The sequence below is a fragment of the Odocoileus virginianus genome, chromosome 2 (assembly GCF_023699985.2).
Source record: "Odocoileus virginianus isolate 20LAN1187 ecotype Illinois chromosome 2, Ovbor_1.2, whole genome shotgun sequence".
Classification (NCBI taxonomy): domain Eukaryota; kingdom Metazoa; phylum Chordata; class Mammalia; order Artiodactyla; family Cervidae; genus Odocoileus; species Odocoileus virginianus.
The window spans coordinates 9,760,500-10,326,131 of NC_069675.1; the positions used below are offsets into that span (position 1 = coordinate 9,760,500).

Below are 565,632 nucleotides of genomic sequence, written 5' to 3' on the forward strand. Positions count from 1 at the left end.
TAGCATTTGAAATAGCTCAGCTTGAATTCCATTACCTCCACTAACTGTTCATAGTAATGCTTCCTAAGTTCCACTTGACTTCACATTCCAGGATGTCTGGCTCTAGGTGAGTGATAACAGCATCATGTTTATCTGGGTCATTAAGACCTTTTTTGTGCAGTTCTTCTGTGTATGTTGCCTCCTCTTAATATCTTCTGCTTCTGTTAGGTCCAAACTGTTTCTGTCCTTTATTGTGTCCATCTTTGCATGAAATGTTCCCTTGGAATCTCTAGTTTTCTTGAAGAGATCTTTAGTGTTTCCCAGTCTATTGATTCCGTCTATTTCTTTGCATTGTTCACTTAAGAAGGCTTTCATAGCTCTCCTTGCTGTCCTCTGGAACTCTACATTCAGATGGGTATATCTTTCCTTTTCTCCTTTGCCTTTCACTTCTCTTCTTTTCTCAGCTATTTGTCAACCATTTGTTGTCTGAGGAGTCAGCCTGGTTGTGAATTTTCTCTCGCTAAACTCCAGCAGAGAAAATGAATAGTAGGGTGCCTTCAGAATTGGGAAACGGCCTGACAGGTACATGGGGAAAGCAAGTGGTGGGTTGTTGATGAGAAGATAGCTGAAACAATTGCCAGTTGGCCCCAGCCTGGAAAGGAGAAGGAGGTAAAGTCAGGAGGATCTGATACCCAGGGTGTCCCAACTCAGACAGACTGTGGGTCAATCTGCGAGGATCTCAAAGGGACGGAGCATAGGGCACCAGGGAAGACAAGTCGAGGACAGAGAAACCTGAGACAACTGACACTCCCATGCCCAAGCTGGCTCAGTAACCCACGCAGCCTCATCTCCTCCCTCAAGCAGGGCAGCAGAAATCCTACACAATCCCCTGTGGCTGCCACATCCTCCTTATCAAAGACTCCCGGATATCAGGGCTAGGGAAACCTTAGCTTCCCAAGAACAACTCAGGCCCTCCAGTTGAATCTCTCCAGTTTCACCTTTTATTATGACACAGGGTATCTCACAGTATCGGAAGCATGGCTAAAGAATTAAGGCTCAAGAAAACAAGACCCAGAAAAGCCTGGACCTCAAGGACTATAACCAGGAGCTCAAAACCATTTGGACCCTCTTTAGATTCCTTCTCTCCTTTGCTCTGTAAGTCATCTTCATTCTCTCTCATTAAAGGAACTTAAGAGCTTGGACTCTGGAACCAGCTACCTGATATTCTTATCCTAACACTGCTCATCCATTTCCCAGCTAAATGACCTTAAGCAAGTTACTTACACTGTACCTCAGTTTCCTCATGGAGATAATAATAGTGCCTGCCTCACAGTATTGCTTGAGGAGTAAATCATTCAATATCCTTAGAGCACTTGGAAGAGTCCCTGACCCCCTGGGTTCTTTCTCATCCAAGAGAAGAGTTTGGACACCAGGGATTTAATCACATATTTGTCCTCAAGGTTGATGGTAATAAACCGGGATCCCATTCAAGCCGATGGTGGAATCCACAGTTATCCAATCTTGCGGGTGGGGTGGAGGGACAGCAGGAGCTGCAGTGCTACTCAGGGCCAGGCAGGAGACATATCATCTTGTTAGGAGCAGGGCAACATATTCCTCACCCTGGTAATTATTCTCGGATCCCTACTGTACCATTGCACCCCTTGATCATCAGTACATGATGATACCTTCTATGTCAAGAAGAAACTGGATATCTTGTCCTTAACTCTCTTCCCCAACATTCAGATTCATCTGCTTTGAAACCCACCCACATTGTCTTTTTTCCATCTTTGCGAATGAGGTGCCCATTCCAATCCATAAAGAATCCCTCCTCGTGTCCTTCATTATCCCCCACAGTCTTCCTCAGGACCATTGTTCCATCACCCATCTTCTGTCTCCCCACCTGCCACTTCTCTTCCATCTCTCCCTCTGTCCCAGCCCTTTCCCATAGAACTGAAACAAGCTCAGATCTCTCCCACTCTAAAGATAGAGAGATCTCCCTAGACTTCCCCTTCCTTAGGGCTCCACTTCCCCTCCCAGCCTAGCATCTCAAAAATTCATCTCCAGTCACTTGACTTTACTTCCTTGCCTCCCATTCTCAATTCTCTGTTTTCTAGCTCTCACTTCTCCTAAGAAACCGACATCTCCCTCAACTACCAAAAGACTGGGCCTTTGCTACATTAGTCATCACTGCTACCCCTACTTTAAACTTTCTCCTTCCTGGGTTCCTATAGTAACACTCTCCCTGGTCATTTTCCTGCCTCCCCAACCACTGCTTCTCATGTTCTTTGTTTGTTCTTACCTCCTTCTCCACCCAACCTTGAACAATCCATTCTTCCCTTACCTCACGGCCCCCAGGGTGACCTAATCCATGCTCAAAGTTTCAGTCACCCCCTACACAAGCTAATGATTCTCCAATCTATACCCATTTGCTTAGTTCTTTCTCTTGAATATCAGATTACCCATCCAACAGCCTCCACAACATCTTCACTTGGGGAACCTCTGAAACATTGCAAATTTAGCATGTGGATTTAGGGAATAGTCCCTAAAACTATATCATATGGAAAATAGTTGAAGATACTAAAGGTGTCTAATCCACAGAGGTGATTCAGATAGATTACAATGGTAAACTGGGCCATGGCGGTCAACTGGTAAAGGAACGGAAGATATTCTGTATAGACCCCCAAGGGTTCAGATTCAAACTAGTGATTGGGAAATTGGAGAATTTAGATTTCAGCCAAACCTAAAGAAGACCATTTGGAAGTCAGTGACTCAAATGTGGACTTTACTACCTTACAAGGTTGTGAGACCTTGGTTACTGAGAGCATTTAAGCACCAGGATTTAAATTCCTTCTAACTCCAGGAGGAGTTAGAAACTCCTTTGTGAGAAAGTGAAACTGAGCTTATGAAGACTTGAGCAAATGCAATAAAAACCTGATAATATTGATACCAGTGCCAGTTAGACATTGACTTGCTGGCTGGATTGGAATCACCTGAAATGGAAATAATAGTAGGAACATTTTAGTATTGCTGAAAGGACAAAATAATTTGGATAAACTCTCAAGGAGGAAAGGACTGATAGTCAAGGAAAACTCACCATGGCATGATTTTCTTGGAGGTGTCTTGTGCTTAGTTATATTTTCTTGGAAACACTCAGCTGACAGAGTTTTTGCATTACCCATATTGCAGAAAATGAAGAAGAACTAAAGAGCCTCTTGATGAAGGTGAAAGAGGAGAGTGAAAAAGTTGGCTTAAAGCTCAACATTCAGAAAACTAAGATCATGGCATCTGGTCCCATCACTTCATGGCAAATAGATGGGGAACAGTGGAAACCGTGACTGACTTTGTTTTTCTGGGTTCCAAAATCACTGCAGATGGTGACTGCAGCCATGAAATTAAAAGACGCTTACTCCTTGGAAGGAAAGTTATGACCAACCTAGACAGCATATTGAAAAGCAGAGACATTACTTTGTCAACAAAGGTCCATCTAGTCAAGGCTATGGTTTTTCCAGTAGTCATGTATGGATGTCAAAGTTGGACTATAAAGAAAGCTGAGCACCGAAGAATTGATGCTTTTGAACTGTGGTGTTGGAGAAGACTCTTGAGAGTCCCTTGGACTTCAAGGAGATCCAACCAGTCCATCCTAAAGGAAATCAGTCCTGGGTATTCATTGGAAGGACTGATGTTGAAGCTGAAACTCCAATACTTTGGCCACCTGATGCGAAGAGCTGACTCATTTGAAAAGACCCTGATGCTGGGAAAGATTGAGGGCAGGCGGAGAAGGGGACGACAGAAGATGATATGGTTGGATGGCATCACCGATTCAATGGACATGGGTTTGGGTGGACTCTGGGAGTTGGTGATGGACAGGGAGGCCTGGCATACTGCGGTTCATGGGGTCACAAAGAGTCAGACACGACTGAGCGACTGAACTGAACTGATATTGCAGAGGGATCCCTGAGTTAAAGTTCTGATTCAACAAACCCAACCAAGTATTGCTTGAAGCAAAAGCCTCTGAATCTTGGAGGAACACAGTGGCTTGACAACCACGCTGGAAAGGAGTTTTGCCCCTGAGTCTACAGACACCTCTGCCTTCTGAGTAGAGGACGGAAGACTGGAATTACTGTCTGAAAAAGAATGGTTCCCACCTACAGCCAGTGCCATGTACCTTCATGGGCCAAGATACTCCAGCTCGAAGACATCTCCCTCCCTGTCCGCCCCTGGACTGTCCCATTCCAGAACACGTGTTGTACTTATGTTTTCTGCTTCCTGACCTTCTGTGACCTCTGCCTCCCTTCTGCCTCTTCAAACCCTTTTTACTATGAATATATTTCACTGACTCCCATCTGGCTTGTCCGTACCTGAATTTTCTGTCTCTCACTGATGCATGCAGATTGATAATTTGATTGAACTCTTTCCCATAGCACTACCCATAGGCCCTATATTTTAGAGGGTTCTGCTCTGGCAAAGAAACCTATGGGCCCAAAGGGGTGTGCTAACCTCCCTCTAAGCCATCCTCCAAATACCTGAGATGTTGGAATTCCATATCCACACAGCCCTAAGCCTGCTTCCAGGGTCTGGACAGGCCTTTTCCTTGGGTCTGTATGGTGGATCTTACTGCCTGTGTGTGAAATTCTAGGCCTGAGGCAGTGGCTGAGGCCAGGGCACAGGGGTCCTTGAGAAATAGGGGTGGGACCATGGCTAGGATTGGAAAGGGACAGCTGGAGGCTGGCGTCTTCCTTCTGTACTCTTGTCCTGAGCCCTGCAAATCCTGGAAGTACCAGGTATGAAGGTGGAGAAGGACCAGTCCCCAGTCTGGAGAAACATTAAGGATGCAAGCAAACCAGGTTGCCATGTAGCACTTAAATTAAGGAGGCTTTCTTTCTACTCTTTCAAGCCTGGAGCCTAGAGCCATCCTTCAGTGCTATGCTCTGCTCCCTCTGCATGACCTGCCTCTCCTCAGCAGGAGGCAGCCCCCGCTCACAATGCCCCCATCTTACACTGGAGCCCCCAGTCTTACATCTGAGCCCCGACCCAAGGAGGGGAGCGGGCAGTAAGAGAGTGCTGTCTCACTCTTTTGTGCTTCGGTTTCCTCATCTGTCAAGTGGAAATTATAATTACTCCTCACATCCCACAAGATCACGTTAAGAATAAAATTAGAATTGCCTACCTGATTACCCAATATCCAAGGTTATTCCAAACAAGGGCCTCTCAAAGAGAAGTGCAAGAAAGAGCTAATTTGGAGCAAGAAACGCTGACACTTGTGGGACTACATATTATGTATTAGCTGTGCCAAGTTTTTAAGTCTAAGCTGGTTCCCCATGTGATCCAACATGCCTTGAGATGATATCAATGGATATCAATGGTATTTACTCAAAAGATGAAAGAAAATTCCATATTAGTTCAAGCAGAATATAACTTGGGAAAACAGATCACTAGCAAGGATCAACTCTGTAGGGGAAGAAAGCCTGTTTCTACTCTGCTAAACGGAATGCAAAATGGGTGGGTACAAGTCCTATGGAAGGCAGTCTGACAATTTATCAAAACTATACATCCAGTTATCCTTTGACCTCATAAATCCACTTCTGGGAATTTCTTCTACAGATACACCTATATTCCTACAAGATGACATGTGTACTGGGATATTTATGGCAGCACAGGTTGTAAAAGCAAAAGATTGGAAATAACCCAATGGTCCATAAAAAGGAACTAGTTAAATACACTATCGTACATTCTTACAGTGAAATATCTTAAACAAGGAAGCTTTTTATGCATTGATATGCAAAGATCTCCTTGATACACTGTGTTAGAAAGAGTCAGAAATAAGAAAGCATCTTAATATTTTTAGATTTGTTTGTATTTCCACAAAGAGACACTAGAAGGATGCATAAGAAATTAATAAAAGTGGTAGGGGGGAATCTTTTCAATGTACATCTTTTGATAATGTTTTTGTTTCTAAATCATGTGAATATTTTAACTGTGCAAAATAGAAATGAATACAGGACCAAAAAATATCCCCTCTAGAATGCATTCCAGAAGGACAAAGAGTACTGGACCGAGCACCAGAAGATCAGATTTGGTCCTGGCTGGACCTCTGGACGCCCTGAATTTCCTCAGCTGAAAGACAGGCAGGGGTGGCCCTGACTGCTCTCTGTCCTTCCAGCCTCACACTTCTATAAATAAAATCCTTTCCTGGATCATGCCCTGTTTTTTATGATTGCTACCGTCAGTGCCCTTTTGCTTATTCAGACAATTTCAAGATAACTGAGCATGTTTAGCACCATTTTCCAGAGAATTCCAGATCTAACAAGTCATATTCTCACTCGTGGATTAATTTGTCAGTTGTCCCTGCCCCTATGCTCCTCTCTCAAGCTTTATTCAGAGGCTTTTAAATTTTCACTTTAACCCGGATTAATCCTTCTGTGTGTGTTAGTCGCTCAGTCGTGTACAGCTCTTTGCAACACCATGGACTATAGCCTGCCAGACTCCTCTGTCCATGGGATTCTCCAGGCAAGAATACTGGAGTAGCCATTCTCTTCTCCAGGGATCCTCCCAACCCAGCATAGAACCCAGGTCTCCCACATTGCAGGCGGATTCTTAACTGTCTGAGCCACCAGGCAAGCCCCTTCTAGGAAGCAGTTCAGTCAGGTAAAAGATGAATCATAAAAATTTAATGTAGCATCCTGTTTCTCAGGTAATTACCCTATACATAACAAAGTCCAGTTCTGTTCTGTTCATTCATTTGGAATTACTTCTCTTAAGGGTTACAGGAAGGAGGGAGCAGGAGCTGAACAAGGGAGTGCAGTGTATCTGGGAGCTTTTGGGGCTGCAGGCAGGACAGAGGACTGTGCTAGGGAGATGCCCTGCATGAGAATCAGGAAGAGGGCCTAGGCTACGGGCTGACGAAGGGGTGACAATCTGAACGGAAGGCACAAGGTCTGGGTGGGATCTGCGCCCAGTATAGAGGCAGCAGCTCCACTGTCCCATCTAGCCAACTGTCTAGTGCTGGTGTAGACAATGTTGGTATAACCCACTGAGATGCCCAAAGAACCCAACACCACAATTTTCTTTTTTTTCTTTAAAAATACTTTTTGACCATATACACTCTGCTGTATTTGAAATGGATAGCCAACAAGGTCTTACTATATAGCACAGGGAACTCTGCTCAATGTTATGTGGCAGTCTGGATGGGAGGGAAGTTTGGGGGAGAATGGATACACGTAAATGTGTGGCTGAGTCCTTCTGCTGTCCACCTGAAACTATCACAGTATTGTGAGCTGGCTATATACCTATACAAAATTAAAAGTTTAAAAAATCATTCTTGACCAGAAACTAAATTTTAAATTAAAAAATCCTGATTATCCAAGTACAACTCTACTGATTTTTCCATATTTACTTCTAAGCCTTAATCATAACAACTTACTTTCCCAGAAGTGGAATAATTGTGTAGGTAAATCTGCTGTTTTCATTTATCATTACTCTATTAGTCTGTGACCTCAAAGTCTTCACAATGATTATTTTAATAACTGAATAATATCCCATTGCATAGATCTACTATGGTTTGGTTAACCACTTCTGCATTATGGTGAAGCACCTTGCACATTTAGATTCCCCATCTATAGAACATTTTTCTTAGAATAAGTTCTCAGAAAGAGGAAACTAAGTTAAAGGATATGAACATGTTGAACATTTTCACTATTTTCTTACTTTTTTTTCCTTTCTTGACTTTATCCTAGCTCCAGCCATAGAGTTTACTAATATCATAAGGCAAATTACCTGTTTACGTTTGTTGCCAGTATTTGAAGGTAAGGTATTGCTTTCTTATGTATTTAATAAACTTTTTTAACCTGGGTTTAAGTTACTGAAGCCAGTTTTTATTTTAAAAGTAATGCTTGCTCATTGTAAAACTTTGAATGTCTTTTATAAATTTTTGTATAATTTATCATATTGACTCAGATAATCTTGTTTTAAAAAATGTATTGGAGTAAAGCTGATTTACAATGTTAGTTTCTGCTGTATAGCAAAGTGAACCAGTTATACATATACATGGATCTACTCTTTTCTATTTTTTACTTTATTTTTGACTGTACTGTGTCTTCACTGCTGTGCACAGGCTTTCTCTGGCTGTGGCAAACAGGGGCTGCTCTTCATTGCAATGCTCAGGCTTCTCTTGTTGAAGAGCACAGGCTCTAGGGCACACGGGCTTCAGTAGTTGTGGCTCACAGGCTTAATTGCCACAAATGAGAGCCTGTGAGAGCTTCCTGGAACAGGGATTGAACCCACGTCCCCTGCATTGCAAGTGGATTCTTAACCACTGCATCGCCAGCAAACTCGCCACCCATTTTTTAGATTCTTTTCTCATATAGGCCATTACAGAATATGGAGAAGAGTCCCCTGTGCCACATGGTAGGTCCTTATTAATTATCTATTTCATATATAGTAATGTGTATATGACATATAATTCAGTGTATTCTCATTTAAACACTTTTTCATATTCTCCATTGTTATCTTATCGTTCCTACTTTATTTTTCTGTAACATCAATTCTAATAAGGCTATTCGTCCACAATAAAAATGGATGCTTTAATCTTTGCTAGTTTTCCATGACTTGAATTAAATTTTTTAATAAGCTTATAGACCAAGAGTTTACATTGGTGTGTGGTGTGAGGGCCTCAGAAAGGAGCAAACCTGTCTGATTGTATATGTCTTCTAATACACACAGTCCCACCCCTGGAAAGTCAGTTTGGTATATATTATCTGGTGGAGTAGCTATTTTTAAGGTTAAGCAGTCGACTTACATATTGCTTTGCAAGACTGGATTTCAATTTGTCCAGATATGAGTCTTGATTTACACTTCAACATTTCCTACAGCACCTAGCATTATGCCTTCCACATGGTAAACAGCCCCAAAACATTTAATTTGACCTGATTCAACATAAAAATAGAGCTAGTAGCACAGAGCTGCTTCTTAAAAGAATAATCCAGAAGCTGAAAGGTACTGTTTTTGGTTAAACATATCCCCACCAGTCAGTCTTTCCCAGCAGAATGGGATGCCAGCAAAGCTGGACGTGGGCATGGGCAAGGTTAACAGAGGAGCAAACACACTTGGCTTCAAATCCTGCCTCTACCACTTCCCAGCTGGGAGCCTTGAGCAAACTAAACTCTGGTTTCCTCATCTGTAAAACAGACACAGAAGAGCTCCTGGTGTGCTTGAAGAAATAATACACCCAGAGCACCCAGCACTGTGCCTAGCTCTGGGAAGGTGCTCAATGTGTGAAATGATTACTATCTTCCTTGTCTCCGCCATCACCTGCATGCTTGCTAAGTCGCTTCAGTCGTCTGACTCTTGTGACCCCATGAACTGTAGCCCACCAGGCTCCTCTGTCCATGGGATTCTCCAGGCAAGAATACTGGAGTGGGTTGCCATGCCCTCCTCCGGGGGATCTTCCTGACCCAGGGATAGAAACCGCGTCTCTTACATCTCCTGCTTTGGCAGGCAGGTTTTTTACCAGTAGTGCCACCTGGGAAGCCCAGGATGTGCACAGCTCTGGGAAAGCTCGAGTGTCAAGAAAGAAACGTGACAGGTATCCAACAACCGCTCCCCTTCCTCCCCTCCCCACGTGTACTTGGGAGAATCCCAGCCCCAACTGTCTTTGCTGGGGCTGTTTTATCAAACCCAGGAATAGATTGTTGCCAAGTTATCTAAACTCTGCTTATCTGAGTCAGATTTTACCTGTCTAATGATCTATCACTAAAAGGCTGAATGCTTCCCAATTCATTCTAACACACACGCAGCAGTCCATGAAGAGTGGGCTTTGCATACAGCTTGAAACATGAGGCCTTTTTTATGAGATTTTCAAGAGCAGCAACTTCCCCTTCCCAGGCTGCAAAATCACGAAGACAGGATTCATTTCAAGAAACCAAGGTATTCTCAGCACCAGGACATTAGCAGGCTAGAGGGAGAAACTGTACCATGTTAATGGATGATGGAAAGGTATTTGACCCAATTCAACATCCATCCTGATTCTCTTAAAAGAAAAATATACACCCCTGTTAGTGTTTGAGATATAGAAGAAGACTCCCTTAATACTATGAAAGTATTAGAAGCCAACAGAAAACATGAAAAAATGGTGAATTCTTAAAGGCACTGCTATTAAAATTAGATTCAGGTCAAGAATGAGCAGCATCTGGGCTTGTTTTGGAAGTTCTAGTCAATGTGCTGAAATAATAAACAAATTTATCATTACTCTAGAAAGATATGATGTTAATCAAGAGGGCTCTTTAAAACAAGAAATATCAAGCAAAACAAATCTTATGCAGCTATTAAAATAATGGTGTAGAACTATATATGTTATTGTGGAAAAGTGTCCAATATATATTATCAAGTGGAAGAAACAGGATACAAAGAGCATTATAGTATGATTTAATGAAATCTATATTTATATACTTATGTTGAATATATATACATATTGAAGTGAAAGTTGCTCAGTCATGTCTGACTCTTTGTGACCCCATGGACCATACAGTCCATGGAATTCTCTAGGCCAGAAGACTGGAGTGGGTAGCCCTTCCCTTCTCCATGGGATCTTCCCAACCCAGGGATCAAACCCAGGTCTCCCACATTGCAGGCGGATTCTTTACCAACTGAGGCACAAGGAAAGCTCATATGTATTGAGTCTATATATATATATATATATATATATATATATATAGAGAGAGAGAGAGAGAGAGAGAAGACTGAAAGGAAATTCACCAAAATATATTTAGAGATGATATTTCTAGCGAGATACAGTGGGGTTCCAGGTAATACTTATTTTCTATACTTTTCTGCATTTTCTGAATGTTTTATACTGTAATAAGCATATTTGTATAATGGGGAAAAAACAATAAATCTCATTTACCCACAACCACATGCACATTGGCCATGCACGCCAAGTTCATTTCAAAGGATGAGCTGTTTTTCTCCTAAAGTGATTAGTGTTTGTGCCCTAAGGCCACTTCCCTACTCTTCAGATTGGTCTGTTCTGCCTGGTCCCCTCCCCCTGGAGAGCCCCAGATCCATGGGTTCCAGAAAGACCTAGCCCTGGGCCTGATTCCCCAAGTGGCTATGGCCCATGGTGTCAGCACCTACCCATAGTCCTGCTGCATCTAATCTATTTGCAAAGAAGTTCCAATCCTCTAAGGCTGCCCACCTTGCCCAAAGTTGAGAGGGCTCTTCCTTGCAGTCATCCCGCAGAAGTCTTTGCCTCGTCGGTAGGCGGATTTGAAAACCATTCTGGCAATCTCATATCCCAGGCTTCTTTGCCCCACTTCTGGGCTGAAGGTCATGGGCAGAGCATGCCAAGTCCAATAACTTTATCCAAGGTTTCTGGGAGACCTTAAGTGTTCCCCACCTGTGCCCCAGCCCTGTACCTCAGATAGTTGTTTGGATCCATCCTGCTACCTCATTCCTAGTTGCCACAAATTTGTGTCTGAACTCTGCATCTGCCACTGCCCACCTCATCATACATAGACGTTGTCTGGCGTATGTGGTTCATCCAATCCTCCATTCTGCACCCTGGAGTTTGTAAGAAGGCCCCTAGTAGGTCTGAATGCTTGCTAGGAAGAGGACTGGATCATCTGTCAACTCCGTTTCAACCTGAGCCATAATCTAGCAGCCCCTCCCTTGAGCCTCTTCTACCTTTTACTCATCCCATACTCCACCAGCTTTCCTCCTGGTCCAGAACCCACCAGGCCATCAGAGCTTGTCAGGCCAGCTCTACAAGGCTAGATATCCTCACCCCAGCCTGGAGCACACCCTTCAAATCGCTACAGCATTGAAGTGAAAGACCGAGTCCCAGAGTGACTCAGTAGACTGAAATCAAGACTGGTGTTGATTATTGGGATTTTTTTTAATTGGCATAGTCAACCCTCATCTCTCCAGAACCAACTCCCTATCAGTTTGACCCAGTAAGTAACATACAAATACAAATGCCTTCCAATAGATTCGCTTTGAACTTGCTAACTTCATAGTCATTTCTACCTAGCCTGGGTATTTGATTTATAAGCTTACTCCTTGGAAGGAAAGTTATGACCAACCTGGATAGCATATTTAAAAGCAGAGACATTACTTTGCCAACAAAGTTCCATCTAGTCAAGGCTATGGTTTTTCCAGTAGTCATGTATGGATGTTGAGAGTTGGACGGTGAAGAAAGCTGAGTGCTGAAGAATTGATGCTTTTGAACTGTGGTGGTGGAGAAGACTCTTGAGAGTCCTTTGGACTGCAAGGAGATCCAACCAGTTCAACCTAAAGGAGATCAGTCCTGTTCATTGGAAGGACTGATGTTGAAGCTGAAACTCCAATACTTTGGCCACCTAATGCAAAGAGTTGACCCAGTGGAAAAGACCCTAATGCTGGGAAGGATTGGGGGCAGGAGGAGAAGGGGACAACAGAAGATGAGATGGCTGGATGGCATCACCGACTCGATGGACTTGAGTTTGGGTAGACTCCAGGAGTTGGTGATGGACAAGGAGGCCTGGTGTGCTGCAATTCATGGGGTCGCAAAGAGTCGGACACGACTCAACGAACTGAACTGAATATTTGAGGTAAAGCAAATTAGAAAAGGGGAAAATAGCAACTACAAGGCAGGCATCAGGAAGTGATAACCCAAGAAGAATTGCATGTGAGGTTTGGGAAAATGTAGACCCTCAGAAGGAAAAAGGAAAAACTCTATGTATCTGACATTACCACAAAGCACAATAATGGATGTTTACAATGTAACTCATAGTCACACACAAACATGAGTTACATTCAGCATGCTCCCCAAGGATGCCTAGGTGCTTACAAAGAACTCGCAGACTTCTGAAGGCTGCCTACTTGCCCAAATTTCAGGGCTCCGCTTTGCAGTAAATCCATCAGGAGCTTTTGCATAAGCACACTGCACAAGCAACATGGGTCAGTTCTCATCATCTGGATGGCAGTTCTTGGAAACTGATTTGAATGTAATTTTACTACTGCTACTTCTATATACTGATATATGTAAAACACAAATAGTGCTGTTTTCCTATACATGCACAAGTTTCTAGAACTAGCCAGTGGAGGGGAAAGAAATCTGAACCAATGAACTGTTAATGACTTAAGTTTTCTGGTTAACTTCAGTTTCCTCATCTGTACACTGGAGTATATAATACCTGCTTGCTGTACTTCAAACGATTCCTGTAAAGATAGGATGTGTATGTGAAAAGGAATAAAGAGTATGTTTTACTACAGTAATTTCTCTTACCGAGACTGAGTCATGGAATGAAACGTGGAGAGGAAGGAAAATTACAAGTACATAATACTCAGAGTTAGATTAGATATATCTGGCAGATAGATAATTGGTTTACAATGAGCACTGCTCAAAGAGGACTTCGTTAACAATATGCAGCTCTCTGGGGAATAGTGACACCTATTGTACCTTGTCTGGTACTGCAACTGATCTGGAATACGGAAAGCCCATTTTAGTCAGGCACAAAATACCATTGCAAAAATAAAATTTTTTCATAGAAGCACTATTTATAATAACCAAGACATGGAAGTAACCCAAGTGTCCATCGATATATGAATGGATAAAGAAGATGTGGCATTTATAATACTATTCAGCCATAAAAAATAACAAAATAATGCTATTTGCAGCAACATGGATGGACCTAGAGATTACCATATTAAGTGAAGTAAGTCAGACAGATAAAGACAAATATCATATGATATCACTTATATGTGGAATCTAAAAACTGATATAAATAAACTTATTTGCAAAATAGAAATAGACTCACAGACATAGAAAAAAATTTTGGTTACCAAAGGGGATAGTGGGTAGGGAGTGGTAGATTAGGAATTTAGGATTAATCTATACACACTACTATATATAAAATAGATAAATAGCAAGGATTTACTATATAGCACAGGAAACCATATTCTATATCTTGTAATAAACTATAATGGAAAAGAATTTTTAAAATATATACATACATGTGTATGTATAATTGAATCACTTTTTTGTACACTTAAAACTAACACAAAATTTCAAATTAATTAGCTATTACTCAATTTTTAATTATTTAAACAATTTAAATGGCCACATAGCATTTTCCTTGGGAAAAAAATCACAATTTTCTTCCAACTAAAAGTAACTTCTATTATTTTTCATTTGAATGTAATGTATATTAATTGTAGAAATTTTAAAGAAAAAATATAGTCCAATAACATCAGTATCAACACTTTATACTTCATTTAGCGCCACTACTGATACCACCATCATTCTCTCCTCATTCTTCTCTTTCTTCTTTCCCTTCTTCTCTTTTCTTCCCCTCTCCCCTCAAAAAAAAAAAAAATAGTAAAGTAAAATCCCTTACCAGGTTTTGTAAAATCCCTCACCATTACCAACTGCTTGGTACGTATTATTCCACATATTTCTTTAACAATGGCAGTATATATCTATTACAAACAATAATGGACTGGACTGTTTGTCATTGACCTCCAGCCAGAGATGACCAGGAATACAGTGGTGGTTGGGTTTGTCACTCTACAACGAGGGAGAACGCACAGCGTGGGCGACTGTGGGGTGATTCAGTAGCAGGCTGTTAGGAGGAACTTACTCACACGTGTGTTGGTGGCTGGCAGGAGGGTTTAAGGAAGCAGGGCTTTGCTCTCGATTGGGGGTTGCCAGAAGCAACATAATTCTATGCTGTTATTGTTCAGTCGCTCAGCTGTGTCTGACTCTGCGACCCCATGGACTTCCTGCAGGCTTCCCTGTCCTTTACCATCTCCCGGAGCTTACTCAAACTCATGTCTGTTGAGTCAGTGATGCCACCCAACCATCTCATCCTCTGTCATCCCCTTCTCCTCCTGCCTTCAGTCTTTCCCAGCATTATAGTCTTTTCTTATGAGTCAGCTCTTCCCATCAGGTGGCCAAAGTACTGGAGCTTCAGCTTCAGCATCAGTCCTTCCAATGAATGCTCAGGATTGATTTCTTTTTGGGTTGACTGGTTTGATCTCCTTGCAGTCTGAGGGACTCTCAAGAGTCTTCTCCAACACCACAGTTTAAAAGCATCAATTCTTTGGCACTCAGCTTTCTTTATATCCCAACTCTCACATCCATACATGACTACTGGAAAAAACATAGCTTTGACTAGATGGACCTTTGTTGGCAAAGTAATGTCTCTGCTTTTTATGTCTGTGTCTACATTGTCTTTATGTCTTCTTTATGTCTATATCTACTTTGCTGCCCTGCATGTAGGATCATTGAATCATCTTTCTAAATTCCATATATATGCATTAATATACAGTATTTGTATTTCTCTTTCTGACTTACTTCACTCTGTATAATAGGCTCTAGATTCGTCCACCTCATTAAAACTGACTCAAACGTGTTCCTTTTTATAGCTGAGTAATATTCCATTGTGTACCTAACTTCATTATCCATTCATCTGCCAATGGACATCTAGGTTGCTTCCATGTCCTGGCTATTGTAAACAGTGCTGTGATGAACACTGGGGTACATGTGTCTCTTTCAGTTCTGGTTTCCTCAGGGTATATGCCCAGTAGTGGGATTGCTGGGTAGCATGGCAGTCCTATCCCCAGGACTTTAAGGAATCCTCACACTGTTCTCCATAGTGGCTGTACCAATTTGCACTCCTACTGACGGTGTAAGAGGGTTCTCTTTTTTCCATACCCAGTCCAGCATTTATTATGTGTAAACTTTTTGATGGTGGCCATTCTGACCATGTGAGATGATGCCTCGTTGTGGTTTTGATTTGCAGTTCTCTAATAATGAGTGATGTTGAGCATCTTTTCATGTGTTTATTAGCCATCTAGATGTCTTCATTGGAGAAATGTCTGTTTAGTTTTTTTGCCCACTTTTTGATTGAGTTTTTCGCTTTTCTGGTATTGAGCTGCATAAGCTGCTTGTATGTTTTGAAGAGTAATTCTTTGTCAGTTTTTTCATTTGCTATTATTTTCTCTCATTCTGAGGGCTGTCTTTTCACCTTGCTTATTGTTTCCTTCATTGTGGACACCACCATTCTACTTGCTGTCTCTATGAAGCTGATTACTCTAAGTACCTCATATAGGTGAAATCATACAGCATTTTTGTGATTGGTTTATTTCACTTATCATAATGTCCTCAAGGCCCATCCGTGTTGTAGCATATATCAGAACTTCCTTCCTTTCTAAGTTGTGTAAGAAACATGTTGTTTCAAACCACTAAGAAGATGGGGTTGCATATTATTACATCATAGCAAAGCCTGTCCTGAGTAGTACAGCAATAAATACCCAAAAGAATTAAGAACTTATCTAATAAAGCTCCTAAGGACAGCTTTGTCATAAAACTTTGTAGTGGTAGCACGTGGACAACTTAGTTTGTCAACTAGGAACAGATTCATGTTCCCTTCTTTCTAAGAATGTTTACCTGGGAATTACAAAGTGATTACAACACAGTGAGGCATAGTACTATGATGAAACCACAGACAAATTGCCAAAATCCAGGAAATCTGAGAGGTGATCAGTTTTGAGTCTGATTAAAAAAATATTAATTTGGTGGATATGTATGCAGATGAGCTACACTAGGGGGACTGACTCCTGCAAAGGGTTGGAAGTAGCCCCTCCTTCTTCATTTCAGACAACGAGGAGCCTTTCAGTCCTACTTCGTCTACAGTCAGTTCTGCTCTCTCCATCTATAGGTCAGTTCATAAAGCAGGCATTCTAGACTCAGATAGTTTCAGATACACTGGTGTTAGTTATAAGGTGCGTGGATTTTTCTCCACAAACTCATAGGTACAAAAACTATTATTTTATCTCTATAAGTCAAATTAATCTGGTTCTGAACTTCCAGTCACTTCATGGGGAAAATATTCTATCTCAGCTATTTGCAGATGGTTATCCTTCTCCCTAGAACTGAACATGAATTCAGGGGACTTGTGTGGCTCCCACCAAAGGAAAGAAGTCTCTGGTTCCATGATGGCTGCTGATATGCTCATCATCCAACCTCACACGAAAGCTAGGCAGCTCCATCCTTCCACACCAAAGCATAGGGACACCCGCCCATAACCCTCAAAGCCACGACTGTCTGCATCCATAACTTCTATCGCACCGAGCAGGAGTCACTCCTGGAGAAGCTGCATGGAAACGGGACACAGTTCTACATCACTGAAAGGAAAAAACAGCCAACTCCTTCTTCACCTCTCTTCTGCCTCCTCACTTCTTATAAGAAAAGGAATAGCTTACCTACCACACGCAATTAAATGTATCTTGAAAGGAGAGTATTGAGGTGGTGTGTGCCAAGTCTTTGCCCTCTTGGGCTTGCAGGGGAGAATTCCAGAGAACCCATCTGAGGCTGATTAGAACCTTTCCTGACAGATATGGAGCTTGCTGGCAAAGGCCTGAAAGCTAAGATTTTCCTAGGAGTTCTCTTCCTCAGCTTCTGATTAGAGAGGTCTGATCAGCCTCTTCAACACGTAGCCTTCAGAGAGTCCCTGGAGTGAACCTCAGCCCCCAAGTGGACTGAATTCCCAGCCTCCTCAACCCAAAGGACTTGCTTGAAACTGAAGTTGAGATGTTGGCCTTTGGACCCAGCATCATTGCTGACTCCTGCCTCAACCACGGCTCCAGCCTCAGGTGACAAAAGCCTTCAGCCTGTGGTTCAGCATGCCACGCCTTGAAGTCCAGAAAAGGGTGCCATACACACTAGTGGGACGCTCCGGCTTTATTTGCAGCCCGAAATCCTAGGCTCAATGTGTCTAGGGAAAACCCAGTCTCAGGGGCTGGGAACCCAAGAAAAGAGAGGAAGACAGTTCCTGGCTTGCATTTCTTTCTCCACAGGACCAGAAGCAGTTCTCTGAAACTGACCCCTCATCTGGGCTCTTCCAAATACCCCTGACTCCACCTAACATCCACAGGGAGCCAGGTCACTCTCTCTGTTGCTTGCCCCTCCATACCCTAATGCAAACCTGGGGTTTTACATCAATCCAGTTGGACTTCTCCTCACCTGGGACCACATCTTCTGTCTAGTGGCCACACAAATTGCCATATCACAGAGAGGTCTGTGCCTGGACTCTACTAGGGAGAATTTTAAACTGCATAAACAATTCTTACTGCTTTTATTGCTAGTTGGTGAAAACTGATCCTGGCTCTACTACAAACAAAAAAGGCAAGTCTAGTTCCCACACCTTTGAGATAGGAGCTCTGTGCTGTTGATCGGGAACAGCCTGTTATAGCCATGACTGCCCCCTCTGACAGGGGCACAGTAGCCAGGAAGGACAAGGTCCAGCAGATACCTAAAGGCACCCTCTCCTCCCATCACTTGTGGGCTGCTGGGGAAAGGTAGGGAGTCAGGAGACTCCTAGGAAGAGATGTGAGTCTGCCTCCTGTTGGGCTAGGGCCAACATTCTGGAATTCACTTGGCTCATGACAAGTATGCTGGAATTCACTGTCACTTGGTGACAGTCAATGGTGAGCGTCTCATTCTGGCTCTACTTTCAGTAAGGTCACGTGGATAGTAGCAGACCACTGGTTAGGGTTGACAAGCTAAGAGTCACAATGTGTGGACCAAAAACAGAGGGGAATTTAAGAGTGAGGGCCAGAAAGTGGATGATCTTTAGAGTCTGGAGGTAAACACAAATAGCCAGAATCCTCACAGTTCTACCCGCAGGAACCCTGCACACTTCTTCACCTCCCTTGTCACTGGATTCTTCCCCACCCCACATCCCCACAGTCCAAAGATAATGCAACCAGCTATTCACACTATTTCTTTGGGAACAGGTTTCACATTTCTCTCCTATCACTCACTCTTGGGGCTTGAACCTTCCACAGCCTAAGATGTGGCTCCCCTCCATTCATGCCTATTTCCAACTTTCCTCAGTTTTCCTACATTTTACTTCTCATTTTCCTCCAACCAGAGCCACTATCTGAGGATCAAATGCCCCAAATCCACTGTGATCTGGGCCTCCCTCCTTGTGAAACTGTTCTCCCCTTTTCCCAGAGACTCCAGGTCCCTCTGAAATCTCCCATTCCCTTCCTTCCTCAAAATAAAACTAACCCATAACCTCCAGAGAGTACAGTGAGTGAGGATAAACCAAATACAGAGCCCTCCTCCATTCCCACGAAGATTAATAAGGTCACCAAGGTCAGATGCATCTGAAGAGTATAAAAATGACAGGCCCGGCTCCAAAAACCTAGACACTGGCAGCTAAGATCTGACCAGAGATGACCCAGGACAGGATGTTTGTGTGTGGCAATGACTCTTCTCCAACCAAATGAGGCTTAAAGTGACTGCATGTGTCATGGTTATCAGATGGTTAGGCTGTGTGATTATGGCATAATAAGCCAATTTTTACAAAAACAACCTCTACTGGTATAGATAGTGCTTTATTGTTTACATGTTCTCTCATTTAATCCTTGCAGCAACCCTGAGGTAGGTATTATTATCCCCACTTTACAGATGAGTAAGCCATTGTTCCAAGGTTAGATTACTTGCTGAAGATCACACACTTATTTATGGCAAAGCCACCAATAATTACAACCCAAGGGGACTCTTGAGTGGTTCACACGCTGCTGTCAAGGAAAGTAGAGCTGAAAACCTCAACTGGGAAAGGCTGGACCATTTACGAGAGTTCAGGGGGGTCCCTCACCAGGGAGGAATGAGGCACATTCACAGGCCAAGCCTGGAACCGAGCAGGAGAAGCCTAGAGCTTCTGGGAGTTGTGAAGCAAGAAAAGATCTTTACATTTGGTGAGAGTTGATGTGTCTTCAAATTGGCACAGGGCCCACCTTCCAAGGAATGGAGCAACAAGAAGGTATCCAGCAGCTGCCAGTCCAGAGGCTAGCCACAGGGCAAGTGTGGCAGGGCAGGAAGAGCTGGCCCTGCTTGGCACTCCTTCAGCCTGGCCAACACGTGCTGACTTTCAGGTAGCGGTCCTTTACTTTTGTTAAGGCTTGAGAATCTGATGAGAGTCATAACCCCCTGCCCCCTCCCCCCGAGAAAAACAGAGACACATGTGGACAGACAGCATCTTGCATGTGGTTTGCGGGAGGCCATGAACTCAGGTGAAATCCTGCTTCACAGCAAGGATGTCATGAGTAAAGTCACCGAAGCAAACCTATCTTTGTGCAGCTTGTAGTTACCATGACTGTTCCCATTTTGTTATCCCCTGATATTTAGAATGTTGTGAAGTTTTAACAGAAGTCAAGGAAAGGGCTCTAGCCAGAGAAAGAGTAGCTGTGCATGGCAGTGGTGGCAGCCAGGAGGCACAAACAAAGAGAAAGATGGGGTCATATGTACTATTCCACCCAGAAGATCACTTCAGGGGTTTTTGTCTACTCAACAGAGGGGCTGTGAGAGGTGATGGAGACAGGGCAGTGATTTTCTCCTTTCAGAAAGGAGAGCCACTCCCTCACTGGCTACAGGGTCTAAAGTCCTATAGGCATTGCCCTTACTCCAACCTGACCCTCTCAACATCCCATGAATACACCTGAGCACTGGCCCAGTCATCCATGCACATGTGACCAGGTAATCTATGAACACCCGTGTATTTACACATGCTCTCTCATGGAAGAAGGAAAACTGGGATGGGGTAGATCTCAGGACAGAGATTGCATGTTGCAGTCTGGGGAGCATGCATTCCCCACAGAGAATCACATAAATTTCAAGAATCAGCAAAAGGAGTCAGGGCACATGAGCCCCCAGATACTTCCACGGTTCCTCCTTCTGGCCAGGGCCCAGCCCGAAAGCAAAGTCACAGCGATGTCCTGGGCCCCAGCCCCAAACAAACAAGCCCAAGAGAGTGGGCTGAAGGGGTCAGAAGGTTTGAGTGGGCAAGTACAGGAAAAGTCCTGATTCACTGTGAGAGCGGTTCTGATCTCTCAGGGGAATCAGGCAAAGGCCTGGCCCTGAACCTGTCCAGGCCAAGAGACAACAGACAGGGAAGTCGAAGTGACCATTCAAAGGACAAAGAAAACTCAGAGGCCACGGTGGCATTCCAAGCCCACGGACCCCCAGAGTCCCAGTGGTCATTCCATCCCGGGGTCTCTCATGCTCTGGTGCTTATTTGCCCGGCCCTAGATGGATGTCTCTGTGCTGGTGGTTCTTTGCCCAGCCCTAGATGGATGTCTCATCACAGGTGGCTAGAGGAGCCCCTGTTAGCCGAACGTGGGCTGGGCTTGGGCAAGGATCAAGCAGAAAGGGTGGAGGGAAGCCACCAAAGCCACTGCCCCTCTTGGCCAGCGCCAGGGGCAGCCGCTCATCTTCAGGAGAGGGAGAGGGAGGATCCTGGCTGTAGCTCGTGGTACCAGACGCTGGGACCCCCAGGTCCAAGCCCACCTTGTCTCTAGCCAGAAGTTCCCTCTGTCGCTGTCGCTGCTGATGCCGGCCAATCAGGAGGAGAGTCAGGGATGCTGCAAGAACTCCCAGGAAGAAGCCTGCTAGCCCAGCCCCTATAGTGTGAGCCTGGCTCAAGGGGCCCCGCGGGGTGCCCGACACCAGGCTGTAAGCAGCCACCACACGGGCTGCCCCACCCTCCTGACACTCACAGGCGTAAGCACCCATGGCCTCTGGGGATATCACCACTTCTAGCCCCTCCGGCCGGCGGGTGAGCGCAGTCACTCCGCTGGGCTGGTGCCACACGCAGGATGCCCAGGCTGAACTCGGGGAACACGGCAAGACCACATGTGCAGCTGCAGCCACAGGAACTTCAAACACCACTGGGTGTTCTGGAGAGAAAGCAAAGGCACAAAAGATGGTGAAGCTAGAGGTTCGGGGTGACAGAAATGTGGGGTGATATGGGAAGGGGCCACCGTGGACAAAGCCAAAAAAGTGGATTCCCAAAGACAGTAAGGCTGCCATATCTTCCAGGATATAAGTTTTAAAGTAGGTCCAAAGAGGACAACTCTCTAGGCCCGCTCCAGCCACTCCACCCATATTTCCCTAAACCATACAGACCTCCAGGCTCTTGAGGACACAAAGAAGAGACATCTGCTGACTCTATGTCTTGAACCAGCCTATAAAGAAGAGAACACTTGATAAATCCAGTGTCAACACCCCCTCTACCCTCCTCAGTACCACTGAACGTTCACTTGCCAATTGCACCTCCCATCATCTCATAAATCACCTCTAGAATTATCAGTCAACATTCTCTTCATCTCTAAATTTTTCCCCAATACCTTTTATATGCATGACATTTATCACATCAAATTCTACAAATATTTCTGGTAGTCGACAGAGAATTAAATCTACACTAGGCCTGTCAGAAAGACATTTGGTGGGGTACTTTAAAAGAAACACAGGAGCCTTCCAAGAAGTACAGTTGGTTGTCCACGACCCTAAGATTTCTCTGGAAACCTCTGATAAAAGATTTTTCTGTTAAGAGAAAAGCTTTTTCTATCACAGTTAATCAAAATCCTGTTAGGGTCAGTGAGATGACTTTCTCTTTCATAAAATAGCTCAGCTAAAGGCACATCTGTGGTTGTCACCTGCGCTCAGTACTGAATACAATGGGAATGAAATCACCTTGTAAGTGCATAAAAGTGTAAAGAGAAGTATTAAACCCAGGGGAACATTAGCATTCAGAAACTAGATGGAAAAAGAACCAGTAAGAGAGAAATCTAGATAGGTGAGAGAGGTAGGAAGGAAAACCAGGAGAATGCAGAATCATAGAAGGCAACAAGATGAAGTTTCTCTAGGAAGGAAGGAGGGAGCGAAACCACTTCTAAGAGCACTTGTAAAATGAAAACTGAGAAGCACATGGCAACATGCAAGTCAACCACAGTCAGGGCAGGTCCAGCAGGGATGAGGACAGACAGATGAGTTAGTATGGACTGACAGATGGACACACAAGTGATACTAGCACGCACACACACACACACACACACACACACGGCAACATTAACCCATGAGAAATAGACTCAGACAGATGGCTGGGCCAGAGCTCGGGGACATCAGGCAACATAACAGTGCAGCCACCCTCACCCTCCATGCTCTCCAGGGTGGGCCACACACGCAGCTAGCCGAACGCTCCAGGCACAGACAGGGTCTCGGGCCAGAATGCACTCTGAGCAGCTCTGCAGACGGCCACAGTTGGTTGTATTCACTTGCGTCACCTCAGTACGGGAGCCAACCAGAAGCCAGTTCTACAGAAAGGAAACGAGGAAGAAGAACGTGCTAGACCTCCCAGAGCTCAGGGTCACCAACTGTCTCTAGATTCAGACATGGATTCCCACCAGCCTTGCCCACATCTACAACTCACTTGATATAACTTCATATTCTCAACTGGCTGAGGCTCTGGGAATAAGGCCAGATCCTCAAGGACACTGAGCTGGGCTCCAATCCGCACGGCTCGATGGAGGTGTCCGTCCTCTAGGAAGCAGGCAAGGGGCGAGACATCATAACGTAACTGTACCTGGGCCCGGGACCCTGATTATCTGTACGCAGGGGACCCTCTCTGCGGCCACAGCCTGTGTGCGCTGGATGGGCAACTTGCTTGACTATTAAACATACCTGTCCCCAGATAGAGCACATCATACTCTCTCCCTGAGAGGCTGGGCACCCTGTGGGCCACAACTCTGACATAGGCTGTATCTGTCGTGACCAGGAGGGGGCGGCCATCAGCTGGAAACACGGGCTTGTCCATGAGCGGGTGGTCCCGGATGAAGGTGAGCACACGGTCAGGCAGGAAGAGCGAGGAGCCAAACTGCTGGAGCTTCATGTTGTTGGTGATGCACTAGAGGAAACACAGAATGAGTGACAAAGCTTCGCAGGGGCCAGGAAGTGTCTGGGATGCCTAGCTGGACTCTTGTCCTAGGGCAGCAATTCAGTTCTTCACTGCCCCAGCCCCCTCACCTCTCCAGGCCTGGGCTGGGGTACGTCATTGTCCATGACAGGCAGTCCCCTGTTGCAGTCATGTTTCAGCTCTCTGAAGGGGCCATTCAGCACAGTCCGAATATCTTGGGGTCGGAAGGAACAGACAGCAGAGATGGCAGCCCCTTCCCTGGAAGAGTCACAGATGGGAGCCAGATATTTGGAGGGAACTGGGGGGAGGCAACTCAGCCCCTGTCAAATGAGATGACCCATGAGAAACACATAGGGAGCTATGCAGCCTGCCCCAGGGCAGAGGGAACGGGGTTCTAGGGAGAATCCACCCCACTCTGGAGGAGACCACACCGACACTGAACCAATCCCAGGTATCTTCCACCCTGTAACTCTCCATATCAGGACCCCCTCACCACTGGGAGGAAAAGACGCCGTAAAAGACAGGGGTCCCTGCTCCACGCTCAGGTCGAAGAATGGCCACGTCCTGCAGGACACTGGAGGCCCGGCCAAGCTCAGGCCCTGGACACAGCAGGTCAGCCTTTAGAAAGGTCGTCCATCTCTGCTGGAGGGTCTTCCGGCCCCCAAGATCGCCCTGGGATGACAAGCATGTAAGAAGTTCTCTTTAGAAGACCTAGCATTAGGGAAGGACCATGGAGACCAACACACATTACCCCCAGACACAGTCAAGATGCACAGAAATGCAAGGAGAGAGAACCAGAATAAGTGAGGAGGACACAGATATGGGGTGGGCAGGGTCACAATAATGAGGCTGACTAAGTTCACTGTGCACTTGTGAAGTTCTGCACTACATGCTTGACATAAGTTGCTTCATTTAGTCCTCAGAACAGTACCTATTCCTGCCCAGAGTTACCCAGGCAGTGAGCAGGTAGCAAGGACTGGAACCCAGGTCTGTCTGTCAACAGTTCCTGCCTTTAACCTCCACACTGCAGTGTCACGCGGGGTAATAACAGGGTGAAAGAGGCCAGAGCCCTTTCCCCCACATTCCTCAAGCTGCCAGAAAAGCAGTTAAGGCCCAGGAGAAAAAGAGATGGAAGAGAGACACAAAGACAGAGGCCAGAGGAAAAGACAGGAGGACAAGCAGAGCAGAAAACTGGGATCAGGGTCTCACCGCACACACACGAGCCACCCTCGGGACTTTAATGCGTTCGTATGAATCAAACGCGCGGGCGATCTCCGTAAAGAAGAAGTAGATCTCATCGTCTCCATCTTCATCCCCCCACTCGGCTGGGCGCAAGGCCATGGCTGCAACAAAGGCTGGGGCTGGGGAGACCAGCGGCTTCAGACCCCACAGACAGAGCCCGGGGCCCCCCAGCCTCCCCCGACTCTGTCCCCAGAGCAGCCTCCCTCTGCTCACCGTTAAGCCAGGATGGCAAGGTCTCTGTCCGAATCCAGTCCTCAGCGCGACCCACAGCCCGAGAGATAATCGGCTCTGTCCCCAGGTAGTTTTTCACGGTGGCAGCGTAGAGGACACCCCCTGCGGCGTGACAGGGAGAAGATGGGCTGTCAGACTCACGGAGGAAGCCTTCAGAGAGGCTCACAGAGGCAGAGCAGGGAGTAAAAGCAGGGGCAAGAACCCTCAAGGGCCGAGCACCCATGTGCCAGGCACTGCTAAGCACAGGGAGCATTATCTCACTTAAAATAAACAGGAACAGAGTGTTCTAGGGCAGTAACAGGAACCAGGGTTAAGGGGGAAATGCTGGAATGTTCACGTAGAAGAACGAAGAATACAAGCTATCCCTGTGGAAATCGAGACTTTTTGTTGGCCTGTTTCTTGTTGTTGTCATTTTTAATGACTTTTCTGTTCTACAGTATGCTAATTACGTGATAACTTTCCAGGAAGAGGTCTGCTCTGCCGCATGCTCCCATCTTGCCGAAGCTCTCCCACTATGGTGGATGTCTGAAGGAACTTGTGTTCTTTCTGAGCATTAGTGGCGTGCGCTGCCCTGGAACAAATCAGGCCTTGAGGGTATACTAGCATCATTTAGGGAACTGATTAAAATGCAGGTTCCCAAATGTGGGGCCCACAATTCTCACTCAGTAGAGTCTGGGGTTGGCCCAAGAACTACATCTCAAACAAGCCGAGTTACTACAGTGTGGGCGACTCAAGACCTCACTTTGAAAAACACCAACCCAAGGGGTTTCTGGATGTTTCACAGCCAGCCACAGGAATCAGATCCTCCCTCCTGGTTCAGTGGCAGAGCAGAAGTGCTCTAGCGATGGTGGGGATTGGAGAAGTGAGATTCTGCATTCTGGGAAGAAACGGAAGGTGCAGCTCTGTGGGCTGAATATAAGAACTATAGCCACTCTGAGCAACACTGCCAAAGGCTCGGACAAGAGTGGAGAAAATGACTTAGGGGACAAAAGAAGGTCACAAAGCCCCTGCTGGAGTTTTGAGCATTACAGGGACTCTGCAGAAAACAGAGAAGCATTCCTTCACCACCTACTACGTGAGAGGCACTGCGCTGGGTGCTAAGAACATCACTGTTCCCCCAAGAATTCCCAGTTGAGTCTAGAAGACAAATGTAACCAGATACCAGGAGGTGTGGACTCCTAGATGTGTGTGGGAGCACAGGAGGACCCAGCCACATCTAACTAGAACAGCATCTCAGAGGTCACGCGTGAGCTGGCTCTGAAGAATGAGCTATTTGCCAGGTAGAAGGGCTCCAGGGAGAAGACAGGCAAGTGGGGAAGGGGGGAGCCATGTCTGGGGATGTGGGGCACTCCCTGTGGCTGAAGCTCCCACAGGGCACAGGGCAAGCAAGCAGAGATCACTAGAGGTGCAGTGATAGGCACTCAGTTGTGATGAATCTTCTCTGTGTCACCAGGAAAATGTGGACTTTATCCTAAAGGTAAAGGCAAAACTGCAGAGATTTTTTTTGAGGAGTGACATAATTAGTTTTGTTTTTTAGGAAGACAATGCTAATTAAAAGGGCCTTCTCACAGTAGAAACTAATACAAAATTGTAAAGCAACTACACACCAATAAAAATTAATTGAGGACTTCCCTGGTGGTCCAGTGGTTAAGAATCTGCCTGCCAATGCAGGGGACACGAGTGCTATCCCTGGTCCGGAAAGATTCCACATACCGCCACTTGCTGCCACTAAAGTCACCACAACTCATGTCTGCGCACAGCAAGGAAAACCCAAAGAAGCCATTAAATAATTAATTAGTTTTTTAAAAGGACCTTCATACAGGCCTGGCAAGAATGAAGAAGGACTAAGGCACAGCAGAGGAAAGAAAGAGGTTGGATTTGGGAAGTATTTCTGAGGTACAGCCCACTAACAAAATTTGAAAATTGAGTATGAGATGTGAAAGAATGTAATAAGACAATGTCTCTAAGGTTTCCACCTACAAGATGGACAATAGGAGGTGGTGATATTATGAACCAAGTGAAGATATGACAAAAGGCTTATAAAGGAGGTGGCCTGAGAGGAGGCAATTTCAGTTTTTGGATGCACTAAGGTTGAAATGCCTTCAGGACATCTGGTTGGAGTCACTGGAAGGCAATCGAACAGAAGGGTGTGGACAATAGGGCCAGAGTCAGGCAACCTGGGAGTCAGGTTTAGGTTACTATTGAACCTAAAAGCCAGGGGAAAAAGGAAGAAGAGAACTCTGGGGCACTGCCATTTGAGAGCAATTGAGAAGATCATGTCAAGGAGGCTAGAGAAGCAAGCAAGGCTGGAGTGCTGGAGGCTGGTGTCCAGAAACCCCAGCAAGAGCAACGGGGTCCTGCACGCTGAGGGAGGCAGCAGAGAGCAGGGCCACCCGGGGCAAGCACTGCATCCCGGGCTCACAGATGGTCCTGTGACGCTGCATGTCTCAGGCACTGAAATGATAACCACTAAACTTAAAAACACTTGATGCAGAGCCAAATAAAAGTGGGGGGGGGGGATCAGGAGGTGGGAGGGGAGACTACATTATCACTCAACCGTGTGAAAGGAATCCAAGCATTTTAGAGACAGGAAGGGTTGGGTTTGAACTCTGAATACTTAGTAGTAGTATGATCTTAGGCAAATTACCCTTCCTAAGCCTCAGGTTCCTCAAATGTAGAATGTGGGTAAGACCGCCTCCCACTCAGAGCAGTTAGACAAAGTAAAAATAAAGTGTTAGACGCTCAGTCGTGTCCAATTCTCTGCAAGCCCATGGACTGTAGCCCACCAGGCTCCTCTGTCTGTGGAATTCTCCAGGCAAGAATGCTGGAGTGGGTTGCCATTCCCTTCTCCAGGTGATCCTCCTGACCCAGGGTTAGAACCCGGGTCCCCTGCATCGTAGGCAGATTCTTCACCATCTGGGCCACCAGGGAAGTCCTACTCAGAGCAGTGCTAAAGGTTAAGTGAGATAAACAGAGAAACCCAGGTAGGGCCTGGCGCACGGCTGGCATTCACCATGTGTTAGGTCCAGCACCTTACGAACCTTGGAGGACCATATGCTTGCCTTATTGCCAAAAGGCAGGAGGCCACAAATATATGGCATCCCATATAAAATGGCATCCCATTTCCTTCCAGAGTGTTTCAGAAGGGAGAAAATAAATATTTGGGGCATAGGCTCTGGCAGCTAAGGAGCAGCAAATAAAAAAATCCTCAGTAGCTCCGGGGGGCTAGTGGTGGGGGAGAAGTTGATACATAAGCTATAATTGGAATGAAAATTTTTCTATTATATACGAAACACTTTAAAGCCAAAATTCTGACAGAAGCTGTGTCATGGATACCATGAGAATGGGGGAGATGTGGAGAAAGAGATAGCTATAAATATCTTGGAAGCATAACTTGATGTGTCTGAGGGAGAATAGTTGAAAATATTGTGGAGACAGTAAAGGACCACAGACAACCATCCAAGGACCCAATGGTGGACAGAGGTAAAGTCCCAAGACTTTCCAAGGGATCAGTGGGGGCAGTCAGCAACTCTGGAGCCTAGAACTGCCAAGAGCACATTCACTCAGGGTGGAAGAACGGAGGGCCACAGAGGGGCCGCAGGCGGGGTCAGACACTTTGGGAGGGAGCAGCAGGGCCTCGGGCGTTCTAAGAAACCAAGGAGCTTACAACACAGACTTCACACACACACAGAGGGGAAAGGGGAGCAGCCATCACAGTCACGAGGGCAGGATTCCACCGGAGTGCAGAGTTCACACACCCTGAATTTTCCGGAACAGTCCATTTCAAATATTCTATTGTACTGTTCATACAATAAAATATCCCTGTATGAGAAACTGTTTAGGAAATTACCGCTGACTAGGTCAAGCTAGTAAACATGAAAATATACATGTACTATATTGGCAAAAGATGATAAGTCAAAGACAGTGATGCCCAAAGTGCTGAATTCAGTGAACAAGGTAGTTGGAAAAAAACACCAGGTATAATTCAACCTTATTAAAAAAAAATATATATATATATGTATATATATACATATATATATACATATATATATATCTTTAGTTGCAGGAAAGATTGAAGGAGTTACAACTATACAGTGTTACTGATGCTTGTTAATGAAATAACAAATAATCTTTATTTTCTCCTCTCTATTGCTTTGTATTCACTGAATGTTTTTTGTAGTTAGCATCTTTTATTTTTATAAACCTCCCCCCAAATTAAGATACTGTCATTTTGGAAATATGAGGGAAAAAAGATTGAAAGCCACAAAGATGAAGAATCACAGCAAAAGAAAGGTGACAATTATGTGCAGAAATAGATCTCTACCTGCTCAGATGTAAAGTCTGTGAACATAGACCTCCCAGATATGTTAATAACTCAACACGGACAGACTAGGATACAAACCATGGCAGTGAATATTTCACTATACCCTCGAGGCATTCAAATTTTAACTCTGGTATCAAAATGCTCACTTTTAAAGAGGGTTTATAATAAGAATTATCACTCATTGGCTTTAAACATATCCTATCCTGCCTTCTTCCTCTCTCTTTTCTTCTCATGGTCAGAGCTTTGCAGGGTAGACAGCTGGTGTGTGTGTGTGTGTGTGTGTGTGTGTGTGTGTGCACACGCTTAGTGGCTTCAGTCCTGTCTGACTCTGTGCAACCCTATGGACTGTAGCCTGACAAGTTCCTCTGTCCATGGGATTCTCCAGGCGAGAATACTGGAGTGGGTTGCCACGTCCTCCTCTAGGGGATCTTCCCAACCCAGGGACTGAACCAGCATCCCCTATGTATCCTGCATTGGCAGGTGAGTTCTTTACCACTAGCACTACCTGGGAAGCCCAGCATAGACTGCCATTGACCTAATATTCTCTATTTCCTTATCTAAGGATTATTCTAGCTGGATACTTTTTTTAAAAGTCTATTATCAGGACATAATTATAGATCACTGGAGATGCAGTTTTTACCCTGCCTTTTCCTCTGCTGGCCATATAGGATTTCTCAAACTATCTTGTTCTGGTGTGTGAATGCTAGTCTCAGGGTACACACACTCATGGATTTAAGAGATAAGCTTGACCCAAAAAGGCAGACAGCACCCAGTGCATCTGGAACACATACAGGGCTCCACGACTGAAGCACTAATCAAAAGATGCAATGAGACCAAAAGGAGACAAGAAAAAGATGAGATGGGTTCCCAAGAGAAAACAAAAGCTCCCTTCTGCTCTTCTTCGTAAGAGACCTATTTATTACTGGATATGATAGGAGGGGCCGAAGATGACAAATCACCTTCTCCAGCTTAAGTACCTTGGTGGGTAATGGCACTATGCACTCACAGAAGGGGACACTGGTGGAGAAGGTCTGGGGGAGGTGAGGGAAGATGATGAGCTCGGTTTGGGACATGCTGATTCTGAGAGTCCTGTGGGACGTCCAAGTGGAACTGTCTGGAAGGTAGCTGGATGTGTGGTCCGTAGCTCCAGATAGGGTATGGGAGGCATCAGAATTTGGTGGAAACAGAATCCGTAGGGCTGGCTGAGATCACAATCATGAAGAATACAAGAGAAGAGGATCTTGGGAACCCCAATATTTAAAGGATGAACAGAAGACAGACTGCAAAGAAGACTGAGAAGGAATTGCTGATGATCTTAGGCTAATGTGAACATTACTGTCAAAATATTTGCATTTTACAAAATTGGAACAGTGCAATTAGAGATATTGAGATCATTTTTTTTTAATTTTATCTCAGTGCAGTGCAGATAAATATCAAATTTGAAGATGAGAGTTCTGAGACTTTTTCCTAAAGAAATACAAGTACCAATAAACACATGAAAAGCTCTCCAATCTAACAGAAATGCTAATCAAAAACATCAAATTGGACTCTGGAGAAAGTCACTGCTTTATGCTTATTAACTATATTTTTGGTTATAGCTAACAGTGTAAAGAAACAGCCCCACTCATCACTGCTGGTAGGACTAACTGAAGCACAAATGTGGCCAAATCCATCAAGCACTATAAAAATTTTTTATATCCTTTGGCCCAGCAATCCTACTTTTTGGATTGACTAATGTAATTAATTGCTATTGTTTAGTTGCCAAGTCATGTCTGACTCTTTTGTGACCCCATAGATTGTACCCACCAACCTCCTCTGTCCATGGGATTTCCCAGGGAAGTATACTGGAGTGGGTTGCCATTTCCTTCTCCAGGAGATCTTCCTGATTCAGGGATCAAACTCATGTCTCCTGCATTAACAGGTAGGTTCTTTACCACTGAGCCATCTGGCAAGCCATGTAATCAATTAGATTCATGTAAAGGATTTACATAAAAATTTATATAAAAGGATTCCTTACACAGCATTATTTATAAAAGCAATAATTTACTTTAAAATCTGAATGTATAATATATGGTAATAAATAATTGTACTTTCTATATTTATAGGATAAAAAAGTATGCAATCACTAAAAAAATCAAGTTTTGAATAATTAAACAAATTCTATGATGACAAAATGCTCAGTATAGAATACTAAGTGAAATATACATAATTCAAATTTATTATAAATGTACACATATTACATTTATAATATGTGTAAACACAGAGAATAAAAGAAAATACTCCAACATAATAATAGTGGTTACCTGGTGATGACTGAATTACAATAAGCTTTTTACTTTCTTCTTTATACATTTCTGTATTTTCTCAATTTCCCACAATGCATGTTGCAATTTTTATAATTTAAAATAAGAAATACTCCTGCCATTATATTCTAATATTTTCATTACTTAGAACTTTTACTTTTCTTTCAAAATACCTATATTATCCTTAAAGACATTTGTATGACTCCTAACTGGAAATTTTGGTTCTAATTCTTAATGAATGTTACTGTTATCTTCTATACCGCTATTTAATATTTTCAAAACAGAGGGACAGTAGGATACAATAGATCAACATTAAAAGTTCTAACTAAATATTGGCATTATGTCAGACCAAGAAGAAAATTAAATTATAGCCCTATAAAGAACTTCAGAGGAAAATACTTAATTTGTTTATAGCTTTTAAGACTCTTCTTGTAAAGTCATGCATAAGAAAAAAGTTTAATACTAGATCTTACACCCAATTTTTGCTATTCATAAAATACTGTGCAATATTTAAATTAACATTTAAATTGTCCACACTATTTATAATATGTATAAAATAGATAACTAACGAGAAGATACTATACAGAAGAGAGGGCTCTACTTAAGGCTCTGTGGTGACCTGGATGGAAGGCAGTCCAAAAGGGAGCAGATACACGCATGTCTACGGCTGATTCACTTCACCCACAGTAGAAACTAGTACAACATTGTAAATCAACTACACTTCAAAAAAAATCAACTTAAACAAAAAACAACTAATACAACTCCTTCCTGCTCTGCCCCATACACTAGCCATCAGGCCAGAGACCTAGCAGAGTTTTGAAGGTTACATTCCCATCTCAATGTGGGAACTCCAAGCAAATGTGCTTGTTTATTTTGAAGAAATAGTTTTCATAGTTAAAAGTTTAATTGTCTGATATTTTATAATAAAGTTTGCAGCAACTTTAGTGAAGAAAGAAAAACCAGTATGATGAATGATGCTAAGTCAACTGATTAGCTAGTTGGGGAAAATCAATTTTGATTCCCTTCTCATGCCATTTGAAAAATAAATTTCCAATAGATTAGAGTTAAAATATATGGGAAAAAATTTGAGAAGAAAATTTTACCTGGTCTTTAACTGAAGAAGGGTTTAGCTTAAAATATTTAATCACAAAAGAAAAGATGTAGATTGGAATACTAATATCTTACTTGAAAACTAGCCCAAGACCATGAGCAGAGGATTGACCAAATAAGAAATAAAAGTAAGTACTAAAGCATGAAAAGTGTTTAACTTCATTAATATTCGAAGAGATAAAAATGAAAGCAAGGTGCCATTTCTGGCCTCAAATCAGCAAAAAACAAGTTTAATAACAACAAAACAGTACAGTGAAATTTATAGGAGAAAAAAACTCATTTACTGCTGATTTAGGGTGTAAATTGGTATACCCTTTCTAAAAACTCAATTAGCAACAAATAATGAGCTGTAAAATATTCACACCCTTTAATATAGCAATCCACTTACAGGAGTCTTAAAGAGACGATCTAAAATGAGGATAAGATTTTATGTACAAAAAGGTTCATTACAATGTTATAGTGGCGGTGGTTTCATCGCTCAGTCGTGTCCAACTCTTTGTGACCCCATGGACTGTAATCCACAAGGCTCCTCTGTCCATGGGATTTCCCAGGCAAGAATACTGGAGTGGGTTGCCATTTCCTCCTCCAGGGGATCTTCCCAACCCAGGGATCAAACCCGGGTCTCCTGCATTGCAGGCAAATTCTTTACCAACTGAGCCGTGGGGAAGCCCCTGGTGTTACAGACAAGTGTTATAGACAACAGTAAAAACTTTGAAGTGAACTAAATAAATTTGAGAATAAGTTTATATAAATGATTTGGAATTGTTAAATCAGCATATGCTCACAGGTTGAGTAACATAATACCATTAAAATTTTTCTTCACAAAGAATTTTTAAATTATATAGAAATGCCTGTGCTATAAAGTCACGTGACAATAGTCAAAGTTATGTCCATGCAGCATGACATTTTAAAGTTTCATAATACACACACTCATAAAATTTCTATTAACCTGCTTGTCTTAAACTATCATGAGAAAAATGGTTGTGTTCTCATTCAATTTGCAGAGTGTATGTGGAGCGGTCTAACCTAAAATACAGGCTATGTGGCATACAAACTGTTCACTTTGTGGCTGCCAAAGAATTAGTCATTCTCCAGAAAAGCTTTAGGCATAATCTGTGTTAGAACCATTCAACACTTGAGCAACTGTATAGGTATAACTTGTTCAAAGGAAGTAACAGAAGAAATGTATTTAATAGTCATTACTGATTCTTCTGAGCAACAAAGGATTGGCCAGCAAAATATACACACATGTGTATATATGTGTGTGGACATAAAAAGGCTAAAAGGAAATATCCTAAAATACTAGCGTGGTTTTCAGCGTAGAAATGCTCTAGAACTGTGTTACTATAGTAGTCACTAGGTATGAATGGCTATTTACATTTAAATTGCAATTACATAGAATTTAATATTCTTCCCTTCAGTTGCACTAGGCACATTCCAAGGGCTCAACAGCCCATGTAGCCAGCGGCTACCGTATTAGACAGTGAAGATACAGAACAATTCCATCATCATACAAAGTTCTTTTGAACTGTGCTGTTCTAAAAGATTTCTCATGGTCTTTATACTTTTTGCAAACTCATTATTATATGCATTGTAGTAGATTCCTCTTCTACTGAGGAAAAAAATGACTAAAAGAAATAAGGTTAACAAAGGAAATGTTCACCGTCTACTGTGACAGCAGACACATTCTCTAGAGAAAAACAAGGGAAAGTCTGTGGGGGAAAGCAGGAGGACACAAGCGATCTGGGAAGAACAGGAAAAGCCAGAAAGAGATGTGGGAATAATAGACATTCCAAGGAAAGGAAAGGAAGGACACAGAAATTCAAACAGCAGGGTAGGGAAGGAGGCGATTATAGCAAGAAGTCACAGGTTCTGGTCTCTCCCCACTCACCAGCCATTACAGCTGCTGACCGCTGAGCTGGCTCAAAAGGACATTTCCCCCGGCCACTCTCAAGTCTTTCAACCTGCTGGAAACTGGACACATCCTACAGACCAGAAGGGGGCAATTGGTTTAGAGGTCATGGGGAAGTTCATAGTGAGAATTACAAAGATGGTCAGATGAAGGAAAAACCCCATTCCCATTCATCTCTCATTCCCCCACTACCATCCCTGTTTCCCAGTCCGCTATTCCCGATTCCACCACCCATTCCTGTGTTCCCTATCTCTGCCATCCCTCTTTTCTTCAGTTTACTCCCCTTCCTTCAATTCCCATAGCACCTAACACCCACATGCTCTAATGAAGGAATACCTAGGGTGGCACTAGAAGACAACGAGAGACTGAAAGGTAGATCTCTCTGAAATGCTGCTGAACTGCCAGCTTGACAACTGGCGGAGAATGTGCTATAGGATAAGGAGAACCAGGGAAGAAAGCAGGCCTCCCAAGGGCGGGAGCTCTTAAGAAGGATAAAGAAAAGTACAGCTTGGTATAGGACCATCGGAAGCCCAGGGGTCTAGAGAGAAGGGCCATCCTTCCCCTAATCCCACCCAACAGATAACAGACAGAACCAGAATCAAGGATACACAGGAGGGCAGGGAATCTGCAAAGTCAATGAAGACCTGAAGCTCAGGTCAGAACCTGCAGATTTGGTGAGTAAGTGTCTTCCTCATCCAGGGACACCAGAGAGACTGACCTGGGTTGAGGGGTTTCGGGCGAGGGTGAGAGGTCTAAGAGTTGCACAGAGTCAGTCAGATAGTACCTTAGCTGAGCATCCAGCACTAAGACAGGCTTTAAGATAACATCTAAAATTGAAAATCAGGGATGATTTCAACCTGGGCTGGCAGGGAAGTTAAAAGTGGCCAGTCAGGAATCAGTTATGACATGAAGTGCCAGCATGATATATCTAGTTCACAAACGAGGATGGACATATGATGTTACTGGAGCCTAATTACTGTGATGGTAGAGGGTATAGCAACACAGATCTATGTCCCCTGAGCATAAGTGTACCACTGGCCCATTCTGACTACTCCTTGATTTGCTGCAGTTGGTAAACAGGGTTTTATTTGATTGAGAGAGGCTTGAAGAAGGCCTATTAAAATCAGATGTTATCTGAAGTTCCCTCAAAGGGGGCTGCTGCTGTTTTTGTTTAGTCACTAGGTCACGTCTGACTCCTTGCAACCCTACGGACTATAACCTGACAGACTCTTCTGTCCATGGGAATACTGGGTCGAGAATCTTCTGAAATAGAGGACCCCACAGAAGCACAATCACCTATCCTGTGTGGTATTGGGCACATTGCAGCTTGAGGAGAAAGGTGACAGTTCAATGAGAGATTACCAAGATGTTTAGGCTCTCTGAACATGCGGTTATTACCTGCTGCTATGGCCTGTCTTATGGCCTCCTTTTCTCCATAGTGCCTAGCCTTGCCCCTAATTTATTCTCTATACCCACCCCAGATTAACATTCCAAGACTATTAGTCACTGGCTTGATAAATGCTTGAGTCAGAGAAAGACAAAAAAAATGGCTCACCATCGCCTCTTTATCCCAAACTACTACTTCTAATCAAACCTGGATCACCTGTTATTCCTAGAAAACAATTCCTGAAACTACACCCTTACACTTCACCAAGGACTTTAAAAGGATGAGCCTTTTCTCAGTTCTCATTCTCTTTGATCTTTTTGCACTACTGAATACTTTTCATTCACTCCCTTCCTTGAAATATTCTACTTCTTGACTCCCTTGAAATTCTACCTTCTGGAGCCCCTCCTCCTATCTGCTGTCTATTTCTTTTGGTTGGTTCTTTTCTTTCTAAGCCTCTAATTATGTATCTTTAGTCATATTCACATATATCTTCAAGATCTCATTAATTTTTCACATTTCTGCCCAGACTTTCTGTAAGAATCATTCCCCTAACTCTCTAAAGCCTGATGTCTTCCAAACTCTAGTTCATATTTGCACTGACTGCTGGGCTTACAAAGATGATCTATTAAAACTCAACATGTCAAAAACTCATCTTCTTCTAGTTTCCTCAAATGGCATCATTATAGTATCTAGGTTTATAGCCTTTGAGTAAGTGAGCCTATTAACTACATAGGTTATGATTACTGTTATGTTCAGTGTGACATTTAATTAGGGTCTGAAATGATAAGACCACTCTACCACATTATCTGAATGTTGAGATTCTTCATTATATCATCATGTGTCAGTTGGCACAGTCTTATCAGCATCAGTTGAGATGAAGGCAAATCCCTCAAGTTGAAAGCCAGAGCTATGTCGGCAGGCTTTCATTAAGCTGTGGGGTTGGAACCCATCCTTTGACTTTGGCCAACAAGAGTGCAAGGCATATAAAGGACCTTTCCTAAAAGATTAGGGGTGAGGGATAGAGGGGAGGTGGTCCCTGTTACATGAAACAAATCAAATGTCACACAAGACTGAAGCCACCTAAGGTCTTCTTCTAGGGTGTAGGCTGGATTAGAAGGACAGGGTAGTGGAGATGAGCCAGACAAACCCTGAGTTTGAATCTTGGCTCTGCCCTGGCCATCATTATCTCTTACTTTTACCTAACTTTTGGGAACTTCTGTTCCATTCATGTAAATTGGAAATAAATACTGTCGTGATGTGCTATCACTATCATAATAAATAAATACCATGATACAGTGATAAGAATTAATCTCATCTGTGAATGTAAGTATCTAGCACCAAGCCTGAACAGAGCAGACACTCAGTTAAATTGCAATTCTTCTCACTGTTGTTGGTGCTGCTCTTTTAAGTCTAACATTTATCTCTGTTAATCGCTGGAGCTCTCTCAACAAAACAAATTAAAATATTTTCCTCCAATGTCTAATGAGCTGTCACTGACGGAAGCACTCCGCATTTTTAGAGCTGGCAGGTCCTGTGCTTTCTTTTGTAATAAACTTCATTCTTCTGCACAATCAACTCTGAGCAAGTTGTTATGTCTGGATCAGCTAGTCAAAGTTCTCAGGTAATAGTTATACACAGTCTCAGAGTTATCCATCTGGGACATAAGAAGTTCAGCACTAAGGATAAGGCAAGAAATTGCTCAAGCAGATGGGGATTGCCAGGTAGCAGGATAAGACAGGTAAAGAAGAAAGCATTCAAGGAGTCTAGAGAGCAGTCTCGGGATGCTTGAAGAGTTAGCACAGTTGCTAGCTGTAACTTATACTTTGCTATAAACAACTCTTGATTAAAGGATGGTCCTTCATTTTATGAGCTTGCTGGATAGGAGGGTTCAGAAAAAGAGCTGAAAGTCATAGAAGTGCAGACCACAGGCCCCTAGCTTCACTCTTGGTTGCTGATATTCCTCAAAAAAAAAAAAAAAAAGATAGGGGTCCAAGTCACACCAATCCTGACAGGTGTGTCCAGAACATTTTCTGTCTACATAATCATCTAACAACCATTAAGGTCCCAGCTCAGAAAGTCGAAGAAGAACAGAAGGCCCTGTGGAACCAGCTTGAAGTGACGACACCATCTGTAAACCATGGCTCTGGTATTCAGATCCATGGGCTCCCTGATGCTATATATACTGGGAAAGGACAAATATGGCAACGGCAGTTCCACTGCTACTTTTGTGAGCTTCATGAGACTGAAGGGAAACTAGACTCTCAATGTTACCTGAAGAGATACAGAGACTGTCAACATTCTGAACTGGGAAACCTTCCCAGGATGAGGGAACTAGCCATACCTCAACAGGGAATCTATCACCAGCATGATGAAAATAACTCAACATAAGCCCAACTCCCTCTCGGGAGAGCTCAGAGGGACTGACGAAGCCATCAAACATATACAATTAGAGCAATCTTAAGTCAAAAAATACAAGGATGACGTCTAACAAAGAGGTTTCAAGGTATGTGCTGAGTAGACCCATGTGCCAAAGACTACTGAAGACCGCAGAAGGATCAAGTCAAGATCTACCATTAATGACCACGATCAGGAAAGGGAACTGTTGCACTCCCTCCTACCCCTAGCAGAAAGGGATAAAAAGTGTCGAGTCATATGAAGGATATTTGAGGCTTTTGACTCATTCCAGGGACTGATCACAAATGTATGCTGCCAGAGTAACAGTAATTGACTACCAGGTAACTGATGGGAAAAGGTGAGGGATCAGAAACATTAAAACCCTTCCTCAGATGTCACCAACCCCAGGGGCTTTTGAGGCCATGGCCAATCTACATGTGATTAGGGGTATCCATGTCCCAAGCCTGCCTGGGTTTGAGGTTGGAGATGCCCAGGGCTTTAGCAGCAATGAAGAGGATTAAGAAGAAAATATTGTTGACAGAGTGCCCACCTTGAAGGCTAGATCCAGAGTATGAGGCCAACATGTACTACATTAGTGGGCAGTGACCTCAGAAGCCATGAGAGCGAAGAGTCACAGCCCACACAGAGAGAGGTTGACGGTGGAGGTGGGAGAAAGGGGTGAAAGTCAGTCACATGCTGTGTGAGGAAGACATAGGCACACACAGTGCTGTCTGAGGAGCGGACCCAGGTCACCTGGACAAAGCATGCACGGGGCAAGGAAACCAAGAATTGCTGACCTCTGAAGTGCCTCCCCTCAGCCCAGCTGGCATCCTCACTTCCTGCGCCATCCCACTGCGGCCCCCTTTACGCTTCGTACTCCTCACCTTCTACAGACAGCCTCCCTCCCCCTCCCTTTCACACCCTCCTTCAGTGGACAAAGGCTCCACCCTATGAGGGCATCCTTCACCCGCAATGTTCATCATGCACAAGGGTTGCCTTAAGCATGACCCCTGTCACAGCTGTTCACAGAAGACCCCTCCCATCCCCCCACCCCTGTCACTCACAATAACCCCGCACTTCGGATCAAAAGCGAAGGTGCCACAAGTGAGGAGGTGAGAGGCATTGGCAATGGCGAGAATCTGGACAAAATTGTGACATTCATCCTAGGGGTCAGAGATGGTTAGAGAGAATCAGAAGCAGCAGGTACAAGGGAAGGCAGGGTTAGGACAGTTATATGCAGCTCTGGGTATGGTGTCAGAGTCCTCGCCTGGGTCCACTGGGATGGGAGCGTCACAGAGGGCTGACAGAGAGCCAGGGCTGGGCCAAGGCCTCAGCTGACACTCAGAACAGGGCCTGGGTTTATACCTACCTCCTTCTTGCCTTTCTTCCTACAGTTCTGTCTGTGGGCCTCAGGCACCATCCAGTCAATCTAGAAAGGAAGAGTGACCATTTCCCCCACATTCTCACCCAAATCCCTTCCAAGTCAGGGCAGGTGACACAATTCCACAACCTCCATCAACTTGGGAACAAAAGAGGCAGAACCCCCTCTCCCAACCACAGAGCACGGCTTTTCATATTGGAGGTCTCCTCCCATTAATGAGTGGTGAAATCTCAACCAACATTATTTTTAATGAAATAGAATACATCAGAACGTACCACATGTAGGACAGTAAATATTGTTTCAAAAAAGTTTTCTTTCAGTACATACTTTGTGCACTGGGTCAAAATGTACCAGATAATTCTCACTAAGGATGATCAAAAAAGTCTGAAAGCTATATTTCCCTACAGTAATGTGATGTTAATGATTCCTCTGCCCACTGCCACCTGAACCCTGGTCACTGGTGGCCTCCTCCACATCATCATGAACCTCCATTCTAGCCTCTGCAGTCACCATGACCCCCCCAATTACCCTCAGCTGAAACAATGAAGTTGATGGTCTACCCTTATTCTTTTTCACCCAGCATTCCCCCTCCAACCACAATACCTTCCCTCATATGCCATAAAACCAAGGACCCAATCATATGCTCTGGAATCTGAGGTCCTCCCCACTCTCATCTCTCACCCTTCGAGGTCTCTCCTCTGAAAAGGGCAGGGATACAGCGAAGATTGTGTCCCGGGCACCGACATAAAGCATGTGAGAAGCAGGATCCACAAGCAGAACTGAGTAATTGTATGTCTGAGGGACGGTGAACCGGGTGAGATAGGAGTCAGCCTCTAGCAGGAAGAGAAATAAGAGTGAAATGCGATATCAGCCTCATTTCATAACAGTTAAGTCCACACGAGCAAAGCCAAAGGGGCCAATTTTTTCTTTCTTCCAAGAACCATTTATTTAGCAGCCTTAAGGGCAAAAACAAAGCCTTGACAGGCCAACCATCTAATTTCCCCAGGGACAGATACCTGATGAGGCACAAAATAAAGTATGCTTTTTCTATAAAAATAGAACAGTTTATTAAAACAGCATAAATATTAAGTTGATTTAATATTGGGTTGGCCAAAAAGTTCATTTGGGTTCCCATAGCTGGTTATGAAAAACCCAAATGAACTTTTTGACCAACCCAATATTTATTTCTATTCATAGCAACATGATACATAATTGAAAATACCCTTAGAAGGTATGAGTACTTTCCTCTCTAAATTTCCTTTTTTAAAAAAATAATTACTTAATTGTTGTTCAGTCGCTAAGTGGACTCTTTGCCACTGCATGGACTGCAGCACTCTAGGCCTCTCTGTCCCTCACCGTATCCCGGAGTTCACCTAAGTTCCTGTCCATTGAATCAGTGATGCTATCCAACGATCTCATTCTCTACCGCCCTCTCCTCCTCCTCCTTCTTCTCGTGCCTTCAATCTTTCCCAGCATCAGTCTTTTCCAATGAGTCAGCTGTTCGCATCAGGTGTGAACTATTGTTACTTAATAGTAACTTCTCTTTACTTAGAAAGGAAATGTCTCACTCTTTTTACCAACACATTAGTAGACCATTTCCTCTCTCTCCCACCACCCTTGATCCCAACCTGATTCTACCCAAAGAAGTAGACAGTAGCGTGGACAAGAAGAGAATCTGCTTCAGAAATAGATTCCACCCACAGTTTCAGCCCAAGTTTAAATGTGGCTCTTTCACTTACCAGATGTCTGATCTTGAGTATGTTACCTGTCTGCTCTGAGCATCACTTTGCTCATCTGTAAACCCCACCATCGAGTGTTGTTGAGAATCAAATGAGATAACCTATGTGGAAGCATCTGACACATACTACGTATTTCACAAATTGTTCCTTTCTTCCACCCTTAAGCATGTGTTCTGTTTGGGCCAAATCTAAACACATATCAGCATTCAAAACTCTGATCTAGGACTGTCCTGGTGGTCCAGTGGATAAGAATGCACCTATCAATGCAGGAGACCCAGGTTTGATCCCTGGTCCAGGAAGATTCCACGTGCCATGGAGCAATGAATCCCCATGCACAACTCCTGAAGCCCACAGGCCCCCGAGTCTGTGCTCCACAACAAGAGAAGCCACCACAATGAGAAGACCACGCACTGCAACTAAGAGTAACCCTTACTCGCTGCAACTCGAGAAAGCCCGCACACAGCAACAAAGACCCAGTGCAATAAAAAAATAAAGTAAATAATTAATTTTAAAACTCTGATCTATTTAAAGATTATAACAAATAAGTTAAGATGAATTTACCTTCTTAGCTCAATCTCTGGCTCCGGGGACCTGAATTAATACAGCTCTGCTCTACCTGCTTCATCTGCTCAGCTATCTTCAAGACTGGTAGAATGGCCATGCAGTCTTATATGTGCTGATGTACCGAGCCCCACCCACCCCATCCTCCCACACCCATACTCATATCTGTGCTATATCCTGCCTACTTTCCCATGCTTAGTATAAGCCCCAGATCAGCCAACCACCCTCATATCCCCAACTCTGCCTCAGCTTGTCATATAGACCTCTCTGGATTCCTGGATATGAACCCAACCTGGCAACCTCAATGCCATGGTGTGGCTATTGCTCCAACAGAAACTGAAACCCAGGCTCTGATCACAACTTTGTCTTCTGGATTCATAGCATCCCTATATGTCACTGGTCTGAAATTACAGAGTAATTTAGAAAACTCTATTACCCGGCTGTGAGTTTTTCCCAACAGGTTGTACTCTTGGTTTCACTGGTGCTAACGCTCAGGGCCCACTGCGAAAAACACAAGGTTCATGGCTTCACTCATGCCCAACTCACCAAAGAGACTTTAAAGTCTTTAAATCACTCCAATGACCACTTTTAACCTCGTGGCATCTCTTCACATCTTTTGAAAGGACCTCTCCCTCCTTTTTTTCCTTCTCAAGATTTTAAAAGCCATTTAAACAGAATTTTAAATCAACTCCTTGAATCGTTTCCCAGCACTCAATGTAGGGAATGGATAGAGGAACACTGAAGAAATTAGGAGGGTTATGGTGGATCAGATAATGGGAGACTAGGAGTTGGCATCAGAGATGAAAGGACTGGGAAGTGGGTTAAGGAAATTAGGGCCGTGAGTCGGACAAAAGGCTAGGAGGAGGTTAGAACTGAGGATAAGGGAGTGAACCTGAGAAGTGGGCAGATGTAAAGGCTAAGCTGGTAATCAGAAGGATGGGTGTTTCGAGGAGTATGAAAGATCGATGGGTTTGATAGCAGGATGGTCGTCAGGCTAACATGACGGACACAAGTGCATGTGAGGGAAGAGGGGTTAGGGTTAGGGGAAACTTGGAAATGGACAGTCTCCGGCAACCCCCATTCCCCTCCCTGGGGCTCGGTGTCGGCGTCTACACTGCGAGAGGCGGCTGCATAAATAAGGGAGAGCGGGAGGCGCCTGGGCGTGTCGTAGGAGCCCGGTCGGCCGGGCGGGTGGGGCGGCACCACGTGGGGGTCCCGCCTGCATTCGGGCGAGGCACGGGCAGCGAAGGAAGCCGTGGGCCGAGCTCCGGGGGCGCGGGGTGCGGGGTGCGGCTGACCGGGTGAGAAGGGCAAGTGGGTTTGGGTACCTGCAGGCGGGATCTGGGCCGGGAGCCAAGGGCTTAGGGCGAGGATGCCCGCGCCTTACCGGAGATGGGAAGCGAGGTCCTGGGGACCGAATGTGGGACGCGGCCACACACCGGGCCTCTCAGCAACGCCAGCAGCAAGAGCAGAAACAAGGGCGAGGTCCGGGAGGGCCGCAGGCGCGGGAGGAGCCGCGCGACAGAGGCCGGCATTTTTGCCACCTTCTGGCCACCGGGGTGTGGCGCGCCCCGCAGCCTCGCTCGGCAGCTGAACAGCCACCAGCCTGGGCCGACTCGGTTCCCCTCTGTTCGGTTGGGCCTGCGGCTGCCGGTCACAAAGCAACCTGGCTCCACCCCTTCAAGAAGAGACCAATGATTGGGCTAATTTTCTCCTCCCAAAGGGTTGCGCGGAGGAGGCTGGACTAAGAGAAAAAACCCAACCCAGACAGAGGGAGAGATCCAGACAGAGGGAGAGCTATACCCAGGGTCAGGTGGGAGGTCTACCTCCGAATTGGGCTGCACTTGTCATTTCCAGAAGGAAATGGCAACCCACTCCAGTATTCTTGCCTGGAGAATCCCATGGACAGAGGAGCCTGGTGGGCTACAGTCCATGGGGTTGCAAAGAGTCGGAAACGACTGAGCGACTTCACTTCACTTCTTGTCATTTCCAGGACCCCCAGTGACAGATTTGCAAGGGCTCTGCAACCTAGAAGAAATAGACAAATTCTTAGAAATGTACAATCTTCTAAAAGTAAACAGGAAGAAATAGAAAACATGAACAGATGAAACAGATCAGTAATGAAACTGAATCAGTAATAAAACAACTCCTACAAAACATGAACAGATGAACAGATCAGTAATGAAACTGAATCAGTAATAAAACAACTCCTACAAAACAAAAGTCTAGGACCAAATGGCTTCATGCTACCAAACATTTAGAGAAGAGTTAACAGAAGTTTAGGGCCAAATGGCTTCACAGGAGAATCTACCAAACATTTAGAGAAGAGTTAACACCTATGCTTTTCAAACTAGTTCAAAAAAATTTCAGAGGAAGCAATGCTTTCAAATTCATTCTACAAAGCAGGCATCACCCTGATACCAAAACCAGACAAAGATATCACCAAAAGATGAGAAAATTATAGGCCAATATCACTGATGAACATAGATGCAAAAATCATCAGTAAAATAATAGGAAACTGAATTCAACAATACATTAAAAGGCTCACATGCCATGATCAAGTGGGATTCAATCCTCACAACTTAATCAATGTGATATACCAAATTCACAAATTGAAGAATAAAAATCATATGATCATCTCAATAGATGCAGAAAAAGTTTTAACGAAAGTAAACATCTATTCATGATAAAAACTCATCAAAAATAATAAATTAAATAAATAAATAATTAATTAAAAATAAATTATTTTTTAAAACTCATCAAAATGAATATAGAGGGAATATATCTCAACATAATAAAGGCCATATATGATTAACCCACATCTATGTTTCAGTAAAGTTTCAGGATACAAAATTAATATACAGAAATCAGTTGCATTTCTATACACTAAGAACTATAATAAGTCCACTACATATGAACAAGTTCAGTTCCAGGAGCATGTTCATAAGTCCACTTTATTCATTCAGAAGACATACAGATGGGCAACAGAGACATCAAAAAATGCTCAAGATTATTAATATCAGGGAAATGCAAATTGAAATCACAGTGAGATGTCACCTCACATCTGTCACTATGGCTATTATCAAAAGGACAACAAATAACGTATTGGCAAGGGTGTGGAGAAAAGGGAAGCCTCAGACACTGATGGTGGGAATTTAAATTGGTACAGGCACTATGGAAACCAGTATGGAGATTCCTTGACAAATTATAAATAGAACTACCATAGGATTCAGGAATTCCACTCCTGCATATTTGTCCGAAGAAAATGAAAACACTAATTAGAAAAGATACATGCATCTCTATGTTCACTACAGCATTATTTACAATAACCAAGATATGGAAGCAACCCAAGAGCCCATCAATAGATGAATGGATAAAGAAAATGTGATATACATATATATATACAAATATATATGCACATATATGGGGTTTCCCAGGTGGCACTAGTGGTAAAGAACCTGCCTACCAATGCAGTAGATGTAAGAGACTTGGGTTTGATCCCTGGGTCAGGAAGATTCTCCCTGCAGGAAGGCATGGCCACCCACTCTAGTACTCTTGCCTGGAGAGTCCCATGGACATAGGAGCCTGGAGGGCTACAATCCATCGGGTTGCACAGAGTCAGACACAACTGAAGCGGTTTAGCGCACACACACACACAAGCATGCACGTATATACAACAGAATACTGCTCAACCATTAAATTAATGAAATCTTGCCACTTGCATCAACATGGTTGCACCTCGAGAGTGTTAGGCTAAGTGAAATGAGTCAGACAATCACAATTTATGATTTCACTTATATGTGGAACCTAAAATACAAAACAAATGAACAGCCAACCATAATGAAACAGAGTATAGATAGAAGAAACGGGGTTGCCAGAGGGTGGGGGGTGGGGAGAGGGGAGTATGGAAATGAAATAGGTGAGGGAGAGTAACAGGTACAAACTTCTAGTTCCAAAATAAATTAGTTACAGGTATGAAATGTACAGTGTGGAAATATAGTCAGTGACTATGTAATATCTTTGTACAGTGACAAAAATAACGATGCTTCGTGATGTTCAGTTTGAAATGTATAGAAATACCAAATCACTAGGTTGTCTAACAGGAACTAACACAATTTTAGAGGTCAATTATACTTCAAAAACACAGAAAAAAAACTCATAGTAAAGAGATCAGATTTGTGGTTACCAGAGCCAGAGGCAAGTTGGGGTGGATGAAGGCAATCAAAAAGTACAAAATCCCAGTTATAAGTAAGTACTAGGGATATAATGTACAATGTAACTAACACTGCTGTATGTTATATATGGAAGTTGTTAGACTAAATCCTAAGAGGTCTCATCACAACAAAAAATGTATTTAAAAAATTTTTTAATTGTGTATCTCTGTGAGATGATGGATATTCAGTAAATTTATTGTGGCAAGCCTTTCGTGATGTATGTAAGTTAAAGCATTATGCTGTACACCTTCAACGTATACAGTACTGGATGTCAATCACATATCTCAATAAAGTTGGAAGAAAAAGAGTGACAGACTCAATGAGTGAACCCAGGAATAAGATTGGGATACCGCCGGAGTTTCATGGGGTAGGAGTGGGTTTGGCATAATATTCTCAACACAAATCCGAAACTTTACCTAAGCGCCAAAGAAGGGCCGTTAACCCTGGTGCAGCCTTGAAGACCGCGATCCCAAAGAGCAGCCTCAAGTGGACCTGAGGAGGCGTCAGCAGTGAGCCGCCCGGCCTGAGGGGGGCGCCCTCCGAAGCGGTGGAGCACGCCGACGGCCGGAAGGGCCGGGCAGCCGGGTCTTTGCCTTCACGAAGTCGGGTTTCTTTGCAGGTGTGGGAACGGGGTAGAGGACCCAAAGCTGGGAGCAGCGTTGCCGACAGCGCTTCGCAGAAAAGGCTTGGGCCGAGCTCGGGCCTGCCCTCACAGGGGTGTCGGCAGGCAGACTGGTCAGCTGCCAGGGAAGCCTGACGCCCGGAGGCCCAGGTCAGACGCGTGTCTGAAGCCGCCTGCCGCTCGCGGTTCTGACAGGGCGGGCAGAGCCCAGTCTCCTCCTCTGCCGACCCTCCCGCGCCTGGGGGCTAGGCGCCAGTCCGTCAAGCCGGGTAGGTGCCCTGCTGACAGCCCAAGACTCTGAGTGGGAAGGGGGGCAGGAAAATACATTAACTTCTTGTAAATCAATAGGAAACAGTGAAACCTTTGGGTCAAAGAAAAGGGGTTTGGTTTGCTTTGGTTTTTCTTACAAGGGTGGAGGAACGAAATCTGAGGGCCTACGAAAATGTTTTAAGTTTTTTTTCTTTTAAATGAGGGTTCACGAAAACAAAGGTGCCTAGGATCATGAAATTTTTAACGCAACCTAGTGGGAGGGAGAACCATTGACTCATAACACGTAAAGTGTCCAATATAGAAGTTACAGGCGCTTTTATAGTGGCTTATTAAAGGGTCCTAAGCTATTCAGACCTGAAGTTTGAGACCTAACGGATGAGTAGGGTTAAGGAGGGGACCACTCAAAAGAGAATATCCAGAGGCAGGATCCAGAGCAAGCGGCCAACCGCCTTGGGGAGGTGAAGGGGGCAGGCAAGGGCAAGGAAGGTGGAGCAGGGGAGGGGGTTGGCGGGTTGGCGCATGGCAGGAAGACAGAGAGTTGGGAGGAAGATGCCTGCAAAATTTCAGATCCAGGGTAGAGATGTCAGATTTTGTTCCAGGTGTATGTTGAAGCCATTGAGGGGTTTTTTGGTAAGGGAGTAACTTGATGGCTTTTGGTGGTTCAAGGCCCAGATTTAACCTGTTTACAGAGGAACATCAAAGAGTGGGCATTCTTGTCAAAAGTGGAAAATATAGGATCACAAATAGTCAGGTGCTGCTTAGAACCATGCCCAGACGCATTAGATGCATTAATTTATCGTGTGTGATGATACAAGGAAGAAAGTGCCTTTTACTCCATTTAAAGAACAGTATTGGAATTGTACAGTCTAAAAATGACTGTGGGGTGGGATGATGAATTGGGAGATTGGGATTGACATACATACACTATAGATACTGTGTATACAGTAGATAAATATTGAGAACCTGATGTGAAGAGCAGACTCAGATGCTGGGAAAGATTGAGGGCAGGAGGAGAAGGGGATGAGTCATGATGAGATGGTTGGATGGCACCACGGACTTAATGGACATGAGTTTGAGCAAACTCTGAGAGATAGTGGAGGACAGGGAAACCTGGTATACTGCAGTCCATGGGGTTGCAAAGAGTTGGACGCAACTGAACAACAGGAATCTAGCACACTTGATCTAGCACACAAAAGAGCGTGTCTGACTCTTTTGCAACCCCCATGGACTGTATCCCACCAGGCTCCTCTGTCCATGGGATTTCCCAGGCAAGAACATTAGCGTGGGTTGCCATTTCCTTCTCCAGGGAATCTTTTCAACCCAGGGATTAAACCTACACTCCTGCATTTGTTGTTCAGTTGCTCAGTTTGTCTGATTCTTTGCGACTGCATGGACTGCAGCACCCCAGGCTCTGCTCAAACTCAAATCCGATAAGTCGGTGATGCATCATCTCATCTTCTGTCAACCCTGTCTCCTCCTGCCCACAATCTTCCTCAGCATCAGGTCTTTTTCAATGAGTCAGCTCCTCACATCAGGTGGCCAAAGTATTGGAGCTTCAGTTTCAGCATCAGTCCTTCCAATGAATATTCAGTGTTGATTTCCTTGGCAGGTGGATTCTTTACCACTAAGCCACCAAGGAAGCCCATCTCTAAGAATAAAATTTAATAAAAGATGAGACCTTTGGGGAAAATTATGAAATTATAAAATCTGTAGATTCTTTTAGATTTTCTGTATGAACAATCAATCATACCATCTTGGCAAACAGTGACAGTTTTATTTCTTCCATTGTAGTGCCTTTTTTTTTTTAATGTGCCAAGTTTATTTGTCTTGCCTTACTGCTACCTTCACTACTGTGTTGAAGTGATGATAGCGGCCTCCTTGTCTTGGAAAACTTTCAGCATCAACATTAAGAACTGTATTTGATTGTTTTTATAAACATTTTATCAGATTATTCCTATTGTCTAGTCCTAGTTTACTGAGATTGATTCTTTATCATGTATGAATGTTGTTTTGCTGCATCTATTGAGATGATCATATAATATTTCTTATTTAATCTTTTAATGTGATAAATTTCAGTGAATTTTTCTAATGTTATGTCAACCTTATGTTCTTGAGATAAACCCAGCTTGGTTATGATGTGTTATTCCTTTTATATATTGCTTTTTTCAATTTGCTTATATTTTGCTAAGGATTCTTACTTCTAAGTTCATGGATGAGATTGTCCTATAATTTTTTTCTTATAAAAAATTATCTGATTTTGGTATCAAATGTTATGCTAACCTACTAAAATGAGTGGTGTTCTCCTGTGCTCTGAAAGAATCTGTTTGAAATTCTTGATCTTTGAGAGTAATATGGAACTCATCAGTGGAATTATGTGGTCCTGTAATTTACTTCATGGGAACATATTTAACTACCAATTACATTTTTTCACTGGTTATAGACTATTTCTGTTTTTTAAATTTCTTTTTGATTTAGTGTCTGTTAAATATGGTTTCCTAGAAATTTGTCCATTTTATTAAACTTACTGGTATAAAGTTATTCATTATATCCTTTTGTAACCTTTTCCATGTTTGAGTATTTGTAATGATGTTCCCTTCTCATTGCTGATGTTTGTTCCAAGTTTTCATTTGTTCTCCTTTCCAAATCTGAGCCCTGGGGATAAGTGTAAGTAGCCAGTAAAGAAAAAAGGCAGGGCTGTTGCAGGTAGAGAAAACAGCGTGAGCAAATGCACTGAAGTTAATGGTATATTTGGTTTTATTTCAGTGAAAAGTTTGAGGTAAAGAATAGCCTCCAATAAGACTGAAGAGCAAGTCATAAAGGGTTTTGAGTGAGTCTTGGAGGGTGAAAATGTAGTTATATTTTCATTTTTAAGAATTACTATGTACAAAACAAACACTTTGCTAAGCTCTGATATATAGAGTTGTTAATTTCTCTGTCCTTGGGAAGCTTGCAATACAGTGGGAGAGGCAGTCATAGAGACAAATTATACTATAGTACAGTGCCAATAAAGAAACAAAGTTCATGAGGGCAGATAGCTTACTTTGAGGCTAGAGTTTGACTTTTTTGATTAGTTCCATTCAACGTTGCTAATCATCCTCAGCCTTGCATTACAGGCAAACATCTAGATACCTTGGCAGCTGTTAAGATTAGGATAGCCTAGAGAAACTTGAGTCATCACCTGGTTTGCCTTCTTTCTAGGCTTAGTCCCCTAGATCTGTGTTCATTGTTTCAACCTTCAGTTTTATGAAAACCAGTGATTTGTCTTTTCTTTCTTACAGGTGTAGAGAATATCTCAGTGGTAGCTACAGTTCCACCTCTGGTCTGGCTGCCATGTATCATGGGCAAATAGCTAGTAAAAGGCCCTCTAATCCCACACAGATGTACCAGCAACCTCCAAGGCTTCTCATTGTGCATATTGCTCTACCATCCTGGGCTGACGTCTGCTCCAACCTCTGTGAGGCTCTGCAGAACTTTTTCTCTCTAGCCTGCAGCTTGATGGGCCCCAGCCGCATCCCTCTCTTCAGCTTATACATTGTACAAAATCAGCACGAGTGCATCCTCCCTTTTGTGGTAAGTATATCTATACTTGTTTATTTTATCCTGAAAGCAGAGGTGAGAGTTCTGGAATAGAGATCAGTTATTATTACTTACAGCAATAACTGCCCATTCCCCATACCCATAACCCACAGGCAACACAATGAGAGCCTCATGTCATCCTATACACAGGGGATTTGTACTGAAGGAAAAGAACTCCAAAATTATTAGTGAAAGTGAAGTCGCTCAGTCATGTCCGACTCTTTGCGACCCCATGGACTGTAGCCTAGCAGGTTCCTCAGTCCATGGGATTTTCCAGGCAAGAACACTAGAGTGGGTTGCCATTTCCTTCTCCAGGGGATCTTCCCGACCCAGGGATTGAACCCGGGTCTCCCACATTGTAGGCAGACGCTTTACCGTCTGAGCCACCAGGGAATCCCCCAAAATTATTAATATGAGTGTAAATAAGCCACCTCTTGCCCCCCACCTCCACTCCTGAGAGAGAGAAACCTTGGCATTTATAGTCCTTTGGAATGTAAGCAACTGACCTCTCTCATCCCCCTTTGAAATGTAAACACAAGGAAATAAATCTCTGAATTTCTTCAGAAGTCTCTGGCTACTCTACCACCCTTTAATTTTCAAAACTTGTCCTTTGACCCAGGTTCTAGTTTTTTGCTCAGGAAGCCCCATCAGTGCAGAAACATGAAAATATTGTTTACAAAGGACTCAGGTGAAACGCCCCCTAGTTTCAGAATGGGCTAAAGGCAATGCTTTTACCAAGCTCCCTCACACTTAGATAACACTTTTCCTCCTCAAACAACCGCAATTTTTTACTTCCTCCCCTTTACAAAGCTCAGAGTCTTAGGGATGGAAAAGACTTCAGAGGTGCTAGTAAATCTCCTTCCTGAGACAGCCTTGCTGTTGGCATACTCTGAAAAGACCCAGTGGAAAGCTGGGACTTTGATTCCTACCTAGTGTGAATAAGACTTCTTCCCACATAGTGTCCATGAAGCCATATGGTAGCCTGGACTCCCCTCAACCTATTCGACTTTAACAGGGTAACAATCTCACCCCCTCCCTGCTGAGGCGGTATTGGAGGCAGCTGAGTGGAGGCCGTGTGGAGAGTGGCAGTGAGGCATCTTTTTACTTCCAAGGCAGAGTGGTGCCAGTGAAAGCCGAGTGGGAAGCCGGAAGTTACAGGACTGTCTTCCTAGTGAAGTGTGTATTGGTAATGAAGCTTCTCTATGCCCAGGGTGTCAGTGGGGGGCATATGAGGAACCTGAGCTTCCACCCCCACCCAGAGATAACCAGACACTCTCCCTTCTGGGATATAATTAGAGACCAAATAGAGTCACAACCAACCTGGCAATAATTATGTGGAAACCACTTCCTTCACTGGTGCAGTGACAAAAAAGTCCTGCTAAAACAGAAGATTTAAATAGGATTCATTCTTACAGCATAATACCCAAAGTGTCCAGAATACAATTAAAAAAAAAAATCCCATGATTATCAGGGAACAGGAAAATCCAAACTTAAATGAGACAACAAACATTGAGATAACACAGATGTTAGAATTATCTGAAAAGGATTTCAAAGCAGCCATCATAAAAATGTTTCAACAAGCACTTATGAATATGCTTAAATGGAAAAATATAAAGTCTCACCAAAGAAATAGAAATAAAAAGAAAAACCAGGTAAAAATTTTAGAACTGAAAAATGCAATACTCAATTTTAAAAACAAAAATCTACTATAGATAGGCTCAAATGAAGAAGACAAAGGAACTTGAAAACAGAATAGAAATTACCCAATCTGAATAACAGAGAGAAAAGAAACTTAAAAAAAATTTACAAAGCCTCAGGGATCTGTGAGACTATAACAAAAAGCTAATATATCATCACAGTCCAAGAGGAAAGGGAAAGGAGGGTGGGACTAGAAAAATATTTGAAGAAGTAATCACTGAAAATTTCCCAAATTTGGCAAGAGTTACAAATCTAAAGATTCAAGAGGCTGCAGAAATCCATTCTAAGACACATAATTAAAATCCTTAAAACAAAGACAAAGAAAAATTCTTGAGAGCAGGACACTGACAGCTTACCTATAAGGGAGAAACAATTCAAATAGATTTTTTTCATTAGAAACCATGAAGGCCAGAGGAAGTGTCACATTTTTCAAATGCTGAAAGAAAAGAAGAACTGCTAATGTAGAACTATATCCAGTAAAAATATCCTTAAGGAATGATTCAGAAATCAAGATATTCTCAGATGAAGGAAAGCTAAGAGTTTGTCACCAGCAGACTTAACCTTAACAGAATTACTTAAGGGAGTTCTTGAAACAAAAAGGAAATTATAAAGGCTCTTGGAATATCCAGAAGGAAGAAAAAGTAGAAAGAATTAAAATATAGATAAATATAATAGATTTTCTATAGATTCTTCTAAATTATATTTGATAATTGAAAGAAAAGTTATAGCATTGTCTGATATGGTTGTTAGTGTATATAGAAGAACTACTTAGGATAATTACATTATAAACGGGAGGATAAAAGGACTTAAGAAAATTAAGGTTCTTACACTTCATTCAAAATGATAAAATATTGACAATAGTATACTGTGATAAAGATGTATGTATAATGTAACAGTTAAAACAACCACTTAAAAAAACCAGGAGATGCTAGAGATGCGGATTTGATTGCTAGGTTGGGAAGATCCCCTGGAGTAGAAAGTGGCAGTCCCTCTCCAGTATTCTTACCTGGAAAGTTCCAAGGATAGAGGAACCTGGTGGGCTACAGTCCATGGGGCTGAACAAGTCAGACATGACTGAGCAATTGAGCGTGCGCGCACACACACACACACACACACACACACACAGTGATAAAAGTCACAGAACAAGAATAAATAATCCTAAAATTGATAGGGAATCTAAAGGCTCAGGATTGTCAAAGCAGTCCTGAGGAAAAAGAACAAAACTGGAGGCATAACCACCCCACTCCCCCAGCCAGGACTTCAGACAATATTACAAAACTACAGGAATCAAAACAGCATGGGGCTTCCTGGAGGTCCAGTGGTTAAGACTCCACGCTCCCACTGGAGGGGGCGTGGAAAGATCCCACATGCCACGTGGTCTAGACAAAAAGCATGGCACTGGCACAAAAACAGATATATGGATTGCTGCTGCTGCTGCTAAGTCGCTTCAGTCGTGTCGGACTCCGTGCGACCCCACAGACGGCAGCCCACCAGGCTCCTGAGTCCCTGGGATTCTCCAGGCAAGAACACTGGAGTGGGTTGCCATTTCCTTCTCCAATACATGTATATGGATTAATGGAACAGAATAGAGAGCTAAGAAATAAGCCCACACACCTGCAGGCAATTAATCTTTAACAAAGGAAGCAAGAAGATACAATGAAGCAAAGACTGTGTCTTCAGCAAGTGGTTTTGGAAAAGCTGGACAGCCAGGTTTAAACCAATGAAGTTAGAACACTCCTTCACACCATATATAAAAATAAACTAAAAATAGCTTAAAGACTTAAATATGAAGCATGGCAGCATAAAACTCCTAGAAGAAAACATAGGCAAAACATTCTCTGAAGTAAATTGCAGCCATGTTTTCTTAGGTCAGTCTCCCAAAGCAAAAGAAATAAGGGCAAAAACAAAGGAGACCTAATCAAACTAGGAAACCATAAACGAAATGAAAAGACAATCTACAAACTGGGAGAAACTGGAAATTATGTGACTGACAAGGGCTTAATGTCCAAAGTATACAAACAGCTCTATAACAAACATTTCTTTAAAAAAAATAAAATGAAAAATGGGCAAAAGACCTAAATAGACATTTCTCCAAAGAAGGCATATAAATGACGAAGAAGTACAGGGAAAGATGCTTGATAATGCTAATTATTAGAGAAATGCAAATACTAATGACTGCAGTGAGGTATCACCTCACACCAGTCAGAATGGCCATCATCAAAAAATCTACAAGTAATAAATGCCTGAGAGGTTGTGGAGAAGAAGGAACCCTCCTACACTTTGGTGGGAATGTAAATTGGTGCAGCCACTATAGAGAACAGTATGGAGGTTCTTTAAAAAACTAAAAGTAGTTACCATATGATTCAGAAATCCTGCTACTGTACAGCTAGGGAACTATGTTCAATATCTCATTCACTTTGCTATACACCTGAATCTAACACAACAATGTATATCAACTATAATTTTTTTTTAATTTCCAAAAGAAAAAAAAGTCAATCCAGCAAGAAGACAACAATCTTTTTTTTTTCATACTTGTTTATTTTTGGCTTCATTGCTGCTCATGGACTTTCCCTAGTTGCAGCAAGCAGGGACTGCGCTCTAGTTGCAGCGCACAGGCTTCTCATTGTGGAGGCTTCTCTTGTGGAGTGCAGACTCGAGGCTCACAGGTCTCAGTAGTTGTGGCTCACAGGCTCTAGAATGAGGGCTCAGTACGGGCTTGGTTACCCGACGGCAGGCAGAATCTTCCCGAATCAGGGATCAAACCTATGTTCCTGGCATTGGCAGGCAGACTTGACAGTTGGACCGCCAGGAAAGTCAACGAAGATAGCAATCTTAAACGTGTTCCCACTAAACAACAGAGCTGCAAATGTCTATTAACTCGTGAATGACTAAACAAACTGTAAAATTCTCACTCCATAAAACTGGAGTTGCGTACAAGCACACTGAGGACAGAGTGAAGGTGACAGTGAAGTTTACAGCCATATGACCCGTATGACAAGTGTGTTCTTCGGCTGTGCCATTTTCCTTGTGAATGTCTGTCCTGTAACCACACTTGGCTGTTATATCTATCTTCTGTTGGGCAACAGGGGTAGAGAAAGGTTGAGAGTGGTCTGGAAGGGCAGATAGAAAACATCCAGCATAGGAAGCTTCTGGGAGATGAGCTTATGTCCCAAACAAAGGTAAAAGGATTTTTATTTCCTTCTAGTGACTATGTTCTGTGCCTCTGGTACTCAGTACATTTGTCTCTAGGTGTATCCCTTGATCCCTTAATCACTCTGTTAGGAAAGACAGACAGTTCTAGACTAAAAACCACTGACTAATAATTCAGGAAAAATTGGAAGTCAGAATTTCTTTCCAGAAGATCAGTAAGTTCAACCATGGTCAAAAGCTCAAGAAGATCACTGAAACGATGCCATCACTTTATGTATCCCTGTGTGCGTGCTCATGCGCAGCTGTGTCTGACTCTTTTGCGACCCCATGAACTGTAGCCCACCAGGCTTTTCTGACCATGGGATTTCCTAGGCAAGAATACTAGAATGGGTTGCCATTTACTCCTCCAGGAATCATTTCCAACCAGGAATCAAACCCATGTCTCCTGTGATTTTCCTGCATTGGCAGGCGGATTCTTTACCACTGGGCCACCTGAGAAGCTCACCTTATGTATAGAAAAGTCCAATCTTTGTTTAAATCCATTTTCTCTGACCTATCTAAGTATCTGACATTTTCTATCTGCAGAGTTAGCTCAAAATATAAATGGAGAAAGAGAGTAGGTAAGGAGTCTTGCCTACGTTGAACACTTCAATTTATCTCCTCATATTTGATTTATAAGTATAATAAAATAATTCTGAACTTTTCATGAGGAATCTTGACCAAGGATTCATAATTAAAATATTAGAATTCCTTTTATATCCATTGTGCTCTTAATATAAATAAATTCTAAAATGATTAATCTCTCAAAGAGTTTCAGAAGAATTCCATTACTGTGACGATTTTATCAATTCTTTTACCTTTTTTTTTGAGAGCAAAGAAGTTATTTAAATCATATAAGATCTACAGTGGTATTTGAAGATCAGTAGTGCTATAATTTGGCTATGACATTTATTTTCTTATCCTTACTAGCTGATCTTCAATAGAATCATTTAAAAGTGGCAAATAATGGGAATATATTATATAAAGTAACATAAAGATAAACTCCAGTACAAATAATATGCTGCTGATGTTTAGTCGCTGGGTTGCTGTCTAGTCCCCAAGGACTGTGGCCCACCAGGCTCCTCTGTCCATGGGATTTCCCAGGCAAGAATACTGGAGTGGGTTGCCGTTTCCTGCTCCAGAGGATCTTTCTGACCCAGGGGTCAAACCTGCATCTCCTACATTTGAGACAGATTCTTCAGAACTGAGCCACCTTGGAAGCCCAAAGATATAATTGAGGAGAGTGGACGAGTAAGAAAAGGAAATGTACAAACTTTATTATTGTATAGTGGAGATTTTCATTGCTCATTAATGGATACTGATAAAGAAATAACTTACAGGAATTATATAAACATGAAATTATAAAGACAACCACTAGAACAAATACAAACCTTTCTAATTATGACAAGAAAAACATAATTGAGCAAACAAATTTGCACAGTATAATGATTTTTCAAAATTTATGAAAACTGTATACCTTAAAATAATATTATTGAAAATAACTATACCTGTCACATTAATAAATGTGTCCTAAACTTACCTATTAAAACATGTCAAAAACACAGATTTGATTGCAAAACAAAATTCTGTGTTCAAGAGACTGTAACAAAGTGATTCAAAAAAGTTGAAAATAAAAGAAGGGGAAAGGTATACTAAGCAAGTGTACCCCTACGGGGAAAAAAACATAGTTTTAATATCAGACATCATTGAATTTGGAGCAGAAAGCACTAAACAAGACTAAGTATGGCACTATAATATTGACACAAAGCAGGGAAGAGTAGAGAATTATCAAGCAATGCATAAGAAATATATTCAATACAGAGGGCTTGCTGGAGGGGGAGTCTATTGAAAATATAACAGTTTTGAATACCAATTACCAAATAATATCATATCAACATTTTTAAAAGAAATATATGTATAAAAAAAATCTGCACCTTCCTGAAGTGCTCATGGAATACTCACAAGAGTTGACAGTATGTTAAGCCCCAACACAAACCCAAAAACTTAGATGAATTCTAAAAACTACAAATAGATCAGTCGACATTCTCTGAACACAGTGCAGTAAAACTGGAAATAAGAAGCAGACACAGAGAACAAAACGTCTCTACCACCTGGAAATTTTTGTGCAGTTTAATAACTTTTGAGTCAAAGAGGAAATTCAGGCACAAGTTGTAGTGTATCTAGAAAATTATAATAGTGAAACACTACATGTCAAAACATATGTGATACAAAAAAGACAATGCTAAGAGAAAAAATCATCTTTAAACTGTATGTTTTATTATTTTAAATTTTATTAGTAAACAAAAACTGAAATGAAGCAAGCAACTCAAGAAGAAAAAACAAGCTTAAGGAAAGCTGAAAGAAAGAAAAACATAAAGATAAAAGCAAAGAGTAATGAATATGAAAATAGAAAATGGTAAAACAAATGAATAAATCTAAATTTGTTCTTTGGGGGGAAAATAGGAAATATAGATCAACCATTATTAGTTAACTTAGCTTTAGGAAAAGAGCAGTGGGAAAGGCATGTATATACAAAATAAGGTAAAAAGAAAGTAACCATAGATACACTTGTGTGAAATACATAATTCTCCATGAAAATATAATTACCAAAAGTGAATTCACAAGAGATAGAAACTCACCATCTCCCATAAAAGGAATGGGAAAGTTATCAAAGAACTACCCTCCCCCAATAATATAGTACTGGAACCAAATAGTTTTACAGGGGAATAATACCAAACTTTTAAAGAACAGATCTTTACATTTTTTTAACTTTTATACTGCAGAAAGAAAAAATATCCTTTCAGATTCTTTTTATGAAAATAACACAAAAAAACACAAAAAAACAACAACAAAAAAAGAAAATAACATAATATTGATCTTAAAATGTAATAAATATTGCAAAGAAAGAAAAACTACAAATCTGTCTCACCCAAAATCCCAACTAAAGTATTAGCAGTAGAATCCAACTTGTATTTAAAAAATAATCTACAAGAATGCAGAGATGGTGCAATATTGAAATCTATTAATATAGTTTACTATGTTAATATATCTAAGAAAAATATGATAGTGTTTTTTCCATAGGTACTAAAAAATAGGTGTTTAATAAAATGCAATATCCAGTCATTAAAAAAAAAACCTTAAAAACTAGAAATGGGTGGCTATTCCCATAGTGTCTGTCTATGACAACTCAAAAACAAGACCTTACTTAATGAAAGACATTGAATATATTCCTCTGTAAGTCAAATAAATTTACTATCATCACTGTTATCTAACAGTATTCGAGAGATTTCACTGATATAATCACACACATAAAACGAAGTTAGAATATAGAAATAAGGAAGTGAGGGCCTTAGCTGGCAGTCCAGTGGTTAAGACTCCATGCTTCCACTGCAGGAGGTGTGAGTTTGATCCCTGGTTGAGGAACTCAGACCCCACATTCAACACGGAGTGGCTAAAAGAGAAAGAAAGAAGGAAGGGAAAGAGGAGAGGGAGGCTCAAGAGGGAGTTGATATATGTATAATAATGGCTGATTTGCATTGTTGTATAGCAGAAACAACATTGTAAAACAGTTTTCCCTCAATTAAAACTCAATTTAAAAAAGAAGTGATAAAATGATTATTATTTGCAGATTAATGATAATATATCTTCAAAACCCAAAAGAATTAACTAGAAAATTATTTCAAGCAACAAAAGAATTCATGACAATGGTCAGGTATAAATATTAATACAGATAATAGTACCCTTTCCCCTTCATGGATCACAGCCTTGTCTTGGATAAGGGGCTTGTGTAACTCAATGAAACTATGAGCCATGCTGTGTAGGACCACCCAAGATGGACAGGTCATAATGGAGAGTTTTGATCCACTGGAGAAAGGAGTGGCAAACCAAAATCCAGTATTCTTAAATGAACAGTGCAAAGAAATAGAAGGAAGCAATAGGATGGGAAAGACTAGAGATCTCTTCAAGAAAATTGGAGATATCAAGGGAACATTTCTTGCAAGAATGGTCTGGTAATAAGGACGGAATAAAGGACAGAAGTGGTAAGAACCTAACAGAAGCAGAAGCAACTGAAAAGAGGTGGCAAGAATACACAGAACTATATAAAAAAGATCTTAATGACCCAGATAACCACAATGGTGTAGTCACTCACCTAGAGCCTGACATCCTGGAGTCTGAAGTCAGGTGGGCCTTAGGAAGCATTACTACAAACAAGACTAGTGGAGGTGACAGAGTGCCAGCTGAGATGTTAAAAATCCTAAGAGATGATGATGTTAAAGTGCTGTGCTCAAGATATCAGCAAATTTGGAAAACTGAGCAGTGGCCACAGGACTGGAAAAGGTCAGTTTTCATTCCAGTCTCAGAAGGGCAGTGCCAAATAATGTACAAACTGCTGTACAATTGTGCTCCTTCACATGCTAGTAACGGTATGTTCAAAATCCTTCAAGTGAGGCTTCAGTAGTATGTGAACCGAGAACTTCCAAATGTACAAGCTTTTTTAGAAAAGGCAGAGGAACCAGAAATCAAATTGCCAACATTTGTTGGATCATAGAGAAAGCAAAGGAATCCAGAAAAACATCTACTTCTGCTTCAATGACCACACTAAAGCCTCGACTGTGTGAATCACAAACTGGAAAATTCTTAAAGAGGTGGGAATACCCGACCACCTTATCTGTATCCTCTGAAATCTGTATGTGGGTCAAGAAGCAACAGTTAGAACCTTACATGGAACAACTGACTGGTTTAAAATTGGGGAAGGAGTATGACAAGGCTGTATATTATTACCCTGTTTGTTTAGCTTATATGAGGAGTACTTCATGCGAAATGCACAAGCTGGAGTCAAGATTGCTGGGAGAAATATCAACAACCTCAGATACACAGATGACACCACTCTAATGGCAGAAAGTGAAGAGGAACTAAAGAGCCTCTTGATGAGGGTGCAATAGGAGAGTGAAAAAGCTGGCTTAACATTCAACATTCAAAAAATGACGATCATGGCATCCAGTCCCAACACTTCATGGCAAATAGATGGGGGAGAAAATGAAAGCTTTTTTCAATGACAGATTTTCTTTTCTTGGCTCCAGAATCACTGAGGATCATGACTGCAGCCATGAAATTAAAAGATGCTTGCTCCTTGGAAGAAAATCTATGACAAACCTAGACAGCATATTTAAAAGCAAAAACATTGCTTTGCAGACAAAAGTCCATATAGTCAAAGCTATGCTTTTTCCAGTAGTCATGTACAGATGTAAAAGTTGGACCATAAAGAAGGCTGGGGGTGGAAGAATTGATGCTTTCAAATTGTGGTGCTGGAGAAGACTCTTGAGAGTCCCTTGGATACTGATAGTTTACAGTGAACAGTGTCAGATTCATGATCTCTGAAGATGATTTGGCTTCAGGACCAGGGACCAGGCTTGATCACTCAAGAACTTTTGTGTGGCAGAGTTTTATTAAAGTATGAAAAAAGAGAACTTCTGACATAGGCATCAGAAGGAGGATGGAGAATGCCCCCTTGCTAGTCTTAGTGAGCGAATTAAATACTTTTTAAATTGGTTATTACAGGGAGGGGAGATTGGGATGGGGAACACATGTAAATCCATGGCTGACTCATGTCAATGTGTGGCAAAAACCACTACAATATTGTAAAGTAATTAACCTCCAACTAATAAAAATAAATGGAAAAAAAAGAAGGCCAAAAAATAAATAATTAAATTGGTTATTACAATAAATCAAAAGAATGTCTCAAGGTTGTAAAGATCTTACTAGAATCACTCCCACAATTTACATTTTAAGATAACAAGATTCACTTTAGTCAGTTCAGTCACTCAGTCATGTCCGACTGTTTGCAACCCCATGGACTGCAGCATGCCAGGCCTCCCTGTTCATCACCAACTCCCAGAGTTTATTCAAACTCATGTCCATTAAGTTGGTGATCCCATCCAACCATCTCATTCTCTTTTGTTCCCTTCTCCTCCCGCTTTCAATCGTTGATCTTTTCAAATGAGTCAGCTCTTCACATCAGGTGGCCAAAATATTGGAGTTTCAGCTTCAACATCAGTCCTTCCAATGAATATTGAGGACTGATTTCCTTTAGGATGACTGGATCTCCTTGCAGTCCAAGGAACTCTCAAGAGTCTTCACCAACACCGAAGTTCAAAAGCATCAATTCTTCGGTGCTCAGCTTTCTTTATAGTCCAACTCTCACATCGTACATGACTACTGGAACTACTATATCCTTGACTAGATGGACCTTTGTTGACAAAGTAATGTCTTTGCTTTTTAATATGCTGTCTAGGTTGGTCATAACTTTTCTTCCAAGGAGAAAGCATCTTTTAATTTCATGGCTGCAGTCACCATCTGGAGTGATTTTGGAGGCCCCCCCCTAAAAATAAAGGCTGTCACTATTTCCACTGTTTCCCCATCTATTTGCCATGAAGTGATCGGACCAGATGCCATGATCTTAGTTTTCTGAATGTTGGATTTTAAGCCAACATTTTCGCTCTTCTCTTTCACTTTGATCGAGAGGCTCTTTAGTTCTTTGCTTTCTGCCATAAGGGTGGTGTCATCTGCACATCTGAAGTTATTGCTATCTCTCCCGGCAATCTTGATTCCAGCTTGTGCTTCTTCCAGCCCGATGTTTCTCATGATGTACTCTGCATATAAGTTAAATAAGCAGGGTGACAATATACAGCCTTGACGTACTCCTTTTCCTATTTGGAACCAGTCTGTTGTTCCATGTCCAGTTCTAACTGTTGCTTCCTGACCTGCATACACATTTCTCAAGAGGCAGTTCAGGTGGTCTGGTATTCCCATCTCTTTCAGAATTTTCCACAGTTTATTGTGATCCACACAGTCAAAGGCTCTGGCATAGTCAATAAGCAGAAATAGATGGCGTTTTGGAACTCTCTTGCTTTTTCGATGATCCAGCAGATGTTGGCAATTTGATTTCTGGTTCCTCTGCCTTTTCTAAAACCAGCTTGAACATCTGGAAGTTCACGGTTCACGTATTGCTGAAGCCTGGCTTGGAGAATTTTGAGCATTATTTTACTAGTGTGTTAGATGAGTACAATTGTGCAGTAGTTTGAGTATTCTTTGGCATTGCCTTTCCTAGGGATTGGAATGAAAACTGACCTTTTCCAATAAGGTCCTACCTAATAGGCCCCTCAGGGTCACTTCAGTAAGGAAAAGATGCTTGGCTTAGTCTGCAATCAGGTCAAGGAGTCAACTTGTAAATCTCCTGACTGTCTTCACTCTCCTTCACAAAAACTTGTTCTCAGGAAGTAGTTTAATCTAATATGATTCTAGATCAATGTTATATCTCCTAAGAATATATACATTTTGAAGAAATGTGGAATTAAAATTTGTGACACTGTTTGAAGGAATGCCAAGCATCAATAGCAGGTGGGAGTAGGGTGGGGAGAAATTATATTTGGGATGAAGAAACTTTCCTGATCAAAGAGCAGAATTGAGCAATATTTGCAAAACACGCATAAAATTCATGAGCATGTTACTTTGCTTACTTGCGCCTCTTCATGAATCTCTGGGGAAAACAGAAGAAATAGGATATAATTTTTACACAAAGAGAACTTGTAATCTAGATAGGAAGATAAGAAACCTACTCAAGAAAGAAATGAGAACAAGCCTTTAAGTATTTCTTTTCATGTACTCCCTAAAAGAATATGAAAAATAATATACTCCATTATATATTATGTTGACATCTAGATTTTAAAATTCTAAGTGTAAGTAGTTGTTAAGGATATATAACTTCCAGTATATTTAAATATCAATATTTAAAAATAACACTATAACACCACTCTTTAAAACATAATCTAATTATGTTTATTAATCTATATATTAATATCATAGGAATTTGATACTCTCATTTTTCAATTTTAAAAGTACATGAGCAAGCTCTTTTTTCTTTTTAACAGATGGAAATTAATATTATTCATTTTCTCCTTGAATTCATATTTCCATTTCAGTTTCCCATAGTTTTATCATAATGTAATAGAACTTTCTGGTTGACAGTCTTTTATTGATTATCTTATCATATTTCTCTGCATTGAAAATATATGTCATCAGATTTTAAAATTTCCTACAACCATAGGCTCTAAGGAGTTATCTAGATTGAACTATTTTTAAAATTACTGTTCATATAAATTGATCAAAACAACATATATATTATCTATTTTGATAATTATTGGCATTAAGGATAAAATTTAATTAGAAATGTGTCTCAATGGTGAAAACATTGGGTTCTTTTTTTCATTAGTTAAGGTATGTGTGAATAAATAAATTACTGATTAAATGGCACAACATTCAGTATTAATCCTATTCCTATTTTCTAGGAGGTTTCTGGTGCTGAGAAGCCTCATCCTGATAAATACAGATGTCAACCAAACTGTCAAATTCATTCTGAGTTATATGCCAGAAATTACATATGGATATGTATGTATCCATTTATTTTAATGGATCATTAAAATAAAGTTATTTTAATGATCTATTAGCTGCCACTCAATTTAGTCTTCCTTTAGTTTTGTTAAAATTGGAGATTACCCGGTTGCAAAAGATTTTTAACCCAATCACCAAGTCATTTTCTTTCTTAGACACTGATGTCAATATTTTGAATTATTCCTTTGTTTGGTGCCCCTGGAAGTTTTAAAACCACATGGCAATTCATCACAGTAAAATTTATAGTGGGTGAAAGATAAGTTCCTCTCAACTCATCCATTTTATTTTGGGTTTTCTTTGTGAAGTGGAAGACAAGTAATTGTTAAAGGGATGGTAGGAATGAAGAAGGAGCCTGACACCCTCATCATAGGCATAATTATGGAAGTTTTAGAAGAGAATACAGTAGAAATGGAAGATCCATATAACAGTTCTTGAAAATCGTATATTCCTGTGTACCCCAGGAACACTTAGAGCCCTAGTGGTATGTGTATCACAGTTGGAAGGCACTTACAGGCTATCGATACTTTAGAAATTTAGAAAGAGTTGTCGGAAAGGGGGTGAAACAGAGCTCAGAATTTAAAGGCTGAGGTTTGTAAGAAGAGTACGGTATTTTAGGTGTATGTGTGTGTGTTTGTTGGGGGGCTGGTGGAGAGGCTGAAAGTTCAATACAAGCATCTGTGGAGGTTGCAAGTGAATGTAATGCCAGAGAAAAAGAAGGAATATGCCTGATAAGAGCAGAGGATGCTTGTTGAAGAGTAGTGGACAGTTTATGAATAAAGAAGTACTAGTCTTGGTTCAAGTTTTAGATCCAAATGCAACTTGAGTTCCTAACCTCTCTCTTCTTCTTCTTGACTGTGAGTCCTTAAGCTAAAATTTCTTCAGCCAGAAGATGAGGACAATATAAATACTTATCTTAAAGAATATTAAATGACTTAATTCATGGCACACAGTATGTACTCAGTGTTAACTGTTTATTATTTTTTTTATCATGGTGATCAAACCCTAAAAACACTTAAGACACTGCTGATTAAACAGAAGGGATTTGTATGGAGTTAATGGGCCTATTCTACAACTGATAAAAATAAGTGAAGAAAATATACTGTCTATGTAAATGACATAGGTCCATTCACTCATCCAGTTAAAAAAATTTATTATGTGCTTATGATGCACATGTGTGCATGCATGCTAAGTTGTTTCAGTCGTGTCCAACTCTTTGCGACTTTATGGACCATAGTCCCCCAGTCTCCTCTGTCCATGGGATTCTCCAGGCAAGAACACAGGAGTGGGTTGTCATGCTCTCCTCCGGGGGATCTTCCCAACACAGGAATTGAACTAGTGTCTTTTATGTCTCCTGCATTGGTAGGCGAGTTCTTTACCACTAGCACCACTTGGGAATCCACTTATGACGTACTACGTGTACCTTAAAAAAAATATAATTCCCACTCACTACTAACTTTACAACAAGTGAAAAGCCTTACAAATAGCCTCAGAATACAAATGGATAAGAGCCACATGAGAATGACATTTTTCCAAAATATACTGACCAGTTATTGTCTATCTCACTAGAATATAAGCTCAGTATAATAACATACTAAAGGAGGAATCTGAGCTCTCTCTTCATTGCCATGTCTGCAGGGCCTAGAACAGTACCTGGAGCACAGTTGTATTAAACAAATTATTTTTTAATAAATGGTAAAAAGATGCATATATAAAAAATTTCAGGGAGAGGAAAATATAAGTTAAAAATATAGGAATTCCATACTTTGAAACTTTTTGATGTATCTAAAACTACTCAATAATGAGAAATTTATTGAAAAAATAAACGAGGAAAATAGTAGGGAAAAAAGGATACTATCTTATGGTAGGGAAGGTCTTTGGAAACATGACAAAAAAGGTATGAAACCACAAAGGGAAAAATGAGAAGATCTGACCATATAAAAATTAAAATTTTCTGTTAAGGAGAATACAAATAAGGTTAAAGACAAAAAACGAACTAGGTAAGTATTTGCAGTGTATATAATCAGCATGACATTAATCTTCTTAACATGTAAAAAAAGCATTTACAGATAAACTGGATATCTGAAACACATTCTTCTACCAGCTAACAATATATATACTAGATGAAACACAAACATCTTTTTTTAAAACTTTTTATTTTGTATTGAGGTATAGCGGATTAACAATGTTGTAATAGTTTCAGGTGAATGAAGAAGGTATACATATACATGTATCTGTTCTTCCCTAAACTCCCTTCCCCTCCAGGCTGCCACACGAGGTTAAGCAGAGTTCTGTGTGCTATACAGGACGTCTTTGTTGGTTATCCATTTTAAATATAGCAGTGTGTATATGTACATCCCAAATTCCGTAACTCTCTGCTCCCAGCATCCATCCCCCTGGCAACCATAGCTCATTCTGAGTCTGTGAGTTTGCTTCTATTTCATTTGTATCATCTAGTTCATTTGTATCATTTCTTTTTAGATTCCACACATGAGGGATGACATATATTTTTCCTTCTCTGTCTGACTTACTTTACTCAGTATGACGAATCTCTGTGCACTGTGCTTAGTCGCTCAGTCTGCAGCCCCATGGACTGTAACCCACCAGGCTCCTCTGTCCTTGGGGATTCTCCAGGCAAGATTACTGGAGTGAGTTGTCATGCCCTCCTCCAGGGGATCTTCCCGACCCAGAGATCGAACCCAGGTCTCCCACATTGCAGGCGGATTCTTTACCACCTGAGCCACCAGGGAAGCCCAAGAATACTGGAGAGGGTAGCCTAGCCCTTCTCCAGGGGATCTTCCTGACTCAGGAGTCAAACTGGGGTCTCCTGCATTGCAGGCAGATTCTTTACCAACTGAGCTACCAGGGAAGCCCATGACAAACCTCTAGATCCATCCATATTGCTGCAAATGGCATTATTTCATTCTTTTTAATAGCCGAGTAATATCTCATTGTATATATGTACCACATCTTCTTTATCCATTTATACTGATGGACATTTAGGTTGCTCCCATGTCTTGGCTATTGTAAACAGTGCTGCAATGAACACTGGGGTGCATGTATCCATTCAGATCATGTTTTTCTCTGGATATATGCCCAGGAGTAGGATTGCTGGGTTATATGGTAGTTCTATTTTTAGTTTTTTAAGGAACCCCCATACTGTTCTCCATAGTGGCTGTACCACCTTACATTCCTACTAACAGTGTAGGAGGCTTCCCTTTTCTTCACATACCCTCCAGCATTTATTGTTTGTGAATATTTTGATGATAGCCATTCTGACTGGTATGAGGTGATATCTCATATTTTTGATTTGCATTTCTCTAATAATTAGTGACACTGAACATCTTTTCATTTGCCTCTTGGCCATCTGTATGTCTTCTTTGGAGAAATGTCTATTTACAGAATACAAGTATCTTTTAAATGTGTAGTTGAATTCATAAGAAATTAAGGGAAATCCCCAAGTACCAAAGAGGGGTCAACAGGAAACTACAGTGTTAGATAGGTATAAAAGCCTTGACTTTATTTGCTGATCTTGGACACCAAGGGCTTTGTGTTGAAAGGGAAAAGGAGACAAGGCATTAGGCCCTTGTAAAGAAGAGTTAGAACTGCCACCTCAAAAAGTTAAGACCATTCAAAAGGTTATTTTCTCAGTGAAAAGGCGGGCTAGAAAGAATCCACTCACTGGTCAAAGGAGATGATAATAAAACTTGTTAACTTATGTGAGCTCTGAGTAGAAATGAGAAAGAAATCACTGCTGAAACCTCGAAACTACATACATTCCTTTATGTCAGTTTAGGATTTGTCTTTATCTACAGGGTCTAGGAAACCCTAAGTTTAAAACATAATTTAAAGTGGTCTTGGGGTGATAGCACCTCAGGGCACCTGACTGAAGCAAACACAAATCCTTTCTAGACATACATACACCATAAACTTAAGGCCTCACAGAATTCCCACACATTAAGATCAGTTTAAGATAAACTCATAACCCAAAATTACAGAATCAGAAAATAAACATTATGCATGGGAGTCCACAGAAACAACAAAGAGGAGAATTAGAATACCATTTCAGATATTGGAAATATCAAATATATTTAAATATCTTTAGGATGTTTAAAGAAATAAGAGGGATTATTCAAAGCCACGAATAAAGAATTTAAAACTGATCAAAAAGGATCCAAAAGATTTGAAAATTACCAGGGTAACTGTACACTGAAGTAAAGGGAATAGTCAGACCTTGCAGTATCTGCTGGATACTGGCTATGAACGGACAGTTTCCAGAGGTCCTGAACCTTATTGTTGCCCCCAGTCAGAGCAGGGGCTTATGGCAGTCAAGTGATCAGTGGAATTTTATATTGGGTCCGATGATCCCCAGATGCATCCTATGGCTATTTCTTCAGTTTTAGAAAGTCTAACTGGAATAGACATGCCTAACAGCTGGCAGAATCCCCATATTTGTTCTCTGACCTGTGGAGTGAAGGCAACTATGGTGGGAAAGGCCAAGTGGAAGTCTCTAGAGCTGCCTCTTCTTAGGAAAACAATAAGCGCAATACTGAATTCCTGGAGGAATTGTAGAAATTAGGGCACCATCAAGGACTTGAACGATGCAGCTGGTGATTTCTACCATATCCCCATTCAACTTGACCTGTATGGCCTGTGCAGAAGACAAATGAGTCTTGGAGGAGGAGAGTGTATTATCATAAACTTACTTAGGTGGCGGCTCCAACAGCAGTTGCTGTATTAGATGGAGTTTCATTGCTTTGAGCAAATTAACACATCTCTTGTTCCCTGGCACACAGCTCTTAATCTTGTAAGTGCCTTTTCTGCACTCTTGTCTGTAAGGTCCTACAGGAATAGTCTGCTTTCAGCTGCCAAGACCAGCAATACACCTCCTTCACTGCCCTACCTCATGGGTGTATCAGTTCTCCAGCTTTGTGTCATAATTTGGTTCACAGGAATTTTGATTGCCATTCCCTTCCACAAGTTATCACACTGGCCCATTACATTACATGCTGAGTGGACCTAGTGAGCAAGAAGTAGCGCCTATTCTAACTTATTGGTAAGATATTCGTAAGCCAGTATGTAGGAAAGAAATTCGACTAAAATTCAGGGGACTTCTACCTCAGTGAAATTTTTAGCTGTCCATTGGTATGGGGCATGTCACAATGTCCAATCAAAAGTGACGAATCAATTTGTTGTTTTTGGAGTAGAAGAGAGGATCTAAAGGTCAAACTGCTTTTAAAACAGATGGTTGACATCTTTCTACTTTTAGTTCCACCTACATTCTTACTTTAAAAAGTACTTGATTTTGCTAGTTCCTAAGCCTTTTGAGAAATTGGTGGTTTAAACTGCTTTCTTCCTTGGGTTTTCCGCTACTGGCTTAAGATTTAGCTCTTGGGACTGCTAAGTCAATTATCACTTTTCACTTGTATTACAGTTTCCAAAATTTTGTTGCAATTTTTCTCCTCTCATTCAACAAACATTCAAAGGTTACAAAAGAACATGTAGAAAAAGTCACCTTCCTACTCTTATTTTTCAGCTAACCAGTAGTTTCCTGCAGGCAATAATTATTACTAGCTTACTGGGTATCTTTCCAGAGATATTTCTTTACATAAAAGAAAATATAAATGGGCTTCCCTGGTGGCTCAGACAGTAAAGAATTTGTCCAAAAGCAGGAGACTTGGGTTCAATCCCCAGGTCAGGAAGATCCCGTGGAGAAGGGAATGGCAACCCACTCCAGTATTCTTGCCTGGAGAGTTAGATGAACAGAAGAGCCTGGTAGGCTACAGTTGATGAGGTTGCAACGAGTCGGACACAACTGAGTGACTATCACTTTCACTTTTCACCTTCTTACCAAAACAGAAGAGATTATGATACTTTTTTGAATCTTGATTTTGTTACACAGTATATTTGGGTAATCATTTCATTCAATAGATAAAAAGTATTTTAATTTTTATGGCTAAATAGGATTCCATTAATGGATGGACCATAACTTTATTTAACCAATTCCCTATTAATTGACAGTAGGTTATTTCCAATCTTTTGCTATTCTGAACAATTCTAAAATGAATAATCTAAAACCATTTTTGCACATATGAAAACATATATGTAAGATAAGTTTCTAAAAGCAAACTTGCTGAGTTAAAGGGTATGTAAACTGTGATACTGTCACCAAATTGCCCACTACAGCAACTGTGTTAAAATATATACCCATAAGTGGTATTCAAGGGTGCCTGTTTCTTTAAATCCTCAAAAACATTGTCATTTAACTTTAAAAAAATCTTTACCAATCAAATAGGTGAAAAATAATAGCATCTCAAAGTACTTTTAACTTGTATTTCTTTTATGAGTGAGACTGAACATATTCAATATTTCAAGGTCATATGTATTTCCTTTTCTGAAAACTGTATGTATTATATTTCATTTCCTATTAGATTATTGGTCATTATTTTTATTGATTTTAAGGAAACCTTTATGCAGCTATGGAAATTAACCCTTTGTGATATAGAAGCAAATATTTTTCCTCATATGGTCTTTAGATTTTATACCTAGTATTTTTTTTGGCCAAGTGTATATTTTCTATTTTTATTCAGGTGAATTTATTAATCTTTTACTTTTGGAATTTTGGGTTTCGTGTTATGGTTAGAAAGCCCTTTCTTACTCTTAGATTTTCCCCCAGGCTCTGCATGCTGTCAATTTATTGCCTCTCAGCTCAAAATTCATCTTTCAGTGAACCTCGGCAATGATAAACAGAATTCTGCTTTAAGCCTTTCTCTTTCACAGTAATCATGATGTTAAGTTTTCTGAGTAGAGTGTACTAGAGGGACATTGCAGGAGGAAGGTACATTTCTGATGGAACCAATGGGTTATGAAGCCACGTTGTAGTGTCCCACCCAAATGCCCAGAACTTACAGGCCCTTGGTGTTATGGACTGAATAAAATTCAGTATCGAAGCCCTAACTCCCAGTGTGATGAAAGGGAAAGCTTCTGGGACATAATTAGGTTTTGATGAGGTCATGAGTGGGGCCTCCATGATGGGATTAGTGTCTTATAACAAGAGGAACAGACACCAGGGCTCCCTCTTCATGTAAAATACATGCATTAAGGAAAGTCCATGTGAGCACATAGCAAGAAGGCCTCTGTCCGCAAGATGGAAGAGGGCTCTCACCAGAACCTGATCAGGTTGGCACCCTGATCTTGGCCTTCCAGCTTTCTAAACCATGAGAAAATAAATGTCTGTTGTTTAAACCAGTCAGTCACAGTTTGAGCTAAGACATTAGAAACTCCTTAGCCCTAGCCTGATAACCTGTCAGCTGCTCACTTAGCCTAGACACTGCATGCTTCAGGCCTCTTGCCTGCACTCATGCCTGACTCCCTTTGCTCACCTGTCATTCCCCGCAGAGGTCTGTCTCTGGAGGTCCTCCCAATGCTGCTGTTCTTTTCAACATGGATACTGCTTACTCCAGACCTCCTACCCACATTGGCACTCCACTCTGCATGCCTGTGCATTGGCCATTGTGCCTATACGTCAAGGGTTCCTGTTTTCCCAGTGGCCATGGACCAGCACTAGCTTGAGCAAACCAGTGAACTTCTTTGTATCCAGTGAGGTACAACCATACATTCTCCAACTGGCTCTAAATCCCAACCTTGGGAAAGGGGTCTCCTTTTCAAGTCTGTCCTTCTTTGAGATCTCTCCCTCAGCCTGCAAGCATGCATGCATGCATAGCTGAATAGCTTAAACTATGTTAAAATATTCTATATAAATTTTCCTTTTTTAAATTACTGTGGTTTCTGTCTCCTGATTGAACCCAAAATAATACAATCTGTTCTAGTACTTACACATTTTCAATTTTTACATTTAAATCTTTGATCCATCTGGAATTTATATAGGTATAAGTTGTGAGTACAAATAGTTGGAAAAGACCTTGATACTGGGAAAAATTAAAGGCGGGAGGAGAAGGGGATGACAGAGGATGAGATGTTTGGATAGCATCACTGACTCAATGGGCATGAGTTTGAGTAAACTCCCAGAGTTGGTGATGGACAGGGAAGCCTGGTGTGCTGTGGCCCATGGGGTCACAAAGAGTCGGACATGACTGAGTGACTGAACTGAACTGTGAGTGTGAATCTAACTTAATTTTTCACCGTGACTACCTAGTTTGTTGAATATTTTTTCCAACTAATGTTAAATAGCATCTTTATTATACAGTAAATCCTGCCATGTATTTGGGTCTATTTCTAGACTTTAAATTATATTCTATTGCTTTGTTTTTTCAATTTCCAGTGTCACACTGTTTGAATACCTGTTTAATATTTGAGAGAAAGAATCTCTAGCTATTCTTGTTTTTTGTTTCTAGTTTTAACTTTATTATCAAATATCTATTCTGCTAGAAATTTTACTGGAAGTTGCATTGGATTTATAGATTCACTTAGAGATAACTGACATCTTTCTGGTCTGAGTCCTACCAAGAGCTAATGACTTTTCATTTGTTCAAGTCTTCTTTTGTGTTTCTCAGTAGCATTTCAATTCATTTAAATTTTGCACGTTTATTATTCATTCATAAACATTTATTTTACCACTTTGGTTATTATGATGATAACTTTTCTGCCATTTTAACTTCTAGTTCTGGAACAACAACCAGAATACAAAGGGTACTTTTGTTGTTGTTCAGTTGCTCAGGCATGTCTCTTTGTGACCGCATGGACTACAGCATGCCAGGCTTCCCTGTCCTTCACTGTCTCCTGGAGTTTGCTCAAACTCATGTTCACTGAGTCAGTGATGCTACCTAACCATCTCATCCTCTGCCACCCACTTCTCCTTCTGCCCTCAATCTTTCACAGCATCAGTCTTTTTCAATGAGTCAGTTCTTTGCATCAGGTGGCGAAAGTGTTGGAGCTTCAGTTTCAGCATCAGTCCTTCTAATTAATATTCAAAGTTGATTTTCCTTAGGATTGATTGACTTGATCACCTTGCTATTGAGAGAGTCAATTCCTAGCATCACCTGGAATCACCGACTCAATGGACATGAGTTTGAGTAAACTCCGGGAGTTGGTGATGGACAGGGAGATCTGGCTTGCTGCGATTCATGGGGTCAGGAAGAGTCGGACACACCTGAGTGACTGAACTGAACTGAACTGGACTGAAGTCTCCAATTTTAACAAAACTGAAGGAAGACTAAATTGAGTGGCAGCTAATAGATCATTAAAATAACTTAATTAGTATATCCATGTATAATTTTTGGCATATAACTCAGAATGAATTTGACAGTTTGTTTGAATCTGTATTTATCAGGATGAGGTTTCTCAGCACTAGAAACCTCCTAGAAAATAGGAATTGGATTAATACTGAATGTTGTGCCATTTAATCAATAATTTACTTATTCACACATACCTTAACTAATGAAAAAAAGAACCCAATGTGCTCACCATTGAGATACATTTCTAATGAAATTTTATCCTTAATGCCAATAATTATCAAAATAGATAATATATATGTTGTTTTGATCAATTTATATGAACAGTAATTTAAAAATAGTTCAATCTAGATAACTCCTTAGAGCCTATGGTTGTAGGAAATTTTAAAATCTGATGACATATATTTTTGATGCAGAGAAATATGATAAGATAATCAATAAAAGACTGTCAACCAGAAAGTTCTATTACATTATGATAAAACTATGGGAAATTGAAATGGAAATATGAATTCAAGGAGAAAATGAATAATATTAATTTCCATCTGTTAAAAAGAAAAAAGAGCTTGCTCATGTACTTTTAAAATTGAAAAATGAGAGTATCAAATTCCTATGATATTAATTTTAGATTAATAAGAGTGGTATTATAGTGTTATTTTTAAATATTGATATTTAAATATACTGGAAGTTATATATCCTTAACAACTACTTACACTTAGAATTTTGAAATCTAGATGTCAACATAATATATAATAGAATATATCATTTTTCATATTCTTTTAGGGAGTACATGAAAAGAAATACTTAAAAGCTTGTTCTCATTTCTTTCTTGAGTAGGTTTCTTATCTTCCTATCTAGATTACAAGTTCTCTTTGTGTAAAAATTATATCCTATTTCTTCTGTTTTCCCCAGAGATTCATGAAGAGGCCCAAGTAAGCAAAGTAACATGCTCATGAATTTTATGCGTGTTTTGCAAATATTGCTCAATTCTGCTCTTTGATCAGGAAAGTTTCTTCATCCCAAATATAATTTCTCCCCACCCTACCCCCACCTGCTGTTGATGCTTGGCATTCCTTCAAATAGTGTCACAAATTTTAATTCCACATTTCTTCAAAACATATATATTCTTAGGAGATGTAATGTTGATCTAGAATCATATTAGATTAAACTACTTCCTGAGAACAAGATTTTGTGAAGGAGAGTGAGGACAGTCAGGAGATTTACAAGTTGACTCCTTGACCTGATTGCAGACTAAGCCAAGCATCTTTTCTTTACGGAAGTGAGCCTAAGGGGCCTATTAGGTAGGACCTTATTGGAAAAGGTCAGTTTTCATTCCAATCCCTAGGAAAGGCAATGCCAAAGAATACTCAAACTACTGCACAATCGCACTCATCTCACATGCTAGTAAAGTAATGCTCAAAATTCTCCAAGCCAGGCTTCAGCAATACGTGAACCGTGAACTTCCAGATGTTCAAGCTGGTTTTAGAAAAGGCAAGAGGAGCCAGAGATCAAATTGCCAACATGTGCTGGATCATCGAAAAAGCAAGAGAGTTCCAAAAAGACATCTATTTCTGCTTTATTGACTATGCCAGAGCCTTTGACTGTGTGGATTACAATAAACTGTGGAAAATTCTGAAAGAGATGGGAATACCAGACCACCTGACCCTGCCTCTTGAGAAACCTGTATGCAGGTCAGGAAGCAACAGTTAGAACTGGACATGGAACAACAGACTGGTTCCAAACAGGAAAAGGAGTATGTCAAGGCTGTATATTGTCACTGTGCTTATTTAACTTATATGCAGAGTACATCATGAGAAACTTTGTGCTGGATGAAGCACTAGCTGGAATCAAGATTGCTGGGAGAAATAGCAATAACCTCAGATATGCAGATGACACCACCCTTATGGCAGAAAGTGAAGAAGAACTAAAGAGCCTCTTGATGAAAATGAAAAAGGGGAGTGAAAAACTTGACTTAAAGCTCAACATTCAGAACACAAAGATCATGGCATCCAGTCCCATCACTTCATGGCAAATATATGGGGAAACAGTGAAAACAGTGACAGACTTTATTTTGGGGGGCTCCAAAATCACTCCAGATGGTGACTGCAGCCATGAAATTAAAATACGCTTACAGTGGCTCAGACGGTAAAGCGTCTGTCTGCAATGCGGGAGACCTGTGTTCGATCCTTGGGTCGGGAAGATTCCCTGGAGAAGGAAATGGCAACCCACTCCAGTACTCTTGCCTAGAAAATCCCATGGACGGAGGAGCCTGGTGCAGGGTACTGTCCATGGGGTCGCAAAGAGTCAGACACGACTGAGTGACTTAACTTCACTTTACTCCTTGGAAGAAAAGTTATGACCAACCTAGAAAGCATATTAAAAAGCAGAGACATTACTTTGCCAGCAAAGGTCCATCTAGTTAAGGCTATTGTTTTCCCAATAGTCATGTATGGATGTGACAGTTGGACTATAAAGAAAGCTGAGGGTTTGTCACATATGACAAACCCACAGCAAACATTATCCTCAATAGTGAAAAATTGAAAGCATTTCCCTTAAAGTCAGGAACAAGACAAGGGTGCCCACTCTCACCACTACTATTAAACATAGTTTTGGAAGTGTTGGCCACACAGCAATCAGAGCAGAAAAAGAAATAAAAGGAATCCAGATAGGAAAAGAAGAAGTAAAACTCTCACTGTTTGCAGATGACATGATCCTCTACATGGAAAACCCTAAAGACTCTACCAGAAAATTACTAGAGCTAATCAATGAATATAGTAAAGTTGCAGGATATAAAATTAACACACAGAAATCCCTTGCATTCCTATACACTAACAATGAGAAAACAGAGAAATCAAGGAAACAATACCATTCACCATTGCAACAAAAAGAATAAAATACTTAGGAGTATATCTACCTAAAGAAACAAAAGACCTATACATAGAAAACTATAAAACACTGATGAAAGTAATCAAAGAGGACACAAACAGATGGAGAAATATACCGTGTTCATGGATTGGAAGAATCAATATTGTGAAAATGACTATACTACCCAAAGCAATCTATAGATTCAATGCAATCCCTATCAAGCTACCAATGGTATTTTTCACAGAACTAGAACAAATAATTTCACAATTTGTATGGAAATACAAAAAACCTCGAATAGCCAAAGCAATCTTGAGAAAGAAGAATGGAACTGGAGGAATCAACCTGCCTGACTTCAGACTCTACTACAAAGCCACAGTCATCAAGACAGTACGATACTGGCACAAAGACAGAAATATAGATCAATGGAACAAAATAGAAAGCCCAGAGACAAATCCACGTACCTATGGACACCTTATCTTGACAAAGGAGGCAAGGATATACAATGGAAAAAAGACAACCTCTTTAACAAGTGGTGCTGGGAAAACTGGTCAACCACTTGTAAAAGAATGAAACTAGAACACTTTCTAACACCATACACAAAAATAAACTCAAAGTGGATTAAAGGTCTAAATGTAAGACCAGAAACTATAAAACTCCTAGAGGAGAACATAGGCAAAACACTCTCCAACATAAATCACAGCAGGATCCTCTATGACCCACCTCCCAGAATATTGGAAATAAAAACAAAAATAAACAAATGGGACCTAATTAAACTTAAAAGCTTTTGCACAACAAAGGAAACTATAAGCAAGGTGAAAAGACAGCCTTCAGAATGGGAGAAAATAATAGCAAACAAAGCAACAGACAAAGGATTAATCTCAAAAATATACAAGCAACTCCTGCAGCTCAATCCCAGAAAAATAAATGACCCAATCAAAAAATGGGCCAAAGAACTAAACAGACATTTCTCCAAAGACATACAGATGGCTAACAAACACATGAAAAGATGCTCAACATCACTCATTATCAGAGAAATGCAAATCAAAACCTCAATGAGGTACCATTACACACCAGTCAGGATGGCTGCTATCCAAAAGTCTACAAGCAATAAGTGCTGGAGAGAGTGTGGAGAAAAGGGAACCCTCTTACACTGTTGGTGGGAATGCAAACTAGTACCGCCACTATGGAGAACAGTGTGGAGAGTCCTAAAAAACTGGAAGTAGAACTGCCATATGACCCAGCAATCCCACTCCTGGGCATACACACCAAGGAAACCAGATCTGAAAGAAACACATGCATCCCAGTGTTCATCACAGAACTGTTTATAATTGCCAGGACATGGAAGCAACCTAGATGCCCATCAGCAGACGAATGGATAAGGAAGCTGTGGTACATACACACAATGGAATATTACTCAGCCATTAAAAAGAATTCATTTAAATCAGTTCTAATGAGATGGATGGAACTGGAGCCCATTATACAGAGTGAAGTAAGCCAGAAAGATAAAGACCAATACAGTATACTAATGCATATATATGGAATTTTAAAAGATGGTAACGATAACCCTACATGCAAAATAGAAAAAGAGACACAGATGTACAGAACAGACTTTTGGACTCTGTGGGAGAAGGCGAGGGTGGGATGTTCTGAGAGAATAGCATTGAAACAAGTATACTATCAAGGGTGAAACAAATCACCAGCCCAGGTTGGATGCATGAGACAAGTGCTCAAGGCTGGTGCACTGGGAAGACCCAGAGGGATCGGATGGGGAGGGAGGCGGGAGGGGGGATCAGGATGGGGAACACATGTAAATCCATGGCTGATTCATGTCAATGTATGGCAGAAACCACTACAATATTGTAAAGTAATTAGCCTCCAACTAATAAAAATAAATGAAAAAATAAAAAAATAAAGCTGAGTGCCGAAGAATTGATGATTTTGAACTATGGTGTTGGAGAAGACTCTTGAGAGTCCCTTGGACTGCAAGGAGATCCAACCAGTTCATCCTAAAGGAAATCAGTCCTGAATATTCATTGGAAGGACTGATGTTGAAGCTGAAACTCCAATACTTTGGCCACCTGATCTGAAGTGCTGACTCATTTGAAAAGACCCTGATACTGGGAAAGATTGAAGGCGGGAGGAGAAGGGGACAACAGAGGATGAGATGGTTGGATGGCATCACCGACCTAATGGACATGAGTTTGAGTAAACTCCAGGAGTTGGTGGTGAACAGGGAGGCCTGATGTGCTGCAGTCCATGGGGTTGAAAAGAGTCGGACACAACTGAGTGACTTATCAGTTTTAAATGATTAACCACATCAAAATCCTCATTTCTGGTAAAATACCACTCTTGAATAAAATGCCTCCCAGTTCCTTGACTGACTGAGAATTTAAGAGTGACACTGCTAGGCCTCCAATTTGCAGTAAAACTGAGCAGTCACAACTGTACCTTCCTTTGGGTGAGTGATTGAGTTAAAACACATTTCTTGTTTCTAGTAACTCCATATAATCAATGCCTTTTGGCTGCAAATTTTCCTTCCTTTGGTCTAGGGAAGGTTTTAGTGCAGTGCCTGGAATGGAATATGCATTCCGTAGGTCTTGGTCAAATAAATGGATTTTCAGGAAGGGAAAAATACTCTTAAGGAATAATTGATGATAAATTAGACTGCCAATTAATCTGTAACATGGTTCACTAAAGATTTGCACCCTTGATTCATTTTTCTCTGCAGCAAGTGAAAGGGAACTTTGCTAGGCTGAAGGCTTGCATCTCAGAACTCCGCATACTGCAAACAGAAGGTTGTTTCAGACCACAAGGCATTTCTCTGCAGCTGGCAATACAGGATGGGCTCCAGCAGTTCAAACAGTACAGCAGACACGCAAGCACAGGTGCAGCTCTGACCTACAGTTCCCTGGAGGTAAGAGATGCTGGCCTTAGGACACTAAGCCTTCTTCCCATTTAAGTCCATCTAAATCCTTCATTATTTGCCATCCTTCTCTTGTTCTCTTTCATTTGCATTGAAGGTCATGATTAGGTACTCCATTGGATATGTGAGTGAGCTAAAATACATTCAGTCTCTGTAACATCAGTCATCAAACAAATGAGTTTAAAAATAATTATCTTTCATCCACATGCTTATTCACCAATCAAAATGTCTAAGTACAAAAGAAAATGTCATATATTTAATACTTGCCTTCCAGAGTGTAATGTTCAGCCTGGATTCAGATTGAGCAAGGAGAGACATCCAATGGAAGTACCACTGAGAAAAGAGCATATAAACTCTCTGATATTTAGTATACATCTAACAAGTGGAATTTAAGGATTCTGTTTCCTTTGTTTCTTCATGAAATCAAAGCACATTGAGCAAGAGGGATACTGCCTATGATTCAAGGAATCGTAAAAGTTGAAACACAGTGGGGGACTTCCCTGGCAGTCCAGTTGTTGAGACTCCATGCTCCCAATGCAGGTGGTGTGGATTCAGTCTCTGGCTGGGGAATTAATATCCTACATGCTGTGGCATGGCCAAAAAAAAAAAATGAAACAAGGATGGCTTCTCACTAGTCACTTTCTGGGATAGATTCGGTTTTTTTGGAAGGGTGCTGTGATGATCTATCCCACCAGAGCTCTCCCACCAGAATCTGTCAAATAAAACTTGATTTGCAAGTTATAATTAAATCCTCTTCTTTGCCCTAAGATACTACTACCAATTTCTTCAATGTTTATCCTCTAGATCTAACCTGTTACATTCTTCACTCTGTACATCAGTGAAAGTAGGCACAATGATTCTTTGATTTATTTCCAGATTACCATTCTGACTTCACAGCCTGGAAAAGAGGTGGTCAAACAGTTGGAGGAAGGATTGAAAGATACAGACCTAGTCAGGATCAGGAAGCTTCAGGTGGTTGAGATCACAAAGGGAGCCCTAGAATGTATGAACTCATCATCCCCTGTTGAAGAGCCCAGCAATGAGGGTAAGGATTAAATGAAAAGGTTAAAAGAATGGTAAGAATTTTAATGAGTAGTCTTTTACACCTGAGGAAGATTATTTTCCACCGTCTTTTTATAGTCTTAAATGAAATAAAGCCAACAGATTTCACTGTGGTCAGAAAAGTGTTTCTAGGTAGTAGAGTTTAATTTTTTAATCTTATTTTTAATTTTAGAAGCAATATATATTAATGTAAAATCTGAAAGATTATAGGTAAAGAAAGTAAAAATTCCTTCCTCCTTAAGAGTTTGGGTTATCCTTTGTAATGTTCTAATAAATAGATAGATAGATAGAAATACTTTATATTTTAATGGGATTATGACATACATAATACTCTGTAACCCTCTTTGTGTGTTATACAGCTGTCTATGTTAGTATCTGTAGACATGCTTCATTTTTTACTGGATACATGATGTTTTTTACTTTCTGGTTGGACCATAGTTTGTTTGTTTAATTGCTTATTTGTGAATAATCTGGTTTATTACATTTTGCTGTATGAAGAGATTTACATGCAGGGCTCTGGCTTCATTGGGCCTGTGACCAGTACAGTCATAAGAGGCCCTGCATTCAAAAAGGCCCTATGCTTAGAATTTAATGCTTTTGGGTAACTGTCTTAAAATTATTGATAATTTTATCTTTGAATTTGTGCTTTGTAAGTGAAGTTTGACAGAACAATGGAACACATGCCAGGGGATTATATTCTCGGTTCGTATGTGTCCTGCCTACCTCCTGCCTCCCCAGAACGGGTTCTCAATCACTAGCTTTCCAGTCCTGATGGTCCTAGACTACCTACCCCTACCAGTCACTGCTGGCACCAGATCCTACACTTCTCAGAAGAGAACATATTTAAACTGAGTTTTAAAATACAAGTAGGAATTAACCAAGCAGAGGGAGAGGAAAGAGAAACTCAAAAAGGAGAACAGGGGCATGAGAAAGCAAGATAAATCATCTTTCAGAGATAAACCCGTGCTTCCATGTCAGGAGCCTATCGGACAGAGGCAGGAGTAAGGCTCTAGAGGTAGGCAAAGGTTAGATGAAGAAAGGCCATATATGCCATGTACCCATTCTGATACATTTGGATTTAATGCTGACGCATTGGAAATTTATGAAAAGATTTTTGTCAGAAGGTCAAATAGAGATTCTCAAATTATGGAATTTAAGATTTTTAACTGATTTTAACTTATCCAAAACTCAAGTTAAATTCACCCTCCAGCAGTTCTTTCTAGTTATATTAGCTTTCTCCAAGGTTATACACACCTGGAGGTGCTCACTGTTCTGATACCATTGATCTCTTCCTGGTACCACAAAAATAGCCTCACTCTTCACTTCACACCCTAATTGGGTCAGGGAGTTGGTAGCTAAGGGTGTGTTTCCCATCAAATTCTGGCCCATGTGGGTCCTTCCAGCATCATGGACCTCTGACATTGTGCCAGTTGGGGAAGGAGGGTAACCAGCCTTGCTGTGTGGTATATGATATCTTACCTACTATACACCCTCTGCTTTTCTCAAGCCAGTCTCCTCACTGACTATCCTGTTTATATCCCTCCGCTTGTGGTAATCTTAGCCTCTGAATTTCCTCTTCTTTCCTCTGAATTCCTCCCCCTATCCTCTTCCAGCCAAATCCTCTTCATCCTTTAAGGCCTAATTCTTGCCTGGAGAATCCCAAGGACGGGGGAGCCTGGTGGGCTGCTATCCATGGGGTCGCACAGAGTCAGACACGACTGAAGCCACTTAGCAGCAGCAGCAGGTTCATGACTACTATATTGATTTTCCTCTTCTTAGAACAACCACATAGCTTGTGGTCTGCACAATACAAGTTAGCACTTAATTATATACCATATAGAATTATTTACCATTGCTTTATTGTGCTTCCCTAGTAGCTCAGCTGATAAAGATTGTGCCTGTATTCAGGAGACCCCAGTTCAATTCCTGGGTCAGGAAGACCACCTGGAGAAGGGATAGGCTACCCACTCCAGTGTTCTTGGGCTTCCCTTGTGGCTCAGCTGGTAAAGAATCCACCTGCAATGCAGGAGACCTGGGTTCAATCCCTGTGTTGGGAAGATCCCCTGGAGAAGGGAAAGGCTACCCACTCCAGTATCCTGGCCTGGAGAATTCCGGGGACTGTATAGTCCATGGGGTCGCAAAGAGTCAAACACGACTGAGTGACTTTCGCTTTCTTTCTTTCTATTGTGTGATAATTTTGTCTTCTCACCTGAACTGTAAACTATTTGATTTTTTTATCTGCATTAAATCGTAAGCTTTAAGCCTTGGCATTACAAATTTATCTTACTTATTTATGTGCCCCACTCTGTAAGTATCTCCTAGATTAGCAGTAAATATTTGTTAAAGGAACTGATGGCTGTGATACCTGTGGAGTCTGTTCTTGCTCTGCCCAGCATCCCCTGCATCCCCTTTCTCTAGTAACACCTCTACTTTCCTAGTCACAGAGTGGACCATAACCCAGGTAAGGCAATCATAGTTCTCCAGGCCAATAATCTCCGAGTCCCTCCCAGTGGGTTCTCAGACTGAATCTGTGAGAGAGAAGCTCCTTTTATTTCTCTTTGGCCATGAACAGATCAGGTATGGACTATGTCCTTTTCTCCCTTCAGTGACTAGAGAAAGGAGATACAGATATCTCCAATCTTATACAAACTCTTCTAGAAATTAAAAAATAAAGAAAGAAAAATGCCCTCCCCCTAGTCATGATAGAAAGCCAAACAAGAACAATGGCAGCTGGATGGAAGGGGAGTTTGGGGGAGAATGGATACTGTTTCTGTATGGCTGAGTTCCTTAGCTGTTCACCTGAAACTCACAACATTGTTGATTGACTATACCCCAATACAAAATAAGAAGTTTTAAAAAAAAAGAAAATTGCAAGTCAATCCACTCAAGAAAATAGGTAAAACCATCTTAAATAATCTAATCGTACATAAAAAGAGAATACAGAGCTGATCAAGTTGAATTTATCCCTGTAATGCAAGGTGATTTTGCATTAGAAATACATAAATATAAATTTAAGCAAGAAGGAAAAAATTTATACTCTGAAAACTATAAAACATTAATGAAGGAGATTAATGATGATACAAATAAATGGAAAGATATCCTGTGTTCATGGACTAGAAGTACTAACATTGTTAAACTATCCATACTGCCCAAAGTAATCTATACATTTAATGCAACCAGTATCAAAATACCCATGACATTTTTCACAAAACTAGAAAAAATAATCTTAAAACATGTGTGGAACCACAAAAGACACCAAATAGCCAAAGCAATCTTGAGAAAAAAGAAACTAGAGGCATCACACTCCCTTACATCAGACTATAGTACAAAGCTACAGTAATCAAAAAAGTATGGTTTGGGCACAAAAGCAGACACATAGATCAATGGAACAGAATAGAGAGCCCAGAAATAAACCCATGTACTTATGGTCAGTTAATCTATAGCAAAGAAGGAAAAATACATGTTGGAGAAAAGCCAGTATCTTCAATAACTGGTATTGGAAAAACAGCACAGCTATGCATAAAAGAATTAAATTAGAACATCTTTTCACACCATGTACAAAAATAAACTCAAAATGAATTAAAAACCTAAATATAAAACTGGAAGCCATAAAACTCCTAGAAGAAAATATAGGTAAAACAATTTGACATAAGTATTTTTTTAGATATATCTCTTAAAGCAATGGAAACAAAAGAAAAAATAAATAAATGGGATCTACTTAAACTTAAGAGCTTTTGCACAGTGAAAGAAACCATCAACAAGATGAAAAGGCAACCTACTAAATGGGAGGAGATATTTACAAATGGTATTATTTGATAAGGGGCTGATATCCAAAATATATAAAGAGCTCATACAACTGAATATAAAAAAAAAAATTAAAAATGGGCAGAAGACCTAAATAGACATTTTTTCCAAAGAAGACATATAGATGGTCAACAGACACATAAAAGGAGGCTCAGCATCACTAATTATCAGGAAATGCAAATCAAAACCACAATGAGCTATCACCTCAAACCTATCAGAATAGCTATCATCAAAAGATAACAAATAATAAATGCTGGCAACGATATGAAGAAAGGGAACTCTAGTATACTGTTGGTGGGAATGTCAATTGATGTAGCTACTATGGAAAACAGTATGGAAGTTCCTCAAAAAATTACAAATAAAACTAACACAAGAGGATGTAGAGTTGGCAGTGCCTGACAGCGCATCTGTCGAGAAGCTGGATGGGGTAGAGAGTAGGGGATGGTAATGAGGGGTGGTGGGAGAAGGAGGCGGCAGTGGTGAATCACTTATAAATGACTCCAAAGCAGGACCTGGAGGATAATGGTCATTCATGATGAAGAGGGAAAGGCCTGAGACGTGGAATCAGCGATTGCAACCCTTCAGTGTGAGTCAGCGGGCCTGAGAAAGAGGGATGCCTGCCACCTGGGCTTCATTCAGCTGCAGCCACTCCAACCACTCCCTGTGGTGAACCCAGAGGGAACCCTGAGAATGCAGGGTGACAGGCCCCAGTTAGCTAAGGTGCCCCGTGACCTGCAACCAGAGGGTTATACATTCTGAAAAGACAACTCAAAGGACTGTCTCCAACCCGGAGAGAAAGACCCTTATCAGATGACACAGATTTACATCACGATTAAGATGATGTGCAGAGAAAACCCAGGCCCCCAAAGAGATTACAGCCACTCCTCCAAACAGATCCAGCGGGAATAAGCACAAAAGTCACCCCGGGGCCCCTTAATAGAACAGGACGAGAGCTGCATGACCCCAACTAGGGAGGGCCTGTGAGTCCTGTGTCAGCATTAAAGAAGTTACAGAAGACTGACCATCTGTCCCTCATTACCCCAGTAAAGATTTCTTGGGGTTCACATCTCAAGGAAAATTTGAAGTAGGAGATAGATGGGTCCCTGGGCTGAACAGCTGGTGATTTTCAAATGGAGCAGAACTGAAGTTTGTCTTCAACCAGACAAGAATGACACGTGCTTCCCTTCCTCCATTGATATGGAGTGAATAAACTGATGGGGGAATTTGTTGCAGTGAAAAGGAAAAATGAGGAATGAGTTTTTCTTTTTCACTTCTCTGAGAGTAAAGAAGATAAAGAGAACAGTGAGCAGGCCTGAACATTCCTGGTTTTATGTTACTTTATCTGCTCCTAATTCTGCATGTCTGTAACTAAGTTTGCTTTTCTGCCCCCTAACTCTGCAGAGCTACGCTTCACTTGACTCTATGCTAAATACATCCCTATCTGGTGTTTACCTTTACAGCAGCCTTCCCCTTGTAGTTACAAAGAAGGCCTCAGAGCCACCTAACTGTCAGATGCAGTTACTGGGTTACTGACACCAGTTTATGACTGTCTTTGAAACAATGCAAGAGGATGAAATCAAGATCCTATCACCTTTGTTCCCTCATCACCTACTGCTGACTGAAAGCACTTACCTTAGGGGCACAGTTCTTGAGGCAGGAGCATACTGCGTTCCCCTCTCCACCAGCTGAGAATAAAAGCCATCATTCTATTTCTTCCAAAAAAAAAACTAACACAACATTGTAAAGTAACTGTACCTTAATAAAAGATTAAAAATAGAATTACCGTATGATCAAGCTGTTCCACTCCTGGGTATATATCTGAAGAACACAAAAGCAATTTGAAAAGATGTATGCACCCCAATCTTCATAGCAGCATTATTTTCAAAAGTTTCTTAAGGAAGCAATTTGTGTCCATCACCAAATGAATGGATAAAGGAGATGTGGTATGTATATACAATGGAATATTACTCAGCCACAAAAACGATTAAAATTTTGCATTTGGAAACCAGATCTGAAAGAGACACATGCACCCCAATGTTCATCGCAGCACTGTTTATAATAGCCAGGACATGGAAGCAACCCAGATGCCCATCAGCAGACGAATGGATGAGGAAGCTGTGGTACATATACACCATGGAATATTACTCAGCCATTAAAAAGAATTCATTTGAATCAGTTCTAATGAGATGGATGAAACTGGAGCCCATTATACAGAGCGAAGTAAGCCAGAAGATAAAGACCATTACAGTATACTAACACATATATATATGGACTTTAGAAAGGTGGTAACGATAACCCTATATGCAAACAGAAAAAAGAGACTCAGATGTATAGAACAGACTTGTGGACTCTGGGAGAAGGCGAGGGTGGGATGTTTCAAGAGAACAGCATTGAAACATGTATATTATCTAGGGTGAAACAGATAACCAGCCCAGGTTGGGATACATGAGACAAGTGCTCGGGCCTGGTGCACTGGGAAGACCCAGAGGGATCGGGTGGAGAGGGAGGTGGGAGGGGGGACTGGGATGGGGAATACATGTAAATCCATGGCTAATTCATTTCAATGTATGATAAAAACTACTGTAATGATGTAAAGTAATTAGCCTCCAACTAATAAAAATAAATGGAAAAAAAAAAATTTTGCATTTGCACAACATGGATGGACCTAGAAGATATTATGCTTAGTGAGGTAAGTCAGACAAAGACAAATACTGTACATTAGCACTTATATGTGAAATCTAAAAAAATAAATGAGTGAATATAATAAAACAGAAACAGACTTATACACACAACAAATTAGTGGTTACCTGTGGGGAGAGGGCTTCAGGGGGAAGGAAGGTAAGGGAAAAGGATTAAGAGGTACAGACTACCATTATAAAAGTACAAGGACATAATGTCCAGCACAGGGAAAAAGCCAATATTTTTATAATGACTTTAAATAGAATATAATGTAGAAAAATATTGAATTACTATGTTGTAAACCTGAAACGAATATAACATTGTAAGTCAATTATGTGTGTGCTTGTGCACGCAGCCGTTATCTTTGTGACCCCAAGGACTGTAGCTCATCAGTCTCCTCTGTCCATGAAATTTTCCAAGCAAGAATATGAAGTGGGTTGCCATTTCCTACTCCAGAGGATCTTCCCGACCCAGAGATCAAACCCACATTTCTTGTGTCTCCTGCATTAGCAGGTGAATTCTTTACCACTGATGCCACCTGGGAAACTATACTTCAATAAAAAAGAAAAAAAAATGTATAAATATAATTTACCATATCAACAAATAAAGGTAAAAATTTTGTTATCTTAGTAGACACAGAAAAAAATATATGATACAATAAACATCCATTCATCATTTAAGGAAAAAATCTTAGTAAACCAGGGGTAGAAAATAACTTCTGTAACTTGGCAATAATGTTTCCATCAAAAATCTACAATACAGTCCTTACTGGTGAAATGTTAGAAGGATTACCTTCATGCCTCTGCATGAAGCACCCTATGAACAGGTGAAACTAGATGAAACACAGAGGAAAAGGGAAAAAAAAAGTGGCTGAGATGGCAGAGTAGAAAGACCCTGAGCTCACCTACTCTTGCAAGCACAGCAAAATCACAACTGTCTGTAGAATAGCCATCAATTAAAAAGATCAGAACCTACCAGAAAAGGTCTTCTACATTTAAAGACATTAAGAAGAGACCACAATCAGATGGGTAGGAGGGACAGACTTGTTATGTAATCAAGTCTCATACACACTGGGTGGGTAACGCACAAAATAGAGAATAATTATATTGTAGAGGTTCTTCCACAGGATTGAGAGTTCTAAGCCCCGTATCAGACTCCCGGCCTGGGCTGCACCAGAAATAAAAGCCACAGAGCACCTGGTTTTGCAGATTCAGTTCAGTTCAGTTCAGTCGCTCAGTTGTGGCTAACTCCTTGCGACCACATGGACTGCAGCACACCAGGCTTCCCTGTCCATCACCAACCCCCAGAGCTTGCTCAAACTCATGTCCATACAGTCAGTGATACCATCCAACCATCTCATGCTTTGTTGTTCCTGTCTCCTCCTGCCTTCAATCTTTCCCAGCATTAGGATATTTTCTAATGAGTCAGTTCTTCAAATCAGGTGGCTGAAGTATTGGAACTTCAGCTTCAGCTTCAGCGTCAGTCCTTCCAAAGAATATTCAGGACTGATTTCCTTTAGGATGGACTGGTTGGATCTCCTTGCAGTCCAAGGGACTCGCAAGAGCCTTCACCAACACCACAGTTCAAAAGCATCAATTCTTCGGCACTCAGCTTTCTTTATGGTCCAACTCACATCCATACATGACTACTGGAAAAACCATAGCTTTGACTAGACAGACCTTGGTTGGCAAAGTAGTGTCTCTGCTTTTTAATATGCTGTCTAGGTTTGTCATAGCTTTTCTTTCAAAGAGCAAGTGTCTTTTAATTTCATGGCAGCAGTCACCATCTGCAGTGATTTTGGAGCCCAAGAAAATAGTCTTTCACTATTTCCATTGTTTCCCCATGTATTTGTCATGAAGTGATGGGACTGGATGTCATGATCTTCGTTTTTTGAATGTTGAGTTTTAAGCCAATTTTTTCACTCTTCTCTTTCACTTTTGTCAAGAGGCTGTTTAGTTCCTCTGGCTTTGCAGGTTAGCAGGGCTTAATTTCAGGTATCCCAAGGACTGAGGGAAATAGAGACTTCATTCTTAAAGGACACACACAAAATCTCACACACACCTAGACCCAAGGCAAAAATAGTAATTTGATAAAAACCTGGGCTAGACCTAGCTGCCAGTCTTGGAGAGTCTCCCAGAGAGATGGGGGGTGACTGCCACTCACCTTGGGGACATAGGCACTGGCAGCAGCCATATTGAGGAGCTTCCTACTGGCCCAGGCGGGCACCATGGTGGTGTCTTCCTCCTAGCTTCCAAGACCTGGCCCCACCCAACAACTTGGCACCAATTCTGCTACATCTCAGACCAAACAACTAACTGAGCGGGGACATAGCCTCCCCAGTCAGCAGACAGGCTGCCTAAAGATTTCCTGAGCCCACAGCTGCCTCTCGATATGCCTCTAGACACAACCCTGTCCACCAGAGGGCCAAGACCCAGCTCAGCTCACCAGTGAGCAGGCACCCGCCCTATCCTCCGGGAAGCTTGCAGTAGCCTCTAGACCAGCCTCACCCACAGAGGGCAGACACTAAAGGCGGCAACACCACAGTTCTGCAGACTGCAGACCCAGCCCACCCACAGCAGGCCAAACCTTACCCTAGGATCAGCTGGGCCCTGGCCCTGCCTACTAGCGGGCCAGCACAAGCTTTTGGACACTCTAGACCCCATACCCAACAGTATTAGAAATGTCGCCTCTGCTCTGACCGCAGCAATCTGATACCAACTCTGGGATGCCTGGGCTCAGCAGCTAGACTCCAGGACCCAGCTCTGCCTTTCAATAATCCAGCACTAACCCCAGACCTGGCTTCATCCACCAGTGTGCAGGCAACATCCCTGGAGTCTTCTGGACCCTGACTCTACCCACCAGAGAGCCAGCGCGAGCCCAGGGGCCCCCGGGGATTCAGCAGTTAGCCACCTTGTGACCAGGCTCTGCTAACCAGCACCTAGCAGCATCCACACAAGGCAAGGCCTGGCAACCAACCTGGCTAGGGGCTAACTTAGCTTACCAGAATACTCACATAGTCACCACCACAACAGAAGGACCCCTCACGGAGGGAACCCCTCGAGCATATAACTTGGGTAACAAGAGGGATGTGCACTCAGGGGATGCATAGACTATCTCCAACAGAAGGCCACTTCTCCAGGGTCAAGAAAAGTAACCTACTACATACATAGAAGTACAAATAACAGCTTAAGTAAAATGAGGCAATGGAGGAACGTGTTCCAGCCAAAGGAACACAATAAAATCCCAGAAGAACTAAGTGAAGTAAAGATAGGCAATCTACCCAAGAGAGAGTTCAGAGTTTTTTGTGTTTTTTTAATATGATCAAAGAATTCAGGAGAAGAATGGAGAGAAAAGTTGGAAGTTTTTAACAAAGAGTTAGAAAATATAAAGAACAACCAAACAGATGAAGAATACAATAACTGAAGTGAAAAATACACTAGGAGGAATCAATAGTAGACTGAATGTTTCAGAGGAATGAATCGTTATCTGGAAGATGGGGTAGTGGAAATTACTGCCTCTGAACAGAAAAAAGATTGAAAAGAAAGTCTGAAAGATTGAAAAGGACAGTTTGAAGGACCTCTGGAACATTATCAGGCACACTAATATTTGCACTATAGTGGTCCCAGAAGAAGAGAGAGAAAAGGGCTGAAAATATATTTCAAAACATAATAGCTGAAAAGTTCCCTAACCTGGGAAAGGAAAGAGTCACCCAAAGTCCAGGAAGTAGAATGAGTCCCATACAGGATTAACCCATAGAGGAACACATCAAGACACATTGTAATTAAAATAACAAAAATTAAAAATAGAGAACATTAAAAAGGAGTAAGAGGAAAGCAACAAATAACATACAAAGAAACTTCCATATGGCTATCAGCTGATTTTTCAGCAGAAACTCTTCAGGCTAGAACCGGGTGGCACAATATATTTAAAGTGATGAAAAGGAAAAAACTATAACCAAGAATACTCTACCCAGAAAGATTGCCTTCAAAAATCAGGAATAAGACATGGAGGCCCCATCACTGCTTTGATTCAGCATAGTTAATCATAGTGGTTTCCCAGATGGTGCTAATGGTAAAGAACCCACCTGCCAATGCATGAGATGTAGGAGACGTGTTCAATCCCTGAATAGGGAAGATCCCCTGAAGAAGTGTATGGCAACCCATTCCAGGATTCCCGCCTGGAGAATCCCATGGACAGAGGAGCCTGGCAGGCTACAGTGCATAGTTGGACACAACTGAAGCGACGTCGCACACATGCGTGCAGTTGTCATAGACTAGTAAAATAAGAAAAATACAAAAAAAAATGTGAAGATTGGAAAGAAAGTAACAAAACTATTTTTGTCTGACACATACTTAATTGGCTACATTAATGACCAAAAGATTCTATGGAAAAATTAGTAAGAGTGTAACAAGGTGGTTGGACATACCCATGGACTATAGCTCACCAGGCTCCCTGGGGATTCTCCAGGCAAAAATACTGGAGTAGGTTGCCATGTCCTCCTCCAGGGGATCTTCCCAACCCAGGGATCAAATCCAAGCCTTTCTCACTGCAGACGGTTCTTCACCGTCTAGCCAGTGAGGAAGCCCAGATATAAGACAAACATACAAAGTCAATAGCATTTCTATAATTAGAAACAAACTCTTGGAAACTTTCATTTTTAAAGAAACGCCTTTTACGATAATAAAAGAGTAAAGTATTTAGAAATAAAGTTTAACAAAAGATGCATAGGATAGTTATTGGGAAAAGTTGAAAGCTTTACTGATGGCACCCTAAAGAATATATAACTAAGTGGACCATGTTAATGGATAGAAACATTCAATATCATAAGGATTCAGTTCTCCCCAAACTGATCTATCAATGCAATTCCAATCAAAATGCCCATCAGAATTTTTTGATGAACTTACAAGCTAATCCTAATATATATATTAAAAGGTGATTGAATTCCAGTTGAGCTATTTCAAATCCTAAAAGATGATGCTGTGAAAGTGCTGCACTCTATATGCCAGCAAATTTGGAAAACTCAGCAGTGGCCACGGGACTGGAAAAGGTCAGTTTTCATTCCGATCCCAAAGAAAGGCAATGCCAAAGAATACTCAAACTACCACACAGTTGCACTCATCTCACATGCTAGTAACCCACTCCAGTGTTCTTGCCTGGAGAATCCCAGGGACAGCGGAGCCTGGTGGGCTGACGTCTATGGGGTCGCACAGAGTCGGATATGAAGTGACTTAGCAGCAGCAGCACATGCTAGTAAAGTAATGCTCAAAATTCTCCAAGCCAGGCTTCAGCAATATGTGAACCGTGAACTTCCATATGTTCAAGCTGGCTTTAGAAAAGGCAGAGGAACCAGAGATCAAATTGCCAACATCTCCTGGCTCATCGAAAAAGCAAGAGAGTTCCAGAAAGACATCTATTTCTGCTTTATTGACTATGCCAAAGCCTTTGACTGTGTGGATCACAATAAACTGTGGAAAATTCTGAAAGAGATGGTAGTACTAGACCTCTTGACCTTCCTCTTGAGAAACTTGTGTGCAGGTCAGGAAGCAACAGTTTGGACAGAACAACAGACTGGTTCCAAATAGGAAAAGAAGTACATCAAGGCTGTATATTGTCACCTTGCTTATTTAACTTATGTGCAGAGTACATCATGGGAAACATTGGGCTGGAAGAAGCACAAGCTGGAATCAAGATTGCCAGGAGAAATATCAATAACCTCAGATATGCAAATGACACCACCCTTATGACAAAAAGTGAAGAAGAACTAAAGAGCCTCTTGATGGAAGTGAAAGAGGAGTGTGAAAAAGTTGGCTTTAAAGCTCAACATTCAGAAAACTAAGATCATGGCATCTGGTCCCATCACTTCATGGCAAATAGATGGGGAAACTGTGGAAACAGTGGCTGACTTTACTTTTCTGGGCTCCAAAACCACTGCAGATGGTGATTGAAGCCATGAAATTAAAAGACACTTACTCCTTGGAAGGAAAGTTATGACCAACCTAGACAGCATATTAAAAAGCAGAGACATTACTTTGTCAACAAAGGTCCATCTAGTCAAGGCTATGGCTTTTCCAATAGTCATGTATGGATGTAAGAGTTGGACTATAAAGAAAGCTGAGCACTGAAGAATTGATTCTTTTGAACTATGGTGTTGGAGAAGACTCTTGAGAGTCCCTTGGACTGCAAGGAGATCCAACCAGTCCATCCTAAAGGAGATCAGTCCTCAGTGTTCATTGGAAGAACTGATGTTGAAGCTGAAACTCCAATACTTTGACCACCTGTTGTGAAGAGCTGACTCATTTGAAGAGACCCTGATGCTGGGAAAGATTGAGGGCAGGAGGAAAAGGGGACGACAGAGGATGAGATGGTTGGATGGCATCACTGACTCAATGGACATGGGTTTGGGTGGACTCTGGGAGTTGGTGATGGACAGGGAGGCCTGGTGATGCTGCGGTTCATAGGGTTGCAAAGAGTCAGACACGACTGAGCAGCTGAACTGAACTGAAAATATACATTAAAGCTAAAGGTTTCCCTTGCCTGATATTAAGATGATTACTAATATAAGGCTATTCTAATTAAGATAGTGTTTGTTGTATTTCTACAGGGAAAGACAAATATCCAGTTTAGAACAGATGAGAGAACCCAGAAACAGACAGCCACATTATATGAAAACTTGATATGTGGCTAAGTTGACATGACAAAGCAATGGGAAAGAATGGATCTAGTCATTAAGTCATACTGGAACTATAAGCATTCCATATGGGAAAAAATGAAATTTGATCCCTACTGCAGGCCATTTACAATACTATATTTTAAATAGATTAAAGACAAATATGAAAGTTAAAACTTTAAAAATTTGCAGGAAAATACAGGAGAAAATTTTATCACCAAAGTTAAGGAAGAGGAATTTGCCTGCAATGTGGGAGACCTGGGTTCGATCCCTGGGCTGGGAAGATTCCCTGGAGAAGGGAAAGGCTACCCACTCCAGTATTCCTGCCTGGAGATTTCCATGGACTGTGTAGTCTATGGGGTTGCAAAGAGTCGGACATGACTGAGCAACTTTCACTTCACTTCACTTCACTTCACTTCACTTAGGGAAGAGGAAGAGTAAATTTGCTAACCGTAAAGTAAAAGATTGATATTTTATGGTATTTGATTATTTCAAAATTAAGAATTTCTATTCATCAGAAACACCATGAAGAAAATAATGACATGTCATAACTGTATTTACAACTCATGTGACCAGTAGTTGCTGTCCAGAATACGGAATGCCTGAAACTTGATTTTTAAAAAAAGACCATCCAATTTTTAAATAAACAAAAAGTCTGAACAGGTATGTCACAGAAGAGGAAATCTCATGAAAAATTAACATAAGAAAAATTCTCACCATCATTCATAACCAGGGAAACACGAATTAAAACAATGATATCCCATCTTATACCCACTAGTTTGCAAAAAAATTAAGAAGTCTCATAGGAGTGTTAGCAATAGAAGAGCATGGAAACTCTTACATACTAACAGGAAGAATGTAATTGTTTCACAAATTGTCATTTTGTTATAAAGTAACATTCATAATACCCTACAACCTAGCAGTTCCATCCCTAGGAGAATGTCTCCAGAAAAACTTTTTATAAATATGCACTTGAAGACATGTACAAGAACATGAATATTGATATTATTTAAAAAGCCAAAAATTAGAGTACTCAAATGTCTGTTGAATGACTCATGAATAAATGTGTCATGCTCAGTTGCTCAGTGGTGTCTGACGCTTTGCAACTCCGTGGACTGTAGCCTGCCAGGCTCTCTGTCCATGGGATTTTCTAGGCAAGAATACTAGAGTGGGTTGCCATTCCCTTCTCCAGGGTATCTTCCCAACCACGGGATCAAGCCTATGTCTCCTGCATTGGCAGGCAGATTCTTTTACCATTACAACGTATATTCACAAAGTAGAATATCATACAGTTATGGAAATGAATGAACCACAGCTACCTACAACAATGTTGACAAATCTTTTCAATACTGGGGAAAAAAACAGATAACCAAGAATGAAGACAATAAGATACCTCTTTATAAAGCTCAAGCAAAACTAAAATAATAAAGTATTTACTAAAGTTAGCTTTAAAAGGAAAGATAAGATTTTTAAAAATTCAGTGTAGCAGTGTTTCCCTTAGAGAAGATCAGAGCAAAGCATATAGATACCTTACTAGCATTGTTGATCCACATCTTAAGTTAAATAAAGGCTTCCTGAGTGTTCATTTTGCTGTTATGCTTCATAGCTTAAATATGTGTTGCCTATATTCATTTGCATGTAGTAAAATTTTATAATAGCTTTCCAAAGAATGACTAAGTAATCAATACGACAAAACTGAAACAGCCACTGTGATCAATGCATTTTGGCATCCGGAGAGTGTCATCCATGTTAACAGCGGTCTGCATTCATTGGGTATGTAAGTCTTTCAACTAGTTACAAATCATCTTAACAATGCTGTCAACCGGCCTCTATTTCTTGGCCTTGGTACCACAAGAATATCAGGTTCCTTTTCTAAGTGCTCACAAACCATCTGTTTAGTATTTCCTCCTAGTCTTTGCCAGGGATCGATGTCAAGCTATTTTATCCATATGTGTTCTCAGGAAATACCAAATGTTAACAGCCCAAACATATAAGATAAAGATTCATGGCTTCCTAAAGGATTCCAGAAAAAAAGAAAACTTTTCTATGATTCATGCTTCAGTACAGTTGTCAGAATTCTACTTACTGATTTTTTTCTCTTTTTGGTATCCTTAAAAATACATCAGAAAATGCAGCTATCCATTGAGTTTGTCTTTGAAAATTATATTACAGTTATTTCCCTGTGGCATTAAGACTAAATTAGAGCCACTGTTCTTTTACTACCTAAAGATTTTTAACACAGAGACATTTATTAACAGGAGGCATGCATGGCTTCAGAAAAATGGCACCTCTTCTCTTCTTAAAAATTGAAGAATTTTTTTAGAGTTCAGTAGAAAACCTAAAGTTATTTGAAAATTAGGTCTTTTAATTTTTTCCTCACCTCTTTTGAAGAATAATTTGCATACTAAAAGTTTCGTTCCTGCTTCTCCAGTAGCTCAGATGGTTCAGAATCCACCTGCAATGCAGGAGACTCTGGTTCAATTCCTGGGTTGGGAAGATCCCCTGGAGAAGGGATAGACTACCCACTTCAGTATTCATGGACTTCCCTTGTAGCTCAGACGTAAAGAATCAGCCTGCAATGCAAGAGACCTGGGTTCGATCCCTGCATTGAGATCCCTTGGAGGAGGGCATGGCAACCCACTCCAGTATTCTTGTCTGGAGAATCCTCGTGGACAGAGGAGCCTGGCAGGCTACAGTCCATGGGGTGGCAAAGAATTGGACACGACTGAGCGACTAAGCACAGCACAAGTTTCATCCAAAATGTACAAGCCAATGAGTTTCGACATTTGTATATGCCCACAAATCATCACCACAGTCAAGATACAGAACACTCCCATCCACCCCAAAGGGTTCTTCTTGCCTCTTTACACTCCACCCCTCGCGTATACCGCTGATCTGGTTTCTGTCTGTAGATTAGTTTGTATTTTATATAAACAGGATCGTATAGATGGTATACAATCTTTTGTCTGACTCTTTCATTAGATTTTAAAATTCATTTATGTTGTTTATATCAACAAGTAGTTATTAGTTTCTTTTTCTTTCTAAGTAGCATTATATTATATGATTATACCATATATTGTTTAACCATTTTTCTGTTAATGGATGTTCAGTTGTTTCTAGCTTTTGACTGTAGTTACTAAAGTTTCTACAAATATCTGTACACATACCTTTGTGTGGGCACATGTTTTTATTTTTCGTGAGTCTTACCATATTTATGGTTAATTTCAACCCATTTGTGTCTTTATACTTAAAGTGTATCTTTTATAGACAGAATATAATTGGGTCTTGCTTTTTAATAATAGCTATTATGCTATTCTCTGCTCTTTTTTTTGAGTGTATACTCCATTACCATTTACCATAAATATTGACATTGTTGGATTTAGGTCTGTCTGTCATTTTATTTTTTGTTTGTCCTCTCTGGTTTTTGTTCATCTTTTCCCTGTTTTCCTGCTTTTCTCTGGATTACCAAACATATTCAGAATTCAGTCTTAGCTATTATAATTTAGCTATATTTCCTTGCATTATTTTTAGTGGCTTCTATAGGGATTACATTATACATTCTTAACTTTTGAAAGTCTACTTAGAGTCAATATAGTACACTTCACATAAAACATAGAAACCTCAGTATTACAGTACTTCACATAAAGTAGAAACCTTGTGGGGATTAAAATATATTTTAACTTGTTTACAGCCTACTTAGAATTAATACAGTACAATGTCATGGATATCAAACAAACTTTGCAACTATGTGGGTCCATTTATCCCCGTGCACACACACACATATACACATTGTCTTTTTGTTATAGTTGTCATGTGTGTTAAACCTACGTTATAAACTTCACAAGGCAATATTATGTTTTTGCTTTAAACAACCATGTGTATATTATAGAAGCTGAGAGAAAAATAGGTTTTATATTTACTGTTTCTAGTGTTCTTTATTTATTCCTAAAGATCCAGCTTTCCCTTAGGTATCATTTCCTTCAGGTCAAAGAACTTTAATATTTCCTGTAGCTTGTTTCTGGTAATGACAACTTCTCTTAGCTGTTATCTGAAAATGTAAATTTCACTTTCATTCTTGAAGGACATTTTTATTATACATAGACTTAAGGGTTGACAGTACTCTTTTTTTCTTTCAGCACATTAAAGATATCGCTCCACTGTCTCCCCACTTTCCAGGATTGCTCAGTAAAAGTCACAGTCCTTAAATCACCTTCCCCTTTATGTAAAGGATCAAGTCTCTGGATGCTTTCAAGAATTTTCTCTTTATGTGTGTCTTTAAGCAGTTTTATAGTTATGTAACTGGACACAGATTTCTTGTTTGGGTTAACTGAGCTTCTTTAATCTGTAAATTTATATCTTTAACCCAATTTGAGAAATTTGTAACCATTATTTCTTCAGATTTTTCTTTTCTGTCTCATTCCCTCGCTTCACTCCTCTGGTACTCCAATTACCCACATGTTAAACCTTTCAAAATTGTTCCACGGTTCCCTAAAGCTCTGTGATTTTCTGCTTGTTTGTTTCACTTTGTCCAAACTCTTTTCTTTCTCTTCTTCAGATCAGATGATTTCTGTTGATCTGTCTTTAAATTCACTGATTCTCATCTCTCATCTCCGTTCTGCTATTAGGCTCATGTGGGGAGATAGTATACTTTTCAGTTCTAAAATTTCCATTTGGTACTTTTTTATATTTTCTATTTCTCCATTGATATTTCCTATCTTTTCATTCATATTGAATGTATTTTCCGTTCCTTACGACCATAATTTTAATTATGCTGCTTTAAAGTCCTTGTCTGACAACTCTAACATCTTTGTCATCTTGAGTTTGCATCTATTGACTGTATTTTCCTCTGAAATTGGGTCACATTTTCTGATTCTTTGTATGCCGAAAACATTTGGGTTATATTTCCTTTATGCTGTATAGACTCTGAAATCTATTATATTATTCTGAAAAGTGTTTGTTTTAGCAAACAGTTAACTTTGTTAGACTCAAACTGCAACATTTCATGACCTGCAGTAGGCCCCTCCCTCACTGAAATGTCAGTTCCATTCTTTAAGCTTAAACTAGGGGCTGCTTCCAGTTTGCCCCACCTGGGGTCAGCTAGGTATCTGGACTCTTTGACCCTGGCTTTCTCCCTTTGTTGATTTCCTCCTCACTCACCAGAGGCTCTGGTTGCCCCAGGTTGCTTCCCCTGGTAGTGCTAATGAAAGACAGAGGTCTTTGTATTGAAGCTTTAGTTGACCCTACACTGCTGTGATGGAGGCTACCTGCAGGACAAAGGTACAAAAAAATGGGAAACTCATTCCTTGCTGATCACTTACTCTAAGTTTCAGCTCTTCTCACAAATCTCTTTGTTCAGGCTCAAGAGCCCTCAGGTCGTTATTTTGTTTTGTTTTTTAATAATATCCAGAGCTTGTAGCTGTTATTGACAGGAAGATGAGTTCGTCAGGTATTAGATTGGAAGGCCCTTATCATTCTCAGCAGTTTAGTTCCTCCTTTTTACCTCCTCTTCCATCTTCTATTTAGATTAACAAGGTCAAGTTCTTCATTATCTCTCTCTATCTTTAGGAGATTATGACAAGTTATTCTGACTAAGTTCCAACTCTTCTTTCCTCCTGTTCTTTCCTCCTCATCCACTGACACTCAGAAATAAGCACACCCCTGCTCTACTTGGCAAATGACTTGATTGCTCCCACTCAATCTTAGTACAATCTGGCTACTTCTCTATCTGAAATCATACCTATCATATACCCAACACTAGAGCATAGTTAGCACAGTACAAAGATTGATTCCCAAAGGGACTTTCAGTAAAACTGAAAACCATTCCAATGGGTAAAAAAAAAAAAAATTGATTGCGGTCAAAAATAGACACAAGTACTTATATGAATTTAGTATAGGATGAAGATGACAAATCACTAGAGCACAGATGGTTCAAAAAGTGGTCTGGGACAAGTGGTTAGCTATCTAGAAAATATTCCAAAGGGACCAGGGACATTAATGTTAAGAATGATATTTTAAAAGTAGTTAAAGAAAACCCTGGTGAATTTCTTTATAATCATAGCATAGGGAAAGATTTTCTACCTATGACTCAAAATCCAGGTGCAGTAATTTATTTAACTACATAAAAATTCACTATGTAAAAATTAAAATCTTAGGCATGGCAAAGGTCACCATAAACAAAATCAAAAAGACAACTGGGACTTTCCTGGTGGTCTAATGGGTAAGAATCTGATTGCCAATGCAGGGAACATGGGTTCAATCCCTGGCCTAGGAAGATTCCACATGCCTTGGAGCAGCTCAGCCTGTGCGCCACGACTTCTAAGCTTACCCTCTGGAGCCCGCAAGCCATAGCTACTGAGCCCTTGAGACACAACTCCTGAAACCTACGCGCCATAGAGCCTGTGCGCCACAGCAAGGAGCAGCCCCTTCTCCACACAGCCAGAGAAACCCAGCGAAAAACAACGAAGACCTGATGCGCCAAAAATAAAAATTAATTAGTCAGTTTTTATAAAAAGAAAACTGAAAAACTAGGAGAAAGTATTTATAATTGATATCTTGGGGGGAAGGTGACAAATATCTCTAATATATAAAGAATGCTTAAAAATCAAGGTGGGGGGGAAAGACCAAAAACCCTATAGAAAAGTGAACAACAGATATATACAGATAATTTTTTAATTAATAAAAAAAATTTTTAATGGCCCTTAAACACATAAAAATATGGTCAACCTCAATCATAATTAGAGAAATGAAAACTAAGACTATACCAGCATACCATTTCCACCTTTAAATCAACAAAAGTTAAAAAGTATGGCAACAACAGAAGTATAACAATACATTCTGTTGGTGACGCTACATTTCCACTCAATGCTGGTAGAATATACAATGGTACAACCCACTGAAAAAACCTATGCTGGGAAAAATTGAGGGCAGGAGGAGAAGGGGGCAACAGAGGATGAGATGGTTGGATGGCATCACCGACTCAATGGACATTAGTTTGAGCAAACTCCAGGAGATAGTAAAGGACAAGGAAGCCTGGTGTGCTGCAGTCCATGGAATCACAAAGAGTTGGACACACATGACTTAGCAACTGAACAATAACTGGTAGTATCTAACAAAACTACTTAGGCGATTGCTTTTTTCTTTAGGCATTTACTTTTGACTCACCACTCTCACGTCTAAGAATCTAATACCTTGAAGGTATACCTTTGATAATGTAAAAATGCATACATATATAGAGGATTACAAAACTGTTACCCAGATTTTTATTGCTGTTGTTTCAGTTCAGTTCAGTTCAGTTGCTCAGTCATGTCCAACTCTTTGCGACCCCATGAACCGCAGCACCCCAGGCCTCCCTGTCCATCACCAACTCCCAGAGTCCACCCAAACCCATGTCCATTGATTCGGTGATGCCATCCAACCATCTCATCCTCTGTAGTACCCTTCTCCGCCTGCCCTCAATCTTTCCCAGCATCAGGGTCTTTTCCAATAAGTCAACTCTTCACATCAGGTGGCCAAAGTATTGGAGTTTCAGCTTCAGCATCAGTCCTTCCAATGAACACTCAGGACTGATTTCCTTTAGGATGGACTGGTTGGATCTCCTTGCAGTCCAAGGGACTCTCAAGAGTCTTCTCCAACACCACACTTCAAAAGCATCAATTCTTCGGTACTCAGCTTTCTTTATAGTCCAATTCTGACATCCATACATGACTACTGGAAAAACCATAGCCTTGACTAGATGGACCTTTGTTGACAAAGTAATGTCTCTGCTTTTTAATATGCTGTCTAGGTTGGTCATAACTTTCCTTCCAAGGAGTAAGTGTCTTTTAATTTCATGGCTGCAGTCACCATCTGCGGTGATTTTGGAACCCAGAAAAATAAAGTCTGCCACTGTTTCCACTGTTTCCCCATCTATTTGCCATGAAGTGATGGGACCAGATGCCATGATCTTAGTTTTCTGAATGTTGAGGCTTAAGCCAACTTTTTCCACTCTCCTCTTTCACTTCCATCAAGAGGCTCTTTAGTTCTTCTTCACTTTCTGCCATAAGGGTGGTGTCATCTGCATATCTGAGGCTATTGATATTTCTCCTGGCAATCTTGATTCCAGCTTGTGCATCCTACAGCCCAATGTTTCTCATGATGTACCCTGCATATAAGTTAAATAAGCAGGGTGACAATATACAGCCTTGACGTACTTCTTTTCCTATTTGGAACCAGTCTGTTGTTCCATGTCCAGTTCTAACTGTTGCTTCCTGACCTGCATACAGGTTTCTCAAGAGGCAGGTCAGGAGGTCTAGTACTCCCATCTCTTTCAGAATTTTCCACAGTTTATTGTGATCCACACAGTCAAAGGCTTTGGCATAGTCAATAAAGCAGAAATAGATATTTTTCTGGAACTCTCTTGTTTTTTCGATGATCCAGCAGATGTTGGCAATTTGATCTCTGGTTCCTCTGCCTTTTCTAAAACCAGCTTGAACATCTGGAAGTTCATGGTTCATGTATTGCTGTTGTTCAGGATATGTTTTAGGACTTTCTTTAGTTTCTGTCCCCTTTTTTAAAACATTTCCTTACTCTACCTAAATCCCCAGTAAGTCTTACAGCCTTTCTTGGTTCCTCCAACTTTTATTTTCATCTCGAAGTAGATCTTTCTCTTAGCTCGCTTGGGCATTAAGAAGGCAAACTCCTTGGTCTGAGTTCTCAGGGCCATACCATTTCCTTCTCCAGGGGGTCTTCCTGACCCAGGGATCGATCCCATGTCTACTGCATTGGCATCAGGGCCACACCAATAGATTTAATGCCGTCCTAATCCCACTTCCTCCTTTTCCTAAACAACCATTTCCCTACTCTCCTCCCCCACCGCAGTGCCTTTGAAAACACTTGTCCCCATCCACTTTTCTAATTTGCATTGCAATTTACATTAAATGCTTTTTGTTTATAGAATACGTAAATTTGTGCAGAAAAGGAAGAGTTTTAAAATACCTTCTAAGTCTTGTGTTTACGAAGTCAAACTATGCTTTAGATCTTGGTATGTCTCAGTCAGTAGTGATCAACCCCTTTTGCATGTGAGTCGTAATTTTTTTCTCAGTAAAATGAAAATAGAGCTAATTGAGACCCACAAATAAAATATATTTTCTTACAAATTGAATCATATAAGTATGATATAATATGATTATTGAAGACAAAAATGTCACCAAGAAAAAAGGAAAGAAATGGCCCTGGCATTTAGTAACTAAAATGTTCATGTGTAGACAGCTGGGAGGCAGCTTTCTACTATTTCACCCCTTATAGTTTCATTATGCTTTTAAGTCTACAAAGTGCTTTCCAGTATCATCATTTTATACTTAAATGAACCCTAAGCCTAGGTATTATCATCATCCACTTTATAGATGAAGAAATTGAACTTAGAAGTGATGACTGGTCTAAGATCACGAGGAAGTTAGGAGCATATTGGCTATGATTATTTGTACAGTGAAACATTTTCTGAGCTCCCTGTTGTATTCCAGACCCTGTGCTAATGCTAGGTCAGTAGAGGTGGGTAAGGTGCTACATCTGGTATCCACAGGCATGCAGATGCCTGTCCATAACCAGGACCCTCTTTATCACATCTACAAGCTCTCCTCTCTATTTGGGCTGGCCAGGGCAGGGCAAGTGAGGTCTCTCAAAGCAGGATTAGATGGGAGTTCCCTGTTGTCCAGTGGTTAGGACTCTGAACTTCCACTGCAGGGGGCCTGGGTTTGATCCCTGGTCAGGAACTAGGAAGCCATGTGACTTGGGCAAAAAAAATGATTGGATGGCAGGGAATATTGTCAACTCCTTGTCATGGGGTGTTGCTCCCACAGCTCCAGATGTCTGAGGATCCCATGGAGCTTCTCCCATTAGGAGGTCCCTACAACCAGTCACAGGCTTCTGCACCCTTAGGAACAAACAGGCCTGAGAAAGCAATTCTGAAAAGATTACTCTCCCAGCTAAAGTAATTGCTCTGGAAACATTTTTGTTTCTAATTCATCTACTTAGTAAAGGCTGAAATTTTACATCTGGAATTATATTAGAACATGTCTCAGAGCAAGAGATGCCCATACATCCTTAGTCTCTAATAATGTATATCATCCATTGTGAATCAATAGTATTACATTCTTTAGTTAACAGTCGAGGCTTCTTTCTTTTTTCAGCCCAACTTAGGCTGCATCAGCTTGACCTTCCATTGCAAAACCCTCTGGGTGACTGCTAAGGCTGGAAAAGAGGCCTGTCCACTACAAGCTGAGGGATCCCTGCCTGAGTTCTGCTCATGGGACTCCCAGATTCTTCTCTCATTTTTCAACCACTGCCCACTACCACCACAGGACAGGAAAAGTATGTGTGGAAAGCCTGGACTGAGACATGGGTATCCCACACAAGCTAACAGTTTGGCACACCTTCAAACAAATATCTTTAGAATACTAATTCAACAATTGTTTAGGAGCCAAGAGCTATAAAGAAGAACAGAGAAAGGAGTACGGGTTCTCTTCTGCCCCAGTCTTGCACACTTCTCCCCTAAGCCGAGTCAAAGGCTTGCCATAATGGAACCCACCCTTCTTAGGGACAGGTGTAGTGACTACCTGTTGTTACATGAGTGCGGTCCTTTGGGGAGATCTCATCCTTCACCTCGGCTGCTTACCTGCCTGTCCTCACTTCCTCCCTTTTTCTGCTTTAGCCTTCCTGCTAGTCCTCCAATATACCAAGGTCATTCTCACTTTAAGACCTTTGACCTTGCTGATTCCTCTGCAAGGAACAATCTTTCCATCGATGTTTTCATGACTCCCTCCTTCACTTGGTTCAAGTCTCTGCTCAGCTGTTACCTTCTTAGAGCATGCTTCTTCCCTGGCCAACCAAGAGAAAAGTTTACACACACACACACAAATATCCTGATTTATTTTTCTTCAAAGTTACCTATTATTATCTGTAATTGTTTTCCATTTTAGGTGTTTGTTTATTGTCTGTTCTCCCACTAGAATGGTAAACAGTAAAAGCAAAGAGTTTGTCATTTTCATTGTTGACCCCAAGCAGTGCCTAGCTCATGGAAGGTACTAATAATCATTTGAATGACAAGTAAGTGAATGAACAAATGAATGGCAATAGTATCCTCCCTGAGAATAGTTCCTCTGTCGTCCCCTCTCCTCCCACCTTCAATCTTTCCCAGCATCAGGGTCTTTTCCAATGAGTCAGTTTTTCACAGAAGGTGGCCAAAGTATTGGAGTTTCAGCTTCAACTTCAGTCCTTCCAATGAATAGTCAGGACTGATTTCCTTAAGGATGTACTGGTTGGATCTCCTTGCAGTCCGAGGGACTCTCAAGAATCTTCTCCAACACCACAGTTCAAAAGCATCAATTCTTCAGCGCTCATAGTTTCTCTTAGTCTTTCCTGTTATTGTGGCTCTTCCAGAAAAGCTTAGCTCAGTGAAGGATATCACTGCTTACGGCCACAGGGAGGCAGAGTAAGTCCAAAACCTGAATGAAAATGCTGGCTACAGCTAAACTGCAACAGACCAGGCCTTCCTCTCTGTCAGGAACACCCAAACAACTCAAAGCCCTCTGCTGTGAGAGCCACGCATTGACTCCAGTAAACTTTTAGTTCGTAACCTCAGTGGGACCGGTCTCATTGACTACCCTGCTCACCAGTCAATATGAGAGCTGATCTTCGTCTGAGAAGTCTCCTCCCCATTCCGCAGGTTTAGTACATTTAGTTGTATTTGTGAAGAACGCAATACCAAGTGTTGATGTTCTTAATGTTTGTTGGTGGCAAGGAGAAAGTCACCGAGATAAGCAAGTAGGGGGAAAAATAGTTTTTAAAAAGGAAAGTATCTTCTTTTCCTGTAAGAGCAACTCATTTTGCTGATGAGAGAAAAGGAAGAAAATCCTGTTTGTTAGACCTGCTATATGCCATTCTTAGGTAATCATCTCATTTCTTATGCCTCCTATAACTATGAAATAGGTTGTGCTTTCCCCACTTTGCCCAAAGTAACATAGCTAACAACTTTCAAGCCATATTCAAACCCTTGTCTTTCTACTACATTTCACCACCTTTCATTAAACAAACAAACAAGCAAAAAAAACAAAGAATCAGAAAACCTTTCAGGAGAAACAAAGTAACAAGTATAATTAGTATTGCCCAAATGAAGCCCAGAGATACTCAGGGGCTACTGATTAAAGTCAAATAGGAAAAAAAATTAAAAAATAAAAAAAATAAAATCAAATAGGGAGGATATAATTAAACATGTGTTTGCATTCTAAGTCGCTTCAGTTGTGTCTGACTCTGAGACCCTATGGACCATAGCCTGCCAGTCTCCTCTGTCCATGGGATTTTCCAGGCAAGAACCCTGGAGTGGGTTGCCATTTCCTTCTCCCGAGAATCATCCCAACCCAGGGATCGAACCCACCTCTCTTATGTCTCCTGCATTGGCAGATGGGTTCTTTTCCACTGGGAAGCCCATAATTAAGCATAACTTCCTAGAAAAAGTCAGTCTGAGTTGAATTCTGAAGGAACTGCAGGCCATAGATTGAAAAAGCACTAAGGAAGGAAATAACATGGCAAGGAGACTAATATAGTTGAAGCAGAAGAGTTACAGAAAAAAGTAATAAGAGCTGAGGAATAGGCATTTGCTGAACTTCAGCTCTATGCAGGGTACTAAGCTGGAGGATGGAGGGGCAGGGGTGTTGATAGGCTCTCAACAAGTAGAAACGAGGAGGAATGTATGATAGGGCTTCCTCTGTGGCTCAGTGGTTAAAAAAAAAAAAAATCTGCCTGCCAACGCAGGAAACATGGGTTCAATCCCTGGGTTGAGAAGATCCCCTGGAGAAGGAAATGGCAACCCACTCCAGTATTCTTGCCTAGAAAATCCCATGGACAAAGAAGTTTGGTGGGCTATAGTCCATAGGATCACAAAGAGTCAGACACGACTTAGCAACTTGAGCACGTGTACATGGGGGTGTTTGAGGAATAATGAGAAGTAACAAATGGTTCAGAATGAGTGAAGAGAATAAAGAAGCTGACAACAGAAAGGCAGAATATGCTCTTTAGCAAAGGAAGGATCTGGTGAAACTATGTTTTAGAAAAATTAACTGGTAGTAAGAAGTACCAAAGGGGAAAGAATGGAGTTTAGTGGGGCAGCTAAGAGGCTACTGCTATAATTCAGGCACAGAGAAATGAATGCCTTGACCAGTGACAGAGAATATGGAAAAGAAGTGCCCCCTCCAAAGTGTTCTGGTTTTCACATCACTGTTTAGCTTGGACAATGTGACTGTTTCTGAGAAGGTCCCCTCAAACCTGAAGCACAGCGCCTTTGTGGCGACTCCTGAGAACTGTTTCAAAGGAAGAAGCTGTACTCAGCGGCTCTCCAAAGAACCTACAGATTAAGTTGGAGAGAACTCTCACACCGTATACAAAAATAAGCTCAAAATGGATTAAAAAATTAAATGTAAGATCTGAAACCATAAAACTTCTAGAAGAAAACATAGGCAGTGAACTCTTCAGTATCAGTCTTAGCGATATTTTTTGGGATATGTCTACTCAGGCAAGGGAAGCAAAGCAAAAATAAACAAATGGAACTACAGCAAACCAAAAAAGTGTTGCACAGTGAAGGAAACAATCAACAGAATGAAAAGGCAGCCTACTGCCTTTTGCAAATGATATATCTAAAAAAAGGATTGATATTCAAAATATACATAGAACCTATACAACTCAACATCAAAAAACAAACAACCCAATTTAAAAATGGGTAAGGGGCCTAAAAAGACATCTTTCCAAAGAAGACATGCTCTGTCAACAGGCACATGAAAAGATGCTCAGCATCACTAATCATCAGAGAAATGCAAATCAACACCACAATCACTTGGCACCTGTCAGAATGGCTGTTATCAAAAAGACAACAAATAACAAATAACAAGTGTTGACAAGAATGTGGAGAAAAGGGAACTCTCACGCACTGTTAGTGGGAATGCAAATTGGTGCAGCCACTGTGAAGAACAATATGGAGTTTCCTCAAAAAGTTAAAAATAGAGCTACCATATGATCCATCATTTCCACTCCTGGGTGTTTATTTGAAGAAAAAACACTAATTTTAAAAGATATGTGCATCCCTATGTTTATTGTAACATTATTTATAGTAGCCTAGATATGAAAGAAACCTAAGTGCCCATCAATAGATGAATGGATAAAGAAGATGTGGAATATTCTTTATGGACTATTACTCAGCCATAGTAAAAACAAGAAGTAAATCCTGCCATCTGCAGCAACATGGGTAGACCTAGAAGCTATTATTCTAAGTGAAATGAGAAAGACAGATACTTTCATATTTCACTTATATGTAGAATCCAAACAACAAAACAAATGAACAAACGTAACTAAACAGAAACAGAGTTATAGATATAGAGAACAAACAGGAAGTGTAATAAGGAGAGCAGAGAAATAGCTGAGGAAGAGTAAAAGGTACAAACTTTCAATTGCAAAACAGAAGTTGGAAAGAACTTAGCAACACTGACAATGTGTCTGCAGGGAAGACTGGCATTTTCCTTCACAGAGGTGCCATGTTTCAGACTTGCTTCTTCAGCTTTACAGGATCAGAAAGTTGGTCTCATCAACATCTTCTCAGAGAGAGACTCACCTTATCAAGCTCAAGACTAAAGAATATTTTAGAGGAAATATTTTAGAGGAAAAACCATAACCACTATAATCACCAAGAAGAGCAGAAGCTTGACAAATGTATCCTGCCTTCCTGCCACTGGGACTCCTCACTGAGCTAGCACCCCCTCTCCTCTGTGCTATGCTTGGCTGATCAAGGCCAGCATCTACCGCGGTTCCTCCCTTTCTCTGTGCTCCATTTCTGGGCAACCGTCTGTCCTTCTAATGGATCCATTCATTCTTTGGATGAGCCAATACCATCCATAGGCTCCAGCCAAATCTTGCTTTGGTCTGTAAGCCATTCTTTTTAAAGTGATTGTTTTTCATTGACTTCATCACTCTGTATCAACTTTATTTTTTAACTATCTAAGGAAACCACTATTTTTCTTATTTCCAGATTCTTAATGGGGAGATACTTTGCTCTGTCCCCATACCCATGGTAGGAATTTTCTAATCTTTTACCATTTCACTGGGGAGGAAAAAAGAAACACTTCTCTTCTCCAAAATTCTGTTGTTTGAACTCAAAGCAGTATCATCTGCTCTACTTTTTGAGATCCTTTTTCCTACTTCATTTATTTAGTTCTATATCTGCCTCCTTATACTTTAATAACTGCTTTGCTTCTTTGAAGAGAAGCTGTTCAGTCATTTCCCTACTTATTACTCAAGTTGAAGTCCAGACTCAGAAAAATTACTTCTTGTTTTTCCTATGACACAATAAATTTCCCGTTATTAAAAAGAACATTTCTCCTCACTTATGAGGAGCATTTATTTGACAATGACTTCATATTTATCACTGTAGTACCTGAAAACATAGTGGAGTAGATGAGAGTTTAAGGAGAAGTGGTCAAGAATAATGTTGCTTTATAAACTCATTAAGGTAAAGAGTATCATATGCCTTTTATAGTATTTCAGCTTCTATGTAGTACATAATTAATATTATTGCTTGATGGAATGAGTTCATTAGCTAATGAATCCTCATAACTATTCACAGAAGATGGTAGAAGTTTTTTTCTAAGTGAAAGCATGTTTATTTAGAAAGATTCACATCCCACAGGCAGAATATGGTCCACCTCAGAAGGCGAGCGTAACCAGTGGTGAAGTTTTAATTATACTGGGCCAAAGAGAAATGCATTTGGTGCCCCTTTTCAGCCACATAATAAGTTGATAAACATGACATGAAGTCACTTAAGTCTCACCACACTTTCCCTGTGTGGGTGCCAACACGTTGGACTGAAGCCCTTTGTTCCCTGTGGAGAGTCTGCCCCCTCTGCAGACTTGTCCTCAGGAATGTCGTTCTAGAAATAAACCAGCGCTCTCCTCGGGGTCCATGAGTCATACATAGAAGTTAATTCATTGGAGCGACTGATTTTTCTTAGGCCCTTTGTAAAAGTATTTCTGAGAGTCCATCATGGTAAGGCAAAAAAATCCAGGTTCCTCTTCAGTTTCTTTCCAGCTCTTGTCTCATTTCCTCTCTCTATGCTTCCTCTGTCACCTTATATTTGGTTTTTACTGACAAACTTTATGTCCAGATCCAGATCCCAATTCCTGAGCTAGGTTGCCTAAAGAAGGAAATAGACCAGCAAAGTCTCATCACCCCCCCCTTCCTAGTCCCATTCATTCAGATTGGAAATCAAATCACACTCCACCAGACCATCCCTGTCTTCTTGGCTGCTAATCACACTTGTGAGATGTAGTATACCAATGGCAAACTTGTATAATTCTGTATCAGAAGATGGAGCTTATAATTCATCTTTTCTCTCTTAGTCTTTTTAAAATTTATGTTTTATAACAGAGGAAATAATTGAATACATTTTCACTGTGAAACAATAGCATAAAATTGAAGACCTCGTTAAGTAAGTACTTAACTTGCATTGTGGATATGAGAGTTGGACCATAAAGAAAGATGAGCGCTGGAGAATTGATGCTTTTGAACTGTGGTGTTGGAGAAGACTCTTGAGAGTCTCTTGGACTGCAAGGAGATCCAACCAGTCCATCCTAAAGGAAATCAGTCCTGAATATTCACTGGAATGACTGATGCTGAAGCTGAAGCTCCAATAATTTGGCCACCTGATGCTAAGAACTGACTCACTGGAAAAGACCTTGATGCTGGGAAAGACTGAAGGCAGGAAGAGAAGGGGACGACAGAGGATGAGATAGTTGGATGGCATCACTGACGTGATGGACATGAGTTTGAGCAAGCTCTGGGAGCTGGTGATGGACAGGGAAGCCCGCTGTGCTGCAGTGCATGTGGTTGCAAAGAGTCGCACATGAGTGAGTGACTGACCTGAACTGAACTTGAATTGCTATATTATTTTTGACTGTTTTTGTATTCTAAAATTTTTTTAAATACAGAAAATACATAAATACAACAAAATTCAAATGTATAGAAGTATGAATAATAAAAAGTGAATGTGTCTCAGAATTCTGCTCTATTTCTACTCCTGTTCACTATTAATAATTTAATAGTGGACTTCCAGAGCTCTGCAAAAGGCATTTCCATACATATGTATGTACTTAGGCTAACAGTTTTATTTTTATATAAATGAGTCACACTATACTCTGTTCTAGAACTTTCTGTATTCACTGTCTCCTAGCTTTCCATGTCAGTACATTTAACTTTGCTAACAGCTATATAATACTCCATAGTCTATGCCATAATTTATTTAAATATTTCCCTATTGATGGACATTTGAATTGCTTCCTGTTTGGGGCTCTGATTATTTGTTTTTGCAACAATGCTGTGCTGAATATCTTTGCATATGTCTCTTTAGGTACTATTCAAGAATGTCTGTAGGCTAGATATCTAGAGGTAGAATTGATAGGTTCAAAAATTGGTGCTTTTAATATTTTATATTTTTCAAAATTTGTAACTAAAGAATTAAACACTAACTACTGTTTCCCTTTCTTCTGCAGAGAGTCCTATCCTGACAACTGACATTGATCTTCAGACTATAGACAGTGATATTGTCAGCATGGAGATTTTCTTCAAAGCCTGGCTGCATAACAGCGGAACAGATCAAGAACATGTTCACCTTCTTCTTCCTTCACGGAGTATCAGCAACATTTCCAGAACCAGAGATGATTCAAGTACACTCTCCCTAAAAGATATATTACATAGACAGTGATTATCCTAGTCTAGAATTAGGATTGGAAAGTCATCAGAATACAGAGTAGTTGAGGTTTAGGGACTGGAAGAGGAGTGGATGATGCTGTCCAATGTCAGCATGAGAATTTCTAAACTTCTAATTTTCAATTAGGAAACTGAACCTGATTAAACCCAGACAGCAAGAGCCAGTTAGTTTCAGTGTAAAGACTTAAACACCTCAATAATAGGGCATCCGCTACACTACGTGAGAGAGCAATGAATCACATGTTTTCTCAAGTTTTCATTTTTGATGTGGCAGATATTATTGACATAATTTCAGGTAAGCTGGCACTTCAATAACATGAATAGGGCCTGTAAGGAGAGGAAAAGAACCAAAATTAAATGATTAAATAGAGACCTTCTCAATAGGAAGACACCAAATTGAGGAAAACTAAAGCAACTATAGAACGAGCCCCAGGGAGTTCAACTAGTGGCCTTAGACAATGTTAACGAAGTACGTTCTGGCAATTGTGGAAACCAAGAGGTCAGTTCAGTGTTGTAGGCATGCTACCAAGGTCCTGGATACTGTTCCAGCTGGCAGTGATACCTAATTCAGGTCCCACTAGATTGTAGAGATAAAGCCATTTCTAGTCTCCACCCCCTTTGAAGGTGGGCCTAAGACCTGAGTGGCAGGGCCTGAAAATGGACCCGTCAGTATAGTCAGCCACAGCTTCAAAGGGAAAAGACTAAATTATGTCTTCACCTTTAGGAGTGAGCACTTAATGAGAAAAATGGATACCGACTTCTGTCCCCAAAGAGGAGGATACACCGTGGTCCTTTCTTTATAGAGATAGCCACTGGGTTCTTAATTTATCTCCTCTTCCCCCCCATTTCAGTCTAGGACCTGGGATACCTTTAACAACTTCTCTTGATTTTACTGTCTTTCCTTTGTGTGTAAAACCTTCACAAGGCCTCCATTCCACTTGCTTTGCCCAAGACCAATTGCTCACTTCTTATCTATTTTTCCCAAACACTGTGTTAACTCCTTTCCTTGCATTATCCTCTTTCATCTTCATAACAACGTGATGCAGGTACTGTTATCACATGCCATTGAAACTACAAGTCAAAATGTTAGTCACTTCAGTCGTGTCTGACTCTTTGCGACCCCATGAACTGTTGTTTCCCATCAGGCTCCTCTGTCCATGGAATTCTCCAGGCAAGAATACTGGAGTGGGTTGCCATTCTCTTCTCAAGAGGATCTTCCCAACCCAGGGATAGAACCTGGGTCTCCTGCATTGCAGGCAGACTCTTACCATCTGAGCTACCAGGGAATCCTGCTGCTGCTGCTGCTAAGTCACTTCAGTCGTGTCTGACTCTGTGCAACCCCATAGACATCAGGCCACCAGGCTCCCTCATCCCTGGGATTCTCCAGGCAAGAACACTGGAGTGGGTTGCCATTTCCTTCTCCAGTGCATGAAAGTGAAAAGTGAAAGTGAAGTCGCTCAGTCGTGTCTGACTCTTAGCGACCCCATGGACCGTAGCCCACCAGGCTCCTCCATCCATGGGATTTTCCAGGCAAGAGTACTGGAGTGGGGTGCCATTGCCTTCTCCCCCAGGGAAGCCTAAATGGTGTCAGTTATAAGATATAACATTATTTCACATACCACCAAGAAAGAAAAACAATTCCAATTAAATGTGACACATTGCTGTTTATCACTTAGAAATATTACTTTATTCTTACTGAGAGAGTTATTTTAGGTTAGAGTAGTAAGTAAGGGTTAAGAGTGTCTGCCTGGTCCATGGTGATTGTAAGACATACATAGAGACACTAGTAAGTGAAAAAAAAAAGTGTCTTAAAATCAATAAATATAATATTATCCCTGTTTACAGATGAGAAAAGTGTCACCCAGAGGAATTAAACGTTTCCCCCAGGGCTGCACAGAATATTAATAGCCAAGCCAAAAGCAACTCTGAATCCCATTCTTAACCCTTAGGATTAGAAATCTATATTTTATACATTTGATTACTCTCAGCCCAGAGGATATTCATCAAACCTCAGACAAACCCTGGTGACAAACCCTGGACCCTTACCTACCATGCAACCTGCATCCTTCTGGGCACTTCTCTCAATAGGAGCGCTAGGGCAATCCAGAGCCAGGATCTCTTGCAACCAGCCTTTCTTCTGCTGCTGCATGGCATTTTCCCATTGTAATATTGAGAATTCTCTGCTTTGCCCTCTCTTTTCCCATGGGTTTCAACACCAGGGTCGGACCCAGAATGTTTATCTCCATCTGCAGTTATATTTTGGAAATCCACAGGTCTTCAGGGTGGGTGGTAGAACTTAGATCTAGGATGGTGGCAAAACTGCTGAAAACATCTTCACTGGAGTCCAGATGCTCAGGCACAAGTTGGAATGAGGTCCAGAGAAGGTAGGTCTCTACTGGGGTGGGTAGGACCCACATGAGAGTTTAGACAAGCGCGATAGAGACCATATTATAGTTATCCATTGTTTACAAAACTGATGCACTGCTCTTTATGTGAATTTCTAGAAATGTGTTTCCCTAAGGAAAAAAGAAAAAAAGCTGATTAAAACTCTGAGCTCTCCTAATATATAATCTTTTGAGAACTGCTCCTCAGATGTTCACTCTGACTTCTCCTTACAAGGTTCTCCACCCAGCACTACCTGCTTCTGTAGCCGTCTCAGGTCCTTCACCCTCTCCCTAGATGCTTCCTCAGAGGCTCTTTCTGACAGAGCACCATCTGCCTCAGATGAACTTTTCTCATTCTTGGTCTCTGCCGTCTCTGCACCTGGGTCTGAGTGATGAGAAGCCTACCTGGTTCTAGACTCAAACCCTGCTAAAACATCTTTCCCAGCTCTGGAACATTGCTGAGACTACGGTTCCAGTAGTTCTCATCCCTGGCTACAGTAAGAATCAAATGAGGAACTTTTAAAAATACCAATATCAGCTCCAGCCCCAGAGATCCCAGTTTTGCTGGTGTGAGGTAGGGGCCAGACATCCATACCAGACAAGTTCACTATGTGATTCTTACTGCAGCCAAAGTCAAGAACCTCAGCCAGATGAGCACAGCCGTCTAATCCTAAAGCCCAAGAACCCGACAATGAAGCAGTCAGGCACAGAGGGAATAAGGGGAAGCTGGAGTCCTAGGCAGAGTCCCTCCTAATGACTTCCTGGGCTCTGGGACACAACTGGCCAAGAGCTGTCTCATCCAGAAATGATGTCCAGGTCTGGTTGCCAGGCCCAGCTAGACCTGTTTTTTCTACATTATTTCTACTTTTGTTTTTACCTCATGTTGCCGGTACTTCAGTCATTTCATAAATCACTGACATCAATAGCTAACCTTCTCACAAGTACAGAACACTCATATATTCATAGTTTGTTAACAATACTTAAACCCAATATACATTTCATTTAAAACTTTCATAATATCAAGGATTCAAATCTAGATCAACAGAACATTGTACACTGTGACATGTGAATATGCTTGCTGGAGAAGAAGCTTATGGATGCATAAAAAACCTCCATGAATAACCCATACATAGTTGAAACACCCTCAGAACTGTTGTATGTTGCCACAGTGATGTTGCAAGGTCCAAAAGGTTCTATTCACTTGGGGAATTATAAAATAAACTGTTTCAGGAACTTAGTCCTCCCCCTACCTCGAATGTCCTGGAAGAACTCACAGAGAAGCAGTAGCTGTCAGCTGACTGCCTGACTTCTGCTTTCCTACTCTTCCTTCATCTGACCTGCAGTCTTGCCAAAGCTTAGCCACAGGGAAGCAGGAGGGGCAGAATTTCCTTCTGTGATTGCCAAAAGGCCCCGCATATTACAGTGTTAACTGCCTCCTCCACAGAGGACACACATTCCTCTCGGACTCAGTCACAAGCCAGATCTCTCACTGTGAGGAAACTTTTCAGCCAGTCCAGAAGTAAAACAAGAAAAAACTCATGTCACACCCAGAAAATAAAGTTACCTGTTATGTAGAGCAATATTATTTCAGACCTGCTCCTCTGTCCACTTCCCTGCCTCTCCCAACCCTTACTTGTCTGGTGGACGTGGAATGGGTGGCAGATGATCTCTCTTAATCATATAGCCTGAGGTAACTTGTGACAAACGATCCCTCCCCAAATGCTGTTTTTACTGTAGTGTGCCTGAAATGTGATCTTCAAGAGCGACTTCTCAGCCCATCCCTACTCCCTGGAACAGCTGATGGCTCTTTGAGGATGGATGACCCCAAAGGAGACTTCAGCACCCTCTACCAGATGGTTTCCCATTCATCAGCCTCTTGTTACAAGCTCCGGGTGATCAAGTATGGGCCAAGAGAACCCCCCTAATCCATGCAAATATTTATTCTTATTGGTTCCAGCTAGGAAGACTAAGATAGAGGGAGGGCATGGGCGTTCCCCAAGTGTCAGGCAGCAGGGGGCCAATCCCAGAGTAGCAGCTGCAGGTGTGGGCATGAAATAGCAAGGTCAGCCTGCTCAGTATGTGGAGATGAATGAGGAGACTGTGAAAGACATGTCTCAGTAGAGTATTCCAAAGTCTGGATGAAGACTGGAAATCCAGAAAGTCTCTGAGAATGCAGAGGAAAAAAAGATAAACAGAATGATGTTTATCCATTCAGCAAATATTTATTGAACACCTAATATGTTTAGACATTGGGAAAGAGATCTGATCTTCAAGGAATGAGTGGCACCTAGGATCTACCCCACTTTTCCATTTCTTTAAGTGCTAGAATTCTTGTTTCCAAGAGAATCAGTTCCACAGCTGAATTAGGAATGATGGCAAAGACCACTTTTATTGCTTCCTAGTTCTATCACAGTGCCCTTGTACAGGCTGAGATAAGCTGAGTAAGCTTGTCTATGGACTTGGGACCATGGATGCTGCTGGGGAAACTGCTTAAATGCAATCTCTTCTTAACTGTGTCTTTCATCAGCATCTTGCCACAGAAGAACCAGATCTGGGATGCAGATCATTAGTATACTGTTGTGTAATGTGGTTGCTGCAGCAGGAATGAATGGGACAGAATGAGCTTAGGAGAGGAAATACCCATCAGAGTCTTGAGGTCTCCGGATAGGTGCTGCATTCCTTAATTCACAGATTTTGAGACTCTGCTGTGTGCCACATACCCTGATAGGTACATCATAAAGTGAGTAATTCACAGGCCCTAACCTAAGGGATTTCACAATAGGGTCTTAGCCTGAAGCTAAATTTAAGTGGATCTGGGCCAAGGTTCTGGATACCACTAAGGAGCCTCACACTTCCATTGTCTCTTCCCAGGGCTCTAAAATCCAGTGGGGTCTGCGAATCACTGACCTATGGGCTCCCCTTCATCCTCAGACCCACAAGCTGTTGGCAGCTGGAATGGGATGAGCTGGAAACAAATCAGCAGCATTTCCATGCTTTGTGTCACAGCCTGCTGGTGAGTACCCATGTCACCAGGTGATGAAGAGAAGATTGTTAATGGTGAGAGCGCATGTCACCAGATGGTGAAGAGTGTTAAAGTACCCTCCATAGGAAAGCAGCTAATTTAATCCTGCCCTGATCCCAAATCTGTCCCAGTCTTCCAGAGGATAGAGAAAAACTGGACATACTTTGAAATATGGATTAAGTATGACTTGCCTTTGTTGGTTTCATGCTATAGCGAATAATTCCTGAATTCAGTTATATGACTAAACTTGAAAATCCCTGATTTTACATTTTATTGGCAATAGGGAATTGTCCTTAAGTAACTATATCTTAAACCCTATTTTTTCCTATCACTATGCTGGATATTATGGTTTATTTCAATGAAGAACACTTAGTCTATGCTAGAAATTGTGCTAAGTCCCAGGTATTCAGTCTATTATGGTAGACATTATCTGTGGTCTCAAAATCTTTCTAATGAAAGAGACAGAATTAAATATGTATATTGTTAATTGAGAGAAGTTTATGAAGGAAAACAAGGGCTTGCTATAATAGAGCTTCTCTATGAAAGTGACTATTAAGCTGAGATCTGCCCGATGAATGGGAATTAGCTAGGTGCAGGGTGGCAGGAAGACCATTCCAGGTGCAGAGAAATGCATATGCAAAGACCCAAAGGCCAGAAAGAGCTGATCCTCAAATCAAGAATGGAATGATCATTGTGACTGAAACAAAATGAGCAACAATAGCGAGAGCCAGAAGGTGAGGAGCTAAAAGTGAGCAAGGTCAAATCATACAAGATTTGTAGCCCAAACTGAGGACGTGGGGCTTTAGGTACAGAAAGAAGTCATTAGAAATGACATCATCTATTTAAATGTTTAAATGATTAATTGTGCCAAAATTTAGAAATGAACTTTCCGAAGCAAAAATGAAAACAAGAAAATGAGGTAGGAGGGCACTGATGTGCCCTCTTGTCTAGGCAAGAGACAGTTTTGGCTTGGAATTGGATACTGAAGTCAAGATGAGAAAAGTAAAGCAATTAAAGTAGTATTTTAGAGAAAGAACTTGTGAAGGAAGAGGAAAGTATCAAATAACTGCCTGGTTTCTGGTTTACCATTTCCTGAAATGAAAAATCTAAAAAGATCATATACATGAAACAGTAATACAACACTGAGAAAGCAAAATGAAAAAACTGCAAATACAATTCAGGGTTGGGTACAACTGCTTAGTGGATAGAGAATAACAGTTTGACCCAGGAGGATATGGGAGATCAAGACTTCACAATAATGTGTCTCTTTCACTATCAGAAGCAGACTTCTTTTTTCCTGTTTCAAAGCCCACACTCCCTTTTAGGTCCACCCACTGAGTTCCTGTTTCCTATCTGACTGAACACCCATCTCCTATCTTTGCAGAGCAGAGGCAACAGAGACCTCCTGACTGTTAAAGCCCAACGGCTCAGTTTACTGTACTCTACCTGACTCCTCAGGATCTTGGAGATCTACTGGGGAGAAATTTCTCTCAAGGGGCTTCAATACATTCTTTTGTACATGATATCTTAAACAGACATTTGCATTTTAAAACACTGATAGAGGGAGTATAAATTTTCTGACAAGTGGTAACCTTCAACACTTTAATTCCATGACCAAGAATACAGCCCAAGAAAACAATGAGAAAAGGGAGAGAAGATATATGTATGGTCATGTTTATCTCAGTGTTATTTACAATGGTAAAAAACTGAAAACAACTTTAATGTCCTAAGTAGAGGAATGGTTAAATTGAAATAGGGGAAAAGTTAGAGGAACAATAATTCACCCAAGCAATGAGGTATTATGTAGCAATAATAGTTTATAATAAGGTTGGGAAAGAATATTCTTTTCCATCCTGGCTTACATTACATGAGATTAGAGTCTCTCTGCCTCTGAACTTGGGGTGTGAGAATCCATGTTTATTCGTTCAACAAATATTTATTGAGTGCTTCCCAGGTGGTTCAGGGGTAAAGGATCCACCAGCCAATACAGAAGACATAGAAGACTCAGGCTTGATCCCTGGGTTGGGAAGATGCCCTGGAGTAGGAAATGGCAACCCACCCCAGTATTTTTGCCTGGAGAATCCCATAGACAGAGGAGCCTGGCAGGCTGCAGTCCTTGAGGTTGCAAAGAGTCAGACAGGACTGAGCAACTAAGCGTGCATTTATTGAGCACTATGCGCCAGATATAGTTGTAGAGGCCAAAGAGACCTCTTCTTTATCACTCCTCTCTCATGGAAACTCACAAGTATGTAGTTGATCCAAGTCTAGCAGATACCCATTTTCCGTAGCACTTGAGCTAGTCACTTAACCAAGTGCTTTGCATATCTTAACTCATTTAATCCTCACAGTAATTCCATGAGATAGATTGTTATCCCTATTTTTACAGATACAGAATACTGAAGAGATCAAGTGACTTACCAAAGGTCACACTGCTACTGCAGTGATCTAGTCAGAATTTGAATGTAGTTCTGCTGACTACATACTTTTTAAAAATATATCTCATACTTTTAACTCCTCAGCTAAGTTTCTAATACCAGTGTAGCCAGATAAACACAGACTACAACACCAAAGCTAATTCTTCTCCCTTCACTTAATACCCCGTGCTTCTGTACTTCACTGGACTTGAATTCACTTAAACTGGTAGTAAGTACCTAGTTCCTTACCCATGTTGTGCTTCTTGTGCTCCACTTCATCAAGCAAAGCCCACTCTCCTTTTCTAGAAAGGAAAGAAGCAAAATAGTGTTTGAATGGCTCTTCCTTCTTGCTTCTCACATAGCATCTCCACGCAGCAAAAAGCCTGAAAGGCGGTATGTTATGGAGGGAAAAATTCACAAGCTTCTGTTCAGTCATTCAACACCAAGTGTTTTTGGAGTTCCTACTATGTGACAAGACTTAGAGTTTTAACCTTCCTGATCCTATTTTTACAAGTTCTCAGCACTTCTTTAAGCCCATCCTAGGTTTAATTCTTTCTCACACCTCTTTCATACGTTCTTTCAAAATCTGATGTCATTGGCTCACCATGTAAATCTTTTGACTTCTTTATTTTTTTACTTCTGTTTCTCACTTTGTTGTTTCCCCTCCAGCTAACTTCTCATTCTAACTTCTGTCTTTCTGTTAATAGCAGTACCACCACTGTCTACTCACCCAGGCTTGAAACCTCAGTCACTTTCAGCCTTCTCACCCTTTACACGCATTTCATTACTAAGTCATGTCAAATTTTTTCTTATGAGTTGTAACTGTTCTTCCCTTCCCCTTCCCACTGCTTGTTCTCATCAAGACTTCTTCAATAAACTCCTAATTAGCTTCCCTATGTCCAATCTGTCACTCTTCTAATTTGCTCTGTTCTTTAGGTCAGGTTAATCTTCCTGAAGCATTCCCCTAATGTCACCTGATTACTTATGTCTTGCCTGCTCTAAGACCATAACATCTATTGTGTGTATTTTTTCCTCTCTATTCTTATTATCTGAGGTCAAGTCCCCTGCCCCTCTTTCCTTTAATATCATAGTAACCGCTTAACTCAGCTCAATGTTTTTAGTGTTTCCCTGTCCCAGTCCATTTTCCATACTGCTACCAGATTAATCTTCTTGAAACAGCACTGATCCTGCCACTCTTCAGCTTAAAACTATATTAAAGTCTATATTCCTTAGCTAGGTATTCAGACTCCATCCTTGCCTCCCGTTATTCTCTTTCCTATATCATACAGTCCAACCAAATTAATATACAAACTTTAAAATCACCTCACCATTGAACTTTTGTTCATGTTGTCCCTTCTATCTCCATCTATTCAAATTCTACCTCATTCTGAAGGACTCAGCTCAGATGTTGCTTCTGCAATGAGGCCTTTCTGGATGCCTATATTTACTACTAGATTTTGTGCATTCTGTTTCTTTTTGGAGAAAAGTATATTTCAATTTGTTTTTAAAATATATGATCCTATGATTTTGGTTAAAGCCTATGATATAAATTTGACTACCCAGACTCTAGGAAAACATGGTTGCCTTTTCCTGAAATTTCTACCACTTCCTCATTTTACCAACTAACTCCTCAGCCTTATTCAAATTTAGGTTTAGAGTAGAAACTCTTCTTTTGCTATCTCTTTTTGTTGGGAGTCAAGATCAGACAGTCTTCTTTTCTTTTTTCTTTTTATTTTCTCATTTTCTTTATTTGGTAGGAATATTTTCAATATAATTCAAGCAGTACTTTCTGCCAATAATGATTTTATTGAAAACAAGCAGCTTTGCATTTTTATTTGTAGTTCCCATGATTAGAACAGTACATGAACACAGCAGGTTCTCAATAAATGTCCATAAATACCATTTGAATTTTTTATTTTTTATTTTTTTGTGTTTAATTGGATGATAATTGCTTTATAGTATTGTGTTGGTTTCTACCATATATCATGAATCAGCCATGGGTGTAGGTATGTTCCCTCCCTCTTGAACCTCACTCCCACCTCCCACCCCATCCCACCCCTGTAGGTTATCACAGAGCATTGGATTTGAGCTACCTGCCTCATACAGTAAATTTCCACTGGTTACTTAATTTTACATATGGTAATGTATACGTTTCAATGCTACTTTCTTAATTCATCCCACCTTCTCCTTCCCGCACCATGTCCACAAGTCTGTTCTCTATGTTTGCATCTCCACTGCTGCCCTGCAGACAGGTTCATCAGTACCATCTTTCTAGATTCCATATATGTGCATTAATATATGATATTTCTCTTTCTGAACTTATTTCACTTGGTATAATAGGCTTAGATTCATCTACCTTGTTAGAACTGAGTCAAATGTGTTCCTTTTTATGGCTGAGTAATATTCCATTGTGGAGAAGGCAGTGACACCCCACTCTGGTACTCTTGCCTGGAAAATCCCATGGAAAGAGGAGCCTGGTAGGCTGCAGTCCATGGGGTCGCTAAGAGTCGGACACGACTGAGCGACTTCACTTTCACTTTTTACTTTCATGTGCTGGAGAAGGAAATGGCAACCCACCCAGTGTTCTTGCCTGGAGAATCCCAGGGACGGGGAGCCTGGTGAGCTGCCGTCTATGGGCTTGCACAGAGTCGGACACGACTGAAGCGACTTAGCAGCAGCAACAGTAGCAATATTCCATTGTGTATATGTACCACAGCTTTTTTTATCCATTCATCTGTTAATGGACATCTAGGTTGCTTCCACATCCTACCTATTGTAAATAGTGCTGTGATGAACATTGGGGTGCATGTGTCTTTTTTAATTATGACTTCCTCAAGGTGTATGTCCAGTAGTGGGATTGTTGGATCATATGGTAGTTTTATTCCTAGTTTTTTTAAGGAATTTCCATAATGTTCTCCATAGTGGCTGTATCAATTTGCATTCCCACTAACAGTGCAAGAGAGTTCCCTTTTCTCCACACCCTCTCCAGCACTTACTGTTTATAGATTTTTTTGATGATAACCATTCCAGCCCATGTGAGGTGATACCTCCTCATTGTAGCTTTGATTTGCATTTCTCTAATAATGAGTGATGTTGATAACCGTTTCACGTGTTTATTCGCCATCTGTATTTATTCTTAAGAGAAATGTCTGTTTAGCTCTTCTGCCCACTTTTTGATTGGATTGTTTTTCTGGTATTGAACTGAATGAATTGCTTGTATATTTTGAAGATTAATCCTTTGTCAGTTGTTTCATTTGCTACTATTTTCTCCCATCGTGAGGGTTGTCTTTTTTGTCTTGTTTATAGTTTCCTCTGCTGTGCAAAGGCTTTTAAGTTAAATTAGGTCCCATTTGTTTATTTTTGGTTTTGTTTCCATTGCTCTAGGAGGTGAGTTATAGAGGATCTTGCTGTGATTTATGTCAAAGAGTGTTCTGCCTATGTTTTCCCCTAAGAGTTTTATAATTTCTGGTCTTATATTTAGGTCTTTAATCCATTTTGAGTTAATGTTTGTGTATGGTGTTAGGAAGTGTTCTAATTTCACTCTTTTGCATGTAGCTGTTTAGTTTTCCCAGCACCACTTATCAAAGAGACTCTCTTTTCTCCATTGTATATTCTTGCCTCCTTTGTCAAAGATAAGGTGTCCATAAGTGTGTGGGTTTATCTCTGGGCTTTCAATTTTGTCCTATTAGTCTGTGTATCTGTTTTTGTGCCAGTGTTCCATTGGTCTGTGTTTCTATTTTGCGCCAGTGTCTTGATGACTGTGACTTTGTAGATAGTCTGAAGTCAGGCAGGTTGATTCCTCCAGCTCCATTCTTCTTTTTCAAGATTGCTTTGGCTATTCAGGGTCTTTTGTGTTTCCATACAAATTGTGAAATTTTTTGTTCTAATTCTAGAAAAATACCATTGGTAGTTTGATAGAAATTGAAATTGCGTTGAATCTGTAGATTGCTTTGGGTAGTATAGTCATTTTCACAATACTGATTCTTCCAATCCAGGAACATGCTCTCTCTCCATCTATTTGTGTGCTCTTTGATTTCTTTCATCAGTGTCTTATAGTTTTCTGCATACAGGTCTTTGTCTCTTTAGGTAGGTTTATTCCTAGGCGTTTTATTCTTTTTGTTGCCATGGTGAATGGGATCATTTCTCTTTCTGACTTTTCATTGTTAGTATATAAGAATGCAAGAGATTTATGTTATTAATTTTATATACTGTGACTTTGCTATATCCATTGATTAGCTCTAGTAAGTTTCTGGTGGCATCTTTAAGGTTTTCTATGCCATCTGCAAATAGAGTTTTACTTCTTCTTTTCCAGTCAAGATTCTTTTTATTTCTTTTTCTTCTCTAGGATTTCCAAAACTATGTTGAATAATAGCAGTGAGAGTGGACACCCTTGTCTTGTTCCTGTCTTAGAGGAAATGCTTTCAGTTTTCTACCATCGAGAATAATGTTTGCTGTGGGTTTGTCATATATGGCCTTTATTATGTTGAGTTTTTTTTTTTATGCCTACTTTCTGGAGTTTTTTTTAATCATAAATGTGTATTGAATTTTGTCAAAAGCTTTTTCTGCATCTATTGAGGTGATCATATGATTTTTATCTTTCAGTTAATATGGTGTATCACATTGATTGGTTTGCATATATTGAAAAATTCTTGCATCCCTGGGATAAAGCCCTCTTGATCATGATGTATGATCCTTTTTATATGTTATTGGATTCTGTTTGCTAGAATTTTGTTGAGGATTTTTGCATCTATGTTCATCAGTGATGTTGGCCTATAATTTTCTTTTTTGTGTGTGGCATCTTTGGTTTTGGTATCAGGGTGATGGTAAGGCCAGGCAGTTTTCTCATCTGTTGTGGTAAAAGACACTTCATATTGTCCATAAAAAGCATGGGCTTTGGAATCAGATGGTGCTAGGTTTCTGAAAGCTTCATTATTTTCCAATTGTGTGAACTTAGGCCATATACTTAACCTCTCTAAACATAAGTGTACTTATCTATTTGTAACCCTAACAAATCTAGTGGCCCCATGTGCTTTAGTCTCCATATAAATGGCATATAAAGAAGCACTACCCAGAAGACAAATAGTAGTTTTAAAATTAATTTATGTGTGCTTTCAAAGAACACCAAAGAGGAAATAGTTCATTACCCACAATGATATTTTTCAAATTTTCTTCCTCTACTCCTCAATCATATCTAACCTGGAGATATTCCAAGAGCCTTTCACATACATGCACACACAAAAACTAAGACTCTGTTCCAGTCCCTGTTACTCTATCTCATTCCTCTCTCAGCCATATATATATACATATATTCTAGAGATTGATTTAGCCTCTCTGATGTAGTCCTTTCCCTCTTAGGTCCTGTCTCTCTTTACCTATCTAAAATACACAGAAATAGAATCCACACAGCTTCTCCTTTCATGAGTAGAAGTGGAGAGTGAAAGGAAAAGAGGGAGAAGGTGCATGATGGACATATTAGTAACCCTTGTCTCTTTCACATGTAAAACAAGACAATAAAAAATACCTCATGTGGTTTTTTAAGATGACTAAGTAATATTACATATGTAAAGCACCTGGCATACATCTGGCATATGATTTGTACATAATGGTTGGTTAGTAGTTCTATGAATTACATATGTTTCTTTTTTATGGATTCTAATTCTCTAGAGAAGTTCTCCACATTTTAACCTATTTTTTAAACAAACTAATCATAGTTATTTTAACGTACTTGGCTAAACTCAACACCTGGATCACTTGTAGTTCTTTATCTATCGTCTCTTTCTTCATTTGGTTTTTAGACATGGGAAAGTTATGACCAACCTGGATAGCATATTTAAAAGCAGAGACATTACTTTGCCAACCAAGGTCCGTTTAGTCAAGGCTATGGTTTTTCCAGTAGTCATGTATGAATGTGATAGTTGGATGGTGAAGAAAGCTGAGCACCGAAGAATTGATGCTTTTGAACTGTGATATTGGAGAAGACTCTTGAGAGTCCCTTGGACTGCAAGAAGATCCAACCAGTCCATCCTAAAGGAGATCAGTCCTGGGTGTTCATTGGAAGGACTGACGCTGAAGCTGAAACTCCAATACTTTGGCCACTTCATGCAAAGAGTTGACTCATTGGAAAAGACCCTAATGCTGGGAAGGATTGAAGGCAGGAGGAGAAGGGGACTACAGAGGATGAGATGGCTGGATGGCATCACGGACTCGATGGACATGGGTTTGGGTAGACTGCGGGAGTTGGTGATGGACAGGGAGGCCTGGCGTGCTGCGATTCATAGGGTCACAAAGAGTCAGACACGACTGAGTGACTGAAATGAACTGAACTGATCTGATCCTGTCTTTTGATGAACCTGGTAATATTTTAATGAAAGATACTCACTGTGCCTAAAGAAATTGTAAAGTCTCCAGTTGGTGTTAGCTTCCTCTGAACAAGTTTATCCTGCCCTGCACTAAGCAGATAGTGTTGACAAATCATCCTTTTCTACTCAGGAGCTGTGCTGAGTCAAGGCTGGACTGCAGTTCTGCTAAGACTTAATCTACCCCTGGTTTGCTTCAGGCCCTCTAGAATTTTCCACTGAAAACTTGGTCTGTAATACACTCGACGATCCAAACTCTAATCACTGTTTCTCAAGTCTGCTAAAAGCTCTACTTCTAGAGGCTTTCCCCTTGGGTGTTTTTGTCCTCCACTCCATGCAGCCCCAGTATTCGGCAAATATGCTAAGTGAGAAATTGACTTGAGCACCCATCTTACCCCTGTCAAGTCTCTACCAAAAAGTTCTGCTAGTTTCTCTGTTCCCTTGCAAGTGCCTCAGGAGATATAAATCCCAGATTCTCAGATCCCAGCCACCATTCCCTTCAACTCAAAGTAAACATGTGCCCTCAGGATTACAATACCTCCCTCACTTGTCTGAATTCTTCCTTTTCCAGAAACTTAGCTCCCTCTCACTTCTGTTGTCTCAGCACTTTCTCACAGCCCTCAAACAAATGGTTTCTAAATATTTCTCAGCTTTCACAGATATTTTAGGCAGGAAAACCAGTTTGCCTCTGGTCATTCCAGCCCACTCAAATGTAGAAGCTGAAGGTTATTAAGTGTTCATTTATTCCCTTTTGCATCCTTTATCTGGCTGGACAATCCATAATACATTTTCTGGTTTACCCTCAGTTAGTTGGCTGGTTCCACCATGTTCTCATTTTCAGGTTCCTGGGCATAGCTTCTAGCAAAAGTAGGCGGTTTGCATTTTTATGATCTTATCTAATCTTGGCTCTACTATCTCCCTTCAACCCGCTCCAGTATTCTTGCCTGGAAAATTCCATGGACAGAGGAGCCTGGCGAGCTACGGTCCCTGGGGTGGCAAAGAGTCAGACACGACTGAGCGACTGAGCAGGGAGCAGCACCTTTTCTTTCCTTTGTGCAGTCCCCCTAGTTGTTTATTTTGTTGTTGTTGCCTTTTTCTAAACTTGGATAACCACTTTGGAGAATGTGGTAGGGAATTATATATATAATTTTTCCAAGTATTTATTAGATGAATTTATTCATCACCAGGAAAACATCTTTTCAGTTACCAAATCCTACTACATAGTCCCCATTATGTAGCTAGTGACTCACTTTCCACATCCTCATTTCTCTTACAAAGTCATGTCTGTGTGAACATGAAAATACCACCTATTTAATAGATCTTTATATTAAATATTTAATAGATCTTTCCATTTCCAACTTAAAATATCAGAGTTTCTGGATACACATCCCAGAGCTTTACAGCCCATGTCTGCCCTAATTGGCCACAGAAGTGACAGAATGCAAGCCAAGGTATGCCCAGCAGCAGTGGAAGTACATAGGCAGTGACCTGGTTGGGCTGTAAATGGGTGGGGAAATGGAAATTCCTTGGTTATATTAGGCAAAGAGTCAAGAGCAAGAATCTAAGCTGAGAGTGGGGTGGTGGCAGGTCAAGAGCCATTTTTTAAAAATGATCAGAATGTAGTTAAGAGTATACAGCCTCCAGTGTATACAGACAGGGGCTAGAGTAGCAGGATAGCCCAGCCCAGCATCAGTAGCCTTCTTGTGACCCAGCCTCTTGGTTCATCTTTCACCCTGTCCCTTCTATCCCCCACACCAGCCATACTTATAAATCACTAAATGTTTCCCAAATGCTAAACTGCTTCACACCACCACACCCTTTTTCATGCTGCTCCCTTCCCCTTGCCTGTAGCCACACAACAAATTCTTTTTACCTTTTTTCCAGATTCTGCTTAAATACCTTCACTATGAAGCTGTTCCTGCCTCCCACCACAGCCTGCCCCTACTCATCCTTTTTTCCCTGTCCCCACCCATGTACCCATTGTCACATCTGTTTCAACCTTCACATAACTGGTAAATGGTATGAATATGCACCTTAGCTCTCTGATGTTGAGAAATGTCACATTATTATATTTTTCTAAATCAAAATTTTAAAATATTAGTCCTCAAGTGCTAGGATATTAACATGCTCATAATCCTAGGGAGGCTAATAGTCCAGAAGTGTGGGAAATGGCCCTTTGGTCTTCAATACATCTCCAACATTGTTGAATAGAAATGACAAGTGCAGACATCTTTGTCTTGCTCCTAATCTTAGGGGCAAAGCACCCAGTCTTTAACCACTACCTATGATGTTAACTGTAAGTTTTTTATAGAGGCCTTTGATAGGTTGAGGGAGTTCCATTCTGTTGAATGTTTTTATCATGAATTTTATCAAATGCATTTCCCACCTTTATTGAGATAATTATATAGTTTAGTCCATTATTATATTAACATGATGTATTACATTGTTTGGTTTTTCAGATATTATGCCAACCTTGCATTCCTAGAATAAATCCCACTTTTAGTGTATAATCCTTTTTATATTTGCTGGATTTGGTTGGCTGGTATGTTGCTGAGGATTTTTGCATCTATATTTATAAGGAATATTGGTCTGTAATTTTCTTGTGATGTCTTTTTCTAGTTTTAGTATCAGGGTAATACTAGCCCCATAGATTAGTTGCAAAGTTTTCCTTCATCTTCTGTTTTCTTGGAAGAATTTGTGAAAGATTAATGATATTTATTTAAAGATTTGGCATAATTCACCAGTAAAGCCTTCTAGGCCTTGATTATTTTTTTGTGGACAATCTTCTAATTACTAACTGTATATCTTACTTGTTATCGATTGTGCCAAAAAGTTAATAGAGCATGCCTGAGATTTCTTTCCTTAGAAAGTCCTGCTTACAAGATTAACCCTTGTCTGGCATATGGGAATTTGGATTTAGGGAGTGTTCCCACCATCCCCGGGTGGGATGCAAAAGTATGTGCTGACATCTGCTTTTCTTACAGGAGTCTAGAACTTTGGGATGTGCTGGGTACAAGCTGCTTATGTGACCAGCCTCCAAAAAATGTCGGGCACTGAGTCTCTAATGACTTCTGGTAGACAACAGTTTACATACGCTCTCACAGTTTAACACTAGAGGAACTGAGTATGTTCCCTGACTCTGTAGGTGTGTGTGTGCATGTTAAGTTGCTTCAGTCATGCCCCCAACTCTTTGCAACCATAGGGACTGTAGCCCACAGGCTTCTCTGTCCATCGGATTCTCCAGGCAGGAATGCTGGAGCGGGTTGCCAAGCCTCCGCCAGGGGATCTTCCCAACCCAGAGATCAGGCCTGCATCTCCTGCAGCTCCTTCATTGCAGGAGGACTCTTTACCGCTGAGCCACTGGGGAAGCCCAGCTCTACAGGTAAAGGACTTTTAAAAGCTTACACTTCGCTTTCTCTGAACTTCACCCCGTACGCCTTTTCTCCATGCTGGTTTTCTTTTGTATTCTCTTGCCATAATAAGTCATATTTATGCTAAGTCTTGTGAGTCCTCTTAGTGAATCACTCAACCCAGGAGTAGTCTTGGGGACTCCTGACACAGATTTATTCAGAAGATTTTCTATTTCCTGTTGAGTCAGTCTTAGCAGTTCGTGTCTTTCTAGGAATCTGTCCATTTCATCTAGGTTACCTAATTGTTTATAATATTCCCTTATAATCCTTTTCATTTCTGTAAGGTCAGTGGTGATGCTACCCCTTTTTTTAATTTAATGTTTATTTTTGTTTGGTGGTGCCAGGTCTTAGTTGCAGCATGTAAACTCTTAATTGAGGCGTGTAGGATCTAGTTTCCTGACCAGGGATCAAACCCAGGCCCCCTGCATTGGGAGCACGGAGTCTTAACCACTGGACCACCCGGAAAGTCCTGATGCTACCTCTTTTATTTTTTATTTTAGTAATTTAGATATTTTCTCTCTTTCCCTTATCAATCTAGCTAACAGGTTTTTAAATTTCTATTGACCTTTTCAAAGAACCAACTGTGGTTCCACTGATTTTTCTCTATTATTTTTATACTGTCTATTTTATGTTATATAAATACTGGAGCAGAAAGCTCCAGTAATTTTTTAATTTCCTTCCTTCTACTTGCTTTAAGTTTAGTTTGGTCTTCTTTTTCTAGTTTCTTAAAGTAGAAGATTAAACTATTGATTTGAGATCTTTTTTCTTTTTAGTTTAATAGAGGAGTTATCAGCTATAAATTTCCCTCAAAGCACTGCTTTGGCTGTATTTCATAAGTTTCAGTATGTTGTGTTTTTACTTAAACTCATCTCAGATTGTTTTCTAATTTCCTTTGTGATTTCTTCCTTGATCCATTGATTACTTAGGAGTATGTTATTTAATTTTCTTATACTTATGAATTTCCCAAATTTGTTTTCTTTGTTGATTTCTAATTGTATTCTACTGTGATCAGAGAAGATACTTTGGATGATTTTAATTTTTTAAATTATTACAGTTTGTTTTATGGCCTATCACATGATCTATTCTGGAGAATGTTCCATGTTCATTTGAAAAGAATATACAATCTGCCACTTGGGGGTTTGAAATCTCATTTACCATCTTCCCCTGGTTTCCTCTGTGGAAGCCAGTGTGAGAGTAGCAGAGGAGTTGTTATTGTAGCTTCTTTTTCTTCCCCTCCTGCATCCTGCCTTCTGGAGTGAGAGAATAAGCAAATAATGCCAAATCAACAACTTCTTCCTGATGCCCTTCCAGATTCCAAAAAACCCCAGGTATGCATGGCTTTACTATAACTAGCTGTAATTTCTCTTTCTAGACACATTATGACAATGAAATGTGTCTCTTCCCACAAGCAATGCAAAATGAGTGCTCTTGGCTCTTCCCCACTCTCAGTGGCTGCCTCAGGAACATTCCCACTCAAGAGTTGGTCAGTGCTTCTTTAATGAATATATTTGGTCCCAGGTCATTATATTGATGGGCTTCCCTGGTGGCTCAGATGGTAAAGAATCTGCCTACAATGCAGGAGACCCAGGTTTAATCCCTGGGTCAGGAAGATCCCCTGGAGAAGGGAATGGCAACCCACTCCAGTATTCTTGCCTGGAGGATTCCACAGAGGAGACTGGTGGGCTACAGTTCATGGGGTTGCAAAGAGTCACACATGACTGAGTGACTAATACTTTCACTTTTTCATCATTGATGGCAAGTCAAGGGAGGAATGATTTAGTGAGATTATAGTTTTTACCTGATAATAATAAACTCCCACCTGCCCTTCTAGCAAGGCCTACACCAGTGCCATTGAATTGGCCCTTCTACTCCTATTTTACCATATACTAGAAGTAAATAACCACATCCTCTTCTTTTTCTTTAAAATCTGTAAAAGATCCATTTGGCTATAACTAACAGAAAACCAACCCAACTCTACTTTGAGTAATTAAGAGTTTATTTTTCTCATGTAACAAGAAGTGCAAGGACAGAATCCTGGGGCTGATGCAGTTGATCAATGCTGTCAAAGACCCAGGCTCTTTCCTTTTCCCCATAGCATCCATAGCGGGTGTACTTCATCCTTATGCCTGCTGCCTCACGGTCACAAGATGGCTGCTGCACCTTAAGATCAAGTCTTGTCCTAGGGAGAAAGAAGGGGTAGGGTGCAGACACAAAAAGCCTACCAGCATATTACAAAGCTTTTCCAGAAGCCACACCTAGCAACTTCTGCTGATGTCTCATTATTTAAGTCCACATTACATATCACTGAAAGACTAAAAAATGGACAGAGAGAAAGGGGGAGGGGGCAGTGGCCAGGAAACCAACAGTGGCTGCCATACCACACCTTCCTTCATAGCTTTAGTAATTAGAAGTGGGGAGGATGACTTTAATCAGGCTGAACTTGGAGTACAGCATGCTGTTCAGTTCTCCCCCTGTCACACCTATTCTAATAAGAATCAACCTCCACTTCCTAAAATGTAAGCTCCCTGGCACCTTACATAGCAAAGTCCCTAACCACAACATGAATATAGAAATTTTTTCACCCACCTTCTGGTAAATTCAGCATCCAACTCATGCTCCTTTCTTTTGAATTAGCAAAAACATATTCTAAAGTACTCAGCAGTCATCTAATCATTCTAATCCCAAAGAAGGGCAATGCTAAAGAATGTTCAAACTACCATACAGTTTTTCTCATTTCATATGCTAACAAGGTTATGCTCAAGCTAGGCTTCAACAGTATGTGAACCGAGAACTTCCAGATGTACAAGCTGGGTTTCAAAGATGCAGAGGAACCAGAGATCAAATTGTCAACACCTGTTGGATCACAGAAAAAGCAAGAGAATTCCAGAAAAACATCTGCTTCATTGACTATGCTAAAGCCTTTGACTGTGTGGATCACAACAAACTATGAGAAATTCTTCAAGAGATGGGAATACCAGACCCCTTACTTGTCTCCTGAGAAGCCTGTATGAGGTTCAAGAAACAACAAGTAGACCCTTACATGGAACAACAGACTGGTTCAGAATTGGGAAAGGAGTACAAGGCTGTATATTGTCACTCTGCTTATTTAACTTCTATGCAGAGTACATCATGAGAAATGCCAGGCTGGATGAATCACAAGCTAGAATCAAGATTGCTGGGAGAAATATCAACAACCTCAGATATGCAGATGATACCAACCTAATGGCAGAAAGTGAAGAGGAACTACAGAGCCTCTTGATGAGGGTGCAACAGGAGAGTGTAAAAGCTGGCTTGAAACTCAACATTCAAAAAACAAAGATCATGGTATCTGGTCCCTTCACTTCATGGCAAACAGAAGGGGAAAAAGTGAAAGCAGTGGCAGATTTTCTTTTCTTGGGCAAAATTACTGTGGATGGTGACTGCAGCTGTGAAATTAAAAGAGGCCTGCTCCTTGGAAGAAAAGTGATGACAAACCTAGACAGCACCTTAAAAAGGAAAGACATCACCTCACCAACAAAGGTCTATATAGTCAAAGCTACAGTTTTTTCATTTGTCATGTACAGATGTGAGAGTTGGTCCATAAAGAAGGCTGAGCACCAGAGAATTGACGCTTTTGAATGATGGTGCTGGAGAAGACTGTTAAGAGTCCCTTGGACTGCAAGGAGATCAACCCTGAATATTCATCGGAAAGACTGTTGCTGAAGCTGAAGCTCCAATACTTTGGCCACCTGATGGGAAAAGCCGACTCACTGGGAAAGTCCCTGATGCTGGGAAAGACTGAAGGCAAAAGGAGAAGGGGGCGACAGAGGAAGAGATGGTTAGATAGCATCACCAACTAAATGGACATGAACTTGAGCCAACTCCAGGAAACAGCAGAGGACAGGAACCTGGCATGCTGCAGCCCATGGGGTCACAAAGTCAGACAGGACTTAGTGACTGCACAACAGCAACCCAGTCATTAAACACCGTTCAATTTGAGGACCCCAAAGGTTTTCTGAGACACCCCATGCCACTGCCTTTTCTCAACCTCAGACACCTGGTTTGTCAATTAACTATTTCCATCACAGGTACAATGCCTGTAGGAACAAGTCCACCCATGACCTGGGTAACATGTTCAAGCTTGGTTCCAGGACTTCAAATCATCACTGTCCAGAAAGAGGTTAGAAATTCAGAGTCAAAATAGGAGCCTTAACGTTCAATTTCCCTACCTCTCACTTTCTCAGAATGTTCCCGGGAAATGCAGATAAATTAATATCTTTACCATTCTAATAAGGGTATATTTGCCTGTCTTCTTCCAGAGCCTCTGTCAATCTCTCTGCAAATTAGTCCAGAAAATTTTAAAGCACCCTGTGAAATCCTTTCAAATCAATCTTTTCCCAGTCCTCTGATAGTTCTCACATCAGGAGTTATTTTTGAGAGATCTCATGTATTTTTACGTATCACTTCTCTAACATAATCTTAGCCATTGTCTCAAAAATCAATGGACTCAAATTCTAGGGGTCGTAATTTTTTTGTGTGCTGCATTCAGATTTTCTTAGTAATCCCAGGATATAATGGTTGTGAATTTGTCTCATAACCCTGAGGTGTAAGAAATGTCACACTGCCATAGTTTTAGCCCCCAGAGACTTGCCACAGTAGCAAGATATTTTGTTCTCCAAGGAGTCTTAGAAAGGTAACCAGTTGCTCCAGTTTTCCCAAAGCTGAAATGTCTTCTGGGACACAGGACTTTCAGTGCTAAAGATGGACAAACTGAAAAGTTGGTCATCCTAAATCTTGGACAAACATTAGTTTACAAACCTGCTTACTATATTATAAGCTCTAAGGAGACAAGGAACATGTCTAATGAATTTCTATATACCCATGCTTAGTGCTTGGGACATAATGGGCATTCAGCAAATTCTTAATAAACTAATTGACAAACAAATACATGAACTAGCATGAAAAAAAAGATTAAAGTAATGATAATAATCCAAACCCTGAGCCACATCAGAAGTACTTGAAGGATTTCCCTGGTGGTTCAGTGGCTAAGACTCCACATTCCCAAAGCAGGGGGCCCAGGTTCAATCCCTGATCAGGGAACTAGTCCCACATGCTGCAACTAAAAAGCCTGCATACTGCACCAATATCTAAGATCCTGCATGCTGCAACTAAGACCTGGCGCAGTCAAATAAATAAATACTTTTTTAAAAAAAGAATTGAGAGTCTAGTAATAAGCCCTCACTTTTTACTTGCGCCAACTAAAATGGAGTGCCCTACAATTTCCTAATATCCCTTCCAGCAAACATCCTTTCCAGGCTTAAAAAGGCCATGTCCTTGGACCAGGGGCAAATTCTCCCCATGCACACATATACTGTGAGTTCTATATCGTTTATTTCCAATTTGACGGACTTGAGAAGCATCAGGTAGACTTTCCAGACATTTTGGATCTGTTCTTCAGGAGCACAGTGCATCTCCAGATAATAAGCAAAATGTTTAGAAACCATGAACTTCTGCAGGCACCTACCACCTGCCTGGCTTACCAGACCCCCTCAGAGTTCTGTGCTGCACAAAATGATGGCGCTGCTTTAAAGTGTCTAGAACTAGTTGAGGGGAGGGAGAGTGAACAGGCCAGCGATTGGGACTAATCTTCCAAACATGTCAAAGACTGAAGATGAGCCTACGTTTTTGTATGTCTTTGTTTCAGAAAAGAGAATGGCTGCTATTGGCCAAAGGGGAGCCCCTGAACCGAGAAGACAAACTGAGAGAGCCCACTAGCACCTTCTACGTGATCCTGCCGTCTCCCTCTCCCACTCTGCTGGTGAAGGCAGTGGCCACTCGGGAACTGATGCTGCCCAGCCCTTTCCCCCTGCTACCTGAGGACATGCCTGCTGATAGCCTTAAGACTGTGGAGGCGAGTGAGCCCAGATCTCCTGGGATAGAGGGGAGGGAAAAGGATGGAGTTCAAGAAAGGGATGAGGGAAATGAGTCAGCCCCAGAAGGAAAGGACCAGGGAGCAGAGGGAGAAGTGGTTCCAAGAGTATGGTAAGAGGAGCAGAGAAAGCAAGGAACTGAGGCAAGACGAAAGAAAGCACGCATCTGCGTGATGGTGTGTTCTCATGGGTCCTTCTCTGCAATCTCTGAATGCATGTGTGTGCCTGTTTGTACACGTCTATCTCTGAGAGAGGGAGGAAAAGGCAGCCGATATAGGCGCTGAGAATAGGAAAAGCTTTAAAATGAGACTATGATGCAAAGGAGGGAACAGCTCTAAAGGCCATTTTTCTCCTCCTCCTCTCATCTTGGATTTGGATTCTGGATTTCCTCTGCCGGCCTCACCAGTTGAGGGTGGGAGGGGGTGCTCACAGCACAGAGAACAGTTACCACACCCTTGCTGCTAGATTCCTGGCTTACGTGCCGAGAGGACAGAGCCTGGGATTGTGCTCTTGGCTTGGCAGCCACAGGGATGCGAGAGAGGTGGGCACGAGTGGCCGTGGCTCACTCAGCGTCTCACTTCAGGGCCAGTTGTTTCCTGGCACAGGATGTTGTGGCCGGAAAACCTGACTGCTCAGGAATGCGCTGCTCGCGTGTCCTCTGGTTGTGCTCGCCTCACAGGCGGAGAACTCAGTGTACTTGCTTTGCAGACTGAGCACCTCAGCCCCCAACTCACCCTCCCTCACAGCCTCACACACTGGATCCCTTGTAACCCTCATGGCACTCTGGCCCCTCTCAGAATCCTGTGACATGGTTCTTGGGGCCAGAATGTTCAGTGTCCCTAACCATTCAGTTGCTGCTACTTCTTGTACCCTTGCCTGACCCTTCACAAGCACTGAGACCTGGGGGCCAGAACACCCAAGAGGACACGCATCTATTTCACATCCTTCAGTGAAGCCCTGGGCCATCACCCCTCCTCAGCTTCTCACACTCAGGTCTCTGCCTGACATCTTGGGTTTTGTGACCTCGCGTTTTTAGTGAGGCACCCCTTCTCTCTTCTTCAGAGCATGCTTGATGACCTGGAACTAGAATCCACCTACAACCCCTTGCAAGTTTGGAGCCACCTGTACTCACACCTGAGCAGCACCTTTGCCAACCCTCACAGCCGGTTCCACCCAAGCTCCAAGAGCCGAGCTGTGAGAAAGGTACTTCCCTACTTCCCCTTTATGCCCAGAATGCCAAAGTCCTCTTCCCCTGTCCCCCATCCAAGGGAGATCCTCCCTGATCTCCTCTGGAAAAGAAGCGTTTCGCCCTAGACAAAGAACATTACAACCCCTACGCGGTACTGGGATTTTTTTTGCTTGGGCATTTACATAAAATATTTAGTTATCTTAATTGCGGTGTTTGGGTAATTCAGTAGTCATTTAACAGATCACTGTTCCACTAAGCAAACGGACTGCACTGTAACCACAACCACGGCCTCTGTTGAAAGAAGGTGGCATAAGAAATGCCCAAGGGAAGGGAAATTAGTATTTACCAAGCAACAGTAATTTGCCAGGTTTGATGACGTGTACTCTCACATTTATTTTTCTCATTTAATCCTCACAGCATCCCTACAAGGTAAGTGTTATGCTCATTTTACAGATGAGGAAAGGGAGGCTGACCAAGCTTAGAAGCTTAGAGACATGGCCCCAGTGACAAGAGTTTTGAGAGAAGAGTAATGGGCGGGGGGTGGATTTATTTTTATGAAATCCATGTTCTATAGTCTATGGGCTTCCTTTTGTGCTCTTATAAATCTTTTCCTTGTTTCTCAGTAACAAAGCCTGTAGAAAAAAACCTTTGTCTTACCTGAAGTTACAAGAGAAAGAGGTTTCCAAACTACAGTCAGTCTAGACATGGGGATAGAACCCACCGTGAGTTAGCTGGTAGGCAAGCAAACAGAGGAGGACACTCAGCCAGGAGACAGGCACTGTGGAGGCGAGAGCCCGGGGACTCCACTGCTCTGGGCCTTGAGGCTGTCACTCACGCGACCCAAGGAGTTAGGACTGGAGACCCGGCAGGGAATGGAATAGGAAATCAGGACTTGTCTAGTCTTCACAGAAAGCTCTTCTTGCTTTCTTTGCAGGCTGAGCCTTTGCAAATAAATCGAGTGCGAGCCACAGTGGCCCCTCTGCCTATGACTCCAGCCCCTGGCAGAGCCTCCAAGATGCCAGCAGCCAGCAAAGCTTCCTCGGAAGTCTTCTTCCAGCCTTCTGTGGAAGAGGAGGAAGAAGAGGCAGATGAGGAGCATCCCTCAGGGCCCTAAGTCTCTGGCGCCGTAGCCCAACTGCCCTGCTAAAGCGCGTCCATGCCAAGGCTCCAGATCTGCCCCACAGTGGCTTTCTCTGGCGACTTGCCTTCTCTCCACCTGACCCTCTGTGAGCTCCAGGCGACTGGGAAACAGAGCCTCCCCTCCTCCGCCTTCAGTGCTTTCACCACCCTACTCCTCAGGCCATGAGGAGACACATCTGACCCTCTTCTTTCTCCAAGAAGGGACTTATTTTTCCTTTGGATCATTTGATACTGTTGACACAAATGAAGAATAAATACCCAATGGGTCTCCACCATTGTTAGGAGCATTCCCAGAACCACATTTCTCCTTGTAGTTCTGGGTAAGCAGGTGGATGTCAGGTCACCTTCAGGAAACTGGACCTCAGGAGAGAAGGATGAGGTTTTCAGAGCTCATGAAAAACAAGTAGGAGTGAAATCTAAGCTTCATTTCAAAGCCTGTGCCCCTCCCACCACACCCATCAACACTGCAATTCCCGTCAGCCTTCAAACAGAAAAGTGGCTGGTGCTTGCTACCTACACGCAAAGTGTGTGGTTGAGAGAGAGAAAGAGAGAGACAAGGGGAGGGGGGCATCCTAGAGCTGAGAACAGGGGAGAGGGTGGTATGAAAAAGGCCTGTTCCTTCCCTGTTCCCCTTTCCTCACACCTGCCCAGCAGCCTCGTCCATCCACAGAATAACTACCATTTGTAAAATGCTTATTCTGCACTTCAAATCAATTAAGTACTTGAGAAATTTAACTCCTTCCATACAAACAACCCTCTGAGGTTGTGCCTATAATTAAGCTTTCCCATTTTACATAAGAGCAACAGAGGAAACTGAGGGTTACCGACGTTATACCCAGGGTCCCACCCACCCCAGGTGGGCCTAACTGGACCTTTCAGACTCCGAATGATCACCCCGTCCCTGGGGCCCTCTCCTCCTTCAGTGGCCCCCAACACCTTTCTGGTTCTCCTAATCCCATGTCTACCCAGCTCATCTTGCCACTCGGTCCCCTTTGACTGTTCACAGACAAAGACCTCTTAAATCCAAACTGACTTTAATGAGAATAAAACTTACCCCCCCCCCAAAATTATATGTATATATTTGGTAAAGAACAATGAAGGGGGAGGGGTCCAGACACAGCTCAGTGTCCCCCTTTACTTCCATACAAGCCTCTCAAACCACACCTCCTCTGACCAAATACCCTTTTCTACAGTTCTGCTCCGGCAGCTATCCCTTCCTTTGGTGGGGATGACTTAGAGGTGCTGGCCTCCCCCAGCCCCCATCCCTGAGCCCCTTTGTGACTCTGTCCCACTTCCATGACTTCTTGGGACAGATCATCCTTGCCTGGACCCCCCTTGCACCCCGTTCTCTGCACACAGGCCCCCTGGTTCGTGCTGGCTCTAACAGGTTCCTTTGATCCCACGCCCCTTCCCCATGGTCCTCCTATCAGCAACCTCAGCTTCGCCCTATTTCTCACGTGGAACCCTCTGACTTGGCCCCAGTCCTGTCAGTCCCTACTCCAGGAAGCCCACAATCCCAGCTCCCCGAGGCCCCACTTTTCTGGACCTGGCTGTACAGGGCAGTGTCTGAGCTATGGCCTTGGCTGCCACCGCCAGTTGCAGCACCAGATTCAGGTAAGGCCCGGCCCTGGGGCTTGGGAGCTGGGAAGGGCTTTGTGCTCCGAGGGGGTGGCACAGCATAGTCATCAGTGGCAGGGTTGTAGGGGAGCTCATAGCCCTCCTCTTTCACCCGAGCCTGGCACCACCATGCATCCTTGGGCTCCTGAGGCAGATCATAAAGGCCCCGGAGAGTGGCTGGGGCCAGGCCCTCAGGTTCATCATAAATGGGGTCTTCTTTAGGGTCTGTCAACTTGGCCTTTATCAGCTTTTGCTGCACATGCTCACACAAGTCCCAGTAGAGAGCTTTCTTTAACTGTGTCCCCTCGCCTGTGTGCGCAGGGGTGCTGTCCACGGGGTCTGAGTATAGGGAATCTTGGCCCAGGCCTGGAGGAATGCGCAGGGAGTCTAAGGGTTCCGCATACAGGGCTGGAGGGCTGCCTGGGAGCTCCAGGGGGGCCGCGGGGGAAGCCAGCTTCCCGTCTGCCACTTCTCCTTCATGGGAATCAGCTCTGAGAACATCCTGCCCCTGGCCAGCCTTCCCCTGAGTCTTCTGTCGGTGGATAGCAGTCTCGACTGCCTGAAAGATGTCATTTCCCTGTGCCGTGTGAAAGGTGAAGGTTCCAGGGCCGGAGGGACAGCGGCGGCCAGCCTCAAAAGAGAACATGACCTGAAGAGGATGTAGAGGGAAACATGTTACCAGGAGCCATCAGAGGAGGTGAGTCACAGGGCTAGAACTAGGTAGGGGACCTACAAAGAAGAGAGCACTGGAAAGGGGGGTGGGTCATGGTCTAGGCAAGAGAAAGTTATCTAGAGTGCAGTCTCCCACCTTCCTGTCCACCCCTCCCACAGGCGCCCAGCCCAGGGAGCCAGTCCTGTCTTGACAGCACCGTACCTTGTCACGGCCATAGCGACGCAACAAAGTGTAGGGCCAGGAAAGGAGTGGCTCCAATATCTGACTCTGGGCCCCCGCGGCCAGAAGAGTCAGCTTGTCCGCCTCCACTCTCAGCACGTAGGAGCCGTGCAGGCCACAGCGCTCAGCGGCCTCAGTCTTCTGCACCGTCACCCAGAACTGGGATCCTGGAAGGAATACACAATTAGACTGGGACCTGGCCAGGACTGGGGTGGGGGAAGGGAGCAGACTGTACACACACACACACACACACACACACACACACACACACACTTGAAAGCTAGCTCTCAGGCTATTCCTACTTCCCCTCCTAGGACACCCTTTCTTTCCACCCCTTCCCTGCTGGGGTTTTTCAGGCCATCTACCTTCCCAGGAGGGGCTATACAGCGAGTTCTCCAGCATCTCCAGGGCAGAAAGCTTGGGTGGGTTCTCGGCAGGTGCCAGGGCCCAGCTGCCTTTCTGGGGTAAAGAGAAGGAGCATGAAGGAGGCTGTGATTCCCTCACCGCGATTCCCAGGGTCTGAGCCAGCCCAGTTCCTCTGCCGCTGTAACTGCTCCCACCCCGCCTCGCCTCCTGGGCCCTGTGGCGCCCCAGGCCCCTCACCGGAAAGGCGTTTTGGCACAGCGTTTGCACCCACGCTGCACTGGACGGCGCGTCGGCCGCCAGCAAGTGGGATCGCTGTGCGGTGTCCAGGCGAAAAGCTGCGGCGCCAGGCTCAGGGGGGCTCTCCACCGCCACGGGGGCCACGCTCACACACTCTGCCAGCCGGATCACCTTGCAGTCCAGGCGGCGCGAGCTCCCTCGGCCACCTCCAGAGCTCGACCCCTTGTGGTCAAAGAACTCGAGCCGCGCGACACCGTGGGGACTGGCCGGGTAGAGAACCGCCCAGGTCTTCCTCCATCTCTGGGGAGAGAGCCGAGAGACGCTGGGGAGGGAGCGGACAAGCACCGGCTGCCCGGCCCCGACGGGGGAAGGAAAGACCCGAGCGGGCCGATTTCAAGACTAAGGCTTCACGACCGCTGGCGAAGTTTCCCCAGGAGGATGCCCCTCTGTCTCCCCAGGGCTAGAGAGGCATACCCGGAGGCCGGCGGACGCTCCTCCGAAGAATGTGCAAAGCATTTTAGAGGGAACGTCACAGGGCTCTCCGGTCCCGGCGCCGCTCCCCTACCGGCCGCGCACCCCCTCCCTCCGTTTGGGCTCAGTCGCCCACCCCTAGCTCTGATGGGGTTCGGCAACCCCTGCCCACACTACCTTGGTCCCGAAACGCTGACTCTGCAAAAACAGCGGCCCTTCCATCACGGCCCCGTCCATGGCCCCCGGCGGTTCCTTCCGCGCTTCCTGGCCCGGCGGGCCCGGAGGCGGGGCGGGGCGGGGCGGGGCGGGGTTCGCGGGAGGCGTTCCCACCCCTCCCCAACCTCCGAGAACCGAGAAAGGGGAGGAAGATCGGCCAGAGGAAGGGGAAGGGGAAGGGGTACCACCTCCAGACCCCCACCCCCAGCCCTAGGTCTCGCACTAGTAGCTTCTCCTAGAGAAACCCCGTGACTTCGGTCAGAGCACTCTGGCTCTTAGGCTTGGGGGCTGCGTACAACGTCAGATGCTCAACGTGACATCAGAGTGAAGGCCGTGACATCATCTCGAAAATGCCTACGGGCACCCTGGGGCATTGGAGGGACTTTCTGAGCCTTCGAGGCTTCAGTTCCCCGGACCTGACCCGACCCCTGCTCCGCGGGAGATGGGCTATTTACAGTCCGCAGAGCCGGGGACGTGGGGGAAGGGCTGGGGCCGGGGACTGAAGACTTCCCGGAGCTCGGAGCCGAGTCGCCGCACGGGGCGCAGCCCGGGGTAATCTGCGGCCCCGGGGCCTCCTGTGTGTCCAGCTCTCTGACCGCAGCTGCCCGGCACCCAACCCGCGGGAAAAAAGAGCTTTATTAAACAGGCTGGGAGGGGCGAGGAGGGGGGCGGGAGGGAGATTGAGCGGCGGCAGCGGCCCGCTCCAAGGAGGAGGGGAGAAGAGGAGGGAACTGGCCTGGGAGGGATCCTGGGAGAAGGCGGAATGTGGGAGGGCTCAAGGGGACGTGGGAGGAACGAGGCGCGGGGGGGGGAGGGGGGGCGGGGGAGAAAGAGGGGCAGTCTCCCAAGTACTTTTTTTTGGAAGTCCTAGGATTGATCTACAAGACCAAGACTCTTCTCCCAGCCGCTAGGGTCCCCGTTCAGCCAAAGGTAGGGGGAGTCACGCTCCCGGTGGGAGGAAGGAGAGCTGTAGATGGAGAGGATGGTGGAGGGACCTGGGGAAAGGGGTGATGAAGGATAGAATCAAAGGAAAGCCAAGCTACTTAGAGTTGTATAGTCAAAGAAGACACAAGAAGAGTGGAGAAAGGAAGCAGATACTGGGGAGTGGGGGCTACAGGGTGTTCCACATAGGGCATCCGAAGTGCCCGAAGGCTAGGGGCTCCTCTGTGAGGCCCTCTCCCTGGGTCCCCAAGCCAAAATGTCCCCAAACAAAGCTTCCCTGTTGTGTTGTTTGTCTGAGTTGGGGGAAGCATGGGGGGTGGGGGGTAGGGGGAGCTCGCTGTAAAAGAGCTGTTCTCCCGACAGAGCGAAGGCCTTAGCTGAGAAGCCGACTAGTGCTCTTGCCTCCTGTTGCCCGGGAAAGAGATGGCTGTGTTGGCAGGAGGCTTGGACAACCCCACCCACCCCACCCCCACCTTGAGGCCTGGCCCTTCTGGGCCCCTTGACCCTTCAGGGCATGTAGGATGTGTACCAAGTTCTCCAATGCATTCTGGTTTTCTGCCTTTTCTCCCTGGAATCTGCCCAGAAAGGACTCTCAGCTTGATTCCCATTTAGGGGACCTGAGACCTGAGGGTGCCCTAAACCCCTTCTTGCCTGCCTCTTTCCACAATCAGTAACTATCTGTCCTCTCTCTGACTGGCTGAACAGGATCATCTGGGTCCCTCCTGTCTCTGTCCCTTGGCTTTTGTCAGTCCCTCTCCTCCTTTTTGCCTTTTCTTACTGTTCGTGGGGTTCTCAAGGCAAGAATACTGAGTTTCAGCAAGCTCCGGGAGTTGGTGATGGATAGGAAAGCCTGGCGTGCTGCAGTCTGTGGGATCGCAAAGACTGAGCGACTGAACTGAACTGAAATCCTTACTCATTGCCTGCCTTTCTCAGTTGCTCCCCAATTCTGTGTGCCAGACTCTCTCCTGATCCCCTTCTGTCCATTTTTCAACACACTCTCTCTCTCTCCACTGTGTTTGGTCCCCTTTTATTCTCACAGTTTCCCTTCCCCTCACATCCTGTCTGGGTCTCCCTGTCTGTGTCTCCTGCTCAGTCTCAACCTATTTATCTTGATGGGCCTCTGATCTTGGTCTCTAATCTCTGTCTTTTGATCACTGGGTCTCCTTGACCCGTGAGTTGGGATATAGAGGTGATGATAGCAGAACCAGGGAAAGGATATTATGAGACATAACAACTAATAGTGAGCATTTATTCTTTACAGAAGGGAGGGAGAGCCTCCTCTCTCTCTCTCCCCCCCACCCCTCCAATCTGGGTGTCTCAGTCTGTGCCTCTGTTACTCTGTATTTCTCTTCTTATCTAGTGTGTATTTCCTTCTGTCTCTCTTAGCCCCTGGGTCCCTCCCTTTCTGTCCACTGGCTCTCTGTCTCTGGTCTTGACTGGTGTCTCTTCCTCCCATGACCTCTCTCTCAGACCTGGGCTTCTCAATTTCAGCTTCTCTCCCTCTGGGGCGCCCAGGCCTTCCCTGCCATGCGACCTGTCGGTGTTTGGCGGTGGAGCCTGTGGGGGCTGCTGCTGCGCCTGCTCTGCAGTCCGTGCCTGGGCTCTCCAACCCCATCCACGGCACCTGAGAAGAGGGCCGGGAGCCAAGGGCTGCGGTTTCGGCTGGCTGGTTTCCCCAGGAAGCCATCCGAGGGCCGCGTGGAGATACAGCGGGCTGGTGAATGGGGCACCATCTGCGATGATGACTTCACGCTGCAGGCTGCTCATGTCCTATGCCGGGAGCTGGGCTTCACAGAGGCCACAGGCTGGACCCACAGTGCCAAATATGGCCCTGGAACAGGTGAGCAGTGCTTCAGGCACAGCCTAGGTATTGCCAAAGTACAGCCTAAATGTAGGGAGAAGGGACAGCCATGGGGACACAGAACACCAAGAACAGCCAGTGTCAAGTACACCCGCAGAGGATAAACCAGCCAACACATAGCTGTGTGATCAATGCCCTCTCTGAGCCTCAGATGCCCCTATGTGCAAAATGACTAGATGATCTGCAAGTTACTTTCTCCTGCAAAAGTATGATTCTACAGAGCCACATGCAAAGACAGCCCTGACACAGATGAGCCCTGTATGATTAAAGTACAGCTGGTTTCATGGGAAGCTGAGAGCAGGTAAATGATGTCTGGATGTCCCAAAGACAAAAGTGATCACATATACTGCAGCCAAAAAGATCAGATTATAGTTTAGAGCTGAAACCAACAAGCTGGGCTTCCAAAGACAAGTATAAATTTTAGGATAAGTATGATGTGGTTAGTAGGGACTTAGGAGCAATTCTGAGACCTGGGGGCACTTGCATTGTATAAACTCACAGTGGGATTGATAGAGCTCGTGCAATCTGCAGTTAACCCCCAATTCCCCCTGGTTAGACCACATCTGAAATAAAGTATCACTTTAGATGCCACGTTTTCAAACAGACAGTAGAAAATGGAAGTACTGGGCATTTCCTGGTGGTCTAGTAGTTAGGACTTTGCGCTTTCACTCCCGAGGGCACAGGTTTAATCCCTGAATAGGGAACTTAGGTTCCTGAAAATGGAAGTACTTTCAGAGGAGAGCTGCCAGATGTAAAAGATTGGAAGCCACGTTTCAAGGAGGAATAGCTGAAGAAACCAGGGATATATGATATGAAATGAAAAAGCTCTGGATAATAATTACATGATGGTTGAATTCAAACATGAAGACCGTCATTTGACTGAGGGATTTTTCTGGGTGGCATCAAAGGACTGAACCAGACATGGAGTAGAGGAAAGTAATAAATTCAAGAATCTCAATAGTTTGTGATGGTTCCAACAGCGTAATGGGGTGAGAGGTAGGTATCCCAGCAGAGGCTGGGTAAGTCCTGTCAGGATATGCATGAGGGTTCCCTGCACGTGGCCCTTTGAGGGGCCACCAGTTCTGAGAGAAAGTCAGTGATACTCATTTCAGTTTGGCCCAGGTCAAGAGAAGAACACGGGGCAATATGGCAGCACAGAGCAGTCACATGGGAGAATGTAAGGCTGAGGTGAAAGGATCTAGTCTCACAAAGGGCTTAAATCCCTAAGCCCTCAGGCATTGGCTGTATGGTCCTAGGCAAGTTACTTCACTTCCCTGAACTTCAATTTCTTTATACAAGATGGTGATAATATCTAATGGAAGCTCTGTTCTAAGAATGATCACATATGTACATACCTTGGCAGAGTGCCTCACGCACACGAGGCGGCTGTCATTGAAAGGGTAAGGACTGATTAGAACTTCAGTGTTGACTCTTAGGTTTTTTTATTCACCCTACCAAATTCTTGGGTATCCCCAGAACACTATCAACCCTCCATCAATCCCATGCTCCCTTTCCTATTCCTTTCCAGGGTCCCCTGTCCCTTCCCTACACATTCTCTTGCCAGGTGTGAGGCTTCCATGCTCACTCTCACCAGCATCCCCATACTACCTCTCCAAGCCTCTCTACCCCCTTATCTCCCCTCCCACACAGGCCGCATCTGGCTGGACAACCTGAGCTGCAGTGGGACTGAGCAGAGTGTGACTGAATGTGCCTCCCGGGGTTGGGGGAACAGTGACTGTACCCACGATGAGGATGCTGGGGTCATCTGCAAGGACGAGCGCCTCCCTGGCTTCTCAGATTCCAATGTCATTGAGGTCTGTAGTTCATAAACACACACACACATACGTACATACCACCCAGGACGGCAAGACAGAAAGGGTTGTGGGGTGGTTATATGTGGAGATACTAGAATGGAGAGGATCCCATGTGCCCAATGGGATAATTGGGGTTGGTGGGAAACTGGGGAGGTGGCAAAACGATAGAGCTCTGAGACACTATATAGTCCAGGTTTACTTTAGCGTTAGCATTCAAGTTTACTAAGCCTGGCATGAACCTCTCCGACTTCATCCCCGGTCCCCAGGGCACCTGTGCTCTCTCTCAGCTCAGATATTCCTGAGGGAACCTTTCACTCTTACTTTCTCCTACTTCTTCAGTTTGCTACTTCCTCTGTGAAGTGTTCCCTCAGGCTCCAAGCAGAGTTAGCTGCTCCTTCCCCAGCTTCTTCTGGACCCTTTCTCAGAGCACAGCAAGTCCTTACATTCTGGTGGCTGCAGGAAAGTCAACACACCCACACACCTCAGTCGGTACCTCACAGAGAGCAGGCCTGCCTCTCAGCCCCATCTCGCCATTGGGGTCACAGCAAGTGCACTCAATCAGAGTTTCCTAAGAGTGGCCGGACCTGTGAAAGGCGCCACTGGGATTCCTTCCTCTGCTTGTGGTCCCACCCCCAGGTAGAGCATCACCTGCAAGTGGAGGAGGTGCGACTTCGGCCAGCCGTTGGAAGGGGCAGACGGCCCCTGCCCGTGACTGAGGGACTGGTCGAAGTCAGGCTTCCGGATGGCTGGTCGCAAGTGTGTGACAAAGGCTGGACTGCGCACAACAGCCACGTGATCTGCGGGATGCTGGGCTTCCCAAGCGAAAAGCGGGTCAACGTGGCCTTCTACAGGTGAAGGGACGTGGGCGCTGGTGCAGCGGACTGGAGTTGAGGGGCGCTTGTTAAGGAGTGGTGTTGAGGGGCCTCCGAAGGGGTTGGTTCACCTGGAGAGCCGGGGGAAATGTGGAGCCCTCTGTGAAACTAGAGAGCTGAAAAATCTCGGACCATGAAGCGGTCCCCGAGGCGGATCTGCTGCGGGGACCAGCGAAGCTCTGGCCCCAGTGGCCAGAGCCGGGGCGGGGCGAGCGGCGGCGGTGGCGTCGGGGCCCGAGAGGCCGTCGGTCGACAGGTGGCGTCTCCGCGCCCGGGGGCGAGAGCTGGGCCTCGCGAGGCCACGCCCAGAGGCCCGGGAGCCCGCGGGTCTGAGTCGGAGGGTGGGGGTAGCGACCACGCCCCGCCGAGGCAGCACCCGGGCGGGGCCAGACGCCGGGAGTCTGACGGCGACAGGCCCGGGGCTCCCGCGGGGCGGCGGGCCCATCCTGACAGCCAATCCCTGAAGGCCGGAGGGCGCCGGAAGAGGCCGGGGCCCTTCCCTGGGTCCCGGTGGCCCAGTAGGCGTCTGTGAGCGCGAGAGCACTCAGGACTGCTAAGCTAGTTTTCCAGAATATCCTTCAGCCCTGGAGGCCGGCCCTCTCCACCTGCCCTGGAGCCCCGATGTACGCGCCGGCTTCCGGGGAATTTATCACATTGGGGACCGGCTCTTTGCTTACTGCGTCTCGCTTCCCTGGAGTATGTAGTTTGGCCGTTTTGAGAAATTTGGAAATCTCTTTGTAATTTAAATGATTATTTTCTTCAGCTCTTCCTTAGACCAGTTTTGCAGGAAGAGCTCTTAACATCTGGGTGACCTTCTGCTGGGCACGCTACTTCAGATGTGGGGCTGATCGGGGCAGGGTACAGCATAAAAGCTCATTTTTAATGAAAGCATATCTAGATTTTGCACTGCCTTTCCGTTGAGGCAGCATCCCACTGCTCATATTAGCCTTGTAATCACCTAAATAGGTCTTCCCTCCTCCTTGATACTGATAGAGCAGCCTATTTGAACCTAAATCTGTTGAGTTTACCCTATGAAATGTTTGATACATGATCTCATGTCTGATACATCATTTAAAAACCATAATGATCCCATGAGATTATCTTGAATCTTGACATTTTTTTGCGCTTATCATCCCTCCCTGCCCCCTCTGTTCAATAGATATGATAGCTATGCCTCCTGACTTCATCAAAGTGACTGTTAAATTTGTTGAAATCTTTAAAACCAAAGTCTAACTCTTCTTATGAATCCTCCAGATTTACATCAAACCTTTAATCATTAGTTGTGAAATGTTTTTTCAACAGTTGGGACAAACTGAACACTACAGTGATACAGCCAACATTTCATCATCTTATCTATAATGAAATTATAGTCTTTTGCTAAAATCCCGATATACTGTGTTCACAGCCATTCTGCAATTTTAGTAATCTTAAAGGAAAGCATGGTGGTTTGATTGAGTTGACTTTTACTGAAATCCATTTAGATTTCTAAGGATCACCATATTTTTTCCTCAATGCTCACAAACTTTCTATTTAATGACTATCCAAGAACATAAATTATCTGTAAATTGAGGAATCCTTTTCCTCCTTTTTGAAAGTTAGTACATTATCCAGCCTCCAGTCATTTCCATACTTGCTGAAATTTTTTTTGCCTTGGCTCTGAGACACATCTGAAAATTCTTTAGGCTCCAAGGAATATACTTTTCCTGGTATAGCAACTCATATACAGTTTAAAACATCTGTGTGCTGTGCTCCTCTGCTATTATCTACCTTGGGCCTATATTTCCATGTGCTTGTTCTTTACCTTTTCAAATCCAAACTCCAGGTTCTGAAAGATTAGTGCAACTTAAATGGCAGGCATTTCAGATGAAGAGGATAGCATGAACAAAGGTATAGAGAATAAACATTTATTGAGTGCCTATTGTATGCCAGGGACTGTTGTAGACACTAGGAATTCAACAATAAACAACAACCAAAAAAAAAAAAAAAAAAAAACACCCAAAAATCCTTGATCTCATGAACTAGGGAAGAATCAGGAAAAAAGTAAAATTACAAAATGTACGGTTGGCAAAGAGTGTAATAGGTAAAAATAAAGCAGGGAAAATGTTAGGAAGTGGGACTGGAATTGCGGTTTTAAAATAAGTCAGAGGAGGCATCATTTGAGAAAATATTTAAAGGACACAAACTATGCAAAAATCTTGATGAGCATCTCAAGGAAGAAACATCATAAATGAGAAGATAGCAGATGAGGGGTTAGGGGGAATTCTTGTCATACTCCGGGAGGCCACTGGGGCTGGAGCTGACTGAACAAGGCAGAAAATGACAGGAGATGTAATTTAGGAGAAGATAAGGAAAGAATGAGGAGCCAGATCATGTAAGGCCATTTGAGAGACTAATTTTTACCCTGTGAGATGAGGTTTTGAGCAGAGGTGTGATGTCTGTCTTCCACTTTTGCATATTATTTGGACAGTTTTGTTAAGAATAGACTGTAAGGAATGTGTAGAGTCAAGGAGGCAGGGAGACTTGTTAGGCAGTTATTGTCTCCTGAAAGCCAACTAAAGAAAATGAGAGGTGATGTGACCAGTGAAAGTGGTGAAAAAGTGATCAAATTCTGTGTTGAAGATAAAGTCAACAGGATTTGCTGATGGATTCAGTGTGGTGTGAGAGAATGAGAAGAATTAAGGATCATTCCAAGGTTTTTGGCCTGAGCTAGATATGGAGTTGGCCTCATTTGATAAAGAAAACAGTGAGTAGGGCATGTTTTATCTGGAGATGGGAAAGTGGAGATTGTGTATTAGGAACTTGTTTTTAGACCAATTAAATTCAAGGTGCTTTAGACACTGAAATGGTGAGGTTATTGGGTATATGACTCTAGAGTCCAGTTGAATACAAGTATTTAAAGCCCTGAAACTGGACAACATCACCAATGGAAGGAGTGTAAATAGAGAAAAGGAGTTGCAGGGACTGAACTCTAGGGAGTTTAAACATTATGACGTCAGGAAGATAAGGCAAAATGCACACAGGGAGGTGAGGTAGAAAGAAAACCAGGTGAGTGTGGAGACCTGGAAGCCAAGTGAAGTGCTTCAAGGATGAGAGAGAGGGATCAACTGAGTCACTACTGCTGATGCTTCCAAAAACATGAGGACTGAGAAATGAATACGATTTAGTAACTTGGATGTCATTGTTGACCCCAACAGAGATGAAAATCAACAGGATATTTTGAAGGACAGTTGACTGGAGTAGAAGATTGTTGTTCAGTCACTAAGTCATGTCCAACTCTTTTGTGACCCGGTGGACTGTAGCCTGGCAGGCTCCTCTGTCCGTGGGGTTTTCCAGCCAAGAATATTGGAGTGGGTTGCCATTTCCTTCTCCAGGGGATCTTCCCAACCCAGAGACCAAACCCATGTCCTCTGCACTGCAGGCAGTACTTACTGCTGAGCCACCAAGAAGTCAGAGAGATGTATACTGAGCAATAGTGGAAGAAAAATCTGAATGGGTAAAGTAAGGCTAGGAAATGAAACACTTTTAATGCCGGATTGGAGAGTTTTACCTTTATCCTATGAAAAATTAAAAAATAAAAGTACTTGTATGGGACAGTGATAAAATAAGGCCAGTGTTTTTTAAAGTTTGTCTGATAGTAGTGATTTGGAAGAGGAGGTTCTAGATGCAGTAAGATTAATTAGGAATTATAAAAATGAAGCTGATTAGGAGGATGACAACAAAGAGAGAGGAATGAATAGATGTTGGATGATTAGTAGAATATAGAAAATAAAAGAAGATATAATTAAAATGATTCTGAGTCTGCTTAAGAGAAGGATGGTGCCTGGCATCTCTGGGCTTCAAGTTAATATGAACTAGCTTTAGACATGGGCCATCCCTGGGAATTTTGAGGCCCAGGAATTGTCCCTAAGTATTCACGGACTCAAGAAAGTTTCAGAAATCAGGAATATATGTGTGCATATTGGAATCTCTTACTGAGTCTGGGGTATGAAGGCTGGAAAAGGAGATATATATTAAGTACAGAGTTCATTCTTAGTAGGGAAAGAGATTACAATGGTCCTGAGAGATTCTGTGATGAGAATTTGACGTAGATATTCCTTCACAGGTCAAGTCAGATAGAGGTAGACTCCTCATAGGTAATACAATTATAACGGCTAGGCAGGATAGTTATAAATGACTCTGCCTTCCTTGGAGAAAGAAGATGCATCTGCTAGCTTTTAGAGGAAGTTAGTAAGATTTAAAGAATAAGAAAATCAGAATGTGATGTGTTTATCATTTTTCAACTTGATTTGGTACTTCTACCCTAGAACATGTGAAAGTTGTAGAATTTTAGAAGAGGAAAAGAATGTGTAGGTAACTGAACCATTTACTGCCTTTTTGCAGGCAAATTGAGGTTCTAAGAGCTTAAGTGCTATTTAAGAAGGCACTCTTCTAGTTCATTTCAGATATTCTAGTTCATATTCAGATATATTCATTGACAGATATTTATTGAACTCCTACTATTTGCCAAGCACTGTGCAAGGTGCTGAGAATACAGAGGTGATGAGAGAGTTAATTTGGCACCAGATCATAGAAGACCTTATAGGCTATGGTAATGATTTGAATCTTTATGGTAAAAGTAATGGAAAGTGATTGAAGTTTTTCAATGAGGAGGGCTGTGAGAGGACATGATCAGGTTTGTGGCTCCCAGAGATCACTTTGCATTTTGAGAATGGTTTAGAGAACAGCAAGAGCAAATGGATTAGAGAGTCATTCGGGAAGGAACATTGACTTGGTTATGGACTTGGTTATGGGTTGACTTTGGGAGCCAAAGAAGAGAGGGATGTCAAGGTTGATTCCTAAGTTTCTGGCATAGATTTTGCTAAAAGAATTATGAGTTTATTTTTGGACCCACATTACATTTTAGATAATTTTGAGATATCTAAGTAGGAACATCAAGAAGGCAATGGGATATACAAGGTTAGATGTAAATGAGAATATATAAAGAGAGGGTTTGAAGTGAGAAGAATGCCTTAGAGCTCCAAAAATGTCAATTACTATATAGAGGAGGAGCCTGCAAAGAAGACCAAGAAAGAGCATCCAGAATTAGGACTCAAATAAAGCTAGTAGTGTTGTGACAGCTAAGGGGGGAGAGAGAGCAGCAGTGTCAGATACTACCCAGAGTCGATGGTATGTGAGACAAAACAAAATTCCAGATTTATTATCACAGAGTGGTGGGTGGGGAAAAACAGAAAGGAGCAGATTAAGGAGTGAGTGGGAAAGGTGATGAGTGTTGACACTACTGAAAAGTTTTTCTACTAAGAAGAAATGTGGGGTGGAGTGTATGTGTGTGAGAGAGAGAGATTTGAATATGTTTAAAAGGATTCCGTTGAGGAAAGGTTATGTGCAACTTCTCAATTGAGGAGAGAAAAGCTCATAGGGGAAGGAATTCAGAAACATTTAGGGGTGGTGGCTTTAGAAAAGAGAGACAGGTATCAGCACTAGTCCTAAATAAGTACCAGGTCCTCAATGTAACCTGTATTTGCCTTATATATTTTAATAATTATATATACCATATAATTATAAAGACCTTATAAAGTCCTTAAATAACTAGAGAAGTACTTCTAAATTTCTATATAATACATTTTTCTGAGTACTGTTACATGATTTCTCTTGGTTACTGGTGAAAGAAAATGGCAGATATATTTCATTTCAGACATGTTTGAGAAAAAGACATTTGGAGAAGACATTTTACCCTATACTTATCCAATGAAAGGGTCTAAACTCTTAGCAGTGTCTCAGGAAAGGGACCCAAGAGTTATTGTAGACTCTTTGCTAGGAATGTTGGACGTATTGGATGTTTTGGCAAAGACCATCCTCAAGAAGAAGCCAAGGTAGGAAATACCAAGCAGATTTAGCCCTGTTTATATATTAAAATCCTAGCACATCTGCACATAATATACCACATCCAAATATAACTCAAGAGAAACAGCCGAACAGGAACATGTTCAAAGACAGGATAACTAAAAGGATAATGGGGAATCCCATAAATTTTGTAAGGACAGACAGACAAGACCTGCATTCATCTATACATAGTTGGACAGGACAAAGAGTGGGCAAAATGAAAGTCTTTGAAATCAAAGGGAGAATGAGAGGAGAAACAGACCTAGTTTCCATTCATTAGACTTAAGGTAACCTCTTGAAGAGTAAAATAGGTCAAATATTTAGGTCAATTAAGAAGAAATAAGGTTTTAGACCTTAATTCCATAGAAGTAAGTTTGGGAGATGAGCTGTTTGTGAATGACTAAAGCATATGGGATTTGATTTAGACAGGAAGGATGCTGTCATCGTAAGCATCCTGGCCTCATGCTCCCCAGTCAGACCAAGTTAATGTCCCTTGCTGTCCAGCCTTGTTCCTTGGTCCTAGTTCACTGGCCTCAGGCCTGGATATGCCAGAAGCCAGAGCGCATCCAGAAAAAAAATACACAGTCAGCCTCCCTAGGTGTGACCAGGCCACTTCTCTCTCCTTGCCTTGTCAATCTGGCAGTCTTAACACCCTTCCACTTTAATCTGTACCCCCAGTTCTCCCCCAGGTTTAGATCAGCCCTAATATCAATCCAAGAATCCTGTTCCCCATCTGCCTTAGCCTAATTTCCGTGGGTCCCGATACAGGGTCTTTATCAGCCCCGAGTCCGCGTCCTTCACTGCAACTCACCTGCCTTGTTCATGTGCTTATGAGGCCAAACAGCTGTGAAGGGCAGAGCCTTGGGGCATCTAATGTTATAAGATCCTGCCACCAGGAGGCCTCTAACTGCTAAAACAGAAATCTTGCCCCTGGTCCCTGTTCCAACTTTTCCCACTTGGTTCTAGACTGTTCCTGACTCTGCTGTTGTCTTATCCTCACAGAAAGTTGAGGAAGCGAGCGGCCAAAGCCTCGGCCCGACGCTCCAAGCCCCTTGGAAGGTAATGGGGCAAGAGCCCCGGGACCTCCTGCTCATCCCTGTGGCCCCAGGAGGTGGATGGATGGAAGGCAGCCTATCCATGTCCATCCCAGAACCCAAGCTGATGAATTAGGGATGTGGCTGGGAAATGGCCATTCCAGGAGGGAGGGGAGGGGAGGCAGGCATGGGGATGGGTAAGCTTTGATTTAGGAAACGCAAGGAGGAAATAATGTAGGAATGACTAAGGAGAGACCTCTGCATCTTTATACTGCCCCTAAATAGCTTGGACTCCAGCCTCCGCCACCTGCATGCTTCCTCCCCTCCCCTAACTCCTAACCTCCCTTCATTCAGCTACATTCCCACACTCACTCCTCCCTCCACCATTCCTCTCATCTCCTCTCCCCTCACCACCTGGACAGACATCACCAGATTTCTCATCACTGTTGCTGAATCCAGAGAGCAGCATGTATTCCAAAAATACAGTTAAGTGGTATTCAGCAGTGTATGTGGAAAATCTGACTGCCTTTGCTTTGCTCCTTCCCATGCTCTGCATGAAGGGTCCTTCCTAGAAACAGAAAAAAGAAATAATCCTTTACCTTTCCTGGGTAATGTACCTGACCACTACTTCCACTAACTTCTTTCTCCTTTTTTCAGACCAGTCACCAAGCTTAAAGCCAAACCCAAAACCCAAATGGGCAGGGGGCCAGTTAAGAGGTAAATAAAGTTTAGGCTGGGTGGAGAGGAAAGGGAGTGCCAAGTGATGAGTCGGGGCATCGGGCTGTGGTTAGGAAGGGGTCCAAGAGACGCCTCCATCAGGAGGTGGAGGAGCAGCAGCAACTGTTACAAGCCACCTTCCAGATGATTCACCAAAATGTAAAGTAAGATTGGCCCTTTGGTTTTGGGTTTTGTTTGTTTGTGTTTTTGTTTTTTGGTTTTTTTTTTGCCCTTATGTTTTTTGTCTGAGGAATTAGGCTCGTCACAGGATTTTTGAAAAACCTCCATAGAAGTTCACGCATTGACTTCTCCTGTTCCACATGCTTATTTATCTTCCCCCAGAAGATTTTAGTAGATACTCTGGCCCTCTTGTCCTTCAGATGCCATGCTTGCCTCTCACCCAAGAAGTTAAGTTTCCCTAAGGGATCAGTGTTCCCATCCTACCTTTATTTGATAATCGTTAGATGGAATAAGTGCTACTGGGTTGGATGTGATACTCAGGATCCCCTCTGGAACCTTTCCCAGGGAAGGAGTCAGATGGCAGTCCTGACTCTCTGGCCCAGTTAACACGATTAGGCTCCCATTTCCATTATTTTCCTCCTGGGTGCCTTCAGAACCCCAGGGAACAAAAAGCTCCCAATCCCAATGATTGCATCTCACTTGGCTTCTGAAGGCAGTTTGTGCATGAAAAGTCTCCTGGAGAGCTTCTTCAGCAGTGGGTGAGCTGTAGAGAATTCAGCCCTTTCTGTTGTCTCCGCCTCTCTTCACAGCATCCCAGGATCACTCAGTGGTCCCAGGCACCCCTCACGCCCCAGCTCCTCCCTCTGGTGCCTTCAACAGGCCTTGGGATTTGGGGGTGTTCCCACAGTGCCCTTCTAGCTTAGGGTTGTGTTGCACAACATGGCCATACCCTGGCCTTCCCTGACCCCCATGTTAAAGTGATGACCTCTTTCACTTTTATTTTCAGCCAGACAGGACTTCGAAAGAATACTAAGTCTCTTTGAGCTTCAGAGTCCACTTATCTTGAGCTTCCAAAGGTATTCTGTAAAGTCTCCAGGCTTTCTCTGTCTGATTTGTCTATAGCTTATCCCTCTGTGTGTCTTCCTAGCCAGTGGCTTCAAATCATCATATTCCTCCTCTAACATCAAGTGATAGAGCACATTACTGCAGTAGTTCACCACCAGACCACCCTCAAAGGCCCACTCCACCAACACAAGGCCTCATTGGTTCCTTCCCTCTCTGGGTTCAAACCAGCTGTTCTAGGAAGAAAGCTCTTATCACATGGCTCACTGCAATATTCCATTCCGTTGCTGTTGATAACCAAGTCCCCTCATTCTCTCCAGCATCTCTCTGCTGTGTTTCCAAGTTTTAATGTCTCTACTTTAGTCCCATTTTCCTGCTTAGGTGGCTATGGAACATTCTTTCTGATACATTTAAACTACAGAAGCATGGATTACCTCATTAAAGACCCATACAGTTCAGCTTTCGGTCTGGGGCTATCCTTACCCTTCTGTTTTTCATATACCCTCTCCTTCTTTGGTCGTGTGGTCTCTCTCTGTCTTGTATTTGTACATCTTCATTCCTATTTATACCAACTCCTGTCTTTCCTCTTCACCATCTGCTCTGTTCTTCCTGTAACTGCCCATCATCCTCTGGCCTGGAAGCCCCTCTGGCCTCTTAAGAAGCCATGTGGACCCAAGACTTACTCACTTCTTTGCATCCTGACTCATTTAGTTCTTTCAGTCACAGTGTAATAGAAAGATCTGCTTACTCTGGCCATTCAGGCTTCCTGTTAGCTACTCCCTCCTGCCTATCTCTTCCAGATGGTCGGTCCTGGCTTCCTAATCTCTTTGCACAGCAGCTTCAGCCTCCATTAGGGCCAGCTCCCTGAAACCACACAGAACAAGCTTGCTGTCAGGCAAGTCAAAACTAGCCTTCCTCCCCACAGGATTCTTCTGTTGCAGAACATACCCAAGGACCCCCCGTCTGGGCTCTCTCAGCCTGGAAACTCCCCATTACCATTGTCTCTTTGTCTCTGTGTTTCTGCAGAGAGGAAAAGAAGAACTAAAGCGGTCATGAAAGGTTGGGGGATGGCGGAGGCATGGAGCGGGAGGAGGGTAGTGGGCAAAGAGGCAAGCATGTTGTTTTACCCAACTGCTCCCACTCCTGTCCCCCCAGGCTGCTGGCCCGGCGGCAGCAACACTCCTTTGGTCTGCACGGGGTGGCATGCGTGGGCACGGAGGCCCACCTCTCCCTCTGCTCCTTGGAGTTCTATCGAGCCAATGACACCATCAGGTGCCCTGGGGGGGCCCCTGCGGTGGTGAGCTGTGTGCCAAGCCCTCTCTACGCAGCGTCCAGTGGCCAGAAGAAGCAACAGTCGAAGCCTCAGGGGGAGGTGTGTGAAACACTATGACCTTCCCCACCACCCAGGTGAAGAACCCCGTAGCCTGGCCACCCCTGGATTAAGCATAGTTCTGACCTTGGAGGACAGAGAGGAACCTTCCAGGGGTTGGGCCACAGACCTGAGACCACCTGCTCCCTCCCACCAGAATCGCATTCATCTCCCAGGTCTACTGTCTCTGTGCTGATGTTCCCATTCACTGCTAGGCACCTCTCTCTCCTCTACAGGCCCGAGTGCGTCTAAAGGGCGGAGCCCACCCAGGAGAGGGCCGGGTAGAAGTCCTGAAGGCTGGCACGTGGGGCACAGTCTGTGATCGCAAGTGGGACCTGCAAGCAGCCAGCGTGGTGTGTCGGGAGCTAGGCTTCGGGAGTGCTCGAGAGGCTCTGAGCGGTGCCCGCATGGGGCAGGGTGAGGCGGGCACAGGTTGGAGGGAGAGGGAGGTAGGAGGTACATACTCCTGGAGGGGTACCTTCCTTAGGAAGGAGACCCCTGGGCAGAAAGTAAAGTTAGAACCTCCCCATCTCTGACTTCTGACCTTAGGCATGGGTGCCATCCACTTAAGTGAAGTTAGATGCTCTGGACAGGAACTCTCTCTCTGGAAGTGCCCCCACAAGAACATCACAGCCGAAGACTGCTCCCATAGCCAAGATGCTGGTGTCCGATGCAACCTGCCCTACACTGGGGTGGAGACCAAGGTCAGGCACTCTTTCCACCTTGGTTCAGGTATCTCGTCCTATCCAGTCCTACCTGGTCATGATGCAGTCTGATGGCCCTTCTGCCCCCTGCCTCAGGCCCCTGTCATCCTGCAGCTCCCCTTGATGCCACCACTTTCTAGCCCTGTGGGTGCTTCTGAATCACCATTCAGTCCTGGGCCCACTGCAGACTCCCACTCCTCCACCCCGAAAGCGTCCGCAGCACTTCCATTGCCTCACTGCAGATCCGACTCAGCGGGGGCCGCAGCCGCCATGAAGGGCGAGTGGAAGTACAGACAGGGGGCCCAGGCTCCTTTCGCTGGGGCCTCATCTGCGGAGACGGCTGGGGGACACTGGAGGCCATGGTTGCCTGCAGGCAGCTTGGGCTGGGCTATGCCAACCACGGCCTGCAGGTGAGTGGGGAGCAGAGAGGAACCGAGGCTGTTGCCTCCAGAGGTTGTGCTGGGGACAGAGGTCTGTCAAAATGAGTCCCTTGGCTGGCGAGGCTGGATGGTGGCCTCACAAAAACACCTCTCTATGTCCCCAGGAGACCTGGTACTGGGATTCGGGGAATATAACAGAGGTGGTGATGAGTGGAGTGCGCTGCACAGGGACTGAGCTGTCCCTGGACCAGTGTGCTCATCATGGCACCCATGTCACCTGCAAGAGGACAGGAAGCCGTTTTACTGCTGGAGTCATTTGTTCTGAAAGTGAGTGAAGTGTCGGGTGATGCAAGCCAGGGAAGGGAGGCTCTGGCTCACCTCTTTGCAGGGAGAGCTGCAATCTGGAGGGGTACACTTTCCCTGTGGAAAGCCAGTCTCACCCATTTTATGGGGGAGGGGATGGAAGCACTCCCACCTGTCCCTGCCCCTCAGCAGTGACATCTAACTCTCCTCCCTTCCTCGGTGCAGCCGCATCAGATCTGCTGTTGCACTCAGCACTGGTGCAGGAGACCGCTTACATCGAGGACCGGCCCCTGCACATGTTGTATTGTGCTGCTGAAGAGAACTGCCTGGCCAGCTCAGCCCGCTCAGCCAACTGGCCCTATGGCCATCGGCGTCTGCTCAGATTCTCCTCCCAGATCCACAACCTGGGACGTGCTGACTTCAGGCCCAAGGCCGGGCGCCACTCCTGGGTGTGGCATGAGTGTCATGGGTGAGAGGGTCAGCTAGTAGAAGGGCAAGACCACTGGGGAAGAGGCGCATCTGTGGGGGCAGGGAAGGAAACAGGGATTCCCTTGTCCCCACAGGCATTATCACAGTATGGACATCTTCACTCACTACGATATCCTGACCCCCAACGGCACCAAGGTGGCCGAGGGCCACAAAGCTAGTTTCTGTCTAGAAGACACCGAATGTCAGGAGGGTGAGTTGGGGCCTAGAATAGACTGCACTATCCTCATCTCCACAGCCTTGCCTCACATGACGTATGCTCATTTCCTCAGATGTCTCCAAGAGGTATGAGTGTGCCAACTTTGGAGAGCAGGGCATCACTGTGGGCTGCTGGGATCTCTACCGGCATGACATCGACTGTCAATGGATTGACATCACAGATGTGAAACCAGGAAACTACATTCTGCAGGTGCCTGGGTCTGAGACTTGCGCTTGTTGAGTGGGAGGATTGTTTTATTAAAGGCAGCTTTGGATTTGAGGAATGCAGCTCATTTGTTGGCTTTCTCCCACTCACAGGTGGTCATCAACCCCAATTTTGAAGTAGCAGAGAGTGACTTCACCAACAACGCCATGAAATGTAACTGCAAATATGATGGACATCGCATCTGGGTGCACAACTGTCACATTGGTATCTGGCGGGAAGAGAAGCCAGAAGGCCTGGGGGTGGGAGGGAAAGGCCTTCATTCTCATCTCCCTAGGTTGTTTCTGGGCCTCCCACCCACTTCCGGATCTCCCAGTCTCTCCATTTCCACCCACCCTTCCCCACAATGGGTCTGTTTTCCTACCCAAACTACCTGTTCACCTTTCAGGGGATGCCTTCAGTGAAGAGGCCAACAGGAGGTTTGAACGCTACCCTGGTCAGACCAGTAACCAGATCATCTAAGGTGCCACCACCTTCCTCTCCAGACCACCACTGGCCCCTAATGGCAGGGGTCTGAGGCTGCCATTACCTCAGGAGCTTACCAAGGAATCTTTGACGTCAGCAGGCCCACAGCACTCATCCGCTGTGCACTGCGGATGTGGAACCGTCAAGCAGAAATCACTGCCCTCTTTCCTAGGCCAGCTGTCCTGATCTGTGGCCAGGCCCGGGGAATTCTGCGCCCAGGCCCAGCACCAAGCCAAGCACACCAGAGAGGCGCACCTGATTAACTGCCCAGGACAACAGACAACAGCAGCTCATTTTCTTGAATAGGGAGGTCAGAATGGTTTAACTCCAGTATCTCCCCTCAGTTCTGGAAGATAAAGCTTTACCTCTAGCCTTTTTGTGGGGGGAAAGAGCAGTGTTCCACCCTCCCCCTCATTTTTCAGTATGACATGTTGTTAGGTATAATTTTATTTTATATAAAAAGTGTTTTTGTGATTCTTCAGAGTCCAGGAATCGGTGCTGGTAGTTGGAGGGACCTGCCCCCAACTGGTTCATTTAATCCTCTGTCCAGGTGCCCTCAGAGCCCAAGCCATGAAACCAAGGCTGAAATCAGAGCAGGAGCCTCCTACTCTTGCTGATCCATTCATTCTGTGACTTCAGGGGTCACATATAAGGTCAATGTTTCCTGTCCTCGCCGGATCCGCACTGCCAGTTGGGATTGGGTTCGAACAGCTTCATAAATATCTTCAGCATTTTGTACCAGCTGCTCCCCAATAGCCAAGATCACATCACCAGGTCGCAGACCAGCCCTATGGCAAAAGACAGAGATATAAAGGAGGGGCTAGATGGCCTAGTTCAAGGGCACATACATGCCCCACCCATCTCCACCTCCTAAGGCAGCCTCTCCCTCACCGGTGAGCAGGGGAGTCCAGGATGACTTTATGGATGAGCACACCATGCTGAACATCAGGAAAGCTTGGTTCTCGAAGCTGTAGTTCAGCAAGGATGCTGAAAGGACACATATCACTCTGTTAATCACAGGGCACTCTCCCCATTTGGGGTTTGCCTCAAATCTTTCATCAGCACACTGACAAATGTGTGAACAGGGCATGCACTAGATCCTCTTGATACAAAAACAATTCACTTTCTGCCTTCTAGCAGTTAGGAAGTGGAATATGTATATATAGAAGATAACATTCCAAGTGACACACAGTGTTAAATCAATAGCACTAATGTCATTCGAGAATCCTAAGAGAAGCTATAACTTTAGGAAGTGCTGTAACTTTAGCTTAACCTAGAAGGATCAATCTGATATTTAACTATATAAAATAAGAACAACATAAAAACAGGGGATTAGGAATCAAGTTGGCCAGAACAGAAAATACTCATAAGGAAGCCACGTCTGGAAGGTTGGGTATTGTAAATCTAAGCAATAACAGGATGGGAGGTATGCCAAATAGAGTAAGGTGAGAAAAATCAAGATAATGAGAGAGGACAGCTCCTCCGATAGCTCCAAGAATGAGGCAACTCATCTTAGATAAAAACAGAACTAAGAACGAAGCTCAACAGAAGTGCCAGGTACCCACCACTGGTTACACTGATGGCCCTACATGTCACTACCCCTAAAGCTCATACCTGGGAGTCAAGGTCAGCATCATCACCCCAATGTAGCGGCGCTGGGATCCACTGATTCCGAACCAGGAATCTGTGTTAGAAGGACAAATGAGCTGCACCCAGGTATATCCTTACTTCCCCTCATCCACCCAACAGACCCCTCTACAGCAAACCCTCCCCACCCCTGCCACTTAAAGAAACCCCTTTCCCCGCAAGCCAGGCTTACTCTTCTTTTCTCCACGATGCAGAAACTCTCGAAGGCGATCGGAAGGGATGGCAAAGGAGATTCCAGCTGTGACCTTCATGGTATTCACCCCAATCACCTCCCCATCCTGTTGGGACACAGCCCACTATTCTCTAGCCCAAACAAATAATAGGAGATGGGGGTATCTGAGCAAGAGTGGCAGGGAGTTTTGGGGGAGATCTAGTTGGATTCTGGGAGACAGCCAACAAGAAACTGCTCAGAAACTTGACCAAACATCAGTGAGTTAGGGAAAACCCACCCCTTCCCATACTGACCTGGGACAGGGATTCTTGGAAAGGATGTCGCACTTACCAGGTTAACCAGGGGACCTCCAGAGTTTCCAAACTGCAGGACAAGGAGAAAAGATGGGAGAAATCCAGGGACTCTACGCCTCGGGGCACAACCAGGATGTAGACACTTTCTCCAAATCCTCTCCTTTCCCAGCCCGTGAAGGAGTGGCCACATTTTTTGCGACCCAATCCCGGTATATAGGCTCATCCACCATCTATCACAATTGGTGCCTGTACCACACACCCCCTAGCCTCCCCCAACCTAGTCTTTCATTTCTCTCATGTCAGGACGCACATCAATAGCGGCATCAGTCTGGATGTACTCCACATTGGTTTGCGGAAGGCCCAGGTCTTTGGCTGGACGCTGAGCAGAGCTGACAATGCCGGAGGTGATTGTGTTCTGCAGCGCAAAGGGACTGCCCATAGCAACAACAAACTCCCCTTGGCGGACGTCCGCCGAGCGCCCCAGGGGCAGCGTGGGGAGAGGCTCCTAGGAGAGAATGGGCGCGAGGACGTGTCACCTGGAGATGTGAACAGATTCACAGCTCCAGGCAGACATGGCCCGCCCCGGCCCCCACCTTGGTCTGAATCCTCAGGGTGGCGATGTCTGCCACGGGATCCACAGCTGTGACTACGGCCTCATATGTGTCGCCGCTAGGCAGCCTTACACGGACTCGGCGCCGATCAGCCACCACATGGGCATTGGTAACGATGAGTCCATCGGCAGCCACCACGAATCCTGAGCCATTCGAGATAGGGACTTCGCGGCCCGAAAAGGGGTGCCTGGAATGGGGGGTCGGGGGGAGAGTACGGATGTGAGGAGGCTCGGGCCCATCCTTCTCGCCCGCCCTCTAGCCCTCGGCTTCGTTGCCTTAGTGTTTACCCCCACCGTTACCGGCCCAAGATCTCGATATAAACCACGGCAGGGGCCGTCTTCTCCACCACGTCCGCGATGAAGTTGTACTGGCTCCGGGGAGAGGTGGGCGGCGAGCCAAGGACCGAGGCGAGCACAGCCGGGGGTCCCCGCCCCCCGCCCCAAAACAACAACAGCACTGCCCCTCCAGCGCCCAGCGCCACCGCCAGCCACACGCGTGGACGGGTTCCAGGAGTCCCTGAGTCTTCCGGGGTCCGGGGATCTGGGGTCCCAGCGATCAGCCGTGCTCGAAGATCCGAAGTCCGGGACCTCAGACATGTCCTTGGTTCAGGGACCCCCACAGATAACCGGGCCCTGAAACTGGGGGTCCCATAAGTCACTCGGGTTCGAGGGTCAGAAGTTCCTGACGTCAGCAGGGCCCGGAGGTCAGGGGTCAACAGGGGTCCCTTTCCCCAGCGACCCCCCCCCAAAGCCCGCCATCCCCGGAGGCTCCAGCCAGCACCCCGCCCCGCCCTCAGTGCAGCCATCAGCTCCGCCTCGGCGGCTTCCTCGCCCGCCCAGCGCAGAGGCGGCGCCCTAAAGACGTGAGCGGGAGGACAGCTGGACGCTGAGGACGCCGGTACCTGAAGTCTCCAGAAGTGCACGCTGGGACCCAGGATTCCGGGAGGCCAACTCCGCCCCCTCCCCGCGAATGCCGGGAATTGTGGTCCCCGCGGGACGCGAGTTATGAGGTGGCCCACGGGTCCGCGAGGCATGCTGGGACCGCTAGCCCTTCCGGGGCGCCTCAGAATTTCAGGTCCCGGCACCCTGGGCGGATGCCCGAAGACTCCGCCTTCCCAAGAGCCCCTGCGGCGGGGCGCGAAGATGGCGGCATCGGCCAGACAACCCTAAACAGCGGCAATGGAGCCTCCCTCGTCGCCGGGGCCGGAGCGGCTCTTTGATTCGCACCGGTAAGAGCCCCGGCGGGAAGAGACAGACTTCCGCGTCCACTTGGCCTTCGGCGCCCGATCACCCCGCCTCTCGCCCCCAGGCTCCCGGGTGACGGCTTCCTGCTCCTCGCGCTACTACTCTACGCTCCAGTCGGGTTCTGCCTCCTCGTCCTGCGCCTGTTTCTTGGGATCCACGTCTTCCTAGTCAGCTGCGCGCTACCAGACAGTGTCCTTCGCAGGTTCCGACCCGGGCGCTCGGGGAGGGTCGGGGCTGGGCCTGGCCCGAGGCCAGATAAATCACCACTGCCTGCGTTCGCAGGTTCGTGGTGCGGACCATGTGTGCAGTGCTGGGGCTTGTGGCCCGGCAGGAGGACTCTGGACTCCGGGATCACCGTGTCAGGGTCCTCATTTCCAACCACGTGACACCTTTCGACCACAACATAGTCAATCTGCTCACCAGCTGTAGCACCGTGAGTTCGGGAGGAAGCCGAGAGTGCCACGGAGTGGCTCCCTGGGGCCCAGCTCAAGGCGCTCCTCTCCGTGTGCGGCTTTCCCTTGGGGACCAAAAGATACCCTTACCCCGACCTCGCTTTTCTACCCATATGTCAGTTTTTCTCACTTCACGGCATTCTTTTTTTCTTGCTTTCTCTCCTTCCGGTTCCCAGCCTCTACTCAATAGTCCCCCAAGCTTTGTGTGCTGGTCTCGGGGCTTTATGGAGATGGATGGTCAGGGGGAGTTGGTGGAGTCACTCAAGAGATTCTGTGCTTCAACACGGCTTCCCCCTACCCCTCTGCTGCTATTCCCCGAGGAAGAAGCCACCAATGGCCGGGAGGGGCTCCTGCGCTTCAGGTGGGTGAGCACAGGTATTTGTTTCCAACTGTAGGTGATCAAGCTTGGGGGCCCTTGGGTTTTCACAGCCTTGTTCAGCCCTGCCCCCTACCTTCCTAGTTTATTTACTTTTTTCCCACTTTTAGTTCTTTCCCCTGAATCCGTTTATTTCCCACATTTCTATTTGTACAGTGTGACAGTTACCTGTTTTAAGTCAGGTATGAGCTGCTGACTAGATTGGCTAGAATCCCATCTTACTTTCTTCACTTTTCTAGTTCCTGGCCGTTTTCTATCCAGGATGTGGTACAGCCTCTTACCCTGCGAGTCCAGAGACCCCTTGTCTCCGTGGTGAGTGTGTTCCACAGGGAATCTCTGGGTTTGGAGGGGAAGTTTCCTACTCCTGGCCCTGGTTTAGACCTCACTCATGCCCTCCCCTCAGACGGTGTCAGATGCCTCCTGGGTCTCAGAACTGCTGTGGTCACTTTTCGTCCCTTTCACGGTGTATCAAGTAAGGTATTAACTGTCCTCACTTTTTGGTGGCTGGGAGAAACTCATCTCAAGGTCACGGAAGTAGCTGTCTCTGCCCTGTCCATTTGCAGATCTTTTAATATCAAGGTCCTACCACAGAGGCAATATAAAGTATTTACTACCTCCCCTACTGTCACCACCACTGTTCCAAGAAAAGAGGTATCAGAGTGGAGAGTGGGTGCCCCCAACGTGGACCTGGATTGTTTTTTGCAGGTGGCTCCGTCCAGTTCATCGACAGCTGGGGGAGGGGAGTGAAGAGTTTGCCCTCCGTGTACAACAGGTGGTAGGGGACACGGGCAGGGTGGAAGTGGGTTCTTTCTTTGGGGGAAGGAGAAGAACACTTGAGAAACTGCCAGTCCTCCAATTCTCCCTAGCTGGTGGCCAAAGAACTGGGCCAGACAGGGACACGACTGACTCCAGCAGACAAAGCAGAGCACATGAAGCGACAGCGACACCCCAGATTGCGCCCTCAGTCAGGTGTGTGGTCTCTGACCTGCAGCTTTGCCACTCTTTTCAGCCTGTTCTGACTTCCTCCCTGTGTCTGTGCTAATCAGCCTTGCTCCTCTAGTCTTCCACTCACCATATTTCCGATTTCTTTCTTGCAGCCCAGTCTTCTTTCCCTCACTCCCCTGGCCCTTCTCCTGATGTGCATCTGGCAAGTCTGGCTCAGAGAGTGAAGGAGGTTTTACCCCATGTTCCACTGGGCGTCATCCAGAGAGACCTAGGTATGAGAAAGAGTAGCTTTACCCGGGGAGACAGGCGTCGAGAGGGAAAGTGGGCGGTGAAGGGAGAAGGTGAGCAGAGAAGCCCACTGCGCTGTCCACTCCTCCCTTCTCCCCAGCCAGGACTGGCTGTGTAGACTTGACCATCACTAATCTGCTTGAGGGAGCTGTGGCTTTCATGCCTGAAGACATCACTGAGGGGACCCAGTCCCTTGCCACAGCCTCCACTCCCAAGGTGAGGCCCAGAAAATGAGCCGGTCCAGGACTTGAGGTGGGATGGGGCAGTCTGCATATTCCCTGTTCTGACGTCTGTCCTTTGACCCTGAGACCCTAGCACAGTACCTCTCTTGCAAAGTAGGCATTCGATGCGTGTTTAATGATGATGACTTCGCAAGCCCTCTGACATTGTGATCACCTCAGTTCCCCAGCTCTGGCCCGGCAACCCCTCAGCCCACAGCCCTAACGTTTGCCAAGTCCTCCTGGGCCCGGCAGGAGAGTCTGCAGGAGCGAAAGCAGGCGCTGTATGAATATGCAAGAAGGTGAGACGCTGAGAGGACAACTGGTAGGAAAGGGCAGGTTGGAGAAAGAGGATAATACAGCAAAGCCCATACAATGTCTTCTTGTGTCCCACAGGCGATTCACAGAGAGGCAGGCCCAGGAGGCTGATTGAGTACGGGATGGCACCCAGAGCCGCAGGACGGAGGCTGGGGGCAGCCCTCACCCACCTCACAACAGGCTGGATGTGTGGGGGCTAAAGGGAGGAATGGGGCTCCCCCCAGCATCACATTAAATTCAGGGTTTTCACTCACGGTCTCTGTTGCCTCTTTGGGTCTCAAAAGCCCTGTAGCAGGTTCCTTGTCCCTTGGTTGCGGGGATCAGGAATGAGGGCCTCCTTGTGGGTTTGTGGAGGGTTGGTCAGAATGGAACTGTCTGCAGTCACCTCCTCATGTCAAGAGATGAGTGATATTAAGGAAGTATAACTAAGCTGAATGCCCAGCAGCAACTGGACCCTGGCCTCAGAATTCAGGTCAGGCATGTGAAGAAACAGCTGCAGAACTGCAGGTCCCAGGATACCTTTCACTAATGAGCACAGAACACAAAGTCTGTAGAATTCACGCATGCCCAGTGTGGTGGCTGGAGCCTATTTTCCATAGGCTCCTAACTAGGTTAAAGAAGGTGGAGCACATGGCCCCACCCCAGAACAGTCTCTAGGACTGTTTCTGAGCAGTGCCCCAGGGTGGATCTGGAATTGACCTTTGTACCTCACAGCAGGTCAGGGTTTATGGTGACTTGCTGGGTGGATCTGGAACTGGCTGCCATTCCAACTCGTCTCAGAGCTGCAGGCAAAGGTTTGAATCCAGGATCCTTGTGGCCCTTCTCCCCAATTCTTGACCACACTCCTGCTCTTCATTCTCTCCCCAAGGGACCTTCCCACGGGTGACCAGGTCTTTCTTCCTTTCTTTTTTGGCTATGTCGGGTCTTAGTTGTGGTGCCCGGGCTTTGTTCCCTGCCACAGGCAGGGTCTTATGTCCCCAACCAAGGATCGAACCCACGTCCCCTGCATTGGAAGTTGGGTTCTTAACTACTGGACTGCCAGGGAAGTCCCAATAGTCCACTTCTGATAGTCCCTTACTTGGAGACTCAACTCTTCCCTGTTTCCCAGCAGACAAGAAGTCCTGGGAAGGATGGACCCCAGTGCATTACCACCTGCGGGTTCAGGTTAGGGATCAGGGCTGAGGCGGGAAGATGGTGTCAGTCACCAAATACGAGGCCTTGATGACTGCCCTGCCTCCTGTAGGTCCTGCTCGACAGTCTCCATGGCCTCTCAGCTTCTCGGGTTGGAAGAAGAGTCTGGCCCAAGCCCTGGGGAGTCTGAACTGGCTGTGAACCCCTTTGACGGGCTCCCCTTCTCTTCCCGCTACTACAAACTACTTGAGCAGCGCCGATCCTTGCCTGTCTGGGCTGCTCGCTTTATCTTCTTGGAGCAATTGGAGAGTAGCCCCAGTGGAGTGGTCCTGGTGTCTGGAGAGCCTGGTTGTGGCAAGAGCACCCAGGTGGGGGTCGGGGGGCGGGGAAGGATATTCTGACAAAGGGAGGGGGTAGGGAACTGGCTCCTCCTGGGACAAGGCCGGGAATGGGGTGGGGGTTGCTGTGTGGAATAATCAGGGAGGTGGTCAAAAGGAGACAGGCAGTGAAGTACCAGAGAACTCCTCAAATAAGGAGAGATTAAACTGGCAACAGCTCCTCCAGCACTTCTGTGTCTCGCTGACGGGTTGTCCTTTCCTGTGCTTACCCCAGATCCCACAGTGGTGTGCAGAGTTTGTGCTGGCCAGAGGTTTCCAGAAGGGTTGGGTAACTGTGACTCAGCCTTACCCTCTAGCAGCACTGAGCTTGGCCCTGCGAGTTGCTGATGAAATGGACCTGACCCTGGGTCATGAGGTTGGATACAGCATCCCCCAAGAAGACTGCACTGGGCCAGACACTCTGCTAAGGTGTGGCCCCTTGCAGGCCCGACTCAAATCTCCTTCCGCTCACCCCATAGAAACAAACCCGGCCTTCGGACATCTCACTGTACCCTCCCTCAGCTCACCCTTTAAATCATGCATGATGCAATTTCTGAATTCAGTCATTTAACCCTAGCCAGCAACCTCAGATATTCAACTTCACTGTCGTCTTGAAAGTCTCCCTTTCCTAACTGGAGTACAGCTTATGAACAGTGTCACCAGTAGGTCACAGAAAGTCACAGGATCTTTTTCTGACCTTTACTGTCAGAGCCTAGGCCCCCTGGGGAGAAGCTCCTCTGGACTTCTGGGGCTGGTCGGTGTCCACACTGACTCCTCTGCCCACTGCCCATGTCAACAGGTTCTGCTGGGACAGGCTGCTCCTGCAGGAGATGGCCTCGACCCGGGGCACTGGAGCCCGGGGTGTGCTGGTCCTGGATGAGGCTCAGGAGCGGTCAGTGGCCTCAGATTTGCTCCAGGGACTCCTTCGAGATGCCAGGCTGGGAAACCTTCCAGGGGACCTCAGAGTGGTTGTAGTTACTGACCCAACCCTTAAACCTAAGCTCCAAGACTTCTGGGGCAACCCTCCTACTGTGTGTGTACCCAGAGAGACTGGCAGGTGTCCCACTCCTGTCTATAGAGACTCTTTACCTACTGATCGAGTGGAAGCTGCCTGCCAGGCTGTGCTTGAATTGTGTCAGAAGGAGGCTCCAGGAGATGTGCTAGTGTACCTGCCCAGTGAGGAGGTAAAAAAAAACAGGATGCGAAAGGAGGTATTCATGTCAGATGTCTGCCCCTTCCTGTCCCGGGGGAGAATGGAAGCAATGCTTATTAGGAACATTGGAGTTCTAGTACTTACTCTCTGTTGGAGTCTTGAGGAGAAACTCCAGGGTTTGGGGATAAAAACTTTGATTCCATACAATGTAGAGATTTTCAGTTCAGCAAGTTCCTGAAATTATACCACCCCAACTTTATATGAGTATGTGCACTTTTTCAGAGTGAAGCTTTCATCAGTTTTTCAAAGGGGTCTCTGACCCACAAAGGTGAGAGTTACCCTAACACCCCACCTCTCTCTTCAGGAAATTTCCCTGTGCTGTGAGTCCTTGTCCAAGAAGGTAGGGTCCTTGGGAAACCAGGGGCCTCCACCACGGGTGCTGCCCCTTCACCCAGGCTGTGGACGAGCTGTCCAGGCTGTGTACGAGGACACAGAGGCGGGTGCCCGGAAGGTTGTGGTCACTCACTGGCTGGCCGACTTCTCCTTTTCCCTCCCTTCCATCCGACATGTCATTGACTCAGGACTGGAGCTTCAAAGTGTGAGTGAAAGACAAGTGAGGGGACATGGGCTAAAGATAGAAATAGCCCACTCTCATCTGTCTTGGCCTTGGTTGGGGGTGGTGACAGGTTTACAGTCCTCAGATCCGAGCAGAATCTCAAGTGTTGAGACCAGTCAGCAAGTGTCAGGCAGACGCAAGACGACTCCGGGCAGCAGGGATCCCACCAGGTAAGAGCTCTTGCCCTCAGCAGGATCAAACACGAGGAGAGTCCCCGACCCACAGGCCCTGGGAAATCTGCAGTGGTCTTCTTTCCCAGATCTTTCTCCCCTCAGGATCCTGCCTCTGCCTGTATCCTAAGTCCTTCCTAGAAGTAGAGGCTCCCTGCCTGCCCCAGCCCAGAGTGTGGGCGGAGAATTTGAGCCCCCTGATGTTACTACTAAAGAGGAGACAGATTGCAGAGCCAGGGATGTGTCACTTCTTGGACCGGCCTGGTGAGCACCCCTCCTGCCCACGTCCTGCTGCTCTCCAGGTTCTGAGATCTCCTGTCCTCTCAGCCTTGTTCCCTCTCCAGCTCCAGAAGCACTGATGCAGGCTCTGGAAGACTTAGACTATCTGGCTGCCCTGGATGATGACGGGGACCTGTCTGACCTGGGAGTTATCCTATCAGAGTTCCCCCTGGCCCCTGAGCTGGCCAAAGCCCTGCTGGCCTCGTGCGAGTTTGACTGTGTGGATGAGATGCTCACCCTGGCCGCCATGCTCACTGGTATAAATCACTTCTCTCTCTGGCTCTTATGACGACTCCAAGCCTTCCCTTTGGTGTCTGGTGCTCTTTAAGCTAGCCCATTCTGCTTGGCTCTAGTTCCCAGCCCTCACTGTGCCGAAAGAATTAGGCTTCATCACTTATCCCTCTCCTGTCTGTTACTTCTTGTCCTGCAACAAGTCTCTCCTACCTGTTTTTACTGAAACTGTCCCTGTCTTGCTCAACCCTGTAACCCCTTCACTATTCAAAATAATCTCTATCCTGCTCAATCCCGGGTATTCCTCGCCCACTGCATTCCAGCTTCAGGCCCACCCCAGCAGAAGAGTGACACCGCTGCTCACCAGTGGCCTCCTGGAGACCTAATCCAGCGAGCACTTTTGAGCCCTGTTCATGACTCTCCTTAGACACTTGAAAATGGCCACCACTCCGCCTTTAACGTTGCGCCCTCCCGAAGCCTCTGTGGTCTGCTCCTGGTGGTTCCCACCGTCCGGCCACTGCCATCCCTCAGTCTCCCACTTGAGCTCTTCCTCCTCTGCCTGCTCCTCTGCCTGCTCAAAGTAAATTGAACCTCAGGGTTCTACCCTTGGCCCTTCTGTCTTCTCATTCTCTGAACTCTCTGAGCAAGTTCATTCACATTCATGGTCTGAAACGCTACAATATCATTCTTCTGAATCTTGGATTTATATATCTAACTCCTGATGGTCATTCCTATCAGAATGGTCCACAAAACTCAACCCAGAACTGAACTCGAGCACTTCTGTTGTTGTTGAGCTGAGCCCTTTTTAAATCTGCTCCTTCACCACCACCACCAAAAAATCGTACCATCACCTCTGCAGCTCTATCATCATTCTAGACTAACCTTTCTCCAGGATTTTTTTTTTTCATTTTTATCTCTTAATTTAAAAAAAATTTTACCTGTTCTTCTTCATACTCAGAGTTAATGCCAAAGTAGCTCCTCATCACTGCTCAGCTGGATTCCTTGAGTAGCCGCCTAACTAGTCATGTGAACTTCTTCCAAACATGTGGATTCTCTTAAAAACTCTTCTTCATCAGTTATTCTCTACTTCCAAACAGAATGTAAATTCATTTGCACAGCCTTGCCCATACCTCCCTCCAGCTTTATCTCCTGCCACCCTGCCACACATACCGTTCCTTCTGTCCCAGGTGCTCGAAGTTCTCCAAACATGCTATTCCCATGTCTAGAATACTCCCTCTGCCCTTCTCCACTCAACTAATTCTCAATCAAATATTGGCCTGCACACCCATCTTACATGTTGGTCTCTCCCACTAGAATATAAGCTCCTTGAGGGCAGAAACTGTTTTTCATCTATTTATCTTCAATGTCCAATAAAGTGAATGGTATCTAAAAGCCTTTTGAATGAAGTACCCAGCGCGACGTCGCTGCCGTTTTCAGTGTACTGCTCTCTGTCCTCAGGCCCCAAATGAACTTCCTCTCTTCTGCCTCCAGCTGCCCCTGGGTTTACTCGCCCTCCACTCTGTGCAGAAGAAGCTGCCCTGCGTCGGGCGCTAGAACACGTGGATGGTGATCACAGCTCTCTGATCCAAGTGTATGAAGCCTTTATACAGAGTGAGTGCTCCACTCTGCATCCTCTTACAGAACCCCAGATTTTCCAAAGAGAGGAAGTGGTGTGCAGCCAGCTGACAGATCTCTAGTCCCAGGAAAAGGAAGCCCTTGGACCAAAAGTTGGGTTCTTTTAGGGGTCTCAAGGACTTTAGCTATAGCTGGTCCCTTTCTATTCCTAGGTGGAGCAGACAAGGCTTGGTGCCAGGCTCGGGGTCTAAACTGGGCAGCATTGTGCCAAGCCCATAAACTTCGGGGAGAACTCCTAGAACTCATGCAACGGATTGAACTTCCCTTGTCTCAACCAGCCTTTGGATCTGAGCAGAATCGCAGAGACCTTCAGAAAGCGCTGGTGTCAGGATACTTCCTTAAGGTTAGGGGTTGGAGTAAGGATCATAAGTAAGGATCATAAAAGGAACAGAAAGTAGAAGGAACAAAGGTTAAGGTATGCCACGTCTGAAATTGGGACCCAGGTGGCCATTCAAAGGACTCTTCAGAACCAGAAGAAACTTTTCCTTTGATGTTTTGGGGTACAAGGGGCTATGGAAATGCCATACATTATGGTCGTATGGTAGGGCTATAACACCTAGAGGTATGCCTTACTCTTAATACTCTCACTACCCTTGCTAATAATTCTTTCTCAACCCCCCTTTCTTTCTTCTACTGACTGACACTTCACTCTCACTTATTCCTTCAATATCTTTGTCTTTCAATGAGGTGGCCCGAGACACAGATGGAACTGGAAATTACCTGCTTCTAACCCATAAGCATGTGGCCCAGCTCTCCCCACACTGCTGCTACAGAAGCCGCAGGGCTCCTGCCAGACCCCCACTGTGGGTGCTTTACCACAGTTTCTCCATTTCCAAAGACAACTGTCTTTCCATTGTTTCTGAAATTCAGCCACAGATGTGAGTTCCCTGACACCCCTCCTACACTGTCCATTCCTCTTCCTGGGGCCAAAATTATAGCTGGGGACTTACCGAAGCTAAGTGTGGGGGGGGGAGGTGGCAAGGGCAGGAATGGAGGGGAGTGAGAGGGTCTTAGTGGTTTGTGGTAACATGATTTGAGGAGACAAGGTTTATGGAAGGGGTAGTAAGAAGTTCAACAATATGCATTATGAAAGAAATCATCTAACTATGAATGTCTCTGTCAGGCTGGTGGAATTGGCTCCTCCATACTTCCTGAGTAACTTACCTCCTAGTGAGAGCAGAGACTTCCTGAACCAGCTGAGGGAAGAAATGACAGATTCCTCGACCAGGAGTGAATCTTCCTCCACCCAAGAACTTGAAAATGCCTGTGTCCTGCAGTGACCTGCCTCTGGGGTGAAGTTGAATTCATCTCATCACATGAGATCTTCCCTCAGGCTCGTACCTAGGCAGCCATCCAGATTTAGAAGCCCAAGGGTCAAAAGTAAATACTGGAACCTGAGTCCCAAGAAATGGAGCTGGGAGTGGAGCAAATTGGTTAAGCCCCAGGGTAGGACCAATTCCTTAGCTTTCTTCTATTTATTGAAGAGGAACTGACATGCCCTCCATACCCCCAACTTATGCCAAACCCATCCTTGTGCTCCCTTTTGGTCTATAAAAGGTGTTTATATGATACCAAATTTGATTTTGGTTCTGCAGTAGCATTTACAGTATCTATGAGTTAAAGATGACACAATATAAAAGAATCAGGGTGAACTTCAACAGTGATATCCTCTTGCCTGGTTCCCACCTCTGGTCAAGCCTTTGTGCTATGACTGACCTTACTGTCACTAACATGGAAAACAAGCAGTTTGACTACAGTTGGCCTCTGACCCTCCCTAAAGCTTACCTCACTCTATCAACTGGTCTTGCCTGCAGGGAAGGAAGAATGGGGGTGCTATAAGAATAAGACAAAATCGTCCCTTTTGTTCTCATACAACTTAAATCTTGCTTCTTCTTAAACTTCAAGGCTATTGGATCTGTACCCAAACCCTTAACTTTCCAGCAACAAGCTTCCCAGCAGTCCCTGGCCCACCCATAAGTTCTAATAACTTCAGGAACATCATGCTTTTACCAGCTGGGTACTCCTTTCTCTTTTCTTTCCTTAGACTATTAACTTTGATATTCTCAATCATCTTACACATTATAAATGTATTTATAGAAATTGATAAAACATTTAATCCTTAGAACTCTGCTTTTCTGCTCAGAGTTCCCTCCCTTGGAGATGCGGTCTGCTTTCATCATTCCATCTATTTCCTCCTCTATATGGATGTCAACTGATCTCCCCCAAAAGGCATTTTTCCAGAATGTATTCTCTCCCTGTGTGCTTGCTCAGTCGTGTCCGACTCTCTGTGACCCCACAGACTGTAGCCTACCAGGTGCCTCTGTCCATGGAATTATCCAGGCAACAATACTGGAGTGGTTGCCATTTCCTCCTCTAGGGGATCCTTCTCTCTAGGTTTAGCATTTAGTTTTGCCTGCAGAGTTAATCTTGGTCTTTCCCTTTCATCATCCACAGCACCACTGATTTCTTGATCCTTTACATTTCCAACCTAGGAATTATCTTTGATTATTTTTAAGCCTATCACTTCCTATTATTTGCCAGATTCTGCTCACTCTAACTCCCCAGGGCCCATTAACTTTGTCCATTGCTTCCCTTTCTGTCCCTGAGAGACACCAGAGCCTGATTAGTGTTCTTAGATTTTCTCTTTCATCAAGTGTGTCTCGCCCACCACTCACTTGGGAGGCTCAAGACGGAGGACGCAGTCAGCAGGTTAAACACACAATATGGGGCTCAAAGTCCTTAGCGATTATTTTACAGTTGAAGAAGGACATGCCCAGCATGGATAACCCTCTGGTTCCTGTCACAGTCAGACTCGCCCTCCAGCACCTCCTCCATCACTCCCTTGTCATTGGCGTCTTCCTTCTTTCCTTCCTTCACACTTTTGGTACAGAGCCGGCAGGCTGCAGCTGCCGAATCCCAGCGGGGCCTGCGAACAGCCTGGGCCAGACGGAGGGAACTCTGGTTCCAACCCACCCGCGGAAGATTGCGGAGTTCCTCAAGAGGGCAGCCATAGGCCAGCCTGCTCTCCTCCCCGCGCCTCATTGGCTATCAAACTGCAAGTCCCGCCCCCTCAGCCCCTCGGTTCCAGCCGCCTTGCGACAAGTGTGTGGGAAATGGCGGGAAAGGTGGCATTTAAGCGCGCGGGGCAATTGTGAAACGTTGGCCTGCGAACCGGCGGTGGCCGAGGAGCCCTCGACGATAGCTTCAAAGCCAGCTCCTCCTCACACGCTCCACTGCTACAGAACCACTGCGCGGGCGGCCATGCGCTCCTAGGCCCCAGCTCCAGGGCTCCACGAGGCGCCTCGGTCCGGAAAAGAGCGCTCGGTCGGTCGGTCGGGCAGGCGTCGCTCACACCACTGAAGCAAGCCCGGACACGGAAGCCACCTTGTTGTCCTCGGCCCAGGGCTGCAGGTTCTGCAGCGCGAAGAGCGACGAGTTGTGCAGGCAGAGCGGGTCCGGGGGCAGCGGCGGCCGCAGCGGCCGAGGCAGCGCGTCCTGCTGCAGGTGCAGAAGCAGTCGGCCCGCGCGGTGCCGCTCCGCCTCGCGCTCCTCGGCCGTCTGGCGCCTGGGCGGGCAGAGACGCGGGGTCAGCGAGGCCAGCCCCAGCCCGACCCGCGCCTCACCGCCACTTGGCCCAGCCCGGTCCTTCACCCGCCCCGCGCCTCACCGCCACTTGGTGCGCCGGTTCTGGAACCACGTCTTGACCTGCGCGTCGGTCATGCGCAGGGCCTTGGCCAGCGCCGCCCTCTCGGCCGAGGCCAGGTACTTCTGGCGCAGGAAGCGCCGCTCCAGCTCCAGCACCTGCGAGCGGGAGAAGGATGTGCGCGGCTTCTTCCGCTTTGGGGGGGTCCGATTTTGGTAGGGGTGACCTATACGGCGCGTCCCGGAGAAGGGTGAGAGCGCCGCTACAGGGAGGAAGAAAGAGCAAGGCTAGGTTTTCGGGGCGGCCCGAGGTGTCACAGAAGAGAGCGCGCGGCTGCCGAGGCCGCAGAGCTCCCGCGCCAGGTCCCTACCTCCCCAACCTCGACTCCGCACCGGTAGAGTCTAATACACAAAAAAAGGGGGCCTCGGAAATGGCCCTCCCTCTTGGGTGAGGGAGATACGTCCCCTGTAACTTCACTCTGCCCTCCCCGCCGTGCGGACAGTGAACTGCGGAGGAGAGCGCGGGCACCGACGGCAGCTACCTCCGCAGCGCCTCTCAGCAGCGGGACCAAGAGATACAAGTTGAGGGAGGACCCCCTGGGATTAGGGGCGAAGGGTACGAAAGGGACCTTGAGTTGGAGCAGAAGGATCAAAGATGAGAAAATAGGGTCAGTGTGGGGCATGATACTGGAGGGATCGGGCAACCTCACCCGTGAGCCGGTCCTTGGCATAGCGGCGGCCGCTGTCCATCCAAGGGAAGGTGAGTCCCGCTAGGCCCCCGGCGCCGCCCAAGCCCGAAGGTCCAGGAACTGCAGGTGCGCCTCCCGCAGGCGGCTGCACTGGCAAAGGACGATGCGCCGGGACGCGGATCACGCCGCCTGGGCCAACACCAGAGCTGCCTGGTACCGGGGCCAGCGAGGCCGCGGGGCCGTAGCTTGAGGCTCCATGAAAGCCACCCGAGAACGCCGCACTCTCTCCATGGCCCTGGCCCGCGCGACCCGGGCCTAGGCCGCTCCCGGGGGGTTCCGGGCAGCTCAGGATCTGATCGATGCCGAAGCTGATTGGCTCGTGGTGCGGGAGGTTGTGCGAGGCCAGCACCCCCGGTTCCATGGGTCCGGGTCAAAGAGGACCTCAGGAGGTTTGGCGGTTAGAGAGGGGCCCCCAAACAGCTTTGGGAGCCCAGCAGCGGAGCGTTTAGGGCGGTGGCTTCAGGGACCTGCCGGGCTGGACGCAGAGAGGCGCCGGGACGCCCAGGACATCTTCATCCCTATGTACTGGGAGTAACCCAGCGCGTGCCGGCCTCTGCCGGGTGTCGGCGCGGGGACTCGCATCCCGGGGGAGCGCGACCGACTGGGGCCCCAGGAGCGCCCTTCGTGACTCTGAAGCGCGGATGGACGCTGGGCTGCCAGGGCCTCTGCCCGAGTCCGGGGTGGAGAGGGTTGGCTGACTTGGGCTGGGGCAGTGACTGACAGATCAGTCTTGGGTGGGCAGTGGGGGCTGGGGGCAGGGCAGGGGCGGGGCCGGGCCCGTTAAAGGGGAAGAGACGCCTGTTTGCTCCAGGCGCGGGCAAGACTGGCCGGCGGGAGTGGTGAGGGTGTTGGAGGGGGGGAAGGTGGCGAGTGTGTTTTGAACTTGCACGGGAGGGGCCAGAGCTCGGGCCGCTGCGCGCTGAGTCAGCCGAGATGCGCAAGGACTCCATCCTCACTGGCCTCCGCCTCTGGGTTTCCTCTGCCTCACCAACTTCCTTGCAGGTGCCGCCTCCCACAGCCCCTACTCTTCGCCTCCCGATGGGTCCAGCCTGACGACTCCCGGATTCGTTGTGGGCCCCGCCTAAGTGCTCTCGAAGACCAAATTTCGTTGTGGCTTTCAGGCTGCGATGGGAAGCGGCTGGGGAACGGCGCCGGCGAGTTGGAGGCTGGGGAAGAAGACAGTTGGAGGTGTGGCGAGGTGTCCGGTGAGCTAGGGCGGGGAATCACTGGGCCAGTGATCCTGGTGCTCCTCCCGGCCTCTCCCGTAGGGGCCCCAGCTCCTCTCCGGAGCGCCAGTAATGGGCGTCCAGTGTTTCTTAGAATTTCGATTTCCTTAAATCGGTGTAAAGCGGACCCGTGGTTGTACCCTAGCCAATTTATGTTGGTGAGGACTTGGGACTGGCTTTCTGCCCCCGACAGGGAACCAGCAGCGCGGACTCTGCGCGCCGACTCTTCGCCCAGGAAGTCTGTTCTCACACACTCCCGCCCAGCCTCCAGAGGCAGGAGGACGAAATCGCCACGGGCGACACTTGGAACCTCATTGACGTCCTCGGAGGATCCTAACCGCCACATTTCGCTTAGCTCCTTCACCCCACCCAAGCCCAGGAAACTGTGCCTGGAGCGTGTCCGAGAAGGGAGGTGGGGAAAGACCAAAGCCGCTCAGCGACCTTGTGACCTCTGGCCGCGGACCCAGGAGCTGGGAGCGTGTGAACTCTGCATCCTTCCCCGGGATGGGACCCCGGGCCTGCGGGCCCCTGAGCCTTAGACCCGCCCCTGCCGCCACCCGGCCCGGTGCAGGCCGCCATAATCGGGTTAGCTGGGTCGGAATTACATTACCTTCCCCGGCCCGCCCCGGCCCCGGGGGTTGGGGGGGGAATCCTGGCGCCTCTGAGCCGGTGAGACTGGGCGCCTGGAGGCGGATGTTCTTACCATCCCTCGGAGGGTGGGCACCCGATGAGCAGCTTGTCCTGTCTCAGACACATGGTGGCCAGAGGACCCTGCCCCGCTGTGGCAGTCCTCCGCCCCTCCACCGCAGCCCACTCAGGTGCTCTGCTCCTGACCGCCTGACCCTTGGGAGCTGAAGTGCCTTCTAAGTCTAATAGCCGGTCTCCCCGGGAGCACGGATCTTCCAGTTGATTGTCCAGGATCTCCTGGGGAAAACTCTGCCCCTCCTTTCTCCCTAGCAGATGGGCTGGCAGCCTGGCGCCTAGGGCAGGGTAAGAGGTCTTTTCTCTCGAGGGAACCAGGAGTGATATTTGGGCATCTGGGCAGGAAGATGAGGAAGAGGAAGAAGGGAGTAGGCTTTCTCCCCATACAAAACCTCAGTGTTCTCAGAAGCCCCAAGGTGACGGCTGAGGTAGGGAACCTGTGGGGCAGGGAGGCAGTGGGCATTAATAACATGAGACATCCTCCCCCAGTCTTGTCCACCTTCATCATCCATTTATCCAGCTCTTCCCCCACCCTGCCAACAATCTTCTGAAAGGGTTGGGGGTGGGGAGGTACTGCCACTTTGGTAGCTGTTTTTGTCTTGGTGAAGAAGACCGATAATATCACCTTCCCTAAGCCTTCACAGAACTCCAAGCATCTTTTCTCAGCAGTTAAGGGCTTGGGCTACTAGAGAGCATGAAACCTCTGCAGTTCAGGCAAACCCTGCAGAGATAGCATGGGCTGGATTCCCCTGGATGCGAACAAAGCGCCTAGGGCGACAGTGAACTAAACAACGGCTCTGAAGAGGACTGGCTGGCAGGTTAGGACTGTGTCAGTCCCTTTTCCCACTCCCTTGGGGGCTTCCCTGGCGGCTCAGCTGGTAAGAGTCTGCTTGCAATGCGGGAGATCTCGGTTAGATCCCTGGGTTGGAAAGATCCCCTGGAGAAGGGAAAGGCTACCCACTCCAGTATTCTGGCCTGGAAAATTCCATGCGAAGAGTTGGACACGACTGAGCGTCTTTCACTTTCACTTTCTTTTGCCACTCCAGGGGTGGGCCTCTGAGGAGACAATGGGCACTAGTGTGTCTCCAATCAGGCTGAATAAAATCCTTCTTGAATAAATCAATGCAAGTGAAAAACGTAACATCGTGCAGACTTTTATACCTCCTTATTCTACACCCTGCCTTTTGAGGTTGGCACAGATGGCTCTGCCACCCAGAGATTGCCCAACTGATCCTTAGAGGAGAATGGGCACAAACCTGGTAGCGTATATACACACACATACATCTTCTGGGTATTTACAAAAAAAAAAAAAAAGATTTCAGTGCTCTGCTTCAAGGATAAAAGGCATCCAGTTCTGTCAGCCACAGTCCTAGGAGTTTCTCAGTTTGCCTCCACCTTGCTGATTCCCTGACTCCATGAAAAGGATGGTTCCTGTTGGTTTATGTTGAGAAGAGGCTCTGGTTTCAGCATCCCCACCTCTCATACAGACTTCCTTGGATCGATCTCACCATAGCTCACATGCATGTGGCTGCCCAACTCTTCAAGTGTTCAGGGCTTCAAATCTTCAGCTTCACAGGGAGAGGCCACACTCCTAACCTGTTTTCCTGCATCTTCTCTTCCATCCTGCTGTTGGTGCAGTATTCCATGCTTGAGGTGGTCCCCACTCCTGTATCATCAGTTTCCTCATCAACTTAGTCCCTCCTACTGCCAACTGTCTTAGGTCTCTACTGTGCGGACAAAGTCTTTGCCCAACTCTTCAAGAGAATTTATGTTTCTTTTTCCATATCTGTTGCCTCCATTTCCTCTGTATTTATTCTTTTAATCCACTGTAACTTGGCTTCACTACATGGACCCTATCTCAGAGATATCCAGTATCCAGTGTCTATTATCCAAGACTTCTCTGAAATGTTTTACTTTGTTGACCATCCACTCTTTCTTGAAATATCCCTTCTTTTGCCTTCCATAATATTGTATTATTCTACATCTTTGGACATTCATAGTTGCTGCTTATCATTTTCCTCCACTGACTTTTCTTCTTCCACTGAAGACTGTGAACATTCTTCAGAGCTCAGACTTCAGCTTTACCCATATCTACATCTGCTCAGTTTTCATCTGTTCCAATAGTTCCATCTAATACATCTACCCGGAAAGCTCTGTGACCTCAGCCTCTGGTTGTGACCCCTGCTGTGTTCCACCCCACCATTCTAGTCTTCTGTCCAGCTCTACCTGCTTTTGCTGTAGCCACCTTAGTCCAACAAGCTGGAGGAAATGCTTCCCCCAAACTCCTTATTCACTTCCTCCTATTCTTTGAAATGTTTCATACACAGCCCTTCCTTTCTATTTCCAGAGATAAAACCCTAATATAGGCCAGGCTTCCCTGGTGGCTCAGTGGTAAAGAATCTGCCTGCCAGTGCAGGAGACACGGGTTCAACCTCTGGTTCAGGAAGATCCCACATGCTCCGGAGCCATGCTCTAGCTAAGCCTACATGCCACTACTATTGAGGCTGTGCTCTAGGGTTCAGGAGCCACAACTACTGAGCCTGTGCATGCCTTAGAGCCCATCTTCTGCAACAAGAGAAGCCACCACACACTGCAACTAGAGAGTAGCCCCCACTCACAACTAAAGAAAAGCCTGTGCAGCAATGAAGACTCAGCACAGCAAAAATATATTCTTTAAAAAAAAAAAGCCTAATATAGGCCATCATCACCACCACCCATATTCATGTGTTCATCCACAAAATTTGATTGAAGGTACTATGTGCTCAGTACTATGTACTAGGTACTATGTGCCTGGCACTGGAAATATAGTTGTAAACACAATAACATTGAACAGCTTATATTCCAGTGAGGGAGGCAGTTGAAAATGTATACCATGTACTCAGAAATGCTAAGAAGAAAAATAAAACAAGGAAGGGGGGAGAGTATAAGAGTAGGAGATGATGATTTGTCTAGATTGATCACAGAAGGCCTCATGGAGCAAAGACCTGAAGGAAGAACAGGGCCATTTGGATACCTGAGCATTTCAAGTTGGGGACACAACGAGAGCATATACTGGTGTACCTGTGGAACAAACAGTGGGAGGTCCAGTGTGTCTGGGGAGACTGAGTGACTGTAGAGACCATGCAGTCTTGAAGGCTTTTATTCTAATTGGAAAGTGACTGGAATGTTTTAAACAGAAGAGATGCCTGATTTTTAAAGTTTAAACAAATTTAAGGCAAAGCTAACATACAATAAGCTGTACATAAAATGTGCAATTTGATACACTGATACATGTATACACTTATGAAACCATCAACACAATCCAGATAATAAGCATCTGTCAACTCAAAAATACTTTCTATGTATCCTTTTTTATTTTGATTCATGTTTTACCAGAATCACTGTGAGCTGCTATGTTTAGACTAGGCTAAAGAGGGTAAAAGTAGAAGCAAGAGAGCAGGCAAGAAGCCACTGCAGTCGCCCAGAGAAGAGATAATGGCATCTTGGAACAGGGAAGTAAGCAGTGGCTATAGCGAGTAGTTATTTTTAAAAGTCACTTATCTCATAACTCCTTGCCTCTAATTCACTCTGAAGATAAATGAATATGTTTCTTTCATAGGATAACCCCTTTCTTCAGAAAAGTTTTTTTGTCCCTATTGCCCTCACACTGAAGTCCCAACTCCATAAGGTTCTGCTTCTTCTATCATTGCTCTCAAATCTACACCTTATCGTCTTTCAGGTCCCTCTCCGTTCATTTCCCTCCGCTGTGCCTTTCTTTTCTATTTCCACCACACTTCTTTTCCCTACTCCCAATCTCCAATTGTGCCCACACAAAGACCCACTTCCTCCAGAAAGTTTTTCCCCCGTCTCCGCTGGTATCTCTCGTTTCTTGATTCTCCAACTGTACTTGATGTTAATACTCCACGGTAATTTTATCCTTGTTTTCGTTTGATTTTGAATCCCACTTTTTAAAAAGTCCCTAGGGACGTCGGTGTACCAGGTCTAGTGCCCCTGCATCCTCCCCAGGTCCGGGACTGGACCTATGCCACCGCTGGAGCTCGCTGCCTCAGGGTGTCCACATGTGGTAGTGTCCGAGCCGTCCTCCCCTCCTCCCTGGGCATCTGCTCTGCATTAGTCTGTCCCAGGCCTCCGCAGGCGCCGATGATTGAATCATCATCATTAACCAGGGCCTGCCCCCCCAACCTCGGCGGCAGGAGGGGGTGATGGGGGTGGGCACAATCACTACCAAGTCCCTGGGGTCCCTCCTTCCCCGCCACCCGCTACGACGTTCCGCAGAGCTCCAAGAAACCTCCGCCGTGGAGGGGGACAAGGCCTGCCATCGGGATGAAGTTCCGTAATGCGGGCGCGTAGTAGGACACAAGCAGGGGACCCGGAGGGGTTTCTTTTATCAGGGACGTCGCCACAGGAGATCGACAACCCTGAGCGGTGGCGGGCGGAGACCGCCGGGCCTTTGGGGTAGAAGGCTGCAGTCTTTTGCAAGCTCCAAAAGTCAGTCCCGAGATCGTGTAGGGTCTACTATGACGATTACTACAGGAGGTCGAGGAGATAGGACCCCTTCCCACCAACCCCCTGGACGCCCTAATTACAGATTGAAGAGGGGGAGGGGCCAGTGGGGCTCAGGTGAGCACACGGGGAGAAGGGACATGGGCGGGGCCTTACAGAGGGTCAGCGAATCCGAAAAGACCTAAGCCTTCGTTGCGGGGCGACAAGTCCCGCCCCGCAGGCGGCACCGGAAGTAGCAGGCCGAGATCAGCCTTTAAGATGGCGTCTCCTCAGGGGGGCCAGATTGCGATCGCGATGAGGCTTCGGAACCAGCTCCAGTCAGTGTACAAGATGGACCCACTACGGAACGAGGTGAAGGGGCGGCAGGGTTACCACTGTGGTCGGCTAGCAGTGAGAACTGGGGCCGGCTAGAGGACGGGCGGTGGCTGGCCGGACGCCCAGTGCGCCTGCGCAGAGACAGGGTGCCCAGTGCGCCTGCGCGATTGCGATTGGGTTGCCAAACTCCGAGCTAGGACGCCTGCGCATTGCGCCACTGACGTTTTGTAGGCTCCCCTGGGAAAGGAAGGTCGGGCGAGTCAGCCTAGAGAGAACCCCTGCTGTGCATGGAGCCCTCTGCTGGGCGGAGGGGGAGTGTCAACCCCCTGGGAGCTAATAAGCTGACGGCGCTGGGTGCAGGGTTGGCGGTGGGCTCTGATGAGTGGCGACTTCCAGATCGTGAGGGCACACGGGTTGTGGTTGGGGAAATGATCGTTGACACAGGGTGTGTCCGCAGGAGGAAGTACGAGTAAAGATCAAAGACTTGAACGAGCATATCGTCTGCTGCCTGTGCGCAGGCTACTTCGTGGATGCCACCACCATAACAGAGTGTCTTCATACGTGTGAGTGCCCAGAACCCTGGCTGTTTCTTCCAGGCCCTACATCCCACTAAGCTGGCTGTCAGCCTCTAGGCTGCTTGCCCTAACCACCCAGGAAACCCAGCCAGCCCATAAACCCAGTTTTCAGAGGGCCTGAAAGTCTGCCTTTCTCTTCTTGCAGTCTGCAAGAGTTGTATTGTGAAGTACCTCCAAACCAGCAAGTACTGCCCCATGTGTAACATCAAGATCCATGAAACACAACCACTGCTCAACCTCAAACTGGACCGGGTCATGCAGGACATCGTGTACAAGCTAGTGCCAGGCTTGCAAGACAGTGAGTAACCAACTTGACTTTGAGGGGCCTCTGGAGCACTGTTCCTGGGTGGCAGCTTGAGGCAGCAAGGGCTTTGGTGAAGAGGTTGACAGTTTGAGGAACAAAGAATGAGAGAGGGCTTATATTTTACTTCCCATACTCCCCTCTTCTAGGTGAAGAGAAACGAATCCGAGAATTCTACCAGTCCCGAGGCTTGGACCGGGTCACCCAGCCCAGTGGGGAAGGTATGTTGCTTAGTAGCAGGAGGGTAAGGTAAAGCCCCCAGAGCATTCCTCCTGCCCAGATTTGCTCCCTGGGGAAAATGGAGTATGGGACATGTGCCACTTTCCTTGTTACTCTTTCTCAGAGCCAGCCCTGAGCAACCTTGGCCTCCCCTTCAGCAGCTTCGACCACTCAAAAGCCCACTACTATCGCTATGATGAGCAGCTGAGCCTATGCCTGGAGCGGCTGAGGTGAAGGATAGGTCATGGGCCATCTGAAGTGACAGAGACAATGACCCAGAGCTGGAGGGGGGGAGGAGCAGGGAGAAGGCGAGCAGTAAGGGAGTGTCTTCCATTCAAGAGAGTATATCCTGGTTCTGGGCGGGGGGCAGGGGAAAAGACAGGGCTCTCCAACCTGTGTCTGTTTCCCCCCAGTTCTGGCAAAGACAAGAATAAAAGCATTCTGCAGGTAAGAGGGGCTGAGGGGAGGGCCTCTCTAAGGAGACTCACCACTCCGTGACCCTGCCCTCACACATCTTGTCTTCTTCCTGTCCCCACCAACCCCCAGAACAAATATGTCCGGTGTTCTGTTAGAGCTGAAGTTCGCCATCTCAGGAGGGTCCTGTGTCATCGCTTGATGCTAAATCCCCAGCATGTGAGTATTCCCATGTAGATTTTTTTGAGGGGGCAGAAAGGAGTAAGAAAGGAGGAACAGAGTCAACGGTAGACTTGGGTAGTTCTTGACCTGGGCAAGAGAATCGTTTCTGAAACTACGCCCCATCTCCTTCCTAGGTGCAGCTCCTCTTTGACAATGAAGTTCTCCCTGATCACATGACCATGAAGCAGATATGGCTGTCCCACTGGTTCGGCAAGGTGAGGCAGTGCCCAGGGCAGAGGTGGGCTGAGGGGGCCTCTTGGGTAAGAACATTCCCACTGACTATTTCTTCCCCTTGCTTTTTCCTTAGCCATCCCCTTTGCTTTTACAATACAGTGTGAAAGAGAAGAGGAGGTAGGGGCCAAGCCCCCACCCATCTTTGTCCCCTTCCCTCCCCAGATATTTATGTGAAATTAACTTCGGCTTTATTTTTTGAAATAAAAACTTTAAAAAAGCATCTCTCTTTTCCCTTGTTTGTTCTGCCACACACTCCTGCTTTGTCTGGTGTCCTGCTTCCCCGTTGAGAAGTCTTCTTGAGTTTCATCGAAAAGGAGGGACTTTCTGTGTTCCTTCAGTGAATTGCCAAAGGACAGCAGCAGAGAAGCCTACATATATAAATCTCAGAAAGTGAGCTGAGTGAACCAGGTCCCTCATAGCTTCATCTTTTGGTGAAGGGAAGGGGAGCTCTCGCTGTCCTTGAATGTTATCACATGTAAAGCAGACCTGAGTGCATTAGGTGTCCTAATTCAGTAGTGGTGAGAATGGGGCCAGGGTCTGATAGTGGCCACTGCAGGACTGAAGAAGAGTGATATTTCAAAGAAAATACAAAGAATTGCACTATGGGAGGAGTCTTAAAAAAAAAAATGGGATGCAAAAACACATTGGTGATATTCACAATTGGAAACCTGGCTGTCCATATGAGATTCAGGTACCTGGGCTAGGTGAAGCCAGGGCGTGGAGAGGGTAGTTGAGAGAAGGGAACTGGTTCCCAGGAAGGGCACCTTTTAGGAACAAGAGGGAAGCAACAGGGTGAGAACTCTATTGAGTAGTTTAGCAATCATTCCTTGTCAGTTTGAGCCAGACAGTAACAAAGGAGCGAACTGGAGGCCAAAGCAAGGAGTTCCTCCTATAAGAAGCTAATAAGCTGCTGTGGAATCTGGGACAAGCTGGATGGTGCAGGCAGCATAGATGTTGCTAGAACCTGATGTTAGAGTCTAAATCTGGAGCTGGCCAGAGTCCGACAGTACGAATTCAAGGCGGTCACTGAGCGTAGCTTGTGAGGGCTGAAGGTGCCTGAGCTTCCCTAGATGGAGACTGGGTGGCAGAGGACTCAGGAAAGGGGATAGTGAGAACCCCTTCAACTGGCCAAAGGAGCCAGAGACTCCGTGGGGCAAAAAACCCGAGCTCTCTCCCAGGACACAGTAGGCTGGGGCTTTGCTCCCCATGAATGAAGATTGTAGGCCAAAAGAAAGGCCTATGTGGAGAGATTGCAGACAGCAAGGCAGAGCCCTTGGTATAAGCTGGACAGGCAACAGGGCCCAGGGTGGACACTGCCCAGGCACAATTCCCTCCTGGTACCATATCCAGGATTCCTGAACCTCCCATATTTCAGCCCTCATGCCTGATTTGTATCCCCCATCCCCTGCCCCCAGCTGTCCTTGAAAGTGTAAATTCACCCCCTCCAGAAAACCTTTCCTCAATCAGAATCAGGCCCTTCCAGTGTCTTTGGCCTGCCTCTACACACAGCATATATCTGGAGGATTTTGATTTATTATATCTATCCCAGGGTTCCCTATTTTCTTCTCCCTGAATTTAAGCTCTGGGTACTCCCAGACCCACTCAAGCCACAGTACTCAGATTGTTCTCAATGCATTTGTGTGTGAAATGGCATTTCCAAGGCGGGTGGGGTGGGGGAGTGGAGGTAAGGAGAATGGAAATACCCCTGGGGACTTTTTCTGGCATAGTAGTCTAGTTGGGGCTAGGTGGCAGCTTGGTGTCTAGTAAGCCCAGTCAGAAGATAACTCTGGGGGAGACCTGAGATCCAAGCCTTAGGATGAGGCCTTTGATGACACATGATTTTCAGCCAAGAAGCACCAGAAGGTGCTCTGGCCTGGATCTGGGGTGGCATGGCTCCCCGCCTGACCCCCAGCTCAGCAGAGCCTTCTTTTTGTCAGTAGCCGTGGCAGCCAGCTGATGCCGGCCATCTGCAGTTACCACGCAATTCTCTAGCTATGGGTCCATTACTTCCCTCCCTAGCCTGCCCCACACAGATCCTGCCCCTCGGAGTCACTTGGGTCTCTATCTGTGCCACGGTGGGCAAGTCAAGCCCACAGTGCTCTTGGACTCAGTGACCCAGAACGCACATGCCTGCTTAGAGAAGCAGCTGCAGGGCTGCCCCAGCACGCTCAGGTGCCCCGGACCTCCTAGGGTGCCAGGGTGGAAATGTCAGTACTCACCTGCATGGCCAAGCTTGCGCATGCCCCTGATGCCCTTTCTCACCAAGCTGTTTTCATGGTCCACGTTCACCTGGGAGAGAGGGCAGAGACTTGCTCTCCCCTTTGGCACAGAGGAAGACAGGTCCCTCTCAGGCTGGTCCCTCTCCCAGGACTTGGAGGTGAGCGAGGGTGAGGAGACAGGGAAAAGGGACTTCCCTGGAACAATGCGCCTCAAGGGGTATGCTAGTGTTGGAGTGTGGTGGGGGTGTCCGAGCATCCCACTGCTCCCCCACCCCAGCCTGCAGACCCCCCGAGTTGGCAGCAACTGCACAGAGCATCTTGTGAGGCTGTGTAAAAGACCTAAAGAATGCACAGACCCGGGGTCCTGGCAGTAAGGAAACAGATTTATGTCTGAATCGGTTCACTCTGCATGAACATTTTCTGAAAGAGAAAACCATCCCAGAAGTTTGTGAGATGGAAGGACTCCCAGCCCCAGCTCTTCTGTCTGGAGTGTCTTCCCTGAAACACCCATGGCCCGATCACCCTGGTTAACAGGTTTTCTCTAAGATGGGGGGATGGTGAGGAGAAACACACCTCTTGGGGCTGTCCTTCTCGGTCGTCCACCACCCCTAGGAGGTTATTCTGAGGATCCCCGTCCCCCATCCCTCATGCTATTACACTCACAGAACTCAGAGAAACGTGTGTGGTGGGAAATCCAGGGGAGCAAAGGCCATTGATTGAGCTGATATGGATGTCAAGAAGAGGGGGTACATCTGGAGTAGGCCTGGGTAGAGGCATCTGCAAGATGAGAGGCTGAAGTGGACAAAGGCGAGTCAGAGATGCAGTGTCAGGGAATGAGAAATTAGATGGGGGTGATGGGGAAAGGGAATTCTGGAAGAGGGTGGTGGGTGTGTGTGAGAAGGCATCCTTAAGTGGGAATTGAGGTGTCTTCTGAAGGGCAAGTGAGAAAGAGGGGATCTCTACCAAGTGAGGGAGCAGAGGACCCCCAAATGTCCTCTGAAGGGACAATGGGGAGAATCCATCAAAGAAGGGGAGTGGCAGGCAGGACTGTACGCTCAAGTCCTTCTGAGGAGGACCCAAGGCAGAGAGGCTTGGACCATGGGGGTGGGAGGGACGGTGGGAGAGGGGCACCAGAGCGCAGCAGCACCGTTGGGCCTGGGGGAGCCCAGGAGACAGCTAGACACCCCCCTCCTCAACCCGGGTTTAATCTCTTAATCTCCCTCATTAATCATTCCCCCTCCTCCTACACCCCTCAGAGGATCTGGTTTCTCCCCAGCTCAGGTTCCAGGGGCTTGGCTGGGAAAAGCCCCCTCCTGCGGCCCCACAATCGTCTGGACAAATCCCTGGCTGCTGGGATGACCTTAGCTGGGCTCTGCTGTCAGCAACCTCTTCCCTTAACTAGTCTCTCCTTCCCTCTCCTCCCCCAAACCTACATCTGGGGACTGCCCAAGCCCACTGTCCAACCCCATCTGTAAGCCTGGCTGCAAGGGGGAGAAGGCTGAGAGACAAGCAGAGGAAAGCAAGGGCCCTTCAGGAGTGCTCCACAAGCACACACAAGGGTAACTACGAGCAGAAGAGATGACATAAAAGCTACATAGAAGATGGATGAGTGAAGCTCAGAGTGTCTTTTTGGTGCAGGCCTGGGACATAAGCTAGGCAGTGCCTGCCGCCTCCCTAGAAAGACCCTTCATTGCAGACTAAGTGAAACCACCAGCATGGTTCACAGGGCTGAGGCCTCCCGCCTCTCTGCCACCTGCCACCATTCATAATCAGTTAACAAGGTCCTGAGGCATCTCAGCTTTCCACTGTCTGATCTCTGACCCAACAGTGGGCCCCCTGGGCTGAATTTTGTTGCTTAGGCTGCCATGAAGGTACTATGTATCTGGGTGTGTCTTAGGGGATGGGGAGTGTCATTGGAGGGAGTCCTTTATCAAGAAGACCCTGTGTTTCTCCACCGTTGTTGGATGTGGACTCGGTCAGTGCCTCAGGTTACATGAGGTTCCCTGAGCCCCATTATCAAAGTGCCTTCCTGTCCGTGTCAAGGAGTCTTTATCCAGGTGTCTTGGCTCTCCCAAGCTCTGCTTGGTGCACCCCATTTCAGGCTCCACTTGCCCCAGAGTAGACAGGTGGACTCAGAGGATCGCTGCACAAATGGTGGGAAGAAGTCTACAGAGAAGGAGGGACTTCATGGCACTGTTTGAAGAAAACAGAAGAAAACCCCGAGTTCCCTAGGACGGTGAGCTCCTCAGGAGTGGTGGGGCTTCTCGCCTCTGTGATGTGACCTGTGAACAAAACCCTTGCCCTGTTGAACCTCCACTGGTGAGCCGTACTGTCCCAGAGCTGCCTTCTTCCTACAGCGGGAGGATGTGGTGCGAGATCAGGACTAGAACAGGTGTGGGAGAGAAGAGAGACTGGACACAGACAAAATGGAAAAGAGTATCCCAGGTCTTAGAATTTGCTGTTGGGTTTGTAGGGGTTCTGTCTCCGGATCTGGTTGGGTAGATGAAGTCTGCACTTGAGGTTACTCTCCTACGGCCAGTGGCCCTGATGCTCGCGGGCAGTGAGTGGTTCCCACCGTTGCAGATGCTGGGTGGTTTCTGGGCCTCTCCAGGCTGAAGGACCCATACTCCATCCATAGGAGCTTCATAGGAAGACAAAGACAGACAGATCGACTGATAGATGGAAAGACTCATCAGGAGGCCCTCAGTGGAGGCCAGTTTGCTGTGTTCTCTTTGCTGAGGTCCAGGTCTCCGGCCGGTTCTCCGTGTGTTTAGACTTCCTCAGGGCCTCTGAGCCGCGGCAGGACGGCCTTGGATTCGGCCAGAGAGCCGGCAGAATCCACTCACCTGCGCTTGCTTCCCCGTGGCACCCCCAGAATCCCCGGTTACAGTCGCCCTGCCCGGCCGGTCCTTCCAAGTCTCCCCGTCCCCCAGCCCCCAGCGCCGAGCTAATAACTTCCAGCCGCCGGACCTCTCTGAGAGAGCTCCGCAGGCGTGGGGCGGGACCAGGGGGCCAGGTCAGGAGACAGGGTCCTTACGAGGTGAGGCTGGGGACCCTAATACTGTCAGCTCTGCTCTTCCTTCTCGGGATTTTGCAAATCCCCAGCCGTTGGGGCCAGGGAAGGCAATTTTATTGCCGACGACTTTATGAGCCAGAGCTGCGGCTAGGCGGAGAGTCTGTGGTACACAGAATCTGGGGGCCGCCCAGGACGGGTCCAGCCCGAGAGTGCACTGGGCCGCGTCTGGCAGCGCAGAGTAGCCCTGGGCCCGGCCTGGCGGGTGGTTCCGCCGGTTTCTCTCCGCACCTCCCCACCCTGTAGAAATACCGCTGCCGGGACGTCTATCAGCTCCAGACCCACCGCGGACCCGGGGTGGGGGGTGGGGGCGCAGGAGGAGGGGAACGCGAGGCTCGGGCCCAGCGCGGGGGGCGGGTCCGAGGCGGGGGGCCCAGATCGGGAGCCGCGCTGGGGCCCAGGCAGCTGCGGAGCCGAGCGCGGCGGGCGGCTGGACCGCCACAGCCCCGCTGGCCATGAGCTCGGGATCCGAGCCCCGGACACCCCGGACACCCTTCAGCATCGCAGACATCCTAGGCCCGGGCAAGATTCCCCGAAGACCCTCTGTGTCGCGGCCTCCAGAGTCGAACCAGGGTCCCACGTCGCCGCTCTGCGCGCTGGAGGAGCTGACTAGTAAAACTTTCCGCCGACTTGACGGGCACACACCGCAGCCCTCTGAAGGTACAGCTCCGGCGAGGTCGCCCACTGTGACTTGGCCTTCTCCCCATTCCTCTCCTCCAGGTTCCTGGTCTCGAACCTTCGTTCACCCCGGCCGCTACCCTAACCTGCACCCTGCCCGCGGCCCACGTGCCGGGGTTTGCCTCCTCCTCTCCTCCCCTCCCCGCCGTTAGTTCCCAGGCTTCGCTGCCGCTCCAGGAGGCCGCCAGCGCCGGGGGTAAAGGACCAGACTGTCGAAAACTGAGCGACTCTTGGGTCCGTTCGTTATAGGCGGAGCAGTCGCGACAGAGAAAGGCCGGAGAGGAGACAAAGGGCCTGGCCTGGAGGCTGTACAGGAGCGAACTGGGGTTAGGACCGCACAGAAAGTGCTGGGAGGTGAGGCTCGGGCCTCACCGGGTGACCAAGTTCCGCTCCAAGCCGCTCTCTTCTCGAGAGGGCTCAAGGAGCAGCGGGGCCATAGAGCCGCAAGAGACGCGGGGCTCTGGACTCTGCTCTTCCTCGCCCTTGGTACCCCGCTCTCCTTTTGGGCTCGAGGAGGGAGTGCTTGTGTCATCCAAAACGTGTAAGCCGAGAGTGCCCGACATCCACGAGTTTAAAACGGGGCAAGATCAGGGTTCTGTTACACTTACCATGCCAGCTGGCTGCCCCTACTCTGACCATGGTCGGCCCTCGCCACTGGTGCCGGCCTGGATCTGCAAGTCCGCTCCAGCAGGCGCTCCGGAAGGCCTCAGAATCCCCGCCCTGTGCCTCCAGACGGTGCACCCGTTCTCCTCTGGCTTGTCCCGCCTTCTTCCCAGTGCCCCGACCCCGCGAGATGCCCTCATCCTTCTGCTTCCCAAGGGTACCCTGGAGCCGGCTCCACTTTGCGCCCCACCTCCCGGGATGAAACACCACCGTCGCCCCTCGTAAAGTTCGGGAAGGGTCCGCGGCTCTGGCTCCGGTTCGCCTTCTGGCTCCGCACCAACCCTCCCCCTCTCTGGCTTGACCCCACGCCCGCTTCTCCTCGCGGACCGAAGCCTGAGCCCCCAGGCTAGGAGGCTGACCCCCACCCTGTCCCCGCAGGCCGCGCGGCACCGGGCGCGCTGGGCCCCGACCCGGCTGGCCGCAGACGGCGGAAGTCACGCACGGCGTTCACCGCGCAGCAGGTGCTGGAGCTGGAGCGGCGCTTCGTCTTCCAGAAGTACCTGGCGCCGTCCGAGCGCGACGGGCTGGCGGCTCGGCTCGGCTTGGCCAACGCGCAGGTCGTCACGTGGTTCCAGAACCGGCGCGCCAAGCTCAAGCGCGACGTGGAGGAGATGCGCGCCGACCTCGCCTCGCTGCGCTCGCTGTCCCCGGAAGCCCAGGGCCGCCTCGCGCTGCCGGACGGCGCCCCGGGCCTCGGCCCTGGCCCCGCCCGGCCTGACTCTGAGCTCCATCTTTCTGACGAGGAGATACAGGTGGACGATTGAAGGCAAAGCTGCCTCCAGGGCTCTGCGGGCGCTGACCTCCGCGCCTGTCCGGGTTCCGGGGTAGGAAGAAGGGTGTCCATCCGCCCCTCTCGGCTCACAGTCCAGACGCCCACCTTCCCCGATTGTTGAGAATAAAAGTCCAGACTTTGCCGCAGCACTCCTGCAAATCAGGAGCAAAACCTCCTGATGATTGCGAAGATTCCATGCTTTGCACTATGCCGAACGCTTTAAATCCGATGTTTCGCTTAACCCTCATAGCAACCCTATAAGGTAGGTGATACGGTTATGTCCGTTTTACAAAAGAAGAACCCCTAAGTCAGGATGTAGACCCAGGCATCCAACCACCCTTCAGAGCTGGTGCTTGCCAGCTCTCTGCTCCGGAGACGCTGGGTGAGGGGAAGGGCACTGGACTCTGATAGCTCCCAACCCCTCCTCTAGGCCCGCCTCGGGGCTTCCCTGGTAGCTCAGCTGGTAAAGAACCCGCCTGCAATGCAAGAAACCGGTTCGATTCCTGGGTCGGGAAGATCCGCTGGCGAAGGGACAGGCTACCCACTCCAGTATTCTTCGGTTTCCCTGGTGGCTCAGCTGGTAAAGAATCCGCCTGCAATGCGGGATGCCCAGGTTCGATTCCTGCGTTGGGAAGATCCCCCAGAGAAGGGAAAGGCTACCCACTCCAGTATTCTGGCCAGGAGAATTTCATGGACTGTATAGTCCATGGGGGTCTCAAAGAGCTGGACACAACTAAACGACTTTCACATCACTTCACTTCAGGGGCCGCCTTAGTTCCAGAACTCCACTCGGGGTTTGATCTGCCACCGCCTGGCAGACCTTGCACCTAACTAACAGACTGGCGCCTGAATGACAGCGTCCCACCTGTCTCTCCTCCTTCCCCACCCTGGGGTCATTTGTTAATAGGGTCCCGACCCTTCACCTTTTTCCCGCGCTGGGAGAGTCCTACACTGAGACCCAGGCAAAGTGATAAGCTCTGAGAGAGGGGACATGACCCTGCTTCTGGGACCTCCACCCCACCTTGCGCTGGTGGGAAAATGTCCCTACCAGGATGGTGGTGGTGGCGGCGGGAGGGTGGGGAGAACTGGTCCTACCCTCTGAGGCAGAGCTTGGGGTAGCTGCTTGCAGGGTAGAGAGCCCAGCCCACCTCCTCCAGCAGGCTTTTCTGAAATAATTTCTAACCGCATTAATCGTCCTCCCCCATGTGATGGGGAGGGAGTGCAGGTTGTCCCTGAGCCGGCCATCCCTACTCTCGGTCAGGAGCCTTCCTACTGACGGGAACAGATAATGACCACTAGTGTAGAGCTGAGAACCTGTCATCTCACAGATGTAAAGAACAGACTTGTGGACTCTGTGGGAGAAGAGGGTGGGATGATCTGAGAGAATAGCATTGAAACATGTATATTATCACATGTGAAACAGATCGCCAGTCCAGGTGGGATGCATGAGACAGGGTGCTCAGGGCTGGAGCACTGGGATGACCCAGAGGGATGGGATGGGGAGGGAGGTGGGAGGGGGGTTCAGGATGGGGAACACATGGACACCCGTGGCTGATTCATATCAATGTATGGCAAAAACCACCACACTACTGTAATTAGCCTCCAATTAAAAAAAAAAAGAACCTGTCATCTATCATGTACAGAAAGCATTCTCTGCACCAGTGTTGCCTCTTCAGTACACATAGACAACACACACACACCTCCCCTGGCTCCTGTCAGGACCCCTTCTGTATTCCCTTCCTGCTCTTCTGAAGTCTGCCTCTCTGGAACCTTTACATTGGAGTGACCAACTCTTTCATGTTTGCCCAGAACTTTTCCAGTTTTAGCATTGAAAGTTCCATACCTTTGGAAATCCTTCAGTCCCAGGAAAACCACGATGTTCAGTCATTCTGCTTTCCAGCCCTGGGGACTCAGAGCTCAGGCACTGGGTCAGAACCCTACCAGTAAGCAGTGTGAGTGTGGGATAAAGTGGAGGCAAGGTGTCAGGAGTCCTATGGCTCTTGGGGATTCAAGCCCGGGACAGTCTAAGAGGTACTGGGGAGGGGACATTTCTTTTGACAGGCTAGAACCCTCCTCTAATTAAGGCTTCCTAAATTCTAGCCCAGGGCTGCCACCTCTTATAACCAAGCCTTGAATAAACAACACTCAAACCTGTAACCCCAAAATAACCTCCTGGATGAGTGTCTCCTCCCCTGGGTCCTAGAGCTGCTGCTGCTGCTGCTGCGTCACTTCAATCATGTCTGACTCTGTGTGATCCTATGGGCTGTAGCCCACCAGGCTCCTCTGTCCATGGGATTCTCTAGGAAAGAGTACTGGAGTAGGTTGCCATGCCCTCCTCCAGGGGATCTTCCCAACCCAGGGATCAAATGTCTTCTGCATTTCAGGCAGATTCCTTACCGCTGAATCACCAGGGAAGCCCAGGTCCTAGAGCAGACCTTCTCAAATGTCAGGATACCTCAGAATCACCTGGAGGGCTTATTGAAATGTAAATTGTTGCACCCTACTCTTAGTTTCTGATTCAGAAGGCCTAGGGTGGGCCTGAGCATTTGCATTTGTGAAAAGTTCCCAGGCAAAACTGATGCTACTGGCCCAGGGAACATGCTTTGAGAACCTCAGTCCCAGGAACTCTGCACTTTGTGAGACAAGCAGCAGTTCAGTCACACCCTCTCTTTCTGGCGCTGGAATCATGAATATGTAGGACAACTGCAGAGAAAAATCAGTTTATTGAACACTTGCTATGTTCCAGACTTTTGGTAAGTATTTTCTCACACTTTCTCTTTCAGCCTTCATAGCAGCCCTGTGAGGTAGGGATCGTCCACATTGTACAGAAGAGGAAATGAAGCTCAGGAGTTAAGAAATCTGCCCAAGGTGACACAGCTTGTAATGACAGACTACATTCTGCCATACAGTATTTAAGAGGCCTGCAGCCGTAAACAAAAGAATTTGGGAAAGCCTTAAACAAAGGAGGTGTCTCAGTACCTCCTATCTCTAAGTACAAATAGTGTTGAGTAAGACCCACATGGCAGCAAGAGCCCTTTATCCTAATAAATGGTTCTCCTGAGACAAGCATACTGGGAGGCCTGCGGATCCGCATTTTAATGAACTGAGAGTCCCAAGCAGAGCCCGGGAGGAACCAGCCAGGAGGAGCTGTCAAGATCTTAGAGGAACAACTAGAAGGAGGTCATGTTTCTTATAGAGAAATTAGAGAATTTTAGTATTTTTAGGGGCAGTGACCCTGGGTAGAAAAACTAAGTAAATTCACATGAGGGAAATGCTAGTTACAATGCCCTGCGCTGGAGTGGAGAGAGTATGACCAAAGTAGCAGAAGCCTGTGTACCTGCTGAGGCCGCATCAGTGGGAGAGCCAGCAGGTGGGGTATATGGAGATGTATGGGTTCTGCCAGCTCCAGCAAGGGGCTGGTAAGGGGCTTCCCAAATGCACACCCTTGGTGAATCTTCTAGCAGTGGAAGGAGGTGAGCATCAGAACCACTGGACAAAGGAGAGGTCAGAATATGCATAGAAGTGTGGACAGGAAACAAGGCATGAGAACTGAGGCTTGAGAAAACATGGTGAGAACTGGGATTAGGAAGAAGTGAGCATCCATCAAGCTGAAGATCAGGACTTAGGCCTTATTCATTACTGTGACCCCCTTCCTGAGCACAGAGCTCTGGCTGGTGAGTTCCCCAAGACCAAGAGCAAGCTTCAGATGCCCCTACAGACAGGTCTGTTATAGTCTGAAAATCTGAATTTTTGTACAGATCCCTTTTTGAGCCTTGGGGGATTTTATTCTTCCTTACTGCTCCCAGAAGAAACCATCTGTTTAAGAACCAAAGAAAGGCTATTTCAGTGGATGCAGGGCTCCTTTCTCTCATCAGAGTGTCTCTGTGTGAAGAGGTATGACTGCCGGGGATGTTCCCAACCGTGGTTTTAGAGTTCAGGTCTCAAAATGTGCAGTGAACTGCTACTACGCCATGTCCTTTATCCCTGTAGGATGCACACATGGCCCTGCCTATTAGGGACAGCTGCTCCTTCATCTGGTGTGAGGTGGATGCTGGGGCCCAAGTTCCAGGATGCCCCAGCCCTTTGAGGAGTCCTGGAGGTGGAGAGGACTGGGTCTTCTGCTCTGAGTCTGGGGGAGGGACCAGAGTGGCTCAGGTTGGGGATAATGCAAGGGTGGAGACAGAAGGCCACGGGCCCTTGGGACAGTACTTTCAGGGCAACTTAAAGGCCCCAGCTCAACATGGAAAAATGGATGGAGGAATTCGGTTGACGGAGGCAGCCCAGGGATTCCTCTTCGCTGGTCCTGCTGAGAAAGGTGGGGGGGGGGGGGGAGGCGGCACTTGACACTCCTTCCAGCAGTGCTGCCCGTGCCCCCTTATCCTCCGCGTCCCTTATCCGTCTGAGGCAGGAAGTAGCACCACTTAGTATTGCAGTCTCAGCCAGTTCTCTCTGTTGCCCCCTCAGCACAAGAGCGGGCCTGATCCCCTTACCAGTGCAACTTGCAGGAGGCAGGAATGTTAGCTCCCAGACTGCGTTAGGCTGGGACCAACCTCTCGGTCTCCAGAACACACCGCTGCCTCTCCAAAATGCTTTGGTCCCAGAGGAATTAGAAGGAGGAAAGTTGAGGTGTCAGCAGAGGCAAGGAATGTTAAAACTTCCCTTTTCTCAAACTGGCTCCAGCTCTTAGTACCACTAGGCCATTTTGGTAGTAGCTGAACTAGAAAATGTCAATGTACATTTTCTGATCCCCACCCCATCCCACCCAAATTCCTCTTCTGCTTCCAACCTCAGACCTGCAGTCCCATCACGGCCTTGCCCAGGCAGAAGAGGCCCCAGGGGCTGCATCAGTCAGGGCTCACACCCGCTGACCCAGTTGTTCATTGCAGAATGAGCAATTTCCAAATAACCTGATAAAAACAAAGTGGGCAAAAGTCTGGGTCCTTGGCACCCAGCCTTGCCCTGATAGCTCAGCACAGAGGCCACCCCCCCCACCCCCCACACGCACCTACTAGTGGTCCTGGGGGTTGAGGTTCAAGACTCAGGTGAACAGGACCATGGCCTTGTGGTAGAAACCATTTTGAGCAAAGCTGGTACCCAACTCTGGGGAGAAGGGAGAGTGGGAAGGTTCAGATGGGGTTATCCTAGGGAGGGATGGGTGAGGAAGGAGAGAGAAAGAATCTCACTTGCCAGCTCCTGGCTCTGTTCTAAGGCAGCTGCCGTCAGTCCTGGAGATGACCTGGGGATGGGAAGCAAAGTCAAGGCCTCAGCCTCCCCAAATCCTTCTCCTTTGCTCAAACACTTTGCATCATGCAACTCACGGAGTCCTCATGACAGGTCTGTAAGATCATATCAGCCCTACTTTCCTGTAGAGGAAACGACCCTGGGTCAGGCTGACAGTGATGGATCTTGATCCCTGGTCCCTTAACCTTGGGGCCAGAGACCCCCTTCTACTAGTCACTGCCCTCAGCCCTTAGTAGGTCACCTCTCTTCCCAAAGCCCTCTGGCACCCCTTCCCCTGGTTCTAGCTGAGGCTCTTCTGCCCACCTCCTCACCTCTGCCTTATGACTCTGCCTAGGGCTCTCTTCTTTTGGAGTGTTTCCTTCCTCCTGCTTCATCTTTTCCTGGAGACCGAGGCTTCTGCCCTGGGGCTCCTGACTTAGTCCCTTTTCTCTGTGGGCATTGAGGGGTCAATCTCCAACCTTGCAGAAAGCCAGAGACACAAAGATACTTAAACAGATAGATCCAGTGAGTCTTGTGAGCAGAAAGGAAAGTGAAGGAAGGGCAGGGATGACGTATGTCCTGGAGTAGTGGGAGGAGAGAGTGGGCAGAGACCGTGAAGGGAAGGAAGGAGGCTCTCTCTTCTTCCTCGCTACACGGTCCCTGAGCTGGTTGCCCAGAGCTGGACGGGTGGCTCCCATCAACATCTGTAATGAGAGAATTTGACAGGCCCACCTCTCCCTGCTCAGCATCTCAAAACATGCTGCTGGCTGTCATGGTGTCATCACGTCCCTTCACTAATTCTCCTGCTTTCCCAAGGGCTGACGGTGGCATTCAGTCCAGGCTGCTTCACCGTCCTGTCCCTACTCAGCCACAATGACGCCCCTGAGATGGAGCCCTCTTACTTGCTCTTCCAACTGTGTCCCTTGTCATACCCTTGAATATGAACATCCCCATATAATCCACCCTGGGGCTAGCTCAGTGCCTAAACGAGTGCCACAGTTCCTGGCTGGCCTCTCCCCTGTACTTTATCTGTTTCTCCCCCAAACCAAGTTCTCAGCAATTATACCCTGTCTCAAAATTTTCCAGTAATCCCCCAAGTGCCAGGGCCACAGGCAGGACTGAGTCTAGCCAGGAGCACAGAGCTGGAAGAACACTGCTGAGAGCAGAGCTGCTTGCACCTTAGTTCTGTCTCTGCCACTGCCTGGCTGTTTGATTTTGGACAAGTCATTTAACCTCTCTGGACCTCAGCTTACTCATTCACAAAATAAGGCAAGTCCCTTCAAGGCTTGGCCTGGACATTCTGTGGTTCTAATGAGGATTGTTTCCTTAGTAAGTGTAAACCATCTTTAAAACCAGACAGAAAAAGGCCTGCCTTGACCTTCTATTTCTCCCCCCAAACAGTCTATGCTACTCTTTTTTTTTTTTTTAATGCTACTCTCTTAATTCACGACCTGGCCACTCATGATCTGGCCACGTAATCTCTTCATGAAATCATCTCCTACCCTTTCATCCTCTTCCAACTGCAGCAGTCTCCTCTGAAGTTTCTACAATGCGCCAAGTGTGCTCCCATTTCAGAGCTTTGGTATGTGTTATTTCCTCTGCCTGGAATGCTCTTTCCCCAGTGAATGGCTCAGTCCTTCACCCTCTTCAGATCCCTATTTAAATCTTCCTAGGGAGGACTTCTCTGACCACTCCATTTAAAAAGTGAAACCTCTCAATTCTCCTCAATTCTCCCTAACTTCCTTCTTGCTTTACCTTTCTTTACACTTCTCATATTTGACATATTATATTGTTTGTTGACGGGCTGCCCCCACTAGACACTTCTGATTCACTGAATAGAGGGATTTTTGTCTGTTGGGCTTACTGCTTTCTTTCCAGTGCCTAGAACAGTGTGCAGCACATAGTTGGTGCTCAATAAGGGTATGCTGAAGGAGCAAAGATGGGTGAGGCAGCTACTGTAATTGAGATTCAGCCAGGAGCTGGCCCTGAAGAACCCTGTGTGATCTGGTGAGTTTGGACTCTGTCTTGTTAATGATACAAGTGGATCTGATCTAGGGATCCAGGGAGTGAAATGCTCAAATGAAAGAGTACTGGGGAAAGAGATGAATCTAGGTGTGAAATGTTTAGTCAGCAGGTCATTACAACTGTTTAAGTCAGAAAGAATGAATTCTTGAACTCGGGCTGTGGCTGCAGAAGCAGGACTGGAAATAATGGGATTGACCCAAAAGACACTTCAGAAATAGATTGACGACACAAATGAAGGAAAAGGGAGGAATATGGAGAATGGTTCTCAGATTTCTGAATAAAGCAGCTGGAAGGAAGTTTGTGTGGTTAATCAAGATTAGAGGAAATGCAATGAATCTGCAAAGATGATGAATTAACTTTTGGACTTGCTGCTTTTTGAGATAACCGGGAAGCAGTTGGAAGTATGGCTTCTCGGTGCTCCCAAATCTGATCCTGTCCCTGCCATCAGTAATCCTACCACTTACTTCAGGACATCCAAACCCATGTGCCACTCTTTCAACCACTTGCTGTCCTCTTTCTCGCCTCTTCTCTCAAACCCGTAACTAAGGCCTCACTTCAGTTAAGTTCTCCTTAAGGTTTCTTTGCTTTAGTGTCTTTGTTCCCTCTGTTCATATCTTTCCCCAGGCAACTCCTTGTTGTTTAGTCACTAAGTCATGTCTGACTCCCGTGTGGCCCCATGGACTGTGACCCACCAGGCGCCTCTGTCCGTGGGATTTCCCAGACAAGAATACTGGAGCGGATTGCCATTTCCTTCTCCGGGGGATCTTCCCCATCCAGGGATTGAACCCACGTCTCCTGCGTTGGCAGGTGGGTTCTTTATCACTGAGCCATCCCCAGTCCTCAACCCTCCTCTGCCCAATCCTGCCCACTTCAAGCATTCATCACCGCCGAGTTGTCCCTGGCTCCCCACCCTCCCTCCGCTTGCATCGCGCTGCTTGACAGTCAGCCCCAGAGTCACTCCTCTCCAAAGACCCGGGAGAGCGCCACAGGACAGCCAGGGGATTCCCGCGGAGTCCTTTTTACCTCGGCGGCGCCTCAGTCCTCAGGACCGAATACCCCGCAGTGTTTGGAGACAGCAGCGACCCCCAGCGGGCAGCCAGGCCGCAGAGGAAAGCCTACAGGAAACTAAAGCGGCAGCGTCGGCAGGCTTCGGGGTAGAGGAGTCGGAGCCTCTGCCCGCCTCGCGAAGCACAAAATCCCACTGAAAACAGATCCAGTGGAGCCCTCCTGGACCCCCTCTGGTCTGGTTTCACATGTTTGCCAAACTTGATTAGCCCCACAGTCTTCGGAATCGGTGCCATACCCGTCAACAGTGACGCGAGAATGAAAGACAGTAGGGTATTTGATAACAGCCAAGGACGAAGTGAGACGGCGTACGCAGCCATCTTTGTCGAGGGCGGAAGCATGCGCTTACGGAGCGCCAGAGAGTCCATCACGGCCCCGGCGGCACCCTGGCAAGAGTTGGAGGCTCCGGGGATAGGGCGCAGCCGCCGCGCAGTGCGGGGTGGTGGGAATCGTTAGGCTGGTTCCGGACACGGTGTCCCATGGCCCAAGCGTCTCGCTCTGGTGGCCTGCTGCCTCCGCTGGCTGCCGTGCCGCCGTTACGGGCGCAGCCCCGGGGCGCCGAGGAGGAGCAGTGGCAGAGAAAGCGGGCAGGCGCTCTCCGCGGGGACGTTCGTGGCTGCCCGGGGCTGCCGGTTGCCCGGAGCACCCTCTGCCTGGATGCTCGGCCTGACGGGGCTCCGAAAGAGCGGCCGAGGGGGGCGGCGCCGGCGGACGCAGGAGAGCGCAGTGAGGCTGGCGCTGTAGACTGGGGGCGGGAGCTGGCACCTGGCGGCCTGATTCCTCCGGCTCTACGGCGTCTCAGGGCTGTGTTGCTGCGGCTGCAGCGCGAGCGGGAGCAGCTCCTCCAAGCGCGGGATTGCGCCCTCCACCTACAGGCGGCCGTGCGCCTCCTGAGGATCCTGAGTCCCGGCGCTCCATCTCCCAGCCACCGCCCCTTGCTTCAGCTGTGCCGCGACCTGCTACAGCACCTTTCCGGAGGGGCGGTCCTGCGAAGCAGCCTTCTGGAGACGCCCCACCCGCTACTCCTAGCACGCCCCGTCGGACTGGCAGCCCAACGCTTGGATGCTACTGTCGAGATGCGGCTTCGGGCTCTGGGCCGGGCGCCCGCCACCCCAGCCCTGTCGTCCCAGCTCGCCAACCTGCTGCTGACACTTACGGCGTACCACCAGCTGCAGGGGAAAGCCTTGAGCCAAGTCCCAGTATCAGCGCGCCCTTATCCCCCCGGCCGTGTGCTCCGCCTCCTGACGGGGGAGCGGGGTTGCCGGGTGGCAGGTTGGCTGGATGAGGCGCTCAGGGGATCTGGCTTGAGGGACCAGCTCCTCAGATGGTGCCAAGAGGAGCGGGAGCTGTTACCTGGGCTACTGGGCCTGTTGGGTGGCGTCGCGGGTTCAGCCAGCGGTGAACTGGGGCTTGGAGGGGCCGGAGCCTTGTGGAGCCAGTACTGGACCCTGCTGTGGGCAGCCTGTGCTCAGAGCCTGGACTTAAGTCTAGGACCCTGGAGGGACCCCAGGGCAGCGGCACAGCAGCTGAGTCAGGCACTGGGTCAGGGTGAGTGATGGGCCTGGGTGGGTGTTTGGGAAGGCTGGAGTCTTTTACTTCTGTATTCACCTCACTCACCTGCCACCAGGCTACAAAAGCAGGCCCTTTAGAACGAACATCCCCCACCCCACCCAACCCCTGGGGGTTCAGGCTATAAGCTTCTTAGCTTTCAAGGCAAGGTCTTGCTTTCCATGCCAGCCTTGAGTCTTGGGGGAACTTCCCCTCTTCCCCCATCATTGAGTGGGGGCAGTGGCTGTGGAAAAGAGACCTTGTTTTCAGGCTCCAGAGTCATTTCTCCCACTAGCATCACTGCCTCAGGAGTGTGAGAAGGAGCTGGCTTCTTTGTGTCGCAACCTAATTCATCAGTCTCTTATTTGGAGCTGGGATCAAGGTGAGGAGGAAGGGGTAATGGCAGTGAGACAAGCCCCAAATTGCCCCTTCCTTATCAAACCATACCTCTCATCTTCAGGCTTCTGCCAGGTCTTGGGATCTGCTAGTGGAAATCAGAGCAGGCTTCCCTCATCCTCTTGTACCACCAAACTTTTACAGCAGCTCTTCCCTCCTCTCTTGGATGCCCTTCGGGAGCCCAAATCAGGACTGCTCCTCTGTGGGCAGCCAGGTGAGACAAGGTGCTGGGGATGGGGGATAGGAAAACACTGAGGATACCCCTTTTATTCCTTATTCTGTTCTGAAACCTGCCTCTTCCCAAAGGTGCTCCATATCCCTTCGGATACTCTGTCCCTCCTCTCCCCAGGTCCTGCACCCCTTGCCCTGGGGCTCTGTACCCTGCAGACTACCTTGCTCTGGTTTTGGAGCACAACTCAGCAGCATCTGGCAGCGTGGGCCCCAGGTTCCTTCCTGCTCCTGATCCAGAAGGAATTACCTGTGAGTAGCTAGGGAACAGGAGGGGAGCATCCTGCGTTGGGCTCAGAGTTCACTCTGTTTCTGTCAAAGCCTCTACTGCAGGAGGCAGAAGCTTTGTCTCGCCTGGCCTCAGAGGAAAGCTTGGCTCTGGATGTGGAGCAGCAGCTGGGCCTGGAGATCCGGAAGCTAATTGTGCAGATCCAGGTAAGGAGAGGTAACAGCTTGGGGGTTGGTGAGGTGGTTGTGATGGTGGGAGAACAACTCAAGTGCCTTGGAATTGCCACTGAATGTATCTTTTCTTGTGTGGACTACCACTAAATCCACTTTTTGTACTCTTATTATGGAAAATTTTTTAAAAATACAGAAGGAGAGAGAAGAGCATAATGGACCTCCATATTCCTACCACTGAGGCTTTAATAACAATCAACCCATGGTCAATTTCTTTCACTTGTATATCCCAACCCCCAACTCCCATGTCAGGCTCTCCTGTTGTGACTTTAACAGCCACTGATGATCACTGTCTATATCCATTATTTCATTAGAGGGTGCCAGGTGGTGACATTCTGTCATCCTTTCTTCATTATTAATCAGATTACTCTTATGAAATGAAACTTTAAAATTTTTAATTTACTTGTTTGGCTGAGTCTTAATTGTAGCATGTGCAATCCTCATTGAAGTATGTGAGACCTCTCACTGTGCATGGGCACCAGAGTGTGGGGGCTCAGGTGCCCTCTGCATGTGGGATCTAAGTTCCCTGACCAGGAACTGAACAGGGGCCCCCTGCGCTGGAAAGTGGATTCAACCACTGGACCACCTGGGAAGTCCCAAGTGAAACTTGTCTCAAAAATTATTTGGTTACTTTGAGGTATATTTTGTAGAGAATAAGCAAGATAAATGATTGACTTTACTTGTTTTCGATAGAATGTGTTTTTTTTTTTTGTAAAAGTACAACTTTATTTTTATTAAAACCAAAATATTATTCTAGAAGGCTTGTGATGAAAAAACAGCACTTTAGTTGCCTCCACCTCGACTTCTAATCCCTGTTCTACAGTGGTGATTTTCATTCATTCTTGGCTGTTTCTTCTAATACTTTATTATTTTCCTCTAAATTTATGAACTAAACTCCTATATTTCTATTTAAATTGTTCTTTACTTACACTCTGTCTGTTCCTATTGTGGATGATGTCTCTGCTTTTTGTTTTCTCTTCCTGCCCAGATGTCTCCTCTTTGCCCTGAACAGAGGCACGGTTGTGGAGTTTAGTCCCTGTCCCTCTGCTCCTCCTCTTTGCACCAAGGCGCTGTGAACCCTCACAGTTTAGCCCTAACCCACCATCTACATCTACCTGTTGGGCATTTCTACATCAGTTTGCTCCATGTCCTCTTTCAATTCAACATGTCCCAGAACAGGTCTTCATGAGTAGGCTTGGACAGTGATGACTGTGGGAGCTCTGGGGAGGGAAGGCTTTGGTGGGCATGTGGTAACAGAAGCGCCATAGAGGGCCTATGGCTCAAGCTGGTGGATGGGTAGCCTCAGAGGAGCGGCGGGGGTTATTGGAGGTGGGTAGTTCATAGTTCCTTGGGGGAGTAGTGGGGAGATGGCCTGACCAAAGCAAAAGCTCCCTTTGTGTGTGTGTGTGTGCATGTACATGGGCACATACTTGCCCTAGCATGCACATGTCAAAGGTAGGGGCGGAGGATTGTGGAGGAGTAGGTTGTCATCAAGATATGGAGGGCAGTGAACACCAGCCCACAGATTTTAGACTTTATCTCATAAGTGATAGGGAGCCGTTGTAAGCTGTAAGTGATAAGAGTTTGATCCAGCGATAGCAGTCAGGATAAAAAGGAAGCGGGGAGACATAATGTAAGAAAGGTCCAACTCTTGGTAGTTGCAGTGAGAAGAGGGCAAACGGGGCCGGGATGGTGTGCTCACCATGTGACCCCAACGCCGTCGCATTTCATGCCTTGCGCCACTGCTGGGTCTGTTCTGGGCTTTCAACTACATACAGCACTGGGATGAAAAAGAATGATCAGATGTGAATTTTCTCCTCAGCTGGACTGTAACGTCTCAGAAAAAACTCTCTCATAGTGTGACCTTGTATTTCCTGAGTGCTGAGTACAGAATTTCCTAACAAATGTCAGTTGACAAAAGGGCAACATTTTTATCATATATAAGGGAGAAAGGGGTTCTGGTGTTTGGACTAAGAGAAGAGTTTGGATTTAGATAGGCTGTTGTCAGGATATATACCTGGAACCACAGGGGCCCTCCTGCACCAAGTCTGCCCACCCCCACCCCCCAACCCAGTCCCATCCTCTCTTCAGGCATACAGTCACTTTTTCTTTAGACCTGCCACTACACACCCCAATTCTTGGGGTTCTTCTCCAAGATGGGCTGTAGATACCTCTCTCTTTTTGCTGTCTTCTTCCCCATCCAAAAACAAAACCTATCAAATCAGAGAAACCAAACCAGCACAGGGACTTTTTCTTGCTTTATGGGTTAAAGTGCTTTGGAGAAATAGAAGTGGCTATAAAGAATATTCAGCGTGAGGACATTACAAAGGTTCCTGAATCTCAGAAACTTATATTCATTGCTCCTGATCTACAAGCAGTTCTTGCCTTCCTTTTATAGATGACAGAAGATTGTACAATTTGCTTTTCTCTTTTCAGCCGCTGCCTGTCTGTAGATCATGCAGACCCCTCTCTGTAGCATTTGCTTTTGAACATTGGTGGTAGTGAGGGTGTCTCCCATCTTTTTTTTCCTATTAATGTTCCCATGGAATAAAATTAACCTGGAGGATATCCATTTTCTAAACCAAGCTGAGTAGGGTAATCTTAGGGCAATTGTCCATAATCTTTTCTCAGTCAAGGCCTTTGGAAAACTCAGTAAAAGCTATAGCATCTCTCCTCAGAAAATGCTCAAGCCCATACAATTATGCATATAGTTCTCTTTTGGGGCTTTATGGATGCCAGGTTAAACACCTCAGATTTAGAAGAGCATATGACTTGACAAACCCCTCACAGATAAGCAAGCCCTTTTACTTTTTCCTTATCCCCACAGCTCCTGCCTGAAGAGTCACTAAGTCTCTTTTTTCAAGAATGTCATAAACAAGCCACACAGGACTTCGAACTCCACATGCCACGGGGTCGGTACTGGCGGCACCGTCTGTGTCCTGGTAACTCCTCATCTCGGCATTCCCTAAGGCTTCCCGGGGTAACAGTGTCCAAGCCCCTCCACGTCCTTGAGGGGCTCAACCTCTGTGTCTCCAACCTTGTCCTCACCTTCTTTGCCACCCTGAATGCTCCATTAGGGGCTGAGGGGGTCTCCCTGACCTCATATCCTGTCCCTTCTCTTCTCTCACTCCAGAGCTTCCCAGCATTCCTAGTGAGTATGCTGGGTTAGTGGTCCGCAGGGTACTGGAGCCTGTGTTGCAAGGATTGCACGGACTGCCACCCCAAGCCCAGGCCCCTGCCCTGAGCCAGGCGCTGACCGCCATCCTGGGTGCCTGGCTTGACCACATCCTCTCTCATGGGATCCGGTTCAGGTGAGAAGAAAAGAAGGAAGTGGCCGGGCGATGAACAGAACTGAAAAAAGGGAGGGGAATGGTGGGGAAGAGCAGTTTGGAGAGGCAGGAGGGTCAGGCGGTCACACTGTACCTTGGCCTTCAGCCTGCAGGGGGCGCTGCAGCTCAGACAAGACTTTGGAGTGGTCAGGGACTTGCTGGAGGAGGAGCAGTGGGGCCTGTCCCCAGAACTTCGCCAGACTCTGTTCATGCTCAGCATCTTCCAGCGGCTGGATGGGGCCCTGCTGTGTCTGTTGCAGCAGCCCCTGCCCAAGACTCAAGTCCGTAGGGGGCTTCCCCGTTGCTGTAAGTCACTCTCCCTCCCCAACTCCAGGCTCTCTTCGCCCCTAACTCATTCTTCATAACCCATCCCCATCCTCAATCTGGCTTTAGGGTCCCCCTTGCTAGCCACCTGCCTTCCACTCCTGCCTTACCAGGTGCATGTAATGAGGTTCAGACCATGGAATTGCCCAGCAGCAGCCTCAACAGCCTGGAGAGCTTGGAGCCCCCCCTTCGGCCTGGAGTATTTCCAACCCAGACAGCTCAGCTGCTAAGCACACTGTGGGGAGGAGGACCTAGCCCTGAGGCTTACCTGGTAGGAAACCAGGAGGCCTGGCTTGCCCTGAGGCAGCACCAGCATCCTCGCTGGCACTTATCTTTTCTTTCCTGCCTGGGGACCAGTTCTGAATCCTAAGGACCCTCATCAGAATCCAGTCAGAGCTCCCCATCTCTGTCTGAAAAAGCCCAGACATTTAGATGCATATTTTAAAAGCTTAACTGGGAGCTTGGAAGAAAGCATATCTGAGAACCACAAGCTACACAGAGCCTGGACTTGAAAAGCTAAACCAAGATCACTACTCCAGTTGCCTGGAATCCAGAGTAAAGGGCATGACCACAGCTTGAAACCCGGAGGTCAGCATCCTTGGGAGGCTCGGGCACAGTTCTCCATCAGTAAAGACATCTCAAGGCTAGAGGCTAGCAGCTAAATCCTGGGAGTAAGACTTAAGGGTTGGATCCCAGGAGAAAAGGGAAAAGCAAAAGAAAGCAGGCAGCCTAGATGTCACTTCCTCTTAAATCCCAGGAGCCAGGCTAAACACAAGACAGGTTAGGACACTACTACAAAGCAATTCCTCGGGAACCACATAGGTGGAAATTCTACACTTAAATCAGTTCCCACGGCCCTGTACACCCCTCCTCATTACTGTTTTCAGTCATTTAAGAATAGTGGGCTGTAGAACCTTCACGTGTAAGCTTTAGCTATTCCAGAGTCCACATATTTAATCTGAAATTACCTGAGTGGGGATTACCCCTGCGGTGGTAGTGCCCTCACCTTGGAAGGGACCAGAACTTAAGACGGTGTTAACCTAGATCTAGCACAGCAGGGTGCAGATAGGGAGCCGCTGCAGAAGGCGTGTCATCCGAGCAAACTGCCTTCGCATTATTCATTGCCTTCACCATGGTACAAGAGGGCTTTTGATGTCAGGTAGTGTTTATTGAGCGCGAACTTTGGGCCCTCCATACCCTGTGCCGAAACCGTCTCTCTCCTTCCTGGCGTTCCTCCTCTTCTCGGTTGGGGAGCCCAGGGCGGCAGCTTGGGGGACCAGCACCGCCAACCCAGGCGGAGAATCCGCAACGAGCGGAGGTCCGTGACTGCGGAAGTGCGCCGCGGCTCACAGACTCCCGCACTAGAGACACTTCCGCCAGCCAAGAGTCCTTCCGGGGCGGGTGTCACCATGGCGGCGGCCTTGGCTCGGCTCGGACTCCGCTCGGTCAAGCAGGTTCGGGTTCAGTTCTGCCCCTTCGAGAAGAACGTGGAATCGACGAGGTACGAGGGGCAGCGGTGCGGACGCGAAGGGGCACGTCTCCCTCCCGCTGGGGATCTAGTCCCTTCTGTCCAGCGCTCACGCCGTTTTCTCACCGCAGGACCTTTCTCCAGGCGGTGAGCAGCGAGAAAGTTCGCTGCACGAACCTCAACTGCTCAGTGATTGCTGACGTGAGGCACGACGGCTCCGAGCCTTGCGTGGACGTGCTGTTCGGTGGGTCTCGTTGGGAGTCGGGCGGGAGTCGCGAGCCCTCGGCCCTGGCCCCGCAGTCCTGGTGCCTGACTCGTGTTTTTCCCTCCAGGAGACGGCCATCGCTTGATTATGCGCGGCGCTCACCTGACCGCCCAGGAAATGCTCACTGCTTTCGCCTCCCACATCCAGGCCAGGGCCGTGGCGGCGAGCGGGGACAAGCAGAGCGCCAGTACCGGGCGCTGACAGCACAGTAGAGACCAATCTGGTTTTAACCTAAGACTGCTAGGGACACTTATTTAAGAAGAACTTAATTACTCAAATCACTATCTGGAGGGCCACAGAACGCCAGAAAAAGAAAAGAGGCCTGTGACTACAAACCTAACCAGTGTTTCTGGGACGGGAAAAGATGGGAGAGGTGCGGACAAATTTGAATTCATTTCAGTTTCTTACCATCACTCACTGCTTAGCTCTTTTGAATTTGGCTTCTCCTTCCACTATTCAAGGTACCTCTTACTCATTAGAAATGCTGTTTTCTCAGTCCTCATCTTTCCATTTCAGTAGCATTTGCCGTTCTTAATTCACTCCTTGTGGAACTTCTCTTCCTCTCGGTCCCTTGTCTTCTCTTAACCATAAAAGTCTACTACTCTCTTTTCTCTTATTTTTGGGGCATCCTGTCTTCTGTCATGACTTGAACTGTCCTCTTGGGTTAAATCCTACATTTCTGTTTGGCTCTAATCTTAAATTCTGTGCTATATAGTCAGGGTACCTACTACCAGTTTTCTCCAAATTCCAGCAACACTCTTTGTCCAAAATAAAACTGATAATCTTGTATACTGTCTATAATGATCCTTGAACAACAGCAGGTTTGAACTGCAGGGGTGCTCCTATGTGCCTGTTTTTAAAATAAATACTACATTTCTACGTGGTCTGTGGTTGTTTGAATCTGCAGTTGTGAAATCATGGATGCTGACTGTAAAGTTGTCCCCCCGTTCTCTGCTGAAGGAGTGGAGCCCCTAACTCCCTTCCCCACCCCCATTGTTTTAGAGTCAACTGTACTTGCCTTCTCGTCTGACTTCCTTATTCCTTTAAAAGGCACTTCGTCTGCTCAGCCTCCTGAGCTGGAAACCACAGCTTTATTTCTGGTTCTGCCCACTCCCTTTCCCTGCATATTCAGTCAGTAAGTTCAGAATATTTTGTCTTAAACAAAATCTCCTGAAATGTTCTCTCCATTACCATTTGTGCTCCTGTATTATTGCTGTATTCTCACCTGGTCTCCTTTTCTCCTAACCATTTCCGTTCCTTAATTTTATCTTTCCAAAGCATTGGGTTATGTCTTACTATTACTTGTTTCTGGAAAAGGAAATGGCAACCCACGCCAGTATTCTTGCTTGGAGAATTCCATGGACAGAAGAGCCTGGTGGGCTACAGTCCATGGGGTTACAAAGAGTCGGACACGACTGAGTGACTGACTAACTTTCACTACTTGTTTCAGAGAACAGTGCCTAAACTGTGTTTAATACTAGGTTACGGCTGTGGATCATGAAGTCAATTTAGCGGGTTAAATCAACCTTTAGAAAAATAGTAAAATAGGATAAAAGTGTCAGAGTGCATGGCACATGGACTGGGAAGTATTCTTTAAGAAACCTAAGTTTTAAGTATATAGTCATGAATATAGTTATATAAAGTGTGTGGATGTGTATTTACTTGCATGTACTTGGTTGCAGTATAGAATTATTTCTTACCATAGGTTGTAAGAAAAAATGCTTGATAGCCACTGGTTTAAAGTTATAGTGAATAACTATAGTGAATAACTATAATAATAATAGTGAATAACTTCAGAATGTTCAGCCATGCAATCAAGAATTTCTGGACACTGGCTGCTATGTACTTTGCCAGATATATCCTACTACCACATTACTATAGTACTTCTCTGCTTAAAACTGTGATATCTTCAAAGGACTGGTTTTCTCCCCTCTCCCTTTAAAGAAAAACTATCAGGAGACAAATCAAGTGTAGTAAAAACCAGAATGCCTGGGATTGAAATCCTAAGCTTTTCCCTTAAGTAGCTATGTAACTTTGGACACATTACTTAGTGCCTATTTCCTTGTTTGTAAAATGGGGATAATAGTACTACCTCAAAGAACTGTTGAGAGGATTAAGTGAATTGATATCTGGGACTTTCCTAACAGTCCAGTGATTAAGACTCTGTGCTTCCACCACAGAGGGCACTGGTTCAATCCCTGGTCTGGGAACTAAGATCCCCACATGCAAACAAGTAAATAGATGTTTGTAAACTGCCTGGAAGATTGGGTGAGCATAACATAAGCATCTAAGAGGCCTTATGCTACAAGCCTCTATATAGTGATGCAAGGATGCTGACTACCTAGATTTGCATTCTCCATGCCGATGGTTAACCTCTTATCTTTGACCTGATAAATGACTCTGATCTGTACAAATACAGAAGGCTCAGACATTGCTGTAAGCATTGACTGACTGCTGGCACTGTGCTTCTAGATTGTGAACTTGAGGTTGGGACCCTTTTCTCTGTGTCACCAACACTCTGCTTAGTGCTTGATACGCAGTGTGCAATAAACATGTGTTGAATTTACAAATATTTAGCATTAACCTTCTGACTTGACCTGATTATTATTACTGAGATTCAAGGATGAATAGTGAAATTCAGGTGTGTACTAAGTGCTAAAATACAGAAGTGGACCAGGTGCAATGGTAGCAAGAAAGGACCAACCATTTGATTTGGTCAGAAAGTGATTGTTCAATGAGTAAAAAGTCTACCACTGGAGGGTAGGGCCAGAAGTCAGATTACAGTGAGTAAGTGAGCATGCAGCATAAAGTGTTAGTTTTATATAATTAAAGTTAGGATGGTAGGTGTGATAATAGCTAGAATAACATAAATGTGGATTAGGGTTTTTTTAGAGGATGATAGAAATTTGTACTTTATGAAAACACCTTTTATGCTGAGCTGTTGGTGAGAAGTAACTATGAAATCTAAGTGACATTTCTGAACCATCATCAAATGTAACCTTGGGACTTATTCAGTGGGCCAGTGGTTGACTCCTTGCTCCTGAGGCAGGGGGCCTGGGTTCGATCCCTGGTCAAAGAACTAGATACTACATGCAGCAATTAAGAGTTTGCATGCTGCAAGTAAGACCTGGTACAACCAAATAATTTTTTTTTCCCCTAAAGCCCTCTTACAAGAAAAAATAAAAAGAGTAGGGCTTCCCTCATGGTCCAGTGGTTAAGAATCCACCTTGGAATGCAAGGGACTCGGCTTCAATCCTTGGTCTGGGAAGATCTCACATGCCCCAGCCAACTAAGCGCTTGCACCACAAGTACTACTGAGCCTGCACTTTAGAGCCCCAGCTGCACAGTAAGAGAAGCCAGAGCAGTGAGAACCCATGCATCACGATGAAGAGCAGCCCCTACTCACAACTGGAGAAAATCCGTGTGCAGCAAGGAAGACCCACGACAGCCAAAAATATATATATATATTTTTAATGTAACCTTGACTCTACGTCAACATCAAGTGCAGATGCCACCTCTTTGCTACAGCCTTTCCTGACCTGGACATAAGCAATCTTTCCCGTAAGCACCTTTGCTTCTTGGGTTGTAGAAAAGGCTAAAAAAAAAAAAAAAAAAAAAAAAGTGTACACAGCACCATTATGGTCCTTTTAGGGTTCATCTAAATTAAGAACCCTAGACTGGAGATGCCACAGCAAACGTCAGAGGGAGGCTTAAAGACACTGCTGGGAAAGATGCTCTTGTATCCACTCCATTTCACTAGGAAAAAAGGCATAGGTATGTGGACAATATGGTGCAGTCTAATTCAGATACACCTAGGTTCCAAGCTAGCCACTTAGCTCTGTGGCCAGGGCCAGCTTATTGAACTTTCTAGGCCACGGTTTTCAGCCACTAGATTGGGGCGCTGTGAGGAGAGGCTAAAAGTAAAACAAGATGGCGTCTCAGGCTCTTAATATATAGAATTCACTAAAAGGGGAAAAGAGACAACTGTGAGGTTGGTTTTTCCTACTAGCCTGTGAACTCTGAGAAGGCCAAATAAACGCTGAACCAGTGGACACAGCTCAGGAGGCCCACCTCCGAGATCAACTTTACGCCACGAGGGCGACAGCCTTTCCCGGTCGTGGAGCTTAACCTGACGTGGCGGGGCGGGACTTCCGGGAGGAGGCGGAAGCCGAGCTCTAGGCACCGGCGGGCAGAGGCGGCTGACACATCGGTGGTCGCCCCCGGCGCCGCTCAAGGCTAGCAGGCAAAGCAGGCCCGGGCTCTGTTGCCATCTTCCCGGGTCCCCGCGACGACGATTTCTGTGCAAGGATGGCTCGGGGCGAGCGGCGGCGCCGCGGAGCGCCGGCAGACGGAGCGCGCACGGCAGAGAGGGCGACTCGGGGAGGCCCCGCACGGCGGGATGGCCGGGGCGGCAGGGCTGGGGGCGCGGCTCTGGCCGTAGTGGTCCTGTCTCTGGTCCTGGGCCTGTCCGGTCGCTGGCTTCTGGCGTGGTACCGTGCGCGGCGGGCTGTCATGCTGCACTCCGCGCCGCCGGCGCTGCCTCCCGACTCTTCCAGCCCTGCCGTGGCTCCGGACCTCTTCTGGGGCACCTACCGCCCTCACGTCTACTTCGGCATGAAGACCCGAAGCCCGCAGCCCCTCCTCACCGGTAACCTGGACCCGGGGCGGGCAGGCAGGCGGGCATTTAATCTGGGAGCCCCAGCTTCGCGCCAGATCAAGGGTGGTGAGGAGTGGTTCAGGAGAGTTATGAGGAGGGATGACCCTAAAGTAATCGGCGACCCAGAGGGACAAGAGCTCTCTGACTTACGTGGCCATTCTACCCCCAGGACTGATGTGGGCGCAGCAAGGCACCACCCCAGGGACCCCTAAGCTCAGGCACACGTGTGAGCAGGGGGACGGCGTGGGTCCCTATGGCTGGGAGTTCCACGACGGTGTCTCCTTCGGGCGGCAACACATCCAGGATGGGGCCTTAAGGCTCACCACTGAGTTCGTCAAGAGGCCTGGGGGTCAGCACGGAGGGGACTGGAGCTGGAGAGTGACTGTAGAGCCTCAGGTCAGGGCCCTCAGGACACCCCTCCCCCAGCCCAGCCTTCCTCCACCCTTTCTTTGCCGCCTGCAAATGCAGGATAAAGTGGGGGTAAACAGAAGGGGCTCCGAGTTTGCTGCGTGCCTTAAACACTTGCCTGTATGACCATCTCTTTTTTCTGAGCCTTGGTTTTCTTTGTAAGCTGTAAATAAAAATAGCACCTAATTCACAGAACTGTTAAGGATTAAAGGAAATACCAGTAATATGGAGAGTTCGCACAGTACATGGCACAGAAGTACTATTATTTCCCAGAGCTGCGCATAGCTCTTTATCCCACTGGTGCTTCCTCTCAGTGACCCTTGACAGTGCTAGATGTATGTTGTTCTCCCCTGCCGTCCCCCTCCCTAAGGCTGCTTCTCAGGGGAAGGCCTGCTAACCTCATGCTGTGTTTTTCTCTCCGCATTGGCCACCCAGGCCTCAGGTACCTCTGCCCACCCTCTGGTGTCCCTGTTCTTCTATGTGGTAACAGACGGCAAAGAAGTCCTTGTGCCAGAGGTTGGGTCTAAGGGGCAGTTGAAGTTCATCAGTGGGCACACCAGTGAGCTTGGTGACTTCCGCTTTACACTTCTGGCACCAACCAGTCCAGGAGATACCACCCCCAAGTATGGCAGGTAACTGGGGGAAGAGCGTATGGGATGGTGGGAGGGGTGGTATGGATGCTGACTTAGTCTGATTTCCATCTCCTCAACCCTACCCTCTTTTCACCAGGCATTTCCCTTCTCACTAGGCCCTGTGTTCTCTGCATTGCCAAGACCCTCCCATCCTGACTCCTCATCACCTCGTTTCTCTTTATAGTCCTCACTGCTTCCTCCTGCATAATATTTCCGTTTATCTTCTTCTTTTCAAGCTACAATGTCTTCTGGTCCTCCAACCCAGGACTTCCCTTGCTGACAGAGATGGTGAAGAGTCGCCTAAATCACTGGTTTCAGCATCGGCCCCCCGGGGCTTCCCCTGAACGCTACCTCGGCTTGCCAGGATCTCTGAAGTGGGACGACAGAGGCCCGAGTGGGCAAGGACAGGGACAAGGGCAGTTTTTGATACAACAGGTGACACTGAAAGTCCCCTTTTCTGTGGAGTTGGTGTTTGAATCAGGCAGTGCCCGGACAGGAGGCAGCCAAGCCCCAGAGCAGCTGGCAGGCAGCCTGCTGACCCACACCCTGGAAAACCATGCTGAAGCCTTTAGAGAGCGCTTTGAAAAGACCTTCCGGCTAAAGGAGAAGGGCCTGAGCCCTGAGGAGCAGGCTTTGGGTCAGGCTGCCCTCAGTGGCCTTCTTGGTGGGATTGGCTACTTCTATGGACAGGGTCTGGTGTTGCCAGACATGGAGGTTGAGGGGTCTGAGCAGAAGGTGGACCCAGTCCTCTTTCCATCTGTCCCTCTTTTCACAGCAGTGCCCTCTCGGTCATTCTTCCCAAGAGGCTTCCTTTGGGATGAGGGCTTTCACCAGCTGGTGATCCAACGGTGGGATCCCCAGCTCACCCGGGAAGCCATAGGCCACTGGCTGGGGCTGCTTAATGCCGATGGCTGGATTGGGCGGGAGCAGGTGCTGGGGGATGAGGCCCGAGCCCGGGTGCCCTCAGAGTTCCTGGTGCAAAGGACAGCCCATGCCAACCCTCCAACTCTGCTTTTGCCTGTAGCCCACATGCTAGACGGTGGTGACCCTGCCGACTTGGCCTTCCTCCGCAGGGCCTTCCCTCGCCTGCGTGCCTGGTTCTCCTGGCTTCATCACAGCCAGGCAGGGCCAGTACCACTATCTTACCGCTGGCGCGGCCGGGACCCAGCCTTGCCAACCCTACTAAACCCCAAGACGCTGCCTTCGGGCCTGGATGACTACCCCCGGGCTTCACACCCTTCGGCCAGTGAGCGGCACCTGGATCTGTGGTGCTGGGTGGCCCTGGGTTCCCGTGTGCTGAAGCGGCTAGCCGAGCAGTTGGGAGAGGCTGAGGCGGCTACAGAGCTGGGCCTGCTGGCTGCCTCCCTGGAAGCAGAGGAGAGCCTGGATGAGCTGCACTGGGCCCCAGAGCTGGGAGTCTTTGCAGACTTTGGGAACCATACAAAAGCGGTGCAGCTGAAGCCTCGGCCCCCTCAGGGGCTGATGCGGGTGGTGGGCCGGCCCCACCCTCACTTACAGTTTGTGGATGCCTTGGGCTACGTCAGTCTTTTCCCCTTTCTGCTGCAGCTGCTGGACCCCAATTCACCTCGCCTTGGACCCATGCTGGATGTTCTAGCTGATCGGCGTCAACTCTGGAGCCCCTTTGGTTTGCGCTCTCTTGCAGCGTCCAGCCCCTTTTACAGCCAGCGCAATTCAGAGCATGATCCTCCCTACTGGCGAGGGGCTGTGTGGCTCAATGTCAACTACCTGGCACTGGGGGCTCTGCACTACTACGGGCATCTGGAGGGTCCCCACCAGGCCCGTGCTGCCAGGCTCCACAGAGAGCTCCGCGCCAATCTGGTGGGCAATGTGAGACGGCAGTACCAGGCCACAGGCTTCCTGTGGGAGCAGTACAGTGACCAGGACGGGCGAGGCATGGGCTGCCGCCCTTTCCAGGGCTGGACCAGCCTTGTCCTACTGGCCATGGCTGAAGACTACTGAAGGGGGAGCGTGAGAGGAGAAACCAGCCTGCTTATTCCATTCTGGACTAGAGGGACAGGTCTCTCACTTCTGCCCCTAGCTGTCAGATACCAGTGCTTCAAACCCTCCTCAGCTCATCTCAGGTGTCTCCTAACCGACATCCCACATAGCCCTGGGGTGAATGTGAATTCAGAGTCTATTTTTCTAAATAAATGGGAAAACCATGCCAGACTCCATTGCTTTTGCCAGCTTTGCCTCACCAAGAGGTCTTAACTCAGTCCAGGCCTTAGGGCTGCTCTCCTTCAGAGAAGGTGGAAAAAGTGGCCACTGACTGTCCCTGCCAAACCTAGTCAGGTCAAGTGCAATGCAGTCAGCCGAGCACTAGTCCACCCAAATCCACAAGCAGCTGCTTCATATCTCTTTAATGAGATCAAAGGCTCCTGGGTATGTCTTGGGGGATAGAGCTTGCACAGTCCCCCAAACACCACCCTTCTCAGGACTCCAGCCTTTTCAGATTCTAGAAGGGCAGGGAGAGGCCGAGAACCCAGGGAGTTGGGAACAGGGCTTTCTGGTGGGCAGGTAACCCACCCCACGCCTCCCAAAATTGCTTATGGGATGTCCCCTTCACTGGAAGCCAGCCCCGCAGGAGAGACTTGGGGTGCTGGATTTAGGGGCTGTGCACAAGGGGACTGGTCCTCCACCTCTCGTAGGGTGGCACTAACCCTAGCCTCCTTGACTGGCTCACCCTCGCTGGAGTCAGGACAAGGGCAGAGCTCAATACCTGAGTCACCAGTCAGGCGGCGATAGCGGCAGGAGGGGGGTGTGGGGGCAGGGCTCACTCCTGCCCCAAGCTCACCCTCCTGATGAGGAGGGGCACTCTGGTGGGAGAAAACATCTTCCACATTTGTTCCCTCATGGTGGGCAGGACAGCTGGAAGCGGAGGAGCAGCAGGTGCATTGACTGGAAGCCGTCGAGGGGCAGCCTGTGGCTGCAGTGTAAGGAGGCGGCGGTGTGCCTGGGCGGTGAACCACATCCTCATAGGCTGGGGGTTTGAAGGCGCTGAGGAGGCCTGCAGGAAAGAATGGTATGGTTGATAGAAGGCAACCAGGGGTGGGGTGGTGGTGTCTTTCCTATGAGGGAAAAGTGTACTTTGAAATCTCTGAAAAGGGAGTGTGGAATGAAGCAAACCTCCTGGTTTGGGAGGGACCACTGCGAGGCCAGAGCCTCAAGTCACTCACGAAGGTCAAGCAGTGAGCCAGCAGGGACAGGGCCAGCCCCATGGCATGCCCCATGGTAGGCCAACAAGTTGATCTCACGCTGCCGCTGCTGCTGCTGCAGGCGGAGTTTAGCTCGTCGATGGCGGAAGGCGCAACAGCAGCTAAAGAGAATGAGGACAGTCCAGAGCAGCCAGAACCCTGCAGGAGGCGAGGAGGAAGAGACTTAGATACCTCCTATGCAGAGAAGGGTCCTTGAAGGCTGAAGTCCAAAGGCGGGTGGGCAGAAGAACAAAAGAGCCCCCGTGAAGACTCACACCAGAGCTCATAGTAGTACGTGCAGCAGCCAGTCTCCCCACAGCAGTGACCACTCTCACAGAGGTAGGGCTGGTTGTTCACTCCTGGGCACAGCTCTCGAAGCTGGGAGCAAGGAAGCGCTTAAAACCAAGGGAGATTACAGTCCAAGGCACTGTCCACCCCCACCCCCTGCATACACATACATGAGCCCATCCTGTGTGCCAAGTTAGCTCAGAAATCTATGGGGAGAGGAAAAAGTGATACTGAGAGTGTTCAAATATCTGAAGGGCTGCTAGCATGGAAGAGGATTTGGAATAGCAAGAATCAGTCTAGAGACTAAGATGCAAGGTGTGGGCATACAAAAAGGCAGATTTCAGCTCTGCATATAGGAGACTTCTCTCACATTCAAGCCTGGCTCCCAAGGGTGTTTAATGTTAAGGGAGTGTTTTGGCAGAAGTCAGAAGACTGGGCTATCGCAAAGTCTCAGACAATGGGTAAGGAGTTTAGGTAATTTCCAAAGCTGTCTGCATTATCATTCCCTGTGGTCTGCCAATCCCCACTCCTAAGCTGGATCTTTCCACCCCTGGGTCTCAGGCTTCCTAGGGTAGAAGAGGAGCAATATGAGACCCAGAGCAGGGTTCCCAACCAGATGGGATTGCTGTGGATGATAAAGGATGGCATCCACGGCGTGATTCTGGGTTCCATCTCTTCTCCAAATTGCTCCCTCAAGAGAAGACGCTGCCAGACTCTGTTGTGACAATAGGCACATAGAAAAACATCACAAATAATTGTTGCAAGACAGAAGGAACCTCCCTGGGGCCTCACTATGCCTCTGGTCACTGGAGAGCCACTGCAAGCTTCCACTGCAGCTAAGGAATGGGATCTATGAAGCTGCAGGCAAAAGTCAACAGCACCTACATTACAAAGTTTACACAGAGTAGAAGGGCCATATCTAGGAATTTCACAGTACCTTTGGCTCCGAGAGTTCCTCCGCCACCCGCCAAAAGGCAGGGGCAAGGAATGGGGAAGGAGAAATAAATGGCTGTCGTGATAGGCTTTTGGAGCTGTTGGGATACCTGCTGTTGCCGCACCCGAAGTGCCCCCCAGGCCTCCTCGCTGCCGTTCCCGCCGGTAGCCCGAGCCATGCCTCCACCTACAGCTCCCTGAAGACCACAGTCTCCTCTACCGCCAGCTGCCCCGCCCCTGCCACCTCTGCCTCCACCGCCATGGTCCCTGCCCGGCCCATCTTCTCTGCCGCCACCATCACTCTGCGACCGGACCTTCCATCCAGCGAGAGCTCTGCCAACTAGCACCCAGGTTGTTCCGTCCCACCAATCCGCATCACCCTCGGACAGATGGGCCAATAGGAAAGATCACAGGCTTCTCCCTGTGACCAATCTACAGCAGCACGTCCGCCACTCTCCCAGACAACAGGAGCTTGCACAGACAAAAGAGTGGGGAAGGTTCGACCCACGGCTGTGACTGACAGCGACAACAGCCAATATGGACAACAGAACAGGGTTTGCGTTATCAACCAATGAACGGCCGCCCGGGACAGCAAAGTTCCCGCTGACTGGCTTGAGCCCTATTTTCTGAATGACGCCAAACGCTTGACCACGCCAGGTAATCCCAGTTGGAGCGGCGGAGTCCCGAGAGTCCGCTGGAGTCTGGGTGGGCGCGGACCGGCTGCTATTCTAGGGCCTGGTGGACGTTTCCCGGCACCAATGCAAGCAGCGGGCGGGGGAAGGGGGCAAGCTGTGTGTATGGGGAATTGGCCTACCCACACTCCATCCCCCCAATTCTGTACAAGTCAAGGCACAGGATGAAATTTAATAAAATGGGGGACACTGAAAACAAGGGGCAGAGGAGAAGGCTCAGAGTCCAGGTTGGATGAGGGCCTTAAGTAGCCAGAAGTGGGGACCCGGGGCCCTCAGGCCCACCTAGCCGCATCTGCAAATTGATGCGGTAGCACTGAAGGCTGCAGAGTGCCTGGCCCGTGCGCGAGCAGGCATAGCGGCGCGGATGGGGACAGCCGGGGACAGAGCATCGAGGAGGCGGGCCAGATGGGGATGGCCGCTGAGACACAGGCGCGGGGGCAGGGACGCCAGGCGGGAAGGAAAGGGTGGAACCCTGTGCCCCGCTGCTGTAGCGCACCATGGGGGCTGGGGCCACGGCCCGCCCTCCCCGCCGCTCGCCCCGTGAGGCCCCTCGGCCTCCCCGCCCACTGGGCGCTGCAGTCTTGGTGAGGCGCTCAATAGTCTGGTTCTTGTGCTCCTCAGCCCGCCGAGCTGCCTGCAGCCGCCTCTTCCGTGCCCGCTCCTCACGCTTCAGCAGCATTTCTTCGGTGAGAGCGGGGGCCGGGCAGCCCCCAGCCACAGGTAGTGACAGCATCGGGGAAGGCTGACTTCGAGCCTTCTGCAGCAGAGCTCGCTAGGGAGATATAGAGATGTCAGCAAATAGAGAAGTGAGTTCCCCCAGAAGAGGGAGGGGGAGTGGGGACAAGGAAAGCAGGGTCTTGAGGAGCAGGCCTTGAGAAAAGAGTCCAATGAGCACAGTCTCCAGGAGCCTTTCATACTGCCTCCTCTCAGGTCTCCAGACTTTCAGCTTTAGATCCTTGACCCTCAAGGACAAATGCTTTAGTAACGTTACCTTCCTGCCCTGAGTCCCAAAACTCTGTACTAGTTCTCTGGAGGCCTTTTTGTTGTTTTCAATCTTTGAATCCCAATGGATAGCATCAACTGGATAATTGCTCAAGTCAAAAAGTCAGGGTTATCTTTGATTCCTTCCTTCCCCCAACAAGTGTCTGTTTCCTAAATATATCCAGAATCCGTCTGGTTTCTCCAACTCATTTCACCTTGGTTCAAGCCACCACCATCTCTTACCTGACTACTTCAATAGCTTCCTATCTGGTCTTGTTTCTATCGTTTACCACCACTAAGAAACCAAAGTAATCTACTGAAATATAAACCAAACATATCACTTCTCTGCATACCACCTTTTTGTCATAGTCACATTTATTCTTCTGCTTGACCGTGATTAGGCATGTTCTGCTCTCAGGGTCTTTGCCCTTGCTGGTCTCTCTGCCTGGAAAGCTTCCCTGGTATTGGAAACATGTTTTTAGAGAGGTCTCTCCAGACTGCCCTATCTAATGTTGTTTGTTTTCTACTTTCTATTTCATCACCCAGTTTTTCAAAATTATTTACTACACAATACTAGCTCCATGAGGACAGAAACCTTGTCTGTCTTTTCTCCACTGCTGATATCCCTGCTGCCTTGCAAAGTCCTCCAGACAGGGAAAGTTCTCAGTATCAATTTGGCAAACGAATAAAGAATGAACCTACTTACCTGTCGAGCAGTGAGCAGCCGTTCATTGATCTCCTTCTTGAGATCTCCATTATCATCCAGCTCCCCCTTCTCCAAGGCATCCAGCCACCTCTGTTCTTCCTCTTCCTCCTGCCCTCCTAACCCTCCGGACAGGTCCCGCAGTGGGGAGGGGGACAGATTACTGTCTTCATCTGGAAAGTAAAGTTGGAGAGCTAAAAGTAGAATTGTTCAGATTGGGAACCTTAATTTGTCCAAGTTAATACTGGGACAAGCAAAATTCTCACCTTCCTCTGAAAGAACCCTCTTCCCTTAACCAGGTATAATGAGAAACCCAGCTTCCCCACCTCTAGATCCTTCTCACCCAGCCAGGCACGGTACTGCTCAAGGGGGACTCCTTCCACAGGTTCCTCTTCATTGTCCACAACCATAAGGGGAGATGGTGAGCGAGGACCTTCAGGGATCACAGTGAAGGTAGGAACACTGCAGAGAAGCAACCACTCTGTAAGCTGAGCAAGTGTCTCCTGCTCAGTACATCGTCTTCCCTACGCCCTCTTGGGTTCTAGCTACATTAACCTGGGCCCTGAAGTCACAGCATCCATTCTCTGTCTTCTGAAAACTGCAGCCAGTTTCTCCTTCTGTCTCTGCCTGCTTCTAAAGTCCCCCAAGTAAAACCTTGTCTCTCTTGGCCTTACCTCTTGGTGCCCAAGACCTGCCCGCCCAACTTGATTTTGAGTTTGAGCTGGGGCTTGGCAGGAGACGGCTGCGTTGGTCCAACCTCCTCTTCCTGGTAGTGTTTTTTCTTGTGTTTCTTCTTGTGTTTCTTGTGCTTTTTCTTGTGCACTCCGTGGCCGTGGGCACCCGCCAGACTCAACTCCAGGGCTTCCCCTGCAGAAGGAGAGCCTGTCAAAGATGTATGGGAGCGGGACAAGAAAAGCCCAGTACCCCCGAAGAGTCCTATAGTCCCCGCAGTATTCTGGTATTACCATAACAAAAGCCCCGCCTTTTTGCTTCCCACCTGTAGCGAAGTACCCGGGGGAAGCTCAAAGGATCAAGAAAGAGACCGCTTTTATGCGAAGGCCTAACTTGCCTTATAGATCCACGCTTACCAGGCTCAGGGGCCTCCATAGCCCCAGAGGTGCTCCCGCGCCGCCACAGCTTACTCATGGGGCCCTGCAAGGAAAGGGGGCTGTAAATAGTCGAAACACGTTCAGACATACCTTTTCCGCCCCGCGGAAGAACTTATCCCAGCAAATAACCGGGTACTTCCGGTGCATAGGAACCATGTTTGTGCGGGGCACGCTTTGCGACTAAAAATCCTCCCCGGGAGAAACAAGGGTCCTTCCAACAATAGTTCCGGGCTCTTTGAGGCCGGGAGGGTTTTCCGCTCTCTCCGCAGCCCCACAATCGGTATACAAACTCAGCGCCGGAGATTCAATTATTATTACACGCAAGCGTTTTGAACGTATCTATATGTTCCGGGACCAAATTCGGGGCTAGGCTATGATAATACAAAGATAAATATGAATACTCCTCTCTGCCTTTGAGGAGCTTACCGTTTTGTGGAGGAGCACTTAACAAACTATTTGCCAGCAAAATGAAGGAGGGCTTAACAGCACAAGTTACAAGGAGGGCAGACGGTATTTAAGCCTCAATTCTTTATCAGTAGAGACGTGGATAGGTGAATTATGGTACAAGCTAAGAGTTAATCTGTGATTGATAAAGATAGACGTGGGATTTAGATCCTAGTGGGTAATAAGTATTGGAAACAATCTAAAGAAAAACCAAAATAATTTGGTACAGGGATTTGATACATCATAGTGGGAAGCTGTGGTGCTATTAAAAGAAATGGGTCCCCAGAAGGTGACCTAAGAAATTAGTGACAGCTGTTCCAATGGATGGTTGGGAGAACAAGGGTGAAGGGAGACTTATTCTTCATAATATACCCTTTTGTGCCTTTTGAACTTTGTATAAAACGTGTGTAAGATAATCCATGTCTCAGTGGTAAAGAATTCACCAGCCAGTGCAGGAGATGTAGGAGACTTGGGTTCCATCCCTGAGTTGGGAAGGTCCCCTGGAGGATGAAATGGCAACCCACTTCAGTATTCTTGCCTGGAAAATTCCACCGATAGAGGAACCTGATGGGCTGGAGTCCATGAGGTCACAAAGAGTCAGATTGGACTGAGCACATTTTATGAGACTGACGTGCTACCCACTGCCATAACGAGGCACCTGTGATTCCATTTTTAAAAGCATAATATGCTACTACATTAGTAGAAAAAACTAAGGAATGTATACTAAACGGTTAATGGTGATTATCCTTGAGCCTTGGAGTTGGGGGACTTGCGCTATCCACATCTGTAGTGAGTTTTCTTTCCTTTTTTTCTTCTTTTAAAATATTCCTTAGTATTTTGTGTAATGAATTTTCTTACAGCCAATATATATCACATTTATAATTAGAAAAAAGCACTATACATGTATATACATGTAGTGTGTACACGGGATACATGTCTGAACAGAGTAGTGAACAAAGTAAGGGAAGAACTGACTCAAGAAACATTTCATTAATGAAATTTAAAGGAACTGATGAACAACTGTATGTGAGAATTCAGGAAGAAATCAGTATAATGATTAAGAGAATGAACTTTGGAGTCAGACAAGCCTATTATCAAATTCTAGTTTATTGGCTATGTAAAGGCAGAGGAATCAGAGATCAAATTGCCAACATCCGCTGGATCATCGAAAAAGCAAGAGAGTTCCAAAAAGACATCTATTTCTGCTTTATTGACTATGCCAGAGCCTTTGACTGTGTGGATCACAATAAACTGTGGAAAACTCTGAAAGAGTTGGGAATACCAGACCACCTGACCTGCCTCTTGAGAAACCTGTATGCAGGTCAGGAAGAAACAGTTAGAGCTGGACATGGAATAACAGACTGGTTCCAAATAGGAAAAGGAGTACGTCAAGGCTGTATATTGTCACCCTGCTTATTTAATTTCTATGCAGAGTACATCATGAGAAACAGTGGGCTGGATGAAGCACAGGCTGGAATCAAGTTTGCCGGGAGAAATATCAATAACCTCAGATATGCAGATGATACCACCCTTATGGCAGAAAGTGAAGAAGAACTAAAGAGCCTCTTAATGAAAGTGAAAGAGGAGAGTGAAAAAGTTGGTTTAAGGCTCAACCTTTAAGGTTGGTTTAGTTCAGAAAACTAAGATCATGGCATCTGGTCCTGTTAAGGGAAGCACGCTGATTGAAACTGCCCACCCTGGCCAGGCACCATATTAACTATTAGCATGAGTTGTTTTATGACAGGAGATCCTGATAAGGAATGCGGAACTAATAAGCCCCCACCAACCGGAAGAGTTCGGGAAAGGTCAAAAGAAGACACTGCGTGTCTGTCCACTTCCCAGAATCCCTCTCGCCAGCATCCATCTTGGCTGAGCGGTGCACATGTGCCACCAGGAAAGACTCTGAATTAGAATGATTGGCCAAAGACCACCTAGAAACTAATCCCATCACCATAAAACCCAAGACTGTGAGCCACGCGGCAGAGCAGTTCTCCTGGGTTCCCTTACCCTCCTGCTCTCCACCCGGGTGCCCTTTCCCAATAAAATCTCTTGTTTTGTCAGCACATGTGTCTCCTCGGACAATTCATTTCCGAGTGTTAGATAAGAGCCCAGTTTCGGGCCCTGGAAGGGGTCCCTGTTCCTGCCACAGTCCCATCACTTCATGGCAAATAGATGGGGAAACAGTGGCTGACTTTATTTTTCTGGGCTCCAAAATCACTGCAGATGGTAATTGCAGCCATGAAATTAAAAGACACTCGCTCCTTGGAAGGAAAGTTATGACCAACCCAGGCAGCATGTTAAAAAGCAGAGACATTACTTGGCCAACAAGGGTCCATCTAGTCAAGGCTATGGTTTTTTCAGTAGTCACGTATGGATGTGAGAGTTGGACTATAAGGAAAGCTGAGTGCAGAAGGATTGATGCTTTTGAACTGTGGCGTTGGAGAAGACTCTTGAGAGTCCCTTGAACTTTAGGGAGATCCAACCAGTCCATCCTAAAGGAGATCAGTCCTGGGTGTTCATTGGAAGGACTGATGTTGAAGCTGAAACTGCAATACTTTGGCCACCTGATGACTCATTTGAAAAGACCCTGATGCTGGGAAAGATTGAGGGCAGGAGGAGAAGGGGATGACGGAGTATGAGATGGTTGGATGGCATCACGGACACAAGGGACATGGGTTTGGGTGGACTCTGGGAGATGGTGATGGACAGGGATGACTGGCAAGCTGCGGTTCATGGGGTTGCAAAGAGTCGGACACGACTGAGCGACTGAACTGAACTGAACTGAACTGAACCTTGGGTTCACAGTTATTTAAGCTCTCTGAACCTCATATTCCAGCTTTGTATAATGGAATGAAGTAGGATCTAATTCATAGTGATCTCGATGAGGTAGCGGTGAGTTGGTGGCATGAAGTACGATCTTAATTTCCTGCCCAGGAACTGAACTAAGGTAGCCTGGATGAGAACCAGGAATCCTAGCCACCGGACCAGCAAGGGCCAGAGGCTAAAAGCTGTTTTTCCCTGGGTCTTTGTCCCCAGTGAAAAATGCATTTGTCATAGAGGCAGAAACTGTAAATGCAAGTACGAAGTTTATTATTAGAGACATAGTACAACAACAAGTGAGAGAGCAAACAGAGAAACCGTGTGTTTAGATGAGCTAGAAGCAAAACAGAGAGAAAGGGTGTGGGCATCCTCCCTAGAGAGGAGGAGGAGGGCAGTAAAGAGGTTAAGTCATTTATATAGGTCAGTTCTGCTGGGCCTTTGTCTTCCTTTGGCCAATTATCTGGTTTCTTTTTCCACACCTGAGCTACCCTGGGACCCTCTCCTGGGTGCTCACGCACCCCTCAGCCAAGATGGATCTTGAAGTGAAGGCTTCTGAGAGGAGCAAGGCTCATTATGGCCTGGAGTTATACCTTGACTTTAGACCCACAAGGAGCCTCTCTGCCTATGTGTAGTGTCTCCCTTGTCCCCAAAAGGGGGGTGGGGAGCAGAGATCCCTTAATCCTTGACTTAAACAGGATTTTGCCCGTCTTTGTCCTTGCCATAACTATTACCTTGATTATTGCCTTGACTATTACCTTAAGATGTTTACAAGAGACAAACACTGGCTATTTACCCTGTTTCTGTTGTTACTTCCTTTTCAGAGGGCAAACAGGAGGCTGATTGTAAATGCTTAACTGGAGCCCACCTATCTCTTATCTCAGAAAATGCTAACACTTTTAAGTATCCAGCCTGAAGCCCACTTATTTGTGCCCTATGAAATGCAAATAGGAGGCCAGTTGTAAATGTCTAGCCTGAAGTCCATCTATTTCCTAAGTCAAAAGAATTCTTTCAAGGAATAAAGCAAATTGAGAAAGCAAAGTATGTAGGGTAGTATCTTGCACGTAGTAGATGTTCAGTAAGCATACAACCACAATAATAGATGACTTCTACATTTCTAGCCCAAGTATTAGAAGGAAATAATATTTTAAATACAGAAGAGAACATAAGAAGAGAAGTAAGTAAAAAGAAAAACATTTAGTGTCACCCAAGGTGAATTTAAAGTGCATGCGGAAAGTCAAAACTATAATGAGATACCACCTCACACCCTCCAGAATGACCATCATCAAAAAAATCTACAAACAATAATTGCTGGAGAGGGTGTGGAGAAAAGGGAACCCTCCTACACAGTTGGTAGGAATGTAAACTGGTACAGCCACTATGGAGAACAGTATGGAAGTTACTTGAAAACCTAAACTAGAGCTACTATATATGACTCAGCAATTCCACTCCTTGGCATATGTCCAGAGAAAACCAGAATTCTAATGGATGCATGCTCCCTGACGTTCACTGCAGCACTATTTACAATAGCTAGGACTTGGAAGCAAACTAAATATCCATTGACAGAGGAATGGAGAAGGAAGATGTGGTACATATATACAATGGAATATTATTCAAGATATAAAAAGGAGCAAAATAGTGCCATTTGCAGAGGTGTGGATGGACCTGGAGAGTCAAATAATTCAAAAAGAGAAAAACAAATATCTTATAATGTTTCTTATATGTGGAATTAAAAAAAAAAAGGTACAGATGAACTACTTGCAAAGCAGAAATAGTCTGTAGAGAACAAACTTACAGTTACCAAGCGGAGGAGGAGGATGAATTGCGAGACTGGGACTGACATGTATACACTACTATGTAGAAAATAGATAACTAATGAGAACCTACTGGACAGCACAGGGAACTCTACTCAATGCTCTGTGGTGACCGAAATGGGGAGGAAAGCTAAAAAAGAGTGGATATGTGTGAAGGTGTAACTGATTCACTTTGCTGTGCAGCAGAAACCAACACAACATGACAAAGCAACTATACTTTTAACAAAAAATAATAAAAATATAGAACAAAGGGCATGTGGGAATGCCCACACAGAGATGGAATACTGAAGAGAAACCAATGCAGAAACCATGAGCTGGGGTGTCATCAGCACTGGAAGTGCTGATGGAGTTCCTCCTCAAGAGATGGGAATGAGCAAGCAGATGAAGAGGAAAGGACCAAGAACAAACCCAAGTGGGCATCAGTCTTGAACAGACTGGCAGAGGGGGAAGGCAGGGTTGAGAAGTGGTCAAAGGGGCAATAAAGGCACCCAAGAACAGAGATTATCAGCAGACAAAGACTATGATGAGCTGTGTACAGTTTTGCAGAGCCTAGGTTGAGCTCCAAGAAGAGGATGCATTGTAGCAGCGTGTGAAGACAATAGTCCTGTATCACCAGGAGTTAAAGTGCAGTTAGTATTTGTCAAACATGTTAGAGTTAATAACCTGCTTTCATGTTCCTTCCCTCCCTTGAGCCCATGGCAGCTCTGTCAGGGAGATGCTGTTTTTCCCTCATGAGGAAACTGAGGCTTAGAAGGGTTAAATGATGGGGCCAGAGTCACATAGTTAAGGAGCGGCAGAACCAGCATCAAACAGGGACTTCCTGACACTGGGCCCAGTGGTGTTTCCTCAACATCCTGATGTCCAGCAGGGAGGAAGTGGTGACGGTAAGTGGCTGTGGGCTTCATTATTTTGTTTTGTTTTTAGTTTTGCTTTGTTTAGTGTCAGAGAGATTTGAGCAGGTTTGTAGGCTGAAAGGAAGAACTTTGTCCTTCTGAAAAAGTTCTTAGCTGTAATTTTTTAGGTGTTTTTTTGGGAAATAATTTCAAAACTTACAGAAAAGTTGCAAGAAGACTACAAAGAACTCCCTTAGCTTCTTAAATCAGATTCTACCATCATTAACATTTACCATTTCTTCCCCTTCCTCTCCATTATCATTACTCCTTTTCTGATCATTCTGAGAGCAAGTTGCAGACATGGTGCTATTTCACCTCTAAATATTTCATTGTGTATTTTCCTCAAATATGAGTACACAATTCTATAACCTTTTTGCCACCCTCCCAATCAGGAAATTATCACTGATACAGTACTACCATCCTATCCATGGATCCTATTCAAATTTCACCTACTGCCCAATGTCTCCTTTTCCTTTCTAGGTCAGAATTCAAATCCATAGTCATACATTACAATTCCTTGTCATATGTCTTTGATCTGCTTTAATCTACTAGACCATTTCCTCACTCCTTCCTTATCTTTTGTGACCTTGACAGTTTTAAAGAGTACAAGCCTTTGACTCTGTAGTATGTCCCTCAACCTGGACCATCTGGTGTTTCAAGTCAAGGCATACGTTTTGGGCAGGAGTGCTACTCAAAGAATGTTTCGCTGTCTTCTCAGTGTATCACATCAGGAGGCACAGGACATCAGCTTATTCCACTGATGATGCTAACCTTTGTCACCTGCTGGGAGCCGGCACACGAGATCCCACCCATGACAAGGTCATGAGGGAGAAAACCTGACAGGCAAGGCGGATCAGGTTTTCAGGGATTTCAAAAAGCTGCCCCTGGTGCTCACCTTAAAGATGATATCTGTCTTTCTGACGCCTGCCTCAATAGACTACTCCCTAATTTCTGTGACACAGGCAGAAGGCCTTCCCCGATCTCTTTCCAAATAAGAATCAATTTAGAACTTTAATCAATAAGTTTCCCAGGTGGTGGTATTTTATGAGATTATCCAGGGTGAAAGGAGTGTTTTAATTTAAACTCCTTTGCTGGTATTTTAGTTTGTTTGGCAAATGCATTTATGCCCTTGGTATTAATATGCATGATTGCTTATAATACCCTAATCATAAAATAACATAAAGAACCTGATCATATAAAGGCCCTAATAGACATAGAGCCCTTCGGGGGGTGAGGAAGTCCTATTAGAAAACACAAGAAAAATTATTCTAAAGGTGGTTATTGGGTTGACGTTTGCTTGCTGTGTTTTGCTTGCTGTGTTTTTGCTTTTAATGTGCTAAGGTTGTGTTATAGAAACCACTGTTAATATAGTTAAAGATCTAGAGAAATAAGAACTTAGCCCTAGTGTCGTAACAATGAAATGGTTGTTAATTGTCAGTGCTAGGCAGAAGCTGCCTCACCAAAGTCGCAGAGTCAGTGTGGGGTAAACTTCTTGTATAAACGCAACTGACAACTTCTGCAGAAGGATTAACTTTTGTATTAACAAGGTTATACTTCTACTCTGTACTATTGCCCTATGAGACTGCTACCTTTCAGTTAAGGTCACCATAGAAACAGAAAATAGGTTTACATTCACCTGACTTGCACAAAATGTTAATAGGCCCCAAGGCCAGAAGATAATGTACAAGACCCTCATAAACAAAGAAGTATGCAGAAATCACCCTGGTTTCGTGAGGAACAAGTTGATGTAATGTTAAACTATCTTCCCCTTAGAAATGTACTAATTTAGGGTATAAAAGCCATGGTAAAAAATAAAGCATTGTCAGACTCTGCCAGACCCTGCAAACACCCCCGTCTGGTCATTCTCTCTCTCTCTCTCTCTCTCTCTCTCTCTCTCTCTCTCTCTCTCTCTCTTTCTGTCTCTCTCCCTCGCAGACTTGGCCCTATCAAGGCTGGTCTCACGTGTCTTCTCTCTCTCTCACCGACGCCGTTCATCCTGAGGGTATCCCCTGGATCCTGCCGAGGCTGGACCCCAGCAGTCACCTGTTCAAGGTGGTGTCTGTCAGTTTTTTCCACTGTAAAGTCACCGTTTTCTTTCTTTTTTATTATTTATTTTAAATTTATTTTTAATTTGGCCGTGCCCTGTGACTTACAGGATCTTAGGTCCCCAACCAGGGATTAAACTTGGGCTCCAGCAGGGAAAGTGCCAAGTCCTAACCACTGGGGTGCCAGGGAATTCCCAAACTCACCATTTTCAACACTTTACTGAGTGTGTTCTGGGGAAATACTCTGAAACTTCTCTGATATACTATCCCCCATCAAACTTCCACCCACCTGGTGTAATATCCATTGATGAATACTGTACAAATCAATTCTACCGTAATAATTGCCAAGTGGTATTCTACTTCCCTTATTCCATCTACATTTGTTAGTTGGTGTTCTATGGTGAAGTGCAGTTTTCTCTTCTCCTTACATTCTGTTACATTAGTGTTTATTTATATCAGTATGGATTCTCATTTCAGTCAATGAGTTGTAATCTGTTACTATTATTATTTATTTTGATGCTTAAATTTGCCCCAGATTTGGTCAGTGGACATTTATTTAAGATGATTTCTATATTCTTCTCCCATATCTTCATCATTCCTTGAGCACTTTTTACTTCCCAGCACTACAAAATATTTTGGGCTTATCTTGTACTCTCCCTGGATATGGGGTCGGAGCCCTTGGGAGGCCAGGCATTGGGAATATATGGCTGAGGTCATGCTGAGCCCAGTTGGTTCAAGATGGCAGCTGGATAACATGGCAGTGGTATATTGAAGAGGCAGTGATGCCCTAAAGAGGTGGTAGAGTCACAGGTAGTGGGTTTGCAGAGATCACCATGGAGGCAGAAGCAGGGTAGTGACTGGAGCCCCTGAGTTCCTAGCATGATGGGGTGTGAAGTCGGGAAGCACTGAGTGCCCCACTCAGTTAGGCTGGTCTCAACAGGCCTGGGCAATAAAGACAAGGAGCCAGAAAGGAAAGACAGGGGTCAGAGATCAGCTGGCAGTGGGCCATGCAGGTGGCAGATCAGCCCCAGGGCACCTAGCAGCAGCAGTGAGGCTGGGGAGCCCTATACTCCTGGGCATCCTCCAACCTTGGCTCCAGCCTTCCTTGGACCCCCTTCCTGGCAACTCCAGTAGGACCTTTGCCCTGGCCCCTGGCAAAGGTTTACATGCTCAATGAGGACCAGCAGTGGGTCAGCCAGGGTGCTGGGCATGTCCTCCAGCTACATGGAGTGGCTGAAGGGCATGTCCCTGCTAGTCAGGGCCTGATAAAATGTGGTCCACTGGAAAAGTAATGGCAGACCACTTCAGTATTCTTGCCTTGAGAACCGCAGGAACAAAATGAAAAGGCAAAATATATGACACTGGAAGATGAGCCCCGCACCCTCCCCCCAGGTGGGTAGGTGTCCAATATGCTACTGGGGAAGAGTGGAGAAATAGTTCCATAAAAAATGAAGAGGCTGGCCTAAAGTGGAAATGTCACTCAATTGTGGATGTCTGGTGGTGAAAGTAAAGTCCATTGCTATAAACAACAATATTGCATAGGAACCCAAAATGTTAGGTCCATAAATCAAAGTAAATTGGACATGGTCAAGCAGGAGATGCAAGAGTCAACACTGACGTTTTAGGAATCTGTGAACTAACCAAAATGGATGAGAATGGGTGAATTTAATTCAGATGACCATTATATCTACTACTATAGGCAAGAATCTTATAGAAGAAATGGAGTAGCCCTTCTGGTCAACAAAAGAGTCCACAATGCACTACTTGGGTGCAGTCTTAAAAACAACAGAATGATCTCTGTTCATTTCCAAGGCAAACAATTCAACGTCACAGTAATCCAAGCCTATGCCCCAGGCACTAATGCCAAAGAAACTGAAGTTGGATGGTTCTGTGAAGACCTACAAGATCTAAAACTAACATAAAAAAAAAAAAAAAACTTTCATCATAGGGGACTGGAATGCAAAATAGTAAGTCAAGAGATACCTGGAGTAACAGGCAAGTTTGGCCTTGGAGTACAAAATGAAGCAGGGCAAAGGCTAACAGAGTTTTGGCAAGAGAATGCACTGGTCATAGCAAACACTTTTTTCCAACAAGAGATGACTCTACACATGGACATCACCAGATAGTAAATACTGAAATCAAATCAATTATATTCTTTGCAGCCAAAGATGAAGAAGCTTGATACAGTCAGCAAAAGCAAGACCTGGAGCTGACTGTGGCTCAGATCATCAGCTCCTTATTGCAAAATTTAGGCTTAAATTGAACAAAATAGGGAAAGCCACTAGATCAGTGAGGTATGATCTAAATCAAATCCCTTATTATTATGCAGGAGAAGTGACAAATAGATTCAAGCAATTAGATCTGGTAGAGTGTCTGAAGAACTATGGATGGAGTTTTGTAACATTGTACAGGATATGGGGACCAAAACCGTCCCCAAGAAAAAGACATGCAAGACGGCAAAGTGGTTGTATGAGGAGGCCTTAGAAATAACTGAGGAAAGAAGAGAAGCAAAAGGCAAAGGAGATAGAGAAAGAAAGATATACTCATCTGAATGCAGAGTTCCAGAGAATAGCAAGGAGAGATAAGAAAGACTTCTTAAGTAAAAAATGCAAAGAAATAGAGGGAAACAATAAAATGGGAAAGACTAGAGATCTCTTCAAGAAAATTGGAGATATCAAGGGAACATTTCATGCAAAGATGGGAACAATAAAGAATAGAAACAGATAGGACCTAACAGAAGCAGAAGAGACTAAGAAGAGGTGGAAAGAATACACAGAACTGTACAAAAAAAGGTCTTAATAGCTCAGATAACCACGATGTGACTCACCTAGAGCCACACATCCTGGAGTGGGAAGTCAAGTGAGCCTTAGGAAGCATTATTATGTACAAAGCTAGTGGACATGATGGAATTCCAGTTGAGCTATTTCAAATCCTAAGAGATGATACTTTTAAAGTGCTGCACTCAATATGCCAGCAAATTTGGAAAACTCAGCAGTGGGCATGGGACTGAAAAAGGTCAGTTTTCATTCCAATCCCAAAGAAAAGTGATGCCTAAGAATGTTCAAATTACCATACAATTGTGCTCATTTCCCATGCTAGGAAGATTATGCTCAAAATCCTTTAAGCTAGGCTTCAATAGTACATGAACCAAGACCTTGCAGATGTACAAGCTGGATTTAGAAAAGCAGAAAAACCAGAGATGAAATTGCCAACATCTGTTGGATCATAGAAAAACCAAGGGAGTTAAAAAAAAAAATCTACTTCTCCTTCACTGATTACACCAAAGCCTTTGACTATGTGGACCACAACAAACTATGGAAAATTCTTATAGAGCTGGGAATACCAGATCACCTTACCTGTCTCCTGAGAAACCTGTATGCTGGACAAGAAGCAACAGTTAGAACAAGACATGGAAAAACAAACTGGTTCCTAATCGGGAAAGGAGTACTTCAAGGCTGTATATTGTTACCCTGCTTATTTAACTTACATGCAGAGTACATCATATGAAATATCAGTCTGGATGACTCACAAGCTGGAATCAAGATTGTGGGGGAAAATATCAACAACCTCAGATATGCAGATGATACCAGCCTAATGGCAGAAAGTGAAGAGGAATTAAAGAGCCTCTTGAAGGTGAAAGAGGAGAGTGATTTAACTGGCTTAAAACTCAACATTCAAAACATTAAGATAAAAAAAAAAAAAACCCAAACATGAAGATCATGGCATCCGGTCCCATTGCTTCATGGCAAATAGATGGCGGGGTGGGGGGGGGAGTGGAAACAGTGACAGATTTTATTTTCCTAGGATCCAAAAATCATTGCAGATGGTGACTGAAGCCACAACATTAAAAGAGGCTTGCTCCTTGGAAGAAAAGCTATGACAAAGCTAGATAGTACATTAAAAAGCAGAGACATCACTTTGCTGACAAAGGTCCATATAGTCAAAGCTATGGTTTTCCCAGGAGTCATGTATGGATGTGAGAGCTGGACCATAAAAAGGGCTGAGTGCCAAATAACTGATGTTTTCAAATTTTGGTGCTGGAGAAGACTCATGAGAGTCCCTTAGATTGCAAGGAGACCAAACCAGTCAATCCTGAAGGAAATCAACCCTGAATATTCATTGGAAGGACTGATGCTGAAACTGAAGCTCCAATTCTTTGGCCATGTGATGCAAAGAGCCAACTCATTGGAAAAGACCCTGGTTCTGGGAAAGATTGAGGGCAGGAAGAGAAGGCAGCAACAGATGATGAGATGGTTGGATGGCATTATCAACTCATTGGACATGAGTCTGAGCAAACTCTGGGAGATGGTGAAGGACAGGAAAGCCTGGCGTACTGCAGTCCATGTGCTTGTGTGCTAAGTAGCTTCAGTTATGTCTGACTCTTTGTGACCCCACGGACTGTAGGCTGCCAGGCTCCTCTGTCCATGGGCTTCTCCAGGCAAGAATATTGGAGTGGGTTACCATTCCCTTCTCCCGGGGATCTTCCTGACCCAGGCATTGAAGTCTCTTAAGTTTCCTGCATTGGTAGGAAGGTTCTTTATCACCAGTGCTGCCTGGGAAGCCCAGTTCATGGGATCAGAAAGAGTCAGACACAACTGAGCGACAACAAAGTTGTATTTAACAGCTGGAATACACAATTCCAGAAAATTCAGCAATTTTCTCTTATGAGCTAGTATGAGGCTTCAGCATTCCATGGCACCAAACTGTGTCAGTGTTTTTCTGTGATTATGGGGAAAGTGTGGTTTGTTCATTTATTTTTTACTTTGTATTATTTTTTAAGTGGTAGAAAAAGAAATGTCTCAAAAACTGAATGAGCACTTTCAAAAAATAATTTAATTAAAAATTAATAACTCCTCAGAAATTTTGGCCCTTGTCTCTCCATCTTCAGTTGAGAACAGTGTGAGCTGGCTTCCCCAACCCCAGACACAACCTCGTCCAACAGATTTATGCAAATGCATGTCAGACTATGATCCCTAAAATATAACTCTGGTCGTGTCACTCCTTTCCCAAAATCTGAAGTCACATCAAGTGCAAATTCTCAGGCAGGATTTGAGCTCTATTTCCTTTCCAAATGCTTTCCAATTCTCCAGCTCTTGTTAGGGGTTTTCAAACCCTCCCGTATAGCACACACAGGTGTGTGTGTGTGTCTGTGTGTGTGTCCCTGCATGCAGCTGAGGGGGCCTCTGAAGAGGACAAGATTTGGGGCTCCAGACCCTGCTTCTATTACAGCAGCTGTGATCATATTTCATATATTTCAGGTGACATTTCATTTGGGGAAAAAAGCATTCTGCTGCTAAAAGTTAAACATTTGAAACAAACCATTTTAGTCCCATAGCATGGGTCATCCCAGTCAAACACTCTCAAATCTGTAAGTTTCCTTTGGGCATCTCATTTGTTCATTTACTTCAACCAGTGATTTATTGAGAACTTCGTATGTGCCAGGCACTGAGCATAAAGTAGTGGATAAGACAGACTCTCCCTCCCTGGGGAAGCTTACAGTTTAGAAGAGTGATGATAGATATCTGAAGAAATTCAGAAACAATGCCTTCTGTTATGCCCGATGTCGGAATCCCCAAGCAGGAAGAGAGGAGGCCTCCAAGACAATGCAACTCGCCAAAAGGGAAGTTTATTGCTGACTCGAGTCAGGGCTCCTGCCGCATCCAACGCAGTGGTGCGGGGTCAGAGAGCCCCGAGCCCAAGCTGTTACACAAATTTATAGGGTGAGCACACGCCGTTGGTAGTTGGTTTAAGCGGATTGGTTACAAGTTTGCAAAGCAATTTCATTGGTCAAACACACTTAAAACTTCCATGCACGGGACTTTCCCAGGGGTTTCTGCCCCATTCCTAATTGCCAAACAGCGGTCAGTGTTAAGCTGATTGGTTGTATCCAGGTGGCCTGATAATCTTACCACCCAGAAGCTGGAAGGCCTACTCCTAATCTAAGCTGCCTGCCATGGCGTTACTTCTGCTCGACTCACACCTTCCTTTCCCCCTCACTCTTCCTTTGAGATTTATCTCAGAGGCCACAGATTTTTCAAAATCTTTTGATCTGCCTTTCCTACTGACAGAAGAACTCCCTTCTCCATGTAAACTTCTGTAAACAACAAACAAAGGTGTTTGTTGTTTTCTCCGGTCCAGCATCCATTCTTTCACTTTCTGGTGGTAGTGCCTGTAATAGTTTTTCAGAGGCCATGTCTCCCTCCGCTTTCTCCCAGCTCATTGGGTTCCATTTGGTTTCCAGGAGTGGGAAGTGACCTAGGCCTGGCCAACTGGCACATGGAATCCTATTTGGCCATAGCGATTGGTTCAGGTCTGGCCATCCCTCTGCCTATAAAAATCAGTTTGAGATGGATAAATGATGTGAAATGGCCCATAGTGAATCCCAGACATGCACAGGGGCTTCAAGAAACAGAGGCTCAAAAAGAAAGAAAGAAACAGAGGCTCTCTTTTCTGCTGCATTTAAGTCTGAAAGTATACAGACCCAGAATTTTTGACAACCATTTTATAGTACTGTGGAGAATGAAGCCCTTGGAGAGGAAAGTAGATCCAGATGAAGGAGAAAGACAGGATCCTTGTGGGTGCTCACAAGGTGCTGAATCCTTGTGGGTCAAGCCACAACTAAAGCCTGAACCCTGGATATCATCATTCCTTAAGCCATAAATTTCCCCTTTTGCCAAAGTAAATTTAAGTCAGGTTTTCCAAAAGAATGTTGAGTGATTTTTCATAGCCCAGCAGTTCTAACCTGGGCTCTGGTATTTCTCTGGCTCTAGCTTTGAAGGAACCGTTCTCTCTCTGTCTCTCTCGTTCTCCCCAGTAAATTCCTAAATCCCCGGAAGTCCTCATCTATGGTCAGCAAACTAATCCTCTGCCATTTCCTTCTGCCCTACAGAGCTGGGGGTGGTGGTGAGGGGCCCCTTTTTCTGCAGAAGCTGAGAATCCTAACCCTGTCTCAGCTACCCAGCAAAGCAGCAGAGAGCCCATCTTAGGTAACAGATATCCTCACCCTCTAAGGCAGTCAAGGTCAGGGTCCAGGGAACCGAAGGTCGCTGGTGCCCCATCCAAGGGCACAAAGGTGCTGCACCCTACCCTTTTTCTTCATGGCTCCGCTTAGGGGGCGCTTGTCTCGTGCCAGGCACTCATGCTCGTCTGTAATCCTCATAGCGACCTGAGGGGCGGTGATTACTGTATCCTCACTGCACAAGTGAGAAGACTGAAGCTCAAGAAGTTCTCCGACAGTCAAGGATCCACGGTTAGTAACGAATAGAGCAGAGTTATCAGGCGTGCTTAAGCCCTGCTCGGTGAACTGTGGCCGCGAGGGACGGAGGGGAGCTTAAAGTGGGGAGGGGGACGAAGAAGGGACATCGGGGGCCGTAGGAAGTTGAAACCCCGAGGAGCTGCTCAGGGGTGAGATTGGGCGCGGCCCCAGGGCCGGGCGGTGTGACTCGCGGTGATCCCCGGGCCTTGGGGTTTTCCGCGCGCAGGTAGTCCGGCTCGCCGAGGGGGCGCAGCCTTGGGGGCGGGGCTTCTCTAGGCCCGCCCCGCGCCCAGGTGTGGCGCCCGCAACCCCCTCCGCTAGCGGCGGCGAGCCCCCTCGGCGCTCTCGAGGTGTAGGCCTGCTTGCAGCCCGGGACTGGCCGGGCCGCCAGGGCCTTTGGCGGGGGCGGGGGGGTGGAGGGAGAGAGTGCCGCGCCCTGCCCGGCCCAGGTGTCGTCTACGGAGGCGGAGTTTGGGAATCCGGCTGCGGGAGATTCCCAGCCGGACTAGCTGAAGGGCAACGAGGGAAAGAAGCCTGCGGGACGAGGCAGAGCGGGCGGCGCGGGGAGTGCAGAAGGCAGGCAAAGGCGCGGGGCCGCCAGCATGTTCTCCCGAAACCACCGGAGCCGGGTCACCGTGGCCAGGGGCTCTGCCTTGGAGATGGAGTTCAAACGCGGCCGCTTCCGACTCAGCCTCTTAAGCGACCCGCCGGAGGTGAGAGACCCGAGTCCCTGCCTTCCCCTCCCCCGGCTCCCGCAGTTCGGGCCGCCGGGGCCTCCCGCCCCTCCCGCGCGCGCCGAGGGGCGGAGACGCGGTGGGTCGGGTACAGACCAGAGGTTGTTGACTTAAGTCAGGCGCGGACCGTCTGCACGTTAATCCTGCCGTGTCACCCCAGACATTCTCTGGCCCAGTGGGATGATTTGCCTCCGCTTGGAAAAACTTTAGTTTAAGGAGTCCTAGGCTCGATTCCTAAGATGTGCCTTACGGCAGCCCTTCTGGGCATCCTGAAGATGTGCAACTAGCCGGGCTCTAACAAGACTCCTGGCCGGGGTGCCCGCTCCTTCCCTGGCCTCCAGCCGCATCCCACAGCCCGTCTCTACCGTCTGGGCCAGCCTCCATCGTCAGTACTGACTTCTCGGCCTCCTTCGCTGAAACTCTCCGCAACTGCTCCTCTGTGGCTGGGGGAATCGGAAGTGAGGGGTTCCCGATGAGCGATTTGGGATTATTTCCCACACCCAAGCTTTCAGCCTCCTTTTCTGTGGCCTAAGAAGAGTCCAGCCTCTACAGTTCCCTCCCTGGCCCACTACTCTACACGTTGCCCAGGTCTGAGCCCGACTTGTAATTCCCTAAAGAGGCTCAGGGGGGCTGAAAGATGCGGGGGCTGAGCTAGGACTGAGAGGGCCCGTGGCGACAGCAAAGGCTGTCCCCCAGGTCAGTTCTCCTTCGCTGCCGGTCCTGGAAAGGGTTAAGTGAGGGGGCCTTCCTCACTCCTCCCGGATTCCAGTTCTGGCTTCTGCACTTTACCCCACAGCCTGCCCAGAACAAAGGCTCTTTCACACCCGTGTCCCACACTCCCAGGCCTTCTCTGACTCAGAAGCTAGTGGGCCTGGGAGACAGGGCCTCTGTCGAGCCCCGCATAAGCAACGCCGCGTGGGGCCAGCGTGGGGGAGTGAGGGGCGAGGCCCAGGGACCCGGAGGAGGGGCCTGTGAGCTGGGGCCGCCCCCGGGAGAAGCCCGGCCTTTTGGGGGCCATCGCGGAGGAACCGGAGTGGAGCCGCTGGGCCCCGGAGCGGAGTGTGACTCCGTGGGCCTGGGCTGGAGGGGGGGCGGTGGTGGCAAAGCTGCAGCTGGCTGGGAATCGGGGCTGGTTTCCTGTCTGGAAGGGAAGGGGCCCGCAGAGGGGAGCGGGGGCAGCGCAGCCAGGCACACCCCTGCCTTTCTCCCTCCCTCTCCTCCCTTCTGCTGGAAAAGCAAGGTAATTGTGAACCCAGGGTGGGGCGGGCTGGATGAAGGTCCCAAGTTGGAAGAGGTGGCCCTGGGGGTTGGGCCGCGATGACCCCTCTGTCCCACTTCCTAGGCTCACGCAATCAAGTCCCCACCTCTATCCCTCTTCTTCCTCAAACTAAGCCCGAACCCTTTCAGGAAACAACCTCCTGACAATCCCCACAGCTCCACAGAACCTGCATGAACTGTCCCTTCCCGGCCCCCTTCCAGCTGTGCCTGCCCCTCACACCCTACAGCACACAGATTCTCTGTCCACCAGGCCAGGGTTGTGGGCGGGGGCTGGGGAGGGGCCAGAGTCGGAATGAAAGAGCCTTTTTCTTCCACAGCTGGGAGAGCAGCTGCCACCAAAGCAAGACTGGACACTCTGTGCCCAGAGCCCCTTCTGCAGCTGGCCTCCTCTCCGGGTACCCTGCGCATCCTCACCTCGCTTTCCTTTCCTCCCATGCCTGGCTCCATCAGGGCCCTGGAACAGCGGTAGGCAAGGAGACTTGGTCACAGCAGCCAGAGGGGTCTAACTGGAGCACGAGAGGGACAGGGGCTGCCTCTGCCCTCTGACCAAGAACTGCCCACCTCTTTCAACACGAGGAGAGCAGCGGGAGAGGAATTGTGGGCAGCGTGGGGCTTGCTTGTCCCACCCCTCTGAGGGGTCAGCAAGGGAAGGGGAGCCCAGGGGGCACAGAGATGCAGGACAGATTGCACATCCTGGAGGACCTGAATATGCTCTACATCCGGCAGATGGCGCTCAGCCTGGAGGTAACGCCCCCACCCCTGGAGTGCACCTCCTCCGCAGCATCCCAGCCCCGGTTCTGTGCTGCCCTCTCCGGCTGGGCCTGCTCCGCGGGGGAGAGGGATTAGGTGGTTCTGTGTGCCCTTCTTTGGGTGCTACTTGGGGACCCAGGTTCAGTTCTGCGAGTTAGAGTATTGCGTTGGCAACAGCTTACTTCTGGAAGCTCTGTGGGTTTGTGTGGCTGTGTGTTCTGGGGCTGAGGGTTCCTTTTCCGTGTGGGAAGAAGAGAGTACACTGTGAACGTGATCTTCAGAAAGGAGATGGCCTTACCAGAGAAGGGGAAGAGGATTCTAGGGCAGGATGTAAGGATTCTGTGGCCCTGAAGATGGCAGGGAGCTGTTTATTCATTTGTTTATTCTTAATCACATTTATTGAGTACCTACTATATGCCAGCTGCTTTCTAGATCTTAGAACACCTCAGTGAACAAAACAGGACAGGTCCACTCTAGGGGACCTAGAAACATGCAAACACACAAATAATCTCACAATGAAATTATGATAAAAACGGGGGTATCATAAACATTACGTAGGAGAGGCAGCATTAGATGTAGGAGTCAGGGAAGGCTTTTGTGAATTCTTTGAGCTGTGGCCAGAAGGATAAAGATATGTAAAGATGGGAGGAAGAGATTTCCAGACAGAGGGCAGAGTAAGGACCTTAAATGAGGATGATGATGATATGTTCGGGGAAGAAAGAGAGCCAGTGTGGCTAAAACATACTGGTTGGGGTCAAACTGGGGGGCAGGGACCAGATTATGCAGGGCTTTGAAGGCCATGACAAGTCATTTAGATTTTACTATAAGTGTGATGTTGGCCCATGGAGGGTTTTAAGCATGTGGGACAATTCACCTAATGTTTTAAAATGATAGCTGTTGTGTTTGAAAGGAACAGGCTAGGTAGGGGTCGGGGGGGGGGGGGGGTGACCACCAGCTAGGAGGTCATTACAGCCTTTGGGGAATGACCCTGATGGTGAGGATTAAATGCTCATGGTGAAGATAGGGAGAAAGGGGTGGATTTGAAATGATGGTGGGAGATCTGACAGGGCTTGTTGATGGGTTGGACGTGAGGCTGAGGCCAAGAGAGGGCTCCAGGATGATTCTCAGGTGTGTGGCTAAGCAGCTGGGAGTGTGGTCATTTACAGAGGTGGGAAAGGTAGAGGAAGCTGTGGCAGTAACTGCCTGAACCAGGCAGAGGGTTGCTGCTGAGGGAGGTCAGAGGCCGGACAGTAGAGTCTATCTCAGAAGGGGGATTTATCACAAGTTTTTGCACCCTCAAGCTGGTCCCCACTCCCTAGATAATGACAGACATTACTAGTCAGTCATTCACTCTTAACCAACAAATCCACGCATGGCCTCGCAATCTTTCTCAGCACAACCTTGGCATAAATTATGCAGATTGTGTCCTTCACAAGGGCATTGCATAGTGGCAAGAGTCCTGGCCTAGTTTCAGGCTGTGTGAGGAGGAAACACCTTTATCTAAGTTATTTGCCTAGTGAGGGTCATCTTTTTCTAATATGCAGAAAGTTGCCCAAGGTTTCCAGTGGGACTCTGACACTACCTATTGTCTTGTGTTGGCACATGAGATAAAATCTATTTGCCATCCCTAGTCCTCTGCACTGTTCATGTTACTAGTTACATGTGTCTATTTATACTTAAAATTTAGTTAATTAAAATGAAATACAATAATTTTCAGTTCCTTAATTACTTTAGCCATATTTCATCTGGTCCATGAAATATGGCTTTTGGTCCATGTGGTCATAGCTATTGAGCATTTCCATCATTGTAGGATGATGGAATGATCTTATTGGACATGGCTGGTCTAGGTATTTAAGTATTCAAATTCTTCATCCCTCCCCCTCCATGTAATTGTTCTTCATAGGAGCCCTGCCCAAGTTCTGGGACAGAAGAGGGGGCTTAGATTTCACTTTCAGTTCAGTCACTCAGTCATATCTGACTCTTTGCGACCCCATGAACCACAGCACGCCAGGCCTCCCTGTCCATCACCAACTCCCAGAGTTCACCCAAACCTATGTCCATTTAATCATCTCTAATTCATCCATTGGTTGGTTGAGGGTGCTGTGTTCTTTTCCTGGGAGGCTCAGCAGTTCGCCAACCCCCAACTAATTGATGTTTCAGTGATTAGCAAGAGGGGTAGTTGTGAAAGTGTAAATTCCAGAAGATTTTTCTGGAGAAGGCAATTTAAGGTGCAAGTAAGGAAGAGGTGGGAGTGCTGGGCCCAGGTAGAAGCTAGATTTTCCCATTTAATCTTCAAACAGTGCTATGGAGCAGGTGGAATACCCAACTCCCATCCCCTACCCCTACCCCCACCCCCAGAAGTTAAGTTCTCACAGCTAGTTAAGTTCCTAAGCCAGGATTTGAATTTAGCCCTGGTGGAGTTTCTAAAAGGATCATAAGGTGATGAGAAGCAGAGCAGGAAGTCAGAGACAGAAGAGGGTGGGAGGAACTGGAAAGGATGTTCAGAGAGGGCCTAGTATGTGCTGGGGTTTCTGGCCATGACTCATCCTTCTTCAGCCCCTTGGGTCCTGACCCAGTCCCGCTGACATCCAACTGAGGGCTGTTTCCCAGGAGAGCCTGGTCAAAGTACTGCTGGCTTGGGAAGAGAGGGCATATGGGGTGGGGGGGAGGGAGGGGACGTGGAGCTATCCCTGAGGTAGGGAGAGGGGGTGAAGGTCTGGGATCCAGATCCTGTGTCAGGATTCCCAAGATGGTCTGCCCAATGGATGGGAGGTTTTTAGGGCATTCTCCACTGTGGGGCGTGGGAGGGTGGATTCAGACCAGAGGGCTGAGGGGGCAGCGGTAGACAGGGTGTCTGGGCCCCTAGGTCAGCTCATCCGGGCTGGATACCATGACTTCTCTGCAGCCCATTATACCAATGTATTCCAGTGTATATACCATCCTCCCTCCTGCAAGCTCCCAGGCCAGCAGTCACCTTGGAGAGCAACTGTATCTCCAGCAGCTCTAGAGCCTGGAGCCCTTTCCAGGGTGAGGGCAGTGCTCCTGGAGGTACCGTCCCTCTGCCACTCGGTCTTTCTGGTTAACGCAGCCGCTGGAGCCTAATGGGGCCAGGCGCACCGAGGGAGCAAGGGGCTGCCTGCGGCTCACTCTCGAGACAGCTGGGAGCTGATGCCATCGGCGCTCACTGCAGGCGGGGCGGCTCCCCAGGGTACCTGGCGGGGAGGTTCCCCAGAGGACCAGCCACACTGCCTGCATCGTGCTGCGTGTGCAATGGACAGGGCTAGGGAAGAATTCGTGAGTGCTGGGGCTGGGATCAAAAGGCAAGTCAGGAGGGGGCCTGAGGATGTTGCTCAGCCGTACCCCTCTCACTTGTTTGCTGCATTTGTGGTAGAAGCTGGATGCAGAATGAGATGGGGATGGGCAAGCAACAAACCTTAGCAGAGGTGGGACCCTGGTGCAGGCAGGCATGTGGAGGGGGGGACAACTGTGTAGTCTGAGAGGGCTTTCTGGTGGAGGTGGCATTGCACATGTTGGCCTATTTATAAAGAGTCAGGAAGGGAAACGTGGATAGTGAGGGCGATGAGATGAGGTGAGAGGTGATGAGAGTCTGGCCTAGCCCAAGTAGGGAAGGAAGAATCAGCAGGTAGGTCGGACAAGGCAATTCCTGGAAGCAGCAGTTTAGGGTGCTCAGGTCTTGGAGACTTGAAGGCTGGAGCCGTCAGGGACAGAGGTAAGGGCACAGAGTGTGAAAGAGAGCTGGTGTGAGGGAGGAGGCGGGTTTGGATGTCGGGCAGTCACATTCACCCTCCTCTTCCAACCCTGACTCCACTTGGCTTGCTTCTGATTTGTATATACTGTAATAGGGTTAGTCTTCCAGTTGCGCTCTGAAGCCTTCCCCATCACCTCAGCCAGAAACAAATAGGGTCTGTTTCCTGAGAGTGCATTTGTGCCATGACCTGGCACTTACAGAGCAGCCATTAATGTCTGCATCTCTCACCTTCCAGCTGGATTTCAAATGTGAAGCCTTTGACAGCACAGGGATGCTCTCCTGTTATTATTGGGTGAATGTTACTGGGGCTGAGATAGCATCATTAAAATAAGTACACACTCCTTCCTCCCCGCTCCCACCTCCTTCCAAGTATAACATATGTTGGGCATTTTGCTAAGTGCCTGCTCAGCAACTCACTCCTGACCTTCTGTTTTACTTGCCTTCATATCTCTGTCTTCTCCCATACTCAGAAGGCCAGCAGGAGGCAGGTTCCAAAATGTGGGGTGTGTACTGCATTCTGTACAGCCTGGGTGAACACTGTAGGGAGTATGCTTCTCCACTGACCCCTGGCCAACTAGATGTCCTCTCTCATCACTTGAGTCTTTGGGGTAACCCAGGGTGGCCTTCACTATCTGTGGCCATTCCCTTTAGGTGGTGGTTCTCAGCCTGGGCTGCACCTCAAGGTCACTTGGGGAATTTTCCAAAAAACACACATGCCCCACTTCCTGAGAGATTCTTATTCTGCTAATGTGAGGTGGGGCCTGGTGACTTTTTTTTTTAATCAGGAGATTTAATTTTTTTTAAAGGTAACACAATTTCCAATAGTATGGTAGTAAAGAAGCATTTTTATAAAGTATCATAAATTGACTTTCCATTCCTGGCTCACAGCCCCACAACCACTATTTTATGTGTATCTATGGCTATGGATTGGAGAAGGCAATGGCAACCCACTCCAGTACTCTTGCCTGGAAAATCCCATGGACGGAGGAGCCTGGTAGGCTGTGGTCCATGGGGTCACGAAGAGTTGGACACGACTGAAGTGACTTAGCAGCAGCAGCATGGATATGGATATGCATATATAAATATTGTGCCCAAATAGGAGCATGCTGTAATACTGTTCTGCTTTCTCTTTTCATTTCATATATTTTGAATATTGTTTCATTTTTGCATACATGCCTACCTTATTGTCTGCAATATTCCATATTCCATGGTATAGATGTACTATAACTTATTTAACCAATGCCCTATTGAAGGACTTTTAATCTTGGTGTTTTAAATTGATGTGCAATGAATATGGCTTTGCCCACCAGTGTCACTATATCTGTAGGGTAAAATCCTAGATGATGCATAGCTAGATAAAAGGATGTGAATTTGTACAGATTTTTCCAAATTGTGCTCCAAAGAGGCTGAAAAATTTATACTCCTGAAGGGCATCTGTATTTTTACAAAGCTTCTCTGGTTATTCCTGGGCAGTTGAAGTTGAGACTCAGTCCCTGCCCTTTAGTTGTCTGAAACCTATGTTCATCAGTTTCTTGTTGACCACAGCCCACTTAGGGACTGAAGGGTGCATCAGTCTGTCCCTCGACTGACATTTCCTTCTCTTCCTTATCCCCACTCTGGCTAGGACACAGAGTTGCAAAGAAAGTTAGACCATGAGATCCGGATGAGGGAAGGGGCCTGCAAGCTGCTGGCGGCCTGCTCCCAGCGAGAGCAGGCTCTGGAGGCCACCAAGAGCCTGCTGGTGTGCAACAGCCGCATTCTCAACTACATGGGCGAGCTGCAGCGGCGCAAGGAGGCACAGGTGCTGAAGAAGACAGGCCGGCGGTAAGCAAGGGGGAGGCGCGGCTTTATGGGGGTAGCGGTGTGCTGGATATACATATGGAGCATGGGGTGTGGAGCGCCTCAAAGACGACTTCCTGATGAAGACTGCCTAGGGACCCAGAAGACACCTTGATGTTTTATCACCACAGTGTGCTGCCCAGAGGCGCACTAGTGAATTGCTAGGGCCCAGTAAAGCCAGTTTGTCTGGTGAGAGGCCGGCAGTCTGAGGATAGTAATGCAGAAGTGCTAATTTGCTAAGCCGTGCCTGTGATCTGATGAGCCTGTTTGTCTAGCTTCTGGAAAGCTAATTTTCTCAAAGCCAGTTCACCAAATGGTCAATTTGCTAAATGACCAATTAGTCATTTACTGTAACAGACAGTAGCTAATTGTACCTGGGGTTTGCCTCATTTGAGGCAGAAATTGGGAGAAATAATAATTTAAAAAATATAAGTAAAAGCTAACCCATTCATATAATTAGACTATGTACTAAAAGGACTCAATCTGACAAAACTGTAGTGAGATGGTTGAGGTGATGCTCTGGTAAAACTAAAATGTGGGAGAAAATATTTGGCAAATTGATCATTCTGAGAACTGACCATTTTTTGGTAAAATGGTCACTTGGAAAATTGGCTTCTGGCAAAGTAACCTGTTTGACCCCACAAGGCTGAGTGGGGAGAAGGTCCAGGCCCCTCACAGGCATAGTGTCCATTCCAGCTCACACACAAGGAGAGGTTGCCAGGAGGCCTCTAGAGTTCACCCATGAAGACACCAGGGGAAGGCAGGAACCCCTCAACGGCTGCTCCATAAAGTTAAAGAAGAGCAAGTAGGCAGGGCCAGCTTCTACTGTGAGTCTGCTGTCTCTTTAAGAGGTGGCCATTGACAAGCTCTGCCTTGCCCAAGTCCCCACACATCCCATACAGTGTGATCTGTGGCACACCCTAAGTCCCTGGCAGCTGAACACATTGCTATCAGTGCCACATCATTTAGTTTAAGGCTGTTCCAAGTCACTAATTTCATTATGATGAATTATAAATTAGTCTGGATAAGCTGGCCCACCTTAGGAGAGGGACACATGCTCAGTGAGTTCTAATGATAGGCAGGGAGGGGAGGAAGGCTGGATGTCCCTCCTGCAGTGGAGGGACTGGGAAGGTTCAGCCCATCTAGCCAGAAGGGTAGAGGAGAAATCAAAGCTGGGGGGGAAGATGAAGAGAGATTTGTGATAAATGGGACACAAATGTCCCCTACTTGGGTTCTTGACTTTCTGACTGACCGAGTACCCTCCTTTATTGAAGTGATGAGATGGTGAAGACAAGCAGCCTCTTTTGTTGTTAAAAAGACAGCCTGCGAACTCCTCCAAGCCTGAGAAGAATCCTTGAAAGGGGGTCTCTCTGTGGGCACCTGTCTCCTCAAGCCCCACTTCTTCCTGGCAGGAGTCTAGGGAGGTGGTCAGGAGGGGTGCTTGTTGGCGGTGGCCTGAGCTTGTACTGTGTGTGTGAGCTAAGTGCCTTGAGTATTCCCAAGCCCAGCAACCTCCTGGGTTCAATGGACAACTCTCCCTAACAGTCCTTCAGCTCTGCCAATGTCAGCCTGGCTGGGACCTGGCAGCTGAGCCCTGGGCCAGGGGGTTCCTAGAGCCTTTGGGAACCAGAGCCAGGGGGAATAGTGTCAAGAGGCCAGGCTAGGATGTTGTGATTTGCCCACAGGCCTTCGGACAGTGGGCCACCCACTGAGCGCTCCCCCTGCCGTGGCCAGATCTGCATTTCTGGTAAGAAACACAACTACCCCAGCTGCTGGCATTCTTCGCCCAGTGATAAGATCTCCCGTCCTGTCTTGACATCTATTCCTATCCCTCTGCCCCTTAGATCTCCGGATTCCACTCATGTGGAAGGACACAGAGTATTTCAAGAACAAAGGCGGTGAGTTCCACACACGTGGGACAGACTTAAGGGAGTGGCCCTGAGATTGGAGGTTCCCTTGGGGCACATCATTACCAGTTTTGCTCTCGGCCCCCAGACCTGCACCGCTGGGCTGTGTTCCTGCTGCTGCAGATAGGGGAACACATTCAGGACACAGAGATGATCCTGGTGGACAGGACCCTCACAGACATCTCCTTTCAGAACAACGTGCTCTTGTGGGTACCTCATCCCTGTGGCTCCCTGCTTTCTCTACTAGGTTCTAATCATGTAGCTACAGAGAGGGGAGGAAGAGAAGGAGGGAGGGAGCTGGGCCTTCCCTGTGGAGCTGTCTTGTACTTGCACGACATCCATCCTAACCCCACGTTGCTTCCTCCAGTGCCGAGGCAGGGCCAGACTTTGAACTGCGGCTGGAGCTGTACGGGGCCTGTGTGGAAGAGGAGGGGGCCCTGGCTGGAGCCCCCAAGAGGCTTGCCACCAAACTCAGCAGCTCCCTGGGCCGCTCCTCTGGGAGGCGTGTCCGAGCATCACTGGAGACTTCTGGGGGCTCAGGCAGCAGTCCCATCTTGCTTCCCACTCCGGCTGTGGGGTAAGCACCTATAGTCCTGCCTGGCCCTCAGCTGGCTACTGGCGATCTCTGAGTTGTGTTGAGCATGCATAGCCTATTTTCCATGGCTGCCAGGACATGCAGACAGATATGAATGAGCAGTGGACACATACTGGGAGGCACTCTGGCCCATACCTCAGGTACTTCAAACAGCCAACTGAGAAGACCAGCAGGAATGCAGGAAGAGCTAGGTTCTGGGGTCTTCACTGCTTTTGCAGCAACAGATACACCTTATGTGGAGATAACAGTGCCCCTGGCTACAGCAGAATAGCCCAGGTTCTGTGGTGTTGCCTACAGGCCCCTGGAGGCACCTGTTAGACTCATTGGGTCTCTGAGGAGCAGTTTGAGAACCTTGCAGGTAATGAACAGACTGCTTATTTTGGAAACAGATGCAGATTCAAATTCAAGTTCTACCACCTCTATTTTATTTTGGGGCAGAGTTCTTAACCTCTTTAAGCCTCCAGCTGCTTTGTCTATTAACTAAAGAATGCCACCAACCTCACAGGGCTGTTGTGGGAATACAGTGGGATAACACATTTAAAGCACAGGCCCCAGCACTTAGCGGGAGTACAGTAACTGACTGTCTCAACCCCTGTGGGGGGAGGCAAGCTAGTTTTCTGTGGGGCAGCCCTGCTCAGCTCTCGCAGCTCTCGCCACCCTGCTTGCCCCTCACTTGGCTGCTGCCCACCTCTCTGTCCTGCAGTGGTCCTCGTTACCACCTCTTGGCTCACACCACACTCACCCTAGCAGCTGTGCAGGATGGGTTCCGCACACACGACCTCACCCTCGCCACTGCTGGTGAGTATGTGTGTGTGGGGGCGCTGGGTGGCGAGAAGAGGGGCTGTCAGAGGGTCCCCTTCACATTGCCCACCTCACCTGCCCTCCCCGCAGAGGAGAACCCTGCCTGGCTGCCCCTTTATGGCAGTGTGTGTTGCCGCCTGGTGGCTCAGCCCCTCTGCATGACTCAGCCTACCGCAAGTGGTGCCCTCAGGGTGCAGGTGAGGGGCCCGGGGGAGGGGGAGGGAAGTGGGAGAAGACAGAGGAGAGCCAGGCCACCCAGGAATCAAAGAGCTGTGGAGGAAGGAGGGGCGTGGTAAGATGGAAGGAGGGTAAGATAGGAGGGCGGGCAGAAAGGAGTCATTTTTCTGTGGGGGGCTGGGAAGAAGGGTGTTGGGGGTGTGATTCCCCCAGGAAACCTTGGGTCATTTATGCAGCAAGCTGGGGAGCCGCAGGACTGGGTGCAAGTTCACGGAGTCCTGAAAGGCACAAACCTCTTCTGTTACCGGCAACCTGAGGACACAGCCCCTGGGGCCGAGCCGCTGTTTACTATCGCAATCAACAAGGTGAGGAGTCTCTGGTGGTGAAGCCATCACGTGCCAGGGTTCGGGAACCTCTCCACCGGGCCCCAGGAGGGTGGGCACAGAGACCTCAGAGAGATCAAAGCTAGCTTCCTGCCCCCAACAGCACCACACCCAGCTTCAGGGCCAGGGAAGCCGAGGGACCTTGTTTTCCCCACCAGCATCACTGAAAATGACTGTCCCTTCTACCAGCAGCCTCAGCCCCTGCCGAGTGTCAGAGAGGGTTCTATTGCCAATTTAGGACTCTTCACCCTCCTCCCATCTTTCTTCAGATTCCAGTCTGCATCTCCTTTACCCTTTCCTGGTTTTCTCTCCCAGCCCAAGTCCAAGGACCTTCTTTGTTTCCTAGCCCTTGTGCTGGCATTCCTGCCGACTTTTATAAATTGAGGGGCCTTCGTGTCCCTGTTCCTGCCTGCCTCCTCACCTTCCCTGCCTTGCTCTATCCCTCCTTTCGTGTCTCCATCTGCTCCTTTTCCTGACTAAGGATGACTTGTTTCATTCCAGTCCTTTCTTGCCATTTCTTTCCACGCTGGTCAGTAGGAGGCAAATGAGAGGGCTTGGTGAAAGCTCCACCAGCTCTGCCTTCTAAGGGTAGGGATGACCAAGCCTGCCTGATGTCACTGCTGACTCCTGTGACCACGGTGAAGGTGGAAGCAGATCTTGGATTTCTCCTACAGGACACTCAAGTCCGGGCAGAGGAGCTGGGCCAGGCAGCCGGCGGGCCCTTCACCCTGAGCATCAGGAACCAGGATGGGGAGGAAGAGGTGACGCACACTCTTCAGGCGGAGAGTCGGGGAGCCCTGCAGAGCTGGATGGAGGCTCTGTGGCAGCTTTTCTTTGACATGAGTAAGAGGAGGGGTCTGGATCGGGGCTTGCTATTTTTACCAAAATAAAATTATTTGATAATTCTTATAATTAAAAATTATATAACTAATACAATATTAATTATACTAATTCTTATAATAATACAATACTTTTTGAAATGAGCATATTTCAAGAATGTGTGGAAGGGAATGTAGCAGGGGAGAAGGCAGCCCACCCCCTCAATGCTCTCCCCTCAGGTCAGTGGAAGCAGTGCTGTGATGAAATAATGAAAATTGAAACACCTGCTCCTCGGAAACCACCCCAAGTGCTGGCCAAGCAGAGGTCCTTGTACCATGAAATGGGTGAGTGGAAGTGCACTGTGGGATCCTCATGGGAAGTTGCATTGGGGGCTTCAAGGGAACCCAGATAATGGAGACACAGAGAAAGCACACTGTGGGCGAAGGCAGAGCTCTGGGGACCCAAGTCCCACCCAGGATTCCTTTCCCTTCTCCAACTCTTCTTAAAGTCACCTCCACCAAAGTTCAAGCAAAACTCTGTAGAACCAGACTCATTTCATGGATTTGTTTTCCTAATTTTTTCTTTCCTGTTTCCCTTTCTGCATGCGGATTCCTGTCTCTTCCTCTGACCCTTCACTTGTCTGGCAATGCTTTAATTTTCCTCCTCTTTCTTGGTTTCTTCACCTACTTCTGCCTACTCTCCTCTCCCTGTCCACCTGCTCCGCCCACGTGCCACAGTCTCATCAGAACCTGTGGCTCCTGGGGGCCCCCGTGAGGGGCTCTTCCTGCAGGATAATGCAGTCTCAGCTGAGATCCGGGCTCTGCTTTCCTCCTCTGACAATGACGGGTGATGCTCAGGGCTGAGTAGCTCTGGGGCCCAAGCTCTGACTCCCCTCCCCTCAATCCCTTCCTGATGCCACAGCTATTGAGCCGCTGGATGACATCGCAGCGGTGACAGACATCCTGGCCCAGCGGGAGGGTGCGAGGCTGGAGACGCCCCCACCCTGGCTAGCAATGTTTACAGACCAGCCTGCCTTGCCTGGCCCCTGCTCACCTGCTTCAGTGGCCCCGGCTCCAGCCCGGATCCATTCCTTGCCCTGGGGGAGACCCCGAACATTCTCTCTGGATGCTGTCCCCCCAGACCACTCCCCTGGGGCTTCTCGCTTGGTTGCCCCTCGCCCCCTGCAGCGGTCCCCACGGTCCAGAGGCCTCTGTGCCAAAGGCCCACCCCACACTTGGCTCCAGTCACCAGTGTGAGGGAAAAGGTGCTGGCAACAGGATCTGGCCAGAAGAGGAGAAGATCTGTGTGCAGCTGGGCTCTGGATTCAGCACTGTTTCGGGCAGGTTGACCAGCTTGGCCTCCCCTTCCTTTGCTGGAGTCGGGGCAGGCTGAGAAGGGGTAGCAGAAGCCCCTTTAAGCTGTGGTTGCCACGGTGCTGAGGGACTCGTTCCCAGGGCTGGCTGGGACCCCCTAAACCCTTCCTGGGAGAAAACTGGAACCAACCCTGCCTTACCTCCCTGCATTAACCAGCTTTGAGAATGGCACTGAAGAGCCCTGGGAGGGAACACACTTCCCTCGTGACTTTTACATTGACCATTAAAATTATTTAACATCACCCTTCACCTGGTTGTTGAGGACAGATTGCCTCTTGACTTGGTCAGGACCCGCCATAGCCCCTTATCCCTGGAGCTTAGTTCCCTAGTTGTGAAATATGACCATGAGATTGAATAATCAGACAAGGGCTGGGTGGAGGGGAGTACTTTATAAATACCACAGGGAAACAGAGGGCTGCTCTTCTCTTACATGCTGCTGAATCTCAGGATCTCAGCAAGGTCATAGCCAGTCACAGCAAAGGAGCTGCCTGAGAGGTCACAAAATCGGGCACCACAGATCTGGGTGTCAGGCACACACTCGCCATGACAGTGTTCCACCTGGGAGAGAAGACAGCTGCTCAGGGCCTGTGGCCTCATCCTCGGGCCTCGTTCCACTCCTCTTATGACACATACCTCAATGTAGCCATCCTCTGGGTTTCTGCTCAGCTTCCAGATGTGTATGAAGGTGTCTTCAGCCGCAGAGAGTAGCTATTTTAAAGAAAGGCAAGGAGGACCAGTGGGAGTCAGAATGTGCTGACAGAGGGCTGGTACAGGCTGTAAAGCCCAGTCCAGGTGCCTGGGGAGGGGGCTACCCTGAGAGGCAGAGACAAGTCTGTGGAGTGCCTCTCAACATCCCAGCGCCAGGAAACAAGGGTATGCAAGGACAGAGCTGGAGACTGACCTTGCCCGCCTCAGGAGCCAGGTCCAGGGCACAGACGGCCCGGGCATGGGCGCTGATCTGGACGTGTAAAGTTCCTGTGCTGGCTTCATACAGACGCACCTGCCCGTTCCCATAGCCTGCTGCCACGGTCCCCTGCCACAGCTGCACAGAAGAACACGGGGCCCTGCAAGGGCGACATCGCACTTTGATTTCCCAGACCTCAGCCTGCTCCCCACCTTGAAGCTGCCTCAGGAAGGTCCTCAGCCCCCTTCTGCCTCACCTACCCGAATCCTGGAATCTGGGTCAGTAATTTGAATTTGGGCCCTGATCTCCAGACACACAGCAACCCCGAGTCATCTGCTGTCACAGTGTCAGCCACGCAGTCCTGAGGGGAAAGGCAGGATTAGCCCTTTTTCCTCCCGGCTGGGTCCTGTATACAGGGCAGGAGGGGAAGGGAGGCAGTATTTGCATCTTTGCCTCTCCAGGGAAATGGGAAGATGTGGAGCCATCATTGGCTCAAAGGGTCTCTTGGAAGCATTAAATGCTTTCATTGTATTCCTTATAGAGTCTGACTCCCTACCCCAACCCCAGCACACATCCTGTGTGTTAGGGGATGTAATTGTCCTCATTGGATGAATGATGAAACTAGGCCACAATATCAGGACCTTCTGGAAGTCTTGCACTGAGCCAGTCATAGTCATGACCAGACTCTGGGACTCTAACTCCCCAACCCAGGTAGCCAGCAGAACCCAAGGGCCCAACTCTCTGCCAGGTGTAGTGTAGCATAGGAATTATAAGATACATGCCCTGTTTTCAAGAGGTTTACAATCTAATCAGGGAAATAAGAGTTGTCTTTACGGGCAGTGTCAATTCAGGGTTCAGCTAAGGGAGATGAGTGGGGGCTAGAAGAGGGGGAAGGCTTCTAGGAGAGGGCAGCACCGGAGGTGGGCCTCAATAGGGGGGCCTCGCCAAAGTTCAGAGAAGGAAGCCACACATGTCAGAGCTGGAAAGCAACTCAGAAACCATCAGTCCCAACTCCTCCATTCACACCAGGATCATAAAGTGTGGGCAAACTATTAAGTACCATGTAAAGGTAAGGTATTTCGGGACTCATCACTGGACCTGAGGTTGCTAAATCTTAGCAAAGTGCACTAATTTGCCCAAAGTCATGCAGCTGTTTAGCGGCAAAGCCAAGGCTTGAACCCAGGTCCCCTGCTTCCCCAAGGTGGGGAAGGCCCTCAGATTCACTGGAACAGGTAGGGGGGATCCACTCACCTGTCCCTGGGCAGGCTCGGTGGCAATGTCTGTGATTGGTGTCTGGTGCCTTGCCAGCTCTTCACTCAGTACAATGTTGGGACCCTTGGTGGGGATGTCAAACACCAGGACCCGGCCTGACCATGTTCCTGCAGAACCAGTGCTCCACTGATGCCTTCCTGATCCTCCCAGATCTCCTGCCACCATGCTCAGCCCTCCCTCCATCCCAGAAACCTTAGTAACAAACCCACCTCTCACTGTGCCAACAGCCCCACTCCCAACATTCACTGCCCTTTTCCTATACCATCCTGCCCCTCTGAACCCCTCCATGGCTTTTTGGGAGTTTCTCAGACCCTCCTTCGCTCCCAGCTCTCTAACACCCCACAATTTCCTCAGACCTTCAGCAGCATCCTGGTCAAAGCCCAACTCCCCTATACCTCAGCACTCTCCAATGCCCTGCCTTTGGCCCCCTCACCCACACAGATGTAGTGGCCACTGGCAGCAATTCCTCGGGCAAACACGGCCTGCACTAGTGTGACAGGGGAAAATGATTAGAAGTATTATCCCCCCGAGCCCCAGCAAACACTCCTACCCCAACCCCGTCTTGCAGGTACCTAGAGAGGCATCTCCAGCGTCCAGTGCATGCCAGTAGACCATGACGGAGCCATCAGACTCATACATCTGAAAGACCAGGGCAAGGATGGGGTCATAACCCAGCTGACCTTTGCTGCGCTCTGTACCAGCTACTCCACATACGCATGTTAACCTCAGCCTGTTTAGTCCTCAGAATTACCCTGGGAGGGAGGCGCTTCTTTTAGAAGCGCACAGAAGGCAGTCAGGCTCTGAGAAGTTCACTAAATTGCCCAAGGTCACACAATTAATAAAAGGGCAGATATTGGAGATGGCACTTAAAAACTGGACAACAAGGAAGGTATGAAGATGAGAAATGAGGCGGCTAAGCATGAGAACAGCTTGGAAATGTTTAGAAGTAAGATCACTGGGTTGGGAAGATCCCCTGGAGAAAGAAATGGCAACCCACTCCAGTATTCTTGCCTGGAGAATCCCATGGACAGAGGCGCCTGGCGGGCTACAGTCCAAGGGGTCGCTAAGAGTCTGACACGACTGGGAGACAGCACACAAACACACACTAGGGGCTCTGGAGAGAAGCTGAGAAGACTCTAGCAGGGGAGGGCAGGAAGGTCCTCTTCTTACTTGTATTCCTCGATGAGAGGTGAGTACCAGCAATACTCGGAAAGGGAGCACACACCAGTGGATCTAGAGGGAGATGAATCAGAGTAAGAAGCAGTCAGAGCAGAGGACATGAGGACTCGGAAGTGTGGAAACACAAGATGGTCAGGGAAGGCCTATTCCTTGAGGTTTGGAGAGGAAGTACCCGGTTCTAGGTAGGGCGGGGGGTTCAGCAACACCACTCCCAGCTCCACGCCTCACCTGGGTGATAAGTGGGGGGCTCACTCCAGCGCCCTCCTTAGCGTGGAGCTGGCGCTGGGCCAAGGGCGCACCCTCTGGAGCAGCGCTGAGCAGCTGGGCGCTGGGTCCATGGACCACTCCAAAATGAGTGAGGCTGCGGGTGGGCAGCGGCAGCACACTGAGGTTGTTGCACAGGGCGGCCGCCGAGCCTCGAAGCGGGATGGAGCGCTCCCGGCGGAACATTCTTGGGGAGAGACGTTCGATCCCAGGCGCGCGGAAAGCAGAAGACAGCCGAGATTCCTATGGGGGCTTGAGGGTGGGGTGGTGCTGACATGAGGCACTGGGAAAGCCCCCGGCGACTGGGTCGTGTGTGAATGAGCCTCGGGGATGGTGATGGGGGTTGGTGGTCACATGGTGTGGGAAGGGTATCGCGGAGCTGGCGAGGGGAACCCTAGGGCTGAGTCATGAGGTGATGGGGGGGGAACCCCAGAGGAGGAATGGTGATGGCCCACGACCCAGGGGCCCCAAGAGCCCGAGTCAAGGCAGGATGAAGCAGGGTAGCCCCTAGGCTCTTTCTCCCTCAGCCTGGCTCCCCGAAGCCCCCGGACCAGGTCAGAGTTCACACCAGCAGCTCCGAGACTCCAGAAGCGTTCGGTCTCTCCGAATCCGCCGCCACCATAGAGACGACGCACGTACGCACGGCCGTTGGGAGGGGTGAACTACCCTAACGTGCGACGCGCGGCAGGCGCGGCTGCCGGGGCAACTGTGGGTGGGGCGAGCCTCCGCGCGGCGCGGTTGCCTAGGAGACCGATGGGCTGCAGCAGCAGCTGCCGCTGGACAGGAAAGCTGCTGGAGCCTGGTGGTTGAAGTTACAGTTGAGGCGATGGCGCACGAAGGCCCGGTGAGCTTTAGCTCAGCTGAGGGTGGCCCAGAGCGGGGTTAAGACCGTTAAGACCTGTGTCCGGAACCGTGGGCCAGCTCTGTGCCACCCGGCATCCCCCTTCACGCGGGCGTTCAAGATGACCGAGAAAGCCATGTCGGTGCACTAGAACAGAAAACCTGCACCTGCGCCTGCAGCACGCGCACTCACAAGCATTGTCACACTTGGAGCCTGAGGGGAGGGGGTTAAATGGGTGATGAAGAGCCCAAGAACAATAAGTGACTTTGGCAAGAGTTAATGCATTTAATGAGTCTCTTATATTGAGGTACTCATTTATTTTTTTTCCCATTTATTTTTATTAGTTGGAGGCTAATTACTTTACAACATTGCAGTGGTTTTTGTCATACATTGAAATGAATTAGCCATGGATTTACATGTATTCCCCATCCCGGTCCCCCCTCCCACCTCCCTCTCCACCCCATCCCTTTGGGTCTTCCCAGTGCACCAGGCTTGAGCACTTGTCTCATGCATCCAACCTGGGCTGGTGATCTGTTTCACCCTAGATATACATGTTTCGATGCTGTTCTCTTGAAACATCCCACCCTCGCCTTCTCCCACAGAGTCCAAAAGTCTGTTCTATACATCTGAGTCTCTTTTTCTTTTTTTGCATATAGGGTTATCGTTACCATCTTTCTAAATTCCATATATATGTGTTAGTATACTGTAATGGTCTTTATCTTTCTGGCTTACTTCGCTCTGTATAATGGGCTCCAGTTTCATCCATCTCATTAGAACTGATTCAAATGAATTCTTTTTAATGGCTGAGTAATATTCCATGGTGTGTATGTACCACAGCTTCCTCATCCATTCGTCTGCTGATGGGCATCTAGGTTGCTTCCATGTCCTGGCTATTATAAACAGTGCTGCGATGAACATTGGGGTGCACGTGTCTCTTTCGGATCTGGTTTCCTCAGTGTGTATGCCTAGAAGTGGTATTGCTGGGTCATATGACAGATCTATTTCCAGCTTTTTAAGAAATCTCCACACTGTTTTCCATAGTGGCTGTACTAATTTGCATTCCCACCAACAGTGTAAGAGGGTTCCCTTTTCTCCACACCCTCTCCAGCATTTATTGCTTGTAGACTTTTGGATAGCAGCCATCCTGACTGGTGTGTAATGGTACCTCATTGTGGTTTTGATTTGCATTTCTCTGATAATGAGTGATGTTGAGCATCTTTTCATGTGTTTTTTTGCCATCCATATGTCTTCATTGGAGAAATGTCTGTTTAGTTCTTTGGCCCATTTTTTGATTGGGTCATTTATTTTTCTGGAGTTGAGCTGGAGGAGTTGCTTGTATATTTTTGAGATTAATCCTTTGTCTGTTGCTTCGTTTGCTATTATTTTCTCCCAATCTGAGGGCTGTCTTTTCACCTTGCTTATAGTCTCCTTTGTTGTACAAAAGCTTTTAAGTTTCATTAGGTCCCATTTGTTTATTTTTGCTTTTGTTTCTAAAATTCTGGGATGTGGGTCATAGAGGATCCTGCTGCGATTTAAGTTGGAGAGTGTTTTGCCTATGTTCTCCTCTAGGAGTTTTATAGTTTCTGGTCTTACATTTAGATCTTTAATCCATTTTGAGTTTATTTTTGTGTATGGTGTTAGAAAGTGTTCTAGTTTCATTCTTTTACAGGTGGTTGACCAGTTTTCCCAGCACCACTTGTTAAAGAGGTTGTCTTTTTTCCATTGTATATCCTTGCTTCCTTTGTCGAAGATAAGGTGACCATAGGTTCGTGGATTTATCTCTGGGCTTTCTATTCTGTTCCATTGATCTATATTTCTGTCTTTGTGCCAGTACCATACTGTCTTGATGACTGTGGCTTTGTAGTATAGTCTGAAGTCAGGCAGGTTGATTCCTCCAGTTCCATTCTTCTTTCTCAAGGTTACTTTGGCTATTCGAGGTTTTTTGTATTTCCATACAAATTGTGAAATTATTTGTTCTAGTTCTGTGAAAAATACCATTGGTAGCTTGATAGGGATTGCATTGAATCTATAGATTGCTTTGGGTAGTATAGCCATTTTGACAATATTGATTCTTCCAATCCATGAACACGGTATATTTCTCCATCTGTTTGTGTCCTCTTTGATTTCTTTCATCAGTGTTTTATAGTTTTCTATGTATAGGTCTTTTGTTTCTTTAGGTAGATATACTCCTAAGTATTTTATTCTTTTTGTTGCAATGGTGAATGGTATCGTTTCTTTAATTTCTCTTTGTTTTCTCATTGTTAGTGTATAGGAATGCAAGAGATTTCTGTGTGTTAATTTTATATCCTGCAACTTTATTGTATTCATTGATTAGCTCTAGTAATTTTCTGGTAGAGTCTTTAGGGTTTTCTATGTAGAGGATCATGTCATCTGCAAACAGAGAGAGTTTCAGTTCTTCTTTTCCTATCTGGATTCCTTTTACTTCTTTTTCTGCCCTGATTGCTGTGGCCAACACTTCCAAAACTATGTTGAATAGTAGTGGTGAGAGTGGGCACCCTTGTCTTGTTCCTGATTTCAGGGGAAATGCTTTCAATTTTTCACCATTGAGGGTGATGCTTGCTGTGGGTTTGTCATATATAGCTTTTATTATGTTGAGGTATGTTCCTTCTATTCCTGCTTTCTGGAGAGTTTTAATCATAAATGGATGTTGAATTTTGTCAAAGGCTTTTTCTGCATCTATTGAGATAATCATATGGTTTTTATCTTTCAATTTGTTAATGTGGTGTATTACATTGATTGATTTGCGGATATTAAAGAATCCTTGCATTCCTGGGATAAAGCCCACTTGGTCATGGTGTGTGATTTTTTTTTAATATGCTGTTGGATTCTGTTTGCTAGAATTTTGTTAAGGATTTTTGCATCTATGTTCATCAGTGATATTGGCCTGTAGTTCTCTTTTTTTGTGGCATCTTTGTCTGGTTTTGGAATTAGGGTGATGGTGGCCTTATAGAATGAGTTTGGAAGTTTACCTTCTTCTGCAATTTTCTGGAAGAGTTTGAGTAAGATAGGTGTTAGCTCTTCCCTAAATTTTTGGTAGAATTCAGCTGTGAGGCCTGAGGTACTCATTTAAATGGATAGACCAGAATTGGTCAGGCACTGGGGAGAGGGTGTTGCTAGATAGGATTCATTTGGAGAATTTCGGGAGGAAGAAATGGATTAAACAACAATTCTGAGGCTGCACTTGAAAATCAACTGTTTAAAAGCCAAGAAACTCTAAAATAAACAGACTGAAGAGCATTCATGCAATAATATCTCCAACCCCTCTGGTCAGTCCATTTCTAGGTATAGCCATTAGCGCGGGTGTAATGAGAGCCTGGGCGGGGTTGTCTAAGGAATCAACTCTTCTCTCCCAGCCCTACCTACCCGTGCTCTGGCCAAGCCTGACGGGGCTTTGGACCATTCCTCGGGCTTACCAACAGAACTGTTCTCACTAGCAGAGAGGGGAAATGAAACTTAAGGGATTTTGAGTTCAGTGTGAGGTTTAGGAAACGCCAGAATTGGGGGAGAATTAATTTTGGAGAACACCATGTATGAAGCAATAATGTTGGGGCTGGGGAGACAAAAGTTAGGGAAATTGTGTTGGGAGGTAAATTTTAGAAGGAATCAGTTTCAGGGAGACTGTCGTGGGGGAAATTAAGAGACTCCCAATAATTTACTAGTAAATTCATATGTCCCTAAAATGGGCTTTTGGGAGACTAGATTTTTCAGTGGATTTTTCTTGATTATAAAAGGATATAAAGTCATTGTAGAGAACTTATAAAATGGAGAAGAGTGTAGGAAAGAAACATATGCATGGTGCTTTCCTTTTCTTCAACACATATTGGTTTACATACCTGAGATCATACTTGATATGTAATTTTATGTAATTTCTTTCATTTAACATTACATCATAAGTATTTTCTTATGCTGTTGTAAATTCTTCCTAAAGACTGCCTTTAATCATCACATAATATTTCATCATATAGGTAGCACACAACTAGCCACCTATTTTCCTTGTTAGATGTATGTTTTCAATATTCTGCTATTATAAATGACATCACAGTGAATATTTTAGAGAATATATTTTCATTTCAGAGTATGCCTTTGTGTATTTATAAAACTGGAATTGGTACTTTTGAAGATTGGACATCTTTTCAAATGTTTATTAGTCATAAATAGTTCCACTTTTGTGAAATATTATGTTCTTTGCTTATCCTTGGAGATCTTATGGTTATAAAAATTTATATGCATTTTTAATGTATTTGGGAATATTTCTCTTTTAAAAAATTTATTGCATGTATTTTTTGTTTAGGAAGCAGAATGAAGCCAAGCTCTGGAGTCAGACAGACCTGCATATGAATTATGACTCTACTACTTCCTTACTCTGTGATCTTGGGCAAATTCTGTAAATTGGGAATAAAAATAGTATGTAGTTTAAAAAATGTAGGAACTGAATCCATGTATGTGACTGATATACTTTAAGTGCCAGTAAATGATAACTACTATTATCAGCTTGTAATTAGGAATTTTTTAAAAAAGCACAGGAAAATTTGACATATATATTATATATATACATATACATACATGTGTATATAAATATATATACAGTTACCTACCCATTTCTTTATTATTTCTTACATTACTTTTATGCTTAGGCAGCTCTTTCTCACCCAGAGATTATATGACAATTTAAACTATTTTCCCTACATTTTATCTTTTGTTTTAGTTTTGTTTTGTTTGTGTGCGTGCTTTAATTCATCTGGAATTTATTTAGATATATATTGTGAAATGAGGATCTAAGTTGATTTGGGGGATGGGAGGAGATGGAAAACACATCAATAATTCCTGTACTGTTTATTGACTTTTTTTTCTTTTTTTTCCCATTTATTTTTTATTAGTTGGAGGCTAATTACTTTACAATATTGTAGTGGGTTTTGTCATACATTGACATGAATCAGCCATTGAGTTACATGTATTCCCCATCCTGATCCCCCCTCCCACCTCCATCTCCACCTGATCCCTCTGGGTCTTCCCAGTGCACCAGACCCGAGCACTTGTCTCATGCATCCAACCTGGGCTGGTGATATGTTTCACTATAGATAATATACATGTTTCGATGCTGTTCTCTTGAAACATCCCACCCTCACCTTCTCCCACAGAGTCCAAATGTCTGTTCTGTACATCTGTGTCTCTTTTTTCTGTTTTGCATATAGGGTTATCATTCCATCTTTCTAAATTCCATATATATGCATTAGTATACTGTAATGGTCTTTATCTTTCTGGTTTACTTCACTCTGTATAATGGGCTCCAGTTCCATCCATCTCATTAGAACTGATTCAAATAAATTCTTTTTAATGGCTGAGTAATATTCCATGGTGTATATGTACCACAGCTTCCTCATCCATTCGTCTGCTGATGGGCATCTAGGTTGCTTCCTTGTCCTGGCTATTATAAACAGTGCTGCGATGAACATTGGGGTGCACGTGTCTCTTTCAGATCAGGTTTTCTCGGTGTGTATGCCTAGAAGTGGGATTGCTGGGTCATATGGCAGTTCTATTTCCAGTTTTTTAAGAAATCTCCACACTGTTCTCCATAGTGGCTGTACTAGTTTGCATTCCCACCAACAGTGTAAGAGGGTTCCCTTTTCTCCACACCCTCTCCAGCATTTATTGCTTGTAGACTTTTGGATAGCAGCCATCCTGACTGGTGTGTAATGGTACCTCATTGTGGTTTTGATTTGCATTTCTCTGATAATGAGTGATGTTGAGCATCTTTTCATGTGTTTGGTAGCCATCTGTATGTCTTCATTGGAGAAATGTCTGTTTAGTTCTTTGGCTCATTTTTTGATTGGGTTATTTATTTTTCTGTAATTGAGCTGCAGGAGTTGCTTGTATATTTTTGAGATTAATCCTTTGTCTGTTGCTTTGTTTGCTATTATTTTCTCCCAATCTGAGGGCTGTCTTTTCACCTTGCTTATAGTTTCCTTTGTTGTGCAAAAGCTTTTAAGTTTCATTAAAGGCGGACTCCATGACTCAGGCCACCAGATCGGCCAAAATTAAGTTTCATTAGGTCCCATTTGTTTATTTTTGCTTTTATTTCCAATATTCTGGGAGGTGGGTCATAGAGGATCCTGCTGTTATATATGTCAGAGAGTGTTTTGCCTATGTTCTCCTTTAGGAGTTTTATAGTTTCTGGTCTTACATTTAGATCTTTAATCCATTTTGAGTTTATTTTTGTGTATGGTGTTAAAAAGTGTTCTAGTTTCATTCTTTTACAAGTGGTTAAAAATATGGAATGCTTCATGAATTTGCGTGTCATCCTTGCGCAGGGGCCATGCTAATCTTTTCTGTATCGTTCCAATTTTAGTATATGTGCTGCCAAAGCGAGCACTGTTTATTGACTTTTTTAAATTCTTGAACTCTGAAGAATTTTGAATACTTTGAACTAGCGCAAATAGCAAGGACGGTGCAGTTAGAGCTATATATAGCCTGGGTTCACTGTGTAATCCCAAGCAAGTGGAGGTAAACTGCCGTCAGGTTCCAGCTCCTTTGTCTGTGAAAGGGACTGAGTGAACTGTTTGAAAAATTAAATCGGCTGGGTCACCTGAAAAACATCTGTCACATAGGAGGCTCGTAGTAGTAAATCGTCCCTTTCTAAAGGCCTTTCCTTCGTCTTAGACAACCTAAAGAAGCTTCCTCCTAACCCATAACCGCTGATCCACTCCTCGGTTTCCTGCCCTGATTGCCTTGTTCCTTTCCCACAGAGGCAGGTCCGAGACCGCGGGGTGACCCGATCCAAGGCGGAAAAGGTGCGGCCACCTACAGTTCCGGTGCCGCAGGTGGACATCGTGCCTGGGCGGCTCACTGAGGCCGAATGGATAGCGTTCACGGCTCTCGAAGAGGGCGAGGACGTGGTGGGCGATATCTTGGCCGATCTGGTGGCCCGAGTCATGGAGTCCGCCTTTAAAGTCTATCTGACCCAGCAGGTAGGCCTGGATCCGTGTCCTTCAGACATATCTCCGCTCTCCCTGACCCCTCCCTGCTGGACTGAGACCCTTTCTCGCCTCCGCAGTGCATTCCATTCACCATCAGTCAGGCACGGGAGGCCATGCTGCAGATCACCGAGTGGCGCTTTTTGGCTCGGGACGAGGGAGAATCTGCAGAGGACCCCACATGGGGCGAGGATGAGGAGCCCTTGGCTTGCACGACGGATGCCTGGGCTCAGGGATCCGTGCCAGTGCTGCACGCCCGGGCCTCGGTGGGGCTGGAGGAGACGTTTCAAGGCGAAGTAAGCTCAACCTCCAGCTGCCGCCCACCTCTCACCGCTGCCCCGGACCCATTACTCGCCCCTGACCTCCACCCCTGTGCATTTCCCCAGGACCAAGAGAGCATGGACCAGATCCCTTTAGAAGGATCGTGGACGGATTCAGGCTCTCAGGAGCGGATGGAATCTTGGGAGCTCACAGTCAGCCCGGGCTCTCGACCCCCGCCCGAGTTGCTTCAGGAGACAGGGCCCCGGGGTCCTTTAGAGAAACTGGGTGACCAGTCGAGGGACGACCAGACTGACCTGTTTGCAGCCGGATCCTGGAACTCCAGCAGCCAACTGTCGATGGAGATGGCGCCGGCAGGCAGTACCCACGCTTCTCTGGAGCTGTCCTTGGTAGCCAGCCCTGAGGCCTCTGTCGAGCGAGCACAGCCCATCAGCTCTCAGTTCTCCCTCGAGAACCTCTACGAGTGCACGCCCCAGCCGCACGCGGCTGGAGACGGGCCGGAGCTCAGAGAGGAGAAGGTGCCCCTCATCTCCTCGCGGGTGTTGGTGTCCGATCCCTCCGCGGGCGGCGCCACCACGCTCAGCCCCTCGGCCGGATTCCAGCCACAGCCGCCTTGGCTGGCTGACGAGCGGCCCAGCGCACTTCACTCCAGAATCGGCCGTAAGAGGGCGACGGCGCGTCTGGACCCCGCGCGGCTGCCGCGCCCCTGGGTGCGCCCGCTGTCGAAGGTCCTGGTCCCAGACTCGGAGGGCCGTCCGCTGGAGGCCTACAGGGGGCGCCAGCAGGGCGAGAAGACCGAGGCCCCAGGCGGACCGCAAGCCTACGTCTCCCGGTCAGAGTTCTTCCCTTTCCCACCGGGCGTTCCTGTCCGAGCTTTGGGCTCCGGTCTCAGCCTCCAGTTCCCTACTCTAAGCTTAGGCCTACCGTCGCCAGGCTTTGGTTCGAAGCTTCCCTTCCCCAGTCCCGGGCTCCGTTTTCTCGCCACACACCGGGCGCGCCCGGACTTGGCACGCAGCCCCAGCCCCAAACTGTGGCCGGGTGCTAAGTGGCCCAGCGGCTGGGAGGGGGAGGCTGAACTGTTGGGTGAGCTCTGGGCCGGCCGCACCCGTGTACCTCCGCAGGGCCTGGACCCTGGGGACCGGGAGAGCCAGGATCCTCATCAGTGCCTTCATCCCGTGTCCCAAGTTCTGGAGGCCACGTCCCAGGTGACGTGGAAACCTGTGTTGCTGCCGGGAGCACTGAAGCTGGCTCCCGGTGTGAGCATATGGAACCCAAGTACGCAGGTGCTGCTCAGCTCCGCTGAGCCTCAACGGGACGGCAGAGAAGGCAGCGCCTCTCCTCCCATCCATACAGGTGCCCCGAAGCCCCAGGTGACTGTGGCCCAGCTGATGAACTCAGCCGTCAAATTGTGGTCACTCCCCTCCAAGCGCCTGCCCCATTCTAAGCCCTAGGCAGTGGGAATTCTACCTTCCTTCTGTCTGCTTGCCAGAAATAAACAGCTGAGTTGCCTTAAGAATTGGCCTGATGTGTATCAGTTCCTTCCAAGTGTGTGCTCTCACTGAACTGGAGAGGTCTATAGGAACACAGAACATAATTAGGTTACACCCTTAGGAGACCCTGCTTTAGGGTCAAGGTGGCTCTCCAGCAGAGGCATTCTGGAGAACCATCCCCATTTCCACAAAGGAGCACACAAGGGTTGCAAGAGGGATCTGCCTCAGTTGGGAGAACTTAAAATCTCCTTCCAGTAGGGGAAGAAGGGGATGGCTCTATTTAAGCACAGAGTGATTCAAGACATGGGGAATTTGATTTTCAGTCTGGAGCTCTATCAATTCACCTTAGAGTGCAATTCCAAGTTTCCTTTGGAGACAAATCTGAGACTATGCAGGATTAAGGGAAACTCTGACTCTTGATCTTTGACTTGGACCAGCATTGGAATGAGGCAATCAGATAGCTAGTGAAAATGATTTAAGGAGGAACTCACTCTCAGGTTCAAATGGGATACTCTAACACATCCAAGAGTGAGTGCCTCCTTAAATTTTGTGCTTTATGCTCCACACCAACTTGCTGGCTGGTCCTACTCAGCTTTGACCAGTCACTGCCCCGCTCCTGTGGGCAGCACTTCCCGGTGGCAGGCCAGTCTTCTCTGCCATGTCGCTGTGGTCTGTACTCAGCAGCCCAGTGTGGGGTGCTGGCTCTGTCCTCCTCATTCTGGTCCTCCTGCTTAGACTAAGTGTGCAGATCTGGCATAAGTTTTATATCTGGGACCTCCAGCACTGCTCCACGGATTTGACTGGGAAGACAGCAGTGGTGACTGGGGCCAACAGTGGTGAGTGTTCCTCCTGGCCTGCCACAACCACAGCCTCCAACTGCCCCATCAGGGAGGGCAGAGAGCAGGACCAGCTCCTACTGTCAGAACCCTTGTTTCCCGCCCTACTTGCTCCATTGGCCTCTAGTCACTCCCCAGACTAGTATAATCTGAAGCTGCCCTCCCACAGGCATTGGGAAGGCTGTGTCCCAGGAGCTGGCCCGCCGCGGGGCCCGTGTGATCCTGGCCTGCCGTAGCCGAGAGCGTGGACAGCAAGCCCTGGCCGAGATACAAGCAGCATCTAAGAGCAGCCGTCTCCTACTTGGTGAGGTGGACTTGAGCTCTATGGCCTCCATCCGGTGCTTTGCTCAGCGCCTGCTGCAGGAGTGTCCTGAGATTCATCTGTTGGTTAACAATGCTGCAGTCTGTGGTATGTACCTTGACTTGCTTCCCCTAAACACATTTCCAGAGTTTCATTTCTCAGGGACCTCAAAACAGGCATCTTTCAAGCCTAACCTGTACATTCCATGGAAAGTTTCTAGTTCAGACACTATCCTGAAAAACCTAAATTATAGTCTCAAACATCATTGCCCCATCTCAACACATCCGTGCTCCTGTGGTGTTCCTGTGCTGGGTTTAGTCACTCAGTCGTGTCCGACTCTTCGTGACCCCACGGACTGTAGCCCACCAGGCTCGTCTGCCCGTGGAACTCTGTAGGCAAGAATACTGGAGTGGTTACCATGCCCTCCTCCAGGGGATCTTCCCAAACAAGGGATCCAACCCAGGTCCCCCGCCTTGCAGGTGGATTCTTTACTGTCTGAGCCACCAGGGCATTTCTATTGAACCCAATATATCCTCCCCAGACTCTGTCTCCCTCAGGATTCTCACTCCATCACCCACCACCTATGTTTTCATCTCTCTCAGGATTCCCTGCAACACTTACCCCAGAGGGCCTTGATCTCACCTTTGCTACCAACTACACTGGGCCCTTTCTGCTCACAAATCTGCTCCAAGGTAAGGAAGGATGGGTACTTACCTTCTGTGTGACCCCTGCTTTTCCATTCCTCTAGCATTTTCATGGCTTACTGTCTATCATGGTCATCTCCTTTCCCTTGGCACCCAGATGCATGCTGAGTAATGACCCAATACATTTTTACTTCTCATAACGGAATCAGTTAGCCCCCAGATATCAATACAACCAGCAAGAGGATATAAGATCTACACCACACTTCTCTTTCCCTCAGGTCTGAGTTCTAGCCAGACCAGTAGAGTCAGTCATCTCAGGTCTGAGTTCTAGCCAGACTGGTAGAGTCAGTCATCTCAACAAAAGCTTCTTGAAGGTGGCATCAGGCTACTAGGTTTAAGGAGGCTGTGTTCTCCTAGGGAAGGGAGGAGTTAAGCAGCAGGCACATTCTCCCTAACATTTTCTCTGGATTGTCTAATAGCCTCTTTATAATTTTATTTATTTATTTTTGGCTGTGCTGGGTCTTCCTTGCTGCATGGGCTTTCTCTAGCTGCCCTGCACAGGCTTCTCATTGCAGTGGCCTCTCTTTTCGTGGGGCACAGGCTCTAGGGTGCGTGGGCTTCAGTAGTTCTGGTATGCGGGCTCAGTAGTTACAGCTCAACTGTGCTGGGGCTCAGCGGTCGTGGTGCATGGGCCCAGCTGCTCTGTGGCATGTGGGATCCTCCTGGATCAGGGATTGAACTCGTGTCTCCTGTACTGGCAGGCAGATTCTTTACCACTGAGCCATCTAGGAAGCCCTCTAACAGCCTCTTTAAAAGAAAATTAATTTTTTGGTCAGGTAATGAATATATGTCCAAAGTACAAAAGGGTATATGGAAAAAGAAAGAAAAGAAAAACTCTCCTCCTCTCCTGGAAAATCAGCTGCCCATTCCCTTCCTGGGGGGCAACTCCTATTGACAGGTCTCATGTACCCTTTAGTGGGCAATTAAATTAGTCCTGACTGGAAAGTGAACAAAGAGCAAGGCCAAGCTCTATGGGTTTGTAATGTATTAATATATGTTTTTCCCCTTTCCAAAAATTGTAACATGCTATAATACCCTGTGTCTTGCTTAGTAATAATTTCTTGAACTGTCTTCTTGTTACTGAAAAGTGTGTGTGGGGGGGTCTTGCTGCTCGCCATTCAAAAGCCAGTAAACAGGCCAGGTTGATGGAAAGGAAAGTTTGCTTTATTTCAGATTCTGGAGACTAGTGGTAGGGAGGATGGTGGACATCTGTTCAAAGGCTAACTCCGCCACCTGACAAGAAGGGGGTGAGAGCTTTGATAGAGTGTATGTAGTGGGGAGATTACATGTGGAAGCAGCACATTTATCTCTAACAGTCATCTTCAACTGGTCATCAGTAGTCTGACTAACATCATCTTGATTGTTTTAGGTAGAGTTAATCTTCAGTTCCAGGGTCTGTTTGTTCCCATTTCTTTGTGGTCAGTTTTCATGTCCTGGGTAGAGTCTAGTCACCATGTAGTTAACTTTTCCACCTGATATTTTGGTATCTATAAGACAGCTCACAGGATATGGCTCAAAATATTATCTATAACCCTTGAGAAAGAACTAAAGGTCCTTGACTATGCTTAATAACTAAATTACTATTATTTAGTCTCTTTAGATGTTTTCCTTTGTTTCAGTGTTTTTCACTTTTCTGATTAAACTTATTCTTTGATTAAAGTTTTCTATAGACAAAAGGCAGGCAGAGGACATGGGGCATGGAGGAGGGGCAAGGACCTTATGGTCCTGGTCTGTTTCATTCTCTCCTATCTCCTCTGTCTAATATATTCTCCCTTCTGTGTCTTCTAAGAAATCACCTTTCATTATATCACTTTCTTGGTTCAAATTCTTGGAAGGTATTCTGACCTTTATAAAGTAACTAAGCTGTGTCAGTTCAGTTCAGTTCAATTCAGTCGCTCAGTCGTGTCCAACTCTGCGACCCCATGAATCACAGCATTCCAGGCCTCCCTGTCCATCATCAACTCCCAGAGTTTACTCAAATTCATGTCCATCGAGTCGGTGATGCCATCCAGCCATCTCATCCTCTGTCGTCCCCTTCTCCTCCTGCCCCCAATCCCTCCCAGCATCAGGGTCTTTTCCAATGAGTCAACTGTTCGCATCAGGTGGCCAAAGTATTGGACTAAGCTGTTTATCTCCACTTAAAAAACCTCCTGCAGACAGAGCCTCGCCTTGGCCTTTCCCAAACCCACACCCTCATCTTTAGTTAAATTTTTTTCTCTCTTAGGCCACACTCTGTCTTCTAAATCCTGGCTGTAATTTGCACATGTGTTTCCCTCTATTTGGAATATCCTTTCCCATCCTTTTAGCCTGGCTAACTTAATTCAGCTTCCAGCACTCAGCGCAGATACCACTCACGCTGTGGATCCTGTCCTGACACCTCTGCCTCCCACGAGGTGTCCCCATTTACCACATAGCTCAGTTGATAAAGAATTTGCCTACAGTGCAGGAGACCTGGGTTTAATTCCTGGGTTGGGAAGATCCCCTGGAGAAGGGAATGGCAACCCACTCCAGGATTCTTGCCTGGAGAATCCCATGGACAGAGAAGCCTGGCAGGCAGTCCATGCGGTCGCGGAGTCGGACACGACTTAGCGACTAAACCAATACCACCACCTGAGCCGCTGCAAATAGCTCTGTTCCTGTGCAGGTGCTGTTGCATGAAGATCACTGTCCAACTAGGTTGTGAGTCCCTTTGGTCTTTACATCACTATGTTTGCAAGTCTGGAGTTCAACTGTGGTCTTTAAGAATAATTTTCTCTTTGGCAAATTATGGCTGAATACCTCCACTCAATTTTTCATTTGTGTTTCTTCATTTAAATGGAGGGCTCAAAATAGTTTTAGTATTTTGAAACAATAAGTAAACTCATATGTGATAACTATAATTTTTTATACTTTATATAATTCAGACTTTTTTTTTGTATAGTTAGGAAACTCTTTTTTTCCCCCCCCAGAGATTTGCTTACACCTCTTCTATTGATAGTAATTTTACTTTCATTCTTTTGGAAGATAAATTCCAAAATTTTTTTTAATTAAAAAAAATTTTTAATAAAACTCTTTCCCAAGCATCTCTGCACATATTTCTTTTCCCCTAAACCTAGCACCCATATGTCTTTAGTACCTAGCATGGTGTCTGCCATAATTCAAGGGTGCAGTGAATATTTGTGGGATGAATAAGTGAGTGAATGAATGTATGACTGTGTGAAAGACAATTTTCACAGCATTTCCAGCCTCTCCTCCCCATTCTTAGCCATCAGCAAAATAAAAATATAAACAAGGATTAATTAGCTTCAGCTGGTAAGTGGCAGAAAAGGGACAACTCCACTTTTACTTTAGGCAAAAAAAAAAAAAGAAACCACACTAAAATAAAACAAGGAGAACATTAGGAAAGCAGCTAATGAAAACAGTCACAGTTCACATTATACTATGCACAGGGCCCACTGACTGTCTTCTGAAAGCCTGGGATGGACCCTGCTCTCCTGTAGTCTCGTGGAGAAGCAGGCTGGGCAGTGGGCATGGGTGTTGACTCCATGACTTGGATTAAAGGTATGTGGTCTTCTCTCCACCTAGGGGCCCTTCAGCGGGCAGGGTCAGCCCGGGTGGTGAATGTATCCTCCTTCCGGCAATCACATGGGTACATTGATGAGGATCATCTGGTAGGGGCCGGGAGACCTTTGGCCTTCAACCAGAACTATGATTGCAGCAAGCTGCTTTTGGCCTCGTTCACTGGGAAGCTTGCCCAGAGACTTCAAGGGACAGGTAACTGCCACTGACACTCCCTACTCTTCCACTCCCAACACTACCTCCCAACCCTTCCCATCTCATTCCACCATATTCTGGACTTAAAATACTCCCAATATCCCCAAGCCAGCTGTTAATCTCCTCCATTTATCATCTGTGCACCCAGTATCTCACTCAACCCCATCTTCCTACCTCCTTTTCATTCTTTTCCAACTTTCTCATCATCCACAGCGTCCCTCTCCTCCAAAACCATCCATCATATTCCCCCTCAAGATCACCCAATGCTTTCTAATCCTTCTATCTCCTTACTGGCTTGGGTATTGCCATTCATGTAAGCTACGAAACACGGACTTCTCTGGCAGCACCCCCAGGTCTCTGGTCGCCTCTGCCTGACCACAGAACCACACTTAGCCCTCCCTTCCCACCACCCTCCTCTCACTTCACCGTGCACTATGCTCCTCAGGTGTGACTGTGAACTCTGTGGACCCAGGTGTTGTGTACACGAAGATCATGAAGCACTTCTCCTGGTCATATCGCATCCTCTTCTGGCTCCTCAGCTTCTTCTTTAAGGTGCGTGGTGGAGAAGCTGGCGCTGCCTGAAGGGGGTGGGTCAGGGCTCTGCCGAGCGGCGTCCCGGTGAGTCAGAGCTTGCCTGGCGTCACTCTTCCACTTCCGCGGTGTCTCTGCAGGATAGCAAGCAAGGCGCGGTCCCAGTCCTCTACCTGAGCTTAGCAAAGGAGCTGGACGGCGTTTCTGGAAAACATTTTAGCAGTTCCTGTGTGATAACTCTTCCCCCGGAAGCTGCTCAGGATCCTCACGTGGCCCAAAGCCTCTGGAATACCTCAGTCCGACTAACAAACCTAGACAAGGTGGACTGATCTTCTGTGACCCAGGCCCTAACTAGCCACCCTCCCTCTGACTCCCTCATGCCTTCTGTCTGCCAGCTCCAAGGATCAATCTCTTTTGTCTAGTAGAGTGACCACTCCCTCTCCCTGTTGGTTCAAGGACGTGAGACCTCAGATCAGCCAGGGGACAGTTTCAGCTTCTACTTTATTGCTAGCTGTCTGATAGAAGTATTCATGTCTTAGGCACTGGGATCTCCAAACCTACTGAGTCCCACATTGTAGGGACAGGGAGTAAGACCCCTTTCAGTGAGTATTAGACGTGCCAGTAAGAGGGAGCACTTCTACCCATCGCCCTTGGTTCCTGGCCTTGGGAGAGGCAGCGCCACACTGTGTCCCCTGGATCAAGATGTGTGCCATGTCCTGCTGGCCGCACTCCAACTCCACAGTATTGTGACTGAGCCTACAGGTAACCCTTCCACCTTGCTATCAAGCCAGCTGCTCCTGAGTGCTGAGTCCTGCAATAAAGATAGTGAATTCTGAGGGTGAGAGACCATTGTTTCTTTCAAAATCGAAATGAATTTTGAAATAAGCTTTTCCAATTTCACATACACAAAGCCTGTATGTGTATGTATCTACTTGGGAGGATTAAAGTTTTTATGACAATGAGTTCTAAACATGAGCAGTGTGTACTTTTATCTATCTAAATCTTTTAAATTTTGAATAAAGATCTTACACAAGTTTTACTATATTTAATTTCAGATACCTTACTTTTTATGCTATTGCAAATGGTATTTTAAAATTTGTATATTAATTGTATATCATTGAGCAACTTTATTGTTATCTAATTGTGATAAGTCATCTGTACATTTTTTTGGTTTTTGCATGTGGAAAATCACACCATCTGGGAATAATAACATTTATTTCTCCTCTTTCAATTAATGTAAACGTAATTTTTTTTCCTAGACCTTAACTGATTTTCTACTATAACACCAAACTTGAATTTAAACCAACTTTGTCAGAGTGCTAATTTTGTCTGAAAAAAAAGTGGAAGTTAGTTACACAGTCGTGTCTGACTCTTTGCGATCCTGTGAACTGTAGCCTGCCCGGATACTCTATCCATGGAATTCTCCAGGCAAGTTTACTGGAGTGGGTTGCCATTTCCTTCTCCAGAGGATCTTCCCAACCCAGGAACTGAACCTGGGTCTCCTGTACTGTAGGTAGATTCTTTACCAACTGGGCCACTAGTGAAGTCACTAGTATATAATTTTGTATACATGGCTAAATTTAGTATACTCATGTTTTTGTTTGGAACTATTTATTCATAAATGAGACTGACCTGTACTGTACTTTTCCTTACTTATACTGCCATTGTCTAGCTTTGCTGTCATGGATAGATTCATTTTATAGAATGAATTTGGAATTCATGTTAGTGTAGGGACATTATATAAGAAAGTGTTAATTGCTCAGTTGTGTCTGACTCTTTAAGACCCCATGGACTACAGTCCACCAGGCCACTCTGTCCATGGAATTCTCCAGGCAAGAATACTGGAGTGGGTTGCCATTCTCTTCTCCATGGGATCTTCCCAACCCAGGGACTGAACCCAGGTTTCCTACATTGCAGGAGAATTCTTTACTGTCTAAGCTACCAGGGAAGCCCTTATATAAAAAGCAGATACCAATTAATTTAAGATTAAATGTGCAAGAAACGTGCTAGGGGAAGTGGCTGTGAGAGAAAGTGGGGAGAGAAAGCTAAGAGATCTGTCAGATCGTGATACAAGTCTGACCCAGAGAGAAGGTTGGTTGGAAGCATCTTAGAGTGCAGTGGAATGATTTTTCCTTTTTGGGGGGCCATGTTGCACGATGGATCTTACTTCCTCTACCAGGGATCAAACCTGCAGCCTCTGCCAGTGAAAGTACAGAGTTTTAACCAGTGGACAACCAGAAAAATCCCAGTTTTTCCTTTTTAAAAGTCCCTCTTATATATAATCTATTTCTGTTCTTTAGTGATTAGTCTAAAAAATTTATTTTATTGGCCACGCTGAATGCAGGATCTTCGTTACCCCACCAGGGGTCAAACCTGTGCCCCCTCCAATGGGAGCATGGAATCTTAATCACTGGACTACCAGGGAAGTCCCTGCATTTTAAAAACCTAAAATCTTAACTCTATGGCCTTTGGGGTCTGTGGTTTTCCACATATAGGCTTAATTGCCCTAAGGCATGTGAGGTCTTAGTTCGCTGACCAGGGATCAAACCCATATTCCCTCCATTGTAAGGCTGATTCTTAACCACTGGACCACTAAGGAAGTTCCATCCCTGCATTTAACATTATCTTTTTATCTTTATTCTTCTTTCAAACAATACATAGATCTTAGAGGTCTTTAATGTTCTTTAACATTAATCATTCTCTTTGGATTCATATGCTTTTATAATCCAATATTTAATTATATTGTTATCTAATTAATTTCACAAATCAGGTATTTTGTTATTTTAAATAGTTGACATTTATATGGATTTACTCATATGCCTAGTATTTTCTTAGTTCATTCTTCTTTCTTGAGTCTCAGATCCTCTATCTGGGATTATTTTTCTTCTACCCTGAAGTACATGCATCCTTTAGAAGTTCTTTTCATGAGGGTTTGTGGTAGACAAAATTCTAAGCTGGCTCCCAAGATCTGCATGCCCTCCTGCCTTGTGTACACATCCTCTATAATCACTTCTCCCTGGGTGTGAGCAGATCTCATGAACATGATGGAATTATACTCTTGTGATTTTGTTGTATATCAGGGATTACATGGGATCTACTGATGTAATTAAAGTCTGTGACCATTTGGCTTTGTGTATGTGCTGTGTGTGACTGCACAATATTCATATCTATCATATTTTTATTACGTCTTTCTACATTTGAGTTCCTCAAAGCTTTCCATAGTTTGTGTCATTCATTCATTTATTCATTAAATGAATTAACAGAGTGTCAGTTGATCCAGGCATTATTCTATATGTTATTGTCCTACAGTAATAAGTAAAACAGATAAACATTCATGAATTCAAGCAGTATATATTCCGGTGGAGTAAGAGAGATAATAAACAAAAATATGTGGTAAAATTATATAGATATGAGTGCTTCTTGGCAGAAAAGCTATGATAAACAGAGACAGTGTGTTAAAAAGCAGAGACATTACTCTGTCAACAAAGGTTCATATAGTCAAGGCTGTGGTCTTCCCAGTGGTCATGTAGAGTTGTGAGAACTGGACCATGAAGAGGGCAGAGCACCAAAGTATTGATGCCTTCAAACTGTGGTGTGAGATCAAATCAGTCAATCTTAAGGGAAATCAACCCTGAATATTCTTTGGAAGGACTGATGCTGAAGCTCCAGTATTTTGGTCATCTGATGTGAATAGCCAACTCATTGGAAAAGTCTGTGATTCTGGGAAATTTTGAGGGAAGAAGGAGAAGAGGGCATCAGAGGATGAGATGGCTCGATGGCATCACCAATGCAATGGACATGAACTTGGGCAAACTCCAGGAGATGGTGATGGACCGGGAGACCTGGTATGCTGCAGTCCATGAGGACCCAAAGAGTTGGACACAACTGGGTGACTGAACAGAAGCAACAGCAATGAGTGCTATGGACATAAGTGAAGCAAGAAAGAAAAGGAGTGTCATGATAAGGGGCCTGGGTAAAATTTTTAAATAGGTTGGCCAGTAAAAGACTCAAGTAACCTGTTGATTTTGAGATAATCAAAGGGGACCTTATTTTGGGTGTGTTAGTTGCTCAGTCATGTCTGACTCTTTGCAACCCCATTGTAGCCTGCCAGTCTCCTCTGTCCATGGAATTTTCCAGGCAAGAATACTGGAGTAGGTTGCCATTTCCTTCTCTAGAGAATCTTTTCAACCCAGGGAATGAACTCAGGTCTATTGCATTGCAAGCAGATTCTTTACAATCTTAGCCACCAGGGAAGCCTAGCCTAAGTAGATGAGCCCTTTAAAAGGGCTTAGTCTTAGCAGAGAGATTCAACAAGATGGCTCCAGTCAGACTCTCTTGCCCCAGCTCTCTCATGCTCTCTGGCCCCATGTTCTGTAAACAAAGACTTTGCACAGTTATGTAGCTGAGATTACTTATAGCACTTTGTATGAGCATCATGAGATACTCACTGGGTCATGGGCTACTTTGTGCGTTATACCTATATGAGCTTCACCGTGGAAGCCCTGGCTGCTACTGCACTGAAACTACTTTAGAGTGGGATCATGGTTATGTTGTGGCTGTGTCATGGCTACATATGGTTATGTTATGGCTGTGTCATGGCTACATATGGTCATGTTGTGGCTGTGTCATGGCTACACATGGTTATGTTGTCATGGCTCCATATGGTCCTGTTATGGCTGTGTCATGGCTCCATATGGTTATGTTGTGGCTGTGTCATGGCTACACATGGTTCTGTTGTGGCTGTGTCATGGCTACACATGGTTATGTTGTGTCTGTGTCATGGCTACATATGGTTATGTTGTGGCTGTGTCATGGCTACACATGGTTATGTTGTGGCTGTGTCATGGCTACATATGGTTATGTTGTGGCTGTGTCATGGCTACATATGGTTATGTTATGGCTGTGTCATGGCTACATATGGTCATGTTGTGGCTGTGTCATGGCTACACATGGTTATGTTGTCATGGCTCCATATGGTCCTGTTATGGCTGTGTCATGGCTCCATATGGTTATGTTGTGGCTGTGTCATGGCTACACACGGTCATGTTGTGGCTGTGTCATGGCTACACACGGTCATGTTGTGGCTGTGTCATGGCTACACACGGTCATGTTGTGGCTGTGTCATGGCTACACATGGTCATGTTGTGGCTGTGTCATGGCTACACACGGTCATGTTGTGGCTGTGTCATGGCTACATATGGTTATGTTGTGGCTGTGTCATGGCTACATATGGTCATGTTGTGGCTGTGTCATGGCTACACACGGTCATGTTGTGGCTGTGTCATGGCTACACACGGTCATGTTGTGGCTGTGTCATGGCTACACGTGGTTATGTTGTGGCTGTGTCATGGCTACACGTGGTTATGTTGTGGCTGTGTCATGGCTACACGTGGTTATGTTGTGGCTGTGTCATGGCTACACGTGGTTATGTTGTGGCTGTGTCATGGCTACACACGGTTATGTTGTGGCTGTGTCATGGCTGCATGTGGTTATGTTGTGGCTGTGTCATGGCTACACACGGTTATGTTGTGGCTGTGTCCTGGCTGCATGTGGTTATGTTGTGGCTGTGTCATGGCTACACATGGTTATGTTGTGGCTGTGTCATGGCTACACACGGTTATTTTGTGGCTGTGTCATGGCTACACGTGGTCATGTTGTGGCTGTGTCATGGCTGCATGTGGTTATGTTATGGCTGTGTCATGGCTACACACGGTTATGTTGTGGCTGTGTCATGGCTACACACGGTGTGGCTGTGTCATGGCTACATATGGTTATGTTGTGGCTGTGTCATGGCTACACACGGTTATGTTGTGGCTGTGTCATGGCTACACATGGTCATGTTGTGGCTGTGTCATGGCTACACGTGGTTATGTTGTGGCTGTGTCATGGCTACACGTGGTTATGTTGTGGCTGTGTCATGGCTGCACGTGGTCATGTTGTGGCTGTGTCATGGCTGCACGTGGTCATGTTGTGGCTGTGTCATGGCTACACGTGGTCATGTTGTGGCTGTGTCATGGCTGCATGTGGTTATGTTGTGGCTGTGTCATGGCTGCATGTGGTCATGTTGTGGCTGTGTCATGGCTGCACGTGGTCATGTTGTGGCTGTGTCATGGCTACACGTGGTCATGTTGTGGCTGTGTCATGGCTACACGTGGTCATGTTGTGGCTGTGTCATGGCTGCATGTGGTTATGTTGTGGCTGTGTCATGGCTGCATGTGGTTATGTTGTGGCTGTGTCATGGCTACACATGGTCATGTTGTGGCTGTGTCATGGCTACACGTGGTCATGTTGTGGCTGTGTCATGGCTGCATGTGGTTATGTTGTGGCTGTGTCATGGCTACACGTGGTTATGTTGTGGCTGTGTCATGGCTACACGTGGTCATGTTGTGGCTGTGTCATGGCTACACGTGGTCATGTTGTGGCTGTGTCATGGCTGCATGTGGTTATGTTGTGGCTGTGTCATGGCTGCATGTGGTTATGTTGTGGCTGTGTCATGGCTACACGTGGTCATGTTGTGGCTGTGTCATGGCTACACGTGGTCATGTTGTGGCTGTGTCATGGCTGCATGTGGTTATGTTGTGGCTGTGTCATGGCTGCATGTGGTCATGTTGTGGCTGTGTCATGGCTGCACGTGGTCATGTTGTGGCTGTGTCATGGCTACACGTGGTCATGTTGTGGCTGTGTCATGGCTACACGTGGTCATGTTGTGGCTGTGTCATGGCTACACGTGGTCATGTTGTGGCTGTGTCATGGCTACACGTGGTCATGTTGTGGCTGTGTCATGGCTGCACGTGGTCATGTTGTGGCTGTGTCATGGCTACACACGGTTATGTTGTGGCTGTGTCATGGCTACACATGGTCATGTTGTGGCTGTGTTGCAGCTGCTGCGTCAGCCAGGAGAGAGGCTGTGTTATGGCTGCCATGCCAGTTAGGAAAGAAAAAGTGTGTCTGCAGTTCCTATGGCTCCTTGAGTCATCTTCCAGCCTCTTAACTTGTGCCTGGCTCACCCTGGGTTCAGCAAACAGTGTGAACAGCAAGACAATTGGCATCACGAACAGGATCTGCAATACAACCATGTAGAAATAAACTGCCGTATTGTGGAGAAAACCACAAGGCCTCTAGAAGTTGAGGCTTTGGTTCTATGGTTACAAGGAGCTGAATTTTTCTGGTGACCAGTGACCTTGGAAGAGGACCTGGGGCCCAGATGAGATTGCAGCCCTGGATGGCACCTTGATTTCAGCCTGGGGAGGTCCTGAGCAGAGGACCAAGCTAACCTGTACCCAGACTCCTGACTCATAGAAACTGTGTGATAATGTTGTTCAGTCCCTGAGTCGTGTCTGACTCTTTGTGACCCCATGGACTGCAGCACACCAGGCTTTCCTGTCCCTCACTATCTCCTGGAGTTTGCTCAAAGTCATGTCCATTGAGTCGGTGAAGCCATCCAATCATCTCATCTGCTGTCACACCCTTCTCCTCCTGCCCTCAATCCTTTCCAGCATCAGGGTCTTTTCCAACAAATCAGTTCTTTGCACCAGGTGGCTAAAGTATTGGAGCTTCAGCTTTAGCATCAGTCCTTCCAATGAATTTCAGTGTTGATTTCCTTTAGGATTGACTGGCTTGACCTCCTTACTGCCCAAGGGACTTTCAAGAGTCTTCTCTAGTACCACATTTCAAAAGCATCAATTCTTTGGTGCTTAGCCTTCTTTGTGGTCCAACTCCCACTTCTGTACATGACTACTGGAAAAAACAGCTTTGACTATACAGACTTATGTTGGCAAAACTGATGTCTCTGCTTTTAATATGCTGTCTAGGTTTGTCATAGCTTTCCTTCCAAGGAGCACGTTTCTTTTAATTTCATGGCTGCAATCACCATCCACAGTGACTTTGGAGCCCAAGAGAATAAAATCTGCCATGTTTCCATCTTTCCCCATTTATTTGGCATGGAGTAATTGGGCCAGATGCCATGATCTTTGTTTTTGAATGTTGAATTTTAAGCCAGCTTTTTCCGCTCCTCTTTCATCTTCATCAAGAGGCTCTTAAAAAAATAATGAGGCTCTTTAGTTCCTCTTCGATTTCTGCCTTTAGGGCGGTATCATCTGCATATTTGAGGTTGTTGATATTTCTCCTGGCAATCTTGATTCCAGATTGTGATTCATTCAGCCTGGCATTTCCCATGATGTACTCTCCTTTCCCAATTTTGAGCCAGTCCATTGTTCCATATCTGTTTCTAACTCTTGCTTCTTGACCTGCGTACAGTCTTCTCAGGAGACAGGTAAGGTGGTCTGGTATTTCCATCTCTTTAAGAATTTTCCAGTTTGTTGTGATCCACACAGTTAAAGGCTTTAAGCAGAAGTAGACATATTTTTGGATTTAGCTTGCTTTTTCTATGATCCAGCAGATACTGGCAATTTGATTTCTGGTTCCTTTGCCTTTTCTAAATCCAGCTTGTAGATCTGGAAGTTCTTGGTTTACATGCTGTTGAAGCCTAACTTAAAGGATTTTGAGCATTATCTTGCTAGCATGAGAAATGAGTGTAATTATATGGTAGTTGGAAAATTCATTGAGAAATGAGTGCATTATATGGTAGTTTGAACCTTCATTTTAGGAATCAATGAACTAAAATGGACAGAAAGGGGTGACTTTAATTCAGGTGACCATTATATCTACTACTGTGGGCAAGAAAGCTTTAGAAGAAATGGAGTAGCCCTCATAGCCAACAAAAGAGTCTGAAATGCAGTACTTGTGCAATCTCAAAAAGGACCGAATGATCTCAATTCATTTCCAAGGCAAGCCATTCAACATCACAGTAATCCAAGTCTGTGCCCCAACCACTAATGCCAAAGAAGCTGAAGTCGAATGGCTCTGTGAAGACCTACAAGACCTTCTAGAGCTAATACCAGAAAAAGATGTCCTTTTCATCATAGGGGATTGGAATGCAAAAGTAGGAGGTTAAGAGATACCTGGAGTAACAGGCAAGTTTGCCTTAAAGTACAAAATGAAGGAGGGCAAATGCTAACAGACTTTTGCCAAGAGAACACAGTGGTAATAGCAAACACCCTCTTCCAACAACATGAGACATGACTCTACACAGCTGAAAATGGAGAAGCTCTTTGCAGCAAAAACAAGACCTGGAGTTGACTGTGGCTCAGGTCATCAGCCCCTTATTGCAAAATTCAGGCTTAAATTGAAGAAAGTAGGGAAAACCGCTAGGTCATTCAAGTATGACCTAAATCATATGATGATCTTATGATTATGCAATGGAGCTGACAAATAGATTCAAGGGATTAGATCTGATAGAGTGCCTGAAGAACTATGTGAGATAATAAGTGTTTTCTTTTAAGCCACTGAGTTTGTAATAATTCGTTATGCAGCAATAGGCCACTAATACAGGATCTAGTAATAACAAACTTCTTCAATTTTATTTGTTTGAAGATTTCTTTATTTTACCTTCATTGTTTTAAACTTCAAGAGAAGTATAGTTGATTTAAAATTTTTTAGGTGTACTGCAAAGTGATTCAGTTACATATACATTTTAATATTATTTTAAAAATTCTTTTAAATTATACATTATTACAGATATTGAATAGTTTCCTATGCTATACAGTAGGTCCTCATTATTTATTTAATTAAAATTTTAAATTTTACTTTGGAACAAAATTGATTTACAACGTTGTGTTAGTTTCAGCAAAATAATACAGCTATACATATACACATATCCATTCTTTTTCAGATACTTTTCCTACAAAGTTTATTACAGAATATTGAGCAGAGTTCCCTGTGCAGTAGATCTTTGTTGATTATCTATTTTATATACAGTAATATGCATATATTAATCCCAAACTCTTAATTTATACTTCCCCCTCAACTTTTCCCTTTTGGTAACCATAAATTTGTTTTTGAAGTTTGCTTCTATTTTGTAAATAAGTTCATTTATATCATTAAAAAAAAAGATTCTACATATAAGTGATATCATATGATATTTATTTTTCTCTTTCTGACCTACTTCACTTAGTATGATAATCTTTAGGGCCATTCATGTTGCTGCAAATGGTAGTATTTCATCCTTTGTATAGTTGATTCATACTCCATTATATATATATATTCTTTATCCATTAATCTGTTGATAGACATCAAGGTTGCTTCCATGTCTTGCCTATTATAAATAGTGCTGCAATGAACACTGGGGTGCATGTATCTTTTTGAATTAGAGTTTTAATTTTTTCCAGATATATGTCCAGGAATGAGATTGCTGGATCATATGATAAATGTATTTTTGGTTTTTAAAGCAATTTCCATATTGTTTTCCATAATTTCCATAGTTCCATAAATTGGCTGTACCAATCTACATTGCCACCAACAGTATAGGGGGGTTCTCTTTTCTCCATACCTTCCCTAGCACATATTTTTAAAAAAATTTAGCACACTGCCTGGCTGGCAGGATCTTAGTTCTTTGACCAGGGATTGAAACTGTGCCCCCTGCAGTGTAAGTACAGAGGCCTAAACACTAGACCAGCAGGAAATTCTCCCCAGCATTTATTATTTGCAGACTTTTTGATGATGGACATTCTGACTAGTGTGAGGTGATACCTCATTGCAGTCTTGATTTGCATTTCTCTAATAATTAGTGATGTCAAGCATCTTTTCATGTGCCTGTTGGTTATATCTTCTTTGGAGAAATGTCTGTTTAGATCTTCTGCCCATTTTTTAATTGGGTTGTTTGTTTTCTGATATTGAGCTATATAAGCTATTTATATATTCTGTAGGTTGTCTTTTTGTTTTATTTATGTTTTCCTTTGCTGTGCAAAAGCTTTTAATTAGGTACCACTTGTTTACTTTTGCTTTTGTTTTCATTACCCATTACTAGGAGATGTATCCAAAAAAATATTGTTGCAATTTATGCCAGAGTGTTCTGCTTGTGTTTCCCCCTAGGAGTTTTATAGTATTCAGCCTTGCATCTAGGTCTTTCTATTTGGTCACACCTCTTGCAGGATCTCAGTTCCGTGAAAGCCCAAAATTCAAATCACTAGGCTACCAAGGAACTCCCTATATTTACATCTTTAATGCATGTTGAGTTTATTTTATATATGTTATTAAAGAATGTTCTAATTTCATGCTTTTACATGTAGTGGTCCAGGTTCCCCAGCACCACTTATTGAAGAGACTGTCTTTTCTCTGTTGTACATTCTTGCCTCCTTTGTTGTAAATTAATTGACAATAAGTGTGTGGGCTCATTTCTGGGCTTTCTATCCTGTCCATAGATCTATATTTCTGTTTTTGTACCAGTACCATACTGTTTTGATTACTGTAATTTTGCAGGATAGTCTGAGGTCAGGGTGTGTGATTCTTCCAGTTCCATTCTTTCTCAAGATTGTTTTGGCTATTCAGGGTTTTTTGTGTTTATATATAAATTAAAAAATTTTTTTGTTCCAGTTTTGTGAAAAATGCCATTGGTAATTTGATAGAGGTTGCATTGAATCTATAGCTTGACTTGGGTAGTATGGTCATTTTAACAGTATGCTTCTTCCAGTCCAAGAACATGGTTTGTATCCTCTTCAATTCATCTGTTTGTATCCTCTTCAATTTCTTTCATCAGCATCTTAGACTATTTTGAGTACAAGTCTTTTGCCTCCTTAGGCAGGCTTATTCTTAAGTATGTTATTCTTTTTGATGCAATGGTAAATGAGATTGTTTCCTTAATTTCTTTTTGATATTTCATTGTTAGTGTATAGAAATGCAACAGATTTCTGTATATTAATTTTATATCCTGCAACTTTATAGAATTCATGGATGAGTTCTAGTAGTTTTCTGGTGGCTGCCTTAGGATTTTCTATGTATAGTATCATGTCATTCACTTCTTCCTTTCTAATCTGAATTCCTTTTATTTCTTTTTCTTCTCTGATTGCTGTGTCTGCAGTGGAAGCATGGAGTCTTAACCACTGGACCACCAGGGACGTCCCCCACTCCCAAACTGTTAAAAAGTTATTAGTGGGGGCTTTAGCTCAGTGGTAAAAATCTGCGTGCCAATGCAGGAGACACAGGTTGAATCCCTGATCTGGGAAGATCCCACATGCCGTGGAACAACTTGGCCCATGTGCCACAACTATTGAGCCTGTGCTCTAGAGCCTGGGAGCTGCCAACTGCTGAGCCCATGTTCTAAACTACTGAAGCCTATGCACCCTAGAGACCATACTCCACAACAAGAGAAGCCACGACAATGAGAAGACTGCACATTGCAACTAGAGAGTAGCTCCCACTCACTGCAACTAGGGGGAAAGCCTACACGCACAGCAACAAAGACCCAGAGCAGCCAGAAAATTTTAAAAAGTTATTAGCTTATTTATCAATTAAAGACAATTTTAAAATTTATGTTTTATTTCTTTTGGACAGCACCAGTATAACTAATGTAGTTGCCTCTCTTCCATGCATCTGTCCTCTGCCATACCTGGCTTTGCCACCTTTGATATGCTCTCTGCCTTTATCTAATCCCTTCTCCATGTCTCAGCCTGAAAAACCACTTCTTCCCTCCTGGAAACAGCATTCCTTTTTTCAGTTCAGTTCAGTCGCTCAGTCGTGTCCGACTCTTTGCGACCCCATGGACTGCATCACACCAGGCCCCCCTGTCCATCCCCAACTCCCGGAGTTTACTCAAACTCATGTCCATTGAGTCGGTGATGCCATCCAACCATCTCATCCTCTGTCGTCTCCTCCTCTTGCCTTCAATCTTTCCCAGTGTCAGGGTCTTTTCAAATGAGTCCTTTGAACTTTTTTCAAGGGGAGGTTTTTTCCCTCTTGGTTCCTGCCCACTTTCTGAAGTGCCCAGAAGTCTACCCAAATGAGCACAGATATTCTTCTCTGTCCAGTATCAGGGATTGGAAGGATGGGCTGTAGTCATACAAATTGGAGTTTTGGGATCTTTGGAGTCTTGTTCATGGTCCCTATCAGAGAGGGCCTCGGGTTTCACAGGTCACCTGTGAAAATACACATAAGACAGAGACAGTATTAACTTTCTTTGAAGAACACTCAGTCCAATTAAGTATAAAAGAAACAACATGTCTCCTGTTTGTATGTCGTGTCTTCAGACCCCTTTTCACGATGTTGAAAAGGATTTGGGTCTGTCTTGTATCACTACCCCGCTTCTAAACAAGGTTTGGCATCTTCACATGAAAACTCAGCATATCTGTTAAAGGTTGTTAAAGCACTCAGAAAGATGGCTCCAGTTCAAATTAAAAATACATATTTAAAAACAAATTAAAAGCAGATCAAGATGTATTAATATGGAAAACCTCCAAGATGCAGTGTCCCATGGAGATAAAAACAAGGTTCAGCACAGGAAACTATATTTAATATCTTGTATTAACCTACAATAGAAAAGAATCTGAAAAAGAATATCTATATATGTATATATGCCTATATACATATATCTGAATCATTTTGCCATACACCAGAAACATAACATTGTAAATAAACTACTTCAATTAAAAAAAAAACAAGGTTTAGAACAGCATGTATACAAAGTTGCTCTTTGCATCTAAAATGCTTGAAATTTCAGAGGCTGACTCTGGATCCAAAAACAAAAAATGGCATCAAGTTACTTTGGGTAAGGATCTTGGGGATGGGATAAATGAGATATGTGCTGCTGCTGCTGCTAAGTCGCTTCAGTCGTGTCCGACTCTGTGTGACCCCATAGACGGCAGCCCACCAGGCTCCCCTGTCCCTGGGATTCTCCAGGCAAGAACACTGGAGTGGGTTGCCATTTCCTTCTCCAATGAGGTATGTCCTTTTTTTTTTTTTAAGGTGCTTATTTACAATAGCCAAAAGTTAGAAACAGTTCCCAAATCCATCAAATCCATTACAGGTGAATGGATGAACAAAATGTGGTGTGTGTGTGTGTATATATATATATGTATATATATGTAATGAATGTTTTTCAGCTTTAAAAGGGAAAGAAATGATGACACATACTACAACATGAACACATTTTGAAGACATAAGCCAGACACAAAAGGAAAAAGATTGTATGATTCTATTTATATGGAGTACTTAGAAAAGTCAAATTTATAGAGACAGAAAGTAGAATGCTTGTTACCAGAGATTAGGCTGAGGGGAGAAAGGGGAATTAGTGTCTAATGGATACAGTTTCCATATGGAAAGGTGAGAAAATTCTAGAGACAGATACTGGAGATAGTTGCAAAATAAGGTAAATGTACTTAGTGCCACTGAACTGTACACTTAAAAATAGTTAAAATGGTAAATTTTATGTATGTTTTACCACAGTAAAAGATACATGTATACTGTGCCTTTAAGTCCTTTACATTTATATACCATTTCTCTTTAACTGCAGGGGATAAAGACCATTTCTACTAAAATCATAGGTAACTACATTTAATATTTGGCCCAGATGTATCCTACAGATAAACCTGCTCACATATGGAATATCATATGTACAAGGTGATTCATTGTAGCATCATTTGCAATAGCAAAAATTGGTATCGCACTAGAAGAGGATGGTTAACAAATTATGTTATCATGCAACAGAGTACTATGCAGCTCAAAAAATCAATGAGGAAGATCTCTATTTACTGATTTAGAAAGGTCTCCAGGATATATTGTTAAGTGAAGAAGTAAGGTACACGTGTATATAGTATGCTATCTTGCACATAAGAAGTGGGAGGAGTAAGAAATTGAGCAACTTGCTGAGCAATTTGCTAATGGAGAAACTGACACCAAGGGTTAAGTGCAGAGTGCAAGGAGGAAGGAGTGGATGGGGGAGGGGTTGCAGTGAGCTTTCTCAGTGCATACTTTTAATATTGTTTTGCTTTCTGAATCACACTAGTGCATTATCTATTTAGAATAACAACAAGAAATACTTGCTGCTTATTCGTGTCTGACTCTTTGTGACCCCATGGACAGCAGCACACCAGGCTTTCCTGTCCTTCACTATCTCCTGGAGTTTGCTGAAACTCATGTCCACTGAGTTGATGATGCCATCCAACCATCTCATCCTCTGCCACCCACTTCTCCTTCTGCCTTCAATCTTTCCCAGCATCAGGGACTTTTCCAATGAGTCAGCTCTTCGAATCAGGTGGCCAAAGTATTGGAGCTTCAGCTTCAGCATCAGTCCTTCCAATGAATATTCAGGGTTGATTTTCTTTAGAATTGACTGGTTTGACCTCCATGCTGTCCAAGGGACTTTCAAGAGTCCTCTCCAGAAATACTTAGATGATGAAATGGGAAAAGAGGGGCACTAGTGGGGAGATTGCCCAGTTCATCCTTTCTACCATTTACCACCCCCACTTCCACCCCACCAACAGTTTTAGGGATTTTTCAGGTTATTTTTCAATCTGAGATTAACTGAGACAAACATAATATTGCAATAGTTACACTTCAGGCTCTTTACATGAATCCACTCAAACTTACGAACAACCAAATACTGTAGGTTCTATCCTTAACATTCTCATTTTATGAAAGAGGAAACAGAGGTTGGGAGAGGTTAAGTAAACAAGCTCAGGTCTGAGACAGTGGGTAAACCGAATTTGAATCCACTATCAGATCCTGACTCTTCCAACATCCTTGTACAAATATGTCTGAACACTTGTTCTATTTTTTTTTTTTTTTTCTTTGGCATAATTAGAAGTGTGTTCATTGGGTCAGGGAATCTGTACTTTCTAATGTTTTTTTTTTCATAACTGAGATTTTATTGGTTGTTTTGAGGATCAGTACACAGACATTTCAATTTGTACATAATTCTTAACATTCATACCAAAAATCTAAAAAACTCATGTAGTTCTGATTCTTTTCTGAATAGTTTTCCTACAACTTTACAGCTTAAATTTGAAGGCAAATTTTCCTTAACAGGATATCCAGTGCAATATCGCAAGTTCCACCAGTCACAATTATTTAAAGTCATACTACATACTCAAATTTTCAATCGTTCACAGCACATTAACAATGTTACTAGGAGAACTGGATTACCAGGACTAAAGATGTTACAGAGTGCACAAAATTCTGACCAGGAGAGCCAAGATCAAGCAGTGGTTTGTTGTAGGAAACAATTCTACTAAAAACATGGGAAGAGAAGTAATTTAGTATCCAAGACATTGAACGCACAATTGACTCCAAACTGCCATTTAGTATGCTTTGTATTATAGAGTATAAAAGTTCACCTCAATTTATGGAATGTTAAGCTGACACCCATGACAATCAAAACCTCTCATATTCAATATCCCACTATTTTCTGGATGTACCAAAAAATAAAGAACCAGCAAATGATTGCACCTCTAAAAAAAGAAAAAAAAGCACTTCCACTTAAAAAGTGGAATGAGGGAGGATTCTTTCTTTAAAAAAAAAATGTTTTTAGAGCTGTCAAAAAACTTGCATTTACAAAATAGTTGATAAAAATAATCGCCTGGATTGTACAAGAAGGGAGACGGACCACTGGTAGGATAGGGTGTGGTATTAATCAGACTTGGCTTCCTCTGCTTCATCAGAGGCTGGGCTCTCCCTTTTTTTAGTCTCTTGGTTAGCCACTTCGGCTTGTTTTCCCGCTGTTCCCTTGTTTCCCCTTTTGTTTGACTTTTTTGTCTGAAGATTTCTCCTTTCCTGCCGCCTTCTTCGGCTTCGTTTCCACTTTTGCAGGAGCCGATTTAGCTGACAATCTCGCAGATCTCCTCTTGGGCTCTTTCTTCGGCGCCCGGACCGCAGAGCTGACCTTCGTCCGGGGAGCCGTGGCGGCCCGGCGGGAGCGCGCCAGGTGCCTGCGGGTCGGGGCGCGCGCCGCAAGGCTTCGCGAAGCTGAAGTGCCCGGCAACTGCCGCACCCCCCGGCCCAAGTGTTTTTTTAAGAAAAAACTACCATAGTCCCTTATGTAAATTTTCATTATTTTACATTTACCACTATTGTTTTAATTAATAGCCTAGCGCTCAAAAGCGTAGCGAGCCTCTAGGGGAACTTGGACGAAAGTCCTCCAGGCTTTCTCTACGTCGTCTACCGTCTGCCGGCAGAGGGCGCTGGCCGCTGCGCGCCGCTCCCCCGTGGTCCTCATCGGCTGCCGGTACAGTACGCACGCGCAAATTTCGTTCCAGGTGTCCAGCTTTGTGCCTGATCGAAGTCTCCCCGGCTGCGCTCAGCGCGCAGGGTTTAACCCGGGCTGGTCTTCCGGGAAGAGTAGCATGTTCCCCCCGACCCAGAACACCTCTGGGCCTCAGAGACTAGAGGTCCTGGAGTGGGGCTCCAGGGGTCTGGCGGCACGGCGGGCAGCCCGTGCGGGCGGGGTGGGACCCCGGTAAGGCTTGGGCGTCGGTCGCCAGTGGGGCCCGGAGCCGGGCGCGGAGCCCCTGACAGTACAGGTACGGAGGCGGCGACCATGGCAACTGCCTCCTCCCCTGCCGAGTTCGCACGGCTCTTGGCTGTGGTCTGGGGGCCCGGCGCTCGCCTGGGCGCGGCCGGGAGCCCGGTGTGCCGGGCAGGGGTCGGCAGGGGTGGGCCGCGGTGGGGGTGGGCACCCGCCTGGGTCTGGCCTGGTTTGACCCATCTGAGCTCTTCAGCCTGGCGGGGTCAGAGTAATTGCGTCTCCCAGTTCTTCCGGAACTGCAGGGGTTCCCCTCCTTTCCTGGGAACGTGCAAGGCACCCCTGAACCTATTCCAAGCTACAGGTTTCCAGTGGGGCACATGGTTGAAAAGTTGTGTCAAAAAGAAAAAAGAGGACTAAAGCTGGAGGCCGATATGCGTTTGGTGTGTCTGTCTCCCATTCCTGGGGTCCGCCTTAGCTGGCAGGGTGACTCTTGAGAAGTCATGTTGCGCATCCCTCAAACTAAATCACACAGATGAGGAGTTCCGCTGTTTTTAAAGAGACGGTGATTTGGAAATTTACCGTCTTTTGTTACGGTGTGGAGACCGGCAAGCTCATCTTGACCCCTTGGCAATCCAGTATGCTTAAGGCACTGAGTCAGGGAACAATGAGGTGAAGGTTGACGTCCTTTACTAGATTGCGGCCGAAGCCCGCGGCACGGGGCTGTTAACGATAGTAGTAGATGATGACTTTTCCCAAAAGGCTTTTTGTGCTCAACTATGTTTAGAAACTTCATGGTTCAAGTTTTCTCTTCCCAGGTGGCGCTAGTGGTCAAGAACTCCCCTGCCAATGCTGGAGACAGGTTCTATCCTTGGGTGGGGCAGATCCTCTGGAGGAAGGCATGGCAACCCACTCCAGTATCTTGCCTGGAGAATCTCATGGACAGAGGAGACTGGCAGGTTTATAGTCCGTGGGGTCACAAAAGAGTCCGGCTTAAATGAAGGAACTTAGCATGCAGCATGCGCATGTTTAGAAACTTCAGCTTTCAATATGCTGATAGTATTTTTACCAAGAATTTCCCACTGGAAGTATAGTATGGAGTTTCCCAAATTTGGGTGGAAAATACTGTTTTTCTTGGGTATAGCTTCTTTAGCATATAAGACAATTTGGGAAATGGAGTTCCAGAATTGGAAACTCAAGATTTGGAAGGGGCAGTTTAGGTCAGTGCTTTTTGAACTTGAATGGTGCATACATCTAGGGGTCTTGTTAAAGTACGTGCTTTGGTTGGTTCTACATTTTAAGCAAGTTCTTAGGTGATGCTGATGGTCCATGGACCACATACACTTTGAGTACAAGGGTGTAGATCTCTGGGTTGAAAGAGACCATGTTCTATTCCTTGCCCTCCAGAACAAGCTGTGCTGCCTTGAATAATCTCTTCCCCTGTCCAGGCCTATAAAATAGGAGACTGGACTAGAAGAACGCTACTGTTTCTTTCAGACCTTGTGATAGTTGAATTCCTTCTAAAATATTCTTGCCCAGTGGCCAGTTTGGGCTTGAACATTTCTAGTAATGGGGAATTTACTGCATGTAAGGCATCCCATTTCATCATTAGATAAGCTCAATACGGAAGTTTTTCATGTTGCTAAAATACATCTCTATAACTTCCATCTTGTTGCTCCTAGCTTATCTTTTAGAATCAGAGAAATAAAAAATATAATTCCTCTTTAAAAGATGAGCCTTGGGAATTCCCTGGCAGTCCAGTGGTTAGGACCATTCTTTCACTGCCAAGGGTCAGATTCAATTCCTGGTCAGGGAACTAAGATCCCACAAGCTGTGTGGCACGGCCAAAAAAAAAAAAAAAAGATTCTTAAAGTGTGAGATGACAGTGTGTCTACTATGTTTTCCCCAAACTGAATTGTCTTTTATTCTTCCCTGGCATTGTTTCAGATTCCTGTCTCTTAGATCTTGTCCTCCTGGGTGGAGAGTAGTGGGGTTGTAGCAGGACTTTGAAGGATGTGTGGGGCTTGCAAAACCAGGGGAAGCATCCTAAGCATTTGACAGTGGTGCGGAGATGACACTGTGTATGTCAGATCCAGAACGGTTTGACTCAAGCAGGAAATGTTATGTCACTGAAAGATTTGGGGCAAAGCAATATTTTAGAGTGTGTAGTAGTCCTCCTGTAGTGTATAATGTGGTTGGAAATGAGGAAGGAGAGAGGCAGGGAGCCAGATAGGCTTCACATACCAGTAAAGATGGCCTAGGATGATGATAATAGTAATGCCTTCTATTTATGTAACACTTTACAGAACTTTTCACAGACAACCTTTCCTGTGAGGTAGGCAGAACAGCTGTGACGCTGTTTTATAGATGAGGCACCAAAGAGGGTAAACGATTTGTCTTAATTCTCAAAGCTATTACATGGCAGACCAAAGTGATGATGGTGGTAGCGGAGGAGAAAGGAAGAATGCAATAGACAACACTGAGGAAGAACTGATAAGCTGGGCCTGACTGAACATGAGAGTGCGGAGGAAAAGAAGTTAGGGAGGAGTCAAAATAGTCGGGAAAACCACAGTGCGTGACTGATGACTGCCATAGCTTGCACTCTGACAGATCTGACATTGTTAGTAGCTCTTTGGAGTTATAAGTCAGAAGGTATTGTAGAGCATTCCTAGGTTTAGCCTGTCTACAGATACCAGGTGGTGTGTGGGGGCTTGGGTTATCTGTCCCATGCCAAGGGAAACGAGAACTGGGTATTCAGTGTCCCCTGATAAGGTCGGTGTTGAGCAGTTGACTGATTCAAGTCTATCTTAGGGTCCTTGCCATCCTGAAGCCTCTGGATTTGGTTTTACATAATTTTTCTTTCGAAGTTCCAGCTCATACTGGTTGTACTTGGCTGACAAATTGGTTATCCAGTCTGACCTCCCTAAGCTCAGTATCCACTGAGGGCTGGACCCTTGTCACTCCTAAAACCGTACTAAAGCTATTTTCCCAGATCTACACTTCCTCTAGAGTCTAGGGGTCTTTCTGTCTCTTCTCCTTTTACCTTAGAAGCATATGAAATTGAGATGGATTGCCACTACTGAATTCCATAGGAACTGGAGCTGTCCCTGCAGTTTTAGTTTCTTAGGCTCCTAACTGGAGAAGAAAGAGCTACTTTTGCTGGGATGTATGTTGTATTTCCCCCATGGTGTCTCTGGGAAACCTGTCAGAGCCAACTTATACCCCTAGAGCCTGATGTTGGTACAGGCTTCTATTCAACATTGAGTATCTTCTCTGTTCAGTGCTTAGGATAACAGATGAATAAAAACTCTGCCCTGGAGGAATTCATGATGGGATAAGGAAGACAGTATTGTAAGGAAAATGTGATCTTGTAATAGAGACATTTATGAAGATCTGTGTGAGTGCAGAAGAGGGAATGACAGCTCCACATGGAGACATCAAGAGCATCTTCAGGAAAGAGGTGATGAGTAAGTTGAGCCTTGAAGATGAAGAGAGAGAAAGGACATGCTGATGTTTGCAACATTTGCAGAAGCATAAGATAGGTGGATCCAAGTTTCTGGAATCTAAGAAGATTTGGGGATCAAAGAAGGGGTGATTGGTGAGATTAAATTCATAATGAGGCCAGGTTTTTAATGACCTGTAGTTTTGTTCAAAGATGTACTTTTGTGGGAGGGAAGTCTCTGGAGGTTTTCGGGCAGGGAGGTGATGTGGTTATATTTTGGGAAGCTAATTGTGAAAATAGACTGAAAGGGGAGGATCTGGATCAGGAACATCAGGAGAATCTTGTAATAACCTGGGCTTGGCTTCTGGCTGAATTAAGGATTAGTGCAGATGGGAAGAAGGGGGGGAATCAGAGAGATTGTAGAGACAGAGATTCCCTGATGTAATGACTAATTGATTGTTGAGAACAAGAGAGGGAATTGTCCAGGATAACTCAGTTTTCTATTCTGGATGGATGGTGGTACCAGTAAAAAGGAGAATATAGAAGAGGAAAATTTGCTGGGTGAAGATTCCATGTGTTTCGGGTCACGTTGAATTTGGGGGTCTGTGGTGCTTAGCAAATAGGTGGAAATGTGGGTCTGGAGTTCAGAAGAGAGTTTGTGCCTTGGGGTGGTGGATGATGATGCTCTTGGAATGGATGATCCCAGTCATGCTTGCAGAAGGCTGAAGATGACAGAGGAAATGACGAGGCTTAGTGGGCAAGGTAAGAGAGAATGTTGTCCAGGGAGCTACAGAGGAAAAAGTTACAGGAAGAGAATCAGCAGGCTTTGTTGCTATAGGGAAGTTGAGTAGGATGAGCTTGGAAAATGTGTGTTGAGATTGGGCAGTTAAGAGATTATGGTTACCAGGACTCTTTTTTTTGTTTGTTTTTTTAGTGTGAGCAGCTTTAGTGGAGTCATAAGGACAGGAGCCAAGTGAATTGAAGAGTGGATGGAAAGTGAGGATAAGGAGGGTGTACTCTGAGTAGTTTGGCAAGGAAAGAAGGAAGGAAGATGGTGGCAGCTTGTGGAGGAATAGCGGAGACAAGAGTCAGGCTTTTCTAGAAGTCTTGAGCATGGGTTATCTGATGAGAGGCCACATTTGAAGGCACAGAGGAAAAGATGATTGCCGAGGAGGGTGGAGGGTTATCTCTGAAAAGAAGACATCATTTCTTTTGAAGAGGAATGACTGAAGAAGGGGAAAGAATGTAGGAAGAAAGGCAATGATGGATACATCTGAATTTGCAAAGAGGGTCCATTTCCTTTCTCAGCAAGGTTATCTGTTGGGGAGGGGTTCTGGCGTGGGCTCAGATAGGAACAGGGGCTTGAGAGTGGTAAGGGAAGGCTTGCAGCAATTGTCCAGAGAGGAAAGGGGAAGAGAGCAGATTCAAGATAGCTCCGAGCGCACTGAATACCCTCTGAACTTGAACCCTGCACTGAGGTCTCTGTTTCCTCGTCTTCATAATAATTGTGGCTGTCATTTATCGAATGTGTCATACCAGGCACTCTTATCAGTGCTTTCCAGCCCTGTTAGAAAGGTATTGTTATTACCTGTGTTTTACAGAAGAAGAAATTGAGGCATGGAACAGTAGTATTTATGTTTGATGAATCTCTTACTTCTGCAGAAATGGCATTCCTTCTCTGAGGCATCAGAGAAAGGCAGAAATTTACTCCTAAGTCCCAGTTTCTGGTCTTGAGGGGCTGGAGTTTAGGGCTGATAAGGAGGGAGCCTTACCAGGCCAGTCTGTGGGTATGATAGTGGATGGGTGGGCAGGGTGATGGGGTCAGTGTTGCTGCTATCTTTTTACAACTACATATGAAATTCTGAAATCCTTATGTGACTTGCCAGCAGCCTGACTTGAAGGACAAGTGACTGTAATGGTTTGTTAGGTACTGCAGGCTGAGACTGTGTCACTTGAGATGGTGAATAAGAAGAGATCTTGTCTCAGTCAGCCAGAAAAAAAATTTTTTTTCTGCCAGTTATGGGACTAGGCAGATCTATAACCTTTCATAATAACATACAGTATTAACACTCAATTTTGGTGTTTTCCCCGTTGGTGTGATACAGTTTGTCGGTAAGGTGCACACCCGACTTGAGTGAAAGAGGAGAATGATGAGATGGCATGGATGGAAGAGAACGGACTTACCTTTTCCTGCTGCAGCCACTGGAGCATCATTTCTGTGTCCTTCCTCTTGAGGTTGCCATGGATACGCCTTTGCTTGGTGACTTGAGATTGATTTCCGTTATGATCAGTTGATGACGTGGGTTTAAAAAGAGAAAGGACAGAATGCTCTGCTTCTGGGGAGTGGCTGGTGAGCTGCCCAAAAGGCAGAGCCAGGCAGAGCTGAGGTGGCTGTGGCTTTGCTGGCTGCTTTGGCGTTTGCTGAAGTTGTGAAATGGTGCATCTCTGTCTCTACAGCGCAGGCTCGGAGTTCCCCGTCCGCAGGGTCCTAGTGCCAGGGACTTGTAGGTTGATCAAGGGGAGGAAGCAGCAGGAACTTTGAATAGTCTGTTAAGTAGGACTCCCATTAGCTCTGGGAGGGTTCTGGTTCTTGAATACAGGGCTGCACTCAAGTGCCTGTTGCCTTCCTGCAAAAGCGCCTTTCTTGAGGATAAGTGAGGCGTATTGTGTAGCTTTCCTTGCTGGAGGTCTGGGCCCTTTGGAAGCGGGTCTGGTGGTCACTGGGTATTTCTAGAGGGGAATATCCTGGGAGGGAGTAGACCTGTATTCAGTTTGGGAGTGGGCTACAGACATTTCTGGGGATAAATGAAGAGCTTGGAGAGGTTTGAAAAAAAAGTCTGTTTAGGGCCTAGGTCCTGTCTCTGTGAGATTTGCAAGGCAAAAGGCTCCATGTATTTTCTTTCTGAGTATATCAGGAATCCAGCCCTCCAAGCTTCCAGTCCCTAAGCTTCTGTTCCCCTCTCATTTCCTGACTCTTAAGGGCCTTATATCCACACGTATCCCTCATCTACTAGTGCTTTTAGAGATGTACAACTTCACCCTAGTTTTAAGAAAATCCGTATCTTGCTGATTACCTTTATGTTTCATTTTATCTCTGCAACCAAATCAAAGTACCCAGTGCCTAATGCAGTTCAGTTCAAGTGTGTGGACCCTGCTTTCAGACTGCCTGAATTTCAAACCTCTACAGGTGTGGAATCAGAGAAAGCAAATGATTGGGTTAGCCCAGGTTCAAGGTTTGGTAAGGTGAGACAAGAAGAGGTCAGGGGCTCAAAGGATATTGGTATACCAGTAAAAAGCAAGGTGGAAATGGTGCAGACTGGGTGCCAAAGAGACTTTTCCTCCTTACCAGTTCCTCCTTAATTCCCAATAATCTACTTCTTTTCCTGTCATTTCTGAAATGTTCACCAAGTCCACTGGTAACCTGTTTATCAGACTTAGATTTGTGTCCCTTGTCTCTTCCCGTTTTCCTAGACTTTTTAGCAATTTTTAATGTCATTGGGGAGGAAAATGGATTAGAAATCCAGGGAGTATCTGTCTTCTGGTTGAGGTAACACATAACTTACAATTGTTCTGTGTGACTTGGGGTGGATCCCAAAGATGCTGGTGAAGGATCACCTACCTGTTGTTGTTGTTTAGTCGCTTCAGTCGTGTCTGACTCTCTGCGACCCCATGGACTGTAGCCTGACAGGCTCCTCTGTCCATGGGATTTCCCAGGCAAGAGTACTGGACTGGGTTGCCATTTCCAGCTAGTCAAATCTTCCCCACTGGCTATGAGACTTAGATGAGTTGTTTGACTTTTGAGACTTGGTTCTGTCACCTGTAAAATGGAAATAACAGAATCCGGGTTGTCTTCATCACCGGTTCGTGTTGGAAGGAGATCGTGAAATTCATGTGTTAGTGGTCACAGTTAAATTTGCCCCTGAGAAGGCCTTGTGACTTATTTCCTCTTTCTTAACATGTTCAGTTTCCCTTCTCAACTCTGTTATCATCATTCTCATTGCTTCTGCTTGAGACATCCCAGGTTTATTCATTCCTTACTTATCCATGCACTCATCCTTCCATCCACTTATTCGTGCAACCTCTGAGTTCCTTCTGTGTGCAGTTGTCATTGATGTACCCTCTCAGTGATGATGAAGACGTAGCTACAATTTGTTGAACACATATTCTATGCTAAGCACTGTGCTAAATGCTTTACTTCTCTCTTAGTTAACCTTCGTAACATCCCTGTGAGGTAAGTATTATTTCCCACTTTTTTCAGGTAAGGTAATGAGGGCTCCTAAAATATGTTACCTAGAGTCATACCGGTGAGGAAGTGGGAGAACCAAAGCTGTACCCAGATCTGTCCATCTCCAGAGCCCATACAGGCCTGCTGTTCCTTTCCCCGTGTTTGATCTATCATGGGTCCTTCTCAGAGTTGTTGTTGTTTTTTCGTACTGTCTCCCCTTTCTTTTTCTCTTATGAGCCTAGTTCAGACCCCTTCAAACCCTTGCTCATTATTGCCATTAGCTTCCTTGCTGTCATCTCTGTCTTTATCAAGTTGCTCTGCCTCAACTCCATCCCTCTGTCCACCACCTGTTTGATGTTCCTAAAATAGTTTTCATTATGCCAGTCTCCTGCTCAGGAAGAGTCTGGCTTCCTGTTGTTATTGGATCCAATTCATCTATCTCTACCTGTTGTTAAACTCCCTGAATCTATCCATATTTACCTTCTAATACATCTCAACATCAGTGTTAGTTCATTCAATAATATTTGACACCATGTGCCAAGAGTGATGAAATCATAAAGAGGAAAAGTTGTGGAGTCTGCTTTAACAGGCTTACAGTTTGGTAGGAGAACTCATCTAGAACTCTTTACTTCAGCCAAGCTAGGCATCTTTAATTTTCTCCAGTCAAGCAGAATTATTCTTTCTCTACTCATACTGTAGTCACAAATTATGTTTGTAGGCCTTTCCTTTCCATATATTCTGCCCCCCCGTAAAAAAAAAAAAAAACACAAAAAACTCATATAAGTCATAATCAAGTACCCCTTTTCTTTCTAGCTCACCTTTCTGCTTGCTGTAATTCTTTGTAATATGTATTGCCTAGACATTTTAAGACCTGTACAGTTTCTGCACTTTTTATAGAGCACTTTTATATGCTTTATCTTATTTGAGTATTAATGTAGATATGCCAGGTAATAGTCCCATTTTATAGAAGAAACAGCATCCAAGAAGTTAGATGACTGTGTATACTTGTGTTGCTGGTGAGCTCTGTGATGTCCTTAGATGTGTGCTCTTTTGAATCTTTGAAGGTAATGTGGTCCAGAGGAAGAACGTATTTTTGGAGGCCTAGAACGATGTGTGGTAACAGGAGAGTGGAAGTACACAGGGTTCTGATTCAGGCTTTGGCTCTAGTGTTGGCTCCTCTCCTTGTCTTGTGTGTAACTTCAGAGAAGTTGCTCAGTTCTCCAAGCCCCAATTTCTTGTTAGAATTGCTCCTAGCCTGCCTCTGTGGAGTTATTTTGATGTCCAGATTTGATAATAACTTTTGTTATTAGCTAACTTTTGTTGAGTACTCTGAATACCAGGCGCTGTCCTAAATGTTATACATGGATTGTCTCAGCTAATTCTCACAGCAGCTCTGAGATGTTCTTTGCTTGCAGTTGACAGGTGAGCAGATTGAGGCACTAAGATGTTAAGTAGCTGGACCAAGCTTTTGTAGCTATCAAATGGTGAAACCATGAATTGAATGTAAGCATTCTGAGTCTAGAACTGGTACTCTGAACCATAGTACTAACGATTGTTTTTTTAAGGTGCTCTGTACACTGTAAGGTGCTCTGAACATGCAGAAGTCCAATTTGCAAGGAACTGTGTGGCCCTGCACAATGGTGAATAGGAAAGGAGGGAGCAGCATGGATATTTTGCCGGAGAGGAGAGAAATGGTTTCCTAGGGGGTCTTACCAGCATTGGAGATGTGGAGAGGTATTTTGGGGACCCTATATCTGGCTGTTGGCTGTCATCCTACTATTAGGTGTCTAGTTTTCCTTAGAAAGAGTGCAATGGAGGAAGATCCTGTTCGGCCAGTGAAGCCCAGCGTGGACAAGACAGGTAGCTCTCGGCCCAGGGGATCCACGTCCATACCGACCTGGTGGAGCCATAGGTCAGACCCTAGGACGGCTACTTAGGGGCATGGCAACCTTTGCCAGTTTGGGGGAAGCTGGAGTACTTGACTTGCTTTGTTGTGTGTGTGTGTATGTGTGCGCACGTGCATGTGTGTATGTGTGTGTATGTGTGTATGTGTATGTGTGGTGTGTGTGTGGTGTATGTGTGTATATGTGTGTATGTGTGGTGTGTGTGTATTTGTGTGGGTGTGGGTGTGTGTGTGTGTGTGTGTGTGTGGGGGGGGTGTGTGCGCACGTGTGTGTATGTGCATGTGCGTGTGTATGTGTGTGTATGTGCGCGTGCACACATGTGTGTATGTGTATGTGTGGTGTGTGTGTGGTGTATGTGTGTATATGTGTGTGTATTTGTGTGGGTGTGGGTGTATGTATGTGTGTGGGGTGTGTGTGTGTGCATGTGTGTGTGTATGTGTGTATGTGTATGGGGGGTGTGCGCGCACGTGTGTGTATGTGCATGTGCATGTATGTGTGTATGTGTGTGCATGTGTGGGGTGTTGTGTATGTGCATGTGTACGTGCATGTGTGTGTGGGGTGTGTGTGTATGTGTGGGGTGTGCACATGTGTGTATGTGCATGTGTATGTGCATATGCGTGTATATGCATGTGTACGTGCATGTGTGTATGCGTGTATGTATGTGTGGGGTGTGTGCACATGTGTGTATGCATGTGTGCATGTGTTTGTGTGTGTGTGCGTGTATATGCATGTGTGCACGCACATGTGTGTTTGTGTATGTGCATGTGTATATATGCATGTGTACGTGCATGTGTGTGTGCGCATGTGTGTGTATGTGTGTATGTGCATGTGCGTGTATATGCATGTGTGTATGTGTGTATTGTATGTGTGGGGTGTGTGCATGTATGTGTGGGGTGTGTGCACGTGTGTGTGCATGTGTGTGTGTGTTTGTGTGTGTGCGTATATGCATGTGTACGTGCATGTGTGTGTGTGTTGTGTGTGTGTGTGTAGTTGCCTCCATTGCTGCTCTTCCTTTGCTGTGTATTGGGCAGGGGGCCTGGCTGCTCTGGCCCAGGGTGAGATTGAAATTTAAACCCTGCTCGTGTGGTTTGAGTCCCAAGTTTAGAAAGAGGAGGGAGAAGGAAGAGCATCAGAAAGGGGGTGAGAGACCCTTCTGGCTGGGAGGATGCCCTGGGTAGCTGATTGTTTTGGAGTGTCACTTGATGCTCGCAGGTCTGCTGCCCGCTCCTGTCTTGGGGGTGGGCGGGTGGCAGAGATGGAGAGGGGTGCAGACCAGGAGAGTCATCAGGGCTGTGCCACCAGTGTCGGACAGTGTCCTCTAGAGGTGAGTGTTGAGAGTCTGTGCCTGGGCCCCCGCTCCTTCCCCGTCTTGACTGGCCCGGGTGCAGCAGGGGGGCACTAGGACCCAGAGGCTAGCTGTGTCCCTGACAAGTCTAGAGCAGCACTAGCGCAGAGTGAGACTCATCAGCTGGCAAGCAGGATCGGTGTCTCTGGGTTCAGGAATCCTCCAGCAGCAGAGGGGACTTGCTCCTCAGCCCCTTTCTCCGTTCCCTCCCCGACCCCAGTAGGCCACCCAGTGAGGTCCATGGACGGGGGCGGGCCCCGCCTGCCGGCTTCTGTGTGTGTCCATGAGGGCCTGGAGCCCTAGCCCTCCTGCCTAGGTTTCTGCCTTTTCTCTCTGTCTTTGGTCAGCTGGGGGAGGGGGTGGAGGCCGAGTGAGCAACATGGCCCAGAGCAAGAGGCACGTGTATAGCCGGGTAAGTGGCCCTGATCTGGGGTGGCCGTGGGAGGGCTTCTGGGGAAGGCCTGGGTGCCTGTGGACAGTGCTGTGGGGGCTGGGAGACAACGCTGGAGCTCGGCCGGGGCCACTCGCAGCCCTGACGGGGTTAGACCGCATAGGCATCCCTTCCCAAAGTAGGGCCCTTTGTGGGTACTGGGGAGCCCTGACCTTTGACTCTAGCTGGACCTCGGGCCAGAGGTTCCTGGGGGGCCGGACTGTCCTGGGGATTTCAGATGGGGTCGGTGGGTTGGACTGGCCTTCTGGTGAAGCCTTTCTTTAGAGCTGCTTTGTTGCCTGTCACTTGCTCTCTTGCTCTTCCGGCCCAGATTGGCTCTGTAGCCACTGTTGTGTCCACCTCGTCCTGAGGTTTATCAGGGTCAGGACGGTGGTGACGGTCTCTGACTTTGGGGCCAGCTCTGATGTGCCTGTCAGCTCCTTTTATTTTCAGGTCTGTGAGAGCCACTCGACTGTCCCAGGTATGATGTGGCCTCTCAGAGCCCCTGGGAATGGCATCCTCGCCTTCTTGGATGAGTTCTTTGGGGAAGAGAGTTGGGGAGTGACTGGCTCTGGCAGAGCTTCCTTCTGAAGCCAAGCGGGAGCATCAGAAGGGAGCCCTGTGAGGTCTTCAGGTCCATGCTCTCACTTCTTCGTGCCTCATTCTCTGTTGCAAGGCCCCTGTTTCATGGAGCTGCTGGTGCTAAAAATGGCTTAGGTGTGATTTTCTTCTAAGCCATGGGCCTATTTGGGACCTAATTTCATGTTGTCTTGTCATCACGAGTATGTCAGAAGCCGAGAGCTTCCCAAGGACAATGTTTAGTCTATTCCCTTGGCTTGTCCATTCATTTGGACCACTGGACAGAGTCGAGGGACAGTTCGCAGGACAGATCTGAGATACCAGATTTGCCTGGCCTTTATATATTTATTTATTCATAGCAAGATAGTGTGAGTGAAGGATCTTCAGAGCTTATAGATAGAGTTGATTGGCCAGAGCTGAGGCCTGGAAGAAGGGAGTTAAATGGTTGAATGGGCTTGGTGAGGCATCTCGGGGTGTTGTGGTGGGCTGGGGGAGGTCAGGTCATGAAGAAGGCACAGTTGTGTGCCAGTGAAAGGGAGAGGTCTGGGAGAGCCGTGTGAACCTCAGGGAGGACAGGATTCTGCGGGAACACTCACTGATTCCCTGTCTTCCCAGCTCAGACCTCTGTCAGGCACTGGGTCGTGGGGAACCGCTGTAAACTGAGTTAGTTGCTTGAGCTTCATTCCCCTCCTAGAGGACAGTGCTCCTGAGAAAGTAGCCATGTGGAGTGACATTCACAGATTTATCAGTGAATTCTGATTTATTAAAGTTAAATATAAACTCTTAAAAGTTCTGGCAGATTCCAGGGGAGTTTGAAGAAGTTCTAGAACATAATACTGGCATTTTCCCAAAGGAAATTTGGTAGGTGTTGTGGGGGGGGTCACTAATTTGAGAATGGGGTTCAGGGAAGTGGCTTTTGGTCCTTCTTTAGGCCAGGACCGGCTTATGGTCCTTCTTTAGGCCAGGATCCTGACTGGGGCCTCTCTCGTATATTAGGATGACACCCTTAACTCCGTATGTTTGCTTGTGTCTTTCAGACTCCCAGTGGCAGCAGAATGAGTGCTGAGGCAAGTGCCCGGCCTCTGCGAGTGGGCTCCCGCGTGGAGGTGATTGGAAAAGGCCACCGTGGCACCGTGGCCTATGTTGGAGCCACCCTCTTTGCTACTGGCAAATGGGTAGGTGTGATCCTGGATGAAGCAAAAGGCAAGAATGACGGGACCGTCCAAGGCAGGAAGTACTTCACTTGTGATGAAGGACACGGCATCTTTGTGCGCCAGTCCCAGGTACTCACTGCCGGCTGCTGTGTGTGCGTGTGCCGCTGGTGTGTTGGTGCCCTCTTTTCCTGGGCATGCACCTAAGTCTCTGGTTGGGAGAGTGGGAGGCAACGAGGGAGGGAAGATCCAGAGCTATCCTTAGGGAATCTGCCCTGTACTCTAGGCTTGCTTAGGGCCTGAAGAGGGGCCCATGTTACCTCCAGCCTTAATCTAGCTATATTGAGTCTATTCTGTGGCCTCAGATACAGGTATTTGAAGATGGAGCGGATACTACTTCACCAGAGACACCTGATTCTTCTGCCTCAAAGGTCCTCAGAAGAGGTAACAACCACCCACTTAAGTTGCCTCCTCACACGCAGGCGTCCCCAGGACTTCTCCCCAGAACAAGGGGCCGCAGTGGATCCTGAGATTTTCTATCACCACCATATTCTGTTGTTAACATCTTGCCTCCCCTGCCATGATGTTCTCTGCTCCTATCCGTCTCCACAAACACACACTTTGTTTCTTCTTGCATTCTACAGAGGGAACTGACTCAAATCCAAAGACCAGCAAACTGGTAAGTAGTTAGGGATGGGCGTGGGGAGTGATGGAGGAAAGAGGGAAAGGAAAAGGAAAGGAGGGAGGCCATACAGGGTCTTACTCGTCTGCTGCTTCCACCTGAGGTGGTAAACTGAGTTAGCCTTTCCAAGCTCCATCCTCTCTGAGAAGGAGACTTTCTGGGTGTGAGTTGCCGCTTTAGGTGTAAAGGTGCTAGCAGGGAAAAGCTACCAATGCCCAGAAGTTCTGGATCAGTTGGAACTGAGGCTGGGGGTGAAAGGGAGGACAGGTCTGCCCCTGGTGGTGGTGTTGCCAACTTCCCACCTTTTGGTCCCTGAGGCTGCCGTCATCCGGTGGGTGTAGGGTAGGGATGAGATAAAGACTGGAGAAGGAAGGCACTCTCTGGCTCACAAGTGGAAAGGAGCTGGCCCTCTGGCACCTTTTTAGTTTGTACGTGGAGGGCCCACTGTGGCTGCCCTCTGCGGCTCTGTACAGGTGTATGAGGTGGGGCTCCCAGCTCTCCAGCACCTCCCGGCAGGGAGTGGACCTCCTGGAAGCTGATCTTGAGGGAGGCCGCCCCTCACTTACCCTTGCCTGGACAGTGACCTGCCCCTCCAATACCCGTGTTCGCCTGTGGGTCTTAATGCCTGCACCCAAGAAGTCTGACGGCTAGCACAGTGTGGTGGTTAACTCTTCTCTAACTCTGCCCTTTCAACTCCTCACGCAGCGGGGACTGAAGCCTAAGAAGGTGGTGTGTTTACTGTTTGTGCCTGGGTGGGTGAGGGCCATGCGCCCCCTCCCCAGCTGTCCTGCATGTCCTTGGGCTGCTACTTGCATGTATGTGTGACCTTGGGGCTGGGATGGCCAGAGGAAATGGCAGCCTTGGCTTTCAGAGTTCCTCTGAGGGGTGTGAGGACATCAGGCTCAGTGTCCAGGCCCAGGGGGTACGCATAGGGATGATCCTCACACCCCTGCCCATCGCCTCGGGACTTCTGGTCAGAGACTCCAAGCGTTTGACAGTGAATAGCGGCAGCATGGAGGAGAGCATCTACTGGCTTACAGAGGATCCTCACTTAGCCTGAGCTTAGGGTCAGTGGGAGGAGAGACTGGGGGTTTGGAGGTGAGGAAGGTGCCCAGGGAGGTGGTTAGGTAAGTAGGCGGGAGGTCAAGGAACTGAGCACAGAAGAGCAGGCCTGAGTGGTACCTGCCTCTGGGTGGTGTGGCCATGAATACGCACCTTTGCTCTGTTCCATCCTTCTTTCCCTGCCTCCTTCCTCTGGTGTTGTGCCCGAGGCCTACCTCCCACACCTTACAGCCTTCCATCAACCATCGTTGGGGTGCGGCTGCCACCCCTGAGACTCCTTTAGTCTGAAGTTGCTGCCATGACCGCTTCCTCACACCAGTTCATGCCTCCGGGCTGTGCCCAAGCTGTCTCTGACCTGCACGTGCCTGTCTGACCTGTATGTGCTGTGCTGTGTGTGAAGTTCTGTGATTTCCTGTCGCGCATCTGTGTCAGGACCTTCTGACTCTGCATGGAGAGCTGTTAGATGGGGCAGTGGGAGGGGAGAGTAGAACTTCTCTATTTTGATTTCTGGTTGGTGGTGGGTCCTCATGTTGGAGTCTTGCCTTGGAAGAGACAACATGATGGTATTTGCTTTGGGGTCCTGGCTTGGGAGGGAATGGGGATATAAGAAGGAAAATAATTCTCTAAAGGATGCTGGACCCATTCCAGAAGCTTGGCTTCTTCCCTTGGTTATTGGCTCCTGGTTGGGGCTCCCATCTTACATCAGACCCCAAATAGAGAAGAGCATGGACCTGCAGTCTACTGTCTATGGAGGGGTCTGGCTGCAGTCTGACCTGACCATGGGTGGGATGTGAGCCGTGCCCAAATCTTGGTGTTTTTGGCGGCTGACTAGGGAAATGTGGCAAAACCTAGCCTAGGCTGCCTGCGCTGGGGTATGGCACCTCCTTGGCTCCTGGTGCAGAGTGTCGGTCAAGTGGTCAGTCCTTCCCTAGGTCTTTCTCTCCAGGGCTTCTCTCGTGGCACATCACTTAACTCAGGAAACAGGGAGCTAGCACCACAACAAAAGAAGGAACTTTGAGGGGCAGGGTGGAAGAGAGGACCCAGATGTCTCTGCAAGGTGCCCAGTCCTTTCTGGAAGCTCTTTAGAGACAGACTCTAACCTGCCCACAACCCAGGGAGAGGCGGGACAGGAGCCAGCTCGTTAGAGCTGCTGCTGCCCAGATGGAATGTTCTCCGGGTTTCTTGGTGTGCCCCGCAGAGCCGATGCAGGAGTGCTGGGGGTGTGTGCGCCTGACGAGCCGCCATCAGGGCCTCAGCTGTGTGTATGAGACAGAAGTAGCGTTGACGGGGTTGTAGACCGAGGGGAGTGTGAGGATGAGAGAGGCCTGATGAAGCAGTGAGGTCCCTGTGCAGTGATACCCTGTCCTGGGGAGGAGGGGGAGGAGCCATCAGAGCCTGGTGGTTGCTAGGTGACCGAGGAGCAGTGGCTCCGCCCCTCGTGGAGCAGAGGAGGGTGGGCGCATGACGTCAGGTGGAGCTGGTGCGGCGGCCACGGAGGCTGCCGTCAGCCTAGGCTGGCGAACTAGGCCGGGTGCCTCCCGAGCGCTCTCCGGTGCCTGCCGGAGCCCGGCCGTCCCCACCGTGCACCGGTGGGGGCTTCTGCATCTGAGCTGCAGCCCTTGGCCAGCCGGGGAGCTGCCGGGCCGGGGAGCTGAGGCTGCACTGTTGGGATTTGATACACTAATCTGCTGTCTCCGCCGCCTTTCCCTCTGTTCGGCCTCTCCCCCACCCCTTGGTCTGTCCTGCCTTCTCTTTCCTCTCCTGGCTTTCTTTGGCTTTCTGCAATGATGAGACAGGCACCGACAGCCCGAAAGGTACTCTCGCTCGCTCTGGTCCTGCTGCCAGGCTGCCAGCGCGACGGCGGCCGGGGTGGGGGTGGCGGCTGATTGACTTGCTCTGTCTGGTTGGGGGACAGGATGGGGATGCAGGTGGGGGGCAGGGAGAGTGTGTGTCGCTGCCAGGCCCCACACCCTGGGCGTTTGCTCCCTAGCGTTCCTGCTTTGGGCTCTGAATCTGTGTTTTGGGCCTTGTACCCAGTGGCCTCACCAGCTTGAGCTTCAGGCAGCTTTTGCTGCAAACTGGCTCTGGCTGTGTTTCCTAGGACAGAATCTGGGGAAGCAGGTCCAGATGTCTTTGTGCCTCTAGCAAGCCTACCTCACTCGACCTTTGCTAGAATGACACTTGGTTGTAATACTAGCATCCCTCCTCGACTGGGGTCTGTATCAGGGGCCTTCTCTAGAACAGTTTGTGACACACAGTTATGGAGTCTTAGCCCACGGTGGTAGAGGTGGGAGTTGGTCTCCTTGGGAGACCTAGAAGAAGGGCCCAGGCCAAATCTTGTGTTTGCCAGAGCTCTGAGACCCTGGGTATCAAGAATACTGTTCTGGAGTTGGAGTTAATCATCTGTTTATCACTTTGCAATAATCTGGGGTGGCTGGTTTCAGATCTGCTGTAGGGCAGTAGTTTCCCTATGCTGCTGCCCACCCCCACCTCCTTTCTTGCAGCCGGGTGGGGTCACTTTGCTGAGCTCTGGGCTTCTGGCTAATGCAATATTCATGGCCCTGACACCTGAGCCCTCTGCCCTAGGGATGGGGAGTGCTGCAGGGATTGATCCTGGGGAGGGGGTGGGGGTGGGGCACATGGCCGCACTGTGCTCCCTTGGGGGCCTGGTCTCCCCCTGCTGGTTTCGTATCACTCACGTCCAGGCTTGTATCATCCTTCTTGTCACGTGGTATTTCTCAGGAGTCCTGTGCGGAATCTAGCACTCAAAGGAAGGGGCTGACCTGGGAAAGTCCTTGGGAGTGTGGGTGGGCGGGGCTCTGGGCTGGAGTGGGAGAGGTGGTTGTGGGAGGACTCCTCTCTGGTCTCTGGAGACCTTCTCTACCTGCTGCTGGCTTCGGTCTCCTGGCGCTCGACCTGGGAGACGGGGACAGAGTTTCCAGGGTACCCGAGGGGTGAGGCCTGCGAGGGTAGGACAAGAGTGGGAGAAGGAGCCAGGGGGAACGAGGAGTCCTGAGCTCCTGGAGTGGGATCGAGGTGCTTCACTGGGAGGAGGGCCGGGACCGGGCTGGGAGGAGGACCGGGGCCGGGCTGGGAGGAGGGCCGGGGCTGCTGGCTGCAGCCTCATGTCTGTTGCTCGTGCTCTCATTGCTGTCCCCTCTGCTGTCTGTCTCTCTGCCGTCACCCTTTCTTTCCTGACTCCTCCTCTGGCTGCTGTTGCCTGTCCAGACTACAACTCGGCGGCCCAAGGTGAGGAAGAAACAGGCCTCTGTACAAGCCACTGCTGAGTGGACACAGATACCTTAGGCATGTGCATGCATGTGGGCATTTGTGTGAGCAAGTGTAAGTTGGTCACAGTGTGTCCTGGGTTCTCTTAAGAGGAGTGGGGGTACTGAGGGTGATGACAGGCCCCTCCTGGGAAAGCGACTTCCAGCTCTTAGGAGCATGTCTGAGCCGGTAGCTTGAGTGTAGGAGAGAAACGAGAGTGGTTGTGGTTAATCAAGGCAGACTTTCTTGAAGAAGGGCATCTTCTTCCAGCTGCTTTTGACCAGCTTTGGGAGGGGGTGTGTGTGTGTGTGTTGTTGGGGAAGGGGCGGAGAATTAGAAGAAACGTGAGAAAGAACTTGGAATGTAAATGTCAGGGGCTGCGGAGGTGGGTGTGACTGTGAAAGGCCTTGGGTGGGGGCGTCCGTGGATAGCGTGTGGTCACTGGGAGGGCTTCAGGGCTCAGCCCTTCAGGGAGGAGTACGGGGCAGGCCTGTCTGCTCTAGCACCTCAGCTCCGCAGGGACCCAGGTACTGCCGCCTGATTAGAGCCCCTCTGTCTTGGAGGAAGGAGGTGACAGATGGGTTGGCAGTACTGACCTTGTTTCAGAGGAGAGCCAAGGATTGCGACTTTCACCCTGGCCCTTTTACTTGCAGGATCCCCTGAAATAGACCAGGGGAAGGAGGATGAGCTTGACGGTTTATCGAAGTGTAGAACCTAGGACCCCCAGTTTTAGCCCAGCCTTCTCTGGGAACATGAAATAGAGATCAGTCTGTTCTTTCTCTCTGGGAATGACACTGAGGTGCTTTTTCCCGCTGGGGGGAGGTGGGTACAGGCTCAGAGCAACAGTAGCATTGGGAATATTAAGAAATTGCTACAATGATTACAAGTGGGTCACAAAAGGAATGATCAGGGGAGTGAGGGCTTCTGCCCTAGCAGGGTAGTGCTAGAGCTTGGAGGAATGTGGGGTGAGTGCTAAGGGAGGAGTTCCTCGTAATCTTATGTCTTTTTCCGTCCCTCCCTCTCCCGCCATCCCCCCCCTAATCCCGCCCGGCCCTTTGTCACTGCCTCTGACTGTGTCACTTTCCCCCTGCCCTTCACTGTTTCTCTGTTCTCATTGTCCTGTGATGCTCTCTGCCTTTTTCCTTCTCTGTCACTTCCTTCACCGTATTCTCGTATTCTGTCTCACTCTCTTTTACCACCCCTGTCCCCTCCACTTTTTCTGGTCTGCCCCTGCCCTCTCGGAATAGCCCACCCGCCCAGCCAGCACTGGGGTGGCCGGGGCCAGTAGCTCCCTGGGCCCCTCCGGCTCAGCGTCAGCAGGTGAGCTGAGCAGCAGTGAGCCCAGCACCCCAGCTCAGACTCCGCTGGCAGCGCCCATCATCCCCACGCCAGCCCTCACCTCTCCTGGAGCAGCACTCCCACTTCCTTCCCCCTCTAAGGTAAGGTCTGGGGTTGGAGCAAAGAAGAATCAAGATACAAAGGGCCTGTGACCCCTGACAGGGTCTTAGAAGTTTCCCTGGGTTGGGGGAGACCCAGAACCTTGGATTAGGAGGATGGGGTCTCAGCATATAAGTATCCCATTATGACTAAGCCACCCTTTCCACTCTGCCCTTCTTCCACACTTCCCCCATGTGGACTGGGCTCTTCACAGATATTTGTATGTCACTTGCTTTGGCCCTGGACCTGGAATGACATCCGCACACATTCCTGTCCTTCCTCTCCAGCTCAGTCTCGGTGGGTAAAAGCGAGGAGGCAGTGCCCGGGCTGAAGGGTCTCTCCTTTGCAGGAAGAGGAGGGGCTGAGGGCCCAGGTGCGGGACCTGGAGGAGAAGCTGGAGACTCTGCGGCTGAAACGTGCAGAAGACAAGGCAAAACTGAAAGAGCTGGAGAAGCACAAGATTCAGCTGGAGCAGGTGCAGGAATGGAAAAGCAAAATGCAGGAGCAGCAGGCAGACCTGCAGCGGCGCCTCAAGGAGGCTCGCAAGGTGCGACTTGGGGTGGAGAGGGTCTGGGGAGGCCCAGGGCCCGAGGATGTGCAGGAAGCTGGAACTGGGGCCTGGACTGTCCTGTGAAAAGGGGTATGCGAGGCATCTTTGTGAGTGTTCCCCCAACCCCCACTTCTCTTCAGGAAGCCAAGGAGGCCCTAGAGGCCAAGGAACGCTACATGGAGGAGATGGCTGACACTGCTGATGCCATCGAGATGGCCACTCTGGACAAGGAGATGGCCGAGGAGCGGGCCGAGTCCCTGCAGCAGGAGGCCGAGGTGCTGAGGGAGCGTGTGGAAGAGCTCACCACTGACCTGGAGATCCTCAAAGCCGAGATTGAGGAGAAGGGTAAGGGGCCAGGGCTGCTGGGAGCCAAATGATGGGGGTGGAACCCTGTCTGAAGGTGTTCATGGTCCTCCCCAGGCTCAGATGGTGCCGCATCCAGTTATCAGCTCAAGCAGCTTGAGGAGCAGAATGCCCGCTTAAAGGATGCCCTGGTGAGGTAGGGGCCTCTCGTTGCCAGTTTCACTCTCCTGTCTCCAGATCTGTGCCTGACTCTTGACACACCGGTCTTTCTCCTTTTCTCTTGCCATTTTCCCACAGAATGCGGGACCTTTCTTCCTCAGAGAAGCAGGAGCACGTGAAACTCCAGAAGCTCATGGAAAAGAAGAACCAAGAGCTGGAAGTTGTGAGGCAACAGCGGGAGCGTCTGCAGGAGGAGCTGAGCCAGGCAGAGCGCACCATTGATGAGCTCAAGGAGCAGGTGCGGGCAGCCCCGCCCCTGGCGCAGAGCACTGCGCTGCGCACCTTCCGGTGTCTCTTCTGTCTAGGCACCTTTCAGTCCTTGTTCGCTCTGTCTGACACAGGTCGATGCTGCTCTGGGGGCGGAGGAGATGGTGGAGACGCTGACAGACCGGAACCTGGATCTGGAAGAGAAAGTGCGCAAATTGAAGGAAACGGTGGGGGACTTGGTAAGAGAAGAGCAGACTCCTGACTTACACCCTTGATGGAGGGTATTTGGAAGAGACTTGCCGTGAGAAGGATTGACGTGCTCCCTGATCTTTGAGTAGGGTGTGCAGTGAGTGAACGCACCCTGGCCCGGTACCCTGACTCTGACTTTTCTTTGCCCCAACTACTTTGTGGTCTCCCAGGAAGCAATAAATGAAATGAACGATGAACTGCAGGAGAACGCACGTGAGACAGAACTGGAGCTTCGGGAGCAGCTAGATATGGCGGGTGCACAGGTCCGAGATGCCCAGAAGCGTGTGGAAGCAGCCCAGGAAACCGTTGCAGACTATCAGCAAACCATCAAGAAGTACCGCCAGCTGACTGCCCACCTGCAGGTGACTGCACACCCACTGCTCTCCGCCCACGGTCACCCCAGGGCTTCCCCCAAGACTCAGCTGTGTCTTGTCTTCCATCCTTGCTCCCAGGATGTAAATCGGGCTCTGACAAACCAGCAGGAAGCATCTGTGGAAAGGCAGCAGCAGCCACCTCCCGAGACTTTTGACTTCAAGATCAAGTTTGCCGAGACTAAGGCTCATGCTAAGGTCAGGAGAGTGGGTGAGCTGGAGAGGGGTGGGTGTTGGAGACCCCAGCCTGGGTGTGGCCATGGGCTGATCTGCTGTGGGGTTCTGGCCTTCAGGTTCCTGGGGTTGGGAGTGCTTTGTGTGGTGGTTTTGGAGACTCCTGGCCTGGGCCTGTCCCAGAAGCAGGAGACACATCGGAACGTGGCGTGGAGGTTAGGAGGTTCTCTGCGGCCTAGCTGAGAACCCGCCTCCCTGTCTACCTCACAGGCAATTGAAATGGAATTGAGGCAGATGGAGGTGGCCCAGGCCAACCGGCACATGTCCCTGTTGACAGCCTTCATGCCCGACAGTTTCCTTCGGCCAGGTGGGGACCATGACTGCGTTCTGGTGCTGCTGCTCATGCCTCGTCTCATTTGCAAGGTACGGTCTGTCAGCCCCGTTCCCAGCAGGGGTCTGCTGAGCTTGCCTTGAGCCAGGCATTGGGGATGCCAAGCGAAAACAGCAGTCATTGTCTTTGCTCTCAGGGTTTATGGTGAATAGGAACACAGAATCACAGACAGATGTGTTACAGATGATGTTTTATCAAGGGGAGATGCAGGTTGTGAAGTGGGGGTAGTGTCTGGGAGAGAGCACAGCTGGGGAGCTGATGGAGATAGTGGGATATTACTGAAGGAATAACATTTGAGGTGAGACCCAGAAGATGACTAGGAGTTAGTGGGGGGATAACTGTCAGGATCACATTCTAGTTGGAAAGGTAGCAGGTGCAGCAGCTTTAAGGTGGGAAAGAGCTTGGTCCCGCTGGTCCTGCTGCCCTTTCAGCCCCATATCCAAATCTTCATCAGCACCAGCAATCACATCACCCTTTCCTCTCATGCGGCTCCCTGCCCATCTAAGAGCTGTTTCTGCTTTCTCTGCCATGTGTTCGTGCCCCCCACATAGTTGCTCAGCTCTCTGTACTCCTGAGTCTGTGTTCTCCATCCTCTGCTCTGAGCCCCATGTCTCTGGTGCTTCTTCCCACAGGCAGAGCTAATCCGGAAGCAGGCCCAGGAAAAGTTTGAACTAAGTGAGAGCTGTTCAGAGCGACCAGGACTTCGAGGAGCTGCTGGGGAGCAGCTCAGCTTTGCTGCTGGGCTGGTGTATTCACTGAGTCTGCTGCAGGCCACACTCCATCGTTACGAGCAGTAAGTGATCCCTGACCCGCACTGCAGGGCGGTGGGTCCCAGATCGGCTGGAGCTGAGATTGCCTTGTAGACTCTGGCCTCACGAGCCCTCCTCTCGTCTCCAGCGCCCTCTCTCAGTGCAATGTGGACGTGTATAAGAAGGTGGGCAGCCTCTACCCTGAGATGAGTGCCCACGAACGCTCCTTGGACTTCCTCATCGAGCTGCTGCACAAGGATCAGCTGGATGAGACTGTCAACGTAGAGCCTCTCACCAAGGCCATCAAGTACTACCAGGTCTGGGGCGAGAATTGAGGCTTAGCCCAGGAGGAGGGAGGGTTTCTTCTGGGGCTGTTGGCCAGTGTGGCCAAGGTTGTATGTCCCAGGCTGAAGGCTTGAAACTCTTAGATGAACTCACCTTAGGATGCAGCTCCTTGAGGGTTTTGGATTCTTTCATACCTCTGGAGTCCCATGATGACTGGGGCTCAAACTGCAGTTTGGGAAGAATGCTCCGTTCTTCCAAGACCTAAAGACTGTTCATTTGCCATCCCTCCTCAGCATCTATACAGCATCCACCTTGCTGAACAACCTGAGGACAGTACCATGCAGCTTGCTGACCACATTAAGGTGAGGTGTTTGGGCCAATGGTTGAGCCCCTTGTAGAGATCAGAAATGAAAGACATCAGATCACACCCTCAAAGGGTGGAGCAGGGTCACTAAAGCCAGATCAGGGAAGCCAGAGAGCTCACTTATGGATGGGGTCGGCCAAGGGTGGAGACTTCTTTAGAGATGTTAATGGGGCAGAAGGCCCCCTGTTGGAGGCTGACAGCCACCTGCTTCTATCTTCACAGTTTACCCAGAGTGCCCTGGACTGCATGAGTGTGGAGGTGGGACGGCTACGGGCCTTCTTGCAGGTGAGAGCACAACCAGATCTGTTGGAGTTCCTCTTCCTTCGTAGTCCTCACCTCCTTGCCCCCAGCCCTAATTCTGACTTGGCTTCCCGTCTGTCTCCTGTTCTGAGTAGGGTGGGCAGGAGGCTTCAGATATTGCCCTCCTGCTCCGGGACCTGGAAACTTCGTGCAGTGATACCCGCCAGTTCTGCAAGAAGATCCGGCGGCGGATGCCAGGGACGGATGCACCTGGGATCCCGGCTGCACTGGCCTTTGGACCACAGGTTTAGGGCTGTGAAGGGGGACGGGAAGGAAACTGTGAGCAGAACCAGGAGGGGTGCAGCGTGTTGAGATCTGGATCCGGTCAGGGGACAGGGATGGTTTTGAGGTAGCTGGGTGCTGTGGTGTTGAGCCCACAGTGGGCTCCTGACCCAGCCCGTTGCACAGGTATCCGACACACTCCTCGACTGCAGAAAACACTTGACGTGGGTGGTGGCGGTGCTCCAGGAGGTGGCAGCAGCTGCTGCCCAGCTCATTGCCCCACTGGCAGAGAACGAGGGGCTGCCTGTGGCTGCCTTGGAGGAGCTGGCTTTCAAAGCAAGCGAGCAGGTGGGCCGGGTTGGCTGGGCGGAAGGTGGTGATGGGAGAGTCAGGTGGCCAGTGTGGGGTTTTCACTACTGCCGTTGACACCTGCAGATCTACGGGACCCCCTCCAGCAACCCCTATGAGTGTCTGCGCCAGTCGTGCAGCCTCCTCATCAGCACTATGAACAAGTTGGCCACAGCCATGCAGGAGGGGAGAGTACGATGCCGAGCGGCCCCCTAGCAAGGTGGGCGACTCGGGGGGGAACTGCGGGAGCCAGGAGGAGGACTTGGGGAGAGCTGCTGCTCCTTGTGGGGGGGCTGGGAGGCAGGAGTTTGGGGAGCACCTTCCTCTTGCTTATAAGGCAAGGGGGAAGATTTTCTGTTTGGCTGGACCCCTCTGAAAGGAGAGCGTTGGTAACCTTGCCCTCTGCCCTTTAGCCTCCCCCAGTTGAGCTGCGGGCTGCGGCTCTTCGTGCAGAGATCACGGATGCTGAAGGCCTGGGCTTGAAGCTTGAGGATCGAGAGACAGTTATTAAAGAACTGAAGAAGTCACTGAAAATCAAGGTGAGGATAGGGGAGGCTCAGGATCTGAGAGGCCAGGAAGTAGCGGGGGGCACAGGGAGGCAGTGAGTGTTGACTGTAGCTGAGGGGTTGAGGACTGAGGGGAGGAAGGGGAAGTGCGATCAGTGGGAGTTCTGTGGGAGCTTGCTGTCTCATGTCTGTCCCAGGGCTCGGGTTGGGGGTGGTCATGGGAAGTGTGAGGCAGCTGGACACGCTCCATCCTCGTCCAGGGGGAAGAGCTCAGTGAGGCCAACGTGCGGCTGAGCCTCCTGGAGAAGAAGCTGGACAGTGCTGCCAAGGATGCAGATGAGCGCATTGAGAAAGTCCAGACTCGGCTGGAGGAGACCCAGACGCTGCTGCGGAAGAAGGAGAAGTGAGGCACCTCCCTGGTCCCTGTTCACTCCACCCTCCCTCCTGCGAGCAGCTCTCTGCCTCCTAACCCAGGCTCTCTTGGAGTGAGCCTCCCCAGGGGGACAGAGGCCATCTCCTTCCCAGCTGACAGCACCATTGTCTCATCCCAATCTGAGCCTCTTCTGCCCCTGGCTCCTGGCCGGCAGGGCTGCCCTCAGGATCTGTCAGGGCTGAGAAACGGGGGCAGGGCCCTGGGGGAAGGGATACTGCCCACACCCAGGTTCTCTTTCACAGAGAGTTTGAGGAGACCATGGATGCACTTCAGGCCGACATCGACCAGCTGGAGGCAGAGAAGGCCGAGTTAAAGCAGCGATTGAACAGCCAGTCCAAGCGCACGATTGAGGGGCTCCGGGGGCCCCCTCCCTCGGGTATTGCCACGCTGGTCTCTGGCATTGCTGGGGGTGAGTGCCGTGGAGCAGTCAGCACCAGCCCAGAGGAGATTGAATGTCCCCACTCCTGTCCTTGGCCTCCGTTTGACTTTTTTCCCCCGGCCCCCGCCGCCCATAGCTGGATGTTCAGCCAGGAACACGCTTGTCCAGTTTCACTCTGTGGCAGCTTTCACCAGGTTTTTACTTCTGAAGATACGTGCAGAGTTCCTTGTACCAAGGTGGGGCAGTGGGGCCTCACCAAGGTGCCAGTGAAACTCAGAATTCCAGTAGCCGTCACTCTTGGGTCTGCCATCTGGCCTTTCTGTCCCAGCCCTGTATTCCAGAAGGCCGTCAGCCTGCAGCAGACCGGGGTGTCTGCTGTGGTATCCAGTTGTGGCTGCTCTGCCCTTGATTCCTCCTCTGCGGGGGCACTGCATTCTCTGCAGAGTTGACGTCAATTCACCCTATAGTATGTTTCTCTCTTCCAGTGCTGAATCCTCCCAGTTACACTTGAGGCTTATGTTCTGACCTTTGCCTGGTCTCTTAGTGTGGTCAGGGCTCCTTACCTGGAGTTTTTCTGGCTTCCAGGCCTAGTCTCCCCAGTTTCCTGACCAAGGAGGTGGCCAGTGCTATCTTGGTTCTCATCTACTATGTAGTATTTTTTTTTCTGTCTTTGGTTTCTTACTTCCCCTTCTCACCTCCAGAAGACAAACTCCTTGAAATGGAATTAAACCTGCAGGATCTCTAGAAGTCCCCTGCTGTGCTTGTCTTGTCAGTTGGCCTCACCTAGGGTCTTGTCCTCATCAAAGCCCGCATCACTGGTGCTGCTTGACTCTGAAAAGTGACCAAGTATTTTCTTGTCTTTAGACTCCTGTGAGTCAGATGGTTCCATGTTCCTGGGGAGGGGACAGAATTACCACATTGCGTTGTTTTAGCATAGGCTTTTTTTTCCCTTCAGTTGCACTGGGTCTTTGTAGCGATGGACAGACTTCTCTAGTTGTGGTGTGTAGGTTCAGTAGCCCTGCAGCATGTGGAATCTTTGTTCTTTGACAAGGAATTAAGCATGCGTTTCCTGCACTGGAAGGCAGATTCTTAACCACTGGACCACCAGGGGAATCAGCATAGGCTCTTTAAACAGATACTGGTTCTTTTTTTTTTCTTTTTTTTAAATAATTTTACTTGTTTATTTTCAGCTGTGCTGGGTCTTCTTGCTGCACAGACTCTCTCTAGTGAGCGGGAGCTACTTGTCGTTGCAGTGCACAGCTTCCCACTGCGGTGGCTTCTCGTGCAGCATGGGCTGGAGGGCGCGCGGGCTTCACTGCTTGCAGCACGTGGGCTCCGCAGTTGCGTTTCCCGGGCTCCAGAGCACAGACCAGTTGTTGAGGCAGACAGGCTCAGCTGCTCTGCAACACGTGGGATCTTCCCAGACCAGGGATCGAACCCGTGTCTCCTGCATTGGCACTGAGCCACCAGGGAAGCCCCAAAGATCGGTTTTTAATTTCTGAAGCTTTGCACCAAAAAAGGGTGACTTTTGTCTCAGAGCAGTGGGGAACCTGAAGAAATGGGTATGTGTCTTCATGCTCAGTTAAGTTTTGCTGGTGGGGAGCTCTAAGGGTGCAGACACATCAGGGTCTCAGGAGCGGTCCATCTGCCCTTCTGGGAGGTAGAGTGTGGGGCAGGGAGGCAGGAACAGCCTCGGGCCTCAGGTGTTTCCTCCAGCGCACACTGCTGCTGCCACTCTTCCTCACATGTTGCAGCTTGTATCGTGGCCTGACTTCCCTTTTCTATCTTTCTTTCACACATACTTGCTCTTTCCCCAAAAGTAAAGGCAGGATCTTGTTAGAGAAGGTATGGTGATCAGGAAAAATGTTTTCCTGCATGACCAGGAGTCTTCTGGTGTGTCCCCCTCACCACCATACCATCTAATTCCTCTCTCCTCTTTTCCTGCTCCCCCACGGGCTGTCCTGAGCGCAGAAGAACAACAGCGAGGTAGAGCGCCAACCTGCTGGGGGCGTTATCGGGGTTGGTGGGAATTGGGGCTGGGGGAGCAGGGCGAGACTGTCCCCTTGGCAGCAATCAAAACTGGAGGTAGCAGGGGATAAGGAAGGGGGATGGGTAGGAATGGAACCCATCTTCAACCCTTCCCACCTGGGGCTCATGACGTTTGTTGTGGTCCCCATAGGAGGTGCCCCTGGGCAGGCTCCGGGGTCTGTGCCTGGCCCAGGGCTGGTGAAGGACTCACCCCTGCTGCTTCAGCAGATCTCGGCCATGAGGCTGCATATCTCCCAGCTCCAGCATGAGAAGAGCATCCTCAAGGTGAGGAGGTCACAGAGAGGGCAGATGTAACTGCTTCATTGATGATAGATGGTAGGGCTGTCTGTCACTTCTTACTGCCACTCTTCTTCCTGCTTTGCTCACAGGGAGCCAAGATGAAGGCATCCTTAGCAGCCCTGCCCCCTCTGCACGTGGCCAAACTCTCTCTCCCGCCCCATGAGGGCCCTGGCAGTGAGCTTGCTGCTGGAGCGCTGTATCGTAAGACCAGCCAGCTGCTAGAGACGTTGAATCAGTTGAGCGCACGCACCCACGTGGTGGACATCACTCGCTCCAACCCTGGTATGGACGTACCAACTCCTGAGATGGAAACCACAGCCCCTCCCCTTGCCTCATATAGTCCCTGCCTAGGCACTTCCCACACCTGAGAGGCTCTTCCTAGCCCTGTTCTTTGATCTCGGTGTTCAGTTTGCTTGAGGCAGGCAACTGGACTGGATGAAGCATCACTAGTCCAGCTGCCTGCCTGCACCTTGGCGGGCCTCACTAGCCTTCTCTCCCCACAGCTGCCAAGAGCCCGTCGGCCCAGCTCCTGGAGCAGGTGGCTCAGCTCAAGTCCCTAAGCGACACCATTGAGAAGCTCAAGGTTAGTTTAGACCTGCCTTTTCTCACCCAGGAGTGCTCACTTCAGAGCATTCTGTGCTGGAGGCCCTAGCATGTTCATTTCCCCCAGGACCCCCAGGGTTCCTGGGATCCAGCCCTGCGCTAGGTGACACATAGCAAAGGAGGAGGGAGGGAAGACGGGGTTCCTGCCTTGGGAGTTCACTCCCACACAGATCCTCTCAATAGGAAAGAGAGTCTTACCAACAAAATGGGTTGAGCTAGGGTCATCCTTAGTGTAGAGCAGCTTCTGTCAGAGCTGAGATCACTGCAGAGTAGAATGGTTGAGAATGGCTTCCCAGAAGTTACAGAATCTGAGCTGAACCCTGAAGGACAAATATCTACAAAGCAAGGCTGTTGGGTAGGGGTGGGATTGGACTTGAGAGCAAAGGTATGGTGATAAAAGAGGACTGGACCTCTGTCCTTGGTGTTAGTATCCCTGTGAAGCCGGGGAGATACTGGGCTCACCTGTGGAGGGCCCCCTAAATGACGCCCGTTCCTCCCATCTGCAGGATGAGGTTCTTAAGGAGGCTGTGTCTCAGCGCCCTGGAGCCACGGTCCCCACTGACTTTGCCACCTTCCCTTCATCAGCCTTCCTCAGGGTAAGAGGGAGCGTGGGGAGGGGGTGGGCAGTGTGGAAGGCTCAGACGAGTCCTTCCCCTCTCCTCCAGAATTTGAAGAGGCTTCTGAGGGCCTCAGGTCCAACGACTGAACTTCTTGAGTCATCTGGCCAAGTTTTAACTTGCAAGTAACTTAACAGTGCTTGCAGTGCTTTCCGAAATTCCAGTATTTTAGCAGTTAAACATCATCTGTGATTTCTGACACCAGGAGAGACTCAAAACTCCCTTGTCAGGCTATGTGCCTCAGTTCTAGTTTGGAAATTGTGATTATAGCCTAGGAGCCTCAAAGCTTCCGCCTCCCAGGGTCTCAGTGCCCAGGGACCTTGTCGGCGGCACACAGCTGAAGTGAGCCCCTGACCTGGCGGCCTCTCTCCCTTCCCAATTCCCAGGCCAAGGAAGAGCAGCAGGATGACACTGTGTACATGGGCAAAGTGACCTTCTCGTGCGCGGCTGGCCTTGGGCAGCGACACCGGCTGGTGCTCACCCAGGAGCAGCTGCACCAGCTTCACGATCGCCTCATCTCCTAAATGCTTCTTCCCTCACTGCCCGCTGCCGCCCGCAGCCCTCCTGGAGCCGCTCCTCCTGCTGCGTGGCCACCAGGCGGCCCCCGGGGAGAACCGCGTGTGTCAGCTCTTCCTGCCCCACTCGGCGTCACGCCCCCCCTCGGAGCCCTGCCCCTGCCCCTTGACCCGGGTTCCCCTGGCTCCCGCCCCTGGCCTCTGCCAGAGTTCGCTGTTCAGTGGCTCCCTTCTTCCTGAGGAGCTTCGGGGGCTCTAGGGGGTAGGTAGGTTGAGACCCCGCAACTACAGGTTGAATGAGGTCTCTCCGACTGAGGACTTCACTCCTTGATTAAAGCCGCTTCTGCTTCAGTATTGTCTGTGTGATGTTGGGAGTGGGAATTGGGCCACTTGACTCAGGGCAGGGGTAGAGCAGAAGGGATGCTGAGAAGGCTCTGGCTGTGCCACATTTGAAGATCTCCCTCTTTTGTGACCAGTGGAATGCTCTGTCCGTCAAATTTGTGTGCAGTTAAGTTTCTCTGAGCAGGGGGAAAGGGCTCAACCAGGGGCTTGGCTCCTGAGTTCCTCTTACCGAGTTAGGAGGCTGGGGAGTATGTCGCCTCTGCGGCCCGGCCTCTGTTTTCTGGATCTTTCACTGCTCTTCAGGCCAGCAGTGTTTGGAGCTTGCCTAATGGTATGATTGCCACTCCAGCCAACTTTCTGAGGTGCTGGCAGTCTCCCTGTAAGATCTGGCGTCTCTCAGAGGGAACATTTACTAAGCAACAGAAGACCAAAGTCGTAGACTGGTAAGAAAGGATGGACGTTACTAAAGTGGCTCCCAAGTCCCACTACAGAGTAAGATCGCCTGGGGAGTTCCTTTGAAAAAGTGCACATTTCTGGGCTTCGGCTCAGGTGGTGCTAGTGGTAAAGAACCTGCATGCCAGTGCAGGAGATGTAAGAGACGTGGGTTCGATCCTTGGGTTGGGAAGATCCCCTGGAGGAGGAAATGGCTACCCACTCCAGTATTCTTGCCTGGAGAATCCCCATGGACAGAGGAACCTGGCAGGCTATATAGTCCATAGGGCTTTATAGAGTCGGACTGAAGCGACTTAGCACGCATGGGCTTTGGCTCAGATTTGGGGCCCGTTGTGCCAATGAGCAGTGCCTCGGCGTTTTAGAGCTTAGCCCCAGTTTAGTTCAGTTTCTTGACACTCACTCACTCTTTTTTTTTTTTTTGGCTGCGTTGCATACCAGCCCTCCCTGTAGTGGAAGCACAGCCCCCTAGCCACTGGATTGCCAGGGAATTCCCTCCCACTCTCTTTATTCCCTCCTTGGGGACGTCCTGCCCAGGCCGCCGGAGGTCTCAGATCCAGATGGGTGGAGACACCCTTGGCGCTTAGGAGCAGCTCCGGCTGCTGTCATGTCCACTGCCTTGTGGGAAAGGATCACACAGGACAGGAGGGCTCCAGGCGGGCACGGCCCCAGTTGACGCACCCTCTGGGAAGGTCCGTGGAATACCGTGTTTGATACCTGCTCTGTACCTTAACTTCTTTCAACTGGGGTTCAAGAGAAAATGATTTGCGTGACTTTCCTCAATACTCTCAAGGATTACACGTAGCTGTTACCATTCTAGATGCATCAAGAATAATTCTTTATATACAAGGGATACCTTAGGGTGTTCGGGCTTAGTTCTTCTAGATCTGATTGAAAAGGGTGGCTGAGAGTTCTTTTAAAATGTCTTTCATCTCTGCCTCCCCCAAAACACAGGAGACGGGCACATATCCGAGAAGGAGCACGGCGGTTTCATTTTAGGAATGAGTTTGAGGTGCCTGTGAGAGTGTCCTAGTAAAGATGTCCATTGTGGCTGGATCCAGCTCAGCAGAGAAGTCTGGATTGCAGATGCAGTTTGGGGAATGAGGTGGGAGTGTGTCAGTGGTGGCTGAAGGCATGGTTGGGATGAGGTGTATTGTTTTAATTCAGGTTACTTAGAACACTGAACCTGAGGCAGAGCTGAAGCGCTGGTGCTTTATTGGTAGATCCAGTACCCAAGCAGTGAGGGTGAGGAAAGCTAGGCAGGGAAGACAAAGGAAGCACAAGGCGTGTTTTAACGAGTTGGCCACTGCTTCACCAATACACAACTGGCCTCTTGTCCGTGTGTGGTCTCTGGATAGACGATGCAGAAACACTGTCTTTGGGTTGATGGGGAGGTGGAGAGCTGACTCAGCCTCCTCTCTGCTCTGTCTCCTGTCCTTCGTTGCCCCAGGTTTGCCCCGTTGGGAGTTTGCTCCCCATCACTTGCTGGGGTTGTGTTAGTCGACCACCAGAAAAGCCAGATCCCACGCCCTGCAGCATGGCGTTCATTGCATCCAGGTCCCAAAGTGGCGAGGCGAACAGGAGGGCACTGGCCATTAGGACGTGATCAAGGCAGAGTAAGCAGCCAGAGGCCCGGGGATCAGGTGAAGCTGCAGATCAGCTGAGAAGAGAGGCCAGGGCAGGAGGAGGGTGGAGCCCTGGGCAGTTGTGAGAGTCAACCCACAGCAGAGGCCGGGGGGTCACCCGCTAGACCAGAGGCCCCAGAGGATGTGTCACAGGGCCAGGGGGAGAGAGAGAGAGAGAGCTGATAGTTCCTGGTAGCTGAGGTCAAATGAGCTTGAGTTCAGAAAGTGACATCTGATTCTGAGATGCCTGGTGAGCTGGCCAGAGCTCCCTCTACTGATGGAAGAGAGGGAAAAGAAACTGGTCTGTGGTGGTGAGAAAGGGGAGAGAGAGCAGTGCGTGCGCTACTGTGTCCCGATACTCAGCGGTTCAAGTCGGGTGGCCAGGGGATTGGCAGACGGCTGATGCAAGCATTGTTGTGTGCAGATGATAACGGAAGCTGCTCATGGATCCCAAGAGGTTTCTGGGACCTGGGATAGGATGTGATGGTGGGTAGGGAGGCTTTGTGAGGCACTCGGTGTACCAAGGATGGTGCAGAGCATGGGAACAGCCTCCTCTTATCCGTCTAAACCTAGAACTGCCAGTTGTGATAGGAGAATATAGTCTCAAATTTTGTCTCCTAGGAGCCCCTCTCTTTTGGGGGACCTTGGGCAGATTTCCAGGGTCAACATTACCTTCCCCAGTGTAGAGACAACTTAATGAAGTTATCAAGGCTTGTGTCCCAGCTCTTCCACTTACAAGCTATATGAACTCCGGGAAGTTGCTTCTCTATCTATCATGTGAGGCTGATGGCACCTTCCTCAGGTGGCGTTTTTCCTTCAGGTAACCTTTGGGGAAAGATTAAAGGAGATAACATGTTTGACACAGGTATCAATAAAAAGTGATGCTGGGGGAGGCTGATACTGGACAAATGAGAAGGAAATGAAGTACAAGCAGCCACGTTCCCAAGACACATACTTGTGACACAAAGCATCATATTTTGGGTTCCCAAGGCCAGGCAGTCCCCAGGGCCCCAGTTTTTGACTTGTCTCCATGAATGATTGCCATCCTCTTTCTGCCATCCAGGCACTGTTTCTCCCACTCCTAGCCAAGGCTGGGGAAGAGTTAAATGTTTGTGGTGCTCCTACCTCACCCCAGTTTGAAGTTACCTTCTTTGTTTCCATCTTCTGTGCTATCCTGCAGTGAGAAGCAGGAGTGGAGGCAATACAGAGATCTGAGTCTCTGCTGGCTCACCATAGAGCGTATGCCAGGCTCCAGGCCAGTCCTGCCCTCCTCAGCCTTGAGGCTGAGCGTGAGCCAGGAGCCTGAGTGCTGCCGCACCCAGGTGCCTCCCCGGGGAAGCTTCCTAGCACTGAATGCCTTGAACCCAGTGGGCCCAGATCACCAAGAGGACCTGGACTCCGAGGGCAAGCGGCCTCTCCTGCTTCCCTGCGGACGTTAACCTCCGTGCCGCTGTCTCCTCCTCTGTGTATCGGGGCACATGTCCATTCACTTGGGCCTCCTTCACCTCTCCCACATGAGCCAGCTGAAACCGGCAGTGCTGCTCCCAGGGACAGATGGCCCCTATTGCTGAGGCGCTCAGAACTGTGGCCTGGGACATTGGGCCTCCATCTCTGCAGAAGGCCGGGGAGTTTGGGAGTGAGACCTGGACTCTTCTCACCCAAGCAACTGGTGTCCGAGTAAATATGTGTCTGTCTCTCTGTGTTTTCTTACTTTTAATGGTGGGGAATTTTAGCATACAGATGAAAAGATGTAGCGTGTAGTGATCCTGTTTCCTCCATGAGGCTCTTCACTCACCTCTGCCTCCAGATTATTTTGAAGCAAGTCCCAGACAATTTATCATTTCATCCAAAAGTATTTTAGTATCCTTAAAAGAGTAGTTAAGAAAAACTACAGAAAAGGCCAGCGCTATTCTCTCAGATCATCCCACCCTTGCCTTCTCCCATAGAGTCCAAAAGTCTGTTCTATACATCTGTGTTGCATTGAAACATGTATATTATCAAATGTGAATCAGATCGCCAGTCCAGGTTAGATGCATGAGACAAGTGCTCAGGGCTGGTGCACTGGGAAGACCCAGAGGGATGGGATGGGGAGGGAGGTGGGAGGGGGGATCGGGAAGGGGAACACATGTAAATCCACGGCTGATTCATGTCAATGTATGACAAAAACCACTACAATATTGTAAAGTAATTAGCCTCCAACTAATAAAAATAAATGAAAAAAAGAAAAGAAAAGGCCAACTCGCGGCTCCTGCCGCCTCCGTCTCTCCCCCCGCCCCTCCGGCTAATTTGCCAAAATGACCAACACAAAGGGAAAGAGGCGGGGCACCCGCTACATGTTCTCTAGGCCTTTTAGAAAACAGGGAGTTGTTCCTTTGGCCGCATACATGCGAATCTACAAGAAAGGTGATATTGTAGATATCAAGGGAATGGGTACTATTCAAAAAGGAATGCCCCACAAATGTTACCATGGCAAAACTGGGAGAGTCTACAGTGTTACCCAGCATGCTGTTGGCATCATTGTAAACAAACAGGTTAAGGGCAAGATTCTTGCCAAGAGAATTAATGTGCGTATTGAGCATATTAAGCACTCTAAGAGCCGAAATAGCTTCCTAAAACGTGTGAAGGAAAATGATCAGAAAAAGAAGGAAGCCAAAGAGAAAGGGACTTGGGTTCAGCTGAAGCGCCAGCCTGCTCCACCCAGAGAAGCACACTTTGTGAAGACCAGTGGAAAGGAACCTGAACTATTGGAGCCCATTCCCTATGAATTCATGGCCTGAAGGGTGTAAAAATAAAGACCTGGACTGTACAAAAAAAAGAAAAACTACAATACCAGTATTGCAACTAAAATAAATTTTATCAAATATCCAGTGTCCAGATTTCCCTGATTATCTTAATAAATGTTTTGTATTATAGTATGTGTATTTGGATCAATTTCAAGAAAAAGATAATATACTGTATATATATTATATAAATGGGTTTCCCTGATAGCTCAGTAGGTGAAGAATCTGCCTGCAATGCAGGAAACCCTGGTTCCATTCCTGAGTAGGGAAGATCCGCTGGAGAAGGGATAGGCTACCCACTCCAGTATTCTTGGGCTTCCCTTGTGGCTCAGCTGGTAAAGAATCTGCCTGCAATGTGGGAGACCTGGGTTTGATCCCTGGGTTGGGAAGATCCCCTGGGGAAGGGAAAGGCTACCCACTCCAGTATTTTGGCCTGAAGAATTCCAAAGACTGTATAGTCCATGGGGTCATAAAGAGTCGGACACAACTGTGTGACTTTAATTTTCATATTATATAAATAGTATGTGGTATACTATTTATATATAACTCTCTATATATAGTATATATATAATAGTTGTCTCTTGAGTTCCATATTCTAAATTGCTATTATCATACCAATATAACATATATATATATATGAATATATCTTAAACTGTATTTTCAATATGTCAACAATTCAAATATATTGAATGTTATCATCCCAGAATACAAAGAATGTAACATGGAGGAGGACTGAGAATATAGGTTCTCAATACTTAGTCACTAATGATGGTAGAGATTTTCCTTTTAGTGTTTTCTATGTAAAAAATTAATTTAAAGATGTACTGCCATGGCTTTGCAAGAATAGAGTTGCCAGAGGGAGAGTACAATGAAAAAAAGAAAAAGACCCAGGGTTGTTAGGAAGAGATTGAAGATGAAAGTCAAGGAGAGAGTATGTTTTGAAATGAAATATAAGGATTTCTTTCATTCAGAGTGTGAGCATCTGTAATAGCTTGGACTGCTGTAACAAAATACCACAAACTGGGTTGCTTATCAACAACCAAGATTGATTTCTCACAGTTCTGGAGGCTGGAAGTCTGAGATCAGGGTGTTAGCGTGGTCAGGTTCTGGAGGGAGTTCCCTTTTGGTTACAGGTGGCTGACTGTATTCTCACACGGCAGAGAGTAAGCTAGTTCTCTGGTCTTTTTTCTTGGGCTCCAAAATCACTGCAGCCATGGTGACTGCAGCCATGAAATTAAAAGAGGCTGGATCCTTGGAAGAAAAGCTATGGCAGACCTAGACAGCATATTAAAAGCACAGACATTACTTTGTCAACAAAGGTCCATATAGTCAAAGCAATGGTTTTTTTAGTAGTCGTGTATAGATGTGAGAGTTGGACCATAAATTAGGCTGAGTGCCAAAGGATTGATGTTTTCAAATTTCGGTACTGAAGAAGACTCTTGATAGTCTGTTTGACTGCAAGGAGATCAAACCAGTCAATCATAAAGGAAGCCAACCCTGAATATTCATTGGAAGGACTGATGCTGAAGCTGAAGCTCCAATACTTTGGCCACCTGATGTGAAGAGCCGACTCATTGGAAAAGACCCTGATGAAGGGAAAGATTGAGGGCAAAAGGAGAAGGGGGCAGCAGAAGATGAGATCGAAAGCATCACCACCTCAGTGGGCATGAATCTGAGCCAACTCCAGGAGATCGTGAAGGACAAGGAAGCCTGGTGTGCTGCAGTCCATGGGGTTGCAAAGAGTCAGACTGAGCGTCTGAACAACAGTCAGAACTGGCCTTTTGTGTAAAGGTATTAATCGCATTCACAAGGGCTCTACCTTTCTGACCCAATTACCTCTCAAAGCTTTACTTGGTAAAATACCATCACATTGGGAATTAGATTTCAATAAATTTATGTAGGGGGACACAAACGTTCAGTCTATAACAGCATCCAAATGTGCCCTAAGGAAAGAAATTATATCCTCTTGTTTCTGCCTCAAATTACCCAGTAATGTGCCAAGAAGATGGTGCCTGTCACCTGAGAAGGAGTGCTCTCCTCCCAGCGTTGTGTGTGGAAGGACTGGGGAGTGAAGAAAGGAAAGAAAGGAAAGTGATGGAAGAGCAACTTACTTCTGAGTTGCTCTGGTTGATGAATATCAAATCCTTCACTTTGGGAAGCCTATCAAATAGCTAAAGGGGTGATTTTCCAACTTTACAAATGATGGTAGAGGTAATAAATTTATACTGAAGATTTGAAAGGGTTAAAAAAAATGTTTATGGAAAGGGACCAGGTAGATACCCAGGCAGTAAGAGAACCTGGGTATTGAACAAGAGTAAAGTGCTTTCAACCTCTGCTCCATAGGTCAGTTTCAAAATTCTAAATCCTTTGACTTTAGATTAAATGTGGGGCAAATACCAAGTAAAGCTTTTCTTCAAATGCAGCAACTGGGTGGTTGTAAGAAACACTTCCATAGAAGATAACTTAGAAGAGCCCTTGGAACTTTCTTCATTCAAGCCGTACCAAATTGGCCAAAGGTGTTCCACTTTCAGAACAAATGGAATGGTTGAAGTGCCACAGGCACAACCCTTTGATCACAGGAAGAGGCATGCAAATGTGCAAGAAAGTGATGGAGGTGCAGCCAGCACTGCATGCAGTGAGGAAGAGTATAGAGCAGTGTCCAGGAGAGACAACTCTCTATCCCAAAGTGAAAAGTGAAGGTGAAAGTTGCTCAGTCGTGTCCAACTCTTTGTGATCCTATGGACTATACAGTCCATGGAATTCTCCAGGCAAGAATACTGGAGTGGATATCCATTCCCTTCTCCAGGGGATCTTCCCAACCCAGGGATCCAATCCAGAGATGGAACCCAGGTCTCCTGCATTGCAGGTGGATTCTTTATCAGCTGAGCCACCAGGGAAGCCTCTCTATCCATATTACTGTCAAAATTATTTATAAACACTGTGGCCAGTCTGTTTGTCTATCCATTTTCAGAGAATTGGCTTAGTGGAGAAGGACGTGGCAAGTTTTTTTTGTCCCCTGAATTTGCTAAATAGGAGGGTCATGAGATGACTCTGAAATAAGTTGAAGAATTTGAAAGGTGGAGAATTTTACACATGTTGGAGGTCATTTCTCCCTGCTTTGCTGAGCCCTTCAGAGTCTGCCCTTGGTATGGAATGTACGGCCCACTATTTCCATCTCATTGATGACTGCTGCACAACAACAAAAGGGATGGCATAGATCAGCATGCGCGCAGTGGGGAAGCTTTGCCCAGTAATTTTCCCCTGGAGGAGAGAGGTATTTCCAACTTCTCAAAGATTTGTGCTCCCAGGGTAATTTGTTCTATGTTTAATTTTTCATATTTTATTCCTGATATTCATAGGTTAAGAAAGTACAACTTTCCCAAGTACTGATTTATAGATAATGCTTACAAGCAGCATATAAAATGTTCAGTTTCACAAATAATAGCATCCATTGATCCTTTGAAATGCAATTTCAATTCTTATGTGTAATATTATAGAAATGTATGCACAAAATCTGTGTATCCTGAACTACAGGAAGTTGAGCAAGTGGTTTCTGTAGCTATATTTGATTTTAGTCAATAACGCTTTTCCACAATGAACAAGTACTAACAAATATATTAATAAAACACTATGCCAAATGCTTATTCTGCCTCAACTTGTTAAGCAATGCCGTTCTAGCTACTACTGAAAGTGTTTATTTTAGAAGCTTTAATCTGATCTGGGAAAATGGGTTCTTCTACAACTTGACAAATAGTATGTATAAGTCTCAAAGCTTTTAAATAAAAAACCTTCCAACACTAAAGTATTCATGTGAAACTTATTTCTAAAAAAAAAAAATCACTTGCTATCTGAAGAAAGTATTAAAACAAATTATCTTTTGAAGCAGATAAACATTCTTACAAATCATCTTTTACTTAAAAGAACCACAAATTAACTCACTGTCCTTAATAATCTGTTAGATTACTATTGTCTAGAAATAAGAATACATGAAATGTATTTTCAGCTATCATAGGGTCCAAGGTGACATTTAGGTTTCACATATCGAACAGTTATAGTATAGCCTACAATGGAATAAAAACACATAATACTTTAGATAGTCAAAAGGAGCTACATGGCTTCTAAGATTCTTTAGCTTTTGTGTGGTCATTAAAACCCAGTAAGAATTTGAGAATGGTAATATAAAGGCAGGCAATTAAAATCTCAAATATCACTCTAAAATCAAAGACATGAAAATCTTTGTTTTTCTTCATCTTTCATTTACATAGTTAGATATCAGAACGTTACTGTAGAAAATAAACATTACTATTTATAGCTGCCCAGAAAACAATGAAACTTCAGAAATTTAAAATTAAAAAAGAAGCTTCAGTTCTTCATTTATAGTAAGCAAGTCTTCTAACCTCAGCAAACTTCCCTAGATCCTTTCAAATCAAGATACCTTCAATTTGCATTTGACCTTGTCTTCCAGTTGACATTTCCTTAAGTCCATTTACAATACTATGTTAGTTTCAAGTGTACAACATAGATTCAATACTTTTGTAGATTATACTTCATTTTTTCATTCAATGTGTATACACTTTCAAAAGTTAATTTTAAAAAGGACTACTTAGATTAATATAATGATAAAACATGACCACAACTTGTTAGAATTTTTCTATGTATTAACACTATGATATTGGAAATCCAGTTTTCAGTTGGAAAAAAAATCCTAACTTCCTATTTTGGAAAGTAAGTAATTTGGCTCCTTTTTAAAAGAAAAAAAAATATTTATATTTTTGGCTGCTCTGGGTCTTCGTTGCTGTACTTGGTCTTTCCCTAGTTGCAGTGAGCAGGGGATACTCTCTAGCTGTGGTGCGTGGGCTTCTCACTGTGGTGGCGTCTCTTGTTGGGGACACAGGCTCTAGAGTGTGGGCTCAGTAGTTGTGGCTAATGGCTATAACTTGGTTGTGTCTTCTCGGGACATGTGGGATCTTCCTGGAGCAGGGATCAAACCTGTGTCATTGGCAGGCAGATTCTTAACCACAGGATCACCAGGGAAGTCCCTGGGCTCCTATTTTAAATGAACATATGTCTGAAAATGAAACCTCTGCATTGACCTAAGATCACTGGGGAGACAGAGTGAAGAAGGGTGCAGGGGCTGGAACGCATGCATTCTACTCTTGATGGACATTTGTGTTGCTTCCATTTTGACCACCTACAAATGATGCTATGTAAACATCCTTGTTCATGTGCCCTGGGACACACATACACAAGTGAAACTGCTTGGTCATTTAGTATATGCATTTTCATCTTTATTAAACCTTACCACATTGTTTTTGCAGAGTGGCTGTATCAGTTTACACTCCCACCAGCAGTGTGAGTTTGCTTGGTTGGATTCAAGTCATCCCCTTTGGGAGTGGGGGGACATAAGTCTTGGAAAAAAGGAGGAAGCCAGGCAAGGGAAGGACTTGGGTGTGAATCCAAGAAGTTCAGACTTTATTGACTTTCCTGTGAAGCCACTGTTGATTTTGGAACACGGAATAAAACACAAAAATGAGGCTTTAGGAAGGTGAGTCTTTAAAGTTCTCAGTTGGTTTGTGTTGCAGGAGAGAGTGGTGATGGTGGTGGAGTTCACTTAGGCCAACAGTATGATGCACAGAAGAGAGGAGAAAATTTGTAGGGAGAACTAAGACCCAGAGCATCCTAGATCTACCAACTCTTGTCTTTAAATAATTTAATTAGGGGCTTCCCTGGTGGCTCAGTGGTGAAGGATCTGCCTGCCGATACAGGCGACATGGGTCTGATCCCTGGTCCAGGACGATCCCACGTGCCACAGAGTAACTAAACCTATGTGCCGTAAGTACTGAAGCCTTGCACCCTAGACCCTGTGCTCTGCAACGAGAGAAGCCAGCGCAATAAGAAGGCTACGTTCCACAACTGGAGAGTAGCCCCTGCTCGCTGAAACTAGGGGAAAGCACACGCAGCAGCGAAGACCAGCACAACCAAAGATAAATAGAGAAATACATTTTAAAAACCTAATTAGACTACAGCACACTGCTAAAGCCCCTCTAGAAAACACCATGGCGTTATTTAGCAAAGATGACGATTCACATAGCCAATGACTGGGAAATCTCCCAAATTTACCAAAACAAACAGAAACAAAATCACCCCAAAAGAAGGGATTTCAAGAAGGAAAGAAATGCCTGCAATATCAAATGGACAGAGAGATCCATACAAGAACAGACCTGGAAAGCATTCATACTGGCAATTAGTAAGCTGATGATGAGATTTGCTAGAGAAATGTTTGTGACACCATGGGGGCAGAAGTCAGAACACAGTGGCTTGGGGAGGGAGTAGGTAGAAGCAAAAGGAAACCAAGTTTAGAACATATTATCAGGATGGTTGGCTGAGCACAGACTCAGCACACAGAAACATTTAGCATGTGATAAAGACAGTAATTTGAACCGGTGGGTAGAGGGTACAAAGTCTGATCAATGGTGATGTAACACTTGAGAAAAATGATAAAGTGAAAACCTATCTTGTAACATATATCAATTTAAAGTCCAGAGAAAGCAAAACCAGAAAAGAACTAGAAGAAAATGTAGGTGTACATAAACTTGGGGATAGTTAAAGCATTTCTGAGATTGACAACAAACCTAGGAACCTTAAAGGAAAATATGGATAAATAGGGCTTTCCTGGTGGTCCCATGGTTAAGAATCCACTTGCCAGTGCAGGAGACACTGGTTCAATCCCTGTTCTGGGAACATCCCACGTGTCACGGGGCAATAAGTCCTGTGTGCTACAACTACTGAGCCCATGTGCTCTAGACCCTGGAGCTGCAACACGAGAAGGCCCCACACTGAGAAGTAGCTGCCCCCCACTCACCTACAACCAGAGAAGCCTGCCAGCAATGAAGACCTAGCACAGCCAAAAATAGATAAATAAAAATTTTTTAAAAGAATGAATGACAAATGATAAAAGCAGAAAAATATTTACAATATAAAGGATTCCTATAAATAAACAAGGAAAAAGATATAACCCAATGTAAACATGGATATGAGACATTCACAAAACTTCAATTGCATCAGGGGTCAGCAGGGGCACGGGTAGTGCCAGCCAACTGATCAGGCCCTAGACACGAGGAGGAAAGCGCCTTGCTGACAGGGCGCGTCCCCTCTTTATCCCAGCAGAGAGGCTCCATAACCTGCAAACCTGTTCCCTTTGTGTATCCTGGAGGGAAAGCTACCCATCCCATATCTCCTTGTCCCCTCCCCAACCCCGGATAAAGCTCACCCTCATGTTCCTGTATGAAATAAAAGGCAAACATGAAAATGAGAAGCTAAAATAGCCTGAACTAATGTCCAAATGGTCTAAATAAAACCTGGGCAGGTAGAAACCAACGGGTTTTGCTTGAATGCGTGGCAGTAATGTCTCCACTGGTCTTTCCACCTGTGCTGTGATCCACGCTGAAGCGATCCACGCTGAAGCCAATTATTCCATTCTTGTGCAAAACCCAGTCCCACATTCCTTTGAATTCAGACACACTTGCTGACGTTTATGTCTCTCTCTGGGATGGCCCAGCCTATCTTACAGGCCCAAAGCTTTTTCTCCCCCAACTTGCGCTGTGCCAGGGAAACCACCTCCATGTTCCCAGGGTACACTGTGTTCTTCCACCTCTCAGCTCTTCATTTCTGTGGCTCCTTCCCTCTGTCTCAAATATGCTTAGAAGGCAAGAAATGACCATTTGTGCAATGAACTAATTCTTCAAACAATGTGATTTCTCTTTTACTGAACACCTTCCTCCCTTTGAGCTCCTTTATGGGCCTCCTACTCTTCTGCTGGTGAATTTGTCTAATCTCTGGTCTGCTGGAAACTCCCTAAGGCTTGAGACTGTGTGTCTTCTGGGCTAGGCTCTCCTGGTCTGCCTAAGCCTGCCTGTTTCCTTTGGAACCAGACTCTCAGTGCTCAAATCAGAAAAGTCTCAGGCCAATTAAGATAAGTTGGTCACTGTAGTCTTGCTACTCTTTCATTCCATGGATTGTGAAGAGAACTAGGATGTACTGTTACAGGGATGGCTCAGCCATGGCCTCCAAAATACATTTTTTCATCATCTCCTGCAGGCAGGACTAGGTCAAAGAATGTGGTTTTTCCACTGAGAGAAAACTTCACATGATCTAAGAATAAAGTGAGACTAAACCAACAGATAAATTTCCTAAATGAAAGGGAAGCAAATCCTGAAATACAAGTCTGAAGACACAGAAAATCCATAAGAAGGGCCTGTGAAAGAAGAGAATTGGGGTTCATTTTCCTATGAAGCTTCCAGCCCCTGCTTGTCCTCCTATGAGTCCATGGGCAAGTATTTCATTCTCTGAGCCTCAGTTTCTGTGTCTGCAAAGATTGGGAATGAAAATGCTGTTCTGGCAGGACCGTTGAGGGAATTAAATAAGGGAAGATGTGTGTAGTAACAAGCCTAGCACTTGGAACCTGGAGATGTCAGAGACTCCCCAGCATGCTTTCCCCCTGCCCAAACCAAGTGATGCCTGGCCTCCAACTTTCTCCTTATTTTTTTCACTTGCCATCCACTGTCCCTCTTCTCTCCAAAGTTCCTATCCTCCACTTATTGCTCCCTCATCATATGTTTCCTAAATACAAAAAAGGAATTAATAAGATGAGGGGAAAAAATCAGCATAAAAACTAGAAAAATCAGAAAGCATGAAACATTGCTCTTGCAGGGTTTGGCTTGTTCTTTGGTTTTCCTTGTCTGTATCCTTCTCCAAAGAGTCATGAACTGGGGTTTGTAGAGCTGCAGTGGCCGTGGGATGTGGAAGATCCTCCTTCATCTCAGTCCTGTGGAGAGAAGAGGGCAAAGGTCTGACATCTTTCCCGAGGATTGCCTATTCTCCTGGAGTAAACGCCTCAGCTGGTCCTGTTGTGCTTGGACAAGCTAAACTAGCAAGTAACAGGCCTCCCTAGGACACGCCGATTAGATAAGCTGATGAGAACCATGGAAGACACAGATAGCAGATTAAAAAACATAACATGAACGTTACTTTTATAGTGTTGATGAATAGACAAAGGCTTTTTGGTTCTAAAATAGTTGGTTGGTTAGGCAATAGAGGAGGGGCTATTTTAATAGCAGAGGTAGAGAAAAGGAGTGGTGGGTAGGTTCTAAGGCGGTAAGATCTACCTTAAAGGGACTAAATTCAAGGACCGAGGAACAGCAAGCCACTGCACAGAGGGTGAGTAGAGTGAATTTTAAATATATGGAGTTACAGCTTGGTTGTAGGTTTTGGTTTGGGGATGTGAGTGAATGAACTGAGTAGTCTAGGCAGAAATCCCCAGCCCACTCTGGCGAGAATTTTATTGCTTTTTGCTAAAGATCTGGGGAAGACTTAGAGAGCAAAGATAAGGGGCAATCTAATTGTTTAAATTAATCTTTATTTATTGCTGCTGCTGCTAAGTTGCATCAGTCGTGTCCGACTCTGTGCGACCCCAGGGACTGCAGCCTACCAGGCTCCTCTGTCCATGGGATTTTCCACGCAAGATACTGGAGTGGGTCACCAGTGCCTTCTCCGGATCTTTATCTATTACAGCACAGTAAAGGACAAGTAAGAGAATGACCAGTTTGTCCAGTGTTGTTTTCTGTCCTCCCATCTCTGCCTTCAGAGAAGGGATCATGTATGTGTGTGTGCATCTGTGCAACATCGGACTTCTACAGTAAGGCGCTGAGATCTACCCCTAGTTATAGCCTGCATGCAAGTCTGACTGCCCCTCTTTAATCCATGCTTTTCAGCCATGGAAGTCACAGTGATTGGTCCTGTGCCTATTTCATACTTCTTCCTGTTTAATAAGGATTATTTACAGCCTTTTTGGAGGCTCCTAAGAATCCAGGAAACATGGGGCTTGTATAAAAATCCCCACTTGAACTAAGCTTTCAGCCCTAAGGGAGGTGTCCTTTTATGACGGACCTGCTGCTTCGGCTCTTGAGGGGGTAAGAAGGAGGGCATGCATGAGGGGCCAAGGGGTGAGTTCACATCTCTCTCCCTTGATGGAACGGGCCGAGTTGTTCTTGTGCATCAGGACCTCTGGAGATCAGATGGCTTTCCAAAGTGTCACCCAGCCCTTGGTGAAATTCTGCCTTAGAAATCCAGACCCCTTGGCTCTGTGTGCTTCTGTCCCTGAGAAAGTGTATTTCCCTCTCTCTCTAACCAGGCATCCTGGAATTTGGAACTGAGCTATGAGCTCAGGAGTTGAGGGGTTTCCTCAGGATCCCCCCCTTCTAAAGACCCACCAACTATGGTCTTTCTCCCTCTCACCCCTCCAGCTTATTTTTTTTTTTACCCCCAACTTATTTTGGATGGTCCAGTCTAAGGAGAGTCATCTTTCCCCATCAATTGCAGGCACTCACTAAGTGGCTTGTTGTTGATTGAATGCCTACTCATTCTCCCTTCGGTCAAGTTCATTTTCCCAGAGAGGCAGTAATCAAGTACTCGGACTTAATTATGGAGACACTCATCTGTCTCTTTTACCTCCCTGCTCTGTGAAGAGGGATGGTGGTCAGGCCAACAGAGGAGAAAACTTCAGCACGAGTGATGCCATCACAAGAAACAGTAGAGTGTGTTCTCCAATGTTACCATTCCCCAAACCAGAATCAACTGGTCTTGGCTTTCTTTTTCTCAACCTTCATTGTAGGAAAGATTGCTTCTTGAGCTACTTGAGATCTACTTTCCTCTCTAAAGAACTGGGCTCTGTGCTTGTTTTGATTTATTTTCTCAAAAATACATGACTGGGATGATTTTTATATAATCTTGAGGACGGGGCCCTCTAAGATTCTCTTAATCAAAAATGAATCCAGCTTGGTTTGAGGCTTAATCGGGCACTGAAATACTCACTTCTTGTATCATAGGTCATGAACTGGGTCTGACTCACCCTCCTCTTGTGTTTTAGCCATCATCACCTTAATCCAGTAAAGAACAGCCTTAACGGAGAAATAGAAAATGACCACTCACACCTCCTTCACCCCTGCTTCTTTTACCTGAAGTCTGGGCAACCTGCAACAACATTTTATATCAGACTTCTTAGGACATAGTCTATCTCTTTAGGAAGAGTCATTTCAGCTTGATCAGGTCTTGTCACTCACCTGCTCTGTACGGGGTACTGTGTAAGCATACTACACAGTAGTGGCCTGCTGCTGCCTCATATAGGGTATTTTCTCTTGGTTAGCAATTCAGTCAGCAGTCATTTCAGTGCCTCCTGTGTATGTGCAAGGGACTTTGCTAGGCTGTGGGGGCACTATGAGGATGAACAGCACATGGATCCTGCTGTAAACTTCAGAGAGTTTACAATCTAGGGGGAGAGGCAAGATACATGCATTTCAATTAACAACTGGAAATAATATTGTAAATAAGCATGGCTCGTTGAATAAAATCAGAAAGTAAGTTGATTTCTGCTTTTGGTTGCTTTTCAAAATTTATTCTGTATGTTTAGAGCTTGCTCTGCCACTGGATAAAATTTAGACAAGTTACATGATCATCATGGTCATCTTTGGTCTGATTTTAGTAATGATAATGTCCATCCCAGTAGTAACCCAAACTTCCGTTGCAACTTAAAAGTGACGCCCCTTTCCAGTCCCAGCTTGGCGTTGTTAGAGAGTAGAAGCCTACAGTAGTTGCTGGTCTGGGTGGGGAATCTGCTCCTCCTCACTTATATAGCACCAGGGATCTGCAACCCGTTCAAGATTGTTGCTGGGGGAGGGAGAAGAAGGAGAAGGGGGGAAATTCTGTCTACATATTTATGATTTCCAGCCTCACTAGGCTCCTCAGTGGAATGTGGTGATTCGTCTACATATCCCTGGTCTGACCCCACTGTTGTCCCCCCCGAAGGCCAACCTTTACTGCCCCCTCATCTGCCCTCCAACATTCCTCATGGAGAACGTCTACATGGTCCGGCGGGAATTTCCTGCTTCTACCCTCACTGAGCACCTCGTCCCTTCCTTCTTCTTCTCTGTCTTAAAGGAAGCTGCCCTCCACCCCAAGTCCTGGCTCAGTCTGACACCTGTGCTCTGTACTGTGAACCTCTCAGGAGCCAGTCAGCAGAGCAGGATAAACTGGCGGGGAGAGCGCCCAGAGTTGCAGACCGAGTCCTTTTTTCGGCTGGGCTGTTCTTTGTTGTGGCTCATGCAATACAGCTCCTCATAATTAATCCCTGCATTTAACATAACTCCAATCAAAGTAAAAAATGACTATTTATTATTAAAATTGTGTAATTGTTTCTTATGATAAAATGTACATGATATAAATTTTACCATTTTAATGTACAATTCAATGGCATTAAGTTCACTTTATTGTATAATCATCACTACCATCCATCTTCAGAACTTTTTCAACCCCATCTGAAATTCTGTACCCATTAAACAGTAATTCTCCACTCCTCCTCCCCCCTAGCCACTATACTACTTTCTTTTTCTGTGAATTTGGCAATTCTAGATGTCTCATGTAAGTGGAATCATACAAGTATTTGTCCTTTTGTGACTGGCTTATTTCACTTGGTGGCGCTAGTGGTAAAAAACCTTGCCAATGCAAGAGATGTAAGATACCTGGGTTCCATCCCTGGGTTGGGAAGATCCCCTGGAGGAGGGCATGGCAGCCCACTCCAGTATTCTTGCCTGGAGAATCCCATGGGCAGAGGAGCCTGGTGGGCTACAGTCCATGGGGTCACAAAGAATCAGAATGACTGAATAATGCAAGTATTTCTTTGCATAGATAAGCCACATTTTGTTTATACAGTCACCTATCAATAAACATTTAGGTTGTCTCCACCTTTTGGCAATTATGAGTAATGCTCATATAAACAATGACATACAAGTATGTTTGAGTCCCTGTTTTCAACTTTTTGGACATGTTGTTGTTTAGTTGCTGGGTCATGTCCAACTCTTTTTGTGACCTCATTGACTGTAGCCCACCAGGCTCCTCTGTCCATGGAATTTCCAGGCAAGAATGCTAGAGTATTGCCATTTCCTTAGGGGATCTTCCCAACCCAAGGATTGAACCCATGTCTTCTGCAGCGGCTCTTTACCACTGAGCCCCCAGGGAAGCCCTTTTGACATATACCCCAGTTTATTTCTTTGTGACTAGGGAATGCCTCCATATGGTGGACAATATAAAAGGTACAAGACGTTACACAGTAGCCCCTGAGATCCTGCCTCTCAGTTTCACTTCCAGGAATCAGCACTGTTACCTGTTTCTTGTGACTTCATCCCTGGAGAGACTGTACACTTATAGATACACTCCACACACAGTGACAGTAACAAACCACAAGCATTATTCTACACTTCATTTTCTTTCCATTTAACAATATTTCTAAAAGATCACTCCATAGCACTGTTTAGAGAGTATGCATATTGTATTTAAAATCTTTGGAATTTTCCAATATAAGACAAACCTTATTTTATCAGTTCCCTATTGACAGACATTTATGTCATTTCTAATGTTTTGCTGCCATGAACAATGCTGTAATAATGACAGCCAGTATTTGCTGAGCACTTACTATATACCAGGCTTTTAAAAAAATTCTTTCCATTTATTATATCATTTAATCCTCACAGTAATCCTCTGACACAGTGCAGGGAGGTGAGTAACTGCCTCAAACCACACAGGTGTGTTTTCGTCCAAAAGTGGGAATGTATCTGTAAGATAACTTTCTAGACAAAGAATAGCTGCTACCCAAAGGCAGATGCATTTTCAGGTGTTACAAACACTGCTGAAGTGGCCCCATAGAGCCTGTGGCCAACTGCAGTGTCTCCAACTGTTGCGCGGAAGAGGGCTGGTTTCCTGCCTCTCTTGCTGTTGTGAAATCTTTTGATATTTGCCAATCTGAAGATGAAAAGTGGTATTTCATTGTGGCTCTAATTTGCTTATGTTTCTTTTTTTAAGTGAGTGAGGTTGAGCATCTTTTCAAATGTTTAAAGGCAACTTGTTTTACTAGTGGGGTTTTTAAAAGTCAATAAAATGATTTCATCATTTATCTAGAAGCCTAGATTTATCTTTTTTTCCCCTGTTTATTAGAGATTGGAGTTTTATTCTGTTATTGGCTAGCTCATGTTAATTTTTAAAAATTAATTTATTTATTTTAATTGGAGGCTAATTACTTTACAATACTGTAGTGGTTTTTGCCATACATTGACATGAATCCACCACGAGTATACATGTGTTCCCCATCCTGAACCCACCTCCCACCTCCATCCCCATTCCATCCCTCAGGGTCATCCCAGTGCACCAGCCCTGAGCACCCTGTCTCATGCATCGAACCTGGGCTGGCAATCTGTTTCATATATGATAATATACATGTTTCAATGCTGTTCTCTCAGATCATCCCGCCCTCGCCTTCTGCCACAGAGTCCAAAAGACTGTTCTTTACATCTGTGTCTCTTTTGCTGTCTCACATATAAGGCCATCATTACCATCTTTCTAAATTCCATATATATGCATTAGTATAGTGTATTGGTATTTTTCTTTCTGAGTTACTTCCCTCTGTATAATAAGCTCCAGTTTCATCCACCTCATTAGAACTGATTCAAATGCTTTCTTTTTAATAGCTGAGTAATATTCCATTGTGTATATGTACCACAGCTTTCTTATCCATTCATCTGCCGATGGACATCTGGGTTGCTTCCATGTCCTGGCTATTGTAAACAGTGCTGCGATGAACATTAGGGTACACGTGTCTCTTTCAGTTCTGCTTTCTTCAGTGTGTATGCCCAGCAGTGGGATTGCTGGGTCTTATGGCAGTTTTATTCCCAGTTTTTTGAGGAATCTCCACACTGTTCTCCATAGTGGCTGTACTAGTTTGCATTCCAACCAACAGTGTAAGAGGGTTCCCTTTTCTCTGCACCCTCTCCAGAATTTATTGTTTGTAGATTTTTTTGATAGCAGTCATTCTGACTGGTGTGAGATGGTACCTCATTGTGGTTTTGCTTTGCATTTCTCTGATAATGAGTGATGCTGAGCATCTTTTCATGTGTTTGTTAGTCATCTGTATGTCTTCTTTGGAGAAATGTCTGTTTAGCATTTTGGCCTATTTTTTGATTGGATCATTTATTTTTCTGGAATTGAGCTACAGGAGCTGCTTGTATATTTTTGAGATTAATTCTTTGTCACTTACTTCATTTGCTATTATTTTCTCCCATTCTGAAGGCTGTCTTTTCACCTTGCTTATAGTTTCCTTCATTGTGCAAAAGCTTTTAAGTTTCATTAGGTACCATTTGTTTATTTTTGCTTTTATTTCCATTACTCTGAGAGTTGGGTCATAGAGGATCCTTCTGTGATTTATGTCAGAGAGTGTTTTGCCTATGTTTTCCTCTAGGAGTTTTATAGTTTCTGGTCTTACATTTAGATCTTTAATCCATTTTGAGTTTATTTTTGTGTATGGTGTTGAAAGTGTTCTGGTTTCTTTCTTTTACAAGTGGTTGACCAGTTTTCCCAGTACCACTTGTTAAAGAGATTGTCTTTTCTCCATTATATATTCTTGCCTCCTGTGTGAAAGATAAGATGTCCATAGGTGTGTGGATTTATCTCTGGGCTTTCTATTTTGTTCCATTGATCTATATTCCTGTCTTTGTGCCAGTACCATACTGTCTTGATGACTGTAGCTTTGTAGTATAGTCTGAAGTCAGGTAGGTTGATTCCTCCAGTTCCATTCTTCTTTCTCAAGATTGCTTTGGCTATTCGAGGTTTTTTGTATTTCCATACAAACTGTGAAATTATTTGTTCGAATTCTTTGAAAAATACCATTGGTAGCTTGATAGAGATTGAGTCGAATATATAGATTGCTTTGGGTAGTATACTCATTTTCACTACATTTATTCTTCCAATCCATGACCGTGGTATATTTCTCCATCTATTTGTGTGCTCTTTGATTTCTTTCATCAGTGTTTTATAGTTTTTTTCTACATATATGTCTTTTGTTTCTCTAAGTAGATTTATTCCTAAGTATTTTATTTTTTTCATTGCAACGGTGAATGGAGTTGTTTCCTTAATTTCTCTTTCTGTTTTCTCATTGTTAGTGTATAGGAACGCAAGGGATTTCTGTGTGTTAATTTTATATCCTGCAACTTTACTATATTCATTGGTTAGTTCTAGTAATTTTCTGGTGGAGTCTTTAGGGTTTTCTCTGTAGAGGATCATGTCATTTGCAAACAGTGAGAGTTTTACTTCTTCTTTTCCAATCTGGATTCCTTTTATTTCTTTTTCTTCTCTGATTGCTGTGGCTAAAACTTCCAAAACTACATTGACTAATAGTGGTGAGAGTGAGCACCCTTGTCTTGTTCCTGATTTTAGGGGAAATGCTTTCAATTTTTCACCATTGAGGATAATGTTTGCTGTGGGTTTATCATATATGGCTTTTATTATGTTGAGGTATGTTCCTTCTATTCCTGCTTTCTGGAGAGGGGGTTATCATAAATGGATGTTGAATTTTGTCAAAGGCTTTCTCTGCATCTATTGAGATAATCATATGGTTTTTTATCTTTCAATTTGTTAATGTGGTGTATCACATTGATTGATTTGCAGATATTAAAAAATGCCTTGCATCCCACTTGGTCATGATGTATGATATATTGTTGGATTCTCTTTGCTAGAGTTTTGTTAAGGATTTTTGCATCTATGTTCATCAGTGATATTGGCCTGTAGTTTTTTTTTGTGGTATTTTTGTCTGGTTTTGGTTTTAGGGTGATGGAGGCCTCATAGAATGAGTTTGGAAGTTTACCTTCCTCTGCAATTTTCTGGAAGAGTTTGAGTAGGATAGGTGTTAGCTCTTCTCTAAATTTTTGGTAGAAATCAGCTGTGAAGCTGTCTGGTCCTAGGCTTTTGTTTGCTGGAAGATTTCTGATTACAGTTTCGATTTCTGTGCTTGTAATGTGTCTGTTAAGATTTTCTATTTCTTCCTGGTTCAGTTTTGGGAAGTTATACTTTTCTAAGAATTTGTCCGTTTCTTCCAAGTTGTCCATTTTATTGGCATATAGTTGCTGATAGTAGTCTCTTATGATCCTTTGTATTTCTGTGTTGTCTGTTGTGACTTCTTCATTTTCATTTCTAATTTTGTTAATTTGATTCTTCTCCCTTTTTTCTTAATGAGTCTGGCTAATGCTTTGTCTATTTTATTTATCTTCTCAAAGAACTAGCTTTTAGTTTTGTTGATTTGTGCTATGGTCTCCTTTGTTTCTTTTTCATCTATTTCTGCCTTAATTTTTATGATTTCTTTCCTTCTACTAACCCTGGGGTTCTTCATTTCTTCCTTTTCTAGTTGCTTGAGGTGTAGAGTTAGGTAATTTTTTTTCTTTTTCTCTTGTTTCTTGAGGTAAGCTTGTATTGCTATGAACCTTCCCCTTAGCACTGCTTTTACTGCATTCCATAGATTTTGGGTTGTTGTGTTTTCATTTTCACTCATTTCTCTGCATATTTTATTTTTTGATTTCTTCTGTGATTTGTTGGTTATTCAGAAGTGTGTTGTTTGGCCTCCATATGTTTGTATTTTTAATAGCTTTGTTTCCTGTGGTTGACATATAATCTTACCACACTGTGATCAGAAAAGATGCTTAGAATTATTTCAATTTTTTTTAATTTACCAAGGCTAGATTTATGGCCCAGGATGTGATCTATCCCAGAGAAGGTTCTGTGTGCACTTGAGAAAAAGTTGAAATTCATTGTTTTGAGATGAAATATTCTATAGATATCAATTAGGTCTAACTGGTCCATTTTATCATTTAAAGGTTGTGTTTCCTTCCTAATTTTCTGTTTAGTTGATCTATCCATAGGTGTGAGTGGGGTATTAAAGTCTCCCACTATTATTGTGTTACTGTTAATTTCCCCTTTCATACTTGTTAGCATTTGCCTTACATATTGCAGTGCTCCTATGTTGGGTGCATATATAGTTATAATTGTTACATCTTCTTCTTGGATTGATCCTTTGATCATCATGTAGTGTCCTTCTTTGTCTCTTTTCACAGCCTTTATTTCAAAGTCAATTTTATCTGATATGAGTATTGCCATTCCTGCTTTCTTTTGGTCTCCATTTGCTGAAATATCTTTTTCCAGCCCTTCACTTTGTCAGTATGTGTCCCTTATTTTGAGGTGGGTCTCTTGTAGACAGCATATATAGGGATCTTGTTTTTGTATCCATTCAGCCAGGCTTTGTCTTTTGGTTGGGGCATTCAACCCACTTACATTTAAGGTAATTATTGATAAGTATGATCCTGTTGCCATTTACTTTGTTGTTTTGGGTTCAAGTTTATAAACCTTTTCTGTGTTTCCTGTTTAGAGAAGATCCTTTAGCATTTGTTGAAGAGCTGGTTTGATGGTGCTGAATTCTCTCAGCTTTTGCTTGTCTGTCAAGCTTTTGATTTCTCCTTCAAATCTGAATGAGATCCTTGCTGGGTACAGTAATCTGTGTTGTAGGTTTTTCTCTTTCATCACTTTAAGTATGTCCTGCATTCCCTTCTGGCCTGAAGGGTTTCTGTTGAAAGACCAGCTGTTATCCTTATGGGAATCCTCTTGTGTGTTATTTGTTGTTTTTCCCTTGCTGCTTTTAATATTTGTTCCTTGTGTTTGATCTTCATTAATTTGATTAATATGTGTCTTGGGGTGTTTTACCTTGGGTTTACCCTGTTTGTGACTCTCTAGGTTTCTTGGACTTGGGTGGCTATTTCCTTCCTCATTTTAGGGATGTTTTCAACTATTATCTCCTCAAGTATTTTCTCATGGCCTTTCTTTTTGTCTTCTTCTTCTGGGACTCCTATGATTCGAATGTTGGGGTGTTTGACATTGTCCCAGAGGTCTCTGAGGTTGTCCATGTTTCTTTTAATTCTTTTTCTCTTTTTTCCTCTGTGCTTCATTTATTTCCACCATTCTATCTTCCACCTCACTTATCCTATCTTCTGCCTCCATTATTCTACTTTTGGTTCCCTCCAGAGTGTTTTTTATCTCAGTTACTGCATTATTCATTTTTTTTTTCCATTTATTTTTACTAGTTGGAGGCTAATTACTTTACATCATTACAGTAGTTTTTGTCATACATTGAAATGAATCAGCCATGGATTTACATGTATTCCCCATCCCGGTCCCCCCTCCCACCTCCCTCTCCACCCGATCCCTCTGGGTCTTCCCAGTGCACCAGGCCCGAGCACTTGTCTCATGTACCCAACCTGGGCTGGTGATCTGTTTCACCCTAGATAATATACATGTTTCAATGCTGTTCTCTTGAAACATCCCACCCTCACCTTCTCCCAGAGTCCACAAGTCTGTTCTATACATCTGAGTCTCTTTTTCTGTTTTGCATATAGGGTTATCGTTACCATCTTTCTAAAGTCCATATATATGTGTTAGTATACTGTAATGGTCTTTATCTTTCTGGCTTACTTCACTCTGTATAATGGGCTCCAGTTTCATCCATCTCATTAGAACTGATTCAAATGAATTCTTTTTAATGGCTGAGTAATATTTCATGGTGTATATGTACCACAGCTTCCTCATCCATTCGTCTGCTGATGGGCATCTGGGTTGTTTCCATGTCCTGGCTATGATAAACAGTGCTGCGATGAACATTGGGGTGCACGTGTCTCTTTCACATTATTCATTATTGATTGACTCTTTTTTGTTTCTTCTAGTTCCTTGTTAAACATTTCTTGCATCTTCTCAGTCCTTGTCTCCAGACTATTTTTCTGTAATTCCATTTTGCTTTCAAGATTTTGGATCATTTTCACTATAATTATTCAGAATTCTTTATCAGGTAGACTCCCTATCTCTTCCTCTTTTGTTTGGTTTGGTGGGCATTTATCCTGTTCCGTTACCTGCTGGGTATTTCTCTGCCTTTTCATCTTGTTTATATTGCTGTGTTTGGGGTGGCCTTTCTGTAGGTTGGTGGTTTGTGGCTCCTCTTTATTGTGGAGGTTCCTCCCTGTGGGTGGGGTTGGAGGAGTGGCTTATCAAGGTTTCCTGGTTAGGGGAAGCTTGGGTAGGTGTTCTGGTGGGTGGAGCTGTATCTCTTCTCTCTGGAGTGCAACGAAGTGTCCAGTAGTGAGTTTTGATGTGTCTGTGGGTTTGGTGTAACTTTGGGCAGCCTGTATATTAATGCTCAGGGCTATGTTCCAGTGTTGCTGGAGAATTAGCGTGGTATGTCTTGCTCTGGAACTTGTTGGCTCTTGGGTGGAGCTTGGTTTCAGTGTAGGTATGGAGGCTTTTGCATGAGCTTTTGTCGATTAATGTTCCCTGGAGTCAGGAGTTTTCTGGTGTTCTCAAATTTTGGATTTAATCCTCCTGCCTCTGGTTTTCAGTCTTATTCTTACAGTAGCCTCAAGATTTCTTGATCCATACTGCACCGACGATAAAACATCTAGGTTAATGGCGAAAAAATTCTCCACAGTGTGGGACACCCAGAGAGGTTCACAGAGTTACATGGAGAAGAGAAGAGAGAGAAGGGAGATAGAGGTGACCAGGAGGAGAAGAGGGGGAATCAAAAGGGGAGAGAGCAATCTAGCCAGTAATCAATTCCCTATGTGCTCTCCACAGCCTGCAACACCCAGAGAGGTTCACAGAGTTACATAGAGAAGAGAAGAGGGAGGCAGGAGATAGAGGTGACCAGGAGGAGAGGAGGGGGAGTCAAAAAGAGGAGAGGGCAGTCAAGCCAGTAATCAGTTCCCCAAGTGTTCTCCACAGCCCAGAATACCCAAAGAGATTCACAGAGTTGAGTAGAGCAGAGAAGGGGGAGGGAGGAGATAGAGGTGACCTGGGGGAGAAAAAGGAGAGTCAAAAGGGGGAGAGGGCAATCAATCACTTTCCTAGTAATCACACTCCTAAGTAAAAATGGGTACTGAAGATTGGATTTTTAAAGGTACAAAATTGATAGCAAATACCAAAAAGCAAAGATTAAAAATCTAGAGTAGAGGTTAGACTCTCAAAAATACAATATTAAAAAAAAAAACACACAAAAATTATTAAAAATATATATGAAATTTGCTTTAAAAATAGGGTCTTTTTTTTTGCACCAGGGAAGTTGCCTAAAGTAATAGTAGGTTATAAAAATGAAAATTAAAGGAGTATTAAAGGACTTAAAAATAAAACAATTTAAAAATTATATTAGTAAAATATATCTAGGAATTTCTCTGGAGCTGTTGAGGGCAGTGTGGGGTCAGTTCAGTTTCAGATAGTACCTTGTTCCAGCTTATACTTCTTCTCAAGGTCTATAGGCCCCTTCCAATGTAGTCGGTGCTAGCTACAAGGTTTTAATCTGTTGCACCTGTCACTTCCAAACCTGTTCCCTCTGTTTATTTTGACTTCTTCTGTTTGCAAGTCTCTTCATTGTCTAATTTCCACCCTGACACAAGGGGGTAAGGGTGGTCACTTATTTAGGCTTACTTGTTTAGTTGTGCTGCGGGGAGGGAGGAGCACGGCAAACAAATATCACTGGTGTGGGGGGGCAGTGCTCACAGTGTCTGGGCCACACAGGGTTTGCCCCCACTCATGGTGTGTGTGCTTTCCAGGTCTACACTGCTCAGGCTCCAGGTTGCTCTGCAGGGGGACTCTTTAAAGTGGGCCCTGGGTTGCGTGCACTTCCTAGGTCTCAGCTGCTCAGGTTCAGGTTCTCGGGTACTCCACAAAGGCGCAGACTCGGTTGGGCCTGCGTTTTGTGCCCTTCCCAGGTCCGAGCACTCAGGTGACCAGGTGCTTGGCCAGCGCACTCTCCCCAGGTGCGGTGTGTCTTATCACCTCCCCGGTCCCAGCTGCTCGGTTTCCTGGGCGCGCAGCGGGAGCGCCGTCTCAGGTGTGCCATGTGTCTCCTCTGGGGAGCTGATCTCTGGCTGCGACCCTCCTGGCAGATGTCAACCGTCAAGGATCCCAGGAAGACTTGGTTAGCAACTGGGAGCCTGCTCGCAGTTTGGTGGAGGATGCCCCTCACCTTCTGGCTCTGGCTGTTGCCTGCCTGACTCTCTGCCTCCGGTGGGGGGGTGGGCCGGTCTGTAGCTGGCTAGCTCTCCTCTGGTATTCGCTCAGTTCTTTGTTCTGTGAGCGGCAGGCAGTGCCTTAGGCTAGAAGTTTTCGCAGGAAAGTTCTCTCTCTGCTTTGTTTTGTTTTTTTCTCCCTCTCTCTCTCTGGCTATCCCAAAGTTTAGGTTGCTATCTCACGTTAGCTCCCTCGGATTGTCCTCAGGGCATTCAGCCCAGGTCCTTACTCTAAGCAATGCAGCCTGCGCCTCCCCGTTCAGCCCCTGCTTACCGGTGGCGGAAGCGAGCGTTTGGGCTACTTCTCCACTGGGAGTTGCGGTTAGGCGCCTAATCTGTGGGTTTTATTTATTTATTTTTTCCTCCCGGTTATGTTGCCCTCTGAGATTCCAAATCTCCCCACGGACCTGCTGGTGAGAGGGTTTCCTGGTGTTTGGAAACTTCTCCTCTTCATGACTCCCTCCCCGGGACGGGTCTCTGTTTCTAACTCTTTCGTCTCTCTCTCTCTCTTTTATCCTACCTACTTCGAAGACAATGGGTTGCCTTTCTGGGTCCCTGGTGTCCCCCACCAGTGTTCAGAAGTTGTTTTGTGGAATTTGCTCAGAGTTCAAATGATCTTTCAATGAATTTGTAGGGGAGAAAGTGGTCTCCCCGCCCTATTCCTCTGCCATCTTAGGACTGCCCCTAGATTCCTTTTTATTTTAATTGTATTTATATATTTTTGAAAAGATAATATAGTAAAAAGATTCAAAATTCACTGGGAATAAAAAGGTATAGAGTAGCCAGCCCTGACTCCACATCTCTTGTTAGCTGTCCAATTTCTATCTGCAAATGCAATCAGGGTCCATTTCTCCTACCCGCTCCCATGGTCATAACTTGCCTTTGCTGTTAACTTGTGCTACTCCATGTCTGAAATACTCTATGTCAACATCCTACTCTGACCCCCACCACTGTCCTCTCAGCTCCACACACCACTTCAACCTCACCATGACCCCTCTCATCATTCAGCACCTGCCCCTTTTCCTGTCTGGGTGAGATTGTCAGCCCCTCTGGAGCTTCATTGGCTCACAGCCTCCAGTCACACCTGCCTAGAAATCCTTACTTTCTGTTTCATAGCACCTCGCTCAGAGTTGATCAGCCTGTGGCATCTCTGATTTAAAAATCCTAAGCAGGGATTTCTTAAGTGGTCCAATGGTTAAGAATTCACCCTATCCCTGATCTGGGGGGATCCCATGTGCTGTGCATGGAGTAACTAAGTCCATAGGGCCAGAACTACTGAGCCCAAGTGCCTAGAGTTGGTGCCACCGTGATGAGAAGCCCACACATGGCAACGAAGAGCAGCCCCAACTTGCCTCAACTAGAGTAAGACTGTGCAGCACAGAAGACCCAGAGCAGCCAAAATTTTAAAAATACACAGTAAAAGTCTTAAACAGAGTAGCCATATAACTTATTGCTCAAACTGAATCCTTTTTGAGAATGAAAGTGAACATTGCTAATAATGAAGCCAAGACAGCAGGGCAAATGGTGCCTGGCCAAGGCAAATTAGGATGCAAGTTCAACCACAGTCTTAAGGGACAATCACATTTAATTTCAGAGCAGAGATAAATGAGTCCAACAAATGATTAAATTTCTGCCTTTGCTGCCAAGGCTTCTCCTCCAAATGTAATTTTTAAAATAGTGCATTTCCCCAACATTATTTTCTTAAAAAAAAAAAAATTCTATCCTTTGGAATATGAGTTTCAGCTCCTAAACTCAACGGTGTTAGAAACATTAATTTTTAAAACTCTCTGTCTATATTTTTAAAAGGTGCTGACCTTTAACCCCTGTTGGTTCTGAGTGTCCCTCATGTTTTCCATTTTGGGGTTGGAGTGGGGTACACTGCAGGGTTCTAGACTCCTAGGGACTTACATCAGTCCCTACACTTGATGTCATTTGTTCTTGTTCCATATAGTCCAAGTTCACCGGTGCCTGCCAATCATTGTGGAGCTACCCCTTGTGTTTCCAGGTGGCCTTGAATGAGGGACAGTGGATAACCTTGATCCTTCTTATGAACATCCTCTTTATGCTTCAATCTGGGTTAGCCAGGAGTCTTTTCTCATGGTGTTGGAGAAGACTCTTGAGAGTCCCTTGGACTGCAAGGAGATCCAACCAGTCCATCTAAAGGAGATCAGTCCTGGGTGCTCATTGGAAGGACTGATGCTGAAGCTGAAACTCCAGTACTTTGGCCACCTCATGCGAAAAGTTGACTCGTTGGAAAAGACCCTGATGCTGGGTGGGATTGAGGGCAGGAGGAGAAGAGGGCGACAGAGGATGAGATGGCTGGATGGCATCACCAACTCGATGGGCATGAGTTTGTGTAGACTCCAGGAGTTGGTGATGGACAGGGAGGCCTGGCGTGCTGCGATGCATGGGGTTGCAAAGAGTCAGACACGACTGAGTGACTGAACTGAACTGAACTGAAAGGAAGAGGCTCTTCTTGTTTCTGCTTTCTGCTTTCACACACGCTCTCTGAGGCAAAGCATGGAGCAGTCTGGCTATTTGAGTGAGAGAAAGAAAAGGAGGCAAAGAAAATACCAGGCTGGAGGAAGCATTGGCTTATCTGAGGAGTGGTTTTATAGGGGTCTCAAGTTGGCCCAGGTGACCAGAGCATTGTCCCCTGGCTCAGGAAGTACAATCTAGGGGAGGGGAGGAGTAGCCTTGCTCTGTGTCCCTCTTGGGGTCTGAGGGATGAGTTCCTAGATACCCACAGTTCCTCTGTGGTCTCAATCACTCCAATCAAGTTTGCCAAATGATGGCTCCCGTGGCAGTTCTGTCAAGGGCCAAACACACACACACACGGGTTTATAAATGCTGTATACCACCATTGTCAGGCTTCCCAGGTGGTGGTAGTGGTAAAGAACTTGCCTGCCAATGCAGGAGACATAAGAGATACAGGTTCAGTCCCTGGGTCAGGAAGACTCCCCTGGAGGAGGGCGTGGCAATCCACTCCAGTATTCTTGCCAGGAGAATCCCATGGATAGAGGAGCCTGGAGTGCTATAGTACATGGGGTCGCAAAGAATCGGACACTACTGAAGTGACTTAGCAGCAGCAGCAACAAACTTAAGTACAAGGACTGCCATCTGCTAAGCCTTCATTCTTCCCTAGGAAATACGTCCATCATCCATAGTCCCTAGTAAGGTCAACTTTCACCAGCCTCCAACCCTAGTCAATACTAATTATTTCCCGTGGGCCAGAAAGTGAAGTCGCTCAGTCGTGTCTGACTCTTTGCAACCCCATGGACTATAGCCTACCAGGTTCCTCCATCCATGGGATTTTCCAGGAAAGAATACTGGAGTGGGTTGCCATTTAACACTGACCTAAAATTTTATATGTGTGTGCTAAGTTGCCTCAGTCATGTCCAACTCTTTGAGACCCCATGGACTGTAACCCACCAGGCTCCTCTGTCCATGGGATTCTCTAGGCAAGAATACTGGAGCAGGTTGCCATGCCCTCCTTCAGGGTATCTTCCTGACCCAGGGATCGAATCTGTGTCTCTTTTGTCTCCTGAATTGGCAGGCAGTTTCTTTACCACTAGGGCCAACTGGGAAGCCCAACATTTTATATACATTGATTAAATCAGTGCTCATAACAATCCTTGAAATAGATATAATTATTATTCTCATTTTTCAGTCCAGGAAAATGAAGGAAAAATTTTTTAAAAGACAGGTATAGACTTCCCTGGAGATCCACTGGTTAAGAATCTGCCTGCTAATGCAGGGGACATGTGTTCAGTCCTTGGTCTGGGAAGATCCTACATGCTGTGGAGCAACTAAGCTCGTGTGTCACAACTACTGAGCCCACGATCTAGAGCTGTGCTCTGCAACAAGAGAAATCACTGCAACGAGAAGCCCACACATCGCAACTAGAGAGTAGTGCAACTAGAGAGTCTAGCCTACTTGCTGCAACTAGAGTAAGTCTGCAAGCAGCAATAAAGACCAAGTGCAGCCATAAGTAAATTAATAAAAATTTTAAAAATTAGGTAAGTTGCCCAAAATCCCAGTTAGTGGAACCAGGATTTGAACCCAACCATTTATGAGCCTCTATTCTAGATCTCAGGGATAAGTTAGTGATCAAGACAAAATCCATACTATATTAAAGAAACTGACAATAAATGAATAAACAAATAAACATAAAATATGGTTTTGGCTAGAAACATCATATAGACAAAAAATTAAAGAGTTAAAGTAGAATTAAAGACTAGAGAGGGGTCTTTTAGATGGGCTTGTCACAGAAGCCCCTCTTGGCTAGAGGGCGTTTGATTAGAGAGCTGAATACACAAGAGAGCAAGCCATGCTGAAGATTAGGGAAACAGTACATGCAAAGGTCCCAAGTAGGAATGAGCTTGATGTGTTAACAGGAGCAGCAGGACATGCAGTGTGGCTGGTAGAGAGTGAGCTAAAGGTCTATGATGTTGCTAGCCACAGGCCACAGCAATGATCAGGGATTAGGTGGAGATGTGCAAGGCTAAGACCCAGCACTGTCTAATCTGGGCCTTGTCTCTTTGGGTGTCTCAGCTTCCCATTAAGATATCTACCATCTTTTTTTTGTCTTAGACTTGACACTATCACAGTTCCCTCCTTGATCCTGGATACAATTCGAAAGCAGCTGAAGTTGACAAGAATCTGGGGCAGCCAGTCTACCACCTGCCAAACCTTGGCACAATCTGAGAGCCAAATATTATACATACTGGAGTGAGTCTTGCCCATGGAGGATTTCTTATGGGTAAAAGTTCTAGGTAGGCCAGCTGGGGCCTTGAAATGCATCCTTATTCCCTTTAACACAAGGACCTGAACCTTGTAGGCCTCTCCAGGGTAGGAGGCTTGTTCTCATCTCATACTTTGCCCCCCAGGCCAGGACCCTGTGTCAACCTGTTTAAACCCTGCCATATGTTGAACCCAGGTTGTGTTCAGATGGTATCTGGCCAGGAGATGGAAAGGAATCTGTCCCTGTGAGTAGCCACTCCCCTCTGCCAGATCTCTAAAGGAAATGGAAGCACAGAAGTCAGAAGTTGCAAGTTACTAAGAATCTTTGTCCTTCTCCCTTGAAGAGCCCAGACTAGGGTGGGTCCATGTGGAATGGTCTTTTGGCCTGGGTTACAGACCACCAGTCTTTCCTGGTGTCTAAGATGGTAAAGAATCTGCCTGCAATGCAAGAGACTGGGGTTTAATCCCTGGGTCTGGAAGATCCCCTGGAGAAGGGAATGGCTACCCACCCCAGTATTCTTGCCCAGAGGAGGGATCCTCTTCATAGAGGAGCCTGGCAGTCTACAGCCCTTGGAGTTGTAAAGAGTCAGATATGATTGAGCGACTAACACTTTCACAGACCACCTACAGCCCAGACCAGAGGGGGCTGAGCTCTCTTGACATCAGCACCATTGCCAATTGGGGCCAGTTAATTCTTTGTTGTGTGTGTGTAAGGGTGTCTTGTGCATCCCTGGCCTCTCCCCACTAGAGCCCAGAAGTACACTCCTCCCAGTGTGAGAAGGAAAAACGTTTTCAGACATTGCCAAATGTGCCCCTCTCTGGGGAGAGGGGGGGTGTTGGATAACTCTGACTGAGAACCGCTGGGTCCAACTTTTCCCTCCCCTCTAAGCTGATGCATGGATCTCTGCAGTTACCACTCTGCTGGTGAGGAAGGACCACAAGTCCAGGCATTTATCTCAGAGCTTAAAGCCAGCTGGGTGAATCAGTGTCTTTGGAAGTAACATGGAGCGAGGCCAGATGGAAGGGAGAGGAGAGCAAAGGGTTGGCCACACCTTCTCTTAGCAATTTTTGGCTCACAGAACTCAATCATGGGGAGGACAGGGATGGAATTGGCCAGAGGCATCGCGGGCCATCACGGAGTCTCCCCCTCTCTTCCCATTATTACTTTCTTCCTGCCCCCACCCCAACCCACCACTCTGGGTACTGCTTTTATTTTCTTCCCCAGAAGAGAGGATTTCCCCTAGGATGAAAAGGAGCTTAGTGCTGGAGGAGAAGGCTAATGTGTGGGCTGATCTAGAACAAGAGATCGGCAGGGCAGGAGCCAGAGGTTAAGGGTGTCTAAGGGATTCATCGTGGGGTCCAGGGAGCAGGGAATAAATGAGGTCGTGATCAACTGGTGGAGACAAAGAGGAAAATGTGTGAAGACTTGAGGTCTTCATTGTGTTGAGAAGCAGGAAGGAGGAGAGTCAGAGATTAGGAAGTTGTTAACATTTTGTTTTTCTCTAGAGATACAGACTCATAGGAACACAGGATGTTAGAGCTTGAAGGAAACTTAGAGATTATTTAGTCCAATCAACTCCTTGCAAGCTTTCTTATTAATTCAGCAGCATTAGAATTTGAAAGTGATAGTTGTTCCCAGTCTTTCTCTCTATGCTTGGAATCAAATGAGAAATAAGATACAGGAGTCAAACCTCTGGAGATTAAAACAACTTCATAACAGATAAGGTTGATTGGAGAATTTGGTTTAGAATGAACAACCACAATCAGGCTTCCTAACTCGTGCCCCAAGAATCAAACTTATCTTTGCACCACTGGAAGACTGTAGCTGCAGGACAAGAGCCTGTCCTGGGAAACTTACTGCAAAGAGAGGAGGAGAGGAGGGAAACTCAGGCCTTCTCTGGTGCAGGCAGGTCTCAGAAGGATCTGAGCCATGGCACATGCCCATTTTATTCCCCAAATTCATCAAGTTCATGAGCCATTCCTCATTCACTAAGTTGTTGTTGTTTTTCAGTTGATCAACAATGTCCGACTCTTTGTGAACCCATGGATTGCAGCACTCCAGACTTCCCTGTCCTTCACTATTTCCCAGAGTTTGCTCAAATTCATGTCCATTGAGTCAGTGCTGCCATCTAAACATCTTATCTCCTGTTGTCCCCTTCTTCTCTTGCCCTCAATCTTTCCCAGCATCAAGGTCTTTTCCAATGAGTCAGCTCTTCACATCAGGCGGCAAAAGTATTGGAGCTTCAGCTTCAGCATCAGTCCTTCCAGTGAATATTAGGGTTAATTTCCTGCTGGGGTCCAGCCTCGGCAGGATCCAGGGGATACCCTCAGGATGAATGGCGTCGGTGAGAGAGAGAGAGAGAGAAGACACGTGAGACCAGCCTTGATAGGGCCAAGTCTGCGAGGGAGAGAGAGAGAGAGAGAGAGAGAGAGAGAGAATGACCAGACGGGGGTGTTTGCAGGGTCTGGCAGAGTCTGGCAATGCTTTATTTTTTACCAGGCTTTTATACCCTAAATTAGTACATTTCTAAGGGGAAGATAGTTTAACATTACATCAGCTTGTTCTTCATGAAACCAGGGTGTTTTCTGCATACTTCTTTGTTTATGAGGGTCTTGTACGTTATCTTCTGGCCTTGGGGCCTATTAACATTTTATGCAAGTCAGGTGAATGTAAACCTATTTTCTGTTTCTATGGTGACCTTAACTGAAAGGTAGCAGTCTCATAGGGCAACAGTACAGAGTAGAAGTATAACCTTGTTAATAATCCTTCTGCAGAAGTTGTCAGTTGTGTTTATCTAAGAAGTTTACCCCACACTGACTCTGCGACTTTGGTGAGGCAGCTTCTGCCTAGCACTTCTGGCTGACAATTAACAACCATTTCATTGTTACCACACTAGGGCTAAGTTCTTATTTCTCTAGATCTTTAACTATATTAGCAATGGTTTCTATAACACAACCTTAGCACTTTAAAAGCAAAAACACAGCAAGCAAAACACAGCAAGCAAACGTCAACCCAATAACCACCTTTAGAATAATTTTTCTTATGTTTTCTAATAGGACTCCTTCACCCCTCAAAAATGCTCTATGTCTATTAGGGCTTTTATATAATCAGGTTCTTTATGTTATTTTATGATTAGGATATTGTAAGCAATCATGCATATTAGTACCAAGGGCATAAATGCATTTGGCTAACAAACTACCAGCAAAGGAGTTTAAATTAAAACACTCCTTTCACCCTGGATAATCTCATAAAATACCACCACCTGGGAAACTTATTGATTAAAGTTCTAAATTGATTCTTATTTGTGAAGAGATCGGGGAAGGCCTTCTGCCTACGTCACAGAAATCGGGGAGTATTCTATTGAGGCAGGCATCAGAAAGACAGGTATCATCTTTAAGGTGAGCGCCAGGGGCAGCTTTTCAAACTCCCTGAAAACCTGATCTGCCTTGCCTGTCAGGCTTTCTCCTCATGACCTTGTCATGGGTGGGATCTCGTGAGCTGGCCTTTTTGCAACCCCTGAAAACCTGATCCGCCTTGCCTGTCAGGTTTTCTCCCTCATGACCTTGTCATGTGTGGGATCTCGTGTGCCGGCTCCCGGCATCTCCCCCTTTTTTACTTTTTAAGACAGCCAGATGGATCTCAGTCACGAGCTTTTGAGTGCTCTGCCGGAGAGTTCTGACAATGCAAGGAAGGAAGTAAAACTAGCGCTGCTACAGCAGCATAACTGAAGATAGTTGATAGGATATTTTTTCCAGTAATAAAGTTAAAAAAGGTATGAAAAAAATCATTAGCAGCTCCTGCAGCAGTAAAGTCCAGGCGGTAATGTTCTAAGGTTTTTATCTGACCGTGAAGCTTTCCAAGATCTAAACTAATGCTGGAGCTATTCCATACACCTGAAATATGATTTTTAATCTTTTCCCAATTGTAATCTGTATCATTTACTTTCAGGGGCGTTACACAGATCCACCGATAGTCAGAATGACAGGATAATGCTAACTTTACCCTTAAAGCCTGCAACTCAGTTCCAATATGCATGACTGCTTCTTCTAGGGCATCTATTTTTACTTCTAATTTCCTATCTATAATCTCTTGCATAGCTAGAGCTAAAGAAACATTTTTTGACATATCATTGACATATTGAGCAGTATGTACTTGTTGAGTCAAGGATGTCGCCGCCAGAGTGACAGAGGTGATTGCTGTTATCAAAGCTGAAATCCCTAGAATAAGTAGTCCTACAAACCATTGGGAACGCATTAAATCTTGTAGTTGTTGCAGAATGGCTAAACTGTAATTGTCATACCAATAGGCATTCACTGTGACTGGCACCGTAAGGTAAGGTGGACATTGCACCACCACAGGATGAAAGCATGCATTGTTCACAGTAGACTATATTTGGTCCACCTGAATAATTCATTTGTATATGAAGCCTTTTTGAATCATTAGTAAACAAAAAAACGTAAGGGGAGGGTAAACAAGCCAGCACAGAATAGGTGGAATCGTTTTCTGGCCGAGTTAAAGTAACAATGGAGGTGGCAGCAAGGGCTCTCCAAATTTCTGGTTGCCAAAAGGTTTTGCCCTTAGTAGTATAGGACAACATGGGGGGAACAAATTGATTATAATGCCATCTGCTGGGCACCAATGGCCAAGGGAGGGAATCACCTTTCCAATTGCTAAACCTACTGACATGGTCAGAAACAGATCCTAGATTCTGACTTGGATTTGGATTGCTCCAGTCTTGTACTGAATAATTTCCGCCTCCCGGTATTCTATAATCTATTTTTGAATTATAAGTACAAGATTTCCATAACAGATATCCAAGATGGTTGTCTATAGTTTTCTATATGACATCTGACGGAGCAACATCAATACAATTTGGATATTTTGGTGGAGCATTAAGGAACAAGGATTTATAGGGGTCAAGGACACCGGGCATATGGGCCTGTAATATCCAAACCAGCTGATCTCCCGTTTTGTCTGAAAATTTTGATGCTGGATAATCTGTCAGAATTGCTTTCTTGGAGGCTCCAACACACCCCTCCTTAGAGGGAGTGATAAGATCACTTGTATGACTATGGGGGAGGTTAAAGCAAAGGGGGAGGTCATCCGTTAATCCCCTAAAAGTATAGTTAAAATTGATGGGGTAGTGATCTTTATCATAGGAAGTATAGGATTCACCCAAGAGATAAGGCTGGTCTGTGTTGACCCGCATAGAGCCGCTGTTCCAAGTAACTACTTGGAAGGTCGGGGAATCAGGGAAATACGCCCAGTATTTTTCTGATGTAGAAGATGTAGCACTTGCCTGGCAAGACAGTAAAGCAAGCATAGCAATAAAAACCCTTTCAGGAGAGGCTGAGGATCCCTGTAGAGAAGCTATTCCCTGTGCTAGATGGCAAAGTGACTTAATTTGCCCCCATGTGGGTATGGAGGCTTGTTGAGTTGCCTGCGCAGGATGTCTTGGTGGTTTCCATTTGTTCTTCCGGGATCTCCACTGCCGGTTGTTTCAGAGTCTGCTGGACCTTCTAGGTGGGCGGCGGAGTCAGGGGCAGAGGAGTGTCCTTCTTCTTTTGGGGTCGAAGCAATGGGGGAACCGGATGTCTGGGGGACTGCAACATGGTGAATCAGTCTGTCCGGGATCCAAACTGACTACTCAGCACCCTGGGGGAAAATAGAAGCACACCCTCGGCCGCTGGTTAGTAGTGGGTCAGGACCCCTCCATTGTCCTGAAAGAAGGTTTTTCCATTTAACCAGAGGTTTTGTACTTTGCTGCTCTGGACTCCAATGTTGGAGCATTGCAGTAACCCCAAATAAATCAGTGTTTAGATTGTTTATCACAAAAAGAGCGTGTTGTAGAATCTGGTGAGGGGAACTATACTTAAATTCACATTTCTGTAGTTTTAAAATTTGAGTTTTTAGGGTCTGATGTTCTCTTTCTACGATGGCTTGTCCCTGTGGGTTATAAGGGATACCTGTGCTATGTTTTATATGAAACCTTGTACAAAAGTCTTGAAACGATTTAGAAGTGTAAGCAGGGGCATTGTCAGTTTTAAGACATTAGGATAGCACAAGTCTAACAGTGAGGGGTTATTTTTGGTAGAAGCAGAATGAGCTTTTACATGTATTTACTTTACTAAAGTAACAAAAGATTTTAAAAACAAATATAAATCACTTAAAGGCAAAGAAATTCATAATCTGTTATTGAAAGATTCATTCTAAGACAACTTTGTTCTCTTAACATAGAGAGTAGACTAAATTTCAGTCTGTTACCAATTTACCAGATAGCAGACAAACAAAAATTTTCAGTTAATCTTAGAAAAGTCTTTTTTATAAATCTTGAAGAACTAGCAGTATTTTTTTAAAGGCATGAGAGTGAAACCATACAAGGCATGTTTAAAGTCTAATTAAATTGTAATTGACAAAGTAGCCTGGTCATTGCTGTGACTCGTAACACTTTAACATGATAACTAAAATTATAACTGACAACATTTTACCAGGACATATCAGATTTTCATGAATTTCACATAATTTCTAGGATATCTATATAAGTAACATCAATTATACAATATAACCTTGGAAGATTTATCATTCCTCCAACAATAATTCCCATGCAATTTAACATGTCAAATAAACTCAGGTAGTTTAATAGCTCTTTGGGATGTCTCAGGGGCCCTCTGAAGCATCCCAAAGTCAGCTAGAAGTCAAGCTATTTAGGCAGTTTTGTCAATAAATATCAAAAGGGTTTATAGTACTCTGTCAGGTAGAATCATATAGATCACTGTGAAATAATATATTTGCACTTTCCATCAAACCTTTTTAACACTTTCTGTACCCATTACTTTGTTCTCCCATCCTGTAAGTCAGACTTACTTCCCCCCTTTTTTTTTTTTTTTTTGATAAAATGTAACTTCATTTTTCATACCTTCTTTACTGAAGACACACATCTTACTTTCCTTAAGCAACCAAGAATTTACCTTTATATTAGCATTCTATAGATTGGTGAACATAAATACCAGTGATAATTTCTAAAAAAATTCTAGCGAACATCTCAGGATGGCATCAAACATTATTCATTTGTAGTCCCAAATCTCTTTAATTTTTCTGTAAAGGGAAATCAGTGTTTAGTAGTGAATGTTTCAGAATCTTATTATTATTTTTTTTAATGATCTAGCTATTCAATAAATCAGTCACTTAATTTAGCACAACCCTAGAAATTCAGGTTACCAAAAATCTAAAGGGACTGTTTTAGAGAGACATTTCTAAAGTATGATGATTTTTAATAGTTTATCTAAAAACTCCTATCTGATTAACATTTTTTTTGAAGTTTCTTTACTTGAGGTACTTTCCTTGTTGACAAACTTGTAACAGATATTACAATATAACAATATTTAACTTATAATAAACCTAGGCATAATGAAAATATTTACTTGATGTTAATTACTCTAAGACATGTCTATATTAGATAGGTCAACAAACAAACATTAATATCAGGTATTTAATACTGAATATTTTCCAGTTTACCTTAACCTGGAATTTAATGTTTAATTTAGAATTATTTGATTTGTAAGCGCTTACCTTTTTCTAAGCCAATTAAATAGAGCTCATTTACCAATTAACCTAAAAAATATCACCCAGAGACAAAGACATACCAAGACATATTTAGACAGACACAGTGCAAGATCTAGCTTCTTTTTTTAAGTTTGGTCATGAATTAGATATTACAATATAAAATTTACTAGTTTATAAAAAAGTTGAAATAAATAAAAATTTTAAAGCCTTTTTCCCTTTTTCCCTCAGTCTCAGGATTTAGAGATGGTCTAGATAAGTGTTCCTGAGAGCCCTGGTCTCAAGGCACAAGGAAAGAAAATCAAGTTCTAACAAAAAGCAAAATGGCCATCAAAAATCACAGCACAGAACACAGAGTTAAAACACACATATATAAACCTGGCAGTCCTCATCAGACACTCCCTTAAATACAAGAATACAGTCTCTCAGAAAACCTTCTATAGAGACACAGAACTTTAGATGTCTTCAAAGGTTTTAAGAGGAGGAAAGGAAAAGGAGGAGGAGGAGGAGGCGGGAAAGGGGGGCAAAAGGGTGGCCTTACAGACGTCTCCTGCCGCCTGCAGATACCCAGGCGTTACGGGACTTTTCCCTGGGCTTCCGGAGAAGGGAGTTCTGGAACTCGGCCCTACCGGAATTCGAGTTCTCTGCCAAGAGGAGATGATCAGTCTCCAATCCTCAGCTCAAGCTGAGGCCCTTCGACCAAATTCCTGCGTCCAGGACCGGGGGATTAGAAAAACGGGAAGGATAGGAAGGGCTAAGGAGACAGAGGGAGGGCGGGGGAGAGAAGTCAATAAAGTCTCTTGTTCCTTACCGGTCGGGGCACTCTGGCCAGTTGTCTGCGTCAGGAGGAGACCAGGGACAAAAGGGTCCCAGCTGCGGCCGCTGGGTCTGGTCCATTGGCAGGCAAGCTGGCCTCTGAGTACCCCGAGTGGTCAGGATGTCAGTCTCAGCGAAGAAGAGTCCCCACCAATTGCAGGAAGGGGGACCCCTTCCAGGGCCTGTAACTGGGCTCTTATAAATGAACTGTCCGAGGAGACACATGTGCTGACAAAGCAAGAGATCTCATTGGAAAGGGCACCCAGGTGGAGGGCAGGAGGGGAAGGGAACCCAGGAGAACTGCTCTCTTCTGGAAAACAAGGACATTGCTCTTGGACAAACGTGAAAAAGGACTGAACACCGGTCTTTTTAACTTTAATTCCTCTGCGGTTAAGGAGTTGCATTATGATCCCAATAAAAAGCTGTCTTTCTTTGGCTCACTGTTACCCATTTTTGTTACTAATCAGAAGAAGAAAAAAAGAGAAAAAAGGAAGAGGCTTAATTTTAGAGAAGAAAGAAAGAACCTGAAACATACCCACATTTCTTACCTTACCTATCTTATGCAGGGGGGCCCGCGGCGCCCTAGTGGGGTCCTAGCCATCCCAAAGACTGAACAATGGGGGGGGATTACCTTCGGGTTCCCTGTTCGAGGAGCCACTTGCTGGGGTCCAGCCTCGGCAGGATCCAGGGGATACCCTCAGGATGAACGACGTCGGTGAGAGAGAGAGAGAAAACACGTGAGACCAGCCTTGATGGGGCCAAGTCTGCGAGGGAGAGAGAGAGAGAGAGAGGAGAGAGAGAGAGAGAATGACCAGACGGGGGTGTTTGCAGGGCCTGGCAGAGTCTGGCAATGCTTTATTTTTTACCATGGCTTTTATACCCTAAATTAGTACATTTCTAAGGGGAAGATAGTTTAACATTACATCAGCTTGTTCTTCATGAAACCAGGGTGTTTTCTGCATACTTCTTTGTTTATGAGGGTCTTGTACATTATCTTCTGGCCTTGGGGCCTATTAACATTTTATGCAAGTCAGGTGAATGTAAACCTATTTTCTGTTCCTATGGTGACCTTAACTGAAAGGTAGCAGTCTCATAGGGCAACAGTACAGAGTAGAAAACCTTGTTAACACAAAAATGAATCCTTCTGCCCAAGTTGTCAGTTGCATTTATCTAAGAAGTTTACCCCACACTGACTCTGCGACTTTGGTGAGGCAGCTTCTGCCTAGCACCCCTGGCTGACAATTAACAACCATTTCATTGTTACCACACTAGGGCTAAGTTCTTATTTCTCTAGATCTTTAACTATATTAACAATGGTTTCTATACCACAACCTTAGCACTTTAAAAGCAAAAACACAGCAAGCAAAACACAGCAAGCAAACGTCAACCCAATAACCACCTTTAGAATAATTTTTCTTATGTTTTCTAATAGGACTCCTTCACCCCTCAAAAATGCTCTATGTCTATTAGGGCTTTTATATAATCAGGCTCTTTATGCTATTTTATGATTAGGATATTGTAAGAAATCATGCATATTAGTACCAAGGGCATAAATGCATTTGGCTAACAAACTACCAGCAAAGGAGTTTAAATTAAAACACTCCTTTCACCCTGGATAATCTCATAAAATACCACCACCTGGGAAACTTATTGATTAAAGTTCTAAATTGATTCTTATTTGTGAAGAGATCGGGGAAGGCCTTCTGCCTGCGTCACAGAAATCGGGGAGTATTCTATTGAGGCAGGCATCAGAAAGACAGATATCATCTTTAAGGTGAGCGCCGGGGGCAGCTTTTCAAAATCCCTGAAAACCTGATCTGCCTTGCCTGTCAGGCTTTCTCCTCATGACCTTGTCATGGGTGGGATCTCGTGAGCTGGCCTTTTTGAAACCCCTGAAAACCTGATTCACCTTGCCTGTCAGGTTTTCTCCCTCATGACCTTGTCATAGGTGGGATCTTGTGTGCCGGCTCCCGGCAATTTCCTTTAGGATGGATGGTTGGATCTCCTTGCAGTCCAAGGGACTCTCAAGAGTCTTCTCCAACACCACAGTTCATAAGCATCAATTCTTTGGCACTCAGCTCTCTTTATAGTCCAACTCTCCCATCCATACATGACCACTGGAAAAACCATAGCCTTGACTAGATGGACCTTTGTTGGCAAAGTAATGTCTCTGCTTTTTAATATGCTATCTAAGTTTGTCAAAGCTTTTCTTCCAAGGAGCAAGTGTCTTTTAATTTTGTGGCTGCATTCACTGTCTGCAGTGATTTTGGAGCACCCAAAAATAAAGTCAGCCACTGTTTCCACTGTTTCCCCATCTATTTGCCATGACGTGATGGGACCAGATGCCATGATCTTAGTTTTCTGAATGTTGAGTTTTAAGCCAGGTTTTTCACTCTCTTCTTTCACTTTCATCAAGAGGCTCTTTAGTTCTTCTTCACTTTCTTCCATAAGGGTGGTGTCATCTGCATATCTGAGGTTATTGATATTTCTCCCAGCAGTCTTGATTCCAGCCTGTGATTCATCCAGCCTGGCATTTCACATAATGTACTCTGCATATAAGTTAAATAAGCAGGGTAACAATATACAGCCTTGATATACTACTTTCTCAATTTTGAACAAGTCTGTTGTTCCACTTCTGGTTCTAGCTGTTGCTTCTTAACCTGCAAACAGGTTTCTCAGGAGGTAGATAAGGTGGTCTGTTATTCCCATCTCATTAAGAATTTTCCACAGTTTGTTGTGATCTACACAGTCAAGTGAGTAAAGAGGTAGAGAGGTGAGTGGAGAGTACTTTTCTCAAAGATACAGAAAAGACAGATGTTCCTACTTTGTAGGGAAGAATAAAATAATTGGATGGGGAGAGACGAGTTCCCCATTACAAGCTACCATTTATTAAGTACTAATTCTTCTTCAAAAAGACTGAAACCAGAGAGGTGAAGGGTTATCTCAAGGTAACACAGCTCTGGGGACAGAATAAGGTTCTCCAGATTCCTAATGTCAACACTTTGCCATTTCATACTTGTAATCACAGGAAGTCAGCTATGCAGATGACACCACCCTCACGGCAGAAAGTAATTTTGCGTGGGTTTTCTCTAGCTGTGGCAAGCAGAGACTACTCTCTAGTTGTGGTGCTTGGGCTTCTCCTTGCGGTGGCTTCTCTTGTTGCTAAGCACAGGCTCTACCATGTGTGGGATTCAGTAGTTGGCACATGGACTCAGTAGTTCCAGGTCACAGCATTAGAGCTCAAGCTCAGTAGTTGTGGTACTTAGGCTTAGTTGCCCCCACAGCATGTGGAAGGTTCCCAGACCAGAGATGGAACGTGTGTCCCCTGCACTGGCAGGCAGATTCTAACCACTGGACTGCCAGAGAAGCCCCACCTTGGAATATTTTATGAAGATTGTGGTAGAGATACATAAACATAAGTACACATGTCTATACAAAAATGCATTGACCACAAGTACAGATTGCTGTAATTTTTAATCCCTAATCTAATAGCTGCAGATTTAGGTGCCTGCAGTGTGATAAGATCCATTTTATTGCATCTCAGCAGTCCTCAAAGCTCTAATGGCCCAACAGTTGAATATATTCAAGAGAGCTGTAATACTGGTGCCAGCCAGTTTTGCTCACTGCAGTATGCACTCCAGACACAGGCCTCTGTAGGATCCTGGATGTGCTACTACCTGCCTATAAAGTGGGAGACTGTGGGGCAGAAATGGGTCGTCTCTGAGGTCCTTTAGACCTCTACCTCTAAGACGGAACACAAAAGGATAGAAATTATGCAGAGAGATAAACCAGCATTTAAAATTCCAGGCTGAAACAACACTGCCATGTAAGACCACCAAGTTAAAATCTAAGAAGAAACTTAGAGTGAAGATGTCTGTCTATGATCCTGGGCACTCTGTTCAGATCCTGCACTACCCTGGTCTGTCAGCCAACCAGGCATCAGAAGCCTGCAGGAGTGTCCCTTCCCCCACCCTGGTCACATGGCTGGCCGCCACTGAGCCCTACAAGTCAATCTCCAATGCCCCAAATACTGTTCAGCCTGGAAATCACAGAGCGTCCTTCTCGCCACCCGACAGCAACATAACAAGTAACTCTAGCCTCCCTGAAATTTGGATTGTGGTTTCCAGTGCTAAGAGCTTGAAGGTAAGTTTGCAGCGTGGAGGTTTAGATAGTAGACAAAGCTATGCAGATAAAGGGAAACATGCTTATAGTATGACCACAGAGTATTTAAGATTTAGCTTTGCACATACTGAGAAGAAAAAAATGAAAGCTGAGTAAATCCTCCAAATGAGCACTGAATATTTGCTTTTCCTTAAAAAAATCATAGTGCATGTCATCTTGGTGCCTTGAGTTCATTGGTTTGGGGCACAAAACCTCACACCAAATGAACAGAAATGACAGGAGACTCATTCTTTCTTACACACTGGTGAGTTCTTTTTTGTTCTCATGTGGTGAAACTGAGACTTTTTCTTCCAGGAAAATAACTTTCTATTGTCTTTGCCAAAGTTACAAGACTGAGAAATATATATGAAGTAAGCAAAAGCTCTGAGACTTACCTCTTCCCCAGAAAACTATGGGAAAATAGATTGCATCTTTTAACGTAACATCTTGGGATAGAAACTGAATAATCGCTGGTCTACTTATATGAGACATTTCTGTTGTTAGGTTTTGGATAAACCTGGTTAGGTAACTGGAAGTTTGCTTATGGATATTTTGTTCCTTGCTTTTCTTTCCTCTCCTGGGACATGCACAGTTGGGGTCTGCTGAGCCCAGAGGCAATTGATAACCTATCGATTGTGAAGATGGCCTTTCTCTGGCTTCTAGCTTAGCTTTTTTTTTTTAAAGTCCAGTACGACCCCATGTCATTCTTGTCAATTCAGTTCAGAAAAGAAATCCTGATGAGCCCTTGGAGAGGTCCTTTTCTTAAATACCTCAGACTATCAGAGGGGTTCACTGGATCCCATGTTGGGCAAGTCCCATGTTCTTGGATATAAGGTCAAATGGCTTAAAATATGGGGTAGGAGGAAAAGCTCCTGAAAGACTGATCTTTTTTTTTTAAAGGTTGACTTTTGATGAATGTGGCATAACCCTTTTTTATAGTTAGCTGGTTTTTTTCTTCTGGAAACATGAATGTCTAACTTCAAGGATTTATTATCACATTTTGCCCTTCTTCCCTAATGAACTAGTTCTGTTTGTTTGCAGTGTCTAATGCAAATATCTGAAACAAAGTAGATTTGTTGGACTGAATTGATGCATCCTTGTGGAAGGGAATGGGGGTGGGATTGGAGGTTGGGAGGTGGGAGATTGGGGGTGGGGTGAGGGGAGTGTTTAAATGGCAGGTGATTCAATCACCAGGGTTTTGTTGGTCGAAACACACTGTTGGCCCCTAAGACTGGCTGTATCACCATCTCCTTGCCCCAGTGGACATGAAAGCGGTTGGGCAGGGACCCTGATGTTCACTGGCATGGAACTCTGGTCCTTAGCCTTACAGGCTTAAGGCATTGATTTGATCAGTAGGGTTTTTATTCTCAGGCTTCCCAGTTGTGATTGCACACTAGTGGCAGGAGCAGTAAAGTGGACTGGGGCCTTTAAGTGACCTGGGACAGAAGAGAATTTGGTCTGATCCCTCACTGTAAAGCCATGCTCACTCCCAAGACAATCCGTGGTCTAAAGATGGATGAGAAGATAATGGTGAGCTAGTTGCGCAGTGGAGGGGCTGGTATAGGAAAAACTGCTGTTACAAGTTCTTTCACTAGCTACGTGCTGGGACTGCTGTGTTCTCACACCATTCCTTCAGCAACGTATTGAGGTGGATTGTTGTACTGGTTAATACTATTTGGATGCAAGTAACTAAAATCAGCTGAAGTTTGTTGTTCTTCAGTCTCTATTGTTGATTCTTTGAGACCTACAGCACGGCGGGCTCCTGGTCCTTCACTATGTCCCAGAATTGCTCAAATTCACTTTCGTTGAGTCAGTGATACTATCTAACCATCTCAGCCTCTGCTGTCCCCTTCTCTTTTTGCCTTCAATCTTTCCCAGCATTGAAGAGAAAGGGGGGTTAGTGTAAGGCCATGGGGAAGTATTATGGTTGGGACCTAAGAAAGGGTCTGGAATTCAGAAGTGGAAGGCTTCTTCCAGACCCTCTCTCTCTCTTGTTTCTTTACTTGGTCTTCTTCCCTCCCCACCTCCATCTTTTCCTCCCTCTTTCTTCCTTTCTTGGGTCCCAGAATCAGAGAATCCAATTTGATTCTTGGCTCCACCATGCCTGGCTCTGTGACTCAGGAAAATTTACTTAATTTTCTGAATTTCCATTTCCAATCTATAATGTGGGGATCAAAATTATGTACCTCACTGAATTTTAGTCAGGGTTAAATGAGATTATGAAAACAAAAATATTTAGCAATCAATTAATATGTGTTATATGAAATGGTGGAGATAGAACTTCTGTTTCAAAGTTTAGGTCATGATTGGGAACTATTATGATTAGCCATGTAGCTGCCAATCAGAGCACTAGTTAATCTAAACATTTTCCATATGGTTAACACTCTGCTTGAGTTGTTTTAAAAGGATGGCTTTCTTTAAAGATGATCTGGGGCAGCCTGGGTTCTTTTACTTCTGTATTCTCCTGGAAGGGAGCTTCTCTAAAACTGTGAGGAAGCAGGACCCAGCACAGAGGAGGTGAGAAGGGAATGGTCTCAGCTAGTGCAGAGCTCGAAGGTAGTCATCTACCTGAATCTAAGCTACATTATAGCTCCACACTTCTGTGGCTCCAGAGAGTTTTCACTTCTATTTTCATCTGTACTGTCCTTTTGATTTCATTTTTGCTTGGTTTCTAATCTGAAAATCCATAGACCTTGAAAGGTGAAAAACCATATTTTTAAAAATATGTTGGAAAATTCTTATTTCATTTGTATTATTCAGGAACTGTTGACTGTGTCTGAAAGCCAGCTCAAACATGAGAAAAAATAAAGGGAATTTATCAGCTCAACACAACAGAGAAGGCCAGTTCAGAACTAACTGACTTAGGTAGTTATAGTTTTACAACTTAGGGAGTTGCCTTTTATATTTCTTTTTCTTGGGGATGGTTTTGACCACCACCTCCTGTACAAAGTCACTAACCTCCATCCATAGTTCTTCAGGCACTCTGTCTATCAGATCTAATCCCTTGAAGCTATTTGTCACTTCCACTGTAAAATGGTAAGGGATTTGATTTAGGTTATACCTGGATGGCCTAGTGGTTTTCCCTACTTTCTTCAATTTAATTCCGAATTTGGCAATAAGGTGTTCATGATCTGAGCCACTGTCAACTCCCAGTCTTGTTTTTGCTGACTGTATAGAGCTTCTCCTTCTTTGACTGCCAAGAATATAATCAATTTAATTGAACATCTGGTGATGTCCATGTGTCAAGTTGTCTCTTGTGTTGTTGGAAGAGGGTGTTTGCTATGACCAGTGCATTCTCTTGGCAAAACTCTGTTAGCCTTTGCCCTGCTTCATTTTGTACTGCAAGGCCAAACTTGCCAGTTACTCCAGGTATCTCTTGACTTCCTACTTTTGCATTCTAGTCCCCTATAATGAAAAGGACATCTCTTTTTGGTATTAGCTCTAGAAGGTCTTTTAGGTCATTACAGAACTGTTGGGCTCAGTCTGGCTCAGCTTCTTCGGCATTAGTCGTTGGGGCATAGACTTGGATTATTGTGATATTGAATGGTTTGCCTTGGAAAAGAAAAGAGATCATTCTGTTGTTTTTGAGATTGCATTCAAGTACTGCATTTTGGACTCTTTTGTTGACTATGAGGGCTACTCCATTTCTTCTAAGTGATTCTTGCCCACAGTAGTAGATATAATGGTCATCTGAATGAAATTAGCCCATTCCAGTCCATTTTAGTTCACTGATTTCTAAGATGTTGATGTTCATTCACTCTTGCCATCTCCTGTTTGACCATTTCCAGTTTACCTTGATTTATGAACCTAATATTCCAGGTTCCTATGCAGTATTATTGTTTACAGCATTGGACTTTACTTCCATCACCAGTCACATCCACAACTAGGCACTGTTTTTGCTTTGAGTCAGCCTCTTCATTCCTGTTGGAGTTATTTCTCTGCTCTTCCCCAGTAGCATATGGGGCACCTGCCGACCTGGGGAGTTCATCTTTCAGTATCTGTTATGGTCTTCTTGACAGACCAGAACCTGGGAACAGGAGTCAATGAAAAGAAGGCAAAGAAAAGAAGGACACGGGGGACCCAAGTCTCTAGTGGAACAAGGGTACTTTATTCATGGTAGCGTGTGCTTATATATTGTTATACAAGGAAACTTTAGGCAGAAAAATTAAGTTGAGTAAAAAACACCAAAGCCAGATGCTTAACAACAGGAACTAAGGGAATAGCAATAGTCACAGGGCCAGAAGACAATCCATCTATTGGAAATAGGAACATGATTAAGTAGTTTTACAGAAAAGTAAAAAGGTTACTGAAAGGAATCCATGTATGTGTTCCACCTCATGACCTCAGTCCTGAGAACTGTGTGCAGCTCTGCTCATTCCTGTTTTCCAGGAACTGGTAAGGAACAGAAGGCCCTTGAGAAACAGAAAACAACATATAGGATTCCTTAAAATTAAATGTTCCCTGACAATTCCTTCTTTTTTATTATTTTTGTTAAAAAGGCCCTGACCAATTGAGTTTGTTTAGTTTGAACAATTCTTGTTGAAAGGCATCAGTATACAACAAATATAATTACCAGGACAATTACCAATGTTACAGCACCAGACCCAATACTATGAGTAATACTTTGGAACCATCTTCGAGGGTCTAGCCCAGATAATTGATCAACTAGCTGTTCAGCTAAAGTTTTCAAATTATTGGAAGAGGGCAGACTTTTACAGAAGGTTTCAAAGATGTCTTTTTGTAGTAATTGTGCATTTAGGGAAGCATTATCATGTATGTCTTGCAAATGAGATTTAATTTGTTCCTAGTTGTAGGCAGTACAGTTGAACTGAACAGTGGTGATACAAAATTGAGTAGAATTCCAATCACATTTTAATATTACTTGTTTTTGTAAATCTATTAATTGATCTTTGACCCATTTGATGGCTGTTTTTAGTTCCTATATTTCATCTTGAATTTCCTCATCTATCTGAGCCTGAGTGGCCCACATAGTATGAGCATCTTTGATCCAATTTTGAATAAAGTTTTGTGTTTTAATTGAGGTTTGTAAAGCGATGCCTGTGACAGCGGCAGTAGTGTAAATGGCTATTAATCTCAAAATGCCAAGAATTAACCATCCAATGAATCATTTAGATCGCTGGAGTAATTTAGTGAGTAGTTGGGAGGCAAGTCCTGCCATGGGACCCTCTTTCTAGGGATTCATATTTCAAAGAAACAGAGGAATTAAGACAAGTATATGATTTGTAATCTATACAAGTCACAAAATGTAGAGTCTTATTAAATTGTAAGTTCTCTATAGCTAACAAAAGGAAGAGGAACATAAGCTTGTATAAAATATGAATGACTATAATGAAAGAAATAGTTATTATGAGTTGAAGAGCAAGCCCAGCAGAACCATACCAGCCACAGTCATGTCCATCAGGGACCAGTGGATGAAGCGCTCTTGGCCCTTGTGGCTCTTGGTTGCTGTATTGTTTTCATAGAGTTCCACAAAAGTGTCCCAGTTGCCATTCTCCTGGATCCGTGGCTCTAGGTGGTTATTTAGGTAAGTGGCCATCCAAGTTGTGATCTGACTCACCAATACTTGCATCTCCTTGTCTATGCTTTTCATGCATAGTGCCCCATCGAAGGAGAAAAAGGCCACAATGCCACCCCAGTTTCCCCCATCCCGGAAGAGTCCATTTCTTCCCTGTTCGGAGCTCTGATGTGTTGTCCCTGGGGTGATGTGGAGCTGGGACGTCAGGTTGCTGAGTGCCTGTTGGTATCAGTTCAAACTCATTGCTTGCCCCTCTCAGGGCTTGCTCTACTGTTGTCATGGGGATCAGTTTCTGGGCATCCAAGCTTCTGCTGTGGCCAGTGGCTCCATCCACCACAGGGCTGTCTGCCAGGTGCCAGGATGGGTTGCCATTGATGGCATTGGGGGTTTCTATATCTGATTCTGGCCCTTCTGGGGTCTCAGCTCTGTTCTCTTCCATATCACTAAACTGACTCCAGCTGTATCCTTTCTTGGAAAGCTTGTAAGAGAGAAAGTCAACCACTAGTTCCTGGTTGCTCTGAGACACTTTTATAATAAGGATGGGTTCCACCAGTCTATTGTCTAAAATACCTGTAGTAAAAAGTGGGGTTAGGTATATAGGTCCAATAAGTATGATTGATTAATTCAGCTTGAGCGAGGGAAGCAAAAGCAAGCAAAGCAAGCATACCAACAAAAATATTTTCCGGATTCTGAGGCATTCCCTGTTGAAAAACCAGATTTTTAGCTTGATTAGTAAGGGTTTTGTTTATCCCTAGGTAAGGAGGTCATAAGGTCAATGACGTTGAGCGCGGTGTTTCTTAGAGATTTTTAGAGTCACCATGGTTTGTATTGGAATTTTTTCTTCCAGGGAATTTTGTTTCTTTTTTATTCTGAACGCCGGAGGCTCTGCTGGGGCGGATCTTCCAAAGAGGGAGCCACCTGATTTTTGTTGGATTTATCTGGAGAGATACAAGCATGCCCTTTTTACTGTAAGATGAATTTCCCAGATTTCCATTGTTTAGTTAGCCGGTCTTGATACCAAATGGGCAGAGGAAGAGAAGTGTCTTTCAATTCCTAGAAACGTTTTTCTGCTTATGTCAAGATAATTCCTTGTGGTAAGTTTTTTAAAAATTTAAAATAAATAAAACTGTATTAACAACAGTTAAAGGACTAAAGAATATCTTGCACTGGAATCTAGTAAAGTCTGCTCTGGATAGGGAAGACAGAATTGTTCCTATGTATTCCTCCTTTTTTAATCTTTTTATTTGTAGTTTCAGTGTGTGAAATGGGGCAAGTGTGGTATGTAATAATAGATTGTAATTCAAGAAAAAGTTGTTGACTAATAGATTGATTAGAATTTATGGTAGAAGTTTCTATATTTTTTAATACAAAAACTGAATATGAGGAGTCAGAAATTATATTAATAAGGTAAAGATGTAGGCGAATAACCTGAATAAGAGCATACAATTTGCTTGTTGAGCAGAATTAAATTTAGTATAAAAGACTTTATATTTTTTAAGAAGCCAAAATGAGGCTTTAGTGTTTTTAGTCCCTATATAGAAAACATCAGCTTGAGGTATAGGTTGTGATGTAACAATGTGAGAGATAATAAATTCAGTATTTTTGGAGAAACTCCAAAATTTATTAGAGGGGTAATGGAAATGAAATTTCTCTAAAATAGTCTAAGAAGGCTATTTGGAAATTGGTAGAAGTTTGTAATGTATTTTTAAATTGAGCTTCATCAACAGGCAAAAAAAATTTGGTGAGGATCAGAGCCAATTAAAATCTTAGTTTTATTTTTCTTATTAAATAATTATTAGAATGATCAAATCAAGATAGGGCGTAAGTGACTTTGTCTCTCTAAAATGGGTATATATCTATTTTATCGGTGTTCTTGTTGGGCAAGAAGTTTTGTGGGAGAATGGAGAGAGGGGAGTATAAACAACTCTAAAGGCAATTTAAGCCTAATATGAGTAAGAAATTGTTTTTGTAAATTATTTTCTATTAAACAGAGTTCTTTTTGTGTCTCTTGTGAAAATTAATAAAGGCTATTTAAATCAGGATCTTCTTTCAAAGTATTAAATAAATTAGTCAGTTGATAATTTGTAATGTCCAAAGAGGGTCTAATCCAGTAGTTGGGGAGTAATATGTTGTCTATTAACAACAGATCTTAAGTAATGGTAAGGTGTAGAGGTTTGGATTTTTTTAGGAGCAATAATTAATCTAGATTGTTTTAAGCATTGTTGAGTTATGTCAAATATCTGTTGAGTCTCTAAAATAGATGGGGCTGAAAACAATATATCATCTATATAATGAATAATAAGAAAGTCAGGAAATTGTTTTCTCACAGGTTCAAGGGCTTTGGCTACATAATATTGACACATGGTGGGAGAATTCATCATTCCTTGAGGCAATACAGTCCATTGATATCGCTTATGAGGCCTGATATGATTAGGAAAAGAAAGAGAGAAGGCAAATCTTTCTCAGTCTAGAGGGTATAAAGGTATAGTAAAAAAGCAATCCTGTATATCTATAATAATAATAAGCCAGTTTTGAGGAATAGTGGAAGGTGATGGAATTTTTGGTTGTAATGTATCCATAGGTTTTATAGATGCATTAACTTTTTGAAGGTCTGTTAAGAGACGCCATTTGTTAGATTTTGTTTTACAAAAATGGGAGAATTTTAAGGGGAACAAGATTTCTCAATATGTTTTAATTGTGTATCGATTAGTTTCTTAGCAGTCTTTCGTTTCTCTTTTGTAAGGGGCCATTGTTTTGTCCAAATAGGCTCATCAAATATTATTGCCATAATATTTGAGATGACTTTATAAATTTGAATTTATCCCTTATAATCTGAATCAAACATTCTAGGTGAACAGTAATTTCTTTAGAAGTCAGACTAGATCGGCCAAGTAAAAGACCAAAGTTTTGTTGGGGTTGGGGTCCAAAAAGTCTGGTGGGTATTTTAGAAGGGACTACTTGAGGAAAAAGGAGAAAATCATTTAAGGCTGGCATATTGATGGGAGCACTAATGGATGTTGAAGGTTTGAGAGAAAAGATGGAGTTTGTCCCTGGTTTTTGTTGATGGGGACCTGGGGAGTCCCCAGCTTGGAGTTTTTTGAAATAAGCTTTCCTTCAACATCATATTTAGACTGACATTCCCTGGCCCAATGTATCCCCTTACAGCAACGAGGGCAAATTCCCGGAGGTTTTTTCACAGTTTTAATTTTTTCTGTGTGTTTTTTAGGACAATCATTTTTTTTAAATGTGTCATATCTCCATATGTAAAACATCTTTCTTTCCCCTTTTTAAAGGCAGCAGCCATTGTTTCAGCTAGCATTTGCATTTTTTTAGTTTCCAATCTTAAATTGCGACAAGCCTTCAGATAGTCAATAATAGTCCCAGTCTCACAGATTGGAGCGATAGCTCTTTGACATTCTTGATTTGCATTCTCATAAGCAAGCAGTTTTTCTAGCTGCCTTTTGGCTTTTTCTCCAATAACAATATGGGAAATAGCAACTTTCAATCTAGCTAAAAAATCAGCATACACTTCATTCAGTTCAGCTCAGTTCAGTTGCTCAGTCATGTCCAACTCTTTGCGACCCCATGAATCGCAGCATGCCAGGCCTCCCTGTCCATCACCAACTCCCAGAGTTTACTCAAACTCATGTCCATCGAGTTGGTGATGCCATCCAGCCATCTCATCCTCTGTTGTCCTCTTTTCCTCCTGCCCCCAATCCCTCCCAGCATCAGAGTCTTTTCCAATGAGTCAACTCTTTGCCTGAGGTGGCCAAAGTACTGGAGTTTCAGCTTCAGCATCAGTCCTTCCAATGAACACCCAGGACTGATTTCCTTTAGGATGGATGGTTGGATCTCCTTGCAGTCCAAGGGACTCTCAAGAGTCTTCTCCAACACCACAGTTTAAAAGCATCAATTTTTCGGCACTCAGCTTTCTTCACAGTCCAACTCACATCTATACATGACCACTGGAAAAACCATAGCCTTGACTAGATGGACCTTTGTTGGCAAAGTAATGTCTCTGCTTTTTAATACGCTGTCTAGGTTGGTCATAACTTTCCTTCCAAGGAGTAAGCATCTTTTAATTTCATGGCTGCAGTCACCATCTGCAGTGATTTTGGAGCCCCCCAAAATAAAGTCTGACACTATTTCCATTGTTTCCCCATCTATTTCCCATGAAGTGATGGGACCCAATGCCATGATCTTAGTTTTCTTAATGTTGAGCTTTAAGCCAATTTTTTTCACTCTCCTCTCTCACTTTCATCAAGAGGCTTTTTAGTTCCTCTTCAGTTTCTGCCATAAGGGTGGTGTCATCTGCATATCTGAGGTTACTTATATTTCTCCTGGCAATCTTGATTCCAACTTGTGCTTCTTCCAGCCCAGTGTTTCTCATGATGTACTCTGCATAAAAGTTAAATTAGCAGGGTGACAATATACAGCCTTGACATACTCCTTTTCCTATTTGGAACCAGTCTGTTGTTCCATGTCCTGTTCTAACTGTTGCTTCCTGACCTGCATATAGGTTTCTCATGTCGCAGGTCAGGTGGTCTGGTATTCCCACCTCTTTCAGAATTTTCCACAGTTTGTTTTGATCCACACAGCAAAGGCTTTGGCATAGTCAATAAAGCAGAAATAGATGTTTTTCTGGAACTCTCTTGCTTTTTTGATGATCCAGTGGATCACAATTTGATCTCTGATTCCTCTGCCTTTCCTAAAACCAGCTTGAACATCTGGAAGTTCATGGTTCATGTATTGCTGAAGCCTGGCTTGGAGAATTTTGAGCATTACTTTCCTCTTTGAAATATTTTAGTGTAGCTGTCTTCAGGTTTTATTGACTTCTAACTTTCCAGGGGGGAATACGATGTTGGGGTTTACCCACATCCATAGGTTGGGCTCAAAATATGGACCATCTTTGTCAGAATTGGGTGGCTCAATTATTCGGAGTTTATATTTGGCAAGGTTTTGTTTGGCTAAGGGCAGGTGTGACATGGTAAAGGCTAGAAAGAACTCATTTTCGATGTCTCAGTCTAGTAACCCATAAAGCTTTTGTGGTGAAGGAGAATGAGTAGAAAGTTTTTTTCTTACAAATGTGAGTGTGTGTTAAAGGCTTATCTATCACTGTAATTTTAAAAAGTATTATTAGCTTTAGTGTCAAAAAGAGCCTCAGAAGCGTCATTGTTAGAGTCATTTTGTCCTTGAGTTGAGAGGACTTTCAGTTTGGCGCCCATCGTAAGAGGAGGAGGGGCACTTGGGGCAACCGGAGCAGTGCTGGGGAAAATTCTGAAATATTTTATGTTGTTCTAATTGGGCCTTTTGTAAAGTTTCATCATCTAATTCATATTCACGTAACAAGTGTTTTGCCTGTTGTTGAATATCAGGGGGGCTAGAATTTTTTTGAAAAGGTAAAATCATGGCTTTAATGAGGGCCCATAAGGGCCAGAAATCTATTGGAATATTTTTTCCCCATCTTGCAGCTCATTTAACATTCTCTCTAACCTGGTTCCAAATCTTTAAATCAAAATTGCTTTCATCAGGGAACCAGGGATTATGTTCAATTACCGTTTGGAGACAAGCCTCTAATCGCTGACGCAAAACCAAAAGTCCTTGAATTTTAAATAAATAATGAAGCAAAGTAGAAAAGTGGTGGGGCTTTCCAGCTGTTTGTCCCATAACCCCGCACTTACCGACCTCAGTAGGTCCACAGTCACTCCGTCCGCTTGCCAAGCATACTCCAGGTCCCTGTTTCAGGTGCCACTTGTTATGGTCTTGATAGACCAGAACCTGAGGACAGGAGTCAACGAAAAGAAGGCAAAGAAAAGAAGGACACGGGGGACCCAAGTCTCTAGTGGAACAAGGGTACTTTATTCATGGTAGCGTGTGCTTATATATCGTTATACAAGGAAACTTTAGGCAGAAAAATTAAGTTTAGTAAAAAACACCAAAACCAGATGCTTAACAACAGTAACCAAGGGAATAACAAAAGTCACAGGGCCAGAAGACAATCCATCTATTGGAAATATGAACATGACTAAGTAGTTTTACAGAAAAGTAAAAAGGTTACTGAAAGGAATCCATGTATGTGTTCCACCTCATGACCTCAGTCCTGAGAACTGTGTGCAGCTCTGTTCATTCCTGTTTTCCAGGAACTGATAAGGAACAGAAGGCCCTTGAGAAACAGAAAACAACATATGGGATTCCTTAAAATTAAACGTTCCCTGACAAGTATCATATCTTTCTGCCTTTTCATACTGTTCAAGGGGTTCTCAAGGCAAAAATGCTGAAATGGTCTGCCAATCTCTTCTCCAGTGAACCATGTTTTGTCAGATCTCTCCACCATGATCTGTCCGTCTTTTGTGGCCCTACACAGCATGGCTCATAGTTTCATTGAGTTAGACAAGGCTGTGATCCATGTGATCAATTTGGTTAGTTTTCTGTGATTGTGGCTTTCATTCTGTCTGCCCTCTGATAGATGAGATAAGAGGCTTGTGGAAACTTCCTGGTGGGAGGAAGTGGGTAGGTGGGAGGAAGAGGCTGTGGGTAAAACTGGGTCTTGCTCTGGTGGGCAGGGTCATGCTCAGTAAATCTTCAATCTAATATTCTGCTGATGGGTGGGGCTGTATTCCCTCCCTGTAGTTTGGCCTGAAATCACACTAAGGTGGGGTAATGTCAACCTCCTTCAAAAGGACTTATGCCTGCACACAGCTGTAGGACTGTTGTAGTCAGTACCCCTGAAACTGTGGCAGGCCACTGTCAACGCACACCTCTGCCGGAGACTCCTGGACACTCACAGGCAAGTCTGGCTCAGTCTCTCGTGGGGTTACTGCTCCTGGGTCCTGGTGCACACAAGGTTTCATTGTGCCCTCCAAGAGTCTGTTTCCCTGGGGGTTCTCAGTCCTTTAACTGGATCCGCAGATTGGCAAATCTGTTGTAGGCCCTAGAACTTTTGCAACAGTGTGAGAAATTCTTTGCTATAATTGTTCTCCAGTTTGTGGGTCATCAGCTTGGCAGCTCTGTGGTGGTGCTAATGACGATCTCCTAAAAGAGGACTTATGCCACACGCCGCGTCTCCCAGGTCTGCTGCAGCCAGAGCCCCTGTCCCTGTGGCAGATCACTGCTGACCCATGCCTCCAGAGGAGACACTCGAACACTCAAAGGCAGGTCTGGCTTAATCTCTTGTGAGGGTCACTGTTCCTTTTACTCGGTCCTGGTGCACATGAGGTTTTGTTTGTGCCCTCCAAGTGTCTCTGGTGGGTCTGAGATTTGATTTTAAATGCAGTTGCACTCTTCCTACAGTCTTGTTGTGGCTTCTCCTTTGCCCTTGGACATGGGGCATCTTTTTTTGGTGGGGTTCAGCATTCTCATGTTGATGGTTTTCAGCAGCTAGTTGCAATTTTGGCGTTCTTGCTGGAGAGGATGAATGCATATCCTTTTACTCTGCCATCTTGACAGTGAAAAATGGCAACATCAGGAAAGGAGTACATCAAGGCTGTATATTGTCACCCTACTTATTTAACTAATATGCAGAATACATCATGCAAAATCCCAGGCTGGATGAAGCACAAGCTGGAGTCAAGTTGGCTGGGAGAAATATCGATAACCTCAGATACACAGATGACACCACCCTCACAGCAGAAAGCCAAGAAGAACTAAAGAGCCTCTTGATGAAGGTGAAAAAGGATAGTGAAAAAGTAGGCTTAAAACTCAATATTCACAAAATGAAGATCATGGTATCCAGTCCCATCACTTCCTGGCAAATAGATGGGGAAACAGTGGAAACAGTGACAGACTTTATTTTCTTGGGCTCCAAAATCACTGCAGATGGTGCCTACGGCCAGGAAATTAAAAGATGCTTGCTCCTTGGAAGAAAAGCTATGATAAACCTACACAGCATATTAAAAAGCAGAGACATTATTTTGCCGACAAAGGTCTGACTGGTCAAAGCTATGGTTTTTCCAACAGTCATGTATGGATGTGTGAGTTGGACCATAAAGAAGGCTGGATGCTGACAAATTGATGCTTTTGAGCTGTGGTGTTGGAGAAGACTCTTGAGAGAGTTCCTTGGACTGCAAGATCAAACCAGTCAACCTAAAGAAAAGCAACCCTGAATATTTATTAGAGGACTGATGATAAAGCTGAAGCTCCCATACCTTGGCCACCTGATGCGAAGAGCCTATTCATTAGAAAAGACGCTGATAATTAAAGGCAGGAGAAGGGGATAACAGAGGATGAGATGGTTGGATGGCATCACTGACTCAATGGACATGAGTATGATCAAGCTCTGGGAGATGCTGAAGGACAGGGAAGCCTGGTGTGCTGCAGTCCTTGGGGTCTCAAAGAGTCGGACATGACAGTCAACAACAACAACAGCAGCAGCAACAAAAACATGGGAGTTATAGTATTATCAGAGTTGTTTCTCTACTTTCTTTTGACGTATTCCTCCACAGGTTAGGTGGGATTAGCCCCCAAGTTCATCAGCTTCACATTGGCAGAGCCAGAACAAGGCAGTGTTTTTGGATGGCTCAAGTGGAAATGTCCTAGGAAGAATTCTGATTGGCCCAAATTTGAGCATGGAGTCATCTCTGAATCAGTGTCTGTGACTGGGTACTGGGAAGCATTTAATTGGCCAACCTTGGTCACATGACCTTTCCCTTTTGTGGCTGGAGGCATTCTTTGTGGGAAAGAAGATTTGTTACTCAGCTTCTCTTTACTCCTCAGCTATGCCTGAGGAGGAAGATATCAACTTTCAAAAAACCACAAACCTATAGGAGCTACCCGTACACATTAGTGGAAAACCAACTCTGCTTATAACTTTTGGTAAAATTGACACTTATTTTTATTTATTATGATTGTATAAATACTGACTTGCATAATGTACCATGATTGCTTTTCCTTCCTACAACTCTTTATTCTTGATAGAAACTTGGTATCCTCTCAAAATATTCAAACACATCCAGATAATTGATTGTTCTAAGGATTCCCTTGGAGAAGGCAATGGCAACCCACTCCAGTACTCTTGCCTGGAAAATCCCATGGACAGGGGAGCCTGGTGGGCTGCAGTCCATGGGGTCGCAAAGAGTCGGACACAACTGAATGACTTCACCTCCCTCACTTCACTCACTTCATTCTTTATCACTGGAGAAGGAAATGGCAACCCACTCCAGTATTCTTGCTTGGAGAATCCCATGGACGGAGGAGCCTGGCGGGCCATGATCCATGGGGTCGCAGAGAGTCAGACACGACTGAAGTGACTGAGCACGCATGCATGCAAGGATTCCCTTGGAGGCATTGTGTCCAGAGCCTGACCTAAGACACACCTGCTCCTCCCTGCACTGCTGCTTTCTTATTCTTTAAAAGCTCCAGATTTGTTGCATTCTGCTTTTCATTTTGTCATGGATATGATGTTTCTCTCTAGTGCACTTGAATATGCTAACTGTATGGTTTTTTAATGGTTCTTTGGCTGCTTGCAGTGTTCCTGTTTACTTGGACTTTGTCTTTTCATGTTTGTTTTGGTCTGTGTCATTCTGGTGATTCGGCTGGCCATCATAATTTGGAGTAGAACTACTAAACAAATGTTTGACAGCCTGGAGTTCTTGAATGATAGACTAAAGATGGGCAATTGGGTGGCAGTTGGGTCCTTACCATTTTGTAGAACTCCAAAATGGCAGAATCTTTAAGTCCTCCAACCTCCTCTCTGGAGTGTGTAATCTTCATTAGTATTCTAGGAGTCGAGTAGTCAGAGGGCTCAGTGGCTAGTGATCTTTAATTAAATCCTTTTTTACCCCCAGTGAAATCACTCCTTCTTGCTCTCAGTTATTCGAGGGCCTTCTGAGCTAACCTTTCCATCTTCTGGGGTAGGGGAACCATTCTAGGACACTGAACTTAGGGGAGAGATCTGAGGATTTAACTTAGTCTTACAAAGATTTCCAACCAACCTTCCTGTTTGCAGCCGCATCCTTTATCCTGGTCTTCAGATATATTGACGGCCTCCAACTCCCCTTTCCCTAGTTTGAGAGCAATTTTATATAAGTTAAAGACTATGTAATACTTGATGGTTCAGGTAAAGCATTAAAAATAACCTGTCTTCTTCTGGTGTTTATTTTTCTTCTCATTACAGAAAATTTTCAAACAATAAAAATAGAAAAAATAATAGATAAAATTATTTAAATAGAAAAAACAATATGATGATCCTTTTGTATCTGTACAAAGCAGGTAAGCTTTGTAAACTGTACAAAGCAGTTTCAATAATGCTTTTCAATAATGCTTTTCAAAAGGCAGCATAACCATTTCAATTAGTATTGTTATTGTTTAGTCTCTAAGTCATGTTTGACTCTTTTGTGACCCCTTAGACTATAACCTGCCAGGCTCCACTGTCCATGGGATGTCGCAGGCAAGAATACTGGAGTGGGTAGCCATTTCCTTCTCCAGGGAATCTTTCCAACCAGGGATCAAACTCACATCTCCTGCATTGGCAGGCAGATTCCTTACCACCAAGCCACCAGAGAAGCCCTTTCAATTAATGGTTACTGATTAATTCAGGTTTCCTAATTCTTTAAAGTTATTTGATTATTTCCATTATTTTTCTAATTAAGTATCTATTTATTAGCCTTGCGTCTAAGAACTATAGTTCCAGAAACTGTTGCAGACAGTCTGGGTTTGAATCCCTGTTCCCCCATTTAAGCAGTCAGTTAAGCTCTCTGTGCCTCAGTTTCCTCATCTATAAAATGGGAACAATAATGTTACTTATTTCATAGCAAAGATTCAAGTAATTCATATATGCAGAGCAGAGCATTTAAAACAGTGCCTAGCATATTGTAACAGTAGTTGCTATTATTATCTAAGTTAAATATGTTGGCATGAAATTTTTCAAGGCATTCACTTGTAATTTTTAAATTCTCTGCTATATTTGTAGTTACATCCTTTTTTCATTCCAAATTATGTTTACTTATGAATATTATTCTTGATTAGTCTTGCATGATTTGCCTATTTTAGTATTTTCAAATAATTGCCTTCAGATTTATTAACAATCTATATGCTTGATTGTTTTCTATTTCATACTTTTTGCTTTCATCTTTTATATTAACATTCTGTTTTCTTTTCTCTCTTATTCTTTTTGTAGATTCTTTGGTTAAATGCTTATCATATTTATTTTCCTTCTACTCTGCTCTCTCCCTCTTTCTTTCCTTTCTTCCTTCTTTCTCACTCTAAGTATGTTACACCCCACAAGTTTCAAGTTGTAATTGTTCACTTCTAAATATGAAATAATTTCCATTGTGATTTTCTATAAAATCCATCATTAGAGGTTATTTTAGTTTCCATATATATGTAAGTATAATACATTTATTATATATACATTTATAAATAAAAGTTTATATATACAGTCATTCTTCGGTATCTGTGGAGGATTTATTTCAGGCTCACCTCCTCCATACCAAAATCTGTGATGCCTATATGAAATAGCATATGTCCCTTATATGAAATAGCATAGTATTTGTATATAAACCATTTTCCTGTATGCTTTAAATCATCTCTAGATTACTTATAATATCTAACAATGTAAATACTAAGTAAAAAGTCATAAATACAATGTAAATGTTATGTAAATAATTGCTAGTGCATGATAGATTCAAATTCATGATTTGTGGAATTCATGAATGCAGAATCCACAGATAATATGTATAGTTTTGGGGGGGGCTTGTTTTTGTTATCTTATTAATACTATAGAAGTATGATACAGATTCTTTAAAATTCATTAAGCCTTCCCAAGACCTAGTTTATGTGCTCTCTTTGTGTGCTCTTTGTAAATATTCCATTTGTACTCGAAAAAGCACACCTCTTTTTTCAAGTACAAATGGAATATTCCCCAACATATGGCTTCCCTGATAGCTCAGTTGGTAAAGAATTTGCCTGCAATGCAGGAGACCCCAGTTTGAGTCCTGGGTTGAGAAGATCCCCTAGAAAAGGGAAAGGCTACCTACTCCAGTATTTTGGCCTGGAGAATTTCATAGACTGTGGAGTCCATGGGGTCACAAAGCATTGGGCACAACTGAGAGACTTTCACTTTCACTTTCCCCAACACACATGTATTTGAGGTTCCTCAATTTGTTTATATGTTCTTTTGTCTTAATTTTTTTCATCTGCACTAAGGTCTTTCGCTGTGAGTATGAATTTGACCATTTCTCCTTGAAATTCTACCTTTTTATGTTGTGTACATATTGAGGTTGTGCTCATCTTTTACTTTATAGTTATGAAGGTGGAGGAGGAAGAGGCTGGGGTAGGGAAGCTGGACCCCGCTAACTACAGGAGGCGATGTCAGGATCAGGAAGGTAAGTAAGGTCACCGTGAGAAATTGATGCAAATTCTCAGAGGGTCTAGACTTTCCTTGGATGTCTTTATAACAGCCCTTTCAGTTGGGGGAAACTACAGAGCTTATCCCTTTCCCCTGACCCACCCACAGTGTCTACCCTAGATCTTGTGGGACTAGCTTTAACCATATCTTAAAGGGACCATGTGGTCAGGTTGGAGACCGGTAACTTGGATTTTGCTAGGATTATGGCATAGCTTCCCCTATATAAAATCAAACTCGATTTTATAAGCTCTACAAATCATATTAAATGCCAAATATCAACATTTTATAGATTTTAAAAATAGCAGCTCAGTTAAAACCACTGAAAGAGGGTATTGAGTGGCGATATTTTTGTTGCTCCAGAATTCCTTACCCAGAGACCCTAAGTATCCTACATTCTACAGAAAAGCAGCCACAGAATTTATAAAGAGGCACTACCCCAACCTTTTTGGAAGGAGATAGCAATCCTCCTGTCCAACTTGATGCTCCCTGAGTCGAGGAACATGTAGCACCGCTCTGCGGCTGTTGATGGAGAAGAATGTGGTAAGAAGCTGGCACTGTCCTGAACCAAACTACAAGATGTTCACAGGGAGAGAACAGGTCGTACAGAGCAAAGAAAGAAGCTCTGGAGTGGGTTAGTGATTCCCTACAGTTCACCAGCTGAACAGCCACACTCTGATGGTTATAGTAGAAAAAATAAGACAAGTTAGATCCAGGGCAAAAAGAAAATATGTCCCTGACAGCCATCTCCCCTGATTTTTTAAAAAAGGATGCTCTTTGCACAGTTCTCATAATCCTGTTCCCATTCACCATTCTATTCTGCCTTCTCAAAAACCATGCCCAGTTGGTAGAGAATTTTTATTCCTGCAGTATGGATGAGAACACTGAGGCCCAGATGAGCAAGGTCATACAGAAGGGGAGAACAAGCCAGGGAGCATCCGGGGCAGCGAACACTGGGTAAAGGCCTTTCTGATACATCTGCTGCTTCCCGTCTCCATTCCTGGCCTCAGGGCAGAGAATACAATCTCAGCATTGAAAGAATCAAGAATGCTAAACCTTTAGAGTAGAGCTGGCTGCCCGCCTACTAAGTCACTTCAGTTGTGTCCAACTCTGTGCGACCCCATGGACTATAGCCCGCCAGTTTCCTCTCTCCATGGGATTCTCCAGGCAAGAATACTGGAGTGGGTTGCCATTTCCTTCTCCCGGGGATCTTTCCAACCCAGGGATCAAACCTGTGTCTCTCTGTCTCCTGCATTGGCAGGTGGGTTCTTTATCATCAGCGCCACCTAGAGTAGAACTGCTTACCTCTAAATATTGGTGTTCGGGGCTTACCTCAAATTCTAGCTTTGCTCAGGCTTAGGGTGGGGGACAGAAGGAAGGGAAAGCATCAGACATTCTGATACTGGTTCACTAGGAAGTGAGGCTGCACTTCATAAAAATGTCTACCTCACATTTCTCATTAACCCCATTAACCCAAGGGAGACTGAGGATCCAGAAGAGCAAGCAAGGATGTGGTGGTGGGGTAAGCAGGAATTCTAAAGAGATCTGGACACTAACATCCAGGTAACCTTACTCTCCAGTGCCTAGGAATGCACCAGCCAGAGTAGGCACACACAGAATCTGCTCAGCAGAATGGACACCCAACCTGTCTCTAAAAGGTTTAGACATGTTTCTTCAAGGTTCAGCTTCATGTGGTTTCACTGTGACATGCATAGTCAGTGATGCCCAAGCATCTGGTACTGGAAGCCCCAGCCAGAGCAATTAAGCAAGAGAAAGAAAAGATAAGAAGAAGAAATTTTAAAATTTGAAAGGGAGAAGTAAAACTGTCTCTATTTGCAGATGGCATAATATTATAAATAGGAAACCCCCAAATTAACCATTAGAACTAAAAAAATTAAGATTTCAGGATACAAAATCAATATACAAAAAATCAGTTGCATTTCTCTATACTAACAATGAACTGTCAGAAAGAGAAATTAAGAAAATAGTTTCATTTACAATTGTGTCAAAACCTAACAATGAATTTAACCAAGGAGATTAAAGATCTCTATACTGAAAACTATAAAACATTGATGGAAGAAATTGAAGACAACACAAATACATGGAAAGATATTCCATGCTCATGGGTTGGAAGAATTAATATTGTTAAAATGTCCATATTACCTGAAGCAATCTACAGATTCAATGGAATCCCAATCAAAATTTCAGTGACAATTTTCCCCATAGATATATTTTTTAAAAATTCACAAATTCATATGAAACTATAAAGGACCTTAAATAACCAACACAATCTTGAGCAAGAAGAACAAAGCTTGAAGATCACACTTCCTGATTTCAAACTATATTACAAAGCTATAGTATTCAACATGGTATTGGCATAAAAACAGACATATAGATCAACAAAGATCAATAGAGAGCCTGGAAGTAAGCCCACATGTATATAGTCAATTAATTTACAACACAGGAACCAAAATAAACAATGGGGAAAGATAGTCTCTTCAATAAATGATGTCGGAAAAACTAAACAGCTACACATAAAAGAATGAAACTGGACTCCTATCTTACAACATACAGAAAAGTCAACTCAAAATGGCGTGAAGACTTGAATGTAGAACATGAAACCATAAAATTCTTATAAGAAAACATAAGGGGTGAGCTCCTTGATATCATTTTCGGCAATGACTTTTAAAATTTGATATTAAAAGCAAAAGCAACAAAATAAAAGATGAGTTAAACTATATCAAGCTAAAAAGCTTCTGCATAGAAAAGGAACTGTCAACAAAACAAAAAGTCAACCTATGGAGTAGGAGAAAATATTTGCAAATCATATATCTGATAAGGGGTTAAATCTAAAATATATAAAGATCTTATAAAACTCAACTACAAAAAAAAAGAGTATGCCTTTAAAAAATGGGAAGAAGGACTTCCCTGGTGGTTCAGTGGTTAAGAGACGGCCTTGCAATGCAGGGGATGCTGGTTTGATCCCTGGTCTGGGAAGATCCCGGAAGATGCCATGGAGCAACTAAACCTATGCACCACAACTATTGAGCCTGTACTACACAACAAGAGAAACCACTGCAATGAGAAGCCCGCACACTGCAAAGAAGAGTAGCCCCTGCTCACCACAAACAGAGAAAGCCTGTGTGCAGCAAAAAGACCTGGTGCAGCCAAAAATAACCAACTAAGTAAATAATTTTTTTAAATGGGAAGAAGAACTGAATAGAATTCGTTCCAAAGAAAACATACAATCAACAGATACATGAAAACGTGTTCAACACCATTAATGATCAGGGAAATGCAAACTAAAACCACAAAGATATATCACCTCCCAACTGTTAGGATGGCTATATCTAAGACAAGGGATAACAAATGCTGGCAAGGATATGGAGAAAAGGAAACCCTTTTGCATCATTGGTCAGAATGCAAATTGGTACAGACACTGTGGAGAACAGTATGGAGATGCCTCAAAAAATTAGTAACAGAACTACTGTATGATCCAGCAATTCTACTTCTGGATATGTATTCAAAGAAAATGAAATCATTATCTTGAAAATATATCTGTACTCTCATGTTCATTGCAGCATTATTTATAATAGTCAAGACATGAAAATAGCTTAAGTGTCCATCAGCAATTGAATGTTTGAAAAAATGTGATATACACATGAACATTATTCAGCTATTAAAAAAGACAGAAATCTTGCCATTTGCAACATGAATGGACCTTGAAAGTATTATGCTATGTGAAATAAGTCAGACAGAGAGACAAATACTGTATAATCTCACTTACATGTGGAATCTAAAAATCCAAAGACATAGAAACAGAGTACAGGTTGGTGCTTACCAGAGGCAGGGGGTGGAAGGTGGAGAATTGGCTGAAGGTGGTCAAAGGGCACAAACTTTTAGTTATAAGATAACTGAATGTAATGTACAGTTCAGTTCAGTTCAGTTGCTCAGTCATCTCCAACTCTTTGTGACCCCATGAACCACAGCACGCCAGGTCTCCCTGTCCATCACCAGCTCCTGGAGTCCACCCAAACCCATGTCCATTGAGTCGGTGATGCCATCCAACCATCTCATCCTCCGTTGTCCCCTTCTCCTGCCCTCAATCTTTCCCAGCATCAGGGTCTTTTCCAATGAATCAGCTCTTCTCATCAGGTGGCCAAAGTATTGGAATTTCAGCTTCAACATCAGTCCTTCCAAAGAACACCCTGGACTGATCTCCTTTAGGATGTACAGTATGGTGGCTGTAGTTAATAATACCATATTATATGCTTGAAAGTTGCTAAGAGACTAAATTTTGAAAGTTCTCATCCCAAGAAAAAAATTCATAACTTTGTGTGGTGATGGATGTTGACTGAACTTACTGTTGTGATTGTCATTTTGCAGATATACATATATCAAATCATTATAGTATACACCTTAAATTAATATAATATTATATGTCAATCATATCCCAATTTAAAAATAATAATAGGGAAAACTGTGGAGGTGGCAGTATGGTTGAAGTAGGTACATGGAACTTAATGTACTATCTGCTCAATTATTCTGTAAATCTAAAATTGTACTAAAAAGCTATTAATTATTTTAAAAATTATTGACCAACTGGAGACAATATAGATGAGAACCTGATAGCAGAAGGTCTTTCTGGAGAGCTGAGGGGACTGCAGATGCCGGTTTGAGCAAAGACTTAGTGGTGCCTTTATAGAGCAGTCAGGCTTATCAGTGGAATTCTGAATTAGGGTCCTTGCTAGCTCTCGAAAATTCTAGCTTACAAGATCATTTTTGAGAAATTCTTAATAACTCGCTTCTCTGATAAGTAGTAGTTCACATGGTCCTTGGTTGTTAGTAAAAAATGGCCTCGATGGAAATGCATACCGTTTCCCCATTAACAATCAAAGCTGAGACTTGGCGTTTTGGACTAAATCTGTGACCTCCTGGAGGCCTCTCTCCTGGCCCATGTGTCATAAATCATATGTAGTTGTTGCTGCTCTGGACTAGCAAGAATGGGGAGATGGGAGTTCTGCTCCTTCTGAAAGAATTCCAACGATAGGCCCAAAGGTCCCCGCTTCCAGCAACCGCTGAGTTGGTTCAGAATTGGAATTCTGCCAAGCCCACTGGCCCTGTCCAGGAATCCCATGTCTTTTGACCTTTTCCAGTGGCCTCAGCTCTTTGTAACTGGAGGATATTAAGGAGAAATGCCAGCTTTCGGTAACTCTGCCTACCCTCTCTTTTATTCTGTGCCCACAGACTGCCGTTCCATTCACATCGGGCTTTCCGTTCCCAGTTACCCTCACAGGAAAAGAGACCAGAAGGGGCAGCTTCCAGGCCTGCAGAAGGTCCGCTGGGGCTTGCGGCCAGACAAGCCACGGCAGGGGCTGGCCAGCGCGGGCAGCGGTGTGGACCATGTCAGCAAGACACGTGAGTTTTGGGGAACATTCTGGGGGCCACCTGCTGGGGGGGTCCAGACAGGGCGAGGCAGGGGAGGGGGACTCTCAGGAGAATGTGAGGAACGCCCCTCGTGGCTCAGGCCTCTTAGGCCGCTCTCCCTGCCGCCACAGCAGACCAGCTCCTGCTCAGAGAGCCCCTTCAGTCAGGCTGAGCCCCTGTCATCGCTGGGAACTTTGAGACCTCCGATCTGGCGCATTCCACCTTGATTTCTTGGTTTAATTCTCAGAATTATTTCCTGTTTCTAAATTCCTAAGGGCAAATTTCCAGCCACACTAAGAACCAATAACAAACATGACTGGTGTGAGGTGTTGTGCTCAGTAAATCGAATTCTTTGTTGCATTACCTCCACCCTCTCTCTTCACCTGAGCTTGAAGGAATGGTCTGGAATTGTCTGGGCTCCCTGCACCACAGTTTCCAGAGTCCTGGAGGCTTTCTCCCAGGTCAGCAGAGCCCCTGAGGCATGCCTCTGCTGCTGCAGGAATCAGTTCTGGGCTTGCTTAAAAAGCAGTCTTTTGTTCCTTCCTGTGGAAAGAAAAATATCAATCTTAAGAGGAGTGAAAAGACTAGAGCACAGCTGCTGTGACATTTTATCACTTTGTGTCTTCCCTGTTTCTAGAGATATGATTTCACCTGCAGCACATCCCAAATCTGTGAAATAAGTAGCCTCTAGTTGGTTTCTACTATACATTTCCATGGTCTTGAACAAAGCAAAATGAGTTATTTTACCATCTGAACCTTCAAAGGAATGTCAGGCAGTAGCAGCCTCTTAACATTCCTGTAGGAGACTGTGACATACACGCTGGCAAAGACCATCTGAATCACCCCATCCCAGCACCGCCCTGAACAACTGCGGTTATTGGCACCAGGTCTACCAAGGCCTGTGGCTTCTGTGCCTATGTGGGACAGGGGTTAACGGGGAGTCTTTTGGCGGTGTCTAGTGTAAGAAATGAGCTCTGATACGCATACACACAAACACGCTACACAAACATGTGGACACATACATATCCTGGGGTTGGCATATCCGAGAGCCAAAGGAGGGCAGGCCTGATAGGAAGCCTGCTCCCCAGGTTGGGTCTGGATGCCTCCCACTCACTCTCTGGAGCATTTCCCTGTCACCCCACCACATTCAGGGATGCAGTCACCCTTTAAAAGTGGAGTCTGCTGGGTCCTTCCTCAGTCAGGAAAGGGGAAAGTGGGTTAGAGCTGGTACTCTCTGCAAATGGTATTTATTGATGCAACACGGTACTTCACAGAAGTGGTCGTGAATGGTGGATTTTGTGTTGTTTGGGTGGTTTCTGGTTGAGTTAAGGGGACACTGGTTTTAACTGGAAACCAAAGGGGAGAGAAAGGAGAATCCTTTGGTACATTTGTACATTCAGTTATTGCACACACAGCCTGCTATTCCCAGGCACGGCACAAGGCATGGCTGAAGAACAGGGGAGACAGTGGGAAGGCATAGGAAGACAGGAAATTTCAGGCCATGTCTTTCAAGCTTGGGTAAAGTAAGAACTTCTTTTAAAGGGAAAATAACTTACTGTAGACTCATGAAAATGCATTTGTATATTTGTAGAGCCCCAAGGGACCATAAAAATCCCAGTTTGAGAAATACTATGTTAATTCATTAGGGCTTTAATCCATAAAATATCTTACAGTTTTTATTATAACATAAGTTTTATCCTTATAGCTAATAAAATAAATCTTTTAAAGATTATCTTCAAAATGGAAACACGAACTTTAAAAATTCTGATAGAACCCACCTACCTCTAAGAGTACTTTCCAGGCCCCAGTTCCAGACATTCTTGATTTAAGGGGACTACAAAGCCTGAAAGCAAAGTCAACAGTCACAGTTAGTTTTTACCCATGGCAGCTGAACTTGTTCCAGCCATTCTCTTAGGGGTGGTAGAGGTCCACTCCTCTGTCCTTCACTTCTTCTAAATCAAAGGGGGCATTGTGTGTGTGATACAAATATAAACCCTACTCTGTGAGATCCCTGGGTCAGTGACAGTGACCTGAGGAAAGGAAAACAGAAGTCCCAAATCATTGTACTGCATCATCTAGATAATTGCCTGAATCTGCCACTTTTCTTTGCTGCAGGGCAACTGACCAGATGTGTTTTTCCTCTCTGAGAGCCTTGTCTATTCTGTGAATCCATTCAGACAGCCCAGGCAGGCATTTCAGCTGGCCACAAAGTCGAAGAGGACCTAGCTTTACAGAAGAGAGGAATTGTGCAGAATGGGGTCAGGGGGTGGGCCGGGCACGGGGGCTAGACATAGCTAGGCCTGAGAGTAAAGCAGGCTGTGTAGCTGAAGCATTGACAGGTGACTCCTTTAGTTCCTGCCTCACAAAACAGCAACAGGAATCCAGCCAGATGATGTGTGTGAAAGAGATTTATACCGTGAAATGATATTTCATTATAATTTTGTTAACTAAATGTGTCACATTAATAAAAAGGAGGTATTATTATCCTCATCTTCAGATTGGGAAATCAAGGTTCAAAGAGATGTAGTGTGGTACAGAAGGAATCAGTGAAGCTAGAAGTTGAAAACATCAGTAGACTCCAAAACCCGTGTGTGCCTCTTCTATTACACTTCTGCCCTGTGTAAGTCATCACCAGTCAGTCATGACCAGTTGGACATAGGCTAAGAATTATATTTTTTCAAGCAGCCAAACTACCTTATGATGAAAGGGATAGGTAGATAGTAATTACCCCATAATATAATATGCCACAGCATAGGATTATTTGTCCCATCTCCACCCCTTCCTCCAATATGAATATTATTTTGGCCACCCCTTCCTCCAGGTTTTACTCTAGCAGAACATATACAGGGAATAGAACCATCAAGCTGTGGTGAGAATCGGTAAGAGCCATGCTTCCTTCCCTTGAAAGAATGCATTCTCTGGCTCAGAGAGCCTCTGGAGAAGCTATTAGGAGCAAGGGGGTGAAGAGCAGCTGTAGAAATATGACTGCCCTTTGGCTCTTCTTGGCTGGTGCTAAGAACTGGAGCCCAGATCTAAGAGAAGGAGACAGGTCAAGCCCAACCTGGTGTGTAGGGACTGGGGTCTCAGCGTCTTCATCTGTAGAGTGGAAGACTGTTGTAGGGTGACAGACTGTTGTAGTTTGCTGGGACAGAGGGCTTTTCCAGGACAAAGGACATGGAGCTGTCAGTGCTAAAGGCGGTCAGTTCAAAGAAAATCAGGATGTTGGTGACACCGAGCTGTGAGCTCCTAGATAAAATAAAAACAGATGCAAAGTACTTCACACGGCACATGGAACATTACAGGCACTTGACATATGTTACTTCAGTTGATTTGTGTTAACCCAATTTAAAAGCAAGGAGCCCAGATCTTTTTTTCTGTATGAGCAGACATCTAGTTTGGCTGTTCTCACTGGTACTGAGAAGCTTATGAGAGCCTTCTGGCGGGACAGGTGTGTAAAAGTATTAAGGCCTTCTTCTACTTGCTGAGCGCTGAACAACTCTAGAGTCACTGAAAGATCAAAACCACCAAGACGAGCAGTAGGGGAGAAAGTGGCTGTTTTCTCACCAGGTGTTTGAGCCCCATGTGACTTCAAGGCTTTAGGACCAAAAATGGATTTCATATGGTTTTTCCCATTTCTGATGAGGTGTGAGGGTTGGGACAGAGAACAGATTTATCTCTAAAGCACCTCCTCCTCTAAGGGACTGCTGAGACAGGCTTTGTTTCCAACATAGGAACAGAGGCAACTGGATTTCTTTTATTTCTTTTATTTCCTGGAGTTATCAACATGTACAACATTCAAACAAACAAAAACCCGTATAGGAAGAGAATCCTGAGTTAGTGAACTTTACACCTTAAGGGGAAATTAAGGTTGAAAGTTCAAGTTTGCAGGTGAACCGATTAAAGTTCTGATAAATATAAAGTTATTAGGGCTTTCCTGGTGGCTCAGTGGTAAAAAAATCCGCCTGCCAATGTGAGTGACGTGGGTTCCATCCCTGATCCGGGAAGATCCCACATGCCATGGAGCAACTAAACCCATGTGCCACCGCTATTACGCCTGTGCCCCAGAGCCCGAGAGCTACAACTACTGTGCTCACACGCCACAGCTACCGAAGCCCAAGCGCCCTAGAGCCTGTGTTCCACAACCGGAGAAGCCTTCGCAATGAGAAACCCGCACACTGCAGCCAGAGTCGGCCCTGCTCACTGCAACCAGAGAAAGCCCGTGCAGCAAAAAAAAAAAAAAAAAAAATTATATATATATATATATATATATATATACAGTTATTATAACACATGTGTCACTTGGATTTAGCTTATTCCTTGAGAGTTAGTGTCCTCACCTCTGCCTAAATTTCTGTGAATTTCCAGAGGCGTCCAGTCCCAGTATCACTCCTGCTACAAGATCTGCATGCTGGGCTCACAGTCTCACTGTGTCTCACTTCTTGTACCTGTTCTCTGTTCTCACCTCCAGGCAAGCTACAGCTCAGGAATGGGGTTCAGTCCTCCTTTGGTCTCCCCCATGTTGGCCACATACCACATATAAGTGAGGAGCAGGCTTTCTTGAGGTTCAAAACCATGGAGCCTTTTTACCTTGCAGAGGTACACAGTTTTTAAAGAGAGATACTAAATATTTGGGCTTCTCTTGTGGCTCAGCTGGTAAAGAATCCACCTGCAATGTGGAAGACCTAGGTTCAATCCCTGGGTTGGGAAGATCCCCTGGAGAAGGGAAAGGCTACCCACTCCAGTATTCTGGCCTGGAGAATTTCTTGGACTGTATAGTCCATGGGGTCGCCAAGAGTCAGACACGGCTGAGGAACTTTCACTTCACTCACTAAATGTTCCCTTTCTTAAAAACCCCCTTGTCACTTGAAATTTCCTACTGGCTACTTTTCTCTACCATATTTTTGGCAACTCCCACCTCACCCCCACTTCCGCTCACCAGTCCCATCACATCTCCTGATTCTCTTCAGCCACCTCCACCCCCAGCCTCTCCCCTCCCTCTCAGTACATACAACTCACTCTCCTCACTCGCCTTTTGGTCGCATCAGTTTCCCTCTGCCCCAGCTTAGCTCACCACCCATTTTTGCACAGCCAGGGACACACAGAGTTGGATACACCTGAGTGACTGAGCACACACACACACACACAACATATGAACTAAACACAAAGTCTGTCTCCTCTAAGTTTAGCCCTTTAGCTAGACTTGACATCCTTTTGTAACTCTTAAACTTGCAGTTTTTGAGAAGGAATAAAGAAAATCTCCATGCCCTAGAATTTCGTATAAGGGGGGGCTCATGATTTAAAACTAATTTGATCACAAGTATCAGAACCTCCTGGAGAAGGAAATGCAACCCACTCCAGTATTCTTGCCTGGGAAATCCCATGGACAAAGGAGCCTGGTGGGTTACAGTCCGTGGGGTCTTGAAAGAGTCAGACACGACTTAGTGACTAAACAACAACAATCAGAAACCTACTTGAGCTGTCTTGAGCAAGGAGGAGTGAGGAAGAGTAAAAGTTTACCCTACATGAATAAAGGAGTTTCTCACAGTCCCAGAAGAACAGCCAACCACGCTCAGCGGGAGGATGAATACCCTCTCAGTCCCCTCTTTGGGACTCATGGCCTCCCCTGGTTCTTCTCTAAGTCTGCTTTATTTCTCGATGTGTGCAGCCTTTACTGCCTCTCTGTGCCTTCAGCTCTCAGTTTATATGCTCCTTCCATTAGGAAACACCCAGCTATCTCAGAAACCAAATTCAAAATTTCCGGGCTTGAGCCAGATGTCCAATCAACTGTTCCTGGTTCAATTAACCATGGCCTAGAGGCACAGTTCAAGTACTCCACAAACACAGCTACCAGAGCATCATCCCATGGGTGAGGGAGCGTAGGGGACAGCAGATGACCCAAAGCTACTGACAGGACGGTTCCCATAAACACTACAGGTTTGCAGATTCTCTTCTCCACCTTCCCAGAGAGTACATTTTGAGTTTATGGACTGCTTTCTAGGAAAAAAGAAAAAAACAAACAACCCTACTGTCTTGAAGACCACCTCAGATGAGTGCAGGTGTGACTTTGGAGCCCCCCGTTCTGTCTCTCCCACTCCTCAGAACTTGGGGGCCTCGAGCTGTTCTTGATCCCCTTTGCTATTGCTCTTCAGTTGCTCAGTCGTGTCCGACTCTTTGTGACCCCATGGACCACAGCACACCAGGCTTCCCTGTCCATCACCAACTCCCAGAGCTTGCTCAAATCCATGTTCATTGAGTTGGTGATTCCGTCCAACCGTCTCTTCCTCTGTCATCCCCTTCTCCTCCCGCCTTCAATCTTTCCCAGCATCAGGGTCATTTCTAATCAGTCAGCTCTTTGCATCAGGTGGCCAAAGTATTGGAGCTTCAGCATCAGTCCTTCCAGTGAATATTCAGGGTTAATTTCCTTTCAGATTGATTGGCTTGATCTCCTTGCTGTCCAAGGGACTCTCAAGAGTCTTCTCCAACACCACAGTTCGAAAGCATCAATACTTCGGTGCTCAGACTTCTTTCTGGTCCAAATCTCACATCCATACATGACCACTGGAAAAAGCATACCTAGCTCTGCTTCCTTGTTCACGGCTTCTTTCTGCTGAGGCTGGTCCCTGCTGATATACTCATGAGTGTTAAGCAGTGAAAGTCATTCACCTAGCAAATGTTTATTGAATGTCCATGCTGTGAACCCTTTTCTGGGGCCAGCAGCACAACGTAAGCAAGACAGACCCTGACCTTACTGAGCTCGGTGTCCAGTAACTTATCTGGAGCCTGGGAGAGGGTGCCTCTGAGAAGACTCTGAGCTGAGGACCCCAGGCCCTCACGTTGACTTCCTGGTGGTCTTAAACACCTCCTGGGTCTTCGAGCAGTTGAATACCTGCAGGGTGCAGTCCAGTTGCAATCCAGGGGATTTTGTGCTTTGCTCAACTAATGACTAGACTGGTGCCCCTCTCCCTGCCTCTAGTAAAAGCATGATTCTGTTTGCTTCTTTTTCTGTGGTTCCTCAAGCTTGGTCCTGCCAAGGTTAGATTTCTCCCAGAAACTGCTGGTTTAGTCCACTTGGGCCATCGCTGTGTGACTGTTGCTGTGAGCTCTCAACCAGAGGGGCCCTTATCTGCAGCCTCTCTTATTTGCGGATGAACTTGCCTGTGGGACCTGGAGTGCATTAGAGATGCAGTGAAACCCTGAGGCGCGAACCCAGCACATCACTAGGTTCCTGTGGACCCGAGGGAAGGGAGATGGGGAGGGGTAGCATGGGAGTAGTAGTGTTCAGAAGCTGAGAAGGATTGAGCTCTTGGAATGTTTAAAAGAGCTGTTATGGGGGAGGAAAATGTCAGACCTGTTGGCGACATCAATCACAGCAATGTTTACTGGGTGACTGGCATATGCCAAGAGCTGTGCCAATCATGTCGCATACATCATCTCATTTGATGGTCACCACAACCCAGTAAAGCAGGGGTGACTATTCTCACTTTATAGGTGGAGAAACTAAGGCTCAGACTGTTTAATGCTTTGCCAAGATCCCACTGCCAGTAATAATCAGAGTCGGGAGTTAAACCCAGGTCTGAGCTCTTAAAGCACCATGTGAATAAAGAGAAACCTCTGGCGTCCTTGGTGATCTCTCTTTGGGTGTTCCTCTGGGGTTTCGAGATCAGACACAGCCCCTGACCCAGTGTGGGGTGCAAGGTCTGCCCAGTGGTGTTCAGAAGGAAATGGGCTGATGTCAGCCACAGTGCAGTACAAACAGTGGCCTGAGAGCCTTTAGGGGCCCGTCTCCTCACCGCCCTGCCCTGCTAAGGAGCCCGCCAAAGCAGGAGCTCCTTGGTGGCGGCATTCGCCTGGGGTGTCCGACCTAAACACACGCCCTGAGCCTCTGCTGCTATGTTCTTGGGTTTAAAGTGGGCACACTTGACCTTTGAGTCTCAGGCCTGAAGATGGGGTGAGGGAGCCAGTGGCAGAGGCAGGGGGTGGGGGTTGCGGTGCGGGGTGAGGATGTCAGCAAATTGCTCTCCTCTTGGCTTCCCTAACTGGGGGCCCAGTTGGGCCTTCTGTGCTATAAACCAGTTCTCAGATTTCTCATCCGTGAAACGTTTGGATTCAACCATCGCTCAGCTCTCTCCCAGCTCTGAGACTTGGCAAATTCAGGGTTCAGAGCTTCTTGGAGCAGCAGCCACTCATGACCTCTAATCAACCTTGGCACATTCTAAGTACTCAGTAAGTACTTGTTGAACCGAACCCAGGAGATTAGGAGTTTCTCAGCAGAGCAAAATAATTCCCCAGGGGGGTTCACCACTTGCCCTGAAGTGACCAGTTCCCCTGTCCATGGACTCTCAGAAAACACCCACCAAGTGATATTTGGCATTTTGTCTTAGAAGCAGACTTGGGTGGAAAGGATCAGGAGTTGGGTTGTGAAGCTGGGGAAGGGGAGAAATCAGCTGCAGGGGACGTTATTGACCAAGGACAGTTGCTGTGAAACTTGAGACCCCACAGCGCCTCTCCTCACACCACCCCACCTCCACCCTGGGGCTGGATGACTGAGAAAGGCCGGGCCAGGACCTGCTCCTGCCAGCTCACCTGCGGCCAAGGCCCTAAGGCGGCTCTGGGCAGTCTCAAGGAAAATCCTACCTCTGCCTTTATAAAGGGGCCTGAGGAGAGGTGCCTGGGCTCCCCTAGGGCCCCCAGGCTTGGCGGGAAGGGCTCATGGGGGAGGGGGCAAAAGGGCAGTCCTGCCAGGCCTCTCAGAGCCTGCAGGTGCCACCCCACTGCTGCTGTGGAGACCTGGCTGCCTGCGAGAGGTTCTGCCTCGGCCACCACCAGGACCTTCTCTCCCCAGTGCATCTGAGAACCTGAGAGTCTTTCCTCTCTTGCTCACTGCTCACTCGCTCGCTCTCTCTCTCTCTCTCTCACACACACACACACACACACACAATTCTCTTATACTCGGAGTATCTTTAATGCACTCTCGATAGTTATTCCTCTCACATTTACTACATCTTCCCACATAACGCTCTCCGCACTTCCCCAGTCTTTCACATATTCCTTCTCTCTCTCCCTGTCCCTCCCTCTCTCTCCCTTTCCCTCTCTTTCCCTCTCCCTCTTCTCCTCTCCCCTCACCTCCCCTGGTGCTTAACTGGAAACAAAAGTGAGTTTGTTGAGCCCTGCCGGTGGGGAAAAGGAATAAGCCAGCGGCGGCAGCCAGGGTGGCAGCAGCAGAAACAGGCTGGGGCCAGAGGCCGTGTCCACAGCCGGAGACCCCAGCGCTCAGCTCTTCCGGGAAACAGGTAACGCCTCAGACAGAGCTGGCTCAGGCCTCCTGCTCTTTGTCCTGTCTCATCACCTCATACCAGCTCCACTTATCTGCCTTCTCATTTGGCCTTGAAGGGGGAGGGGGATTGAAGATTTAGGGAATGGCAGGCACAGAAGGTCCAAGGAGTCACGTGCTCTCCTCCCCGGAGAACTGTGTGTGGTCTGATGTGGCTGGAATCCAGGGCAGGTGGGGTCAAGCAAGGGCAGCTGAAGTTAGAATATACAGCGTCCAGGGTGGCTGGGGTGTCTGGATGAGGGAAGTGACGGAACCTACCCAGACAGATCAGGGCCAGATCATGAGGGATGTTTTGAGCCATGTCATAGACCCTAGGCTTTAGATCCTAGAGAGCTATTGAATATTTTTCACCTGAAGAGTAACATGACCAAATCTACATTTGGAGAGAGTGGTACTTGAACGCTCATCCCATGGAGAACTGCTTTACCTACTCAGAATAAAGCAGCCCTAGTCTTCTCCCAATTTAAGGAAAAAATAAGGCTATTTGTTCGACTGTTAAATTTTCTTCTATAAAATTTCTGTAAACCTTTGATGCCTGCCAACAAGTATCAGTAATCAATAAAAAGGATGTAAGTTTAAAGTAGTAGAAAAATTCAGAAGTAAAAAATCATTTAAGTAAATGCAGTCCTTTAAGCTATATACAGATAAATGGGTAGTATTTTCTGCTAGTAAAATTATTTCTAACTCATATGCACAATATTTTACGGTGCTGCCCCCCAGAATACCATGACTCCCAGGAGTTTGCCAAGGGAGCAGGTTTGAAATGTCTTTAAAGCTAACTCTGCTGCTATCTAGGACACGGGATGGATGGGGCAACCAGAGACAATGGGAGCAGTAGGTGACTATTGTGATGACGGGAATGTGAGCCAATAAAAACCTGAATAAAGGTGGTGGCAATGGTGGGAAAAGGGAAGGGAGCCAAAAAAATAGTCAGGAAGTGAGTGAAAGAAGTTAGTGTCTGATTAGACATGGACGATGAGAGAGAAGGAGGCTTCAAGAGTGAGCCCCAAATTTCTCCTCTAGATGGCTGGATAGCTAGGGGCACTGCTAATGAAAACACAGGAGGATAAGGCTGGGGTGACAGAAGAAGAGAGGCGGAGCTACTTTGAATATGTTGAGGCTGACTTGAGATGGAGCAGTACAGTTGGCAGTTGGAAATGCTCAGTACAGTTAGGACCTAGAGACACGGTTATAGGATGATGCCAGAAAGAACATGAGATGGTCCAGGAAGAGTGTAGAAAGAGGGGAGACAAGAAGGTCAAGGAGGAATCCGGAGGAAGATCAAGATTTAAGTGAAACATACAAGAGGTGCCAGGTAAGGACACTGAGAAGGAGTCCTCAAAGAGATAGGAAAAGATCTCTAGAAAGTGCTGCCTTAAAACAACCAAGAGCATTTCAGTTCAGAGGAAGCAGTCAGCACCACTGATATTCCAGAGAGATAAGCCAAACCATAGCTTCACAGTGCTGTTGATTATTTTATTTTATTGACTTACTGAGTTGAGAATAAGACAACAAGAGACACCTGAGAACAGAGTTATAACTTGGGTGCTTAGCATAAATGAGATTAGCAAGGTACACAGTAGGGAGTAGTGGGGACTGTGGCAAACTAAAATGCATATGCTTATCTGTCACTCAGCTCTAATTGATTGTTGCCAAGTAGAAATACGGGCACTGTCATCAGAGTGTCTGAATTTTCAAGAAAGTTCAGAAGTCTGGGTTTTTACATGAAACCTCATAATTCTTTATGTTAGCAACAATGAAAGAAACTATTATAGTCTATGAGAGTTGAATTAAACACATCTTTGTGCTGCCAGTTAAAAATCTCTGCTTTAGTCAACATCTTTAGTGTGGTGGGGATGAACCAGTTGCAGCATATTGGGAAGTGATTGGTAAGAAGGAAGTAGAGACAGTGAGTGTTAAACATCTCTTCAAGAAGTTCAGGGTAGAGAAGAGAAAAAGAGAACAGGATCAGGTAGGAAGAGTTGTTTACAGGCTGATGGAAAAAGGATGGAGGAGAGAAGTTGAAGACCCAGGTAAGGAAAGACTGGTTAAAGAAATAAGAATTCAGTAGAAGGGAATAGATAGGGCCAGAGATGGGCTGGAGGAAGAATTCTTCTGTTCAGAGATAGACTGCAGCAATGGTAAGGACACCGAAGGACTAGAAGGGAAGAAGTTGATGGATTTCATGCCTGGAGGCCTTCTTTTCTTGGTGAAGTGGCGTAGGAGATGCATCAGGAGGATTGCTTAGAGGGACATGGGAAAGGACACTGACAAGAATGAATGGAAGCGGCTGTACTTCTGAGACCTGATAACAGTGGAAACCCTCATTTGTACAGCTGGGTGGTTTTATGCGGAGGGGCTCATTAGCCTGGGTGCTAGCGTTGGTGGCAAGAGGAATTAGCACCTGTTATATTCCAGGCCCTGTGTCATGTGTATTATTCTCCTTATCTGATTTATTGGGACAACAACCTTGTTCGCTCAGACTGAATTCACTCATGAGTAAGTAGCACCTCTGAGATTCACACTGACATCTAGCTAAATTGAAAACCTAGCGGACGCCTTGCATCCACCGTATTATTGTGTACCACACTGCCTCTCCCTGCACCCCAGGACGCACCTGCAGAGGTAGAGACTGGGCAAATTAGTTCTTGTTTGGGCATCAACTGTCTGGTGTTACTGGGAAGTCAAAGACTAAGAGGGTAGAGTCTGTGATGAAACAGTAGCTAAAATTATTGACCATTGGGAGTCAATGGAGAAATAAGTGAGGGCCAAAGGGGATGATAAACTGAGGAAACAGAGAAGCTTGGAGGGAGAGGAAGACTTGATGAAGCCCAAAGACAGTCAAAAGCAGAGACATTACTTTGCCTACAAAGGTCCGTATAGTCAAAGATACAGTTTTTCCAGTAGTTGTGTACAGATGTGAGAGTTGGATCATAAAGAAGGCTGAGTGCCAAAGAACTGATGCTTTTGAAATGTGGTGCTGGAGAAGACTCTTGAGAGTCCTTTGGACTACAAGGAGATCAAACAGTCAATCCTTAAGGAAATCAGCCCTGAATATTCATTGGAAGGACTGGTGCTGAAGCTGAACCTCCAGTACTTTGGCCATTTGATGCAAAGAAACTAAAGAGACTCTTTAGAAAATACCCTGATGCTGGGAAAGATTGAGGACAGGAAGAGAAGGGGGCAGCCAAGGATGAGATGGTTGGATGGCATCACTGACTTAACGGACATGAGTTTGAGCAAGCTCCAGGAGTTGGTGACGGACAGGGAAGCCTGGTGTGGTGCAGTCCTTGGGGTCAGGAAGAGTCAGACACGACTGAGCAATTGAACAGCAATAACAAAAGAGAGTCAGTGAGAGACTGAACCAGGGCAGAGGCAATGGAATTGGTGAGGAAGAAAAGGAGTCTCGAAAACTTTTCATGTGGGAGTGGAGGTGAGAGAAAGAGGTGAGGTGAGAATGATCCAGGGTGTCTACCTGAACAGTTGGTAGACAGTCGTGCTTGTGATGTCACATGATCTGTCTCTGGCTCTGCCTCACCCTGCTCTGTACACTAACTGGCACGCTCCACCTCAGACCTTAGGCGCACTTTCAGCACTTGTAGAAGTGGCTCGTTCTCATTTTTCAAGTCACAGGTCAAACATACCTTCCTCAGAGAGGCCTTTCTTGATCTTGCTATGTAATGCAGCTTCATGGTCTTTTCTTTTTTTCAGAACACTTATCACTGCCTGAAATGACTGTTTATAGATTTGTTTACTTGTTTATTGTCTGTATCTGCCACTGGAGAGGCTCAAGAGATAAAGGCTGTATGGGCCTCCTTCACAGCTTTGTTTCCTTGCACCTAGACCAATGCCTGACACATAATAGACATTTCTTAAATATTAAGTGAGAGAAAGAAGGAAAGGAGGGAGCATGGGCGAGAAGGAGGCAGGGAAGACCAGAGAACTAGTCTGGGGAAGGGTACGTGTTCTGTGTTTGAATGCTGACCTGAGGTGCCTGAGAGACCCCCCCAGGAGGCAACAGCCCTGGGCAGTTGGAAAGCAGACTGGGAGTTCAGGGACAGACTTCATCTTGCCCATGAAGAAGGTGGGCCCACATGGCACGCTGGTGCAAGCACATCCTTTCACAGGGCTGATCTCCCCTTTAAGGCCAGTGTGGGAGGTGACTGGGGCCCAGTGGAAAAGGGATCCCTCCGTTATTCTGAAGTTGGGACAGCGTTTTTCTCACCTCACTTAGCTATTCTGATCCCTATCCTTGCTGCTGCCCTGGCTTTGGCCATTTTCCATCTTTCTTTGGTGTCAGCTCCAAGTCCCTGGACTCTGAATACAGACGAAATCCTCTCATCTCTTTTATCTGGGAGAATATCGCACCCACATCCACCCACATCCAACTCTAGCTTCGCCCAGAAGGTGGACTTCGTCTTACTGAATAGGAAACACTTTCCCCTTGCCCTTGGCTCCTGCTCCAGTTCAAGCCTCCACCTCCCACCGGGCACTCAGCAGAGCTCCTGCCCTCCTTTTGCAGGGTCTCCAGCTGCTGAGCAGCTCCAGGACATCCTGGGGGAGGAAGATGAGGCTCCCAACCCCACCCTCTTCACAGAGATGGACACTCTGCAGCATGACGGAGACCAGATGGAGTGGAAGGAGTCGGCCAGGTGAGTCCCTCCCTGGAGGGCAGCAGGGGGGGCTTCCCACGGCAGTCTGCCTGGGCCCAGGCTGAGCTGACCAGTGGCACTTCAGACCTTGAGTTCTGCCGGGGCACTTCCTGGCCCCCAGAGACCCACTGCCTGCCTTTCCTTGGTGTCCAGGATTGGTTTGGAGCACTAAGGAGCAAACAGAAATTTACGACTGTCTCATCCTTGGAGAAATGAAAATCCAGGTGGGAAAGTATAACAGACACCCATGAAACTATGAGAGAATAACACAAGGGCATATGTCCTTTCATGCCAAACTAAATGTTGTGAAATGGAAAGCACCGAGCAGGCTGGGATAGATGCAAGTGCTGCCTGGAGGAAGGAGAATGTGCCCCGGGAAAAATCCAGTCGGGTGCTCCAGTGGGCCTTGGTAGAGTCTGCGGCAGGACAAGCAGAGTGGAACCATAGAGGCCCACGTGGGGATCAGAGGAGCTGTGTGCAGGGGCGACAGGAGAGAGAGGAGAGCCAGACAGCTGGAGGGGACCACGCGGTGAGGTCACGGGAGCCAGCGGAGAATCAGGGTAAGGAATAGTGCTGGCCGTGCCGGGTGCCTGGAGAACAGAGGCCTCTGAACTAGACGATTAGCAATGCCAAATGCTGCCTAGGGCCCAGGGAGAAGGCAGGATACAGGAAGGGGCAGCAGGAAGGGCTGGGGAAAAGAGGAGAAACCCTGGGACAGAAGTTGAGAGTCTGGAAGACAGAATATAACAACGTTCTCCAACTTTTTTGTATTAATGCCCCCACACCCAAATTTGTAATTAAAATTAACTTTGTTCAAATAGAATTAAATTTTTTTTTCTAATGAGAGAAATGCAGTGCTAAGAAATTATATTTTTTTCAGGGAGGGTTGAGCTTTGCAGCCCCTAGAACAATATTTTAAACTTTTTTGCTCTCCTAAGAATGCATTTTTGCCCCCCTGGGACTGATATTGTCCCAGTTGAGAATGCCTGGACTTACTGCCAGCTGTGCCCAAGATGGCTCTGCCTGGGGGCCACCACCGCACCCAGAAGCTGGCAGCTGCCCCAGTCAGAGCCTGGGCCCCATCCTCACCTACCAAACTCACTCACCTCAATAGTTGTTCTATAGAACGAGGAGCAGATTTTGACATTCCCATGCTTCCCTACCCCGCAACTGCCCCCCACCCCCACCCCGCCCCACTCCAGTCTTTCCTGGAAGGAAAAAGAGGTCATTGATTGTCTAGCAAATTCCTGCAGGCCTCAGAAGGAATGAATTCCTAGCCTCATGGCTGGGCCCAATCCCTGTCCGGAAGGTATGGAGCCTCTTCTTATCAGCCCATTCAAGGAGCCCTTACTGCATGCTAACAATTCACAGGCTCCTCTCGTTCAATCTGCACAATGACCCTGGGGAGGCAGGAAATATTATTATCCTCATTTCATAGTTGAGGATAGTGAGATTAATAGTCAAATCAATGCAAGAGTCACAGCACGCAGGTAGCCAAGTCTGGATGCCAGTCCAGGGCTGTCTGAGTCTCCAGCTCGAGTGTTTGGGCACTTTGTCACATTTTTCCCATTTTCCCAGCCACCTCTCTCCCCTTTCTTCAACTCTTAGGGATTCTGTTCTGATTTCCATGGGAGGACTTAAGTCTGGAGGGGATTTGACAGCTGTGAGAGACAAACAGGGACAGCCGCAGAGCCCGGGACATCCATCCGGGGCTGATAAGTGAAGGGAGGACATTTCAAATGCCCAGGGCCCAGTGTGGGCTACTGTGGCTTAATGCCTCTGAAGGGCTTATAACTCCCTGGGCAAATGCCTTTCTTGCCCAAAGCGGGGCATATTGAGAGAACAAAAGTGGAGAAAGGCCTTCTCCAATGCCCAGTAGGAAGAGTGTGACTTCCCCCCGTCCTGGGCAAGGTGTGCATGCAGAACCCCTGGCAATAACTGCCAGGACCAGGCCCCCCATGAGTGCCTGTCACTCACACACACAGAACCTTTGCTGAGAAGGCCTCAGGCCCTCAGACACATGGCTGTTGCCATAGATGAGATACCCAGTTTCTAATGTGAGTGTGGATCCACAAAGCCTTGCACACTATAGACCCTGAAATGAAAGTGATAAACTGTAGATAATGATGTTTCTGGAAGAAGGCCCCTGATAAAATATAAAGGGGCCTGGCATTGCCGTCTGCAATGGGTGTGGGTGTTTCTCCGCAGGCAGCTTTCCAAGGACAGTATTTGAAGAGACCCAGGAAGAGCCCCCAGTGTAACCCGAGCAGCTCCTCAAACCCAGTGAGAGGAAACTGGAGGCTGGAGGAAGTTTAAGAGAGGAACCCAGTGCCAGGCTGATGGAAAGCGTAGCATCTTGAGGGTCATTTTTGAGGAAGGAAGCATTCAGGGGAGAGTCACTCAGTCCTCCTCATCTCGAGCTCCTTTCTCCACCCTTCTTGCCATTACCTTCTCCAGGGGATCTTCTCGACCCAAAGATCAAACCTGTGTCTCCCACATTGCAGGCAGATTCTTTACCATCTGAACCACCAGGGAGAACTTCTCCCCCTTTAAGCATCTCTCCAGCTCACCCTGGCTGGTTTGCAGCTGACTCTTGGAGGTCTGAACAGCAGCCTCTGCAGAAGTCAGAGACAAGATTTGGCTGCTGGCCAGCCAGTCCGGCTTGGCCTGGACAGCTGTACCAGAGGCTCCTCCTGGCAGACTGCAGCAGGAGAGGTGTTTGGGGGCCTGTCACCCCCAGCAGAGAACGGAAAGAACTGCCCTCAGCTCACAGGCTGTGCAATCGACTCAGGGAAGCCAAAGGTCTCGGAAGTTTCCAAAATCTAAGAACCAGCAAATCCCAGTGGGTTCTGGGCCTCCTTGGAATAACAGGAGAAAATGATAGGAGGCAGGAACAACCCCTCCCATGGACACTCAGACCCTGAGAGGGTTGCAGGTCTGTACCCACATCAAAGAGATTGGGGGAGGGCACCCTTTAATAAAAGTATTTAATTTGTTGGGAGAGTGCTTGCTTTATTGAGTTAGGAGATTAACAGTGAAAATCTCAAATCCGCAAGGAATTTTCCCCAGCACTGCTTTCTGGGGGTTATTAATTTGGGGGGATGTTTTCGGCCCTTAGAGAAGGAATCACCGCTGGACAGATTTAAACGGCTTTTTGAGCTCCCCTGAGCCTGGTCCCTCTGTGCGTGGTGGCGAGCGTGCATGTGGGCGTCATTTCTAACATGATCAATGCTGGTAGGTCAGGCTGTTAATAAAATAGATTTTTATTCAGTTTGTCTCTTTAGGGTTCCCGGGAGGGGAGTGCAGCTGGCTCTTTGCTGATGCTGACCTTGCCTGAAGGGAGGGTTGGATGGGCAGGGTCGGGGGGACTCCCTCACTGTGAGCAAACACTTTACCCAGAATCCCATTGTCTCTGGAGCTTGGCTCAGCCTGAGCGGAGGGGCAGAGGAAGGAAGGAGGATGTGGGCTGGAAGCCAGGCAGTGCGCGGAGGGGCTTTAGGGTTACTCAAAAAGTAGACATCGGAGCCTTCCCTGAACTCTGAAAGCGAACTCCAGATCCAAGCTGCCTCTGATCTCAACTCAGCAGACCTGAGCTGAACTTGCCAGAATGTTCTTATGAGCCACATACGCTCTGGAAATATTTCTGCCATGATTGGGAAAAGGCAGAAAGAGGGGCAGGAGAAGTAGGTCAGCTTAGTTGCATCAGACCAGATCAGTACCTTTTCAAAAGCCCTGAATGGTTCTCCACACACAGGCAGAGATGCTTTCTCACTCTGAACCTGATGGAAAAGTAAGCCTGAACTTTGCTTCAACCCTGAAACTGCTCCTGCTTACAGCCTTGTAGAATGTTCTCCTAACATCACCTGCCCTCTTTGTCTGCACCCCAGTTCTCTGGCCACTCACCTGGAATCACCCTTAAAGGGCCCGAGATGCCCTCTCTATGTAGAAAGCAGAGGAGAGAGCTGAAAATTCTTAGCACAGATGTCAACAAATGTTACTCATTCATTCAACTACTAGTTAGTAAGCATTTACTGTCTCTAGGATGTGAGCCACGTGCTTAGAGGTACAAAAAACATGGCAGCTGCCATGCCTGTTTACTCAGATTCCACAGATGTAAATAACTAGAGGCTTGGTGACGGAGTGCTAAGAGAGAACAGTGTATGGGCACCTAACCCAGACAGAAGGGATCAAGGCAGATGGACAGGAAGAAAAGCTGTTCACATAGACACCTGAAGGATGAGTCAAAGTTAGCCCAGAGAGGGTACAGAAGGGGGAAGAGGCCGCTGAAACAGGGGGAGCAGAAACAGAGCAAGGGGCAGAAGTTCCCTGTAGCTGCCCTAGAGAGAGTGGCCAATGATGCATGCCCTGTGCAGACCATGTTGTGGAGTTTGAACTTGATGCTGAGGAATTTGGAGGACCACAGCGGGGTTTGGGCTAGAAGAGGGACAAAACTGTCTGTCTGAGAGATCGCTCAGGCGTCAATGTGAGGTAAGCCTGGGCTGGTTAGGAGGCTGGTCTGGGGAGAAGTGATAAGGTGATGAGGTGAGGTGAGGTGGTTCCCATCTGAACCAAGGTGTTGACAATGGAAATAGAAGATGTGGACTTGAGACATATTTTTTGAGTATATATGTGTGTGTGTATACACATACACACACACACACACACACATATAATCTGCATTTCCTTTTTAAATATACTTTATTTAGAGCAGTTTTAGATTAACAGCAAAATTGAGCAGAAGGTAGAGCTCCCATGTGTCCCCTGCCCCTATGTATTCGTAGCCTCCCCCATTATCAACATCCTCCACCAGAGTGGTACACTTGTCTCTGTTGATGAACCTTGCTGTTGTTCAGTCACTAATTCATGTCCAACTCCTCACAACCACATGGACTGCAGCACACTAGGCTCCTCTGTCCTCCAGTATCTCTTGGAGTTTGCTCAAATTCATGTCCATTGAGTCAGTGGTGTTTTCTAACCATCTCATTCTCTACCTCCCCATTCGACTTTTGCCTTCAATCTTTCCCAGCATCTGGGTCTTTTCCAATGAGTCAGCCCTTCACATCAGGTGACCAAAGTATTGGAGCTTCAGCTTCAGTTCTTCTAATGAATATTCAGGGTTGATTTCCTTTAGGATTGACTGATTTGATCTTGCTGTCCAAGGGACTCTCAAGAGTCTTCTCCAGTACCACAGTTCAAAAGCATCAATTCTTTGGCTCTCAACCTTCTTTATGACCCAATTCTCACATCCGTACATCACTGGAAAAACCATAGCTTTGACTATAGAGACCTGTGTTGGCAAAATGATGTCTCTGCCTTTTAATACACTGTCTAGGTTTTGTATTACATATATAAATTATATATATGTGTATAGGCATATATAAAGTATATATACATATATCTACCTAAACTTCTTATGAAAAATTTCAAACACAAAAAGTAGAGAAAATAGGGTAATAGTGAACCCCCATGTATCCATCATTCAGCTTCATCAGTGATTAATATTTAGTCTCCAAAAGCAAAATATTTTGTTTGCTTTTAGGGATTTTGTTTTGTCGCTTATTTTTGCTGGAATGTTTTAAACAAAACCCCAGATGTTATAAACATTTTAGTACACATCTTTATGAAATTAGACTTCTTTTGTAAACACAATCACGATGTCATTATATCTCCTAACAAAATTAAGAATAGTTCCTTAATATGATGGGAAATCCAGTCTAGATTCAAATATCCCCTCATCTCAAAAAATATCTTTACACTGTTGGTTTGTACAATTTAGAATCAAAACAAGGTATATACATTGATTTGGGTGGTTACATCTCCCATCTTGCCATCTTGTTAGGATCACAACCTTCAGACTCAAGAGGTGCTAAAGGAATGGTCCTCTCTGAAAATCCTTTGTCAGGAGTTCTAAAGTCAAGAGCCCTTGCCCCCACCCCCAATCTGATATGTCCAGCTTTGCAACTACAGCCCAAACTCAAGTGAGCTGTCACAGCTGGTGTATGATGTTCAAGGGAAAGAGAAGTGCCATTTCATTGACAGGATATTTTAAATGCTACTGTCATTGTCAGGATATTTTAGGCTGTAAGTAACAGAAGCCCATTCAAGCTAATTTATGCAAAAACAGGGAGCATCAGCAGAACACGGGATGACCTCATAGTACCCAGGGACAGTCAGATCTCTCAGGGACTGGACATGGGAAGTCAGGCTGTCCTCTGTCTCTGCTTCTGGTCTCTGCCTCTCTCTGGGTATCTTTTTTCAGTCTGCGGCAGCCAGCTTCTTCACTTGTCCCTGCCCAAGGCCATTCCTCAGCCTCTATACTCACATCTACTCCACCCAGAATGTGTTCCTCAATCCATCAATTGGTAATTCTTCAGAGGTAATCTAACTTGCCCAGCTTTGGCTGTCCCATCACTGTGCCTCAGATCAGAGTTACAGGGAAGTATGAGAGGGCTGGCCATAGCCTGGAGACTACATCTATGTGGATGACTGCAGAGCAGACATCCCAAACATCCTTTTACACGTGTGTGATAGTAGATCCATGTACTTTGTGTTCTCTATTCATCGGCCACAGTTGTGCTCATCATGACAAACAGAACTTTCAGAACTCTTCAAGTTTCCCAGGAGAGTATAGGTAGTGGAGTTTTGCACACCCTTTCGGACAGGAACCTCAGGGGTGATGCCCTGTCTTTGTAATGGACCCCAGTTGATGTCACTGCAACACCACACCAATCCCCAGGGCAGTGGAAAGTGGAAGCTCTAACCTGTGTGTCTAGCAGAACTTCAGGAATCTTGTCTTATCCACCACATATTTCTTCTTTCACTCTAAAAACATTTTAGGGGCTGTTATGTTAGGTCCTGTGGTTGAATTAAAGGATTAAAATATGAATCTGTTCTCGAAATGCTTCTTCTCTGGTACAGGTTTCAACAAATTTTTCTGTTAAGGGCAAGACAGCAAATGTTTCAGGCTTTTGCTTATATATGATCTCTTCTTCTTGCTTCTTCTCCTCCTTTTTTTTTTCCCCACAACTCTTTAAAATTTAGAAAGCATTCTTAGCTAGCTGGCCATATAAAACAGCACAGGCTAGATCGTCATTTTCCCAGCCTGATCTAGGGTAACAGGCAGATAGGACTGAGCCACTTGAGCTGGAAACCACAGTTATATCTCTGGTTCTTCCCTCTGCCTTTCCCTGCATACCCAGTCAGTAAGTTCAGAACGCATCCATGCGTGCTAAGTCACTTCAGTCTGTACCTGACTCTTTGCGATTCCATGGACCCGCCAGGCTCCTCTGTCTATGGAGGTTCTCCAGGCAAGAATACTGGAGTAGGTTGCCATTTCCTCCTTCAGGGGATCTTCCCTACCCAGGGATCTAACTGGCGTCTCTTATGTCTCCCGCATTGGCAGGTGGGTTCTTTACCACCAACACCACCTGGGTAATAGTCAGTCTTAAATAAAAGCTGCTAAAATGTTCTCTCCATTCCCATTTTCTCTCCTGTATTATTGCTGCATTCTCCACAGGTCTCCTTTTTTCTAATCATTTTTGCTGCTGTGTAATTTGATCTTTCCAAACTATATCTTTGGTTTTATGTCTTACTACTACTTGTTTCAGAGAACAGTGCCTAAAGTGTTTTTCACCCTAGGTTACCACCCATTACTATAGATCATGAAGTCAATTTAGGGGGTTAAATTAGCCTTTAAAAGTTCAGTCACTCAGCCATGTCCGACTCTTTGTGACCCCACGGACTGCAGCACGCCAGGCTTCCCTGTGTACCACCAACTTCTGGAACTTGCTCAAACTCATGCCCATTGAGTCGGTGATGCCACTAGTCTTTAAAAAACAGAGTGAAATAGAATAGAGTGCATGGCACATGGACTGGGAAGTATTATTTGAGAAACTTAAGTTTTAAGCACATAATCATAAATATAGATATATATTATATAAAGATAAAAACAACGAAAGGGCAGTACATGTGAAATGGTGAGAGAATGGCTCTCATGAGGGCAAGAGGCTTGCCCTCAAACCCTGTCTCTTAGAAGCTGCCTGACCAGCCCCTCATCCTCAAAGAGTCTCCCTACTTATACAGTTAAAGTAGTAACAGACTTCGGGGATTGACTTGCTGATTAAAGGAAATAACATATGTAGTGTTTAACGTAGCGTCTGGCACATAGAAGGTACTCAGTAAGCTTTAACCATTGTTGGTATTATTGCGCCTGTGACAAAGTGAATGGGACTCAGAGGAAGGAGCGGTCTCTTCAAGGCGGGCCCCTAGGACGCCTTGGTCATGAAGGAGGTGGCCTTTGAATCCGGCCCTGAAGAGCGGAAGTGGAATGGGTTTCCCCAGTGGCTCAGTGGTAAAGCATTTGCCTGCAAGGCAGCAGACGCACGTCCTGAATGGACGTGACTTAGTGATTAAACAAGCGGAAGAGGAAGAGAAAGCAGCCGGGGGTCGGTGGGGAGCGCCTCTCCTTGGAGGCAGTGAGGAGAAGGTGCTGCCTGACTCCGAGGAAGACTGACAAGTCTATAAATGACAGAACCATGACGTAATTACAAATGGCCCCGGACATCCAGACGAGCAGCCCTCAGAGAAGTCTCCAGGGCTCCAGAAATCTATCCTGAAGGAGCCAGTTCAGAATTTGCTGTAGCTTTTTCTGTTGGCGTTCACTTAGCCATGGCCTCCTCCTTAGCCCTGAAAGAAGACGTAACATACAACAGGAGCTGGGTGCAAGTCCCCGAGCCCCATTCAGTTCTTCACAGCTGCTGAAATGCCGCACCTCTGCCCTATCCCTGCCACCGGTACTACTGCATACACTTTTGGGGAAGAAGCGGTTCTCCAGTAATGCCTGAATTGCACTGCATAACTGAAGGTCCTTAGAAGAGACTCCTAGGTTTGCAAGAGGAAAAACTTTCAATCACCAGGAGTTAGTCAGCCATGGAAGCTTATAGGTTCATTGCAGAACAGCCTAAGATAGAGTCACTACCTGTCTGGTCCCAGTCCCAGGCAAGTTTCATTTGCAGGGATAGAGGATTCCAGGCACCTTATTCTGAGTCTATCAAACATTTGAATCACTTAGCTAATGTGCCTCATTATGATTCTATAATTTTCTAATGATAATTTGACTTTCCATGTATGGCTGCCTATAAGGAGAGAACGCAGGGGCTAGAAGATAAGAATAACTATCCCTTCGTTATTGTTGTTGTTCAGTCGCTAAGTAGTATTTGACTCTTTGTGACCCCATGGACTGCAGCATGCCAGGCTTCCCTTTCCTTCACTATCTCTGGAGTTTGCGCAGATTCATGTCCATTGAGTCCATGATGCTCTCTAACCATCTCATCCTCTGCCACCCTCTTCTCCTTTTGCCTTCAATCTTTCCCAGCATCAGGGTCTTTTCCAAGGAGTCAGTTCTTCATGTCAGGTGGCCAAAGTGTAACTGTTGTAAACCTTATTGTAAATTAAATAAATTGAGCTTTGGGTTTATATAGCAACCCTTGTGAACTTGGTTAGTGTTTGCCGGTATCCCTGGACCTAGTCATCTCTGGGATAAAGTAAAGGCAAATTTCTGAATCTAGTCTGGAGGGGATACTCCAAGAAGCCTGTTGGGGACTTTCTGGTGCCTTCAGCCCCTATTTATACCTTCTAAATTCCTACATATGCTTGTTGACCCTTGACTCATGCCTCCTTGCTCAGTCTTACGTACTTCAAAGTCTTTCAAATTCACTGTCATGTTTCATTTATGAACATATTACTGAACTCAGATTCGGCTGCTCAGTACTCGAAAGCCAATACTCAAAAAGACGAGTGCTGGTAGGAATAGAAAGGTTGCTTTATTCATGAGGACAGCAACCTGGGGAGATGGCAGACTCCTGTCAAGAAGCCAACTCCAAAGATTCTGCTTGACCATGAAAGTTGTTTTTTTGTTTTTTGTTTTTTTTAATTTTGTTTGTGTTTGTGATCATGAAAATTTTTTTAAGTGGAGAATCATTTGGGAAGGCTATCAATATCTTCCACTGTGTGCAGACTTTCTTCTGATTGGTTGGTGGTAAGGTAAAAGGAATCTTGTGCTCAGCCTGAAGTTACCATCCTCCACTTGAGTGGAGGCTTTTGTTCCTACAGAAGAGCTCAAAAATATTGTTATGTATGTTCTTTGGGGCTTCCCAGGTGGCTTAGTGGGTAAGAACCCACCTGCCAATGCAGGAGACAGGAGATGCCAGTTGGATCTGTGAGTTGGGAAGATCCCCTGGAGAAGGAAATGGCAGTCCACTTCAGTATTTTCACCTGGAGAATCCCATGGACAGAGGAGCCTGGCAGACTATAGTCCATAGGGTTGCCAAGAGTCAGACACAACTGTTGGAGGAAGGGGAACCCCTTCCATGATCTGAGAGTGGATCTAACACTTGGATCCACTTATCTAACACTTGGAAATGAATTGTCCAAGGAGACACACATGCTGACAAAGCAAGAGACTTTATTGGGAAGGGGCTTCCAGGTGGAGAGCAGGAGGGTGAGGGAACCCAGGGGGAACCCGGGAACCCAGGACAGAACTGCTCTGCCACATGGCTTGCAGTCTCGGGTTTTATGGTGATGGGATTAATTTCCAGGTTGTCTTTGGCCAATCATTCTGACTCAGAGTCCTTCCTGGTGGTACACTCATTGCTCAGCCAAGATGGATGCCAGAGAGGAGGATTCTGGGAGGTGGTAGGACAGATAGTGATTCCTTTTGACCTTTTCCAAACTCTTCTGGGTGGTGGTGGCTTATTAGTTCCGTGTTCCTTACCAGGACCTCCTGTCGTAAAATAACTCATGAAAATGGTTACTATGGTGCCTGGCCTGGGTGGACAGTTTCAGTCAGCGTGTTTCCCCTAACATGACTGTGTGACTGCACTTGGGCCCAGAGTTGCACGCATATTTCTTGAGGAGGAGCCAGGACCCTGCCTTACGGTTTTACTATTGTTTCTTGTCAATTCCTCCTTAGTTTCTGCATTCTTTCCCTCCCCTAATAAACAACTACTTTAATCTGCTCTTTGGAATTCAGAGAAGGTCAAGGATACTGAGTGAAGCTTATTCCCTGTACAAACAAGAAATGGGGGACACAGAATTTGTACCCAGGAGGGCCCCACAGGGTCCCACTCTCTTTTGTCGACTTAAAAAAATATTCATAACCTAAAAGTTGAGAGTTATGTTTTATTCAGCAGGAAATTTTAGGACTTCAAGCCCAGGAGCCAGCATCTCAACATCTCTCATTTCTCCCTGAGAGAAATGCTCTGAGATCACAGGTATTCTCCTTCCTCGGTGCCTTAGGGCTCACCAGATCCCATTCGAGGGCTGCAGTCACTGAGACTGTGACATCCTTCTTTACTGATATGGCAGGAAATGTTCCATTTTTTCACTTTTATAAATACACATTAGATGTGTAGTTCTAATCAGTTGTGTAAAAACTTTTTACATTATTTCAAATACACATTTTAATGCATGTGCTTGTCATCATGTAGTATGAATTTGCCAAATAAACTGTAGGAATGGGTTTAGGAGTTCCTCTTTCAAATAGCTTTTCCTCATCTCTTCTGTCAAAGACTGAACCTGAGGAGTATCTAACAGTTCCTCAGATATCTCTAGCAAAGCTCTTCATTGGCCCATATAAGAGGATTAAAACTGGGTTTTGGTTTCTGCTGGAAAATTCAGGGTGCTGGTAAGACTCAGTGTTAAAGAGCCTTGCTGGATAGTGGGGAAAAACTGACCTTACTTTTAAGAAATGAATTTGTTAGAATCACAAAATTTATTATAAATCAGCATCAGGCAGAAACTGATAACACTGTGTGTTGATATGTTGTAACTAGCACATGGCAGTCAAGTTTTAGGAGGATGGATGATCGGGTGGGGATGGAAGAGTTACAGGATAAGTGTCAATGAAGCCATGTAGATAGAGAATTACCACAGTGTGTGCATGTACTTTACACCTGTGAGGTGAGTAAGCTTCATCTGAGAAATAAATTTATATAGTTTTAAATCTTAAAGCAAGTGTTTAGAGGCTACATAACCTTATCATTAGAGATTGCATTCTATAGGAAGTTACACTTTTTAAAAAAAACTTTAAATCAGGATGTCCTAAGGGGAAATTTTCAACAAATTAGCCAGGGCAAACTTTAATGATAGTGATATGCAAAATAAGTGCAGAAGAAAGGGACAATCACTCTAATTGACATATGTATATACACACATGGCAGATTTTACTCTTATTTAACCACACATAAGAGCTCTCCTGGTGGCTCAGCTGTAAAGGTCTGCCTGCCAATGCAGGAGATGTGGGTTCAGTCCCTGGATCGGGAAGATCTCCTGGAGAAGGAAATGGCAACCCCCTCCAGTATTCTTGCCTGGGAAATCCCATGGACAGAGGGGCCTGGTGGACTACAATCCATGGGGTCACAAAGAATTGGACACGACTTGGCAACAAAACAGCATCATCAACCACACTTACTGGTCCACTCATTGCTCTGTCTTCTCAAAGGCCTGTGTGTTCCTTTTGAAAAGTATTGATGTCAGATTCTCAGACCCCTAGATTCTGATGTCGTTAGTCTGCAGTCAGCCTGGATGTTGGAATTTTTTTAAAATTCCCTGATGATCCTATTGCAACTAAGGTTGAGAGCCATGATACACATGCTAGTCAGGGCAGGGCCAGTGCGGGTTATAATTTGTTTCCAGTTGAGGATAGAACCAGAGTTTAGGTTTGTCAGTTTTCTGCCTTTTTTTGTTCCTTAAAAGGAGACTTTCCTATGTGGTGATTTGGCAGTGCTTAATATTACTAGCTACCACTCTTGGAATTAAATGAAAAGCAACTTCCACTAATCGTATAGTGACCGAATTACTAGTCACAGAAAAGGCCTCAGTTCTGGACCTCAGTTCAGTCACCTTTGCGTGACTGAGAACTGCTTTCTGTGACATGTGACTCTTCAAGCTTTCATTCAGCTCCATCCCAGCTGGGAGGGGCACTGGGTGCCTACCCTGGCCTGGACAAAATCTCTGAGAGTTCTTTTCCAGCCCAGAGATTTTCTTTCCACTTGACCTGCTTCTCCAACTCTAATTCCCTACTTTTGAAGCCAACCATGGTAAAAAGGTCACTTTGCAATGAGCTGCTTGGGATTACACATTAACCATTTTATCAGGCTTCCAAGAGTTTTTAAGCCTAGCTTTGGCCAGAGGCTTTTTAGAGTTGATTCCTTTGAAACCCTGTGACTCAGATTGGGATGTGAACCCACACAGCCAGGGCTCAAACCCAGCCAAAGCCCAGCTTGGGACTTGAATCCGCAATCTTTTAACTTAGAACACATACCTGGTTTCAGGACTTAATGAGGCTCAGGTTCCAGATGTCTTATTGCAGAAAAAAATTCAGTGAGAGGCAAAGTGATAGCTAAGAAGTAGATTTACTTAGAGTGAAACACACTCCACAGAGTGTGGGCCATCTCAGGAGGTGAGAGCAGTCCCCAAATATGGCTTGGTTAGTTATTACAGGCTGGGTAATTTCATAGGCTAATGAATGGGAGGATTATTCCAACTATTTTGGGGAAAGGGTAGAATTTCCAGAAATTGGGCCACCACCCACTTTTTGATCTTTAATATGCAGCCTTGAAACTGTCATGGCACTGGTGGATATGTTACTTAGCTTGCTGATGTGTTATAGTGGGTGTACAGTGAGGCTCAAGGTCTAGAGGAAGTCAACTCATCTTGGACCTGTTTGGTTCTAATCAGTGTATGCCATGTCCTCAGGCTATATCATTCTTTGAAAGTTTGTGCCCTGCCACCTTCCCTTCTGTTTCACCTTTATTCGGTATGAAAAGTAGTTAAATGTTTTATTATGGAAAATTCAAATTTACACAAAAGTGGTTTGTAGCAGAAAGACCTCCTTCAATGTACCCATCACCCAGCTTTAATGGTTACCAGCAAATTCATGCCCAATCTTGTGCCTCTATTTCAACCCACCATGTTATGCTGAATCAAATCCCACACACCATATCAATCCATCTGTAAATATTTTAGTAGGTGACTCTAAGAGAAGAGACATGAAAGGCAAAGGAGAAAAGGAAAGATATACCCATTTGAAGGCAGGGTTCCAAAGAACAGCAAGGCGAGGAAACTTCCTCAGTGATCAAATGCAAAGAAATAGAGGGAAGCAATAGAATGGGAAAGACTAGCATTCTCTTCAAGAAAACTGGAGATACCAAGGGAGCTTTTCATGCAAAGATGGGGACAGTAAAGGACAGAAATGGTATGGACCTAACAGAAGCAGAAGATATTAAGAAGAGGTGGCAAGAATACACAGAACTATACAAAAAAGATCTTCATGACCCAGATATTCAAGATGGTGTGATCACTCACCTAGAGTCAGACATCGTGGAATGCAAAGTCAAGTGGGCCTTAGGAAGCATCACTATGACCAAAGCTAGTGGAGGTGATAGAATTCCAGTTGAGGTATTTCAAACCCTGGAAGATGATGCTGTGAAAGTGCTGCACTCAATATGCCAGCAAATTTGGAAAACTCAGCAGTGGCCACGGGACTGGAAAAGGTCAGTTTTCATTCCAGTCCCAAAGAAAAGCAATGCCAAAAAATGCTCGAACTACCACACAAATAGCACTCATCTCACATGCTAGCAAACTATTGCTCAAAATTCTCCAAGCCAGGCTTCAACAGTATGTGAACCATAAACTTCCAGATGTTCAAGCTGGATTTAGAAAAGGCAGTGGAAACAGAGATCAAATTGCCAACATCCGCTGGATCATCAAAAAAGCCAGAGAGTTCCAGAAAAACATCTACTTCTGCTTTACTCACTATACCAAAGCCTTTGACTGTGTGGATCACAACAAACTGTGGAAAATTCTTCAAGAGATGGGAATACCAGACCACCTGACCTGCCTCCTGAGAAATCTGTATGCAGGTCAAGAAGCAACAGTTAGACCCAGACATGGAACAACAGACTGGTTCCAAATCAGGAAAGTAGTACATCAAGGCAGTATATTGTCACCCTGCTTATTTAACTTATATGCAGAATACATTATGTGAAATGGTAAGCCAGATGAAGCACAAACTGGAATCAAGATTGCCAGGAAATCTCAGATATGCAGATGACACCACCCTTATGGCAGAAAGCAAAGAAGAACTAAAGAACCTCTTGATGAAAGTGAAAGAAGAGAGCAAAAAAGTTGGCTTAAAACTCAACATTCAGAAAACTAAGATCATGGCACCTTGTCCCATCACTTCTTGGCAAATAGATGGGGAAACAGTGGAAACAGTGAGAGACTTTATTTTTTAGGGCTCCAAAATCACTGCAGATGGTGACTGCAGCCATGAAATTAAAAGACGCTTGATTCTTGGAAGAAAAGTTATGACCAACCTAGACAGCTTATTAAAAAACCGAGATGTTACTTTGGCAACAAAAGTCTGTCTATTCAAAGCTATGGTTTTTCCAGTAGTCATGTATGGATGTGAGAGTTGGACTATAAAGAAAGCTGAGTGCTGAAGAATTGATGCTTTTGAGCTGTGGTGTTGGAGAAGACTCTTGAGAGTCCCTTGGACATCAAGGAGATCCAAACAGTCCATCCTAAAGGAAATCAGTTCTGAATATTCATTGGAAGGACTGAGGCTGAAGCTGAAAATCCAATAATTTGGCCACCTGTTGTGAAGAACTGACTCATTGGAGAGGACCCTGATGCTGGGAAAGATTGAAGGTGGAAGGAGAAGGGGAGGACAGAGGATGAGATGGTTGGATGGATCACTGACTCAATGGACATGAGTTTGAGTAAGCTCCGGGAGTTGGTGATGGAAGCCTGGCATGCTGCAGTCCATGGGGTCGCAAAGAGTCGGACACAACTGAGTGACTTAAGTGAACTGAATTGATGTAAGGGAAGATGCAAGCATTTCGACTCACAGAAATCATTCCCTTCATATGCATCTCAGCTACCTGGGACCAGCGTCTTGCTTCTTGATTTTTTTATATCCTTTGTTCCTCACCATAGGGAGTGGTGGCAGCCAACAACTGCTGGATCGAAAACATTGTTCTCACACTTGGGTACTCTCTGTTCTTAGAAATTCATATTCGGAGGCCTGAAATCACTAATGGCTGTGACATCCTTGTTTACTGATAAGGTAGGAAATATTCCATTTCACAGTCCACACACTGCATTTGGGAGATTTATCTCCTAAATCTTTTTCAATCTACAGGTCCCTTCTCCTTTATTTTTCCCTTGCAGTAGTCATTATTTCTAAAGAAATTGCATTGTTTGTCCTATATGGTTTTCTAAATACTGGATTCTGTTAACTGCATCCCTGCAGTTGAGTTTTCTATGTTCCTCTGCCCCTGTCTTTCCTGAAAGTGCAGTTGAGTTCAGACTTATTTGATTCCTATCTGACTTTTCCACAAGGCTGTTTCATGGGTGGTAGTGTTTGCTTCCATCAGAAGGCAGCTCCTGCCCAGCTGACCTTTGTGTGTATTTTTGTGATGTTACTAGACTCTGGTGATCATTGCTTATATCATTTTGAGTATTTTAAAATACAATTAAGAAAAAAAGGTAGGGGGCACTTCTCTGGTGGGCCAGTGCCTAGTACTCCATGCTTCCAATGCAGGAGGTGTGGGTTCAGTCCCTGGTAGAGAAACTAAGACTCACATGCTGCTTGGCATGGCCAAAAGTTTCTTTTAAAAAAAAAAGCCACAGTTAAACCCCATGATTGTTGAGATCTCTTTTTCCTAGTCATTTCCTCATAGCCAGACTTCACCCAAAGTAATCATTGAGGCCTCACTACCTCAAACAGGAAGGAGCAAGCATTTAATGGAGGCTACTCTGGGTATGAGACCAGAAGGGACACCAGAGAAGAACTGATGGTCCCTATCCTCAAAAAGCTTGATGTCTATTTGGAGAGGCAAGTATACACTGAAACAATTAGCAAAGACGATTAACTAAAAATTAAATGTCATTTTAGCCTCTGGGCCCCAGAAATAAGGAACTTTACTTGGAACAATCTGTAGCAGAGTTGCCTGTATCTGACCCATATATTCTGAGGTAAACTGGTCTACGATAAGACCTGGACATCAAAATTTTAAGACATTATTGACCGAAGGAGTTTTTGCAGAAACTTACATCTGTGGCGTTATTATGTCTCTAGTCACTAATGTGTTAAAAGTATTCAAAGGGACTTCTAAGTTGGCACAGTGGATAGGAATCCGCCTCTCAATGCAGGAGACATGGGTTCAATTCCTGGTTTGGGAAGATTCCATATGCCTCAGAGCAACTAAGCCCATGTGTCATAACTACTGCGCCTGTGCTCTAGAGCCCATGAGCTGCAATTAATGAGCCAGCCTGCTGCAACTACTGGAGCCCCCCATCTGGATCCTGTGCTCCACAATGAGAAGCCTGTGCACTGAAACAAAGAGTAGCCCCCGCTTGCAGCAACTAAATAAAAAGCCCAGGTGCAGCAAAAAAGACCCAGTGGAGCCCACAAAGAGTATCTGAGGGGTTTTGCTTGTTTTTTTTTTAATCACCTAGGGTCTTAGTTGCAGCACGCTGACTTAGTTGCCTCATGGCATGTGGGGTCTTAGTTCCCTAACCAGGGATCAAACCCACCTTCCCTGCAATGGAAGGCAGATTCTTAACAACTGGACCACCAAGGAAGGCCCATCTGAGGTATATTTATATGCAACTAAGTTTAAGAATCATCATCCTAGGATAGCGATTCTTAAAGGGTGGAATATTACTCAGTCACAAAAAAGAATGAAAGAATGCCTATTTGTCGCAACATGGATGGACCTGGAGATTATCATACTAAGTGAAGTCAGACAGAGAATGACAAATATCATATGATATCACTTATATGTGGAATCTAAAAGAATTATACAAATGAACTTATTTACAAAATAGAAATAGATTCACAGACATAGAAAACAAGCATGTTTACCGAAGGGGAAAGGGGGTGGGGGTAGGGGATAAATTAGAATTTGGGGATTAACAGATACACACTACTGTATGTAAAATAGAACAACAACAAGGACCTAATATATAACACAGGGAACTACAGTCAATATCTTATAATAACCTACAGTGGAAAGTAACCTAAGAAAGAATATATATAACTGAATCACTTTGCTGTACACTGAAACTGACACAACATCGTAAATCAACTAGACTTCAGTAAAAAAAAAATTTTTAAAGAAATGCAGAATTTGGACCCCTTCCCAGGCCTGCTGAATTAGAACCTGCATTCTAACAGGATCCCCAAGGTACTTGCATGCTCATTAGAGTGTGAGATATGCTAGTGTAGAGGTATGTGCTCCACTTTAAAAATCAGAGAAAAGAAAGTATAGGATGACCAAGTTGGAAAAGAGCCTTCAGAGATCCACTCCACCTCTTCAACGGGTGTTCTCAGAGCCATTCTACGGGAAGAGGCCATATCCCCTCACACAAAAAGAAAGGGACCCCCGTGCGCAGAGCTGTTTACCAGCACTGGGACCTAAGACAAGTCCAACTATCCCTGAGCCACGCAGTTCTATATGGCTGTAGGGTAGAGGCTCTTCAACACGCAGGGCACAGATAACCTAGGAGCTTCTGTGGCCAGGCCACCCTGCCGGTGGTGTGTATTCAGGCAGCAGTATCTTTAAAAATCTCTTTAGGCAGTTCTAATAAACAAACTAAGTTGAAAACCAAGCTACAGAACGTGGGTTCTCTCCACATTTCTATGTTCTACTCAAGGTGAAAGGGAGCTTAATTTCTAGCTGTAGTCATTAAAAACACAAAATCAAGTTCAGGTCTTGGGCTTACTATTTCAATATTTGGATTCCCAAAATAGTTGCAAGGACAACTGAAGACTTATCCATACTGAAGCTGTTGAGTATCCTGGACTTTTTAAAAATCAAGTTCTCAAGGGATGCTGGTAGCAGGAATCTAGTTCTGGCATTGCCTTGAACCTGGAAACAGATAACTTTGCTTTTCTGCAGACTGTGCTCAGGTTAGCTGAGATCTTGTCTGTGTATAGAGCTTCTTTTTTTTTAATGAAGGTAATTTTTGAGGTAAAAATGGGCAATTTGAGTGATTAAATAGGAGAAAGACTCTCAGGGAGAAGAGTAAGCATCTCCTGACCAAAACATTTAGATCTTCCTTTGATTTCTTCCTTGCAAACCCTTATGTTAATACAACTTTTAGAAAAACTTTGGAGGGATATCAAAGAGACTTGGACCTAAGTGTAATTTAAATAATGTTCTCCCAAACATATTTCCCAATTAAAGATGTCTGCTATACCTTTGTGAGTCTCCAAGGCAAGTCCCCGAGTCTCTGCTCCAGCCCCCTATTTTCAGTCTTCACCTCCCAGGACTCCTCTAATCAAACCTTCCTATCCTTCAGAGTTTGAAATAGTTAGCAGCTGCAAGCTATTATATATACAGTGGATAAACAACAAGGTCCTGTTAATAGCACAGGGAACTTTATTCAATGTCCTATAATAAGCTATAATGGAAAAGAACATGAAAAGTTTATATATATATATATATATATATATATATATATATATATATATATACATACATATACTTATATATATATATAGCTTCCCCGGTGGCTCAGACAGTAAAGAATCCACCTGCAATGTAGAGACCTGGGTTTGATCCATGGGTTGGAAAGATCCCCTAGAGAAGGAAATGGCAATCCACTCCAGTATTCTTGCCTGGAGAATCAGCATGGACAGAGGATCCTGGTGGGCTACAGTCCATAGGGTCGCAAAGAGTTGGACATAACTGAGTGACTAAACAGAGCAAAGCACACAGCATATTAGTTCAGTTCAGTCACTCAGTCGTGTCCAACTCTTTGCAACCCCATGGACTGCAGCATGCCAGACCTCCCTGTCCATCATCAACTCCCGGAGATTGTTCAAACTCATGTCCATTGAGTCAGTGATGCCATCGAACCACCTCATCCTCTGTCATCCTCTTCTCCTCCTGCCTTCAATCTTTCCCAGAATCAGGGTCTTTTCCAATGAGTCAATTCTTCGCCTCAGGTGGCCAAAGTATTGGAGTTTCAGCTTTAGCATCAGTCCTTCCAATGAATATTCAGAACTGATTTCCTTTAGGATGGACTGGTTGGATCTCCTTGCAGTCCAAGGGACTCTCAAGAGTTTTCTCCAACATCACAGCTCAAAAGCATTAATTCTTCAGCATTCAGCTTTCTTTATAGTCCAACTCTCACATCCATACATGACTACTGGAAAAACTATAGCTTTGTCTGTATGAACTTTTGTTAGCAAAGTAATACCTCTGCTTATTAATATGCTGTCTAGGTTTGTCATAGCTTTTCTTCCAAGAAGCAAGCATCTTTTAATTTCATGGCTGCAGTCACCATCTGCAGTGATTTTGGAGCCCACGAAAATAAAGTCTGTAACTGTTTCTACTGTTTCCCCATCTATTTGCCACGAAGTGATGGAACTGGATGCCATGATCTTAATTTTTTGAATGTTGATTTTAAGCCAGCTTAAATAGTCAATAAGCACATGTATATTAGGGAAAAAATCCTCTTCATCCTGTGTCCCTCTAAGCCCCCAAGGTCCTTCCAGGCTCCCAGTTAATTATTCTCAAATGAATGTATTGAATCAGGATGTTAAACATTAATACAGCAAAGTACTCACATGATTGTGTGAAGAGGAAATTTGACAAAGAAAAAGATATTTAACCTCACATGTAGTCAAAAGAATGCAAATATGATACAATTTTTCAATTACTAAATGAACAAAGGTGTAAAGGAATGACAGTATTAGAGTTTGAGAGACTTCAGAGAAATATGAGGTCTCCTGTACACTAATAGAAATAAGAACAGGCACGGCTTTCTGGAGAACAGTTTGACAATGTATGTTATACATGTAAAAATGTGCAGACGGGAGCCAAGGATATTCAAACCAAGCTTATTTACAGTAAGAGTAATTAGAAATAATATAAATGTCTACCAAATTAGGATTATTCACATAAATTTTGGTCTGCTCATACAATGGCATGCTAAAGAGCCTTTAAAATGATATGAATATTTATATCTATAGACATAAAATGTCTAATAGGTGATACGGTTCTTTAGTGCTGAACATGGGCTTCCCTGGTGGCTCAGATGGTAAAGAATCTGCCTGCAATGTGGGAGACTGGGGTTCGGTCCCTGGGTGGGAGAAAAGCATGGCAACCCACTCCAGTATTCTTGCCTGGAGAATTCCATGGATAGAGGAGCCTGTGAGGTTACAGTCCATGGGGTTGCAAAGAGTCGGACACGACTGAGTGACTTTCATTTCATCTCATAGATGTGAAAGGATATCCATTAGATACCACATCCTTATACCATCATTAATATAAAATGTGTGTGTGCATGTGCATGTTCGTATACACAGAGATCTAATATGCAGGCCATCATAATATCAACCACAATGTCTTCTGGTTGGGAGAGCCTTGAATGCCTTTACTTTCTTATTTGCTTATTGTCTCTAAGTTTACAAAAGCAATGCTCTTTCCTTTTATATTTACATAGCTAACACTAACAGAATGTGCATTATGTGCCAGGCACTTCTCTAATTGCTATAAACTATTATTATTCCTGAAGAAAACAAAGGTGGTAAGAGATTGAGTAACATGTTCAAAGTCCATAGCTAGTAAATGTGAAGCTGGGATTCAAAACCTGGTTGTCTTGTTCCACAGGCTGCACTCTTACTATACAGAAAGTGAAAGTGTTAGTTACTCAGTTGTGTCTGACTCTTTGCAACCTCATAGACTGTAGCCCTCCGGGCTCCTCTGTCCCTGGAACTCTCCAGGCAAGAATACTAGAGTGAGTAGCCACTCCCTTTTTCAAGGGATCTTCTCCACCCAAGGATCAAACCCAGGTCTCCTGCCTTTCAGGTGGTTGCTTGACCATCTGAGCCACCAGGGAAAAAAAGTCCATAGCTGGTGAATGTGAAGCTGGGATTCAAACTGTTCGTCTTGCTCCATAGGCTGCACTCTTACGATACTAATTAACACAATAGAGTGAAAATGTCTTAAATCCTGCCCCCAACAACCTTGTACCTCCCTTCAGAAGTAACCATTTAACCATCTGATAGGCATCCATTCAAAACTGCTGCCAGATTTGTTCAGACACATGTGTAAAGACTCCTATGCACACATGCGTGTGTTTTTCTTCTTGTTATAAAATGGGATGATATTGTCCATCCTGTCAGTATGTATAGTTTATCCTCAAACTTTTTATCTCTGAGGGGTATTCCATGGCATGGACATATGGAATTGATATAACAAAGTTCTTACTGAACACTGGGGGTTTCCAATTCTTTACCCTAATGGACAAAGCTAAAGTGAGCATCTCCTAGTATCCACATTACTGTGTGCAGATGTGCAATGATATTCCTGTGATAACTTCCTAGAATTGGAATTACTGGGTTGAAAGACAAAAGAGTTTCCCCAATTCCTCACCTCAAGAAGGCTGTGTGGCTACACTATATATATATATATATATACACACAAACACACTATATAAATATACATGTACACTCTCTATATATATACACACATACTATGTACATACATATAGTATATGAGTGCCCATCTCCCCATGTTTCCACCAACACAGGAAGTTGTCAATCTTTTAAATTTCTGCCAGTACAAGAAGCAAAGGATGTTGTTTCATTTGCAACAACATTCATTTTAAATTTCTTCATTTTTGGTTCTGCTGGGCCTTTGTTGCCATGCAGACTTTCCTCTGGTTGCGGTGAGCGGGGGCTACCCTCTAGTTGTGATGCATGGGCTTGTCATCGCAGTGGCTTCCCTTGCTGCTGAGCACGGGCTTAAGGGCTTGCATGCCTCAGCAGTTGCAGCAGGCGAGCTCGGTAGCTGTAGCTCCTGGGCTCTGGAGCACACGCTCAGTGGCTGTGGCTCGCCAGCTTAGCTGCTCCTCGGTGGGTGGAATCTTCTGGGATCAGGGATCAAACATGTGTCTCCTGCATTGGCAGGTGGATTCCTTACCACTGGGCCACCTGGGAAGCCCACACAACATTCTTTAAATGTTCTTGATTAGTACAAAAGTTGAACATCTTTTCAGAAGTTTATTGGCCATCTTCATTTCTTTTCAGAACTGTTCACTTTTCAGTTGGGTAATTTGAGTTTTTCCTATTGGTGTGAAGAAGCTTCGTGGATTTCCCTGCCAGTTCAGTGGTTAAGACTTGTACTTCCAAGGCAGGGGGTGTGGGTTCGATCCCTCAGGGAACTAGATCCCACATGCCATGTGGTGCAGCCAGAAAAAAAAAACCCTTTGATGTCCTGTTTGCTGCAAATATTTTCTGAGTATATTGCATTTCTTTGAACTTCAATTATGTCTTACTGTGTTATGCACAGGTTTTAGTATATTTTTGTATAACAAAGTGACCATTTCTTTTCCTTTATGGTTTTACATACTATTTAGGAAGTCTTTCTCCCCAACCAAGGATATAAGAATATAATATTATAATAATAATTATAATATATTATATAGTAATATATAATATGTATTATATTATATAATATTATAATAAGAATATAATATTCCCCTATATTCTCTTCTAGCTTATTTATATTTGTGTTTATAGATGTTCACATTGTTATTTATTTAATTGTGGCAAAATAGATATAACATAAACTTTACCATTTGAGCCATCTTGAAGTATACAGTTCAGTGACATTAAGTACATTCACATTGTTACAGAACCATCACTACCATCCATCTCCTGAACGCCTTCATCCGGCAAAACTGAAACTTTATTGCTTTTAAACAGCAATTCCTCCACCCCCTTCTCCTCAACCCGTAGCAACCACCTGTCTCTATGAATTTGACTACTCTATGCCCCTCATATAAGTGGAATCTTACAGTATTTGTCCTTTTGTGACTGGCTTATTTCGCTTAGCATAATGTCTTCAAGTTTCATCCATGCTGCAGCGTGTGTCAAGATTTCCTTTTTTTTTGGCTCAATAATATTCCATTATAGATTAATTTTTGTTTAGCCTTTAATCCATATAGAATTTAGTAGTGTTTGATAAGAAGTAGGGACTTCATTTTTTTATACTTAGGTTGGTCATCTTTTAATTTTTATCATTGAATTTATTTATTTCTTGGCTGTGCTGGGTCTTCATTGCAGCACGTGGCCTCTTCATTGTACACAGGCTTCTCTAAATGCAATGTGTGGTTGTGGTGCATGAGTTTAGCTGCCCATTGGCACATGGGATCTGAATTCCCTGACCAGGGATTGAACCCTTGTCCCCTGCATTGGGAGGAGTACTACTAACCACTGGACCACCAGGAAAGTCCCTAGTGGACTTTTAAACAACTCCATCAAAACCCAGACCCCCGTGGGGGCTCAGGTCTGTTTCTGGGGTGTTGTTTTCTAGATCCCTTTGTCTATAACCGGACTGGAATTATAATGCTTTCATTACTCAAGGTTTTCAGTAAGTTTTTATATCTGCTAAAGGCATGTCCCATCCCCATTCTTCTTTTTTAGATTTTCCCCAACTATTCTCTGATATTTACTTTTTCAGAGGAACTTTAGAGTTAGTCACAGCCCAAAAATATTCCCATAGGATTTTGACCGGAATAGTTTGAAGCTGCTCAGTAATTTGAGGTCGACATTTAATAAAACTGAGCTAGCAGGTCTCCAGCCAGGAGTCTTGGCCTCCTTGTGGCTCTACAGACTGTCCAGCGCTGCCCTCTGCAGAGGAGTTACAGGCCGTGCTGCCTCTGCCAGCGGCCCGAGGCCTTCCCACGTGGCCCTCCCCGTCAGCCCATGGCCCTGAGGCTTCTAGAAAGGACAAATTCTTACACATCTTTGGTTTAATTTCTTTCCTCCCATAAATTACATTTGGATTTTAACCTGAACTTTCAGAACAAAAATCCAAGTGTGATTCATGGAAACCTCAGGCCCTACAGTAGAACTCTGGGGAAATGATCCCCTCTCCCAGCAAACCATACCCTTATAAGGCAGGCACTGAACACACATGTGACCAGTAGACAGGTAGCTAGGATCCAGAGGATGGTTTGTTTCTTTAAAGAGCTCTATTATTGTAGGATACCATAAAGTTCCCTTGTTTTAACTGTATTAATTAAACGATTTTTAGTAAATGTGCAGAGTTGTGCCACCATCACCAAATCCAATTTTGCAACATATCCAATAAAGCAATTATCCTCCAATTAGAAAATAAATAAAAGGAAAAAAAAAGAAAAGAATAGTCTTCACACCCATTTATGGTCATTCTCGGCTGCCCCTTTGCCCTGAGCATGCCCCGAGCATGGGCACATCAGGAGGGGTGAGGGACAAGTCCCCAGGAGACCCTCTGCCAGTGAGTAGCGGGCCAATGCCCCCACAATGCGCAGAGCGTGACCTGCAAGCCAGCATCCCTCTCCTGAACAGGCCCAGCTGGGGGCTCCTCCTGACGGCAAAGGCCATGTTAAGCCCCATCCTTACCTCTCCAGGTGGATAAAGTTTGAAGAAAAGGTAGAGGAAGGAGGCGAACGCTGGAGCAAGCCCCACGTGTCCACACTGTCCTTGCACAGCCTCTTTGAGCTCCGCACCTGCCTGCAGACGGGAACCGTGCTGCTGGACTTGGACGGCGGCTCCTTACCACAGATCATAGGTGAGGCAAGGGCTGCTGTGGCCCCGCAAACCAGGGCAACGTGCCCTTCCCCTGCCCCGTCTCCTGCCCACCCTTGGTCTAAGTGGCATGCCCACCTCTGATGCCTGCCTAGTTCTGTGGAGACCAGGCTTTGGGTCTTATGCTCCCAAAGCAGCGTCACAGTTGCTCCCAGTTTCAGATGCCTATAGAGAGGGCAAGATCAGCCTCTGAAATGCCGTTCAGCAATGGAATGAAAGGGAGAGGGCTTCTGAGCATGGTTGGAAACACGCATTGCCATGGCAACCTGTTTCTTATCAGGGTAAATGGATCATTACTCAGCTTCAGGAAATTAGCTCTCGTTTGATGGAGTGGCAAAGGAAGGGAGTAGCTTGCCTTACTGTCCCTAAAACTCCTTGTGAATTTTATTTTAGCACATTCAGTTTTACCAGAAGTATGCTGCCCCTAATACTTATCTAAAAAGAATTCACACTAGGACTAAAACCACTTAGCATAGTACCTTGTGCTTCTTAGGGTGTTTCATGGTTACAATTTCATTTATTTTCCACAATATTGTTGATAGAAAGAGCAGTGAATCCTATACCCATACATGCATGCACACATGCTCCCACAATGCACTCACATGTACCACGTCTGCACACATGCGCCCACATGCACACACATGCACGAACTCCCACAGACATGCACACACACTTTTACATGTAAGGAGGCTGACGGTTCATGACTGGTCCAAATTTTCAGTTTGTGGCAAGGGTTGGGACTATTTCTACATTCCATGCCTCCTTTAGTTCACTTTTAATCCCACAAATCACAGGTGAAACTGAAGAGCCCCACACCCCTGGTCATTCTGCCCCCCGGTGGACAAGGCATGTTTGTTTCCCACTTAGATGATGTCATTGAGAAGCAAATTGAGGATGGCCTCCTTCGGCCAGAGCTCCGCGAGAGGGTCAGCTACGTCCTCCTGAGGAGACACCGCCACCAAACCACAAAGCCCATCCACCGCTCCTTGGCTGACATTGGAAAGGCGGTCTCCTCCACCAGCAGTGAGTTGGGCCATACACTTGTTCTTTGCACACACCTCAAATCTACAACCCTCCACTCTTGATATCCCAGAGTCGAGATGCCCAGACTCTAGCCTTGCTGGACCTGTCAGATAATTGCAGGAATCAGTACCAAACAGATAATGCTGCTACCTGAAGAGACTTGAGGAATCTCTTTAGAGGAATTATTTTAAAATGGAAAACATTTAGCCTGCAGCAGGTACATATGCGGGATTTACCTTGTTCCAGGCGGAGTGCGCCCCAGGTTTATAGAGTCATCCTCACAGGAAGCCTGTGACCAGCTATTGTTCTCATCAACCCCAGAGTGGGAGGCTGAGGCTTGGAGAGGTTAAGTTACTTGCCTCGGGTCAAATGACCAGTATGTTGTGGAACCAGGAGTGAACCTAGGTCATCTACAACACCCGATGCCTATTTAATCAGTTGTGTAGCTATCCCTCTTTCGACAGTGCAGGTATTTTCTCTAATCACATTCACACTATTCACTTGCTTCAAAAGATTCTGAAAAACAAGAACAAAATCCAAAACAACCAAACCATCCTTTCTTCCTCGAAGGGGAAGAGATCTGTCTTGTAGCCCAGCTTTATTCAGGTGAAGTGATTGTAAACGAGGACTATGCTCATAGAAGAAGCTGCGTCACTGCCGCGAGTCTGTTGGAGTTAAATCCCTTCTGTGCCTCCCAGGTCGCAGCCCAGCCCGGAGCCCCGTGGCCGGCCCGAGCCTGCACCACTCCACTGAGGACCTGAGGGTGCGGCAAAGCGCGAATTACGGCCGTCTATGTGAGTTTCTCTTTCTCCACCACGGTGCAGCCTCTTTTTCTGGCTGGGGTCACTCGGAAGTCAGTTTTCATACTTTCATTGCAGAGGAGATAAAGCCCAGGGTCTGTCTAGGATTCTCGGGCATCAGAAGAGATCTAATATTCACCCTAAACCCTGGGCTGCCCTCATGGTCTAACTTACCAAAATTTTCTAAATAATTACTCCAAAAAATGCAACTGGTGGAGTTGCAGCCCGCACAGGGGCCTGTGAGGGGCACGGCCACAGACCGCGCTCCGTCAGGCAGTTTGTCAGGGATGAACAGACGGGTGAACTGGGAGGGAAAAAAAAAAGGAAATTTGGGAAGTGAAAATAAAAAGCAGTGCGAAGGAGTATTTTCCTTTGAATACTTGCACTAAAATGACAAGCTATGAACAAGCACAGCCCAGGGCTGCGCCTCTGACCAGGCCAGAGGAATGCTTCGGGACAGCAATGACCATGTGACCGCAACTACAGCGGGGGTGTGCCGCGGTCTTTGCTGTCTGTTCTCAGTGACCCCAGGATGTGCTTAGTCTCCCTGGCCTTGGTCATTCCGCAGAGCAGTGTTGGCGGTCAGAGGCGGTGAATGGCCTTGGAGTGAGCCTTCTGCTCATTTAGTCACTGCGTATGAAGTCGCCCTATGCCAACGTTACCATGGTGGGAACCTGGATAAAAGGCATGAACGAGTGGTTACAACTTTGTGTGCACACACCCCCTCCTGCAAGACAGCACCTGGGAAGGCTCAGAAAGGAGGAGACACTTGCCTGAGTCTTGGAGAATAAATAGAAATCTTCCAGTAGCTTGGTCTTTAGAACAAAGGAAACAAACAGTGGGTGATGGGAAGGCGCTGGGAAGGGCACTGCATATTCAGGGAAATACCGCGCTTCAGTTCACCAGGGATGTAGGATAAAAAGGAAAGGGTCCAAATCGAAAGGGGCCTGTGTGTCTTGCAAAAGGCCCAGCCTTTATTCTGAGGGTAATGAATTCTCCTGAGAAGTCTGATGAGGGCACATACCATGATCAGAAATAAGCTAGAAGGGACTGAATGACTGGGAGCAAGAGATGGGGGCCGTGTTCAGGCAATGAGAGTGAGAAAGGAAAGAGAAGGATGCTGGTGGAATTCAGCGAATGGTGGGAAGTGGGAAAAGAGGACGAGAAGGGAGTTGAAGCTGGCTCCAAGGTCTGCTGATTGCTTGTGGACACATGGGATTGGGCATTGGGTGATGTAGGGTCTATAGAGGGAGGGATTTGATGGAAGACAACAAGTTTTGTTTCCTAGTGTGTGGAGTCTGAGGTGCCAGGCGGGGCTGCTCAGAGAAATCTGGAGCTTAGGGGAGAGATCTGGGCTGGAGACACAACCTGGGCACCCCCGGCACAGATGTGGATGGGGAAGAAACGGAAGTGGACGGGATTGACCAAGGAAGCGTGGGTGAGGGCTCTGGAGGGTTTGAGTGCAAAGCAAATACAGAAAAAGCCCAGTCCGAGAGGATCCTGGATGGAAATAAAGGAAAGCAGAGTCTGGCGGTACAGGAGCTCCACAGACCACAGGAAGCCTGAGGGGGCTCACTGGATTTGGCTGCTGGCGGGGAATGAGAACTGACCTTCTGCCTTAATGCAGCAAGGAACTGTCGGCCATGGGGAGCCCCACCTGCCTCCCCTCTGCCAGCCCAAATCCCCAGCCCTCTTTAAAGACTCGCGTGGGTCAAGGCAGACAGACGTGAAACTGCTCTTCTCTCTCCAACAGAGTCGAAGCTTACTGACACTGGCTCCTCACCCAGTAGGGCATCTGTGTTCCTCTCCACCTGCAGGGCCTGTGCAGGGCAGACGTCTTAGTCTCTAAGAAGGCAGGCTGGGACCAGGGAGAAGCATATTGAAGGAGTGAGAAGGAAGCAGTAGAACCTGGGGTCCAGCAACTCCTTTAAGAAAACTGCCATTGAAAGAAAGAGAAGAGAGAGGATGCTAGCTGAAAGGCCCTGCAGCATAATGGGGGGGTTTGCTTTGGTTGTGAAGATGGGAAAAGCCTGTGCAGAGACCAAGAAAAGGGAACTGAGAGATCCCGTTTTGCCCTGATGGACCTCCTTCTCCTTTTCTCCTAGGTCACGCCCAGAGCAGAAGCATGAATGATATTTCTCTCACCCTAAACACCGACCAGGTAGAAAACCCCTGCCTTTGGCTGCAGTGGAGGGCCAGGGCAGGAAGAAGTCTTTGGTTTTAGGGGTGGAGAACCCTATGGGCAAAACTCTAGTCCCATGAAAAAGTGGGGTCCCCAGAAAGGACACAGGTGGGGCTCTGGGCAGCCATGGTGACCAACCCTCCATCACTTGGGCTGTGTGCTAGGCCCTGGGGACAGAGAAATGTGATCAGATGAGGTGTCAGCTGTCTTTGAACTGGGGATTTATTGAAGAGACTGCCACACAGAATTTGCCTCATGCATGACCCATCCACAAGCACTTTGAATGATGAAGCGGGGACTTGGGTGGGTAGAGACGCAGTGGGGCCTCCCTGTGGAGACGTTAATGGTAGTGAATGAGCTGGACTGAGCAAGAGTGTATTATCTTCTCCTTGGCTGGTGCTGGATAAAGTCAATTCTTGTTTCTCGCCAGCTCGGCTGAAACCTTGATGAGGTCAGAATCCCGCAAACAGCCCCGGAGCCCCATGACTATGCCCCTGAGGAAAGCCCACAGGAGGCTGCCCTCAACTCCAAACACTCACACCTCAGGGGCAGAAGGTCTCAAGGACCCCTTGCCTGGGCCCTCAGGAATGGAAAGGAAGGTGAGGAAAGACATCCGAAATTTGGAGAGCTTGGGTGCCTTCCAAGGGTTCAAGGCAGCCCCAAGTTTGGGAGCAGGCAAAACAAAAGCATCCCCTCAAGTCAGTGAAGTCAGTGTCTGGATGGCCTTTTGGTGGCCAAATGGTAAAACAACAATAACAACATCAACCAACATTTGAGGTCCACATATTGCTTGTACTACACTATGCAGGGCATTTTCTGTGCATCATGAAGGTACTATGTCATCTTCCCTCCACAGATGAGAGCATAAACGCAGTTAAATAACATGCCCAAGTTCATGCAGCTGACAGGTGGCATGACCATGCTTCAATCCAGACAGTCTGACTCTAGAGCCCTTAATTTGGGACTGACTTAGGAACGAGTATCCTGGAATATTATTTAGAGAAGAACCCCACTTTACTGTAGTCATGGGCAGACAGTTGAGCCGTGACAAGAAAGCACTGACCAGTGAACATTTTTCACAACCTATTTTTTTACTGCCTAAGTGGTAATGAGAACACTATCCACTCCTTTCCCCCAAGCAGAGCTGCCTTTCACTGAGGGACCGGAGCCCAACACCAGGCATAGCGTCCAGTTCTCCTCACCGGCTATAGGATGCTGCTTCTCAGTGTTTGTAGCAGCAATTGGCTTGCCGTGGGGACAGCAGTTAGTACAACAGTGGGTTTCTTTAGGTTCATCCTTTTTTTACCACTCCACATTGGCCCTGAGTTCCAGTGAGTCCCCAGTGGGCAGAGGTGGGCTCAGACAGTGTGGCTATGTGCAGTGACTTGGCAGAGCGGGACTAGAGTCCCCCAGGTTTAGGCAGTGGGGTCAGCAGGACCCTGGTTAGACAGGCCCTCATCCAGACCATCACCCAGCCAGAATGCTCTCATGGTCCTTTGCTGGGGTACTACCACCCCCGCCTCCTTACTGGGACCACAGGCCCTGTTTTCGCTCCTCTCTGCTCCTGGTTACACGTGTGCTACATGGGCTATCCCAGAACACTGTGGTTTCAAAGCCTTGTTCTCCAGGACACTCCTACCACCAACCTCTGCTCCAGTCCCCTAGAGCTTCTCCCTGCCTGGTGCCCGGGGACGTGGAGTTGGCAGGGGGACAGTGGCTGCCCTGGCGTGCTCAGCCCTCCATCCTGAAGAACCCTGCTTATGAATCAGCTGACAGAGCTTGGGACAAAGGGACTTTTTGAGTTCTGGGGATTCTGGCCTTCCCATTAACACCTGCTGTTGCTTCTTCTCACTGCATTGGGGACCTTGGTGTTGTTGCCTGGTGGTTAGTGACAGTTTTATGTTTCTGAGTGGTTTTAAGAGATTATAAGGGTGTAGCCCTTACTCAGGAGCCCTTCTGAGGGCTGGTAGAGCCCCAGCCCAGTCTGTATCACGTCCTCCATGAGTCAAATCAGGAAATGGCTGTGGGCCCAAAGGGGCAAGACCCGTGGGCCCAAAGGGGCAATGCCCATGCCTACAGCAGACCCCTTTCCAGGGACAGAGGAACTTATCTTCACTGAGCTTCTGTGCTCACAGGAGAGACTCCCATCAGATGGGGAGTGGGTGGCAAAATCGTGGCATCCAAGGATCTCTCTGAAGCACTTGCTCACTCCTCCTGGGCCCTTTCTTCCTTTGTCAGCTGCTGTGGACCCCCACCAGCCCTGTGCTACCCAAACGCTCCCTCCCCACCTCTTTCTGTGAAACTGTCTCTGTCCCTTGCCCACCCCTTTCTACCCAGAGGGGAAGTGATCTGAAAAACTAATGCACCCTAAGACGTTCAAGATGAAGAAGAGCATGTATGTGACCACCCCTGGGCATTTTCTTCATCTGAGCGGACTCGGGAGGAGCCAGTGTCCTATCCATAGCATGGAAGTCATAACCACAGAGTGGGCAGGGGGCTTGTCTCCAGCACCCCTCACATCAGACCCCCCTCACTCTGCCTATTCGACCTTTCTGCCCTGAATAGACACCAGCCAGAGGGACTAGCTGGAGGGCACTTCAATAGTCTCAGCTGGAAAGGCTCAGAAGCTACAAGTTTCCTGGGAGGTCCCCTGGGGGTGACTTGGGGGCACAGAAGTCTCCCACAGACTTGGACCCACAGGTACAGGGATTCTCATCAGCCAGGATGCTGGTGGCAAAGAGAAAACAAAGTCTGTCCACTCTGCCCACCAGGATGGTTTTTTTCCTCCCACAGCCACCAGGGTGAAGGCAAAGATGGAGGGCTGGGCGATGGAGTGTATGAGCCAGGACCCCCATCTGATTGAGCTGCAGCTGGGGGACGAAACCTGCTGTCCAGCAGGCCTGGCTCTCTCTCTGACCCCTCAGCTCATACTTCAGTAGAACACGGAATGTCCTGGGGGGTCAAGTCATTGCCTGCTCCTTCCCATCTATGAAAGGCTTAGCTGGTCCCCAGGGTTAACCAACTTTGAGTCTCCTCATCTGCAGACTGCAGGAGAGTGTTGGGCTATTTCCTTCGTCTCTAGAGGAACGCTGGGAGAATTTTGTAAGGTCAGGCCTCCACAGTAGTCTGAATGAGCTGAGTAAGAGCCAAAACCACTGCGTATGGGTACCCATGGGTATCTCATGCCCCCCTCCCTGACCAGCGGAAAAACAAATTCATGAAGAAGATCCCCAAGGACTCAGAAGCCTCCAACGTGCTCGTGGGCGAGGTGGACTTCCTGGACCAGCCGTTCATCGCTTTCGTACGTCTCATCCAGTCAGCCATGCTGGGAGGTGTGACCGAGGTGCCTGTGCCCACCAGGTGAGCGCCGACGACATCCGCCCAACACACCCACCCTCGGGTGGCCAGCTGTCCGTGCAGCCAGCCAGCAGTGCTGCTGGAGACACCCCTAAAATGAAGAAGGAAGATTAGGGAACTGGCTGGGGAGGGAGATCTGACTGGGGAAGAGTTTTATAGAGTTTATTTAAAATAATCATAAACAAGAAGTAGCCAACAGGTGGGGGGGGGTTGTTGGGTGAGTTCTGGGACACCAGGGCATGGTGAGGATGCCTAGGCAGAAGTGAAGAGGAATGTATCTCCAAAGCAAATATGGGATTCATGGGAGCAAATATGGGAGATGTTTATGGCCAGTTAAAAAGTTGAGAATGGATACTATTTCGGACCAGAAAATCCTTCTCTCTAGCTGGTTTTATTTTTCCTTCTCACTTTCTTCCTCCTCCTCCATCTTCTTTGCAGATTTCTGTTCATACTGCTGGGACCTTCTGGGAGAGCAAAGTCCTACAATGAAATTGGCCGTGCCATTGCAACCCTCATGGTGGATGACGTAAGTGCCACAAGAAGCAGGTACTCCTGAATGTCATGGCTCCTGCATCAAACATTGTGCCTTCATTCATTCACTTATTCAACAGTCACATCTGAGCATCTCCTGTATGCCAGGCCCTGTACAGGTGTGAGGATTATGACAAGGGAAGAGCCACTGCCCTCTAGGAACACCAGTCAAGTGGGAGACACGGCCCGACAGTCCTAGAGTGAACCACATGCCAACTGCCCAGGCACTCAGGGGGCCCTTCACACACGGTGGAGCTATACAGTTAAGGGTGAGCACACGCTTAGGAGGCAGGCATTCCAGGCAAAGGGGACCGGGGCCACAGCTCAGAGATGGAGAGCTGGATGCAAGTGGTTTGATATAGGCTCAGTGGAAGAGTTTCAAGAGCAGAAGGTGACACCAAAGAGGGAGCCAGAGCCTGTAGGCAGAGTTGAGAGTTGACCATCTGTGATGGGGAGACTAGGGGAGTTTAGAAATGAGCATGACCCAATCAGATCTGTAAAGTCAGAAAGAACATGCTGGAGACAGTGCGGAATGATGCAGCCTGACCCTCCAAAGATGAAGGGCTGGGACGTAAAACAGAGTTGAAATACCTGAGCCCCTTTGATTGGGCTGTCCACAGGTTTTCTGAGGAGCTTGCTCTGTGGGAAACTGAGAGCAGGAAGGTAACTCAACCCAGGTCAGATGACTGGAATACAGAGACCTGGCTTTCGGGTCCAGGAGGCACCTTTCTTTGAAAGCACATGCAGTGTGCCCCAAGGAGGTGGATGAGATGGGGACGGCAGCAAGGCAGCGGCCCTCTTTCTTCCTCCACCTCTCTCCCTGCCAGCTCTTCAGCGATGTGGCCTACAAGGCTCGGAATCGAGAGGATCTGATAGCGGGGATCGATGAGTTTCTGGACGAGGTCATCGTGCTTCCCCCAGGAGAATGGGACCCAAATATCCGAATTGAGCCACCCAAGAAGGTGCCTTCTGCTGACAAGAGGTGTGTGTGAAGGAGCGATGGCAAGCGGGGAAGTGGTGCAGAGGGAGCTTTCAGTCCGTTCCTTTCAGATTTGGGTTTGAAAAAAAGACATCAGCACCCATGGGTTTATACTTTTTTTTTAATCCAGTTTTATTTCTTTAAAAAAAAATCAGAAGCAAATATGCTGAATGTGAACATCTGTAAAACCTGGGTGACCTGTGATGGGGTATTGCTGGATCCTTTTATGTCTTTTCCTCTGTGTTTTAAGATATTTGATGATTGTAGCTGAAGAGGTTAAGGGCGTGATGAGGCCAGTCCTGGAGGTGCTGAACTCCTCCCAGGATTGGGAGCCCTACTGCCCACTGTCCCCCTTCTCCTTCTAGGAAGTCCGTGTTCTCCATGACTGAATTAGGCCAGATGAACGGCTCCGTGACCGGAGGCGGTGGGGGAGCTGCTGGAGGCGGCGCTGCAGGCAGCGGAGGCGGCGGCGGGGCCGGTGGAGGGAGCAGCGCGGATGATGGAGAGATGCCAACCGTGCATGAAATCGGGGAAGAACTGATCTGGACAGGAAGGTGCCCACTCCAGGCCTGACGGCCACTCCAGCTGTCTTATTAGATTTCTCCGCTCCTTTTAGGAATCTTCTCCTCTGTCTGCAGCACCCACTCCAGGCCTTGGAGTCTGACCACTGCACGCTTTTCCTCCCTCGCCTGCAAATCTCCTCCTGGATCCGACAGGAAAGGGGAAGCGCACAGAAAGTGAAGGAACCCAGACTTTTCTTAGAACACCTTCTGTTACCTGTATTCATCTTCTAGGGCTGCAGAAACAAATATCACAGACTAGGTGGCTTAAACAATAGAAATTTATTCTCTCGAAGTTCTAGAGTCTGGAAGTTCCAAATCAAGGTGTCAGCAGGGCCAGGCTCCCTCTGAGATTCTGGGCGGACTCCTTCCTTGCCTCTCCCTCGCTTCTGGTGGGGGCCAGCAGTCATTGCTGCTTCTTGCCAGGCATCCTGCCTGTGTCCTCGCATGGTGTTCTGCCTGTGTTTCTGTCTTCATATAGCATTTTCCTCTTCTTGTGAAGTTACCAGTCATATAGGATTAGGGTCCCCCTAACGACTTCATCTTAACTTGATTTCATGTGCAAAGACTCTGTTTCCAAATGAGGTCACATTTACAGGTTAGAATTTTGATACATTTTTGGGGGACACAATTCAGTTCATAACAGTACCTTTTGAATTTTTAACCTTATGTTACCTAGTCAAAAAAACTTGTTTTAAAAGAAAACAATAGAAGATTTTCCTGGCTTGTTTGGGTTTCTTTGCCAGCTTTTAGAATAACTTGGGTTGATCTGAATTTAGAAAAGGACAGAATCAGTCCTGCAAAGCTATTACTTTGAGAAGGGGGTTACGTTTTATATGCCTTTGGCTCTCTGCCAGCCGGTGTTTCCCAGCTTTACCCACTCCCTACCCCCATCCTCACCCAGGGGACATTTGGTAATTTCAGAGACATTTTTTGTTTGTCCCAATTGGAGGGGAGATGATACTGTTATCTAGCAGGTAGAGATTACCTAGCAGATAGAGAGAGACCAAGGATGCTGCTCAATGTCCTCTGATGCACAGGACTGCCCTCCCCGCTAACAAAGGATTATCTAGTCTAAAATGTCAGTAGAACCAAGGTTGAAAACCCCTGCTGTATGCTAAACCCTGCTCACTGTGTTTGGAGCTTTGGAGAATAGTGTCCCCAATAAACACTCTCCCTAAACCTTACATTTCCCATGTGTTTGTTCCACAAAGTAAATAAAACAGTTGTAAGGTTCAGAATCTGCCCTTGATGAATCAGCTATAAACCAAGATCTCTCCACCTCCTAATGCTGGATGCACGTTTACCAAGCACAGGAACCCTGCAGATAATCAGGGACACAAGGAAGATAGCCATCTTTGGACCCCAGGATTTTCATTCCCTGTGGAATGTTAGGTCTGCCCCCAAGACATGATCCCATGAGGCCTTCCCTCTCCCACTCGGGCTGTCTGATCACCCTTCCCAGTGGAGATGGTGGGTCTAAGGAGAGAATTCTTCCCTGGTGTGAAATGTTCTGGTGAAAAGATCCTTTCCCCCATCCACCCCTAGTCAAGTTCCCTTCCTTGCCACAGGCCCTGCAGGCTCCTGGGCATAGCCCTGCCCCTACGCTGGTGTTTGTGGTGAGAAAGCAAAATCTCTGGGCCTGTCTTGAGCAGGTTCTTCGGTGGCCTGTGTCTCGATGTCAAGAGGAAGCTGCCCTGGTTCCCAAGTGACTTCTACGATGGCTTCCACATTCAGTCCATCTCTGCCATCCTATTCATCTACCTCGGCTGCATTACCAACGCGATCACCTTTGGTGGGCTTCTGGGAGATGCCACTGACAATTATCAGGTGTGTGTAAGTTGGAGACGTGAGTGCAAATCTCAGAAAAATCCGTTGCCACAAGATGGTGGTAAGAAGCTACAAGCCATAATCCCAGAACCAAGGTAAGGATTCCATCTACCATTCAGGATCAGTCATCACCTTTTGCAACCCTTTACACTTCAAAAAAAAAAAAAAAAGTAATAACAAGCTGATATAACTGAAAAATCTAGAGCAAAATCATATTACTAAAGACCATATTTAAAGATGATGTAAATAGATCAAATGTTTAAGGGGAAATAATCTGCTTTGGTATTTGATATCTTTCCCACCGATGCTTGAATGAATTTAGTCATCACAATTAATTGAGTTGCTAATTGTGACCTTCTTCCCATACTTTTTAAAAAACATAAACTTAAATTCTTAGGTTGAAGTTAAGATATATTTAGAAATGTCTATCATGACAATAAGACAGGTCTCCCTGGGGAAAACAGTTTAACAGTGACACTAGCCTGAGACCCAGACAAGGGCCTTCTCTAATGGGGGCCTTCAGGATAGCACCCCTGGAAAGCTCAGAGCACCAAGGTGATGACCCATTTTCCTAGATAAATTGAAATGAGTGCCTATCTCCAGCCTACACCACTCTCCTGAGCAGCAGGTTCAATATCCAACTGCCTCCTGGGCGTGTCCATATCACTGCCCCTTGGGATTCCCCAACTCACAGGGCCAACATTGCATCTATTGTCTTCCCTCCAGACCTGTTGCTACCCCAGCCAATGAGCAAGACCATGGTTGACCCAGATATTCACACATCATCCTGACTCATAAATCCCAGGGTTCCCCAGTAGTCCTCATGACACGGTCCTACTTGCCTCTCAAGCCTCATCTCCCAGTTATTCCCCTTCTCAGATTTCTGGCCTCGCTCATCTGCATTGTTTTCCATCAATTCCGATCATCTTTCAGGTTTTCAAAGCCAGGCTCCCTTTCAGCTCCAGCCTCTGTACACTGTTCCCTTTTCCCAGACCACACTCTTTCTCATCACTCCACTTACCCTATGCTCCTGGTCTATTCTTGGCTCAATTTTGGGGTCTCAGCTTCAGTGTATCTACCTCTTGGGAGGCTTTCCTGACCACCCTTCACTCCTACTGTGTGCTCCTGTGACACCCTTATCTTATCCCAGCTTATCACATTCCTTGGCAGTGGTTCTTAATAAGAGATGATTTTGACCCCTAGGAGACATTGGGTAACATCTAGAGACAATTTGAGTTATTATAACTGGGAGGTGAGGTGCTACTGTGATGCTAATAAACATCCTACAATGCACAGGGCAGCCCCCACAACAAAGAATGATCTAGCCTGAAATGTAAGTAGTGCTGAAGTTGAGAAACTCTTCTATATGGAAATTGCCTAGTTACTTGTCTGTATCTCCCACTAGAATGCAGATGTATTTTCTTGTTTGCTCATGGGTCCTCAATACCTAGCACAATGACTGATGCCTAGCTGGCCCTTAATGGGTTTTGAATGAATGAGTGATCTGATCTCTAAAAGCACCTACTAGATCTTTGAATGAAAAAATGATTGGGTAGATGAATGGGCTGTCCTCTGGGAGTAAAACGGGCGTGGGGTACAAGCACAACCATTGGCAGCCCTGTTTTTGAGGCCCTGCTGCTGCTGCCAAGTCGCTTCTGTCGTGTCCGACTCTGTGCGACCCCACAGACAGCAGCCCACCAGGCTCCTCTGTCCCTGGGATTCTCCAAGCAAGAACACTGGAGTGGGTTGCCATTTCCTTCTCCATTTGAGGCCCTCCTAGCATGCCAAAGGGAAGTCATATGGGACCTAGAATTAGGGAGAGTGATGCTGGCAACTGTGGGAGGTTGTGGAGTCAGAGATGGGGAGAGAATTTGAGGAGGAGAGGCCCCAGGACAAAGGACAAGCACTGTGGCCTGAGCCCTTGCCAAGATGACTGGGCTCTCGCTTGTTGGAGAGGCCCCTTCTCATGCCTCTACTGAGCCTCACACTCCTTGTGCCCCCAGGGAGTGATGGAGAGTTTCCTGGGCACTGCCATGGCTGGCTCCTTGTTCTGCCTCTTCTCGGGACAGCCTCTCATCATACTCAGCAGCACGGGACCCATCCTCATCTTTGAGAAGCTCCTCTTCGACTTCAGCAAGTAGGTGCCCTTCAGCCCTCCCCCTCCCTCCCCCCCCTCAGTGCTCCCCCCCCAGCCACCCCCCCCCCCCACCCCCATCTGCTCCTCACTTGCAGCAGTTATTGGGGGTTGGGGTAGGGGAGGAGCCCAGAGAGGGAGATGGGGTGGGAAGGTACCAAAACTGTCTTTACCTGTAGGAGGCGCTGCAAGGTGGTCCATCCTGACTCCCCTCCGCTACCTGCCTTAAAGCCATTTTAGTGCATTTAGCAAAGCGCACAGGGAGAAATCCAGGCAAGACAAGAAGAGAGCATTCACACCACTAGCAGAGTGAGAAATTATGACTTGAAAGCCAATGCAGTGCATAAAAAGTTTCAGGCTGGAGGTCGGAAGGCTATACCCTGACTCAGGCAGCCGTGGGCTCAGTTGCTGCACCTACAACCTGAGCCCATTTCTAAGGCCTGCTCCAGATCGGTCATTCTGAAATTCCCTGTTTTCATTCACTCTGGCTGTTTGTTACCAAATGTTTCAGAACGGAAGTGTGGGAGCACCTTTCTGCCACCCCGTGAGATCGTTGCCCCAGAATTCTCAAAGACCAGACAGCCCCACCCAGGACCTGCCCTCGTTCCCAGTGCTCGTGTAGTCCCAGGAGGGTGTCTGTGCCCCAGGAGGAGCAGATGAGCCCCCCAGGGTGGGTCCGGGGAGCTGAGCACACCGAGAGCCCTCAGCTGGAGGTCTTCGTTTCCCTCTGCCTTCCAGAGGCAATGGCCTGGACTACATGGAGTTCCGCCTCTGGATTGGCCTGCACTCCGCCGTCCAGTGCCTTATCCTGGTGGCCACAGATGCCAGCTTCGTCATCAAGTATATCACCCGCTTCACTGAGGAGGGTTTCTCCACCCTCATCAGCTTCATCTTCATCTACGACGCCATCAAGAAGATGATTGGTACCTTCAAGTACTACCCCATCAATGTGAACTTTAAGCCTGACTCTATCACCACCTACAAATGCGAATGCGTCGCCCCTGACACAGGTGACCGGTAACCCCAGAGGTGCCCTGGGCCCTCACCCACCACCCACTCCCCCCACAATATCCAGGCCCCTTCTGCCCCCTGTTTCTCTACTCAAATGCAGGAGAGTGAGGCAGCTTGGGAGGGGCAGTTCAGCCAAGGGCTTTCTGTCCCAAGGGAGCAAGTACAGGGTCTTAAACCAGTTTTTGGAAGGAATCCAAGGGGGACAAGCGCTCTAACGGGGGTCAAAATCCCAGAACCCAGGGTTATAATCAGGAGGGAGCAGTGATAGTGATACCCCGGGAGAGGAAGGAGGCATGCTTGGCCTCAGCGTGGGGTGATGTGCAGGCTACATCTGTCAGGAGTACTGCTCAGGGGTTCCTGCGTCAGGCCAGAGGCAGACTTGGTGGGACCTCAAGTCCCTGCCAGTTACATGAGTGCATGACACCGTGAGCTCTCCCTGACGCATCACTGCCAGTGTTTACAGCCGGAGAATGAACATCCCTGCAGATGGTGACATGTCCAGGGTAGAGGGCCAGTCAGGGTGAGAGAGCCTGGTAACCAGGTCACTGAAGAATGATTGGAGAACCTGGGGTTAACCAGATCTTAGAGCGGTATGAGAGAAGGACTGTCATGTCACAGAGGGGCCAGATTCACCCTGTGTAACTATAAGATGCAGAAGGAAGGCTGAGGTTTAACAAAAGCTCCAGGAAGCCAAATGCTGGCTGAATTCAAGGTATAAGTTACAGTGGTGGGAGCCACCACCCTGAGAGGTACGGGTCCCCTCGGGTGGTAGCAGACTACTTGGACACTACCTGGATAGCTATCTGCCAAAGGTCTCTTAGAAAGGATCCCTGCTCTGGGTGGGAGGCTAAATCAACCAACTTGTCAATCTGATAATACTCAGTGCCATTCCTGTGAAGTTCCTTTCTGACCAAAAATGTATCATCTGTAGTGTCAGGACTTTCCATTCGTGAACCACTGGCCTCCTTCATAGTCGTAATCATGCCCCTAGGAGTCCTCAGTGGGATGCACCCAGAATGCCCAGGATGCTGTAACAGCAGAGGCTAGAGGGACATCCACGTGTCTCCTAGCACCACCAGGCTGGACTCACAGAGCAAACTGAGGTCCAGAGACACCCAAGGTCACACCAGTTTCTTAGCTGTAGAAGAGAGGGTATCAGTGCTGGCAGTGCTGGTCTCATGGGATGCTTGTGAGATTTTCATATCTATACTCAGACTGGGTTGAAATTGCACATAAGTAGACACTGTGTTGTTCAGCACCTTAATACATATGGTTGATTAAAAATAATTGATCATAAGTCAGCCAAAATATTTGTTGCACAATTACCATGCACTCTACTTTAGATTAGGCCTTATAAAGTTTTCTGACCTCAGAGAGTGTGGTTTTGGTTGTATGCTCTCACCCTCTGTCACTGCACTGAATTTTTTTCTCTATCACTAATTTTGAGGTATTTCATTAAAATCCAGCAGTAGGTGAAGCTGTCCTTCACCCTGAGCCAGGGCATGTTGCTTGCTCAGGAGACTAAGGAGATCCCACCTGCTGGCTCCTGTCATCATACCCTAGAGTAAATCCTGCCTCTGTGGGCCAAGCCCCACTGGGTCACTTTCATTTTCTGCTCACACACTTTGAACTACAGATCCGTTGCATTAAATACACATGTTCCCACAAACATGGCTTTTAGAACTACACACGCTTGATTTCTTTCAGAAATGGTCCAAATTCTGAGGTCATATGGACATTCTGGGAATCATCTATCCACAGGAGAAACCAAATATAGGGGTTCCCTAGGAACAGGGGATGTAAGCATGAAAGGACATATAAAGTAGGATTTGAGAACCATTATCGAATCCACCTAACTCCAAATAGCATCTGGTCTGACCTGGGCCAGGCCCCTAAGGTCACTGCATTCTTTCGGGTCATGCTATTGCCTTGGTTCTCAAAGTTGGTCCCTAGACACATCATGAGCACTATCTGGGAACTTAGAAATGCGGATTCTCAGGCACCATCCCAGACCTGCTGAATCAGAAACTGGAGGGTAGAGCCAGCTGTATATTAACAAGCCTTCTGGGTGATTCTCATGCTTAAGTTTGAGAACCACAGCTCTACTAAACCAGATCATTATTAGCAACTAGCACTAGTGAGATTAGGTTGTCAGTTTCTTCATGATAAGTAAATGAATAGGAAACAGGACAAGTTAGTTTTGATTAGGAGAATATGAAAGGGAAGATTCTAGATGTTTAGCAGACTAGAGTGAGGGAGCTAACTAGGATGGTTTCTTTCCCAGTCCATGGGTCACTCATTTTCTAATAGTTCCATAATCCTAGTGTTACTGCAAAACCCAGTTTGGCCATTGCACTCTCACTCTTTATCATAAGAGCTTATTTGGGGGCACTCTTTTTAATTTAATCTTGTTTCCATTGTAACTGATTTGTATTCTGTTTATGGATGCTGCATACACTGACTTGGCTGCTTTCAATCCGAAGTGAGTACCACTTTGTAAACACTAGAATTTAAAACTATTTAATAGCTGGAAATTTTCTGGGATTTTCCATGTTATAGTTCTTCCTTTTTCTCCAAGTGGCTTTCAAACAAACCTTATATTGTTCTCAATATCAAAGAATGATAAAGCCTAAGCAGAAGACATCAAAGGAAAATCTGGTCTGACAACTTGGGCAATAGAACGGCACTGCACTCCCCAGCTCAGGTGTTAGCTGGGAGTCCTGTAAGCATTTGTGCGTGTAGCCCTGAGTCAGCCTTCCTGCCTGCCTTCTCTGCTCCATTGTTAACTGTGCATCATGTTCTTTTGGTCAGTGGTATGAGGAAAGGCAGCAGCTGTCCTTGATTTCTCTTCAGAATAATCTAACAAACCTCTGCGTTTGTAGAACTTCTCAAAATATTCTGCTATGGATCAAGACTGAATTCCTTAGCCACTCCCAGCTGCAAATGCCCAAGTATGGGCCACATTAAAGGGTCCTTGATCACATCCACCCCATGACAGTTTATTGGAGGTTGCAGGATGCTTCAAGAATAGCCTCTTCTTCCCTTTGGGTTCCTAACCAGAGCCAGCAGGAGCCACATGGGGCTTGTGATGCATTTCAGGTCATTGCCAGCCAACTGGCTGGGCCTCCTTCCTTCCTGCTGAAGTCAGCCACAGAGGAAGAGCTGAGTCAGCCTTCCTTTGGAAGGCAAGGAGGCTCCGGCCCTTCCCCTTCACCCGTGCCGTGCAGGAGCAAGAGAGATGGCAACAAGCAGCCCTCCAAAGCTGCTTGCTAATAAATGGCCGCATCCCCCCAGGGATGAGGGGTTATAGTTCCTCTCAACTCATCTCATGGCCCCGGAAATGAACCCTTCTCTACTGCACTCAGGGCGCTGAGGCTGGGGCAGGGAGCGTGGACAAGGGATCCAGAGTGAGCGGCTGAGAGCAGCACCTCTGGGGTCCTGATTCTCCTTCTGGTCCTGGACCAGCTTTAATTTTCCTCGGCAAGCATTTATGGGGCAGATTAGGAAAGATATCAAACAAGTTCTTGCAGGCCCAGCTGACCTAAAAAACAAATCAAAACACATATGGAGAGGGCAGGAGCGAAGGGAAGTGTAATTTGAAAGGGAGCAGAGCAGGAAGGGAAGCTCTCTGTCTAGAGTTGGGAGGTGTGTCGGCTTCAGCCAGCCTGTCTGGGATAGATAGTGGCTCCTTCAAGTAGGAGTTGTGTGACCTTGGGCAATGGGCAGGTTACTTAGCCTCTCTGGGCCTCAGTTACCTCATCTTTACAACAGGGAGATTTCTTGGGGATTTAGGAACTTAGCAAGATGATGTGTTTAAGTGTTTGGCATAATGCACGGCAAAGAGTAAGTTCTTGGAAGATATTTTTTAAAGTCTAAGAGCAGAGGCATTCGTCAGGTGAGTGGTAGGGTTTCATAAGGCACATTATTTACCCACTTGTGTTAGAGTTTTGTCTTGGCAGCAGTTTTTAAAGCCAGCCCTTTGAAACAGATAGGATCTGTCCTAACCTGATGCATCTAGTCTATCAGAACTGTGGCCTAGTGTCCCTCCCCAGGCAAAGTGAGAAGAGTGAAGAGGGGCAGCTGCCCTCTCAGTGAAAGCCAGTCTTTGGCCCTAAGGAACTGGAAGGAAATGTGAAAGGGTGGGGCCCGGGGTGGGGTGCAGGCTCCCCACCCAGCGGTCGATGACCCTTCCCTATGCCCTTTGCTCATCCACAGCAAATACAACCGTGTTCAATGCTTCAGCCATGCTGCCACCAAATACCAACACTTCTCTGGTAAGTCCTCTCCTCTTATTTCAGACATTTAAGGGACTTTGTCTGTAGGAGAACTGTGAATATCACATTGCCGAGACGTGTGAACATAGGGTGGCATGATTCATTGGGGACCATCATTATATCAAACTACCACACTTCTCTTAATACAAACATACATAATGGCTAGTGGCAAGCATCTGTTTAGTTCATTATGTGGATTCCTGAATATCTGCACATTAATTTTTCAAAATATAACTTTTTAAATAAATTACTCTCCTTTTATTATACTTAGAGACATGTATATGAATGTATGTACATGTACATACTTAGGAACATACATATATGAATATGTATAGGAATGTATATTATATACACGTACATAATTGTTTTGTGTGCCCTGGATTTTAAGCATCTGGGACACCAAAGGTCAAGTGACTGAAGTGACTAACCTTATAGAAGTCTGACATGGGTGGGGTGTGAGCCCCAGTTTGTGAAAGGGTGTTCAAAGAGGAAGGAAAGGGGGGGATACATGTGAGACACTCTAGGAAGGTGGTGTGCACAGGACCCATGGTTGACTGGGATGGGAGCCAGACCTGCACTTTTCCTCCGAACACAGTAGTACCTCCTAGAACACAATGAAGAAGCACGTGTCAGCTTCTGACCTTCCCAGGGAGCCTCCTGCTTGTCGTTCCTTGCAACAGCCTGTCCCCAGAAGCATAGCTCTGTTGCTGGGCACCATCATGGGGCGGGAGAGCTGGGACCCCCCTGCGAGCATGGGAGGGCTGTGTGGGCTGCCTGGAAGCTGCAGGTGGGGGGACACAGCTGACCTGCCAGGAAGGCCCTGACTGTTTCTCTCCTGTCTTGGTCTCCAAGTACAATCCCCTTAACCTCACAGCGCTGGACTGGTCCCTGCTGAGCAAAAAGGAGTGTTTGAACTATGGTGGGCGCCTACTTGGTAATTCCTGCCAGTTCATCCCAGACCTGGCACTCATGTCATTCATCCTTTTCTTCGGGACATACTCCATGACCCTGACCCTGAAGAAGTTCAAATTCAGCCGTTACTTCCCTACGAAGGTAACTTCACCCTGCAGTTAGAAGGGGGCCTCTCGTCAGACAGTCCACGTGGCGGCCTCTGCTGAGTCCCTGAGAGGGTTCTGGTCCATGTGATGGGTCCACATCAGCTCTTGCTCACTGATGTTTTTTTTTTGTTAAGAGCACAGACTTTGTAGTCAGAGAGAACTGGGTTCCTTTGTTGTCAAGTCCTCATGACAACACTTGATATTATCAGACTTTTTTATTTAGCCTAGTAGTATATTGTGGTTTTCTTCATTTTATTTCCCCAGCCACTAATAAGTTGAAAATCTTTTCATGTGTTTATTGGCCATAAGACCATTGACTCTCTTCTTGTAAGAGACTATTTCAATTTCTTGCATATGTTCAATCGGATTGTCTTTTTCTTTCCAGTTTGAAACTCTATACATTCTGGATAGAAACTTCTTCTCCTGCTCCATGACTGGCCTTGTTACTTTGCTAATGGTATCTCCTTTTTTTTTTTTTTTTCGGCTGTGTTGAGCCTTCACTGCTGCACAGGGTCTTTCTGTAGCTGCGATGAGCAGGGGCTAATCTCTAGTTGTGGTGCACAGGTTTCTCATTGTGGTGGTGGCTCCAATCGCAGAGCACGGGTTTAGTTGCTCTGGCATTATGTAGGATCTTCCTGTGTCCCCTGCATTGACAGGCAGACTCCCAACCACTGGACCACCAGGGAAGTTCCTTAATGGTATATTTTGATTAATGGAGATTCTTAGCTTCACTGTAATCAAATATATCAAATTTTTCCTCAAAGACAATATTGGATAGGAAACATTCTATCTTCTCAAAGCTTCATTGTTTTTCCTTTCATGTTAAATCTATAATCTTCCAGGATTGCTTTTGATGTTAAGTGTGAGAGAGTGGTTTTTATTTTGATAGCCAGTTGCTCCAGCACTTTTTTTTTTTTAAAGAGGCCCACTGTTCTGCAGTGTTTCCCTTGGAAGTGAAAGTTGCTCAGTCGTGTCTGACTCTTTGCGGCCCCATGGACTGTAGTCCATGGAATTCTCCAGACCAGAATACTGGAGTGGGTAGCCTTTCCCTTCTCCAGGAGATCTCCCCAACCTAGGGATGGAACCCAGGTCTCCTGCATTGCAGGAGGATTCTTTACCAGCTGAACCACAAGAGAAGCAGTGTGTCCCTTGCCATATACCAAATGTTCATATGTGATGGGATCTGTTTCTAAGTTTTTTCATTCTGTTTCACTGATTTATTTTATGTCAATATCAATCTTCATTTCTAAGACTGATTAATACATATGTATAGCTTACAGACCAAACTTTCCCTCTTTGTCCTTTTTTTCCAATAATGCCTTGGCCTTTTGCATTTCCACATAAATTTTAGAGTCTTAAAGTTCACCAAAATAAAAACTTGTTGGAATTTTGATAGAATTATGTTAACTCTAAATGTCAACTTGAGGAGAAATTCTGAGTCTTCTGATCCATGAATATGGTATGCTGTGCTGTACTTAGCCACTCAATCGTGTCTGACTCTTTGCAACCCCATGAACCATAGCCCGCCAGGCTCCTCTGTCCATGGGATTCTCCAGGCAAGAATACTTGAGTGGGTTGCCATGCCCTCCTCCAAGGGATCTTCCCAACCCAGGGATCGAATCCAGGTCTCCTGCATTGCAGGTGGATTCTTTGCCAGCTGAGCTACCAGGGAAGCCCCCATGAATGTGGTATGCCTTGTCATTTATTAAGGTGTTTTTTTTTCTCTTCATAGTGTTTTATAAGTTTTGATCTTGAGGTCTTACACATTTTTTATTAGATTTATTCTTCGGTTCTTCATTCTCTTTTACCTATTTACTCTTTCTAAAGAGTCTTTTATTTGGCCTTTACAAAATACAACTTGAGTGAAAAACAGTGTACGTGCAATACAAATGGATTAAAACAAAGTCCTGGGACTTCCCTGGTGAACCAGTTGTTAAGACTTTGCCTTCCAAAGCAGGGGGATGCAAGTTCGATTCTTGGTTGGAGCTAAGATCCCACATGCCTTGTGGCCAAAAAACCAAAATGTAAAATAGAAGCAGTATTGTAACAAACTCAATGAAGACTTTTTAAAAAATCACTACCTTTTCTGCTGTCAAATTACTTACAAACCACCACATTGCCTCTTGAAATTCAGTGTTGCAGAGAAGAGTAAGAACATACCATTTCACAGCTGTCAGATTGGTAAAAAACACAAAGGTTTTAGAAAACCAAGTGTTGGAGACAAAAAGCAATGGGTGGGAGTGACACCAGGTTCATCCAGCTTAGAGAAAAACTGGTACTCTCTGAGACAGATGAAGATGGGTGTTCTGACTCTGGAGCTCAAGCTCTCAGCAGTTCTCCTCTTTGCTGCTGGAGGATGATATCTGCCTGGAGTGGGCAGGAGCTTCTCTGATTTGCTCATCTCTCTTTTGCAGGTTCGCGCCCTAATAGCTGACTTTTCCATCATCTTCTCCATCCTGCTCTTCTGTGGAATTGATGCCTGTTTCGGCTTGGCAACCCCCAAGCTGCTGGTGCCCAGTGAAATTAAGGTTTGCTCTGGAACCCTGCTCTGGGCATTTTTCTGCCTGCCCCCCAGCTACAGATCTCTTCCCTTCTATGCTGATCAAGTTTTTAATGTACTCAGCCAAGAGACCACATTGGTTCCCTGTATATGCTTCACCCTTTCACCACACAGCCTGCTGGGGGCAGTCCTTTGAGGTGGTGACTTGCAGATATATCCATGATGAATTTCTGCTGTGTAGCCACAGGATAAAGGGAAGGTGCTAGAATCCACCCTTCAGTCAAGCTGAAGCCCCTTGATTTCCATTTATGGGTCCATAATTCCCTCACTCATGGTAGTCTATAACATGAGCCACTTGGGATCTGTTGAAAATGATCCTTTAAAACAGTGATCCTCGAGAGTTCCCTAGCAGCTTAGTGGTTAGGATGCCGGGCTGTCACTACCATGGCCCAGGATCAGTTCCTGGTCAGGGAAATGAGATCTTGCAAGCTGCAAGGTGAACAAAACAAACACAAACCAATAATCCTCCGCATGTGATCTGAAAATCTGGGGGGGTGTGGTTCAGCACTCCGCATTTTAACAAGTCCTCCAGGAGCTTCCAGGGCCTGCTTAAGTCTCATCAATTTCCCCTTAGTAGTGGTGGTTTAGTTGCTAAGTCATGTCCAACTCTTTTGACCCCATGGACTGTAGCCCACCAGGCTCCTCTGTCCATGGGATTTTCCAGGCAAGAACACTGGAGTGGGTTGCCATTTCCTTCTCCAGGGGATCTTCACAACCCAGGGATCGAACCTGGGTCTCCTATGCTCTAGGCAAATTCTTTACTGACTGAGCCATTAGTCCAGAGTTGGTGCTATTTGCTTGTAGCTCTGCTTGAGCCCTGATGCCTCACAAGGAGGACCGTCCACCTAAACTGAACTGGGAGGTAGAGGTTCTAGAACTGACCTTCCCTACTTTCGAGGGCTTGATCTTTGCAACATTATTTCAGCTTTAATATCTCATAAAAACTCATGCTGGCCTTGAAATTTAAAGTATTTCTTCCTCTTAAATAAGCAGAAGATAAACTTCAGCCCAGCTCCTGCACAGATAATGCCTCATTCTCAATATGCAAGTCCGAATTAATGTTTGGTGTTTTACAGACAACCCTATCACACTCCCCTGACAGATGACTCAGAGGAGAGGCAGAAAGTGTCAGGCACTGGCCCTCTCATTTTCATTTTTCTTGCTTTTAGGCCTCAGTCCCACTTCTTGTTAGCATATTTTGCAATTAGTGACCACAAACTCTCTCCCAATGTCCTCTGACTCTCCACCACCCTCTTTCCCAAACAAGCCCAGAGAGACTGCATCAAATCATCTCCTTTGTTCTGTAGACAACCACATCCCTCCCAAGACCTCTATGCCTCCTGGATCTCTTTAAAGATGCAGGGACCTAATGGCTTTAAGGAGAAAGAATGAACTTGAACAGTACTCCAGGTGTGGGAAGAGCAGAGGTCTGGGAGAGTGGGCCACTGGGACAAGTGCTCCAGGACAAGGGAGAGAGGAAGGGGCCCTCTCCTTTGCTCTGTTCAGCCCACACGGCCTGACCGAGGCTGGTTCGTGGCCCCCTTTGGGAAGAACCCGTGGTGGGTGTACCTAGCCAGCATCCTGCCCGCCCTGCTGGTGACGATCCTGATCTTCATGGACCAGCAGATCACCGCCGTCATAGTCAACCGGAAGGAGAACAAGCTGAGGGTAAGCCTGGTGCTAGGAGTTAGGGGCACAGCCTCTTCCCACAGAGTCAGAAGGGATGAAGGAGGAGGTGTTGCTTCCTGCAAAATGTTGGGCCATTGTGAAGCAAGCATGAGGGCAGAAGACTGGAGTTCCGGGGTGGGCAGGGGGCATGTGACCTCCAGACGTGGATAAAGCCAGAAGGGCCCGGGGGAGGCTCCAAGGGCCAGGGCCAAACCCAGGGTGGGCCCCTGGGCATGGGCTCTTCGCTTCTCCCAAAGTGACTCTCCCAACTCTGTCTCCTGACATTGAACTTGGAAGTCTGAACAGATGGATTTTGATCCAGACCATATACAGAGGAGCATTCTTCGCCTTCCCGGCCCCTCCAATTCCTCTCCCTGCTTCTGGGTCTGAGGAGACTCCAGCTATCCTCTCCCCCATCCCAATCTGGACCACTCTAGGCCTGCACTAGATATGCCCCATTTGGGGCATCTCATTAGGGAACTGTAGAGATGTTGCACTGCTGGGTAGAAGACTCTGCTTCCCAAGGACCCAAACCCAGGGCCTCCCTGAGCCTGAACACCTCTCTCCTCCCTGACCTGCATCAGTTCCCTGGTTCACCAAACTCTGGGGTTGGTAAGGCCTGATCACCTTAGGGGGGCAGTCCTTGCAGAGTGCTCTCTAGAAGGCTGAGAACACTGTCCTCAAATCATCGTCCACAGAACGGCTGCTTTGGGAGAGTTCTGTCTCTCCCACCCCACCCCAACAGGTGGTGGGGAACAGGCTCCCTAGACAGCTTCCTCCCACTGCCTCTGCAGAAGGCGGCTGGCTACCATCTGGACCTCTTCTGGGTGGGCATCCTCATGGCTCTCTGCTCCTTCATGGGGCTCCCCTGGTACGTGGCTGCCACGGTCATCTCCATCGCCCACATCGACAGCCTCAAGATGGAGACAGAGACCAGCGCCCCTGGGGAGCAGCCCCAGTTCCTGGGGGTCAGGTAGGTGAAGGTCGGGCCTCGCGACCACCTGAGCAGGAGTTGGGGTCAGTCTTGCAGGGGGGGCGGGGGGAGTGGGTTTTTCTTACCATCGAGGTGTTTGGGTGAATAGGGCTCCTTCTCTAACAATCCAAGATCTACAGAGATAGGCGTGATAGCTCTGAAGGGAGGGAAGAGGAAGACAAAAGTTCAGGTGTAGTGGCATTTTTTTCTTAACAGATTCCCAGCAGCCCTTCACACACTCTCACCTCTCGCCTATATAGGCCACTCAAGGGTTCCCACAGAGCACCTTCTGACCTGATTTTTGTCCCCTCTCTAAGACTCCCTGCCATGCCATCCCTCAAACCCCCCAATCAGGGTTCATGTCCTGCTCAATCTCATTCCTCCAGAAAGCGTTTCCAGGACCACTTCTACCCTTGGGCTGTGGCCCACGGCCTGTCACTTCCGTTCCTTCCCTCGCCCCTCTGCTCATGCCCAAGTCAGGTGTTTCAGGCAGGGAAGTGCATCTTCCACCCCTTAGGAGCCCTGGGGTGAGCCCGCATCGGACACTGAAGTTCTCATACATGACTGCCCTAAGAACTTCTGCCCATGGCCTGAGAATACCTGGGCCACCCAGCAGGCCCCGAGTGAGGTTCCTGGGGTCAGGGCAGTGTCCTCTCCTGGATCCCCAAGCCCCAGATGGCTGGGCCTGAGCAGTCTGCCCAAAAGCCCCAAGCTCCCTCCAGGCTTGTGCCTGGGTCTGAGCACTCCAGAAAACACACCTGCCCTCCAGCCCCCATAACTGTTCTGCCAGCAGCCTGGCCCCCCTCCCCTACATCCTCATCAGTCATGGCCCACAGACATGAGGTCCTGTTACAGTTGAAAGGCAGGGATAGGGATAATGAGCACTTCATCTCCCACTTCATCCTCACAACAACCCCTGAGGTGGGCGCCATGAAGTACATTCTCCCGGTGCTGAAGACGTTTAGGGCCTTGCCTGATGCCACATGGCTAGTAAGTGGCAGAGCCAGGATTCAACCCAAGTTGGTGTGGCTCAAGCACCCATTGAACAGCCTCCTGAAGACCCCTACAAATGCCTGCACCTCAGTCAGATTCACTTTCTACGCATGTGCTGGGCAGCTTGTCCTCAGGTCACTGGTTTACTCTCTTGAGTGGGAGAGCAAGGCAGAGCCCAGGGCCTTGGACACAGCCTTCAAGTGCCCACAGAAGGCTGGAATGCCACGGAGTGTCTCCCAGCCCCTCTGACCATGTGCTCTTCTCTCCAGGGAGCAGAGAGTGACCGGCACCATCGTCTTCATCCTGACAGGGACCTCTGTCTTCCTGGCTCCCATCCTGCAGGTGAGGCTCTGCACCCTCTGCCAGGGCCCTGTCCATCTGAGAAGTTACTGGCCTGACGCTTCAGAGTGGGGAACAGGCTCTCCACATGGCCCCTAATAGGCCAAAGATACCCCATCATCACTACTGTTTTCTGTGATATTGCATCCTTTACTCTCTCTGTTCCCAGGACTTCTCTGATGGCTCAGACGGTAAAGCGTCTGCCTATAATGTGGGAGACCTGGGTTCGATCCCTGGGTCAGGAAGATCCCCTGGAGAAGGGAATGACAACCCACTCCAGTACTCCTGCCTGGAAAATCCCATGGACAGAGGAGCCCGGTAGGCTACGGTCCATGGGGTCCCAAAGAGTCGGAGACGACTGAGCGACTTCGCTTTTACTGTCAGCACCAGGCCATCCTCATTGCTCTTTCTTACCCCTCCCAGGGTCCACCCTCATCTTTCTGGAGGACACTTCCCTCAAAAAGTTCTGCCAAGTTCCATCCGTGCTTAAATCAGTAGCTTCTCAAGTTGCTTTTTTCCATTTTGCGGCTTTTGGCCTCCTTGTTCACATGTTTTCTCAAGTTTAAAATTTGCAGGGGGAGGCTTCTGTCACTGCTCTTGGGGCCTGTTTTCTGCTCCTCTGTCTAGCATGTCTTGGGCACATAAGTGACTTCTTCCTCATACTATAGCTTCAAATAGTCCCTTTAGATCAGCTGGAAGAGGTGATAGCGATGGGGAGTGTATTTGGAACATTTATCTCCCAGAATGGCTCATTCAGGGGTGAGCTTGTGGGAAAAAAAGACTAAAGAACTGTGATGTTAATTGATTTATGATGGAAAAAAATTCTGGCTTGACAACTGGTGCTGAACACAACCGAACAGTGTTAAGGCTGAGTAATTTTTTTAAGGGATGTTTCCATTTTGCAGGAAACAGATTACATACCATGGGGAAGAGAGGGACGTTTTGTTAATTTAAAAGAGTATTTTAAATGGTCAGGGAGTATTTGCTTTTACAGAGAGGCTTCCAAGGAACCATTGTGCCTGTCGATCCCAACACTGTCTAACAGCTGAGTGTGTGTGTCAAAAAAGCTCCAACAGGCACTTTAGGAGCCAAAAGTTCCTACAAACATGGTAGATGCAGTGTCTGCCTCCCTGTGAGAGGCCTGCTGCCCCAGCTGTTGAGCGTTCAGCTATTTACTCATTTCTCACAAGCTCCTGTTTGTATCTGAATGGAACATAAAGCAATTAGAAAATTCCACTCATTTCCCTCCTTTTGTTTCATTTGCATTTTAATCCACTATCTTATGGACACGTTATATTGCAAGTATAAGTCCTCTAGGGTTTTGTCCTCATGTTTGCTGTGGGCTGTGCTCAGTCACTCGGTTGTGTCTGACTCTGTGATCCCATGGACTGCAGCTGCCAGGCTCCTCTGTCCATGGGGTTCTCCAGGCAGGAATACTGGAGTGGGTTGCCATGCCCTCCTCCAAGGGATCTTCCCGACCCAGGGATTAAACAATCCCAGGTCTCCCGCATGCAGGTGGATTCTTTATGGTCTGAGACACCAGGGAAGTCTGAATTTTAGTAAATTTTTGTTTTTGCACTAATATTGTCTATCTGCTTAACATAAATATCAACAGCATGCCCAGGGAATATACTTAAAGTAATTGGGTTGAAAATAATTCTGTGCATAAGATACGCTATTGCCAAAGCCTTTGATGGTCATACTTTAAACGATGTGTAGCCTCATTGCTTGTTCTTTGGTAAAATATAGTTTTCTATTGGAAGCAGTCATGGAAACTCCTTTCCGCTGCAATTTTCCACACAAAAAGCTTGTGGGCTGTATTTCTTTATTAATTTATGCATCTTATAAAAACAAATGAGGGGACTTCCCTGGTGGTCCAGTGGCTAAGACTCTGGACTCTCAATGCAGGGGGCCCATTTTCAATCCTTGGTCAGGGAACTAGATCCCACACATGCTGCAACTAAGACCCAGCACAAATAAATAAATATTTTTTAAAATGAGGAACATTCCATTGTGTGTGTGTGTGTGTGTATATATATATATATATATATATATATATATCTACCACAATTTCTGTATCCATTCATCTGTCAGTGGACTTCCAGGCTGCTTCCATGTCCTAGCTCTTGCCAAAAGCACTGCAACAAACACTGGGGTACACGCTTCTCCTTCGGTTACGGTTTCCCCAGGGTATGTGCCCAGTAGTGGGATTGCTGGATCATATGGTAGTTCTTTTCCTAGTTTTTTAAGGAACCTCCATACTGTTCTCCATAGTGGCTCTATCAGCTTAAATTCCCACCAACAGTGCAAGAGGATTCTCTTTTCTCCACATCGTCTCCAGCATTTATTGTTTGTGGTACATATATACAATGTATATTACTCAGCTTTAAAAAAAGAATGCATTTGTCAGTCCTAATAAGTGGATGAACCTAGAGCCTATTGTACAGAGTGAAGTCAGAGAGAGAAACAGAAACATTGCATGTTAACGCGTGTGTATGGAATCTAGAAAGATGGCACTGATGAACCTGTCTGCAGGGCAGCAGTGGAGCTGCAGACACAGAGAACAGACTCATGGACAGTGTGGGAGGGAGAAGGTGGGACGAACTGAGAGGGTAGCATGCAAACGTGTGCATTACCATGTGTGGAACAGACAGCCAGTGGGAATTTGCTGTGTGACATAGGAAGCTGAACCCAGTGCTCCGTGCCAGCCTAGAGGAGTGGGATGGGGTGGGGGGTGGGAGGCGGGAGGAAGGTTCATGCGGGGGGCGGGGAGGGGGGGGACGTATGTGTGCCTGTAGCTGATTCATGTTGATAAATGGCAGAAGCCAGCACAATATTGTAAAGCAAACATCTTGCAATTTAAAAAAAATTTTAATAAATAAAATTTCAGCCCTGGGTGGGGGTGGGGAATGAGAAAATTCCCTGGCAGTCCAATGGTTAGGACTCACACTTTCGTTGCTGTGGCCTGGGTTCGATCCCTGGTTGGAGAGCTAAGATCTCACAAGCCATGCAGTGTAGCAGAAAGAAGAGAAAAACAGGCTCTATAAACAGGGTAAGATGCCATCTATGGGAAAATGTTCATTATTGCTTTAGCTGTCATGAAAATGTTTTTGGGGGGTTTATTATAGCTCCAAATGCTCTGATACTGTCGTTGCATTCTATCACAAAAGGATTTGAAAAATCTCACTGCCATTCTTTTACAATGAATGGAAATACATATATAATCATTTTATTTAACCGTTTTATTTAATCTTTTGACACATTTTATAACAGGAAAGACATCTAAGGTCTTATTGACCATAAGATTTAAGATTTCTAATTATATCAAGGATTTCAAAACTGTTAGATGATTAAAGCATCATCACTAGTTTGTTGTTTAGTCGCTAAGTTGTGTCCAACTCTTGTGATCCCAAGGACTGTAGCCTCCCAGGCTCCTCTATCCGTGGGATTTCCCAGGCAAGAATATTGGAGTGGGTTGCCATTTCCTTCTCCAGGGCATCTTCCTGACTCAGGGATCGAACCCACGTCTCTTGCAATGCAGGCAGACTCTTTACCACCGAGCCACCAGGGAAGCCACTGGTAGACACCAGTACTAAACATGAGATTGATTTTAGGGAGATATTTGGTATAGTCAGTTCAAGAAAGATACAATTTTAAACCAGATTTGAGTTACTAGATATAATCCCAGAATTTATTTCCAATCAAGAAAATTTTCCATGAAGCTTAAGTTTTTGCAACTCTAAGTTTTCCTAGTTCTATCAACATAGGCAAGTACTATACTCATTGAGAACTTACACTAGAGAACTATCTACCCAAGACCATGCTTTGTTGAAATTTTTAATTTTTTGGCTACATAAGCCAAAAGGGAAGATGCTGCAAATTTAGAGGGTACAAGTTAGATCCTAGTTATTAGTGTTTTTATTGTTATTATTGTTTCTATATCATTTATTAACGTCACCTATTTCTGTACCAATTCCTCCAGTAGAGTTCTGTTCCAGGACTTCTCAAACTTTCATGTGTATTAAAAATCATCTGGAAATTTTGTTAAATGAGGATACTGACTCAATGACTATGTGGGGGGCCCCAAATTCTGCATTTTTAACAAACTCACCAGTGGTACCAAATCATGCAGGTCCAAAGATCACACTTTGAGCAGCAAGGAACAAATCCACCTCCTACCCATCTCTCTGAATCAATGAACGGTTAGACTGACATTAGATACAGTGATGTTTATTAGAGGATCAGTGATAATCTTCAGTCTTTCCATTACCAATTTGCAAATATTTGGTTATCTTGCCAAACAAGGGCACTGGGGGATAAAGTGGCTGTGTATCTGATGGGCAGCATAAATGTCTTACATACTCAGTTCTGCAGGTTCTCAGGTCATTCCAAGCCCCAAAGGGTTTTTCTTGTTCACTTTTTTGTTTGCAACTCACCACAGCTTGTCAGGATTGTGAATTTCTGCATACTGCCTCAGAGGAACTCCTGATCATATCCGAAGCTTCCCCTTTGCTCCCCATATTGTCCTCACGATCTCAACCTCAAATTATATAGGAAGGCCTTATGTTTGTAGGACTGTGATCCTTGTTCTTTGCTTTAGCAAGTGGTATAAAGCTGACATTAGAGGCACCTTTTTGCCACTATACTCTGTCATTAATATTTGAGAAGAGCTCCTCCCTGGAGATCCAAGAAAGATTTGCACCAATTAATCTAGAATTCTAGATCACAGCCCCATCACTGGTCAGAGTATAATGTCACAGGCCTTTCAGATTTTTTGAGAAAGCTCTTTCAGCCTGTAAATGACAAGATGTTGTTCACTTGCTAAGTGGTGTTTGACTCTTTGCAATCCCATGGACTGCAGAACACCAGGCTTCCCTGCCCTTCACTATCTCCTAGAGTTTGCTCAATTTCATGTCCATTGAGTCAGTGATGCTATCTTACCATCTCATTCTCTGCCACCCTCTTCTCTTTTTCCCTTCAATCTTTCCCAGCATCAGGAAAGCACCTTTTCCAATGAGTCAATTCTTTGCATCAGGTAGCCAAAGTATTGGAGCTTCAGCTTCAGCATCAGTCCTTCCAATGAATATTCAGGATTGATTTCCCTTAGGATTGACTAGTTGGATCTGCTTACAGTCCAACAGACTCTCAAGAGTCTTCTCCAGCACCACAATTCGAAAGCATCAGTTCTTTGGTGCTCAGCCTTATTTATGGTCCAACTCTCACATCTGTACATGACTACTGGAAGAAACCATGTTTGACTATATGGACCTTTCTTAGCAAAGTGACAGAGAAGGCAATGGCACCCCACTCCAGTACTCTTGCCTGGAAAATCCCATGGATGGAGGAGCCTGGTAGGCTGCTATCCATGGGGTCGCTAAGAGTCGGAGACGACTGAGCGACTTTGCTTTCACTTTTCACTTTCATGCATTGGAGAAGGAAATGGCAACCCACTCCAGTGTTCTTGCCTGGAGAATCCCAGAGATGGGGGAGCCTGGTGAACTGCTGTCTATGGGGTCGCACAGAGTCAGATATGACTGAAGCAACTTAGCAGCAGCAGCAGCAGCAGCAAAGTGATGTCTTTGCTTTTTAATACACAAATGACAAGACGAGACAATTCCCTAGGCTTGATAATGAGGTGATGATAATCAGTTACTGGTAACTGCAAACTAAGACAGTCCAGTTCTTCTGTTTGATGTGGTTTTCACACTCATTAGAGCGAAACAGAAGTTTTAAGCCATATTAAATTTGTGTCAGACTTGCCTGGTGGTCCAGTGGTTAAGAATCTCCCTGCTAATACAGGGGACATGGGTTCGATCTCCGGTCCCAGGAAGATTCCACAAGCAGCAGGGCAACCAAGCCCATGTGCCACAACGATTGACCATGTGCTTTACAATAAGAGAAACCACTGCAGTGAGAAGCCTGCAGACTGCAACCAGAGAGTAGCCTCCACTGTCCTCAACCACACGCAGCAGCTAAGACCCAGTGCAGCCAGAAATAAATACATTTTAAAAGATTTGTGTTGTTACAGGTTACAGCTTAATCTTTTATCTAAGATTTCATTTCTGTCTTAATTGCTCCCCGACTTTGAGGCTGATTAGGCCAGATTTTTTTCAGACTATTTTCCACTGTAAGTTATTACAAAATATTGAATATTGTTTCCTGTGTTGTACTGTAGATCCTTGTTGTTTATCTGTTGTATATACAGTAGTGTGTATCTGTTAATCCTATACTCTTAATTTATTCCTCCCTCTCCCTTTCCCCTCTGGTAACTGTAAGTTTCTTTTCTTTGTCTCTGAGCCTGTTTCTGTTTTATACAAAGATTCCTTTGTATTATTTTTTAGATTCCACGTATAAATGATGTCATACAACATTTGTCTCTGACTTAGTATAATATTCTCTAGGTTCATCCATGTTGTGCAAATGGCAATATTTCATTTTTTATGGCTGTGTAATAGGAGAGTATTCTATTGTATGTATGTATGATGTATACATATCTGTAGATATATAGAAATATACATACCACATTTATTAAAGCAATTGTCTGTTGATGAGTTGAAATTTTTACCTTATATAATAGTAAGGCAAAACCCTCATAAATCATATACAGATGGAATGATGTCATGGACCCGTGTTTCCTTTAAGTTCAAGTGTCGTGAGTAACGTTTATAGCATGTTTTGGGTGCGGCCCAGCCCAGAGCTCTGCCTGCCCCTCTCGTTTCAGTACATCCCATTGCCGGTGCTCTATGGAGTCTTCCTCTACATGGGTGTGGCCTCCCTGAACGGCATCCAGGTAAAGACCCTTAGGTCCTCAGTTTACAGATGAAGAATCTGAGGTTCAGAACTCAAAACCCAGACACGCCGACTCCTATGAGCATTTCACTACCCCTCTCTCTTCTCTAAGGCAAGCTGCACAGAAGAAAACATTTTGTTATTTACCATGATATACCAGATGTCTTGGATAGCTTGTGTTGCTTTTAGGTTGCATTTTCCTTGAAAGTGGACAGTGTTTACTGGGGCCAGCACCAGGGCTGTACCCCTCCCCAAGAGCTCAGCAAACCCCGCCCCCCCGATAAAATTTCACTATACCTCCTCTTAGACCTCCATCCCCACTCCTTTGCATCCTCAAGACCTGACCAGGGGCTCCCCTCAATGAGACCCTGCTACGGCACCCATTCTACCAGACCCAAGCCCCCAGCAGGGTGAGCAGGGTCCCCATGGCCTGGCTGAGACTCACACTGTCCTCACCAGTTCTGGGATCGCTGCAAACTCTTCCTGATGCCGGCCAAGCACCAGCCAGACCATGCCTTCCTGCGGCACGTGCCCCTGCGCCGGATCCACCTCTTCACCCTGGTGCAGATACTCTGCTTGGCTGTGCTCTGGATCCTCAAGTCCACAGTGGCCGCCATCATCTTCCCAGTCATGGTAAGGTGGGCACAGGCTTCTCCCTTCTTGCTCTGCAGGTTCAGCCAGGGAAGGTGTCCACGGGGAGACCCACCCTGGTCTCCTCCACAATGGCCTGACTCTCTTGGGGTCACAAAGGCAGGCGCAGAGCAAGATTCAGGTTGTGACTCCAGGCCAGATGGAGCTGGGGGGTTGGTGGTGGAATGGAGAGGCTTAGAGGGGGCAGAAGTTGTGTGTGGTGGGTGGACACTGTACTGACAGTCCACACGCCTGCCTCCACCCAGCTCAGGGCGGGGCGGCTCAGTGAGAATGCAAAAGCCGCCCAAACTCCCCTTCTCTGTGGTGTGATGGAGCTGGGCAAATTCAACAAGGAGACCGAGTGCCCTGCTGCCAAAATCCAAACCAAGTGCAGAAGTAGATCTATGCTAAGTATAAGTCTACCTTTCAATATAACGGAATTTGAAAAAATGAATGGGGGGATGGGATAGGGAGAGCTAGAAATCAGAGATTTAGAACTTCAAAGTTTAATGTCATTAACATGTCATTGTTTGGAGAGGCTAGGGAAAGTACGTGAGCATTCTTTGGCTATTCTTGAAATTGTGGGTAAGTTTTAAATTATTCCAAAATTAAAAGTGAAAAGAAGAAAAGCCCACAACATGTTGCATCTGTCCCCATGGGGAGCAATGGGCTCTGCCCCTGCTGGGGCCTGGGAAATGGAGGGGGTTACTGTGGACTAATGCTTTGGGGAAGCCCTAGGCAGGCCCCAAAGCCTGCAGGGCTGGATTAGGGGCCATATTGAACACAGAGTAGATGGGAAATATCCTGGGAGGGCTCTGAGTCAGTGCTTCTTGACCCTGGCTGCTCATAAGGGAGTTTTATAAAAGTACATGTGGGCCTCACCCACAGATCGATTAAGACAGAATCTTAGAAAAACCCAGGCATTGGTGTTTGTAATAAGTTTACAGGTAAGCATAAATCTGCATCCAAGGTTGAAAACCACCACTCCAGGGAATGTAAAATGGATCCTCTCCAACACTGGGGAGTTCAGGGGTGATGAAGGGCAGGAACTGAGTGCTGTTTCATTTAGTTGTGACTGGCCCTAAAGAATTACTAGTAACCCCATTTTACAGACTGGAACCCTGAGGCTGTGAGTGACTCAGGTCATGCAACCAGGAAGGGCTAGAGCCAAGATTCATACCTTCCCCCACATTGATGTTTTTTAATTTACATGCAATAAAATTCACTCTGCCATTCTTTGAGTTTTGATAAATCACAGAGTAGTGATTCCACCACCACAGTCATGAAACAGAACAGCCCCGTCACCTGTAAAATGCTGTGCTGTCCCTGCGAAGACAGCCCTTCTTCCCACCTTTGCCCCTAGCAACCATGATCTGTTTTCAGAGCCAGGATTTTTGAAAACCAGGTCTGTCCAACTCCCCAGCTCTGCTTGCTCCCAAGACACAGGACCCAGTGTTAAATCTGGCTGGATGGTTGTCTCCCTGATCTCGTTTAATGGCCAGTTCTTGGGGGTGAAAGGACAATATTCAAAAGTAGCTACTTGGACCCACTGCATTTATTAAAAGGTCAGTGTTTAATCTTCTCCAAAGAACGCATGTTTTGCCTTTAATTTGTTTATCCTGAAAAAAAAAAAAAAAAACTTTCTGGACTTTCCTTTAAATATGGCAGCATCCAGCTTCTGTTAGCAGAGAGATTGGCAGCTCTTAGAAATGGAGACATAGGCACAGTTGATCTCAAAATCTAATTCCTGAATCTGCAGCATCAACATCTCAGCCAGGAGATGCATCATCTTGTTAGAGATGCAAATCTGTGTGTTAACTGTCCACCAAGTGATTTGATGCAAGTTCAAGTTTGAAAACCACTAATTTAAAGAATAACTAGTTCTCCATCCATGGTCCCCACCTGGCTTCCCACCTCAGCTGTCACAGGCTCTGTCCCTCAACTGAGGAAAGGCCAGATGAGAGGAACCAAGATGGGTGGGAGGGGAACCATTGTTTGGGGCAAGTTTTGAGAAGGTTCCAAAGATACCAGCAAGAGTCCCTGAACATAGCTGACTGAGGGAGGAAAAAAAAAATGCCGGAGTTTGGGGCCTTGAACCCATGGTTTCCTCTGAACTCTCACCACAGATCCTGGGTCTCATCATTGTTCGAAGGCTTCTGGACCTCGTCTTTTCCCAGCATGACCTGGCCTGGATTGACAACATCCTCCCAGAGAAGGAGAAAAAGGAGGCGGATAAGAAGAAGAGAAGGAAAGGGCCCCATGAGGACAGTGACGAGGAGGTGGGGAGGATGGGAGGCCTCGGCTGATGGGAGGGATCGAGGCCCTCCCTCCACCTCTGCCACAGCCAGGGAGGGGTGGCTTCTCAGGTCGCCAGGGGGACTGCCCGGGCCCAGCCTTGGTCTGGTGTGCTGAGATCACGTCTGTTTATGTGAATACCGTCAGCGTAGGCCAGAATGTATGAGCCCCCTCACCCAGGGGAAAGGTTGGCCAGGCCTGCTGTCTCCAATCCCTGTGGGCCCCGGGGCTCACCGTAACAGCAACAGGCCCCAGAGGGGACAGGGCAGAAGCCTCGGCTCCATCATCAAGGTTATGACAACCGACCTCTGAAGGACAGGGCAGGCCTGGGCACAGGGTTCTGATGGGGACTCATTAGGAGACTGGATTCCTGGGCAAGTGGGAAGACTGGGGCCAAGTCTTGCTTGGGGCTGTCCCTAGGGTCCTGGGGAGGGAGGTGGGGGAAGAGGCACAGGTCCTCACTGAAGGAATGACCTATTCCCCAGATGCCTGAGACCTCTCAGTTGCCCCATCAGCCCCTCTCTTCTCCCATATTCCTCCCCATCTCAGACGAGAAGCCAGTCCTGAATTTATAGTAAATCACAAAATATTCGGGGATAAGATTGTCTACTTCAAGTGTTCATTACAAATGATGAAACTGTCTCCAAAAGGGAAGTGACTCAAGATGGGCATGTCTAGGAGGGAATTAAGAAAACCATTCCCCACACTGATCATTTCCAATGCACTAAGCTGCCCATGCCATTCCTAATACCATGTCTGGCTCCCATTCTCCCAGTCTGACCCAAACCCATATCCCTGCCTCCACCATGAACTATTCTAGCAATCTTGCCTTTTGCAGATCAAAGTTGCTCATAGGCAAAGCCCTTGCTGACTGACTGGTGACGATTAAACCATCTTCTGAGGATAGTGATAGGCCCAAACTCCCCTGGTCCTTAATTACTGTCCTCTTCCAGGAAGGTAAGAGGCCCATAGTCCCTGTCCACATGTTTTTCATTGATTTTTCCCCCCCCCAAAGGGCTGCACTGCATGGTTTACAGGGTCTCAGCTCCCAGAGCAGGGAATTGAACCGAGGTCACAGCAGTGAAAGCCCAGAATCCTAACCATTAGGCCACCAGGGAACTCCCCTGTGTGAATGAGTTAGATGATTTGAAAGTTAGGTTCTGCAAACAAAGAAACCGAGAGTCTAAGTGCCTTTTAAAGACAACTATTCTTTCATTGATTCATTCAATAAATATTTGAGTGCCTACCACATGCCAGGAACTATTTCAGGGATGGGAAGAAGCATCTCTGGATTATATATTCAAAGGAAAAATGGGATCCAATTAACATAATTCATGTTACACACATCTTCACGGTTGGTGTGAGGTTCACTCTCAGATGACTGCTATCATGACAGCTGAAACAGTTCTAATGAGCAACATTCCTGCAGGAGCAGTGTCCTTCCCAGTGTCCTCAGTCGGCCCCAGGGTATTTGCAGTGCCCGCCATCTGTCTGGATGTGAACAGGATGGTGATTTGCACACTGGATGCACGTATTTTCCATCCTGGCAAGAAAGCCAGCAGCCAGTTGTATTGGTGGTGTTTATCAGCTCTTCCCACTGTTTCTCTCCAGCCCCAGTTCCCTCCTCCCTCAGTTATAAAGATTCCCATGGAAAGTGTGCAATCAGATCCCCAAAACGGTATCCACTGCATTAACAGTAAGTAAAACACATAGTGTCTCTCCCTTCCTACTTACTACTAATCCTCCACCTCTTCCTCAAGGAATTTTCATTTTTAACTCAGATTTATTGGTCTTAGGACTCCTGTGCTAGGCAGAATTCAAAGAGAAGTGGGCTATAAGAATCGGGACTTAAAAAAAAAAAACTGGGACTCCAGCCATATGGAAGCCCCACATCAGACTGGACGGATTTCAGTGATCAATCTTCACTTTAGTGTGGGCAAAGCCCTTCTTTCCTTCCTTACCCCAGAGCCCCTAGTGCCCCCAGCTGTCCATGGCGCCAGCCTGCCCCCTCCTGCATTGGTTCGGACTGCACTAATCCAAACATGACCTGTTGAGCCTCGCATGTTTGCCCGTGATTGTTGAAATGATGGAGAGCTCAAATCCCAGCTGAGCTGTTGCCTTTGGGAGAAGAAGTAGCATGACACTAGCATTATGAATTAGTCAAGGTCCCAGGGCTTGGTCCCTGAGATTCGGAATGAGTCACAAGCACCTTCCACATGTTGAAAGGGAACCGGCCCAGGACAGATGTGGCTTATGAAGAGCCTGGGGGATTTTATTATTGTCTTTACCCACTCCCGGCCTCAGCTTCCTATCGGTGGACAGTCCTGTCATCAAGACAACATAGTCTATCCTGGGCGTAGTCTGAAAGATTCCAACATGAGTCCTGACCCTGGTGCTCCTAAGGGCTTGCCACTTTCCCCAAAGACCCACTTTAGGGATCCTGCCAGCCCCCACAAGGGCCTTCCAACAAAGGGGCTTCCCATTATACTCTCCTGCAGAAGTACTTCTTCCTTTTGAATTTCCCATTCTCCTTCTTTCCTCTGTGTATACTTCCATCACCCTTCCTTGTTTCCCCCTGGCCCTTGTCATGCCTCTCACCTGCCTCTAGGTGAAGGAATAACTGAAGCAGAAGCCACCCATCTCTGAGGGCCCTGTATTCATCTTGTGTAGCACTGGCCATGGGGTTGGGGAATAGAAAGGAGAAGAAATGGGTGAGGGAAGCACTGGAGAAAGAGAGTATTCTCCAGAATAGTTCTCAAACCTGCTCCATATCTGACACTTTAATTTTCCTGCCAGGACAAGGATCTTCCAGTTGGAGTTACTCACTCTGATTCTTCCTTCAGTGACTCAGAACTTGACCGAAGGTAACAGCCATGAGACAGACTCTTTGGGTATTAGATAAGAGAATAATAGTGTTAATAGCAAAAAAAAAAAGAAAAGAGAGAGAGAATAAGCAATGGCTTGAACGACTATGATTTCTCAAGCCAGTGTCTCAGTAAAAGGCCTTTGCTGCTCCAAAACAGGACACAAAGGCACAGACCTGCTTAAGTATCAGATAACAAATTTGTCCTCTTACTGACATCATGTGATGACAACACACAAGGATATTCAACTTCAGTAAAGGAAGTTATTATAAAGTATTAAGTAGAATGAAAATTCAAAGTAAATATTGAAAAAAAGACAATAGAAACTAGGCATGATTTAAGTATATATTATTGAAAGCCAGGATAAATGAACTTTAAGGATCAAACACCAAGCACTTTAATACTCTGTGGGATAAAGTAACAGCATGGTTAATTAGCAAAGGTGAGAAAAGGTATCAAGGAAAACTAAATATCAATGATCAAGTGGAGATAAAAATAGTCAAGAAAGAATTCAAGGCCCAGTTTCCAGCAATTCCCATGCCAACAGTGTGACTCCTTGCTGTTTTTAATGAGAAGTCACCCTCAAAAAAGGTGGGGCTACTTGATGACCAAAAACAAGGAAGGGGGCCAAAAATGGAAAAGAGGAATTCAGAGTCAGTAGAGTCTGCCTCAGTCATCACTATGGAAGATGGCGAGGGCAGTCCTGATCCTACAGGGTACCCTAAACTGGACAGGAGTCCAGTGCTAGATCTAACGGGAAAAGCACGGGCTGTCCCAAGACGAGCGGCAGCTGACTCCAGATACAGATGGCAGTCACCCAGAGATTGTAGGACACATGTACAGAGAGTGTAGATCACCCAAGGGATCTTCTGAGCTATAAGTCAAAGCTGTTATCACATTGCCCGGATGAGATTTATCACCAGTACAAGCATTAGGCCCGAGGCCACCGTAACCCAGGAGTGTCAAATCCAAATCACATACCTGCCTGCCATGTCATCCCACTTCCTGAGTCAGGGCTCCTGTGACCTTCATGCACTGATCTTTATAAATAAATGTGTTAGGAGAAAAGCACTCTGTCTATCTTGATTTATTTTCATTTTAAAGTATACAAAATTGAATCTCCAACAGCTCCAATTTCAGTTAATGGAGAGAATTTGGATCAGGATAGAATATCTCCAAAACCCTGTTAAAGGACACGAAGTGTAGGACAAGGTCAAAAATGCAGAAAATTTCATAAATGGTAATGGCACCTTAACTACACTGGTATTTTACTGAATCTATGAAAGTAGATGGAAGCAAAGATGACTAAATAGCAGGATTCCATTTCAGTGAAGAAAAGAAACTCAGCAACATGATCTAGTTTAGCATATTAGCATCCATGATCTACCAGGCATTGTGCTTAATCCCTGGCAATAGAGAAAGACAGACATGTGAACAAAGATATACACTACCCTGGGCCAAGAACAACGGAGCACACGTAAGAGCAAGGACAGGAATCTAAGGGAGGGATCAGCCTTACGCAGAGAATCTGGGAACAATAAACAGGAATCTACCGGATGTAGACAGAAAAGGAAAAGAGAGAGAAAAGGCACAACATAGAGGTACTGAGAAGAGGCCTGAAATACTAGAGACACGCGGCAAAGACCAGGGCAAACTGCAAGCAGGAGTTCGAGCAGAGAAGGTTCTTGTCTCGCCAGGCTAAGGGGGATGAATTCTCTCCTTTGAACAATAGGGGACCAGTCAGGTTCATGATCCAGAAGTTCACTTTGGCAACAGTGAGGAAAATAGGTTGAAGTAGGGCTAGAGCAGTAACTGTGACAGCTGAAGGCCAGGCAGATAGGATACTGCTAGTTCCTGTGATGTGTTAAGAGATCAACAGCAAAGACACAACTGTTTGCCCTAGAACCCTGTCCTGGGAGAGAGCATTTAAAAACACCATATCCTAGAAAAATCATTCTTCCCTCCTCTCTTTCTCATTCAGCATCACCCTGCACTTCAAAATCTCCTGTCCTGCCTCACCTGCCTTCAACTACTCCCAGAGCCCCGTCTTCATGGTGCCACAGGTGAAGATAGAGATGGAGCCCGAGTGTGACTTCACAGACATGGACAGATATGGGAGAGACGCTGATGGCGAGACCACCCTCTAGGAGGAAGAGCTTCCCCGAGACAGGGCACAGAGTGAGGGCCTGGTTTAGTCCTCACCGTAAGAGTCTGGGCCAAAACCCTTCACTTTCGAAGACTGTTCCTGTATTTACCAAGCAGAGAGAGTCATTCTGCTTGTTCGATGAAAACTGGAACTCTGTCATGCAAAGCCCTTTTCTTCCCTTTGTAGTTATGAAAATAACTAAAGCTTACTGGTACACCTTATTTTAAAATGCAATCCAGCATAGAAATGGTAACATTTCTTTTGAAATGAAAAAAAAAATGCTTGCCTCTTAAAACTGTAGATAAGATAAAGGGGCACTAGTCAGTTTTTATTTAAAACAAATATCAGTTATGATTTTTTTAATGCTTAGATTTTAAATTATCTAGATGGTCTTAAAAGAACTGTTAAAATACTTGTACTTCAATAGACCAAGGTTGGAAATTTTGTTTTGCATACTAAGAAATGCTAAAAAGGTCCTCTTATCTCTCCATCCCATTCAGTTTTCTATGAAGAGTTTGAACCATCTGCATTCTGGGCCTTGTTCCAGCACAGAAGTGTGACTGGGGCTTTCCCAGGGTGACAGCTAGTTCTGAAAGTCTGGCTGTGAAAGAACCAACACATTCGAGTGGATGTTTTAAAAACAATTAAGTGAAATCTCAAGTCACATGGCAAATCAACCAAATGATCCTTTAAATTAGTATCACTGGTTTTTCAAGCACAGAATCACATTTCTTGATGCATTTGGGTAGCTCTTTCCTGCAAGTTTTCAATGGCCTGATTCCCAAAGTCCAACTAGCATTCACATGAACACTACGTGTTAGGCAAGGCTAATGTGAAATTTTGGAAGATTATAACTCTGTAATACTAGTCAGACTAGTACTTTAAAGGAATAATTGGAAACAAACTGGGTAGATTAAAACCCATTAATCACAAACCGTGCTTAAGGTCAGTCTTTTTATCTTCAATTCACATTTAACAAACACCAACCATGTTTATTTATCAGGCACTGTGTGCCTGATAGCCCCAGTGCATCTGACATTTACCTTCTCCAAAACAACTATGGATTTGAATCTTGAGTGAATTACTTTAGTTACAGTTACCAGACTTACTCAAGATGACAAATGCAGGTGCTTTTTCTTTATTCCTTTCTATTTTTTAAAGGTACAAATGACACTAGATTCATCAACCAACTTGAGTATGGGGATAGCTAATTGCCTCTGATCCCCAGAGCCAGTAGAGTGCCTGGTCCATAGAAAGCTCTCAGTGTTCATGAAATTAAATATCAGAAGTCCCTTCTAAGGATACTGCCATGAGGTAAAGCTCTAAACCTCCACCACTTCTACTGAGAGCAGCAGAATTGCTTAGCTGCTCACTAATCCAGAACCATTGCCTGAGTTTAAGTATAAATTCTTTGTCTTCATCTACACCAATTCTGGGAGTGCTAACAATCTGCTCTGAACATTGCAGTTTTAAAACCTGGCTGATTTCCAATAGCACTTTGTCCAAACTGTGCTGTAGAAATGGTATGGATTCAGGAGTAAATGTGCTTGATTAATCAAACAAGCTGGAAAGCTAAAATGTTGATTTTTTTGTTGTTGTAAATTGATCACTGTAATTTTTACCTTGTATGTTATTTGCATTTTGTACACATACACAGGAACATTTAAATTTTAATAGCTTTTAACAGGTTGACATATTGTTACTTCTTCATACAGGTCATACTTTTTTCCACTTGTAACTACAACTCAGTAAAACTTAATTCCATCTGCTCATCTTGCTCCACGTTTAATAATTTAGGTGAGTCAGTAGGTATGACGTACAGACAGGAACTATACCTCACTTACAAAAACACCTTTAGAACTATCACCCCTCTTCATCTCCAGAAAACTATCAAAAGCATAAGGCAGCAAGGGAACAAGCGGGAGAAGGGCGGCTCTGCACTGTTCTCCTTCCTCTCTCTGCCTCAAGCTGCCTGGAGCAGGAGCTGCCCCTGCCTTTATGAAAGCCAAATACCCAGCCCTCGAGCAGAACACACGGGACCTACCCAAGCCGCAAATATGCCACAGCAAATACCTTCCGATCTGTGCAATCAAACTAATGTTTTAAACACACACACACAGGAAAAAAATTTTATATATATAATGTGGAGGAGGGAGAGATTTGGCAAAACACATCAAGAAGTCCTGTGTAAATTGAACATGTGGTTTAAAATACTCAGAACAAGACTAACCACTGAAATGAATCTTACAGATGAAACTTCTGGCTTGGGATGTACGATTAAAAGGACTAGGCTAGTTTCTCCACAGCTCTTTAAACCAATTTGTTAAAGGCATAGGATTGGATGTTACCAAATATAGGAATATTTAAATTGATTACATCCAATGAGAAAAATTCAGTCACAAGAAGATAGTAGCAGAAAGACGAAGTATTTCAGAAACTCATTCCATATCAGTCAGAAGTGTTTTATTTAAAAAATTAAAATGATGCAAAAAAGTCCCTTAATAAAGTCTGATTAAATTCAGTATTAACTCTCACTCTCAAAAATCGATCAAGGAAAGCCAACAGGTGCAGCAGAGAAAAGCCGGCAGCTGTTGACAGTTCTTTGGTGGCAAAGTAAGTTGCATACTTATATATAGCTGCCCTAATGATTATCAAGCCCAAGTTATGTTTTCAAAAAATAGGTTTCAAGACACACTAAAGAAACCATACAGACGCCTCCAACAATATAAAAATTTGACAATGAAGTTTGAGGATATAGGAAAAGTCAAATATGACAACACACATGAATAATTTATCAAATAAGCCTTTCAATCCTAGAAAAGTAAAATGGGGAGACCCCAAACGGTAATGAACATAAAACAAGGGCTAATAGCAAATGGGAAAACCCCAAACATTTTCCCAATCACTGAATCACAAAATGGTAGCTTAGGAGACTATTAACATGCAGTTTTCCTTCTGTTTATCATCAGTACATATATAAATTAGGGTAAATTTTTTCTACTCAATTACCATCATTTCTTTCTTTTTTAACTTTTCCCTAATTTTCTCTAGCAACATTTTTCCTTTGGTTTGACCAGTTGAACTCAAAAGGTTTGGAACCTAAAGTGAGCATCAACTCATTATTGGAATGGCACTTGGGAAATGTAATCATAGAAAAGACAAGTTTGGGCAGCACTGGTGGTATAATGGTGAGCATAGCTGCCTTTCTAAAGAAGACAAATTTTAACTGAAGCAGCCTGACAAAGTTAAGCAGCCATTCTCAGTGTGACAGGGTCCTCCCTGTTAATCTCTAGGTTAATGCTTCTCTTGGTTGGATCGCATGACCCAGCACGATAGCGGCATGCTCCCTGGTAGGTTACTGCAGAGCTATGTGTGCAAACAGCCACTCATTTAAGCTTACAATAAATACAAAGCATTGTTTAAAGCCATGTAAGTAAAGAAAATATATTGCATTTCTATTGACCTGGTTTTCCTCTTGAACTGGCTTGGAGTGCTGTTCATGACACAGAAGACACAATAGTTAATTACTTGCTACTCCAAGTTCTTTAGACTTCAGTACTTCCCGTTCTTCGAGCCTCAGCACTTTTTTTGCAGCAATAATAGTATTCTTCATCAGCATTGCCACTGTCATGGGACCAACACCCCCAGGTACTGGAGTGATATAACCTGCTTTCTTCTTGACTCCTACACAGAAATAAGACAGGCAAACTCTTTCATTATGGCAAAGAAACTCTATGTACTTTAACATATCATGGAAGAAGCATTCAAAGAAAAAGCAATAATACACATAAGCATCTCAGTAAGCCTCAAACTCATTAAAAAAAAAAAGAAGTACATCTACATTACCCAAGAACAAGGGCTTCTGAACATACTAACACAGCAACACACATTTAGGGACTTCCCAGGCGAGGCGGTGGTTGGGGCTCTGAGCTTCCACTGTAGGGGGCACAGGTCTGATCCCTGGTCAGGCAACTAAGGGCTTCCCCGGTGGCTCAGTGGTAAAGAATCTGCCTGCAATGCAGGCAACACAGGAGACTTGGGTCCAGTCTCTGGGTCAGAAGATCCCCTGGAGGATGAAACCGCAACCCACTCTGGTTTTCCTGCCATGAAAATCCCAGGGAGAGAGGAGCCTGGTGGGCTATAGTTTATGGGGTTGCAAAGAGTCAGACATGACTGAGCAACTGAGCACTCGCAGAGAACCAAGATCCCACATGCTGTGCAGTGTGGCCAAAAAACCAATAATAAAACAACATGCATATAATAAGCAGAGTTGTTCAGTGAATGTACTTAAATAACCAGCCATCCTTTTCTCCATATTAAATAAATTTAAAAATAAATATCTCAGTAGGTAAATGTATGGAAGTGTAACTATAATAATAGTAAGGATTATTTCAATTAAAACCTGCCTACAATATCTTCTTAATTTTATTCTATTTATTTAACTATACTGTTTGCCCAAAGCACCAAGCAAAGTAATTTTCTGGAAAGTAAAAAGATTCTTTTTAATCCAATCTAAAGGGAAAAATTACTTAGATACCTAGGCTTGGGTCTGACTGCTTGAGAAAAAAAAAATAGAAAGCTAGAAATAGAATTATCAGCATAAAATTCAGACAAATTCAGAACTGAAATGAGAAATATACCAGTGAATTCCAAAATTTTAATAATATGGCTTTTTCCTGGACTTTTAATATTGCAAGTCTGAGATCTCTCCTCTCAGTATGAAAGTTAGAAGTCTGTAATACTTTTTAGGAGACTCAATGGTTTAGAAAAATCACTTAATTAAATTTTCCAGACTTATTAAAAGTCTTGTTTTCATTATAGAATAACCCTAAAGGGAAGAAAGAAATTCCCTGAAAACTTTATATTTGTTCTCCATAATTTGATGATACAAACACCTAAAATTCTAGAATGACTGTAATTTTTTAAAAGATTTGTCTTAATTATCATGAAAAGCATAATAATAAATGGTTATAACCAGGTAATAAAAGTTTGAAAGTTAAAGAAAAAGTAAATAGTCTGCCCTAATTGTCCAGTAAAAGTAGTATTTACTGATTTTTTTATTTTAAAAAGTTACCTTCAAAATCCACATCTCCAACCAACTTGGGTTTAGCAGTTATGGGATCTTGAATTCTATTTATTCCCACATCAATGACAGCTGCTCCTTCCTTGATCATATCTGCTGTGATCAGATTTGGAATACCTAGAAAAGGAGATAGGAATGATCAATTTAGTACTGAAAAGAATATTCCACCTCTAAGATTCTTATCAATTTCAAGATACCTGCAAGAATGAATTATCTTGTTTTACAAAAACTGATAAAAAAATATTAACCAGGGAAACAGTTAAACTTCATATAGTAAACAAAAATATTTTGAGGCTGTAGAAATAACATTTATCCATCAAATATATAATGGAATGCCAGAAATCGGTATTCCAACCACAAATCTCATCTTTGCAAGCAGCTTTGACATTATGGTCAAACCTAGGGGAATATGGAATAAAATGACAGGGCAGTAGGCAAATTTGAAGATAAGAGGTCCATCTTCATCCTCTGAGCAAGGTACTTCCACCCCCTCCCCGGTGCTCTTACCTGCAGCGGAGATCACAATATCTGCAAGAGCTGTATGTTTCTTTAGCTCCTCCTTAGGAGTGTACCGATGAGATATTGTGACAGTGGCATCGCCTGTGAGTTAAAAAACAGATGTTTTAATTTCTGAATCAAAGCTAGGAATGGATTAGATTTCAACTAGGCAAACCATGCCAGAAATTTTCAAGACCTCTGAAAAATAATTGACAAATCTTACACCATACTTTCTGGGCAGCCAATTGTCATTAAAAAAAAAAACAACAAACTAATACTCCATTTCTTGTAACTTTTACCTGTTGGTCCTAGCTCTACCCTCTGGAGTCATATATCATTAGATTTATTCCTTATCCTTTTTAACAGTCTTTCTAAACAAAATGTCACTAGAATTACTCAAGGATTTTTCTTAAAAGTGTGCTGAAAGATATGCAGAAATATTTAGTTCTGATATATTTTATCTCTGATATAATCATGTATGGTCATTTTATGATAATAACATATCACTTTGATTTGAGAGTTTTTCTCAATTTAACATAATAATGATGACACATTACAGTCATATGAATTCAATCCTTTGCAATGGTCTAAGATCTTTTTTTTCCTATAAAATGGCACAGATCAGGACACTAACTTTGAATAAGGCATACTTCTTAGCTCCAACTATCAAACCCATAACTGAAAATTCTAATTGTCTATAACCATGGTTACACTCAAAACTCAAATTTCTGAGACATATCTATTTCTGAACTAGTTCCATATTAGTGAATATAAATTAACTCTCAAGTAACATTGAGTACATCTTCTTCTACAAAGATTACTCCCAAAGTACCTATTAACAAAATTATAACAAAGACAAGTAAAGCTTAACAAACACTTCCAAGCATCCACAGGGTAGTCTCTGGAGTTTTTCTCACAAGGGAGAAGAGGACACCTTCCTGAGAGCAATATTCTTACCTCCGGGCCGTTCATGTGCCCCATCTGTGTGCAGTAACATTGCAATGGGCATTCCAACATTTTTTGACCTTCCGGCCACAACCACATTCTTCCCTAGGGTTGGAATGCCTGTGAAAAATAAATATATTTGCATTTCACATAGGGCCAGATTATCTTAGAGCACCTAAGAAAAAGGAAGACTGACACTTTAGGATGTGACTCTAATTGTGATAATGAAGGAAATCACTAGCTTACTGACTCATCAGTCAACTGAACCATCACTTGCTACACATAGTGAAAGCTAAAAGGAAACATAAGCTGCAAAATGTTATATGAATGTGCACTATTACCACCATCAAAGCTTAAGTTTCCTTCAGAGTTTTCTGGATTAAGCAGCAAAAACAGTTGTAGGCAATTGCTAAGGGAGTTAGGCTCTGGGGAGTAGGACTAGATGATCTGAGGTGGGGGTTTCCACTGTTTGTTCTGTAGGAATTTTTACCATTTTGTAAGTATGTTTTGATAATACTGAGATGGATATACCTACCAGTTCGCTTAATTATTTCCCACACACCCCATGGAGTAGCTGGTAACATGGAACACTGGTCCAAACACATTCGTCCTACATTAATTACGTGAAAGCCATCAACATCTTTGTCTGGAGAAACAGCATTGCAGACCTTTCTCTCATCAATGTGCTCTGAAAAAGAAATCAGAGCAGAGGTCAAGCGTTACAACTATGTAACAAGTGTTACATAGTTAGCACTGCTTGACTCCGACTTACCTGGTCTGCAGTAAAAACCCATTCCCCTTCTGTAACTCACCCCTTAACTTACTCATCTGTGCACTGGGAACACACAGCAAGCAAAGTCAAATGCCAAGACCAAACCAGTGTCCTCTTGTCCTCCCCAAACTGCTTCCCTCCACTGTCCTTTGTATTAATATCTCAATACCAAGTCAGGGAGTAATTGGTATTCTGAGTAGGTCTGTCTCATATCTAACAACATACTCACTCAATCTTGATTTACCTCCCCTTTCTTTAAGACAAATAAACATGAGGAGCCAACTGTATAAGCTAAACAAGCCTCTCCACGCCTCAGAAATCATTTTAAATGGTGCTATATAAATCTCACCTGGAAGAGGCAGCTGAACAAGGAGGCCGTCTACATTATCATCATTATTTAGTTTACTGATTAAATTCAACAGTTCTTCCTCTGAAATTGAAGCTGGTTTCACAATGGTCTCACTGTTGATTCCTATAAGAAATTTTCAAGGTTAAAAAAAAAAATAGATTATGGAAGATGGCGGAGCAGGAGAACATAACATACAGTTCACGTCTCCTCACGGTATGCCAGAAGCGCATCAGAGAAGTTCTTATGGAGCGCACGCTGGGCACTGGTAGAGAGCCTTGGACACCTGGGGATGGAAGGAGTCCCAGCGCAATCTTTTTTCAGAAAGAAAAATTTTGTTTTCTTTTCTATTTAGCGCCCTTCCCAGGTATGGTGTGGGAAGGAAGAGGGCAGCAGTGGAGGCAGGACAGGACCAGCTTCCCTGGGGGAAGCTGGGGGACAGGAAACAATCCCACACTCAGGGAAGCACGCTCACAGCGGGGGTCAGCTCCTTAGGGGGACCTCAGGATGGGAGCGGAATGCAGCAGCCAGCGTGTGTGGGGCAGGACGGAGTGGAGCCTGTGCATACAGTCCATGCTGCAGCCCTTCGAACCCCAGTCTGCGTGTCTCACGGTGGGGAGGAGGGCTGGGTGCTGGTGAGTGGGATTTGGGGAGTGGGTCCAGGGAGGGGACAGCAGTTGGCGGTAAGGGGATGGCCTGGGGTATTGGTGGGGGAGGGTCTTGGGCCACAGTGGGAGCAAGGCACTATTGTTGAGTGGCACGTGAAGGGTAGGGTCACCACTGCAGAACCCTTCCCTGCCCACCAACCAGCTTCCTCGGGCAGTGATGGGAGCTCACGCCTGCCCAGCAGCCTCGGCTGGGTGACGTGTGGCAGGCTCGCTCACCCCTCAAGCCACGGTCTCCCCAGTCTTCTCAGACCCTGGCAAGTCTGCTGGGGTTCCAGGCCTGAGCCCCACCTCCACCAAGGCCTCCTCTGACTGCTGGGGGCCCAGTGGACCCAAGCACCACCCCCGCTCAAAGCCCCCGTGAGTCATGGGTCCAGGCAGGCAGAGGGCTCCCCCCTCCAAGGCTTCTTCCAGTTGCTCCAGCCCCTGCGGTCATGCCCACGGAAGCCTATGCTCCAGTCAGCCTGTGCTGACACATGTGCTCTGGGCCAGCTTCAAGAGCAGACCCTGGTGAAAGGAGCACACACAGAGCTTTTCTTTTAGTTCGTTTGATTTTTTTTTTTCTTTTCTGTTTAGCTTTCAGTTTCAGTTCAGTTACTCACTCGTGTCGGACACTTTGTGACCCCATGGACTGCAGCACACCAGGCGTCCCTGTCCATCACCAACTCCTGGAGTTTACTCAAACTCACGTCAATCGAGTCAGTGATGTCATCCAACCATCTCATCCTGTGTCGTCCCTTTCTCCTCCTGCCTCCAATCTTTCCCAGCATCAGGGTCTTTTCCAATGAGTCAACTCTTCGCATCAGGTGGCCAAAGTATTGGAGTTTCAGCATCAGTCCTTCCAATGAACACCCAGAACTGATCTCCTTTAGGAAGGACTGGTTAGATCTCCTTGCAGTCCAAGGGACTCTCAAGAGTCTTCTCCAACACCACAGTTCAAAAGCATCAATTCTTTGGCACTCAGCTTTCTTTATACTCCAACTCTCACATCCAATACATGACTACAGTAGTCCATATATTTGACTACATGGACCTTTGTTGGCAAAGTAATGTCTCTGCTTTTTAATATGCCGTCTAGGTTGGTCATAGCTTTTCTTTCAAGGAGTAAGTATCTTTTAATTTCATGACTGCAGTCACTATCTACAGTGATTTTGGGACCCAAAAAGATGAAGTCTGTTACTGTTTCCATTGTTGCCATGAAATGATGGGACCAGAGGCCATGATCTTGGTCTAGGTTTGTTTTTATCATCAGTTTTCATTTGCGGGCTCTCTTGTTTGGGTGTCTTCTTGTTTTTTGCTTTCCTTGTTTTTTTCTTTTGTTGTTGTTTTTTTTATTGGTTTGTTTTTTGGTTACTTGGATTTGTTTTTATCACTTGTTGAGGGTTATATTTGTCTGTTTTCTTTTTTGTATATTTGTCTCAGTTTTGTTATTATTTGCCTTGGGCTTTGTTTGTCTGATTTTTTCCTTTTTTGCCATGCCACATGGCTTGTGGGGTCATGGTTCCCAGGATGTGGGTCAGAAGCTCCTGTGATGGGAGCTTCAAGTTCAGGCTTCTAGACCACCAGAGATCTCTAGAGAATACTTGTTGGCACGAGCTCTGCCAGAGGTCCTCACTCAGCACCAAGACCCAGCTCCACCCAACTGCCCACAAGCAACAATGCTGGATGCCTCAGGCCAAACAGTCAGCAAGAAGAACACAGCCCTACTCATCAACAGAAATGAGACAACAGAGAAATATGTTACAGATGAAGGAGCAAGGTAAACACCTATACAACCAAATAAATGAAGAGGAAATAGAATCTACCTGAAAAAGAATTCAGAGAAATATTAGTAAAATGACCCAAAATCTTGGAAATAAAATGGAGGCATGGACAGCATGGATGGGACGTGGGTTTGGGGAGAACAGACACATATATATGTTGGCAGAGTCCCTTCACCATTCACCTGAAACTATCACAACACTGTTAATCAGCTATACTACAATACAAAATGTTTTGGTTGTTAAAAAATAAAATTAAATTAAATTTTTAAAAATGGAGGCCTGCATTGAGGCAATACAACAAATGTTTACCAAGGACCTAGAAGAACTAAAGAGAAAACAAACAGTGATGAATAACACAATAACTAAAATGAAAAATACAGCAGAAGGTATCAATAGCAGAATAACTGAAGCAGAAGAATGGAAAGGTGAGTTGGAAGAGGGAATGGTGAAAATAACTGCTGAGCAGAATAAAGAATGAAAAGAAATGGGGACAGTCTCAGAGACCTCCAGGACAACATTAAACACAACAACATTCAAATTATAAGGGTCCCAGAAGAAGAAGAGAAAGAGAAAGGGTTTCAGAAAATATTCAAAGAGATTATAGTCAAAAACTTCCCTAACATGGGAAAGGAAATAGCTACCCAAGTTCATGAAGCACAGAGAGCCCCATACAGGATAAAGCCAAGGAGGAATCACGTTGTGACACATATTAACTGGCCTAATGAAAATTAAATTCAAAGAAAAAATATTAAAAGCAACAAGGGGAAAACAACAAGTAACATACAAGGGTATCCCCTAAAGATATCAGCTGATTTTACAGCAGAAATTCTGCAGACCAGAAGGGAGAGGCAGGATATATTTAAAGTGATGAAAAAGAAAAACCTACAACCAAGATTACTCTACCCAGCAAGAATATCATTCAGATTCAGTGAAGAAATCAAAAGCTTAACAGACAAGGAAAAGCTAAGTGAATGTAGCACCATCAATCCAGCTTTACCACAAACGCTAAACGACCTCTACGTGAGAAACTTAAGAAAAAGACTTACAAAAACAAACCCAATGGGCTTCCCAGGCCAGTGGTTAAGAACCTGCCTTGCCATACAAGGGACACTGGTTTGATCCCTGGTCTGGGAAGATCCCACATGCCATGGGGCAACTCAGCCCACGCACCACAGCTACTGAAGCCCATGCACTCTAGGGCCCATGTTTTGCAACGAGAGGAGCCATTGCAATGAGAAGCCCCGGCACCACAACAAGAGAGTAGCCCCCACTCACCACAACAAGAGAGTAGCCCCCACTCACCACAACTAAAGAAAGCCTGAACATAAAAAAAAAAAAAATAAAGAAAGAAAGAAAGCCTGAACATGGCAACAATGACCCAGCGGAGCCAAAACAAATAAAACCCAAAACAATTAAGAAAATGGTCATAGAAACATACATATTGATAATTACCTTAAATGTAAATGGATTAAATGTTCCAACCAAATGATACAGACTGACTGAATGTATACAAAAATAAGACCCATTTATAAGCCAAAGAATACTCAAACTACCCCACAATTGCTCTTATTTCATATGCTAGCAAAGTAAAGCTCAAAATTCTCCAAGCCAGGCTTCAACAGTATGTGAACCGTGAACTTCCAGATGTTCACAATGGATTTAGAAAAGGCAGAGGAACCAGAGGTCAAATTCCCAATATCCTCTGGAGCATCGAAAAAGCAAGAGAGTTCCAGAAAAACACATACTTCTGTTTTATTGACTATGCCAAAGCCTTTGTGTGGATCACAACAAACTGTGGAAAATTGTTAAAGAGATGGGAATACCAGGCCACCTGACTTGCCTCCTGAAAAATCTGTATGCAGGCCAAGAAGCAACAGTTAGAACTGGACATGGAACAACAGACTGGTTCCAAATCAGGAAAGGAGTATGTCAAGGCTGTATTTTGTCACCCTGCTTATTTAATTTATATGCAGAGTACATCAGGAGAAACGCTGGGCTGGATGAAGCACAAGCTAGAATCAAGATTGCTGGGAGAAATATCAATAACCTCAGATATGCAGATGACACCACCCTCATGGCAGAAAGCGAAGAACTAAAGAGCCCCTTGATGAGGGTGAAAGAGAAGAGTGAAAAAGGTGGCGTAAAACTTAACATTCAAAAAACTAAGATCATGGCACCTTGTCCCATCAATTCATGGCAAATAGATGGGGAAACAGTGAGAGACTGTGTTTTTTGGGGCTCCAAAATCACTGCAGGTGGTGACTGCAGCCATGAAATTAAAAGACACTTGCTCCTTGGTGCCGGGAGCCAGCACACGAGATCCCACCCATGACAAGGTCGTGAGGAGGAGACCTGACAAGCAAGGCAGATCAGGACTTCAGGGATTTCGAAAAGCTGCCCCGGCGCTCACCTTAAAGATGATCTCTGTCTTTCTGATGCTTGCTATATTAGACTACTCCCTAATTTCTGTGACATGGGTAGAAGGCCTTCCCCGATCTCTTTCCAAACAGAATCACCTTAGAACTTTAATTAATATGTCCGCCGGACGGTGGTATCCTATAAGATTATCCAGGATGAAAGGAGTGTTTCAATTTAGACCCCTTTGCTGGCATTCTAGCCTGTTTGGCAAATGTGTACTAATGCACATGACTGCTCACAACACCTTAATCATAAACAGCATAAAGAACCTGATCACATAAAGGCCCTAATAGGCACAGAGCCCTTCGGGGAAGAGGAAGCCCTATTAGAGAACATAAAAATATTATTCTAAAAGTGGTTATAGTTAAAGATTTAGAAAAATAAGAGTTTAGAATTGTTAATTTTAACCAGGAATGCTAAACAGGGGCTGCCTCACTGGAGCTGCAGAGTTTTTGTGTGGTAAACCTTTTAGATAAATTTAACTGATAACTTCTGCAAAAGGACTGACCTTTGTGTTCATTAAAGAATAGATTACGGAAAACGGCTTTGCATTCACCTAGGTCATAAAATGTCAATAGGCCCCAAGGCCAGAAGATAATGTACAAGACCCTGATAAACAAAGAAGCATGCAGAAAACACCCTGGTTTCATGAAGAACAAGTTGATGTAATGTTAAACTATCTTCCCCTTAGAAATGTACTAATTTAGGGTATAAAAGCCACAGTAAAAAATAAAGCATTGCCAGACTTTGCCAGACCCTGCAAACACCCCTGTCTGGTCATTCTCTCTCTCTCTCTCCTCTCTCTCTCCCTCGCAGACTTGGCCCTATCAAGGCTGGTCTCACGTCTCTCTCTTGCCGATGCCGTTCATCCTGAGGGTACCCCCTGGATCCTGCGGAGGCTGGACCCCGGCACCTTGGGAAAAAAGTTATGACCAACCTAGACAGCATATAAAAAAGCCGAGACATTACTTTGCCAACAAAGGTCCATCTAGTCAAGGCTATGGTTTTTCCAGTAGTCATGTTTGGATGTGAGAGCTGGACTATAAAGAAAGCTGAGTGCCAAAGAATTGATGCTTTTGAACTGTGGTGTTGGAGAAGACTGTCGAGAGTCCCTTGGACAGCAAGGAGAGCCAACCAGTCCTTCCTAAAGGAAATCAGTCCTGAACATTCATTGGAAGGACTGATGTTGAAGCTGAAACTCCAATACCTTGGCCACCTGATGCGAAGAACTGACTCATTGGAAAAGACCCTGATGCTGGGAAAGATTGAAGGTGGGAGGAGAAGGGGTCGACAGAGGATGAGATGGTTGGATGGCATCCAGAGTTTGAGTAAACTCTGGGAGCTGGTGATGGACAGGGAGGCCTGGCGTGCTGCAGTCCATGGGGTTGCAAAGTCGGACATGACTGAGCGACTGAACTGAACTGAATATGCTATCTACAATAGACGCACTTCAGACCTAGGGACACATACAGATTGAAAGTGAGGGAGTGGAAAAAGATATCCTGTGCAAATGGAAATCAAAGGAAGGCTGGAGTTGCAATAATCATATAAGACAAAATAGACAAACAAGGACACTACATAATGATCAAGGGATCAATCCAAGAAGATATAACAATTATAAATATCTATGCCCCCAACACAGGAGCACTTCAATACATAAGGCAAATGCTAACAGCCATATAAGGGGAAATTGACAGTAACACAATAATCATGGGGGACTTTAACATCTTACTTATACCAATGGGCAGATCATCCAGACAAAAACTACTACAAAAACTACAAAAACACAACTTTAAATGACACATTAGACCAGATAGACATGATATTTACAGGACATTCCATCCAAAAGCTGCAGAATACAGTTTCTTCTCAAGTGCACACAGAACATTCTCCAGGATAGATCACATCTTGGGCCACTAACTCAAACCTCAGTAAATTTAAGAAAATTTAAATGGTATCAAGAATCTTTTCTGAACACAATGCTACGAGATTAGAAATCAATTACAGAAAAAAAAACTGTAAAAAATTCAAACACATGGAAGATAAATAATATGCTACAAAATAACCAAGAGATCACTGAAGAAATCAAAGAATCTCAAACAACCTAACTTACATCTAAAGCAACTAGAGAAAGAAGAACAAACAAAACCCAAAGTTAGCAGAAGGAAATAAATCATAAAAATCATAGAAGCAATAAACACAATAGAAATGAAGAAGACAATAGCAAATATTAATGAAACTGAAAGCTGGCTCTTTGAGAAGATTAACAAAATTGATAAACCTTCAGCCAGACTCAAAGGAAAAAAAAAAAAGGTTGGACTCAAATCAATAAAATTAGAAATGAAAAAGGAGAAATTACAACTGACACCACATAAATAGAAACGATCATAAGAGACTACTACAAACAGTATATGCCAATTAAATGGACAACTTGAAAGAAATGGACAAATTCTTAGAAAGGTCTTCCAAGACCAAACCAGGAAGAAATAGAAAAAAAAAAAAAAAAACAGACCAAGCACAAGTAATGAAATTGAAAATGTGATTAAAAATCTTCCAGTAAACAAAAGTCCAGGACCAGATGGCTTCACAGGTGGATTCTATCAAACATTTTGAGAAGAACTAACACCCATCTTTCTCAAACTCTTCCAAAATACTGCAGAAGAATAAAAACTGCCAAAATTATTCTATGAAGCCACCATCACCCTAATACCAAAACCAGACAAAGGTATCACACAAAAAAGAAAATTACAGACCAATACCACTGATGAACATAGATTTAAAAAAAAAATCCTCAACAAAATACCAGTCAACAATCCAATAACACATTAAAAGGATCATACACCATGAAAGTGGATTTTATCCTAGGGATGCAAGGATTCTTCAATATATGCAAATCAATCAATGTGATATATCATATTAACAAACTGAAAGATAAAAACTATAATCATCTCAATAGAGGCAGACAGGACTTTTGAAAGAACTTAACACCCATTTATGATAAAAACTCTCCAGAAAGTGGGCATGGAAGGAATTTACCTCAATATAATAAAGGTCATATATAAGAAACCCACAGCCAACATCTTTCTCATGGTGAAAAACTGAAAGCATTTCCTCTAAGATCAGAACAAGACTTGGATGTCCACTCTCGCCGCTACTATTCAACATAATTTTGGAATATGCAGCCATGGCTATCAGAGAAAAAAAAGAAATAAAAGGAATACAACTGAAAAAGAAGTATAACTATCACTGTTTGCAAATAACATGAATCTATATACACAGAAAATCATAAATAGGTCACCAGAAAACTACTGGTGGTAATCAATGAATTTGGTCAAGTTGCAGGATACAAAACTAATGCACTGAAATCTCTTGCTTTCCTATACACTAACAACAAGAGTTCAGAAAGAGAAATTAAGAAAACAATCCCATTTACCACTGCAACAAAAAGAATAAAACACCCAGGAATAAACCTACCTAAGGAGGCAAAGACTTGTACTCAGAAAACTATACGATTCTGATGAAAGAAACCAAAGACCACACAAACAGAGAGATATACTATATTCCTAGGATGGAAGAATCAATATTGTAAAAATAACTATACTATCCAAAGCAATCTACAGATTCAATGAAATTTCTTTTAAATTACCAATGGCATTTTTCACAGGATTAGAACAAATTTTACAATTTGTATGGAAACAAAGACCCTGAAGAGCCAAACCTATCTTTAGAAAAACAGAGGGGGAGCCTCCTCAGGGAGGCTCCCTGACTTCAGAATATACTACAAAGCTACATAATCAAGATAGTATGTATGGTATTGGCACAACAACAGAAACATAGATCAATGGAAGAGGATAGAAAGCCCAGAGATAAACCCATGCACCTATGGTCACCTAATGACAAAGGAGCAAACAATATACAATGGAGAAAAGACGGTCTCTTCAGTAAGTGGTGCTGGGCATCACTACATGGTGGTGGACATGCTACATGTAAAAGAATGAAATTAGAACACTCCCTAACACCATACACAAAATAAACTCGAAATGGTTAAAGACCTAAATATAAGGCCAGACACTATGAAACTCTTAGAAGAAGAAAACATAGGCAGAACACTCTGACATAAATCAAAGCAAGATCTTTTTTGACCTACCTCCTAGAGTAAAGAAAATAAAAAGAAAAAATAAACAAACGGGCCCTAATTAAACTCAAATGCTTTGTACAGCAATGGAAACCATAAACAAAGTGAAAAGACAACCTTCACAATGGGAGAAAAGATTTGCAAATGAAGCAACTGACAAGGGGTTAATCTACAAATATACAAACAGCTCATGCAGCTCAACATCAAAAAACAAACAACCCAAATCACAGAACAGGCTGAAGACCTAAACAGACACTTCTCCAAAGAAGAAATACAGATAGCCAAGAGGCACATGCAAAGATGCTCAACATCAGTAGTTATTAGAGAAATGCAGATCAATGAGGTACACTGATCTGTACAATGAGGTACATATCAAACTACAATGAGGTATCACCTCACACTGGTCAGAATGGCCATCATCAAAAGATCTACAAGCAATAAATGCTAGAGAAGGTGTGAAGAAAACAGAACCCTCTTACATTTTTAGTGGGAATGTGAATTGGTGCAGCCACTATGGAGAATACTAGGGTGGTTCCTTAAAAAACTAAAACTAGAACTACCATATGATCCAGCAATTCCATACCTGGGCATAATTTCAAAAGATACACTATTTACAATGTGACCAAATGCAGCACTATTCACAATAGGTGGGCTTCCCAGGTGGCGCTAGTGGTAAAGAACTTGCCTGTCAACGCAAGAGATGTAAGAGATGTGGATTCGATCCCTGAGTAGGGAAGTATTCTTGCCTAGAGAATCCCATGGACAGGAGCCTGGGGGGGCTACAGTACATAGAGTCACAATGAGTCAGACACAACTGAAGGAACTTAGCATATTTTACAACAGGCAGGAAATGGAAGCAACCTAAATGCCATCAACAGAGGAATGGAAAAAGCAGATGTGACACAAATATACAACAGAATATTACTCAGCCACAGGAAGGAAAAAAACTGTGCCATTTGTATAGGTATGGATGGACCTAGAGACTAGCATAGGAAGTCAGGAAGGATGAGAAAAATAAATATTACATATCAATGCATATAAGTGGAATATAGAAAAATGGTATAGATGAAACTATTTGCAAAGCAGAAGTACAGACACAGACATAGAGAACAAACCTATGGATACCAAGCAGAGGAAAGGGGATGTGGAATGAATTGGGAGGTTGGGATTTACATATATACAGTCAGTTCAATTCAGTTGCTCAGTTGTGTGTTTGACTCTTTGCGACCCCATGGACTGCAGCACGCCAGGCCTCCCTGTCCATCATCAGCTCCTGGAGCTTGCTCAAACTCATGTCCATCAAGTCAGTGATGCCATCCAACCATCTCATCCTCTGTCATCCCCTTCTCCTCCTGCCTTTAATCTTTCCCAGCATCAGGGTCTTTTCCAATGAGAACAGTTTTTTGTATCAGGTGGCTAAAGTATTGGAGCTTCAGCTTCAATATCAGTCCTTGCAATGAATATTCAGGACTGATTTCCTTTAGGATTGACTGGTTTGATCTTCTTGCAATCCAAGGGACTTTCAAGAGCCTTTCAAAAGCATCAATTCTTTGGTGTTCAGCTTTCTTTAAGGTCCAACTGTCACACCTATATATGACTACTGGAAAAACCATACCTTTGACTAGACGGACCTTTGTCAGCAAAGTAATGTCTCTGCTTTTTAATATGCTGTCTAGGATTGTCATAGCTTTTCTTTCAAGAAGCAAGCATCTTTTAATTTCATGGCTGCAGTCACCATCCACAGTGATTTTGGAGCCAAAGAAAATAAAGTCTGTCACTGTTTTCATTGTTTCCCCATCTATTTGCCATGAAGTGATGGGACCGGATGCCATGATCTTAGTTTTCTGAATATCGAGTTTTAAGCCAGCTTTTTCACTCTCCTCTTTCACTTTCACCAAGAGGCTCTTCAGTTCCTCTTCACTTTCCACCATAATGGCAGTGTCATCTGCATATCTGAGGTTACTGATATTTCTCCCAGCAATCTATATTCCAGCTTGTACTTCATCCAATCTAGCATTTCACATGACGTACTCTGCATATAAGTTAAATAAGCAGGGTGACAATATACAGCCTTGTCATACTGCTTTTCCAACATGGAAACAGTCCCTTGTTCCATGTTTGGTTCTAACTGTGGCTTCTTGACCTGCATACAGATTTCTCAGGAGGCAAGTAAGGTGGTCTGTATAAAATAGATAATTAATGAGAACCTACTATATAGCACAGGGCTTCCCTGGTGGTTCAGTGGTAAAGAATCCAAACTGCCAATGCAGAAGATGTGGGTTTGACACCAGGGTAGGGAAGATCCCCCGGAGAATAAAATGGCAACCCACTCCAGAATTCTTGCCTTGGAAATTCCATGGAGAGAGGAGCCTGGCGTGTTACAGTCCACAGGGTTGCAAAGAGGTGGACATGACTTGGTGACTAAACAAGAACAACTGTATAGCACAGGGAACTCTACTTAACACTCTGTGTGACCTAAATGGGGAGGAAATCCAAAAAAGAGAGGATATATGCATACATACCACAGCTTTACAAATAGCTGGGGAAAGAAGAGAAGCAAAAAACAAGGGAGAAAGGGAAAGGGATACCAATTAAATGCAGAGTTCCAGGGAATAGCAAGGAGGGACAAGAAGGCCTTCTTCAATGAACAATGCAAAGAAACAGAGGAAAACAACAGAAAGGGTAAGACTAGAGATCTCTTCAAGAAAAGTGGAAATATCAAAGGAACATTTCATCCAAAGATGGCCACAATAAAGGACAGAAATGGTAAAGACCTAATAGAAGCAGACGAAATCAAGAAGAGATGGAAAGAATACACTGAAGAATTGTACAAAAAAGATCTTAATGACCTGGATAACCACCATGGTGTAGTCTCTTACTCAGAGCCAGATATTCTGGAGTGTGAATTCAAGTGGCCCTTAGGAAGCACTGCTGCCAATAAAGCTAATGGAGGTGATGGAATTCCAGCAGAACTATTTAAAATCTTCAAAGATGATGCTGTTAAAGTGCTGCACTCAATATGTCAGCAAATTTGGAAAGCCCAGCAGTGGTCACAGACTGGAAAAGGTCAGTCCTCATCCCAATTCCCAAGAAGGGCAGTACTAAAGAATGTTCAAACCACTGGACAATCGCACTCATCTCCCATGCTAGTAAGGTTACGCTCAAAATCCTCTAAGCTAGGCTTCAGCACTACATGAACTGAGAACGTTCAGATGTTCAAGTTGGGTTTAGAAAAGGCAAAGGAACCAGAGTTCAAACTGCCAACATTCACTCATCACAGAGAAAGCAGGGGAATTCCAGAAAAACATCTATCTCTGTTTCATTAACTATGCTAAAGACTTTCTTTGACTGTGTGGCTTATAACAAACTGTGGAAAACTCTTAAAGAGATGGGAATACCAGAACATCTTACTTGCCTCCAGAGAAATCTGTACCCAAGTCAAGAAGCAACAGTTAGAACCAGACATAGAACAACTGACTGGGTCAGGACTGAGAAAGGCTGTTTACTGTCACCCTGTTTATTTAACTTATACACAGAATACATCATGCAAAATGCCAGGCTGGATGAAGCATAAGCTGGAATCAAGATTGCTGGGAGAAATATCAACAACGTCAGATATGTGGATGATACCACTTAAATTGCAGAAAGCGAAGAGGAACTAAAGAGCCTCTTGATGAGGGAGAAGGAGGAGAGTAAAAAAGCCGGCTTAAAACTCAATATTAAAAAAACTAAGATCATGGTATCCAGTCCTATCACTTCATGGCAAACAGAAGGGGAGAAGATAGAAGCAGTGACAGCTTTCCTCTTCTTGGACTCTAAAATCACAGTGGATAGTGACTGCAGCCATGAAATTAAAAGACTACTATTGTTTGGCAGGAAAGCTATGACAAACCTAGATAGTGTGTTAAAAAGCAAAGACATCCACTTTGCTGACAAAGGTCTGTATAGTCAAGGCTATGGTCTTTCCAGTAGTCATGAAGAGATATGAGAGCTGTTCCATAAAGAAGGCAGAGTGCCGAAGAAGTGATGCCTTCAAAATGTGGTGCTGGAGAAGACTCAGAAGTCCCTTGGAAAATAAGGAAATCAGACCAGTCAGTCTTAAAGGAAATCAGTCCTGAGGATTCATTGGAAGGACTGATGTTGAAGCTGAAGCTCCAATACTTTGACCACCTGACGCGAACAGCTGACTCATTGAAAAAGACCCTGATGCTGGAAAAGACTGAGGGCAGGAGGAGAAGAGGGCGAAAGAAGATGAGATGGCTGGATGGCATCACCAATTCAATGAACATGAACTTGGGCAAACTCTGGGAGATGGTGAGGGACAGGGAGGCCTGGAGTGCTGCAGTACATGGGGTTGCAAAGAGTTGGACACAACTGGTGACTGAAGAACAATGACTGATTCACTTTGCTATAAGAAGAAAGGAACACAACACTGTAGAAAGAATTATACTCCAATAAAAACGTCTAAAAAAATTTTAGTCAAAAGTATTCGAAGAATAAAAGAATAAAATAAAATAGAGGCATTTACTAAGGCAAGGCTACACTGCCTGCCACGCTATCAGCAAGGCTTTTAATCATCATAACCACCTTGGTAGCTGAAAAGCTTGAACAGGCTCAGAGGTAACCTTGAGTAACTTCTCAAACAAAAAACACTAAAAGAGTACTAGCTTGATACTTTCTATGTTATTATTCTACATAATCTTCATTCAATTCAGTTCAGTCATTCAGTTGTGTCCGACTCTGCAACCCCATGAACTGCAGCACGCCAGGTCTCCCTGTCTATCACCAACTCCCAGAGTCCACCCAAACTCATGTTCATTGAGTTGGTGATGCCATCCAACCATCTCATCCTCTGTCGTCCCCTTCTCCTCCTGCCCTCAATCTTGCCCAGCATCAGGGTCTTTTCAAATAAGTCAGCTCTTCACATCAGGTGGCCAAAGTATTAAGAGTTTCAGCTTCAACATCAGTCCTACCAATGAACACCCAGGACTGGTTGGATCTCCTTGCAGTCCAAGGAACTCTGAAGAGTCTTCTCCAACACCACAGTTCAAAAGCATCAATTCTTCATTAACCTCATCTTATAGACAAGGCTCAGAGAAACCGAAACATAAGCCGGCTAGTAACAAAGCCAGTCTTTGCAGTTCCAAAGTCCATGTTCTTTCCACTATACCATGCTACCTCCCATTCCAAAGTTTCAGAAAGCCACAGCTTACCAGTTTCAGGAGGTTCTAAAGGGTTTTCTTTTACAATTGTGTTTATAGTTGCTTTTGGACATGCTGGGTCTTTGTTACTGCGTGGGCTTTCCCCTAGTTGCGGTCAGTGGGGTCTGCTCTCCAGGCTACTGCAACAAGGCTTCTCTTGTGGAGAAGCTCAATAGTCGTGGTGCCTGGGCTTAGCAGATCCATGGCACATGGGATCTTCCCAGATCAGGGACTGAACTTGTGTCTCCTGCATTAGCAGGTAGATTCTTTACCACTGAGCTACTCGGGGAACCCTAAAGGTTTTTCAATGAAGAGGGCAGGAGGCCTCAGTCCTCAATGATAAAGAGCAGAGTACGCCATGGGCTCATGGTGCAGTGCTTTCACAGCCCTTCAGAAGGGCAGGCGCACAGTGCTCAGACCACTGGCCCACAGATAGGCAGGCAGGGGCACAACTGAGCCTATTCACCTCTGATCTGTGGCCACACAGTCTTCAGTACAGTGAGACCTCCCATCACTCAGACCTGCTCCTTCTGCATCCAAACCTTCAAACACGTCTAAACTGTATGATTTAATTGGCTTTGGAACCCATTGGTGGAGAAACCACAGCCTATTTCAAAGAAGCCAGAGTCGTTTCCTTCAAATCCAAGACTATTCTAGGCCACATCACTGAGGTCTCCTCGACCAGATGCTCAAATACTTTAGTCACAGACTCATTGCTCAGTTGAGGAAAGCAGATGTAAATGGTGTTCAAGGTCACTTATCAAAGTTAGACTATAACAGAATTTAGATTACATTCCAGAAGACACCAAGAAACCAACCATATTCCTCCAGTCCTAGTCTATAAACCTCCTCCCCAACATACAGCCTGATTTCTTTCTGACAAATATTTGGATTCAGTTGAATGACATTAGCCTCCTCTGTTTGGGTTTTCTAAGCAGAAAAAAGAATCATAAGTTATAATAGAATTTGCCTCAGATTAAATCTCAATTTAACAGTAGTTGGGCTCTGAGAGTGACACATACCCACGCTGGCAGCTGCTCTGGTTTTGTTGAGGACATAGGACTGACTTGCAGGATTCTCTCCAACCAGAACCACGCTCAGGTGTGGCCGTTTGTTGCCAGACGCCACCCACTCGTCCACCTCCTGCCGCACTTCCTGCTTGATCTGCTCAGCAAGTTTCCTTCCAGAAATGACAACAGCTTCATTTCTGCAGAAGGCAATAGGATCACAAAAAAAAAAATAGCTTGAATTTTTGTAAAGAATAAATAAAGACTACAAAAGTGTCATTAAATACCAAAAACTTTGGGTAGAAGGGGAGGAGGAATTGGAAGAAGATGGTCAAAAGGCACAGTGGGCCCTTCTATTTATTGGTTCCCCATTCAAGGATTCACCAACCATGGGTTGAAAATACTTGGAAGGAAATTCCAAAAAGCAAAACAAGAATTTGCTAGCAACTATTTACATAGCATTTACATTGTATTTACAACTATCTACACAGCATGTACATGGTATTAGGTATTATAAATAAATAATCTAGAGATGATTTAAAGTATATGGGAAGATAGGTTGTATACAAATACCATGCCATTTTATATAAGGGGCTTAGAGCATCTGGCAATTTTGGTATCCTTGGGGTTCCTGAAACAATCCTACTCATATACTGAAGGATGACTGTACAAACTTCTAGTTATGAGGTTAATAAGCACTAGGGACATAATGTACTATATACAGTGAAGACTTTAGTTAACATTGCTGTATAATATATAGAAAACTTGCTAAAGTAAGCGATCCTGAGTTCTCATCACAAGGAGAACGTTTTTTATTTTTGTAACAATATCTATATGAGGGTTTCTCTGGTGACCAGTGGAGAAGAATACGCCTTGCAACGCAGGGGACACAGGTTTCATCCCTGGTCCAGAAGATCCCACATGCCACAGGGCAACTGAGCCCACGGGCCACAAGACAAAAGCCACCGCAGTGATAAGCTGGAGCACCACAAGGAGAGAGCAGCCCGGCTCGCCAAAACTAGAGACAGAATGCGTGCAGGAACACAGACCCAGCACAGCCAAAGACTAAACAAATATTTTTTAAAAACATATGTATATATGAAATGATGAATTTTAACTAAACCTATCGTGGTAATCATTTCACAATGCATGTAAATCACACCATCGTGCAGTATACCTTAAACTTACACAGAGATGTACGTCAATCATTGTTGTTAAGCTGCTAAGTCATGTCCGACTTTTCTGAGACCCCATGGACTGTAGCCCACCAGGCTCCTCTGTTCATGGGATTTCCTAGGCAGAATACTGGAGTGGGTTGCCATTTCCTTCTCCAGGGGATCTTCCTGACCCAGGGATCAAACATGCGTCTCCTGTATTGCAGGTGGATTCTTCATCACTGAGTTACTAAAGATGTGATGTATGTCAATTACTTCTGAGTAAAACTGGAAAAAAAAACTTTCCCAAACTAAAAGTTTAGATAAGACTACATAGTTCCTAATCAAGGGACAAATGAAATCTGAAGGAGAGGTTCAAGAGGTAAATCTGTGTCCAGCTACTACATATTTAAGAAAATAAATTTGATTGAAATAATTACTACCATTAATCTAAACTCGGAGAATTTAAGTAACTGATAACTACTACTTGACATAAGCTAGGTGTTTAGCTCTTCTGAATCCAGAGTCTAGGTTCTTAATGCTATATCATCCTGCCTACTGATGTCTGACAACTGTAGGTAAAAAAAAAAAAAAAATGTTAATTTGCAATGTTTTATTTGATCTCTCACCACTATGATGTTAGTTTGTTCTCTATGCTTATATGCCATTTGTAGTTTATATTTTGCCTGTGTTAGCATCTAGTCACATGTTTTGAATCATTTCCCAGTTAGTGAATTGGCTTTTAATTTATACGTACTTTTAAATATTTAAATGATGTTATGCAGTTAAACCAATAAACAATATACTGGACAATACCGACGGCAAAATTTCAGGCTAAAATTGAAGAAAATCGGGAAAACCACTAGGCCATCCAGGTATGACCTAAATCAAAACCCTTACAATGGAGGTGACAAATAGATTCAAGGGATTAGACCTGGTAGACAGGGTGCCTAAAGAACTATAGATGGAGGTTTAACATTGCACAGGAGGCAATGATCAAAACCATCCCAAAGAAAAAGAAACGCAAGAAGGCAAAGTGGTTGTCTGAGGAGGCTTTACAAATAGCTGAGGAAAGAAGAGAAGCAAAAAGCAAGGGAGAAAGGGAAAGATATACCCAACCGAATAGAGTTCCGGAGAATAGCAAAGAGAGATAAGAAAGTCTTAAGTGAACAATGCAAAGAAATAGAGGAGATTAATAGAATGGGAAAGACTAGAGAGCTATTCAAGAAAACTGGAGATATTAAGTGAACATTTCATGCAGGATGGAAAATACAAAGGTCAGAAAGAGTAAGGGACTCAACAGAAGCAGAAGAGATGAAGAAGAGGTGGCAAGTACACACAGAAGAACTAAACAGAAAAAAGGGCTTAATGACCTGGATAAAGTGCTACGCTCAATATGTCAGCAAACTTGGAAAACTCAGGAGTGGCCACAGGACTGGGAAAATTAGTTTTCATTCCAATCTCAAAGAAGGGCAATGCCAAAGAATGTTCAAACTACCATACAATTGCACTCATTTCACATGCTAGCAAGGTAACGCTCAAAATCCTTCAAGCTAGGCTTCAGCAGTATGTGAACTGAGAACTTCCAGAGGTACAAGCTGGGTTTAGAAAAGGCAGAAGGACCAGAGATCAAATTGCCAACATTTGTTGGATCACAGAGAAAGCAAGGGAATTCCAGAAAAACATCTATTTCTGCTTCATTGACTACATACACTAAAGCCTTTGACTGTGTGGATCACTACAAACTGTGGAAAATTCTTAAAGAGATAAGAACACCAGACCACCTGACTTGCCTCCTGAGAAATCTGTATGCAGGTCAAGAAGCAACAGTTAGAACTAGACATGGAACAACAGACTGGTTCCAAATCAGGAAAGGAGTATGTCAAGGCTGTATTTTGTCACCCTGCTTATTTAACTTATATGCAGAGTACATCATGAGAAATGCTGGGCTGGATGATGCACAAGCTGGAATCAAGATTGTTGGGAGAAATATCAATAACCTCAGCTACGTATATGACACCACCCTCATGGCAGAAAGTGAAGAACTAAAGAGCCTCTTGATGAGGGTGAAAGAGAAGAGTGAAAAAGGTGGCTTAAAACTCGACAATCAAAAAACTAAGATGATGGCATCCAGCCCCATCACTTCATGACAAATAGTAGGTGGGAAAGTGGAAACAGTGACAGATTTTATTTTCTTGGGTTCCAAAATCACTGCAGATGATGACTGCAGCCATGAAATTAAAAGACACTTGCTCCTTGGAAGAAAGGCTGTGACCAACCTAGAGAGCATATTTAAAAGCAGAGACATTACTTTCCCGACAAAGGTCCATAGTCAAAGCTCTGGTTTTTCCAGTAGTCATTTACAGATGTAAAAGTTGGACCATAAAGAATGCTGAGCGCCTAAGAACTGATGCTTTTGAATTGTGGTGCTGGAGAAGACTCTTGAGAGTCTCTTGGACTGCAAGGAGATCAAACCAGTCAATCCTAAGGGAAATCAACCCTGAATATTCATTGAAAGGACTGCGGCTTGAAGCTAAAGCTCCAATACTTTGGCCACTTGATGGGAACAGCTGACTCATTGGAAAAGACCCTGATGCTGGGAAAGATTGAAGGCAGAAGGAGAAGCGTGCAATAGAGGATGAGATAGTTAGATGGCATCACCGACTCAGTGGACATGAGTTTGAGCAAACTCCAGGAGATGGTGAAGGACAGGGAAGCCTGGTATGCTGCCGTCCATGGGGTTGCAAAGATTAGACACAACAACTGCTCTCCATAGTTCTTCCTAGAAAAGATTTTTTCAGGATAGGGATTGTGGACTTCCCTGGTGGTACGGTGGATAAGAATCCACCTTCCAATGCAGGGGATACAGGTTCAATCCCTGATTCAAGAAAATCCCACATACCTCAGTGCAGCTAAGCCTATGTGGCACAGTCAGGAAGCCATCGCGCCATGGCCTGTGAGCTGCCCCTACAGAAGCCCGCACACCTACAGCCCGTGTTCTGCAGCAAGAGGAGCCACGCAGTAGAAGCCTGTGCACCGTGACGAAGAGTAGCTCCCGCCTGCAGCAGCTAGAGAAAGCCAACGCATAGCAAGGAAGACCCAGCACAACCAAAAATTAACTAATATTTTTAAAAAGAATAGGGATTGGAATGGGGACTAGGGCAAATCCATCTCATAGATGGCAGTGTGCTCTACCACAAGACCTCAATACCCCATCCACAGCTGACACACAAGGAGTGAGTATCTGATGTCCAGAACAACAATTTCTAGGCTGGCCTGCAGTCTAGTTAGTGCAAAAGCTTATGCGTCAGGAGTAGTGGTAGGGAACTAGATCAGTAAGAGCCTCTCTCTGATCTACATTCACACACTAGAATCACAGGGATGAGAAACTGCTTGTTGGGGGACAGACAATGAGACAACTCAGATCTAGAAGAACCTGTAGTGCCTCAAAATATGTTCAAATCTCTGAAAGCCTATCTCTCCCTAATAACACCTGATTATGCAGCTCTTCCTGGGTTCCAGTGTGGAAGATTCCTGGCTTTCTTATTTCCACATATATCTGTACAGTAAAGTTCACATTACTTCAAGTAGGACAAGAAGGTATACCTTAAGAAAAAGGACCCCCACTGAAAACAAGACTTTCCCTTCAGATTTTTGTCCCCAGTGTCATAAGGAATGCTACAACTCAACACTAATTAAGAATATGATTCTTTGAAACACTGGAACAATCTACTTCCCCTTATAATGCAGATTTTTTTTTTAAACAGCACATATTTAGTACTCAGGGATGACATCAGGGTACTGGATATTTTGTATGGTCAGATATAATTAATTCGCCAGGCCACTGTTAATTAAAAATGTTAAAGCTCTAACAGTCTCGAAGTCTTCAATGCCTGCTTTTAAGTTGCATCGTGATTAAACACCTACTTTAAACCAAGTCTCAGTGGCTTAGATGTAATGCAGTCATTTTATATCTAAACCTTATATTAATCTGTATTTCCATCTTTTGAGATATTAAGATGATATCAATGGACTTCCCTGGTGGTCCTGTGGCTAAAAGGACCCCACACTCCCAATGCAGGGGCCCCAGGTTCAATTCCTGGTCAGGGAACTAGATCCCACATGCCACAACTAAGAGTTTGCGTGCCATACTAAGATTCCACATGTAGCAACTAAGAACTGGAAAATAAATAAATCAATTAAATAAATAAACATTTTTTAAAGATACCACAATTTTATAGCAAACCAAATGCTTTTACCAAGATTTTATGTGATAATACTAGTATTGTGTAAAATATATAACAGCATTTCATATATATTCATGGTATATTAAGGAAATTAAAGAAAACACATTAATATTTATAAATCCATTTCAGATTTAGGGTTGAAGGGAACTTCTTCAAAAGGGCTTTGCTGATAAAGTACGCAACATTCTTGATCTATGATAATATCGAAAATACCTGTCCTGGGACAGAAATACAGTGAAAGATTAGTTTTAAAGGGCTTAGGACAGTAATTTATGTCGAATGAAATAAGATATAAAGTGCTAAGCATATATAGTAACTAAAAATTAATTTCAAACTCTCTTCTGTTGGTTAGATTTCCAGAGACACATCTTTAACAATACAATAGGTATATTTATTTATATACTAATAAGGATCTATAAAAATATTGAGTGAAGTTAGATTTCACTTCATTAAAAAGTTCGTTTTGAAAGCAGTAAACTTAAGAGAAAATGGTAGCAGCACATTTGGACTAAGCATGATATAATAAAGCGAAGGACACAGGGTTCTGGGAGAAACCACTGTTCCAAGTTTCAGAGGCAAGTTCTGGATGTTATGCCAATTTGCTTTAAAAAAAAGTCAAACAGTAACAAGAACCAAAACAAAGCCTCAATGCAATAAATAAGTACTGTTCATAATATAATTGTTTTAGCCCTCCTCCTCGGACCACAACTCTGCCAAATGTGAAACACAGCCTTATGAGGGCATCATTACCTAATTTCCCAACTTTTTTACTTTTTTTGCCGAAGGGCAGATAAAGTTACTGCTACCGCAGAATAAATGGAAATGGAGACTGAATTAGTCCCACAGGGAATCCAAAATGTATTAACCATATTAGCTAACACTTATTTAGAAGTGCTTTCACAGATGTGTTTAGAAAAATTTCCCTTAAAATTATGAATCAACAAACTAGAAAAGACTGTCCAAATAAAATTAAAAACCAAAATCCATCAGTAGCATCTTCACTTTCCTAATTCAATAGATTACAGTACTAGATTTTCCATGAAAAATTAATATCAGATATAATTTACAATTCACGATCATGACTTATTTTGGAAAGAGTTCTGTTATCTACTACTAATTAGTCAGTAATGAGTGAACAAAGACACAAAGGGAGATGGAACTCTACATTTATTAAACACTAGACGTTTCAGTTCAGAGAAGGCAATGGCACCCCACTCCAGTACTCTGGCCTGGAAAATCCCACGGATGGAGGAGACTGGTAGGCTGTGGTCCATGGGGTCGCTAAGAGTCGGACACGACTGAGCGACTTCACTTTCACTTTTCACTTTCACACATTGGAGAAGGAAATGGCAACCCACTCCAGTGTTCTTGCCTGGAGAATCCCAGGGATGGGGGAGCCTGGTGGGCTGCCGTCTATGGGATCACACAGAGTCGGACATGACTGAAGTGATTTAGCAGCAGCAGCAGACATTTCAGTTAGAGTTTTACATACATTACTCTCAGTTACTTGGGACTATTATAATAAGCCTACTATACAGAACAAGAAACTGAAACAATAGTAACAAAATTCAAACACAAACTTCTGCCTCCAAAGTTCTTTTTATTTTTTCTATACCCCACAGTCTACAATACTCTCTCTCTAACCATGAAAACTCTCACACTACCCCCACCCACCTAAAGGAATACATGCAGACCTATATTTTTAAAAAGATGTTTTAATTTTAGCAACTAGCAGTAATCAAAGCAATACATCAGAACCCTGAATAATAAATGTACTTACTGCCTTCAGAGATGTGGAAACCTATTCATCCAGAAAAGTGAAAGGAGGACACTGGTTACTAGACAGTGTGAGCAAACTGTTCCAGTTCTTTAGATTACAAATTGGAAGCTCCTTATAAATCTCTTTTCAATCATGGAACCACATGTGGCCAGAACTCAGGAAGGGAGGAAGAGGGAGGAGAACAGAGAGTAATAAAAGATGGGGCTGGAAAGGCAGATCAGGGTCAGACTAAGATAATCCTTGAACGTCTCCCCAGAAATCTTTCAACAATGGATTAGAGACTTCCCTGCTGGTCCAGTGGCTAGAACTCTGACCTCCCCATGCAGGGGGTCAGTTCCATCCCTGATCAGGGAACTAAATCCCACTTGCCACAACTAAGACCCAGTATGGCCAAATAAATTAATATTTTTATGTTAATTAACTAAATTTTTGGTTGCGCTGGGTCTTTGCTGTTGCCTGAGGGTTTTCTCTGGTTATGGCAAGTAGGGGCTACTCTTTCTTGCCAAGTGCAGGTTTCTTAATGTGGGGGTTTCTCTGTGGCCCCGGGAGCACAGGTGGCCAGAGAGCACCGGCTCTAGGGCTTGCAGGCTTCAGTAATTGCAGCTGGCAGGCTCAGTAGTTGTGGACACGTGCTCAGTTGCCCCACAGCATGTGGAATCTTTCCTGATCAGGGATCCAACCTATGTTCCTGCATTGGCAGGTGGATTTTTATCCACTGTACCACCAGGGAAGTCTCAAATAATATTTCTTTTAATGCATTAATCCCCATTCTGTGCTCCATTGGAAAAAAAAATCTCTAATAGCATATTTACACTGATTGGAAATTACACACTGTTCTGCCCCTTGACACGTAGGGAAGTTCCACTAAAGAAAGAACCGTTTTTTACCATCTCTGAATAATGCACAGCCTAGCACAGTACCTGGGAAAAGGGGTTGCTCTTACAAATAAGCTCTAAAGACTGAAAGGAAAGAGGGTGCATAGATTTAGGGAACTGAAATCACATCTCTCCCTCCCCCCAAAACTCTTCAATCTATGTTTAGAGTGGGAATTTGTGAAATATCAGAAATATCATGAAATATTTAAAATGTCCCTAAGAAAACTCAAACAGAGCTTTCCCTCTTCTCTTCCCGGGTGTTCACCACCTCAGTTTCCTCGATCTGGCACTGACCAACTCCAGGCGGGCTGCAGTCAAAGTCCCGGTGACCACTGCACATTTATTCGCTTGGGAGGGAAAGGGGCAGCTTGGAGAGCAGCGCGAGCCACATCCACAACCTGGAGGAGGAGGGGAGGGGTGGTACCGGGCGAGCAAAGCTTGTGGGGGATTTCATCAGACTGCTCTAACCCTCTCCGCCGCTAGGGTTCCGGGATGGGGCGGGTCGCTGAAGGCTGCTCGCTTACAACTCTAACTCGCGCTCGCCAAAACGTCTCGGCTTTCCAGCTCTTGGTTTCACGGCCAAGGTCGGTCCTGGCCAGTGACTTCTTTTTGCTCCCACGTAAATCGTGGCGCCCCAGAGCCCGCCTGCGCCTCTGCTCCACACCGTGGGCCCTGTCCCACCGGCGGACTGGCCTCGAGACAGGGCAACGCCCGGAGCTGGCCGGAGACAGGCTCCCTCCGAAAGGCGGGCTCCCGGCTCAGCCCACAGCGCGGAGCGAGAGCCCCAGCGGCACGCTGAGGCCACGCCGGGCTGCCGCGTCGCCCCGCCACACCCCTCTCGGTGGCCACCACCGCCCGGGACCCAGATGCTTCAGAAAGGCGTCCCGAGGCGGGCCGGCGCTCAGCTCCCCTCGGTTTTCCGCGCTGACCCAGCCCGCCGACCCTCTTACCGCACTGCCGAGAGGTGGAAAGAGCGTTGATGGAGGCGGCCACTCTGCGCGGACCGGAGCAGTCGGGTGACCAAAGTGGTTATAAAGGACGCTGCAGACATCGTCAGCGCGGGGAAAGATACGCGCGCTGGCCGCACGGTTACACCGCTGCAGCGTGGCAGGCCTCGCCTCCTGCCGGCACCCATTGGTCCCTGCCGCTCTCCACTTGCGGTCTGTTGGGCCGCTGGAGCTGAAGGAGCCAATCGTTGTCTTCCTTTACCTCGGAGAAGCCCCTGCGAGATTCTGAAGGCCGGAGAGCTTGCCTAAACTGGCTGAGCAACGCAAGCCCCTGCCAAACGTTGTCAGGGAAGCCCGGCCAAGCCATTCATTCATTGAGCAAATATCTTGAGTGCCTACTGTGTGCCAGACGCTGTTAAGAGTGGATAGAAAGATAGGAAGACGGAATAGCAGCTAGTATATGTAGAAGAAAGGTGCAGTTAGAAAACAACTGTTTGGCAAAATCATAGTAAAAATTGAGACTCAATGAATGTCAAAACAACTGATTGAAGTTGGATGAGGAACAAGTGATTTACATATAGTTTTGCTAGATCTTGCAAACAAAAATACAAGATGCCCAATTAAACTTGGGAAGACAAGTCATACTTTACCAAAAAAGTTTTCATCTGGCGACTTCCCTGGTGGTACACTGGTTAAGAGTCCGCCTTCCATGCAGGGTACCAGGGTTCTTTCCATGGTCCAGGAACTAAGATCCCATGTATGTCAGGACAACTAAGTTCGTGCAGATCAACTACAAAAGCCTGCTGGCTCTGCAAGAAGAGAAGCCAACGCAATTAGAGAGTAACCCCCAGCTCACCTCAACTAGAGAAAGCCCTCGCCTAACAACAAAGATCCAGCAGAGTAAAAAAAAAAAAACAAAAAACAGTATTTATCTGTTATCGGAAATTCAGATTAAACTGGGCTTCCTGTATTTTATCTGTCTGGCAGCCTTATTTGCATAGTCTCAAAGTATCTCTCCCACGAAGTATTTTTATTAATAGCAAATGGGGGAAATGGCACATTTACAGTGGAGAAACCTGACAACCATTACCTTAAACAAGTAATCAAAATTAACACCACCAGTAACAGGAAAAGCACACATTATATGCTCAGATATGATGCATTGAGGAGGATACATCACTTTATAAGTCATAGCCAGCCTGAATGTTGAATGAAGTGATTTTCTTAAAATATTGAATTCCCTAAACTCATTACAGATTTCTTATTTACACATATAGAGGAGAGATCATAGACCTGGAATGTTGAAACAGTCCAGAAAAAAGCCACAGTCCTGAAATTTTGGAAGGTATTCATAAATCTAAACACAAGAAAACATCAGACAAGTCAAAACGAAAGAGGTTCTACAAGAAAAGTATCCTATACTCTTCAAAAACGTCAAAGTCATGAAAGACAAAGGATGAGGTACTTTTCTAGATCAAATGACCCTGAGCATGATAATTAACTGTAACATGTGATTCCAGCCCCACCTCACCCCCACAATTACTTTCCTTTTTCCTTCATTCTTTTTCTCTTTTTTTTTTTTTTTTGCTATAAAGAACATAGCAAACTCTGGGAGATGGTGAAGGATAGGGAAGGCTGGCGTGCTGCAGTCCATGGGGTCTCAAAGAGTCAGACACAACTGAACAACTGAACAAGAACCTTGATATTCCACGTTCCAAGGTCTACTAAGGCTTCTACTTTAGCTTCAGAATTTCTTCCTTTCCACCTTCTGTTAGAATCATTAGATGATGAGGGCGGTTCTCTTGCCCATCAAGAAGCAGAGTGGGTCCTAACTGAGTTAATAAACCTCTTCCCTTTAAAGGGATGCGACATTCAGGCATAAACAGCAAGGAATGTAGAAACCATTCGCCACTGATGTTGCACATAAGGCATTCCAGGAAAGTGCACCCCTGCTCTTCCCTGACACCCCCTCATTCCTTATGATTGCTAAGGTTTCCAATTCTTCAGGTTAAGACTGAAAATGTTGCACTGTTACAGGAAAGGGAATCCCTTCTAGGGCCCCTGTGTGAACTCTTGTTGAACACTCAGAAATTGTCTAAGGACACGCACGTACTGACAAAGCAAGAGATTTTATTGGGAAGTGTCCCCAGACAGAGAGCTGCAGGGTAAGGGAATCCAGGAGAACTGCTTTGCCACAAGGCTCACAGTCTTGGGTTTTATGGTGATGGTTTTAGTTTCTGGGTTGTCTCTGGCCAGTTATTCTGACTCAGGGTCGTTCCTGGTAACACACAAATTGCTCAGCCAAGAGGATCCAGTGAGAAGATTCTGGGAAACTGGTAGGGCATATGGACTAGTGTCTCCTCTCTCCTTTTGACCTTTCCTGAATCTTCTGGTTGGTGGTAGCTTGTTAGTTCTAGGTTCTTTACCAGGACCTCCTGTTGTAAGATAACTCATGCAAGTGGTTAATGTTGTGTCCAGCCCGGCAGACAGCTTTAGTCAGTGGCTCCCCTAATAGCACTAGTATCTATATTCTATCAAGTAGCCTGCTACATCAATGACCACCTGAGGCAAGGCATTAGTTATGTAGATGGTATCTCTAGGCAGAGTCACTTTTGGCCTTGGGCCCCCTCAGTCTTCTGATTGCAAAACCCTCAATGGCCAAGGGGCCCCCATGGCTCTCTGATGTCTGGGGCATTCCCTCTTCCAATGCCCTAAAGGGTGTGTTTATGGCCATCCTCCCTCCAGTGCCCCTTTTATCCACACAGGGTACACTGGTCCTATCCAGGTACCCATGGGACTAATGGTCTGCACGGATCAAATTGGTCCAGTAAAACCAGTTTCCCCTTTGTTGGCCTTTGAGTGATCAAAACCACTGCCATCATCTGGACCTTTTGCATATTTCTCTGGGTGTGTTCAGTCTTTTCAGCCATATCCCTATTGCTGAAAAACAACTAGGCCAATTGGAAGAAGTCATTCATCAGGAGTCTGAGGATCAGCAGTTTTCTGAATTTTGTGCCTAATGTCTGGGGCACAGTGGGCTATGAAATTCATAGCCAAAAGGTTTTGTACGTCAGGGAGGAGGGAGCCTCATGTGTGTGGGATCCTGACCCTGTAGGCTGGGTCAGTTAACATGTCCTGTGTGTCCTTCCTAAAGTTACACCTCTGAGCTACACATGCCTTAAATTCATTTTGGCTTCCATTGCCACGATACAAAATTTGAACATCTCACTCCATTTAAATATCCTAACTCGCATTGTGGCCAAATCAGATTACATAAGCTAGTAATTTTTTTCTGTTTTAATTCCTGTTGTCTTAATTTTTCCCAATCCCATCCCAGAGTATATGGCCCAGGGGGGACAGGATTGATACAGCCTGACCCGTTTCAGACCCAAACCTCAGGTGATGTGGCTAACTCCTGTGCTATCTATAGGTTTCATTCTGCTGTCAAAATTCACCATTTCCTTCCCTAGCAGTCTAGTAGTCAGGATTCTGCACTTCCAATGTAGGGGGTGCAGCTTCAATCCCTGGTTGGGGCACTAAGATCCTGCAAGCTGTGTGGTGTGGCAAAAAAGAAAAAATCCACCAGGCACTTATGATTTTAGATGTTATCCCTTCCAAGGTAGTCTCCCAACCAGATGTTAGTGCCCAAAAAGTTGTTGCAAAGGAATGGTACAGAAGGTATCACACAGTGTGGATGATCAGCAGGAGTTGACCTAGTTGCAAGTTGGAAATAAAGGGTCAGCACTTGTCAACACAGGGCTTCCCAGGTGGCGCCAGTGGTAAAGAACCCACCTGCCAAAACAGGAGACATAAGAGACGCGGATTCGATCCCTAGGTCCGGAAGATTGCCTGGAGGTGGGCATGGCAACCCACTCCAGTATTCTTGCCTGGAGAATACCATGGGCAGAGGAGCCTGGGCTATAGTCCATGGAGTCGCAAAAAGTCAGACATAACTGAAGCAACTTAGCACACATGCCTTGTCAACAGGAAGTACATCTTGGTAACCACACCAGTTTTCTGGGGTTAAGAAAAGAAAAGAAAGAAATGGAATAGGAATGAACACAGAAGGAAAAGTTCAGAGTCAGAAGAACAGTATAAATTATCAAAACCTCTGCAACATTTCTCTCCTAGACCTGCTGTTGGATGGGCATAAGCATAGCCATTCTCCACACCATCTTTCTATAATAAACCATGTCAATTGCCATCATTCCTCTAGTCTGGACTTAGGTTCTGCATCAGAGCCCCAAAGCATTCTGGGTTGACCAGTCATAAAAATGGGTACACATCAGCGGAGCATCCTCCCTGGTACATCTGGCTTGTGGTGTCCCACAAGCCCATCTAGGACCAACCCCTAATTCTCAACCTTTTCTTACCTTATCACTGTCCCTTCATGGCTCGCCAGCTGAAAACCTGCAAGTTAGATTGGGACTTGAACCCACGGTCTTTTTTCTTTTAGTTACTTATTTACTTTTATTTTGACTGTGCTGGGTCTTCATCGCTGTGCATGGGCTTTCTCTGGTTTCAGCAAGTAGGGGCTACTCTTCATTGCAGTGTGCGGGCTTCTCATTGTGGTGGCTTCTCGTTTCGGAGCACAGGCTCTAGGGTGCACAGGCTTCAGCTGTTGCAGTTCAAGGGTTCTAGAACGCAGGCCCAGTAGTTGTGGTGCACTGGCTTAACTGCCTTGCAGCATGTGAAGTCTTTTTGGACCAGAGATTGAACCCATGGCCCCTGGATTGGCAGGCAGATTCTCAACCACTGGACCACCAGAAAAGTTCCCCATGGTCCTTTAATTGAGATCACACACTCTAATGAAGTTCAGGTTCTTGATGTCTTGTCACAGGACAAATTCAGTGAGACACAACCTGATATGTAAGAAAGTGATACTCAGAAAGAAACAGACTTCACAGACAAGGTGTGGACCATCTCAGAAGGCAAAATACAGCATGATTGGTTTATATGGGTTGGGTAATTTCATAGGCTAATGAGTGAGAGGATTATTCCAACTATTTCAGGGAAGGGGGGGATTTCTAGGAATTGGGCCCACTTGGGGCCTCTTACAGTTGGTCTCAGAACTGTCATGGCACCTGTGGATGTGTCACTTGACATCCTAATGTATTACAATGACTGTATAATGAGGATGAAGGTCCATTGGAAGTCAAATCTTCTGCCATCTTGGACCTAGCTGGTTCTAACCAGTTTTTCTCATGTCCTGTGGCTATGTCAGGGCTTCCCTGGTGGCTCAATGGTAAAGAATCCACCTGCCAATGCAGGAGACGTGGATCCAATCTTTGGGTCGGGGAGATCCCCTGGAGAAGGAAATGGCAACCCACTCTGGTATTCTTGCCTGGGAAATCCCCTGGACAGAGGAGCCTGATAGCCTACGGTCCATGGGGTTACAAAAGTGTCAGACAGGACTTAGCGACTAAACAACAGCAACATGGCTATGTCATTCTTTTAAAGGTTGTGCCCTGCCCCCCTCCCTCCTGTTTCAATATGATGTGGGCTTATTAAACCAAGATCATTCATATCTCCTGACTCATTTCATTTATGCAAGCACAAAGCACATCCATTAATAATCCTTCTAATAATATCTAAGCTTTACTGAATATTTGCAGTGTGTTAGGCACTGTTTTATGATCTTTGCGTATATTATCCTATTTAATTTTCACAATAATCCTATGAAGTAAGTGCCATTATTACCTCCATATTACAGATAGGGAAAACAAGGCATAGGAGGCCTAAGGAACATGTCCAGGGTCAGGGAGCTAGTAAGGGCAGGGCAGAGATTGAAGCCAGACAGACAAACTCCCGAGCCCGTGCTCTGCTATTAACTACAATTTACTGAGCACTTCTTTGGTGTCAGACACTGGGTTCAGTCTCTTGGACTGCAAGGAGATCCAACCAGTCCATCCTAAAGGAAATCAGTACTGAATATTCACTGGAAGGACTGATGCTGAAGCTGAAACTCCAATATTTTGGCCACCTGATGTGAAGAACTGACTCACTGGAAAAGACCCTGACACTGGGAAAGATTGAAGGCAGGAGGAGAAGGGGATGATAGAGGATGAGATGGTTGGATGGCATTACCAACTCGATGGACATGAGTTTGAGTAAGTTCCGGAAGTTAGTGATGGACAGGGAAGCCTGGCATGCTGCAGTGCATGGGGTCGCAAAGAGTTGGACACGACTGAGCAACTAAACAGAACCGAACTGGGTTCAGAACCATCATCTTTGATCCCAACAGTCCTGTGGGGTACGTATTATGCTGAAAGATGAAAGAACTGAGACTCAGCTCTTGCCTGAAGTCACTCACCAGCAAGATAAGCTAGGTGGGCCTGACATGGAAGCCTTGCCTCTAGCCCTCCACTTCATGTGGCCTGAATATTTAATAAACAGATAATTGAGGAACCCAGACTAAACCCAGGCAAAGTAACTTAGAACTATAAAGGAATGAGAGAGAACAGTTGGGCAGAGAAGGCCATTGTGGTAGAAACCACACAGTTGGTAGCTAGAGCTCTAACAGTGTTCCACGTCTAGAAGGAACCCACAGAGATTATGAACACCCATTCCACCACCCATCAAACCTCCAGCATAACTGATTTACCTGAAGAAATCAAGGACTCAATATCATCCCAGAGCAATTTCTAAGTAAGGATTATGCCAGGCATCCCTTGTGATCTGGAACTCATAATGGCACCAGGACAGCCACAACAGTTGTGAAAACATTGAAATATTTCTGTATCAGTGAAACCTGCTTTCCTAAGCTCTCTGGTTGTTTACCACACCCTAGCTTCTCTCCCTAGAGAAATTAATATTGACACCCAGACCATGATCCTGCTTTCACAGTAGGCCAGTTTAGAACATGTCCATCCATCTCATATCCCCTGAATTTTTCCCATCTTGGAACATACTATTTTTTGGCCAATGTACCTTCTATTTTAATTCCACTAAAGTAGATAGCACTAAGACAGGCAGCCCAGTCTCTAAAACATTCAACTAGAGACAGCTGTGACTTTTTTCTTACTATGTAAGCAATGTGTGGTCTTCATTTAAAATACACATACATATATGCATACACACTGGAAACTACGGAAAAAAAAAAGACTAAGAAGGAGAGACAAAATAACACTCCAGCACCAATCAGAAACATTCAGGATTAGGTAAATGGCACTGTGCTTTGACGTAAGGGTATTTTTTAAAAGTTGAAAAAGTTGCACACTGGTTCTAGCCCAGTGAGGTGGAAGACAAATCATGTTAATAGTTGAGTACGTAAGTGCCAGAGGTCTGCCCAGGAGTCTTGAGAAGCTGAGTAGAGGGACCCCTGACTCTAGGCAAAGCACTATCCTTGCTTTTAGACTGAAGTCACCTTTATGGCCATAGTGAAAGTGTAGCCTTGGGGAAGCAGGCTGAGGGGCATGTTCAGCCTTTTTGAAAGGGCCATAGAGCAGACAGAAAAAAGGAGAGCTCACAGCTCACAGGCAGTAATTCATCTCAACTCATAAAAGCTGAGAACTTTGTACAGAAGACTGCACAGAAGGCTTCAGTGATTTACAGGCCTACTTTGCATATCTCCTTCGTGAACCGTTATGGGGTGAAAGGCATCTGGTTAAGGATCCTGTGGCTGGAGAATACCAATCTCAGAATTTCCAGGATTTAGGTTCTTTCTTCAAGTCTTCTCTTTCTTACCTTTGAACTGGGGGTGACTTCTGTAAAGCATTCCAGATATTGGAGGAGTATGTGTGGCACCCCAACTATTGCAGAGAAGAGTCTATCCTCACTCTATGATGGATCTGTTCCTTTGACTTTAACATTTGCTTTTTCTTGCTTTTGTTACTATAATCATACATAATAGCCTGCCTCTTCATACTATTCATGAAGGGAACCCTGCCCCCTGCCTGGCTATTTAACTAAGTTTGCCTTTGTTCAGCTCACGGGGAGATGATCTGACCCTGCCCACCTGTGAATGACTGTAAGAATGAAGAGATGAACACATCCTCTCCCTGAGGCTGGCATTCCAAGAGGTGTTAGCAAGATAATGGCTTCTACTTTACTTCCTCAACCCCTCCCCCTCTCTGTTCTATAAAAGAAACTGGCATCCAGACCCCCACAAGATGGTTACCTTGAAACGTTAGTCTGCCATCTTTTTGGTCAGTTGACTAAAGCCGTACTACTTGCCTCAACAGCTCATCTCTCGCATTTATTGACCTGTTGAGTGGCGAGCAGAGTGAGCTTGGACTTGGGTAACATGAGGAGATGCAATTCAGTTTTCTTCTAATTTCAAAAGGAAGCAAGGGAACCTTATTTGACAGGATAGGAAAGTGGGCAGGGAGTCAGAGTGTGGAGAAAAGGGAACTAAATTTGTAGACAATTAACCATGTGTGAGGAACTACGCTAGAAATTTCCCCTATATCTCCTCATATAATCCTAATATTCCTGTGATGTCAATATATTATTATACCTATTATAAAAGAAGCAACAAACTCACAAAGTTAGTTTGTCCATGACCACCAGCTAGTAATGGCAGTGCCAGGATTAAACATGGGTCTGGCTCCATCCAAAATTCATGTTCTTTCACAGAGTGTGCCAACCACAGCTGTGTGAGGCCAGCTGGAAGAGAGGTCAGTTGTCAGAATGCAGTGGTTGTGTCAGAAGAAGCACACTGACTGAAACCACCCACCCTGGTCAGGCACCATAAGAACCGTTTGTGTCGATTATTTTACCACAGGAGGTCCTGGTAAGGAACACGGAACTAACAAGTCGCCACCAACTGGAGAAGTTCAGGAAAGGTCAAAAGGAGACGCCATGTGTCCTCCCACCTCCCAGAATCCTTTCTGCTGGCATCCATCTTGGCTGAGCAACGCATGCACCACCTGGAAGGACCCTGAGTCAGAATGACTGGCCAAAGACAACCTGGAAATTAGTCCCATTACCGTAAAACTTGAGACTGCAAAATATGTGGCAGAGCAGTTCTCTTGGGTTCTGTTAGCCTACTGCTCTAACAAGCCCTTCCCAATAAAGTCTCTTGCTTTGTCAGCACATGTGTCTCCTCTGACGATTCTTTCCCAAGTGTTAGACAAGAGCCCTCTCTTAGGCCCTGGAAGGGTCTTCTTTCCTGCAACAGTTGGAAGGGAGCACGTGGAACAAGCACGGCTGACAGGCTCATGGAACATTTAAGGACAGGATCCTCCACGAAGGTTATACTAGTACTTTATTAGCCTGCCTGCCCTCCTGACTTCTTCCTTTTCTTCTCATCTTTTTCCTCCTTTTTCTTCTTTTTTGGCCTGCCAAAAAGAACTCTTACTAAATGTTTACCATTTACAAAAGTTTTGTATGATTTTTTAAAGGAGAGAGATGATTTTTAATCACTTTAACCAAAGTGGTTAAAAATTCATGTTTCTGAATTTATCAGTACTAAAAATTGTTATGGAAAATATTGTTTTCCATTTTTTCCCCAGACTTCAGTTCAGTTCAGTTGCTCAGTCATGTCTGACTCTTTGCGACCCCATGAACCTCAGCAAGCCAGGCCTCCCTGTCCATCACCAACTCCCAGAGTCCACCCAAACCCATGTCCATTGAGTTGGTGATGCCATCCAACCATCTCATCCTCTGTCATCCCCTTCTCCTCCTGCCCTCAATCTTTCCCAGCATCAGGATCTTTTCAAATGAGTCAGCTTTTCGCATCAGGTGGCCAAAGTATTGGAGCTTCAGCTTCAACATCAGTCCTTCCAGTGAACACCCAGGACTGATCTCCTTTACGATAGACTGGCTGGATCTCCTTTCAGTCCAAGGGACTCTCAAGAGTCTTCTCCAACACCACAGTTCAAAAGCATCAATTCTTCGGTGCTCAGCTTTCTTTAGAGTCCAGCTCTCACATCCATACATGACCACTGGAAAAACCATCACCTTGACCAGGCGGACCTTTGTTGGCAAAGTAATGTCTCTGCTTTTCAATATGCTGTCTAGGTTGGTCATAACTTTCCTTCCAAGGAGTAAGCGTCTTTTAATTTCATGGCTGCAGTCACCATCTGCAGTGATTCCAGTTTGTGCTTCCTACATCCCAGCGTTTCTCATGATGTACTCTGCATATAAGTTAAATAAGCAGGGTGACAACATACAGCCTTGACCTACTCCTTTTCCTATTTGGAACCAGTCTGTTGTTCCATGTCCAGTTCTAACTGTTGCTTCCTGACCTGCATATAGGTTTTTCAAGAGGCAGGTTGGGTGGTCTGATATTCCCATCTCTTTCAGAGTTTTCCACAGTTTATTGTGACCCACACAGTCAAAGGCTTTGGCATAGTCAATAAAGCAGAAATAGATGTTTTTCTGGAATGCTCTTGCTTTTTTGATGATCCCACGGATGCTGGCAATTTGATCTCTGGTTCCTCTGCCTTTTCTAAAACCAACTTGAACATCTGGCAGTTCACGGTTCACATGTTGCTAAAGCCTGGCTTGGAGAATTTTAAGTGTGTGAGATGAGTGCAATTGTGCAGTTGTTTGAGCATTCTTTGGCATTGCCTTTCTTTGGGACTGGAATGAAAACTGACCTTTTCCAGTCCTGTGGCCACTGCTGAGTTTTCCAAATTTCCTGGCATATTGAGTGCAGCACTTTCACAGCATCATCTTTCAGGATCTGAAATAGCTCAACTGGAATTCCATCACCTCCACTAGCTTTGTTCCTAGTGATGCTTTCTAAGGCCCACTTGACTTCACATTCCAGGATGTCTGGCTCTAGGTGAGTGATCACACCATCATGATTATCTGGGTCGTGAGGATCTTTTTTGTATAGTTCTTCTGTGTATTCTTGATACCTCTTCTTAATATCTTCTGCTTCTGTTAGGTCCCTACCATTTCTGTCCTTTATTGAGCCCATCTTTGCATGAAATTTTCCCTTGGTATCTCTAATTTTCTTGACGAGATCTCTAGTCTTTCCCATTCTACTGTTTTCCTCTATTTCTTTGCATTTCCAGACTTCAGTGCTTATTGAGAATCATGTTCTTGTTTATTATCCTCTTATAATTAATTACAAACAAATCAAAATGTATTTTATCATGAAAAAATTCTACACTCTTTCTACTTGTCCTCATTTTATTACATTCAAGATTAAAGGTGGTGGTAATAATGAGGGAGATAGTTAGCTGCAGATAGCAACATAACTAACAAGTAGCACTTACTATGTGCCAGGCACCATTCTAAATGCTTTATGCTTCATAACTCATTTAATCCCCACCATAAGCCCATAAAGCAGTATACTGATATTATCCTCATTTTGCAGTAGATGAAACTGAGGCACAGAGTGGTTAATAACTTCCTGATGATCACACAGCTAGTAAGTGGCAAATCTAATGTTCAAATCCATTTTCTTTCTTAAAAAACTAGAAAAATAGCTTTTGAATTTTAAGGGAGAAAAAAAAGATGTCAGCAACACAATCTTTAGTTTCTGAGACTAATAGCCAACATATACTAGCACTCTTCTGAGTATTTCACATCTATTGTCCAATCCTCTATCAGTCCTATTATTGTCCCTATTTTACAGATGAGAAAACTGAGGTACAAAGAGATTAAATAACTTGCCCTAGGTGCACAACTAGAAAGTGGCAGAGTTAAAATAGCAAAGGAAAAGGGCAAAAAATATGAGAAAAGCCATTAAAAACTTTATAGAGCCATTGGGGTCTCTGTGACTGAGGACACCATGACCCAAATTCTTGTCACCATTTCTCACTCAGGAGTACACTTTCAGTGGGATTATATGAGACCATGTATGTGAAAATTTTGAAATTGTAAAGCACCAAAGAATTTAAACAATGTTTCATTTGATTAAAAAGACTGATGCAAAAAAGAGTGTACTTTCAGAGAAGGCTGCTCTTCACCACAGGACATGCCTGGGTGACAAAAAGATTTTCATCAGTACATTTCTTTCCTGCCTGACTCTCTCCCCCCTCACTGATGGCATTTACACAGCCTCTCACCTAATCACCAAAATGGAATGTGAAGATGAAAATGCACTCAAAAGTTTTCCCCAAGGTCACCACATTTGTAAACTTTCCTTCAGTTCTCTTCCTGGAACGTTCAAGATCAGCCATAAATTGGGATTTCTCTTTCACTACCCGTGGCCTGAGTCCTAAGATAACAAGCAGGGACCGCTTAGCTACTTCACTGTCCGTCTGTTTTCACCCACTTGTGACAGGGGCCGAAACACAGGCTGCCAAGGGCACAGACATGCTGGGAGGGGTAGGAACCTTGCTGTGACCAAAGAGGGAAGCCACACCAGCTTGAGCAAGGCTGCGTTAGGGCAAAGCAGGAGTTTAACAAATGATGAGACAGGGCACTTATACAGAATGAAAATGCAAGGTTGCAAGTTCTGCCTGAGGGAGCTGGAAAGGGGAACTGTGTGACGAATGCTGGTAGGCAGGGGGGGTGTGGGAGAGGTTCAGAAAAGGCAGTATTGGCTGCGGTATAATTTGCTGCTTAGCTTCTGCTTTCAGCATCTGCTGTGACCAGATGGTGTGCAGTGATCTCTCTGGCTAACTGAGCCAAGGAAGGAGGAAAACCTCAACAGTATTTGTAAACTATAGACTGTGTCTGAGAGGAGCAAATTACCCTGTAGCAATTAGCGATTTCTATTTCAATATTTTACTCTTTTTCTCTCTCAGAAGCCTTAGCATTTTTAAAAACTTTTTTACATTTATATTTTATTATTTTTGAAATTGAAGTGTTATTGCCTTACAATTTTACATTAGTTTCAGGTCGATAATTTTATACATAAAAGATCACCATCATAAATCTAGTCACCAAAGTTATTATAATACTATTGACAATATTCCTTATGTCCTACACTACATCTCTATGACTAAATAAATTATTTTGACTAGAAGTTGGTACCTGTTAATCTTCCTCATCTATTTCGCTCATCTCCCTCTACCCCCACCCACAGCCCTGGCAACCACCAAGTTGCTGTGTATATGAGCCCATTTCTGTTTCATTATATTTGTTCATCCTGAAATCCTATCTTTGGTCCCTAAGTGGTCTATATTGATATCCTGGTCAAAGTTTGACCTGGGATATTTCCTGAATTCTTGAGGCTCCCCCACCTCCTCTCTGCTCTCAAATCTAGCTATCTGGAAAGGTTTTCTGGCTTTTCATATCCTTAGTGATTCTCCAACTTAGAGAACAATTTCAGTAAAAGGGAGAAAAACTTTCATGAATTTCCTTCTCCTCATGTCTGGAAATATTTTTACCAACAATTACATTATTTAAATAATACAAATTATTATAAAAGTATACATTTCTAAATGTACTTATGTTTATAGCTTTTAAACAGTTATCAAATCACACAGTTATAAAGTAAACACCAACAAAGCTAATAAAGGAAAGTTAATAAAATCAAAATAACATCTGTCGACTAGTAAAAAGGTGCAAAATGTGAGAGCTGCGAGTTAAGTTTTATCTGGGGCAAAATGAGGACTGCAGCCCAGGAGACAGCACCCCAGAGAGCTCTGAGAAACTGCTCCAAAGAGGCAGCCGGGGAAGGTCAATATCAATATAGGTGGTGAAGGGGGAGGTTCAATGCAATCAAGCATATATCTTACAAAAAGGTTTTTTTGCTAGTCAGGAGGAACAGAAGTCACTATGAAGGGATTCAGTGCTTTTCTCGATATGAAGAAATGCAAGGATTGTGAAATAATGATCATGAAACTGATCAGGAAATCAGTTCCTGAAAATATCTAACCATCTAAAGACCTGTTCCACCAGTTTTCAGGAAGCACAAAGTGCCTCATTCTCCACCCTGAACCCCCTTCAGGGCATGCCGAAGGTCAACAGCTGCAGCGGCATAGGATTCAATCCCCCAGAGGCAGATGGCAAATGTCCTTGGCAAGTGCCAATTTGTAGTTGACGTATCATTACTTAACATGACAGGTAATATTTGGGTGAAAAAAAGTCATCTGCAACAAGAATGCAGTAGTGACAGGTACATAACAAACACTTTTGCACTGGGCATCCAAAACCACTATTTGCAAAGCTACCCTTATTCTCCCACAAATTTCCTTTTTCTTGATTTCTTCATTCCATGGGTTGTCATGTGGCTGTCAGCTGGTACTGAGACATTGTTTTCACATTGTTTGCCTCTGTTGATGTTTCATTAGGTCGTAACAACTTGGTACTTTGGTACCAACAAGAGCAAGCACAAACCAAAGTATGCTATGAGAAGATCAAGCAGAAGATCTAAAACTTTCTAGTCCAACGTGGCAGCCATTAGCCATATGTGTCTACTGAGCACTTGAAATGTGGCTAGTCTGAACTGAGCTATGTGTAGATGTAAATACATTCGTATCATATTTGCAAAAAGAAAGCAAAATATCTTATTAAAATGTTTAAACTGACTCCATGTTAAAATCAATTATTTTGGATACATTAGGCTAAATAAAACATATTATTGAGATTAATTCCACTCAAGTTTTTTTATTTTATTTTTGCTATATATATATATATATATATATATATGTAATTATAGATATATTTTTTTCTACTAGAAAATTAAAATTTACATATGTGGCTCAAACTCTATCGACTAGACTGCACCTTTCTGGAATAATTGTGTGTGTGTGTGAAAGAGAGAATGTGTACAACAAACTGAAAATACCATATCAAAAAATTCTCACAGAAAACACATGGATAATGAAGAAGTTTCCAGTTTAAACCACTGCTCGACCATTTAATCCTTGCATTCTTTCTCAGCAGCCAGGGTTACAGAACCAGCATGGGAGTTTCCCGTGGCTCTCACTCTAGTAGCTTACTGGTAATAATATCTCTGTTGTTTTCTTACATGGTTTCTTTTAAAAAAATATTTGGGGGAAGGATCCAGGCACTTCCATCCCTTCCAGAAAATATGTACCCCCTCACCTGGTTATTTCACTACCATCTGGTCCAAGATTGTTCTCCACTGAGGAAACCTGAGGTAGACAAAGAACAACCGAAAAAAGTGAGATTGTATTCTTTGAGGAAGCAGATGCAACTACTTCTCAAGGTACACAAGAACTGCTGCAATTCAGGGACTGTATCAGTTTTAAAAGTTGGTCTAATATAATATTTATGTATAGCAGAAACTAATATGACATTGTAAAATAACTATGCTCCAATAAAAATTAATTTAAAAAAAGTAAAATAATATTTAGCTGGGAATTCCCTGGTGGTTCAATGGTTAGGACTAAACACTTTCACTGCTGAGAGCCTAGGTTGGATTCCTGGTTGGGGACCTAAGATCCCACAAGCTGTACAGTGCTACCAATAAGTAAATAAAATAGCAGTCAAATATTCAGTTACTTTATTTAGCAAAATTTGCTAAATACCTGATACACATCTCCACAGTAGGAATGATTTTTTTTTTTTTTTTTAAGTAGGAATGATTAAAATACAAAGATAAAGAAGTCAGGGATTTGCTTTCAGGAGCTGGTCATCCAATAGAGGTAATAAAACACATCAAAATTTCTTCCTTTTTAAGTAGCAAATACTGATTGAGTAAATCTATGCTCTAGAATTGTCTAGGGGCTTCTCAGGTGGCGCTAGTGGTAAAGAATTTGACTGCCAATGCAGGAGACATAAGAGAAGTGGGTTCGATCCCTGGGTTGGGAAGATACCCGAGAGGAGGGCAGGGCAACCCACTCCAGTATTCTTGCCCGGGGAATCCCACGGACAGAGGGGCCTGGTGGGCTGCAGTCCATGGGGTCATAAAGAGTCGGACACGACTGAGCAACTTAGCACATAGTGTAGAGCTGTCTAAGAGAATTCTATACATAACTTATTTTATCATCACAACCCAATGAGATTGCCCTGTTTTACAAATAAGAAAACTGAGGCCAAAAGTGATGAAAATACTTATTAAGCAGCACTCAGTGTTCAAATACAGTCACCTCCAAAATACGAGTTTTTTAGTCACTATACTATCTTTCATCTCTTTTCAGAAGAAAAAAAAAAGAAACTAATATTAGTATTTTCTTCTTAGAGAAAAATTAGAATCATACAGAAAAATAGAAAAGACACTCTCAAAGTCCTACCACCTAACACAACTGGTGTTAAATATGAAAATACTACTCTTTAAAAAGTGTTTCTTTATTTATTTATTTGGCTGCACCAGTCTTAGTTGGAGCACCCTTTGATCTTTTTTATTTTTTTTATAGTTGTGTTACTGTAACTGGAATTTTTTTTCATTTATTTTTATTAGCTGGAGGCTAATTACTTTACAATATTGTAGTGATTTTTGCCATACCACCCTTCAGTCTTTGTTGCTGCAGTTAGAATCTTCAGCTGCAGCATGTGGGATCTAGTTCCCTGACTGGGGATTGGAACCTGGCCCTGCGCAATGGGAGTTCAGAGTCTCACCTATTGGACCACCAGGGAAGTGTCTACAAATATTACTTTTTAACTTGAGCTATAATAATATATTATTAGAAGGATATAGATAAAGGGCTACAGAGTTCAGAGGAAGTAAAGAGGATTTCTGCTAGATCTTGAAGGACAAAGTAAGATGTGGATATTGGGGCATTCCAGGCAAAAAGAACTGCAAGAACAGGAGCATGGCCTGAAGGAGGTTCAAGGGTTATTGGGGAAACAGCAAGAAGTAGTTTGGCTGGAAAACCACCTTGAGCAATGAAGCTAGAAAACTAAAGGCCAAAAAACAAAAAGACTAGAATTCCACTACCTATCATCTTATCAGTACTGGTAATACTGTACTAATTACCATTTATCCCTGTGTCAGTTTCCTTTATTAGCCTGAGAATTCCAGTCTATATCCCTCTTCATTCATTGAGCATTTATTGTGTGCCAAATACTGTGCTGAGCACTGGAGACGACAAGAAAACAAGGTCTATCTTTGCCTCCAAAGGAAATTCACAGTGTAGTGGGAAAGAAAATAGTTCTATCATGAATATAAACAGTGTGGTTTCTGTCAGTTGCTACCAAGTCTGGCTAAAGTAGACTATTACCAACATATCTGGCCATGGTCTCCTTTTCTCTGTACCCTACTTGTACCTTGCAGAAGCCTGGTCATAGGGAAGGACAATGAGGTGCTTACAAAATAAAATCACTGATCAAATCAGGAGTCCAGCAGAATGGGCCAGATAGAAGTAAATGGCAAGTAAGAGAATGACTGAAAAATGCCTATGGGATTTGAAAACTGACACTGGAGAGCATGGTGAGAAAAATTTCTGTGGGAGGGCCGGCACTCTGCAGAATGTAGACTGGTTGGAGTTAAGGAACAAAGGAATTGGTAATGTTGTGAATGAAGACTGTAATTGGACCAGGACCTTTTTTCAGATGGTCTTTTGGGGGCCTAACTTAAGGGACTTTACTTTCATCACCAGACACATCCAAAACTGAACATCATTTCTGTTTTGGCTGAGCTGCTTCATTCTTTCTGGAGCTCTTAGTAATTATCCTCCACTCTTCCTCACTAGCAAACTGGACACCTTTTGACCTGAGGGGGCTCATCATCCAATGTCATATCTTTTTGCTTTTTCATACTGTTCATGGGTTTTTCCAGGCAAGAATACTGAAGTAGATTCGCATTTCCGTCTCCAGTGGACCGTGTTTAGTCAGAAGTCTTCACTATGACCCATCCGTCTGGGTGACCTTGCATGGCGTGGTTCACAGCTTCATTGAGATAGGCATGCCCTTTTGCCATGACAAGGCTGTGATCCATGAAGGGAAAGTAAATTCTGATGCTATAAAGAACTACACTGTATAGGAACCTGGAATGTTAGGCCTATGCATCAAGATAAATTTGATGTAATCAAGCAGATGGCAAGACTGAACATCAGCATCTTAAGAATCAGTGAACTAAACTGCAGGGGAATGGGAGAATTTAATTCAGATGACAAGTATATCAACTACAATAGACAAGAATCCTTCAGAATAAATGCAGTAGCCCTCATAATCAACAAAAGAGTCTGAAATACAGTACTTGGGTGCAATCTCTAAAACAACAGAATGATCTGGGTTCATTTAATACAAGACTATACCCCAACCACTGATGCCAAAGAAGCTGATCAGTTCTGTGAAGACCTACAAGACTTGCTTGCTGCTGCTGCTAAGTCTCTTCAGTGGTGTCCAACTCTGTGTGACACCATAGACAGCAGCTCACGAGGCTCCCCTGTCCCTGGGATTCTCCAGGCAAGAACACTGGAGTGGGCTGCCATTGCCTTCTCCAAAGCATGAAAGTGAAAAGTGAAAGTGGAGTAGCTCAGTCGTGCCCGACTCTTAGCGACCCCATGGACTGCAGCCCTCCAGGCTCCTCCGTCCGTGGGATTTTCCAGGCAAGAGTACTGGAGTGGGCTGCCATTGCCTTCTCCCACGAGACCTGCTTGAACTAACATTAAAAAAGATGTCCTTTTCATCATAGGGGATTGGAATGCAAAAGTAAGAAGTCAAGAGATACCTGGAGTAACAGGCAAGTTTGGCCTTGGAGTACAAAATGAAGCAGGGCAAAAACTAACAGAATTTTGTCAAGAGATCACACTAGTCACACTTTAAACATAGACATCACCAGATGGTCAATATTGAAATCAGATTGACTACATTCTTTGCAGCCAAAGATGGCAAGCTCTACACAGTCAGCAAAAACAAGACCCAGAGTTGACTGTGACTCAGATCTTGTACTTTTTGCATAATCCAAGCTTAAATTTAAGAAAATGGAGGAAACCACTAGGCCATTCAGGTATGACCTAAATCAAATTCTTTATGATTATACAATAGAGGTGACGAATAGATTCAAGGAATTAGATCTGGGAGACAGAGTGCCTGAAAAACTGTGGATGGAGGTTCGTAAACTGCACAAGAAGGGTGCCAAAACCATTCCCAAGATAAAGAAATGCAAGCAGGCAAAGTGGTTGTCTGAGGAGGTTTTACAAATAGCTGGGAAGAGAAGCGAAAGTCAGAGAAGAAAAGGAAAGATATAACCAACTGAATGCAGAATTCCAAAGAACAGGATGGAGAAATAAGAAGGCCTTCCTCAATAAACAATGCAAAGAAATAGAGGAAAACAATAGAAGGGGAAAGACGAGAGATCTCTTCAAGAAAATTGGAGATATCAAGGGAACATCTCCTGCAAGGATGGGAATGATAAAGGACAGAAACAGTAAGGACCTAACAAAAACAGAAGAGATTAAAAAGACATGGCAAGAATACACAGGTAAACTATACAAAAAAGGTCTTAATGACACAGATAACCACAATTGTGTAGTCACTCACCTAGAGCCTGACATCCTGGAGTGTGAAGTCAAGTGGGCCCTAAGAAGCATTCAGTTCAGTTCAGTTACTCAACCATGTCTGACTCTTTTCAACACCATGGACTGCAGCAGGCCAGGCTTCCCTGTCCATCACCAACTCCCCGAGCTTGCTAAACTCATGCCAATCAAGTCAGTGAATGTCCATCAAGTCGGTGATGCCATCCAACCATCTCATTCGCTATTGTCCCCTTCTCCTCCTGCCTTTAATCTTTCCCAGCATCAGGGTCTTTTCCAATGAATCAGTTCTTCACCTCAGGTGGCCAAAGTATTCGAGTTTCAGCTTCAGCATCAGTCCTTCCAATGAATATTCAGGACTGATTTCCTTTAGGATTGACTGGTTTCATCTCCTTGCAGTCTAAGGGACTCTTCAAGAGTCTTCACCAACACCACAGTTCAAAAGCACTAATTCTTCGGTGCTCAACTTTCTGTATAGTCCAACTCTCACATCAATACATGACTACTGGAAAACCATAGCTTTGACTATAGGGACCTGTGTCAGCAAAATAATGTCTCTGCTTTTTAATATGCTTTCTAAGTATGTCATAGCTTTTCTTCCAAGCAGCAAGCATCTTTTAATTTCATGGCTGCAGTCACAATCTACAGTGATTTTGGAGCCCCCCAAAATAAAGTCTGTCACTGTTTCCATTGTTTCCCCATCTATTTGCCATGAAGTGATGGGACCAGATGCCATGATCTTAGTTTTTTGAATGTTGAGTTTTAAGTCAGCTTTTTCACTCTCCTCTTTCACCTTCATCAAGAGCCTCTTTAGTTCTTTTTCACTGTCTGCCATAAGGGTGGTGTCACCTGCGTATCTCAGGTTATCGAATATTTCTCCCATAATCTTGATTTCAGCCTGTGCTTCATCCAGCCCAGCATTTTGCATGATGTACTCTGCATAGAAGTTAAATAAGCAGGGTGACAATATACAGCCTTGTCGTACTCCTTTCCCAGTCTGGAAACAGTCACTTGTTCCACATCTGGTTCTAACTATTGCTTCTTGACCTGCATACAGATTTCTCAGGAGGCAGGTAAGGTGGTCTGGTATTCCCATCTCTTGAAGAATTTTCTACAGTTTGTTGTGATCCACACAGTCAAAGGCTTTGGCATAGTCAATAAAGCAGTGGATATTTTTCTGGAACTCTCTTGTTTTTTTTGATGATCCAATGGATGTTGGCAATTTGATCTCTGGTTCCTCTGCCTTTTCTAAATCCAGATTGATCATCTGGAAGTTCATGGTTCACATACTGTTGAAGTCTGGCTTGGAGAATCCTGAGCATTACTTTGTGCAAAGGACAAAGTAACTTTCCTTTGAGCATTACTAATTGGGAAGCATAACTACGAACAAAGCTAGTGAAGGTGATGGAATTCCAGCTGAGTTATTTCAAATCCTAAAAGATGATGCTGTTAAAGTGCTGCACTCAACATGTCAGCAAATACGGAATATTCAGCAATGGCCACAGGACAGGAAAAGGTTAGTTTTCATTCTAATCCCAAAGAAGAGGGATGCCCAAGAATGTTCAAACTACCATAAAATTGCACTCATTTTATATGCTGAGCAAGGTTAAGCTCAAATCCTTCAAGTCAGGCTTCAGTAGTATGTGAACTGACAACTTCCAGATGTTCAAGCTGGGTTTAGAAAAGGCAGAGAAATCAGAGATCAAATTGTTAACATGTTGCATCATGGAGAAAGCAAGGGAATTCCAGAAAAACATCTACTTCTGCGTCATTGAATCTGTAAAACCTTTGACTGTGTGGATCACAACAAACCGTAGAAAATTCTTCAAGAGACGGGAGTAACAGACCACCTTACTTGTCTGGTGAGAAACCTGTGTGTGAATCAACAAGCAAGAGTTAGAGCCAGATGTGGAACAACTGACTGGTTCCAAATTGGGAAAGGAATACGACAAGGTTGTATATTGTCACCCTGCTTATTTAACTTCTATGCAGAGTATATCATGCGAAATGCCGGGCTGGATAAATCACAAGCTGGAATCAAAACTGCCAACAGAAATATCAACAACCTCAGATATGCAGATGATACCACTCTAATGGCAGAAAGCAAAGAGGAACTAAAGAGCATCTTGATGATGGGGAAAGACGAAAGTGAAAAAAGTTGGTTGGAAACATTAAAAAAAACTAAGATCATGGCATCTGGTCCCATCAGTTCACAGCAAATAGAAGTGGAGAATGTGGGAGCTGTGACAGATTTTATTTATTTATTTATTTTATTTGGCCTCCAAAATCACTGCAGATGGTGACTGCAGCCATAAAATTAAAAGATGCTTGTTCTTTGGAAGGAAAGCTATGAAAAACCTAGATACCTTATTAAAAAGCACAGACATCACTTTGCCAACAAAGATCAGTATAGTCAAAGCATGGTTTTTCCAGTAGTCATGTACAGAGGTGAGAGCTGGACTATAAAGAAGGCTGAGTGCTGAAGAATTGATGGGTTGGAACTGTGGTGCTGGAGAAGACTCTCAAGAGTCTCTTGGACTGCAAGGAGGTCAAACCAGTCAATCTGAAAGGAAATCAACCCTGCTTATTCATTGGCAGGACTGATGTTGAAGCTGAAGCTTTAAATGACTCATTGGTAAAAACCCTGATGCTGGGAAAGACTGAAGGCAAAAGGAGATGAGGGTGGCAAAGAATGAGATGGTTAGACAGCATCACTGACTCAATGGACAGGAATTTGAGCAAACTCCTGGAGGTGGTAGAGGGCAGGGAGGCTGATGTGCTGCAGTCTATGGGGTCTCAAAGAATTACATAGGACTTAGCAAAGGCACAAAGAGTCAGACACGACTGAGTGAGTTCACTTTCACTTTCACTTTAGCAGCTGAACAAAACAAACTTGAAGATAAAAATACATTTTTTTCAAAGATCAATAAACATGAAGATTCTCAACATCCTGCAACAGGGAAATGCAAATCAAAAGCAAGAGAAAGTACTTCACACACACTAGGCTGGCTATAATCAAAAAGATACATAATAGCAAATGCTACCAAGGATGTGGAAATATCAGAATCTTTGGATATTTGCCAGTGGGAGTGTAAAATGGTACAGCTAACGTGGAAAACAGTCTGGCAGTTACCCCAAAGGTTAAACATACAGTTATCTATCTGTATGACACAGCTACTCCTAGGCATATACCCAAGAGAAAAGAACATTCATCCACACAAAAACTGTAGCAAGAGTATTCATTACAGCCAAACAGTGGAAACCACTCAAATATCCATCAGTAGATGAATGGATTAAAAAAATATAGTATATTCATGCAATGGAATAGTGTTCATTTATAAAAAGAATACAGCACTGATATATACTACATTGTGGATGAAACTTCAAAACATTATGGTAATTGAATGAAGGCAGTCACAAAACGCCACATATTGTATGATTCCACTTATATGAAATATTCAGATTAGGCAAAGTCATATAAAAAGAAGGTAGATCAGTTGTGCCAAGACTTAGGAAGAGGGAGGCACAGGGAACAACTGCTAATGGGTATCTGTTTTGGGGGGAGGTATTGGGGGGAAAAATGAGAAGCAGATAGGGGTTGAAGGACTCTGAATACTCTGTGACAAAAAACACAAAAGTGTACTTTTTAGCGGAGAAGGCAATGGCACCCCACTCCAATACTATTGCCTGGAGAATCCCATGGACGGAGGAGTGTGGTAGGCTGCAGTCCATGGGATCGCTAGGAGTCGGACACGACTGAAGCGACTTAGCAGCAGCAGCAGTACTTTTTTTTTTTTAATTTATTTTACTTTATTTATTCAACTCTTTTGACTGTACTGTACTGCATGTGGGATCTTGGTTCCCAGACCAGCAGTACTTTTTAGAAGGGTGAATTTGGGGATTCCCTGGTGGCTCAGTGGTAGACTCCACCTGCCAATGCAGGAAACACAGGTTCCATCTCTGACCCTGACCCAGGAAGAGTCCCATCTGCTGAGAAGCAACTAAGCCTGTGTGCCACAACTACTATGCTGTGTTCTAGGGCCCAGGAACCACTGGAGCTGGTATGCCCCAGAGGCTACGCTCCCTCCACAAGAGAAGCCCCCACAGTGAGAAGCCTGTGCACCTCAACTAGAGAAGACTGGTGCTCAGCAACGAAGATGCAACACAGTCAAAAAATAATAAAATAAATACAATTATTCAAAAATAAATAAAGAGTGAGTTTTAAATCTCAACTTAAAAATCAAATTTAAATTTAAAACTTTTGGGGGGGGGAATTAAGACTCAGGACTTTCCATGCGATGGGCCCAGGTTCCATCCCTCGTCGAAGAACTAAGATTCCACAAACTTCACACCACAATGGGGGGAAAAAAAAAAATTAAAGTTTCTGCGCTCACAGAGGCCCCTCGCCACCTAGGGAGACAGGAGGCGCAGAGCAGCGACAATCAGAACCAAGGTCAGCCATTCTTCTAGGCCAAGGACCGTGAACCCACCATGACTTCCGGAGCAGAAACCCGACCTTAGAGGCCCCTGATTGGCTGAGATGAAGGAGCGGGCGGCGCAAAAAGGGGCTTGTAGACACGCTCGGGGAGGGCGGGGCCGAACGAAGCCTTAGATCGCGAGATTTTGCTGGTTCCGCATTTTGGGTCTGGAAGGTGGGGGAGGAGTACTAGGCGGGCTCAGTTGCTCACCCGCTTGCACCGGCTCTGCATCGGTTCCACCCGGGCTTGGAGCTGTGGCGGCGCCGGCTTCGGCTGTCCGCCGGCTTCGGACCTTAGGCTCCTTCCCAGTTCCGCGCGGACTCCGAGTCCTGACCGCGGCGGGGGCCAGCGGCCCCTCCCCTCCGAGGACAGAAGATGAGCTTCCTCTTGTGAGTGTGGCCGGGGCTCCAGGGCTGAGTGAGGGCCGAGGGCCGGAAGGGGCGATGGGGCGCCTGAGGCGAGGGCGGTCCCCAGGGCCGGGGTTGGGGTGCCAGGTGCTTGCTCTGCTAGCTCTCGGAGTCTTGGAGGAGTCTAGGATGTGGGCAGAAGCCGACGGAGATGAAGGTCGAGGCAAAGGAAGCGGAGCGAGAAGATTGGGGTGTAGAAAGGCCCCGAGGCCGGCAGCGCCTCGAAACTTTTCCGCCCGACTGCGCCTGAGGGCAGAGAGACGATCCGGGGCTCCCAGTTTCTCTCAAGTCCCCAGCCTTTTAGCAACGATGCATGCTGACTAAGCTTTTTATTCCACCCTACGCCAGCTTTATTATCGTCAGGATTAAATTACCCCCGTGGAAAAATGCCGCCCCAGGAAAATGTGGGAGTGTCTCTAAAGTTAAGCTGCGGCCTTTACAGACAGTTCTGATTCAGCCCACTTTGTGAATTTGTGTAATTAACTAACGTCTTTTTAACTCGGTAGAATCCTGTTTTAGAGATAGCTGTTGGACCCAAATGAGCCTTCAAGTGGGAAAAGTTTGTAAATTCTCTGATGATTCTTAAGCACATTAACGTTTGGGAAGCATTGCTGTCGCACCTTTTTTCCCTCTAGTGGCCCTCTCTACCTAGTGTACTACTTAAATATGTATTGTATGAGCGAATCCATTTTTAGTTATGGGCATCACTCACATACTTGACATCTAAAATAGTGTATTATAACCAGAGTTCACCCCGTTTCTTAATGTGAGAAATTTGGATTCTTTTCTAGTATTTTGCTATTGTAAAATAGGATTACAGGAACTATCTTTGACTAACAGTCGCTTTTCCCCTCCTTTGAATTATTTTTTTAAGCGAATAGCCTTCAAAGTGTGATTACCATATCAAAAAATCTGTTTGATTTATATTTTAATTGAAAGTGTCCTTATTACCAGAACAATCCCCCCCATAACCAGTCTTTTTCTTATGTTAATGTTTAGTTAGTGGTTTGTTTGTGGATACACAGTTCTTGTTTGTTTTTTGGACCTAAATATGGCTCTGTTTATTTCTTTTAAATTTTGTTGATAGACAATTGAGTTTCCACTTTTTAGCTATTATGAATAATTATGCTATAAACTTGGGTATAGATTTTTGTTTTGGATGTATGTGTTAATTCTCTTGGAAATTTCCCCACACCCTCCCTGGCACTTGTTAATTGAATTTTTGATTATAGTACATCCTAAGTGGATGTGAAATGGTATCTCATTGTGATTTTAATTTGTTTTTCCTTAATGATTAATGATGTTGAGCACCTTTTTGTGTGCTTATTGGCAATTTGTGTATATCCTTTGAAGTAATATCTACTCAAACATTTTGACCATTTTTTAAATTGGCTTGTCTTTGGTTTTAAGTTGTAAAAATTCTTTATCCTGGATATAAGTCCCTTAGTCACATTTACGTTTTGCAAAATTTTCTCCGATTTTTTAGATTGTTTTCACTGTCTTGGTGCCATTTGAAGCACAGACATCTTCACTTACATGAAGATCATACAGAACCTTGAGACAATTTTCTTGCTAGTTTTCCATATTTAGCTTCCTGTCATTCACAGCTTATTTTTATTGTAAAGGGCCATTCCCTCTAATGTAATACTTCCCTATTAAATTTAGCTCTTTATTATGTTAAACACAAACTTCCCATGTTTGATTTTTATTGTTTTCATAACTCCTTTTTACTTAACAGTCAGTCTTATTTAAAATTCAGATTACTCAAGTAAAGTGAAAGTCCTCAGTCTTATTTCCTTTCCCTTCCTGGAAATAATCACCAGTATCAGTTTGATGGGTGACATTTTCTATGCATTTGCAAAATAGACTCCTGCTGTACATTTCATATTGTAATATGTGTGACCATGTATTGAAATCTGTCTATGTGAATTCATGTAGCTCCATCTTGTTCTTCTTAATTGCCATATGGTATTTGATGATATAGATGTGTCATACTCATTTCTCTACTGGTAAGTTTTAGGATTGTTTCCAGGTTTTTCACTATTAAAAACAATCTTGGAAAACACATCCTTATCCATATCAAGGAGAGATACCTAGAAGTAGAAGGGACTGATTGAGGAGCATTTCATATGTGTTCATTTGTCATTGGTTTTTTTTTTTCTGAATTATATATTCATCTCTTTAGCCCATTTTTCTAAAGCCTTTTTTTAACCTATTATAAAAGCCCTTTATTATTTAGTTCATACTTTGTAATATGTGTTACAAGTACTTTTTTGTTTCTGAATTATGGAAGTTTTAATTGTTATAGTTAGAAACCTGTCCATTTTTTTCTGAGCTTTGTGTTATATTAGGAAGACCTTATGAATGGTGTGAGATAGGAATAAAAGCTTACTTTTCCCCTCCAAAACCAGTTGTTTATTTTCCCTGCCATAAATTCCAAATGTTTGTGATTCTTCTGTAGTTTGCTTTGATGGCACCACAAGTATTTTGATACAGAAAACTGGATTTTTAAGCTGTAAGAGCCTTAGAACTACCACTCTGGCAGCACTGTTTTCTGTAGATGAAAACAGGCCAAAAGGAGGTTAGGTTTCTTAAGTCATCACAGTTAGTGGCAGATCAAGAACTAGAATCCAGGTTTTTTCTTCTTTTGGTTAGGGTGCCCTTTCTATTATACCAGACTGCTTCGTGCAGCTTAGTAAAATTGCCCTCTATGTGAAATTGTGCTGCTATTCCTGTTTCTGTGTAGGGGAAACTTTTTAAAAATTCTAAATCTTTACTTTATTGTGTGTCCCCCACCCCCACATCGTCACACTTTTCAGGAAATGTTTTTTAATTTCAAAACAATTTATATGCCTAAGATTGTCATTCTATGTCCGGTTCTAAAAATTGATATACTCTTATTTTTAACCTAACAGTAGTAGCCGCTCTTCTAAAACGTTCAAACCAAAGAAGAATATCCCTGAAGGATCTCATCAGTATGAACTCTTAAAACATGCAGAAGCAACTCTAGGAAGTGGGAATTTGAGACAAGCTGTTATGTTGCCAGAGGGAGAGGACCTCAATGAATGGATTGCTGTTAACAGTAAGTTTTTTAAGAACTTTGAACATAACTAGTTGATAAGATTTTGCTAAAATGTTTTTGTTAATGAATTTTATTTTATGCATATGAGTGTAAGTCAGTCACTTGTGTCTGACACTTTGTGACCCCATGGACTCTAGAGTTCATGGAATTAATTCTCCAGGCCAGAATACTGGCATGGGTGACCATTCCCTTCTCCAGGGGATCTTTCCAACCCAGGGCTTAAACCCAGGTCTCCCGCATTGCAGACAGATTCTTTACCATCTGAGCCACCAAGGAAGCCCTTTTGAGGGTAAGTGTCATAATAAGACAGATTATCTGTGAAGAAACATGTAAGTGCAAATGCATCCAAAGTGTTTTTTCTCTTCAGGGTGTAGTTGTGTGGTTGAGTAGAGAGACCTGAGGAGAAATGGAGAGTGCTTTGGGGTAATCTCTGAGAATGGTCTGAATTGCTGAGTAAGGTCAAATGAGAAATTGATAAAATACAAAGATCCTACCTGTGATGGACATGACTTTGTAGGGATCCATCTTCACAGTTGTGCCCCCACTCCCAGCTCCTTTCATTTGGCTGTGTATACAGAAAAGTCAAGCATAGTTGCTTTGGTCAGTCACTTGATAATTGTGACTTTGGAGTAGTCAGAAGGAAATTGAGAGACTGGGAGAAAGCAGAGTGATCCATGAGCTGAAAGTCACTCTGAATTCAGGAAAGTAAGGGCATGACATGGGAGGATATGCTGAGACTGGAGCATCATTTTGGAGTCCATCATTTTTGAGATGAGATCAGTTCTAGATGATAGGGTTTAAGTCTATTAGGAATTTTTGTTGTTCCAGGAATCTTTAAAACTTTTTAATGGAAATTTTCAAACATACAAAAGTAGAGAACACTAGTAGAGTGAATTCCCAGGTGTCTGTTATCCAGCTTCAGCAATTGTCAATTCATGGCCAGTTGTGCTGTTTCTGTACACTACCTTGATTATTTTGAAGGAAATCCCAGCCGTATTTCTGTGATAATGAAAATGTGTATCTTCACTATGGCCATTTAGCACTAGAAATGCGGCTATTGGGACTGAAAGTGAATTTTACATTTAACTTCATTTTAATGTAAATTGTCCCGTGTGTCTAGTGGCTGCCATGTTAGTACAGATTTGGAGCTTTGGTCAAATTCAGGTTTGATTTTGTTTAAGACTACTTCTCAGGTGGTGGTACATACTTCCAACAGTGTAGATGCTTCTGTGTTGATAATCATTGCCTTGGTCAGTGTGGTCTAATAGGAATATACTGTAAGTTATAAATGTAATTTAAAAATTTCCAGTAGCCACATTAAGAAAAATTTTATTTTCCTCAACTCATTAAAAAATGTTATTCATATTACTAAGAGGGAAAAAAAAACAAGGTGCAAAACTATATAGTGTGTTTTCTTTTGTGTTAGATGGGATAAGGAAACTTACAGGGCAAGAGACAGAAAAAATTAGCAGTTACCTGTGTGTAGGGGGGACGTTGGAATGGTTGGGATTTGATCTTTTTTAAAAAATTATTTATTTATTTATTTATTTGGGTGTGTGTTTATTTAGTTGTGGCATGCAGGATGTTTCCTTGTTGCTCATGCAAGCTTCTCTCTAGTTTTGGCGCATGGGCTCTAGAACTCATGGGCTCAGTAGTTGCCCAATGGCATGAGGGATCTTACTTCCCTGATCAGGGATTGAACCTGCATCCCTGTATTGAAAGGTGAATTCTTAACCCCTGAACCACCAGGGAAGTCCCTAGATTTTTTTCTCTATATATTTTTATCTCTCTTTTGTTAATGTGAACCATGTTAAGTATTATCTATTCAGAAAAGACCCCTTTTTTGTAATCTTATTCAAGTTATCCTATTCTTTTTTAGATTTTTCTAATTAAAGTATGGTTGATTCACAATGTTGTGTTAATTACTGCTTACAGCACAGTGGTTGTTATATATACATACATTCAGTTATGTATACATTTTTATGTTTTTCAGTATTGTTTATCATAGGATATTAATTCTCCCTACTATACAGTATGACCTTGTTGTTTATCTGTTCTATATATAAGAAGCTTACAAATGCTAATCCCACTCCTACCCCATCCTTCCTCCACCCCCTCCCCCTCAGCAGCCACCAGTTCTCTCTCTGTGGTTGGTTTCATAAATAGATTCATTTGTGTCATATCTTAGTTTCCATATATGTGATATCATACAGTGTTTGTCTTTCTCTGAGTTACTTCACTCAGTATGATAATCTCTAGGTCCATCCATGTTGCTACAAATGGGATTATTTCATTCCTTTTTGTGGCGGGGGTGGGGGGGGGAGGGCAGCATGCAGGATCTTAGTTCCCCAACCAGGGATTGAACCCATGCCCCCGCTGCATTGGGAGCACCTAGCCTTAACCACTGGACCACCAGGGAAGTGCCGTATTTTGTTCGTTTTTATAGCTGAGTAGTATCCCACTGTATATGTGCACCACATCTTTATGCATTCGTTTGTCTTTGGACTTTTTGGTTGTTTCCATGTCTTGGCTGTTGTGAAGAGTGCTACTATGAATAGGAGTACATGTATCTTTTTGAATTACAGCTTTGTCTGGATATATGCCCAGGAGTGGAATTGCTAGATAATATGGTAATTCTATTTTTAGTTTTCTGAGGAAAATCCGTAATTTTTCACAGTGGCTGTACCAACCTGCATCCCCATCATTGTAGGAGTGTTCTCTTTACTCCACATCCTTTCCAGCATTTGTTATTTGTTGACTCTTTAATGATGGCCATTCTGACTGGTGTGAGGTGGTACCTCATTGTAGTTTTGATTTGTGTTTCTTTAATAATCAGTGACGAACGTCTTGTTTGTTGTTGTTGTTTCTCATCTTTATTTATTTATTTGTTTTTGGCTGCACTGGGTCTTTATTACTGTGTGTGGGCTTTCTCCACTGTGTGTGGAGAATGGGGGCTACTTTGTAGTTGCAGCCCCAGCTTCTTACTGAGCGGCTTCTCTTATTGCATAGCACTGGCTCTGTGGCGCACAAGCTTCAGTAGTTGTGGCACATAGGCTTATAGTTCAGGCATGTGGGGTCTTCCCAGACCAGGGATAGAACCAGTGTCCCCTGCATTGCAAGGCAGATTCATAACCACTGTACCAGCAGGGAAGCCCCAATGTTGAACATCTTTTCATGTGCCTGTTGGCTATCTGTGTATCACCTTTCATTCTGAAGAAATCTGTTGGCCTTCTTCAGCCTTAGATTTTTCTTTGAGACTTACTGCTCTAATCAGCTAGTCTCAACCTTTTGGTTCCAAGATCCTTTTATTCTCTTAAAAATTATTGAGAACCCAAAGAGTTTTTAATTATATGAGTTGTGTTTACTGATCCTGTGTTAGAAATTAAAACTGAGCAATTTTAAATATTTATTTTAAAATTCATCTAAAAATAGCAATGATAAACCCATTACATGTTAACATAAATGTATTTTTATAGAAATAGCTATTTTCCAAAATAAGTGTTAGTGAGAAGTATGGCACTGGTTGCAAATCTTATTTAATGTCTTATGGCTGGAGTTCTCATACTTGCTTCTGCATTCGGTCTGTTGTGATGTCACACCATGGAGCCTCTGGACGACTCCTACATGCCTCCTAGGAGAGGGAGAATTCAGAGCAATTAAAATGTTTCTGACCTCATAGTTTCCCCTATAAAACAGGGAATCTTTGGACCATATTTTGAGAACAGACCAATAAACCAGCACACCATCTAGGTGCATTCTTTGTTTTGAAAGAGTATTGCATGTATTACTTAGAAAACATGACTAATTTAAGAGGAAAGTTTATGAGTGAGGGGGTTTTGTATAAAATTCCTTTTGACATGGTGGAGCTTTTTTATTCATTTGTTTTTTAAGAAACTTGGAAAAGCCCTGGTTAAGTTTAGGTAGTCTTTTAGACAGGGAACTGAGACATTTTAACAAATCTTTCCAAGACTTATGTGGTTCTCTCTGTGCAAAGCAGTGTGTTTCAGTCAGTTAAGCCTGAGTTTCTTACTCCCTTCCTCTTCCGTTTTCTTCCAGTTCTAGCTGAAGCTCTTTAAGGAAGTGCTCCTTGACTGTCTCAGCTTCCCAAGATGTTACCTTTTCTCTGAATTCTTCTAGCGCTTCTTGTTGGCCTTTGGATGCGCTCTTCTTGTATGTTGTATTATCCCTCTCTTGATTTTGTCCTTTTTGTTAGCTAGAGACTCTAGGACAAGGGACTTTATCTCATGTATTTTTTTTTTTTTAATCTCATGTATTTTTTATGTCCTCAATATGCACTGGGTCTCAATTTTTTATGATAAGTTAGATTTTTTTAATGCCTGATAGAACTGAAACACCTCCCTCACAGTATATTCCACAGTACCTTTCTTCTCTTTCCTAACACAAATGGTTTCCTAACAAATGGTATTGTCTGGTCAAGACTGATAAGAAGGTATGGATTTTCCTTTGCTTGGATATCATCAAATTGTATATTCTAATGTAATAATTACCTTTAAGTTAGAATTTTTGCTTGTTTTTTGTTTTAAAATTTATTTATTTTTAAATGAAACAAAGATGAGCATTTTTAATGATAAAAGATACAATTCACAAAGAAGATAGACATCGTTAACCATTAGACACCTAACAACAAAGATACATAAAACAAAAATCAGAAGATATATAAGGGAAAAGAAAAAATATATGTAATCATAGTGAAACATATTAACATTTCTCTGAGAATATTTTATCAAGTGCAGAAAAAATAAGAATAAGAGCATCTTGAATAATGTTATTAATAATTTAAATATAGTAAATTTTATTTATATTAATTTGAACATTTCATACAAAGATAGGCACCATAAAGGACAAAAATGGCAAGGACATAACAAGCAGAAATGGTGGCAAGAATACACAGAAGAACTGTATAAAAAAGCTCTTAATGACCCAGTTAACCACAATGATGTGGTCACTCACCTAGACCTGTTCATCCTGGAGTGTGAAGTCAAGCGGGTCTTAGGAAGCATTATTATGAACAAAGCTAGTGGAAGTGTTGGAATTTCAGCTGAGCTATTTCAGATCCTAGAAGATGATGCTGTTAAAGTGCTGTGCTCAATATGCCAGCAAATTTGGAAAACTCAGCTGTGGCCACAAGACTGAAAAGGTCAGTTTTCATTCCAATCCCCAAAAAAAACAATGCCAAAGAATGTTCAAATTACCGTACAGTTGAACTCATTTCATATGCCAGCAAAATCCTTCAAGCTAGGCTTCAGCAGTACATGAACTGAACTTCCAGAGGTACAAGCTGGGTTTAGAAAAGGCAGAGGAACAAGAGATCAAATTGTCAACATACCCTGGATCATAGAAAAAGCAAGGGAATTCCAAGCAAACATCTATTTTGGCTTCATTGACTATACTAAAGCATTTGACTGTGTGGGTCACAACAAAATGGAATATTCTTAAAGAGATGGGAATACCAGACCACCTTACTTGCCTCCTGCAAAACGTGTATGCAGAACAAGAAGCACCAGTAAGAGCCAGACATGGAACAGTGGACTGAAATCAAAATTGCTGGGAGAAATATCAACGACCTCTGATATGCAGATGATAACCACATTAATGGTAGAAAGTGAAGAGGAACTGAAGAGCCTGTTGAAGGTCAAAGAGGAGAGTGGAAAAGTTGGCTTAAAACTCAACATTCAAAAAACTTTAAGATCACGGCATCCGATCCTATCACTTCATGGCGAATAGATGGGGAAAATGTGGGAACAGTGTCAGATTTCATTTTCTTCGACTCCAGAATCACTGCAGATAGTGACTGCAGCCATGTAATTAAAAGATGTTTTGCTCCTTGAAAGAATAGCTATGTCAATACTAGACAGTGTTTTAAAAAGCAGAGACATCACTTTGCCAACAAAGGTCCATACAGTCAAAGCTATAGTTTTCCAGTAGTCGTTTGTGGATGTGAGAATTGGACCATAAAGAAGGCTGATTGCCAAAGAATTGATGCTTTTGAACTGTGGTGCTTGAGAAGACTCTAGTGAGTCCCTTGCGTCAAGGAGATCAAGTCAGTCAATCCTAAAGAAAGTCTACCTTGAATATATTTTTTGAAGGACAGATGCTGAAGCTGAAGGTCCAATACTTTGGTCACCTGATGCAAAGAGCTGACTCATTGGAAAAGACCCTGATGCTGGGGAAAAATGGAGAGCAGGAGAAAGGGGCAACAGAGGATGAAATGGGTGGATGGTACCACTGACTCAACGGATATGAGTTTGAGCAAACTCAGGGAGTTAGTGATGGACAGAGAAGCCTAGTGTGCTGCAGTTCATGGAGTCAGAGTCAGACATGACTTAGCGACTGAACAATAACAATCTTATATTCTAAACAAATGTATTTAAAATTTTGTATCTCATACCTTGTTACTAGATGTTCATAGGACATTTAGAAAAACTGGCAAAAAGATAAATGTTACTAAATTTCAAAAAGTAGAATTTTGTTTGTGATTATATATATACACATATAAATTTTGAAATTATTTTCCATTATGGATTATTACAAGATATTGACTGTATCTTGTAACAGTCAATAATTCCTCTACTATACAGTAAACCTTTGTTGCTTGTTGCAGGTCTTTTTTTTTAATTAGAAATCTACATTCTATTCATGCTGAATCAAACAAGTAGAACCAAACTAAACCAAGTCAAACAGACTAAATTTTTTTAGTTAGGCAAAAATTCAGAAGTTTTCTAAAATTTATATATTAAACACATTATATATATGAATACAAGAGTTTTCTACTATGTTTGGTAAAGGCTAAAAAAAAAGAACAGATGGAGAAATTAGAAAACATTAACTAAATGAAGTGGGAGCACTGAATATGAAATAGAAAAAGTGAAACTAGATAAAAGTAAAATTTCCTCATTTGATCCATTTGTTTTTAAACATGGTTGCTCATTGGAAACATATCTGGAACTCTTTCGCAAAAAAAACCTATACCTAGGTATTTGTATTTTTCAAAAAATTTCAAGATAATTCTGATAATATGTCTGGATCTTAAGAAGTGGTTACAGGTTTTTCTAGTAAATGGTAATTTTGGTAATATAGAATTCTGTTATTTCTCTTTTGACCATTCATGATACAGTAGTATTAAATGAGAGATAGTTACATAATCACAATAGTGGAAGATATGTATCAGTTTTCACAATCAATAGCCAGACAAAAAAGGTAATTGCAATTGTAAGCCATAATGGGGACATGATTAACCTAAGAACATAATTACATATAATTTGAGGGGTCAAGCAGAGTGATGTGGTAAATGGAAGTGCATACATGCACATGTTTTCATCCACCCAGCCAGTCTTTTTGTTGGTGCATTTAATCCATTTACATTTAAGATAATTATTGATTGTGTATGATCTTGTTACCATTTTCTTAATTATTTTGGGTTTATTTTCTGTTGGTCTTTTCCTTCTCTTGTTTCCTGCCTAGAAATGTTCCTTTAGCATTTGTTGTAAAGCTGGTTTGGTGATGCTGCAGATAACTTTTGCTTATCTGGAAAGCTTTTGATTTCTGCATGAAATCTGAAGGAGAGTCTTGCTGGGTAGACAATTCTTGGTTGTAGGTTCTTCTTTTTCATAACTTTAAATATATCTTGCCATTCTCCTCTTGCTCATAGAGTGTCTGTTGAGAAATCAACTTGATAGTCTGATGGTAGTTCCCTTGTATGTTATTTGTCATTTTTCCCTTGTTGCTTTTAATGTTTTATCTCTGTCTTTAGTTTTCATCAGTTTGATTACTATGTGTCTTGGTGTGTTCCTCTTTGGGTTTATCCTGCCTGGGACTGTGTTTTCCTGGACTTGGTTGACTACTTCCTTTCCCACATTAGGGAAGTTTTCAGCTATTGTCTCTTCAGATATTTTCTCAGTTTCTTTCTCTCTTCTCCTCCTGGGACCCCTATAATCCAAATGTTGGTGTGTTGAATGATGTCCCAGAGGTCTCTTAGGCTGTCTTCATTTTTTTTCTATATTCTGTTCTGCAGCAGTGATTTCCACCATTCTGTCCTCCAGATCATTTGTCCGTTCTTCTGCCTCAGTTATTCTGCTATTGATTCCTTCTAATGTATTATTCATCTCTGTTCTTTAGTTCTTCTAGGTCTTTGGTAAACATTTCTTGCGTCTTCTCAATCTTTTCTCCATTCTTTTTCTGAGATCCTGAATCATCTTCACTATCACTCTGAATTCTTTTTCTGGAAGGTATCCTGTCTTCATTTAGTTTTCTGAGGTTTTATCTTGTCCGTTCATCTAGGATATAATTTTCTGCTTTTTCATGCTGATTGGTGCTGCTAGGTCACTTCAGTCGTGTCCAACTCTGTGCAACCCCATAGAGGGCAGCCCAACAGGTTCCCCCATCCCTGGGATTCTCCAGGCAAGAACACTGGAGTGGGTTGCCATTTCCTTCTCCAGTGCATGAAAGTGAAAAGTGAAAGTTCCTGTAATATGGTTTTTGTTTTTGTTGCTAGGAGACTGTGATTCTTCTTGCTTCTTCTCTCTGCCCTCTGATGGAAGAGGCTAAGAGGCTTGTGTAAGCTTCCTGATGGAAAGGACTGGTGGTGGGGAAAAGTGGGTCTTGCCCTGGTGGGCAGGGCCTTGTTCAGTAAAGCTTTAGTCCAATTATCTGCTGATGGGAAGGGTTGTGCTCCCTCCTTGGAAGGTTTTTGGCTTGAGGTGACCCAGCCCTGGGTTTTATAGGCTCTATGGTAGGGTTTATTGTGAACTCCTAGAGGGTTTACGCCAAGGGGGACCTTCCAGTGTCACTGACACTGTAGTGAGCCCCTGCTGACCTCTGCCTCCTCAAGAGACCCTCCAACATTAGCAGGTAGTTTTGGTTCAGTCTCCTGTGGGGGTCACTGCTCCTTTCCTCTGAATCTGGTGCACACAAGGTTTTGTTTGTGCCCGCTAAGACTGGAGTCTCTGTTTCCCCCAGTCCTGTGGAAGTCTTGTAATCAAATCCTATTTTCCTCCAAGGTCAGATTCCCTGGGGATTCCCAGCCCTTGTCAGATCCTCAGGTTGGGAAGCCTGATGTGGGATTCAGAATCTTCACAACAGTGGGAGAACTTCTTTGGTATTCTCCAACTTGTGGGTCACCCACCCAGTGGCTATGGCATTTGATTTTATCATGATTGCACCTCTTCTACTGTCTCGCTGCAGCTTCTTTGTCTTTGGACATGGGGTGTCTTTTGGTAGGTTCCAGCATCCTCCTGTCTATGGTTGTTCCATAACTAGTTGCAATTTTGGTGCTCTTGCAGGAGGAGATCTAAGATCTACTCCGCCATCTTGAACTGGAAGCTCAGTTGCCATTAAGTTATTAATATCTCTAATTAATTTTCCTGCTTACAGGCTGCTTAAAAGCTTAGTATATTAAAAATAGCTCTCCCTCTCTTTCCCTCTTTCTCCCTCTTTCTCCCTCTTCGCTCTCTCTTCTCTCTCTCTCCCTCTTCTCTCTCTCTCCTCTCTCTCTCCCCCGCGCGATGGGGCGATCTTCTCTTCGCATCTTTGGATCGACGTGCCCTCATGCCTCGAAGATGGGTTTTCCTGCTATTATCTAAATAAATAGAGCTGTAACACTGAAAAAAAAAAAAAGCTTAGTATATTAAAAATAAGTGTATATTAAAGTTTACTTAAGGGAGTTTCCTGGTGATTTCAATGGCTAAAACTCTGAGCTCCCAGTGCAGGGGGCTCAGGTTTGCTCCCTGGTCAGGGAACTAGATCCCACATGCTGCAACTAAAGATTCCACTTGCTGCAACTAAGACCTGGCACAGCCACATAAATAAATAATTTTTTTAAAGTTTACTTTAGGTGTGACAATTTAAAAGAGAGAATTTATAGTGCCCCTGGACTGTTGACTCTCCTGAGGATTATTTTGTTTACATGGACATTTTAACACAATTCTGCTATTAATTTTCCAGCTGTGGATTTCTTCAACCAGATCAACATGTTATATGGAACTATCACAGAATTCTGCACTGAAGCAAGCTGTCCAGTCATGTCTGCAGGTCCAAGGTACTTAAACTGGCTATTATATAGGTATTTGAATTACTAAATAAAGCTAATCACCAACTGATATAAATTAAATAGTAAAGACTTGTTGTTTTTCTTGCTTGTTCGCTTGTGAAAACAAAAGCTTACCTTTAACTTTTTAGTTATTACTTTGGTATGTGTTTCCCAGTGTTTTGATTTTTTATAATTGCATTGTAGTAAGTATGAACATTCAGTAGGATTGAAAGTTAAGAAATTTAGGTTTATCTTGCTTTTTCAAAAGTTATTTTTTCAATTTTGTTAAATTTATGGTTTTGTTTCTGTTTTTTTAATTAATTTCTTAGAATTTTTAGTTGACCCTTTAATATTTGATTTTTTTCCTTGTGTTTATTTGGTATTAATTACTTCCAAATTGAGCTGCTTTAGTTACCTGGCTTAAGGATGCTAGATTAAAATTTTTTGACTGTAATAATTTCTAGAAATATTGACAAAGAGGTAGAACCCTTTATCACCCACAAGGTTAAGATGTTATAGACTTAATGTTTTAGTGTCCTTCCAATCTTTTTTCCTATAACAGTTAATTGCTTTTATGTGATGATAGATGGTATAAAAAATAGTCCTTTCTGAATTTGCTATCGTTTTTATGTAATAGTAAAAAAGGTCCCCAGTGAATTTGAGTTCTGTTTTTTTTTTTTACATTATTTTAGGAGAGATGTTTTTTATTTTGTGAAGTGTTGTTTTAGTCCTCAAATTTCCTATCTTTGGCTTAAATGATTCATAAAGTGAAGTTTTATTATTAATCATTCTAGCTTAGCAAAGGTGAAGTAGAAAAAGATGCATGCATAAGAATATTCTTTAGAACCCTCTCAAAAAACAGGGTTTTATAATCTTGGCTCTGTTGATAATTACTTAATGGCCAACAAGCTCAGAACATGGAGGATCCATCAGCACCTTACCCACCCCTCAGCACCTTCTGTCTAACTGACAGGAACTCAGTTCTTGCCTTTCTCAGGGCTGTGTTGTAAAACAAATTCTGGCATAGCCAGCTGCCATACTATCTTTTTCTTTTCCATTTATTACCATCATATTTCAGAATATGGTATAAGTTGAGTCAGCCCTCCATATCCATGGTCCCTCTGCATCTATGGATTCAACCAACCGTGGATCGTAGTATTTACTGTTGAAAAATATCTGTGTATAAGTGGACCTGTGTGGTTCAAACCCTTGTTGTTTAAGGGTCAACTGTCTTTCTGCAGGGAACTCCCAAGTAATCTTCAGTAGAACTTTTTTTAATTTACTAAAATTATATGTGTGTATTTGTGCGTGAACACACTTAACAACGTAGACAAACTGTGAACCTACTGTGATTATAAGTTGAAACATGTTTTTTAAAACTTTATTACTAAAACTTTTTTCTCTTCAGATATGAATATCATTGGGCAGATGGTACTAATATTAAAAAGCCAATCAAATGTTCTGCACCAAAATACATTGATTATTTGATGACTTGGGTTCAGGATCAACTTGATGATGAAACTCTTTTTCCTTCTAAAATTGGTGAGTTCATGTTGTAGAACTAATATTCTTTTTAAATGATAGATGTGTTATGTTCTTGTTAATGGTCTATTAGTGTAACAAAATCTAATAGGCTGCCAGATTTCTCTACAAAAAGGTTATAGATGTATACTCCTTCCAGCCATGTTTGTGTCTGCCTGTGTTTCTTCGTCAGTACTAGTTGCCTCTCAGTTTTTCATCTTTTCTAAAATGGGTAAATAAATTTCTAGTGTAATGTTCATTTTATAAAATATTGAAAAGATTGAGCATTTTTTGATTTATTGATCATTGTGTGTTTTCTGTTTATATCCTTTGTCTATTTCTTTATGTTAAGGATATATTAGATCTTTGTCATGCGTGTTGTATTTTTTCTTCAGGTTGCCTTATTTTGTTTATGAGGATTTTTTGGCTATGTGTATTATTCTTTTTTTGACCTATTAATCTTTGCCTTTATGATGTTTGGATTTTAATACAATGATTAGAAGGGACTTTCCCACCTAAAGATCATAAAAATATTTGTCAGTGCTTTTATTTAGTACTTTTGTGGTTTTGTTTTTAAATCTTTATTCTGTCAGGAATTTTTTCTCAACACTCCTCTTACTTTTTTTCCCAACACTCCTCTTCCTTTTTTTCCCAATTATAAATGCTAGTCAGTTTGTCCAGTACCATTTATCATATACATGTGTCTTTTAGTTCCTAATTTTTGTGTGTGTACAGCAAATTGACATATGTTTTGAAGTCTTTTAATGTTTTTATTCTTAAAGAAATTCCACACTGTTTTAATTACCATGGCCATGTATCTTTGAACATCTTGTAGGGCTAGTCTCTCTTCCTTGCTCTTCTTTTTCAGAATACTCATAGCTATTCTGGAAAGTTTGTTCTTCCAAAGAATTTAAAAACATTTTGTCAAGGTAAAAAAAATACCTGTGAGATTTTTATTAAGATTCCATTCAGTTTGGAAATTATTGTAGGGATTCTTGTTCTCTTGACAATACTGAGTCTTTCTATCCAGGAACAGTCTTTTAATTATTTCTTATTCCCTCTTGGAAAAATTCTGTATTTTACTTTAGTCCTTCAGGTTTCTTAAGTTTATTCATAGGCGCTTAATGTTTTTATTGATAATCTGGTTTCTAACTGGTTATTGTTTAGTATATAGGAAAACTGTTGATATATCTATGAATTTAATAATTGACCATCAGTTTCTGACTATTTCTTTTGGATTGGTTTTCTTGAGTTTTTAAAGTTTATAGTCACATCAGACTAAGATAATACTAATTTCATCTATTGTTTTCTGATAAATATACTACTTGTGTACTCTTAACTAATTGCAGTAACTAGTACTTTCAGAGCAGTGCTGAGTAAAAGCGATGAAGGCAAACATCATTTTCTTGTTTACTTTCATGTGAGTGCTTCTAGTATTTCAGCATTAAGCAGGACTCTTACTTTTGGTTAGAGGTTTGTGAATTTTTAAAAATCAAATTGATTGTAGGGTTTTGTCAGATGCTCTTCTATTTTCTGTTGTTGATCATAAGATTTTCTCTATTTTTTTCAATGTTCTGCTACAAGAGTTTTTTAATTTCTGGATATTTTGATTAAGATTTTGGCATTGATATTCATGGATGTGATTGATCGTTATCATTTTCAGTATAGGGTATCTAATGAACAACATATTGTTAGATTCTATCATGTCTGTTTGGGTTGCTATAACAAAAAGTACCAGAGACTGGAGGGCTTATAAGCAATAGAGATGTGTTTCTTAACTTCTGAAGTCTGGAAGTCCAAGATCAGAGGCCAGCATGGTCAGGTTCTGTCATAGGTCCTATTCCTGGCTTACAGATTGTAAAAAACAGTCTTTTTGTTGTATTCTCATATGGCAGAGAGGGAAATCATCTCTGTTTCTTCCTGTAAGGGCACTGATTCTAGCCAAAGGGGCAGAGGCCTTATGGCCTTATTACCCCCAGAGGCCCCACCTCTTAATACCATTGTCTAGGGTCCTATTCCTGGCTTACAGATTGTAAAAAACAGTCTTTTTGTTGTATTCTCATACGGCAGAGAGGGAAATCATCTCTCTTTCTTCCTGTAAGGGCACTGATTCTAGCCAAAGGGGCAGAGGCCTTATGGCCTTATTACCCCCAAAGGCCCCACCTCTTAACACCATTATCTAGGGTGTTAGAATTTCAATATAATTTTGAAGGAGGCACCCAGCCTGCAGTGTGGGAGGCCTGGGTTTGATCCCTGGGTTGGAAAGAGCCTCTGGATTAGGGCGTGGTTGTCAAATCCAGTATCCTTATCTGGAAACTCCCCATGGACCTAGGTGCCTGGTGGGCTACAGCCCCCGGAGCTACAAAGAGTTGGACACAACTGAGCAACAAAGTGCGTGTGAATGTGCGCGCGCGCGCGCGCGCGCACACACACACACACTCAGAACATAGCAGATTCCTTTTTGAAAATTTATGTCATGTTGTTATATTTGGTCTGTTTGCTGTTGACCAACTTTTCTGTTCTATAAAGCCTTTTGTTTCCTTTCTCATAGATCCTTTACTGTGTATTGGCTGTACTTGAATGTTAAATTCAGCTTGGAAAGTGCTTAGATTAAAATAAATCACTTTATTTATTTATCAGAGTCTCCCTCTTACAGAGGTAAAGAATACTTTTGTCATTACTCTCTTTCTTCAGCTTCCCAATTCTTCAATATTTTATCCTAATGTTCTGGAATTATTTCCCCCTTCATTAGACTATTATCCAGATCTTAACTTATGCCATTATTTATTATTTTAGACAAAACTTGATTGTTACTCATTTTTAAGCTAATATAGCTAGCTTATTAATATTCTTTTTAATATCCAGGTGCGCATTTGCTAATTCTGAGAGAAAAAGGATTTGACTTTAAAAATCCATCTTTTCAATACATGAATATAAGACCAAGTCCAGAAAAACATGTCCATCACCCTCAGAATAATGTGTGAAAAGGCAGGTTGTTACAAAGACTGGGGATGAGGGGTGGAGGAACACGTACACATACATCAGCTTACAAGAGCAAAATTTACTGAATTTCAAACTATTAAGGACTGGTGGAGAAGTCAAGAATACAGAATGCAGGGAAGGAGAAAGTGTTTTAACTTTTGTTTTCTGAAAAATTAGAGAAAAGGACATGTTCAAGAGTAGTATAGTGCTATTAGGCCAGCTATTCTAGGTTATTTTGGAAGCAGTTGCCTTCTTATGTGTTTGTTAACTGTACTCTGTGCCTGTTGTATTGCCTTCTGTACCTGTTTTCTAAGAAACATTGATCTTGTCAACCAAAATTCTCAGGAATGCAGCCAGTCATATCCCCACCTGCACTGCTTGGAGAGTGATGACTAAGATCTCTCCCAGTTCTCCCAGTTCTTTTATGAGGAGATATTTTATTTTCTTTGAAAAATAGGGAGGTGACATTCTTCCCCTTTATAGAAAGTATTATTCCTCTTCTTACACTATAGGAAAATGGAAATAGCACTTTAAAAAATTAAATAAAATTGGGGACTCCTAGCCTAAGAAGGAAGACTAGATTTTCAGAGTACTTCAGAAGATAAAATATTTTTTATTTGTAGACAGTAGATAATAATGACTCAAGGTGTGCCTTTTTCTTTTGCTTGGGAAAATTTCGAGTCCTGGTTGAGTATGTATGTGTGTGTGTAAAAAATCTTTTTAGAGTTATAAATTGCTGAAAGTAAAAATTTTCTATTTATAGTCTTAAGCTGTAAATAGAACTTCCTGAGAGTTCCCTGGCAGTCCAGTGGTTAAAACATGCTTCCAATGCAGGGGGTTCAAGTTCGATCCCTGACTGGGGAGCTAAGATTCCCAACAGGCTGCATGACAGGGCCAAAAAAACAAGAAACAAACTTGTTGCCGTTAATTTTAGGGAGAAATTCTCGAGTATCAAACAAGTAAAATTCAACTTTGATTCAGCGTCATCTTCCATAACTTGTCACTTGTGCCTACTGTTCTAAAGTAGTCAGCAAAATTGTGGTATGAGGATACCTCACATACTTAGGTTTGGGTGGTTTTTTCCCTTGCCTTTTAAAAAAAATATATATGGGTAGAAGCTTATATTTGTGAATTTGTGTATTGGAGATGTTCATGGCATTGTCTAAATTTTTCTGCTATTTATTTTTCTCTTACTGATAAAAGACTGATTGAAACATATATATATTACAGGTGTCCCATTTCCTAAAAACTTTATGTCTGTGGCAAAGACCATTCTAAAGCGTCTGTTCAGGGTTTATGCCCATATTTATCACCAGCACTTTGATTCTGTAATGCAGCTGCAGGAGGAAGCCCACCTCAACACCTCCTTTAAGCACTTTATTTTCTTCGTTCAGGTAAGTTGAATTGCATTGATTTTGGTGTGTCCTTTGACATGGACGTATTTGAATTGGTAATTAATAAAAAGTATAGTATAGTGTCTTATTTATAGATATAGAGGTAAGTATGCACAGTTCTCCTGTTTTATTCCCTTTTTCTTGTTTATTTCTTTGATGTACATAACAGAATAGAAGGCATCACCCCCATTTGGGGCCTTTTGCCTCTGGAGAGACCTGACTCTGGTCTCTGACTGGAATATGACATGAAGCACTAAACACCCAGGAAAGCTTGTCAGCACCCTCGTGTCCCATTGCTACAGCTGAATAAAGGGATGCCATGGGAAAAACATCTAGGGTTGTGTCATTTCATGAGATGTCTGTGCCTGGAGGAGAAACTTTCGGAAGAACTCGTTAGCTAAAATATCTTGAATTAGTTTCTAGAAGTCTACTTCAGGCTGAAACTTACAAAGTTAGCAGCTAGAAATGTCACAAAGAACCACCACCTTCAGAGGTGTGGCCTATTTCCTTATGGGCCCTTAGTTGAAATTAGAACTTTTTAAAGTCAAAATAATTCACTTTGTTTGAAAAAAATGATCAAAGAATAGGGACTTCTTAGCCTGGCTTTAGAAATATATAATTCTTTATGCAAATATAAATATATTTATATTTAAATATAAATATATATTATAAATTTTATATATTTAATAATATATATTTATATTTAAATATAAATTTAAATATAAATATATTTATATATTAAGATGGGAAAACCAGTAGCTTTTATCAGTTCAGTTCAGTTGCTCAGTAGTGTCCGACTCTTTGCGATCCCATGAATTGCAGCATGCCAGGCCTCCCTGTCCATTACCAACTCCTGGAGTTTACTCAAACTCATATCCATCGAGTCGGTCATGCCATCCAGTCCAGCCATCTCATCCTCTGTCGTCCCCTTCTCCTCCTGCCCCAATCCCTCCCAGCATCAGGGTCTTTTCCAATGAGTCAACTCTTCGCATGAGGTGGCCAAAGTATTGGAATTTCAGCTTCAGCATCAGTCCTTCCAATGAACACCCAGGACTGACCTCCTTCAGGATGGACTGACTGGATCTCCTTGCAGTCCAAGGGACTCTCAAGAGTCTTCTCCAACACCACAGTTCAAAAGCATCAATTTTTCGGCGCTCAGCTTTTTTCACAGTCCAACTCTCACATGCATACGTGACCACTGGAAAAACCATAGCCTTGACTAGACGGATCTTTGTTGGCCAAGTAATGTCTCTGCTTTTTAATATGCTATCTAGGATGGTCATAACCTTCCTTCCAAGGAGTAAGTGTCTTTTTAATTTCATGGCTGCAGTCACCATCTGCAGTGATTTTGGAGCCGAATAAAATAGTCTTTTATAGTAGCTTTTATAGTAGATATTATATATCCAATTCTGTGTACCACACAGAGGAGAATGTACTATGCTTTCTTTTTTGTCTTTCTTAGAGATTGTTGCCTGTCATAGATAGTATGTAAATGTAAGTATATGGAAGTAAAAGGTCCACTGCCCATAGGAGGCCACTATCTATTAAGTCCCTTGTATATTAAAATAGGGAGTAAAAATGATCCTATTTTAAAATATTCATAGAGATTATTTCATCATTCTTTTGGATTTCAGAAAGCTAGAGTTGGAAATCCTTTCTCTGAATGATGTAGAGTTTTAATTTTAGATCTATTTTTTAATTTTATTTTTCTTCTTTTTTTAGGAGTTTAATCTGATTGATAGGCGTGAGTTGGCACCTCTTCAGGAATTAATTGAGAAGCTTGGATCAAAAGACAGATAAATTTTTCTTCTGGAACAGTTACCTTCTTGATTCATCTACTGCTAGAGCTATCTCATTGCTTTCTGTTATAGACTAGTGATACAGACTTTAAGAAAACAGGATAAAAAGACACCAATTGCCTGTGTCTACTGATAAAATTGTCCCAAAGGTAGGTTGGCCTAATACCTTCAGAGAGAAATTCAGGACATGGCTGAATTTGAGGCACTGTATGATCACTGCTGTTACTACCACAGAGTCATTTTTGGTTGTAGTATATGAGGACTAGCTGCAGTTTATTAGTTTACTTACTCATTTACTGAAGAAGATGACTGAAGTCTGATTCAGGTAACAGCATGATGGATATAAAAAATTTCTGCCAATAATTTGTTAACAAGCTTCCAGAACAAATTTCCTAATAATGCAATCAGATCAGTTTTATTCTGCTTTTATTTTACAAATAGAAGAGGCATTTTGAAATTTTCTTTAGATTAAAAACATTTGTGTCACTTTGGATAACCTTTTAGTTTGAAGTTTGTATGCTAGTGTTTTTGTAGGTTATATACATGTATTTTTTTTTTTCAAAATCCATGATTGCAGTTTAAATCATCATAAGATATGGTATGGGAGTAACCAGAGTTATTTCTAAAATGACTTTATTATTTAATGTTTATTTGGAATTTTATTCACAGCCTATCTAGATTTTTAGTGTGTATCAAAGAATTTTTTTAAGGCATCTAAGAATTAATTGTCTTGCAGATTTTTATTTTGAAAAACTTCATTCAGATTAATTTTAATATGTAGGTTTTGGCTGAGAAAAGACCTCCAAAAAAATTATAACAAATTTGGGTCTCAAAAACCATTATTATCATTCATGTTTTTGGCTTCAGAGGCCTTGAAATTTGGATAGGAGAAAAGAAGAAAGTACTTAAGAGTACTTGATTATTTTGTTTTGAGTTTTCCTTAAAATAGAAACTACTTATATGTATTTTTATTGTGTCTTGAGACTTAGTTAAGAGTAGTGTAGAAATGCATGAACTTTACCCCAATAAGGTTAAAACACAAGGAAAACCATAATAAAAAGCCTTAAAGGTGCACACATTTTATAGCCCAGCTGAAAGTTTGGTGTGCTACAGTTCTTCAATGTGTGTGTGTCTGTGTCAGGGGCAGGGGGATATGTGTTTAAAGGAGACAAAACTGGGATAAGGAAAAAAAGCTTCATTCTGTTAATAGTCAAGGGGTGGATTGGCGTTTTATTCTGTTTTAATTGTTTTTGTATCAAAACTTGAAATTATTCTGTTGGCGTAAAAAGAATCTCCTTTAGTGAAGAAAAGATCTAATTTTCACTAGATTTTTCAGATATAGGCTGTTCGAAGTGTATTGAGGCACACATATTACTAAAGACTTGCCAGACTGGCAACACTTGAAGTTCATCAACATTTGTTTCAGAGCTATGATTTTTTGCAAAGTACTCACCATGTTCCTTGATACCTTTGGTTAAGGTTAGATTTGAAGGGTTTTTTTGTTATTTATTTTTATTATTCTACTAAATTGTAAAGAAAAAATTACTTAGAAACTCCATTTTTGTAATAACTCAATTTCAATAAATTCTTAAATATATATAGAATTTTATAGGAAACAAAACATTTTATCTGATTTAGGCTGAAACCATACATTGTTGTTTGGGGAAATAGTGGGAAAATCCCTTATTAAAAAAGTCCTCTATGAAACATTCCATAATGCTCATTTTAAGATTATCCAAAAGAACCATCAGGCATTCTGTATGTTTATGTTGATCATTTCCAAACAAGAAGGTTTTTAGAATGTTAGGGTGTTACTGCCTCTTGACTTTGAACATTGTTGGCTTTAATTAAGTCTGCTAGGAATGAAATATTTCTCAAATAAGATTGTATTTTTATCATTTCTAATATTTTAAGTATCATCAAATAAAAGTGTTCTTACTTTCCTTCATTTATTTTCAGTGGTAGAAATCCTCCCTTTCTTCATAACTTAGAGCCCTAAAACTAAGTAACTAAAGTAAAAGTAGTAGGGACAGCTTAATAATGGGACATAAATTTTAAAATTTGTTGGTAATTAAGAATTCAGGTAATTCAAAATGTCCCTTTTTTTAAAAAAGCAATACCAAATAAAGAAAAAGCATTCCCAGTTAATCTGGCTTAACCAACAATGCAACCAAGCATTAGTTTAACATTATTTATTTACATCCAAGGCCAGGGAGTGAACAGGAGAGATGGAGCAGAGAACATGGAGAAGATAGCACCCTCTGGGCTTGGCTGGAAGGCCAGCCTTTGATTAAAGCTGGAAGGAGTCCGTCTTTCTTTGACTCCTCTCAATCTTGATTTATCTCCCTGAGTAACACTCACTCCCCTGACTCCTCCTAATCAGAAGTCCTCTCTCCGTGTCTCATCACTGCTCTCCACGCCCGACTAAAAGCATGGGTTGGATAGTACTTGTGAATTATGCAGTTAATCCTATGGTGCTTTAATTTCCAGGCCTTTAAAAAAAACTTTTGGACAATGATGTGCAGATTTTTGTTTAAATAGTGAAACTTCCTTGTACTACAGTTTTTGTATTGACAACCAAATGGCTCCTTTATTCTTTGCCAAACTGTGAAAAAAGTGGTTTTTAGTAGGCTGCCAGTTAACAAAGTATTTCCTTTCATCTTAAGACCTATAGATCCTTAGCTCATGTAGCTGCCTGCTTGAGGAATGTACATCTGTGTGCATCATGACATTGATAACAGCAAAAGGACAGTTTTTCTAGTAGAGCAGAGGTGAGAGGAGCAGTCCTGGTGGTGATGTTAATTTTTCAGATATTTTTGAGATTTCTTGATTATGCTGTTTGGCCCTCTCTCTGAGCAGTGAGGTCGCATTAGAAGTGGAGAAGCTTCTGAACATTACATCATTACCTCATAAGCATAAACAAACCAGTCCCGAAAGGGTGTGAGTCCTAGAAATTTGTTTCTAAGCAGCTTCAGTCATGCTGCTGGTGTCACCTTTGCCCGATTATAGGAGTCTGTCTGCTTTCTGTAGAATTCTGGCCTGAATACTAGCTGGGACACCAAACTAAGCAGCTTCAACAGGGACATTATTTCCTCCTAATACCAGTTCAGTAACTGGATTTGGATTTTAACTATTGTACAATTCTGGCAAAGAGGGGAAATAGTAGCTCCTCAGTTTTCCTGTGCTTTTGCATTAGATTTTGATATTTCAGACTGTAATGGGCTTTGGGGTGGTAGCAGTAATTTTACTGAAGCAACTGTATTGAAATTCACTTGGGTTTTCTCTCATCAGATTCTGTCTCAAACAAGTATTCTGTAAATCCGAATGGATTACCAGTGTGCTATAGATTTATTATAGGACAACATTCTATGTTTGGTCTACATTGAAAATAACTTGCTTAAGTTAGTCTTGGTTATCTAAAATATTTTTAAATGTTCTTTACATGAAAATTTATTTTGTATTTTTAAACCTTTAGGGGCTTTATCTATTTTTCTAAGTCGGTTAACTGTACTTTTTTAAGAAAGTGTTTTGTACCTACTTTTGTAACTTCATCAGAATAAAATATATTGAAAGAAAGAAAGGAATGATGAAAGTATGTCTCAACACATTTGTTTCTATTTAATTGTGAAACTTGAGATATTTTTGCAGGGTCTGTGGAAGGTTACCTTGGCTTATTTAGGAGTGAAAATGTTTTCTTAACGCTTAAAGGGAAGTTCCTAAGTGAACTAAATGTATTATAATACCAGGGCTCTACCCCGACGAAACAAACTGTGCCTTGGGATGCAGTGGCTAAAACCGAATCCAGACCAAAAAAAATAAGTTGTCTTCTTACCATGCTGGACAATCTCTTGACCTCTTCACATTCCTGATTATGAGATTGAGAAAAGGGAAGAGGAAAGACTAGACTCATTAATTTTCTGACCTTGAAATGAGTACTCAGCATATCTGTAAGACACCCCCCCACCCTAAACAACCATTTTTCATTATCATAGGAGAAATACTAGTTATTTTTAGAGGTTCAAATTACAGATGCCTAATTTTAGGTCTGTTTAATATAGCATTGCTAAAATTGTTTTGACCTTTTTTGAGTGGAGTTAATGAAAACTTAATGAATGTGGCTAAATAAATGTGGCTTAACACTCATCTTATATAGAGGTATGGGTAAACTAGTAATCAAAATTTGAATTTTCTTTTTTGATGGTTATATTTCTATAAGCTTGAAACCTATTGCTAAAGTGTTGAGTTTGTAAAAGTGTCTAGTGGTTAAGTTTGAAAGCATTTTAAACTTCATGAGTGAGTAAAAGAACTCAAATATTTGGAAAGGTCAGAGTCTGACTTTGAAGCCACACAGCCAGAAACTGTCCAAACCATGCCTTGGGTGTTTTCTAGCAAATACCCCAATGCTGTTGGGATGGATTTGGACCCTGTAGCTTGCCTTCTTGTTACTAGCCACTAGATGTCAGTGAACTTTAACTCCTCCCCAAAGCTTGACCAGCTTGACCAAAATAAAGGACTTGACTTAGTACCTCCTCCCTTTTTGGTCTCTTCCTAATCAAAACTTTAAATGATTGGTTCTCACTGACAGACCCGAGGTCACATAGCTCTCTCCTGGCTGCGTGTGGGGCTAGGAAAAATTTCTCTATTTTAACTTGGGGTGCAGAGCTCATAGCAAACTGTTTGAAAAACCCTGGATGGTACAAAAGCTTGGACAGGCTGCCGTTCTGTGAACTTTTTGTTCCTGTTCTGTGAAAAGATGAAGAGTTTTCACTCTAATGTAAGTATCTGAGTGCAGTTTAGTTCAGCTGACATTTTTTTGTAGCAAATTTGCTAGTTGAAGGAAGCAGATTATTGATTCAGATTCTGGCCAAGCTCCTTATCTGGCTGACCAGCATTTTGATTATCACTTCCTTAGAAGAACTTACCTGTTTTTGTTTTGTTTTGTTTGAGCAGGGAGGAGGGGGGAATACTTTTAACAGTTTTATTGCATTTAACCCTTACAGTGACCTATTGAGGGAGTGGCAGTTGAGAGGTACATTAGGGATTTTCAGTGTTCATAAAACATGTCACAAAAGCTCAGACTTCGACTACATAGTTAGGTGGGTCTTTTTCTCTTGGCTGTATTTGTAAAAATTCTGTATGCTCAAGAGTGCTAGGAGGCTCTACAACATAAAATGACTGCAATTAAAAAATCATGCAAATGAGGTAAGGAAAAAGTGAAAGCCCAAGATAGATTGTTTTGAAAATCCTTTTCTAAAAAGGTTCAAATTCATGCTCTGGAGCTATTGTTGATCAGTGCATGCTCTTTTTGTTCTGTGTCATGCTGGGCTTTTGACACAGGTTAATAAAGCAAGATCCTGTCATGGAGTTTATGGACCAGTGGATAAAAAAGACGTACTGGGTTGCCCAAAATGTTCCTTTGGCTCTTAAGTAAAAATACACATTTTTCATTTTTACTTTACAATGCAGTCACCATTTTGTTCCACTTCCTTTTGCCATTTTTCAGGCAATTTGTGATTCTATCTCTGAAAACTTTGTATCTTTTTTTTTTTTTTTGAGCAAAAACTATGCCAGTTTCCTTTAACAATCTTCCAGGGAATTGAAATTTTTTTTCCATTCAGAGAATTTAGTATAGACTGAAATACATGGATATCTGAAGGTGCAATGTGGTGAATATGGCAGGTGAATCAACTTCCCAGCCAATCTGTAGCAGTTTTTACCTGGTTATCAAGGAAACCTGGAAGATTGAGTTTTCTGTTGACTAAAATTCCAGTTGGTCTAATTGGAAGCAGTACTTTTTGGAATTAATCATTTGGTTTTCCAGAAACCGCTCATAATAGAGGACTCCCAAGAAAGGTTTGTTGTTTTTTTTTTGCTTAACTTATGTGGAACCGAAACATCAAAGTGATTAACCAAGCTTGTGCAAATGATTTTCAATGATTGATTTGGTATTTTGAGTATGTCGACTATCTCCTTCCTGGTGTAACATTATTCTCAATTGATGTCTTGATTTGATCACTGTCAACTTCAACTAGTCTACCCATCTGTGGAGTATCATCCAGGGAGAAATCTCCAGCACAAAACCTGACAGACCACATTCAATATTAAAATGGCTATGTAAAAATTCACCAATTTTGATAGTGTTTTTTTTTTTAATGCATGCTACAGCTGTCACAGTCTAACAAAACTGTTCTGAATGAAGTTAAAGACAACTTCATGGGTTACAGTCTTGTGGCAAAGGGGCTTGCATAACTCAAGCTATGAGCCATGCTGTGCTGGACCACCCAAGATGGACGAGTCATAGTGGAGAATTATGACAAAACGTGGTCCACTGGAGGAGGGAATGGCAAACCACTCCTGTATTCTTGGCAGGAGAACCGTGAACAGTATGAAAAGGCAAAAAGATATGACCCCGGAAGATTAGCCCCAGGTCAGAAAGTGTCAGACATGCCACTGGGGTTGAGCAGAGGACAGTTACTAATAGCTCCACAAAGAATGAAGCCGCTGGTCCAAAGGGGAAATGACTCAGTTGTGGATGTTACTGGTTGGTGAAAGTAGACTCTGATAATGTAAAGAGCAGTATTGCATAGGAACCTGGAATGTTAGGTCCACTGGACATGGTCAAGCAGGAGATAGCAAGAGTGAATGTCAACATCTTAAGAATCAGTGAACGAAAATGGATGGGAATGGAAGAGTTTAATTCATATGACCATTATATCTATTACTGTGGGCAAGAATCCCTTAGAAGAAGTGCAGTATGCCCAGAAGTGGGCATACTGCACTTCTGGTAACGATAACCCTATATGCAAAACAGAAAAAGAGACTCAGATGTATAGAACAGACTTGTGGACTCTGGGAGAAGGCAAGGGTGGGATGTTTCAAGAGAACAGCATCGAAACATGTATATTATCTAGGGTGAAACAGATCACCAGCCCAGGCTGGGTGCATGAGACAAATGCTCGGGCCTGGTGCACTGGGAAGACCCAGAGGGATCGGGTGGAGAGGGAGGTGGGAGTGGGGACCGGGATGGGGAATACATGTAAATCCATGGCTAATTCATTTCAATGTATGACAAAAACTACTGCAATGATGTAAAGTAATTAGCCTCCAACTAATAAAAATAAATGGAAAAAGAAGAAGTGCAGTAACCCTCATAGTCAAAAGAGTCCAAAATGCAGCACTTGTATGCAATCACAAAAACAACAGAATAATCTAGGTTCATTTAATCCAAGTCTGCCCCAACCACTGATGCTGAAGAAACTGAAGTTGACCAGTTCTATGAAGACCTACAAGACCTTCTAGAAATAACACCAAAAAAAGAGATGTCCTTTTTATCATAGGGGACTGGACTGCAAAAGTAGGAAGTCAGGAGATACCTGGAGTAGCAGGCAATTTTGGCCTTGGAGTACAAAAAGAAGCAGGGCAAACGCTAACAGTTTTGTCAAGAACACACTGGTCATAGCAGACACCCTCTTCCAACAACACAAGAGATGACTCTACACATGGACTTCACTGGATGGTCAATACAAAATCAGATTGATTATATTCTTTGCAGCCAGAGATGCAGAAGCTCTGTACTGTAAGCAAAAACAAGACTGGGAGCTGACTGGCTCAGATCATGAACTGTTTATTGTAAAATTCAGACTTAAATTGAAGAAAGTAGATAAAACTACTAGGCCATTCAGGTATGACCTGAATCAAATCCCTTATGATTATGCAGTGGAGGTGACAGATTCAAGGGAGTAGATCTGATAGAGTGCCTGACAGGAAGTAGTGACCAAAACCATCCCCCCCCCCCCCAAAAAAAAAGAAATACAAGAAGGCAAAGTGGTCGTCTGAGGAGGCTTCACAAATAGCTGTGGAAAGAACAAAAGGAAAAGCCAGGGAGAAAGGGAAAGATACAGCCAAATGAATACAGTGTTTCCGAGGATAGCAAGGTGAGATGATAAGGCCTTCCTCAATGAAAAATGCAAAGAGGAAAACAATAGACGGGAAAAGACTAGAGATCTATTCAAGAAAATTGGAGATATCAAGGGAACATTTCATGCAAGGATGGGCACAGTAAAACAGAAATGGTAAGGACCTAACAAAAGTAGAGAGGCTTCCCTGGTGGCTCAGATGGTAAAGAATCCACCTGCAATGCAGGAGACTTGGGTTCGATCCCCGAGTTGGGAAGATCCCCTGGAGGAGGGCATGGCAACCCACTCTAGTATTCTTGCCTGGAGACTCCCCAAGGACAGAGGAGCCTGGTGGGCTACAGTCCACAGGGTCGCAAAGAGTTGGACATGACTTAGCGACTAAGCACAGCACAACAGCAGGAGATTAAGAAGAGGTGGCAAGAATACACAGAAGAATATACAAAAAAGGTCTTGATGACCTGAATACCCATGATGGTGCAGTGACTCACTTAGAGCCAGACATCCTGGAGTGTGAAATCAAGGGGGCCTTAGGAAGCTTTACTATAAAAAAGCTAGTGGAGGTGACAGAATTCCAGCTGAGCTATTTCAAATCCTAAAAGATGGTGCTGTTAAAGTGCTGCACTCAACCCCAATGTTCATCGCAGCACTGTTTATAATAGCCAGGACATGGAAGCAACCTAGATGCCCATCAGCAGACGAATGGATGAGGAAGCTGTGGTACATATACACCATGGAATACTACTCAGCCATTAAAAAGAATTCATTTGAATCAGTTCTAATGAGATGGATGAAACTGGAGCCCATTATACAGAGTGAAGTAAGCCAGAAAGATAAAGACCATTACAGTATACTAACACATATATATGGAATTTAGAAAGATGGTAATGATAACCCTATATGCAAAACAGAAAAAGAGACTCAGATGTATAGAACAGACGTGGACTCTGTGGGAGAAGGCGAGGGTGGGATGTTTCAAGAGAACAGCATCGAAACATGTATATTATCTATGGTGAAACAGATCAGCAGCCCAGGTTGGATGCATGAGACAAGTGCTCGGGCCTGGTGCACTGGGAAGATCCAGAGGGATCGGGTGGAGAGGGAGGTGGGAGGGGGGACCGGGATGGAGAATACATGTAAATCCATGGCTAATTCATTTCAATGTATGACAAAAACCACTGCAATGTTGTAAGGTGATTAGCCTCCAACTAATGAAAATAAATGGAAAAAAAAAAAAAAAAGTGCTGCACTCAATATGTCAGTAAATTTGGAAAACTCAGTGGCCACAGGACTGGAAAAGATCAGTTTTCACTCCATTCCCAGAGAAGGGTAATGCCAGAGAATGTTCATACTACAGAAAAGTTGCACTCACTCCACATGCTTAACAACATCCTCCTCAAAATCATTCAAGGTAGGCTCCAGCAGTATGTGAACCAAGAAATTCCAGATGTACAAACTGGGTTTAGAAAATTGCCAACATTTGTTGGATCATAGAGAAAGCAAGGAAATTCCAGCAAAACATCTACTTCTGCTTCATTGACTACATCACAACCTTTGACTGTGAATCATAACAAACTGGAAAATTCTTAAAGAGTTGGGAGTACCAGACCATCTTACCTGTCTCTTGAGAAACCTGTATTCAGGTCAAAAAGCAGCAATTAGAACCTTGCATGGAACAACTGACTGGTTCAAAACTGGGAAAGGAGTACAAGGGTTTATGTTGTCACCCTTTTTATTTATCTTATACCCAGAGTACATCATACAAAATGCCAGGCTGGATGAATCACAAACTGGAATCAAGATTGCCGGGAGAAATATCAGAAACCTCAGATATGCATATGATAGCACTCTAATGGCAGAAAGTGAAGAGGAACTAATGAGCCTCTTGATGAAGGTGAGAGTAGAAATGGTGGCTTAAAACTCAGCATTCAAAAAACTGAGATCATGGCATCTGTTTCATTACTTTATGGCACATAGAAGGGGAAAAAGTGGAAGCAGTGGCAGATCTTATTTTCTTGGGCTCCAAAATCATTGTGGATGGTGACTGCAGCCATGAAATTGAAAGATGCTTGCCCCTTGGAAGGAAAATTATGACAAACCTAGGCAGTGTATTAAAAAGGAAAGACATCACTTTGCCAACTGAGGTCCATATAGTCACAGCCATGGTTTTTCCAGTAGTCATGTACGGATGAGAGAGTTGGACCATAAAGAAGGCTGATCATGGAGAATTGATGGGTTCGAATTGTGGTGCTGGAGAAGACTTGAGAGTCCCTTGGACAGAAGGGAGATAAAACCAATCAACCCTAAAGGAAATTAACCCTGAATATTAATTCAAAGGACTGATGCTGAAACTGAAGCTCAGTTGGCTACCTGATGGGAAGAGCCAACTCACTGGAAAAGACCCTGAGTCAGTTGGCTCCCTGGAGGAGACAAAACTGGAACTGCCTTAAAAGATGGGTGGTTACAACATAACAGAATTTTTGCACAGTTTGTATAGGGAAGTCAAGCAGTCCAGTATTAGTGAAGGATATATTTCAATTGGACAGGTAGGTAGAGGTAAGTCAAATGAAAGAACTTGGGTTTTTCACTTGTAGGTGATGACTCTGAAGGATTTTAATTAAGCAAATAATGGACAAGTTTTCATTTCAGATGGCTCCAACAGCAGTTCCAAAAACTGAGGGTAGGAGGAAGATACTAAAGCAGATAGTCCAAAATAACCACTCCCCAGGTGATCCACTTCAGTTCAGTTTAGTTGCTCAGTTATGTCCGACTCTTTGCAACCCCATGAATCGCAGCACGCCAGGCCTCCCTCTCCATCACCAACTCCCGGACTCGATGGACTCAAACTCATATCCATTGAGTCGGTGATGCCATCCAGCCATCATCCTCTGTCGTCCCTTCTCTTCCTGCCCCCAGTCCCTCCCAGCATCAGGGTCTTTTCCAATGAGTCAACTCTTGAGGTGGCCAAAGTATTGGAGTTTCAGCTTCAGCATCAGTCCTTCCAATGAACACCCAGGACTGATCTTTAGGATGGACTGGTTGGATCTAGGGGTCAAGAAATTGCTTTCTAATGTAGGGAACATAGGTTCAATCCCGTCGGGGAACTAAAATCCCAGTTGCCATCGGGCAGCTAAGCTCGTGGCCTCATGGGCCACGACTACTGTACCTGCCTCTGCAGCAAGAGAGGTCTGCAGGCTACAATGAAGACCCAGCACAGCCAGGAGAAGAAAAAAAGTGAGCCACTGTTCAGTTACGTGAAGAACGTTGGAGCAAAAGTACTGATTTTCAGTAACGGAAAGAAGGAATTTTGCAAATACAGTTCAGTGAATTTAACACTGGTCTCTTAGTTAAAAATAACTAAACCAATTAAAATTGCTTTAGCGTTCAGTTCTGGCTCTGCTTGTTTCCAGTTGCACAAATGATGTCAAACGTGTATCTCTTCTCAGCTCTCCTTCTGTGCCTGCTTCATTTCCACTGTGGCACTACCCACATGGTTACAAAGATGGTCCCCAAGAGTACACCTTCTACCAGTTTAGCAATCCAGGTGCAAATGATCCTTTATTTTCCTTAGTTCCCCAAAGTCTCTAGACCAATTCTGATTAGTCTGGCTCAGATCATGTGACCAACTCTAAGCCAACCCCTAAATCTGATCAACCAGCCTAGGTCATGGGATATGGTCTGCCTCATTGAGACCTCCCTGTTTTGAGTAGCAAAGAGGTGATTCTCCACTATACTCTGGAAGAAATATCTTTGGCAGTTTAGTTACATCTCTGAAGAAAAATTGAAAGTTTGTAAATTATCCCTAATCCCACCAACTCTAATTGTTAAAGAATCAAGCAAAGAAAAAAAAAATGAGGCTATTAACAGTAATGCAAAGGAGAAATTGGGGCTTCTCAGTGGTAAAGAATCTACCTGCCCAATGCCAGAGCTGCGGGAGACATGGGTTCAATCTCCGAGTCAGGGAGATCCCCTGGAGGAAGTAATGGCAACCCACTCCAGTATTCTTGCCTGGGAAATCCCATGGACAGAGGAGCCCGGCGGGTTACAGTCCATGGGGTTGCAAAGAGTTGTATACAATTGAGCATTAGCACTGATGAAAGGAAAAATTATGAGGGTCAAAAAGACAAAATTCAACAGTAAATTTAAAAAATCTAATTGGCTTTATTGACTGTTAATTCAGGCAGCATCTCATCTAGCCAGTAAAGGGGAGTTCCAGAGGGCTACAGCAATGAAAAGACTTAACAGGCAAGTAAAAAGGTTATTTCAGGCTCAGGCAACCTACCTACAGGAGACAAAAGGTTTCTCTGTGACAGATTATTTTAGTGGTGCTGAACAGAATATTTATGACTGATCAGAAGACAAGGCTTGAACTGACTTTAAAAGATGAGTTGGTTACCACAAAATCCATATTGTTGCACAGTTTGCATAGGGAGGTACAAGCGGTCCAGTAATAATGAAGGCTATATTTCAGTTGAGAAGGCTAAGTGCTGAAGAATTGATGCTTTCAAATTTTGGTGCTGTAGAAGACTTGAGAGTCCCTTGGACAGCAAGGAAATCAAACTAGTCAATCCTAAAGGAAATAAACCCTGAATATTCATTGGAAGGGCTGATGCTGAAGCTGAAGCTCTGATACTTTGGCCACTTGATGTGAAGAGCCGAGTCATTGGAAAAGACCCTGATGCTGGGGTGACACAGGATGAGATGGTTGGATGGCATCACTGACACAATGGACATGAGTTTGAGCAAACTCTGGGAGATAGTGAAGGACAAGGAAGCCTGGCATGCTGCTGTCCATGGGGTTGCAAAGGATTGAACATGATTTGGTGATCAGACAACAAGTAAAGAGAACACAGTATCTCCCCAAGAGCAAAAGCAGAGAAATTTTAAGCTAAGGTTATATGCACATTCATGAAAGGGCTTGGCCAAGGAAAATTCAGTCTAGAATGGGGGCAAAAGTTGTCAAGAGTCAAAGTTTTAGTTGATTCAAGTCAGGAGGGTCAGGGAAGGTCAATATCATTCCTTAGCTTTCAGCTGATCTGCTGGTTGAGCTTTCCAGGGGATGGGAGTGGTGTTTGAATTTTGCAAAACAACTCAAAGAGTTTGCCAGGCTATCCAAGGTCTGTGGCTCCAGTGGCTCTTCTGCTGAGCCATTTCCTGCAGGCACCTTAAATTCAGGGACATCCAAAACTCAGTTAGTCCACCCTCTTCACCCCAAACCTAGTCCTCCTCTACCCATTTCATTGTCCAAGCCAGAAACCTGAGAGTCATCCCTGACGCCTTCATCCCCTCTCCCGCCAATACTGTCTTCCAGTCCATTCACCTCCCAGGTATCTGAGTCCACTCCTCCCATTCCTGCTGCTGTTCAGGCCTTTAGTCTCTGGACCACTGCGACGGTCCCCGCTCTTCGCAGGGACCAATGATCTTTCTAAACCCAAATCTGAAAACGACTCCCCTGCTTAAAATCCTCCCCCGGCTCCCTCATGGAGCGAGAAGTCGAAGCTCCTCTGTTTAGCAGCAGGTTTTCTGGTGGAGAGTAGGAATGGGGGCGTTCCACCTAGAGCACCAGGGTCCTTGGGACGAGGGAAAGTCCGAGCACCGGCTTCTAGGCAGAGGCGGAAGGACCCACTGGGGGCGAGGGCTAGGAGGAAGAGGAAGCCAGGAGAAAGTCAGGGCAGACGGCGGGGCCCTGGGCGTCCTGGGCGTGCGGGGCGGCTCGCGGCCTCCGGACAGCAGGGGGCGGCCTCGGCCGTGGCGGCGGCGGCTCTGGTCCCGGACTCCGCGTCTTTTGGGCGACACGGCGACCTCGGACGGCGGGCCGCGTCGGCCGGGCATGGCGGCGTGGAGCCCGGCCGCGGCAGGGCCTCTGCTTCGCGGAACCCGCCGGGTGAGCGTGGACGGGGACCGAGCCACTCGCCCCCGGGCAGGAACTGCGCTGGGACCGCGGGGCGGGCCGGGGTTGGAGAGACGGCCCGCGGAGGGCGACGTGCCAGGCCAGGGGCTTCGCCTCCTTTCTCTCATTCATTGATTTGCTGGTTCATTCATTCAGTGGCCCCGGCTACGGGTACTGAGAGAAGTGTCAGGTCCGGCGCGTGCTGGGGGAGCTCCCCAGTGGTGGGGCGGGGGGCGGGGGGGGGGGGGGTTGAGGCCGAGGGGAACGGATACCTAAACAGTCGTAATACAGCAGGCACGGAAAAAGCAACGTCGGTTTACGGAGCCGAAGGCATGGGAGTCAGAGCCTGGAGTCGCGGAGTGCGTGCTGGTTCCTGTGACTGAGTCAGGACTCCGGAACGTCCTCCTGGCTTCTGTGACCTTGACCCTTTCCAAATCTCACACTCTTGGAGTTGAGAGCCAGTAGAGGGCACTCACCATACGTTCTCCTAATTTTTTCTCCCCCTTGCTGATTCATTCTTCCTTCACTCCATCCATTTCTTTTGCTTTCCTCTCACATTCTTCCTTCTCTTGGACCTGCCTCCCCCAAGCATGAAAGGCACTGCTGCTGGTGACTTTCATTATGGACAATCGACATTCCAGGGGTTTTGTCAGTAGATTGCTGGTTTAAAGGCCGCTGCCTGCAGATCAGCAGAGATGAGACTTTTCCCAAGGAGTCATAGTGCTAACCCCACTCTCACCCTTTAGTGACCGCTGCACTGCCTGCCACCTGGCTACCCTCTGCCTTTGCCCCAGCCCCACCCCCAGGGCACCGTTTTCAGAGGAGGCCTGCGGTCCACCCAGTCTTACCCAGGTCCACAACATAAGATTCTGTCCCTCTGAACAGCACTCAGTCTCCCTCCAGATCTTTCTCCTGACCTGCATTTCAGCTACCTGCTAGAATCAGGACTTCTTTGGGGGTGCCTAGTACATATGCCGGTTTTCTCTGGTGGCTCAGCCGGGAAACAGTCCGCCTGCAGTGTGGAAAACCTAGGTTCGATCCCTGGGTTGGGAAGATCCCCTGGAGGAGAGCATGGCAACCCACTCCAGTATTCTTGCCTGGAGAATCCTCAAGGCCAGAGGAGCCTGGTGGGCTACAGTCCATGGGGTCGCAAAGAGTCAGATACCACTGAGCAAATGACAGCATAATACATATGCCCTGAATTGTGTGGATATTTCCTCCTGCTCATTCATTCACCCATCACTCAAGTTCTCCTGAGGGCCTGCCCTGTGTCAGTTCTGGAAGACTGCAGTAGCAGGACAGACCCATGTCTTGGCCTCTAAGACCAATTGGTGAAAGAGTCAGTGCACATGGTATTTTAAAGAAGGTGTTCTGAGGTTCTATAACACAGGACCCTGCTCTAGGCCATCAGAAAAGGCCTGAGGATGGGCAAGACTGAGGGGGTGAAGGGATGGTAGCTTCAGCACCAGCATGTGGTGAACGGCACTCCACCCACCATCCTCCTCCAGCCAGGGAGCCTGGTACTACTCCCTTTTTAAAGGTACTCTTACGTGGGAATCTTTCCTGACTTGCTTCAAAAGGCACTGTTACATTGGCATCAAGAAGCCTGTGTAAAAAGTCCAAAATCTTTACCCTGACACTGAAGCCCTGCCATACTTTTTCTTTTATTCAATGTTTATTTTTACTTATTTGTTAGGCTGCACTGGGTCTTAGCTGAAGCATGCAGAATTTTTTATCTTTGCTGCAGCATACAGGAGCTTTAGTTGCAGCATGCAAACTCTTAGTTGCTGCATGTGGGATCTAGTTCCCCCACCAGGGATCGAACCCAGGCCCCCTCCATTGGAAGTGCAGAGTCTTAGCCACTGGATCTCCAGGGAAGTCCCTGCCATGCTATTTTCAGTCTCTCTTTTCAGCATGTGCTTAACCTAGCCAAGGGGCTGCTGAGATGATTTTCTGCATCTTCATCCCTAAGGGTTGAGACACATTCCCATCAGAAGCACTGGCTCCTTAGGGTAGCCACTGGGGGAGGGAAGAATGTTACTTCCAATGGTAAATAATCTAAAAATGTTCCTCTTTCAGGTCCTTTCACAGAATTCTGTTTCTTCTTTCCAGCAAGGATTGCAGAGAATAGCTGCCTTATAGCAGTAGGTCACAGGGTTATACCCACTGGAGAGAATGTGGAATGTTAATCAGGCCTAAAGGGTGGGTGCTGTTTGGTCCCATTAGCACATGGTCAGCGGCATGCCTGGCCTCTCCTAGTCTGCATCTTACTATGGGATCCAACCTTGGGCATATCACTTGGCACTTCAGGCACTTTACTAAAGCTGTCTTCATGATAGGGTCTCACTGTCGTGAAGAATAAACATCTGTTGAATTAACTTAGGGACCTTGTTATCTCTGGAGTCCAAGTTAGTTATTTACAATTCCACTCCTCCCTCAAAAAAACTTTATTCTGCATCCTGGGGAACTCCAATGGACATCTGATGCCACACAGTCCCCCCGATTTAGCCCAGGGCCCTGCCTCGCAGGGGAGGTCAGAGGGGCCTGCACAGTGACTCTCCTCTATTCTGCAGCAGCTTCCTCTTCTCCACTGGGCCCAGCGCACGTTTGCCTCACAGACTGAGGGGGAGCTCAAAGTGACCCAGATTCTCAAAGAAAAGTTTCCTCGAGCTACAGCTATCAAAGTCACTGACATTTCGGGTAAGGTTTGCTCTCATCTCTCCCACAGAATTTGGTAGGATTTTACTCGCCGGAGGGCAACAGGGCAGGGGACTGGTACTCACCACCAGTGGCTTCTCAGTGTGTGTGGGTTTTGAACAGATCGACCTTGGCCTCTCCTCCCAGAAGGGGTGGAGGTGGAAATGCAGAGACTTCAGCGGGGAACTCCGAGGGCTCAGGGTTGCCAACCTGGCCCGGCTCAGATTAGACTCCTCTCAGTCACCCTGGGGCTCAGCTCCAGTCTTTAGTGTGACTTTGAGATGAGCCAGACTTTAATTTCCCCACATTCTTCTGACACCCTAGAATGCCAGAGCTGGAACAGATTCCAGGAAGAATGAGTCCAGAGAAGCCAAAGAACTTGCCTGGCCCTTTACAGGGAGGCAGCAGCAGGACCAGGACCTAGGGAGACTGTTCTGAGCCCAGTGACCAGCCCTGGCCAGGCCCCACCTTTCTCGAATGGCCGCTGGGGCCTCAGAAGTTCAGGCTGACTCTGTATTAGGAGCAGGCTGGGCAATCAACGTCTGCCCCCATTAGACGGGAAAGATAAGGCCTTTATCCAGACACGCATGTGGACGAGTTGGTGATTCCCACACCCAGACAGTCTTTATCACTCTCCATTGCTCTCGGGCTCACTGGCTTCTCAGAACATAACATTTACAAGGATTAGGAGAAAGTTCAGAAAGTCCTTTTATCCTGGTCACTGTAGGAAATGAACCAATCTAAAGATCTGTCAGAATGGCAGGTTGAGTGAGCCCCCTGCAGGGGTCCCAGGGCAATGCTGAGGTCTTGATGTCACCAGTCCTGTACCTGCCACAGGCCCAGTTAGGGCAGAGCTGGAACTTGACCTCTGGTCTGGCTCTGCCTAGTCCTGGGTAGAGTGCAGAAAGGGGAGCAAGGCTGGGAACCTTGGTTTAGCCAAAACTTAGTCTCCTAGAACATATAAGAAAAGCTTAACAGAGCCTATTGAATGAATGGCACTTTCTTGCTGAATTGTTTCATGCTAGAGCAGCACATTTTATTTTTTTATTTATTTGTTTGTGTCAGGTTGCAACATGTGGGATCTAGTTAGCTGACCAGGGATCGAACCCAGGCCCCCGGGATAGGGAGCACAGAGTCTTAGCCACTGGACCACCAGGGAAGTCCTAGCAGCACATTTTCTTGTTGTCATTCATCAGCCCTAGCTCTCAAGCCACATGGAGACAAAGCTTGGTCCAGGGGTAGATGGGTCCAGACAAACTCTGCCTTGAGAGCTGTCCCTTACCGGCCACAGCCCAGGGGGAAACCCTTAATGCAGCTTGTAGAGCAGGGGTGCTGGAGAGCCCAGCTCTGTGATTAGCACATCTTCACTGTTCATTGTAATGCTGTGTCCATATCATTCAGCTTTCTGCTGAATGATAGCATTCAGATCTTCTCTCTCACACTTCCTTATTCCTTTACTTTAAGATATGACTGCACGTGGTTTTCAAGTCAGATTTTAATGTGTTTTTGCATTTTTAAAAATACCAATTGCTGGTCCTTTGGGAAGTGGGACATTGAAATTCAGTCCCTCCCATCTTCTTCCATGGCATTTGCTGGCTTAATAAAAGGAACTAGTAGGACAACTGACATTTCTTAGGCTTTGCATGTCTTGTGCCTTATCTTTCCTACCCTGGAAGCAGTAATGCTGGGGAATACAAGTGCTTTGCAGAAGGAAGAGCACATTTGGGATTGAGGCAGCCTGCCAGGGGGAGGGTGGGATCAGACTGTAAGCCATGATCATCTAACAATCTTAGCAGCTTTCTGCTGAATGATGACATTCAGAACTTCTTTGGATTGTGTAGTACTTATTCAAGGACATAAGGAACTGTGGTTGCTGTAACTTAATAACTGAAACGCTTTCAAATGACATTTATTTCAGGAGGCTGTGGGGCAATGTATGAAATTAAAATTGAATCAGAAGAATTTAAAGAGAAGAGAACTGTCCAGCAGCACCAGATGGTTAATCAGGTCAGTAGAGGCAGCAGTGCTGCTTTGTCACATCTCTGCATCTGAAAGGGCCTGCAAGTGGAGACAGCATTGTACTTCCCATCCTAGGAAAGCACAGTGCAGTACCACATCATGTGAACCGGACTCGGGATCTCAGAAAAACATAAACTGAAACTATCTGGGATTGTATTGTGGGCAAATACAAATTTTATTCAAAATTGAAAACAGGCCACCCAATAGTTATTTTATATTTCCCTGTATAGTACTACCAATGTTTACTGTTATTATTGCATATTGAATAGTGTTTGTAAACATAAGACAATAAAAGATACATGTTCTTGTAGATTTGAAGGTTTCATTTAAGCCTCTTTTAGGACTACTTTACAGGTGGGTAAATGGAGGCATGGCCTGATTGAGAGCTGCTCCAGCTGTTCCAGACCCAATGACAACAGCAGGGGGCTGGAACATCAGATTTAACCGGGTTGAGGCCCAGTGTATTCATGATCTATGCTTATTTCACTTGCAGTTTATACCAGCCTTGACCCTTGCACCTGTGTCTGTAAGCTCACCCCTCCATCAGTGTGTTTATCATTCTGGAAAATAGGACTTTGTAAACTAGTTTAACTTTTGTAAAGCACAGCTCTGGCCATGAAAGTCCAGTCCAGGTGTTCCAAACGACTCTTCCAGGCCTTTCCCACCTTCTTGGCATGGACCCTCCCTCTGGCCCCTGCCCATTGGTCTCTCCATGCTTCTGGCCCTTTGCCCGGATCAGACCTCCTGCCTGGGCTGCCCCTCCCTCACTTCTTTGCTAGGCTCAAATGCTACCTCCCCACCTGCCCAGCAGGGAGTAAATGCCCTCCACCCTCTGAATCCAGCCTTTCCTGCCTTGTGTCCTAGATACTTAGGTCCATGGATACTCTGGTTCCTTGTTGGATCCATCTTCAGATTCCCTGGCTGTGGGCACAGAAGGCTCTGGGGCATGCTGGTGGTCACTGGGCGGTCTGAGGTGCAACCGCAACCAGTTCTGTCCTCCAGAAGCACTGCCAGCCCCTTGTGACCCCAGGGATTGGAGCCAAGGTAGATGACAAGGCAAGAAGACCTGGCTGGCCCAGATCACCCCCAGCTGGTAGAACTTTGGGCTTTGTTATCAAAACTACTCAGGCTGCCTAGTGCAACTGGACTCCTAGGGGGTCTGTTAATTACAGCACATCCCCTGGCCTGAAGCCCTGGTCACAAGGATGTAGGTTCTGGAGTTAGACTGCCCGCATTTCAAATCTGGGCAGTGCTTCTTTCTTGTGACTGCGGTGTGACTTTGAGCAAGTTACGTAACCTCCCTTTGCCTCAGTTTCCTAATTTGTAACAGGGAGAGTAACAGGATTTGCCTCAAAGGGCTCTTTCATGGTAAAGTCATGTAAAGCACTGAGAAGAGTGTCTGCCACACGGTGAACCCTTCATCAATGTCAGCTGCCATCACCATCATCTTACCTGTAAGCATTGCGAGGAACCTGCACCAAGTCCAAGGGGCGTGACAGCACTTTCCTCCACTTGGGAGAATGTCATCTCTATCACCTTGCGCTCAAAGTTTCCTTTGGGCCCCTACTGAACACGTGCTCTCTCTGGGCCCATCCTTGCTGGAGAACCTTGCTCACTTGTCTGTCGTTGCCCTAGGAAGCTGACTGTGCAGGCCAGCCCTGTGTCTATTTTCTTTTTTCGTAAATTTTATTTTATATTGGAGCATAGTTGATAGAGGGAAAGGAGAGCTGGCCTGGGTTTGGTTATTATTTTACAGAGAAATTAAATGTTTAGTGCCTGAAAGACTTTCCATTTCAGAGAATTCATCTCCTGGTATTGGTGTACTTTTAACCTGGAGCAGCTACGCAGCCAGGCTCACAACCACTGGAGCGGGGTTGGCAGGGCAGGAAGGCCTGAGCCTGACCTCTGGCCCCTTCAGGCCCTGGAGCTTATCTCCTGGTGCTGCAGGGACTAAATATCTAATTTGATTGTGGTTCCTCATTTACACTTGGGCCCTGACATCATTTGTAGCCTTAAACAAATCTCCTAATTTACAACTTTATTCTGATCTAGAGTAAAATTGGGGAATTGGTGCTGGTGAGCATGGTTTTATTTTTTAAAATATTTTTACATGAAGCTACATATATTTTTTCTTTTATTCAAGTAATTTTTAAAAATTTTGCCCATGCTGCTCAGCTTGCGAAATCTCAAGTTCCCCAACCGGGGGTTGAACCCAGGCCTCTGTTGCGAAAGTGCTGAATCTTAACTACTAAACTACTTAACTACTAAACCAGGGAGCTCCCAGTGTGGGCGGTTTTTTTAAAATATAATTTTGTTTCATTTATTTATTTTTGGCTAAGCTGGGCCTTGGCTGCTGAAAGGGCTTTTCTCTAGTCGTGGAGAGCGGGGGCTTCTCTTGTGCAGCAAGGCTCCAGGCTTCATGGGGTTCAGCAGTTGCGGTTCTCAGGCCCTAGAGCTCAGGCTCAGTAGTTACATGCATGGGCTCCGTTGCTCCGCAGCGTGTGGGACCTTCCTGCATCAGGGATCAAACCCACATCTCCTGCGTGGGCAGGCGGATTCTTTACCACCGGGCCACCAGGGAAGCCTCCTCGGTGTGGTTTTAAAGAACAGCTGTTCTTTGCTCAAAAAGCAAAACACAAAGAGCAGCCTAAAAGTTCTTCACTGGGGCAGCCTAGAAAGTTAGAATGCATATAATGGAACACTGTGCTGACACAGAAAAGAATGAGGCTGTGCTCTATGCCTGAAACAGAAAGATCCTGTGTTAGGGGAAAACAGTGTAGAACAGTGTTTGAAATGCTATCATTTGTGGCTTAAAAAGGTAGTGCAGTGGAATATATATTCATATTAGCTTGAACATGCATTTTCTTAAATTCTCACAAAGATACACATGGAAGTAACAATAGTTTTATATTTGGGAGGGAGGTGGAAACTGGGGGACACCTGTGGGAGGGAGACTTAAGGACATGCCTTTTTATGCCTTTTGATTTTTGAACCAACTTAAATAGCGATTCCAAGAAAAGTGTTTTCCAAAAAAAAAAAGGTAAAGATTGTTTAAAGAAAGAGTGTGTGCAATGTGTCCTACAGAGATAAAGCTATTAATATATAAAAATATTCCAGTAGAGACTCACTGTAATCAGTGTCAAATACAAAACAATGATGATGCTCTTCTGCTTCCTTAGGCACTAAAAGAAGAAATCAAAGGTATGCATGGATTGCGGATATTTACCTCTGTCCCCAAACACTGACCATACTCTTGCTGCGTTGCTGCTGCTGCAAAAACTTTGGATGAATCTTACTACCACCATTCTTTCCTCAGCATATGACAAAAAGTTTATCTATTTTGTTCATAGACATTTCCATATTGTAATTATAAAAGAATATGGTATCTATTTAGATATTAAATTAAAGGCAACAGATAAGTAAAATTTTTTTCATTACAAAATATTTACTGAATCCTGCTCTGTGCCTAGGCAGCATTCTTAACATGGGGATAATGTAATTAATAGACGCAGACCAAGAAAGACTATATGAAATTTTTGAAGGGTCATGAGTAATACTTTTAGTTCCTTTATTTCAGAAACATGTCCTTTTATTCAAAGTGGTCTTGTCTTTTGAACAGTTCTGTCCTGATGCTAGAGGCAGAATGGAGTGCAAGCTTCCTTGTCAAGAAACTTTGTTTTTTCTTCTCCTCTATGAAACTGCTCAGGTCCCTTAATCTTACCGAAAAGAAAGGAAAGACTCTTTTGTTTTGCTCCTCCCTTAGTTTACCTACTGCCTTTCCCTTTCCCTCCAAACTTCTTACCAGAATGATACTGGACCCTCAAGTTTCTTACTTCCTGGAGTGGACTCTGAGGAGTGTTGGCTGCCTGGGTCAGGGTCTTCTTCCAGTCTGAAGATCCCGCACCCTTTGCACCCTGGTGGAAGGTTGAGCCCACCTGCCATAACAGAAGCTGAAAAGCCTTGCTTTCCTAGCTCCCTGGCAAACAAGGCACAGACAGATGATCTAGACTCAGCCAATCGGATGGATCTGCCTTGAGCTCTGCACTGGGAGCAAGTGACGCTGTGAAGCAGGGGCGGTGGCTTGTCTATTTTGGCAGCCGCGGCAGCCATGTCCAGTGTTCTGGGAGCTGTCTGTGTCATCGGCCACCATCTCCGGAGTCCATGGTGGTAGTCACACTGTCTGCAGCATGATTTGGGCTTTGTCTTCCTCTTCCAGTCCA

At 44.9% G+C, this 565,632-nt stretch overlaps 26 protein-coding genes, 1 long non-coding RNA gene, 1 other non-coding gene and 1 pseudogene across 63 annotated transcripts; 17 read left to right on the plus strand and 12 right to left on the minus strand.

Annotated features, from left to right (window-relative positions):
• Window positions 1–19,337: 19,337 nt before the first annotated feature.
• SEMA4F (ssemaphorin 4F) lies at window positions 19,338–43,960 on the minus strand. Of its 3 annotated transcripts, XM_070475815.1 has the most exons (14): window positions 43,683–43,960; window positions 40,677–40,828; window positions 39,984–40,043; window positions 39,679–39,777; window positions 34,813–34,906; window positions 25,167–25,286; window positions 24,921–25,072; window positions 24,205–24,383; window positions 23,822–23,969; window positions 23,480–23,702; window positions 23,229–23,338; window positions 22,952–23,112; window positions 21,926–21,984; window positions 19,338–21,696 (listed from the first exon to the last, which is right to left on the minus strand). In XM_070475815.1, the coding sequence occupies exons 1-14, from the start codon at window positions 43,828–43,830 to the stop codon at window positions 21,086–21,088; spliced, it is 2,316 nt and encodes a 771-aa protein (XP_070331916.1). In that variant the 5' UTR covers window positions 43,831–43,960; the 3' UTR covers window positions 19,338–21,085. The 3 variants fall into 3 exon arrangements, with proteins under 3 accessions (XP_070331916.1, XP_070331917.1, XP_070331918.1); XM_070475816.1 differs by lacking the exon at window positions 39,679–39,777; XM_070475817.1 differs by lacking the exons at window positions 34,813–34,906; window positions 39,679–39,777; window positions 39,984–40,043; window positions 40,677–40,828.
• A 3,138-nt stretch (window positions 43,961–47,098) lies between these two features.
• Window positions 47,099–137,691, plus strand: M1AP (meiosis 1 associated protein). The gene is made up of 10 exons (XM_020895568.2): window positions 47,099–47,400; window positions 50,680–50,971; window positions 79,091–79,276; window positions 80,162–80,330; window positions 111,057–111,230; window positions 115,395–115,557; window positions 116,529–116,670; window positions 134,543–134,749; window positions 135,831–135,971; window positions 136,892–137,691. The coding sequence occupies exons 2-10, from the start codon at window positions 50,732–50,734 to the stop codon at window positions 137,069–137,071; spliced, it is 1,602 nt and encodes a 533-aa protein (XP_020751227.2). The 5' UTR covers window positions 47,099–47,400; window positions 50,680–50,731; the 3' UTR covers window positions 137,072–137,691.
• A 423-nt stretch (window positions 137,692–138,114) lies between these two features.
• DOK1 (docking protein 1) lies at window positions 138,115–140,978 on the minus strand. Of its 4 annotated transcripts, none has more exons than XM_020895581.2 (5): window positions 140,858–140,978; window positions 140,210–140,509; window positions 139,972–140,065; window positions 139,589–139,773; window positions 138,115–139,363 (listed from the first exon to the last, which is right to left on the minus strand). In XM_020895581.2, the coding sequence occupies exons 1-5, from the start codon at window positions 140,915–140,917 to the stop codon at window positions 138,551–138,553; spliced, it is 1,452 nt and encodes a 483-aa protein (XP_020751240.2). In that variant the 5' UTR covers window positions 140,918–140,978; the 3' UTR covers window positions 138,115–138,550. The 4 variants fall into 4 exon arrangements, with proteins under 4 accessions (XP_020751240.2, XP_070331936.1, XP_070331938.1 ...); XM_070475835.1 differs by lacking the exon at window positions 140,858–140,978 and adding an exon at window positions 140,684–140,834; XM_070475837.1 differs by lacking the exon at window positions 140,858–140,978 and having other exon boundaries at window positions 139,972–140,061; window positions 140,210–140,286.
• A 34-nt stretch (window positions 140,979–141,012) lies between these two features.
• LOXL3 (lysyl oxidase like 3) lies at window positions 141,013–159,641 on the plus strand. 8 transcript variants are annotated; one of them, XM_070475818.1, is made up of 18 exons: window positions 141,013–141,448; window positions 141,762–141,826; window positions 143,330–143,678; window positions 145,350–145,513; window positions 146,150–146,364; window positions 153,268–153,324; window positions 153,957–154,016; window positions 154,988–155,053; window positions 156,195–156,411; window positions 156,645–156,825; window positions 156,958–157,112; window positions 157,355–157,522; window positions 157,657–157,819; window positions 158,021–158,264; window positions 158,359–158,474; window positions 158,554–158,690; window positions 158,798–158,909; window positions 159,091–159,641. In XM_070475818.1, exons 3-18 carry the CDS (start codon window positions 143,366–143,368, stop codon window positions 159,162–159,164), a joined length of 2,442 nt encoding a protein of 813 aa, XP_070331919.1. In that variant the 5' UTR covers window positions 141,013–141,448; window positions 141,762–141,826; window positions 143,330–143,365; the 3' UTR covers window positions 159,165–159,641. The 8 variants fall into 8 exon arrangements, with proteins under 8 accessions (XP_070331919.1, XP_070331922.1, XP_020751297.1 ...); XM_070475821.1 differs by lacking the exon at window positions 153,268–153,324; XM_070475820.1 differs by lacking the exon at window positions 141,013–141,448 and having other exon boundaries at window positions 141,724–141,826; window positions 142,202–143,678.
• On the minus strand, window positions 159,597–163,011 carry HTRA2 (HtrA serine peptidase 2). Its single transcript, XM_020895658.2, has 8 exons — window positions 162,190–163,011; window positions 161,873–162,077; window positions 161,590–161,784; window positions 161,317–161,349; window positions 160,987–161,092; window positions 160,782–160,851; window positions 160,059–160,154; window positions 159,597–159,955 (listed from the first exon to the last, which is right to left on the minus strand). Exons 1-8 carry the CDS (start codon window positions 162,921–162,923, stop codon window positions 159,790–159,792), a joined length of 1,605 nt encoding a protein of 534 aa, XP_020751317.1. The 5' UTR covers window positions 162,924–163,011; the 3' UTR covers window positions 159,597–159,789.
• Window positions 163,012–163,027: 16 nt separating this feature from the next.
• On the plus strand, window positions 163,028–165,985 carry AUP1 (AUP1 lipid droplet regulating VLDL assembly factor). 2 transcript variants are annotated; one of them, XM_020895680.2, is made up of 12 exons: window positions 163,028–163,118; window positions 163,199–163,336; window positions 163,417–163,567; window positions 163,763–163,947; window positions 164,202–164,274; window positions 164,366–164,439; window positions 164,668–164,734; window positions 164,829–164,931; window positions 165,060–165,179; window positions 165,296–165,411; window positions 165,597–165,715; window positions 165,810–165,985. In XM_020895680.2, exons 1-12 carry the CDS (start codon window positions 163,069–163,071, stop codon window positions 165,844–165,846), a joined length of 1,233 nt encoding a protein of 410 aa, XP_020751339.2. In that variant the 5' UTR covers window positions 163,028–163,068; the 3' UTR covers window positions 165,847–165,985. The 2 variants fall into 2 exon arrangements, with proteins under 2 accessions (XP_020751339.2, XP_070331941.1); XM_070475840.1 differs by lacking the exon at window positions 165,810–165,985 and having other exon boundaries at window positions 165,535–165,623.
• Window positions 165,986–166,071: 86 nt separating this feature from the next.
• On the plus strand, window positions 166,072–172,899 carry DQX1 (DEAQ-box RNA dependent ATPase 1). Of its 5 annotated transcripts, XM_070475824.1 has the most exons (12): window positions 166,072–166,525; window positions 166,843–166,895; window positions 166,975–167,230; window positions 167,475–167,668; window positions 168,039–168,423; window positions 168,757–168,990; window positions 169,079–169,442; window positions 169,523–169,714; window positions 171,180–171,299; window positions 171,476–171,666; window positions 172,011–172,201; window positions 172,447–172,899. In XM_070475824.1, exons 3-12 carry the CDS (start codon window positions 166,994–166,996, stop codon window positions 172,601–172,603), a joined length of 2,265 nt encoding a protein of 754 aa, XP_070331925.1. In that variant the 5' UTR covers window positions 166,072–166,525; window positions 166,843–166,895; window positions 166,975–166,993; the 3' UTR covers window positions 172,604–172,899. The 5 variants fall into 5 exon arrangements, with proteins under 5 accessions (XP_070331925.1, XP_070331926.1, XP_020751260.2 ...); XM_070475825.1 differs by having other exon boundaries at window positions 166,072–167,230; window positions 169,079–169,178; window positions 169,284–169,442; XM_020895601.2 differs by lacking the exon at window positions 166,843–166,895.
• Window positions 172,900–174,047: 1,148 nt separating this feature from the next.
• TLX2 (T cell leukemia homeobox 2) lies at window positions 174,048–176,349 on the minus strand. Its single transcript, XM_020896084.2, has 3 exons — window positions 175,676–176,349; window positions 174,991–175,228; window positions 174,048–174,888 (listed from the first exon to the last, which is right to left on the minus strand). Exons 1-3 carry the CDS (start codon window positions 176,073–176,075, stop codon window positions 174,672–174,674), a joined length of 855 nt encoding a protein of 284 aa, XP_020751743.1. The 5' UTR covers window positions 176,076–176,349; the 3' UTR covers window positions 174,048–174,671.
• A 5,990-nt stretch (window positions 176,350–182,339) lies between these two features.
• PCGF1 (polycomb group ring finger 1) lies at window positions 182,340–184,645 on the plus strand. The gene is made up of 9 exons (XM_020896098.2): window positions 182,340–182,496; window positions 182,918–183,023; window positions 183,181–183,333; window positions 183,486–183,557; window positions 183,680–183,785; window positions 183,969–184,002; window positions 184,102–184,188; window positions 184,326–184,406; window positions 184,499–184,645. Exons 1-9 carry the CDS (start codon window positions 182,404–182,406, stop codon window positions 184,544–184,546), a joined length of 780 nt encoding a protein of 259 aa, XP_020751757.1. The 5' UTR covers window positions 182,340–182,403; the 3' UTR covers window positions 184,547–184,645.
• Window positions 184,646–190,084: 5,439 nt separating this feature from the next.
• On the plus strand, window positions 190,085–192,001 carry LBX2 (ladybird homeobox 2). The gene is made up of 2 exons (XM_020896111.2): window positions 190,085–190,377; window positions 191,437–192,001. The coding sequence occupies exons 1-2, from the start codon at window positions 190,173–190,175 to the stop codon at window positions 191,820–191,822; spliced, it is 591 nt and encodes a 196-aa protein (XP_020751770.2). The 5' UTR covers window positions 190,085–190,172; the 3' UTR covers window positions 191,823–192,001.
• Window positions 192,002–194,534: 2,533 nt separating this feature from the next.
• Window positions 194,535–198,356, minus strand: TTC31 (tetratricopeptide repeat domain 31). The gene is given in 5 exon segments (XM_070472572.1): window positions 194,535–196,136; window positions 196,624–196,669; window positions 196,840–196,930; window positions 197,014–197,066; window positions 197,375–198,356. Coding segments are annotated over 5 exon segments (891 nt in total). The 5' UTR covers window positions 197,800–198,356; the 3' UTR covers window positions 194,535–195,860.
• A 2,256-nt stretch (window positions 198,357–200,612) lies between these two features.
• Window positions 200,613–207,589, plus strand: CCDC142 (coiled-coil domain containing 142). 2 transcript variants are annotated; one of them, XM_020896136.2, is made up of 9 exons: window positions 200,613–201,688; window positions 201,984–202,070; window positions 202,149–202,298; window positions 202,434–202,564; window positions 202,634–202,747; window positions 205,599–205,713; window positions 205,905–206,082; window positions 206,207–206,406; window positions 206,538–207,589. In XM_020896136.2, exons 1-9 carry the CDS (start codon window positions 200,620–200,622, stop codon window positions 206,792–206,794), a joined length of 2,301 nt encoding a protein of 766 aa, XP_020751795.2. In that variant the 5' UTR covers window positions 200,613–200,619; the 3' UTR covers window positions 206,795–207,589. The 2 variants fall into 2 exon arrangements, with proteins under 2 accessions (XP_020751795.2, XP_070331982.1); XM_070475881.1 differs by lacking the exon at window positions 201,984–202,070.
• Window positions 207,590–207,736: 147 nt separating this feature from the next.
• MRPL53 (mitochondrial ribosomal protein L53) lies at window positions 207,737–209,036 on the plus strand. The gene is made up of 3 exons (XM_020895692.2): window positions 207,737–207,925; window positions 208,024–208,136; window positions 208,225–209,036. Exons 1-3 carry the CDS (start codon window positions 207,834–207,836, stop codon window positions 208,356–208,358), a joined length of 339 nt encoding a protein of 112 aa, XP_020751351.1. The 5' UTR covers window positions 207,737–207,833; the 3' UTR covers window positions 208,359–209,036.
• Window positions 209,037–212,308: 3,272 nt separating this feature from the next.
• On the plus strand, window positions 212,309–216,037 carry MOGS (mannosyl-oligosaccharide glucosidase). Its single transcript, XM_020895719.2, has 4 exons — window positions 212,309–212,805; window positions 212,984–213,210; window positions 213,658–213,854; window positions 214,091–216,037. The coding sequence occupies exons 1-4, from the start codon at window positions 212,466–212,468 to the stop codon at window positions 215,832–215,834; spliced, it is 2,508 nt and encodes an 835-aa protein (XP_020751378.2). The 5' UTR covers window positions 212,309–212,465; the 3' UTR covers window positions 215,835–216,037.
• Window positions 216,038–216,220: 183 nt separating this feature from the next.
• Window positions 216,221–218,683, minus strand: WBP1 (WW domain binding protein 1). 3 transcript variants are annotated; one of them, XM_020895745.2, is made up of 5 exons: window positions 218,401–218,558; window positions 217,971–218,072; window positions 217,345–217,447; window positions 217,052–217,228; window positions 216,221–216,882 (listed from the first exon to the last, which is right to left on the minus strand). In XM_020895745.2, exons 1-5 carry the CDS (start codon window positions 218,467–218,469, stop codon window positions 216,422–216,424), a joined length of 912 nt encoding a protein of 303 aa, XP_020751404.2. In that variant the 5' UTR covers window positions 218,470–218,558; the 3' UTR covers window positions 216,221–216,421. The 3 variants fall into 3 exon arrangements, with proteins under 3 accessions (XP_020751404.2, XP_070332087.1, XP_020751410.2); XM_070475986.1 differs by lacking the exon at window positions 217,971–218,072 and having other exon boundaries at window positions 217,345–217,464; window positions 218,295–218,683; XM_020895751.2 differs by lacking the exon at window positions 217,971–218,072 and having other exon boundaries at window positions 218,401–218,682.
• A 456-nt stretch (window positions 218,684–219,139) lies between these two features.
• INO80B (INO80 complex subunit B) lies at window positions 219,140–221,881 on the minus strand. The gene is made up of 5 exons (XM_020895732.2): window positions 221,755–221,881; window positions 221,341–221,533; window positions 221,010–221,128; window positions 220,670–220,839; window positions 219,140–219,754 (listed from the first exon to the last, which is right to left on the minus strand). The coding sequence occupies exons 1-5, from the start codon at window positions 221,861–221,863 to the stop codon at window positions 219,224–219,226; spliced, it is 1,122 nt and encodes a 373-aa protein (XP_020751391.1). The 5' UTR covers window positions 221,864–221,881; the 3' UTR covers window positions 219,140–219,223.
• Window positions 221,882–236,357: 14,476 nt separating this feature from the next.
• Window positions 236,358–251,710, plus strand: RTKN (rhotekin). 6 transcript variants are annotated; one of them, XM_020895781.2, is made up of 13 exons: window positions 236,975–237,037; window positions 239,373–239,799; window positions 245,199–245,398; window positions 247,099–247,160; window positions 247,258–247,311; window positions 247,409–247,526; window positions 247,688–247,897; window positions 248,619–248,713; window positions 248,807–248,913; window positions 249,130–249,258; window positions 249,951–250,119; window positions 250,335–250,439; window positions 251,017–251,710. In XM_020895781.2, the coding sequence occupies exons 2-13, from the start codon at window positions 239,728–239,730 to the stop codon at window positions 251,349–251,351; spliced, it is 1,656 nt and encodes a 551-aa protein (XP_020751440.2). In that variant the 5' UTR covers window positions 236,975–237,037; window positions 239,373–239,727; the 3' UTR covers window positions 251,352–251,710. The 6 variants fall into 6 exon arrangements, with proteins under 6 accessions (XP_020751425.2, XP_020751440.2, XP_070332032.1 ...); XM_020895824.2 differs by lacking the exon at window positions 236,975–237,037 and adding an exon at window positions 237,737–237,756; XM_020895809.2 differs by lacking the exon at window positions 236,975–237,037 and adding an exon at window positions 238,410–239,017.
• Window positions 251,711–251,838: 128 nt separating this feature from the next.
• WDR54 (WD repeat domain 54) lies at window positions 251,839–255,759 on the minus strand. 2 transcript variants are annotated; one of them, XM_020895880.2, is made up of 10 exons: window positions 255,656–255,759; window positions 255,052–255,339; window positions 254,815–254,877; window positions 254,217–254,283; window positions 254,078–254,131; window positions 253,624–253,751; window positions 252,633–252,733; window positions 252,370–252,532; window positions 252,102–252,176; window positions 251,839–252,026 (listed from the first exon to the last, which is right to left on the minus strand). In XM_020895880.2, the coding sequence occupies exons 2-10, from the start codon at window positions 255,271–255,273 to the stop codon at window positions 251,895–251,897; spliced, it is 1,005 nt and encodes a 334-aa protein (XP_020751539.1). In that variant the 5' UTR covers window positions 255,274–255,339; window positions 255,656–255,759; the 3' UTR covers window positions 251,839–251,894. The 2 variants fall into 2 exon arrangements, with proteins under 2 accessions (XP_020751539.1, XP_020751544.1); XM_020895885.2 differs by lacking the exon at window positions 254,078–254,131.
• C2H2orf81 (chromosome 2 C2orf81 homolog) lies at window positions 255,589–264,715 on the plus strand. 3 transcript variants are annotated; one of them, XM_020895859.2, is made up of 4 exons: window positions 255,817–255,931; window positions 262,693–262,914; window positions 263,001–263,216; window positions 263,307–264,715. In XM_020895859.2, the coding sequence occupies exons 1-4, from the start codon at window positions 255,914–255,916 to the stop codon at window positions 264,648–264,650; spliced, it is 1,800 nt and encodes a 599-aa protein (XP_020751518.2). In that variant the 5' UTR covers window positions 255,817–255,913; the 3' UTR covers window positions 264,651–264,715. The 3 variants fall into 3 exon arrangements, with proteins under 3 accessions (XP_070331999.1, XP_070331988.1, XP_020751518.2); XM_070475898.1 differs by lacking the exon at window positions 255,817–255,931 and adding an exon at window positions 255,589–255,722 and having other exon boundaries at window positions 263,001–264,715; XM_070475887.1 differs by having other exon boundaries at window positions 255,814–255,931; window positions 263,001–264,715.
• LOC139031811 (U6 spliceosomal RNA) lies at window positions 262,213–262,319 on the minus strand. The gene has a single exon (XR_011484329.1). It is a non-coding gene; the product is annotated as a U6 spliceosomal RNA (small nuclear RNA).
• Window positions 264,716–264,811: 96 nt separating the features above from the next.
• Window positions 264,812–283,180, plus strand: LOC110138681 (retinol dehydrogenase 12-like). Of its 3 annotated transcripts, none has more exons than XM_020895906.2 (6): window positions 264,812–265,525; window positions 265,695–265,934; window positions 266,429–266,518; window positions 270,095–270,283; window positions 270,729–270,835; window positions 282,729–283,180. In XM_020895906.2, exons 1-6 carry the CDS (start codon window positions 265,348–265,350, stop codon window positions 282,798–282,800), a joined length of 876 nt encoding a protein of 291 aa, XP_020751565.1. In that variant the 5' UTR covers window positions 264,812–265,347; the 3' UTR covers window positions 282,801–283,180. The 3 variants fall into 3 exon arrangements, with proteins under 3 accessions (XP_020751565.1, XP_020751551.1, XP_020751558.1); XM_020895892.2 differs by lacking the exon at window positions 282,729–283,180 and adding an exon at window positions 270,955–273,941; XM_020895899.2 differs by lacking the exons at window positions 266,429–266,518; window positions 282,729–283,180 and adding an exon at window positions 270,955–273,941.
• LOC139038037 (uncharacterized) lies at window positions 283,129–293,991 on the minus strand. The gene is made up of 2 exons (XR_011490941.1): window positions 293,728–293,991; window positions 283,129–283,782 (listed from the first exon to the last, which is right to left on the minus strand). It is a non-coding gene; the product is annotated as an uncharacterized lncRNA (long non-coding RNA).
• Window positions 293,992–299,114: 5,123 nt separating this feature from the next.
• DCTN1 (dynactin subunit 1) lies at window positions 299,115–318,089 on the plus strand. The gene is given in 33 exon segments (XM_070475858.1): window positions 299,115–299,429; window positions 301,064–301,309; window positions 301,543–301,621; window positions 301,822–301,856; window positions 302,565–302,585; window positions 304,718–304,735; window positions 306,150–306,170; window positions 307,436–307,627; window positions 307,975–308,172; window positions 308,316–308,520; window positions 308,596–308,674; window positions 308,776–308,935; window positions 309,039–309,143; window positions 309,324–309,515; window positions 309,606–309,722; window positions 309,969–310,121; window positions 310,722–310,882; window positions 310,987–311,155; window positions 311,417–311,485; window positions 311,710–311,772; window positions 311,883–312,032; window positions 312,196–312,357; window positions 312,445–312,543; window positions 312,545–312,577; window positions 312,771–312,896; window positions 313,124–313,266; window positions 313,539–313,705; window positions 315,647–315,661; window positions 315,855–315,988; window positions 316,093–316,285; window positions 316,507–316,586; window positions 317,113–317,202; window positions 317,610–318,089. Coding segments are annotated over 33 exon segments (3,846 nt in total). The 5' UTR covers window positions 299,115–299,396; the 3' UTR covers window positions 317,748–318,089.
• Window positions 318,090–322,416: 4,327 nt separating this feature from the next.
• LOC139037070 (large ribosomal subunit protein eL21-like) lies at window positions 322,417–322,976 on the plus strand. Its single transcript, XM_070472981.1, has one exon. It carries the CDS (start codon window positions 322,450–322,452, stop codon window positions 322,930–322,932), a length of 483 nt encoding a protein of 160 aa, XP_070329082.1. The 5' UTR covers window positions 322,417–322,449; the 3' UTR covers window positions 322,933–322,976.
• Window positions 322,977–332,039: 9,063 nt separating this feature from the next.
• On the plus strand, window positions 332,040–468,536 carry SLC4A5 (solute carrier family 4 member 5). Of its 4 annotated transcripts, XM_070476007.1 has the most exons (27): window positions 332,041–332,151; window positions 379,957–380,037; window positions 385,305–385,475; window positions 399,338–399,467; window positions 424,944–425,104; window positions 425,989–426,144; window positions 426,843–426,938; window positions 429,050–429,105; window positions 432,329–432,486; window positions 432,922–433,009; window positions 433,842–433,996; window positions 434,359–434,547; window positions 436,209–436,383; window positions 438,387–438,520; window positions 439,256–439,527; window positions 443,744–443,802; window positions 444,655–444,855; window positions 447,275–447,388; window positions 448,927–449,088; window positions 449,883–450,061; window positions 451,324–451,396; window positions 458,115–458,183; window positions 458,642–458,815; window positions 460,939–461,091; window positions 462,719–462,803; window positions 463,904–463,971; window positions 465,953–466,042. In XM_070476007.1, the coding sequence occupies exons 2-26, from the start codon at window positions 379,959–379,961 to the stop codon at window positions 463,936–463,938; spliced, it is 3,324 nt and encodes a 1,107-aa protein (XP_070332108.1). In that variant the 5' UTR covers window positions 332,041–332,151; window positions 379,957–379,958; the 3' UTR covers window positions 463,939–463,971; window positions 465,953–466,042. The 4 variants fall into 4 exon arrangements, with proteins under 4 accessions (XP_070332111.1, XP_070332108.1, XP_070332102.1 ...); XM_070476010.1 differs by lacking the exon at window positions 465,953–466,042 and having other exon boundaries at window positions 332,040–332,151; window positions 463,904–465,042; XM_070476001.1 differs by lacking the exon at window positions 462,719–462,803 and having other exon boundaries at window positions 465,953–468,536.
• On the minus strand, window positions 367,547–368,415 carry LOC110138808 (bcl-2-like protein 1; annotated as a pseudogene).
• Window positions 468,537–468,565: 29 nt separating the features above from the next.
• On the minus strand, window positions 468,566–521,949 carry MTHFD2 (methylenetetrahydrofolate dehydrogenase (NADP+ dependent) 2, methenyltetrahydrofolate cyclohydrolase). Of its 2 annotated transcripts, XM_070476025.1 has the most exons (9): window positions 521,874–521,949; window positions 512,852–512,901; window positions 488,966–489,150; window positions 473,765–473,887; window positions 473,179–473,331; window positions 472,656–472,763; window positions 471,708–471,800; window positions 471,192–471,317; window positions 468,566–469,801 (listed from the first exon to the last, which is right to left on the minus strand). In XM_070476025.1, the coding sequence occupies exons 1-9, from the start codon at window positions 521,892–521,894 to the stop codon at window positions 469,638–469,640; spliced, it is 1,023 nt and encodes a 340-aa protein (XP_070332126.1). In that variant the 5' UTR covers window positions 521,895–521,949; the 3' UTR covers window positions 468,566–469,637. The 2 variants fall into 2 exon arrangements, with proteins under 2 accessions (XP_070332126.1, XP_020751588.2); XM_020895929.2 differs by lacking the exons at window positions 512,852–512,901; window positions 521,874–521,949 and adding an exon at window positions 497,957–498,126.
• An 11-nt stretch (window positions 521,950–521,960) lies between these two features.
• MOB1A (MOB kinase activator 1A) lies at window positions 521,961–546,473 on the plus strand. The gene is made up of 6 exons (XM_020895945.2): window positions 521,961–522,052; window positions 524,986–525,152; window positions 535,113–535,206; window positions 536,606–536,739; window positions 540,931–541,094; window positions 542,817–546,473. The coding sequence occupies exons 1-6, from the start codon at window positions 522,039–522,041 to the stop codon at window positions 542,892–542,894; spliced, it is 651 nt and encodes a 216-aa protein (XP_020751604.1). The 5' UTR covers window positions 521,961–522,038; the 3' UTR covers window positions 542,895–546,473.
• A 10,109-nt stretch (window positions 546,474–556,582) lies between these two features.
• Window positions 556,583–564,856, plus strand: BOLA3 (bolA family member 3). Of its 2 annotated transcripts, none has more exons than XM_020895970.2 (4): window positions 556,583–556,690; window positions 559,273–559,396; window positions 561,312–561,400; window positions 564,592–564,856. In XM_020895970.2, exons 1-4 carry the CDS (start codon window positions 556,637–556,639, stop codon window positions 564,655–564,657), a joined length of 333 nt encoding a protein of 110 aa, XP_020751629.1. In that variant the 5' UTR covers window positions 556,583–556,636; the 3' UTR covers window positions 564,658–564,856. The 2 variants fall into 2 exon arrangements, with proteins under 2 accessions (XP_020751629.1, XP_020751620.1); XM_020895961.2 differs by having other exon boundaries at window positions 556,584–556,690; window positions 559,270–559,396.
• Window positions 564,857–565,632: the final 776 nt, after the last annotated feature.

Excerpts from the sequence above, each read along its gene's own strand:
- SEMA4F (XM_070475815.1), bottom strand. The coding sequence starts at position 43,830 with ATGCCGGCCTCTGTCGCGCGGCTCCTCCCGCGCCTGCGGCCCTCCCGG. Across the intron at positions 39,778-39,983 it reads GGAAGAAAGGCAAGAAGGAG|GATGAATGTCACAATTTTGT; the intron begins GTAGGTATAAAC and ends TCTGACCCCTAG. Across the intron at positions 23,339-23,479 it reads TGTGCTCTATCTGGGGACAG|AGGACGGACACCTCCATCGA; the intron begins GTATGTTTAATA and ends CCTGCTTCCTAG.
- M1AP (XM_020895568.2), top strand. The coding sequence starts at position 50,732 with ATGTATCATGGGCAAATAGCTAGTAAAAGGCCCTCTAATCCCACACAG. Across the intron at positions 79,277-80,161 it reads TGACCTACAGTTCCCTGGAG|ATTACCATTCTGACTTCACA; the intron begins GTAAGAGATGCT and ends ATTTATTTCCAG. Across the intron at positions 80,331-111,056 it reads TGAAGAGCCCAGCAATGAGG|AGAGTCCTATCCTGACAACT; the intron begins GTAAGGATTAAA and ends TTTCTTCTGCAG.
- DOK1 (XM_020895581.2), bottom strand. The coding sequence starts at position 140,917 with ATGGACGGGGCCGTGATGGAAGGGCCGCTGTTTTTGCAGAGTCAGCGT. Across the intron at positions 140,066-140,209 it reads TGTGCCAAAACGCCTTTCCG|AAAGGCAGCTGGGCCCTGGC; the intron begins GTGAGGGGCCTG and ends TCTTTACCCCAG. Across the intron at positions 139,774-139,971 it reads GTATAGCCCCTCCTGGGAAG|GATCCCAGTTCTGGGTGACG; the intron begins GTAGATGGCCTG and ends TATTCCTTCCAG.
- LOXL3 (XM_070475818.1), top strand. The coding sequence starts at position 143,366 with ATGCGACCTGTCGGTGTTTGGCGGTGGAGCCTGTGGGGGCTGCTGCTG. Across the intron at positions 154,017-154,987 it reads GGCAGGGGGCCAGTTAAGAG|ACAGGACTTCGAAAGAATAC; the intron begins GTAAATAAAGTT and ends ATTTTCAGCCAG. Across the intron at positions 158,691-158,797 it reads CAGGAAACTACATTCTGCAG|GTGGTCATCAACCCCAATTT; the intron begins GTGCCTGGGTCT and ends TCCCACTCACAG.
- HTRA2 (XM_020895658.2), bottom strand. The coding sequence starts at position 162,923 with ATGCCTCGCGGACCCGTGGGCCACCTCATAACTCGCGTCCCGCGGGGA. Across the intron at positions 162,078-162,189 it reads TATATCGAGATCTTGGGCCG|GCACCCCTTTTCGGGCCGCG; the intron begins GTAACGGTGGGG and ends CCCCCATTCCAG. Across the intron at positions 159,956-160,058 it reads CTGGACTCCCCTGCTCACCG|GGCTGGTCTGCGACCTGGTG; the intron begins GTGAGGGAGAGG and ends CTTTTGCCATAG.
- AUP1 (XM_020895680.2), top strand. The coding sequence starts at position 163,069 with ATGGAGCCTCCCTCGTCGCCGGGGCCGGAGCGGCTCTTTGATTCGCAC. Across the intron at positions 163,948-164,201 it reads GAGGGGCTCCTGCGCTTCAG|TTCCTGGCCGTTTTCTATCC; the intron begins GTGGGTGAGCAC and ends TCACTTTTCTAG. Across the intron at positions 165,180-165,295 it reads CGTCATCCAGAGAGACCTAG|CCAGGACTGGCTGTGTAGAC; the intron begins GTATGAGAAAGA and ends CCTTCTCCCCAG.
- DQX1 (XM_070475824.1), top strand. The coding sequence starts at position 166,994 with ATGGCCTCTCAGCTTCTCGGGTTGGAAGAAGAGTCTGGCCCAAGCCCT. Across the intron at positions 169,443-169,522 it reads TCACTTCTTGGACCGGCCTG|CTCCAGAAGCACTGATGCAG; the intron begins GTGAGCACCCCT and ends TTCCCTCTCCAG. Across the intron at positions 171,300-171,475 it reads GTATGAAGCCTTTATACAGA|GTGGAGCAGACAAGGCTTGG; the intron begins GTGAGTGCTCCA and ends TTCTATTCCTAG.
- TLX2 (XM_020896084.2), bottom strand. The coding sequence starts at position 176,075 with ATGGAACCGGGGGTGCTGGCCTCGCACAACCTCCCGCACCACGAGCCA. Across the intron at positions 175,229-175,675 it reads TGCCAAGGACCGGCTCACGG|CGGCGCTCTCACCCTTCTCC; the intron begins GTGAGGTTGCCC and ends TCCTCCCTGTAG. Across the intron at positions 174,889-174,990 it reads AACCGGCGCACCAAGTGGCG|GCGCCAGACGGCCGAGGAGC; the intron begins GTGAGGCGCGGG and ends CTGCCCGCCCAG.
- PCGF1 (XM_020896098.2), top strand. The coding sequence starts at position 182,404 with ATGGCGTCTCCTCAGGGGGGCCAGATTGCGATCGCGATGAGGCTTCGG. Across the intron at positions 183,024-183,180 it reads AACAGAGTGTCTTCATACGT|TCTGCAAGAGTTGTATTGTG; the intron begins GTGAGTGCCCAG and ends CTCTTCTTGCAG. Across the intron at positions 184,003-184,101 it reads AGAATAAAAGCATTCTGCAG|AACAAATATGTCCGGTGTTC; the intron begins GTAAGAGGGGCT and ends ACCAACCCCCAG.
- LBX2 (XM_020896111.2), top strand. The coding sequence starts at position 190,173 with ATGAGCTCGGGATCCGAGCCCCGGACACCCCGGACACCCTTCAGCATC. Across the intron at positions 190,378-191,436 it reads CACACCGCAGCCCTCTGAAG|GCCGCGCGGCACCGGGCGCG; the intron begins GTACAGCTCCGG and ends CTGTCCCCGCAG.
- CCDC142 (XM_020896136.2), top strand. The coding sequence starts at position 200,620 with ATGGCCCAAGCGTCTCGCTCTGGTGGCCTGCTGCCTCCGCTGGCTGCC. Across the intron at positions 202,748-205,598 it reads AGCTAATTGTGCAGATCCAG|CTCCTGCCTGAAGAGTCACT; the intron begins GTAAGGAGAGGT and ends TTATCCCCACAG. Across the intron at positions 206,407-206,537 it reads TAGGGGGCTTCCCCGTTGCT|GTGCATGTAATGAGGTTCAG; the intron begins GTAAGTCACTCT and ends CTGCCTTACCAG.
- MRPL53 (XM_020895692.2), top strand. The coding sequence starts at position 207,834 with ATGGCGGCGGCCTTGGCTCGGCTCGGACTCCGCTCGGTCAAGCAGGTT. Across the intron at positions 207,926-208,023 it reads AAGAACGTGGAATCGACGAG|GACCTTTCTCCAGGCGGTGA; the intron begins GTACGAGGGGCA and ends TTCTCACCGCAG. Across the intron at positions 208,137-208,224 it reads TTGCGTGGACGTGCTGTTCG|GAGACGGCCATCGCTTGATT; the intron begins GTGGGTCTCGTT and ends TTTTCCCTCCAG.
- MOGS (XM_020895719.2), top strand. The coding sequence starts at position 212,466 with ATGGCTCGGGGCGAGCGGCGGCGCCGCGGAGCGCCGGCAGACGGAGCG. Across the intron at positions 212,806-212,983 it reads CCCGCAGCCCCTCCTCACCG|GACTGATGTGGGCGCAGCAA; the intron begins GTAACCTGGACC and ends TTCTACCCCCAG. Across the intron at positions 213,855-214,090 it reads ACCACCCCCAAGTATGGCAG|CTACAATGTCTTCTGGTCCT; the intron begins GTAACTGGGGGA and ends CTTCTTTTCAAG.
- WBP1 (XM_070475986.1), bottom strand. The coding sequence starts at position 218,469 with ATGGCTCGGGCTACCGGCGGGAACGGCAGCGAGGAGGCCTGGGGGGCA. Across the intron at positions 217,465-218,294 it reads AGGAACTCTCGGAGCCAAAG|CGCTTCCTTGCTCCCAGCTT; the intron begins GTACTGTGAAAT and ends CTTGGTTTTAAG. Across the intron at positions 216,883-217,051 it reads TGGCTCACTGCTTGACCTTC|GCCTCCTCAGCGCCTTCAAA; the intron begins GTGAGTGACTTG and ends TCTTTCCTGCAG.
- INO80B (XM_020895732.2), bottom strand. The coding sequence starts at position 221,863 with ATGTCTGAACGTGTTTCGACTATTTACAGCCCCCTTTCCTTGCAGGGC. Across the intron at positions 221,534-221,754 it reads TATGGAGGCCCCTGAGCCTG|GGGAAGCCCTGGAGTTGAGT; the intron begins GTAAGCGTGGAT and ends CTCCTTCTGCAG. Across the intron at positions 221,129-221,340 it reads CAGGTCTTGGGCACCAAGAG|TGTTCCTACCTTCACTGTGA; the intron begins GTAAGGCCAAGA and ends GCTTCTCTGCAG.
- RTKN (XM_020895766.2), top strand. The coding sequence starts at position 236,927 with ATGCTCGTCTGTAATCCTCATAGCGACCTGAGGGGCGGTGATTACTGT. Across the intron at positions 245,399-247,098 it reads CTGAAGAAGACAGGCCGGCG|GCCTTCGGACAGTGGGCCAC; the intron begins GTAAGCAAGGGG and ends ATTTGCCCACAG. Across the intron at positions 250,440-251,016 it reads GTCCTTGTACCATGAAATGG|CTATTGAGCCGCTGGATGAC; the intron begins GTGAGTGGAAGT and ends CTGATGCCACAG.
- WDR54 (XM_020895880.2), bottom strand. The coding sequence starts at position 255,273 with ATGTTCCGCCGGGAGCGCTCCATCCCGCTTCGAGGCTCGGCGGCCGCC. Across the intron at positions 254,132-254,216 it reads CGCTGGAGATGCCTCTCTAG|TGCAGGCCGTGTTTGCCCGA; the intron begins GTACCTGCAAGA and ends CTGTCACACTAG. Across the intron at positions 252,177-252,369 it reads TGGCTCCTGAGGCGGGCAAG|CTACTCTCTGCGGCTGAAGA; the intron begins GTCAGTCTCCAG and ends TCTTTAAAATAG.
- C2H2orf81 (XM_070475887.1), top strand. Across the intron at positions 262,915-263,000 it reads AAGTCTATCTGACCCAGCAG|TGCATTCCATTCACCATCAG; the intron begins GTAGGCCTGGAT and ends TCGCCTCCGCAG.
- LOC110138681 (XM_020895892.2), top strand. The coding sequence starts at position 265,348 with ATGTCGCTGTGGTCTGTACTCAGCAGCCCAGTGTGGGGTGCTGGCTCT. Across the intron at positions 270,284-270,728 it reads CCAGAGACTTCAAGGGACAG|GTGTGACTGTGAACTCTGTG; the intron begins GTAACTGCCACT and ends TATGCTCCTCAG. Across the intron at positions 270,836-270,954 it reads TCCTCAGCTTCTTCTTTAAG|GATAGCAAGCAAGGCGCGGT; the intron begins GTGCGTGGTGGA and ends GTGTCTCTGCAG.
- LOC139037070 (XM_070472981.1), top strand. The coding sequence starts at position 322,450 with ATGACCAACACAAAGGGAAAGAGGCGGGGCACCCGCTACATGTTCTCT.
- SLC4A5 (XM_070476001.1), top strand. The coding sequence starts at position 379,959 with ATGAAGGTGGAGGAGGAAGAGGCTGGGGTAGGGAAGCTGGACCCCGCT. Across the intron at positions 380,038-385,304 it reads GCGATGTCAGGATCAGGAAG|ACTGCCGTTCCATTCACATC; the intron begins GTAAGTAAGGTC and ends CTGTGCCCACAG. Across the intron at positions 426,939-429,049 it reads CGCGAATTACGGCCGTCTAT|GTCACGCCCAGAGCAGAAGC; the intron begins GTGAGTTTCTCT and ends CTTTTCTCCTAG.
- MTHFD2 (XM_020895929.2), bottom strand. The coding sequence starts at position 498,057 with ATGTCTGCAGCGTCCTTTATAACCACTTTGGTCACCCGACTGCTCCGG. Across the intron at positions 473,888-488,965 it reads CAGAGCAGCTGCCAGCGTGG|GAATCAACAGTGAGACCATT; the intron begins GTATGTGTCACT and ends AATTTCTTATAG. Across the intron at positions 469,802-471,191 it reads TGGAGATGTGGATTTTGAAG|GAGTCAAGAAGAAAGCAGGT; the intron begins GTAACTTTTTAA and ends ATTTCTGTGTAG.
- MOB1A (XM_020895945.2), top strand. Across the intron at positions 536,740-540,930 it reads TCTTTTTCCTTCTAAAATTG|GTGTCCCATTTCCTAAAAAC; the intron begins GTGAGTTCATGT and ends TATATATTACAG. Across the intron at positions 541,095-542,816 it reads ACTTTATTTTCTTCGTTCAG|GAGTTTAATCTGATTGATAG; the intron begins GTAAGTTGAATT and ends TTCTTTTTTTAG.
- BOLA3 (XM_020895961.2), top strand. The coding sequence starts at position 556,637 with ATGGCGGCGTGGAGCCCGGCCGCGGCAGGGCCTCTGCTTCGCGGAACC. Across the intron at positions 556,691-559,269 it reads TGCTTCGCGGAACCCGCCGG|CAGCTTCCTCTTCTCCACTG; the intron begins GTGAGCGTGGAC and ends TCTATTCTGCAG. Across the intron at positions 559,397-561,311 it reads CAAAGTCACTGACATTTCGG|GAGGCTGTGGGGCAATGTAT; the intron begins GTAAGGTTTGCT and ends CATTTATTTCAG.